General features: G+C 40.0%; 1 protein-coding gene across 6 annotated transcripts; it reads right to left on the bottom strand.

The window, feature by feature from the left end:
- Window positions 1-188688: 188688 nt before the first annotated feature.
- Window positions 188689-540393, bottom strand: LOC149222169 (uncharacterized). Of its 6 annotated transcripts, none has more exons than XM_089385286.1 (4): window positions 539500-540393; window positions 359599-359683; window positions 254742-254856; window positions 188689-188970 (listed from the first exon to the last, which is right to left on the bottom strand). In XM_089385286.1, the coding sequence occupies exons 1-4, from the start codon at window positions 540258-540260 to the stop codon at window positions 188960-188962; spliced, it is 972 nt and encodes a 323-aa protein (XP_089241412.1). In that variant the 5' UTR covers window positions 540261-540393; the 3' UTR covers window positions 188689-188959. The 6 variants fall into 6 exon arrangements, with proteins under 6 accessions (XP_089241412.1, XP_089241413.1, XP_089241410.1 ...); XM_089385287.1 differs by having other exon boundaries at window positions 254742-254853; window positions 539500-540392; XM_089385284.1 differs by lacking the exon at window positions 188689-188970 and adding an exon at window positions 253731-254265.
- Between the last annotated feature and the right edge of the window lie 36323 nt (window positions 540394-576716).

The following is a 576716-nucleotide window of genomic DNA, read 5'->3' as shown; positions in this document are numbered from 1 at the left end:
TCATCTTTAGACTGAATTTAGGAATTGTATATACATCTCGTGGTGATCCAAAAAGGCAAACTTCTAAGAAAGATCAACCTAAAATAAATTGAATGAACTTAACAACGCTTTGTAACTTAACGCACAACATAGAGGTCTAGGCTAGAGACATGTTCCGGCGTCGTAAAACCTGGTGACTGTCGATCTCACTGATGGTTGGGTGATTCCTCCTGAGAGACGATAAGCGCCAGTATGGATTGTGCTCCCACGTACTGTCGAGTATATATTGGGAGACCCCTATAGGCATAAAACCTTTATCCATAGGAAGCCGTGTCGCCCGCCCTACTGATCGCAATGCACTGAACACATCATTCGGGAAGATTGACCGCTCGTACCTTAAAAAGTATTCTGCGGTTTTGCGATTGGTTTGGCACACCCTCTACCTAGATCTCCAGAGCAGTTCCTTTTGGCCTTTTTCAGACTCTATAACGGAAAAAGTCCATCCGAGCATTTGTCACTTTGGGCTCGTTAAAACATCGAAGGCGACTAGAGTCATCTTTTGCTTTTTCTCGACTCTTTAAAATTGAAAAAGCAAGTTGTGTCCAAGCATCGTTAAAATTTATTTTAAATGGAATATTCATACCCTTTTTCCTGCATTGATCTTTAGGTTGAGAAAATGGAGCCTACCAACCAAGGAATTCCCCTTGGTGGAAATCCTAGTCCCTTCTCCTCTTGGGGAGATGTTGGTGCGCCCCATATGGCCACATTGTCGCTTCCAGGACTGACAATTGGCTTGCCGGTCTGCCTCTTCTCAACCAATGTCGTTCAGAACACCACTATTCCTGAACAGTCGAATCAGCAGTTAGACCAGTCCAGAGTTACCCACCAACCTTCCACTTCCTCTAATTCTTCCTCTCTCCCTTCCTCTTCGCTTGACGGAACTGGTAAAATTAAAAACCAAGTTCCTAAGGAGAAGAAGGAAAAGAAGAAGAAAGAGAAGAAGAAGAAGGAGCCAAAAGCGGCTGGGGGAAAACGAGTGTCGTCTAACGAAAATCCACACACAGCACTGACTAGGCCTAAATCGCCATGTGTCATATGCAAGGGAGACCACTTTCACAGAGATTGTCCCTGCATCCCTTGGATACTAAGGGACTGGTCTCCCCGTTTGCACAATCCGGTGGCGTCAACCTCTGATAGCCATGTTGAAAGCACACCGTCAACTAGCGAAAGTGAAGTACTTGGACGAAAAGGGAGAGCTAGATCTCCCTGTAAACTGTGTGAAGGAAATCACGCCATCCACCGTTGTCCCTTCTTAGACAAAGCGAAGAGAGTTTTGGATGATCGTCCGGTTTCACCGTTACGACTTCCTCCTGGATATAAAAAACTCTTGCCGAGTCCTTCATTAGTTGAAAATCCAGCCGGCCCGCTCAAGTTGTCAGCTGAAGCATCGGTCATCGAAGATGAACCAGCTGAATCCATACCCGACGAAAGTCAAAAGGTCGAGGCGGCAGTTGACCCGGTCTTGCCTTCAGAGGTTTTATCTTCGAATGATACAGTCACTGAAGAGGATAAAGATGACACCATCCAAATTCTCTTCATCAACACAGACTCCGACGAGCATGGGGGCAATTCCCCCATTCCTTTATCGCAGGAAGGAAGTTCGTCAGAGTGATACCCGGCCGTCTACTCGGTCCCACCACCAAGCAACCTAGTTGTCTCCTTCGACTGGAACCAACTAGGCAGACCCCGTTTGCCAGCAAGCATACCATTCAGAATTATCGTCCAAATATACAGAATGGTCATGGCTGGCACCATCATTGATGAGGGGGCATCTGTGAGTATCCTTTCCTTTATTGCTTGGAAAGTGCTTGGTTCGCCAGCGCTTTTGCCTGAAATGAGAAATCTGACAGGCTTTGATAAAGGAACCAGACGACGTTTAGGGATCCTCCCCAATGTGCCCATAACATTGAAATGGAAGACCGTTCAAATGAGCGTGATGGTCTTTCAAGGACCCTTGGATTATAACCTACTCCTTGGACGAGACTATATATATTGCACGGGAGCCATCGTCTCCTCACTCTTTAGAGTAATGTGTTTTCCGCACGAAGGAAGAGTGGTCAAGCTCGTGGACCAGCTTTCATTTCCCGGATCACACATCGCAAATAGTCATATACCATCCCTAAATGGTCTCTTCACGCAAGAAATGTCTCAACCCACGGTCCGTCCTCCCGATGAGCGCGAGTAATTCGGAGGGATATGACTGGAACCCAGGGGGCATGCATCTTGGTCTGCTTCGGCAGGAAAACTTTGGGTATAAGGTAGGTTTCCGCGGGAGAATATGACTAGTCTGTACCCCATCCGTGATTGAGATAGGGGTTATTCTAGAATAAGATTCTTTTGTCAAAGTTATGTGAGTTGGCGGGCTTCGTTGCTCACCTTTGTTTATCTCGATAGACATCGCCGAAGAAGTGTTTTGTTTGAAAGATTAATAGAACAATCTTTGGGTGACCTGAAAGAGGTAGGCCTCTCTCGGTAAAACAATTGTTTTGGCGGAAGTGAAGTAGAGGTAACCTTGAAATCGTACTTTATACCTGGGGGCATGCAAACCTTTTGGAGTGCAAGCAAAGAACGGTTATTTATCTATTTTTTGGGTTGGTCGTTTCCTAACTTGCATAAAGAAAGGATTCCGGAGCAAAGCTTTGTAAGGCGCAAGCTCCATAAAAAATGGAATCTTACATGAGACATTCTTATCATATGACTAGATTAATCGAGCAGTTTTAGCACATAGTTCATGCTCGTTAAAAAATAAACATAATATCGAGCAAGTGTTTCGACCCGCGTTTAAGCTCGTTAAAAAATGAACTATCCTCCGGTAAATAACCACCGTGAATGTAACATTATCAGTCATTAAAAGCCTTGGTCGTGTTTGCACCGTCACCTCCACTTTTCCATTGGCCGATCATTCACCTCCATTTGATTGTTTACCCATTTTGAGGAACAGCTGCGAAGAGTGATTTCACTAGCCATCCTTGTGACACTGTCGTGCTTGGAAAATTCCAACCCTTACCTCGAATCAGCTGCTACCCATTTTATCACTCGTTCCTCAAAAGACGAGTCTTCTTTAAGCTCTTTTCATCTGACTCGTAAAATATGAAAAGATTGCCGAGTTTTGGCCTTCCAGCTCGTTAAAGCGACCGGAAGAGCTATCCCTCCTCTAGATTTTAATCTTTTTGGACCTGAGGGATTATTGCACAAAAGGATCGAGCACTTGTTTTGTTCGGCTCGTTAAAACTATCGAAAATTCATCCCTTCTGTATTGTTTTATACTTTTTCGGACCTAAGGGATTAGATGACGAAAAAGGACTTTCGGAGTTAACTTTACGTACCTTTTCAGACTCTCTAAAAATGAAAAGGACCGAGTTATCTTTGTCGTTAGACTTGTTAAAAAGATTAATAGCGACAAACTTGTCTTTAGACAAGAACGAGTTTCACTATCGCTAGGCTCGTTAAAACATAGCGATGGGTTTGCCCGAAGGGAAAATTATAGAACAAGCATATGTTATCCTCCTCAAGCTTGACAAAATTAAAGAGGTACTGGTCAGCAATGACTGGAGAAAAATTGGGAAGAAACTCAAAGAACCTTTATTGGTAGCAAGTCGCTCTTGAACATGACACTTCCACTCCGTGCCTGAGTCGGGTTGGGTTGTTTCATTCACCGGTCACATCACCATGGTCTCGCCATACCATCCACCTTTGGGGTAAATGCTACCAATCCATCACATAAGTGTCGCCTATATGTTCAAGAGAAGTCATCCAGAGAAGTCAATCGTGTCCCATCCACTACCATACATTATGCTTCATTCTTTCATGACCGCCACCCTGAACCATATATCATCAGATCGTTTTCACCTCCATCAAAATCATTTGCTCCGTTCCGTGTCATTGATGTGGGATACATTAAGGCCCTCCTTTGACAAATCGCTTCTTGTCGACATTGGCTCATTATCCAAGAAGTTGATCTAGGAACACCCCATTCAGTACTTTGAAGCTTGCATGCCTCAATGGCAAGTTTCTCACTTCCGGCGACAGGTATACATCAATGACCTTCGGCCGAAAGGTTTTGCGTGGTGTTCGACGCCAAGTCCTCTATTCACACCACGTGAATTGTACTGCAGTACCTTGAGGGTCATTATCATTATCGGTGATTCCTCTCGCGCTTGTTAACAGTTTACATCATTGACTGGTAATCAAGCGATGTCTTTCCATGTTTGACTTCAAAACATTTCTCACATGGATCGACTTGTACTTAGAGTGAAGATCGGATGAGATTGAAGACCCCAGATCTAGTTTCATCCATCCGGGCTGCAATATATATTCAGGAAAAATAAAGACATTGACATGTACAGCACTGCAGAACAGATAATCATCCTACCAAAAGGATGATGATTTCATCAGAATCATCAGTCTACCATCAGACGATTGTCTATCCTATGTACATAAAAATGAATTTATAAAGCTGAGCATGGGAATGCCCGCCTCAGCTAGATCATGAAAACAGTATGAAAAATAATGTATTGTATTGTATCTTATTACAGGTCTCCTCCCAGCATTGAATGAACTTCGGATCCTCCTAATAAAGCATTTCACCCGATAAACGGCCTCATACTTTAGGGGGAAACTGTTATAGAAATTTTTGTGCCTTGCAGCTATAAGCATGAAATGTCCATAATCTAAGGGATCCAAAGTCCCTAAAGATGTTGTTACAGCTCCTAAAGTAACAAGGTCAACCAATGACAGCTTCTCCCAGAAGTTCTCCACCAAAAACCACTCAGAAACATTCAATTTAGGATCAATTCAAGTGCTCCACTAGCTGCCTGCGTTGCAAAGCACCCCAGTACACTGTCTAAGTGCGTTGCCACGCACTTGAATGCACTACCCAGGTGCGTTGAGCGGGAAAGGACAAGTGGCAGAGTCATCCAACGAGGTGGAAAGACCATGGAAGCTTCCAGAATCTTCTCCAATGACACTTGCCTCACTGAATTCGACCAAGTGATGAGTAAGAGGCTCTCAGTCTCCAAGTGGAAGCAAGAACTGACAGAGAGAAGCCACAAGTCAAAACATAAGCTGACTCATCCTCTCTGCTTACATCTATATATGGATCCCTCATCCCAGAGATCCAGAGGTTGGAATTTTGTACTTTGCATAGAATTGATGTTGGTTTGAGATTGAGATTAGTACATTGGGTGATTTATTTTTTGTTGGAGGAGAGGAAGGGATTCCTTTGCTGGGAGGTAGGCTCTGGATCGGAACTCACTTGGTTGTATCTCCTCTTGGACTTTCTTATTCTATCAATAAACTATTTGAGTTTCTCCTACATGCTATGTATCAATGATGTTTTGTTATATTTGCATGTTTAGCTTAATCTGATCTTGAGCTTTTTTATGAATGTATATCTATATCTTCGTTTAGTTTCTCTCTCTTGTGATCTTGCAGGAATTCGGTGAAGCTGGGCCGGTGAGGGAGCAGGGAGCTGGGAGCTATAGAAGAGAGGAGTGATTGGATCAACAAACTAGCGGAAGACACAGGTTAGTTAGATCCTTTCTCCTCATTTACATTTCATAAAGAAGAATACTCAATTAGTTTTCCTTGTTTGTTGCTAAGGCACTATCACACCTTAGAGTGGGATAGGGGCGTTCTGAATAGATACTTTTCCCAACAACAAGGTGGTTTTCACCCACATTGGGTTTCTACCTTATATCTGGTGTTCTTTGGTGTGACTATCTGTTTTTCTTGTTCATGCTCATTATTTTATGGTACTGACATGCAAAAATAATTCAAAGTATAAATAAGGAAGATTTATTAAAAGAACTTGATAATACTGATTCACCCCCCCCCCCCCCTCAGTATTATTTCCAACAATTGGTATCAGAGCAGGTCCTTCAGAGAAGCTTGATCGCTTGAAGGAAGATCATTCATCATGAGCAACTACGAGAGGGAAGCATCAATCAGGCCACCAATTTTTGATGGGACAAACTTCAATTATTGGAAGGTAAGAGTTACTGCCTATCTTCAATCTCTTGGTACAGAAGTTTGGGATATCATAGATACAGGCTACACTTTTCCTTCAGCTACTCCTACAGATACGGCCGAAAAGAAGAAATATGAAACAAATGCTAAAGCAGTCAATACTCTACTGGGATGCTTATCTCAAACAGAATTCGTGAAGGTTATGCAATATAAATCCGCAAAAGAAATATGGGACAAGATTGTCTTGAGCTACGAAGGAGATGAACAGGTAAAGCGTGCTAAACTTCAAACCCTCAGGATTCAGTATGAGAATCTCAGAATGTATAATGATGAAAGTGTGGCTAACTATTTCCTTCGGGTAGACGAGATTGTTAATTGCATGAAAAACTTAGGTGAAGAAATAAGAGAGGCTATTGTGGTTGAAAAAGTTCTAAGATCATTGTCCCCCAAGTTTGAATCTAAAGTGTCTGCAATAGAAGAAAAGGAAAATCTACAAACTCTTACTATGTCTCAGCTACACAGAATTCTAACTGCTTATGAAATGAGAAAGGGAGGTCCATCAGACAGGAGAGAAGCTGCCTTCAAGGCTTCAGGCAAAGGAGACTACTATGAAGCAAGTCACGTGCCAGAAGAATAAGAAGAATCAAATTTTGTCAGAAATCTTCAACGGGGTACTGGAAGGTTCAAAGGTAAGTTACCTTTTAAATGTTTTGCTTGTGGAAGAGTAGGTCATTATGCTGCGAAATGTCCTCATAAGGATAAAATTGACAAAGGAAAGGAACCTGCTAGATGGAACAAGAAACAGAATGCAAATAAGAAAAGCTACTACACTCATGAAGATAGTGATGGTCTATCAAATAGTGATGAAGATGAACGAGGTAATGACTATAAACTTTTAATGGCATTTGAATATGATGATTACATGGATGCTATAGATGTGGATAGCTTTTATGAAGAAATTTCTAGACTCAAGACATGTATAGAAGAAAATAATAGGATCATTGATACCCTACAACTTCAAATTGATGAAAAAGAAAAATATCTTGAAAAGTTAGAAGGTGAAATTGTTGGTCTTAGAAAAGAGATTGAGAGAAAAAAGGCTATTAATCTTAAGTTTGTCAAAGGATCTGAAACTCTGGATGAGATCATCAATGTACAACGTTCTCCTCTAAACAAGACAGGTCTGGGCTATAATGGAGAAACTTCTCAAGCATCCACCTCAAGAAGTTATCTTGATGCAGCAAGAAGGAATGAGCAAAAGCACAATGAAGATCACCATGTAAAGCAGGGACGAATTGCAAGCAAAGACTATCAAGGGCAATCCATCTTAAGGGTGAACAAAAGCTACAACCAGCCACAGGTAAAATCTTCTCAATTTGGTTCAAGAATGGATAACAATAGAAATTACAATCAATTGGCCGGTAGATTTGATAACCGCAGAAGTTTCTTCAATGGAAAATGTTTCTCTTGCCATAACTTTGGTCACAAAGCAGCTCAATGTGTTGCATATAAAACAATCATGACTAGAGAAGCTCAAAAACAAAGAAGTATGACCGGGATTACAAAAAGGACCTATAACAACTTTTCGGCTCTTGAAAATGAAGTTGAATGTTCTATTTGCAATAACTTTGGTCATGAAGATTCTGAATGCAGGAACAGGTTTCAGCAGACAAAGGAACAAGCCTCAAGCACCAAAACATGGAGAATAAAGGAACCACAAATAGAAAGATGTGGGATAGCATTTTATGCAGAGGGACAGGAAAATCTATGGTACATTGACAGTGGATGTTCGAAGCATATGACAGGTGATAAAGAAAAACTTGAATCATATTCAGCTTTAGAAAAGGGAAAGAAAGTTTCTTTTGGAAATGATACTCCTGCAGCTATGAAAGGAAAATGCACTGCTCAGTTAAAAGAAAAGGTCAAAGCTGGAAATGTTTTGTATGTTGATGGATTGAAGCATAATCTTCTGAGTGTCAGCCAGATGTGTGATCAAGGAACTGAGGTGATATTTAGATCAAATGGATGTCTTGTTCGTGATCTTGATACAGGTAAAACAGTTATCAAAGGTGAAAGAACTCCAAATAATCTATACATATTTGAAGAAGGACAACAACAATGCTATCTAAGCAAGGATGATGAACACTGGTTATGGCACCGGAGGTTGGGGCATCTAAGCTTTTCACAAATAAGGAAAGCATGCAAATATCAGGCAGTTCGCGGTCTTCCAGATATCAAAATTCCAGACAACACCATATGCAAATCATGTCAGTTTGGAAAGCAAACCAGAACTAACTTTCCAGAGAAGGAAGGATCAGCTAGCATGCCTCTTGAGCTAGTACATACAGATACATGTGGTCCATTCAGGAAAAGGACACCTCGAGGAGAAGAATACTTGATATTATTCATTGACGATTTCTCCAGGTTTGTCTGGTTAGGACTTATGAAGCATTCAAAAAATTCAAATCCTTTAAAGCCTTGGTTGAAAATGAATCAGGATACAAAATTAAGTGCCTCAAATCCGACAGAGGTGGGGAGTTTACCTCAAATGAATTTTTCGATTTCTGTGAAGAACATGGGATAAGAAGAGAATTCTCTACAGCTAGAACTCCTCAGCAAAATGGAGTGGTGGAAAGAATGAACAGAACAGTCCAACAAATGGCTCGTGCTATGCTTGATGAGTCTGGAACTCCCGCAACTTTCTGGGGTGAAGCAGCATATGCTGCGGTTATTATTCTCAACAAAACAAATGTCCGGGTGAACAGCACTCAAACCCCTCATGAGCTCTGGTATGGTGAGACTCCTTTGGTAAAGCACTTCAAAATCTTTGGGAGCAAATGCTATATTAAGAATACTGATGAGCAACTTGGCAAACTTGAACCTAGAGTAGATGAAGGCATTCTTCTTGGTTATTATCCACACAGCAAAGCATACAAGTGCTACAATAAAAGACTTGGAAGAATTGTTGACAGCATTGATGTAGTGGTTGATGAGAAGGGATACATTCCTACGCAAGTAAATCATGAAGATATCGAAGAAGATGAAGACTACCCTCAAAGACAGAATGATGAAGAAGAAGAACCTCAAGAAGAACCAGAGGAGCAGATAAGGATAGAAGAGAAGACTCCATCCAGATATGTTCAGAAGAATCATCTAGAATCTCAGATTTTGGGGCAGAAAGAAGCAGGTGTACAAACAAGAAGAACAATTGCAGAAGCTTCAAGCTATTTAGCATTACTCTCTTCCACTAAACCACAAAATGTGAAAGAGGCATTCAAAGATGAATGTTGGGTCAAAGCAATGGATGAAGAACTTGAGCAGATCGAAAAGAACAACACTTGGGAGTTAGTTCCTAGACCAAAGGATAAGAATGTTATAGGGACAAAATGGGTCTTCAAAAATAAATTGAATGAAAATGGAGAAGTAATTAGAAACAAGGCCAGACTTGTTTGTAAAGGGTATGCGCAGCAAGAAGGAATAGATTTTGAAGAAACTTTTGCTCCTGTTGCAAGACTTGAGGCCATCCGAATGTTCCTTGTTGTCTCAAGCTTTCAAAACTTCAAAGTATTTCAAATGGACGTGAAATCAGCCTTTCTGAATGGAGACTTGGAAGAAGAAGTATACATTGAGCAGCCAGATGGTTTCATTCTTGGAAATGATCCAAATCTTGTATGCAGATTGAAAAAGGCTCTCTATGGTCTCAAACAAGCTCCAAGGACTTGGTACTATCGTTTGGACAAATATCTTCATCAACAAGGTTTTTCAAAAGGATCAGCAGATAGCAATATTTATATAAAAGTTGAAAACGACAAATTTCTAATAATTGTTGTGTATGTAGATGACATTATTTTTTGCAGCAATGAAGAAGCTATGAGTCAAAGCTTTGCCTTGGTAATGCAGAAATAATTCGAAATGTCCTTGCTGGGAGAACTGACATATTTTCTTGGTTTGCAAATCCAACAAAAAGAAGGAGGGATATTTTTGTCTCAAACCAAGTATCTCAAGCAGATTTTGAAGAAATATGGCATGGAAGATGCAAAACCAGTATGTACACCCATGATCACAGGATGTAGCCTTAGTGCAAATGATGAATCAGCAGCAGTGCATCAACCAACCTACAGATCTATGATTGGAAGTCTACTTTATTTGACAGGTACCCGACCAGACATCATGCATGCAGTGGGAATAGTTGGAAGATTTCAAGAAAATCCAAAGGAAACTCATCTTCAGGCAGTGAAGAGAATCTTTAAATATCTTCAAGGGACTCAAAATTATGGCTTATGGTATCCTAGAGATACAGATCTCACACTTCATGCTTATACAGATGCAGATTGGGCAGGAAGCATGGATGACAGGAAGAGCACAAGTGGTGGTGCGTTCTTTATGGGTTCCAGATTAGTATCTTGGTTCAGCAAGAAACAGAGTTCGATTGCCTTGTCTACAGCTGGAGCAGAATATGTTGCTGCTGCATATTGCTGCACTCAACTCCTTTGGATGATGCAGACCTTGTAGGATTTTCAAATCACTTGTACACCACCTATCTCCATCTTATGTGATAACACAAGTGCAATCAGCATTTCAAAGAACCCAGTCATGCATTCAAAGACCAAGCACATACCGATCAAGTATCATTTTCTCCGGGAACAAGTACTTGAACAAAAGGTCAAGTTGGAGTATGTTCCTTCTAAGGAACAAGTTGTTGATATACTCACCAAACCATTGCCCAGGGAGACCTTTGAATACCTCAGGCAAAAGCTGGGGGTTGTTGATGCATCATCATGTTGTTGAATCTCTTCTGGTTGATGGTTGTACGCAAGGTTCATCTGGGGTATATGCGTACATTTGCTGGGTTGCGGATTGGTCGAAGATCGAATGGCACAGGTTCAGGGGGAGCATATAATGCATTGTTGGCATTATGGAGGAAGTACATCATGGATGCTGGTCTGAATATTGCTGCAATATGTCTCTATCTCTTTCATGGTCATTTATGGTGTTTGGTGGATTATGGTTCTTCTTTGCAGATCTGAGCATGTTCTTAGGGGGAGCATAACCCTTTGCCCTTGATGCCAAAGGGGGAGATTGTGAAGATCTTGAGGTTGCCATCAAGTCCAAAGGGGGAGATTTTTGGCATTATGATTCTGGTATGGCTCTATGTTACAGGTGTTGTACTTGATGGCAACTCTCTTAAAGTGGCAATGCTCTGTTCAGGCTCTCAAAATGTTGGAAAATAAGAGGTACGCAGGTACACCGTACAAAAGCTGCGGACCCGTAGGAATATCATAGATAAAGTGCATACATACCCGCAGGTTACCCATTCATGAGGTGCGGACCCCCAGTTCACTCACTTCAAGGCAGAGAAGCGTGCTCACATGGGGTTTCTTATATTTGGCCCGTGGTATTTAGCCCGCCGTTCTTAATTCTATGGTTTTGGCCCGTGGTATAGGATCTAGTTTAGCCCCGGTTTAGATCCCTGGTATTGGTTATTGATGGTTTTGTCCCATGGTGTGAATAAGGGCTTGACTATAAATAGGGAAGGAGATCACTTGGCTAATGTATCTTTTGCAAATTGAATATATTAAGATCTGAAATATTGGGTTATCGGTTTAAAAGCTTGATCTATATAAAAGTGAAGTTGAAAGTGAATCTATGAAGTGTGATCTCTCGGGCGCATGATCAGATCTGGGCATCTGACTATCCGTGGTACACTGGTGGACTGCCAATTTGGCCCTAATCAGAGGTTCGCAGGTAATTAACTGTGCAAGTGCGGGGGTACGCACAGCAGAGGAAGGCGCAGTGCGTGGGTATGCACAACAGAAGAAGGCGCAGTGCGTGGGTACGCAGCGCGATAGAAGGTTCAGGTGCGGAGGCACAGTAAAGATACGCGGCGCGACAGAAGCCGCAGGTGCAGAGCTAGAGTAGAGGTACGCGGCGCGATAGAAGCCGCAGGTGCGGAGTATGTAGACGGCGCGACAGAAGGTGCAGGTGCGTAGATACGCAGTGCAGCAGAAGGCTCTCTGCGGGTATACGCAGGGGAGCAGAAGGTGAAGTGCGGAGCCATGCAGGCCAGATAAAGAAAAACTGCGGATCTGTCTTAAAAACATTTGTTGATTATCTTTTATCTATTGCTGCAGAGTTCTGGGTTTATATTTCTGGTACTGTCTTTCTGTTTACAACATTCTGAGAAGTTGGGTGACTCTTGGTTGATTGTATAAGGATTTTGGGTAATTTGCATGTACTTGATGATTATTTGATATTCTTGGATCCAGTTTGAAAATTTATGAAAAGTGGTCCTTGAAAGAAAAGAAGTAGGGGGTTGTAGCTCCCTTCCAGGAGAGACTGGAAAACGAGAGAGAGTTGTAGCTCTCTGCAGGTTGCAGGCTGCGTACTGGTAAAGGACTGCACCAATACAAAACCATTGTAAAAGGAGTTTCTAATTTGAAAGAAGATAGAGACATATTGCAGCAGGTGGTTTTCACCCACATTGGGTTTCCACCTTATATCTGGTGTTCTTTGGTGTGACTATCTGTTTTTCTTGTTCATGCTCATTATTTTATGGCACTGACATGCAAAAATAATTCAAAGTATAAATAAGGAAGATTTATTAAAAGAACTTGATAATACTGATTCACCCCCCCCTCTCAGTATTATTTCCAACACTTGTTCCAAGTGATTGTAGATAGGTTGTGGTTCTTATTTTCCAATAAAAAAAATTGCTCCCATCAAAGATTGGCAGTCTGATGGATCCCACGCTTTCTTGATTACTCATGATGATGGATCTCCCTTCAAGCGATCAAGCTTCTACTAAAGGACCTGCTATGATACCAATTGTTGGAAATAATACTGAGAGGGGAGTGAATCAGTATTATCAAATCTATAATTTTATTTCCCAAACAGATTTATATACGCTACTTCAGTGAAGTGAACTAGCGTGTACACGCGATTGTACTTAAATCAACCAGCATGTATGCCGAGAACTTTTGATTTAGACAATTTATCATGTATTGAGCTTAAACCAGTATATCAGAGATTTATTAGATAGTGCAGTAAAAGCAGAATAAAGCATCACACATAAGCAACATACATGAACACCAAGATATAAGGTGGAAACCCAATGTTGGTAAAAACCACCTGTTGTTGTCATCTTTGTCTTCTGTTTAATAATAAGAAAATTTGTTTACAATCTTGTACTGTTGTAGACTCATACCAGTACACAGGTACCCACCTGCAGAAGGCTACAACCTTCTCTCATTCTCCAGCTACTACTGGAAGGGAGCCACAACCCCCTAGCTCTTGTACTAGCCAATATGTTTACTAGTACGTAGGTGCCAGCCTATAGAAAACTCCACTCTTCCACCAGGGACCACGTTTCATGAATTTTCAGACTGGATACTCCTGGAATACAACACCACAATCTGAAGGCCATGTTTCATCCAATTTTCATACTGGACTCATCAACAACATTGAAACTCAGAAAATCATAACTGCAATACTACAATCAAATACGTCTTCATCAACCAATCACTAAAACCCAATCATCAATTTCTAAATCAACCACAACTAAATCAATCAATCACTTGACAACCCATCATCATTAAAACAAATCACAATCAATCTGATCATTGTCATCAGAATACAGTCACCAGAACACAAAGCAGAACCCAGAACTCTACAACAGCAAATAGAAACAACTGAAACTTTAAACATCATACTTCATAAGGTATACACTACTTCCATGTGTCGAACCAGCATGTATATGCAGTTTTACCAAAGGGAACCAGCGTACATATCTGAAAATTCAAATTTATGATGTATACGCTACTTTGATATGTTGAACCAGTGTGTATACGCTCTTTTACTAAAGTGAACCTGCGTACAAATATGTAAATGATAAATTAAACATTACAACTATTCCAAACTTCAGTCATACCTAGATCATCATATTTACAGAATAAAACATGCATTGGTATTCAGATCTAGACTGTTCAAGATCAAACCACATAATGATAATACTCTTAAGCCTTTATGATCCTGGTCCATCAACCTCCATCAGCCTTATAGATTCATCCATAGATCAGATCAAGCAAACCATCAAAAGCTCATTAACCTGCATATATGATTCAACACTTCATAAGATATTCAGATCCTTACACACTTTGGCCTGATGATCTTCTCCTCTTTATATAGTTTTAGGTCTTTCTCAATACCATGGACCAAAACTACTTAGGACCAATACCTTGGACCAAATACCTCAGACCAATTACCTTGGGTCAAATACCTTGGACCAAGAAATACCTTGGACCAAAAACATTTTTTTCCCAAGATATACATGCTTTTCCTTCTGTGAAAGTGCATGTTTACATATACACTCCTTTTGTTCAGTAAGCCTACGTGTATACGCAGCTTGGACAAGGTGAACTTGCATATACGTCTCTTTATTCATTCTTTGTAGTATGATCTGTAATTCTTTGTTGTTGACCTGTTACACTGTGAGCTTTCATCTGAGTGAGTTTCCATCAAGGACAATACCTGTATCATAATGCCAACAATGCCTAGAACCAATGCTCCTCTGGCACATCCCTTTCAAATTTATCAAGAAACAAATTTACATATTTTAAGCCATCATAATATGGTAAATTGTGTACCTCAATGGATATACACCAGGGTGATTTAGTAAGTTTGTTGCATCTCAGGGTTGATACTTCATGCAATCTATTATGCTAATTCTTGAGCTCCTTATATGAATTCAAGTTGCAGGAGTTGTCCTTTCCCCAAGTAATTCTTCCATCTGTTGTAGGATTGATCCAATCCTCATTCCAAGCAGTAAGCTTATAGATTTGTTCAATATCATCTTCCTCATAGCAATCTTAGCTTGGTTTAGTATACCGTGCACCCTCGGATGGATCCAGTTGAAAAATGATTCTCAGTTCTTTCTTCTTAAATTTCATGTTGCTCTTCTTCTAGTTGATGATCGTATTCATATCAAACACCCAATCGATTCTACGTAGCTCCGGGTAGGGATTACTATCATCCACTATTTCAATTGCCTCAAATCAACTATAGCACGCACCCCTTCAATGTCTACAATTACTCCATGTATGTGTCCCATAGGAATAATCTTCTATTGGTTCACCATTCACAGCTGAATTGGGGACCACTGTAGTGTTGGCTTGCCCATTCTTTCTTAGATTTGTTTAGGAAAAAAATTCACATCAGAACCCAAATCTAAGATCACCTGGTCCATTTCAAAATCTCTGATTTGTGCAGTCAATCTCATCTCCTGAACAATCATTTTCTTACTTTTGTCTACTTGATGCCCTATGCGTTGTTCAGGCAATGAATTCCCCTTGTGTAGTGTCCCTTCTTGGTTATTTAGTTTTGGTGACACATGGAGGTGATTTTGATGGATTTTATAAATATTATATATGTCAGACTTATGTATATGCTTGTACACTATAGACCTGGTTTGGGTCACATGGTTTTTGCATGCTTATGATAATATATATGGTTGTGTATTTTGATTAAGTGCATATTATAGATGTTTATCTTTTGGAATCCTATTTTGAAATTGGTGCATCACATGAATGATGGTCTATGATTGGGACACATGAAAAAAAAAACTACTATATGGAGTAGTTAACTGAGCATAATCTTGTTTATGATCTATGAATTACATAATTATGTATGCTTATCCATGTATTTATCAAGAATTGGTAAGGAACTTAGTTACCTTTCAAGAAGGATGCTCATATAATAAATGACCATAGAGGTCATGTATACAGTTGGTTAAAATGTGATTGACTTAGTTCATTATGAATTTTAGTTATTGCGTTTAATAAAAAATGTTATGATGCATGCAGGTATGGGGAAACAAGACCTTGCCAACAGATCATTAGATGCATATGAGCTCATATGAGCTCACAACTAGTACATTGAGGAAAAGCATGGAGCTTCAAAAAAGCATAGATGAGAATATATGGAAAATATTAGGGCGTGGAGTCCTAACTTTCTGAAATATCAAGGCATGGAGTCTTGATTCTATTAGGATGTGGAGTCCTAGCAAGTCGAGAGAGGTGCACAATAGGGGTGTGGAATCCCTATTCTCTGACTGAAAATAAACACCACTTAAGGGAGTATATCAACCAGGTGAATTAATCTAAGTTAAACTTTCACTTGAATTAATTCCAATTTACCCACTTTAGAGGGTCATTTGAATAAAAAATATTAATTACTTATTTTTGAAAAATCAATAATAGAAGTTTTCTAGAAAGGACACATGGGGGATGAATATTAGATAATTAAAGTAATTAAATAATTAAGAAAAAAATGAGAGGTCACCACTTCATGGAGGGTGGTGAATAATATGAATTATAATAAATTAAAAATAAGTTAAGTTTTGCATGAAGGTGGTGAGGTGTCATTCCACTCAATGATTATAAATATTGAAATAATTTTCCCCATGGACGGGGGGATACGAGGAAGAGTAGGGAGATGTTGTCGAAATTGTTAGTGTCAATCTTCCCAGCCTTCCTCCAGTGATCAAATATGCTCTTACAAAGTGGTCTCAGAGTTTCCAAGTCAAATTTTGTCATTTCAAAGAGTTTTCAAGCAAAATTTGGTCACTAGGCATTAGGTCTAGGGTTTGCCCAAATGTCAGTCCATGTCACCATTCAGCTGAGTTTATCATCATTCATAGGGTTTTCATTATCATGTTAGTGTCTAATGAGTCATTTCACACCTTGTTCATGCTTCAGTTGCGCCTAGGCAAGCTCATTTCCCTCTCCTAGGGTTTTGAAGGCAATTTCTATTGGATGGTCAAATCATCGGCAAAACTTGTTTCCAGATGTTCATACACCTTCCCCTATCCTTAACGTACCTTATCAAACACTTCCCATCCCTTAGATCCACCAAATTCCTCATTTTTGCACAAACCCTAGTTTCTAGCTACAACCTGGCAATTTTCTAGGTTTGGCCTGTGTTTTGCCCTTTTGGACCCCTTCCCCTCACTCAATCTCTGAGATTCCACTTTCCCCTGCTTCCTAACATCCCTCCCCACTCCCAAAAATTTCCCCAAGAATTTAGAAGCCCCCTATCCCCTTCATTTAGCTCCATTTCGACAAAATCCCTTGTTTCACACATCGGGACAAGTTGCACTCAAACGATGTTTCAGAGAAATAAAAGATGAATTTTGGAAAACTGAGAGAGGTTTTTGTCCACAACATGCCAAAGAAGAAAAACCTCCTTCACTTTTTGCACAGGTGTCATGGTTTTAGAGCAATGCCAAAATTACAGTCGCCGAATCCAAGGAGTTTGACCGAAAGCACTAAAACGGAGAAGGAGGCCAAATCCACTTCGTATCTTGGCTGAGGCCTCTCTCACTCACCATGATACTCATTAGCATCCTCCTAGCAGCAAACCCAAGAAATTTTGAGAGTTTTGAAGCATTTTTGGCATTTTTGGGAATTTTACAGGTTTTGGCCATTTGACTGGTCTCACCCCACGCGCGACCATACATAGGGGCAACTCAGAACGGGGAAAACTTTGCATTTTTGGAATTTTCATGCAAAAATACACTTGCCTATGGATGGGTTTCAGATTTTATGGAGATTTGGGCTTCCAAAAGCTCAAAATACATGCAATTTTTGACTTTCTGCCCCTATTTTGAGTTGCAGAAAGCTGTCTTGGGAGAAATGACTTTTGAGGGGTCAAATCAACTCCCAATTCACAAATTACGGTGGGGTTGGAATGTAGACTCGCATACCTTTCCAACGAGCTATCTTGCACCTGATTTGGACACCGGGAAGGCCCTCAAACAGAGCTGTGAATGTGCGCGACCAGTCAGGAAGGGGGGCGCGACCAGTCAGGCAGTTTTTTGCCAGATTGCACTGTACAGCCCAGAAAACGCAGATTTGACTCAGTTTGACTTTTTGGGGTGGAAGATGATTATCTTTGATGTAATTATTGTAACTCTAAGACACTTTTACTCTTGTTTAACACTTCTAGAAGATTCTTTGATGTAAAGGGTAAATATTTAATGAATGGATTGGTTTCCTAGCTTATAGAGGCAAGTTGTTTTGACTGCCTAGATTTTAGTGCTCAGTTTAGAATTGGTTGAAACAGCTCCTAGAAGGATGAGTTAGACCCCTAGAGGCAAGGGAAGAGGTTGGATTGCCTATATTATTTATTTTCTCAATCATTTTCAAGGGTTGGAGGGTTGGACTTTTGAGGGAGAAGCTCCTATTGTATATTTTACTTGTATCTCTGCAATTTGAGAAAAAGGAAGACCAGGGTTTTGCAGACATCATTGGGATTCTTGTGGACTCTTGTGTTGATGGTGTGTTCTCTTATTGTAATTGTAAGTGTGTTTATGTGTTCCATCTCTTTCTTTACTGCAGCTTATTAAACAAATGAAGTGATAAAGTTTGAATTCATGCTTGCCATGCTCAGCTTTCAAATTTGTTTAATGTTTATGTTTTCCACTGTCTAGAGAGGATTCAAAGTCATTGTTTGCCCTCTTTAGCTTCTCTTTTTTCTTCCTTGATCATCCATCTCAGCTAAAGGCATCAGCACAAACTCCTACCTTGCCCCAAAGACCCACCTGCAGAAACTGTGTCAAATCCCCGCACCCTAAAATTGCAGATCCTCAATTTGCCACCAAAAAAACCCCAAAAACCCCCAAATCAACCTTTTAATCAGTTTACTAGCCTAATATCAGTGTCACTGTATTGGTCATCTCTGTCCATTGAATATTTTACTGAGATTGACCGGAGAGAGCCTTCTCATACCCCGTAGGGCGAGCTACGAGGTGAAATGGTTTGATGTTGCCTTGAAGGTTTACCTTCCTCAGCCTAGGGTGAAATCTCAAGCGCTAACATATTGGAGACCATACTGGGGAGAACAAATTTGTTTGTGGGTTGATGTGTTTGTTTCATAAGTCTTAGACGGAGCCTGAAGTTACGCCAGGTAGCCTTCGAAAACGCTCTTGTTTTACATCAGCGTTAGTAGATAAACGATGCTTCAGTCAATCTCCGTGAGCTTGTGAATACAACACTTCATTTGCATTTTACCCCAGTACATGTATCAAGTTCAGATCTGATTGTTGATAGTGGACAACGATCAGACACTTGCAAGGCTGAAATCATTCACTGGCGACTCCTTCACTGAAAATTCCAAAGATCAATGCTTCATGGTGACTTCACTGCAGAGAGATCAGTAGCTTTGAGATTTTCAAGATGGATCGGATTGCAAGAAGATACGCTCCCTTGAGCCGAGATCACATCCCAGGTTTTCCAAATAAAATTCCGAAGGTAGATTGGTCAAGGAATTTGCCTACATTTAATGATGATGGTAAGAAGGATGCTGCTTTACATCTAGTTAGATTTCACATGCATATTCGCAAGTTGAAGGTTGATTTTCCTGAAGATTGCTTGATGAAGATATTCTTGGCCACTCTGGAAGGTGAAACCCAATCATGGTATGAAGGTTTGCCGCCTGCTTGTATTTATTGTTTAAAAGATTTTCATGCTATGTTCATTGAAAGATATAAGGACTCTTATCCATCATTGAATTTAGTTCAAGACTGTTGCAAGCATGCCTATAGTTTTATTGAAAGCCTTGAGAAGTTTTATGAAGATGATAATTTCATGGATGAAGAGATCATGGAAGCCCTGTATGAAAATCCATTTCAGCATACTTGTCAAGATTATCAGGAAATTTTGCAGCAGAATCAAGATCAGCAGGCTGAAGATGGTCATATGGCTGAAAATGATGAAAGGGAGAATGACATTTCAGATCTGCCCATAGAAGACAGCAGCATGCAAGTAAGTCCAGTGCTGATTGTAGAGTGTGATAATGTCCAGTCAGCTACTTCAGAACTACATTCAGATTGTGAAGACCAAGAATACCTTGTGCTGAATCTTGAAAGGGAGAATTCTGTGGTTGAGACCATAGACAAAGTTTTTGATCCAAATGTTCTCATGCCATTAGAACAGAGCCTGCATGAGGAGGTAATTCAGTCAGTTCACGAAAAGCAAGATGAGATCTTTGTTCAAGTAAGTGAAAACTCTTCTTTCAATCATAATTTGGATAGTTTGATTGCCATGTCATATGAAGATGATCAACAATGTTTCCAAGTTTCAGAAGATCAGGACTGTCATTCAGATTTTTTATGTTTTGAAATGTTATTTCAAGAAGACAAGACTTGTTTGAGCAAAGGGAAACAGAAAGTCTTATCTCCTTTGTCTGAAGAGGAGATAGATCAGCTTTTGAAAGGTCATGCTACAACCCAAGCTAAAGAAAATCGGTAGTGTGCACATGGTCACGAAAGTGTTGGTGAAACTTCTTCCTCTTTTGAAAATGATGACAGTCTTGTAATTAGTTTTATAGATCAGCAAACGGATAATATTTTCTTTCATGAAGATGATGAGGCTGTCATGTTTGATGATCTTGAGGATTGTTTTCTGTTTAAGAATGACCTAGACCATGAGATTGAGGAATATAATCTTGAGAGAGACAATATGTCAAAATTTCTCACGGTCAAGGAATTTACAGCTAACACTCATATGGCAGAAGCTTATACTTCTCTGTGCCTTCCTATCAATCAACAACCCACTGTTCTTTCAGATCAAAATGAAGCGAGTACTTATATTTTTGCAGCTGGATCTCCAAACAAGGTAGTGCTTCAGGATTATCAAGATCCCTTTGGCATTCTTCTGCAAGCATTAGAAAAGACAAATGTTGCCTGGTTCATTATCATAAGCTTTGGTTTCAGTGGTTATTTTGAGTTGCCTACAGGTTCATCGTTTCGCTTGCTCGAGATAAGCGAGAGTAGAAATTTGGTATGTAGCCATCTGCTGGATTGGTTACATTGGAAAGCTCATTATACATGATTGTACATATTTCATTAGTATGCAGGTGGTTGTCATCATGATTTCACATCTTGATGGACTGCTGCCCTTCTCTTGTTTTAGTTAAGTCAGTCATGAGTCATTTGTGTTTGGTCTGTTGAGTGAATTTTTTTTAAGTTATTTCAGTTTGCCATCGAGTCGGTGTGAGTCAAGCTTCAGTTAAGTTTCAGTCAGTTTTCAGTCAAGTTTTCATTCAATAAATGTGTCAAAAGTTTTGTGTCAAAGGTGTAAATAATGACTCCATCGCCCAATGGTTACAAGCATTGTTCTGCTCTCCCAGAGGTCTGAGGTTCTTGGTACCTCCAAGGAGCTACCATCCCCATTGGAGCCAATGTTAGTGTCAGTCTTCCCAGCCTTCCTCCAGTGATCAAATATGCTCTTACAAAGTGGTCTCAGAGTTTCCAAGTCAAATTTTGTCATTTCAAAGAGTTTTCAAGCAAAATTTGGTCACTAGGCATTAGGTCTAGGGTTTGCCCAAATGTCAGTCCATGTCACCATTCAGCTGAGTTTATCATCATTCATAGGGTTTTCATTATCATGTCAGTGTCTAATGAGTCATTTCACACCTTGTTCATGCTTCAGTTGCGCCTAGGCAAGCTCATTTCCCTCTCCTAGGGTTTTGAAGGCAATTTCTATTGGATGGTCAAATCATCGGCAAAACTTATTTCCAGATGTTCATACACCTTCCCCTATCCTTAAAGTACCTTATCAAACACTTCCCATCCCTTAGATCCACCAAATTCCTCATTTTTGCACAAACCCTAGTTTCTAGCTACAACCTGGCAATTTTCTAGGTTTGGCCTGTGTTTTTCCATTTTGGACCCCTTCCCCTCACTTAATCTCTGAGATTCCACTTTCCCCTGCTTCCTAACATCCCTCCCCACTCCCAAAAATTTCCCCAAGAATTTAGAAGCCCCCTATCCCCTTCATTTCGCTCCATTTCGACAAAATCCCTTGTTTCACACATCGGGACAAGTTGCACTCAAATGATGTTTCAGAGCAATAAAAGATGAATTTTGGAAAACTGAGAGAGGTTTTTGTCCATAACATGCCAAATAAGAAAAACCTCCTTCACTTTTTGCACAGGTGTCATGGTTTTAGAGCAATGCCAAAATTACAGTCGCCGAATCCAAGGAGTTTGACCGAAAGCACTAAAACGGAGAAGGAGGCCAAATCCACTTCGTATCTTGGCTGAGGCCTCTCTCACTCACCATGATACTCATTAGCATCCTCCTAGAAGAAAAACCAAGAAATTTTGAGAGTTTTGAAGCATTTTTGGCATTTTTGGGAATTTTACAGGTTTTGGCCATTTGACTGGTCTCACCCCGCGCGCGACCATACATAGGGGCAACTCAGAACGGGGAAAACTTTGCATTTTTGGAATTTTCATGCAAAAATACACTTTCCTATGGATGGGTTTCAGATTTTATGGAGATTTGGGCTTCCAAAAGCTCAAAATACATGCAATTTTTGACTTTCTGCCCCTATTTTGAGTTGCAGAAAGCTGTCTTGGGCGAAATGACTTTTGAGGGGTCAAATCAACTCCAAATTCAAAAATTCCAGTGGGGTTGGAACGTAGACTCGCAGACCTTTCCAACGCGCTATCTTGCACCTGATTTGGACACCGGGAAGGCCCTCAAACAGAGCTGTGAATGTGCGCGACCAGTCAGGAAGGGGGGCGCGACTAGTCAGGCAGTTTTTTGCCAGATTGCACTGTACAGCCCAGAAAACGCAGATTTGACTCAGTTTGACTTTTTGGGGTGGAAGATGATTATCTTTGATGTAATTATTGTAACTCTAAGAAACTTTTACTCTCTTTAACACTTCTAGAAGATTCTTTGATGTAAAGGGTAAATATTTAATGAATGGATTGGTTTCCTAGCTTATAGAGGCAAGTTGTTTTGACTGCCTAGATTTTAGTGCTCAGTTTAGAATTGGTTGAAACAGCTCCTAGAAGGATGAGTTCGACCCCTAGAGGCAAGGGAAGAGGTTGGATTGCCTATATTATGTATTTTCTCAATCATTTTCAGGGGTTGGAGGGTTGGACTTTTGAGGGAGAAGCTCCTATTTTATATTTTACTTATATATCTGCAATTTGAGAAAAAGGAAGACCAGGGTTTTGCAGACATCATTGGGATTCTTGTGGACTCTTGTGTTGATGGTGTGTTCTCTTATTGTAATTGTAAGTGTGTTTATGTGTTCCATCTCTTTCTTTACTGCAGCTTATTAAACAAATGAAGTGATAAAGTTTGAATTCATGCTTGCCATGCTCAGCTTTCAAATTTGTTTAATGTTTATGTTTTCCACTGTCTAGAGAGGATTCAAAGTCATTGTTTGCCCTCTTTAGCTTCTCTTTTTTCTTCCTTGATCATCCATCTCAGCTAAAGGCATCAGCACAAACTCCTACCTTGCCCCAAAGACCCACCTGCAGAAACTGTGTCAAATCCCCGCACCCTAAAATTGCAGATCCTCAATTTGCCACCAAAAAAACCCCAAAAACCCCCAAATCAACCTTTTAATCAGTTTACTAGCCTAATATCAGTGTCACTGTATTGGTCATCTCTGTCCATTGAATATTTTACTGAGATTGACCGGAGAGAGCCTTCTCATACCCCGTAGGGCGAGCTACGAGGTGAAATGGTTTGATGTTGCCTTGAAGGTTTACCTTCCTCAGCCTAGGGTGAAATCTCAAGCGCTAACATATTGGCGACCATACTGGGGAGAAAAAATTTGTTTGTGGGTTGATGTGTTTGTTTCATAAGTCTTAGACGGAGCCTGAAGTTACGTCAGGTAGCCTTCGAAAACGCTCTTGTTTTACATCAGCGTTAGTAGATAAACGCTGCTTCAGTCAATCTACGTGAGCTTGTGAATACAGCACTTCATTTGCATTTTACCCCAGTACATGTATCAAGTTCAGATCTGATTGTTGATAGTGGACAACGATCAGACACTTGCAAGGCTGAAATCATTCACTGGCGACTCCTTCACTGAAAATTCCAAAGATCAATGCTTCATGGTGACTTCACTGCAGAGAGATCAGTAGCTTTGAGATTTTCAAGATGGATCGGATTGCAAGAAGATACGCTCCCTTGAGCCGAGATCACATCCCAGGTTTTCCAAATAAAATTCCGAAGGTAGATTGGTCAAGGAATTTGCCTACATTTAATGATGATGTAAGAAGGATGCTGCTTTACATCTAGTTAGATTTCACATGCATATTCGCAAGTTGAAGGTTGATTTTCCTGAAGATTGCTTGATGAAGATATTCTTGGCCACTCTGGAAGGTGAAACCCAATCATGGTATGAAGGTTTGCCGCCTACTTTATCGTTTAAAAGATTTTCATGCTATGTTCATTGAAAGATATAAGGACTCTTATCCATCATTGAATTTAGTTCAAGACTGTTGCAAGCATGCCTATAGTTTTATTGAAAGCCTTGAGAAGTTTTATGAAGATGATAATTTCATGGATGAAGAGATCATGGAAGCCCTGTATGAAAATCCATTTCAGCATACTTGTCAAGATGATCAGGAAATTTTGCAGCAGAATCAAGATCAGCAGGCTGAAGATGGTCATATGGCTGAAAATGATGAAAGGGAGAATGACATTTCAGATCTGCCCATAGAAGACAGCAGCATGCAAGTAAGTCCAGTGCTGATTGTAGAGTGTGATAATGTCCAGTCAGCTACTTCAGAACTACATTCAGATTGTGATGACCAAGAATACCTTGTGCTGAATCTTGAAAGGGAGAATTTTGTTGTTGAGACCATAGACAAAGTTTTTGATCCAAATGTTCTCATGCCATTAGAACAGAGCCTGCATGAGGAGGTAATTCAGTCAGTTCATGAAAAGCAAGATGAGATCTTTGTTCAAGTAAGTGAAAACTCTTCTTTCAATCATAATTTGGATAGTTTGATTGCCATGTCATATGAAGATGATCAACAATGTTTCCAAGTTTCAGAAGATCAGGACTGTCATTCAGATTTTTCATGTTTTGAAATGTTATTTCAAGAAGACAAGACTTGTTTGAGCAAAGGGAAACAGAAAGTCTTATCTCCTTTGTCTGAAGAGGAGATAGATCAGCTTTTGAAAGGTCATGCTACAACCCAAGCTAAAGAAAATCGGTAGTGTGCACATGGTCACGAAAGTGTTGGTGAAACTTCTTCCTCTTTTGAAAATGATGACAGTCTTGTAATTAGTTTTATAGATCAGCAAACGGATAATATTTTCTTTCATGAAGATGATGAGGCTGTCATGTTTGATGATCTTGAGGATTGTTTTCTGTTTAAGAATGACCTAGACCATGAGATTGAGGAATATAAGCTTGAGAGAGACAATATGTCAAAATTTCTCACGGTCAAGGAATTTACAGCCAACACTCATATGGCAGAAGCTTATACTTCTCTGTGCCTTCCTATCAATCAGCAACCCACTGTTCTTTCAGATCAGAATGAAGCGAGTACTTATATTTTTGCAGCTGGATCTCCAAACAAGGTAGTGCTTCAGGATTATCAAGATCCCTTTGGCATTCTTCTGCAAGCATTAGAAAAGACAAATGTTGCCTGGTTCATTATCATAAGCTTTGGTTTCAGTGGTTATTTTGAGTTGCCTACAGGTTCATCGTTTCGCCTGCTCGAGATAAGCGAGAGTAGAAATTTGGTATGTAGCCATCTGCTGGATTGGTTACATTGGAAAGCTCATTATACATGATTGTACATATTTCATTAGTATGCAGGTGGTTGTCATCATGATTTCACATCTTGATGGACTGCTGCCCTTCTCTTGTTTTAGTTAAGTCAGTCATGAGTCATTTGTGTTTGGTCTGTTGAGTGAATTTTTTTTAAGTTATTTCAGTTTGCCATCGAGTCGGTGTGAGTCAAGCTTCAGTTAAGTTTCAGTCAGTTTTCAATCAAGTTTTCATTCAATAAATGTGTCAAAAGTTTTGTGTCAAAGGTGTAAATAATGACTCCATCGCCCAATGGTTACAAGCACTGGTCTGCTCTCCCAGAGGTCTGAGGTTCTTGGTACCTCCAAGGAGCTACCATCCCCATTGGAGCCAATGTTAGTGTCAGTCTTCCCAGCCTTCCTCCAGTGATCAAATATGCTCTTACAAAGTGGTCTCAGAGTTTCCAAGTCAAATTTTGTCATTTCAAAGAGTTTTCAAGCAAAATTTGGTCACTAGGCATTAGGTCTAGGGTTTGCCCAAATGTCAGTCCATGTCACCATTCAGCTGAGTTTATCATCATTCATAGGGTTGTCATTATCATTTCAGTGTCTAATGAGTCATTTCACACCTTGTTCATGCTTCAGTTGCGCCTAGGCAAGCTCATTTCCCTCTCCTAGGGTTTTGAAGGCAATTTCTATTGGATGGTCAAATCATCGGCAAAACTTGTTTCCAGATGTTCATACACCTTCCCCTATCCTTAAAGTACCTTATCAAACACTTCCCATCCCTCAGATACGCCAAATTCCTCATTTTTGCACAAACCCTAGTTTCTAGCTACAACCTGGCAATTTTCTAGGTTTGGCCTGTGTTTTGCCCTTTTGGACCCCTTCCCCTCACTCAATCTCTGAGATTCCACTTTCTCCTGCTTCCTAACATCCCTCCCCACTCCCAAAAATTTCCCCAAGAATTTAGAAGCCCCCTATCCCCTTCATTTCGCTCCATTTTGACAAAATCCCTTGTTTCACACATCGGGACAAGTTGCACTCAAATGATGTTTCAGAGCAATAAAAGATGAATTTTGGAAAACTGAGAGAGGTTTGTGTCCATAACATGCCAAACAAGAAAAACCTCCTTCACTTTTTTCACAGGTGTCATGGTTTTAGAGCAATGCCAAAATTACAGTCGCCGAATCCAAGGAGTTTGACCGAAAGCACTAAAACGGAGAAGGAGGCCAAATCCACTTCGTATCTTGGCTGAGGCCTCTCTCACTCACCATGATACTCATTAGCATCCTCCTAGCAGCAAACCCAAGAAATTTTGAGAGTTTTGAAGCATTTTTGGCATTTTTGGGAATTTTACAGGTTTTGGCCATTTGACTGGTCTCACCCCGCGCGCGACCATACATAGGGGCAACTCAGAACGGGGAAAACTTTGCATTTTTGGAATTTTCATGCAAAAATACACTTTCCTATGGATGGGTTTCAGATTTTATGGAGATTTGGGCTTCCAAAAGCTCAAAATACATGCAATTTTTGACTTTCTGCCCCTATTTTGAGTTGCAGAAAGCTGTCTTGGGAGAAATGACTTTTGAGGGGTCAAATCAACTCCAAATTCAAAAATTCCGGTGGGGTTGGAACGTAGACTCGCAGTCCTTTCCAACGCGCTATCTTGCACCTAATTTGGACACCAGGAAGGCCCTCAAACAGAGCTGTGAATGTGCGCGACCAGTCAGGAAGGGGGGCGCGACCAGTCAGGCAGTTTTTTACCAGATTGCACTGTACAGCCCAGAAAACGCAGATTTGACTCAGTTTGACTTTTTGGGGTGGAAGATGATTATCTTTGATGTAATTATTGTAACTCTAAGACACTTTTACTCTTGTTTAACACTTCTAGAAGATTCTTTGATGTAAAGGGTAAATATTTAATGAATGGATTGGTTTCCTAGCTTATAAAGGCAAGTTGTTTTGACTGCCTAGATTTTAGTGCTCAGTTTAGAATTGGTTGAAACAGCTCCTAGAAGGATGAGTTCGACCCCTAGAGGCAAGGGAAGAGGTTGGATTGCCTATATTATGTATTTTCTCAATCATTTTTAGGGGTTGGAGGGTTGGACTTTTGAGGGAGAAGCTCCTATTGTATATTTTACTTGTATCTCTGCAATTTGAGAAAAAGGAAGACCAGGGTTTTGCAGACATCATTGGGATTCTTGTGGACTCTTGTGTTGATGGTGTGTTCTCTTATTGTAATTGTAAGTGTGTTTATGTGTTCCATCTCTTTCTTTGCTGCAGCTTATTAAACAAATGAAGTGATAAAGTTTGAATTCATGCTTGTCATGCTCAACTTTCAAATTTGTTTAATGTTTATGTTTTCCACTGTCTATAGAGGATTCAAAGTCATTGTTTGCCCTCTTTAGCTTCTCTTTTTTCTTCCTTGATCATCCATCTCAGCTAAAGGCATCAGCACAAACTCCTACCTTGCCCGAAAGACCCACCTGCAGAAACTGTGTCAAATCCCCGCACCCTAAAATTGTAGATCCTCAATTTGCCACCAAAAAAACCCCAAAAACCCCCAAATCAACCTTTTAATCAGTTTACTAGCCTAATATCAGTGTCACTGTATTGGTCATCTCTGTCCATTGAATATTTTACTGAGATTGACCGGAGAGAGCCTTCTCATACCCCGTAGGGCGAGCTACGAGGTGAAATGGTTTGATGTTGCCTTGAAGGTTTACCTTCCTCAGCCTAGGGTGAAATCTCAAGCGCTAACATATTGGCGACCATACTGGGGAGAACAAATTTGTTTGTGCGTAGATGTGTTTGTTTCATAAGTCTTAGACGGAGCCTGAAGTTACGCCAGGTAGCCTTCGAAAACGCTCTTGTTTTACATCAGCGTTAGTAGATAAACGCTGCTTCAGTCAATCTCCGTGAGCTTGTGAATACAGCACTTCATTTGCATTTTACCCCAGTACATGTATCAAGTTCAGATATGATTGTTGATAGTGGACAACGATCAGACACTTGCAAGGCTGAAATCATTCATTGGCGACTCCTTCACTGAAAATTCCAAAGATCAATGCTTCATGGTGACTTCACTGCAGAGAGATCAGTAGCTTTGAGATTTTCAAGATGGATCGGATTGCAAGAAGATACGCTCCCTTGAGCCGAGATCACATCCCAGGTTTTCCAAATAAAATTCCGAAGGTAGATTGGTCAAGGAATTTGCCTACATTTAATGATGATGGTAAGAAGGATGCTGCTTTACATCTAGTTAGATTTCACATGCATATTCGCAAGTTGAAGGTTGATTTTCCTGAAGATTGCTTGATGAAGATATTCTTGGCCACTCTGGAAGGTGAAACCCAATCATGGTATGAAGGTTTGCCGCCTACTTGTATTTATTGTTTAAAAGATTTTCATGCTATGTTCATTGAAAGATATAAGGACTCTTATCCATCATTGAATTTAGTTCAAGACTGTTGCAAGCATGCCTATAGTTTTATTGAAAGCCTTGAGAAGTTTTATGAAGATGATAATTTCATGGATGAAGAGATCATGGAAGCCCTGTATGAAAATCCATTTCAGCATACTTGTCAAGATGATCAGGAAATTTTGTAGCAGAATCAAGATCAGCAGGCTGAAGATGGTCATATGGCTGAAAATGATGAAAGGGAGAATGACATTTCAGATCTGCCCATAGAAGACAGCAACATGCAAGTAAGTCCAGTGCTGATTGTAGAGTGTGATAATGTCCAGTCAGCTACTTCAGAACTACATTCAGATTGTGAAGACCAAGAATACCTTGTGCTGAATCTTGAAAGGGAGAATTCTGTGGTTGAGACCATAGACAAAGTTTTTGATCCAAATGTTCTCATGCCATTAGAACAGAGCCTGCATGAGGAGGTAATTCAGTCAGTTCACGAAAAGCAAGATGAGATCTTTGTTCAAGTAAGTGAAAACTCTTCTTTCAATCATAATTTGGATAGTTTGATTGCCATGTCATATGAAGATGATCAACAATGTTTCCAAGTTTTAGAAGATCAGGACTGTCATTCAGATTTTTCATGTTTTGAAATGTTATTTCAAGAAGACAAGACTTGTTTGAGCAAAGGGAAACAGAAAGTCTTATCTCCTTTGTCTGAAGAGGAGATAGATCAGCTTTTGAAAGGTCATGCTACAACCCAAGCTAAAGCAAATCGGCAGTGTGCACATGGTCACGAAAGTGTTGGTGAAACTTCTTCCTCTTTTGAAAATGATGACAGTCTTGTAATTAGTTTTATAGATCAGCAAACGGATAATATTTTCTTTCATGAAGATGATGAGGTTGTCATGTTTGATGATCTTGAGGATTGTTTTCTGTTTAAGAATGACCTAGACCATGAGATTGAGGAATATAAGCTTGAGAGAGACAATATGTCAAAATTTCTCACGGTCAAGGAATTTACAGCTAACACTCATATGGCAGAAGCTTATACTTCTCTGTGCCTTCCTATCAATCAGCAACCTACTGTTCTTTCAGATCAGAATGAAGCGAGTACTTATATTTTTGCAGCTGGATCTCCAAACAAGGTAGTGCTTCAGGATTATCAAGATCCCTTTGGCATTCTTCTGCAATCATTAGAAAAGACAAATGTTGCCTGGTTCATTATCATAAGCTTTGGTTTCAGTGGTTATTTTGAGTTGCCTACAGGTTCATCGTTTCGCCTGCTCGAGATAAGCGAGAGTAGAAATTTGGTATGTAGCCATCTGCTGGATTGGTTACATTGGAAAGCTCATTATACATGATTGTACATATTTCATTAGTATGCAGGTGGTTGTCATCATGATTTCACATCTTGATGGACTGCTGCCCTTCTCTTGTTTTAGTTAAGTCAGTCATGAGTCATTTGTGTTTGGTCTGTTGAGTGAATTTTTTTTAAGTTATTTCAGTTTGCCATCGAGTCGGTGTGAGTCAAGCTTCAGTTAAGTTTCAGTCAATTTTCAGTCAAGTTTTCATTCAATAAATGTGTCAAAAGTTTTGTGTCAAAGGTGTAAATAATGACTCCATCGCCCAATGGTTACAAGCACTGGTCTGCTCTCCCAGAGGTCTGAGGTTCTTGGTACCTCCAAGGAGCTACCATCCCCATTGGAGCCAATGTTAGTGTCAGTCTTCCCAGCCTTCCTCTAGTGATCAAATATGCTCTTACAAAGTGGTCTCAGAGTTTCCAAGTCAAATTTTGTCATTTCAAAGAGTTTTCAAGCAAAATTTGGTCACTAGGCATTAGGTCTAGGGTTTGCCCAAATGTCAGTCCATGTCACCATTCAGCTGAGTTTATCATCATTCATAGGGTTTTCATTATCATGTCAGTGTCTAATGAGTCATTTCACACCTTGTTCATGCTTCAGTTGCGCCTAGGCAAGCTCATTTCCCTCTCCTAGGGTTTTGAAGGCAATTTCTATTGGATGGTCAAATCATCGGCAAAACTTGTTTCCAGATGTTCATACACCTTCCCCTATCCTTAAAGTACCTTATCAAACACTTCCCATCCCTTAGATCCGCCAAATTCCTCATTTTTGCACAAACCCTAGTTTCTAGCTACAACTTGGCAATTTTCTAGGTTTGGCCTGTGTTTTGCCCTTTTCGACCCCTTCCCCTCACTCAATCTCTGAGATTCCACTTTCCCCTGCTTCCTAACATCCCTCCCCACTCTCAAAAATTTCCCCAAGAATTTAGAAGCCCCCAATCCCCTTCATTTCGCTCCATTTCGACAAAATCCCTTGTTTCACACATCGGGACAAGTTGCACTCAAATGATGTTTCAGAGCAATAAAAGATGAATTTTGGAAAACTGAGAGAGGTTTTTGTCCATAACATGCCAAAGAAGAAAAACCTCCTTCACTTTTTGCACAGGTGTCATGGTTTTAGAGCAATGCCAAAATTACAGTCGCCGAATCCAAGGAGTTTGACCGAAAGCACTAAAACGGAGAAGGAGGCCAAATCCACTTCGTATCTTGGCTGAGGCCTCTCTCACTCACCATGATACTCATTAGCATCCTCCTAAAAGCAAACCCAAGAAATTTTGAGAGTTTTGAAGCATTTTGGCATTTTTGGGAATTTTACAGGTTTTGGCCATTTGACTGGTCTCACCCCGCGCGCGACCATACATAGGGGCAACTCAGAAGGGGGAAAACTTTGCATTTTTGGAATTTTCATGCAAAAATACACTTGCCTATGGATGGGTTTCAGATTTTATGGAGATTTGGGCTTCCAAAAGCTCAAAATACATGCAATTTTTGACTTTCTGCCCCCTATTTTGAGTTGCAGAAAGCTGTCTTGGGAGAAATGACTTTTGAGGGGTCAAATCAACTCCAAATTCAAAAATTCCAGTGGGGTTGGAATTTATACTTGCATAGCTTTCCAAAGAGCTATCTTGCACCTGATTTGGACACCGGGAAGGCCCTCAAACAGAGCTATGAATGTGCGCGACCAGTCAGGAAGGGGGGCGCGACCAGTCAGGCAGTTTTTTGCCAGATTGCACTGTACAGCCCAAAAAACGCAGATTTGACTCAGTTTGACTTTTTGGGGTGGAAGATGATTATCTTTGATGTAATTATTGTAACTCTAAGACACTTTTACTCTTGTTTAACACTTCTAGAAGATTCTTTGATGTAAAGGGTAAATATTTAATGAATGGATTGGTTTCCTAGCTTATAGAGGCAAGTTGTTTTGACTGCCTAGATTTTAGTGCTCAGTTTAGAATTGGTTGAAACAGCTCCTAGAAGGATGAGTTCGACCCCTAGAGGCAAGGGAAGAGGTTGGATTGCCTATATTATGTATTTTCTCAATCATTTTCAGGGGTTGGAGGGTTGGACTTTTGAGGGAGAAGCTCCTATTGTATATTTTACTTGTATCTCTGCAATTTGAGAAAAAGGAAGACCAGGGTTTTGCAGACATCATTGGGATTCTTGTGGACTCTTGTGTTGATGGTGTGTTCTCTTATTGTAATTGTAAGTGTGTTTATGTGTTCCATCTCTTTCTTTACTGCAGCTTATTAAACAAATGAAGTGATAAAGTTTGAATTCATGCTTGCCATGCTCAGCTTTCAAATTTGTTTAATGTTTATGTTTTCCACTATCTAGAGAGGATTTAAAGTCATTGTTTGCCCTCTTTAGCTTCTCTTTTTTCTTCCTTGATCATCCATCTCAGCTAAAGGCATCAGCACAAACTCCTACCTTTCCCCAAAGACCCACCTACAGAAACTGTGTCAAATCCCCGCACCCTAAAATTGCAGATCCTCAATTTGCCACCAAAAAAACCCCAAAAACCCCCAAATCAACCTTTTAATCAGTTTACTAGCCTAATATCAGTGTCACTGTATTGGTCATCTCTGTCCATTGAATATTTTACTGAGATTGACCGGAGAGAGCCTTCTCATACCCCGTAGGGCTAGCTACGAGGTGAAATGGTTTGATGTTGCCTTGAAGGTTTACCTTCCTCAACCTAGGGTGAAATCTCAAGCGCTAACAGAAATGACTACTAAAATAAAAATCCTAATAAAGTTTCCTATTTGATGGAAACCAAGTGATGTGAGAGGAAGATAAGGTAACTTCCTTAGTTTTCCCAATGTTTCTCACTATTGCTAAATTTGGTACTATTTGTGAGCTCATAAGGGTCAGGGGTTCTAGGGAAAAATGTTTCCCTTGGATATGTTTGGGTGGATAAACTGACTGGTCTGTTGGAGTTGGCAAGTGGAACTACTGAATAAAGACGACTGAGTATCAGGTAAACTTTCCATTTTGTTATATTTTTCTTTAATTAACCTTTCTTGGATGAAGATGTAGCTAGTTTACCTTTTAAATAGTTCTTATCATCCTAAAAGATTTTATCATTGTTTTTGTTTTAACTAATAGGTGAATAGCAGCTCCAATTAGTAATTCTTTCATTTAAATGGTTTGTGAGCCTACACCATGGTAGTGTTAATTGTAGTCCTTATTTTTTTTATCCATTACAAGTGTAGTGTTCTTATTTTGAGTTTGCAGCTCTATGCTTTATTGTACATTTTTCTTATGAAATTATATATTGAAGACAAATTATTATTTTGTTAATTTTTGTTGAGAAAGAAAGAAGAAGTATTACAATTTAAGCTTGTAATTTACCTTCCGAGTAAAAAAAATGGTAGAAGAAAAAAAAAAACCAACTCATGTAAATTATAATTGGAAGAGATGATGTTCATATTTGTATTCTGTGGAATCCTCGTTCGGTTATTTGATTTCCTTTTTCTTAAAGGTTATATGTTTATCTTTTATCTAATAATAGTGTTCTGGACAAGTCATGTTTCAGAGTTTAGAAGTCATTGTTTTGAAGACACCATGCACATTATTTCTATTTGTTTTCTTTGAAATATAACACTTATTCTTTTTGCAGGAAAGAAATTTCTCTTAAAATATAGCATTTATCCTTTTTGTAGAAAAGAAAGCATTCTTTGGAATTTAACACAAAAAACGTAAATTAGTGCAGTAATCTTTGTAACTTTTACTATAAAATGTTACGAGATAAATCATTGTAGTAATCCTTTGTAACTTTTAGTGCAATATATTGTTTCAAGTTTTCATTATTGCCAAAGTATTAGTTTTTGAAAGAGGTTAACCTTGGTAATACTTTATAATGTTAGTAATTTTTTATAATCTTGGTAATCTTTATATGCATTCTTTGCAAATGAGACTTTATGATTTATCCATTTGCATTATGTAGTTTATCCATTTGCATTATGTAGTTTGAAGTTTTTATTTTTTTCAAAAATATTAAATTGCAATAATTTTTAAAGAAGATAAGTTTTGTAATATTTTATAACTTTTACTATTAAATGTTTTATACACTAGGTTGTTTGGTTATTTTACCAATAGTTTATTTTAGAATGGGTTTTAAATCATTATTATTATTTTAATGTTGCACTCTACATGACACCAAATATTATTATGTGAACTTCCACAAATTAATTTTGTTTGGACAATATGAAAGAAAACTTTGTTTTTATTTTTTAGACTCTCGTTGAAAAGAATACTTATGAGTCTTTCTGAAGGCTGGCAAGATATACTTTGATTTTGTTTCATACAACATGGAATTGTAATAATAATAAGAATCTTTAGTTCAAATAGTACAAATTTTAGTAATTATGACTAAGCAATTATGGGTACCATACTCTGGTATCCTTCCTTGACAGGGATGTGGATGTTATTGGAATATTAAATTGGAGCTATTTTACTAAGCTTGAGATTCAATTACATCATCTTCTTTTTCATTCTTTTAAAAGTAATATAGATATTAGCATATTATTAAGTAATTGAAATTATATGTGATTTATTAAGTAAAGGAAATTGTATCTTACTTTTTAAAAATTGAAATAAGAATTATGTTGGATTTTTACTTTAGATATATATATATATATAGATATATACACACACACACACACACACACACACACACACACAAACACACACACATATATATATACCCTTGTAATATTTTCCATGTAAATCTATGGTATTGATGAAATATTCTTAGAGTACATAACGAGATTAATTTTAGTGTTTGGGGTAAATATGAAAGCTAATTGGCAAGTAAGATTAATGGATTTGAAATTAGAAAGATTATTCAAGTTATAATATACTGGATATTTAAGAAGAAAGTATTATAGTGGGGTCAACTATATATGAGCCAAAAGAATTTCCATCATGACTAAAAGTCTCTGACAATGATGTCAGTAAGTAAGTTATTGAGAAGAGGAAATGGAAATGAATCCCCATGCTGTGATCACTTAATTATTTCATAATGGTATCAAATATTTCTAAAATGGCAGAGTTTATATTTAAAATATAGGGTATTGTTGCAAAAAAAGATTCTTCAAATGAATGGATCAAATGTTAATATCTAAACTTTATTTTACATGGAATGAATGTTTTTGGATATGATGAGTTCTTCTTCATTTTTCAGAGACTTGTAATTTTAGTGAGGATTAATATTTTGTACAGAACACCAAATGACACCGCTCGCAAACAGATCACAGATCAATACACCAGTATTTTTGACGTGGTTAAAACCCTCAAAGAGGGAAACAGTCCACCGCTTGAGCCAACGCGGCCACTTCAGGAAATTTATTAATAAAAGAATGAAAATTTACATAAGCTTCTCTCATGGATGGTTACCCTACAAATGACCCTCCATGCTCTTTAAATAGAAATCATGGACCAATTGGGTGTTAAGCAACGGATCAAGTGTCGGTAATACCGAGGAGAGAATGAACCGTCGGATCACTACATATCGTGACTATCGAATTGTAAGTTACAAAATGTACATAGTAAAGAAACACACTTTACCTAACTCTATACTAGACCAAGTTATACTTAACTATTTCCTATGTGTCGGAATATCCTAACATCCCCCCTTAAGAAAAACTTGGGATAGGATTGAAGGATTTACAAATATGACACAATAGGAGAAGGAAGGAGGCACTAGAGCCTATTCCCACTTAGTGACAACTTCCTAAACTCCAACCATAAATCGAAGTTTAGTAAACTTCGCCTCTGTGAGAGCCTTTGTAAAGATGTCTGCAACTTGATCATCTGTTGAACAATATTGCACTTCAAGAACATGGTCATGAATGATCTTTCTGATGAAGTGCATGTGCAGTTCAATGTGTTTGCTGTGCTGATGTTGGACTGGATCTTTGCATAGTTGAATGGCACTTTAATTATCACACCAAAGTGTAGTCGAATGTTGCTACTGAAAGCCAAACTCTGACAGGATCTGACGAAGCCACAAGGATTCCTTACTAGCTTCTACGGCACCATGATACTCTGCTTCTGCTGAAGAAAGAGAAATGGCACCTTGTTTCTTGCAAGCCATGTAATAGGTCCTGAACCAAGAGTGAACACATAACCTGCAGTAGACTTCCGATCATCAAGGTCACCAGCCCAATCGGAATCAGTGAAACTAACCAATAGAGGAGATGCTTTAGCACTGTAATGAATCCCAAACTGAACTGTACCTTGAACATAACGAAGTATTATTTTAGCTGCTTTCCAATGACTTTCATGTGGGTTTTGCATAAATCGAGCAACAAGGCCAACGGCAAAGGAAAGGTCAGGACGAGTATGGGTTAGATACAAAAGTTTTCCTACAAGTTGACGGTATAAGGTAGCATCAACTTCAGGGGAAGTGCAAGTGACTGAAAGTTTGACTCTAGACTGAAAGGGAGAAGGGGTTGGCTTATAGTATTCCATGTGAAAATGGCGTAGAATATCACAGGCATACTTGGACTAGGAAAGGGAAATACCTTTCTTGGATTGCAAGACTTGAAGACCAAGAAAATAATGTAAGTGTCCTAAGCCTATCATTTCAAACTTCCTTTTAAGGCTAGAATTCACATGGTTTATGAGGTTGGGATCACTACCAGTCAGGATAAGATCATCAACATAAAGAAAAGGAATGATAAGAGACTTTCCCACTTTCTTGGTGTAGATAGTATTGTCAAAATGACACCTAGAAAATCTAGTTTCTAAAAGAAAGTTATCCATTTTTGCATACCAAGCTCGAGGAGCTTGCTTGAGACCATAAAGGGATTTCTTAAGCCGACATACAAGGTTGGAGTCTGTTTGTATAAAGCCAATAGGTTGTTCCATATAGATTTCTTCATGCAAGTCCCCATGCAAGAAGGCAGATTTAACATCCATCTGATGGACTTCCCATTTGAAAGAGGCACCAAGGGAAAGAACAAGGTGGATAGAGTTCATTTTTGCAATAGGGGAGAAGTTTTTAGTGTAGTCAATGCCTTCAACTTGTGAAAAAACCTTAGCAACAAGACGAGCTTTATGTTTATCAACTTTCCCATTTGGTCCATACTTGGTTCTGTAAACCCATTTTCATCTAACAAGTTTTTGTCCCTTTGGTAGAGGAACAAGATCCCATGTATCATTTGCCAATAATGAATGATATTCTTCATTCATAGCTGCTTCCCAATTTGGATGGCCTGAAGCTTCTGCAAAGGTGCCAGGATCATAATTCACTAAAGCGTGAGCCAGTAAAGAAGAGGCTCTATCAAACTAAGAACGTGTACGTCGCTAACCTGTAGGATCACCGGCAAGATCACCTACTACATCCCAAGTAGCATGGACCCATTTTGGAAGCTGAGGAGCTGAAGGAGGATCCTGAGAAGGTGGGGGAGGATTGTCATCCTCGCTTTCATCATCTAAAGAAGAAATATTTTCAAAAGTAGAAGAGATAGGGGGAGGTGGCACATCCACCGAACTAGGATCGTAGGCTGATATATTTTCAGCAAATTTTACATCTCTTCTAATGATAACATGTTTGGACTTAAGTGGAATAAGTCTATATCCTTTGACATCTTCAGAATATCCAACAAAAATACATTTTTCACTCTTAGGTTCTAAATCGTTATGCTTCTCATCTGGAATATGGACCCATGCTTCACTTCCAAAAACACAAAAGTGACTTATATCTGGTTTAATTGAGCTCTATGCTTCTTCTGGAGTGATATTCTTTAAAACCTTAGTAGGAGTGCGATTTATTATGTAATTTGCACAGTTAATTGCTTCTGCCCAAAAATTAAGACCAAGTCCTTTAGATTGAGGCATACAATTAGCCATTTCCTTTAAGGTGCGATTCTTCCTTTCAGCTACACCATTTTGTTGTGGAGTATATGAAACAATATGTTGCATTTGAATTCCATTCTCAGTGCAAAAGTTGATGAATTTGTTGTTAACATATTCTCCGCCATTATCAGATCTTAGCTTAAGAATTTGATGTCCAGATTGTTTTTCAACAAAGGCCTTAAAGGCCAAGAACATGTTAAATACTTCACTCTTGAGTTTTAAGAAGTATACCCAACTACGTCTGGAGAAATCATCAATGAAAGTTAAGAAATACTTGTATCCAGAGAATGAAACAACTGGAAGTGGACCACATAAATCACCATGCACATGCTGTAAAGGGGCTGAGGCGTGCCAAGAGGCACGTTTTTAAAAACTATCCCGATGATGTTTTCCAAATACACATCCGGAACAAACACTATCTCTGCAAGATACCATTGGAAGACCTGTCACCATATTTTCTTTACATAGATTCTGAAGGGAGAAATAGTTTAAGTGACCAAATCGCTCATGCCAAAGTTTACTCACTTCATCGTTATGAGAAACAAATACCGAGGGAAGATTTGATGACCCAAATTTGTGAAACTTTTACAACCTTGTAGAATCATCAACAATGCCAGTAGCTAAAATCTGTCTAGGATCTCTTAGGTCCTTAATTACAACATCGTGAGGTGAAAATTCAACGATTTTACCTTCACCTGAATGAGTTATCTAATATACAGATAGAAGGTTGCAGGATAAGGTTGGAACACATAATACATCATTAAATTGACCATTGTCTATATGAACAGTTCTAGTCCCTAAAACAATAAGAGATCTATCATCACCAACATATATATTTTTGGTGTTACAATCATTTAAAGAAGAAAACATGGATTTGTTTTTGGCCATGTGATAAGAAGCTCCAAAATCAATGAGTCACTCATGAGAATGAGAAGAAGAAGATACATTTAGTGCATAGCCAGACTGAGATGCTTGACAACCACATGCAGAAAGTGTTATTCCTGAAGATGAAGTTGAAGTTGAAGAGTGCTCCAAATGGATGTTATGCTTCTTCATTGCTGCTTCCAAGACTTCCATCTTCTTAAAGCATTTGGATTCTAAGTGGCCATCTCGATTACAAAAGTTGCAATGTCTATCAGTATTCTTCCCTTTTTTTTTATTTGTCTTATCATTTTGTTGAAATGATTTTTCATTTTGAGACTGAAATTGCTTAGGACCCTTGTTTGGTTTAGGACCATTCCTTTTAGGATACAAATTCTTAGGATTATTTGAATTTAGTTGTTGTTGGGCGGCTAACGCTTTCTTAGAAGAGTTTCCAAGATTAAGAAGACCAAGGTGTAAGAGTTTTTCTTGTTCTCTTATTAACGAATCACAAAAGGAATCAAAGGAAGGGGACTTATAGGCTTGTCCTTGAGAAATGAAGGCTTCTCTTGTAGAATGGAAGGTGGAAACAAACACAGAATAGGCTAGTCCCAACTTAGTAAGAATGGAATAGATAAGGTTACTATCTTCTTTCTTAACCTTAACACCTTCCAAGAGAAGTCTAAGGGTCTTGAACTTGGACAAAAAATCTTCAATGTAAGAAAAATTATTGGGGTCCAATGTAAGCAACTCATTTTCGAGTTGATGGGCTTTAAGTTCATTTTTAATTGCAAAAACTTTAGTGATCTATTTCATTGCTTCCTCATAAGTATCAAGTTCTGCAATATGGAATCTAAGATCGGGAGAAATAGACATCCCTATCAACCCACGTGCTTGATCTTACCTATTTTCCCATTTAGCTGCCTTATCTTCATCTTTCGGTTTGGTTTCTTGGCCTGAGGCTATTCTGTAGAGACCTTTACTTCTAAGTAAATCCACAATGTAGGACCACCATTGGAAGTAGTTGGTGCTGTCAAGAATAACTTGGCATGGACTTTCCATTTTAACAGAAACTGAAGCTATAGATGCTGAAACTCAGTGTTCCAATGGAAAGATCTTGAAAAATTAGGCTGGTTCAAAAAAAGGTCTCTGAAAACGGCTTCCAGATGAAGAAGTTATGGCTTTTTGAAGAAAAGTTGATGAAGATGCCGACGAAGTGCAGGAATGTGCAGAAATGAATGATAATGTTATATTTAAAAAAAAATCCGCCCCCTTTCCAAACTTACTCTAATTAGCTCAACAAAAAGAAGACTTGAACTCAAGACCTCTACTCTCATAAAGTAGTTTTGGACCAAGTGAGCTAAACTAAAAGTTTGGTAATTTTTGGAAAAGAGGAAGGGTTTTTTTTTTTTTAGTCGTTGAAGCTTTGGGCTGCGTGCTTACTTGAGAAAACTCTTTTTCCCTACAAAACAGAAAACAGAAAACCCAACACAGACATACAAAAAAAACAAACCTCACAGCTTGAAGTTAGCTTTACCCGAAAACTAAATATTTTCCTCAATGTTTCTGATTTTCCGAGATCACACTAAGGCGCGGTGGAAAAGAGCATACGCATGAGAAAAATCCTTCCTTTCTATTTCTGATTTACCCAGATCGCACAAAGTCATGGGGCAAAGAGCATACACAGAAATGAAAGGTATAGATCCGGTAATAAAAAAGGAGCTAAATAAACCGAAATAATAAACAGAGAAAAAATAACTAGAAACTGCAAAAAAACATTGTATACCTCCAGATCTTAAAAAATGAAGTAGCTAGGGCTACCAGAAACCTTTTCGCGTGAAACGAAAGGGGTCCCTCACTGGAACAGATGCTCCTAACACAACAGAGTAGTCCTCTCGGCCTGAAAGCAGTCAGAAACAATAGATCTAGGAAGCGGTAGTCGGATGCTGTTCTACCGGCTTCAAATTTGGATCACCAATGGACGCAGCCCTCAAATAGCTCTGATACCATGTAGGAATTTACAGGATAAGTTCCTCAGACAGAACACCAAAGGACACCGCTCACAAACAAATCACAGATCAATACATCAATATTTTTGACGTGGTTAAATCCCTCAAAGAGGGAAACAGTCCATGGCCTAAGCCAACGCGGCCACTTCAGGCAATTTATTAATAAAAGAATGAAAATTTACATAAGCTTCTCTCATGGACGGTTACCCTACAAATGACCCTCCATGCTCTTTAAATAGAGATCATGGACCAATCGAGTGTTAAGCCACAGATCAAGTGTCGGTAATACCGAGGAGAGAATGAACCGTCGGATCACTACATATTGTGACCATCGGATTGTAAGTTACAAAATGTACATAGTAAAGAAACACACTTTACCTAACTCTATACTAGACCAAGTTATACTTAACTATTTAAATGTGTCGGAATATCCTAACATATTTTAGTTTTCATGTATTATGAAAGGCCAAAGCATGATACAAAGTCTATATAGAGTATTGTTAACATACAGAAATAATATGCCCATGGGGCTTTGGATTGATGGTGAATGGGTGCTCTGTTAAGACACTCCTTGGGATATGTCAACAGTTCAAATCCCCGTGGGTACTTAGATTAGTCTTAACTAGAAAAAAAAAAACATACAGAAATAATATGGATCTATTTTCAATGTTTGAATGAAACATGGAAGGGTTTTATGTGTGAATTCATATTTTATGATCTAAAATTAACATTTAATATTATAGTTGGATTTGAGACAATTTAATTATATCTTTAGACATTTCTTAAGAATTTATATGATTTAATTTAAAACTTATATATACATATACATATATATATATATATATATATATATATATATATATATATAGAGTGTACTTATGAATATATATACAAATTAATTGTAATGGACTTAAAAAAATCACCTATTTTGGGTAACTTAAGTTATAAACCAAGTTGGCACTCAAGGGATTTTACACCTTGCCAGTGTAGTTGTCTATTAATTCTTGCAGTACCTCTATTGCTTTCTGGTTCCATAAGAGCTTCATGCAGGTTTGAAAGAAGGATTTAAATACTAAGGGATTTGTCTCTTGCACAACAATGGCCTCTTCAGGCTTCTCTGTTCGTACATTCTGATTCTTTGATGTGGAAGCCCCTAAATCCAAAAATTCTTTCTTCACCTCCATAAATGTTTCTTTTGACTTATGAAAATCAAATTCAATATCTTTTTCAGCAGCCCTGCGCACCCACATATTCTCTTCTGGTTGTTTCCATGCGGCTTTATCGTCCCCAATATCTATACCACTACGCATAACTATATTAATGTTTGGGTCATCCTTGCATGGTTTTGACCTCATCATCTAGATGTTCTGAGTGGGTTGTTAGTTCTTCTTTTCTTTCATATTTGTGATGAGTATAGGACAATCTTCTATCATATGGTAAAACTATCAACAATACTGACAAGAGGGGTGTTCCAGGTTCTAACAATCTCACGCATAGTGGCTTGGTTCCCCACAATTGTAAGAAATAACTTGAACATGACCTCTTCCAGATCCTCCCCCTCGTCCTCTTCCTCGTCTCTGGAATCCTCTGCGTGCTACAGGTGTACCTTGGTCTTTCTGTGGACGTGTCTTAGCCTGTACCCTATATGTCAGAGTTTTGTCCATCATTAACTCATAACTTCAGCAATTGCATTCATTTTGGCCTACAGACTTACAGAAATTGCAAAATAGTTGTTGGGGAATTTGTATGAACTTTTGCAAAAAATGGAAATTATCAGTTGAGTGTTTTCTTGTTATTTGGAAAATAGCACACCATGGCATTACATTGTTACTCGTTCTAGTGGAAATTTCTAGCTTCAAGGGGTTAGGACCTCCCCCAATCAGATAATTCTAATATACTAGGCAATGATCCTTGTCATGGCCATTTCCTTTGCACTTTAAGCACCATACTTCAGAATGAGTCTCAATTTTGACCTCTTTTCCCTTTTTGAGATCCTACAAATCCATATGTAGGCTATCCAACTATGTCTGAATCTACTTGTTGACAGTGCTGGACCTGCCATCATTCAGGGGATCTCCCTAGTATGAAGTCCCAACTAGACCTCACACCATTTGGTGCAAGAGTCCCATCTAGTATGATGGCCTCGTTTCCATTACCCTAAATATTTTCCTTAGCTCTTTCTTGTCAGCACATGAGAGTGGCTTACTTTGTCTTCAAACAACGAGGTTCGCATGCATGGTGAGTGCTTAGTGTTACTTGTGTCAAGCTTCTTTCACTTGAGAGGGAGAGGGTGAAAGTGAGTCTCAAGTCAAATGGCAATCATCCCAAATCTGTTAGAGACACAAAACACAATAGTACATGTGCAACTTCCAGTAGAGTAGTCCACACGAGCGCGACAGTCACAAATACACAGTGAACGAATAACACTTACAACACCCAGCGAAATAGTCCACACAAGTGTGATGGTCATTATAACAAGTTTACGAGAATGATTCTGTCAAGTGTCTAATAGAGTATTCCTCAACGACGAGACAAAGTTAACAAATGATACAACACATTTTCAAAAGCATATGTACTAGAACAACCAAAATAGTTCAATTGTCTTAATACAAGTTAAAGCAACATGCATTACAAGCGTATAAAGAATAGTCTTACAAATGAAAACAATACATGTGTGAAAATGTGATGTCCTATTATCAGGCTTTTGAATTAAGTGAAAGTTCTAAGACACATCAATACACCATACATCACTAACCCCAATAGCGAGGCATTGGAGCCACTGCTCGCTCCTTAAAGAAAAGACTACAGAATCTCAATGTTATGTGGGAGGAGCCAAGGTGAAAACGTCCTTTGCATGTACAAATGAGGGGTATATATAACCAAGGGTGAAACTGACCCTTGTGACTTTTCGACTTCTCACATGACCGTTTGACTTACATGACTCTTCAACTTTACATGTGGGTCTCTTGGACATCCACATTACATTACATTTATTACAATAGTGATGTGGCTGAGATGACTCATGACATGACTCAAAATAACAATGTTGGTATGTTCATGCTACTCGTGGTGTCTATGTCAAGTTGCAGTGTTGCTTAGTGATGAATGTGCTCTTGGTGTATCATAGCTTCACCTCTACATAGCAAGGTGTGCGGAGTCTTCTATTGTCTTGGTTTTCATTTGATGTTGCACGTGCATGTCTCTCCTTTTCTTATACTTGGCATGCTTCATGTGTTCATATGTTCGTGAACAAGTCTCCTAGCATGCACTCCTTTTTCATCCCATTTGTCATCATGCCATGTCTTATCCATGTACCTTTATCTGTGACTAGACGATATCAAATCAAGAAATCTCCTAGTCTACCATGATGTATCATCTCTCATTTTTAGATGTAGGTGACTGGAAGGAGGACAAGGCTCTAAAACTATGTAGAGCACATTTCAGGCTGTGAAGCAGGCTCCGGGGCCTTATCAAGGAAAATTGCGCAGAGGTCACTGAGAGGCTGAGATGGGCAGTCCAAATCAGCAGTGACCATCTGCGGGATCTGGATCGGCTGGAGGGAAAACCTGCACCGATTTTCTAGGGAGGCAATGCAGGCAACAGGGAAGACACTGGCAGTGAAAACTCCAAAGATTCTCTAGGACGACTGGCAGCGGGTTGTGCAAGATTACTATCCAAAACTACGCAAAACTTGGAGGTTATCCCATAGGATACCTATACACAGTTTCTGGGCTAAGCGGGTGTCGAGTAGCTAGAGGACAGGCCATGAAAACTGTGCAGTTTTCAGGAGGAGCAACAGGTTGGCTAACAGGGTGACTGGCTGATAAAGCTACACAAATTTCGAGGAAAGTGCAGTGACAGGAAGCGGGTGCCTATCCTTCATGTCTATGCAATTTCTTCAGTCAGAAAAGGTGGGCATGCCAACAGATTCTGTGCAATTTTTTGGAGGAGTGAAGCCCAGGGTCACTACCCGATAAAACTCTTTGGTTGACCGGCAGGATTGATAAATTTTCTTGCGGGCAACACAAATTGAGATGGCTTGCTAAGAAACTTCTGCATTATTCTAGGTGACAATTAGTTGGGTTGGTTTCAGGATCGCGTAGTGCCAACTGCCTTGGAGGCAACCTCAATCTCTGTGCAATTTTGGGTAACAGTGCATGATCACTTAGAGCTGAGACTGCACAGTGCAGCTCGGTAGAGGTCTGGCTATTGGAGTGTGATCTGGTCGACAAAGTTTTAGAAAAATGACTAAGTGTGTGAATGAGTGACTTCGTACATGCATGACCTTGCGAACACACACTCAACATGACTCGACAGCAATACTTCTCGAACCAACAAGAAAACATAGCTCTGTGTGACTAACCAATGGGTGTGAGTGACAAGTTCGACACTTGATACAAATCATTGAATTATTGCGACGAAACTTGAGCGACATCGCATACAACTTCGTGTGTGAGTGCGACAGATGCTTACATAGTGAACACAACTTGTACACATGAAGACAAACGTGAACATGGCTAGAACATGACTGCAAGCATGACATTGTGACTAACATACTAAAATATGTTCGGTGAACGGTCAAGTGAGGAGGTTATGAACACTCAACATGGGCTTGTAAACATCAAGGAAAAACCCAAGGAAGGCTCTAAAATTAGATGCAGGCCAAAATTTTGGAGGGTGGTGCAGCTGCTACAACAGTTGGTGACACACTGATTGAATACCAACTTCTCTGTCTTGGTCCATTGGTAGCACAGGGCCTTGGTCTATCATGGGGTATTGAATCATTGTGTTGGTTACTTCGACTTCCCCACTTACCCCATGTATAGACATGGTTCACCTTTTTCCAACTCAGTCAAATACAACAACAAATTTCATCTTGATTACAGTGTTTCAAGATCGAAAAGGGTAGTTTGGCTTGCAAGTTAAAAAATTTCAGAGTATAAGTTTTCATCTCTAGTGTTGCTCTGCTACCAATAGGCCTGGACAGTACCCCAACGAAGTCACCCAGGAACACATGCATTGCTCCACTACCAGCGAACCTAGTCAGTACCCCAATGGAGTTGCATGCTTTACCTCTCTACACAGGAAGACTTTCTCTTCTTGCCTTGGTATCTTTTTAAATAGTACTGTGTGTAGGCACTTATTTATTTTTGGGGTGGAAGATGGATCTCGACTTATTAAGAGAAGAAGAGGTTGTTCCTTCAGAGAAGACTATAATACCTCTGACATAGGTTTGCTCGTTTATATTTTCCCCTTATCCATTTCTACTAGTTGGATGAGCTTAAACACATAGAGAAAAAGGTTGAGTACATGCATGGGGCTTCCCAGTGTGGACACAGGTTCATGGTTGGACCCAAGCTTCCCTTTCATATGGCTCATATTTTCTGTCAATACTTCATCAGCTGAAGGTTATAACCAAGCACAGAGAAGGTAGATGTAGGACTGGCCAAGTGTTGCATTGTCACAAGACTCTTTGGATCTCATCCACATACTCATTCAAAATCCATAACTTAGTAGAGGGCAGCACTTATTGGCAAACCAAAAATAGCATGATACTAAGTAAAAAAAACAAAACGAAACAAAAATAGTAAGAAAAGTGAAAAAACAACAAGCAGTAAATAGACTATGTACATGATTTAGGGCACGGCCCCGGCTTACTGAAAATAGTGTTTGGGTTCTTGGTTGTTGACAGGAAGGTTGTCAATCCTCCCGTTAATTGATTGCAGACAGTATGTGTGTGGGCCAGGCTTCTTATAGACAGTATTTAGACCAATCCACAAGGACTGGAACTTTGTATGTTTGCCTTTTTCTTTGTGGGGTTTGTCCCACTTCAAGACTAAGTCACCCACATCGAAGTTAGCATTCCTTGCAGACTTCTCGTCAAACCATATCTTGATACGATTATGGTGGAGTGTGAATTTTTATTTTTCTTTGATCCTTTCTTCTTGCAACTTTTGAAGTGTATCCATTGTTACCGGGAAAAGTGTCTATTTAGAACTGCTCTATCCCACTAAGGTGTGACAGCTGCCTTAGAAACAAACAGAGAAAAACTACTTTTGTATTTCCTTTATGAATTATAGATAGAGAGGAATAGAAAGAACCAACCTGTGTCTTGCGCTAATCCTTTGATCCAATCCCTCTCTTCTTTGATAGTCTCTAGTTACCTGCTCCCTTGCTTGCCCAGCTTCACAAAGTACCTATAAGATCACAGAAGAAGAGCACTATACAAAGACATGGATCTATATTCATAAACAACTTAGGATCATATTTAAGTTAACCATACAAAATGTAACAAGCATCAATGATACAAAAGCATGGAGGAAAACTCAAATAGTTTTTATTGATATACAAGAAAAGATCCAGGAGGAGTTACAACCAGTGGTTCCGACCCAGCATCAACCTCCCAGCAAAGAATCCCCTCTTCACCTCAAACAAAGCATAAATCACCCAACAATCTGATGTTTGTCTCTAGAAACCAACAACAATTCCTTACAATATGCAAAATTCCAGCCTCTGGATCTCTGGGATGAGGGATCCATATATAGATATCTGTAAGGGGGATGAGTCAGCTTGTGATTTGATTAGTTTCTTCTCTCTGATAGTTCTTGCTTCCACATGGAGACTGAAGGCCTCTTACTCATCCTTGGTCGAATTCAGTGAGGCAAGTGTCACAGGAGAAGATTCTGGAAGCTTCCATTGTCTCTCCACCTCGCGGAATGACACTGCCATTTGTCATTTCTCGCCCATCGCACCCCACAAAAAGGACTTTTGAAATGCAACGCACCCTCACAGTGTATTTAGTTGCAATGCAACGCACCTAGCCAGTGGAGCAGCTGAAATGATCTTGTTTTGACCAATTCTGAGCAGTTTCTGGTGGAGAACTTCTGGGAGAAGCTGTAATCTGTTGACCTTGTTCCTTTAGGGGTTAGAAAAAAAATTTTAGGGACTTAGGAGCCCTTGAATTATGGACATTTCATGCTTGGGGTTGTAGGGCCCAAGAATGTCTATAACATCCATCCTACGCTGAACAAGAAAAGAAGGCTTCCCTTGGGATTCTTGGGAAAATTAGAGTGCAGGCAAGTAGATGTTTAGCAGAAGGATGGCTTCTTTCCCATAAACCTGGAAGTATGGCGAAGAGTTCAGAGAGGGTTTGGGTGCGATGTGGTCATCCCATAAGTCATTCGTCAAAGCGAAGTGCCAGTTATGCTATTTAGAGTAAATGGTCTTCTTGATAATGCAGATAAGATTTTTATTTGTGGATTCTGCAAGATCATTTCCCTGTGAATAGTAGTTAGATGAATGTTTAAGCATAATACCATACTACAATGCAAAATCATAAAGCTTAAAAGATGAAAATTAAGTTTGCAATGTCAACACATAAGTGATACCGAAACGCAAAAGCATGAGATGATGTTCTGTGGGAGGAGGTTGATGACTTCCTGGTCATTCACTTGCTTAAGAGGAACTACCTTTGTCCACCACGTGAAGTAATTTGTAGCTATCAATATGTAGCATTTCTATTTTGATGAATGTGAGAAAATTTCCCCAATGATTTCTAGGCCCCATTGTTGGAATGGTTCAATCACTGCAACAGGGTACACTAGGGATGCTAACCTTTGTGTTTTGTCAGCACATCGCTGGCAGACCGGGCACTTGCGGGCATAAGCATGTGAATCCTTGAATAATGTGGGCCAATAAAAACTAGCTCGTATAATCTTATGTGCAATGGCATTTCCTGCAAAGTGGCCCCCGACTGTGCGTCATGCAGATCATGCAAGACCTTCTCTGAATCATGTGCCTCCAAGCACCTGAGAAAGATTTTGTTACTGTGCTTTCGGTAAAGCACTCTGTGCAGTAACTGATAAGATAAAGCTTTGAGGCGCAGTGCCCTTTTCTGTCTCATAGAGAAGTAAGAGGGTATGGTTCCATGCTCAAGGTATTGGTGCACATCTTCGTACCAAGAGTTTCTGCATGCAATGGGTGGTTCTCGCTCTACATCATACATCTCGATTTCTTGCTCCCAACCAGTGAACTCATATTCTTCCTCCTGTAAATGGATAGCCTCAGTTGTGAGTTTGTAGAGACCGTGACCCTTGACAGTGTGAATTGGCTTGATGTTAGGATCATACTCTTGCAATCTTATCATATAGTTTTCACGTCATTCACCTAGCTCTTGTTGTACAAGCAGTGATCAGATTGCATGGTGAGGGACATAGACTATGCAATGGTTCTTCAACAAGTAGGGTCTGAAGTGTTTCACCACCTTGTATACTACATATGCTTGTTTATCAATGGCGAGGTAGTTGATTTTGGGTCCCTACATTCCTGTGCTCATGAAGGAGATGGGATGTTCGTCGTTCAACTCATCCTTCTGAGTGAGTACTGCAGCAAGCGCGTTGTCAGAGGTGAAGGTGTATAGCAAGAAGTATTTGTTAAAATCTGGGTTGTAATGTGCAACCACATCATTTATAGCCTGCACTTATTTATTTTTGGGGTGGAAGAGGGATCTCGACTTATTAAGAGCAGAAGAAGTTGTTCCTTCAGAGAAGAATGTAAGACCTATGACATAGGTTTGCTCATTTAGATTTTCCCCTTCTCCATTTCTACTAGTTGGATGAGCTTAAACACACAAAGAAAAAGGTTGATTATAGGTATGGGGCTTCCTAGTGTGGACACAGGTTCATGTTTAGACCCAAGCTTCCCTTGCAAACAGCTCGTATTTTCCGTCAATAATTCATCAACCGAAGGTTATAACCAAGAACAGAGAATACAAATGTAGGATTGGCCAAGTGCTACAGTGTCACAAAACTCTTTGCATCTTAGCCACATACTCATTCAAAAGCCATAACTCAGTAGAGGGAAGCAATTATTGACAAACCAAAAATAGCATGATACTAAGTAAATAAAACAAAACAAAAAAAAATAGTAAGCAAAGCGAAAAAACAACAAGCAGTAAACAGACTATGTACATGGCATGGGGCACAACCCCAGCTTACTGAAAATAGTGTTTGGGATCTTGGTCGTTGATAGGAAGTTTGTCAATCCTCCCATAAAGTGATTACAAATGGTATGTGTGTGGGAAAATCTTCTCATGGATAGTACATGGACCAATCCAAAAGGACTAGAACTTTGTATGTTTGCCTTTGTCTTTGTGGGGTTTGTCCCACTGCAAGACTAAGTCACCCACATTGAAGTTAGCATTCCCTGCAGACTTCTCGTCGGACCATCTCTTGATATGATTCTAGTGGAGTGTGAATTTTTCTTTTTCTTTCATCCTTTCTTCTTGCAACTTGCGAAGTGTATCCATCCTACGCTGAACGAGAAAACAAGGCTTGTCTTGGGATTCTTGGGACAATTAGAACGCAGGAAAGTAGATGTTTGGTAGAAGGATGGATTCTTTCCCATAAACTAGGAAGTATGGCAAAGTGTTCAGAGAGGTTTTGGGTGCTACGTGGTTATCCCATAAGTCATTCGTCAAAGCGGAGTCCCAATTATGCTATTCAGAGTAAATGGTATTCTTGATAATGCGGATAAGATATTTATTTGTGGATTATGTGAGACCATTTTCCTACGGGTAGTAGTTAGATGAGTGTTTAAGCACAATACCATACTGCAATGCAAAATCATAAAGCTTCAAAGAGGAAAAGTAAGTTGCATTGTCAACACACAAGTGATACCAGAACGCCAAAGCGTGAGATGATGTTTTGTTAGAGGAAGTTTATGACTTCCTAGTCATTCACTTGCTTAATCAGAACTACTTTTATCCACCATGTGAAGTAATCTATAGCTGTCAAGATGTAGCATTGTTGTTTTTATGAATGTGGACAAATTTCCCCAATGATGTCCAGGCTCCATTGTTGGAATGGTTCAGTCACTGCAACAGGGTGCAGCAGGGATGATGACCTTTGTGTTTTGTCAGCACATCGTTGACAAACTGAGAACTTGTGGGCATAAGAATTTGAATCCTTGAACAACGTGGGCCAATAAATATTGGCTCGTATAATTTTATGCGCAATGGTATTTCCTGCGAAGTGACCTTTGACTGGTGTGCCATGCAAATCATGCAAGACCTTCTCTTAATCATGTGCCTCCAGGCACCTGAGTAAGATTTCATTACTATGCTTTCAGTAAAGCACTCCATGCACCAGTTGATAAGATAAAGCTTTGAGGTGCAGTGCCCTCTTTTGTCTCATAGAAAAGTGAGAGGGTATGGTTCCATGCTCAAGGTACTTTTTCACATCTTCGTACCAAGAGTTTTTTCATGCAGTGGGTGTTTCTCACTCTACATCATACATCTCAATTTCTTGCTCCCAACCAGCAAGCTCATCTTCTTCCTCCTATGCATGGACTACCTCAACTGTGAGTCTGCAGAGACCATGACCCTTGATAGTGTGAATTGGATTTATTTTAGTATCATAATCTTGCAAGCCTATTGTACAGTTCGCACATCATTCACCTAGCTCTTGTTGTACAAGCAGTGATCGAATTGCTGGGTGAGGCACGTAGACTATGCAATGGTTCTTCAGCAAGTAGGGTGTGAAGTGTTTCACCGCCTTGTATACTATGTATGCTTGTTTATCAATGGAGGAGTAGATGATTTTGGGTCCTTGCATTCTTTCTCTCATGAAGGAGATGGGACGTTTGTTGTTCAACTCATCCTTCTGAGTGAATATTGCAACAAGCGCGTTGTCGGAGGTGAAGGTGTATAGCAAGAAATCTTTGTTACAATCTGGGTTGTAAAGTGCAAGCACATATGCTATAGCCTGCATAAAACAAGTGAATTCATTCTTTTCCCTCTTACCCAAACTGTAGACTACATCCTTGTTGATCATGTCTTGCATAGGTTTCACTATGTGCACATAATCCAAGATGAACTTTCGGAGGAAGTTTATCTTTCCCAAGAAGGACTGCATTTCTTTCTTGTTGGGTGAGTGAGGGATATGTGTAATGGTCCAAACTTGGTCTAGATCAACCTTAATCCCACTTCTGGCAAGGATATTCCCAAGGAGGTTCCCCTCTAACATCCCATAATACATCTAGTAGTCTTCAACACATTTGGCTCAACTATTTCCGGGTAAGTTTGCTTTTCATGTCATTTGTTGCTTTTCTATCATTTTTCGTATTTCACTGTCTATGAACGTTGTTTTCTTGGTTTTTTTGAACGCCTATTTTCGTTTTAATATATATTATCTTGTACAGGCATCGTTTTAGTTTTTGTTTGCACCTCACTGTTGTCACATGCATGACATTATTTTGCACTAACGGTTGTCGTTGCAATGACTCGTTTCACACACATGCATGCATTCTCATTTTTGAATCTTTCATTTATTGTTTGCATGCATGATCATTCACTCTTTCTTACATTCAGTCTCGACATGCATTTAAACCTCTTCATGTTTTCAATCGCTCGTCGATGGGTCTGGGTTGCCTTGGCCTGAACCCTGCCTCACCCAGAAAGAAATGCACATTTCTGGAAGTGAAGGCTCTACCTTCCCTCTAGAAATTGTGCAAGCCTAGACACCACGGACCTCCAGGCTTGAATTACGTAATTCTGGGAGGAAGTGCCCTGCTGACCTAGAAAATTGCACAATGCAGTCTCTGAGCATGCATGTCCTTGCTGACCGAAATTGCGCATTGCATAGTTTTAGCACTCATCAGGTAGACTGGACCACACATTGCGCAGATCCAATAGTCAGTCAACCTCTTGACAGCCTAGATTGTGCTTTGCGCATTTTTGATAGTCAGTCTCCCAGCCTCCCGTTGAAAATTGTGCAATCTATACTATCAGTCACCCAGGTTTGTTGCTTGTCAATCCTCAAATTTGTTTTGGTTTTTAACTGACATATTTCTTACCATGGGTGTCACTATGTCTCTAGGTATAGTAGGTTTTTGTTTGTCTCTCAGCAATACAGGTACAATGGCCTCCAAGAGAGAAAGGTCAAAGGACACCGTTGGAAGTGAAACTGGAGATGCAGTTGAACAAGTGTTTATGGGCCTGCCCGTTTACGAAGACACCAAGTTGGTCATAGATAGAGACATCAAGATGAAATGGTAGGACATCAATGATACATTCTCAGGCACATTTGAGGAAGATCTGGAAGACCATAGGGTCTATGTCAACATCCACAAATTTGGCTTGTACTAGATTGCATGCAGGTATCCCACATTTCCATGCGTGGACATGATACATTGGATTGTTTCGCACACTGATCCTGAGACGATGATGTTGATCAGTCTTACCGGGATAGAGCTTGCTACCTTCAGGGTATCAAGAGATGTATCACTTGCCACAACCGATGATCACAATGGAGAAACCCTTCAGCACACGTAGCAACGCAAACTCCATAGATATATTTAAGAGTTGGGTGAAAGATCCAGCCAAGTTCAGGAAAACACCTAGTCTGGTTTATAAGATGAAGATACTGCGGAAGGCATATCAGTACTTGTTCATCTTTGCATGTCGCTTATACGGCCAAGAGAGCATAGAGACCTTCCCACAGAGTTGGGTGATTGCGTTGGACCAACTGGCCAGTGAAGGAAGTCCATGCAATTGGTCTGACATGTTGGCTCTTAGGTTGAAGGAACAAGTGACAGGAGCCTAACATCCACCCAAAGGTCAGTAAGAAAAGATATACATGTCTGCTTATATTCTGGATGCAATATCTGCCTGCCAGCATTTCCCAATATTGGAGTGGGAATGGACACCTTCGGAAACTATTGTGCACACTTATTGCAAATGGTTCTTTGAATGTAGCTTCCGTGGATTCATCACATAGTTGTGAAATCACTTTGTCACCTCGGTGTACAAAATTATATTTGAGCAGGATCCACCTTGCATGTCACAGGCAGTGATGGAGGCATTGATCGACATAGCAGATTGGTATGCCTCAACCCTTGGCACCTTCATATGCATTTACAATGTAGAGAAGCCTCTGAATGTTTTACCGAAGTTTTCCATGGACAAGATTGTCATGCAAGAAGTGTCGTATCACATCTCGACAGGGTTGTCAACCAGACTACACAGGAAGAAGAAGGCACCTTGGCTTGCTCTTCCTTTTTGGATTGGGTTATACGAGATACAAAATCTCAAGCATGATGGTGCCGAGACGGAGGAGTTCAAAAGATTTACTTTCAACACTAGAAGTTTTAATCCGTATGACCCACATTGCTTTGTAAAGGACCACTGTGTGAGAGCGAAATTTTCGTGGATCCACGGGGTGTGTCATTGGCCTAACAGAGATCCATGGATATATTCTCATAACTTCTAGAGGCTCAATGAACTGGTCAGCATAGTTGTGGAATGGTTAGTCAAGCAGCGTGAAGCAACACCTCAAAGAGAACCATCATCAGTAGCAACAGAGTGTAACAAACTTGTGCACAACAAAGGCAAGAGAAAGGTTGATGACAGCGCAGAGGTAGAACAAAGCTGCAAGTTCAAAGAAGATCCACTCGTGATGAAAGCAACTTTGGAGATTGAGGCTAAGAGGCGACGGCGCAACAAGAGGAACGTGTAAAGGTAAAAAGATAAATGGAGTATGAAGAAAGCAAAGAAGGAGTTGCAAGAGTTGAAGCAACAACTTCGGGAAGAACAGGAGTTGCGCAAAAGGGAGAAATAAGTGCAGCAGGAACAGACACAGCAGGAGGTGCAACATGCACAGATTTCATAAACTTCACCCATATAGGTTATAGACTCACTCGAGTAGCTGGCATAGACTATACAGGGTGAGCAGTCGCAGGAGTGGGACTTAGCGCAAGAGATTGAACAGATGCTAGAGCAGATGCATACGAATGTGGTGCAGCCAAAGTTAGATCAGGATACAGACCTCATCCCTCATAACCAAGAGGTCACCCCACCGACTTCACCAGATCTAGAAGCATAGCAAGTCCCAAGTGATCAAGGAGACATAGAGATCCTTGAAGACAATCTAGAAGTAGAAATGCACAACATACCTTTCGATGAGTCATAACATAGAGTTGTCAAATCGTGTAAGGTACCTACTCCGGATGTCCACACATCTTTTGCACAGTTTGCAAAACGAGTGATTATACCTGATGTGCGCAAGCATCCAACAACATTGGCCGATGCTACCAGAGCATATGTCGAGGCCACCAGCTCGAGTGTTCGATTCTTGATAGCAGAGAACAAACGTACGGCCAAGGAGTTACAAGCGGCCAAGTAGGGAGGAGAGTAGGTTACGTCATCCGCTATAGAAGAGTTGAAGAGAGTGATACTAGATGAAGTATCGTCCCTCAAAAAAATCATGCGGATGTTATATTCCGGATTTGGCAGTGTGCATAAGGTAGTTTTCCATCTCAGTCGTTGGCAGCAGCGCTGTGCTAGGAGAGCATGCATCTTATCAAATCTACACACTGTTGTTGACTGCATGTAGACATGGACAATGAGATACAAAGGAGCCCCAATTCATTTTCCCAAGATGATGAAGCCGAAGGCGGTAGAGTTGAAGGCACGCATCCAGAGTCAGATCCAGAACTATGAGGAACTCCCGCAGCTCATCACCAGTTTGCAGGTTTCACATACATGGGTATTTAGAAGCATGGATGTCATTGTGCACACACACGATCCCATCTATTGGCACACTCACCGAGGTGAAGTAGAAGAACCAAGTTCGAAAAAATTTGGACATGTACTTTCTTGAGTTGATGCGCATACTTGGAAATCAGTTCACACGCTATGCATCAATATGTTATTGGTCTAGCTACACTCAAGACTATGATGCACATGTTAGAAGACGAGTTGGACAGAGGTTCCAGATCAATGTACCCGGATGCAATGGAGGTGAGAGTTCACTTTCAATAGGATGTCACCATTGATCATGCGGACACCATAACAGACTACCGAACTTGGCATCAGTTCACCATCATCGATCATCACGAGGATCTCAAAGAGTTGGTATTCCCATAGTTGTCTAAGTCCTAGTGATATCTTGCATGGATTGCTCAAGCCTATTTTGTCGCACATGGGTAAAATCTTGTAAAAGTGAAATACCAAGTGTCGATGGTTGAATGTAACAGTCATGTAGCAATTGAAGATTCATGAGGGTAGGTGAAGAGTCACAAAGGGAAATGTCAAGGGTCAACCCACCCTTTTCTTTTTATAGAACCTCATAACTCATTGTAGTGGATTTTGGGAGCCAAGCTTCCTATAGGTGTATCTTAGAGAAAGCTTAGAGTGTATTTTAACGAGCCTTGGCTTCTCCACAATGCAGAGCTAGTACATCTCTTTAGAGGAGCAAACAGCAGTGACTGTAACATTCTATTGTTGGAACTAGTGGTTGGTCATGGTTGTACTGTATGATTGGATCTTTCACTCTTAATATAACAGAGCCAACACGTTTCATGCATATGTTGTTGTTTTATTTTAGTTGTCTTGGTTACACTAACGATATATGTATCTATTTGCTTATGCATGTATGCATGGAATCTTTCTATATATGTATCTATGAATCTTGTTGAGATGTGTTGTTGGCTTAACCATCACTTTGGATTGTTGGTTCACCTTCCTTCCAACTTGTTATGTATCTTTTCTCATGTGTTCCCTTCCCAGCTGTGTGTTTCCATAGGTTTCCAAGGGGCACACTCATTCCACTTTCCGTGTGTTAGAACCCTTCATGCACCTTCCTTGGCTTGTTGCGTCCATCACGCCCTTGCTACCAACAAGGACATCCTGCTTGCCTCTATGTGAAACTGTGGTCAAAGCAATACCATATGACCCACTGTTGGGACTCCTACAACAAATGGCCTGAGGTCTAGTTGGGACTTCTTACCAGGGAGATCCCCTGACATGTTGGCAGTTCCAGCACTATCAACATTTCTAGCACTAGAACGAGGGCCAGACGACAAGATGAGTCCTCACTGAATCTTCGCATATATGTCATGGATATCATTAGACTCATCCCTCCATGATGTTTCTATTATGGCGAACATATCGACATCATGTGGGATTTTTTTGATCTCTTGCCAGAATTCACGTATGATGGTGAAGGCAAAGTGGCCTGGCCCGAGTACTTACAAGACTTCTATGAATTTATTGATAATGAAAATGACTTCTCTGATGAAGAGGCCAACTTTTTGCTTTCACACACACTTCATAAATACCCACAACGATGGTGCCACAACCTACCTCCCAGAAACGTGCACTCACTTGACCATTTATGTGATCTCATTGAAACTAATTTCCATCATTTTGATCCGGAACCTCTTGATAGAAAAATACTAAAACAACAAAAGACTCCGAAAGAATCGACTACGGATTTTTGGCAGCGCTTCCTTGTATTGTAGTTTCAAGCTTTGAAAATCCAGATGAAGTTTCAATATCCTTGGGATAGATTAGAATACTATCTCAACAAATTAGTCAATCCCAAGATGAAGTTGAATTTCAAACCTTGGTCAACATACTTCGATGATGGAGCTGCACAATCACAGACAGACACAGTCATTGTCGCAAGTGACTTTCTGCCGCCACCCCATCAAACAACTTCACCACCATAGAGTGATGTGGGACAACATGCACACACATATGTTTAGTTGTCAAATCCTCCCAACATCACTTCTCTCAATTTTCGCACAGATTTGGTTGCAAAGCCCATGGGTTTTCACATGCCTTTGTTACACAACCTTTGTCTTCATGTTCTGTTGATCCTCCGGATTGCACTGTGTTGTGTTCTTCCGTTCTGGAATCTACACCTATTGTGAACGAGGATCAATCCATCGACGGAGTTTGTGTTTCACAACCAACCTGTGTATGATTGGGAACCTAAACGTCAACCCACGGCGAAGTACAATCTCCTTCTGTCTACGCCTCCTCCGCTTTTCGCTGACATCTTTGGTGATTCTTCCATCAATGTTTTTTCTTGTGTAAATCCACCAATGGATGCACCCACTATTGATCATTCATAGAACACACCAGATGTCAACCTATCATTTGACAGCGGAGAGTACAAGTGTTTGATTGAAAATCCACTTGATTTTTATTTTTTTTTCCAAAAATGCAGAGGATGAACATTCTTGCTTCTCATCTACCCCTTTGTTTGATTTTTCTGATCATGAGGATGCCGACAAAATCATTGATTTTTGTTATCGTAGTTGTCGTGTTCTCTTTACTCATGTATTCGATCAAAATGTTGATTCTATCATTGTTGATTTTTCAAAGCCACCTGCTTATGACGATCTATCTGTCGACGAAGTCGAAACCCTGTATACTATCGAGGTACTTCAACCCAAGTTGATGGTTATGTTGGGTCATCTCATCCTGAGGTTGGTTTTACTTCTAGTCAGGAAATTTTTGAAACACCCAAGGCTCCTCGTCACTCATCTGTATGCATTGAAGATCAATCTCACACACAGATTTCACTTCCTCCACTCGAACTACATGATCCAATCACTCATGCATTGGAGGAATCTTACATACAAAGTACATGTGCGTGGCACAACTTGTCTTTGTTTCTCTCGTTCACTTGCATGTCACATTCAAGAGAATGTATATGCTTAACATCTACACGTAGTGTCGCATAGCAGCATGGTAATTCCACAGATTTGCATGTCATGCACATACACTCATCTATGTTTTATGGACGCATTTAAGCTCGATGTGTGTTTTTATTCATTTTTATATGTTTCATGTTTGTTAGTTTGCATGACTCCGATGTTCGCGAACCATGCCTTCACCAACATGGGTTGACCAATGCGCCGATGGTTTCATTGGAAATATCACTTCACGTTATCATGCCCATGCAACGTTAGCTTAAGAGTAGGAGCAATGTGTGTTTTACCTTGTTTGCTTGCATCCATGTTTTCTTTCTTACTTTGTGTGCTTGTTTGCTTGCCTTCTTGTTTTCTTACTCGTGTTGCTTTCACATTTTTCTTCTACTTTTCACTCTTTAGTTGTTTGTTTTCTTGTTTACATTTGTAGGTTAGTTTCACATGAACTTCATATGACTCTTGAAACAAGAAAGGGTAAAATACAAGAGGAATTGTGCAGTTATCAATTCTTGGTTATCTGTTGTCCTCTCTCTGTATGTAGAACTTGTTATCTTCAGTCCATGATACGCCAATGGAAAATATGTGATGTTCAAAGTGAACCTTGATGAAAGCACAATGCTTGCGCGCTAACTAGCATCACCTACTCTAATCGATTATTTTGGGTTAACCCTTGTCAGATCAGTCAAGTAGAGTAAGGTGAGGGGGAAAACCTTAACAAGTATGTCAGAGGTATATACAAAATATGTTTCTAAAGGAATAACCTTTTCTGCTCTCAATAAGTTAGGATCCCTCTTCCACCTCTAAAATGAATAAGTTCTATGCACAGATATGAAAAATGAAAATATGAAAATATGAAAAATTTTGAAAAATGAATAAGGAAAAAGAAGAGAAAGGCTTCTTGCGTAGAGAGGTGATGCAAGTAACTCCGCTAGGGTACTGAATAGGCTCACTAGCACCAGAGTGATGCTTATGTTCCTGCATGACTCCACTGGGGAATTGTCCAAGCCTATTGGCAACGGAGCAACACCAGAGATGAAACTTAAACTCTAACTATCATGTTGCTTGTGTACCAATATACCCCTCATCCCAATTGAAACAAATGTTTTGACTTGGATTGGAATGTGTGTTGATCGACCAAGAGCATGGCAGATGCTACATCTTTCAATCAAGCTAGTGTGAGAGACAAGATGATCAGAGAACTAAACAATACTTCTGGAGGTGTTAGACTTGCCTTTCACAAAACAAGTGTGAAAATTCTATCACTGCAACATCTTATTTACTTTGCCTATTTATTTCAATAAGTTATTTATGAAATTCCTTCAATAAAAAATAAAATAAATTATGTTGTAGATATCACACCATAATACAAAAACAAACACATGCACAAGAATCAAAACATCGACACAAATATTTTGGACAATAGTCCCCGAAAAGACCCAATGTGGGAAAACCGGCGCAGCAAGGGAGGATTTTATTATTCAACAATTCTTCAGTACAACAGGGTGCCAAACTAGCATACCCAACAGAGAGAAAAAATTCTCTAGCAATTCTCCTAATCCCAGTGTCAGCTTGGCTAACCTCTGTGTAGCTCCCATACACTCTGCGTCAGCTCCTGCTTGACTATGTCAGCCCTAGGCCTCTCTGCGTCACCCATGCATTCCCTCTAATGGCTACGCAGTCTCATGCTACCTTTACATCTGCCTCTCCTCCCTTTGTGCTAGTCTTCTGTTGTTGATCCCGACTCTCTGTTCCATACTTGTTTCCTCCTGCTGCTCTCCATACCACTACTTCGAATTTCTCAGCTAAGAAATCAAACTGACTAGTCTCCTTCAGTGTATCTTCCAACTAACCCTCAAGCCTCCTATTATACTTTTCTTTTTGGTCCTTCAACGACTGACATTAAATCTCTAATCAATGGCTAAGATTAGATTTGGCTTGATCCATGACTTTTGGAACCTTCTAACCCAGTTTTATATTTATACTCATTAATATTTTATTTTTCCTAAGTTTAGACTTAGGAACTCCATTAAAAATATTAATTATTTTAATATCTCCCAAACTGGTTAGAATCTACCGAAACCATTTATGGGTCTTGGAGATCTCAAGTGATTTAGTCTTTCTACCAATTTTCATAGCTAGAGCACATCCAATGCTACCCAAAATCAACAACAATTTTCGTGCAGAGAGCTGGAATTCTACTAGTGTGTCACCAAGTTTTGTAGCAACTACAACTACACTCCAAATTTTTCCTTAGCTTCATTTTGGAGCCTCCCTACCAACCATCTTTAGAACCATGTCTTACACTATCAAATACATAGGCTTCAGCTAAGTTTCAAAGGTATGCCAGCCTGTGCATGTCAAATTGCTTCTCTACCATCACAAGATGCCTTTCTAGAATTAGTTTATTTTCTGGCTGATATGTTCACTCAGAAAATTGCACAATTATGGAGGGGAACTAGCCTTCCCTCTAGAAATTGTGCAACTATGTTGGGCTGCCTACTGAGCTCTATAATTTCACAATCCAGCCAGGTAGCCCTCCCTCAGTTGTGCAATCTAGCATGTCATTGGCCTTCAGCCCAGAAATTGCACAATTCTGGGAGGCAGTGACCTGCTGACCCTAGAAATTGTGCAATGCCTGAGGGACAACCAACCCTGCTCAACCAAGAAACTGTGCAAATCCCTTTCCCAGGCTTGCAGACTGCTACATGTGCCTTAATGTTGACCGGTTCCCTCCGGGACTGAGCAATCCTGATTTGCATGCATGGGCTTCTTTTTCCAAAAATATCAAAAAACAACATGAAAAAATAATCCCTAAGTTTTAGGGATCTATTTCTAGTAGCTGGAGGTTACATGCAAAGATCGTTTTATAAACTTCCCTCCAAGTGTCACTTTTTCCTAGATTTGTGGCATGCATGTTATAAGCTTAAAACTTATTTATTTGACACTGCAAAGCTCATTCCTCACATCAATCTTACACCTCTGACATCTCACAACACATCTAGGATTCTTCGACACATTCGGCTCAATTATTTCTGGGTAAGTTTGCTTTTCATGTAATTTGCTGCTTTTCTGTCGCTTTTTGTATTTCTCTTTCTACGAATGTTGTTTTCTTGGTTTTGTTGAACGCTTGTTGACATTTTAATGTATATTATCTTGGAGAAGCTCTGTTTTAGTTTTTGTTTGCATTTCACTGTTGTCACATGCATGACATTGTTTTTCATTAACGGTCATCGTCGAAGTGACTCATTTCAGACACATGCATGCATTCCCGTTTTCTAAATCCTGCATTTATTCTTTGCATGCATGGTCATTAACTCTTGCTTACATTTAGTCTCAACATGCATTTAGACCTCTTCATGTTTTTTAGTCACCCATCGGCAAGTCTGGTCTGCCTTGGCCCGAACCCTGCCTCACCTGGATAGAAATGCGCTTTTTTGGAAGTGAAGGTTGTGCCTTCCCTCAATAAATTGCACAAGCTTGGCCAACACTAACCTCCAGGCTTGCATTGCACAATTCTGGGAGGTAGTGCCCTACTGACCCAGAAAATTACGTAATGCAGTCTCTCGACATGCATGTCCTTGCTAGATGAAATTGCACATTGCGCAGTTTCAGCCCTTAGTAGGTAAACTGGACTACGCATTGTGAAAATCCAGTATTCAGTCAGCGTCATGACAACCCGGACTATGCTTTATGCAATTTTGGTAGTCAATCTCCTAGCCTCCCATTGAAAATTGCGCAATCTTTATTGCCAGCCACCTAGTTGTGTTACATGTTAGTCCTCAATTTTTTTGGTTTTTAATGAAATATACCTTACCATGAGTGTTGTTATGTCTCCAGGTATAGCAGGTGTTCATCCGTCTCTCAGTATAGGTACAATGGCCTCTATGGGAGCAGGGTCAAAGGACACCATTTGATCAGAAAATGATCATTTATGACTTTTGTTGAAAATCTTCAAAAATGAAAGTAATTGGATGCTTCTGGAAATAGTCTCATTGCGTAGATTTATTCATTCTGAATCCAACGCAATTTGAATGGGCTAAAATGGACTCCGGACGAAGGAGATATTGTAAAATGAAAATTTCCCAATGTCCTTAGAAAAGGAGGCAATTTCATTAACCTTCAAACTATATTGAAAATGTTGATTTTTGGTATAGGCCCATGGGCCAATCCACAGCTACCACGTGGCAGGCCAGAATTGGGCCACGTGGCCTATTCGGATTAGTCAAAGAGGAAATATCACATCGGAGAAAGCCAAATGGTGAGTTATCAAAGCTAGCCTTTGAAATAGTGTGATTGCGATGGTGTGATCAAACGTTAGCCATTGGATCAGGTGTGCAGATCAATGGTCAAGATCTAATCGGAGATCGCCGATTGGGAAACGTTAAGGACCATGGAACCAGCGATATGCCGACAGCCGATATACCAACTTTCCGATGGGCTGATTACGATGAAAGATTTTTAGCCATTGGATCGGAAAAGGAATGGATGGCCGAGATGCGATCGGTGATTGATGATCAGTGGAGCTTAAGGTTTGTGGACCATGGAAGCAACGACCGTCGATACTCCGATACGTTGATATGCGATAGCGCCGATCGGAGCGATTGGGGATCGGAGATCGGGGGAAAGCAAAGCCAAAAGAGAGCATTGGGTCATTAGACCAAGCGATTGTGATATGCGATAAAGACGCAGACCTGAAAGGTTTATGGACGCGATTTAATTCCATTAGAGATCTGGCTTGGCATTCAAACAGTAGATTTCTTTGTATTTCCCATTTATTGGTTGATTCATGTTCTGTTCATGGTTTAGCCTTACGCAATGCGACATGCCACATGCGATAAGGAAACAAACCTGAAATATTATAGATGCGGGTTGATAATATTTGAGATCCGACTTAGTCTATTCAGTCGGGTTTTCAATGTATTTATGTGATTTTCTATGTATTGCCATACATTGTTGTGTATTGTTAAAATATGCTCTATTTCGGGATTTAGTTCCGGAGAAAGGCCGGACGGTCGGGATTGCTCGCGCCCGCCGTTCATTTCATTTGTAAACTGTTTCTATTGTGAGAATAGTTTGTTTACATGCAAAAAGGGAACTGTAACCAGATAGGTTATGAAAGCACAAATGACACAGAAGTAATGATGCTCAGGTTCTCAGAGGATTCTTAAATTCTTAGAGGCATCATGAGAGGGATTCTCAGTAAAGGCCATTGAGAGGGATTCTCAGCAGAGGCTCGAGAGGATAGCCACTAGAGGTTTGGAGGCAGAGCCAAAGTGCTTAACAGAGCAAAGCCACCAGAGGTTGGAGGTAGCACCTAAATGCTTCAGTGAAGTATCAGACAACAAAGAGATTGAAGGATCAAGTTGTTGTTGGTGTCTGTTGTGCAGAAGACAGAAGAAGGAATTCCAAAGACAGTGCAGAATTCTAAGGGAGTCAGAGAAGCCAGAAGCTCAAGAAGCTCAGAGCATTGAATGAAAGAATTAGTCCAGAGAAGCCTAGATCTGTCTGCAGCTAATGGACAGCCAGGGGTAATATGGCATTCTAAGCCCATTGGTTCAGTTGTAAACCATTGGAGTTAAGTGTGGAACTTGTAAAAGAATTCAAGCCATAATCCCAAAGAGCCTAATCGAGTTGATTAGAGCTCAAGGAGACATAGCCCAAGATATCAAGGTGAACTCCATATTATATTGTTGTCTTCTGTGATTTCTTATTGCTGCATTGCATTTACTGTTATATGTTTAAATATCAGTTTAAGAAAATGGACTCAAGCACTTGAACAGTTAAAGGAAAACAAAACATACACCTATTTCAAGTTCTTTTAATTTTGAAAATTATCAATCATAAGCATAGATATTGGGAATATATAAGCTTTGGAGTGGGAGAGGTTCTTGTAAGTTGACAAGAAGCCTTTTAGTGCCCCATTTCAGATCAGGTGGTATCAGAGCACCGGGCTGATTAACCCCACCTTCAAAGAAGGTGGTATCAGAGCTGGTTATATAAAAGTAAGTTATACCAAAGCAAGTTGTATCATGATGCAGGGGGTATCAGATCAGAATGCTTGATTGGCAAAGCAATCTATATTCTTGCTTGAATTGAAAGGTGTTCAAATAGTCAAATTCTTCTGTTTGAAAGTTTGTAAACTGATTGTTGTGTGAGTTTGCAGAGGTCAAAGCTATTGATAGCTAAGTCCAGAAGAGGACAAGAAGGAAAAAGAGCTGAAGGCATTTTCCTTATATCCCAAAGGAACTCAAGACAACCCTTTAAGCACAAGAGGTTTGTTGCAAAGGGTTTCTTGAATAAGAGCTTGACTATGAAGTCATTTAATTTAGAATCTATTGAATTGTATTGAAGTTGTATTATAAATTTTTTTGAATTTATTTTGTTCATTTTGATAATGACAACTTCTACGAGTCCTCAAAATCTTCCTCTTTCACAAGATTCTTTGATGAAGACTTGAAGAGAGATTTTTCCACCATGATGGATATGGTGAGAGAAATGAGCACTACACTTCGAGAGCAGTTGAATTCCATGAAGGAAGAGAAGTAGTTGCTTTCTAACAAATTGCAGGAAGTGGAGAGACAACTTCATATTGCAAATATGGATCTGGAAAGGATGCCTGGGTTGGAGACATAGCTCCTTGTTGCCAAAGAGACCTTAGTCAAGTATCAGCTTGAAGAAGAGGTAAACAATTCTAGTTTTTCCTCAAATTCCTCTAAGAATGTTTATGTTGGTTCTTTTAAAAAACATACTAGAGGCATAGGATCCAAGTTAATGTCCAAAATGGGCTATGAAGGAAAAGGACTGGGCAAACATGCATAGGCTATTGTTGAGCCAATAATGGTTGAGGAAAGGCCTAAGTATTTGGGTCTTGGCTGTGGAGAATCTTATGGAGAAAGTTCTAAAGCTGCCATGAAGGCAATTGAAACAGTTCCTAGAAGGAGTTTCATGTCAGGTCTTCAACCTCAAGAATGTAAAGATTGTATTCATGGGGAATTCAATAGCTTGAAACATCATTTGCAGGACGAAGGTGTTCATAAACATACACTTGAACCAGAGAGTTGTGGAAACTAAGAAACTATTGAAGAGATTGATGGTGATCCAAAGGGACCCACTTCTTCATTTGACGCACCTCCTCGTGAAGGTAATAAAGGTGAAAGAGAAAGGTATAAATCTGGTTCTAATCATATTCCTTTTGATTGTATAAAGCATGGTAAATTTCCATATAATCATGGGAAAAGAATTACATGTTCCTTTTGTGGGTTGGATAACCATAATGTTTCTAGATGTTGGAAGAGAATGGCCACATACAGGAAAATTTTGAAGGAAAAGAAGCAAGAATCCAAAGGTCCAGTGGACAAGGCAAATCATGATGTTGAGAAGATGCACATGCAATGCACTTGTTGCCATAAGAAAGGATATATTTCTTAAAATTGTTGGACTATGAATCCAACAATGCTTCCACGAAATTTGAAGGTGGAAAGAAAGAATGGAAAGAATGGAAAGGAAGTTTCCATAATTGATGTGTTTCAGGATGATTCACATGCTAATGTGCAGACAAAGGAAGAACCTTTGAAATGGATTGGTAAGAAATGGTTAGAATTCTTATCCAATTGAAAAGAAATGCATCATATCTATATTTCTTTGTTAATGAAATGAAAGTTGCAGGGTTTTACCAAAAAGGTGAATGGAAAAGTTTAGTATGTAAACTCACTTTATTGCAACTAAATCATTTTCATTTCAGCTTTGAAAGTACATTGTACTTAAGAGAAAATTGAAGGATGAAATGCCTGCATGAGAATGATATGCATGAACACGGGGATGTTGATGATTTCTTAGTATTTGAACATATATGTGTGATTAACTTGAAGGGTTGATTACTTTGTTTTTAAACATGCATGTAATGTTGACTTGGAAAAATTTGATTTGGTCTCCAAGATTGTAAAAGGGAGATAAGGATGAAGTGTTTCATCTTTGAAAAAAAAGAATCCTACAGTTCTTTTTCTACATGCTTGAATGGAAGGGTCAATTATTTTAAAGGCATGTTTTGTTGGCTTGTTATCTAGTCAATCATTTGTATGCAGATGTAAAGACATGGAGGTGTTCAAAAGATGTGAAATCTGTTTCTTTTGTTGAAGCAGGAGTTTAGACCATCTAGTTGTTATCTGTAATTATATTGTTCTTGACAATATGTCAATAGAACGTATTTGTAACAGGTACAAATGTAAATCTTTGTGAAAAATGCAATTTCACATTTGTTGAGCCACTTTGGATCAATGATCAAGGCAGAAAGGTTCAAGCTACCTACTGTAACCTTCTCAGCAGGAGTTCTGCCTGAAGTCAAGAAGGAAGATAGTTCTTAACCAGAGAACAAGCACATCCAGGAAGGAAAGTGTTGACTATCTTCGAGTTTTGGTTTAGAGGCACTGGCTATGCAAGGCAAGTGTATGGAGGCTGAAAGAAGAGGGTGTTGTTACTCTCATCTATTGTACTAGATCAGTATATCAGTATTTTGGGGTCCAAAAGATTCCCAATGGGGAGGAGTGATTAGAAAATGATCATCAATGAATTTTGTTTAAAATATTCAAAAATGAAAGTCATTGGATGCTTCTGGAAATAGTCTCATTGTGTAGATTTCTTCATTCTGAATCCAATGCAATTTGAACGAGCTAAAATGGACTCCAGACGAAGGAGATATTGTAAAATGAAAATTTCCCAATGTCCTTAGAAAAGGAGGCAATTTCATTAACCTTCAAAATATATTGAAAATGTTGATTTTTGGTATAGGCCCACAGGCCAATCCACAATTGCCACATGGCAAGCCGAAATTGGGCCACGTGGCCTATTCGGATTAGTGAAAGAGGAAATATCGCATCGGAGAAAGCAAAACGGTGAGTTATCGGAGCCAGCCTTTGAAATAGTGCGATTATGATGGTGCAATCAAACGTCAGTCATTAGATCGGGTGTGTAGATAACGGTCAGGATCTGATCGGTGATCGTCGGTCGAGAAAAGTTAAGGACCATGGAACCAGCAATATGCCAATTGCCGATATGCCGACTTGTCGATGGGCCAATTACGATGAAAGATTTTTAGTCGTTGGATCGGAAAAGGAATGGACGGCCAATATGCGATCGATGATCGTTGATCACTAATTGGGGGAGCTTAAGGGCTGTGTACCATGGAAGCAGTTACCGTTGATACTCTGATACGTCGATATGTGATAGCGCCGATCAGAGCAATTGGGGATTAGAGATCAGGGGAAAGCAAAGCCAAAAGAGAGCATTGGACTGTTAGACCAAGCGATTGCGATATGCGATAAAGGCGCAGACCCGAAAGGTTTATGGACGCGACTTAATTCCGTTAGAGATCCATTTTGGCTGATTCATGTTCTGTTCGGGGTTTAGCCTTACACAATGTTACATGCAACATGCGATAAGGAAACAAACCCGAAATATTATAGATGCGGGTTGATAATCTTTGAGATCCAGCTTAGTCTGTTCAGTCGGGTTTTCAATGTATTTCCATGTTTTTCTATGTATTTCTATACATTGCTGTGTATTGTTAAAATATGCTCTATTTCAGGATTTAGTTATGGAGAAAGGCCGGACAGTCGGGATTTCCCATGCCCATCCTTCCTTTCATTTGTAAACTGTTTCTATTGTGAGAACAGTCCATTTCCACGCAAAAAGGGAACTGTAACCAGACAGGTTATAAAAGCACAAATAACACAGAAGTAATGGTGCTCAGTTTCTCGAAGGATTCTCATATTCTTAGAGGCAGCATGAGAGGGATTCTCAGTAAGGCCATTGAGAGGGATTCTCAACAGAGGCTCAAGAGGATAGCCACCAGAGGTTGGGAGGCAGAGCCAGAGTTCTTAACAGAGCGAAGCCACAAGAGGTTGGAGGCAGCACCTAAATGCTTCAGTGAAGTACCAAACATCAAAGAGATCGAAGGATCAAGCTATTGCTGGTGTCTGTTGTGCAAAAGACAAAAGAAGGAATTCCAGAGACAGTGTAGAATTCTGAGGGAGTTAGAGAAGCGAGAAGCTCAAGAAGCTCAGAGCGTTGACTGAAAGAATTAGTCCAAAGAAGCCTAGATCTATCTGCATCTAAAGGATAGCCAAGGGTAATATGGCATTCTAAGCCCATTGGTTCAGTTGCAAACCATTGGAGTTGAGTTTGGAACTTGTAAAAGAATTCAAGTCATAATCCCAAAGAGCCTAATCGAGTTGATTAGAGCTCAAGGAGACGTAGCCCAATATATCAGGGTGAACTCCATATTATATTGTTCTCTTTTGTGATTGCTTATTTCTTTATTGCATTTACTGTTATATGTTTAAATATCAGTTTAAGCAAATGGACTCAAGCACTTGAATAGTTAAAGGCAAACAAAACATACACCTATTTCAAGTTCTTTTAATTCCGCAAATTGTCAATCATAAGAATAGATCTTGGGAATATATAAGCTTTAGAGTGGGAGAGGTTCTTATAAGTTGACAAGAAGCCTTTTAGTGCCCCATTTCAAATCATCGTTGGAAGTGAAACTGGAGTTGCATTTGAACAAGTGTCTATGGGACTGCCCATTTACGAAGACACCAAGTTGGTCATAAATAGATACATTAAGATTAAATGGTAGGACATAAACGATACATTCTTAGGCACATTTTAGGAAGATCTGGAAGACCGCAGTGTCTATGTCAATGTCCACAAATCCAGCTTATACCGGATTGCATGCAGGTATCCCGTGTTTCCATGTGTGGACATGATACATTGGATTGTCTCGCACACTGGCCCTGAGATGATGATGTTGAGCAGTGTTAACGAGATAGAGCTTGCTACCTTCAAGCCAAAGGACTCTCAAGAGATATATCACTTGCCACAGTCATTGATCACAATGGAGAAACCCTTCAGCACACGCAACAACATAAACTCCAAAGATTTCTTTGTTGGAAATAATGAGAGGGGGGGCGTGAATCAGTATTCCTTAGCAATTGGCACAAGAACTTTAGGTGGAAAACCCCCTCCGAGTAAAAAACCATTGAACGCTTTTCTAGTAAATTTCTTTAATCTTCATCCCCAACTGAAATGAAAGTTACAACTTCCTAGAATTCTAGAAAATCATCCTTCTCTAGCTCCCACTGGAAGGATGCCTGAATGCCCTGCCTTCTTTAGTAGTCAACTAAATGGATGCCCAAACATCATAGACTAATCTACCACCGTGAAGTGTTCATAGGCTCCAACTTGTAGGCGACTTCATGCACCTGCCTAGCACCTCCCTACCACCCTATAATGGCTGAAATGAGACAAGAGTGTGGATTCTCGTACCAAGGACAATGATCCATGATAAAATATGATTTACAATGATTTTGACCGAACACCTAATCACACTATGACCTGCAACCCAACCATGACATATTCCCAACAAAGACTCCTATACCTCCCAATAATGTCTTTTCGACTCTAGGCAGATTGACTCTTTTACAATAATGACTCTTCTAATGATGAAACTTTTACAAATGACTCTTTTACAAGTTTACAATGATGACTCTTAGCCTTGACACTTCTTCACAATATACAGATGGTTGTCATGTCTTCAAAGGATGTCCCGTTGCAATGCTTCACTTGATTTGATACTTCAGCTCTTGAATGCTCGCTTGATGTTGTTCTTGAATCTTCTTCCACCTGCATGTAAATTTGCCCATCGAAACCCATCCCAAATAGAAAATAAAAAAATATCCTTTAACTTACCTTTGCCTTTAGTACACATGTAGGTACATAAAAATAAATGTACAAATTAAATGATTATAATGCATACCTGAAATGTATTTTTGTTTTGAGTTCATCCCTTTTGTTGTTGACTTGTTGCAGCAGCTAACAAACTTTGAACACAAGCCTAGACTCTACTTAAACATACCCAACCTTGACACAAAAACATATTTTATACAATACTATACAAGAGATGAATATTGACCTAGACATACATAGGAAAAAACTTACCCTAGTTGGACACAACTCTAGTTACAGTTATGACAAGGCAGTTATTCAAGATTGAAAACTAGCCTAATACATGGTAAAATGCAGTCAATAATTATTAAAGTACATTATCAAAACACAGGAAGGGAATTTGAATTATACATACCTTTATGTTTTCTTGATTACAAGTATAACTTTCGTCCCTTTCACAACAAGCTAAGGGTTATTCAACATTGTTCAGGCATATGTTGTTTTTGAATGAGGAAAGAATACCAAGTCTTGTCATTGAACAGAAGGGCTGAGGTCCTTAAACGAGATTGCAGATCATCAAGATATTTCCTTTCTTGTATTTAGTAGATTTGAGTGGGGTTCTGAGACCTTGATCCTTCACTTGATCTTGAATGGAGACGGTAATCCTTGGACCGAGATCTCAGACTTGTAATTTCAGGTCCAAAACTTTTCTTTGGTCAAGGTTTTGTAGTCTGAGACAGTAATGATTGCTTGGAAACTCTTGACCAAGACCTGTAACTTCTAGATTGAGACTTGTAACTCCTTAACCAATATTTCTGATGCTTGGAACTTCTGTGATATAGGCCTGGACTAAGACTTCACTACCTTGCCCAAATCTTCGCTAATCTTTTGGTGATTAGACTTTTGATAGACTTGCAATAGAACAGAACCTCGCTACCTTACTAACCTTTGATATACCTACAACAAAATAGGACCTCACTTCCTTGCCAAATACTTCGCCAATATTTTATAGACCTTTCCAAAAACTCTACTAACATTTGATAGACCTGTAACACTCTGAGCCCTAACAAAATTTTTGATCTGGGTTTATATTCCTTCAGGGTAGTCTTGAAATTTGAGAGATTATACGTTTAGTTAATCATCTCATCTATGCCAAGGATTCACAACATTATAGAGTATAAGGTTCTCACTTAGACGTTGGATAGGGCTCCTTAATTATAGGAGACACCACATACTTTAGTAACAATATTTATCATTTGACCGTCAGGTGTTAAGGAGGGGCTTCTTAATGTATGTTGTAGGAGTAATGCATAATATATTTAGAATGCTAAATATTTTAATATATGTATCTTTAGTTCTAAGGTAATTGGATCACTTTAATATTCCTCCTAATATTTGCATTAATATTTACTGACTTAAGTTAATTTTTTTAGTGACATGCCCTTAATAATTCTTCTTAATTTTGATGTTAATTACAAGCAAACAAATGGCTGGCTTAAGGCATATGATCATGATTCCTATCCGATTGTGAAGTCAATAATTGGTTTACTATCTTTGGATTTTTCAATTTACTCAACATATACGAGGTGAGATTATGGTGAGGATCCCTGTCATATATTGACAACCGTTGGAGAATAAGGTGATGTCTCAACCCCCGGGGTTTTAACCCACTAATGGGGGGGTTCTGACTTCAAACGCAAATAACTCTCAAACCGTGAAGAACTGGGAGGTGTACCATATATCAACGGAAACATATCAACGAGTAGAATCCATCGAGAAGATATTTGATGCAAAATAATATGATTTATCAAGTCAAAATTCCCTTGCAAGATCAGGGTAGCCCTTGGTGGTGCTTGGGTTGACATTAATGACAAACATTAATCAACAATATTGAAGAGTTGGGTGAAAGAGCAAGCCAAGTTCAAGACAACAACCAGTCTAGTTTACAAGATGAAGATACTGCGGAAGGCATATCAATACTTTGTTATCTTTTCATGTCGCTTATATGGACAAGAGAGCAAAGAGACCTTCCCGCAGAGATGGGTGATTGTGTTGGACCAACTCACCAGTGAAGGAAGGCTATGCAATTGGTCCGACATTTTGGCTCTTAGGTTGAAGGAACAAGTGACAGGAGCCCGACATCTTCCAAAAGGTTGGCAAGAAGAGATATACATGTCCGCTTATATTATGGATGAAATTTGTGTGTGCCAGCAGTTCCCAGGTTTGAAGTGGGCATGGACACTTTAGGAAACCACTATGCACACTTATTGCAGATTGTTCTCCGAATGTAGCTTCCACAGAGTCATCACACAGTTTTTAGACCATTTTTTCACCCCATATTACAAAATAATATTTGAGTAGGATCCACCTTGCATGTCGCAAGCATCGATGGAGTCATTGATCAACATAGCAGATTGGTATGCCTCACCCCTTGGCACCTTCATATGTATGTACAGCACGGAGAAGCCTCCACGTGTATTACCATGGTTTTCCATGGACAAACTCGTCATGCAAGAAGTGTCATATCACATCTCGACATGGTTGTCAGCTAGACTACATAGGAACAAGAAGGGACCTTGGCCCGCTCTTCCTTTGTAGATCGGGTTATACGAGATATGAAATCTCAAGCATGTTGATGCTAATATGGAGGAGTTCAAAAGATTTAATTTCAGCACCAAAAGTTTCAATCCATACGACCCGCATTGCTTTGTAAAGGACCACTGTCCGAGAGTGAAATTTTTGTGTATCCACGGGGCGTGCCATTGGCCTGAGGAAGATCCATGGAGATATTGTCACAACTTCTCCAAGCTCAATGAACCGATCAACATAGCTATGGAACAGTTAGAGAAGCAACATGAAGCAGTATCTCAGAGAGCACCATCATCAACAACAATAGAGGGTAAAAGACCTACGCAAGACAAAGGCAAGAGAAAGGTTGATGATAGCATAAAGGCAGAACAAAGCCGCAAGTTCAAATCAAATCCACTCATGATAAAAGAATCTTTGGAGATTGAGGCTAAGAGGTGACAGCGTGACAAGAGTAATGCACAAAGGAAAAGAGATAAACGAAGTATGGAGGAAGAAAAGAAGGAGTTTCAAGAGTTGAAGCAACAACTCTGGGAAGAATAGGAGCTACGCAGAAGGGAGAAAGAAGCGCAATAGGGACAGACATAGCAGGAGGCGCAACATGCACAGATTGTAGAAACTGTGCCCATATAGGTTATAGACTCACCCGAGCAACTGGAACAGAGTATACAGGGTGAGAAATCATAGGAGCAGGACTTAGCTCAAGAGATTGAACATATGATAGAGCAGATGGATACGAATGTGGTGCAGCCAAGAGTTAAATCAAGATACATACGTCATGCCTCATAAACAAGAGGTCACGTCATCAGCTTCACTGGATCCGGAAGCAGAGCAAGTCCCAAGCGATCAAGGAGATGCAAAGATCCTTGAAGACAATCTGGATGCAGAAATGCACAACATATATTTTGACGAGTCGCAACACAGAGTTGTGCAATCACGCATAGTGCATACTCCAGATGTTCACACATCTCTTGCATAGTTTGTAGAACGAGTGATCATATCTGATGTGCACAAGCATCCAGCAGCATTGGCCAATGCTACCAGAGTATATGCCTAGGATACCAGCTCGAGTGTTCGATTCTTGATAGCAGAGAACAAGCACATGACCGAGGAGTTACAAGCTGCCAAGAAGGGAGGAGAGTAGGTTACATCATCCACTAGAGCAGAGTTGAAGAGAGTGATACTGGATGAAGTATCATCCCTCAAAACAATCATGTAGATGTTGTATTCCAGATTTGGAACTGTGCATAAGGTAGTTGTCCATCTCAACAGTTGGCAGTAGCGCGGTGCTAGGAGAGCACACATCTTGTCAAATCTGCACACTGTTGTTGACCACATGCAGACATGGACAATGAGATACAAAGGCGCCCCATTGCATTTTCCAAAGATGATAAAGCTGAAGGCAATAGATTTGAAGGCACACATCTGGAGTCAGATCCGGGACTATGAGGAACTCCCACAGCTAATTACCAGTTTGCAGGCTTTGCATGCACTGGTATTGAGAAGAATGGATGTCATTGTGAGCACACACGTGATCCCATGTATTGGCACACTCACTAAGGCGAATTCGAAGAACCAAATCCGAATGGAGGTGGACATGTACTTTGATGAGTTGATGCGTGTAGAAACTAGCACAGACTTGGAAATCAATGCACACACTATGCATCAGTATGTTGTTGGTCTGGCTGCACTCAAGAATATGATGTGCATGTTGGTAGATGAGTTGGACAGAGGTGCCAGATCAGTGTACCTGGATGCAACGAAGGTGAGAGTTCACTTTCAATAGGATGTCACCATTGATCATGCGGACACCATCATGGACTACCAAGCTTGGCATCAGTTCACCACTATCGATCATCACGAGGATGTAGAAGAGTTGGTCTTCCCACATCTGTCTGAGTCTTAGTGATATCTTGCATGGCTTGCTCAAGCCTATTTTGTCTCACATGGGTACATGCACAGATCTTGTATAAGTGAAAGACCAAGTGTCGACGATCAAATGTAATATTCATGTAGTAGTTGAAGAGTCATGAGGTTAGGTGAAGAGTCACAAAGGGGAATGTCAAGGGTCACCCCACTCTTTGCTATTTATAGAACCTCATAACTAATTGTAGTGGATTTTTGGAGCCAAGCTTCCTATAGGTGTATCTTAGAGAAAGCTTGGAGTGTATTGTAACGAGCCTTGGCTTCTCCACAGTGCAGAGCTAGTACATCTCTTTGGAGGAGCAGGCGGTAGTGACTATAACATTCCACTGTTGGAACTAGTGGTTGGTCATGGTTGTACTATATGATGGGATATTTCACTCTTAATATAACAAAGCCAACATTTTTCATGCATATGGTGTTGTTGTATTTCAGTTGTCTTAGTTACACTAACAATATATGTATATGTTTGCTTACACATGTATGTATGGACTCTTTCTATATATGCATGTATGAATCTTGTTGAGACGTGTTGTTGGTTTAACCATCACTCTGGATTGTTGGTTCACCTTCCTTCTAGCTTGTGATGTATCTTTGCTCGTGTGTTCCCTTCCAAGCTACGTGTTTCCATAGGTTTCCAAGGGCACACTCATTCCACTTTCTGTGTGTTAGAACCATTCAAGCACCTTCCTTGGCTTGTTGTGCCGGTTACACCCTTGCTACCAACAAGGACATCCTTCTTGACTCTGCGTGCAACTGTAGTCAAGGCAATACTGTACGACCCACTGCTGGGACTCCTACACCAAATGGTCTGAGGTCTAGTTAGGACTTCTTACCAGGGAGATCCCCTGACATGTTGGCGGGTCCAACATTGTCAACAGCAAGCCATAGATATTTTCTAGAGATACCACACCCTTAGGTATGAGGTTTCCTTTCTTGTCATCAGTTGCATCTTGCAAAGACTACTCATGCTCATCTTCATCAACCATCACATCCTTGAAGGCATCAATGTTGGCTATGAAGAGGAGTATTTATTGATCATTGTCAAAAACATGTAGATTAGTTATGTTATCAGGGATATAAGGCTTATACAAAATTTCAACAGTAAATCTATCCCTAAATGGTGACAACCTAGAAGTTGCATTGTCTAAGGCATTGGCAACTGCATTACGCATTCTTGGCAAAACAATGATATTGAATGGTTGGAATTTAGATATTAGTCACCATACCTCTTGCTGGTAACTTTTGAGATGAGGTGACAAACATTGTATGGTGTTGTGTACCCATCGTACCACAATTTTTGAATCACCTACCACTTTGAGCATAACAACATTGAGGCTAATGGCCTTGTGCAACCCCAATATGAGTGCTTCATATTCAGCAATTTTGTCCATGCACTTGAACTCCAAGCGGCTTGAGATCAAATGTTTCTTGTGCTTTGGTTCAATCAAGACATACCCAACTCCAGATCCACCCTATGTCTTTGATCCGTCAAAATACATGGTCTATAACTCATCCGTACACGGACTGCTTGACGCGCTTGTACTATTGTTACTGCTGCTACTATTGCTGCTACTGCTACTAGTGTTGCAATGTATTGTACAGGTTTCATTTCCATCAGTTGGGCAAGGAAGGAGACCCAACTACATTTCTGGTGGGGTTTGAGCTGGCTATGTGAGATAACACCCTAGCATTGTTTCCAAGAGGCGGTTGTCGAACATGAGCTTCATGAAAGCCAGCGGTCCATTCTCACCATTGATGGAAGTGAAATATTGTCTCATGTATCTCTCAGATAACACCCAGATCTGATTGTTTTTTCCCTGGTGCAGAAACCACAAGTGTGACCAGTCTATAGAAAAGTACCCATTCAACTTGTTGGACCAGTATCTGTTAAGAAGTAAGACATACGCTTCTGGTATGTCCACAATGACAATGTTGATGCACTGGTGAACTCGGCCATCATGAGATAAACGAATGATCACATCCCAAAGTTCACCAATGGTTGGTACGCATGTCCGATGAAGTTGGACGATCTGCGTAGATGTCTTGCTCCATTGCGCATTTATCTTCTTAGCAATGGAGAGCGGCATGTCGTTGGCTGATGCGCCAGAATCAACCAAACAGCTCTAAACATTGCAATTAAATATTTCAAATGGGAGCAATAATGGAGGGAAAACAAGTTTACTTCTTCCATCTAGAGTGCGTTGAGCATATTTGTGAGTAAACTAGGAGATATGCTTGCTCCCTTGCTAGTAGAGGTTGTGTTGTCTGCAAATTTTTTCCCCAGTGCGCGCAACAGAATATCACGCTTACCCTGAATCTTAGATAACTCAAACAAAGAAATGTTTTCACGAGTTTTCTTCATATCTTCCTCAATGTTATAATCAAGGGCGGGTAGACTCACCAAGATGTCCGGGGTTAGATTTGTGTTTGTAGTGTCTGGAAAAGTGTTCTGTAGCTTATTTCTCATGGACATACTCTTGTTCGTTGATGTCTTCCTGGGCTTGCCTTGTGTTTTTTGCTTTTGGATGGTTGGTGGATCAACCTTCCTCAACAGTTCCAAATTTTCTCGCATTTCCCCAATCGTAGGGGGAGTCCCTTGACTTCTGAGATTGTATCGACCATTTTTCTTTTGAGGCTGCTTCTCAGTGTTCATTTTCTACATTGCTTACAAGCACTTATACATGTTGATCACCTGCCTAGTGCTGAGTGCCTCATCAGGTGCAACATCTTCCTCATCATCTGCCTCTTTCAGCTAGAACTACACATTGTTTACTATGTTTAGTGCATAGTTGCACACTGAGTCTGCAACACGTTTCCATTCCAAACAAGTCCCTTTGGGTGAACGTCTTCATGGCCCGGTGAGAAGAGAGTAGCGAAGATATCTGCTTCGGTATGAATCTCCTGATTTATCCAATTCAACTGTGCTTGACCCAGCATCTTGAGAGTGTCTCCGAACCCAAACCGTTTCATTAATAGTAGGAGGGAAATGACACACCCAAGCTAGACCAATCAATCCAGGGCTAACGGAAACAATGGGGCCAGAGACCACACCTACGACTGCTTGGACACACCCCAACACAGGGGCTGGGGAATACATACCCTCGTACTACTCATGGTTCGGGGAATATAATAGCTAGTTCGCGTCTGAGTAAAAATCATTGTTCACGCACAGTTCCGTCTAGAACACTAAGTTGGAGCTCTGTGCAGTTTTAGCTAGGAAGTGGTGGTTACCTGATGAAATGCTTCCTTTCTGTTGTCTAGGAGGCCCACTGATGGCATATGTGTCAATCGTTCATTGTTTTTGCTCGAACACCTTTGTTCTCAAGTTCTTGACAAGACGAATAAGGGTTTCAATGTCCCTTACTTCCTTTTCTTTACCCTTGCTCATCGTAGCATGGGGCTTGCTGCTCACATCTCTGGAGTCTTTTGTTGGTTAATCATCCTTGATGACTCCAATCACGCACAGGTCTTTTTCCACAGTGATCGCATCTTCGCAATTCTCTAGTAACGTTGGTTTTGTAGCTTGCTTGACGAATTGTGCAATATTGGTTGGCAGTGCAGATGTGTAATAGTCGGTAGTGATGGAATCATGAGGTTTTGTGTCTACTACAAACTTGTTCAATATGCACAAAAAACTCTGATTGAAATCTTTTACCTTTTCTTTCGACTCCATCTTTAGGTTGCCCAAGTCTGTGAGCAACATGGCTAGGGTCTTACCATCAACAAATTGTTCCAAAAACATTCGTTTGAACATACCCTAGTTATGGATGGAATTGACAGGAAGGATGTGATACCATACCATTGCTTGGCCATCCAAGATATACAGAAACAATCTGCATGTAACATCGTTGTACCATACCTCGAGTGTCTACAGCAGTAGGTAGAAGTTGTCCAAGTGATATTCTGCTTTCACTGTTCTTTCAGGGTCATACTTTGTGAGAATTCTCTCTGAATGCTTTCGCATCCTGTGCAAAGCACCCAGGAGAGCCAATGGTCAATAAGTCATCCATTCCAAGTTTTGGTTACCCATGTTTTCTTCTTCTTCATCCTCCTCCTCTTCTTTAGAATCTGACGGTTCCAACTCTAAGTTTGTTGGTTCATCTCCACCTCTGCCTCTTTTACCGGAGTATGAGCCCAAGGTCACGAGGGTTTCCTGTTCTCCCTATTGGAATATTGGAGGTTCCTCTTCATTCTCAACAGTTTCTTCCAGACCTTTAAGCATGGCAAGAACCACTTCTTCCACCGATGATACAACAAGTCCTGTGGGAGTGGTATTTGGCTTCCTTGATGCATATGGAAGATATTGTATTTCTGGGATCAGTCTAACTACTTTGGAAAACTAACGGGTGATGAGATGGATAGAGTGGAGGTGCTGATACAAAATTTCGTGTTCACATTTGGGAGGTGAGGAGTAACCAACTTCAGAGCTACGTGTAGGTGAGAGGGAGTGTGAGTTACTGCCTTGACTAGATGATTGATGAGTGGGATTGAGAGGACACTCATCCATAAAGGATGATTGATGAGTGGGGGTGAGAGGACACTCATCCATAAACGACTGGCAGCCCTCCTTCTAGCACCAGAAATGTTAATGGTGATGGACCTGCCAACATTTAGGGGATCTCCCCAGTATGAAGTCCCAACTAGACCTCACACAGTTTGGTGTAAGAGTCCCATATGGGATGATGGCCTGGTTTCCATTATCTTAAAGATTTGCCTTAGCTCTTGCTTGGTAGTACATGAGAGTGGTGTCTTCGAACAACAAGGTTCGCATGATGGTGAGTGCTTAGTGTTACTTGTGTCAAGGTTCTTTCATTGCAAAGGTAGAGGGTGAAAGTGAGTCTCAAATAGAAAGGGAATAGTCCCAAATCCGTTAGAGACACACAACACAGTAGGACATGCACAACTTCCAGCAAAGTAGTCCACACGGATTCGACAATCACAAACACAGTGAATGGCTAACACGTACAACACCTAGCAGAATAGTCCACACGAGTGTGACAGTCATTATAACAAGTTTATGAGAATGATTATGTCAACTGCCTGGCGGAGTAGTCCACACGGGTGAGACAATGTTAACAACTGATACAACACATTTTCGAAATCATATGTACTAGAACAACCGAAATAGTTCAACTGACTTAATACAGATTAAAGCGACATGTATTACAAGCGTCCAAAGAATAGTCTTACAAACAAATACAATACATGTGTGAAAATGTGTTGGCTTGTTATCAGGCTTCTGAATTAAGCGAAAGTTCCAAGACACATCAATACACCATACATCACTAACCCTGATAGTGGGACATTGGAGCCACTGCTTGCTCCTCAAAGAAAATACTACAAACTCTCAAGGCTATGTGGGAGGAGACAAAGTGAAAAAGTTGTTTGCATGTATAAATGAGGGTTATATATAACCAAGGGTGAAACTGACCCTTGTGACTGTTCAACTTCCCTCATGATCGTTTGACCACATGACTCTTCAACTTTACATGTGGGTCTCTTGGAATTCCACGTTACATTACATTAATTACTTTAGTATGGCCCACAATAGTGATGTGGCCGAGATGAATCGTGACATGGCTCAACACGATAGTGCTGGTATGTTCATGTTGTTGCTAGTGTCTATGTCGAGTTGTAGTGTTGCTTAGTGATGAATGTGCTCTTGGTGTATCATAGCTTCACCTCCGAATGGAAAGGCATGTGGAGTCTTCGATGGTCGTGGTGTTCACTTAATGTTGCACATCCATGCCTCTCCTTCGCTTGTACTTGGCATGCTTCATGTGTTCATCTGTTCACGAACAAGTCTCCTAGTATGCGCTCCTTATTCATCTCGTTTAGCGTCGCGCCATGTCTCATCCATGCACATGTATCTGTAATCACTCATAATTAGACAAAATCAAATCCATAAATATTCTAGTCCACCATGATGCATCATATTTCGTTTTCGGATGCAGGTGACCAGGAGAGAGGATAAGGCTTTGAAACTATGCAGAGCACATTTCAGGCCAGGAGCGGGCTCTAGGGCATTGTCAAGGAAAATTAGGCAGAGGTCACTGAGAGGTTGAGATGGGTAGTCAGGATCAGGAGTGTCCATCTACAGGATATGGCTCGGTTGGAGGTCAAAACTATGCATATTTTCCAGGGAAACAGTGCAGGCAACAGGGAAGACACTGACAATGAAAACTGTGCAAATTCTCTAGGGAGGATGGCAACGAGCTGCGGGAGCTTGCTGGCAAAAATTATGCAGAACTAGGAGGTTGGCCTGCAAGACATATCTATGCAGTTTCTAGGCTAAACAGGGTGTCAGGAAGTTGGAGGACAATCCATGAAAATTGCGCAGTTTTCAGGAGGAGCAGTAGGCTGGCTGACAGGGTGATTAGCTGACAGAACTGCAAAAATTTCAATGATAGTGTAGTGACAAGCAGTGGGTGCCTATCCTTCATGTCTACACAAATTAGTCAGTCAACAGAGGCAGGCATCCTAGCAACTTCTGTGCAAGTTTTTGAGGAGTGAAGCCCGGGGTCACTGCCCAGTCAAACTCTCTGGTTGACCAGTGGAAATCTTGATAGATTTTCTTACGGGCAACTCAAATTGGTATGGCTTGCTGAGAAACTTCTGCATTTTTCTGGGTGATAGTCAGTCAAGTTGATTCTAGGATCGTATAGTGCAGACTACCTAGGAGGCAACCTCAAGCTCTGCGCAATTTTGGGCAGCAGTGCATGATCACTGAGAGCTGAGACTGCGCAGTGAATTTCAGCGAAGGTCTGATTGTTGGAGGGTGATACGGTCAACAGAGTTTCAACAAAATGACTAACTATGTGAATGAGTGACTTCGTGCATGCATGACCTTGCGAACACACACTCAACATGACTCAACAACAAGACTCATTGAACCAACAAGACAACATAGCTCAGTGTGACTGACCAACAGGTGTGAGCGACAAGTGCGACACTTGAGATAGATCGTTGAACGACCATGACGAAAATTACGTGACATCACATACAACTTCATGTGTTAGTACAATAGATTCTTACATAGTGAACACAACTTCTACACACGAAGACAGACATGAACATGGCTAGAACATGACTGCAAGCATGATATTGTGACCAACATACTAAAATGTATCCGATGAATGGTCAAGCAAGGAGGGTGCTGAGACTCAACACGAGCTCATGGGATGATCCTAAGTGCTTGCAAACATCAACAAAAAACCCAAGGAAGTCATCAAAATGGGATACAGGCCAAAATCTTGGAGGGTGTTGTAGTCGCTACAACACTGTTGCACTCCCAGATTTGTATCCTGAATAAGAGAAGCCTCCAACTTCATATCAATTTCCAATGCTTCAGCCTACGATACGAGCTTCTGTTGTGACAATGGAAATATCAAATAAGGCAACAATGTAGCAATATACCAGTCCTTATGTTTCTCGTCCGAGATTTGTAGATTAGCCTATTGTAGTAGACATTTCAGCCTCTAATCAATATCCCAGAAAGATTCATTCACCTTCTACTTAATTTCTTTGACCTTAGTCACATATTGGGCTTGAGACTTTGGCTTTTTGAATTCATTATTAAGTGCATCTTTTGTATCTTTCAATGATGTAGCCAGATGAGTCATACTGTATTTAATATACCAACTCAGCACCCTATCTTGCAATAATTGTTAAATAGTCACCCAAATTCAACACAAATTATCCTATGAAAATAGGCTTTCTCTCCAACCCCAATCTCTCCTGGAATTAGTTGATCCTCTCTCCTACACAAGCTTCAGCCAATGAGTTATGTGCAATACGTAAATGAGAGAAATTTGACCCAAAATATATCATCAATATTTGCCTTTCAAAATTCGACCAAATTCTAATTCTAACGAGGGAAAATCTCTCTTAAAAGACCCAGATCCTCTAATGCATTGTTGCTACTACAAATAATTCTCCATGAAAGCCTTTTGCACCCAAAAAATGCACATAGTTGGGAAAACTCCTAAAATGAAGCTCAAAGGAAGCCCTGAATTGGACTCCAAAATTACCTCATTAGGGAGACACTCAAAGTTCTTTAAAATTAGGGTGGAATTCTGCTTGGAATTCTTGGTGCTAAACAACTATTTTCTTCTCATGCTAAACAACCGAAAGAGAAGACGAAAGGTGAAATGTAATAGTCAAAATATGATTAAAAAATGAGTCCATCTTCCTTTTATAATTTCTCCCCATGCTTCTAGACTCCGTTTTTAGATTATTATTTTATTGGCGGGGTCGTTTTCCACTGAGTGATTTTTGCTTCCATTTTAATCAAATAATAATTTCCAGTCAATCTCCAATAAAATAATAATCGACACCTTTATCCAAAATAATGTTTTCCCCTTTTAATTAATATTACCGAAATTGGGCAAAATCCCCTTGCTCACAAAATTGGGGAAATTACAGTCCTCCTCGCGAAACGTTACTTGACCTCAAGTAATGCCCTAACAAGTGCTTCACATCTTTGTTGACCCAACTTATCACTACAAATAATACTAGGGTCCCAAATGTGCCACTAAGTCACCCTAAACTCATACATTATCATGTCATAAATGAATCTCTCAATAACAGGGTCTCGAGTCATCTTACTCAATGTGGAGCACTCCTTGCCCCATAAGACATAATCACCCAAAACACTCCACATATCACCAGTAAGTAGATCTCCCTAATCATGTGGAATCCTAAAAAACTCCTTGAAAGGTTTCCTTGTTTAAAAACCAATCTCATACACTAGAGTAGGAACTTGAAAATGAAATCCAACCCCCATGGAAATGAATCCTCACCTTCCCAAACTCTTTATGATCTTATCCTGTTGATCATTCTGTCATACTAGTGTAGTTCCTCGTGTTTTTTGTAGGTCACTAGGGAATGAATTACTCTCTATAAATCTAACACATCATGGAGGGTTTGCATCATCTCCTCCTACTTAAAATAGCTCACCTCTATGGGTAGTTGGATTGCCAAGCCCTTAAACATGAGGGTCCTATGCCAATTTCAAAGGAATTCCACCATGTTGATGTTGTGTCACTTTGATTATAAATGATGGCCAACCATGCACATATTGTATCCTCCTCTCCTAGAAATATAAAGACCAAACTCCCAGGCATATCCACGATATCAAATCCTACCCATCCAGATCTAACTCCAAACTTGCACAGCAATATGAAAAGATTCCCCATCATTCGATGAAGGCCTCTATGACATCCCATGTGTCAACCCAAGAGTGAACTAGATCACTCACTACCATGACCCTACTCATCATGAGATAGAGTGACCTACCAACCAACTGAATCCCTGGATCCCACTATCATATCTGTTGTTGCATAGATCTGTAAACTATTGGAATCCATCTAAGCCTCATCTCTAGTCCCTACATACAATCAATGTATAGGCTCCATATATCATGAACTAATCTTATGCATGCTAAACTTCCCTAGCATTTCCACTGCATACCACTGATGACCACTAGAAACCACTTATGCCAAATAACTACCCCATGAATGCAATCAATAGATGGGTCTCTAATACTTGCAATCAACTCAATATATGTGGATTTTTCATGGTCCTTTCAATGATCATCACTAAGTCTTCCATCCACACTCTCGATAATGTGCCAATACAGTTTCTGGAGCCTAGACACTCGCTAAAAAATTGCCTCAGTTGCACATGGTATCCTTCACTCATGAAGGATCCCAACATGCCATGTGGGAAGAGTGGCACATCCCTCCCATGTGAAAAACTCCTCAAGTGTAGGCTCAATGATGAATGGTATGCCACCCCTACATAAGATCACCTCATCCCCCAGCCAATGGTTTTCAAATCGCACACCAACCTTTCTCCTCCACTGGAGAATCTCTATCATGCCCCTGAGGAACTAACTCTCGTATCATCATCTCAACCAAATACCCCAAGTCTCATTATCCATAATGTGGGTCTGGATTGGACACAACAATGCTCCCCTCAAATGTACGTAGTGCCAAATAATACAAGATGTGTGGGTTCCAATGGGTATGATCAGTGACCCTTGTAAACACTTTCGAACAATCTCATGACTAATCCCCTCTCCTAACCTAGTGCTATAGTGGCTACAACCCCCCTCCAAAATTATTACTATGCTTCGATTTTGGAGCCTCCCTTCTAAACCACAACAACTCATATTTCACTGATCTAGTTACTTATTCTTTGACTGAGCTTTATTCTTTTCATCTTAGCTCATGGTTGTTTCTTAGTTCATTTTCTAACCCACAAGTCAATCTCTTGACTTGGTCCTTTGACAGTTTCGAGCTTGCCTTAGAGAACTATGCAACTCTTGAGAACAATTGGCCTTGCCCTTGAGAATTGCACAGTCCTAACTGCCAGTGAGCCTTGAGCTCAGGAAATGCGCAGTACTGGATGGAAACCAACCTTGAGCTGGGAAATTGCGTAGACAAGAGAGGCAACCCAGAGCCACTCAACCCATAAATTGTGTAGAACCCACTGTGCTCGGAAACTGCTCAGTGCATGAACCAAAGAGTTGCCTGATCCTTCCCAGAACTGCGCAATCTTTCCACGCAATGCATGGCAGTTTTTCACAAACAAAAAAAACAAAAAAAAAAACAAAACAAAACAAAAATACAAAAAACAAAAAAAAAAAACATCCCTAAAAAGTAGGGATCTATTTTTAGCAACCCGAAGGAGGCACTTGAGTTATTTTAGAAAGTGTCTCCAAGTATCGCTTTTTCCTTGATTTTAGGCACATGCGTCATAAACTGTAACTTGACCAAATCTATTTAATCGACATTGCTAGAGCTCACTTGCACACTCGATATTGGAGCTCTAGCATTCCCAAGGAGATCAAGGAACCTTTGGTATGATTGTCATCGCTTTTCTGGGTAAGTTTTGCTTTTCTAGTCATTTGCCACTTTTTCTGTCGCTTTTTGTTGTTTAGCTTGTGAGAGCATTGTTTCACTTGTTTCTTTGAATGACTTTTGGAGTTTTAACTTGTTTTAGCTTGTATAAGTGTTCTTTCAATTTTTAGATTGTCTTTCCCAAGTGTCGCATGAGTTACCGGTTTTGCACCAATGGTCGCCATTGCGGCGACTCCCTTCACATGCTTCATTTTCCTTCAATTTAATAGATTCATGCATTTGTTTCACATGCATGCATCAAAAATTAGTAATATATGCTCTCAACATCACATCATCTTTTAGATGTTGTTTTTCACACTCCCCATGGGCAGATCTGGGTCCCCTTGCCTAGATCTCGCACGTCATTGCATGCACTACACAATCTGGGAGCTCAAGGCCTCTGCCTTGGCTTTTGGAATTGTACAAAGCCTATCCAGGTCTAGCTCCAACTGTGCACTACGCAGTTCTAAGAGCTAGCCTCCCAGCTTGGCCATTGAGACTATGAAATGCGCAGTCTCTCCCGGTCTTGGCCCAGACTGAATTATGCATTGCGCATTTCCAGTCATCAAGCTTCCCGACTAATTGTGGGGACTAAGAAATGTGCAATTCTCACAGTCAACCAGTGACCTCTATCAAGAAAACTTAAGAAATCCTTTCCATCATGAGCTCGGCTTGTTGCTTGATCTTGTCTTGAAGTTGCTTTGGTTTTCAAGATGACAATTTATTTTCATGAGTGTCCTCTATGTCCCACAAGTACAACAGTTGTTGAGAATATCTATAGCAGTTACAGTTAACATGGCATCCAAGAGATTTGCATCAAAATAAACCATCGAGGGCAGTAATGGGGAATCAATTAAGAAGATATCAGTTGATCTACCAGTTTATGCAGATACTTAGTTATTCATTGAGAAGGGTACAACACTGACATGGCAGCAAATCAAAGATACCTTTGCATAGAACTTAGTATCCAGTGGACATCATCAATTGGATTGTATCACACACAAATGAACAGACTATGATATTGAGTGATTCCAGCGGGAGATATCTTGCTACCTTCAGGGAACGGAACTTTCAGTAGATGTATAATTTACCGGAATCAGTGAAGCCCATTGACTCACTTTTCTAAGCCACCCATAGATTTGTGAACACTAGAGATATTGTCGAGTGCTGGGTGAAAGAGTCGTAAAAGTTTAGATAGACACCCACTAATGTTTACAAGATGAAGTCCCGCAAGAAGGCTTTTCAATTCTTGATCATATTTTCCTGCAGAATATTTGGTCAAGAGAAAACAGAAACCTTTCCTGAAGGGTGGGTAGTATTACTGGACCAGTTGGTTAGTGATGGGAAGCCATTCAACTGGTCAGATTTGTTGGCTCATCAGTTGAAGATCCATGTGACTTGTTATCCATGATAACCACTAAAAAGAATTTTTAGTTTTATTAGTCAAGGCTTTCCATCACTGATCTTTGCATCTATCTGTTGTTTTTCTGAAAGAGGTTGTTGTTCTTCACATTTGGAGATTAAATAAGGAAGGAAAGGTTTAGTCTAATTTGTTTTGGAGAAATTCCCATACTCTCTTAAAAAACCCATTTCTCTCACTCATCCCATTTCATCCTTTGTCTTTCCAACTCTAGTCATAGACCCATTTCCTACTCTAGTCACATTCAGCCATTTCCAACTCTAGTCATGTTTCCTATTTTCAACTCTAGCCACACTTCCAACTCTAGCCTCATTTCCACATTCCCCCTTTGAAATACTTCAAAACATTAAAACATGTTGTAGTCCTTTTTTAAAATGTTGTACTCGCAAAACACATCATTGTTGGCCCTTTTCCCTTTTGCATACATATCCGCTCATCCCCTTTTACTTTTATGATTGAAATATCGCTTATCGCAAAATTTCGATTGTCAATTGTGATATCCCTCCTCCTCGTTGATTGCAATATCTGTTCTGCCCGCCGATTGCAATATCACAAACCCTCCACTGATATCGCATATTGCAAAACCCTCCATCGATATCGCATATCACAAAACCCTCCGCTGATTGTGATATCGTAAGTATTTCATCCACCTCGCCGATTGCGATATCACAAGTATTTCCTCTGCCTCGCCAATTGCGATACCTGTTCCGCTGCTGATTGCAATATCGCAAGTCTTTCCTTTGCCTCACCGACTACGATACCCGTTTCACTACCAATTGCAATAGCCCTTCTCCCGCTGATTGCAATATCACAATCGGGCATCTTACAGTCATAAGTTCCTCCTCCCCGAAGTCCTTTGCAACTTACGATTGCGATATGCGAGTCTTGGTTCCGGATGCGATATTTTATGTGTGTGATGCTTTATTGAAGCTTCGCATCCAGACAATCGTTGAGCACTATGAATCAATGTTAAGAGGACCCTCTCCTGTGTTGCGATTGTAATGTAAAAAAGGCCCAAATAAATGGTACGGATTGAATCAGCTCGAATCATTGGCCAAGATTGAATCAGCCCGGAACAACAGCCTAGATCAAAAAGCGTTAAAATATATATTTCGCTTCTGCTCCGTGAGACAGTGAGGGTGTTTTTCCGTGTTTTTCCGTAGCATGGTCATTAAATGGAAGCTAGAAAAGAGGGAAACAAGACATAGAGGGCAGCGAAATATAGACGACAGTGAGGCACTCTTAGCACGTTTTACCAGAAAAAAACATAGCAATATTTCGAAGAGCCAAATGTTCGAGTTTCCACAAATACCGTGCCACGCTACAACAGTTTGATTTTCAAAAATAATTGTAACTGTTAGATAGGTTATGTTCATATGACTCCCATTTGTAATCTAACTTTGTTGTAACAAAAATTCCTATGAAGGATCAAATTTTTATTAATTAGGTAGGATTAGATCTCATAGATATCGATGGAATCTATCCCAGGTGGTAGATGTTGTAAAATATATCTTTCTCTATAAATATGTAGATTCTTGACTCTACATAAGGGGGGGATTGATGTAGTGAGAAAACCACTGTTGTATTATTTTCAATTAATAGAAAATACAGTTGCAACATACTCTTTTTTAACCTGATATTCATTATGAACAATGTAAACTTTGAAACGGGAACTCTGGCCAAAAAGCCCCGAAAAAACATCAAAAACAGTGCTAAAAATGAAAAGTGTGTATACTAGAATGATGATTTTATTTTTTAGGGGTCAATTTTGAACATGTTTTAAAAATGGCAGTGACTACGAAATTTACTACAAAATTTTCATGCAAAATATATCTTAAAAACGAAAGTGATGATACTGAACAATGACTTTTTTTTTAGGGTCAATTATCAAAATTTTAAAAAATTCTAGTAAAACCAAATTTTTATGTGCCAAACAAAGTTGTTTATGAGGAAAAAAACACATTAATGTTTTTGGTAGGATAATTTTTCTTTCCTAAGTATAAATTCAACATGTTTTCAACCATAACATGCTAGATACAAAAGAAAAAGGATTCTAGGAATTGCCTAGCCACCAACCGGGTGGGCGGGCGGGCCGCTGGGTGGCACCAGCCCAGCCGCGCCACCCCGGCGGCCAGCCTACCCACCTGGTTGGTGGCTGGTCAATTCCGGGAATCGACCAACCACTAGCTGGGCGGGCGGGCAGGTCGCCGGGGTGATATGGCTCGTGACTGGGTGATTCCCGAAATCCGCCAGCCACCAGCCGGGCAAGCTGGCGGGCAGCCGGTGTTTCAGTCCTATCCTATCATGCTCCTTTGTTATTAATTTTCAGAGCTTATTTGATTACTTGGAATTCAATGTTGCATTGCTCGAACTTCCTTCAATTTGTTGTGATTACTATGAATTTCCATTTCCACATTAGTAAAACAAATATGCCTCAGCTTCCATAAAATAGTGTTGTTTGTTGTTGTTTTTCTTTAATTGACTCCATGCCCAATGGTGGTTGTCCTCATTCTCTTTCACATGAAAAATCACATAGAAAACCAAAGTTAGCTGTCTGTATTTAAAAAAAAAATATTGAGAGAGCCCTATCAGATTGGAAGAGCTAACTTCCAATAAAAAATTGGTTTGAAATAGTTGTGCTGGGTTGAAGGGTTGACACAACCCAACCGCCACCATCGCGGTTGATAACATTTTGGTGCATCTATCGAGAGCTGAAAATCTCCTTTTCCGAGATTCTTTTTGAGTCTCTTCATTCTAATTTATGAGGGTAACATGAAATTAGAATTTCCGAAGGTTGTGATACTACCCTGGAAACACCACTCTTAAAAGATATTGAAGATCAAAGTTTCATGGTGAATCCACTGCTTGCGTATCAGTAGCTTGAAGAATTTTCAAAATGAGTTCTACCAAAATTCTATTCCAATCATCAGTGAAGGTGAAGTTTCTTCCACTTCCAAGCTAAAGTGATGGATTCAGTTTTATTTCTGAGTTGCCAATATATGATCCACTACTGATTTTGTTCAAGAAAAATCAAGGAGCCTAGGTGTTGGATTAGCTATTTGTCTTGTTATACTAGAGATTTTATATTTCTTGAATTAAGAAGGTGGATTTTCAGATATTAGAGTGGGTACATAAATAAGCTTGTTGGGCAAGTATTTCCTTCAGCTTTAGATTACATTTTGTAGTTTGCTTTTTAGTTTGGTGAAGTGGGTTTGAATGTCGTCTTCAGATGGGATCAACCCAATGGTCAAGCAACTGGTCTATTGGTTCTTTATTGCACCACAGGGGTGCATCATCCCCATTGGAGCCAATGTTATTGATGATAACCACTAAAAATATTTTTTAGTTTTATTAGTCAAGGTTTTCCATCACTGATCTTTGCATCTATCTGTTGTTTTTCTAAAAGAGGTTGTTGTGCTTCGCATTTGGAGATTAAAGAAGGAAGGACAGGTCCAGTCTAATTTGTTTTGGAGAAATTCCCATATTCTCTTAAAAAACCCATTTTTACCACTCATCCCATTTCATCCTTTGTCTTTCCAACTCTAGCCGCATACCCATTTCCTACTTTAGTCACATTCACCCATTTCCAACTCCGTGTTTCATATTTTCAACTCTATCCACACTTCCAACTCTAGCTGCATTTCCACATTCTTCCTTTGAAATACTTCAAGACATTAAAATATGTTGCAGTCCTTTTTTAAAAGGATGGACCTGCAAAACATATCGTTTTCGGCCCTTTTCCCTTTTGCATACATATTTGCTCATCCCCTTTTACTTTTGCGATTGTGATATCACATATTACAAAAGTACGGCCGCCGATTGCGATATCCCTCCTCCTCGTCGATTGTGATATCTTTTCTGCCTGCCGATTGCGATATCGCAAACCCTCCACAAATATCACATATCGCAAAACCCTCCACTGATATCACATATCACAAAACCCTCTGCCGATATCACATATTGCAAGTCTTTCCTCTGCCTCATCGATTGTGATATATGTTTTGCTATTGATTGCGATATCGCAAGTCTTTCCTCTGCCTCAACAATTTCGATATATGTTCCACTGAATATTGCGATAACCCTTCTCCTGTAGATTGTGATATTGCATTTGGGTATCGCATAGTCATAATTTCCTCCTCCCCAAAGTCCTTTTTGAATTGCGATTGCGATATGCGAGTATTGGTTCCGGATGCAATATTTTATGTGTGTCACGCTTTATTGAAGCTTCGCATCCGGAAAATCAGTGAGAATTATGAATCAATGTTAAGAGGACCCTCTACTATGTTGTGATTATGATGTAAAAAAGGCTTGAATCAACGGCCCAGATTGAATCATCCTGAATCAACAGCCCAAATTGAATCAGCCTGGAACAATGCCCTGATCAACGAATGTTAAAATATCTATTCTGCTTCCGCTCTATGAGACAACGAGGGTGTTTATGGAATTTTTTCAGTAGAATGGTCATTAAATGGAATGTGAGAAAAGAGGGTAAAAATACATAGAGGGTAGTGAAATATAGAGGATAGTGAGGCACTCTCAGCATGTTTTACCATAACCAACACAACAAGATTTTGAAGAGCCGGATGTTCGAGTTTCCACAAATACAGTGCCACGCTACAACAGCTTGAGTTTCCTAAATAATTGTAATTGTTAGATAGGTTATGTTCATACGACTCCCATTTGTATTCAAACTCTATTGTAACAGAAATTCCTATGAACGATCAAAGTTTTATTAATCAGATAGGATTAGATCTCACACATATCGATGTAATCTAGCCCAAGTGGTAGATTTTGTAAAAGAGATATTTCTCTATAAATATGTAGATTCTCGACTCTACATAAGGGGGGGATCGATGTAGTGAGAAAACCATTGTTGTATTATTTTCAATTAATAGAAAATAAACTTGCAGCATACTTTGTTTTAACCTGAGATTCATTTTGGTTTCAGTCCTATCCTATCATGCTCCTTTATTATTAGTTTTCATATCTTATTTGATTACTTGGAATTCAATGTTGTATTGCTCCAACTTCCTTCAATTTGTTGTGATTACTATGAATGTCCATTTCCACATTAGTAAACCAAAGATGTCTCAACTTCCATAAAACAATGTTGTTTGTTGTTGTTTTTCTTTAATTGACTCCATTCCCAATGGTGGTTGTCCTCACACTCTTTCACCTGAAAAATCGCATAGAAAACCAGAGTTAGCCATCTATATTTAAAAAAAAAATGAGAGAGCCCTCTCAGATTGGAAAGGCTAAATTCCAATCAAAAGCTAGTTTGAAATAGTTCCATTGGATTGAAGGGTTGACACAGCCCAACCCCCACCAGCCCGGTTGATAACATGACTAACACTCAAAATTTGCCCAAGAATGAGCAAGAAAGGTTTTACATGTTCGATACTTACTAGATGAAATATGTGCCCAGCAGTCGTCCCCTGGCATGAGCTAGGCATGGACACCAAAAGAGACCGTTGTCAACATCTATTTCAAGTTTCTTTCCGACTGCAACTATCGAGGAGTGATGGCAAGGCTAACTGACCATTTTATCATCCCGTAGTACAAGCTTATCTTTGAGCAGGATCCATCTTGCATGTCCCAAGAAGTAATGGAGGCAATAGTAAAAATTGTAGATTGGTATGCCCCACCAGGTGGCACCTTCATTAGAGTGTTTGGTAGAGATAAGCCTCTACATGTTCTACCAATGCATGCCACTGAAAAGTTGATCATGCAAGAAGTTTCATATCACCTCTCCGCAGGGTTGTCAACAAGACTACAGAGGAAGAAGAAAGCATCATGGCCCGCTCTTCCTTTATGGATCAGATTATACGAGATTAAGAGCTTGAAAGATGCAGATGTTGAGGCTAAGGACATAGTAAAATTTGAGTTCGGTACCAAGGACTTTAATCCGTATGATCCCCACAGTATTTGCAAGGACCATTGTGCGAGAGTGTACCTTCCATGAATCCACGGGAAATTTCATTGGTCAGAGGAGGACCCTAGGAGGTACTGCTATAATGCCTCTAGACTCAATGAACCCATCATTATAGAAACAACTTGGATGGCTTCTCTACAGATAGCAATAGCTCCAGAAGCAACAACAACAACAGTAGAAAGAAGAAATCCAATGAAGGACAAGGGAAAGAAGAAGGTTTTTGACAATCTAGAGGTAGAGAAAATATAAAAGATGAAGGCAGATCTTATCATGGAGAAGGAAACTTTGGTAGCGGAAGAAAAGAGGGAGCAGTGGATAAAGAGATTAGAGTGAAGAAAGAGAGAAAAGCAAAGGCTGCAAGAAGCAAAACTGAAGCTGCAAGAGATGAAGAAAAAGTTGGAGGAACAAGAGTTGAGGAGAAGAGAAAGAGAAGAAAATAAGAAACATGAGGAAGAACAAAGGCAATGTGCGTTGACAGAGCAAACAGTGCCCATATAGGTTGATGAGTCAAAACAAGGACTAGCTGAGGAAGAGGGTGAACAGATGCAGGATCAGGAGCTTACTCAACAGATTGAGCAATTGATTGAAGTGATAGACATGGAGTTGGAACATAAGCGACAAAATAAAGAAACTGACCTTATGTTGAGAGCACCAAAGGTCATCTCTCAGTTTCCACCACCTCTAGTGTTAGAACCTGTCCCGAGCAAGCAAGGAGATATTGTTTTCATTTATGATGATCCAGTTATAGATGTGTACAATCTATCATTTGATGAGGTGCAGAAGAATATTGTACAACCATTGATGAAGCACTTTCCAGATGATCACACATCACCTGCATTCATCAAGAAAAGGGTGATAGTTTCAGACACAAGGAAGCATCCAACTTCCCTTGTCGAATCCAGCTTGGCCTATGGAGGAGCAACAAGCTCAAATGTTAAGTACCTAATGGTCAAGAATGAACAATTGGCAAAGAACTTATAGTTTGTTAGACAAGAGGCAGAACAACTTCAAGCATCAAAGAAGAATGTTGTTTCCGCATTGGGGGAGATGAGGAAAGTGATACTCATTGAAGTATCAACACTTGAGTGTACCATGCGGAAGCTCTATGATGGATTTGTCACCATGAATAAAGTAGTTGTCTATGTGCATGGCCTACGTAGTGGAGCAAAGAGTTTTTTCAAACTCTTAAGAACATACATGCTTCCATCACCCATGTACAAGAGTGGATGATGTGGTACAAAGGGGCCTCACTTGAATTAGTAAAGAATATGAAGCTACAGGTAGAGTTGGAGAAGGCAAAGGTCTGAATGTTGATCCAGAACTATGAGCAACTCACCCCATTCATCAACAACATACAAGCCTCATATGTGTGGTTGTATAATAGTTTGGATGTCATGATGAGAATAACAAAATCCCATCAATCGGTTCCCTCACTAATGTTAAACCCAAGAACCAAGTCTGGCTAGAGATTGGTGAGTACATGGAGCAAATAAGATGAGAAGCTACCAGGGAAGACTTGGAGTTGAATTCACACAACATGCAAAATCACAACGGTGGTCCTGTCAAGGTGAACCAATGTTGCAGGAAATGTCCCCACCCCCCCCAGATCTAACCCCCGAAACACAGTCCGTACAGATGTGTGGGGGAAGCGCCTCCCGAAACGCGCTTCAGAAAAACCGAAACACGTTTTGGCGCTTCCTGGAAATTTCAAGAAGCATCTTCCCAAAACGCGTTTTGGACAGCACTTCAGCCATACGAAGTGTCAAGCTTCTGAAAAATTTGCAAAAAAAATGCAAAAAAAATATAAAATATATATATAGCAAAAAAAATATAAATATAGTAGATTCTCCCTCATGGTAATGTTAAATTATTAAAGTAAAAGTGACATTCTCCTTTATTTTTCATTTTCATCCTTTTACTTAAATTTTTAACATTACCATGAAATGACTCAGGATGTTTGAGAGTGGTTCTAACCTCATTGGACTTCATATGGAGAAAATAGAATTTCATATCCTATTCAAAATTCATTAGACTTAACAGTTTTCAGGAATTCAGGATCAATGGGATTGTGGCATTTCATTAGATTATATCAAGTATAAAGGTATGCGATTAGCATTTAATCAAGAGCACCAAGCCCTACATGTACCCTAGTGTTGGTGGTGTTAATTATTGAACTCCTTTGTCACGCCCTTAGCAAAAAATTACCTTTCAATCAAGTCAATATCATTGATCAAGAATGTTAAGCTTTTTCTACCATATTTTAAGTCTTGGATTAGGTAGTTTGATCAAAATTGGGCAATGTTGACTAATATCCCTAGACAATCGAGGTAGAGGTAAAGGCTAGACAAGAGGATAAGAATCTAGATTCTAGATGGTTGATGCATCTAAATGGTTGATGCTCGAATAATTAATCATTAATGTACAATGGATGCTATATCTATCTTGATTTATGTAAAAATATGCATGTTTTCATGTCTTCAACAACTAATTTGGTATTTGGGATGTTTGTTTTGAGTATAAATGCAAATATATATATATATATATATATATATATATATATATATATATATATAGCATACGCTTCCGCAAACACTTCGCTTCCTAGATTTTTGGAAAATGACGCTTCCGCGTCCCCGCTTCCAAAAAACGTCCCCGTTTCTTCCCTGCTTCATGCAACATTGAGGTGAACACCATGTTGCACAAGCTTCAGAATGAGTTGGATATAGGTTCCAAGACCATATACTCGGATGCCATGGAGGCAAGAGTCTGCTTTCAAAGAGACACCATCAAACAATTTTCAGACACCATCATGCAGTACCAAGCTTGGCGTCAATATGTGACCGAGAAGCATCAAGTGGAGGTTGTCGGGTTGGTCTTTCCCCATACTTTGGAAGCATAGAGTTTTGTCTTGTTAGGTTGTCTCTAGCCCTTTTTGTTTTACATGGGAACATGTGGAAAGTGTAATATTATTTGTAACTATGTTGTAAGTGAAATTCCAAGTGTCATTAGTGGAATGTGAAAGGTCATCATGTTATGTAATGAGTTACTTATAAGGAATTTGAAGAGTCATGAGGGTATTTAAAGAGTCAAAAAAGGGAATTCCAAGGATCACCCCACCCTTTGTTATAAATAGAACCTCATAACTCATAGAATAAGCTTTTGGAAGCTAAGATTTTGGCTAGGCTTAGGCTTAGAAAAGGCTTGGGAGTATTGTGAAGAGCATTGGCTTCTCCGTAGCTAGAGTTAGTATACTTCTTTGGAGAAGCAGGTTTTCTTGAATATAATGTTCCACTATTAGGGCTAGTGGTCACCAATGGTGTATATATGGATGGAACTTTCACTTATAATAATAATATAAAATCCAACACGCTTTCATGCATATGTTTTTAATGTAGTTGGACTATTCTGGTTGCATTGGAAATGTATGTTGTTTAACTTACACATTTGCATATGAACTACTTTGTATGCAATTGTACGAATATTATTGAGTGTTTGTTGTTGGGTTAACTCATCACTTTAATTTGTGGATTATTATGCATTTTAGCTTGTTATGTCATTCTGCTTGTGTGTTACTTTCAAGCTGCATACTATTACAGGCTTCTAAGGAGTGCACTTCATTTTCCCCTCTGTGTGTTAGAATCTTCATGCATCGCACTTGACTCTCCACAAGGTCACACACTTTCTCTCACCCAAAGTCATCATATTTACCTTTGTGCGCTACCATGGTCAAGGAATTACACTACCACCCACTATTGAGACTCCTACTCCAAACGGTTTAAGGTCTAGTTGGGACTTCATATCGGGGAGATCCCCTTAATGTTGGTGGGTCTAGCACCGTCAACATTTTTGCTGCTAGAAGGAGGGCTAGATGGCAAGCTGAGCCCTTGAAGTCTGTTTTGAATTTTTGCACATATTTCATGACTTCTGTCCAAATCATAACCCTGGCATGTTTCTCTAACTTTGTTGATTTCGAAGTTCCCGTGAGCATCATAGATGACTTGTCCAGATATAAGTTCAATGGCGAGGATGGAAAAACTTGTCCAGATATAAGTTCAATGGCGAGGATGGAAAAACCCTGTTCAGACACACAGTTGCTTTTGTTGGCTTCTATGACAAGTATGATGTACCTGTTGATGATATTTCCAGTGGGTTGTTCGCGTTCACATTCGAAGGGCGCACAAAGAAATGGTGTCGCGCATTTCTCTTAGCCTCTATACACTATTTTGATAACTTGTTTAGAGAATTATGTCATGCTTTCATTCATTATGACTGTAAATCCCTTAATAAAAAAAAATAAAATTGTGAAAACCACATGACGAATCTCTTCGAGTTTTTAACGATAATTTTCTTCACTACTGTTATGAATTTCCTGAAGATGAAGTTGACTAGGAATTTTTGAATGAAATATTTCAATATCTTGTTCACGTTTATGAGAATCCACGTGAGTTAGAATCTTTCGAACCTCTCCTAACATACCTTGGTGTTAGAGCTTCTAAATATAAGACAAACAAGGTTTTTGTCCCAAGTTACCCTTCGTCTCCTTCCCATCGAATAACTATAGATTCGTAGGTCAAGGCGGGAGAAGTTGAGTATCTTCCTGTTTATTTATCACCATCTCCTCGTACCCCACCTACTCAGGATTTCTGCATAGATCTGGGTTGTAACTTCAATGGTTTTCATGTGGTCTTATCTCCTCATCCTTTTTCGTTTGGTCTCTTTGATCCTCGGATTATGGTGTGTTGTGTTCATCCGTCTCGAATCTCACATGTGATGTTCATGAGGATCAAGTTCTAGACGGAGTTGGTGTTGAATAGCCAACCTGTGCTATTATTTTTTATGAGTATGTGTGGGAATCTAAACAAGAATTTTCAGTAAAGGATGACCTCCTTCTATTTTCACCTCATCTTCTCTATCCTAACATCTTCCACGATTCTGTCATTTTTGTTCCCTCTTGTGAAAATTCATTTCCAGATGTTTCTATTTCTAATCATTCATAGAACACGTGGGATGTCAGTTTTCCATTTGATTTCAGAGAGGATGAATCTTTCTTCTCGAACCCACCCAATCTCTCATGTTACCTTTCCAGAAACACGGAGGGTGAAATTTCTTGTTTTTCATCATCCCCTCTTTATGATTTGTCAGATCATGAGGATGTCATTGTCCATCATCTTGAACTTTCTGATCATGGTTTTCGTGATCTTTTCATTCATTCATTCGATCACGACTCTGATGTGCCTACTGTTGATCTTTCTAAGCCACCGGTCTTTGATTATCCATCTTCTGATGAATTGCAGACTCCTCAAGCTATCGAGGCACTTCATCCTGAGCTACTTATTTTTTTAGATTGTTGTAGCCTTGAGTTTAGTTCCACTTCTAATTAAAAATCTGTCGATTCTTTCCAATCTCCTCATCACTCTATTGTTTACACTGAAAGTCAATTTATTTCATAGTTTTCGCATCCTCCACTAGAATTACATGATCTTATTACTCAAGCATTGGAGGAGTCGTACGTAGCAAGCAATGTTGTGAAATGAAAGTTTTCTTCTTTCTTCATGTTTACTTGTTTTTCAAGTTCGAAGGTGTGTACATGATTTTCTTCCACGCGCAATGTGATAGGACACCATGATACATCTGCAGAGAGCCTTTCGTGTGATTTCCGTCTCTTCTTTTTTATTGATGCATTCAAGCTTTGAACGTGCCTGTTTACATTGTTGTATATTTATTTTCTATTGGCTTGCTTGCATATCTTTCTTGTCGAACATGCTCTCGCCTTCATGGGCCAACCAATGCATCGATGGTTGCATTGGAAGTATCACTTTACGTGAGTTTGCCTATGCTCTACTTAGGTTAGGAGTAGGAGTAGTGTTTGCTTTTCTTGTTGGTTTCCTAATTTGCTTTACGTTTTTGTGCTTTCTCTCGCTTCTTTCCTTTGTTTGTTTTCTTTTGCACTTGTAGGTTAGTGTCTGCATGAAATCATGTTTGGCTTCTTAGACAAGCAAGGTGAAGTCCAAGAGTAACTTTTTCATGTATCAACACTTGGTTCTTTGTCTATTCCCATCTCTTTGTGTGAGTCTTGTGTTTCTTCTAGTGGATGATACCTTGATGAAAAATACATTCCTTTCAAAGAGAGTCATGGTGAAATCATGATGCTTGCACTCTTAATTAGTACCATCTATTCTAATCGGTTTTCTATTTTCAGTTAACCCTTGTCAACTCAGTCAAGTAGAGTAAGGAGAGGGGGGAAACCTTAACAAGTATGTTAGAGGTATATATAAACATCGTTCTATGAAGGTACAACCTCTTATTCTCTCAATAAGTCGGGATCCCTCTTTCGCCTCATAAATAATAAGTGCTTATACATAGTTCTTTGAAAAATGAAAAAAATGAAATAAAGGGCAAAAGAAGAGAAAGGCTTCCTACACAGAGAGGTGAAACAAGTAACTCTGTCGAGGTACTATCCAGGCTCGCTGGCAGCGTAGAAATGCTTGTGTTCCTGAAGTGATTTCGTCGAGGTACTGTCCAGGCCTATTAGCAGTGGAGCAACAACAGAGATGAAACTAAAACTCTGACAGTCTGTATTACTTGTACATCTATATAACCCTCATCCTCAATTGAAACAACTTAGTTTGACTTGGCTTGGTATGTGTGATGTCGGTAAAGAGAATGGTAGGGACTACATCTTAAACTCAATCTAAGTGAAGAAGCTATGATAATCAAATAATTGAATGATACTTCTAAAAGAGTTAGACTCATTTTGCACAAGACAAGGTCCATACAAAGAGATGGAGTTCTACCAGTGTGTCGCCAATGTTGTAGTGGTTATAACCACCCTCCAAACTTTTTCCTATGCTTTGATTTTGGAGCCTCGCTTCTAAACCACAGCAGCTCATCTTGCACTGATCCAGGTACTTGAGCTTCGACTGAGCTTTATTCTTTTCATATTGGCTTGTTTTCTCTTTCTTAGTTCATTTTCTAACACACAAGTCGATGTCTTGACTTGGTCCTTTGATAGTTCTAGGTTTGCATTAGAGAACTGCGCAATTATTGAGAGCAACTGGCCTTACTCATAGGAATTGTGTAGTCTTCACTGCTAGTGAGCCTTGAGCTTAAGAAATGCATAGTACTAGATGTCGTCCAGTCTTGAGCTGAGAAATTACGCAGATAGGAGAGACAACCTAGAGCCACTCAACCTAGAAATTGCGCAGAACCCACTATGCTCAGAAACTGCTCAATGCATGAACCAAAGAGCTACTCGGTCCTTCCCAGAACTATGCAATCTTTTCGTGAAATGCATGACATTTTTTCCCTAAAAAATAGGGATCTAATTTTAGCAACCTGAAGGAGGCACTTTAATTATTTTAAAAATTGTCGCCAAGTGTCACTTTCCCCTTGATTTTAGGCATGCATGTCATAAACCCTAACTTGACCAAATATATTTAATTGACACTACTAGATTTCATTTTCACACTCAATCTTTGAGCTCTAGCATTCCCACGGAGATCAAGAACCTTCAGTGCAATCGTCGTCTCTTTTTCAAGTAAGCTTTTATTTTCTAGTATTTTGCCACTTTTTCTATCGTTTTTTTTTGTTTAGCTTGTGAGAGTGTTGTTTCACTTGTTTCTTTGAACGAATGTTGACATTTTAACTTGTTTTAGCTTGTAGAAGTTTGTTTCAAGTTTTAGATTTCCTTTCCCAAGTGTCACATGAGTTACCCTATTTTTCATCAACAGTCGTTGTTGTGGCAACTCTCTTGACATGCTTCATTTTCCTTCAGTTTAATAGATTCATGCACTTATTTCACATGTATGCCTCAACACTTAGTCAAATCTGCACTCAACATCACATCATTTTTTAGATCTACTTGTTTTTCACACTCCCCATGGGCAAATCTGGGTCCCCTTTCCCGAATCTCACACTTCAGTGCATGCACTGTGCAATCTGGAAGCTCAAGGCCTTTTCCTTGGCTTATAGAATCGCGTAGAGCATGTCCAGTCCTAGATCCAACTCCACATTGGGCAGTTCTAGCAGCCAGTTTCCCAGCTTGGCCACTAAGATTGTTCAATGCGCAGTCTCTCCCGGCCTTGGCCCAGACTAAACTGCGCATTACGCGGTTCCAATCATCAAGCTTCCCTACTGACTGTTGGGATTGCACAATGCGCAATTCCCATAGTCAGCTAGTGATCTCTATCAGCTAGAATTGTGCAATCCTTCCCATCATGAGCCCACCTTGTTTCTTGATCTTGTCTTGAAGTTTCTTTGGCTTTTAACCTGACATTTGCTTTCCATGAGTTTCCTCTTTGTCTCACAGGTACAGTGGTTGTTGAGCATCTCTCTAGAAGTTACAGTTAACATGGCATCCAAGTGATCTGCATCAAAAGAAATCACCAAGAGCAGTACTAGGGAAGTAGTTGAGTAGATATCAGTTGATCCACTATTTTAAGCAGATACTCAATTGTTCAATGAGAAAGATACAACATTGTCATGGCAACAAATCAAAGATACTTTTACAAAGAACTTCAAGGAAGAATTAGAGGACCGACAGGTTTATCTTAGCATCCAGTAGTTATGCCTATACAAGGTTGCATGTAAGTACCCCACCTTCCCATGTGCGAACATCATCAGCTGGATTGTCTCACATACAGATGAACAGACTATGACATTGAGCAGTTCCAGTGGGAGAGATATTTCCACCTTCATGGCAGAGAACTTTCAACAGATGTATCATTTACCCGAGCCAGTGAAGCGCATGGACTCACTCTTCTATTCCACCCATAGCTTTGTGAACACTAGAGATATTTTCAAGCGCTAGGTGAAAGAGTCGTCGAAGTTTAGACAGACACCCACTCATGTTTACAAGAAAAAGTGCCTCAGGAAGACTTATCAGTTCTTGATCATCTTTTCCTGCAAAATATATGGTTAAGAGAAAACAAAAAGATTTCCTAAAGGGTGGGTTGTCTTACTGGACCAGTTGGTCAGTGATGGGAAGTCATTCAACTAGTCAAATTTGTTGGCTCATCAACTGAATATCCATGTGACTAACAATCAGAATCCACCCAAGAATGAGCAAGCAATGTTTTACATGTCTGCATACTTACTAGATGCAATTTGTGCCCAGTAGTAGTTCCCTGGCATGACCTATACATGGACACCAAAATAGATTGTTGTCAACATCTATTGCAAGTTTCTTTCTAACTGTAGTTATCAAGGAGTGATGGAAAGGCTAACTGGTCATTTTATCATATTGTTGTACAAACTTGTCTTTGAGCATTATCCACCTTTCATGTCTTGAGAAGTAATGGAGGAAACAATAAACATTGCATATTGGTATGCCTCACCAGGCTGCACCTTCATCAGAGTGTTTGGTGGAGAGAAGCCTCTTCATGTTCTACCAAGGTATGCCACTGACAAATTGATCATGCAATAAGTTTCATATCACCTCTCCACAGGGTTGTCAATAGTACTAAATAGGAAGAAGAAAGCACCATGGCTTGCTCTTCCTTTACGAATCAGATAATATGATATTAAGAGCTTGAAAGATGCAGATGTTGAGGCTAAGGACATAATGAAATTTGAGTTCGGTGCCAAGGACTTTAATCTGTATGATCCCCACAGTATTTTCAAGGACCACTATGTGAGAGTGTACTTTCCATCGATCCATGGGACATTTCATTGGTCATAAGAGGACCATTGGAGGTACTGCTACAATGCCTCCAGACACAATGAACCCGTCATTATAGAAACATATTGGAAGGCTTCTCTACAGACAACAGAAGCTCTAGAAGAAACAACAACAACAATAGAAGGCAGAAATCTAGTGAATGATAAGTGAAAGAGGAAGGTTTCTGAGAATCCAGAGGCAAAGAAAAGCTGCGAGATGAAAGAATATCCTATCGTGGAGAAGGAATCTTTGGTAGCGGAAGCAAAGAGGGAGCAACAGATAAAGAGATCAAAGCGAAGGAAGAGAGAAAAGCAAAGGTTGAAGGAAGTAGAACTGGAGCTACATGAGACAGAGAAGAAGTTGAAGGAGGAAACAGAGTTGAGGAGATGAGAAAGAGAAGAAAAGAATAAATAGGAGGAAGAACAAAGGCAATGTGCATTGGCAAAGAAAGCAACGCCCATACAAGTTGATGAGTCGAAACAACCAGTAGCTGAGGAAGAGGGTGAATAGATGCAGGATCGAGAGATTTCTCAACAGATTAAGCAATTGATCGAAGTGACAGACATGGAGTTAGAACAAGAGACATATAATGAAGACACTGACCTTATGCCGAGAGCACTAGAGGTCATCTCTTAGTCTCCACCACCTCCAATGTCATAACTAGTCTTAAGCGAACAAGGAGATATTGTTCTCCTTGATGATGATCCGGTCATGGATGTGTACAATCTATCATTTGATGAGGTGCGAAAGAAGATTGTACATGCACGAAGGTAGAACTTTCTGGATGATCAAGCATCACTTGCATTCATCAAGGAAATGGTGATAGTGTCAGACAAAAGGAAGCATCCAACTTCCCTTATCAAAACCAACTTAGCCTATGCAGGAGCAACAAGCTCAAATATTAAGTACCTGATGACCGATAATGAACAGCTCGCAAAGAACTTGCAGGCTATCAGGCAAGAGGCAGAACAACTTCGAGCATCAGAGCATAATGTAGTTTCCATATTGGGGGAGATAAGGAAAGTGATACTCGCTGAAGTATCAACACTTAAGGGTACCATGCGGAAGCTCTATGATGGATTTTTCATCGTGCATAAAGTAGTTGTCAGTGTGCATGGCCTACAACAGTAGAGAGAAGAGTTTGTTCAAACTCTCAAGAACATACATGCTGCCATCGCCCATTTAAAAGAGTGGATGATGCAATACAAAGGGGACTTTCTTGACTTAGTAAAGAAGATGAAGCCATAGGCAGATCTGGAGAAGGAAAAGGTTTGAATTTTGATCCAGAACTACGAGAATCTCACCCCATTCATCAGCAACATACATGCCTCACATGTGCAGTTGTACAATAATTTGGATTTCATGGTGAGAAAGCATAGGATCCCATCAATTGGTTCCCTCACTAATGCTAAACCCAAGAACCAAGTTCGGCTAGAGATTGATGAGTACATGAAGCAACTAAGATGAGAAGCCACCAAGGAAGGCATGGAGTTGAATGCACACAACATACAGAAGTACATCAGTGGTCCTGTCAAGCTCAACACCATGTTGCACATGCTTCAGAATAGGTTGGATATAGGTTCCAAGACCATATACGTGGATGCCATGGAGGCAAGAGTCTTCTTTCAAAGAGAGACCATCAAACAGTTTGGGGACACCATCATGCAGTACCAAGATTGGCATCAATATGTGACTAAGAAGCATCAAGTGGAGGTTACCGAGTTGGTCTTTCCCCAAACTTCAGAATCATAGTGGTTTGTCTTGTTAGGATGTCTCTAACCCATTTTTTCTTACATGGGTACATGTGGAAAAAGTGAAATTCCAAGTGTCATTAGTGGAATGTGAAAGGTCATCATGTTATGTAATGAGTTACTTGTAAGGAAGTTGAAGAGTCATGAGGATAATTAAAGAGTCACAAAGGGGAATTTCAAGGGTCACCCCGCCCTTTGTTATAAATAAAACCTCATAACTCATAAAACAAGATTTTGGAAGCCAAGATTTTGGCTAGGCTTAGGCTTAGAAAAGGCTTGGGAGTATTATGAAGAGCCTTGGCTTCTCTATAGCGTAGAGCAAGTATACTTTTTTTGAGGAGCAGGTGTTCTTGACTATAATGTTACACTATTGGGGCTAGTGATCGTCAATTGTGTATGTATGGATGGAACTTTCACTTATAATAATAATATCAGAGCTAGCATGCGTTCATGCATATGTTGTTAATGTAGATGGACTATTCTCATTGCGTTGGAAATGTATGTTGTTTAACTTACACATTTTCCTATGAACTACTTTGTATGAAATTGTACGAATCTTGTTGAATGTGTGTTGTTGGGTTTACTCGTCACTTTAATTTGTGGACTATTCTGAATTTTATCTTGCGATGTCATTCCACTCATGTGTTACTTTCAAGTTGCATACTATTACAACCTTCTAAGGGGGGAACTTCATTTTCCCCTCTGTGTGTTGGAACTTTCATGCACCGTGCTTGACTCTTCACAGGTTCACACACATTCTCTGACCCAAATTCATCATACTTACCTTTGTGCGCTACCGTGGTCAAGGCATTAAACTACCACCCACTTTTGGGACTCCTACTCCAAACAGTTTAAAGTATAGCTGGGACTTCATATCGGGGAGATCCCCTGAATGTTGGTGGGTCCAACACCATCAAAAACTGGGTATGTCCCCCTCAATGGCATACCTGACATCCTCATCAATAAATATCCCTGCTAGTATCACTACATATAACCATTGTATCATCATGCCCCCTAGCATACAACTGCACCAAGTTGCACATCTCCATGTACCATCGAGCCTTGTTACATGCTACTATATCATCCTAAATCAGTTGGTATCCCTCTTGTATCAATGTTTTTGTCACTCTATGAAGAAATGCATTACAATTTGAAGCACCCCTCCTACACCATGGTGCAACCCTGCACACCACCGCGCACCTCTATGTTCCTCTACATATTGTTGTGCACCACTACATACCGATATATACACCTAGATATTATGGTCTAAAACTGAGTCCAATAGGCATCAACTCGCTTCCTACCAAGGTCCCCATCTTTGCTACCACACCTCCATAACCTCGTATGAGTGAAAATCCCCTCCTAATCTTCTCGAAGAGATCTGACAAGAAAACCTCCTTAAATGCTAGTGGTGATGTCACTATGGTGTTACTACTCTATGACCTTTTCACCTCAGATATCCATGAAAAATACTCATCCCCATACAACGCTTTATCTTGTGCAACCTCCTCTGATTATCCCCTACCAGAGTGTGTTGATCCACCAATGATGCCACGTATGGCTAGCCTACCATGACAACTCATAGAGTTTTCCTGCTCCTATCAATCCATCTTATCACTAGTGTTGACTGGAACTATGAAGGGGATATGAAAATGTTTGTGGCTTCAACCATCAAGTCCATAACATAGCTACTACCATCACCTACTGTGTTAATTTTAGGTATGTTCTATGCTAGAGTAATTTATTTCAATTTCTTTTCCACATTAGCAATCACATCAGCATAAAGTAAACTACAGATAGAACATAAATATAAATCACAGAAGACAAGCCAAGACAAGAGGACACAAGATGTGGCACTAGCCAGGGACAAACCCCAATGTGGGGAAACCCTTGATCAATTCTTCTTTTATGTTCTTCAAAGTTCAGCAGAGAAAGTGAGAGAGATAGTACATTTACAATAGAAGTCAATCACTTTGACTTTTGATATCGGCATGAGATCAGTTGAAGACATATTGCTTCAACTGGTTCTCTAAGGTGACTAGTTCACCTAGCATAGTGTTGCATCTCGTCTATTTGTTGCACATTAATAGAGTTTAGGCTTCTGTGATCCATATCAAGTTAGAGAAAGATTTCGGCGAAAATCACATGGAATCTCATTTGTCGACGCGTTTCGAACCAACCAGTGTGGTTCATCGTCAGGACCTATGACACCTTACTGTACTATCACATGTGTTGAACCTTGATGACTGGGCTGCTCTCATCTTCATGCTGCTCATCATGTTGCATCTTCCATGGTCTTATTCATCATCAAGCTGCCCATGCTCATGATCTCATTCATCATTATGCTGCCCATGCTCATATCATCATCCATCATTATGCTACCCATGCTCATATCATCATGCTGCTTATTATGTTGCCCATGATCTCATACATCATGTTTCCTTCCTTCAGAGACAGATGCTCTGGCTGTTTTGGCAGTCCCCGGTAGTTCCATATTTTCCGGCAATTCCGGCAGTTCCGGCTTTTCCGACAGTTCTGGCTTTTCTGACATTTCCGGCTTTTCCTGCTTTTTTGGATTTTCCGGTATTTCGAGCTTTTCTGGCATTTTCGGCTTTTCTGGCAATTCCGGCAATTCCGACTTTTCCAGCTTTTCCGATATTTCCAACTTTTCCGGTGTTTCTAGATTTTCCGGCAGTTCCAGCTTTTCCGACAATTCTGGCTTTTCTAGCTTTTCCGGCAGTTCCAGCTTTTCCGGTAGTTCCAGATTTTCCGGCTTTTCTGGCTTTCCCAGATTTTCCGGCTATTCCGAATTTTCCGGTAGTTCCAGCTTTTCCGGCTTTTCCGTCTTTTCCAGCTTTTCCGGCAATTCCATCTTTTCTGACTTTTCCTTAGGATCTCTCCTCCTACTAAAACCCAAAGACAAGTAGAGAGAGGAAGAGATCCAAGTGTGTGTAGAAATGACTTGAAGTCCTCTTCTATTATACTAAAACGTAGAGGTTGAATAGACATGACTGTTGGGCTTCTGAGCCTACATACGTTGTTGGCCGACTTAACAATTTGTCCATAACATAAATAAATTCATAACTTCATAAATACTTATCGGAATTGGATGATCTTTAGATCAATCCTACACCTCTCAATGAGAGGGATCCAATAAAAATATCAGCTACCATAAATAATATGACCCACATGAAGTTTGGCCCTAGTTGCCAATTTTAACACTCCCTCTCAACTAGGGAGGACTCCATCCGCTGATCCATATGTCCAACTGTACTATCTCTGCTATCAGTGCCCTGCACTGCTCCGCTTAGCTCTGCACAACCCTGCTAAGCTCTACTTAGCTCTGCTAGCTCTACTCTGCTCTACTCAGCTTTGCTGGCTCTGCTCAGCTCTGCTAGAGTTGCTCTGCTCTGTTGGCTCTGTTAGCCCTGCTCTGCTCAGCTCAACTCTACTGGCTTTGCTCAGCTCTGCTAGCTCTACTCAGCTTTGTTGGCTCTACTCTGCTCTGCTCAGCTCTGCTGGCTCTAATTTTCTCAACTTATCTCTACTGAACAATGAAGAATAAGATTGATCGAGAATGTGTCATACCATTCTCCACTAACCCGAATTCAGTCTCAAAGTGTGTACCACTGGTCCCAGACCAATCCTCAACCGACCTGAAGTCAGTGTCATAATAGGTACAACTCCTACCACTGGTCCCAAACCAGTACTCTACTAACTCGAAGTTAGTCTCATAGTATGTACCACTAGTCCCAAACCAATCCTCAACCGACCCGAAGTCAGTGTCATAATGGGTACAACTCCTACCACTGGTCCCAGACTAGTATCATTGATCCCAGATCAATGAAGGTCATCCTACCATAGGGAGTACGGTAGATACAGCAATGCGTCCATCGGTACTACTATGGTCCCTATCCTCATTTCCCTGCTCATTGATCAGATGAGAGGTACTTCCCATGAGTCCTAGATTGCATGGGTAAGATGCCTCAACAAGAGAACTTAATCAATCCTGTCCTCACAGGAGAACAAATCATCCTGCTACACAATCACCATGGAGAACACACCATCCAAGCCTCATAGGATAACTAATCATCCTGCTACACAATCATCATGGAGAACACATCATCCATACCTCACAGGAGAACTAATCATCCTACTACACAATCGTCATGGAGAACACATCATCCAGACCTCACAAGAGAATTAATCATCCTGCTAAAAAATCGTCATGGAGAACACATCATCCAGACCTCACAGAAGAACTAATCATCTTGATACACAATCGTCATGGAGAACACATCATCTAGACCTCACAGGATAATTAATCATCCTGCTACATAATCGTCATGGAGAACACATCATCTAGACCTCACAGGAGAATTAATCATCCTACTACACAATCGTCATGGAGAACACATCATCCAGACCTCACAAGACAATTAATCATCCTGCTACACAGGAGAGTGAATCATCCTGTCCCACAAGAGAGCGAATCATCTTGTCCCACAAGAGAGTGAATCATCTTGTTCACAGGAGAGCGAATCATCCTGTCCATAGGACAACAAATCATCCTATCCCACAAGAGATCGAATCATCTTGCCCCACAAGAGAGCAAATCATCTTGTCCCACAAGAGAGCGAATCATCTTGTCCACAGGAGAGCAAATCATCCTATCCACAGGAGAGTGAATCATCCTGTCCCAGTGCGCACCACCAAGGGAGGGAGAGTCACCCTGTGGTCTTATGTTGCTCCAGTAAGAACCACAAGCCCCCAAAACTCCTAGAGCTCAATGTATATAACATTCATGACCCTTTTACAAGGGTCTCTTGATGACTCCAAGTCATTCGGGAAAATCACATATTTGATCTTTCCCCCGGGGCTTAGACAAAGTGTAGAGACCTGTACATCATCTCACAGCGATGGAGCTTCCTTACTCACAGACTTACCATATCCGAGATAAGGTAGTATCTGATGTCTATCTGCTGGAGAAATCGTTGAATACGGGATTCCTCAATAATCGAATCCCACCTTTGGTTGTCACGGAGAATCACAATGGTACAAACAGCTCACTTGAAGAGCTTCCCTAGCCAGGCAGCTTCATACGAGATCATACTCATAGATATGTATCTGGTCTCAATGGTGCTTATAACAATTTACTTCTTCTTCCTACTCATCCATGATATCGAAGTAGAATCCAAAGAGAAACAACACTAAGAAGTTCTCTAGTGATCCTCCACACTGCCTGCCCAATCAACATTCGAATAATCATGCAGTTTCATATTTCCGACAGTGTATCTCAATCCCTGAGAGATTGTGCCTCGAAGACATTTCAGAAGATTCTTGGCACCAATCCAGTGAGTTTAAACCAAACATGAGCTCACCATGCTAGCTGCAAAATATATGTCCGGATGGAAGTTCACCAAGAACATCAACGTGAATGATTTTATGAGATTTAGAGGCATTTCCCAAATCTAGTCTGACATCACTACCATATAACTTCTTAAAGTTAGGATCCTTGAGGTAGTCACAGGCTTGCAGTTCACCATTCCACATCTGGAATCCAACTCCCTCTTACTTATGAAAATGAGAGGATCTACACCTGCTAGAAGTAGGTCGTCCTCATAAGGTGCTGGTATGAGAGTTCTATCATCCACAACCTTTGGATGGTTTGGATCCATTTCACTCCTAGTGAATCTCAGCTTTATCAGACAGCTATCGATCCTCTCATACTATGCCCGAGGTGTTTTGCTTCAAGCTATAGAGGGCGTTCTTCCACCTGCATATGCGAGATTCCTGATTATCAATCTTAGACCCCTTGGGTTGTTCCAGACTTGTGGACCTGCTACATGAGGGGAATGGTCCCCTTGTAAGATTTTCCTTCGGTACATCTCAGACATGTACTTTCATGCTCCTTTTGAATTTAGGCATCCCTGTCACCATCTGACTCACAGACCTTCGGTGCTACGTGACAATGGACATGGTCCCCAGTGGACTTCCTACAATTTGATACAACCCTGAACTCAAAAACATCTTTGAAAATTCTATTTCCAAACACGTACCTTTCCATCGATGAGTGCCACCCTGAAACCTTTGACTTCCATTTCCTAGATGGACATCAGGTTCTTCTTGCGATCAGGTACATAAAAGTGATTCAGGGTTCCTTGCTTTCTTTGAAGAGTCGACCATTTCATTGATAACTTGCATTACCTTCGGACACTCCTTTGCATAATGGTCGAACTTATTGCAACCAAGGCATCTGCCTTTCCTTCCACCCTTAGATCCGAACTTCCTAATGAAGTGATCTTTAGATGGGCCATCAGAAACTTCCACTATGCCATTCTGATAATATGTTCTGCTTCGACTTCACCCTTTATGAACTTAGAAAATAGATGTGGAACCCATTGATCCTTTTGTCTTGTCTCTATTGTTTTTGGTGATTGCTCTTTCACTTTTTATTGGGCATTGTCTTCACCTCAGCTCTGATACCATGTTAATTTTAGGTATGTTCTATGCTAGAGAAATTTATTTCAAATTCTTTTCCACATTAGCAATCACATCAGCATAAAGTAAATTGCAGATAGAACATAAATATAAATCACAGAAGACAAGCCAAGACAAGAGGACACAAGATTTGGCGCTAGCCAGGGACAAACCCCAATGTGGGGAAACCCTTGATCAATTCTTCTTTTATGCTCTTCAAAGTTCAGCAGAGAAAGTGAGAGAGATAGTACATTTACAATAGAAGTCAATCACTTTGACTTTTGATATCGGCATGAGATCAGTTGAAGACATATTGCTTCAACTGATTCTCTAAGGCAACTCATTCACCTATCATAGTGTTGCATGTCGTTTATTTGCTGCACATTACCGTGTGACACCTTGTTGTATTGTCACGTGTTGAACCTTGATGACTGAGCTGCTCTCATCTTCATGTTGCTCATCATGTTGCATCTTCCATGGTCTTATTCATCATCAAGCTATCCATGCTCGTGATCTCATTCATCATTATGCTGCCCATGCTCATATCATCATGCATCATTATGTTGTCCATGCTCATATCATCATGCTTCTTATTATGTTGCCCATGATCTCATACATCATGTTTCCTTCCTTCAGAGACAAATGCTCCAACTATTTCGACAGTTCCCGCTAGTTTTGGCTTTTCCGGCAGTTCCGGCTTTTCCGACAATTCTAACAGTTCCAGCATTTCCAGATTTTCTGCCTTTTCTGGATTTTTTGGATTTTTGGCTTTTCTGGTATTTCTGGCTTTTCTAGCGTTTCCGACTTTTTCGATAGTTCTAGCTTTTCCGGCAGTTCCGGAAGTTCTAGCTTTTCCGGCTTTTACGGCTTTTCTAGCTTTTCTGGTATTTCTGGCCTTTCTGGCATTTCCGGCTTTTCTGGCAATTTCGGCTTTTCGGCAGTTCCGGCTTTTCCAGCAATTCCAGATTTTCCAGATTTTCTGGCAGTTCCGGCTTTTCCAGCTTTTCCAGCTTTTTCGGCTTTTCCGACTATTCTGGCTTTTCCAGCAGTTCCAGATTTTTTGGCTTTTCCATCTTTTCTGGCTTTTCCAGCAGTTCCAACTTTTCCTTAGGAGCTCTCCTCCTACTAAAACCCAAAGACAAGTAGAGAGAGGAAGAGATCCAAGTGTGTGTAGAAATGACTTGAAGTCCTCTTCTATTTATACTAAAACGTAGAGGTTGAATAGACATGATTGTTGGGCTTCTAAGCCTACACAAGTTGCTGGCCAACTTAACAATTTGTCCATAACATAAATAAATTCATAACTTCATAAATACTTATCGGAATCGGATGATCTTTAGATCAATCCTACACCTCTCAATGAGAGGGATCCAATAAAAATATCAGCTACCATAAAAAATATGACCCACATGGAGTTTGGCCCTAGTTGCCAATTTTAACATACTAACTCCATGATGTAAAGGGGAATCCCACCTAAATCCCAAGAATAGTTTGGCCCTTAAATCCCTCTAATAACCTGTTACCACCCAGGTTGTTCCCTATGACTCCCAAGGGAATACGGCCGGGGTAACCACTAACCAATCTTTGGATCACTGTTTCTAGCCAAACTGTGATCAGAGAGGGCTCTCTCTTTATGATTTGTATCTGTTATGATAGTGTTTTAGGCTAGGTATTATGCACAGGTTTTGTTTATGTTTTGGTTGAAGAGTTTCTTTCAGGTCTTGTGATGTAGTGTTCAAAGAGTCAAATATCATTGGGCAATGGAGTCTATGGCTGCAGGTGTCTAGAAACCTTGAGGTGAATTGGTGAAACTTACTGGGCCATTTGGATACTTCATACAACAAAAATTTTGATTTATAACATGAACAGGTGAAAAAACCAGTGAAAGCATTTAAGAATTTTCACTAAAGTACTTAAGTATTTCCACCAAACTAGGTATGAGAAACGGATAGATATCTCAGGAGCAAACTTGAATCCCTGGGAATGTCTATCACTGCAAAAGATATAGTGTTAAAGTGCAGCAATTAAGAATTACACTTCATTCACTGTATCTGAAGAAAACATGGATAATAGCTTAGATTGAGTTCAGGGTAATCAGTGATTAAATCCTGGAACTATTCTTCTACTTTGCTATTAAGTGTAAAACATTTAAACAATAAAAGAGAACAAAAGACTCGAAAAACATGTAATACAGAGATTTAAGAAAGACTTATTGTTTTATGAAACACTCTGGAATCCCGCAACATTCACCATCCATCACAATGCATCAAGGTACGCCAAGCTTTGGAAATTCCATTCACCCTTTGTATTATTTCTCTGAGAATTTTACAGCAAGTGAGATCCCCAAAATGAAAATAACAACAACCCCTTAAGCTTATGTGCGGGGCGAATATATACTTACGATTTTTTACAAAAATATCTGAGTTCTAAGTTATCTCAGACTTAATATTCTCACCAACTTTTGAGATATTATTATCAGAAATTTATTACAGCATTGAATACAAAATAAAGGCGTCTTGATGTTCTGTCAGAAGATATTTTGGCCTTTGGGAGCTGCTGAGTCGGTTGGGATATTTTGATCAAATGCTGGAGAACTCGACTTTATAGCTCGTGCGCTGTATTTTTGGGTCTGCCACCTGTGATTGTGATTGCTGCTGTGGTGACTAAATAGCCCTGCTGAGTTGGCTCAGCATCTGTCCTTTCCTTGTAGATTTATCCACCAAAATTCTGCCTGTGCATGACTGCTCATAAACTGGAGAAAATTAACGCTACAGGTTCTGGCTTGATAAGATTATCTGTGTCAAATTCCTCCAGACTTCCTGTGTGGGCAATTGGTGTTTCATGATTGCCTCCATAGTTTCATCTGCTTCTGTATACTTATAGAAATTTGGTGGTGCATCAAACAGGTGATCAATTTCATTCATAATAAAAAACAGGTTGTCCACCCTATCATACAAATTCTGCCCTGATGCTGGCCCTGTTTCTGCTGAGGTACTGGGTTGTTTCGCAATTTGTGCTGCAGCATGGGCATCAACCCTTTTGATGTAGTTTTCCAGGGTAAGCAGTCTTCCTACACTGCTTAATATGCTGGGGAGGCCTCTGTTCTGTAATGCCAGGAATCTGTCCAGGAATTTGTTGATTTCGGTCTGCATATCCTGTGTTCTCCTCTCCAGCGTTCCAACTAGGCTTCGTAGTGTCAGGACTCTTTTAACTACTGAGATTGTCTCAGTCCTGTTAGCAATTCCCATGGTAGCTAGTTGAGAGCTAGTTTTGTTATTTAAAATATTGATCATTCTGCTGGCAGCATCTGGCATGTGGCCAAGGCTTGCTCTAGCTCTGTGTATTTCCCTGTTTGCCTTTGTAATGAGTACTATTTGCTCATCCATAGTCTCAATATACTGCCACTGATTGGTGATGGACCGACCAATGTTACCCCAGAGGACTGCTTTTAACTCTGCTGTTACCTTTTCTAGTGAGAGCTCCTTTTCAAGTTCAGTTATCCTCTTCTTTAGAGCTTTTACTTCTCGTTCCTTTGCAGCCTCACTCTGCTTGCTCTTATCAAGTCTTTCATTTACTTTAGTCAAAGATTTTTTGACTTCATCAAGCTCTTTCATTTGAGACTCAAGAACTTGGATTTCGGCTTGCAGCTTCTGCATATCCAGACTAGGAGTCTGCTCTGTTGTTGGTGTAGCTGTTGCTGTAGTTGGTGTTGTAGGCCCTGTCTGTTGAGGAGGAGGAGTAGTTGTTGGAGGGGCTTCCTCAAGATTGATTATTTCAGGAGGAGGCTGGGAGGTTTGGCCCTCTTCTTTTTGCTTTAATGCTGTCTGTAGTGCTGCCTTTGCAGCTTCTGATTCTCCTAGTTTGTCTTGAGTCCGAACCAGCTCCTTGTACAGAGATATCATTAGATCTGTGGCATCCTTTTCCAGCCTTTGCTGGGCAACCTCATCTGTTTGCGGATGGATGGTAGCTGGGAGCTTGATTTTCTTTCTTAAGGCCGCCATGTCTGCATCCCTTAGCTTCAACAGTTCTTGGATACCTTTAACATCTTTAGGATCATGTCCCATTTCTATGATTACATCTTCCAAGGACTTGATTCTGTTGTCCTTGGCTTGTGATGATGCTCTCTCCAATTCCAGCTGAGAGGCTGTATTATCAAGGCTGCTTTTCAATTTGTAATTTTCCAATGTTTCATCTGCCAAGGAGGCATACACCATTTCACCAGTTTGTTTATGCAGTTCAATTTTATCCATAGGGTGTATGTCTTTGGCCAGAACCTCCATGTTGGTCCTCAGGTAATCCGAGGCAGATTGGGGATACAGAGTTGTGGGCATGAAGTGACTCATGATCATTTTGCCTTCACTTACATCAAAGGTAGACATGAGTCTTTGCTGATTGGTGGGAGCCAGGTTTAGCAAATGATTGTACAGTTGTATTTTAATAGGATCACTCCTCCTTTTAATGTCGATAAATTGCTTTTTGATGCTTACCTGTCCTTCTTTGTGCTGGCTGGAGGAGCTGACCTCTCCTCCTATAGCTCTATCATGTTCATGCTGGAATGAACTGGCTGAAACTTCTCCGCTGGGTGGGCCCATGCCCGTTGCTTGTCTTATTGCTATGTCATCCTCTGGAAAGTCATTTAATCTTTGTCTTTTCTCTCCCTGATTGATGGATGAAGTCAGGGGAGTCTCTCTATCTCTTTTCCTGGTTAAGTCCTCCTTTTGTGGGGTTTGGAGGACCGAGGTATCAAAAGTAGTTTCTGCCCTAGGAGGCACTATTTTCTGAGCCTGTTGCTCAGTGGAGCTTGGAGCATCAATCACTCTTTCTTGCTGCAAGGGCTGCTGTTTATTATATTGTACCTCTTCTTGTTGCTGCCCTTCTCCCTGCTGCTCCATCTCTTCCTGCTGCTGTAGCAATGTCTCCACTTGCTCTTCTGTCAATGGAGGTGGCTGCTCCACCTGCTTCCCTTTATCTTTGCTGGCTGTCTGCGGTGCTTTCCCGACAGTTTGCTGCTGTGTTGTTGATGATGTAGCAGCTGCTCCAAGCTGCTTTTTGTATGAGAGGGGAACCTGTCCACAAGTTTCTAAGTCAGCTTCCTTTTGAATATTTCTAGCCTCTCCCTCTAGTAGCTCTTCATCAGTAATTTCCTCTTCTAGGGTACCTTCTTCCCAACTTAATGCATTGGCATACTGTTCAATCTCAGGTTGTCTCTTGTGTGCATAGCTACCCAATTTGTATTTTATCCTCCTGAGGGAGACAAAATGATTGGGGTCATAGGGTATCCATTCAAAGCTAGTTTGCAGTCTGAGGCCCTCTAGGATATTGTTTGCCTCCTTCCACCCCTCCTCTTTTCTGTTGTATAGGAAAGGACCCAGCTGGCTCCTTACTTTTAACTGTGATTTCTTGTTCTTGCTCTGAAAATGGAGGTAGTCTGAGTTCCCAAACTGTCTGAAATATTCCAAGGCAAAAAGCCTCATGGGGACATACCTTGGCAACCTAAAAGGGTTCAACTCACAGCCATATATTCTGATGACTGTGTGGTTTTGGTAGAGGTACCAATTACCAATGCTGTAGGATTTATTCAAATGGAGAATTCTCCTCATGTCATCAGTTAGTCTTGGAGGAGGAATACCATGCAATACTGTCATGGCTGGATAAATGAATAAGTCAATGAACTCAAAGTATGTGTAAGGTGATACAGAGGTATGATGAAAAACAGAGGTCCAAAACACCACTGACCTTGGATTTCCCTGGGCATTGAGTTGCTTCAAAGGAAAAGAGAAGGTGGCTGGCTGATAAAACAAGAATAGGTGGTATATGTATGAGGTATACCTGAATAGTCTTTCCCTCTTCAAGTTCATAAACTGGTCATGGATTTTATCTGCAATGTATGTAGCATAATCATAATGTACAGCTGGGGGCTTACCAGGAGAGAATAGAGACAGCATTGCCATTATGCTTTCATCCACATCCTCCATTCCCCTGAATCCTAGGGCATAGCTGATCAAATCCACTAACATCCTGCCCAATTCATTCAAGTACTGATATCCAATAGGAGGAGTTCTGACGGATTCAGAGCCTGGTTTTACAAACAGCTGATTGATTTTAATGAGTTGGTCACTTGACAGCTTGCTCCCTTTCTTTATCAAATTCTGAATATGGAGGGGGGTCAATTGCTTGGCAGTATGGAAGTGCAGCATCTCATTTATACTCTCTGGGGTGATATGGAACAGGACTGAGCCTGGGGGGCTGATGACAGCTCTTTGGCTTGGGTCATAGCATTCCTGGCAGCTGTAGACCAACTCTGGCATAGGATTTACCTGGGGGGGTTGTAGATGGGCAAGTTTGAGTCCCAAATCCCCAAGATGTCTGCTCCACTCAGGTGCTGGGCTTTCAACTCATTCAGCATCTGAATATTATATTTGGAGCCCATAAGAAACCAGTCCAGCATTTGATAATCCATATCTCCCAGGGCTTTCCATTCTAATTCCTGGTGAGGAGCGTTGAGGGGCTTGATATTCAGAGCAATAGGAGTGTCCATGGTTTTCTTTAAGCTTAACAACTGTAAGTGAACGGCTTAAAAGGATCAGCACAGAACAGAAGTGATTTTTGTAAAAACAGTTTGAGTCTCAGGTACCAGAGGAGGAAATTATACAACAGCAATTGAAATACTGTTTATATCAGGAACAGGGCTACTGTCTGGTCTCACTATGTCCTCTTCAGCAGGTGAATTCAGTAGACAAAAGTCTTTCGGGAATGCGCAGAGAATATCCCTTTTTTAGTGAAAATACAGGCAACAAGGCTCAGCTGGCGTTTTTGGACTTCACAATTACAAATGGGGTATATGCAGAGGGAAATGGCCGGTGAAATTATGAGTTTTATCGTCTCTTTAGCCCTCTGAGTAATTTTATTTTCAACTGCAGGCGTATGGAGGATAGAAAACGAAAAATACCTGGTAATTCACGAGCAGAGGTCGTGCACGCGTGCAAGGTTGGTGCTGTGGAGGTCGCCTTGGTCAACTGAGCAGGTTGGCGGATTTCAGGACGTAAACGGTCATGCAGAGGAAACAGTAGAGAAATGCATAAAAAATGAAAAAAAAAGGCGTTTTTTGGCTTAATATGGGCTTTTTACGATTTTGGCGCTTTTTTAGTGATGACGTCAGCATGACGTCATTGGTGGGTCGAGGTCAAGTGACGTCAGCTGACGTCATCGGGTGACGTGGCGGTATGCTGTTGGACAATGGTTGGCGGTTAGGACCGTAGCGGTTACGGTTGAGGCTAGCCGCTACGGTCTCTCGGGGCGGTTTGGGTACGGTCCCGGAAGTGTCAGGCCTTGCTCCGAGAGCCTTCATCGTGCGACGCGTGGACTGGCCCTGACGTGACGCAACGTCACGTTCTCGGGCGCTAAAGGTCCGCTGCGGGGGCTACTCCGATATCACTGTGGATCGTCGGATCCTTAGGATCTGATCCGACGGTGGGCGGAGCAACAAAGTGCTCGGGTTATATGCGCGGGCGGAAAACTTCAGATTATGGGTTTTTGTAAGGTTTTTCAATGTATTTCAATTAAATTGAACCCGCGCGCTGATGTTTGGAATAAACGCCAAGGGGGGTTTTGGACCTTGGTAATTTTTTGCAAAGAGGGTTTAGGGGTGAAAGGGGTTTTTATGTGTGTTTTCAACAGAGAGACGGTGAGGGTTGAGGGAGAGGATTTCTGCTCATAACCAGAGGTCAGAGCACATCCGAGACAAGGTTGACCACAGTCCCAGGTGGACTGAAGTCCCCTTAGACCATTTACTTGGCTATAATGCCAAAAGGAGAATATGTAGATAATGCTGGGATTTATACACCATGGTGTTTAATACTAGTAGGGGAAAAGGTAATATAGGGGATTTACATAGTAGAATTAGAGTTAAAATGGATGAGAGGGTGAGTGAAGGGGGAAACCATTTAAGTTTATGTGAAACAAACTTGGTTTTGAGAGTAGATCAAAATGAAAAGATTTTTTAGACAAGAAATGTGGCTTTTAAAGATTAAGAACCACCATGAAAAACTTAGTCATTTTCATGAATCTAAGCTGATGGGGGAATGTTAGAAATGAAATTGGAGGGGAATGAGGGAAATTAGTCATGCTTCCTGCTGTATCTTTTGCTTTGATGGAATTAACCACTTTGTGCATTGATAGATTTTGCCTTGGCAAAACACCTTTTGACATATGTGCAATGGTGAAAATACCCTTTCTGCAACCACAACTGCTTACCCAGCTATTTTCCTAGCATTTTTTGTTTCTCCTTGGAGGGTGCACTTGGACTTGCAAACCCTTACTTGCCTTTTCTTTTCTTTGGCTTTTTCTTTATTCTTTTCTATCTACTTCTACCCTTATTTCTTCCAAGGTCCCAGATTGAGCTGTTGGGAATCTTTTCTTCTCTACCTGAACTACTTGTCTGCCAAGATTGAACAGTTTGGACAGACTCCTTTCTCTATTCTACAACAGAAAATTTAAACATGGCATGATTCAGATTAGACTTTTGGACCATCCATCAAAACTTTGAGGCCTTACCAAGTTATTGTCACAAATCAAACTTTGTAGGAAATATGTGATGTTTGAGTCATCAAAGCAGAGCATATTTAGACCTTCCATAGCCAATCATGAAATATGAAACCTATTGGTATAGGTATCCAACATAACCCATGACCCATGTTGAACTATAGCCATGGATATATCCAGACCCATGGCCTACTCCACCGGGTACCAACTCAATACATCTCACCACCCAACCCCAGGAGAGGGACCAGATGGAAGAACACGTGTACACCTAACAACTCCATCATGTGAATGTTGTGCCCTATGCAGCTCATGTTGTCTCATCTCACTATCCTAGTCAACGCATGATATCTAACTAGGAAACTTTGCCTCTCTCTCTCTCTCCAATTTTTAGAGTTAACCTAACAATGTTACAAGCCATATCTATGTATTCCTAAGTAGGGTTTTTCTGATGCTCCTATGTGTACTCCTCAATTTGTACCATTAGGGAGTCTGATTGTTCCCCAAAACGAGTCAGCTTGGCCACTGACTCAACACAAACTACTCTAATGCCCTCCGGCTCCTCATTTTGTTGCAGAATGGTCTCTTGGACTATCATGACCTTCTTTTTCAATACTAGAAGGTCGACTTGGAGTTATTGACACTGTTGTGGGCGGCTATAACATGTATACTCGGTCACAACTCTAGATACCTTTGTGTCACCTCATCAAAGGATGGCCCTATGGGTGTATTCTCTATTCTCTCCCCCAAGGTGTCAGTCAAATATATCAAAGGAATCTCCAACAAGGGTGACTCCTGAGTCACTCTATGTATATCTATGTGCCCCTCCTACATTCCATCAGCCTCATGCTCAACCTTCTCCTCGGGCTCTTGATATCTAAAGCCAAGTCTCCACCAGCAAAATTGCCTCCTAATGTCACCCTCTAACTACCCTTGTCCTATCCACTCCTTTTGAGGAGGTCTATTGCCCTTATTCTATTGATTTCCCCACATGGTGTAAATGGTTTCTCCCCCATGGCATGCACAACTCTATATGGTATTAGTCCATCATATTCTTCAACTGGGCCAACATCTCACTGTTCCTGCTGATACCATCCTGAATTTTCTGCATACTCCATTTTTGCGTCATTGGAGTGTCTACAAATTCACGAATCATCATGTATGCATGTCTAACACCTCCATGATCTTGCTAACTTCCCCACACTTGGCCAAGATCATGCTATGATACCACTATAATAATCATAACTCGAAAATAACAATGAAAATAAAGCTATGAACTAGGAACAATAAGAAAAATGTAAATTCAAGCACCTAAATTAGAACACCAATAAATATGAGCCATTTTATTAATATGGGGAAATGTGAGTACAAAATGATAAAACAATGGAACTTGAGCTTTCCAAGCAATATATGCAAACCCCACGTGAAATATCATTGACCTGATTGCTGAAATGGCTCGAAAATAATACGCATTGCCCAAAAAATCTCCTACATGTTGCCAAATGAATCTGGATGTTCTGTTCAAAATAATTCCTAGAATGCTTTGAAATTTAAGCTATGAGCTCCTCTCCCAAAACCCAGAAATAGTTTGGATTGAATCAATATGATGAAGAAACCCTCCAAAATGGTTCAAATGGCTCTCTAGTTTGTTATACACCTAACTAGCTTTCTGCACTATATATTCCTTAGAAAATTCTAAAAAAGTAACCCTGACATCTACAGACTAATTCCAACAAAACCTAGAAAGGGTTTGGCCCAATTTTGGCTGACCCAAATGACCCAAAAAAGTGTGAATGGCTTTGCTAGGTAGACTTTGCACACTATTGAATATGATCTACTCAAATCTGCTCCAAACAGTTGTTGAATAGCCACCCAAATTCCACTCAAATTCTCCTTGGAAAATAGGCATTCTTTCCAACCCCAATCTCCCCTGGAATTAGTTGTTTCTCTCTCTTGTGAAAGCTTTAGCTAGTGAGCTCTTTCAATTGCATAAATGAGAAATTTGGACCAAAATATCTCCTCAATCTCTACCCTGCAAAATGCCACCAAACTCCAGTTCCATTGAGGGAAAATATCTCTTCAAAGACCTAGATCCTCTAACCCACTATTGCTGCTTCAAATAATGCTCCATGAAATCCTTTTGCACCAAGGAAATGTGCATAGTTGGGAAAACTCTTGCAATTAAGCTTAAGGGAGCCCTGAATTGGATTCTCAAATTACCTCGCTAGGAAGATGCTCGAAGTTCTTTGAAATGAGTGTGAAATTCTGCGTGGATTTCCTGGTGCTAAAAAATAACTTTTTCTTGTGCTAAATAGCCCCAAAATAAGATGAAAGGTGAAATGTAATAAGCAAAACATGATTAGCAAATGAGTACATCCTCCTTTCATAGTTTCTCCATGTGCTTCTAGACTCTCGTTTTTAATTAGTATTTTATTAGTGGGGTTATTTTCCACTAAGTGACTTTTTCCTCCATTTCAATAAAATAATAATTTACCACCAATCTCCAATAAAATAATACTTGTCACCTTTCTCCAAAATAATATTTGCTCATTTTAATCGATTTTACCAAAATTTGATGAAATTATCTTGCTCACAAAATTGGGGATATTACACCAACCTTAATTTTAACCTTAACACAACCTTAACCTTAATCTTAAGCTTAACCTAACATTAACCTTAATCTTAACCTTAACCTTAACCTTGACCTAATCTTAACCTAACCTAAACTTAACATAACCTTAACCTTAGCTTTGACCTAACATAACCTAACCTAACATTAACCTCAACCTTAACCTAACTTAACCTTAAGGTTAAGGTAAAGGTTAGGTTAGGTTAAGGTTAAGGTTTGGTTAAGTTAAGGTTAGGGTAAGGTTAAGTTAAGATAAGTCTAGGCTAGGTTACGTTAGGTTACATTATGTTTAGGTTAATGTTAAGTTAGGTTAGGATTGATATTAAGGTCAAGGTTAGGTTAGGTTAAGGTTAAGGTCAAGGTTAAGGTTAGGTTGGGTTACGGTTATATTAAGGTCAAATTAAGGTTAAGGTTAGGTTAGGTCAGGTTAGGTTAGATTAAGGTTAAGGTTAAGGTTAAGGTTAAGGTTAGTGTTAAGTTTAAGTTAGGTTGAGGTTAGATTAGCTTAGGCTTAAGTTAAGGTTAAGGTTAAAGTTAGGTTGCTTAGGTTAGGCTAAGATTAGGTTAGGTTAGGTTAAGGTTAAGGTTAGGTTAGGTTTAAGGTTAAGGTTAATGTTAGGTTAAATTTAAGGTTAGGTTAAGGTTAAGGTTATGTTAATTTAAGTTATGTTATGTTAATTTAGGTTAAGTTTAATGCTATGTTAGGTTAAAGATAGGTTAGGTTAGGTTAGGTTAAGGTTAATGCTAAGTTAAGAATAAGTTAAAGTTAGGTTAAGGTCAAGTTTAATGTTAAGGTTTAGGTTAAGTTTAAGGTTGTGGTTAGGTAAGGTAAGGTTAAGGTTAGGTTAGTGTAGGTTAAGATTAAGTTTAACTTTAAGGTTAAGGTTAAGGTTAATATTATGTTAGGTTAATGTTAAGGTTAAGGTTTAGGTTGAAGTTATCGTTAATGTTACAGTTAAAGTTAAGCTTAGGTTAAGGCTAAGGTTATGTTAGGTCAAGCTTAAGGTTAAGGTTAGGTTAAGATTAAGATTAAGGTTAAGGTAAAGGTTAAGGTTAGGGTTAGGTTAAAGTTTAGGTTTGGGTTAAGGTTAAGGTTAGGTTTAACATTAAGGTTCAGTTAGGTTAACATTAAGCTTAAGCTTAAAGTTAGTTTAGGATAGGTCATGGTTAAGGTTAGGTTAAAGTTAGGTTGGGTTATGGTTAAGGTTAAGTTTATTAGGTTGGGCTGGTTTAAGATTAAGGTAAAGGTTAGGGAAAAGGTTAAGGTTAGTTCAACCTTAACCTTGTTGGAGAATGCACTATGGAAGTTATTAATTCAATTTGAACAAAGTTACCTATTAAACGAGAAATGTTACCACAAAATGAGAACTCTAGCCAAAAAACCATAAAAAAACATGAAAAATCAACCACAAAATGGAAAGTGTTGATTTTGCATCACCACTTTTTTTAGGGTAAATTTTCAATATTTTTTAAAAATGACAGTAAAAGCCAATTTTTTTGGTGAAAAACCCACCCTGAAAACAAAAAGTGTTGATGCTGGAATAACGTCTTTTTTTTCGACGGTAAATTTTCAACATTTTTTAGCAATGACGTTAAAGATAAAATATCAAGACTCCGAAAAACCTTAAAATTCCAACAATTTTCAAGCATGACATTAAAGATAAAATATCATGTCTCTGAAAAGCCTTAAAATTCCAACAATTTTCAGCCATGACATTAAAGATAAAATACTTATAATTGTTTTCAACCATAACATTAAAGATAAAATATCATGACTTAGAAAAACCTTAAAATTTTGACAATTTTTCAACCATGGAATTAAAATCAAATATCACGACTACAAAAAACCTTAAATTTTCGATATATTTGAACTATGACATTATGGAAAAATTATGACTAAAAGAACTTTAAAAATGAACACCTGAATGAAAGTCATTATACCAAGGGCAATTTCTTTTTTAAATGTTAAAAGTATAGCTATTTTAAAATCTTAGCCTAAGACAACTTGATACATTGCAACGAAAATTTAAAAATCAACCATCAAATCAACATGCAGTGTAGGCGATCTCGACCTATTACAATGAAATATTAAAAATAAATAATAAAATTGACACACTGTGGAGGCAAACGTGATCCATTATAACGAAAACTTTAAAATTGATTCTCAAATTGGCACATAATGGGGTCGGGTTGCTAGTCGAGGATCGACAGAAACCCTGCAAAAAAGAATAATAATAGTAACAAATAAATAGATAAATAAATAAAAATTAAAAACGCAAAACAAAATAAAAATTAAAAGATTGAAAAAAATAAAAGTAAAAAAATAACTAATAAAAAAATATATATATTAAAATATAAAAAAAAATAAAAAGATAAAATATGACAAAAAATCAAACATAAAAATATATATACAAAATATTTTCTGAAGAAACCACAAAGTAGTTTTCACGAGCGACGCATTTCGAACAACTTGTTATGGTTATCATCAAAACTGAGATAAAAAAACATAAATTTGTTTTAAAACAACAAAATTAACACAAAAAAAATTAATATATTAAAAAAATGTAAATACAAACTGGAAAAAAAAAAAACAAAAAAATATTAAAAAAAACAAACATAATTTAAGGAAAAAATTAATGAAAAATAACACTAAAAATAAACAATATAACTAAATTATATAAAAACAAAAAGTAACAAAAAACATCAAAAAGATTATGAAAAATAAATAAATAAATAAAACTTTACAAAAAAGGACAAAATAAAAAATATTTAAAAACAAAAAAAAAATTATTTAAAAAAGCACTTTAAAAGATTAATAAAAAGCATTAAAATTAAAAAAAATTAATAATAATTTTTAAAAATACATTTAAAAAAATTATAAAATATATTATAAAATATGAATGATTGGAGACTTCCATAGTTAATCATATTGTTAGATGTTTCCAGAATTTCATTGTGTAATATGGTCGATCCATCCAACATTTCGGATGGTGACTCCATCCATCATCAGGACCAAAGAGTCTTGAAAGTAAACGAGTGTTGGAGAGCCTTTTATAGGAACAATTATTGGATTATAAGTCATTTGATATAATGGTCAATTGAAAAATAATAATATATTTGACTAGAATGGGATGCAAGAATTTAAAAAAGTTTAAGAAATTTTAAGGAAATATGAATTCAATTTGCAAGGAGATAAATCTTAGGAGAGGAAATTGTTATTAGAGATTTAATAATAAAAAATTAAAATTATTTTATATAATATAATATAATATAAAATTGGTATTAAGGGAGGGTGTGGCTACCGTCGAGGGCGAGAAGGCAAATATGATGGTGACCGAGAGAGCTTTTGCAGGATTTTTTCACGTGATTTGCCAATCCAACACACAGAGAAACAACGGAGAACTCAACCCCGGTTCTTCAAGCCTTCACATAATTTCCGCAGTTACTAACTTGGACTCGGTTGGACTGCCCCATACGCATCCTTATCATGAATAAAAAAAAAAATCTTTTGCATGGTCTAAGTTTGGATCCAGGTTGATCCTCTCCCCCACGAAGCACAACATCATCCCCAGATCTGTCAAATATCCAATAGATCCGGTCATCCAAAAGACTGATCAAATAACCCTCCTGCCAGATCCAAAGGTTAGATCATGTCTACGCGCTGCTCTACTTTGGATTACAACCCCAAAATGCTGAGAAAGGTATCTAAGGGAATCACTAACAGGAGCCTGGAAAACAAATATTCATTTGTTGTCCCTAATAGTTTACAAATATCTTGGCTCCTTCGTGGAGCTTTGGTACTTGTAGTGGACAAAACCAGAGTATGCCCCAATGCAATGCTTCCATGGCCCAGATCCGGCAAATCAAGGAATATATAAGGCACCTCTATGCCTAGATCTATCAGATCCAGAACTATTGGCAGCAGATCAATCCCTTTCTCTGACAAATCCACTCACTACTGATCTAGATCTGATTCAAATCTTCATCAAAACGCTGCAAGGAAGGAATATCTACAAGAGAATCAGGAAGGGGAGGCAGATTCAAGACTTAAAGTTCGAAATCCAAACTCACCTAGGCATACCAGCATGCATGCAAAACTTGATTTACTCAGGACAAAGTTTACAGGATAATTGCACACTACAGGATTATGGTATTGTCTCAAATTCGACCATCATCCTCAATCTGAGATTGCGAGGTGGATGCTCTGGAACCAGCTCAAAGGGCACAGGCTCTTTTAAAGACGCAGTCAAAGGGAAGGATAAAGCCCAAACCAAACCAGCATCACCTCCAGAACTACTTGGGCCCTATATCGTGGAACAAAAATCTCAGATTCCAACCTTAATAGTCTCACTTCTTGAGGTAAATGAGTTATATTCATATTTTTAAACCGAAGCAGTCATATGTAGATTTAATTGATTTTGGCCTAAAATAGATGCTCTACACCAACGTATATTTTCTACATGGACACCAAATTGTCAAATTCATTTATGCTCCAAGGGGTTTTTTATTGTCATATTTAGCACAGTTAAAGATAAGGAATATGCCCTCAATGAGGGACCATGGTTCTAGGGCAATACAGGACTCTTCATGATCCCTTAGTTCCCAGGTTTCGATGCCACTACTATGGTGGTATCTAAAATACCTGTATGGGTCGGGTTACACAACCTCCCATTACACTTCTAGCATCATAAATTTTTAGAAGGAATAGGGAACTCCCTAGGTAAATTCCTCAAGATTAATTCAGATATACTTACAAGAGGCATATTTACTTTTGCCAGAATATGTGTTGAAGTAGGTCTTAGCAAAGTTCTACCAAATTGTACTATACTGATCCACAATCATATATAGTAGACTCAACCATAAGATTATGAAAATACGGTTTTTCAATTTCGTGGACGTCTACAAACATGTCCCCTTCACAGTGCTTGCCCACAAGCTAAAAAGGACCCCAAAAGGAATAAGAAACAATTAAAAAAGCCAAAAATTTGGCAATGCACAAAGCCCTTTGAATAAGAAGCAGATGCATAAGAGACAACAAAAAATAATGCAGAAAAGGATGTACAAAACATTCAGAACATCTCATAAAAGGATGAGGTAGATCACACCTTTGCCTGCATTCTGAGGCCCAACAACCCTTCGCAGCAACATGAGACACACACATCAGGAATGGAAGTAAGTGGCAACAAATGAACTCATGGATCAGAGGGATATGATTCTGACAAAGAATATCTAGCAAATTCAAAAGAGAATCAAATGCCCATTGTAACATCCACTCCCAACACTAGTGGTTGGAGAAAAGTGGAAAAGAAGAAAGGTAGAAAAATGTAGGTTAGCTGTATTTTTCAGTTTTTTATGGATTCTGTGAAAACAAGATCGTAAAATATGCATATGCTCTTCAGCATCTACAACATGTAATTTTTCTCATTATTAATAAAATTACGATTTCTCCAGGGAAAAAAAAAATAAAAAGGGTATTAAATTATTGAAAAGGAATTAGATTAGAAATCAACTTATTTTAAGAAATTAATAGGGATATATAATGATAATAACTTAATAAATTAACCATGGATTATATAATTCCTCATAAAGTTTGAAATTTTAAAAAAGACAAATGAAGGGGCTTGGACCCAAATATAAGATAAATTGGGATTAATAAGAAGAGGGGGGAATTTTATAAGTCAACAGGCATAATAAGATATAAGTCAGAGTAGGAAATTAAAGCACGAAAGGAAATATTTTAAGAAGGTTATTATATAAAAGGTTAATGCATAGTAATAAAACTAAGATGGAGGAATTTAAAATATTGTTAAAAGGTAAAGAAGGGACTTCTAAATGATAATCAAAAGGGGGGGAATTTTAAAAAAAGACAATATATGAGAAAAGAAGAGAGAAAAGAGGCATTGGTAGGAGGAGACGACAAACAGGGGGAACAAGGATCAATGGATGAGATGGTGGATAGCTGGCTTCTGGGATTGACTGAGCCTGTAACCATCCTCCCTATTAAATTTATTAGGGTTTTTCTCGATTTCGAGGACTTCTCGAATTATGCAAGAGTTCTAGAATGGCACAAAGGCTGTGATTTTAGATTGATCAAAGAAAATTAAGTGTTTAGAGTTGTAAGAGTGTTCAGCTAAGGCGAACTTAGACACTCGGTTATGGTTGGTGTCCGCTATGTCCTCCTTGAGGCAGGCTTTAAAAGGATGAAAAGTTTGACCAATATAAGCTTTCCCGCAAAAACAAGGAATTTTATAAACCCCTGATCCTTACATGGGATCTGATGAGTCTTTGGCAGACCGGAATAATTACTTGAGGGTTTTGTGGGGCTTAACTATAGTATTAATGCTCTTCTTGGCCAACATTTTGGCAATAAGATTAGTGGTCCCCTTAATATAAGGAAGGGTGACTTGGACACAAGAGGGAGGGGGTCCGAACTTTTGGGCTTAGGGTGAGCAACAGACTTGAGAGCTTTATAGATTTGAGAAAAGGAATAGCCATTAGCTTTGAGAGCCTTGACTAGATGGGATTTTTTTGTAGAAAGAAATTGGGGGGAAGATGTTTTCAAGGATCTGGAAAAGAGGGTTTTGAGGACACCTGTCTTTTGGGATGGGTGGTGGTGAGAAAGGGCATGGAGATAATGGTCAATATGAGTCCTTTTCCTATAGACTTGATGAGAGAGGGAACCATTGGGAAGGCGGGTAACAAGGACATCTAAGAAGGGAAGGGATCGGTTGGACTCGATTTCCAGTGAACTAGATATGCGGGGAAATGTTGTTAAGGTGTGAATGGAAGGCATCAACTGTAGGGCGTCCATGTTGCCAAATGACAAAGGTATCATTGAAAAACCAAAACCAACATTTGGGTTTGAGATGCCATGAATTGAGAGCTCTGGTTTCAAAGTGTTCCATAAATATGTTAGCCACTACAGGAGACAGGAGGGAGCCCATTTTTGTACCTTCAGTCTGTTCATAGATGGTTCCTTTAAAAGAGAAGAAGGTGGAGTTGAGGCATAACTAGATCAAGTTTAGGGTGTCGACGTCAACTAACTGGGAAATCAAGTGCAGAGCTTCGGGAACAGAGATCTTGGTGAAAAGGGAGACAACATCAAAGCTTACCAATAAGTCATTCTCATCATTGGGATGGGTTTAGAATTTTCAATGAGATCAGTAGAATCCTTGATGTAAGATGCATTGGAGCCCACAAATTTCTAAAGGTTGGTGGCTAGGTAATGACTTAGCGCATGGGTGGGAGCTCCAATGGCACTCATGATGGGACGAAGGGGAATATCTTGCTTATGGATTTTCAGTTGACCATAGATTTTAGGAGTTTTGGGGGCATGGGGAGTTAGCTTTTGCTGAATGGATTCAGGAATAGAGGAAGGCTTCATGACTTTGGTGACTAGGAAAGATTTATCTCCTTCAAAATTGAAGTCATATTTCCTTAAAATTTCTTAAACTTTTTTGAATTCTTGTATCCCATTCTCATCAATTATGGTGGTTAAATATAATTTAAAAGTATAGCTAGTCAAATATATTACTATTTTTCAATTGATCATACAAATTACAATTGACCATTATATCAAATGACCTATAATCTAATAATTGTTCCTATAAAAGGCTCTCTAGCACTAACTCACTTTCAACACTCTCTTTGGTCCTTGATGATGGATGGAGTCACCATTTGAAACGTTGGACGGATTGACCATATTACACAGTGAAATTCTGGAAACATCTAACAATATTATAAAAATATTTAAAATTAAAAAATGATAAAAAATTAAATAATTTTTAAAAAATATGAGCCCCTAGGCCCCTTGCTTGGCTGGGGTCGATTCAAAATCGACCCCAAGCAACCAGGGGGGCCGAGGGCAGATGGAGGGGTGGAGCCACTCAACCCCTCTGTCAGCCCCCCTGCCTGGCTGGACGACTTAAAAAAAAAAATAATAATAATAATAATGTTTTTTTTTTTTTTTTAATTAATTTTTTTTTTCAATTTTCATTTTTTTAATTATTCAGTTTCTTTTGTTTTTTTTTTTCTTTTTTTTTGTTAATTTTAATTTTTTTCATAAATTATGTGTTTTTCTGAAATATTTTCCCCCCATATATATATATATATATATTTTAAAAGCATTTTTTTGTCATGTTTTTTTTATTTTTATTTTTATGTTTTATTATCAACATGAAAATTACAAACACTTAAACAAAATTATCCACACTTAATACATTAGAAAATTTAACGTGTAAAATAAGCCCTCTAAACAAAAGGGTTAATGTTGCATCAACACCTCTCAAAATCAACTTTTAAAAAAAATGTTATATAAAAAAGTGCCAAAAATATTCTCCAAAAAAATAAGGTGTATTCTGAATAACCACTTTTCAAAATCAGGTAATTTTTTCTTCCTCAAAAAAATGGGTAATTGGTAATTTTCTCATTTGATTGGTCACTATGTTTTTCTCCTTAATCGTAATAATTGTTTGTAAACTTTATTTATATTCTTGTGTTTCTTTATTATATCTTATTCATCAAACAATTATCAAGTGCAAAAACAAGAAAGGCAATGGACATAGAAATTAGGATCCAAGCCAAGGAAAAACCCATCAAAGGGGAAGACCCAAAAAATATCTTCTCTTCTTATAAAATATGCTTCAAATGATAAAACCAAGACCCAAACCTCAATATCAAAGCCTCCTCCAGCACCAAGACAACTCTCCAAGAAGCCCTTCCAATTAGGTTAAAGTCTAGCCAAGTTAACAAGAGTCAAACCCGTCCAAAACTGCACCAAACTCAAAAATTCGGCCCCTAGCTTCAATATTTTGGATCTGCGACACTTTTGCAACTTTGGGCCCTGCAGCAGCTTAGAATCTTCACACATGTGAGAGAAAACAAGGGAAAACCTCGACCAAAACTTCGATTTTCCTTGCTTTTAGCTTCAACTCCTCTTCTCCTTGTCTTTCTTTTCTTCCTTCTTAGATTTTGCACCTTAGATTGAACTTCTTGATAACAGATCGAAATTGTTTCTAAATGAGGTAGAGCAACTTCTATTTATACTCATAAGTGGAGGTCAAATACCCCTCTCTGGGCCGACTTGTCTCTAACAAGGCCGATTTTTTCTAGGAGGCTTATTTTGATTGTCTTGACTCAAAATAAATTCTTTACATGACACTTCTTGCCTAGATGGGTCTTATGTACATGACATTGACTCTCTTAACTCATGACAATAAATCTTATGCTATGAAAAACCCTAGAAATGTGAAACCCATGCTCTAAAATTATATTTTGTCTTTCTTCTTTTGCTTATTACATAAGATATACATGTTGACATGAGTACAATAACAATTATGAGGACCAAAACTAGTTACATTTTCCAACACTCCCTCTTAACTAGGGAGGTATTCATAAGTGTACACCTTGGTACACGATTATTCTCAAACTAAAGAGTTCTCATAAGAAGAGTTAGATTTGTTAGGGTCCTATAATATAGGGAATCAAAGTTTGTTTGTTTGACTATTCATTTTGGGTGTTTGTTTGCAAGATTTAGTCTATGAATTCACCAAGTATCATAGTCTAAGAGGTCTTTGTACAAAAAGAGTTAAATTGATCAAGTCATTGTAAATATGTGTGTCAAAGGAGGTCTATTAGTCTTGATTTGAATTATAAGGTCGATGAGGGGTCATCATTTGAAATTAGTAATCATGGGGAAACAATGTCATTATGGAAAAAAAATGGGGTCATTGTCATAAGAGTCAGATTAGAGTCATGTCAGTTAGGTTTAAAGAACAATTAGTGGTGAGAGACATCAACAAATGTACAACAATCATCATCAAATTTGGCATAATCCTATTTTTGTTGCGCTCAACTTTTTGATCTTCCTAAAGTACCATTATTGCCAAAGGAGGAACATATTTCTCTATAAAGCTATCAAATTGCATGCAAGTTCATCCTTCAACCTTTAGAGTTTGCAGACATTTCATCTCCAGGGGCTTGAAAAGATCAGTTTTGTCGCTACATGCAAGCCGCAAGGGAATGTTGCACACAGCTCAAAGGATCAATTCTCCTCACCAAAAGCGGGTTTCAGGTGTGTGTGTTGATTTGGGGGTTTTATTCTGTCACAATTTGAAATGATCTACCAATTTCCAACTAAAACCCGAGTTTGAAACCCTGGATTTCTCATTTACACAGTGTTGTGCACACTGGTGTTGCACATGGGCATTATGCATGCCCACAATCGCCCCATTTTCATCATATTCGATTGACCAAACCATCTATGAACCCCGTCTTTTTTGTATGAGTATGATTGTTTAAAATTATAGGAATTTATGGTATCCTTTGGAATGTAGTTCATGTTGAAATTTATAAGTCTATCCGTTAGAAATTTAATCTGTATTCTTCTGGTTTATTTCTTCTACTTGTTAAATTCGAGAAAGTTATTTAAAACATATAAATAACAAAATAAACACAATATAGTCTCAACATCTACAGATCATCAGCTAAAAAAAAACAAACACACAAGTGACATCGTTATTTTTGGACAAATGTACCCAGAAAAACCTAATGCGAGAAAACCAGTGCAACTATTTTGAGGGTTTATTATTATGCAGTATTTCATTGAGTACAACTGGGTGCCAAACTGGCTCACTCGACAGAGAAAAATAACTAGCAACAACACCTCTCTATTCGGAAACAGGTATTCATAAAACTTGTCCCACAAAACTCTCTCCAGTGACTCTGAAGCTCTGCGTTGGCCCTTCTGGCCTCTGCATCAGCCCCAAACCCCTCTGCGTCAACCCTTTGAGGCACTGCGCAGCCTCTGAGACCCTCTAAAACACTCTAGTTGCTCTCTGCATGGATGATGCAGTCCCTCTGGTCTTTGTGTTGTCTCTGCTAGGCTCTGTGTGGCTTGCTCTGGCTCCTACTTCTCACTCTCTACTTCTGCACTGGTCTCTTGGCACTGTCTCTAACTCTATGTCTAGTACTCACTGCCCCTCATTGCTTATCATTGATTTGTCTTTTCTTAGCAACCCTGCTCTAACAAATCGAATGACTAATCACTCTGGTGTGTCTTCCAACTGAACCTAAAGCCTCCTCTTATACTTTTCTCGTTGGTCCTTCAACGGCCGAGATTAAATTTCTAATCAATGGATAAGATTAGATTTGGCTTGATCCATGAATTTTGGAACCTTCTAACCCAGTTTTATAATAATACCCTTTAATATTTTATTTTTCCTAAGTTTAGACTTAGGAATTCCATTAAAAATATTAATTATTTTAATATCTCCAAAACCGAGTACAATCTGCCCAACCCATTTCTAGGTCTTGGAGATATCATGTGCTTTAGCCTCTCCACCAATTTTCATGTATAGGGAACATCTGATGCTACCCCAAATCAACGCTCCCTCTTAGTGAGGACTGTGCTCTAGTAATACACCTCACTGAGCATTACTCTGACTAAATGGCACTGGTACCTGTGTTGATGCTAGGCCTCCCCACCCAACATCCTCTGCATTGTTGCATCCTATACTACTGCCCATGGCCCTGCCATTGCCACTACTACATTTGTACGACAGCTCCCTCTGCATCCGTGTGTTGTTAGTCCTTTCTCCCAACACTGCATCTGCACTGAAACCCCTCTCATCATGCTATTACATACTGCTACTGCACTGCAACTCAGTTACTGAGAAGTAAGTAACTGATCCACCCAACTTCAGACATCCTTGTTGGGCTAGAAACACTCCTGATGTTGGAGCTCCCTCTACTGCTAACAAGTTCTCCCTCTACTGACCTCTGCGTTGCTGCAACAACTCCTTGCATCTCGCACTGCTATAAACCTCTCTGTGTCATCATGCACTATTGCAACATTTCCCGTGCCTCTCGCACTGCTACAGCCTGCTAGCCTCACACTGCCCGGGGACTCCTGCACTATAGTACTCTCCCCGGCTTCATCCGCATCCGTCTCTACCGACATCCGCTGGTCCTACTACTGTCTCTTTGGGGCTCCGTAGCAAGGTATAATCCAAGAGGTTGGGTAGCTCAAGGATCCTTCCCCTCATCACATGTAGTCCTCCTGACTATAGCTCGATGTCTCCCAACCTCTTCTCTAGAGGTACATGAGCACTCATGGCACAATCGTCATCCTCCTTGACCTCCTTCTTCACCTTCACTGGCACTACCTTAGAGTCAAATTCCTCTCCCTTGTTCTTCTTCCTCGGACATCGGTTCGCATAATGACCAAGTTCCCCACAGTGGAAGCACTTGACCTTGGAGAGGTCCTTCTTCTTCCTCTTCTCCTACTTTCTCGCAGATGCCATAGCTGCATCCTCTTCCTCTTCCTTCTTAATCAGAACTCCTTTGTTGCTACTTCCCACCTCCCTCAACCACCTGATCTCCTCTTGACAAAGAGTCACCCACAATTATTCCCAACCTAGAAGATTTTCCCTACGCGGTATGCTCTGGAAAAATGTCTCCCACTCCTCAGAGACTGCATTAAGTGCAGTACTTACCATCATATCCTCATCAGGCATGGCCCCTATGGAAGTTAGTTGGTCCTAGATCTCCTTTAATTGACCGAGGAAGAGATCTATCTGCTCCCCCTTCTGCATCTGGTATGATAACAGTTGATTCTTAAGTAACATCTTCCTCTACACAAAAGTATGTTGGTACAACATCTTTAAGGTGTCCCACATTTCCTTTGTCATCTCCTTATCAGCAATATGTTGGACCACATGATCCTTGACCCCATCAAGGATGATGCATTTTGCCTTGGCCATTGCCTCCTCGTACTTCTTGTCGGGTCAACTGGGATAGCCATTTTTCTCAAGGCAAAGCCCTTGATGCGATGTTTATCTATAATGGACAAGATCCTAGCCTTCCAGACCACAAATTTGGACACCCCGTCCAACCTTTCTTGATCCCTCAATCCATTCATGGTCATCTCTCTGCTCTTTTGTCGACTCCTCCGAGTCTCTCTACTTCCCTCTAGAAGTTATCCTTTCAACTCCCTCTGATTCTTGATTTCCCTTTTGGAAATCCTCCTACCAATCATCAAGTTGCACCACTCCGATCTTTATGCACCTAAAACATTGATCTGGATTCCTTGGCTAGAAATCTGCCTCGGTAGAAACTCCCTCTACCTTGGTTATTCCCTGTTAGGTATTGTTCTATCCACAATACCCCACCAGCTTCGCTTTCACAAACTTCCCACAGCTTCCTATGCCCGAGCAACTAAAGGATTGATCCTCTAGGCTCTGTGCAATCCCGACACTGGGAAAATATCTCCCTCAGCCAACTACGCCAACCCTCCTGGTATTTGTGTGGCTCTTTGTGAGCCTCTTTCTGCCCTCTTCAACCTCTGCACTGGCCTCTCTCTGGCTCGGACTGATGATGCAATCCCTCTACGTCAACCCTTCTTTTGTCGCTTCTACAAGGATCAATGATCATCGTCTGCCGCTTAGGATAGCCAATTCTACTACAAATGCTCTGCTTAGCTGATTCCTTTAGCTTTCCTGTGATCTACAACCATGCTCTGATACCATGTTGAAATATCGAAGTCTATCTGTTAGAAATTTAATCTGTATTCTTCTGGATTATTTCTTCTACTTGTTAAATTCGAACAAGTTATTTAAAACATATAAATAACGAAATAAACACAATATAGTCTCAACATCTATAGATCATCAGCTGAAAGAAAACAAACACACAAGTGACACCATTATTTTTGGACAAATGTCCCCGGAAAAACCCAATGCAGGAAAATTGGTCCCGCTATTCTGAGGGTTTATTATTATGCAGCATTTCCTTGAGTACAACTAGGTGCCAAACGAGATCACTTGATAGAGAAAAATAATTGGCAACAACACCTCTTGGAAATAGGTATTTAGAAAACCTGTCCCACGAAACCCTCTCTAGCGACTCTGAAGCTCTACATTGGCCCTTCTGGCCTCTCGTCAGCTCCAAACTCCTCTCTGTCATCCCTTTAAGGCACTTCGCAGCCGTTGGGACCCTCTATGTCACTCCAATTGCTCTCTACGTGGATGATGCAGTCCCTATGGCCTTTGCATTGTCTCTGTTGGGCTCTGCGTGGCCTGCTCTGGTTGTTGCTTCTCGCTCTTTGCCTCTGTGTTGGTATCTTTGAATTATCTCTACCTCTTTGTCCAGTACTCATTACCCCTCGCTGCTAATCACTAATTTGACTTTGCTTAGCAACCCCACTCTAGAAAATCAAATGACTGATCACTCTGGTGTGTCTTCCAACTGAACCTCAAGCCTCCTCTTATACTTTTCTCGTTGGTCCTTCAATGGCTAAGATTAAATATCTAATCAATGGCTAATATTATATTTGGCTTGATCCATGACTTTTGGATCCTTCTAACCCATTAATATTTTATTTTTCCTAAGTTTAGACTTAGGAACTCCATTAAAAATATTAATTATTTTAATATCTCCCAAACCGGGTACAATCTACCCAAACTATTTTTGGGTCTTGGATATCTCATTTGCTTTAGCCTCTCCACAAATTTTTATGGCTATATCACATCCGATTCTACCCTAAATAAACAGTTCATCATTGTTTCCAAGTCTTTCTCCTTCCATTTCCTTAACGTTGCGCATAGCAGGTACTGCGCATAGAAACATTGATTTCTTCCACCTATCTACTTGCCTTGAAATCATGAAATTTTTAGTGTGTCAACCTTACATTAATTAAGTTGAAATTAGCATAGGTCTTGGAGAGTTTGGAAGCATATTGAGCCTGTCCTTTGGCTAATAGACGTGTCTTTCGCTCTATCACTACGTTTAGGGTGCTACGCACGGCCCAAAACAGAGCATTTTCATCTCTTTCATTACCAGTCAAAAATTGTGGTATCTTTGTATTGTCTTAGTCATTTAGGGTTTGAAAATCATTTTCAACTCTATCTTGAAGTCCCAACCTTGATAAACCATCAAACCCTATCCCAAGTTTTGTATCTTTAGAGTCTTGTTTTTAGAAATAGAAACTCCACAGAAGAAGAGGAAGACAAAGGGAGGAGATATTGTGAGTTTTGAACCATAATATCCCTCACTTATCAACTCAGACCCTACCATCAGGGCAACCTTTGAGCAAACAGGTTGTGTCAGATTCTGTGAAAAAATACAGGGATATAATGTGGAGGTGACCAAAGAATTTTCCCTAAATTTTGATGGAGATTAAGTAAAAGTTAGTGAATTGAAATTCATCATGTCAGAAGCCACTATAGCATCAACCACAGAAATACCTTTGGAGGGGCAGAAATGGTTCAAAGGAATACCTCTCAAGTTGGAGCATTATAAGGATTTCATGAAACCAGAGTATAAAAACCAGGAGTTTGGTGATGTAGTGCCTAGTGACTATTTATTGGAACATTACAGCAGGCTTCTCAAGTTAATTCAGAGGTACTTCACGTGTGAAGGAATATTCACTAGGGTCTATGAAAATCACTTCAGGCTCCTCATGCATTTATTAGGTAAAAAGACCATAAATCTACCCTTTTTGTTGTTCAGGAGTTTAGGCACAATGGCTGAGCGAGTAAGAATTAAGAAGGGTATGGTTTTCTCAGGATTATTTCATTTTTCACTAATAAAATTTTTGGTATTAGAACAACTGCAGAAAAGGAGACAAGTATGGAAGTATTTTCTAGCCTCATCTAAGTTTAAAGTGCAATTTGTTGGAAGTCCATCAAGCCACAAGGATACTGCTTCATCCACCACTAAGACTACTTCTTCACCCCTAAAGAGTTCTATCAAGAAAATATATCCATCAATAGTTGAGAAATCACCGAAGAAAAAGGGAAAAAAACTACAGTTCTCACCAGAGGTAGTGGAGATTCCAGTGCCAAGAAAGCCACTCACAAAGGCAGCTGCCAAAAGGTTACCATTGGAGAAGCCAGTTGAAGAACTTGTTGAGCCTAAGGAAATTCAAGCACAAACAAGTTCTACGAATGAGAAAGACAAGCAATTTAAGGAGTTAGAGAAACAGTTAAGAGAAGCTCACTTAGTTATAGCCCAGTTGTAGCAAGAAAATAGGAAACTAAAAAAGACCATCCTAGGGAAAAAAAACTCAGTCTAGTAAAGACTTGCCTATGGTTAAAGCCACATCAGCTGTTTTCAAATCCAAGGGAAAAGTAAATGTAATCAAGGAAGAGGTTAAGAAGGAATAAATACCAGTAGCCAAGGTTACAAGATCCTCATTTAAAAAGCTACAAATCCAAGAAGAGAAGACAATGCAAGAGGAGGAGGATGAAGGGAAGTTCACCTTCATGAGAACGAAGAAGAAATTAAAAGAAGTCAACGATGAAATTGTTGAGCTCAAGCAGAAAGATGAATAGGCCAAGCAAAAATGGAGTGATCTTATGGACATCTATCATGTAGCGATGGATGATGCCAAATACATGTTGAGCGGATCCCTTCCTCTACACAAGCAACTAAAGAACATCTACAAGAAACATTGGACATTGAAGAAGCAATTCAAAAAAATGAAGGAATATCTTCAGTGGGCACAACAAAGACTTCAAGATGAAGATAGAGGAAAGTTATATTTGACGGTTGAGGTAGCTGAAGAAGATAAAACAAGTGAAAAGACGAGTTGACAGTTGCTACCCACAGATGTTGCACACAAGGTGAGAAGTAATATTATGGTTTCTTGAGAGAGGAATTTTTGGCAGGTTTTTTTTGTTTATAGGGCGTGGACATACACCAGTAGATTTTGACATATGTGCAACCATCCATGCAGTCAGAGAAATAACACTCTTTTGTTGCACACAGGTGTTGCGCACAGAAACAGTCAGTTTTTGGAAACAATTTTTTTTACGCCAGTGTTGCGAAAGGAAGGATTTTATCATGTCATTATTTAGGTTTTATTATGTAAATATTTCACTCATGTTATTGTTTACATGTTCGATGTATTAGTTGTATAGGAAAGATTATAATTAATAGTCAAAGATACTTTCCTAGTTTCCAAAATAGTGGTTTTTTCTTTCCTATCTTTATGAAATTGGTTCCATATATTAGGGAATAGGTGGGTTTCGACCTCTTTTGATCTAGAAACAATGTTTTGCATATAGGAGATGATTTTTAATGTAAAGGTTTTGTTGGTTGGGTTTATAGAGAAGGCTTTTTGAGCAATGTAATTTTGACAACTTTTTGCCAATGAATGAATGGAATAACAGTTGTTTTGCAGGGATTCTTGTGTCGAAATTTTGGTGGCTTGTGCTCATTTTACTTGTGAGTTATCTTATGGTTTTTCATCCCTTTAATGTGCATCTTTCTTGCCTAGAAAAAACCATATGATTGACTCAGAATTCATCCTTAATGATGCTCTGATTAGTTTGCCAAGTTATTAATGTTTTCATCTTTAGAACAGTATTTTAGAATTCATTTATTGTTTGATAATATAATGTGTTTGTCCTTCACTTTTTATTCCTTCACATTCCACAACAATTTAATCTAAAACCACCACCAAAGTTGCATACTTCACCCCTACAGAGAAAACCCTTTTATTTTCCCATCATCTTACTGGAAAATAACCAGATTTTTCTCATGATTCCATGCCCGATGGTTTTCCTCCTTTTCTCATCAACAGATCTCTAAAATAAAAACTTGTTTGAGCTTATTACCTAGCCTAATATCCTATTTTTTGAGTAAACTAAGTGAGAGAGCCCTCTCCAGGCTAGAAGGGATAGAATCTGGCCTAAAGTGCTTTGTGGTTACCTCTTTAATTTTCCTCCTCGGCCTAGGAAAACTACGGAGTGCTAACATTCTGGCGACCATACTGGGGAATTCAAAAGCTAAATATTCCATGGTAAAAAATTGATTTGAAAATTTCAAACCTATTTCCTATGGGTGACAATGAACTAGGAACCATTAGGTTGAAATTTTCACCTAAATATTGTGTTTAAAATTAGTTGTCATTAGTTTTCTTGGAAATATGGATTCTAGAAATATCCATACAAGATCACATCCAGATCTTGACCCCCCTAAAGTTGTAAGTGATCTTGAGAAGCTGGTTAGAAAAAAGAAGTTCCAAGAGTGTCAAGCGAATAACAATCCTTTACCAAGATCTCACACCCTTCTGGAAAGCATTATAATAGGTGAGGATATTGAATTTGATTTACCATTTAAGTATAGCCTTTTTAGATCTAAATTTGAAACCTTTGTTTCTAAGACATTCATTGATGAAACTAAATTAATATCCCTTATTCCTACACAAAAAAATGGTATTCCAAAGTCTGACATAGATATTTTACAGCAGTTTCATAAACTTGAGGACTTAGTTCATCAGTTACATAAGGCTGCAGAAAAATCATCCTCATTTCAACAGACTGCTACTGCGTCTTTTGTTCCATCAGTTATTGTTCCTTTAATACCTTCTCATTGTTCTACTCCTATTACTTATTTTGTCTATACTCCCCCCTTTATAAAAACTCATCAGATCATAGTTTCCTCACCTCTGCCACCCTCATCATCAAGCACAACATTGAGTACATCCAATTCTCAGAACATAATCATGGCAGTTCGTTATGCCCCATTGGTTTTTCAAGCACCTTTGAATGCCATGCCATGAAATTATGGACAATGCATACCTCAATTTGATGGCACTGGTGCAATTACAACACATAGACAAAATGAATGATTTTACAGACCTTGAAGAAGTAGATGATGATGATGTGAAACTGAGGCTTTTTTCCCAAAGCCTAGCAGGGGAAGTTAGAAAATGGTACAGAGTTTTGGCAGCAAGCAGTATTACAAATATTCAACAGCTTCATCAACTTTTCCTTTCTCGTTAGGGGGTCAAAAAGAACCCTCTTCAAATTTTAGCAGAATATGAAAGCTTGAAGAGAGCTTCGGGAGAGTGAGTCAAAGATTATTCAAACAGATTTAATAATGATTATAACTCTATCCTTGTAGAAATAAATCCTCCACCGGGTTTGGCCTTGCTTTGTTAACCAGATGGATTTGATTCTAACATGTCCTACCAACTAAGATAAATAATTCCATCTACTTTGGAAGAAATGCAGAAGATTGCAGTAAATGTAGAAGCAAACTTACTAGCCAAGAAATCTAAGTTAAAGTCTGAGAAGAGGGTAACCATCAAGGAGGAAACTTCAACATCATCAGACATTAATTGGATAGTTTATTGAAAACAATGGAGAAGATGATGAAAAAAATGACTTTGTAAGAGAGGGAAACTGCAAGAGAGCCTCAAGGAGGTCCTCAAATCAGAAATCCAAACTTCAGAGGATAGCAGATCCAAATCAAGCAGAGGGACCAAAGAAATTCAGTAGACCAATAAATCTGAAGTGCAAGACTGTAATATAGGGACCAAAGACAAACCAACAATTGTAAAATTTTCTAAGTATTTACCTCCAGAAGAGAAGCATAAATACATTGATCTAATGAGGGAGTATTCTAATGTCTTTGCGTGGGGATATGAGGATTTGAAGGCCTATGACAAAAGTATCATTCAGCACACTATTCCTATCAAAGAAGATCAGAAACCTTTCAAGCAAAAGATAACAAGGACTAACCCTATTTTGTTTCCCTTAATTTAGAAGGAGGTAAGAAAGTTTTTTTATGCAAAGATTATTGTCCCTTTGATATTTTCTAAGTGGTTGTCAAATCTAGTACTAGTGAGGAAGAAAACCAGAGAGATAAGGTTATGTGTGGACTTTCGAAACCTCAATAAGGTTTCTCTCAAAGATAATTACCCCTTTCCAAAGATGGATCACATATTGTAGCGGGTAGTTGGTTCTAGCAGAATTTCATTGCTTGATGGCTTCTCTAGTTACAACCAGATTTTAGTGCATCCAGATGATCAGGACAAAACAACCTTCACAACACCATGGCGGACATTTATGTACATGAAAATGCATTTTGGACTTATGAATGCAGGGAGAACATTTCATAGGGACATGGACATTTCTTTTGCAGATGAGAAGTATAGGTTTATTGTTATTTACCTTGATGATATTACTGTGTTTTCTAAATTTGTTGAAGATCATTTGTAGCATTTGAGAATTGTCTTTGAGAAGTGTAGGAAGTATGGAATATAGTTGCACCCAAAAAAGTATATTTTTGGAATGGAGGAGGGTAAGTTACTCTATCACATAATTTTAAAAGATGGCATCAGAATTGACCCTAATAGGATTGAGGCAATTCAAAAGATTGGTACCCCAAGAAATAAGAAGGGGGTGCAGTCTTTTCTTGGGAAAATTAACTTTTTGAGGAAATTTATTCCAAATATGGCTGAAACTTTAAGAGTTATCACCAATATGTTGAGGAAATACAATGAGATCAAGTGGACTATTGAAGCAAAAAGGTCATTCAATGAGGTAAAGTCAGCCTTAACTCATGCTCCTGTTTTGGCTAGTCCTGACTACACAAAAGATTTCATTATTTTCTCTTTTGCCTCGAAGCACACTATTGCAGCAGTATTAATGCAGAAAAACCGAGAGGATCATCAGCAACCCATAACACATTTCAGTAGAGGTTTAAGAGATTCTTCTTTGAAATATAACATCATGGAAAAGAAGGATTGTTCATTGGTGAAGGATTTAAAAGATTTCAAATTGTACATTTTACATTCTCACATCATTGCTTTTATTCCTAGTGTTGTAGTAAAGGAAATCCTCACTCAGACTGACCCAAAAGGAAAGAGAGGTAAGTGGGTAGTTGTAGTTTTGGAGTATGATATTGAAATTAAGCCCAATAAACTTATAAAGGGATAGGGATTAGCCAAGTTGATGGTTGAATCAAATTTACATGCATTAGACATCAATTTCATTATTTCTCAAGACAATGAAGAAGTAGTCCAAGTATCAGAAAGGTTCATTTATCCCCCCTGGTATACAGATATTATTTATGTTTTGCAGCATTTACAAGCTCCACCTGGTTTGACTAAGACAAAGGCAAGGTTTCTTAAATTAAAGGTCGTTAAACTCTGCATTCTAGTTCAATATTTATATTGGAAAGATGCAGGAGGAATATTGTTGAATTGTTTGTTAGAAGATGAGGTAGATAAGATAATGGAAGACTTTCATAAAGGTGACTGTGGAGGGAATTTTTTTTGGAAGACCACAGTAAATAAAATCTTGAGAGTTGGTTTCCACTAACCTACATTGTTTGTTGATGTGCACAAAAGGGTTTCTAGTTGTCATCAATGTCAGATTTTTGAAGCGAAGAAGAAAATTTTACCTTTTCCTTTGAAACCTATTTCTGTAGAGGTACCTTTTCAGCAGTGTGGATTGGATTTTATCGGGGAGATTCATCCAAGTTCTTCAGCTAAACACAAGTGGATTTTAACAGCCACAGATTACTTCACTAAATGGATAGAAGTAGTTTTGACTAGGCATGCCACAAACTCAGTAATTATCCAATTCATGGAAGGTAATATTTTTTCTAGGTTTGGCTTCCCTCGTAAGATCATTACCGATAATGTTGTTGCATCTAAATCTAAAAAGATGATTGATTTCTGCAATAAATATCATATAGTGCTTGGACACTCTACTACCTATTATGCACAAGGAAATGGCTTAGCAGAGTCTTCTAACAAGAGTTTAGTCAATATCATAAAAAAGTTGTTACATGGGAACAAGAAGTCTTCGCATAAGAAGTTAATCAATGATTTATGGGCAGACAGTGTAAGTACCAAAACATCCATTGGAATTTCAGCTTTCCAATTGGTTTATAGAGTTGATGTTGTTTTTCCTACTTCCCTAGGAGTTCTAGTATTGAAATTATTGCAGGAAACAGAAGTATAATCAAATGATGTGCAGAGAAGGATAAATCAAATGATACAATTGCAGAAGACTAGAGAAGAAGTCTACAACAACACTCAGTTAATCCAAGACAAGATCAAAAAGATTCATGATAGGAGGGTGAAAGTTGGTGACTTTCAAATTGATGACCTTGTATTGAAATGGGATGCCAGGAATGAAGAAAAGAGAAAACATGGAAAATTTGACGGTTTATGGAAGGGACCTTACAAAATTGAAGATTTCCGTGGAACTAATGCATATTTGTTGAAAGATCTAACAGGGGAATTACTTGATGGATGGCCTATTAATGGAAGGCTACTCAAGCATTACTTCACCTAAGTCCAGTTGGTTTAAACAAACCCTTGTATATATCATCTTTAATTTTAGTACTACAGGTGTGGGTGTCTACCATCAGAGATTGAAGCCCGGAGTGAAGGCCATGAGTTCCTAATGTGTTTCTACCATATGAAATAAAATTTTAGTCAGTTAAGTTAAGATCAGTCAAGTCAGTTTTAGTTTTTGAAGAGTCAAATAAAGCGCCCAATGGTTAAGACTACTAGTCTATGATGTTCTTAGCACGTCATTGTGAGGTTGTCATACCCATTGGAGCTGATGTTAGGGTCCTATAATGTAGGGAATGAAAGTGCTTTTGTCTCACTATTAATTTTGGGTGTCTGTTTGCAAGATTTAGTCTATGAATTCACCAAGTATCATGGTCTAAGAGGTCCTTGTACAAAAGAGTCAAATTGGTCAATTCCTTATAAATATGTGTGTCAAAGGAGGTATATTAGTCTTGATTTGAATTGTAAGGTCCATGAGGGGTCATCATTTGAAATTAGTAATCGTGGGGAAACAATGTCATTATGAGAATAAATTGGGGTCATTGTCATAAGAGTCAGATTAGAGTCATGTCAATTAGGTTTAAAGAACAGTTAGTGGTAAGTGACATCAGTATATGTACAACAGTCATCATCAAATTTGGCATAATCCTAGTTTTGTTTTTCTCAACTTTTTGATCTTCGTAAAGTACCACTATTGCCAGAGGAACAGATTTCTCTATAAAGCTATAGAATTTCATGCAAGTTAATCCTTCAACCTTCAGAGTTTGCAGACATTTCATCTCCATGGGCTTGAAAAGATCAGTTTTGTCGCTACGCACAACCTGCAAGGGAACATTGTACACAGCTCAAAGGATCGGTTATCCTCATCAAACACGGGTTCCAGGTGTGTGTGTTGATTTGGGGATTTTATTCTATCAAAATTTTAAATAATCAACCAATTTCCAACTAAAAAACTGAGTTTGAAACCACGAATTTCTCACTTACATTGTTGTGCACACTAGTGTTGTGCATGCCCATTTTCATCCTATTCGATCAACCAAACCATATATGAACCATGTCTTTTCTATACGAGTATAATTGTTTAAAATTATAGGAATTTTTGGTATCCTTTGGATCGTAGTTCATCCATGTTTCTGGGTCTTTCTCCTTCCATTTCCTTAATGTTGCGAATAGCAGGTGTTGCACACAGAAACATTGATTTTTTCCACCTATCCACCTACCTTGAAATCATGAAATTTTCAGTGTGTCAGCCTTACATGAATTAAGTTGAAATTATCAGATGCCTTGGAGAGTTTGGAAGCATCTTGAGCCTATCCTTTGGCTAATAGAGGTGTCTTTCTCTCTTTTGCTACGTTTAGGGTGCTACATACAGGCAAAAATAGAGAATTTTCATCGCTTTCATTACTTGTCAAAAATTGTGGTCCCTCTGTATTGTTTTAGTCATTTAGGGTTTGAAAAGCATTTTCAACTCTATATTGAAGTCCCAACCTTGATAAATCATCAAACCCTAACCCAAGTTTTATATCTTTAGAGTCATTTTTATAGAAATGGAAACTCTAGAGAAGAAGAGGAAGACAAAGGGAGGAGAGATTGTGAGGTTTGAACCACAAGATCCCTCACTTATCAACTCAGACCCTACCATCAGGGAAGCCTTTAAGCAACAAGTTGTGTCAGAATCTGTGAAAAAATACAGGGGTATAATGTGGAGGTGACGAAGGAATTTTCCCTAAATTTTGATGGAAATGAAGTAAAAGTTAGTGAATTGAAATTCATCATGTCATAAGCCACTGTAGCATCAGCCACATAAGTACCTTTTGAGGGGGGGAAATGGTTCCATGGGATGCCTCTCGAGTTGGAGCATTATAAGGATTTCATGAAACCAGAGTATAGAAAATAGGAGTTTGGTGATGTAGTGCCTATTGACTATTTATTGGACCATTACAGTAGGCTTCTCAAGGTATTTCATAGGTACTTCATGTATGAAAGAAGATTCACCAAACTCTATCAATATCACTTCAGGCTCCTCATGCATTTCTCAAGTAAAAAGACCCTAAATCTACCCTTTTTCCTCTTCAAGAGTTTAGGCAAGATGGCTGAGAGAGTAAGAATGAAGAAGGGTGTGGTTGGCTCAGGATTATTTAATTTTTCACTAATAAAATTGTTGTGGTATTAGAAGAGTTGAAAAAAAGGAGACAAGTATGGTAGGATTTTCTAACCTCGTCTAAGGTTACAGTGCAATCTATTGGAATTCCATCAAGCCATAGGGATACTCCTTCGTCCACCACTAAGACTACTTCTTCACCCCTAAAGATCTCTATCAATAAAATATATCCATCAAGGGTTGACCAATCACCAAATAAAAAGGGGAAAAAACTACAGTGCTCACCACAGGTTGTGGAGATTCCAGTGCCAAGAAAGCCACTCACAAAGGCAGCTTCCAAAATATTACCACTGGAGAAGCCAGCTGAAGAACTTGTTGAGACTAAGGAAATTCAAGCACAAACAAGTTCTATGGATGAGAAATACAAAAAATTTAAGGAGTTAGAGAAGAAATTAAGAGAAGCTCGCTTAGTTATAGCCCAGCTACAGCAAGAAAATAGGCAACTAAAGAATACCATCCTTAGAAAAGAAACTCAATCTAGTGAAGACTTGCCTATGGTTAAAGCCACGTCATCTGTTATCAAATCCAAGGGCCAAGGAAAGGTAATGAAGGAAGAGGTTAATAAGGTAAAAATACCAACAGCCAGGGTTACAAGATCCTCTACAAATCTAAGAAGAGAAGACAATGCAAGAGGAGAAGGAGGATGAAGGAAAGTTCACCTTCATGAGAATGAAGAAGAAATTAAAAGAGGACCAAGACGAAATTGTTGAGCTCAAGCAGAAAGATAAAGAGGCCAGGAAGAAATTGAGTAATCTTATGGACATCTATCATCCAGCCATGGATGATGCCAAATACATGTTGAGCAGGTCCCTTCCTCTACAAGAAACTAAATAAAATCTACAGGAAGCATTAGAGATTGAAGAAGTAATTCAAGAAAATGAGGAATATCTTCATCAGGAACAACAGAGACTTCAAGATGAAGATAGAGGAAATTTACATTTGTTGGTTGAGGAAGTTGAAGAAGATAAGACAAGTGAAAAGACGAGTTGACATCTACTAACCATAGATGTTGCACACAGGGTAAGCAACAATATTATGGTTTCTTGAGAGAGGAATTTTGGAATGCTTTTTGATGTTTACAAGGCATGGACACCTTCATAGGAGCCAACATTTCATACACTAGTAGATTTTGAAAAATGTGCAGCCATCCATGCAGTCAGAGAAAGAACACTTTTTTGTTGCACACAAATACTGTCATATTTTTGGACAGAACTTTTTTTACCTAAGCATTAGCAAAGGAAAGATTTTATCATGTCATTATTTAGGTTTTATTATGTAAATATTTCACTCATGTTATTTTGTACAAGTTCGATGTATTAGGTGTGTAGGCAAGATTGTAAGTAATGGTCAAATATACTTTCCTAGTTTCCAAAATAATGGTTTTTTCTTTCCTATCTTTATGAAATCAGTTCCATCTATTGGGGAACAAGTGAGTTTCGACCTCCTTTGATATAGAAACAGTATTTTATATATATAAGAGGATTTTGAATATAAATGTTATGTTGGTTGAGTTTAGAGAGAAGACTTTTTGAGCACTGTAATTTTGAAGAATTTTTGCCAGTGAATGAATAGAATAGCAAGTGATTTGTCAGGATTCTTGTGTCAGAATTTTGGTGGCTTGTGCTCATTTGACTTGTGAGTTATCTTATGTTTTTCTCATCCCTTTAATGTGCATATTTCCTTCTTGGAAAAACCCAGATAATTGATTCATAATTCATCCTTAATGATGCTATGATTAGTTTTCTAGGTTATTAATGTTTTATTCTTTAGAACTTTCCAAACTTTCCATTACACAACTTTTTGGTTCTTACAATGAAGGCTTGAGATCTTTCATTGGATTCAATATCATCCTTTTCCTTTATCCTAGATTCTTCCAAGATACATTGAGCCCACATTTCATCAAAAGGTGTGGTGTCTTTCTTTGAGTAGATGCTAGTTGAAAAACTACTCCAATCATGTGGCAAATCATTTAGTACACATATATTCATTTCAGAATTTGTAACAATCTATCCAAGACCTTGCAACGATTCTCTTTTTTGTGATATTTTCATCAGATAGGTGGCCATGTATTCATCCTTTGATTTCTGTATTCTATATAGTTCATTCCTCAATGAGATATTTTGACCTTGTGTACTTATAGAGTACAACTTTACCAACTTATAATACATAGCCTTTGATGTCTTCAACTCAACAACAAAGGGAACAAGATGATCTTTTATTGATTCCAAAATGATTCTTTGTGCTCTTTGTTAGTGTCCTATGTTATAGTAGTCAAATCCAAGCTTAGTCTTTTTCATTATTTTTTGGTCCATTTATAAAATGTTGCTATAATCTCATAGAGATCAAGACATGGTGTCAATAGGATATACTAAAGTTTAATTGGTAAATAAAAATCAAGTTTTCAAAGTCTTAAAATGTCTAGTTTTATAAGTTTAGGAAATGTCTCATCCAAGTCATGACTGAAAGATAGTAGTGGGTCATTATTCTCTCATCATCCAAACAAATCAGTGGTGTCTTTCTGAGTCAGTTGTCAAGTCAAATCAAATATTTCATCATAATATTACCATTGTAAGTTGATGTTGCGCTTTCATTTTTGATGCGCTTCAGTATTCCAAATTTGAAAAAGAAATAATTACAATTAAAGGGCATCTTGGATCACATGGAATGTGAGAAATACATGCATTGGCTCCTAAAAACTCATCAAACAATCTTCTGGCTGTCCTCAGATACTCTGAACAACAAAGGATATTTTTTGCGCTTTGGCTACAAGAGATCCGCTGTGCTTCTACAAATTAGAGGTTTTCTTGTACCACGGTCACTCTCAGGTTCCAAATTTCTCTTCTCTAGCATAATTCATGTTGTGTGTTGTTAGCTTTATCTTTATCAATTAATAAGAGCACCCAGAAAAGCTTGCAACCCTCATAAACTTGAATTCGTTGTGCTTTCTCGCTGCGCCTGTGCATTGGCAAATTCCCTGCATATAGAAGCAAAAAGTTGTTGCATTTTGGTATTTGAGTTGGGTTTTTTTGTTTAAAGTTGTTAATATAGGGTATTTCCATCCAAATCTTTCCATAAATCCTCATCTAAACCCAAATTCCATAGTTGATGCACTCTTGATGCGCTAAGTTGTTGAGCATTGTTACTACATTTCAAAACCCTAGAATTCCCCTTTTATTGTGAGCCGTGACAACAATAGACATGAAGAATCACAGAGGGGGATATATACATAGGTTTGAGCCTCAAGACCTTGCTTTGCTAAATTTAGATCCAGTTATTAGGGTTGCATTTGAGCACACTGGTTGCATCATATTTTGTGAAAATATACAGGGTTACAGTGTTCAGTTGACCAAAGAATTTGCTTTGAACTTCACTGGAACAGAAGCCAAGATTGGATATTTGAGTTTCCCAGTGTCATAGGTTATCATTTCAGCGGCTATAGAGATCCCTCTGCATGGAGAACAATGGTTCAATGGCATGCCTTTAGATATAGCCAACTAAAAATATTTCCTAAAGCCAAAGTATAAAAGAAAAGAATATGGAGATATTGTGCCAAGAGAATAACTTCTTGAACCCTAGAGAAAATTACTTAAGGTAATCCAAAGATATTTTACTTGTGAAGGAAGATTTGGGAGGGTTTATTAGTATCACTTCAGGTTGTTGATGCATTTTACGAGTAAAATATCTTTAATTCTACCTTTTTACTGGTTTAGGAGAATTGGTATGATGGCAGATAAGTTTCAGGGTAAGCAAAGTAAAGTGGAGCCCTGTCTTTTTCATTTCTCCTTGATCAAATTGTTAGTGGTAGAAGACCTGAAGAAGAAAAATTAGTCATGGCAGGCATTTTTAGATTCATCCAAATTGATAGCTGAACATTCAAGCAGTCCCTGGAGAAAAATAGATATACCATCATTAGTGGAAAAGGATGTTCAACCAGTAGTAGAGAACTCAATCAAAATGTCACACACTTCAGTTGACCCATCTGACAGGAAAAAGGGAAAGAAACTTCATTTCTCTCCTGAATTGGTGGAGCTTTCCAAGAAACCACTCACAAGAGCTGCTGCAAGAAGGTTACCCACAAAACAAACCCCTAAAAAGCTCATTGAATTCCAAGACACCATATTAGAGAATATTTATTTAGATGACATGGATAAGGACATTATGGAACTACAGGAACAATCGAAAAAGGCTCATTTGGTCATTGCTCAGCTTCAACATGACAACAAGTATTTCAAGAAGAACATTTCGGAGAAGGCAGCTAAAGTTGATGAAGCAAAACTTGTGATGAAGACAACTCCACTTGCCACCAAGTCTAAAGGTAAAGGAAAGGCAGAAAAAGAGGACTTTCAAGAGCTAGAGACTTCACAGTCAAGGGTCCCTATGACCAAATATTCAGCTAGGAAATTGGATCTACATAAATAAATTTTGATCAAAAGAGATTCAATGCAAGAAAAGAAGAGCACTGAGTTGGATGAAGGGAAACACACTTTCCATAAGCTGAGGAAACAATTGAAGAAATCTCAAGATGAAATTACTAGGCTTAGAGAATAAGATGAAAGTGCCAAACAAAAGATACATGACCACTTTAATATCTGTGAGCCAACATTTTTTGAAGCTAAGTATATGTTGAAGAGAAATCTGTCCCTACACAGACAGCTCAAGAACATTTTAGGCAAAATATCACTTTGAAAAATGAACTGAGAGCTAAAAAACAATAGCTACAGGAGGCATTGCAGGAAAATCAGAAAGAAGAAAGAGGAAATCTAAACTTGTTAGCTAAGGTAGCTAAGGTTTGAGTTTGGACCGGAAACTAAGATAATTTTTTCTTTTTTCCTTTTTTTGAAATGAACTAGCTTGTATCAATCATATCTTCTTCATTTTTGGAAACTTTTTGTAAAGGAAGCAAGTTACACAATAACGCAACAAATTTGTTGCGCTACTGTCAAAGTATTACAATTTGATAGAGGATCGATATTTTTGCACTATTTATTATATATGGAGGCTCAAGAATGTTTTCAAGGTTATCAACATCATCAACTAACTATTTTCCTCATTCAGAGACCCCAACAATTAGTCAAATCCATGCAGGTGAACGTTTGTTGCGCTTATGTTGTAGGTGATGTTTTTCAAGGATGGGGGTTTACAGTATGAACATATGTTATCCAATAGGTATCTGATGATGTTCAAGTTTTCTTTCACATGTGTGACTCATTTAGTATACTAGGAGGTGATCAGAAGCTTGAAAATCATGAATTTGTTGTTATTTTTGGTGTGTTTTTGCTCAAGAAGGAAGTAGTGCGCTTCCACACAGTCAGCAGTCTGACCTTGAAATTTGAACCCAAACCTTGCAAACTTGATTCTCATGGTTATGAAAAATTTCCTGAAGTGTTTTGGGGGTTCGAGCCTCATTCTTATGCATGTATTCAATCTAATTTGTTATTGATTCTCTTAGTCAAAATAGTTCCCTAATTTCTAGAAAGTAGTTCTATATTCACTGCTTCAAGCTTGTTTGTAGTGGTAAGGAGTTTCTCTAAAGTTGTAAAATAAACCTTTAAAAACTAGAGGGAGACTCTTATGTTGGACTTAAGGGAGACTAAACTACCACAAAACGATAAATTTATCTATACGTAGAATAGATCGAAGACAAGAAGTAAAAGAGAATAAAACTTAAACCTATTGAGTAAAGAAGCCTCAGACTTATTGCTCCCAAAACCGTGGATCTATTTTTTTCAAACTTGTAGCTTCATCGGTGCAGTTATTTTGGAGGACCTATGGTAAATAATAATGAATTATATTTGAAGGACATGTTGTAAAGTGCAGAGGACATGTTGAACTAGTAAAAGAGTTCATTAACAATTTTTGAAAATCACATTTTGAAGCAACCTAAACAAAGGGTTTTAGTCCTCAAGGTAGGTGCCTTGGAACAATTTTTTTAGGTAGGAGTTTGAACTTTTAAAGGATTGAAGTCCTCGAGGTAGGGGCCTTGGAACAATTTTTTCAGTTAGGAGCCCGAAATTTTGATTAAAGAATTGGAGTCCTCAAAGTTGGAACTTTGAAACATAATTCTTACAAGTTGGATCTTTTAATTGTTGTAAAAGAGGATTGGTGTCCTCAACAACTTCTCAATAAAATTATTGTATTTTGTTCCTAATCTTCTGGTTCATTTTGTGAAAAAAAATATTAACTGGTTAAAATAAAAATTGTAAAAGAAATATTGCTTCATCGCCCCCTTCCCCACTATTTCCAACAATTGTTATCAAAGCCAGCTTCTTCATTATCAGCCTAACAGTTGGAAAATGGATTTTTGGTCACAATGGCCAATGAGGATGTAGGAAAGGTCCTTCAATTTGATGGAATGAATTTTTCTTTTTGGAAAGTCAGGATGAAATTTTACTTGAAGTCTCTTGGACCAAAAGTATGACAATTAGTTCTAAATGGTTATAAAGTTCCACCTTCCCCACCAATAGATCAAGATGGAAGAAAATTTTATATAGCAAATGGTAAGGCTTTAAATTCTATAACAAGTGGATTATCTGACTTAGAATTTACAAATGTTATGAACTGTGAATCTGCTAAAGAAATGCGAGACAAGCTTGTTGGTATTTATGATGGAGATACCAAGGTTAAGAAGGCAAAACTCTAAAATTTTGGAAGACAATTTGAAAGTTTAAAAATGAATGATGAGGAAGACATTGCTGCTTATTTTCTTTGAGTAGATGAAGTTTTCAACTCACTCAAAGGTCTAGGTGAAAACATTGAAGAAAAACAGTTGTCCAAAAGGTTTTGAGATCACTTCCAGAGTGTTCTGATTCCAAATTCAGTGTCATAGAAGAATTAAAAGACTTGTATACCTTGTCAATAGATGAACTTCATGGAATTGCCATTGCATATGAAATGAGAAAAGGAATCTCAAATCCTAAAGAAGTTGTGTTCAAGGCCTCAAAAGCGTCAAGGAAAATGAAAAGTTGTAACTATAGCAGTAATGATTCTGACACTGAATTAGAATTAGCACAATTTGTGAAGAAGCTAAGGAAACTATCCAAACTCAAAGGTAAATATCCTCTAATTTGTTTTAAGTGTTGTGGAATAGGACATTATGCTGCAAAATGTCTTTCAAGGATGGTAGTGATGATGAAAATGAACCCAATAGAAAAATATTCAAGAAGAAGGGTCCAAATAAAAAGAATTTCTTCTCAAAAGAAGATGATTTTGACGAAGATGAAGTCAAGATAAAGAATAAAATTTCAACTAAAAAGACATTTCTTCTCAAAATGGATAGTGATGATTCTAATGAAGAAGATGGCTATGTTGGAAGTAGTGAAGTATTATTATTCATGGCATTCACAAATGATGATCAATCTAAAGAAGAAGAAGTAGGAAACATGGATGAATTGTTGATTAGTGATTTTGAAGAAAATGAAAAACTAAAAAAGAAGATAAATTCCCTCAAAACTAAAAAATAATAAGCAAAAAGGATAGAAGAAATCTTGAACAACAAACTAAAAGAATAGGAAGAAATGTATGAGAAATTGGAAGTTTCAAATTGTCTCTCTAGACAAAGAATTAAATCAGGTTAATAAGAGTTTGCAAAGCTCTCAAACTCTTGATATTATCCTTAATACTCAAAGACCTCAACATGATAAAACGGGGCTTGGTTTCAAAGGTGAATCACCAAGTTCAAAGGAGAATACTAAAGAAAAACTTCAAAAAATCTATGTTGACGTCCTTTACAATTATCCAAAAGAAGAGAAGATGCTCAATCTGGGACAAAGTTCCACTTCCAACAATTCAAGGAATGAAAAAAATCCATCTCCAGAAAGAAATGTTACATCAAGCCAAAGCTACCCAAACAAGTATCAAACTATCTTTCTTGGTCATTGTTTCTACTGTAAAAATTTTGGTCACCAAGCTAAGCATTACAAGGCTTATATGGATAAAAGTTCAAAAAGATATAGGACCAATTATTAGAACAAGTTGGTTGGTTCAAGACCTATAATTCTTTTGATCCTTTGTCAAATTATAGTCTAAAATGCTCCAAATGAAATAGTTTAGGCCATGAAGCACAAAATTGTCCACTTATATTAAAGGATAAAGTTTGGAGAAGAAGGGAATCTACTACAAATAAATGTGGTCTAACGTTATGTGCACAAGGTGATGAAAATAAATGTTTGTGGATAGTGGATGTTCTAAACACATGACATGTGACCAAAAGAAGTTTATCTCACTAAATAAAAAGGATGGAAATGTGTCTTTTGGAAGTGGACCTACTAATATTGTTGGTAAAGGGACGGTGGCTCTTGTTAATCACAAAGGCAAAGCACAAAGCGCACTACTAGTTCAATGACTCAAGCAAAATATTCTACGCGTCAACCAAATTTGTGACCAAGGGCAACAAGTTATTTTTAGTGCAAAATATTGTGAAATAAGAAAGTCTTCTTCAGGAAAACTTTGTTGATCTAAATTGTCATTGATGTCAATATGGCAATATTCTAGGATACTAAATGATGATATGAAGCCAAGGAGAAGCAGAGCAGATCCGTGAAGAAAAAGAAGCAAGAAGCCAAGGAGGAAAGCCATCAGGGAAGCCATTGGAAAGACATTGGAAGCCATTGGAATTCAAGAACAGGAGCATTCAAAGAAGAGCTATCAAAAGATTTCATTGGAAGCAGTTTATCGAAAGACATCACAAAGCCAAAGCGTAAGAGGAAGAGGTCATTGGAAGCCACGAGAAGTAAAGAGGAACACATCGGCGGAGGTTCATAAACAGTGCTAACAGAGGAGTTAACAGTAATATCGAATAAATAAGTGGAGGGAGTATTAAACAATGGAGTCAAGAAATGAATGGCGGAGATCAAACCCAAGTTCTTGCGGAAGAAGAATGGCGGAGGAATAGATCTAGATCGTCAGATCGACAGATCGATTAGATCGATGGTGATTAGCAACTACGGGGTAGGAAAGTATGAATTTCCTTGATCGTGGCTGAAGTCCCGCACTCAATCCTACTCGTTGATCTCATATTCAACTCTTAGATCGCAGTCAACTGCGGGGGTTAAGGTCGTTTTAATCCGTGTGCCAGTCGAAGTCCTGGAAACCCCCAATTGTGATATGTAACATGGACCCAATAGCCCTGTTGGTTAGGTAAATCCCCTCTGCGGACAAAGGCGATCCCACTAGCCTATAACAGAACTAGCCACAATCAAACCACGCTACTACGCAAGTTCCTAGTTATGCATCAAAGGTGAACCAAGAAGACCAACCTGGAGTCCAACGCTATGATTGAAGCAGAGTTGATATCCCCGCTCCCTCGCTCCCGCAGATCATGAACGAACACCTGCACATGCAAAGGAAGAGACAAATACCAACATAACAGCTACCAAGGCACAACTATATTTCAGTCAGAAAGGAAATAAATCAACACATCACCATAATAAACAATGAGATTGGAACTATAATAGCAGTCGCTCATCAATTAATAATAAACAGGAAGAGTTACAACCATTGTTCTGACGCTGACCCTCTCCTGGCTGGGCGAGTAACTATATGTGTCTTGCAATGCATCTCCTCTCCAGCAGCATAACCTCTCTAGCACTCACTAGCATTCCTCCAAGAACTCAAGAACTCAACATCTAACACTCCATGACTAATCATTATCACTCTAATCACTCAATCACTCTCACTAGCACTAGCTTGTCCAATGCATAATGACAAGCTTATATAGATGAAGAAGGGAGGAGGATACGATGAACCGGGACACCTTTTGTGGATTAGCATTATCCTCAAAAGCCACTAAAGATGGATATAGGATAAAGCTCGACAAAAGACTGATTTTTTATCTTCAGAAAAGCTCCATGTAATGAAGGAAACAACAGTCGGACGTGCGTTAAGGCAAAAAGCATGACCAAATTTGGTTGGCGCGACTGCTGCTCTAAGACAGGGCGCCAATGGTCGCGCCCTCTTTTGAGGATCTCCATCATTGGCGCGGGTAGGATACTGTGGACTTGCGCCAATGGAAAAAGAGCACTTTTCAGGGATGATCTGTAGGAGGTGTCTTCTGGGAACATGAAGTACATACTCAGGGGAACATAATGCAAGTGTTTTTAGACTTTGTCACTTCTTATAACTCCCGGAATGAGTCCTCCAAGGTACGAAAAGAGGAGTAACAGGGATGGTGACAAATTACTGTGTAACAGATGCCCCCTAAAGCATGAAGTCCGAGAGGTGGAGAGGGGTGAAATGCTTTACAAGAACACACATAAGAACACATATAGTTACTGCCGCCGAGGATCTGTATTAAGAGACATGACTGATAGTTCAATTACATGATGTACGTGGTATGGTCGCAGCCATCCATAAGAGAGTACATAAATAATCTAGATCCATAGTATGGATGCAGCCATCTGGTTAGGATGAATGAATTGACTCAGGTATGGTCGCAGCCATCCAGTGAATGAGTCAAGTATCAAGAATCAAGCCTGGATTACAACAGACACAATCCAGGGTCTTGCGCTCCATCTCGACCTGAACAAGAGTACAAGTTCAAGCATGTGAATATATGAGCTGAAGTCGAACATGCATGAACATCGTCTGATTACCAGTCAATAGTGGAAATTGTTAACAGACGCGAGAGGTACCACCAATAATGACAATGGTCCTCAAGGTACTATAGGTACAATCTACGGCGCGTGAATTAATGATCTGAAGTCGAACACCTGTAAAATCATCCGATCGGAGGCCAATGATGAAAACCTCGCGTCGAACACGAAGAACCTGCCATTGAGGCATGCAGGCTCCAAGGCACCGGAAGGGAGTCTCTAGGTCAACTTCCTGGATAATGAGTTGAAGTCGACAGGGAGTGACCTTGATCGAAGGTGGGCCATAATGTTTCCCACATCATCGACACGAGACAAAGAGATAATGTTGCGAATCAAGATTGTGCGAACTATCAGAGGGAGGTTGTTTATTTGCAGAGGTCAACTTCTCTTGAACATATCGGCGGCACATTAACGGAATTGGCAGTATTCGACATCAAGGTATCAAAGGTCATGATGACGAGGCAATGAATGGATGAGAGGTCAAATAAGGTACCCAAGTCCATGGAAGCAAGTGAAAGATATGAGATGAGATATCCCCACCTCGGACACGAAAGCAAAAAGTGCCATGTTCAAGAGTGACATACTGCCGTTACGGTAATAATTATGGTTCAAAAAATTTTATTTTCCCCCCGCCATTTCTGGCGAGTACCCCAGTTATTTTTAACAAGCTTGATGGGGATAGCATATGCTTGCGTTGTGACAAAATCCGATGTCATTAAGTTTTAACGAGTCTGACAAAGGAAGAACTCGGCGTCTTTTCATGTTTAGAGAGTTTGAAAAGACAGCAGAAAAGGAAACTCCATGGATGTCCTTTTTCGTAAAGTTGTGTCTCTCGGGCCCGAAAAAGTATAAAATAATACCCGAAAGAACCGCCCGATCATTACGATCGAGGAGTACTTTTCATAATTAGTGATTTCGACCTTAAAAAGTAAAAAAGCGGTCAAAACCACGTCGTTTCGTAACCATTAACGAGTTTGAAACGACAAAAACCCGGTAATCTTTTTATGTTTTAACGGTCGACAAAAAGAACTTAAAACGACCGCCCCTTATTAATTTTTAACGAGTCAAGAGGAGCGACTCGGCAATCTTTTCCTCTTTAAATGGTCAGAAAAGAGCTGAAAGCAGACCTTGAAGTAACCTTTTCTCGTGTTTTACCGATCTCGAAAAACCGAAAAAAGGAGCTCGTTATATTGCTTGAGTGGCACTAATCCCTGTCAACATACAAAAACAGCGTAAAATCCTACTTTGACATAAAAATATTCACAAAAACATGATTTTAATGTGTATTTTTAAGCCAAAAGAAGTTATAAATAGTGAAATAGTAAAAAATAAAATTACTTTTCACTTTTTACCTTGTAAGTTTATCGTTGGAGGGTTTTGGGTGCAAACTTCAACTGCTGATTGCAACCAATCCAGGAGACCATTCGAGCTGCTGTTTGAAACAGGTAAGAGGCCTCATCCTTAGCTTCATTTTTATCCCATTCTTTCAGTTTTCCATCCACAGAATGATCTTCTGCAAGGGGTATTGCAAAAAATAGGGTTGCGCCCATTGGCGCGAGTTCCCCGCGCGGGTTCGCGCCAATGGGCTATTTTCCTACAAGGGGTCGCGCCAATTGCGCGAACCAATTTTCACATAATTTTGACCGCTAAACCTGCAATTTTCTTTAATTTTTGGTTTCACCATTGATCTTATGATATCATTTTGGTGTTTTGGTTGCAGGAATTGGTCAGAATGGCTATAGAATGGAGAGAAAGGGAACATGAGGCCATAGATGCTTTGGCATTGGAAGATGACGCATGCATGGATGCTTTGCGAGATTGTGGCTTGAAAAAATTCTTCCTTACCTCATATCTTCGTGCACAGCCCGAGTTACTAAGGTTTATTGTGGACGCCTGGGATATTGAGGACCAGGTATTCCGCCTGAAAGACCAGACATTGGAGTTGGATGTCTCTGATGTCTATTTTATTACTGGGCTATCTCGACGGGGTGCACGGCCCATCTTGACTGGTAGTAGACCTTCTGGGGAAAAGATGGGGGAGGTAATGGCCAGAGTTTGTCCTGGGGCCCATTTTGGATCCAATAGTGCCAAGGTGGACATTGTCACTATCCCAGATTTGGTGCTACGAGTGGTACTATTCACTATCACTCGGACGGCTGGGGTACAGGCACCCCACGAGGCCAGCAAGAATCACTTGCTTTTGGCAACTGAGTGCCTACACCCTACATTATTTGATTGGGCCACGGCAGTAACAACAAATATCAAGAGGCAGCTTACCAAATGTAAGCATGATGGCAATAAACAGTTCGGATATGGATCCATCATAGTATCGTTTTTCCTGGAGCGACTACCGATATTCCGGATCCCAGGAGGTATAGTGGCAGATCCAGTGCCACGGGAGCCGAGGTTGGCTCGATGGGCACCACTTATGCCCAAAGGAGGTGGGGGCCAGCAGATGGCCTGGAGGCCCGAGTTCTTCATTTGGCTCCAACACCAGTTGATCGTCGTGGAGGACTGGCCTTATGCGGGCACTGATTTTACTGGAGATCCAGACCTTCCGTTGCCTGAGGGAGAGGACTGGGACGAGGAGCTAAGTAAGGACCCTTTATGTTTTTAATATTTTAACATATTCAAGTTTTTATAATTCATGTATGTTTCTTACAGCACCTATATATATGTATGCAGACGTTGGTGCAGAACGACCAGCCGACTTGCCTCACAACGTACGGAGAGTACAACCTACAGCGGACCCTCAGGCAGAGGGTGACGATGATGACCTAGTACAGAACCTCGAGGCACTTACTCGAGGGATCCCAGATTATGGCAGACTGGCGGACGTGCCTAGAGCGTACCAGAGGCATACGGTGGGAGTATCTACTCGCGTCCATCGTCTATTGAGACGTTTGGTGCGGGCGGTGACATGCTATCATGAGCATCACCGCGATTAGACGCCTAGGTTTCATTTTTGCACGTTTTTGAGAGACATGTTGTCGACGGCTGTATAGGTTTTGGACATGTATTATATTTTGGATTATGCAATGCGCGGGGCGCAAACATTTTGACACACACGTATATATATACATATGTTCGTGGTTCATTATTGTGTTTTCATGTGCTTGCTTACATAATGTTTTAATTACAAATTATGCAGATGTCTATCTAATACATGATTGGCCAATGCATCAGATAATGTGTTTAATTGTCTCGGAACATGTTGATATGTAATAAAATCAAAATGCCTTTCTAACAACCTTACACGTAAATACAACCTTAGTATATGATGGTTTCTGACGGAATATTGCCCGTTGAGCTGGTGGACAACAAGTTGAGAGTCCAGGTTTACTATCAATGCGCGAATACCGAAATTAATTGCTCTAGCAAGTAGCTCGATTACAGCACAGTATTCGGTGACATTGTTAGTAGTACGGCCTAAACACACACCCTGGCAATCTATTAGCTCGCTATGAGGATCGTAGATTACCCATGCCACAGAAGATAAATCGCGGGTACTGCGGCAGGCACCATCAGCGAAACCAACATAAGGTGCATCCGGCATCTGCACAAGAAGCGAAAAACACAATAAGTGGGAGCTATGTCTCGAAAATCGACACACAATACAATAAAGTACATGTATGTACACAATAAAATGTACCAGCATCACGCATAGTACTTCTTCAAGTAAAGCCCATTTCGGGGCTTCCCAAGAGGGTTTCCTTCATAATCAATCAGCTCATAGGCCCCTTTCTGCAGGACTTTCTTGACAATATAAGGGCCTAGCCACATAGATTCGAGCTTTCCTGCGCCCAACTTATCTTTTGCTTGATCATAGAGTAGGACTAAGTCTCCCTCAACGAAAGAACGTGGATGGACGGTACGATCGAAGTGAGTCTTGACTCGCTTCTTTTGCGTTTCGATGGCCAAAGAGGCCAGGCGACGAGTCTCATCTAACCGTTCTAGGTAAAGAAGGCGTTCTTCTAACGGGGTAGTGTTGGGAAGCAGCTCGACGGCTAATTTCAATGAAGGGATCTCACATTCAATTGGAAGGGTAGCCTCTAGTCCATAAACTAGTTGAAATGGAGTGAAACCAGTGGCATCCTTCACGGAGGTTCGGTAAGCCCATAAGGCAGGGAATAACATCAAATGCCAGTTAGATTTATGCACACCAACGATACGTTGAAGCATTGTAACCAAGATTTTATTGACAGCTTCAACTTGACCATTGGACTGAGGGTAGTATGGAGTTGAACTATCGTGTTGCAAGCCTAGCTGGGTTGTTAATTCCGACATCATATGATTACGGAAATGCTTTCCGTGATCAGTGACAATGGCCTGAGGGACGCCAAATCGTGAAATAACATGATTGAATAAAAATTGCGCCGCAGTGTGACCATCTTCAGTTAATGTAGGCATCGCCTCGGCCCATTTAGTAAAGTAATCGACGGCAACGATGACAAACCCATGCCCCCCGGCCGAGCGAGGGTTACAGGTCATATAATCAATGCCCCATTTTGCAAAAGGGCCGACGGAAACCACAGGGTGCAATGGAGCAGAAGGCGCTCGCATTTTCCGCTGGTATATCTGGCACTCATGACAAGAGCGGACGGCAAGGATGCAATCCTTGAAAATAGAGGGCCAAAAATATCCAGCACGAAGGATTTTTTGGGTTGTAGCATATCCGGACATATGTCCGCCACAAGCACCAGAGTGGCAGTCATTTAGAACCCGTTCAGCTTCCTCTAGAGTAAGACAACGGCGGAGAACAAAGTCTGCACCAAGACGATATAATGTATCTCCAATGATACGGTATGGTTGAGATTGATGACGAATCCTCTGCCGAGCGTCTTTAGACACACCCGAGCGGAAGGAGGACGTTTGCAGATATGTGATTATATCTCCATACCATGGATCGAGGGTGCTAATGAGGAATAGTGTTTCATCTGGAATTTGATCTTCTACAGGCAAGGTCGAAGGAGAGGATGGCAAAGAGCAAATTAACTCAGCAAACACAAGGGATTTCTTAGACTTGGCAGTGGTAAATTCCAAGTCAAACTCTTGGAGGATAACAATCCATTTCGAGTATTTGCCCCCCAGTAACTTGCGTGACAATATATACGTCATGGGGTTGCAATCAGAAATCACAGTAGTAGTACGCAAAAGAATATAATGACGGAAGCGTTGTACAGCACAAACTGCGGCTAGTGCCAACTTTTCGATATAAGCATATCGAGTTTCCGTATCTAAAAGGTTGCGGCTGAGATAATAAATAATATGTTCAGTGTTATCATCATCAGTTTGAACAAGAACCATGCCGATAGTGGTATCGACGGCGGCTAAATACAATGTGTAGTCGCGATAATAATCCGGAGGACGAAGCAATGGAGCAGAAACAAGAAGACTCTTGAGACGCTCAAAAGATTCCTGAGCTGCGGCATCCCAGTGAAAAGGGATATCACGCTTCAGTAATCATGTAAAACCTTTAGCCACCTCGGCATAGTTGGGAACAAAACGACGTAAAAAATTGGCTTTCCCCTGCAAACTCTGCAACTGATGCAAAGAAGTTGGTGGAGGGAGATTGACGATTGCTTCGACTTTAAGGGGATCCAAACGGATGCCCTCTTTAGAAACGATAAACCCGAGAAGTCTGCCAGATTCAACACAGAAGACACATTTGTGAGGATTAAGCCTGATTCGGTAGTATCGGCAGCGAAGAAAGATTTCGCGAAGGTGTTTAGGGTGGTCCTGACGTTTAGCTGAATGAGCAGGAAGATCATCCAGATAAGGTTGCACAATATGCCGAATGTCATGAAATGCATAAGACATTGCACGCTGGAAGGTAGCACCAGCATTTTTAAGGCCGAAAGGGAGCTTCTTATAGGCAAAAGTCCCCCATGGGCAAATAAAAGCAGTTTTGTGTTGATCAGCGGGAGCAATATTAATCTGGTTATAACCAGAGAAACCGTCCATAAAAGAATACATTTCACTGCCAGCGCACTCGTCAATGATCTGATCAATGAATGGTGTGGGAAAGTTATCTTTAGGACAGGCTTTGTTTATATCGCGATAATTGACACAAACTCGGATGGTACCCTGTTTTTTAGTTACGGGGACAATGTTAGAAACCCAATCCGTAAGAGGAATAGGGTAAATAAAACCGGCGTTAAGAAGCTTGTCTACCTCGGCCTTAATCGCCGCAGCCTTCCGAGGGTGTACAGGGCGTAGACGTTGACGAACAGGCTTAGCATCTGGGTATGTGATTATTTCATGTATCACTATACTAGAATCAATGCCGGGCATTTCTTCATATGACCATGCGAAAACATCACGAAATTCGCGAAAAAGTTCGGAATAAAGTTGAATCTCCTCTGGAGTACAAGTGACTCCGATGTGGAGATGCTCGACTATCCTGGGCTTGACAGAGATGTCGAGGGGTTGATTTCGTGTAATGTTTGCCATATTTCCTTCAGAAAAAACCTGATCAATTCGAATAGGCGTTTGAAGGATTTGTGATGGGAGACAAGGAGAAAACCGCACGAGGCACGTCAGAAAATGCTGCGAGGCAGGGAGAAATGAGGAACGATGGTGAGAACTATACCAGGGAGGTTCATCCAGAGACATAGTCTCAATAATAGCTTCGTCGGAGAGGAATGTTTCTCCTAGGGAATCCGAAGAAGCCTCGTCTAGAAACCCTGAGGATGGAGTAAGCGCAGAAGAGGGAGCCGAGGCAGCAATGATTTCAACATAATTAAACTCGGCAGGACTCAACGGCATCGGGTCGCCCCATGAATCGACTTGGTCTGTGGGGGGTACGAGCCATGGATCAGAGCCAATAGCGATCATATTGATTGAGGCGATATTTAGAGAAGGGAGTGGAAAAACACCCATAAGATCAGGATCTTTAAAAAGTCCAGCTCCCAGACTCTTAGGTAATTTGGAGGTATGCTCCACAAACAGAATGGTGCCTTCGGAAGAAGAAGCAAAAAAGGAGAGCTGGTCAACGGTAATGATCTTCCCTTGATGATGGAAACGGATGATTCAGAAGAAAGATGAAGCAACAGATTGCATTGCGTATATCCAGCTACGTCCGAGAAGGAGGTTGTAGGTTAGAGTAGCATCAACGACTTCAACTTCCATCTCGACTGTCTTCCCTTCCAAAGAGATTGGTAAACGTTGGAGTATGCCGTAAGGACGGGACGCTCTTCCATCAAAAGCCTCCAAGGTAGTAGGAGATTGGCTCAACGTTGGAGATCCAATAGCTTTCCAACAGGCAACAGACATGATGCAAGTTGAGGCACCTTCATCAATAATTGTACGATGAATCGTCTTGGAATCAATAATTACTTGTATGAGGAAGGCGATTTGGGGAGGCAGTCTTTGAGTGTGGCGTTCTAAGTCAAAAGTTATTAAATCTGAATCGGCCGGATCGATGCCACCAATGGCAGATAGCATGGACTTCCTCTGAGAAGGGTAGCTCTGGAGAACCTCTAAAGCGGACATAGCCGACGGAGTCTGCGCTAAGTCCTCAATGATGTTGTAGTGCTGTGCAGCACGAGCATTCGGATTATACGAGGATTTCCGGAGTACTCCTTTTGGAGGGGGTCGAAGAGGCGTTTCAGTGGTAGGTCTCTCGATGTGGAGCGGACTTGAACTGAACGGGGGAGCACTTGGGGGAACCTCAGGCTCCTTCCCGGCAGATGACAGATAATCTTTCGTTCGAGTACTGATATTAATGGGTATTGTACCAGCCATAAACACTTGAGAACCAAAGGAAGAGGTAGGTTGAGTAGGGTCAGCCACCATTTGAGTTTTTTGAGTGTGTTGGGTGGGAAAGGGCTCTTTGAGCACCGCAGGAGTCCCAGAGGTGCCTTTTAACAAACGACTAACTTCGGACCGCCTCGGGCAATCCTTGGTAAAGTGATCTTCATCACAAATAAGACAAGGATATTTGGGTTTGCGTTTAGTGCCGTCCTCGGGTTTAGGTTTTGGGGTTTCCTGCTTAGGTTGTTCCGGCTTATTTTTCGCTTTCCCTTTTTTCTTCTCTTTCGAAGTCTTGTTTGCCGTATTAGATTGGACGGCATTAACCTCAGAAGTAACATTCGAACCAGGCGATGCCTGGGAAGGTTGTCCATTCGAAGCAGATGTTTTTTGCTTTGCAGGGTTCGTCGAATTTTTCTTTGAGGATGAATTAACCGAACCAATGATACCGTCAACAGTGGGTGTTGGCGAGGCTTTAGATGTTCCTTGTCTTGGGACGTCAGGCAGATAATCATATAATGTACCTGACTGAGAATAAACCAAGTCAAGGTACTGAGCTCGAGCAATAGCTTGCTCTTCAGTGACACACGCCCCCATGGCGATATCCCGAGCTATCGGAGGCACGAACGAAGTCGTAAACCAATCGGTAAGAAGCTGGTCGGGAATCCAAAATTTGATCATACGTCTACGCCGTCTCCATTCATGGATATGATCAGAGATATGCGTAGCTGTCGTTTGTCTTAAGGAAGTGAGGAGGTGCGTACCCGTTTCGTATCGAATGGGTAACTGGAAGTGAGTGAGAAATGCTATAGCCAAAGAATTGAAATCTTGAAAGGACCCGCGATGAAGTTCAATATACCACTTAGCGGCAGAACCAGTTAGAGTCCTTTGAAAAAGGCGAAGCCGAATTGAATCGTCAAGCCATGAATTAGATGAACACCACAAATGATAAGTCATAACATGTGCTTGCGGGTCTTCATTAGCTTTACCATCGAATTTTGGACAGTCACCAGGTATTTTAGTTGGAACTAGAGGCCAATAAGGGTTATGAAGAATAGGATCATTGGTTAATTTGGATACATCCGGTAATTCTAAAGTTGCTAAGAATGGTAATTGAGGATTGAAAGACATCTGGGGCTGCTGGTAGGGTGAAGCACCAGGGTTCCAACCAGGTGGGGGTTGCCCCCATGGATTCTGTCCGGACGGATTTGGTCCCATAGTGAATTGGCCATAGGGATTTGTATATTGCCCCCCAGCATAAGGGTTACCAAACGCTGCTGTAGATGCGCCATATGGCTATTGATAAGTTTGCGAAGGATTCGCTTGCTGTTGTTGGTAGTTCTAGTACGGGGTAAACGAAAATTGCCCTTGAGGTTGTTGGTAGCCATACGGTGGCGGGGCTCCAAATTGAGTTTGAGGGCCAGGTTGGGTTGGATAAAAAGTTTGTGATTGAGACCCAGCCTGCATTTGAAGACCAGACGGGTATTGGGGTCCCATTTGGGGCCACGGACCGGATTGAGCAGCGCCAGTAGGCTGTCCGATAGGTTGGGTTATCTGGGCAGAAGGAAAACCTTTTTGATAGTGAGGTTGGCCGATCTGTCCAGAAGGTTGTACCTGTTGATACTGAGGTTGGCCGACCTGCAGAGATTGGAAGTGTTGTTGCGCAGCTGAAGGTTGACCCAACGCACTAGATGGTTGAGGAGGCTGTCCGATAGGTTGACCAGCTTGCCCAAAGGGTTGTGAATACTGGACAGTAGGTTGACCAAGTGGTTGAGTAACTTGTCCAGACATTGGACTATACTGGATATTGGATTGGCTCGGATTAATAGTTTGTTGACCAATTTGTCCAGCAGGATAACCTTGCTGGGTACCAGGTTGGACTTGTTGAAAAGATGACTGACCTGAGTTGCCAGAAGGTTGCATATAAGAAGAGGAAAAAGGAGCACCAGTAGCGAAAGGGTTTCCACGGAGGGATTGTTCTGGTTGGTCTTGAGGGGGTTGTTTTGGAGATTGTGCAGATGAAACTTGACCACCATGGAAAGAGGTGGAGGTCCAATCAATTGACAATGGAACTGATACCTCAACAACCGGTTGAGATGACAAATATGGATCATACGGCCCCTGTATTGGGACATTTGTCGTGGAATCAAAGACTCCAAATAAGGAAGTCGAAGGACGACCAAAAATAGGAGTCGAAGAGGCAAGACAAACCGTTGGAGTGGTCGCGACAGAGGTAACAGATAGACTGTGACTTTGTGGAGTAAAAGGCTCCGTAGTAGGGAAAATGTGTGATGGCCAAATAGGACTTGTGAACGGAGTTTCAGAAGGCATAGCATCTCTTAAAGCTTTATATCCTGGTGGTAAATTTGTAGTAGTAGGTGTACTACTAACATGTATAGGGTCCGTGGAGGTGGTAATTTCACCGCTTGTCGCAACGGACTCATCAGTCGTTGCAGGGGACAAATCATCCATGTCAGATGGAACAGATGGGACCGACACACGAGGAGAAGTATGGTCCCAGAAAGGGACACCGTCCTCAAAAGGTTCCCACGCAGGGTTCCAATGAAACTGGTAAGTCTCGTCACCTGGGGCACGAGAACTAAGTGGTTGTATACTTAAAACCACAGGAAGACTCACAACCAGCGTTTCGGTAGAAGATGAAACTGGTAATTCCGCCAGGGTGAAACTTACGAAGTCTACCAAGACAACCCCTACTTCGAATTAACAAAGACAAAAGCTAATTGGGTATATGTTATCGTGGCCAATAAATTTTAAGACACTGAACTTAACCTTTTCATTTTTTAAGAGTCGAGAAAAGGATAAAAGATGACTCTAGTCTCCTTCGAATATTTAATGAGCACGAAGTGACAAGACGCTCACAGGCACCTTTTCGTTTAGGGAGTCCGAAAAGGATCAAAAGTGACTGCTCTGGAATTCTAGGGAGAGGGTGTGCCAAACATTTCGCAAAACCACAGAATACTTTTTAGGGTACGGGTGGTCGATCTTCGTGAATGCTGTGTTCACTGCATTGCGAATCGTAGGGCGGCTGACACGGCTTCCTATGGATAAAGGCTTTATTCCTATAGGGGTCTCCCAATATATACTCGGCGGTACATGGGAGCACAGTCCGTATTAGCACCTATCGTTTCACCGTGGAGGAATCACCCAACCACTCGACGATAAACTACCAGGTTTAAAGACGCTGGAACACGTCTCTAACCTAGACCTCTAGAGTGTTTGCGTTATGTTCCAATGCGTTGTTATGTTCATTGAGTTCATTTTAAAGTTTATCTTTGATTATGTTTCAGTTTTTGGTCCTACCGTATGTGATATCTCAAAAAACTTCTTACATGCAAACTATATGCCAAAATTAGATCATTCGATTCGATGAATTCTATCTACAGGAGGGTTGAGATCTTTTTCACAAACGAAATGATCACTCAACAAACAACAAAGATCCTAATGCAGCTAATAACAAGAAACGAAATTTTTTCTTTTTCTTTTTAATAGCAACAAATAACAATAAATGCTAACTACTATGATGCAAAAGATTTTTTGTTTTTCTTTCCTTTAAGATGGCATGATGCATGTAAACAAATTTTAGGAGATATACACAATCCAAGTTCAGTCAATGAAATAGAACCAATTCTGAAACATAAAAATGAACCATGCAAGCAAGGAAAAACACAAAGACAAGTGAAATCCAAAGAGGCTAGAAGTGAAGTATTCAGAGTATAGGAGATCAAGCTTTAACAAATCACTGGATCGGTGCAGAACACAACCAGCAAGCTGACTGGATAATCAAAAGACCGAAATTTCCCACAGAAGGCTAGACATGCAAAGTCACTAGATGTCCTAGGGCTGAGATGAAAAGCAAAGAAATAGGCAAACAGCTGAAGGATAAAGGCTAAGACCAGTCAAGCAGAGGTTCAACACAGTTCCAGAGGCTGTAAGAGATATAAAAAGAGACTGAAAGAGCTTTCCACCCACACACAGGCAAAATTTACAGGGCTGGCGCGACTGTCAGCCTGCAACTTGCGCTACCACAAGCTTGGCGCGAGTTGCTTTAGAGCAACATGCGCCAACTGGCGCAACTGTCAGAGTAATAACCACGCCAATCAAGCTTGCCAACCAGAAAAATAAATGATATGACCTCAGGTCGGGTTGACAATGCTCAGATGGGTCAAACAGTAAAGAATAAACTCAAAACTGACTCAGGAAGCTCATTCACTCAAGCAAGCAGAAGAAAATTAACATGCAAGACAAAAATCAACTAGCTTCTCCCCAGCAGAGTCGCCAAATTGTTGGTTAGGTAAATCCCCTCTGCGGACAGAGGCGATCCCACTAGCCTATAACAGAACTAGCCACAATCAAACCACGCTGCTACGCAAGTTCCTAGTTATGCATCAAAGGTGAACCAAGAAGACCAACCTGGAGTCCAACGCTATGATTGAAGCAGATTTGATATCCCCGCTCCCTCGCTCCCGCAGATCATAAACGAACACCTGCACATGCAAAGGAAGAGACAAATACCAACATAACAGCTACCAAGGCACAACTATATTTCAGTCAGAAAGGAAATAAATCAACACATCACTATAATATACAATGAGATTGGAACTATAATAGCAGTCGCTCATCAATTAATAATAAACAGGAAGAGTTACAACCATTGTTCTGACGCTGACCCTCTCCTGGCTGGGCGAGTAACTATATGTGTCTTGCAATGCATCTCCTCTCCGGCAGCATAACCTCTCTAGCACTCACTAGCATTCCTCCAAGAACTCAAGAACTCAACATCTAACACTCCATGACTAATCGTTATCACTCTAATCACTCAATCACTCTCACTAGCACTAGCTTGTCCAATGCATAATGACAAGCTTATATAGATGAAGAAGGGAGGAGGATACGATGAACCGGGACACCTTTTGTGGATTAGCATTATCCTCAAAAGCCACTAAAGATGGATATAGGATAAAGCTCGACAAAAGACTGATTTTTTATCTTCAGAAAAGCTCCATGTAATGAAGGAAACAACAGTCGGACGTGCGTTAAGGAAAAAAGCATGACCAAATTTGGTTGGCGCGACTACTGCTCTAAGACAGGGCGCCAATGGTCGCGCCCTCTTTTGAGGATCTCCATCATTGGCGCGGGTAGGATACTGTGGACTTGCGCCAATGGAAAAAGAGCACTTTTCAGGGATGATCTGTAGGAGGTGTCTTCTGGGAACATGAATTACATACTCAGGGGAACATAATGCAAGTGTTCTTAGACTTTGTCACTTCTTATAACTCCCGGAATGAGTCCTCCAAGGTACGACAAGAGGAGTAACAGGGATGGTGACAAATTACTGTGTAACAAGCCCCATTACAATACTTCTTAATATGACATCACATCTACCACATCGCAAGCCTCTTTAAAGTCTTGCCACATTGAAATCCACTAATTGTGATATGTACTACAGACCCGATCATTTTATGGTAACCTCTATTGAAATAAAGCATCCAGTGCATTGCAATCTTTAAAGCCTTATCACGTCAAAACCCTGATTGTGATAGTATGTAGACCCGTTGCACCATTATAATACGTCTTAAAGAAATATCACATCCGTCGTATTGGAACTTTCATATCGCAAGACTTAAAGGGATGTTACGTTAAGACGCCCAATTGTGATATATATTATGAACCTGACCGCACCATTACAACATGACTTAATATAATATCGCATCCGCCGCATCATAATTTTCATATCACACATCTTAAAGGGATGTCACGATAAAACCCTCGATTGTGATATATGTATTACGGACCCGACTACACCATTTAACATGACTAAGTGTAATATCGCATCCGCAGTATCGCAAGTTTCAAAGGGATGTTAAAACCTTTGATTGTGATAGAGTTGTGGACCCGATGGATTCATTAAAAACAGTTCATAGAATATCACATCCGCTCCATCGGAAGACAAAGCATGTGCACACTTGTAAAACCTCTGATTTTTATGAAGTTGCGATTGCGGGATTAAAGGAATGACTCCGATTCTCATGAAATTGTGATTGCAGGATTAAAGGTGATGACATGGCATGAGGGACCTTCATGTGGGTATAGCAACTCTTATATGGTTTCCGTGAATAATCAAGTCTATGGATAAAAGACTCTCCGATATATATTTTTAATATACAAGTCGGCCTCCCTCCAATAGACGCGTCCTTTGGTCATTGGTGAAACTCGTATAAAAACGAGTTAAAACGCTTTAGTTCTAAGAATTGATCTTGCGCATCTAACAAAGAGAAGAAGCAACAGTTCACAACTCGTGAACTTGAAGGGACAGAGGAAGCCGAATATCAAGAACTCGAAGGTCGAGAAGTCGAAGGTCAAGCGAATGAAAGAAGAAGTTGAAAGGTCGAGAAGCCAAAGGTCTAGTAGATGATTAAGGTACAAAATAAGCCAAAGATCGAGTGAGAAAAAGATATGTAAGTCATAGGTCTAGCAGGACATAAGGAAGTCGTAGGTCCAACAGGACAGAAGCAAGCTGAAGGTCTAGTAGGACAAAAGGAAGCTGAAGGTCCAGTAGGATAGGAGGAAGCCAAAGGATGAAGCAATTATGTTGATTGGGTTAATATTTGAAAGGCTCAGACATGTGATAAATTAATCTATGGAATAAGTACAAAACGAAATTTGAAGAACAGTTCTGTGAAAGGAAATAAAGTTTCATTTTTCATCGTTTGAAGGGAGCAGTGAGCAACACCAGCATTGAAGTGTTTGTGAGTTTGTTTCTTGGAAGTAAGATATCGCGACAGTAAGAGGTAACTTCGCAGACTTTGTGTGGGCAATATGAAGATTTGTGAAGACTTCTTCATATGAATACAAGTTATCATTAATGATGTAGCATGGAGACTGCAGTGAAGCTGTAGATTGGCATAACTCAGTGGAGAAGATTTTGGGAGTAGAGAATTACTACCAAACATATCTTGACAAGATAGGGTCGGAGCCCTTGGGGTTGGTGCCTCAGAATTGGAAGGATTGGTGTCCTTGGAGTTGGTGCTCCTAAACACAAGGTTGGTGCCTTGAGAAGATAGGGTTGGTGCCATAGAGGTTGAAGCCTCACAAAAGACCAAGTTGGTGCTTGGAAACAGGTTGGATCCTTATATATATTGTACCTGATTTATTGTAAAGATTACATTAATAAAAGCATTTATTCCTATTGTTAATTTTGTGTTATAAATATAAATTATTTAACTGGTAAAAATAACAATTGAAAAGGAATATTGATTCACCCCTCCTCTCAGTAGTTCCAACAATTGGTATCAGAGCCAGTACCTTCACTCAAAGCCTAATAGCTTGAAGGTTGATCATTAGAACACAAATAGCGAAGCCAAGGAAGAAAGTCTCCAGTTCTCCTAAAGATGTGTCTCCCTCTACCACTAAAATAGAAGTCAATCAATTTGTGAAGGCTCCATGGTTCAATGGAAACTTTGATATATGGGAAGCAAGAATGAGGAATTTCTTAAAAACTCAAGGCATTGAAATCTGGAAATTAGTGATTCTTGATAGCATGATGGATGGAGAATCCAAGGAGTACAATGCAAAAGCAATGAAGTCAATCTTGAATGGGCTACCAGATTCTATAAAGAACAATTTAGGAAAATGTTCGTCAGTGGAGGGCATATGGGACAAACTTCATGACCTTCACTCAAAAGGAGCACTGACCATGGCCACAAGTCAAGAAGATGATGGAAACCAAGAAGGAAATCCAGAACCCATCATAGAAGCTGAAAAAGAGAATGAAAAAGATTTTGAAGAAGATATCCTCACTAAACTTATGGCTACCATGGAAGAGATTATCAATTTGAAAAAGGAAAACGAGGAAATTAATAAGAAATCACTAGTTGGTGACCAAGACCAAACAAGGAAGAAAGTTGACCTTGTCAAGCTTCAAGTACAAGAAAGGGATGAATAGCTTGTCAAGCTTAAGAAGGAATTTCATCAAAGCAAAAGAAAGCATCATGAAGAAGTCATATCCATGACAAATCAATTAGATAAAGCAAAGAAACGGGAAGCTAACTTATCAAGCCACCTTGAACAAAGGCACTAGAGCTTGAACAAACTTGAAGTAGAGATTGGTCAATACAAGGTAGAGGTCTCCTCCCTTAGATCACAACTAAAGAAGTAGGGAAACAAGCACAAGGAGCTGAGAAGACAATGGAAGCATTGGCAATCATAGAAGGACAGGTTGATGAAGCAGAAAAGGAGAGAAACACCATGATATGTCAACTAAAAGCAAAGGATAAAGAAATATTCAAACTAAAATCTGACCTCAACCTTCTCAAGGCCAAAACATGTAAAGCTACAAGGATCATGAAAGAAATGGAGAGCAGTCTAGCTAACGAAAATGAAGAAATCTTTAGAATGAAATCAGAAATCATCTCCCTTAGAATAGAATCAAACGAAGCAATACATATCAAGGAAGAGTTTGAGAAACAACTTGATAAGAAGAATAATGATTGTGAAATATTGGAAGAAGAGATTGTCTCCCTCAGAAAAAGGTTGAAGGGATGGACAAATTCTTGAAAAGATCTCAAGCCTTGGATGACATGCTCAACCATCAAAGATCCTCATTTGATAAATTAGGTCTTGGCTATGAAGGAGAATCCTCAAGCAAGAATGATAATGCTTCAAACAAAAAGGATGTGAGGAAGTCAGAAAGAAATGTTGATGCTCCCAGTTCCATCAAAGGCAAGGATAAGAGTCAAGGCAACAATGAAGGAAATCCTATTCCAAGAAGAAATGCAGATGATGTCAAGGACGCAAGAAGCTATGGTTATAATCAAAGGATCTCAAGGCAGAAAGACTTCAGAAGTACATCAAGGAAACCTTTTTCACCCAGGTACCAAAGTATATTTCTTGGTTATTGTTATTCTTGTACAAACTTTGGACACATGGCAAAAGATTGTGGAGCATAGCACAAAGATAGATATTATGGTCCGCGAAAATCTCCCAGAAGCAATTCTGCAGGAAGAAATCATGAATTCTTATTCATGAACAACATAGAATGCTTCAAGTGTCATAAAATTGGTCATATGGAACATAATTGTAACTTGATTGGGCACCTTCTCAAACTAGAACTATGCCAGATAAGAAAGTTACACGAGTATGGAGAAGGAAGCAAATACAATCCGAAAGTCCCTTGAACTCTCCAGCCAAAAACACATGTTATTGACTTGATGAAGATATTCTTGATATTTCGAGTGTTTGATGATGGGATTCTACAAAAAAGAGACCATGGATACAGTTAGGGGGAGCTTGTTATTCTTGATCATTATTGCAGAAGCTATCTGTGGAAGGGTCCTTAAGAAATCCTTGATGAGCTATATTAACAATCATTCTTTGATAAAGATCATTTCTCAGAAGCACTACATTGAATAACATGATCTTGTAACCATTCTTTGGACTACTTTTGAAGATGTTTTCTACTTGATCACTAAGGATAAATTGGAGCAGCAAAGAAGGCCATCCAATGCTAGAGAAATAGGGAAAATAACTATGTTGTTGGTATTACAGAAGTTGAATGTCTCGACTCAGGCATATAATGTGAGAACAGGTAAATCAAGGATAGTAATAGAGGCAACCTACAAACAAACAGACACATCTGGGAATGGAGCTTGAAGCAAGAGCAGTTGGAAGAATCTATCATAATTGAAGCATTGCAAAAATTTGTCAACCAATAGAAATAATTTAAAAGACAGTCACGGATTAGAAATTAAAAAAAAAGGGGGGAGAATGTTGTGATGTCGAATATATCTCAACAACTTAAGGAGAAGCACAGAGATACAAAGGAACTCGGATCTAAAGAGAGATAGCAAGAAAGACAATTTCAGTGGCATTTTCTCTTGATTCAGACTATGAAGGCCTCTTAATTCTTACTATGGAGACAACAAAATACGGTGTAGAAGCATAAAAAAAATGGACCTGGACATTTAGTGTATGACTAATTGGAGTCCGTTTTGAAGCATTGAAGTGGAGCATCTTTAAGCACTGTTGAAGCCATGATGAAGAAGTTCTGAGACATGAAGATGGGATAATGTGCTAGTTGATGATGAGGCAGCAATCCTTCTATCTTGAGTAAAAAGAAGAGCACCACGACAGGGGGAGTAACATACCCATAAAAATATTATATTCATAAAGAATAGAAGCAATTTGACAGGGGGAGAAGTTCAACAGGGGGAGTCCTTGTGCACTTCTTTGCCATTGATGTTAAAGGGGGAGAGAAGAAGAATATTTCCACCAATGACAAAGGGGGAGATTGTTGATCTAGATTTTCATTGAAGTCAATATGGCAATATTCTAGGATACTAAATGACGATATGAAGCCAATGAGAGCAGAGCAGATCCATGAAGAAACATGAGAAAGAAGCCAAGGAGAAAAGCCATCAGGGAAGCCATTGAAAAGACATTGGAAGCCATTGGAAGTCAAGAATAGGAGCAGTCAAAGAAGAGCTATCGGAAGAGTTCATCAGAAGCAGTTTATCAGAAGCCATCATGAAACCAAAGCAAAAGAGGAAGGGGTCATTAGAAGCCACAAGAAGAAAAAAGGAACACATCGGTAGAGGTGTATAAATAGTGTTAACGAAGGAGTTAACAGTAATATCGAAGAAATAATCGAAGGGAGTATTAAAAAATGGAGTCAAGAAATGAACAGCGGAGATCAAACCCAAGTGCTTGCAGAAGAAGAATGGCGGAGGAATAGATTTGGATCGTCAGATCGACATATTTGTTAGATCAACGGTGATTAGCAACTGTGGGGGTAGGAAAGTACGGATTTCCTTGATCATGGCTAATGTCCCACACTCAATCCTAGCCGTCGATCTCCTATTCAACTCTTAGATCACAGTCAACTGCGAGGGTTAAGGCCGTTTTAATCCATGTGCTAGTCGAAGTCCCGCAAACCCCCGATTGTGATACATAACATGGACCCGATAGCCCCATTAAAATACGTCTTAATATGACATCACATTCTCCACATCGCAAGCCTCTTTAAAGTCTTTCCACATTGAAATCCGTCGATTGCGATATGTACTGCAGACCCAATTATTTTATGGTAACAACTCTATTGAAATATCGCATCCAGTGCATTGCAAGCTTTAAAGCCTTATCACGTCGAAACCCCGATTATGATAGTATGCGGACCCGCTGCACCATTATAACACATCTTAAAGAAATATCGCATCCGTCATATCGTAACTTTCATATCACAAGACTTAAAGAGATGTTATGTTAAAACCCCCAATTGTGATATATACTACGGACCCAACTGCACCATTACAACATGACTTAATATAATATCGCATCTGCCGCATCAGAATTTTCATATCAAATGTCTTAAAGGGATGCCACGATAAAACCCTCGATTGTGATATATGTATTACGGACCCGACTGCACCATTTAACATGACTAAATGTAATATTGCATCCGCAGTATCGCAAGTTTCAAAGGGATGTTAAAACCTCTGATTGCGATAGAGTTGTAGACCCGATGGATTCATTAAAAACAGTTCATGGAATATCGCATCTGCTCCATATAAAGACAGAGCATGTGCACACTTGTAAAACCTTCGATTTTTATGAAGTTACGATTGCGGGATTAAAGGAATGACTCTGATTCTCATGAAATTGCGATTGTGGGATTAAAGGTGATGACGTGGCATGTGGGACCTTCATGTGGGTATAGCAGCACTTATATGGTTTCCGTGAATAATCAAGTCTATGGATAAAATACTCTACGATATATATTTTTAAAATACAAGTCGGCCTCCCTCCAATAGACACGTCCTTTGGTCATTGGTGAAACTCGTATAAAAACGAGTTAAAATGCTTCAGTTCTAAGAATTGATCTCGGGCATCTAACAGAGAAAAGAAGTAACAGTTCACAACTCATGAACTTGAAGGGACAGAAGAAGCCAAATATCAAGAAGTCGAAGTCCGGGAAGCCAAAGGTCAAGCAAATGAAAGAAGAAGTCAAAAGGTCGAGAATCCAAAGGTCTAGCAGACGATGAAGGTACAAAAGAAGCCGAAGATCGAGTGAGAAAAAGATATGTAAGTCATAGGTTCAGCAAGATAGAAGGAAGTCGTAGGTCCAGCAGGACAGAAGGAAGCCGAAGGTCCAACAGGACAGAAGGAAGCCGAAGTCCAATAGGACAGAAGCAAGTCGAAGGTCCAGCAGGACAGAAGGAAGCCGAAGGTCTAGTAGGATAGGAAGAAGCCAAAGGACGAAGCAATTCTATTGATTGGGTTAATATTTGAAAGGATTAGACCTGTGATAAATTAATCTATGGAAGAAGTACAAAATGCAATTTGAAGAACAATTATGTGAAAGGAAATAAAGTTTCATCTGTCATCGTTTGAAGGGAGCAATAGACAGCACCAGCATTGAAGTGTTTGTGAGTTTGTTTCTTGGAAGTAAGATATCGCGACAGTAAGAGGTAACTTTGCAGACTTTGTGTGGGCAATATGAAGAGTTGTGAAGACTCCTTCATATGAAGACAGGTTGTCATTAATGATGTAGCATGGAGACTACAGTGAAGCTGTAGATTGACAGAACTCAGTGAAGAAGATTTTGGGAGTAGAGAATTACTACCAAACATATCTTGACAAGATAGGGTCGGAGCCCTTGGGGTTGGTGCCTCAGAATTGGAAGGATTGGTGTCCTTGGAGTTGGTGCTCCTAAACACAAGGTTGGTGCCTTGAGAAGATAGGGTTGGTTCCCTAGAGGTTGGAGCCTCATAAAAGACCAAGTTGGTGCTTGGCAACAAGTTGGAGCCTTATATATATTGTACCTGATTTATTGTAAAGATTATATTAATAAAATCATTTATTCCTATTGTTCATTTTGTGTTCTAAATATAAATGATTTAACTGGTAAAAATAACAATTGAAAAGGAATATTGATTCACCCCCCTTCTCAGTATTTCCAACAAACTTGTTGGAAAAGGGGTAAGAACACCAGAGAACATATATGTTTTGAGTATTATTCAAGAAGAAAAATGCTAAATGAGTCAAAAAGATGAAAGTTGGTTATGGCACAAGTGATTGGGATATCTAAATTTTGACAATTTGGCTAAAATCAACAAAACACATGTAGTAAGAGATATTCAAAAATTTTAAAAACCTAAAAAGTTGTTTGTGGCCAATGTCAATATGGTAAGAAAACAAGACCAACTTCAAGACCAAGGAATTCTCAACATCAAAGCCTTTGGAGATCATCCATGCAGATCTATGTGGACCAACTACAACTCTAGCCCTACAAGGAGAAAGGTACTTTGTATTTTTATAGATGATTATACTACAATGGTGTGGATATTTTTCATTAGATTTAAATCAGAAGCACTAGAATGCTTTAAGAATTTCAAGGCTCTTGTCTAAAATGAAAGGGAATAAAAAATCAAGTGCCTTAGAATAGATAGAGGTGGAGAATTTACTTCAAAATAATTCAATGAATTTTGTGAAGCACAAGGAATCGAAAGGGAACTATCTATTGCTAGAACTCCAAACCAAAATGGAGTAGTTAAAAGAAATAACAGATCCATACAAGAGATGGAAAGAACAATGCTTATTGTAGCTTATTTGCAGCCAAATTTTTGGAAAGAAACAGTTGGAGCAGCAATATATACTATGAATAGGGCACAACTCCTAATAAATAGTGACAAAACTCCATATGAATTATGGAAAGGAAGACCTACTTTAGTGAAATACTTCAAAATATTTGGAAGTAAATGCTTCATAAAGATTAATGATAATTCACGAGACAAATTTGACTCTCCTGTTGATGAAGGAATTTTCCTTTTGTATTCTACAAGAAGCAAAGCCTATAAATTCTACAATAATCGATTACAGAAGGTAGTAGAAAGCATTGATGTAAAAATTGATGAGGCACTTCCTGAAAGAGAAATCGAAGCCAATGAAGAAGATCCTATCCTTGAAGAAGTTGAAAAAGATACTACAAAGGAAGAAAAGGAGTTGGAAAGTCAAAAGGAACCATCTCAAACTTCGTCAAGAATCAAGCTCATACAAAAACATCATCCGAAAGATCATATCATTAGCAATATAGATAATGGAATTCAAACTCGAAGAAGGATGACAAATACACCTAAAAAGAATGATGTTGCTCTACTATCCATGATTGAACCAGAAAACTTCACTCAAGCTAGTAAGGATCCTCATTGGATAAAATTTATGGAAGAAGAAATCTATCAAATCGAAAAGAATGAAACATGGGAGCTAGTGCCTCATCCCAAGGATAAAAATATAATTGGAACTATTGAGAAATATATAGGGAAAAGATTAGAGTGATTTCTTTTTTCTTGATAACTGCTTGTGATGTCTTTTTATTTTATCTTACTTATTAGTTTATTTACTTATTATTACGTTTGTATATCATCAAACAACTACCAAAAACAAGAACAAGAACATAGAATATAGGTTGCAAGCCAGGGCCAAAACCTCTTCACCTGAAAGGAAAACCTGCAAATTTCTTCTCTTCCTTATATTCTTCGATTGATGAATTCCAGGACCTCTAGACCAAGACCAATACCCTTCAAGGCCAATTCTAACCCTTTTGGATTATATGTTTTCCTTGTTCAAGTCAAACCCAGTCAAATATCTTCTAGTAGCACAACTTCGACCCCCAGATGCAAAATTTCAGCCTTCACTACAGACCTGAAATTTTTCCCCTCCTGCAGTTGTTTTTGCCACACATTAGAGCTTCTTTTAGCCTCCCAAGGCTTCCTCAGACCTTCTCTTGTCTTTCTCTTCCTTCTGGAGCTTGAGGATAGATTCCTGTGACCTTCGTTTGACCTTATTTCCTTTCCTTCTTCAAGATCGAACATGTAGAAAAAAAAACCCTAGATCAGTTGCAGAAACCCTAGCCTTCCTTTGCACATGTGAGAGAGAAATTGCCCAAATACAAGTCTCCTTCATCGTCTTCCTTCTTTTCTTCTTTCCTATTCTTCCTCCTTCACTTGAATGAGTGACTGATGAATGTGATCGAAGGAGATCAAGTTTCATCCTTTATATAGGCTTCTCAAGGTTGATGTTGCTCCTCAAATTAGGTCAACTTGGTCTTGAATGGTATTTTGATACTTTTAACGACAAAGAAAATATTCTTTACAAGTTACAATTTGCTCGATGCGGTATTAAACTTATGACAATGAATCTTTTGACTTCTTGACCTAGGACCAACCCTAGAAGCACTCAATGGGTGCTTGACCTAAAATATAAAGACCTTGAGCATGAAACCCATGCTCCAAAAATAATAGTAGTAATTTTCTTTCATTTTACAATTTACAAGAATAAAAAATGCATTTCATATTTATGAAGACCGAACCTAGTTACATATTTTTCAACACTCCCTCTTAACTAGGGAGGTATTCATAAATGGTACATGGACATTCTCAAACTAAAGAGATCTCATAAGAAGAGTCGGATTGGTAACACATATTTTTAGCATTATATCAACCATCATTGTTATATAGCAAGGCCTTGACTAACATCTCTATCTCTCCACAAGATCAGAGCACAATTTTGGTGAGACCAATGATTTATAGACACCATCATCATTGTCTCTTAAGGTACATTCTTAAGGTACATACCCCACCCGGGTGTTTACAAAGTATGACCTTCTTTGGACTACTATTATCTTGGATAGTTAGTCCTCAAAGAATATCTACCCACAACTACTCTTATCTTGGATGCCCTACCACATCCTCAAAGAGTATCGAATGCCATAGGTTTACCCAATCCTCCATTTTGTCTTCCCAAGTGAAGATAAGAATGATGTGCCTATCTCTCGCCCTCAGTCAAGGGGGATACATCAACCAAGCCAATCATGTCTCTCAGATATACAAGCTTATTATTAGGAAGATATTTTATCAATATGTTAGTACCTACTCATCGGTGGAGATATATTATAGTTGCAACACACCATCTTGTACTAGCTTCCGAATATAGTGATACTTGTTGTTGATATGCTTTGTCTTTCCATGAAATATTGGGTCTTCAGTCAATCGTATACAACTAGTGTTATCACAATGTATCATTGTAGGGTCCATTGGCCCATCAAATAGGTCTGATAGCAACTTCCTTAACCAGACAACTTCTTTGCTTACTTCACACGCTGCAATGTACTTAGCCCTGGTACTACTCCAATCAACCGTATCTTTCTTTCTGCTCATCCATGAGATCATGGAGGATCCAAAACTAAAACATCCTCCTGTAGTGCTCCTTCCATCCTGCTCACTACATCCCCAGTCGAAATTTGTATATCCAATCAAGTGGACATCATTCCTCCTATCATATTTTAGGTAGTAGTGGATTGTTCCTTGAAGATATCTTAGTATATGTTTTTTTTTATCCAATAATCATGCTTCAACTTCACTTGGAATTGTCTGAGAATATTTACTACAAAACATATGTCTAGTCGAGTATTCACCAAGTACATCAGTGAGTCATTCGATTTCCTTACCTGGAAGGATCCGCTGGGCTACATTCAAAACTCCTTAGTCTCTTCAAGTTTGTGATCATCAAAGTAGTCATTGGTTTGCAATCCATCATGTCAAACCTCTCCAACATCTCGATCACATACTTCCCTTGACCTAGGTAGATCTCATCAGGTCCTTTCCAAACTTCCCAAATAACAGTGCATTAGCCCTAGATCCTTCATGTCAAATTTTGTTGCTAGTTGCTTCTTACATTCTTCAATTCAGACTTCCACACCTGTCAAGAGACGATCATCCACATACAGAAGAACTTGGTTCAGAAAAACTCTTTGAGAAGCCTAATATTTGTAGGTATGCATCCATCCTAGAATACCATGCCCTTAGTGCTTGCTTGAGGTCGTATACTACCTTCTTCAATCTGCAAACATATGTCTTTCTGTCTAACTTCAAATCCCAAGGTTTGATCTATATAGACTTCCTCATCAATTGTTTCGTTTAGGAATGAAATATTGACATCCATTTGGTGGATGTTCCATCCCAACGATGTTTCCAAAGAGATCAATGAACAAATAGTTGTATACCCTGATGTTGGAGAAAATGTCTCTTCATAATCGATGCCTTCTTGTTGAGAGAAGCCGCTAGCCACAAATCTTGCCTTATATTTATCAATATTTCCATTTGTTGCATGTTTGATCTTGTAGAGCCACTTGGAAGTTACCATACATTTGTCTTCAGGACTAGGTACGATCTCCCAAACTCCATTCTTCATTATAGATTGATATTCTTCATTCATGGCATCCTTCCATTCTTGGTGACTGAGAACTTATTCAAAAGTGGATGGCTATGCTTCAATTAGTTTTTTCATGTAGGATGCATACTCAGAATATCGTTTGGGATTCTTTCTTTCCATGAATGTACCTTGAGTTGCTTCATGACCTTCTACACTAGAAGTGTAGACTTCAACCAGTTAGGTCTTTTTCTAATTTCGAGAATTACCACAAAATGTATTAGTTCACAAGGACCTTCATCTTCATGGTTTGATTATTCTTCTTCCCTGGTAACTTCTTCTTCAAATACCAGAAGTTCTTCATCATCAGAGTCCAGAGGGAGATCCTTTGATTTATTGAATGCAATACTTTCATCAAATATCACATCTCGACTTACTTCATTTTGGTGCCATCCCTTTATGTAGATCTTTTTGGCCTTCGAGTTTGACCATTTTTCACCATGCATAATCCATATATATATCATCCCTTACCACCATATCATGGTCATATTTTCCATATTTTTGCCTCTTATTGCACATTAAGGTAAAATAATTGTCTCTTAAAATTTCAATTTTTAGTAAAAATTAGGTATTAAAATTTATTTTTGGCAGAAACATAATTTTTCGTAATGACTCCATTGAAGTCGTATGTGCAGGACACATGGGCACAAACAGAAGATAGATTTGAAAAGTACATGAACCAAGGATGAACAGACTCCTATTAGTACACTCCAAATGAGTCAAAACAGACCCGGTAAAAGTTGGTCAAATTTGACCAGTCACTCAGGAAATCCCTTGATTTATGAGCTATTTTGTGATTTTGTGGAAACTTCTCATATTTTGTACAACAAAGAGATGGATTCGATCCTATTAGGTGGAATAGGACTTTCATAGGTTGTTACAGCTATTATAGTTGATTTAGTTATACTTTTAGCCTATTTAAGCACAACAACTAAATAACTATGGACAAATATATTATTATTATCATTGTGATTACTCTTTTTTGGAATACATTTGAAGACTTGCTCTATATTTATTATGCTTCATTGTTGTGAGATTTAAACGATGAATTGTTGCAACTGATTGTTTCATAGGTGTACCAAGCAAAGGTAGAGGGCCCCCATTCTAAGCGAAGTACACTATTTTGTGAATTAATGTGCATAATTTTGAATAGTTAGCATTTTAGTTTTCTGTATAATCTCTTGTGAATATTTTCATGCCCATTTAGATTTTGGAATTTACCTATTTTCAGTGACTAGTTTGAGTAAGGAAGGACAACCCAGGTCTCCAAGTTGGAGCCTCTTCCTTGTGCACTAAGAATTGGACTGAAATCTCTTCTATGCATTCATCTTTTCTTGCTTTCTTAAATCATTTGCTTTCTCAAATCAAGTGTTATGCTTTGTGGTGGAATTGGTTTTGTTAGAATAGGAATGATGAGGAATGACGAGCAGGACCTCTAAGTTAGAGTCTCTTCCTTGTTGGTTATACTCCACATAAAATCATTGCACATTTGCTTTTAGATCAAAATTTCAATGCTTTCTTTACAATCAATAATTTACATTTGCAATATGAATTTCCATTATTTTCATTTAAATAACTACTTCCTACATTAGTTAAATCTAAGTTCCATATATCTTGGTGTGATTCTAAGATTACCAACCCGAATTGATATTAAAATAGATTCTCTAATTCAACTTCATAAATTAGAATGACATTTTTGGAGCCGTTGTTGAGGAAGTACACTTAGATAGAGATAGTTAGGAAGATTGTTTAGAAAACATATAATAATAAAAAACACTTTTAATTATGGTTATTCATGGTTAGACATAGAAATTAGAAAGTTATATCCTCAAAACAAAACCCCCAACCACTAACAAAAACTCATTAACTGGAAATACATTTGCAAAAGAAAGATCTACAAACATGATGTTAAAGAAGTCATTTAGAGAAGGAGGGTATGTGGCCACAAGGATCTTCTCAAATCCTTGTCCACAATTTAGAATGGTCACTAGGGATGAATCTTCATTTCAAAAGCTAGAATAGGAACAAAGTATCCATGAAGAGAATTCACAAGAAGAAAATATAGAAGTTTTTTCTAGATATCTTTGTAAGGAGATCAATGAGTTATGAATCACATGCGATGAAGTTCAAACAATAGAGATTGAAATTGAAGAATATCTACAATATATATCACAAGATCCCTTGTGCATTCATGACTTTAAATAAGTTCCACAAGAATAACTTTGCGTTATGACAGATGAGGAGAATTAAAGACTTAAATATCACCCTCAAATTTAGTTTCAACTAGTCATTAGACCAAAACGCCACTCCATTTTTCAACATTCATTAGCATCAAATCTTTATGATCAACTAATTTTTCATGTTTGTTAGTGTCTGTCAGTCACCAGTGAACAAATGTACTCTTTCAAAGTTGTTGATAAGGTTATTAGGTCAAATTTTTATATTTTGAAATAAAATTTGATCACTCGTTAATATGTCTAGGTATGTTACTACTCCCTCCATTTCATGGTCCAATGCCATTTTGGTCGTGTCATCACTCATTATGATGAGCCATCAGTAAATATCTTGATCATCGTCTCAGTCTCATCTCATGGTCAATTTCATACTCCATTAGATGTCATAAATAGGTAAAGGCATTAAACTGGTCAAAAGAGTCATAACATCATGTATGGTTAATCATTATGGGAGTTGTAATTAGGCGAAATAATGTGTTCGAGATTTTAGCTTGTTTCAACATCCTCATTCATACTCCATATACCCCCTCAAACTTTCCTCATAAATCCCTGCATTCCATCTAAAACCCCTTTTTCCTTAAGAAAATCCTTAAATCCTAAGTCAAAACCCATTTTTCCCTTGGAAACATTCATATTCCATATTCAAATTCTCAAAACTCTAAGCCTTAATCCATTTTCTCTTTATTCATAATTAATTCCCAAACTCTATCCTTATCCCAAAAATCCATTTGATACATAAACTCTAGTCGCATTTCCATTTTGTACTATACATTTAACTCTAATCGCATTCCCATATCATTGAACATGCTCACATTGCCTTTTGTGATACATTATGCTGTAATGTATTACAACATAATACATCATATAAACCCACTACCTCGAGACATAAACTAGGCTCGCAGCATCCTGCATCTTGCAATCGGCTCCCCATCCCGCAATCAGTCCAACTCGCCGATGAAATCCCTGTCGATTGCCCACTCCACCGATAAAGTCCTCCTACCGATATCGTAACATTCCCCCGACTATGAGTCTCGGCCCTTGGCTCCTGACTGCGATAAGTCTCGGCCCCCGACCTTTGATTGTGATAACAGTCCCACAAGCGATAAGTCCCACATTCCGCAATAATTCTTGCTCACCATAACTCTCGCATCTAATAAGTCTTGTCCCCCGATGATTGCACCAATCTAAAGTTCTTTCTCGCATGGTCCTTCCCCGTGGTTGCGATTGCGATATAATAACACAGCCCCCTTTCCAGACCTGTCGGGATTATATGTTATATCTAAAAGGTTTTCAGGTCCAGGTTTATGGTCCCACTCCCGTGCACTCCCTTCCCGGTTGCGATTGTGATATGGAAGGCCCTGCTGGATGCGATATTTTATAAAGTGTTCTTGATAAAGTCTCAGGTCCAGGGCGTCGGAAAACATTATGGAACATGGTTAAGAGTCCCTCTCCCTGTTGCGATTGCAATATATAACCGGCTCGGATAAATGGCCTAGATCTAATCAGTTTGGATCAGACAACTCATATCGATGGCTCATACTTCTCCCCGATGGTCAATATCAGTTTAGTTTTTCACGCCCTCGCTCGCGATTTTTCGTTATCTTTCATGTAATTTCTCAACTGAAAGACCTGACCTCCATTCATAGAGCACCAGATCCCTTATTTCACCACAGCTCAAACATAATGCAGAAAAAGTGGAATAGCAATGCAATTCATCAACCAGCAAGATTAACAAAAGTGTTTATTCAAGGCCTCTGTTACACTAGAATGCCCAGAACAACACCAAAACTCAACCAAATTATATTTTTAGTAGTTTTGATCTATTTTAATGAATTTTTGTAACAAATTTTAAAATTTGTTTTAAGGTATTTTTCTGTAAACCATTGTATAAATACTTCAAATTTCAAAGTATTAGGGGTTGGACATCAGAGAGTGAAAGACTTGGAGCTTGTATTCATCATCTTTTTACAGGAAATCAAAGGCCAATTGCATCTATTATTTAAGAATTATTGTGGTATGAGTTTGTGATAATGTTTTTCTTCTGTTAATATCTTATATGAATGATAATTTCATCTCCTCTCCATAAATATGTTTTTCAGTGATTTTCCTAAATGGTTTTAAACAAAATTCTTAAGCTTAAGCTCTATTTTGCTAGGAATTTCATGGTTATGTTATCTATCTTCTGATCAATGAATTCATGCTTGCCATGCTCATTTTGAATCTTTTTTTTGCCACCCTAAACTACATCGGAAAAACCCCAAAGTATCACAAAAGAATACCTACCCTGCTCCTCTTTATCTCTTGCAATTGAAACCTTTGGGACCTGACCTAGTTCCTTGATTTTGACTCCTGATCCAGCAAAACTCTAAATTTCAAAACCTGGAGCTGAACATACCTAGCCTAATATATTTTTCCTACTCCAGTCATATTTGGTTGTGAGCTTTATAGAGAGAGCCCTCTCTAGTTTAGCAGGGCTAGCTGTTGAACCCTAAGTGGTTTGAGGTTACCCCCGTCAACCTCATTTCTCAGCCTTGGGACATTGTGGAGGATAACAGTGTCCAAGCATTCATTAAGGTATATTTTTCAAACTTGGATGTGAGTCTACTTATGATCTTGTTACACAAATGGATGCATTGGAAATTATCGTATACTTGAGAGAATAACTTATTTTTATACAATAGAGTAGGATAGAATAGAAAAATAATAAATAAGTAGAATGAGTTCACAATAAAACTTGCATAATAATTTTGGTTCAAACTCTCATGAGTAATTCTTCAAATCATCGTTCAATATTCATTTGGAATGATTTTATGGAAAAATGCAGTAAGAAAATTCCTATTTTGGGTAACCATATAGGATCATTTTTTCAAAGCATGTTTTTAAAAAAATAATCTCTTGAAATCTAGTTTTTAAATCTATTTTGAGATTTTCAATTTGGATCACAAATAAAAAAGATATGATCAAAATAAACACTAGATCGCAAGAAAATTTTTGAGGACAGAGCTAGTAAAGTATTGATTCGAGGGGTTTAATGGAAACATTTTTACATGATATTTACATAGCCCTTAGAATCTAGTTTCCAAATCAATTTGAATCACATCAATCCGACATCATATGAAAAAGTTATGCTCAAAATACTCATTGCTTGTCAAAGCATCTGCATGGTGACAATTTTAAGTCTTGACTATTCATTGGCATATTTAACATATCAAAGCATCTTCTTTTCAAAACCTGTTTCTAAGGGAGATAGATATGCAACTCTATTTTATGACACAATTTGAATCATCTCATTTGGAGGTCAAAGGAAAAAGTTATTCCACATTTAGTGACCGCATGTCTTCAAATCAGCATAGTGAAACTATGTCTCCTAGGTCTGTTCATCAGCAATTTTGTGATATCAGACCTGGGTATTTGAAAAAACTTGTTTCTATTAAATAGAAAAAAATTAATCTACTTTAATATCCAAGTGTAATGACATCAATTCAATATTTAACGAAAATGTTACACTCCAAATAGTGATTGTTGGTCTAGTAAAAAAAACACAAGCAACTCTATCAAACATGGTACTCCTCATTATTTTTAGCATATCATTTTAAACCATTTTGAAAACTTGTTTATACTGGAAGTAATCATATTAATTCACTTCAACTTGGATTTGGAGTCACTCTAATTGGACATAAAACGAAGGTTTTGTGAACAAAATATCGCTAGGAGGTCTAGGTTGGCCACCATTCCTCAAGGGGTAAACAAATGCATTTTCTTTGTATATCATCTTTGAACTTGTTTTTAAGAATTGATTGTAATTATTTTACTTTTTTCTTGGAAGAAAATAGATTGTCCACCTCTCTTTCTCCATCATCTAATATTGTATTGCAGGAAAGTGTTATGTTTTTGTAGGTCCCAAGAAGATTTGAGGAGTCAACTCCATGGATGAAGGATTCTCAAAGTCAATCTTTAAAAATTCATATATGAGAATATGAAATGAAAATATTCAAGTCAAATCAAAGTGTAGTTCACAGGATGTTGAATCCATACAAAGCAATTCAAACTCGTGAAGCTTGCTTTAGTTGTTGACCAACAACACCAACAAACCTACAAGATAGATTGAGATTAAGGAAAAAGACATGAAGTTAATCATCAAAAGAAGAAGTCAAGTGTTGTACCATGACAAGTCACATCCATTTCCAAGGAAGTCTTTCATAAGCCATATTGTTAATGATTTCATTCATTTACCATATTGTATGCTAAATTTCACAATCATTCGGATCTACCATGTTGAAGTCCATATCTATTGTCTATATACACATTTACCCTGGATAATGATTTCAACCTATCTTACTTTGATAAGATTTCCATACTTCCCTACACCTTTATACCCCACCTCCATTCAAAAAATAAAAATAAAAATAATAATAAAGAGGTTTGGCTATGAAAATCCAGATTCCTCACACAATACAAACTTGAATTCATAATAGAAAACCAATTTATTTGGCTAATGCGAATTCTACTTTATGTTTTCAAAGTGATTTCATTAAATTTTTGTATAATATATTCTCCAAATTTCAGACTTGAGGACAAGTCTCAAAACAAGCAAGGGGGAAGACAGAATAAAACAAGTGAATTTGTTTTTAAAAGATGAGCAATTCAACAAACTGCTCCACTTGATATGGAAGCAACTCAGAATGTAAAAGACTTCTTAAAATTGTATATTTTACTTCAGTAGGGACCTGAAAATTCAACATCAAAATCTGTCAGAAGGGACCTGAACATGAGCAGTGTCACATGAGCAACATTACAGAAGGACCTGAACATTTATGAGTCAAATATTATTGCTTAAAGGGACCTGAGGATCAACATAAAAAATTATATCATAATGGACCTGTATACAAAAAACAACCAATCAAGTTCATCAATCAGTTTACTATTCAAGATTCATCATTAGAAGGGACTTGTACTCAATCAAGTTTACTATTCAAGATTCATCATCAGAAGGGACATGTATTCAATCAAGTTTACTATTTAAGATTCATCATCAGAAGGGATCTGTACTCAATCAAGATTCACTATTCAAGATCAACATCAACTGAGGGAGCTACTTAATCAAGGAAAGTACTGTAAGTTATAAATTTATTTTTAATACCTTTTGATTTTGAAAAGAATTCTTAACTTAGGAGACTAATTAAACCTTAATGTATAAGAGTGCAAACCCTTCATCCCATATACATACCAAAATTTCTTTGTTCATAAAACCCTATATCCCTCTTTTATAAAAACCTTCCACCTTACTACCTATTCAAGTCATGTCTCTTTCCCTACAAATCTTCTCTACAAAACAATCAAGCATGGGTTAGTTTCATAAAAGGAAGAACAAAGGAGAAAAACAAATTATGACAAAAAGGACTTTGTAAAGATCAAAGTAATCACTCAATAGAATGTGGTTTTAATGGATATGAATATGCAATGAAAGGTGCATGAATATGAATAAAACGGAATCCATTAAATGTATGCAATGGTGAAATGGTGGGCACATATAAATCAAACACCTATGAAAAACACCTTTGAAAATGGCATATGTATAAAGGGCGCATAAAATTGCAAACAAACCATAGCAAAGATCAACATAGAAAAATTGATTTTGAAATCGATGAGGATGCAAAGGATACAAAATGACAAAAAGGGAGAATGGACAAGTCTTTAAGCCACGGTGGAAAAAATTCAAAACACAGCACAAACACAAAACCCGGTCAAACGTTCATCACCCACGCAGAGCAGAGAAGCAAACGCAGAGAATAACGTTCAACAAACACAGAGAGAAACGTTCAGCACCTTCACGCAAGGAGAAGAAAGGAATTCAACACCACGCAGAAAAGCAACGTTTAGTGCCTTCATGCAGGGAGAATAAAGGAATTCAACAAAGAATTATGCCCGAGCTCAAGTAGGAAACCCAACCCAAAGAGAAAAAAACTAGAAATGGACTTTGAAATGGATACAAAGGAATGATTTGTTTAGGGTATGCATAGATCTTAATACCAAAAATATCCACAAAGAGCTAGAAGAAAACGATGTGTTTTCATTAATTATAACCCTGCAAACTAAACGTTGAAATCTCCATTCAAATCTCATGAATTCCATAGAGATTACAAGTTGAGTTTGACTAGAATTGAAATGCAAGTAGTTCGTTTTTTTTTTATGGTGATATCCAAAGTCTAAGATTGGCATTTAAATACTAACAATGTAGGTAAACACAAATTCCAATTGACATCGTGATTTAATTCCGAGCTATCAAACATTTTGGTGTCAATCTGCGTTTATAACTGCGTGGTGGCATCATAACTTCGACTTAAAGCTCCAGTTGTGTAATTGTCAACACCAAAACTCCAGTCACATTAATTAACCTCATAAACAAATCTGAAGTGCATAGTGACTATTGTAGAACACCCAGAAAATTGATTTCTTTCCTAGATTTGATTTCTGAAGAGGCAGTGTATGGTAATGTTAATTAAAAGTTGAAGGCAAAGATGAGGAGATGAGTGCATACATTTGAAAGTAGTTGTTCAAATTTGTAATTTTCAGGCCTGTAGGTGTCTAGAATTCGATTTATAAATAGCGTATTGACCAAAAGAGTGTGTTCGGAGGCATTTTGACACCGGGTGTTTTTAGAAAAGTGTTTTCAAAGCATTGAAACGGAGCCTTCTCTCCAGCAAAGACAGAGGTGAAATCTCAAAGTTTTTATTTTCTCATCACAAAAGGTGTCCTACAGTCAAAAACATCCAGATCAGGGCTTGAGAACAAAAAGAACAAAAACATCCAGACTTCAGTATGGGGAGTAGGATTGAAGCCACTGGATTTCAATTGGAATAAAGAAACAATATAAAAACTCTAATAGGCAGGCCTATTAAAGGTTTTTAAGAAATTTTAATGGGCATAATGGAAAAGTCACAAACGATTTTGTAGCTAATTTTGATAATGAAAAAAATCAAAATAGGAGACATTCTTGTTTCCATTACTCCAAAATATATTGCTCAAGCCACAAATTTGCCTATGATAGGAGAAAAATATCATAAAGGACAATACTTCAAAGAAAAGGGATGGGATTACTTTCTAGAAACGTCAAGAAAGGGTACATTTGACAATCTAAGGGGATCCCAAGGGAGTGGCTTAAAGAGCCATGTGCTAAGTTGGTAAAGGACAAGAGGGCATTGATATACTTTTGCAAGCAATTCAGCTGAAATCTTCTACATCAGGGGGCAGATCCACAGACAGAACAACAGGGTGCTCAGCATGTAGAGGCATAAGATCAAAGAGACAAAGACAAGCATGAGGACATGCTTGAGAATCAGCAAGGGGAAGATGTTGGCCCTCAATTTTGACCATTTTTCACCATGCATAATCCATCTATCTATCATCCCTTACCACCATATCATGGTCATATTTTCCATTTTTTTGTCTCTTATGCACATTAAGGTAAAATAAATGTTTTTTAAATTTTAGATTTTTTAGTATAAATTGGGTATTAAAAATTTTCTTTGGCAGAAACAAAATTTCCCATAATGGCTCCATTGGAGTCATATGTGCAGGAAACCTCGGCACAAACTAAAGATATATTTGAAAAGTACAAGAACCAAGGATGAACAGACTCCTATTGGTACACTCCAAATGAGTAAAAACAGGCCCAGCCAAAGCTGGTCAAACTTGACCAATCACTCAGTAAATCCCCTAATTTAGGGGCAATTTTGTGATTTTGTAGAAACTTCCCATATTTTGTGCAACAAAGGGATGGATTCGACCCTATTAGCTGGAATATGACTTTCATTGGTTGTTATAGCCATTATAGTTTATTTAGTTATACTTTTAGCCTATTTAAGCACAACAACTAAACAAATATGGACAGGTATATTATTATTATCATTGTGATTACTCTCTTATGGAATACATTTAAATACTTGGTCTATATTTCTTATGCTTCATTGTTGTGGGTTTGAATGATGAATTGCTGCAACTGATTGTTTTAGAGGTGTACCAAACAAAGGTGGAGGGCCCCATTCTAAGCTAAGTACATTGTTTTGTGAATTAATGTGCATAATTGTGAATATTATCATTTTAGTTTTTTGCATAGTCTCTTGTGAATATTTTCATGCCCATTTAGATTTTGGAATTGATCTCTTTTCAGTGACTAGTTTGAGTAAGGAAGGACAACCTAGGTCTCCAAGTTGGAGCCTCTTCCTTGTGAACTAAGACTTGGACTGAAATCTCTTTCTATGCATTCATCTTTTCTTGCTTTCTTAAATCAAGTGTTATGATTTATGGTGGAATTGGTTTTGTTGGAATAGGAATGATGAGGAAGGACAACCAGTACCTCTAAGTTAGAGTCCCTTCCTTGTTGGCTATACTCCACATAAAATCATTGCACATTTTCTTGTAGATCATAATTTCAATGTTTTCTTTACAAATAGTAATTTACATTTGTAATATGAATTTCCATTATTTTCCTCTAAAAAACTACTTTCTATATTAGTTAAACCTAAGTTCCATATACCTTGGTGTGCTTCTAATTTTACCAACCCGAATTGATATTAAAATAGATGCTCTAATTCAACTCCATAAATTAAACTGACATATCCTATAGGCCTTAGAAGAGTTATTGTAGTCCACAAATGTTCCCTTCATGCCAAATGGATCTAGCTTCTTTCTTGTGTCCTTAGGTATATGTATATAGACAAGAAAACCAAAAATTCGGAGATGATCTATGGTTTGTTTCTTCCCAATGAAAACCTCTTCGAGAGTCTTGTTATCTAGATACTTGTGGGGATTTTGATTTTGTATGTATACAGTCTTCCTTGTATCTTCACCCCACATAAATTTCAGCAAATCTTGATCATGTAACATTGCTTTTACACTTTCTTCAATGGATCGTGTTGGGTCCCTATAATACTAGTGATTACCCCATTACTATTGTAGTTATACCCTTATTTATATTGTTGTGCCCCTATTACCCCCATATTGTTATTTCTGTGCCCCATAGAATCCCTCTATTGTTATTTTTGTGGCTTTATATTATTATTGTTAGGTCGGCCGGATTATATTGTGACTCCTTAGACTCCTATATATAGAAAGGAGGTTTTGTCATTTGTATCATCCAAGAATTGTGCATTTATGTAATGTAAAGGAGGTTTCCCCCTCGAAGAGGCTGAATTCTAAGGCGTTGATCTTTCTTTTCTATCTTTTCTTGAGCTGGTTTCATAACATTTGGTATCAGAGCTTTGGATTCTAGGGTTTCGCTGCTCCAAATAGGTCATCGTGGCATTTTCGCTATAACTTTTTTTCTGTGACATTTCAGAAGTCGCAAAAAAAAACAATTTGAGAAGAATTGGCGCTGAACCTTGGGTTCGAATTTCAAAGCTTTTTGCGCGATATTTTCGGAGATATGATCTGAGGAAGTTGGCCTTTTTGCAGACTCCTAAATTACATTCAAAACAAGTGACCTGGGGAAAATCGTCATAACTCTCTCTCTGAGGATCGGATTGAAATTTTGTAAAAAGGTACAGAAAGAGGACGGACTGTAGTTTCTTGTATGTGTGTTTCAGATTCAAAGGTTGAAACAGTGACTCGTGGTACGTCGTACAAGTTCGCTCTACTGAACCAGTCTAAAAGCAAGTCACTGTGAGAGATTTCACATAACTCTTCCTTGGAGAATCCAATTTGGCTCAAACTTGTGGCATTGGAAAGAGGACACAGAAGGCTACTGCAGGTAGCAATTTTAGAACTGGATGATCCGAAATTACAGAGATACACCAGATTCAATATCAGGCTTCTATAAAGTGAAAAAGGTGTGTAGTTTTTTTTTTAAATTTTTGTGTAAGCTTGGTTTAACGGAATTCAAAGGGCATAGTAAAGCATTATTATCGGTAACTGATGCCCCGAGGAAAAAAAATGCAAACACCTAGTTAGGAACCTGAAAGCTCTAGCATGACTCCTTACAGAAATATATGATTTCCTTGGATGTATATTCTCCTCCATTATCGGATCTTAATATCTTGATTCTTCTTTATGTAAGGTTCTCTACTTCACCTTTGAATTCTTGAAATTTAGTAAATACTTCATCCTTGGATTTCACTAAGTAAACCCAAGTCTTCCTGAATGATCATCTATAAATGTGACATAATATAGATGACCTCCAAGTCATTTAGGAGTCATAGGACCACAGAAAACATAATGAATAAGATCCAATATTTCTTTTGACCGTTAAAAACTTCTTCCAAATGGTCTATTGGTGTTCTTACCCAATACACATCCCTTGCATACTCCTTCATGATCTTCTTTCAGTTTGGGGATTCCATCTACTATAGATATTAGAGTTGGAAGAATTTTTAAATGGAGATGATCAAATATTCTATGCAAAATTTCACATGGGTTGATTTCAATGTGAACTAAGACTTGAGCAAGAGGGGACAACAACCTGTAAAGTCTTCCTTCACGAATCCCAATTACTCTAGCATTTTCTATACTTGAGTTTTTACCCCATACTACAATTTTTTCATCAATGAAAGCCACTCTATCACCTTTATCTTCTAAACTTGAGATGGAGAGTAATTTATTATGCAAACCTGGAACAAATAGGATGTTATTGAGATGAATATTGTCTCCATTCTCCAGCACTATTGAGGTTGATCTAATTCATTTCATGGGATATCTCTTATTATCTCCAAGCTCTACGGAGTAATAAGAGTTTATTTTTTACAATGTTTTTAGTTGCTTGTGATGCCTGGTCATGTGCCTTGATGCTCCACTATCGATTACCCAAATGTTCTCATATTGAAATGTGCCAGAGAGTGCTAAGAAGAGTCCTTCATCCTTTGTCTTAGTTACTTTCTTCTTTGGAGTAAATAGGAGATTTCATGCTTCTTTGATACCCTTCTTCAGATGACTTGCAATCTTTGAACACTTCTTTAAAAAGGTCTTCAATGTAGTAGAGATCTTCATAATTCCCTCTGCCAACCTTAGCTTTGATAACATGTTGACAAATCTATAGGGAAATAATTAGAGTCATTTATATTTTCTTGATAATTGTTTGTGACATATTTTTACTTTTTCTTACTTATTAGCTTCTTTACTTATTATTACGTTTATATGTCATCAAACAGCGACCAAAAACAAGAAGAACAAAAACACAGAATATAGGCTGCAAGCCAGGGCCAAAACCTCTCCACTTGAGAGGAAAACCCGCAAATTTCCTCTTCCTTATAGATTATTCAATTGACGAATTCCAAGACCTATAGACCAAGATAGATACCCTCCAAGACCAAGTCCAACCCTTCTGGATGATGTGTTTTCCTTGTTCAAGTCAAACCCAGTCAAATATCTTCTAGTAGCACAACTTTGACCCCCAACTACAAAATTTACACCATCACTTGAGTTTATCTTCCTTCTGGAGCTTAATGATGGTTTATTGCGACCTTTGCTTGACCTTATTTCCTTTCCTTCTTCAAGATAGAACATGTAAAGAAAACCCTAGATCAACTTCAAAAACATCCTTCCTTTGCATGTGTTAGAGAGAAATAACCCAAAGACAATTCTCCTTCGTCCTCTTCCTTCTTTGTTGCATTCTTCTTCTTCCTCCCTCGCTTGAATGAGTGAGTGATGAATGTGATCCAAGGAGGTCGAGTTTCCTCCTTTATATAGGCTTCTCAAGGTGGACGTTGCTCATTAAAATTAGGTCGACTTGCTAGCTGCCAGGCTGACTTGGTCTTAAAGGGTATTTTGACACTTTTAAGGACAAAAATATTTTTCTTTACAAGTTACAATGTGCCCGATGGGGTCTTCAACTTATGACAATGACTCTTTTGACCTTTTGACCCATGACCAACCCTAGAAGCACTCAATGGGTTCTTGATGTTAAGATATGGTATATTCTATGCTTATAACAGTTTACTTCTTTTCCTTATTATATTCCATAGATTAGCAATCACATGTACATAAAGTAAAGTGCAGATAGAACATTAAATGATCGACAGAAAACAAGCCAAGATGAGAGACACAAGATGTGGCAGCTAGCTAGGGACAAACCCCACAATGAGTGGGGAAACCCTTTGATCAAATCTTCTTTTATCTTCAATAATTCAGCAGAGAGAAATAGTACAATAAATCTGATTTATATCAGCAATAGCAAACCCTAGATCAGCAACATCAACATTAGTGGCTTCATCATCAAACTAGGGCAGACGATATCTCACAAACCGACCGTCGGATCGGCTTGATTCTACCACCAAAAGTTACGGCTTCCAGAGGAGGTTCAGATGAACCTACAGCGCAGTTCAAATGAGGAGATATTCTAGTCCACGCAGGTCAAACTTCACTTCTGCAGTTGCAGCTTCCTTCAAACTAGGGCAGTCGATATCTTGCAAACCGTCCGTCGGATTGACTTGATTCCACCACCAAAAGTTGCGCTTTCAGAGGAGGTTCAGATGAACCTACAGCGCAGTTCAGATGAGGAGATCTTCTAGTCCACGCAGGTCAATCTTTACTTCTGCAGTTGCAGCTTCAGTTTTAGCAGCATCCTTCAAACTAGGGCAGTTGATATCTTGCAAACCGTTCGTCGGATTGACTTGATTCCACCACCAAAAGTTGTGGATTTCAGAGGAGGTTCAGATGAACCTACAATGCACTTCAAATGAGGAGATATTCTAGTCCACACAGGTCAATCTTTACTTCTATAGTTGCAGCTTCAATTTCAGCAGCTTCCGGCTTCACATGTGTGAGGAAGAGACCCTTTTCTGCGCAGTAGATAAGAGACTCTTTTCTGCGCAATAGAGAGAGAGATATGTGATGAGATGAGTGAGTCCAAATGAGGAAAAGTCCTCCTATATTTATACACAATGTGGTGTTTGAATAGATGCGACTGTTGGGCTTCTGAGCCTACATGAGTTGTAGGTCGGCTTGATAATAATTCCATAATCAAAATAAATTCATATCTCCATGAATACTTATCGGAATCGGATGATATTTATATCAATCCTACACCTCTCGACGAGAGGAATCTAATAAAAATATTATCAGCCATGAATAAGATGACCCACATGAAGTTTTTCCCTAGTTGAAAATTTTAACACTCCCTCTCAACTAGGGAGAACTCATCTGCAATCTGTCTATCGATCGTTACTATTCATCCATCAAATGCGCTGCCCTGTACAGCCTGACCCTTGCCCTGCTCTGCTCTATTCTGCCTATTCTTCTTTGTCTTATTCTGCCCTGTATTGATCTGTACGGTTCTACTCTGTTATGCGCTGCTCTGCTTTGTTATGTTCTGCTCTGCTTTTGTCCGAATTATGAAGAAGAAGAAATGATCGAGGATGTATCATACTGACTCAAAGTCAGTCTTAGAGTATGTACCACTGGTCCCAGACCAGTCTCAACCAACCTGAAGTTAGCGTCATAGTGAGTACAACTCCACTGGTCCCAGACCAGTATCATTCTCCACTGACTCAAAGTCAGTCTCAGAGTGTGTACCACTGGTCCCAAACCAGTCTCAACCGACCTGAAGTCAGCTTCATAGTAAGTACCACTCCTACCACTGGTCCCAGACCAGTATCGCAGTCTCAAAGAGTGTACCACTGGTCCTAGACGAGTCTCAACTAACCCAAAGTCAACGTCATAGTATGTACCACTCTCACTAGTCCCCGACTAGTACTGCACTAACACGAAGTCAGTGTCAGAGTATGTACCACTAGTCCCAGACCAGTCTCAACCAACTCGAAGTCAGTGTCATAGTATGGTACAACTCCTACCACTGGTCCTAGACCAGTACCATTGATCCCAAATCAATGGAGGTCATCCTAGCGTAGGGAGTACGGTAGATACAACGATGTGTCCATCAGTACTACTATGGTCCCTAACTTCATTTCCCTGCTCATTGATCAGATGAGAGGTACTTTCCATGAGTCCTAGACTACATGGGTAGGATGCCTCGACAAGAGAACTAATCAATCCTGTCCTCACAGGAGAACACATCAATCCTGCTACAATTGCCATGGAGAATACATCAATCCAGGCCTCATAGGAGAACACATCAATCCTGCTACAATCGCCATGGAGAACACATCAATCCAGGCCTCACAGGAGAACACATCAATCCTGCTACAATCACCATGGAGAACACATCAATCCAGGCCTCACAGGAGAACACATCAATCCTACTACAATCGCCAGGGAGAACACATCAATCCAGGCCTCACAGGAGAACTAATCATCCTGCTACACAAGAGAGCGAATCATCCTGTTCCACAAGAGAGCGAATCATATTGTCCCACAAGAGAGCGAATCATCTTGTTCCAGTGCACACCACCAGGGGAGGCTGAGTCACCCTGTGGTTGTATATTGCTCCAGCAACAACCGTAAGCCCTCAGAGCTCCCAGAGCTTAATATATGCAACATGCAAGACCCTTGTACAAGGGTTTCTTGACGACTCCAAGTCATTTGGGAAAATCACAGATTAGATCTTTCCACGGGGCTTTGACAAGGTGTATCGACCTGTACATCATCTTAATGCGATGGAGCCTCCTTTCTCATCGACTTGCCATATCACAGATGCTGTCTATCTACTGGAGCAATCGACGAATATGGGATTCCTCAATAATTGAATCCCACCTCTAGTTGTTACAGAGAATCACAGTGGTATGTGTTCAAACATCTCACTGAAGAGCTTCCCCAACTAGGTAGCTTCATATGAGATCATACTTGTAGATATGTATTTGGTCTCGAAGGTGTTTATGGAAACCGACTTCTGCTTCCTACTCATCCATTATATCGAAGCAGAATCCAAAGAGAAACAGCACTAAAAAGTGCTCCAGTGATCCTCCACACTACATGCCTAATCAGCATTCGAATAATCATGCAATTTCATATTTTTGGCAGTGTATCTCAATCCATGAGAGATTGTGTCCTGAAGACATCTCAGAAGATTCTTGGTACCAATCTAGTGAGGCTCAACCAAATATGAGCTCACAATGCTAACCGCAAAACATATGATCGGACAGAGGTTCACTAAGAACATCAACGTGAATGAGTTTTTGAAACTCAGAGGCATTTCCCAAATCTGGTTCGACATCACTACCACATAACTTCTGAAAGTTAAGATTCTCGAGGTAGTCACAGGCTTGTAGTTCACCATACCAAATCTTTCCAAAATCTTCACCACATATTTTCCTTGAGATAGGAAAATTTCCCTTGGCTTCTGCCACACTTCAAGTCCTTGGTTCTTCATTTCAAATTCAAAAGCCAACTCCCTCTTACATTTTTGACTGAGAGGGTATGCACCTGTTAGAAAGAGGTCATCCACATACAACACCAGTATGAGAGGCTTGTCATCTTCAACCTTAAAGTAAAGGTTAGGATCGGCTTCACTCCTAGTGAGTCCTAGCTTCATCAAGTAGCTATCGATCCTCTCATACCATGCTCGGGGTGCTTGCTTCAGCCCATAGAGAGCCTTCTTCAACCTACATACATGATATTTTCAATCATAAATCTCAAATCCTTCGGGTTGCTCCACATAGACCTCTTCTTTGATTGAACCATGCAAGAACGCGGTCTTGACATCCATCTGATGTAGGTTCCATCCTTGTGAAGCCACAAGGGCTATGATCAAGCGGATGGTCGTATATCTCGCAACAGATGCAAATATCACATCATAGTCTATACCTTCCTTCTGGGAGAAACCATGAGCAACAATACAAGCCTTATACTATTCCGTACTTCCATCTGATGCAACTTTATCTTGTAAAGATATTTTGATGTAACAATTGTCTTGTCCAAGGGTCTGGGAACTACTTCCCAGACATCATTCTCCATAATGGTCATAGCATCCTTCCATACTTGATGCTTGACGGCATCTAAGAATGATGAAGGCTCATTTTGTATGATGGTGCTCATACTGGTCAGGTATCCCTAATACCTGTTGGGTTTCCTACTTTCATGGAAGGTTCCTCAGGGTGCAGCATGTCTTTCCGCATCATCAAGTATCCCCCTAAGCCATGAAGGCCTCTTCCTAGAAGAGGGAGGCTCAGGTGGATAAATAAGATCCATGGGTTCCTCCACATCAGGCATTGTTACATCATCTACCCATAGAGACAGCTTCCACAATTGTACGGTTCTTCCTTTCCGCCACACCATTCTGCTTAGGAGTATGTGGTGTAGTAGTATCCCTCTTAATTCCAACCTCAGACATGCCTGAGTGACCCAACTGTAATATATCAGAGGTCTTGCTTAGGCTTGAGGGGAATGGTCCCCTTTTGAGCTTTCCTTCGGCACATTCTAGACATACACCTTCTTTCTCTACTTGGAATTCAGGCATCCCTATTACCATCTATCTTACATTGGGTAGAGCTTTATAATGAAGGTGGAAAACCTCCGATGCCAAAGTTCAGACTAAAGAGATGTGTCATAATATATGACACCTAGCGGACTTCCATCGACCTGATATAATCAACATGAAACCCAAGAGTAAAGGCATTTTTAACAATAATTTTCCATATGCGTACCTTGCCATTGCTGAAGGTTACCTTGTAGCCTTTGTCTTCCATTGTCGGGATGGACACTAGGTTCCTTTTGAGGTCAGGTGCATTTAATACATCCTATAATTTCTAGCCTTCTTGAATGGTTGTCCTTTTCCTTGATTTCCAGCATTCCTTTTACCATTGCTATTGAATTTTCCATCCCTTCAATTACCATGAGAGGGATTTTGATCATCGTCACGGTGAGAGTCCTTTCTATCAAGGCATTCCCTTGCATAGTGACCTGCTTTATCGCAAATGTAACATCGTCCTTTTCTTCCACCCTTAGGTCCAGCCTTTCCTTTTGATTTAGTCCTGGAATTATTTATTTTCTTAGCATGAGAACAAAAGGCAGCAGGAGGACCTTTAGGCAAGAGCATTTCTTGCTCTTCTACCCTTGTTTCTTCTTGAATGCATCTAGCCATTAATTCCTCGAAACCAGGAATTACATTATTGTTCAGAAAAGTAGTCCTGAACACGTACCATTCAGATGGTAATCCTCCAAGAGTTGTGAGTGTCATTTCTCTATCAGTAATAGTCTCCTCAATAGATAGGAGATCGTTCTTGATCTCGGTGATTCTTAAGAAGTATGCTTGCATACTCTCATCTTTACCCTTCTTGATTTCCCTCAACTTAATTCTAAGAAACAAAACTTGATTTGCATCATTAAAATTAAATAAACTCACTAGTCTATCGTAGATTTCCTTGGAGGTTTCTAGTTCAGAGATGTAGGCCACCAAGCGCTTGTCGATAGAGTCCCGGATGATCTTCTTCGCTTTAATTTCTTCGTTCTTCCATTTGTTCCTAGCAGCAGGAGGTGCATTTGATGAAGTCTCAACAACATTGCCTCTCACATGATCCAACACTCCTTGATCCTCAAGGGTTAGATCGATAGACATCTTCCATCCTTGATAGCCAGCTTTCTCATGCAGCTTGTCTTCAGCAGGAAAGAGTCTTAAGGACCCCATCGTTCTTTTAGGATAACGTTGCCAATCTTCTCCTCGGTGATTGCTCTTGCTCTTGCTCGGGCTTTGTCTTCACCTTAGCTCTGATTCCATGTTAAGATATGGTATGTTCTATGCTTATAACAGTTTACTTATTTTCCTTATTATATTCCACAGATTAGCAATCACATGTACATAAAGTAAAGTGCAGATAGAACATTAAACGATCGACAAAAAACAAGCTAGGACAAGAGACACAAGATGTGGCGGCTAGCTAGGGACAAACCCCACAATGTGTGGGAAAACCCTTTGATCAAATCTTCTTTATCTTCAATAATTTAGCAGAGAGAAATAGTACAATAAATCTGATTTATATCAGCAGTAGCAAACCCTAGATCAGCAGCATCAGTATTAGTGGCTTCATCATCAAACTAGGGAAAATAATATCTCACAAACGACCGTCGAATCGGCTTGATTCCACCACCAAAAGTTGCGGCTTCCAAAGGAGGTTCAAATGAACCTACAGCGTAGTTCAAATGAGGAGATCTTCTAGTCCACGCAGGTCAAACTTCACTTCTGCAATTGCAGCTTCATTTTCAGCAGCTTCCTTCAAACTAGGGTAATCGATATCTTGCAAACCGCCCGTCGGATTGACTTGATTCCACCACCAAAAGTTGTGGATTTCATAGGAGGTTTAGATGAACCTACAACACAGTTCAGATGAGGAGATCTTCTAGTCCACGCAAGTCAATATTTACTTCTGCAGTTGCAGCTTCAGTTTCAGCAACTTCCTTCAAACTAGGACAGTTGATATCTTGCAAACCGTCCGTCAGATTGACTTGATTCCACCACCAAAATTTGCGGCTTTCAGAGGAGGTTCAGATGAACCTATAGCGCAGTTTAGATGTGGAGATCTTCTAGTCCACACAGGTCAATATTTACTTCTACAGTTGCAGCTTCAGTTTTAGCAACTTCCGACTTCACATGTGTGAGGGAGAGACCCTTTTCTACGCAATAGAGATGAGACTCTTTTCTGCGCAGTAGAGAGAGAGAGATGTGATGAGATGAGTGAGTCCAAATGAGGAAAATTCCTCCTGTATTTATACACAACGTTGGTGTTTGAATAGATGCGAATTTGGGCTTCTGAGCCTACATGAGTTGTAGGTCGTCTTGATAATAATTCCATTATCAAAATAAATTCATATCTCCATGAATACTTATCGAAATCGGATGATCTTTATATCAATCCTACACCTCTTGACGAGAGGAATCTAATAAAAATATTATCAGCCATGAATAAGATGATCGACATGAATTTTTCCCTGGTTGCTAATTTGAACACTTGACCTATAACATAAAAGACCTTGAGCATGAAACCTGTGATCCAAAAATAATAATAATAATTTTCTTTCATTTTACAATTTACAAGAATCAAAAGTACATTTCATATTTATGAAGACTGAACCTAGTTACATATTTTTCAATAGGAACCAAGTGGGTGTTCAAAAATAAAATGAATGAAGATGAACAGATCATCAAAAATAAAGCAAGGTTGGTATGCAAAGGACACTCACAAGTTGAAGGAATTTACTTTGAAGAAACCTTCGCTCAGGTATCTTGATTAGAAGCAATAAGGATGTTATTGGAATTTTCTTGTTCAAAAGGTTTCAAATTTTATCAAATGGATGTAAAATCAACATTTCTAAATGGTGACCTAAGGGAAGAAGTTTACATGGAACATCCAGAAGGGTTTGATCTAGCAAAAGGAAAAGACTTTGTTTGTAAATTAAAGAAATCCTTTTATGGTTTAAAACAAGCTCCTAGAGCTTGGTATGCGAGATTAGATCATTATTTACAACAACAAGGTTTCAAAAAGGGGGTAGTTGGAAGCAATCTTTATATGAACATAGACAAAGACTTATTGCTAATTACACTTGCATATGTTGATGATCTAATTTTTGCTAGCAATAATGATAGGATGAGTCATAAATTTGCTCAAAACATGTCTAAGGAATTTGAGATGTCTATGATTGGTGAATTATCTTACTTCCTTGGAATTCAAGTAACTCAAACTAAAGCAAGCATGTTCATATCCCAAGAAAAATATCTTAAATACATGCTTAAGCGATATGGGATGGAGGAGTGTGTTATTGTGAGCATACCTATGACTAAAGATTGCAAATTAAGTATAAATATGATGAATCCTCTTCGGTAGATGCTACGCTTTACAGATCAATGATTGGATCCCTTCTTTATTTAACAACTTCATGACCAGATATTATGCAGGCAATAGGAATGGTGGCAAGATTTCAGTCAGCTTTGAAAGGTACTCTTGATTTTGGCCTATGATATCCTAAAAGCACAACTCTTACTTTGGCAGCATACACTAACGCAGATTGGGAAGGAAGCGTAGACGATCGAAAAAGTACTAGTGGAAATGCATTCTTCATGGGATATTGTCTTGTATCTTAGCTCAACAAAAAGAAACCATCTATATCTCTTTTTGCAACCAAAGACAAATACATAGTTGTTGTAGGTTATTGTACACAAATATTATGGATGAAGGAAGCTCTAAAAGATGTCAACATAGAAACTAATCAACCAATCACTATTTATTGTGACAACACTAGCGCCATCAGTCTTTCAAAGAATATAGTGATGCATTCAAAGACAAAACATATCCCAATCAAATATCATTTTCTCCAAGAACTAGTTGTAGAACAAAACGTCAGATTGGAATATGTCAATACAAAAGAACAAATTACAGATATTTTCACCAATCCCCTACCACGAGAAGCATTTGAATATCTTCACCAAAAGATGGGGTTCGCCTCTCTTTCATCCCATTAAAGTAGCACATTGACAAGGGGAGAAGCACCATGACAAAAGGAAGAGCACCATGACATGGGGAGCATAATATGAAGGAGTTGCCATTAATGTCAAAGGGGGAGAAAATGTCGAAAGAAGAAAAGTATTGCCATTAATTACAAAGGGGGAGATTGTTGGATAACATTTTCATTGATGTCAAGACTAACCCTATTCCTTGAACCCTAGCTCTATCAAACCCTAATCCTATTCTAAGAAATCCTAACAATAATCATTGTTCCCTATTGTTATGAAACCAGCTCACAAAAAGATAGAAAAGATAGATCAACACCTTAGAATTCAGCCTCTTCGAGGGGGAAACCTCCTTTACATTACATAAATGAATGATTCCTTGATGATTCAAATGACAAAACCTCCTTTCTATATATAGGAGTCTAAGGAGTCACAATATAACCCAGCCAACCTAACAATAATAATATAAAGGCACAAAAATAACAATAGAGGGATTCTATGGTGCGCAATAATAACAATATGGGGACAATAGGGGCACAACAATATTAATAAGGGATGCAACTACAATAGTAATGGGATAATCACTAGTATTATAGGGACCTAACATGCCCCTCTCCTTCAAAAAAGTGATGTCCTCAACGCTTGAGTAGTTCTAGATGCTTTTGTATAAAATTCTCATCCTCCCATGTGGAATCTTCAGCGGATAAGTTCTTCCACTTGATGAGATACTCTGAAATTGATCGATTTCGTAGCTGTCGAGTTCTTGTTTCTGTGACTGCTTCCAATTCTAATATAATTTTTCCTTCCTCGTCAAGTTATGGCAATATTGTTTGAACTGAGAGCTTGTTGCCTATAACCTTCTTTAAACATGAAACATGGAAAATTGGGTGCCCTCAAGAAGCTGCAGGAAGCTCCAATTTGTATGCCATAGTGCCAATCTTTTGCAACACCTTGTACGGACCATAATACTTTGGTGATAATTTATTATCCTTCTTAGCTTTCTTGAGGGACATTTGTTTATATGGTTGTAGCCGTAGGAATACCCAATCACCTACATCAAAACTTCTTTCGCTGCGATGTTGATCTGCCTGTTGTTTCATTCTATTCTACGCCAACACGAGGTTATCCTTTAAGAGTTGGAGGACTTGTTGTTGATGCTCAATGTGATGTTCCACTGCTTGAACCTTAGAAGTTTCTTTTAAATATGATGTGATGGATGGTGGCTGATATCCATAAAGTGCCATAAATGGGGTCATTTTTGTTTTTGTATGGAAGGACGTGTTATACCACCATTCAGCCAGAGGCAACCATTTGACCCATTGTGTTTGTTTATCAAATACAAAGCAACGAAGATTACTATCTCAGTTTGCCCATCAGATTGAGGATGATAAGATGAGCTACGACCTAACTGAGTACCGAGACAAGAAAATAATTTGTCCAAAAATTTCCAATGAATATGGGATCTCTATCACTTACAATAATCTTTGGGTTTCCATGTAGCTTTTGAATTGTTTCCATAAATGCAGTAGAAATTGTACTGACTTTAAATGGATGTGATAATGCACAAAAGTGTGCATACTTGGTAAGTCTATCAACTACCACCATGATGACACTCTTTCTCTCAGACTTGGGTAAACCTGTGATAAAATCCATTGAAACCTCCTCCCAACATTGGCTTGGAATGGATAAAGGTTGTAATAGGCCCGGGGTCTTAATTGTTTCAACTTTATTTTGTTAGCAAACAAAACATTCCGCCACAAACTTTTGAATATCTGATTTAAGGCCATCCCAAAAAAAATCCTTCTTAACTCTGTGGTAAGTTTTTAAAAATCCTGAGTGCCCTCCTAAGGGAGAAGTGTGCAATTCCATAAGAATCTTTTTCTTGAGTTGGGAATTCTTACAGAGGTATAAGCGATCTTTGTACCATAACGAATCATTTGTCCAGCTAAATGTATTAGACGTACTGGAATCTTGTTGTAACTTTCGAATAAGTGCCCACACTTCTTCATCATTCTTCCATTCCTCCCTTGATTCGTTTATCTAATCTGGTTGGACAATAGAAATGGCGCACAACAATGCTTCCACATCCTCATCCTTTCTTGAGAGTGCATCTGCCACCACATTTTGCTTCCCTTTTTTGTAGATGATTTCAAAGTCATAACCCAACATCTTTGTGACCCACTTTTGTTGCTCTTCAGAGGATTATCTTTGTTCTAAAAGGTATTTAAGGCTATCATAATCCATTTTTAACTTGAAGTGTCTTCCCATTAGGTAGGGTCGCCATTTCTTAAGTGCATATAGTATTGCCAACATTTCCTTCTCATAAATAGCTTTGTGTAAAAACTTTCCCTTGATTGGACGACTTTCAAAAGCAATGGGTCTTTCATCTTGCATTATGTTAGCCTCCTATTGCAATAGGTTTCATATTTCATGATTGACTATTTTACATGCCAAATATGTCATCTTGTCATGCTGCAAGGTTCCATATTTCCAAGAAGTTCCATTTTGAAGAATCATACCATCTTTGAAGAGTTTTACAGACAAGGGAATGCCAAACAGCTTAATCTTGGCTTCCCTAGGTTTAAATTGTTTGTTTTAGAAGATAGAGAATCAATATCTATCCAAACAACTTAAGCTTGGCAGATCAGTAGCTAGGTAGAGAAATGAAGGAGCCCAACTGCTTAATCTAGGCCCTTGGAAGATATAAGGGTACACTTAGATAGGAGGGCAGTCAAAAGAAAAGAAGATAATCAGGGTCTACAAGTCCAAGTGCACCCATGCAAAAGAAGAAAAAATGCTAGGTAAGTAGGCTGAGTAAGTAGTTTTGTGGTTGCAGAATCAAGCTATGTGATCCATTTCATGTTTCCAAGTGTTATATCTATTCAGATCACAAGTACAAGGCAATTTTCTTTTGGAGGAGCTCAAGCGAGGCATGTCTAATTCCCCCTTCTTCTTATTCCCCAAATCAATTACTAACATCCCCTTGAAGACCTTGGGATCTGCCCAACCAGTCCTGTTATCATTTCATTTTTGTAAAATACTAAGTCAAGCTTTGACTTTCTTCAGTGAAAAGAAGCCACATTTCTTGTGTAAAAATCATTTCTCCACAGTCCATTCACTTCCTATACCTAATTTTCAGATCACAAACTTAGCCCCCTACACTTCACCTCACAAATTCATATTAACTCCTAACTCTATTATCTAGCTCCCTAGATCATTTCCTTATCCCCTATTACACAAAAAACTATATAAAATTCCAAAAATAATACATATCCCACCTTATAACATTATAGCTATGTATATATGGTTTTGGGAAATGATAGTCCACCTGGGGCTACTATTAAACCATCTGCGTCTTAGCCAGGAATTAGCTTAACCTCTAATTAAACTAATAACCATTCCCTTCCCCTCTCTTACCCATAAACTTTGATGTTTTCCCTGCGCGCTCACATTTTCGGGTTTGGTTTAAATATTTTTACTATACCCCCAGCGCACAAACTATGTAAAACCCACATTACCCACAAACCCAAAGTTTTTTGAACCCCCGCCATATAAATATTAATTTAATATTCGCGCGGGCCCCCGCACATAAACCTGCCACCAGCTCCACACTCCGTCAGCCCTCCGATCCACCCGCCTAGATCCGACAGCTCTCGGTGATTTCGGAGCCGCCCCGTCACTCGACAGTTAGCGTCCGATGGCACGGCAGTTTTGCCGTCGTACAGAAGGAAGCGTGCCCACCTTTGATTGCATCGGAGCGGCTCTGACAAATACCGCCCTCGTACAGAAGGCGGTACGATAAAACCACAAACCGCCTTCTGTCTCTCCGCGCCTGACGTCATCGCCATGTCAGCACTACGTCACCTCCGCATCAAACCCACCACTGCATCCTGTGCCACGTCGTCACTCCGCCGTACTGCCACGTCACCGCCATACCGGGACCCACCGCTGACGTCATCACTGAAAAAGGGCACGAAGCGCGAAATTTGCAGCAAAGGATGCCCGGAATGAAAAACTGAGGCAGTTTTTGATGCGTGATTAGCGCTTAGCGCTAATCACGCATCGCTAAGAAAAATGGCTCGAAATGGAGGCCTTCTCATGGCTCAGCTACCTGCAAACCCAAAAATTCGCGAGATGCAACGGGATTTCTTCATATAGGTTCAGAAAAGGGGCGATTTGACAGTTTCAAAGAGTATCAGAGAAAGGATGAAGCCCAGATTAAATTGAAGAGTATCAGTGAAGCGGCAAAGAGTATCAGATCAGCAATACCAAAGCAGGTGAACATTAAAGTCCCCCAATCAAAAGTCAAAGAAAACGGTGAAGCCATTTAAGGCTCTCAGATCACAGTTAATGCACATCAAAGCTACTCAAGAGCAGGGGATCAAAGCCCAAGGCACAGTTATGGCTAAATGAACAGCACAGAGCCATAAGGACACCATATTAACTCATTTTGATACAGCTGCCTCCAGTGCAGCTCAAAGATATTTTCTTGCATTAATTTCAGGACAAGATTAGGTTAAAGGACTCATTTCCCTCAGACCTGTTTAAGGTCTGCTGTAATAGATATTTTTTAGATATTTTCCCTATATAACCACCCTAATTCATTGTTTAAGGGGTTGGTTGGTTGATATTCCTCATGCTGGACTTGCGCTGTATTTTGGAGAAGCTCTGTAATCAAAGACTGCTCGAATGCTTTGGATGAAGAACTGACTGTTGTGTTATTAATGGTTAAAGAGTGACTGTGGAATTCCTGTGCTACTACATGGGTCAATAAGTTTTTCTATCTTTGTTTACAGTTTTATTATGTTTATGCACAATTGTGTTACCATCTAAATAGCAAGAAAAAGAATAGCTTAGGTTTTGCTTGACTGCACCCTATGCTCAAATCTTGTTATTTCTACATGTTTTCTTCAGAAATGGTTATGAATATGCATACTTAAATGATAATGTTTACCCTGTTTCTTTCACATATGACTGTTATTTAGGAATTCTTGATTGCTCCTAGACAAACTTTCATCCACCTTCCCTCTCTGTTAGCTAATGAAAGATTCTTAGTTTCCTTTCATCTCTGACCTTCATTCCATCTTTATTCCAGCCTGATATTGTTCTATGTCTAGCTATCTTGCTCTATATTCCTCTTGTGACCAAGAAAACGCAACAGCAAGCCCTAATCCATGACTCCATGCCCAATGGTTTGAACTTCTCACACTATGCATCCCAACTCTGCTTGAAAACATCTCCTTCCCACCAAAATCAAAACAAAACCCTTGTACACCATAACTAGCCTAAAATCAACCCAAAACAAAGTTAAATCATAAATAGAGATCCCTCTCTGACTGCAGGTAGGCTAGGATCTGTAGCCCAAAGATTGGTTTGTGGTTACCTCGGTCGTATCCCTTAAGGAGCCAAGGGACAACCTGAGTGATAACATCATTGGCGACTCCACTGGGGACTTATTCATAAAATTCCAAAAAACAAGTCAGAAGCTGGCTCCCAAGAAGAAAACACATAATACTAGGTCAAATCCAGACCCAAATCCACTAGCTGTTTTTGAAAATCCCAATTTAATCTCTAGAAACCTTAGCAAACAAAAACAAGAAGTGTTTGCAGATTCTAGTCCTGAAACAGTTCAGCCAAGTGCATACTACCAATGCCACCACTGTTATTACAGCTCTTCCAGTTGTTCCAGTCGTTCCACTTATCCTTGTAAATATGGCAAATAGATATGCCCCTTTGCAGCTCCCTGCAAATCCAGGGGCTATGCCTCAGGACTATCAAACTAAAATCACATACTTTGATGCTACTGGTTCTGGCACAGCCCTACAACATACCAAGAAAATGCAGGACTATTTTGAGAGTTATGAAATAGATGATGATAGTGTAAGGATGAAGATTTTTGTCCAAAGTTTAACAGGAGATGTAAGGCCTTGGTTTAGAGCACTTGATGAAAATTCCATAGCCAATCCAGATGCTCTTTACCAAGCATTTTTCAACAGATGGGAAAAGAAGAAGGACCCTCTGCACATATTATCCGAGTATGACACTATCAAAAGAGGCCCTCAAGAAGCTGTCTTAGACTATTGTGCCAAGTTTAACAATGTTTATAACGCTATTCCACAAAACCTTAGACCTCCACCTTATCTTGCTTTATACAAATTCCTGATGGATTTGATTCAGACATGGCTTATCAATTAAGGGAAAGAGCCCCTCAAACCTTAGCAGACATGCAGAATGTAGCTGTTAGTGTGGAGGCAAATCTGATTGCCAAGCGAAATAGAGCAAGAGCTGAGAGAAGAACCACTTTCAAAGATGAACCTTCAGCCTTTGAGCAAAAATTGGACACAATCATCAAAGGTATCGACAGCTTTGAAAATAGAATGGGAACTATTGAAAGAAAAGCCTCATGGGAAGGACAGCAAAACAATCCTATCAGAAATCCAAACTTTAGAAAAAATCAGAACCCAAACGTTGGAAGGGCAAGTCCTGACCATGATATAAGACCTCATTTTCATGAAAATTATGCTGAAGCATCCACATCTAATGAGCAGATAGAGGACACTCACATAAACTTGATGGGTTTGAAAAGCGAACAACAAGTATTTTAAACCCAAGAAGACCAAGATCACCATGATATAAATCAATTTCAGACCAAGTCTGGAGAGTCATTTGACTTCAAACAAGGCTATGATTCAGCTATCTATGAAGTCCATAAACAATACAAATTAAGAGCAAGAACCATTGATGTGTCTGATCCCATCAAGCCAAAGGATGCCAAGCTAGCAAAGAAGGTAAAAGACAAAGCCGCTATCACAGAACCTACTGATAAAACAGACCCAAAATTAAAAGAAGTGACCATAGAGGATGTATCTGACATGCATCCCTCTAATAACCAGCCTTTTGCATCCTTTCCCTCAAAGGACAATGTAAATAGCACTCCTCAAAGCCTTCCCAAGACAGAACAATCTCAAGAAATCACTGATAACCAAGAGAAGATCACTGAAGATACAATTGAAAAGGGAAAATTTGCCAGTCACAATACTAAAACACAGTCAGAAAAACCTTTTGATTTAGAAGCAGAAATTGGTAAATTAAAGATATCTATTCCTATCTCTGAGCTTGCCAAACATGATGTGTACAGACAGCAAATCAAAAGATCACTGCAAATGCCAGAGAACAGGGATGATTTTAATGTCTTAGATAATCAACCTGAATTACTTTTTGGTCCTGAAGTCAATGGTAACTCAGGACATGGAGTTGTTCTACCCTTTTATGTCAGTTTTCACATTCATGATAAAGTGTTGCACAATGCTATGTTTGATTTAGGTGCTTCACACAATCTAATGCCCAAAGCTGTAATGGAGAAGCTAAACCTTGATGTCACTAGACCCTACAAAGACTTATTCTCATTTGATTCTAGTCAGTTCGGGTGTTTAGGCTTAATCAAAGACCTTTGTGTGTCTTTAGTCCAATTTCCCAACAAAACGATCCTAATGGACGTGGTGGTTGTTGGCATTCCACCAAAGTATGGCATGCTCTTATCAAGATCTTAGGGAGCAAAACTCCAAGGATCTCTCCAACTAGACCTCTCTTATGCCACTATTTCAGTCTTTGGGCAACCAAAGAGACTGTATAGAGAAACACTAATGAAGTATGTGGTAAGTAGTGAGGAAAAACCCCAAAACTTTCCCATTTACTCAATCCATTCTGATATGGATTCCTTTATATTGTTCAATGATGATAGCTGCCCTCTGACTAATGAAAAGCCTTTGACTTTAGAATAAGAAACATGCATCAATCAAGAGTTGGTTGCCCATACCTGTGAAACTGTTAAAACAATTAGTGCAACCAGCATACAAGAAGAACCACATGAAGCACAAAACCAAGGTCCACCCAATCCTAAAATGACCGAAACTCTTAATACTAACCACAAGCAAGAAATCACATGGTATTTAGAGTTTGATGGTTCTATTAATAAGCTAGGAGCAGGGGCAGGAATATGGATTCACAATACACATAACAGCCATGCAGATGGTCATGCTTACAGACTAAACTTTAAATGTACCAATAACATGGCAGAGTATGAGGCTCTCTTTTTAGGCCTTAAAATGCTCAAAGCTCTAGGAGCTGCAAAAGTGTCCATTCTAGGTGACTCCGATTTGATCATTCAACAGATGAAAGGTAACTTTGTTACTAATGACAATAGGATAAGAGCTTATAGGTCTGCTGTCACAGAAATACTCAATTCCTTCACCGAATCCAAGCTTGCTAAGATTTCTAGAAACCATAACATGCATGCTCATAGTCTAGCTACTTTTGCTAGCACTTGCAGGCTGCCCTTTCAGCCCAATTACCACTTTACTGCCGAGATAAAGCACAGGCCTGCTATCCCTAACAATATCAAATATTGGCAAGTGTTTGAGGATGATGCTCAAATCAACAATTTCCTTACCTTACAACAAGAATTCTCAAGCTTAAACATTGATGAAGATACCATGGATGACCCACAACAGCAAATGAGCCAAAATGAGCAAACTATAACAGCTGAAGCAGCAAATCAAATGCTACACCCAACCATTTTTGATGAGAAAAAAATGCAAGAGCTGAGGCAAATGCATTTAGATGAAATAGCTGAAGCAGAGGCTGAAGTCATTGATTTAAAAGACAACTTTCTACCTGCTGGCCTCACTCCACTAGAAGACATATTTGATTCAAATGATGTCCCCAAAAAGCCAAAAATACAGCCCTTAAACGCTGTTGTGGAAGACTGTAATATTGGGACAGCAGAGAAGCCCAAAATTATTAAACTGTCCAAATCTTTGCCTCCCGATCAAAAACCAAAATATGTTGATTTATTTAAAGAGTTTCAAGATGTATTTGCCTGGAGTTATGAGGACCTTAAGTCCTATGACACCTCTTTTATTCGACATACCATTCCCTTAAAACCAAATCAAAAGCCCTTCAAACAGAAACTAAGGAGAATCAATCATATGCTTCTCCCTTTAATTGAGAAAGAAGTGAAAAGAATGTTTGAGGCTGGTATCATAGCACCCATTAGATTTTCAGAATGGGTATCCAACCTTGTTCCCACGAGGAAGAAAACGGGGGAGATTAGACTATGTGTGGACTTGAGAAATTTGAACCAAGTCTCCCTTAAAGATCACTACCCACTGCCAAAAATGGACCACATTCTACAGAGAGTAGTGGGGTCTTCAAGAATTTCTTTGATAGATGGCTTTTCAGGTTTTAATCAAATACTTGTTCACCTGGATGACCAAGACAAGACAGCCTTTACAACACCGTGGGGAACATTTAAGTATGTGAAGATACCTTTCGGACCAAAAAATGCAGGTGCTACCTTTCAAAGGGCCATGGACATTGCATTTGCCAAGGAGATCCATGATTTCCTAGTGGTTTACCTTGATGACCTTACTCCTTTCTCAAAATCTGATCAAGAGCACCTAAAACATTTGAGAGAAGTATTCCTAACCTGTAGGAAATATGGCATTTCCTTAAATCCTAAGAAATCTCTCTTCGACCTAGAAGAAGGCAAATTGCTAGGCCATATCATTTCAAAAGATGGGATTAGAATTGATCCTGAAAGAATTCAAGCCATCCTTCAAATCCCTTATCCAAGAAACATCAAAGAATTGCAAGCATTCCTAGGAAAGATCAATTTCCTAAGGAGATTTATCCCGAACTTGGCCGAGCTGGTAAGAATGCTAAATAAAATGTTAAAGAAGGATTCCAAGGTAAAATGGACTTTAGAGGCCAAGCAAACCTTTGAGGGCATAAAATCTACCTTAACCCAAGCCCCAGTCCTCACAAGTCCTCAATTTGATAAAGATTTCATCATTTTTTCATTTGCATCTGAACACACCATTGCTGATGTCCTTTTGCAGAAAGATGATCAGGGAAATGAAAATCCAATTGCATTTTTTAGCTGAGCCCTTAGGGATGCACCCTTGAAGTACCAAATTATGGAGAAACAAGCATATGCACTTGTTAAAGCAATCAAAGATTTCAGAATTTACATTTTATATTCACATGTGATTGCTTATGTACCAAATGCTGTTGTAAAAGACATATTAACTCAAAAGGGCATAGAAGGCAAAAGAGGCAAATGGATTGCCAATATCCTTGAGTATGAAATTGAGATAAAACCCACCAAGCTGATAAAGGGACAAGGTTTAGCCAAACTAATGTCTGAAACCAATTTCCAAGCCATAGACATTAATCAACTGGACAATGAACAGGAGCTGGCAACTCCACAGATCAGTCAAGATTTTTCGCAATCCCCATGGTATGATGATATATGTTTTATATTGTTAAACCTGTGTGCTCCTCCAGGGTTGTCCAGAACCAAAAAAAGATTTTTAAAGATGAAAGCATCAAAGTTTTGTGTCTTAGAGAGTGCCCTGTTTTGGAAAAATCATGAAGGAATATTGTTGAATTGTCTAATTATGAATGAACCTGACAGTGTCATGAAAGAATTCCATGCAGGGGACTGTAGAGGGCACTTATATTGGAAGTCCACTGCTGATAAGATACTAAGGGTTGGTTTCTATTGGCCCTCTTTGTTTGTTGATGTGAGAAAGTTTGTTGTTTCATGCCACAAATGCCAAATCTTTGAAGGCAAAAGAAAGCTTTTGCCCTTGCCCCTTAAACCCATTTCAACCGAGAAGCCTTTTCAACAATGGGGTCTTGACTTCATTGGAGAAATCCATCCATCCTCTTCTGGCCAACATAAGTGGATTTTAACAGCCACAGATTACTTTACCAAGTGGATTGAAGCCATCCCATGTAGGCAAGCCAATGACTCCACTATCATTCAATTCCTTGAAACCAACATTTTGTCCAGATTTGGCTATCCTGAGAAGATCATTACAGATAACGATGCTGCCTTCAAATCCAAAAAAATGATCAGTTTTTGCCACAAATTCTGCATTACCTTAGGTCACTCCACAACCTATTATCCTCAAGGTAATGGCTTGGCCGAATCATCCAACAAGAGTCTGATTAACATCATTAAGAAAGTCTTGGAGGAGAACAAGAAGAACTGGCACAAAAAGCTTGTAAGTGCCCTATGGGCAGACAAATTGTCAACCAAGAGGTCCATAGGGATGAGCCCATATGAGTTAGTTTATGGCATGGAGGCCAAGTTCCCCTCTTCTTTGGGAATCCCTGTTATCAAATTGCTGCAAGAGATTCAGGCAGAGCCAAATGATATCCAAAGAAGAATAAATCAAACCATCCATTTGCAGCAAACAAGAGAGCAAGTGTACGATAGAGCTCAGATCTTACAGGAGAAACTCAAGAAAATGTTTGACAAAAGAACCAAGGCTGAAGATTTCTACGTAGGCAACAAAGTCTTAAGATGGGATTCAAGAAGAGAGGACAAAGGAAAGCATGGCAAGTTTGATTTCCTGTGGAAAGGCCCCCTTATTATTTATGTTGTTCAAGGTAACAACACATATTTTCTGAAGAGTTTGGATGGCAGCACAGCTGAAGAAGGCCCTGTCAATGGCCGAATGCTAAAGCACTATCATGATCCCATTTGTTGAAGGCAATACAACTCTGTATACTATCTGTACATTAATATTTGTATTTTTAGCACCTTTTTATAGCGGGCCAATAAGAGGGAACTATGCAGCAAATTTTGAAGGAAAGATCAGAGAAAACTCTATTTCAGGTCTCTGTTTTTGAAATAATTCCAAAGAAGTGCTCGAGCAGATTGCAATATGTTTACAAGCACCCAAAAGGCAAGAAGCAGAGCTGTCATTTTTCTGCAATTCAGCTCAAAAGGATACTGCATATCAGCTTATAAGAATACAGTCAAAGACATTAAGAAGAAGGAGAATTTCAGTTTACAGCAACAATTGAAGATCAAGGCATTCTAACCTGCTGTTCTTGGCTTTTCATCCTGAAAAACCATCCCCGAGTGGAACCACTATTAGCCTCCTATTGCAATAGGTTTCATATTTCATGATTGACTGTTTTACATGCCAAATATGTCATCTTGTCATGCTGCAAGGTTCCATATTTCCAAGAAGTTCCATTTTGAAGAATCATACCATCTTTGAAGAGTTTTACAGACAAGGGAATGCCAAACAGCTTAATCTTGGATTCCCTAGGTTTAAATTGCTTGTTTTAGAAGATAGAGAATGAATATCTGTCCAAACAGCTTAAGCTTGGCAGATCAATAGCTAGGTAGAGAAATGAAGGAGTCCAACTGCTTAATCTGGGCCCTTGGAAGATACAAAGGTACACTTAGATAGGAGGGCAGTCAAAAGAAAAGAAGATAATCAGGGTCTGCAAGTCCAAGTGCACCCATGAAAAAGAAGAAAAAATGCTAGGTAAGTAGGCTGGGTAAGTAGTTTTGTGGTTGTAGAATCAAGCTATGTGATCCATTTCATGTTTTCAAGTGTTATATCCATTCAGATCACAAGTACAAGGCAATTTTACTTTGGAGGAGCTCAAGCGAGGCATGTCTAATTCCCCCTTCTTCTTATTCCCCAAATCAATTACTAACATCCCCTTGAGGACCTTGGGATCTGCCCAACCAGTCCTGTTATCACTTCATTTTTGTAAAATACTAAGTCAAGCTTTGACTTTCTTCAGTGAAAAGAAGCCACTTTTTTTGTGTAAAAATCATTTCTCCACAGTCCATTCACTTCCTATACCTAAGTTTCAGTTCACAAACTTAGCCCCCTACACTTCACCTCACATTTTCATATTAACTCCTAACTCTATTATCTAGCTCCCTAGATCATTTCCTTATCCCCTATTACACAAAAAACTATATAAAATTCCAAAAATAATACATATCCCACCTTATAGCATTATAGCTATGTATATATGGTTTTGGGAAATGATAGTCCACCTAGGGCTACTATTAACCCATCCGCGTCTTAGCCAGGAATTATCTTAACCTCTGGTTAAACTAATAACCATTCCCTTCCCCTCTCTTACCCATAAACTTTGATGTTTTCCCTGCGCGCTCACATTTTCGGGTTTGGTTTAAATATTTTTACTATACCCCCGGCGCACACACTATGTAAAACCCACATTACCCACAAACCCAAATTTTTTTGAACCCCTGCCATATAAATATTAATTTAATATTCGCGCGGGCCCCCGCACAAAAACCTGCCGCCAGCTCCACACTCCGTCAGCCCTCCGATCCGCCAGCCCAGATCCTACATCTCTTGGCGATTTCAGAGCCGCCCCGTCACTCGACAGTTAGCGTCCGATGGCATGGCGGTTTTGTCGTTGTACAAAAGGACGCGTGCCCGCCTTTGATTGCATCGGAGCGGCTCTGACAAATATCGCCCTCGTACAGAAGGTGGTCTGATAAAACCACAAACCGCCTTCTATCTCTCTGCCCTTGACGTCATCGCCACGTCAGCACTACGTCACCTCCGCATCAAACCCGACACTGCGTCCTGTGCCACGTCGTCACCCCACCGTACTGCCACGTCACCCTGCTAACGTCACCCTACCACGTCACCGTCGTACCGGGACCCACCGCTAACGTCATGCTGACATCATCACTGAAAAAGGGCACGAAGCGTGAAATTTGCAGCAAAGGATGCCCGGAATGAAAAACTAAGGTAGGTTTTGATGCGCGATTAGCGCTTAGTGTTAATCGTGCATCGCTAAGAAAAATGGCTCGAAATGGAGGCCTTCTCATGGCTCAGCTACCTGCAAACCCAAAAATTCGCGAGATGCAACGGGATTTCTTCATATAGGTTTAGAAAAGGGGCAATTTGACAGTTTCAAAGAGTATCAGAGAAAGGATGAAGCCCAGGTTAAATTGAAGAGTATCATTGAAGAGGCAAAGAGTATCAGATCGGCAATACCAAAGTAGGTGAACATTAAAGGCCCCCAAGCAAAAGTCAAAGAAAACGATGAAGCCATTTAAGACTCTCAGATCACAGTTAATGCACATCAAAGCTACTCAAGAGCAGGGGATCAAAGCCCAAGGCACAGTTATGGCTAAATGAACAGCACAGAGCCATAAGGACACCATATTAACTCATTTTGATACAGCTGCCTCCAGCGCAGCTCAAAGATATTTTCTTGCATTAATTTCAGGACAAGATTAGGTTAAAGGACTCATTTCCCTCAGAACTGTTTAAGGTCTGCTGTAATAGATATTTTTTAGATATTTTCCCTATATAACCACCATAATTCATTGTTTAAGGGGTTGGTTGGTTGATATTTCACATGCTGGACTTGCGTTGTATTTTTGAGAAGCTCTGTAATCAAAGACTGCTGGAATGCTTTGGATGAAGAACTGACTGTTGTGTTATTAATGGTTAAAGAGTGACTGTGGAATTCCTGTGCTACTACATGGCTCAATAATTTTTCTATCTCTGTTTATAGTTTTATTATGTTTATGGACAATTACGTTACCATCTAAATAGCAAGAAAAAAGAATAGCTTAGGTTTTGCTTGACTACACCCTATGCTCAGTTCTTGTTATTTCTATATGTTTTTTTCAGAAATGGTTATGAATATGCATACTTAAATGATCATGTTTACCCTGTTTCTTTCACATATGACTGTTATTTAGGAATTCTTGACTACTCCTAGACAAACTTTCATCCACCTTCCCTCTCTATTAGCTAATGAAAGATTCTTAGTTGCCTTTCATCTCTGACCTTCATTCCATCTTTATTCCAGCCTGATATTGTTCTATGTGTAGCTATCCTACTCTATATTCCTCTTGTGACCAAGAAAACACAACAGCAAGCCTTAATCCATGACTCCATGCCCAATGGTTTGAACGTCTCACACTATGCATCCCAACTCTGCTTGAAAACATCTCCTTCCCACCAAAATCAAAACAAAACCCTTGTACACCATAACTAGCCTAAAATCAACCCAAAACAAAGTTAAATCATAAAGAGAGAGCCCTCTCTGACTGCAGGTAGGCTAGGACCTGCAGCCCAAAGATTGGTTTGTGGTTACCTCGGCTGTATCCCTTAAGGATCCAAGGGATAACCTGAGTGATAACACATTAAAACAGCACCAATTCCATTTCCTAAAGCATCACATTCCACAATAAAGGTTTTTGTGAAGTCCGGTGTAGCTAAGACCGGTGCTTGGCACATTGCCTCTTTAAGATGTTCGAAGGCCTTTGTTGCTTCTGGAGTCCATGAAAATGCATCTTTCTTCAATAATGTTGTTAGAGGTGTTGCTATTCTCCCATAATTCTTAACAAACTTGCGATAATACCCTGTCAACCCAAGAAATCCTCACAGATGCTTTATGGATGTGGGGATTTTCCATTCCTTAATGGCTTTAATTTTGCTAGGGCCTACCTTAACTCCTTCATGAGATACAATATGACCAAGATATTCCACCTCTTGTACTCCAAAGAAACATTTGGATCTTTTTACATATAATTTTTTCTCCTCCAATAGTTGTAGCACCCTGTCAACATGTTCAACATGATCCTTCCAAGACTTGTTGTAGATTAGTATATCATCAAAAAATACTAACACAAATTTTCCAAGGAAGGGTTTGAAAATGGAATTCATCAAACCTTGAAATGTAGAAGGTGCATTCGTAAGGCCAAAAGACATGACCAAAAATTCATAATGACCCTCATGAGTTCTAAATGTCGTTTTCGGAATGTCTTCAGTCTTCATTCTGATTTGATGATATCTTGAACGAAGATCCAACTTGGTGAAGTAAATTGATGCATGCAATTCATCTAGTAATTCATCAATGACAGAAACAAGAAACTTATCTTTAATAGTGAGCTTGTTGAGCTCCCTATAATCCGGACACATGCGCCATGATCCATCCTTCTCGTGTACCAATACTACTGGAGTAGAGAAAGAACTTTGACTAGGTTGAATTATACCAGCCTCTAGCATTTTTGCAACCATACGTTCAATTTCACTCTTTTGGGCATAGGGATATCTGTACAACCTGATGTTTGGAGGAACACTTCCTAGAATCAAATGAATAGCATGATCATGATCACGAATAGGTGGGAGACCTTTGGGAGTCTCAAATACCTTGGAGTGATTGTCCAAGACATTTTGGAGATCTAGAAAAATAGATGATTTCGATGTGGAAACATCTAGTGAACATAATTGTGTAATTACACCTCTTTGTTCCTTTTTTAGAAGCTTTGTCATACCGTTAGAGATGATTATCTTTCCCGAATTCTCTATAATACCCCAATTCAACTTCTTCTTTTTCCATAGAAAATTTTATGAAAAGTTCTTGAAAATTAAAAGCTATTGTACCCAAGGATTGTAGCCATTGGACTCCTAGTACAACATCAGCACCTCCCATTGGAATGGAAAGCATTGGGCTAGTCAATACATATTCTTCCATGGATAGCTTGATATTATGGCACTTTCTAGAGCAATTTATTGTTCCTCCATTTGAAACCATCACTTGACACTCTGGTGCTGGATATAGGAAGCAATCCAATTCTTTTGCTACCTTATAATGAATAAAATTGTGTGTACTTCCTGAATCAATCAACACTGTTACCTTTTTCTTCTTTATTTGTCCTTCTATCTTGATGGGTTGAGGAGTGGTAATTCCAGCCAATGTGTTACAAGATATGGTCGGATTCATTTCTTCTTTATCTAGGGTTTGTTCCTGGAGTATATCCTCTTCTTTTGACCTTTCTTGCTCCTTTTCTTCTTCCTCTTCACAATTTATGTAGAATAATTTGTTCTCAGCACACTTATGACCTAGTTGCTTACTAGGTGTTTGCATTTTCTTTCCTCGGGGAATCAGTTACCAATAATAATGCTCTACTATGCCCTTTGAATTCCTTCAAAATAATTTTTCAACCAAGCTTAAGCAAGAATTTAAAAAAATCTACACATCTTTTTTCACTTTGTAGGAGCTCGATATTGCCTCTGATGTATCTCTGTAATTTTGGATCATCCAGTTTTGAAATTGCGACCTATAGTAGCCCTCTGTGTCCTCTTTCCAATGCCACCAGTCTGATCCAAATTGGATTCTCCAAGGAAGAGTTATGCCAAATCTCCCACAGTGACCTGATTATAGCCTAGTTCAGTAGAGCGAACTTGTACGACGTGCTATATGTCCCTGTTTCGACCTTTGGCTCTGAAAAATATACACAAGAAACTACAGTCTGTCCTCTTCCTATACCTTTTTATGAAATTTCAATCTGATGCTCAAAGAGAAAGTTATGACGACTTTCCCCAGGTCACCTATTTGGAATGTAATTCAAGAGTCTGCAAAAAGACCAACTTCCTCAGATCATAATATAGCACGAAAAGCTCTGAAATTCAGAGCCGAGGTTCAGTGCGATTTTGTATCAAATGGGTTTTTTTTTTTCGCGTCTGAAACATTGCAGAAAAAAAAAAAAAAAAAAATAAATAAATAAATAAAAATAAAAAAAAAATGATAGCGAAAATACCACGATGACCTATTTGGAGTAGCGAAACCCTAGAATCCAAAAGCTCTGATACCAAATGTTATGAAACCAGCTCACAAAAAGATAGAAAAAATAGATCAACGCCTTAGAATTCAGCCTCTTCGAGGGGGCAACCTCCTTTACATTACACAAATGAATAATTCTTTGATGATTCAAATGACAAAACCTTCTTTCTATATATAGGAGTCTAAGGAGTCACAATATAACCCAGCCGACCTAACAATAATAATATAAAGGCACAAAAGTAACAATAGAGGGATTTTATGGGGCACAGTAATAACAATATGGGGACAATAGGGGCACAACAATATTAATAAAGGATACAACTACAATAGTAATGGGGTAATCACTAGTATTATAGGGACCTAACACATATAAAAATCCTATGAACAATTTTCCTATTCCTAGATTCCTAAACCCTAATTCCTAAATTCCATAATCCCTGTTTACTTGACACATAAAAAACCTAATTTATATCCCTATTTACTTGACACAATGATGAAACTCTTGACCGTAAACACCTCCCTATCTCCTATAAAACAAATCCTCTTCATATTCCCATATTCGTTTGCTAGAAAACATGATATCAAATAAAAAATACTCCTAAGCCATAGGTCAGCTTCAACACCTTCAAATTTGGCTCATTAAATCAACTGACATGTCTATTCGCATAAGATAATCACTATATATTAGCGGTAAGGTCACTCCAATTGAACATCTGAAAATCAACATTGAATTCGGTGAAGCATAGGATAAGTTCACATCTCGTGAACTAACGGGAAAGCAGGATACCTATAAAAGCTTCGGACCAAGTGTAGAGTTGTTCTATGTGATTTTGTGGAGAATCTTTTATAAATTCTTAAATCACTTGCAGATTTTCCGACCTGTGGTTTATTTTGAACAAAGGATTTATTTTGAAGCATCTTGAACAAAGGATTAGAGTCCTCAAGGTAGGAGCCTTGGAAAAAAAAATTCAAGTAGGAGCCTAAAATTTTTAAAGGATTGAAGTCATCAAGGTAGGAGCCCTGGAACAATTTTTTCAGGTAGGAGCCTCAACTTTTTATTAAAGGATTGGAGTTCTCAAAGTTGGAGCTTTGAAACATAATTCTTACAAGTTGGAGCTTGTAACTTTTGTAAAAGAGGATTGGTTTCCTCAACAATTTGTCAACAAAATTATTTTATTTTGCTTCTAATCTTCTGGTTCAGTGAAAAAAAATCTTAACTAGCTAAAATAACAATTGTAAAAGAAATATTGATTCACCTCCCTCTCAGTATTTCCAACACTCGCAGCTTCTTCAAATTTTTCTTCAAGGACTCACAATCCATTATGTCACAACCTCAACGGGGATTTCACCAGGCTCCTACCATACTTTCAATCAGCTCCCTCTTACACCAGATGAAGAGGACCTCAGTCCTTGTCCAAAATGCATCATCAACTCATAGCAGAAAACTCATGGGCTCTTCTTTAGTAGATTTGAATTAGCATTAATCTTCAAGACTTCAAGCCCTGTTAATCATGGAAGTCACATAGATCAATAACATGTTTCAATTAGGTTGATTTTGTTTGCTCTCTCTGAGTCCAAAGCTCATCCAATCACGAGTCGTCTTGTCACATTGTTCTTCCATCTATTCAACGGTTTCCATAGCCTTGACATACTTCATTATGTACCTGCAATCCTCACTAGAAGACCAAGGAAGAACAAATACAACCAAGCAAGATGTACAAAGACAAGAAACTCATAATGAAGCAATAATAGAAACAATCAAGAAAGTACTTATCTCTTGAGAGTGTGTCAGCTCCTTCTTGATCTTAGCTTTCTTAGATTCAGTCAACCTCATTCCACTAATTAAGAAGTTAATCTTGTCCACATCTTGATCATTATTAATGAATCTATATCATCAAGGAGTCCACATAATCATCATCAAAGAGTATATCATCATCTTGTCCACATCATCATCAAAGATTCCACATTGTCAAGGAGTCCACATAATCATCATCAAAGAGTATATCATCATCTTGTCCACATCATCATCAAAGATTCCACATTGTCAAGGAGTCCACGTCAGCAAGTCTATATGGTCATTAAGAAATCCACATCATCAAAGACATCAAAGAGTCCATATCACCATCAAGAACATCAAAGAGTCCATATCATCATCAAGAACATCAAAGAGTCCACATCATCAAGGAGTTCAAATCATCATTAAGAAGTCCATATTATCAAGATTAAGAAGTCCACATCATTAAGTAGTCCATCATCCATATCATCATTGAAAAGTTAACCTTGTTTATATCATCATCAAGGATTACACATCATTAGTGATGATAAAAGAAATACAAGAAATATAAGATACTTATCTTTTGAGAACATGACAGTTCCCTCTTAATATTTTAGCCTTCTTACATCCAACCTACAAATATACCTCATCATCAAGATGTCAAATCTTCTAGGAGCTAATGGTTTCTTCTTAAGCGGAAGAAATTAATCCCTAGACTTTCATCACCAACCCTAAATAGGGTTATCAAATGACTAGCTAGGGTTTTGACTCCAAACCCTACTAATCTTTAAGATTTACAAACCCATTCATCCTTGTATTCAATTTCATCATTCTTGACTATCATGAGTAATCAGTGCTAGGATTTGATTATAAATCTTCAGTCATTCTTCACTCAAACCCTTACTAGGGTTTTTCAAATCATTTCAATCTTCCAAACCCTAGGATTTGCAATCTCGGCAAATATCAAATCCATCAAAAACAATTTGACAATGAAGTATCGGATGATGATTTGTTATGACTATGATACATATATGTTTGAGAACATGATATAGTTTGATTTCATGATTAAACTGTTTTGTTGATGCATGATAGTATCAAGATAAACATATTGGTGCCTTGAATAATGATGGTTGAAGAGGTTTCCTATTCAGAGGGAGAAACTCTCCACGAGATCCCAACACCTATTATTGTTTGCAGTAAATGAATAGAAGACTCTTCACTATTGAAGCAAGGTTTCTGAACACGAATAAGATGATCATCTGATGTTGTTAGTTTTGGAAAGTTTTGGTCTAAGCAGAGAGAGTCTCTCCTAATCCAAGCCCCACTCATTGAGTGAAGGGCTTAAGGGTGCAGTTATAGACCTCCCAGCCGCACAAAAGAAGGCCTATTGGTGCTACTAAGCCTGCAAGATACAAAAATCTAAAACCTTATGCATGAAACAAGGAATGCATGATAGAAAGTTCTATGGACAAAAAAAGAACAGTAAGATCTACATAATGTTTTGACTTGTTCAAGGGATTAGAATGAAGGTTATTTGATAGAAGGAAAGCTCTAGAACATGAAAATTTCACCACTGAAATCTTATTGCAGCAACTGATATTATTTCTTCTAACTGTTAATTAAATTAACAGTTTATTGCTACGACGACAATGAAATAATTGTTGAAGGAAGTGTAACTAGGTTCGGTCTTCATAAATGTACTTTTGATATGTGTACTTATTCAAGAAAAGAAATATTATTTTTATAATATATGTCAATGAGTTTCTTTCTCATTGAAATAGGTCTAGCACATGTCAAAGTGTTATAGGTGAGTCAAATAGTCAAAAGAAAATGTTGAAGGCCTTAAGGGCATGTTACACCATGTATAAATATATATTTAAATCAAAGGGATAACCTCCAAGAAAATTCAAGTCTACTCCTATGCAATGGCATCATCAAAATCTCCTTCAAGCATGCTACACCACCAGGGAAATTATCTGAAGTCTGCTCAACAAATCAGCCTCCAAGCATCCCTCAATGTCGGCCTACAATTAAGATGACTAGTCGGCCTAAATGGAGGGACAGTCCTCTATTTATAGAGGTTGTCCACTCCAAATATAACGCACTCATTCAGCTCTGAAATCCACAAGGAGAAGAAGGAGAAGAGGAACGAAGGAAGCTAAGGAAAAGGGTCTATTAGGGCAGTGAAGTGAGGAAGAATATTGAAGTTTGAGGGACTGTTTTCTAGGGTAAACACAATCCCACGTGCAAGAAAAGGAGGGTTTTTTTTGTACATATCAACAACAATATAAAAATCATTGTTTGGGCTTACAACTTAGACCTATAAGGCCTCTCATTGAAGTGAAGAAGGGACTCTCACATACGAAGTAGAAAGGAACCAAATACACCACGAATCCTTCCACACATGTGAGAATTTATGGCTTCACAGCTGCCACTTTATGTCTACAATCCTTTATGAAGAATAAGCTCGATTGGTGAAAAGAAGAAAAGAATCATCCTATGTGAGTAGGTGCACTTATGATCAAGAAGAAACATCTCTTTTAGAGCTAGTACAAGAGAACCTATGACCAAGGAGTAAGAGAACAAAGTGTTGAAAGAAGGACAAAGAAGTGTCGGAGAACAAAGCGCCGGAAGAAGTGTCGAGGAATAAGGTGTAGAAAGAAGCAAAGACTTGAATTTTTTTTGGAGGATACTCTTGTCAGGGGTCTAGGGTTTGGCATTGATCAATAGAAGCTTCAATAAGAGAAATTCACTAAAGGGTTTTCCTCTCAAGAGAAGAGAGGTTTTGGCCCTAGCAGAGAGCCACTATCTTGTGTTCTTATTCTTATGTTTTGGAAGCAGTTTGATGAAGAACACACACATGCATTAATAAGAAGAAGAAGAAGAAGAAGATTAATCTAATAAGGAAAAGTAAAAATACTCCACAAATTTTTATCAAGTAACGAAGAATCAAGCAAATCTCATCATCAAGCAATTCCACTTGGAGAAAGCAACTTGAAGAACATCAAGATCTAGGGAAGACAAGCCATTAAACCTTCAAGAAGGAAGCAAATCCATTACATCTCAAAATATATTAAGTACATGTCCCCTTTTGAATATATATTTTTGCAAGGAAAGCAATAAATTGGTAGGTACCAATAACTTTCTTGCATGGAAGAAGAGGACTGATCTACTTCTCGAGGAGAATGAACTCCTAGAACATGTCAAAGGGAATATCAGTATCCCTGCTAAGGAACAAACTCAGGCCTTAGCCAAGTACAATAAGGATGAGACAAGAGCTCAAAGGATTCTAATAGAATCAATCAAAGACTCTCTCATTCCCTATGTCTCCAAATTTGAGACATCGAAAGAACTTTATGATAAGCTAGTAGAGCTATTCTCGATATCCACAACTGGAAAAGTAATATCTCTGAGGAATGAATTGTACAAGATAAAAATAACAAATGAATAAAAAGATCCCTACTTCAGGAAAAAATCTGAAATGAGAGATCAACTTCAAGAGCTTGGGGAAGTCATGTCTGACAAAGAGATGACAACTATAGTACTCAATGCTTTACCTGAGGAGTGGGGAAACTTCACCTCAAGCATATATGCCAAGAAGGAAGCAACCACTCTCAGTGAAATGTGGTCTCTATGCAGGACAGAGGAATCCATAATTAAGGCAAAATAAGATGTGGGATCAAAGGAGCAAGCATTTGCTACCATGGCCAAAAGAAAGGGTAAATTTGGCAAGTTTGGTCCATGAAGAACAAACAATAAAGACATGTCCAAAATCCAATGTTTTGGATGCCATTAAGATGGACACTACATAAGGAATTATCCTAATCTTAAGAAGGACAACAATGACAAAACAAAGAGGGAAGAAGCTCACATAAGCCAAGAGATAAAAGAAGAAGGAAAGAAGCAAAAGAAGGAAGATCCTCTGAATCTCTACTATGACTAGGTCAAACTCTTTACTTCTATAATTCTTTCAAAAGTTTTGAGTAGTATAGGAGATGTAGGAATAAAATAATATTGCATAGCTAGAAACATCCTCTAGAATCTAGAAGCATGATATACATAGAGTTCTAAATACTCATGAAGATGTAGCATTTATAATAAGAACAAAATGCATGGGTAGAAATATCTTCTAGAATATAGGAGCATGATAGTTATAGCTCAAAATATTCATCTAGAAGAAGCATACCCAGTATAGAACTTCATCCATGATGAAAGAAAATTTTTATTAAGATTAAGAATCTTAGAAGACCTCCATCATCAAAAAGAAAAGAAACATTTGCAAGGCAAGGATCTTTAAGATCGTATGATGGAATCTTCAAAAGAAGGTTCATGAACTAAAGCAGATGTCTCATTGGGAATCCCATTCATGGGATTCAAGAAAAGGGATGATATGTAAGCAAGCTAAGATGAAGCAAGAAGGGCCACACCAAAGGATGATGAAAGGAGAATTAAGATGAGGTATGTATGCATCAAAGTTTAGTCATGTTATCATTTGTATATTATTGAGTCGTGGGAATAGTTATATAACATGATCAAGTATGAAGAATATCTTTCACCAAGAACATGCTCGAAGGCATGTACTACAATGCTATAAAGGTCAAAAAAAGAATATGCTCACATAAGGAGTGTAAGATTGTTGACTAAGAAGTAAGAAGAAATGTTGATAAGTCCATAAAGCAAGCAATGAAGGGATGATCTCACAAGAAACATTAGATGGTTGACCTATCTATCTGAGAAGAAGCAATGAAGAAACGGATTAAGCATGTGGAAGAACACCATGATCACCAAGAATCACTATCTGACAAGATACTTTGAAGATATCTCCCGAAAGAAGGCAAGACAACTCTGATAAAGGAAGAAAGGACCCTTAACACCTATGAAGGCCTTGGAGATATAAAAGGTGAAGATAACTGATTCTACTCTACAATGATGTCGTAATGAAGAATCCATCCAACAAAAGAAAAAGAAATGTTGAAGCAATATTAGGATGCAGTCATGATGGGCTACTACGTCAAAGCATGTAAACATCCATGTATAATGAAGCATCCATGAGAAGAATATTCTGAAGCATGGACAAGATGACAAAAGAGTAGCCAAGATGACAAGAAAAAATGATGTATGACATGAAAGCCACTTTCCTCGAAGAAAGCAATGACATGGCAAACCAGGGAAGAAATTTATCAATGTATGGTGCGCTACCTAGAAGAAGTTCGAACAAAAGACTTCATGACATCAAGAAAGGAAGGAGATCAAGCAATTGAAGGACCCACGAAGAAGAAGTTGTTGATGAAGGAAAGAATCCCCAGTTAAGAGGGAGCTCCGGTAGGTCCCTGATCAAGAGAGAGTTTTGGATCACCCCTGGTTACAAAGAAGTGACAATTGTGTTTTCCATTTCATGGTTCATGCACTAGACCACAACTAACAATCCTAAGTCTAGATGAAGACCATGAATGGAAATGTAGACTCAAGATAGACACAACATGCTTGTCTTCACTTGGGAAAAAAGAATGGGAGGATTAGGCAATCATCTGGCACCTGATACTCTTTGAGGATGTGTAGGGCATCCAATACAAGAGTAGGCAAGAGGACCGATATTCTTTGAGGGTTGGGAACCCAAGATAAGAATAGCCCTAGAAGGTCATACTCAGAGAACACCCGGGTGGGTATGTACATTGAGAGACAATGATGAAGGTGTCTATAAATCATTGGTCTCGCCAGCATTGTAGCTCATGATCTTGTAGATAGATGGAGCTATTAGTCAAGGCCTTGCACTATGACAATGTTGATGGATATGATGCTATGATAGATGGATTGCTAATCCGGTTTCTCTTATGTGAATTCTTCAAGATTGATAATAGAAAAACACTTTGTAATGTTGTATGAATACCTCCCAAGTTAAGAGGGAGTGTTGAAGGAAGTGTAACTAGGTTTGGTCTTCATAAATGTACTTTTGATATTTGTACTTATTCAAGAAAAGAAATATTATTTTTATAATATATGCCAATGAGTTTCTTGCTCATTGAAATAGGTCTAGCACATGTCAAAGCGCAATAGGTGAGTCAAATAGTCAAAAGAAAATGTTGAAGGCCTTAAGGGCATCTTACACCATGTATAAATATATATTTAAGTCAAAGGAATAACCTCCAAGAAAAGTCAAGTCTACTCCTATGTAATGGCATCATCAAAATCTCCTTCAAGCATGCTACACCACCATGGAAACTATCCGAAGTCTGCTCAAAAAAATCAACCTCCAAGCATCTCTCAAAGTCAGCCTACAATGAAGATGACTAGTCGGCCTAAATGGAGAGGCGGTCCTCTATTTATAGAGGATGTCCACTCCAAATATAACACACTCATTCATCTCTGAAATCCGCAAGGAGAAGAGGAACGAAGCAAGCTGAGGAAAAGGGTCTACTAGGGCAGCGAAGTAAGGATGAAGAACAATGAAGTTTGAGGGACTGTTTTCTAGGGTAAACACAATCCCACGTGTGAGAAAAGGAGGGTTTTTTGTGTACATATCAGCAGCGATATAACAATATCATAGTTCTCATTGTTTGGGCTTACAACTTGGACATATAAGGCCTCTCATTGAAGCGAAGAATGGACTCTCAAATACGAAGGAGAAAGGAACCAAATACACCATGAATCCTTCCACACATGTGAGAATTTAGGGTTGCAAAGCTGCCACTTCAAGTCTGCAATCCTACATGAAGAAGAAGCTCGATTGGTGAAAAGAAGAAGAGCATCATCCTATGTGAGTAGGTGCACTTAGGATCAAGAAGAAACATCTCTTCTATAGCTAGTACAAGAGAAACTATCACCAAGGAGTAAGAGAACAAATTGTCAGAAGAAGGAGGGCGAAGTGTCAGAGAACAAAGTGTCGGAAGAAGTGTCGAGGAATAAGGTGCAGAAAGAAGGAAAGACTTGACTTGTGCTTATAGGATACTCTTGTCAGGGGTCTATGGTTTTGCATTGATCAATAGAAGCTTCAATAAGAGAAATTCACTAAAGGGTTTTCCTCTCAAGAGAAGAGAGGTTTTGGCCCTAGCAGAGAGCCAATATCTTGTGTTCTTGTTCTTCTGTTTTGGTAGAAATTCGATGAAGTACACACACATGCATTAATAAGAAGAAGAAGAAGATTAAGCTAACAAGAAAAAGTAAAAATACTCCACAAATTGATATCAAGTAACAAAGAATCACACTACACTGCTTTTCCCTAGATTCTTCAATAGTAATAGCATTGGAAACTGAGAAATATGCTAGCACAGATACATGAAAATTGACACAGTTATTTTTCGACAAATGTCCCCAGAAAAACGCAACTTGGGAAAATCGGTGCAACAATTGAGAGTTTTAATTATTAAGCAGCAATGAGAAATTATGAGTACAACTATATGCCCAAACAGGCAATCCTACTACAAGAAATTTGGCCACAAAAAATTAGTGAGACAAATTTTGTCTCACCCGGCACTGATATAGCTCCAAAACTGGCTCCAAATGGGCTCCACAAAACCCCTGCATCAATCTTTGCATCGAATCTGTGCAGACACTTGTACGCTTTACTTGGAACTACAACTGATCAAGCCATCTACTCAATCCAGCATCTGAGAATGACTCATTGGCCTCTTCCGGAAATTCTCTCGACCTATAGCAACTGAATCGACCCTCTGTCTTGCCAAATAGAACTCTCCCACTAAAGCTTTTGCGTCAGCACTGTGTAGCCTCACTGAGGAAACTCGGCCCTCCTGTAGCTGACTCTTTGAAATTGGAAGACTTCCACCAGACTCACTATCTTTGTCCCTCTTTGTCTCTACTTCCCTTCTCTGGCTCAAACTCTTCTAGCAACTGTTATTTCTCTCTAGAGAAATTGAACTGCCTAAGGAAATCAATCTCAAGTGTGTTCTACATCAACCCATCGACTTCTTATAATCTTATGTTGGGACTCCAATAGCCAGGACTAAAACTTAATCAAGGACTAAGATCATTTCTCAATCGATCCGTGTGAGTTTTTAGATGATTCACACATTTCTCTATTAATATTGATTAATTAGCCACTTTTCCTAAGTTTAGACTTAGGAAATATTTAAAAATATGCTAATAATCTAATTGAGACACTTTTAGGTGGAATTTCTAGAAACAATTTATGGATCATGGAGAACTCCTGCATTTTAGCCTCTCCACAAATTTTTGAGACTGAAACACCTCTGATGCTACAAAAACTAACACACTCTCTTAGCAAGGAAGGTGTTCTAATGTTGCACCACTGTTACAACACAGTGTCTCTATATCACCGTCTATCACGTTCCTGATGTCTGGCCACTGTGACTAACTGCCACTGCCCACCAACCATTGCGCAACTCTAATGTTGCATTTGTGTTCTTGTTGACACTGTTATGTTGTTTCCAAAGCTGCATCTACACTTCAACTCCCTCTCATATGTTGTTGTTGCTACTGCAACTACTGCAATTGAGAAGTATCCTAAATATTGAATCAAATTGTCTTTGTGTTGCATCTAACTGCTACTAGCCTCTACATTGTCCACTAACGAATTTTGCTACTGATGACTCTACTACTAAGGCTCCTGCTCTACTGACAACATTGCACTGCGCTCCTCAGCACTTGACTACCACTAATATGCAACTTCCATTCGGGTAATCTGACTACATCAATTGACATTGATCCATCCTGCTACTGAATATTGTGGGCCCCTATAAAAAGGTAATGATTCATGAGGAGGACACCTCAAGGATCCTTCCCAACCTCTTCGGAACTCTGGGACTATTTCTCCATATTGCCCCACCTCTCTCCTGGATGTATAGCTGCAAACATAGAAAAATATTCCTCCATCCTAAAGGACAACTTATCTATCTATGTGGATGTTTCCGCCTAGTCTTGCTTCTCCTACTTGTCCTTCTTCCTGAGAGGACACTGCGTAATGTAGTGGCCAAGCTCACCACACTTGAAGCACTTGACCTTAGATAGGTCCTTCTTCTTCTTCTTCTCCCCCTGTCCCTGGTTGGGACCCTTTGATGCTAGGGCCACATTCTCCTCTTCACCCTTCATACCCTTGTTGCTACTCCCACTGATGGTGCTCTTTAATAGAGATCACCTCAACTCCTCTTGTTGTAGGTATGACCACATCCTGTCCCATCTAGGCAATGTGTCTCTGTCCAATATACTTTGGAAAAACACCTACCACTCCTCTGAGACATTGTTCAGAGCCAAAAGTACAAGCTCTGTTGGTTGAGGTGACTCCCCAACGGCTGAAAGTTGATCTCAGACCTCCTGAATCTTGGAGAGGAAGGATTTTATGCCTTAACCCTTCATCATCTTGATGCTTCTCAACTTCTCCCACAGGAACATCTTTCGTTGCTTGGAAGTGTTCTAATACAGCTAGACGAGAGCATCCATCATTTCCTTGGTCGTTCCTTTGTCTGCCACATGTGAGACTATATGGTCCCAGACTCCATCCAAGATCAATCTCTTCGCCTTTGTCATCTCCTTCTTGTACTCCTTGAGTTAATCTACATCATGGGGTACTGCCACCACATTATCCACATAGGCTTTCAGACCATGTTCATCCAACAGGAAGGTCATCCTTTCCTTCTAGATGACAAAGTTGGAGGCTCCCTCCAACCTATCTTGATCTCTAAGCCCAGTTGTGGCCATCTCTAAATTTGGTCGAAAACCTCCCTCTTTCCCTCTACTGAGTTGATGGATTTGTTATTCGCACTCCTTTATGGAGTGAGGAAGTCTACTCACAAATTTTGGCAATCTGCAACTGGAAAAATGGATTTCTAGAACTCAAAATCCCATGAGAGAAATTTCCCTTGATGTGTGCTCTTTCTCTTCCACCCAGCACTGATTCTGCTACAACAAACTGCTGCAAAACCCTTCTGCACCCAAACAAGGAATCTGCGCAGCGAAAATAACTTAGAGGTTGTTCCTTCTGCCTGTTGGAATCACTCAACTGGGAAGCCAAATTTGTATACCAACTTGCACTGAAAAATCAAACTTCCCTGAGCAACTCGCACTGTCTGGCTTAGGCTCTACACAGCCTCTAGAAATTCGTCCTGCTGCTCCTTCTGAACAACGAATTTCTGTTTCCAAATCTAAGCTTCCCCGTCTGATCAAAATTGCTTTGATACCATGTGAAAATTTCACCACTAAAATCCTATTGCAGCAACTGGTATTATTCTTTTACCTGTTAATTAAATTAGTAGTTCATTTCTATGGCAACAACGAAATAAACACACTACAATCTTCACAAAAAGACTGCAGAAAATAATAGCACCAGAAACTGAGAAATATGCTAACACACACATGAAAATTGGCACGGTTTGTTTTGGACAAATGTCTCTAGAAAAACCCAATTTGGGAAAACTGGTACTACAGCTGAGGATTTTAATTATTAAGCAGTAGTGAGAAATTCTAAGTACAACTAGATGACCAAATTGGCAATCCTACTATAGGAAAACTGGCCACAAAAATTAGCGAGATAGATTTTGTCTCACCTGGCATTGATCCAGCTTCGAAACTGGCTCCAAATGGGCTCCACCAAACCCCTGCATCAAAGCAGTGCATGCACTTGTATGCTCTGCTTGGAACTGCAACTAACAAAGTCGTCTACCCAATCCAACTTCTGAGGATGACTCGTTGGCCTCTTTCGGAAATTATTTCGGCCTCAACCACTGAATTGACACTCCATCTGCCTAAATCAAACTTTGCCTCTAAAGCTTTTGCGCCAGCACTGCACAACCTCACTAAGGAAACTCAACCCTCCTGCAGTTATCTCTACGAAACTAGAAGACTTCCACTGGACTCACTATCTCTACTCCTCCCTATCTATGCTTCCCTTCTTTAGCTCGAACTCTTCCGACCACTACTACTGCTCTTTGGAGAAATCGAACTACCCATGGAAATCGATCTAAAGTGTGTGTTCTTCATCTACCCACTGACTTCGTCCTATAATCTTCTGTTGGGACTCCAACATCCAAGATTAAAACTTAATCGAGGGCTAAGATCATTTCCCAGTCGATCTGTGTGAGTTTCTAGATGATTCACACCTTTCTCAATTAATATTGATTAATTAGCTACTTTTCCTAAGTTTAGACTTAGGAAATATTTTAAAATAGACTAATAATCTAAATGAGACACTTCTAGGTGAAATTTCTAGAAACGATTTTTGGGTTTTGGATAACTCCTATGTTTTAGCCTCTCCACAAAGTTTCGAGACTAGAACACCTCTGGTGCTACAAAAACTAACATAGAAAATGGGAAGTGACCTACATTTTGGAATCTACTCTTGTATTGTGGGGCTGAAATCTAGAGAATCATCACTATTAGAATTTGGAAATTGACATGATTATTGCCTTAGGCAAATATATTTATGTTGTAGAGAATGTGAATGTCTTAAATCATCTTGTGTTTGCAGAGGTCTATAGTATGCATATTAGTATGATAGTTGTCTTGATTTGATCATTGGAACTAGTATGACAATAAAGAATTGCTCCTTAGTATGCAGTTATTTCTATTATGGTTATTACAAAGATTTCACGATGAATGGATGGAATAAACTTATATGACTTGTCCTTGATGTATGCATTCACATTTAATAACATAATTATCCATATTATTATCATGTGGATGGCTTCATGAAGGTTGGCTTGATATTGCTTGGTTAATGATAGTTGTTGTCATGACCGTTAGACAAGGTTGTTACCTCTCACTTGGGAACTTGGATTGGAAAGTTTAATAGTGATATTGGCAGAATCTTTCATGCCTTTGATATTTGTTTTGTTTGACACTTAAGGCGTGATAAGTAGACCTGGTTGATTTGATAGCACAGTATTGATTTTTTTGAGGCTTGGCATATTTGTTTGATCAGCTTTATGTTTTCAGGAAGTTTTGTATGGTTGGAAGCAAACTCCCCGAGACTAGTATGTTTGCATTGACAGTTACCTGGTGAAGCTTGGAAGTAGTGTTGATCAAAACCTCTACTTCAAGGTGGTCCAAGGTATGCCTTTGATTTTCGTTTTATATATTGACAATCTATTCTTGACAAGTAATGAGCCTCTGATGATCAAAGTAAGAGGGAGTTGGCCTTTGAGTTCGAGATGGAAGACCTTGGTATGATGCACTACTTTCTAAGATTAGAAGGTTGGTAAAGGAAAATATGTCATGAAGTTATTGAAGAGATTTGGAAAGTGGGAATGCAAAATAGAAATTAATTTCAAGAAATTATGTAGAAATGTTGTTGGAGTTGAGTACCGAGAGTTGATTGAGGCATTGACATTCCTTGTGAACACACATCTAAATATATGCTTTGCAGTGAACTAATTGACTTAATTCATGTCTGAGTTGCTTCGTTCAAATTGACTGTCGTTGAGCATATTTTGAAATATCTGCATGGGATGATCAATCTTGGTCTAAGATATATTACAGGAGATGTATGATTGCATGAACACACTAATGTTGACTAGGTTGGAAATGTTATTGATAAAAAGAGCACATCTAGGTGTTTCTTTAGCTTCAGATCTACTATGATATCTTGGATGAGTAGGAAAATATAAGTTTGTAGCTTTAAGCATGGTCGAGGTTGAGTACGTTGTTGCTAGCATGGCTATCTGTGAGGCAGGTTGATTAAGGAAGCTCTTTGGAGAGTTCTTTGAGCAAGTTCTAGATATGATAGTGATATATTGTGACAATGAGAGTGGGATCCAATTGGCAGATAATCTCGTATATAGTGAGGACTAAGATATCTTCACACATTAAGACAGTGTTGTTGTATGAGACAAGCTTAGGATTATGGTTGTCACCTCCGTAAGAAGGAGAAAATATGAATAAGGTATCATTTTATGACATGTATTTGTTATAACATGATATTTGATTTGATGTTCTGTATGAACAGGAAAACAGAGGACTACTACTCAAAATAACTATATAAAGTAGTATGATTGAACTCTTCAGTAAATTGTTTGATTCAATACCAAATATGAGCACGTTGATATATTACTACTCTATAGAGAGCAACATGGATTGATGGATGTGACCCTCTTAGGCAAGGGTCCAAGTTGATCAAGAACACTGAGCATAGGTCTTCTCCCTTGGTTGAGCTCCCCAAGGATGGAATGGAACATTAAGGGTTCCTGGGGTTGAGGGATCTCTGGACAATAGGGTATCACCCCTATTTGTCACCCATAGGGTGGAAGACACATGCTCCCCTATCTTGGTCTAGCACAGTATACCCCAGTTGGCATCATACCCACAAGTCAAGCTTGTTGGGATTGTCCCTCCCCGTCTGGCCAATGCTTTGAGGAGGCTTGGGGGTTTGTGATCCTTACCTTTGGTAAGTCGAGTATCTCACCCAAGCTCGATTATGACACTTGTTCTACCACATGACTCTTGAGGATCATTGTTGGGAAGATCAATAGGAAATAGGACAGAGGAAATATCTCGCCTATTGCTCGACATAGGGTGAAAGACGTATGCTCCCCTACGATATGACTTGGGGTGGGAGTGTCCCATAGGACCTTCCCCACTATCATAGACATGAGGTGAGAGTGTCCCAAAGGACCTTCCTTATTATCAGTGCATTCCAAATTGAGCTAGGCTACTCGATGTGGTTCCAAGTTGAGAAGGGCACCCTAATGTTGCTAAGCTCTCTGTTGGTATTGAGGGTGGTAGCTTGGGCTCCCCTCTAATGTCAAATTCTTCTTCATTTTAGATTCGAGAGTGTTCAACATATGAGTAGAGACAAGCAAAGATTAGCATAGATAAGCAAGGATGAGTAGAGGTGAGCATAAATGAGAAAAGATGACATTTAATGATGACGATATACTTGTGATGGGACATAAGTTACAGTTGGTAATTTCTCCCTAGCTAAGAGGGAGTGTTAATTTGGAAGCTCAAAGACAAATTCCCTCCATTTGACTATCTTCCTCATCAAGGAAGAACCCTCCTAGCCCTTGGAAGAATTTAATTGGGTTAGAGAAAAAATTATTTTGAATATGGAAACCCACATGTGTGTAAAAGGATAGGTCAACCTTAAAGGGAAATTGAACACCCTTGGCTGGCTATAAATACAAGTAAAGTGACCCTTTGGGGATCATGATCAATCATTCTCTTCTTCTCTCTTCTTTGGATTGGCTTGCACAAGTCTGAAGCTGGTTCACGAAGATTAGTTTGTACAACTCTAAGATTACAGGGTCCAAAGCTCGCACGTACGAATTAGGGTTTTGGTTCGCAACCACAGGGTTTCTTCAAGAAAATTTTGACTGCAACCTCTCGCATGCATGCCTCTTCATGTGGCCAAAACATTTCAGTCACATGCATATCTCTCTCTCTCTGCGGCTGGGACCTAGGGTTCCATTTGACAGTTGACCACAAATGTTGATAGTTGATCACAAATTTTGACAGTTGACCGCAGATGTTGATAGTTAATCGTAGGCTTCTAAATCGTGGTTTTGATTAGTATTATTGTTGGGTTCATCTCTAGGATATGATTTGGTCAATTTTGTTGGATAGTCTTGGGAATGAAGAAAAGGATTATTGTACTCTCTCTTTGTTGAACATTTTATGGATCTAACAAGAAGAAGAATTTGAAAGGGTTTTCCCCCTTATGGGGTTTTGCCCTGGTCTCCGACCAATTATGGTGTCTCTATGTGTGAATGCTTTTCTTCTATTGTTCCTTTATGTTCCGCTACATTAATGATGATATTGTTCTTTCTATATATTTGCATATGTTGTTAATGATATTATGATGTTGTGGGCTGAATTCAATATCTTAATGATGAAATGCAATTATCTAAAGAAAAGAACAATATAGCCCGACGAAAAATTAACACCTTTATGCGTGTAGACCTCACCACCAAAACCAATTGAAGAAAGGTATATCAGTCCATCGATCCCGATGTGACCTCACGCTTTACCCTTATGTTAGAAGGGCTCCCAGGAAATGTTTGATTGTAACTAGATGTACACTCTCTAACTCAAGATTCTAGTGCTTGTTTTGATGGCCTTGGAGAGTTTCCTCACCAACCTATTCCACAACCCTAAAACCCTAAGCTAATGATGGTGTGCCACCAGCGAAATGAAAAGATGTAAGATCAATTTTATTAAGTGTTAATTTTAGTGGTTGTTCCTTAGGTCGGGGATATATGGCATAAAACTCAAATAGTGTTGTGACTTGCTTCAACAAAAGAGATGCAGAATATGCACATGCAACTTTTTCTTTTAGTGAATACTATTTATCTTTTTTAATGAAAAATGAACATTTGACACAACTCTCTCCTTTATCACTATGACATGCACTAGCTTATCATAATCAAAAATCTCAACCAAATAATGAAAGATGCAAAGGAAATGAAAAGAAACACGCTCAATACTTAAGACCCTACTTGCAAGCATGCATCAAAGAAAGGATTCAAAGATTAGAACGCACTCACAAGCAAACAAAAAAGAAAGAATGTGACAAAGAAATACCTAGCACCAATGTAACTACAGGGAATCAAACCCAAGAGGAATCAAAACCATTACACAAATTAAAAACCCACCTATTTGAAGTGGATCTGAGAGTGTTTGACCAAGAATAAGACTAAGAAGACTAAGTCTGAAAATGGGCCAACATTCGGTGTAGAAAAACTAAAGAAAAATCAGAGAAAACCCTTACAAATCCCCCTTTTGAGTGCTTCAACGCTCTGTATGTGAGCAAACAGAGTTTCCACGCTCTGTCATAGCGCAAACTAGAGTGTTGATGAGGCCAACAATGCTTCGCTAAGGTTGCAGAGGAGAGTTGAAGTTGTTTAAGTCCTATTCTGAAGTTTTTTCAAGCACAGTTCTTTAGAGAAAAATTCTTCCTAAGACTCCTAATGACTACTCAAAAGTGAGAAAAGTAAACAAAATCAATCAAATGAGCAGACAAAGACTATGAAAAGATCTACTAGGACTTCCCCAATGGAATCACTAGTTCCACTAGAAGAAATATCCTCATCAATGAATGAGTACTCTTAACCCATAGGCCCACCCAAGACTACGATAGATGGTGTGTGAGGGTGTCGACTTAACCCAGAAAAATCACAATGCAAATGTGCAAAACAGGAGCAAACAAGAAGGAAAATCAAATGTACCTTATCATGGAAGGTGGCTATCGGGTAGTTGCAGTGATTTAATTCTTTTAGATCTTGGCTCCGTGAATCTCCTCACTTGTGACTTGCACACAAACAACAACAAATCTACAATTTTATGTTCTTGTGGATTAAAGTTAGCATTAGCATTATGAAAACCCAAATACAAACACAAATAACATCGATGAAGATTATGTTGTTGGCGGGGGGAGTAAATGCTTTTATTATACCATTGGTGTTTACAATAGTTGCTCCCTTTGTAGTCTCTGGTCCTTGTCCCTCTTCTCACCACAACTCACTCTCAAGGCACACAATGTTATGCAACTTATCTCAATGGGAAATTGGGTCCTCATTCCGACAACATTTCATTATATCAGCTTTTCTCTCTTTTGTTTGATGGAGAGCATTGCTTATATAGAGGGCTTTGAAGGAGTGATTAGATGTATCCAGACACTTTGTTGACCATGTTTGATATGGTCCTTTCATCCTTATCTTCTAAAGCTAATCAATTTTGACATGTTATGCCCTTATCCATTCGCTCTGCCAACCCTAGCTGCTCTAACTCTCTTTCATTGTGTAACTAGAGCATTGCAACTCTCCCTGGCAAGCCATCAAGAGCATTGCAACTCTCCCTGCTAGTGTTCTAGGGGCATTGAAGAGGCAAAACATTGGTTTTAGTAGGGTTTCTATGGACTTCTTTCTACATTCCAACCTCCATTGTTATGCCTTTCCCTGAGGGGTGTCACTTTAAGCTATGGAAGACCCAAATGTTGACATTTTGAGCTATAATAGATGCCAAGAAGGTTTGAATGGTTTGATCATCTATTCACAAAGACAAAAGATGTTGTATCTACCTCTTACAGACAAATCTTCTTCCTTTTCCATAAACAAACCTACTTTATACTCTGAAATTCAAAAGAATTTTATCAAATTCTCATAAACATATTTTGCTCAGTCCTTGATGCTAGAACATTGTTAAACTATATCCTACAAGTTCCTAATAAATAGCATGGTAAATCTGAAGCTTTGGTTGAAGGAAGCCACCACTGCCACACATTTGGCTTCACATTACTAGCCAACTTGTAATGTTTACCTCCAATAAGCAATACAATATGGTTGTTAGTTGTAATGTCCCTAATTTTGTAAGCACAGAAATATCATTCCCCCTTGCCTAACCATCTTCCTTAGACTTGCGAGTGAGAAAAATTGCTAAGGACTTTTGTCGATATTGTTATTATTATTATTATTATTATTAAGAGGCAAATTATTATTAATAATGTTCAGAATCCAAAAGCAAGTAGATAATGATGATCTCTCTTAAATTGATAATTACTTGTGAATGCTTGTTGGCTTCTTATTAATACTATGTTATCTTCATCAAGCAATTACCAAAAACATAAATGTCACAAAGAGACAAATAAGACCTAAAATTGGCCTCCAAGCTAGGGCAAAACCCCACAAGGGAGAAAACCCAAACAATCCTCTTCTTATAGAATCAGATCAAAGTGATATATCCAAGACCCAAGACCAAGACAAAGACTGCCACAAAGACCCAAGTCATCCCTCCTTCAAATCTCTTCAAACCAAGTGAAATGTAATGAAAGTCAATGCTAGTCAAGCCTTGTCAAATCCAGTCAAATCATAAAATTTCGGAGCTACAGTTTAGACCTGAAGTTTCGGACCTATAATTTCACAGAGTTGTCCTAGTACCTTCGCACATGTCAACAGAAACAAGCCAAAAAATCTGAATTTTCTCTCCTTTGACTTTGCTATCTTTCTTGTATTTTGCACAGAAATTGATGTGTGAGTTGAGTGAGTAAATGAGGTCGAAGTGTATTGTATTTATAGTTGTCCACAAGGTCGAATAGTCGTCTCTTCTAGGCCAACTTGTCCAGGCAGGGCCGACTTGGCCTTGTGGATGACAAATTGACTTTTTGACTCAAATAAAATAATTAACCTTTTCTTACAAGAAATCCAAATGGGGCTTTGACTCAAACACATTTCCTTGACTCAAAATACATTTTTCTTTTGACTCAATAAAACATATAAGCATGAAGAATGTGCTTTGACTAGAAATAAAATAGTAATAATGAATGTAATAAATGAACATAATAAGTACATCAATGACACATTTGTATTACATTATGAAGACTGACACTAGTTACGTTTTCAACAAATAAAAGTGGCAAAAATATTATTAAATAAAAAAGGAGTCAGTCACTTAGGAAATAAGTGACTTAATCAATTAAAAATATTAAAAAGGGAGACATCTAGAAGAATGGAGAAATCCAAGCAAGAACTTATAGAAGGAGGGAGGAAATCATTTCGAGGGGATCTATCTCATCATTTCTTATTACCATTGAAGAGAAACTCAAGTGATTTTCAGTCTAGAGGGTTTCAAGCAAAGTCCACTCACTAATTTTGATGGATCTCTTACCACCCTAGCTAGTATTTCTCCATCTTCGGTGAACATCATTGCCACCCTAGTGGACGTCATTTCCAGTGATCATTTCTGAAGAATTTCATTGAGTTTATTGCAGGAACCCTCAACATAATTGCAGGAGGATTGAACTCTTGTTTCTTATAAAGGCCAATTTCTTCTAGAGATTCTCATTCCTCAAGGGAGCTGAATTAGTTTCTTTCTCAAGGGCAAAGAGATTTTCCATAGGCTGGCTGAATTCTGAACTGAATATGTTTCTGTCTCAAGGGACGAGAGCTTTCACATAGGTTGTCCGAATTCTAAACTGAATATCTATCCATTAGGGCGAATTTATTCAGGTGCCAAGCAAGATTCAGAGGTCGAATTGGTTGTTCCAGGGGCTTTTTCATTCAGCCATAATATTTTTAGGAAGAGAGTGTCAAGGCTATCTATTCTAGGGGTCTATTTACACCAGAAAAGATACATGAGTTGAGTCGCATTCCCTTACAGTCATTCGCTCAGCAGGAAGACATAATTTTTTAGGAGCAATAGTCATCATGTGAATAAATCAAAGATGTTGAATTTCACCGAGGACAGGGAGAGAGTTGAATTGCCCTCAAGGAGCCACTCACATTTCTAGTCAAAGTTCAGATCTGAAATTGATTTTCCAGGCAGAAGCATTAAATTTATCCTTGGCACATATAATCTATGTCACAAGGTTCGTTGAACTTTAACCTTGAGGTTCTAATTTTGGTGAACCTTACAAAAAAATTAAGGTTCTCAGATTGGATGCTTCTATGATTCATCATATAAGCCAAGATCTTCCAAGAAATCACATCAAAAACTTAAGGTTGACGTGTTTCGAATCTTTATCTAGGTTCATCATCAAGATCGGGATGAGGAGCAAGATCAATAGACCACTAATTTATATCATAGATGCAACCGCAAATTTCCTATGGTCAAAAAAGAAAAATAAATGAAAAGATATGATAAGGGATAAAAAGCAATTTATTAATTAGTTATTTTTTAATTTAATTTTAATTTATTTAATATCTATTTTTATTATTCATAAATTATTAGCAATTTCTAATATTTTATTATATAATCTACTAAGATTCAATTACCCTATCAATTAAGATTATATTAAATATAAATAATGATTGATTAAAAATTATATTTATCTAATAAGAAAGGGAAAATTATATAATAATATTATTATTATTAATAATATTATATAATAATAATAATAATAAATTAAAAATAAATAAAAGAAAAGAGACCTAGAACAGAACACAAACCAACCAGGAAAGGGGGAAACAAAGGAGAAAAACCCAGGGTGTTAAGAACAAAGAGAAGGGACCCACGAGCTACTTAATTTCCATCCATCATCACTATTAAGAGTCAGTCTTATCTTTTCAATCTCGATGGCTTCTCTTAATTTTCGGAGATGGAAATGATCAACCCTAGTGAGGGCCTTAGAATTCTCTAAGAAAATATGGTGTTTTGATAATTCAACATGTTCTGCTAGAGCAAAGGAGCAAGTCCTACAGTGTCTAAGGTCCATTGTGTGCTCTTGAATCCTCTGAGAAATGGAACGACCAGTCTCTCCAATGTAGGGGGTTCCATGGGAACATGGAATTAAATAAACACCCTTCATGCTTTTTGGATCAACAGGGTCTTTGACGGATCTTAAAGAGCCACGAATGGCTTTTAAAGGCCTAAAGGTGGAGCTAATATTTTGTTTTCTCAGAATTCTAGCAATCTTGTCAGTCATCCCCTGGATAAAGGGAAGTTGGACCTTAGAGGCCACCTCAACTGGCTCCTTCCTAGTTCTAGGTCCCTGACTAACTTTTAAAAGGGCTCGGAAACCTTGGAAGTTATTATAACCATTCTTCTTGAAAACATTCAAGGGATGGTTTTTCTCATCGGCCAGATGGTCTTCATCATAAACCCTTAAAGCCCTAGAAGCTAGAGTGTTGAGAACCCCTAGTTTCTGGGCCGAATATTGATGAGATTTAGCATGAAGATATTGTTCAGTGTGGGTTTTCTTACAAAAACCCTGGTGGGAGAAAGAACTATCAACTTCCTTAGAGATAAGGACATCAAGGAAGGGTAAGCTTACATTAACCTCACATTCCAAGTAAATTTAAAGGAATTTGATTGATTTTTGAGATGCTCAAAAAAGGACACTAATTTCCCTGATCATGGGGCCATAAGTTGAAGGTATCATCAACAAATATTTTCCAATTTTTTGGCTTAAACTTAGTCGAAGCTAAAGCTCTTGATTCAAAATATTCCATAAAAAGGTTAGCAACTACAAGAGAGAGGGGAGAGCCCATTGCTACCCCGCTCGTTTTCTCATAGAATTCGCCTTCGAAACTAAAGAACGTCGAGATAAGGCAAATCTCTACAAGCTTGACAATATCAGGATCCGTTATGTGATTGATAACATCAATAGCCTCCTTAATAGGGATGTTAGTGTAAAGAGAAACAATATCAAAACTAACCATAAAATCTTCAGGCTCAAATTTCACATCTTTCAACTCATTCACAAAAGAGAAAGAATCCTTAACAAAAGAACTAGACTTACCTACTAAAGGTTTAAGCTTACAAGCTAGATACTTAGCAAGGACATATGTTGGCCCACCTATGGTATTGACAATAGGTCTAAGGGGGGGCCCTTCCTTATGAATCTTAGGAAGCCCATAGATCCTAGGAGTGAGAGGGTTACTTCTATAAGCTTGTGACTTAATGAGCTCACAGATCTATTAGACTTAATAGCTAAGGCAACAACTTTTGAAACCTTTTTGATGGGGTTCTTATTTAGCTTTCTATAGCTCCCACTGTTCCACAGGTGATCTAACATCTTCTTTTGGTAATCATCTCTATCTAAAATTGTTGATAAATCCAAGGGCTTGAAAATTTAATGATTTCTCTATCTTGATAACTGCTTGTGAAGTAAATTTGCCTTTAGATATATTCAAACAAGATCTTTTATATGTTAGAGATTGTTAACTTCATCAACCAGCTATCATGCATGATAAATAAAAGAACAGTAACACAAGATATAGGCAGCAACCAGGGCAAAAACCTCTCCAAATCTGGGAGGAAAAACCCACGGTAATTCTTCTTATGATATCTTCACTCGACAAAATTTCCAAGACCAATACAAGACCCTTCTTACCAATGTGACTCCAAGATCAATGCTAGATCATTTTGCTAATGCAATTCTTTGACCTACTGTCCCATGGATCAAATTTGTTCTCATGGATGGATGATCTTACTGCCTTCTTCCTTCCTCTTCTCCTTCTAACCCTTCTTTGTCCAAAACAATCCACTAGCCTAGTAGATCTCTTCAACACTTGCCTTCAACAAGACGATTTTCTCTCTTCAAGAAAACTGTTGAGAAACCCTAGCAGCAAATCTAAATATGACACTTTTCTTCCCACGTGTGGGTGATCCACTAGGTCTACAACCCTTCTCCTTGCTTCACTAGGCTAGTAGATTTCTTCTAGGCATACAACCGAATCCTTTAGGCTTCAAATCATTTCTAATCATGAAGATGTCATGGGACTGTAACACAACTCTAATGGTGATTAATACCTCTGCACATGTGTAGGGTTTAGGGCTCTTCTAGCCCTCCTAAACCCTTGCTTCAGCAATCATTCTCCTTCCCATGAATCTGCCTTTAAGATAGACCCAAGACTGAGATTTTTCCTTGATGATGAGGGCAAATTAAGTGATGCCCTACCCTCGCATGTGTGACAGACTTCTGTGGCTATGGACAGGCTTCTCTGTGGTTGAGGACAGACTTCTTCTATGGCTCCCTTACTTCGCACTCTTGGACAGAATTCTTTGCATGGAGTGAGACCCAATTGATCTTGTGATAATGATCCAAATAGATGACGAGAGGCATTATATTTATAGTGTATGAGGGTTGTTCATTAGGCCAACATAACATGCCTCTAACCCGATGTGAATGTGATATAAATCCAACTTGATCACTCAAATATAAATATATATTTAAGCTGAAAATACATTGCATCTTCCATATCTGTTTGGAGGGGTTAATTGGTAGCCTTTTGATCTTGACTTGGAAGGAGTCTTGCACCATGATTCTACCCTTAATCTTGGAGTCATACATTGTACATATTTAAGTGTAAACATTTACATCAATGACACAAACCTATCACCTAGCCTAGAGCTCATAATGAGAGCTACTAAAACAGATACATTTTTGAGCATGAAACCCATGACTCAAATTCACAAAATATTTTTGCTAAATACAATTTACATCATTTACATTGGAATGAGTCATTATGAAGACCGAACATAGTTACACTTTCTTCAACACTCCCTCTTAACTAGGGAGGTATTCATACATACATGGTCCTTGGACAATTTTTCAAGTTCACAAAAGATTTCTCATAAGAAGATCGGATTTGGAATCCATCTGTTATAGCATCATTCCAACCAACATTGTTTACTTATAGCAAGGCCTTGACTAATAGCTCTATCTCTCAATTAGATCATAGCACAATGTTAGCGAGACCAATGACTGATAGACACATATCATCATTGTCTCTCTTATGGTCATACCCACCCGGGTGTTCTCCGAGTATGCCCTACTAGGACTATTATCATCTTGGGTTCCCAACCCTCAAGAATATCAGTCCTCTTGCCCACTCTTGTCTTGGATGCCCTACCACATCCTCAAAGAGTGTCGGATGCCAGATGATTACACAATCCTCCATTCTTTCTTCCAACCTAAAGACAAGAATGTTGTGTCTAACTCTCCCTCGTAACCAAAGATGAGTTCCAAGTTTCTCTTTGCTCATAAACTTACTCATGCTCCTTTACTCATAGGAATCTTCCAGATCTCCCTCTTAACCAGGGACTCTATCATCAATGATTTATAGGGTCTTCTAGTTTATTGATGATCCAACACCTTGATGTCATCAATTTCTTCATATGTAGGGTTCAACCATCCATTATGTCATTCCTTCTCTCCTGGAAAGCATCCTCCTTGGATCTGCATCTGGGGCTTCCTTCATAGGGTCATCTAGTTCCACCTTTCTTTCAGCAGTGATTGCTTTATGTCTCAAGGTACATAGTTGTGACATCCTTCACAACTCTTCTTACCAAGGCCCTACATACATACCCAGAGTTATCTAAAAAGTCAGAAACCAAAAATAAATCGCATATTACCTATTTGGTGATGGCCTTTTTTCCAGTGACATCTCCTTGTAGATATCAACATCCTGCATACATGTTGACACATCTCTGTAGTCAAGGGTCTTCAACTTTTCATACTTCTATCCAAGTCTACATATCCTTCTAGGAGATTTCCTCATCAAATCTTCTTTGGATGTTGGTTGCTTCCATCATAGTTGCATATCTCACAATTTCTATCATCCTTACACATTTCATTCCCAGGGGCTTCCAATCAGAGTTCCTTAAATGTAGTCAACTATCTCATACTTCATATGAGGACATATTATGTTGATTTCATCTTTAAACCTTTTAGAGGAGGGGCTTAATGCATGCCCCTTGCAACCATGTGACATGATATTATAATATTAAACAAAATATACATACCTCATTTGTCTTGAATCATATCATGATTCTTGAAGCGGACTTCTTGAGTGATCTTTGACCTACAATGTAGTTGATAAGCACCATTGACTTGGATTCTTTACAGAGGATGTTTGCTTGTAGAAATTCTTCAAAGATTCAGAGAACCAAGATGTTCTCATCTTAGAATTTCCTACACATAACAATTTCATTTCTACCTAGAATCCTTACAGAAAGAAATACAATGTACATTAATCATAACCATTAACATTATTTCCAGAGGATTCAACATATCCTCATTCATCAATAGTTCATCCATGGATGTTACCAAATCATAATCAACTCATTCTCTAACACATAAGAATGTTCATGAATCACAACATGCTATGCTAACTAAGATCTATGAAAGAAAACAGGAGGTGATCTTTTAATCATAGTAAAGATCGTCAGGATCCTTCTTCGGCTTCTTTTCATTGTCTTATGTTTCCTGAGCGACATGAGTTGCTTCATATTTCCTCTTGCCATTCTTCTTCGCTTGGGACAATCTCTTCGGTAGTGTCCATATTTGTGACATTCAAAGCATTGGATCTTTGACATGTCTTTCTTGGGATGTTGTTGGTGACTAGATCTTTCAAACTTTTTGAACTTCCCTTTTCTTTTAAACCTGGTAGCAAATGCTTTCTCTTTGGATCCAACTACAATATCTTCCTTGGTCTTTAATCAAGCTTCTTCTACTTTGCATATCGCCCATAGATCATTGAGTGAGGATGTCTCCTTCTTGGCCAATATGCTTGCTGTAAAGTTTCCCCACTCCGCAAGTAATGCATTCAGCACTATTGTAGTCATCTCTTGATCAGACATGATTTCTCCTCGTTCCTGCAATTGATCTCTTATTTTAGACACCCTCATGAAATATGAAGGTGTACCTTCTTCTTTGTTGATCTTCATTTTGTATAACTCATTCCTCAGAGACATCCCTTCTCCTGTGGTGCTGACAGAGAATAAATCTATCAGTTTGTCATAGATCTCTTTGGTTTTTTCAAGCTTGGCTACATAAGGAATCAGAGAGTCCTTGATAGATTCTATGAGAATCTTTTGAGCTCTCACTTCGTTCTTCTTATGCTTAGCTAGTTATTGACTATCAGAAGGAGCAGCAATTTTCTTTTGTACATAATCAATAACTTCTTGTTCTTTCAAAGTGAGATCAGTCCTCTTCTTCCAAGCAAGGAAGTTGGCAACTCCAACTAACTTATTGCTTTCCTTGCAAGAAGACATCCTTTTCAAGATTAGATTTGCTCAAATCAATAAGATACTTACTTGATGTAATGATCCTTGAAGCTTGACTTTAGATCGCTGCCTTGAAGGAGCTTGAGGAAGCTTGACTACCCTTGAATGCTAGGGGACTAGAAATCTGCTTGCCTTATCCTTGAGGATCTGCTTTTTAACAAAAGTAAGAGGATTCTTGATATCTTCCTCTTATAGATTCCTTACTTTGATAGATCTTGGAGTTTCAGAATGTGGATCTGAATTTTGAATCTTGCTTTGCCTTCCACTTTAGTTGCCTAGCATGTTCTTTATCAACCCTTCCTTGATCTGCTAACTTCCCTTTGATACCATGTTGATAAATCCAAGGGCTTGAGAAGTTAATGATTTCTCTATCTTGATAACTACTTGTGAAGTAAATTTGCCCTTAGATATATTCAAACAATATCTTTTATATGTTAGAGATTATTAACTTCATCAACCAGCTATCATGCATGATAAATAAAAGAACAGTAACACAAGATATAGGCAGCAGTCAAGGCAGAAACCTCTCAAAATATGAGAGGAAAAACCCATGGTAATTCTTCTTATGATATCTTCAGTTGACAAAATTTCCAAGACCAATACAAGACTCTTCTTATCAATGTGACTCCAAGATCAAGGCTAGATCATTTTGCTACTGCAATTCTTTGACCTGTTGTCCCATGGATCAGATCTACCCTCATGGATGGATGATCTCACTGCCTTCTTCCTTCCTCTTCTCCTTCCAAGTCTCCTTTGTCCAAAACAATCCACTAGCCTAGTAGATCTCTTCAACGCTTTCCTTCAATAAGATGATTTTCTCTCTTCAAGAAGATTCTTTAGAAACCCTACCAGCAGATATGAAGATGACACTTTTCTTCCCACGTGTGGGTGATCCACTGGATCTAGAACCCTTCTCCTTACATCGCTGGGCTAGTAGATTTATTCTAGGCGTACAACCAAATCCTTTAGGCTTCATATCAGCTCTAATCATGAAGATGTCATGGGATTGTAACACAGCCCTAATGGTGACTAGTACCTTCGCACGTGTGGAGGGTTTAGGGCTCTTCTAGCCCTCATAAACCCTTGCTTCAGCAATTGTTCTTCTCCCCATGAATATGCCTTTAAGATAGACCCAAGACCGAGATTTTTCCTTGATGATGAGGGCAAATTAAGTGATGCCCTACCCTCGCACATGTGACAGACTTCTGCAGCTATGGACAAGGTTCTCTGTGGTTGAGGACAGACTTCTTCTGCGGCTCCCTTACTTCGCACTCTTGGATAGACTTCCTCGCATGGAATGAAATGCAATTGCTGTTGTGATAATGATCCAAATAGATGAGGAGAGGCCTTATATTTATAGCGTATGAGGGTTGTTCATTAGGCCGACATAACATGCCTTGAAGCCGACTTGAATGTGATATAAAGCGAACGTGATCACTCAAATATAAATAAATATTTATGCCAAAAATACATTACATCTTCCATATTCGTTTGGAGGGATTAATTGCTAGCCTTTTGATCTTGACTTGGAAGGAGTCTTGCACCATGATTCTTCCCTTGATCTTGGAGTCTATCATTGTACATCTTTAAGTGTAAACATTTACATCAATGACACAAACTTATCACCTAGCCTAGAGCTCATAGTGAGAGCTACTAAAACAAACACATTTTTGAGCATGAAACCCATGACTCAAATTCACAAATATTTTTGCTAGATACAATTTACATCATTTACATTGGAATGTGTCATTATGAAGGTCAAACCTAGTTACACTTTCTTCAACAAAAATCACCACCCCTCCTCCTTTATCTGCTTTAAGGACAACAACCTCAGGGTTATTGTTTAAAGATTTTAGGGCTTCAAATTCCAACTTGCTAATATTACTTTTAGGCAACTTAGCATTCCTAAGAATCACGAAACAATCTTGCCTAGTGACATCTTTAATGTGATCGGGCAACTCCCTGATGCCAAATTCAATGGAACATATGGTCTCCTCAACTGGACTCTTTCTAGGGGCAAGGGCAAAATTCAACCCTTTCTCAAGAAGACTATAAAGCGAAGGATCAAAAGAGAACTTAGAAAGGTTAATAACCTTATTATTAAAAGAGTGAGCTAAAGATGTAAAATTATTATTATTATTATTATTATTAAAAGAAGAATTAATATTATTTTTATTAAAGAATGAGGATAATGAAGAACATTCGAATTATTCATGCTAATAGAATCCGTAATGATGTTATTAAGACTAATGATATTGTATTTACTAGAAAAATAATTAGATGTATTAGAATTATCCCAGTTATTTTAATATTCTTAGTGTCTATATTAATATTATTAAAGGGTGAATAATAAAAATATTTATTAGTGTTTCCAATGAATATTATATGATCGATGAGAAAACCCATCTCTTAAATGTTTTCAAGAAGAATGGTTATAATAAGTTCCAAGCTTTTTCGGCCTTTTTAAAAGCTAGTCAAGGACCTAGAACTAGGAAAGAGTCAGTTGAGGTGGCCTCTAGGGTCTAGTTTTCATTTATCTAGAGGACGACTAACAAGATTGCTAGAATTCTGAGGAAACAAAATATTAGCTCCACCTTTAGGTCTTTAAAAACCATTCGTGTCCGTCAAAGACCCTAGTGACCCAAAAAGCATGAAGGGTGTTTATTTAATTCCATGTTCCTGTTGAACCCCCCACATTGGAGAGACTACTCGTTCCATTTCTCAGATGATTCAAGAGCACATAGTAGACCTTAGGCACTATAGGACTCAGTCCTTTGCTATAGGAGAACATGTTTAATTATCAAAACACCATATTTGCTTTAGAGGATTCTAAAATCCTTTCTAGGGTTGACCATTTCCATTTATGAAAATTAAGAGAAACTATCGAGATTGAAAAAAGTACGACTCTTAATAGGGAAGGTGGATGGAAATTAAGCAGCCCATGGGTACCTTCTCTTTGTTCTTAACCCCCAGGGTTTTTCTCCTTTGTTTCCCCCTTTCCTGGTTGGTTTGTGTTCTGTTGTAGGTCTCTTTTCTTTTATTTATTTTTAATTTATTTCGATATTAAATTTATAGGTTTGTATTATTAATAATAATAATATTATATAATTTCCCTTTCTTATTACATAACTATAATTCTTAATCAATCATTATTTATATTTAATATAATTTTAATTGATAGGGTAATTGAATATTAGTAAATTATATAGTAAAATATTAGAAATTGTTAATAATTTTTTAATAAAAAAATAGATATTAAATAAAATAAATAAATAAATAAAATAACTGATTAATAAATTGTTTTTTATCCCTTACTGTATCTTTTCATTTATTTTCCTTTTTTGACTATTGAAAATTTACCGTTGCATCTCTAATATAAATTAGTGGTCTGTTGATCTTGCTCCTCATCCCGGGCCTCATGATGAATCTAGATAAAGATTCAAAACGCGTCGACCCTAAGTTTTCAATGTGATTTCTCCGGAATATCTTCGCTCATAATTTAAGGTTCGTCGAACCTCATCAAACCTCAACCATTGACCAAGTCCATATATCAAAACTCATAACTTCATGTCACAAGTCAAGCTTGTAATTTATCCTTGCAGTTTCCATGTCCGTTATAGCATTTTTGATGTTTACTAATGTTGATTTCTTACTATTTTATCCTATAATTCATTTTAAATTATTATTATTATAGATGAACCTAACGGTGAACCTCATCAAAAAAATTGAACGCAAACCAAACCTAATCATTGCCAAACTTGGACTCGAACCTGAACCATGTGACATTGCATACAATGGTCTTGTCATTATTACAAAGGGGCAAATTATTCATTTGAAGCTGACTTTATTCCTCATTTAGCCCAGGCCAAATTTTTGTTTGCAGAAAGGCTGAGCACTGTAGCAGAATTCCTTTTGGTGTGGACAAAATTAATTGCACAAGAGACCGAGCTGATCTTGTGCACCAAAGTCTAATCTCCAGGCAAATGGCATCAAAGATTATTGGAATCTAATTCAACTGAAGCATGTTCCAGGTGTTGCTCTCCATTTTGCCTTGTAAGCAGTGATGATCATTCCAAATAAAAATCAGAATTTGCCTCACTTTCTTGGCTGTAACTATTTACTTGAGTTTGTTCTTGAAGTGTTTGACGGAAGTTCTGAACTAACTACTGAAGGTATTTTCCAGATTTTGCATGCCAATTGTTTGTAGAAAGGTATTAAAGGAAAAGTTCGAAAATTGTGAAAAAAAAAATGTTTGAATTTTTGCCCTGGTATATTACATTAGCATCTTGCATTTATAGTTCAGCTATGCCATTATTAGACATTTGACTTGCCCGGTAAATTCTTGAATATAGTAACATTTTTCTACCTCAAAATTTCATGGTACCATGGTTTGTGTTCATATTCACTTGGGTACACATTTGGGATATAGAATAATGAATAGTCAAAAGTTAAAACAGCGAGCAAAAAGCCCCTGTTAGTGCAACAGAATGGACAATATAGTTGAAGATTTCTATGTCAATCAGATCTAACGGAACAAAAAAAACAAAATCCCAACTGTTTCATTCTTGTTCAATGAATGAATTCAGTTCTTTATTCATGGGCAGGAAGACTAACGATGTACTGTTTACAAGTAAAATTCATGTCCAATACATGGGGATTCAATGGGAGCAACAAAAAATTCATAAGACTCAACTAGGTACACATAAAGGGCCCCTATGAAACGATCAATAATTTTGAGTTCTCCCACCCAAAACCTGTGATAGCATCTACAGAAATTCCAAGAATTGATTCCATTATAATGTACTTCTATAATTAATAACTATTTTGACTTTCTAATTACAAGCATTACAATGGAGATCATGTTACTACGCGGAGATTTTCAAGTATTATATCATGGTTTGGCATGCACATTTCAATGGTATATATGTATAGTCATGAAATCCAGACAAAATGTAAATGCAGTTCAACATCAAGCTTTATCTGGCATGCGAGTTAGGTCTCTCAACCATGTAGGTCTTTTGGCATTATAATAGAAGTGAGCAATCATCTGGACTAATTCATTGGCAGTCCGGACCTCTGCAAGTACAAGCACCAAATCAGCAGGTATAAAACATTAAAGTGTGAATGTGATGAGCAAACTAGAAAAAGTTACAATTCCACAAGAAAAAAGGGATAAAGTAGAAAATGTTACAAATTACAATTACCCAAACAGAGAGAGAGAGAGAGAGTTAAACAGCAAAGGTATAAACACAAAAAGGGAAAAAAACAGTTTACAAACTAGTTGCATTTTATGCTCCAAGTACCACAGGAGAATTACCACATGGCCAGTTGTTTAAGTCGAACATTTAAAGGTTAAAAATCTCATGGAAGCCCTTGACCCCCACATTAAAGTGGGTTATTGTACCATGTTAATGTTGTGTTGGGGTTCAAAGTTCCCCAGAAATCAATCAAAACAGATAACCTGTTAGAAAATCAATGCTTGAAGTAACATAACCATAGCATTGGCAGAAGAGACACGCAGTCTAACTAAACTAGTTTATGATTTATCATACCTGTTTCTCGGTACAAAAGTTTGCCCCCTCTAATAAATAAAATCTCTGGGGTATCTTTAACTCTAAGAGCAGAAGCCAAATCCTTCTCTATCTTGGCATCTATCTTTACAGTCTGCTACAAGACCAAAAAGGACATAGAGCCATTAGAATATGGAATATACATCATAATTAGTAATACAACTAACAGTATGAAATTAAGACATTTCATTCACAACATCCAAGCGCTGAAAACTTCTACCAATATCTTTAAGAATGCATAGGATAAACTGATGATGATGATGACTATGTTTACTGTGTTGTTAAAATATGCAACTACTGTCAAATTCCACTTTCGACAGCTCATTTGATGGAGATGATGATTGCATTGAATTCCTATTTTTGAGATGATCAAAATCGATCTAAAGATCACTCAAATCAGACAAGGGAAAGTGTGTTTGTGAAGAAAAGCCCACATATGCACATTTGGACAAGGTCAGCCCCTAAAGCAAATTGGACACCCTTGGAAGCCTATAAATACAAGTGACCTGAAGCTCATTTGGAGATCACCAAGCATCTTCTTCTTCTCTTCTTCATTGATTGGCTCGCACAGGTATGAGGTAGGGACGACAACAGAAGTTCGCAAAAGTCTGAAATCACATGATCCGCGGCTTGCATCTGTTTTAGGGTTTTTGGATTACAGTCACAAACATGTCACAAGGCAAATTCGACCACAGTCATTGGCTTGCAAGAATCAAGAGTGTGACTGAAAGCCTCTAGTCGCTCGCATAGCTCCTCATGCATGTGACTGGGAAGTTTAACTGAAATTAACCTTTGACCGAAGTTGCCGCAGATGGGAAAAGTTGTCTCTGATATATCCTAATGTTGGAAACTTATTTCTGAATGTTATTGGGTTGTTTTGCTGATGATGTTGTATTGCGCTCATTGTACTCTGCTAAACATTTTATGAACATTTTATGACAATCTAATAGAAGAAGAATTTCAAAGGCTTTTCCCACTTGTGGGGTTTTTCCTTGGTCTTTGACCAACCCTGGTGTCTCTTGTTGATGTGTTGATTGTCTCCTTTGTCATTGCATTTATTGTTCTATCTTCAATCACTGTTGATGAATGGAAAGACTAATTGTAATTGAAAATATTGCCAATTGAAATATTGATTTGGGCTAAAGTAATTGATACAGCATAGATCAATCTGAAAATTTAACATGCGTAACTACTCTCTTAGGACCTATGTTGCCAGGAAACGTGGGGACAGGGACATGGATGGGTACGACACTTTTTGAAACAGGGTATGTCGGTTCGTCGGGGATATATATATATCTATATATATATATATATATATATATATATATATATATATATATATATATATATATATATATATATATATATATATATATATATGAATTTGTATATTTTCCAACTTTAAACAAGAAAACTAAAATATTTATGATTTAAACTTTAAAGATTTAAACAAGCACATCATTGAACATTCAACATTCACATTGAAATTTCAAAATTTCTAGTTTGATATCAAGTGCAAATTGGAGTTTACACATACTTGTAAATCTGGTCCCAAGCCAATTTCGCCCAAAACTCTGGTAGGGAAAGAGAAGGCCAAAAGTCCTCGGCAAAAAATGTAAGAAAAACACAGTTAACAGAGTGATTAGAAAAGCAAGTGATGTCGGTTAGCCATGAGAGAATGTGGAGATTACAGTAAAAAAAACAAGAGTTTGGAATCGCAGTATATGGAAGTAAACTGTTTATTGTGGTTGCTTCAAGATTGTAATACTCATCATAAGGAAGCTTTCCTATCTTTGACATCATGGGTCGATTTACAATTTAGAATTAAATTTTAATTTACTAATTTTGTTATGCAAACAATGAAGTTTGAACACACAGAAATTAGAATTAATTCATGTCGCACAGTGAATCTTCAAGAGCTACCTGTGAATCTTCAAGCATGGATTGCATCTCTGTGGATTGTGTCTTTGTGGGAACCTCCAACCACCTACACACACCAGCGAATGCCCCAGCCACACCAGGGAATACCCGCCATCTCAAGAGTCAAACCGGATGTCTATTGTCTCAAACAAAATGTCTAAGAGTGAAGCGATTTTAGGTTTTACGGGTTATGCATTCACCTTTTGACTTTCCACGATTTCTTTTATTTAAATTTTTATTTCAAAAATCATTCAACAAAGAACTCGATTTTGGGGTTCCAAGTACCCATTATCAGGTTTGGCGTACCCTCAACGTCAAACACACCCAAATTTTTTTAACGAAGAACCCGGTTCTTATGGGTTTGTTTCAGAAGAACCCATACCCGAATCTGGTTCTTGGGGATGAGAACCCGGGACATGTCGAGAACCTCAGCACCGGGTTCGCAAACCCATGCAACATAGCTTAGGACCAACAAGGTTTATCAAACAAGAAAAGGAAACAAACTAAATATTCTTCAAAATGTCATTTCTACAGTTGAACTTGGTGGAAATGACGAGTACCAAGGTCATTATACTACTAATGAATTGTTGCATATAGAAAATTTCTAGATTTCGTATAGATGAATTGCTATAAGCATTCAAACTAATGTTATAAGAGCACGAATCGAACCATAACTGGAATTGTGAAAATCTTGAACCAAACTATATTGTACGGACAAAAGGAAAAAGAATCTGAACATATAAAAAGTACATAAACTAATCAATTTTTAATAATAATAAAATTATATATTCATGTGCATCAATCTAAATCCAAAACACCAAAATGCAAAGTTTATTTGTTTATGTAGCATTTAAGAGTGAATATATCAAAAAATGCATGAATTGCAATACATATTTGAACCAATATACATACACAATGATGCACTAAATGACCTCTAGGTTCCCAAACAATCATAGTACATATTATCAAAATCATCCCTCAAACAGGGATAGTCACCATCATAAAGAAAACAAACACAAGTGTTTATCATGCTACATGTCGAAATTCAAATAGATGATAGAATTTCTTATCATGGCATTCACTTGAGAATGATATACATATTTTTCTTAGCATTTACACTGATTAATTATGTCCTCGAGCAATTACACATTAACAAAATAGAGATCATAATGCACAAGAGACAAGAGACAAAAGACACAAGAGACTAGGCCAGAGGCCAAGGCAAAATCCGCAAGGGGAAAAACTGTCAATCCCTTCCTTATAGCTTCTTCATCAACAAGAAAAATCCAATTCAAACTAACCAATGCCAAGTCAGCACTCCAAACTCTGCCAAGTCAACCCTCTAAACTTTGCTTTCTTGTAGCTTGCATCATCAGAGATAGTAGCCGTTCTCAGGAAAACTCGCACTGTCACATGGATGATACCTCAGGAAAATCCGTAATGGTTACAGAGAAGATGCCTCATAAACTTGCACTATTTACAGAGAAAAGATGTCACATGTAGTATCGGATGTGCTCTAGCTCCAAAATTTTGTGGAGGAGCTAGAACACATGAGATCTCCAAGACCCAAAAATCGTTTGGAGAAATTCCACCCAGATGAGGAGTTATTAAAATAATTAATATTTTTAATGGGTTCCTAAGTCTAAACTTAGGAAAATAAAAATATTAATGGGTATTAATAAGAATATGGGTAATAAGAATATGGGTGAGAAACTTCTAAGTGACGAGGATCAAGTCTGTTTTAATCTTAGCCGTTGATTAGGGACTTAATCTCGGTCATTGATTCATCAACAGGAAAAGTATAAGAGGAGGCTTGAGGGTCAGTTGGAAATACACACTGGAGTGATCAGTCAGTTCGATTTTTCTAGGGCAAGGTTTGTTGAGAAAGTTGAACAGGTGATCTTAGTTGCAATGAGAGGGGCAGAAGCAGAGAGTTGGATTGGAAGGGAGTTCCAAGCCAACGAGTACCAGCAGAGAGACAGCAGTAGCATCATTAGAGGTAGCGCAAAGGCCTACGCAGCCCAGGAAGGGGCTCACGCAGTGCTGACGTAGGCTGAGAGGGTTTCTTGCAGTGGCAGTGCGGGATAATCGTCGAAAGTTCGAGATTTAGCTGAGAGTTTGACGTTCTAAGCCGGGAGGGTTGAAATCGAAGCTCCTGAGAGAAAATCGATCTAGTAGAAAGGGTGACGCAGCCTCCTAAAGACAAGATGTTGGCCCAACCAAAGATTGCCCTGGGATTTTTGCAGTGCTTTCCAGAGGAAGGCCACTCAGTGGATCATTTGTGACTTGGAGAACGAGGTAAACCCTCATATGTATTTCTTGCTCCCGAAATATCTCTGAAAGGTTAGCCGGTGTGAGAGGCAGCTTGTTGTACTCAAATTCTGCTTGCTTAATAATACAAACCCTCTATCTACTGCACCGGTTTTTCCACATTGGGTTTTTCCGAGGACGATTGTCAAAAAATAATGGTGTCCCTTGTGTATTTTTCTCATAGCTATTTCATTTTATGATATTTATGTATGTGTAGTCTGCAATAGTGTTTTCATCGTTGTTTAAATAATTGAATAATTTGTTGAATGTAAAAACAAGTAGGAGATGATGAACCAGTGATTGCAGTAGGATTTCTGATATGTAGATTTAGAAATTTTCACATGGTATCAGAGCATTGCAGATCATAGGAGACTGAAGACATCAACCAGGAGATCCAGCGAATTCGCTGCAGAGAAGCAGTTGTCCGAAGTGATAGTGTTGTTTCAGAGGCAGAGGAGCAGCTAAAGGAGTGACGCAGAGCCAAAGAAGTGACGCAAAGGCTCACGAAGTGCCTGCGTCAGCATTTCAAGCCTGCAGAGGGTGACGCGGAACTCGAGAGGAGCTCACACAATCGCTGCATCAACTCTCTAGGCCAGCGCAAAGCCTGAGAGACTCGAATCAGTCAGTTCTCAAGGATGGAGGAGCAGAGCAGATTCGATCTGAGGAGTTGGTGGGACGTTGTTGCTATTGGTGCAGAACAGTGTCTGTGGAGACAAAGTCGAGGTAGAGGGAGTCACTACCTTGATAGATTTCTTGCCAAGTAAATCTAGATTTGGGTTGCAACAACAAAGGAGGATTGGAGAGGAGTGATTTGACATTTGGCGGGAGGATTTCTGTGAAGGAAATCAGGACTCAGAGAGAGTCTAGAGGAGCTTGTTCCTTAGAGGGTTTCTTGCGCCAAAGAAATCCAGATCCGAGTCTTGTTGGATTAGCAACAGGAGAAGGAACCAATGCAATATTTTTGGAGCAAAGATGGCGGTCAATGGACTTAGGGATCAGGACAGATTGGATGGAGCATCCAATTTTGTCATTTGGAAGGCCAGGATCTTGGCAATCCTAGAAAAACATTGCATCAAGGTCTATGCCTTGAAAGTAGTTGTTGTTCCGATCGACGCTGATCCATTAAAGAAGTACGAGGAGGCCCAGGCGAAGGCTAAGTGCATGATTCTAGATGGGGTCAAAGGCTAAGTGCATGATTCTAGATGGGGTCAAAGATCATGTAGTCCCACACATTGCTGAGAAGGAAACAACAAGGGAGATGTGGGAGGCGCTGACCGCCTTGTCCCAGGGCACTTCTGTTCAACGGAAGATGTTATTAGAAAATCAGCAGAGACAGTACTAGATGCAGAAGGGAGAAGAGATCGATCCCTTTCTCCTCAAGTTGCAAGGGATTCGAGACCAGTTGACTTTCGTGGGGTCTACACCAAATCCTAAGTTCATGGTCAGGACTGCCCTGAATGCGATCACCGAAGACTGGGAGACATTTGTCTAGAGTATCTTGGGCAGAGCTTCTCTCCCCAGTTGGGAGGTGATGTGAGCAGCTCTTCGACAGGAAGAGATCAGGAGGTTGACCAAGGAAAGGAGTAGCGCAGAGCAGCCCGAGTCAAGAACGAGGAGGAGGATGCAACTCTCGCATCATCGGGATAACAAAGGTAGCAAAAGAGAAAGAAGGATATTTCCAAGGTCAAATGATTCAAGTGTGGGGAACTTGGACATTTTGCCACTCAGTGCCCCTGGAAGAAGGGCAAGGAGGAGGCTTCTGACTCGAAGGCTGCTCCAGCGAAAGCTGACAGGGAAGGCGAGGATGACGATTGTGCCATGAGTGCTCATGCGCCTCTAGAGAAGAGGTGGGGCGACATGGAGTTGTAGTCGAGAGGATTGCATGGGGGCAAGATCCTTGAGGTGCCCAAACTATTGGATCACATACGGCTACCGGAGCCCTTAACGACAATAACAAAATGACAAGTGTCGTTGGAGCAAGGTGTGATGGAGCAACAATGGCAGAGCTAGAGTGCCAAAGTCTGAAGAAGCACAGTGGATGTTGTAGCAATACGAGAGGCAGCGGTTTGCAGCAGCGCAGTAGAAATAGAGGGTTAGCACAGATTAGTAGCAGAGGTAGCTTCAACATCACTAAGCATCCATACTGAACAACATGTCAGTCTTGAGTGTTCAGTTGCTTACTTCTCAGCAAATGAGTTCCAGTGCAGCAGTTAGCAGTCGCAGTACGATGGGCAGCATGATGCAGCATATTGAGAGGGAGATGCAGTACAAATGTAGCAGTGGCAATGGCAGAGCCATGGGTAGCAGTATAGAAAGCAGCATTGCAGTGGATGAAGGGCAACAGGACAAGCATCAGCAGCACAAAGGACCGATGGAATGAATCAGTGTAGTACTTTTGTTGGGAAGTATTACTAGAGCACATTCCTCACTAGGAGGGAGTGTTAATTTTGGGTAGCATTGGATGTGCTCTAGCTCCGAAATTTTGTAGAGGGGCTAGAACACGTGAGATCTCCAAGACCCATAAATCGTTTGGAGAAATTCCACCCGGATGAGGAGTTATTGAAATAATTAATATTTTTAATGGGTTCCTAAGTCTAAACTTAAGAAAATAAAAATATTAATCGGTATTAATAATAATATGGGTGAGAAATTTCTAAATGACGAGGATCAAGTGTGTTTTAATCTTAGTCATTGCTTAGGGACTTAATCTCGGTCGTTGATTCATCAACAGGAAAAGTATAGGAGGAGGCCTGAGGGTCAGTTGGAGATACACACTGGAGTGATCAGTCAGTTCAATTTTTCTGGGGCAAGATTTGTTGAGAAAGTCGAACAGGTGCTCTGAGTTCTAGTGAGAGGGGCAGAAGCAGAGAGTTGGATCGGAAGGGAGTTCCGAGCCAATGAGTACCAGCAGAGAGGCACCAATAGCATCACTAGAGGCAACGCAGAGGCATACGCAGCCCAGGAAGGGGATGACAAAGTGCTGACACAGGCTGAGAGTGTTTCTTGAAGTGGAAGTGCGGGATGATCGTCAAAAGTTCGAGATTTAGCTGGGAGTTTGACGTTCTGAGCCAGGAGGGCTAAAGTCGAAGCTCCTGAGAATAAATCGATTCAATAGAAGGGGTGACGCAGCCTCTTAGAGGCAAGACGTTGGCCCAAGCAGAGATTGCCCTGGGATTTTCGTAGTGCTTGTTGGAGGACGGCCACTCAGTGGATTATTTGTGACTTGGAGAACGAGGTAAACCCTCTTATGTATTTTTTGCTTCCGAAATATCTCTAAAAGGTTAGCCGGTGTGAGAGGCAATTTGTTGTACTCAAATTCTACTTGCTTAATAATACAAACCCTCTATCTATTGCACCGGCTTTCCCACATTGGGTTTTTCCGAGACGATTGTCAAAAAATAACGGTGTCCCTTGTGTATTTGTCTCATAGCTATTTCAGTTTATGATCTATTTGTATGTGTAGTCTGCAATAGTGTTTTCATCGTTGTCTAAATAATTGAATAATTTGTTGAATGTAAAAACAAGTAGGAGATGATGAACCAGTGATTGCAGTAGGATTTCTGATGTGTAGATTCAGAAACTTTCATATGGTATCAGAGCATTGCAGATCATAGGAGACTGAAGACAACAACCAAGAGATCCAGCAAATTTGCTGCAGAGAAGCAGTTATCCGAAGTCATAATGTTGTTTCAAAGGCAGAGGAGCAGCTGAAGGAGTGACACAGAGCCAAAGAAGTGACGCAGAGGCTCACGAAGTGCCTGCATCAGCATTTCGAGCCTGCAGAGGGTGACGCAGAACTCGAGAGGAGCTCACGCAATCACTGCGTCAGCTCTCTGGGCCAGTGCAGAGCCTAAGAGGCTCGAATCAGTCAGTTGTCAGGGTTGGAGGAGTAATTCAGCCTCGATCTGAGGAGCTGGTGGTACATTGTTGTTGTTGGTGTAGAACAGTGTGTGGAGACAAAGCCGAGGTAAAGGGAGTCACTGCCTTGACAGATTTATCACCAAAGAAATCTAGATTTGGGTTGCAGCAGCAAAAAAGGATTCGAGAGGAGTGATTCGACATTTGGCAGGAGGATTTCTGTGAAGGAAATCAAGACTTAGAGGGAGTCTAGAGGAGCTTGTTCCTTAGAGGGTTTCTTGCACCAAAGAAATCCAGAATCGAGTCTTGTTGGATTAGTAGCAAGAGAAGGAGAAGAGAACCAGTCCAATATTTTTTTAGCAAAGATGGTGATCAATGGACTTAGGGATCAGGACAGATTGGATGGAGCATCCAATTTTGTCATCTAGAAGGCTAGGATCCTGGCAATCCTAGAAAAACATCGCATCAAGGACTATGCCTTGAAAACAGTGGTTGTTCCGGTCGATGTTGATCCGTTAAAGAAGTACGAGGAGGCCCAGGCAAAGGCTAAGTGCATGATTCTAGACGGGGTCAAAGATCATGTGGTCCCACACATTGCTAAGAAGGAAACAACAAGGGAGATGTGGGAGGCGCTGACCGCCTTGTCCCAGGGAATTTCTATTCAACAGAAGATGTTATTACAAAATCAACAGAGACAGTGCCAGATGTAGAAGGGAGAAGAGATCGATCACTTTCTCCTCAGGTTGCAAGGGATTCGAGACCACTTGATTCCGTGGGGTCTACACCAGATCCTCAGTTCATTGTCAGGACCGCCCTGAATGTGGTCACCGAGGACTGGGAGACATTTGCGCAGAGCTTCTCTCCCCAATTGGGAGGAGATGTGGGAAGCTCTTCGACAAGAAGAGAACGGGAGGTTGACCAACGTAGGGAGTAGCGGCAGAGAAGCCCGGGTCAAGGAGGAGGAGGAGGATATAGCTCTCACATCATCGGGACAGCAAGGGCAACAAAAGAGAAAGAAGAAGGATATTTCCAAGGTCAAACGGTTCAAGTGTGGGGAACTTGGACATTTCACCACTCAGTGCCCTCGGAAGAAGGGCAAGGAGGAGGCTTTTGACTCGAGGGCTGCTCTAGCGAAAGTTGACAGGGAAGGCAAGGATGACGATTGTGCCATGAGTGCTCATGTGCCTCTGGAGAAGAGGTGGGGCGACATGGAGTTGAAGTCGAGAGGACTGCATGGGGGCAGGGTCCTTGAGGTGCCCAAACTCGTGGATCACATACGGCTACAGGAGCCCTTAATGACAATAGCAAAATGATAACTGTCGGTTGGAGCAAGTTGTGATGGAGCAACAGTGGCAGAGCTAGAGTGCCAATGTCTAAAGCAATGCAATGGATGTTGTAGCACTACGAGAGGCACAGAGCAGTTTGCAACAGCACATTAGCAGCAGAGGTAGCTTCAACATCACGAGGCATCCATACTGACCAACATGTCAGTCTTTGGGCGAGTGTTCAATTGCTTACTTCTCAACAACTGAGTTGCAGTGCAGCAGTTAGCAATCGCAGTGCTATGGGCAGCATGATGCAGCATATTGAGAGGGAGCTACAATACAGATGTAGTAGTGGCAGTGGCAAATCCATGGCCGGTAGTACAGGAAGCAACAGTGCAATGGATGAAGGGCAGCAGGTTGAGCATCAGCAGCACAAAGGACCGATGCAGTGGATCAGTGTAGTACTTCTGTTGGGAAGTATTACTAGAGCACATTCCTCGCTAAGAGGGAGTGTTGATTTTAGGTCGCATTGGATGTGCTCTAGCTCTGAAATTTTGTGGAGGGGCTAGAACACATGAGATCTCCGAGACCCAGAAATCGTTTAGAGAAATTCCACCCGGACGTGGAGTTATTAAAATAATTAATATTTTCAATAGGTTCCAAAGTCTAAACTTAGGAAAATAAAAATATTAATGGGTATTAATAAGAATATGAGTGACAAACTTCTAAGTGACGAGGATCATGTTTGTTTTAATCTTAGCCGTTGATTAGGGACTTAATCTCGACCGTTGATTCATCAACAAGAAAAGTATAAGAGGAGGCTTGAGGGTCAGTTGGAGATCCACACTGGAGTGATCAGTCAGTTCGATTTTTCTGGGGCGAGGTTTGCTGAGAAATTCGAACAAGTGATCTGAGTTGCAGTGAGAGGGGCAGAAGAAGAGAGTTGGATTGGAAGGGAGTTCCGAGCCAACGAGTACTAGCAAAGAGGCAGCAGTAGCATCAGTATAGGCAGCGCAGAGGCCTACGCAGCCCAAGAAGGGGCTCACGCAATGCTAATGCAAGCCAAGAGGATTTCTTGCAGTGGCAATACAAGATAATGATCGAAAATTCGAGATTTAGGTGGGAGTTTGACGTTCTGAGCTAGAAGGGCTGAAGTCGAAGCTCCTAAGAGCAAATCGATCTAGCAGAAGGGGTGACGCAGCCTCCTAGAGGCAAGACGTTGGCCCAATCAGAGATTGCCCTGGGATTTTCACAGTGCTTGTCGAAAGAAGGCCACTCAGTGGATCAGTTGTGACTTGCAGAACAAGGTAAACCCTTGTATGTATTTCTTGCTGCCGAAATATCTCTGAAATTTTAACCGGTGTGAGAGGCAACCTGTTGTACTCAGATTCTACTTGCTTAATAATACAAACCCTCTGTGTTGCGCATGTTTTCCTGCATTGGATTTTTCCGGAGACAATTGTCCAAAAATAACGGTGCCCCTTGTGTATTTGTCTCATAGCTATTTCAATTTATGATCTATATGTATGTGTAGTCTGCAATAGTGTTTTCATCGCTATTTAAACAATTGAATAACTTGTTGAATGTAAAAACAAGTAGGAGATGATAAACTAGTGATTGTAGTAGGATTTATGATGTGTAGATTCAGAAATTTCCACATATGCCTCAAGATATGCCACAGGTAGCTCACATATATACCTCAGGATCTACCACAGAAGATCACTGAATTGGTTGCCAAACTTTGGAGGATAGGTGCCAATATATGGTTCTTTCCTCATGCAGAACCATCCTCTTTTGAAGAAGTTGTCAAACATCAAGAATGCATAGATGTTATGAAAGAAGAATATCAATTTGTAATGTTCCAAACTTAACTAAACAGTGATATACAAAAGCAAATACGATTCATACACAAAAAAATTATATGATCAACAAATACTCAATAAACATCAAAAATGAGAACCAGCTAAGCCATTTTATTAATGGAATGGAGCAAGTACAATAGTGTGGAAAATGCATCTGGGCTTGCCTCAAGGGCAAGCTTTACAGAACCCAGGTGTCAAATAGTAATCTCAATGCTGGAAAGTAACTGCTCCTCTAATGCTCTACACTTTCTACTAGTAACTACAACTGTTGGCTGGAAAGGAGCTGCAAGAAACCCCGTCTCTGGTGTTCAGAAAATGATGAAACTTCAACCACAAGCTCCTTGGCTAAAACCCACAAAAACCCAGAAAGCGTTTGTCCTAAATCGAACCTCCCAAATTCGACTTCCTCTATAGCTCACCCCCTCCAAACAACTCCAAAAATGCAGCCTACAATAGATGGCCACAAAGTCCTCCAAGCTCAGAAAGGGTAGCAAACACCACTCCAAATATCTCCTCCAACCTCCACGGCAAAGCTCAGCCTCAAGGACTGATGCTCTACCCACCAAGTGAGCTCCCAATACTGCCTTTGTGCTGGCCCAGGTAGTGCGAAACTCACACTGCTAAGCCATAAGCTCAATCAGCTCCCAAACTCTCACAAATGCTGACAATCCTCCCTAGCCTCCTCTCTGGAAAATCTCACATCAAAACTCCACTGCTAAGCACCACCAACAAACTCGGCCTCCTCTCCACTGCGTCCTCTAGTAATATGCACCACCTGGAAGGAAATGCTACTGCTGGAAATCACAATGTGATCCTCCTCCAAAAGAAATGAAGAAAACCTTCCTAGGGTGGCACTCAAAGTCCCCCAAAGAAAGGGTGAGCTCTTCGCTAGAAGAACCCGTGCTAAACAGCCAGTGACTCGGCTAAGCAGCTCAAGCAACCAAAGAGAAATCGATATACTCTGATGAATGAATGAGAAGAGGAGAGTTGCCCTCCTTATATAGTTTTCGTGGAGCACTTTTCCCTCCATTTCGTCCTCCATCGTGGGCCCTCACTTAACCATCATCATGCAAAAGTTAACCCCCTCCATGTAAATTGAACTAGGAAGTGCGTAATTCCCTAGCGAGGCTGGCCCCCATGTGTAACTTAACTACAAAACAAAACATCTTCTCCTAGTATAATCTCCTAATAAATCGAATGGGGTCCACTAACTCCAAAATTGGCCCCATAATACAAAAATTAATCTTGTTCCAAAATGATTTAGGAAGGGACATGACACAATCTATAATGCAAAATGGAGTTTGGGAAATTGTTCCTAGGCCTAATGACAAATCTCCTGTAACTTCCAAATGGCTCTACAAGATCAAACATGCAGCAAATATAACCATTGACAAGTACAAAGCAAGGTCTGTGGCTAGGGGTTTCTCTCAACAAGAAGGCATCGACTATGAAGAAACATTTGCTCCTACACCAAGATATACAACAATAAGATCATTAATCTCGTTGGCAGTAACTATGGGATGGAACATCCATCAAATGAATATCAAGACAGCTTTCCTAAATGGTACCATTGATGAAGTATATATTGAAAAACCCTTGGGATTTGAAGTACATAGTAAAGAAACTCATGTTTGTACACTGAAGAAGGAAATTTATGGCCTTAAACAAGCTCCAAGGGCTTAGTATGCTAAGATGGATTCATACCTACTAAGGGTTGGTTTTACAAGAAGTTCTGCATATTCAAATCCTTATAATCAAAGTAGTGAAGGATGAACGAGTGATCATTCTTCTATATGTGGATGACTTACTCATAACAAGTGTGGAAAGACGTATTCAAGAATGTAAGAAACACTGGCAGCAAAATTCGATATGAAGGATCTAGGGCTTATGCATTATTACATGAAGTTGGAATTTTGGCAGAACCTTGGCGAAATATATCTAGGTCAAGGGAAGTATGTAATTAAGATGCTACAAAGTTTGGCATGATGGATAGCAAACCAATGACAACTCCCATGATCACCAATTTGAAGAGGTTGAGAAGTTCATAATCAAGCCTCATAGATCCCACAAGTTATAGACAATTGGTTGGATCTCTGATGTATCTTGTAAACACACATCCAGATATTTGTTTTGCAGTGAATATTCTCAGTCAGTTTCAGATGGAGCCTAGACATGACCACTAGATAGCAGCCAAACATATATTGAGATATCTGCAAGGGACAATACATTACTGCCTGAAGTATGATGGAAAGAACAATATCCAATTTATGGGATATAGAGATTCAAATTGGGGAGGCAATGAAACTAATGGAAGAAGCACTCCTGGAGGATGCTTTAGCTTGGGATCCTCTATGATCTCATGGATGAGTAGAAAGAAAGAATTAGTTGCTTTAAGTAGTGCTGAAGTTGAATATATTGTAGCATGTTTAGTTGGTAGAGAAGTTGTTTGGTTAAGGAAGTTGTTATCTAATTTGTTTAAAGGACCAATAGACCCAACAATTATACATTGTGACAACACAAGTTGCATAAGGTTGTCTGAAGACCCCATAGTCCATGCAAGATCAAAGCATATAAACAATAAGTATCATTACATACGAAAATTGGAGCAATATGGGGTGGTAGTAGGTACATCGAGTGTTGAAACAGATCGGTATCGGCGAAATATCGGCGAGGATCCATGTAATGTTCCTATGTAGGAATATGAGTGATATTTAAACAAATAAACAATGCAGCAGTGTAAAATTAAAAACATGCATTATACATCCATGAAAACACTGTAAATCTGGAACTATTGAGACATCTATTATAAAATCTAAGAGCATAGGTACAATATAAAATGGAATGGTGCACCTGGGCTTATCTCAAGGACAAGCTTGACAAAACCCAGGTGATGGAATAGCCGAGTTGAAGGATGCCCAGTTGCTGCACTGCGTTGTCCCAGTAAATCTGTGGCCCTACTGAACTTTGACCTGCTAGAATGTGCCCGAAAACTACCCAGAAAATTATATCCTTTCAGCCTCGGACTCCTTGGACCAAACCCAGAAGGGAATTTCTCTAGTTTTGACTTTGGGATTTCGGCCTCCTTGGAGCCTCTCCCCAGCGGTCGCTGCCAAATTCAACTTGCAGGAAACAGCCTACAAATCCCTCTGAAAACACCCCTATAATGTTGGGTTCACTTGTGCTAACTGACTCCTTGCTCCCCGGATGATTCTTGGCCTAGATGACTGCTCTCCCAAGCACCATGAGTTTGCTGCCAGAGGCCTCTACGCAATCCATCTGCCCAGAAAATCATACTGCTGAAACACCTGTCGAGCTGGTTGTAAAACCCAGCGAAAATGTTCTCAATCAACAGCCTTTCCAGCTCCCAGAACTCCCAGCAAGCTATTGACCTCCTTGCTAGCTCAATCTCCTCCTGCGTGTTTCTGGCTACCCAGAAAGTACACAGTCTCCTCCTCCGCGTGGTTGGATGAAGTATATGACTATGTTGGAACCTCTGAAATCTCTATGGAACAGCCTCCCTAGAGCGGGCACGGATGGTCCCCCGAAGTAGAGGTTGAATCTCCCACTTGGAAGATTCGTGGCTAAACGGTTGGTAGACTTGCTAAGCAGCAGAGCATACAAAGATGAGTTTGTTTGTAAAATGATCAAGATGAAAACAAAATGAGAGATGATCTCTCTTTATAACTCCTTGCGCCCCCTTAGCCTCATGTGGGCCCCTCCATCCACCCATTCAATTTTCCCTCCAAGCATATTGAATGCCTAATTCGAACTCCTATGTGGGTGGCCCCCACATTCCACTAGCAACTAAATAAAGTCGATTTGGTACCTAAGTCCCTAAGTCGAAAGTGTGGGGCCCTCTTCCTTAGTAAAAAATGTGCAAAATTGTGTAGCAACACCCTGTTACTAATGAAGGGACATGATAGTCTTTCCCTCTCAAATGTTGCTTGCCCTCAAGCAACCTCAAAGCTGGGTGCTCCAAAATATGCTCACCCTCCCATGTGGCATCCTCATCTGGCAAGTTCTTCCAAAGCACCAAACATCACTTGTCCTCATGCAATGCCTAAAAAAACACCCTCTCTAACTGTGGACCCCCACTATCACTACAAACTTCACCAGCGTCCCAAATGTGCCATTAGATCGTCCCTGATCGTTGTACTATCGTATAGTGAAGGAGTCCCCCGATACCAGGATCCCAAGCCAACATGATCAACGTGAAGCCCCCCTTTCTCCACTCACTATCCTGCCAGATATGGGCATTAGAACCCTTGTGTCTATCACCAATAAGTAGATCAACCTAACGATGTAAAACTCTGCCGAAATCCTCATGAAGTTGCTCTACTGAATAGTCCACCCTATGCACTCTGATTGTGGGCCCTTGAAGATACAACTCAATCCCTATGTGAATGAAGCCTCTCCTGCATGAGCTCCTCCTAAAATCTTCTTGCTGCCCATCCTACCATGTTGATGAAGTCTCCCACGCCCTTAGCGAATCACTGAAACCCGATGGAGAATCTTGATAACCCTCCCCTATAGAAACTAGCTCACCCCTATGGGTATCTGAACTGGGAAGTACTATGATGCTAGGGTCCCATGCCCAACGCAGCAAGAAACTGTCCTACTGACCCCACGACACCCTGGTCATCACTAACTATCTAACATGCTCGTACCAGAGCCTCCTCTCGCATAGGTCTCGACCACAATCTATGCGATGATCGAGGTTAGGCCGAACCTGCCAAAGCGACCCAATAGTGTCAGTGCCTATCCCTCCATGGTTGGCCCCAATCTTGAGCAACAATCTACCTCGCCTTATGGTGAGGGCTTCGGTGATTCCCCATGTGTCTACCTATGAATGAATCAATTCACATGTTATCCTGCCCATGCTCACTGAGGAGTGGAGTATCCCACCAATCCACTGGATCCTTCGATCCCATAACCATACTAGAGGTCCACAACCCCCAATCCTCTCGGCCTATCATTGTGATATGCTGCTAATTGTTGGGACTCCTTCGTGCCCCGTATTTGACTCCTGTAGGTATCCAATAGGTAAGCACTGAGCATCAAGAACCCATGTTGCGAATAACCAACTACTCTGCGACTGCCAAATCACACAGCAAAATCTACTACCCCAACTCCTGATGATGTGCCCTGGTCCTGCTGGAAGCCTAGGCATCATCCTTCCAACAAGGGCTACCATCCCTCGCACCTCATGCTCACCTAATGTCTCAAGTTGTCAAGCTAGAAAAGCACCATACAACTACCTCTCGGTCACCTCCCCAAGTGTGAGCCTAGGGGTGAAACATATGCTACCTCGACAATCAACCATGCTATCCCTAAGCCTGTATCTATCAACTCATGCACCTACCAATTGTCTCAACTAGAGAGTCTTCTTCGAGCCCATGACATGCGGTGTCTCATCCAACTGCCTAGGTTGAGCCTCCCACGCCCTGTTGCCTGAATGGAGAGTATCAAGGGGCAACAACCAAACACTATGTGACTGTAAGCAACACCGAAGGAGGATGGGTGGGTATGATCAAGAGCCTACCAGAATGCTCAAGAGTATTCCTCGGACGTCCCTGTCTCTGCCTTGGATCTGCTAACAACCCCCTCAAGGCCCTATCTCCGCTAAGCATGGTGTCACCAAATGCTCAACCATGTCCTCATCGATCCTAGGTGAGATGCATCCAATGGTACACCTATTGCCCCTGTCTATAAGTCTCCTTGGAGGTAATGCTCCAAGAACCCACTACACTACATCATCTGTCACTGCATATCACCCAATATCATCGCACTCATCGACATGCCACTATATACCGCAGCCTGTCTTTGTACACCATGGAATACCCACGGCTACAGCCATACCATCATGTATCATCCTGTGTCCTGCTTGTGTCACTGCACCTATCACTCCCCGCACGTCCTCAATGCAAAGCGAGTCACTCCTCCTACCCCATAGTGTCAACTGGCATGTTGTGGTATACCACCATGTATCTCCATGCTCTTGTGCAAGCCACTGCTCCTCGCTGTACAACCCTGCACACCAATGGGTGCTATGGCCTAGAATTGGGTTTGTATGCATCAGACCACATCCCTCTATATAAAACTAGACGCTACGACCTGACTCTGTGCAGTCTTGTGTACCACTACCTAGTATCATACCACCCTGTAACATATGGTATCCCGCATGTGCCAAAGTGTCTGCCACTCTGATAGTAACCCCACCATGACACGCATCATGTCCCCTCGTCCATCCTGATAGACCTGAGCACCCTAACTCCACTCCTACTAAGGGGGATATCTCTACTGTGTCGATCCTCTGTGACCCCCGAGTCCTAAACTTCAATGGGAGAACATCGTCTCCATACAATATCCGATTTGGTGGCATACCCATGCCACCTCCTCCAACCAGCTCCTACCAGAGAATCTAATCATCCTGTGCCCCCATGCGCAACCAACATGCCAAAACAACCAATGGAGTTTGCTCACAAACCACTTGGCCACTAGCATCAACTGGAACTCCCTAAAGGAATGAATGTGCACAGGCATGGCATTGATTACCTCATTAATTCCATAGCCATCTTGCATGTTTTTTATCGGATAGGAAGCCCTGCTTGGATCCCAATGCCAACCTGAGCCTCCAACATCCTCAAAGTCTGAGAGCCCCCCACTGAGCTTTATTCTGAACTACGACCATCTCCATGAGTCTAGCCCACTCCACTGGGTACCAACTCAGAATCTCTCGCCATCCAACCCCAAGAGAGGGATCGAATGCACAAACTCTAGCACATAGAACAAGCCCTCCATCCTGCGAGTGTTGCACCCTGCGCAACTCATGTCACCTCAACTCACCATCCTGGTCAACACATAAAATTTGTCGGGGAGTCTCTGCATCTCTCTCTCCATGGTGCAAAGGTAGTCTAGCAATGTTGCAAGCCCCATTTATATAAGCCCGGAGAGAGCTATTATCTGGAAGTACTACAACTCTATTGACGGTCTGTGCATTTAACAGCTCAAAGTTAATGGTGGGCCCCAAAGAAGACTACTCGTCCTCCTCAACCATGGGCTCAACATGAGTCACGAACTTCCCCTCCATGACTAGCTCACGCCCCTCTATGTGCTCTCCATGTTGTTGTAGGTGGTTGTCATCCCGCAACTCTATCGTAGATTTGGGTGCCTTTGTACCTATCAGCTCCTCATCAAGGGTGGTGATGTCTCTCAGCACCTCATCATCATGTCGTGTGCTGCTACCACCTAAAAACTCGGTCACGACCCCAAATATCTCAACAACAGATGTCACCTTCTCAATGGTGGACATTTCTGTGTCTCCTGGCACCTCATCAATGGATGGTCCTATGGTGTATGCTCTACTTTCTCCCCCAAGGTGTCAACTGGTGCTATCAAAGAGGCCTCCAACAATGGTGACTCTTGTGCAACACTAGGTATACCAATGTGATCCTCACACTCCCACGTGTCCTCTACCTCATGTTCAATCTCCTCCTCAGGCCCCTAATATCTAAGACCAGGTCTCCACCAGCAAAATCGTCTCCTTGACTCATCCTCTAACTGTCTTTAGTCTGCTTGCTCCTTTTCAGGAGATATGGTGCCCTGATTCTGTTAGCTTTCCCCACATAGTGTAGATGGTTGTACTCCCACGGCTTGTGCACCTCTAGTGTCTATGTTGTAAGGACAAGGATGGATCTGGTCTGAAACCTTCCTCCACTAAGCCAACGTCTCATCGCTCCAGCAAATTCCACCACAGAATTCTTGCACACTGAATCTCCCTTAAGCCATGGGTAGTGTACGGTGTAACTTGTCACTATGCATACATGCCCAAATCTCCCATGATCTTACTGGTTACCCACAGCGGAGCCAAGATCATGCTCTGATACCACTGTAATGTTCCTATGTAGGAATATGAGTGATATTTATAAAGTTTAAAAAAATAACAGTGCAGCAGCATAAAATTAAAAACATGCATTATACATCCATGAAAACACTGTAAATCTGGAACTGCTAAGCCATATATTATAAAATCTGAGAGCATAGGTACAATATAAAATGGAATGGTGCACCTGGGCTTGTCTCAAGGACAAGCTTGACAAAACCCAGGTGATGGAATAAGTTAGCTGAACGCTGCCCAGTTGCTGCACCACTCTGTATTGCGCCGTCCCAGTAAATGAAGTTGTTGCCATGCTGAACTTCGACCTACTGGAATGTGCCCAAAAACTGCCCATAAAATTATATCCTTTCAGCCTTGGACTCCTTGGACAAAACCCAGAAAAACCCAAAAGGGAATTTCTTTGGTTTTGTCTTTGGAATTTCAGCCTCCTTGGAGCCTTTCCCTAGCTGCCGCTTGCCAAATTCGACTTGCAGGAAACAACCTAAAAATCCCTTTGAAAGCACCCCTAGAATGCTGGGTTCACTTGTGCTAACTGACTCCTTGCTCCCCAGATGATTCTTGGCCTGAATAACTGCTCTCCCGAGCACCACGAGTTTGCTGCCAGAGGCCTCTGCGCAATCCATCTGCCTAGAAAATCATACTGCTGAAACACCTGTCGAGCTGGCTGCAAAACCCAGCGAAAATGTCCTCAACCAACAGCCTTTCCTGCTCCCGGAACTCCCAACAAGCTATGGACCTCCTTGCTGGCTCAATCTCCCCCTGCATGTTTCTGGCTGCCCAGAAAGTACGCAGTCTCCTCCTCTGTGGTTGGATGAAGTGTATGACTATGTTGGAACCTCTGAAATCTCTATGGAACAACCTCCCTAGGGCGGGCACGGATGGTCCCCTAATGTAGAGAATGAATCTCCCGCTTGGAAGATTCGTGGCTAAACAGCTGGTAGACTCGCTAAGCAACAAAGCGTACAAAGATGAGTTTGTTTGTAAAATGATCAAGATGAAAACAAAATGAGAGATGATCTCTCTTTGTAAATCCTTGGGCCCCCTTAGCCTCATGTGGACCCTCCATCCACCCATTCGATTTTCCCTCCAAGCATATCAAATGGCTAATTCGAACTCCTAGGTGGGTGGCCCCCACATTCCACTAACAGCTAAATAAAGTCGGTTTGGCCCCTAAGTCCCCAAGTCGAAAGTGTGGGGCCCTCTTCCTTAGTAAAAAATGTGCAAAATTGTGTAGCAACACCCTGTTACTAATGTGTTTGAGAAGGGGCATGACAGTCCAGAAAACATCTTATTGGCAATATCGGCGAAAATATCGACAAATATCAGCAAACATAAAAAATGCATAATATATTCATTTTTTTCATATTTTTAAACATATAAAGCAATAACAACATGAAATAAATAGATTGGCACATAAATATGAAGAAAACAATGATATATGTGATGTAGTGGTTGTAAAATAAAAATGATACATCAAAGGCGATACCAAATCCTGTTGATCCCTAATAATTGTCCAATCAAGGACTCAAATGTGGAGAACCAATATAAAATAACATCACATATACAAAAGTATCTCATCATCATGAGTTATAAACTTATATGCAAAACAAATAAAACTAATAGCTACCCATCTGAGATCAGTGCCCTAGCAGCTATCTTTTTGTCTTTTTCATCAATTGCTTCAAGAGCTTCTTGTATAACCTCCACACTAGAAATCGTACAAGGCATTACATCATGTCCAGGGAGTCTAGCCAAATGGTATTTCAATCATGTAAACCCTCCTACCATCTTGGTCCCACACAATTTGCATGATAAATATGCTCGATTTGTCCCACCATCAGGCTCCCCATACTCCCAAAATGGGTCCAAGGCTTTTGGTATATTTGTAGTGAACTAATTCAAACCTAGGGCACCAAAAAAACAAAAAAATGGCATTAAACACCCCAACACAAAAAATAATAAGTAATAACCACCTCATTTTAAAAAATATTTTTTCACTAGATTATTTGCAATGTGAATGAAAAATGGCAATAAGAGGGTGCATAAGAAAGTTAAAAGAAAATGAAACTTGCTGTCCAAATATAGAGAAAACCCTTGCAATGGCTCATGGGCATGAAAATCATAGCAAATTGAAAAAAACAAAGAAGCAAAATGTTGGTAGGCAAAGAGGCAAGAAAGCATAACCCTAAATATATGAAAAAAACCATTAACATAGCGGTTTTTAAGAACATACCTGTTAATGGAAGAAATGAAGTTTGTCTCACTGTTCTTCAATCTTTGATCCACAAAAAATTCTTAGTTGTTGCTAATAATGGTTGTTTGATCCTCAATCCCTCCTTGACAACCACCACAAAGCTCTTCCCCTTCCTTCCCCAAGACTCAAAAATGAAAATGAGCAAATGAAATGACCAAATTCCCTTTTCTAGTCGCGGCCCAGCCTGCCCAACAATTTTTTCTATCATCGCGCGATATTTTGCCGAGATATCAGAGATATTTAGGAAATATCACGATATTTTCTCGGCGATATTTCAACTCGCCAAAAAATATCGCGATATTTCTGAAAATCGTCGACATCTCGGCGATATTATCAACACTAGGTATAGCTACAATATATCTCCACCGATTAGTAGGTAGCTGATATTTTGATAAAATCTCTTCCTAATAAGAAGCTTGTGTATTTAAGAAGCAAGCCTGGATTGGTTGATATTTCCTCCCTAGTTGAGAGGCAGAGATAGGCACATCATTCTTGTCTTCACATTATGAAGAAAGAATGGAGGATTGCGTAAGCATCTGAAAACCAATACTCCTTGAGGTTGAGGTAGGGCATCCAATAGGTAAGAGTAGTCGAAGAGGAGATTCCTTGAGGATGTATAATTCCAAGAAAGGAATGGTCCTAAAAGGACATACCTTGTGAACATTCGGATGGGGTATGTGCCTTAAGAGACAATGATGAGGGTGTCTATAAATCATTGTCTCCCCAGCATTGTGCTCTAATCTAGTGGAGAGATAGAGTTGTTAGTCAAGGCCTTGCTATATTACAATGTTAGTTAATATGATGATGTAATATTCCTAATTGGAAAATAACAGTGAATACCAAAAACATGAACTAGGAACAACAATTAAAATTAAAGTCCAAACACCCAAATCAGAACACCATAGAAAATAAGCAGAATAATTGAGCCATTTTATTAATCAATGGGAATCTGAGTACATAATGAGTAAGAACAATGGAACTTGGGCTTTCTATGCAAGCTACGCAAATCCCAAGTGAAATCTCATTGAGCCAACTATTGAAATGGCTCCAAACTGATAATGCACACTGCCCAAAAAAATCGTTATAGGCTACCAAATGGAACTGGAAGTTCTGCTCAACATAATGCCCGGAATGCTTTGAAATTGTAGCCACGAGCTCCTCTTCTCAAACCCGAAAATACCTAGAAAAAGTTTGTCCTGTCTCTAAACCAAAGTTGAACCCACAAAGTGATGCAAATTCCCCAGCTAACTAGAAATTCACCCTGCTATAAGAATGACGATTTCAGGCCCGAATACCTCACGGGTAAATTTTGTAGAATTAGTTGGAGACTCCTCTCAAAAAACTCATAAAAACCCAAAATGGATTTGGGTCAAATCCACCGACCCCCAATAAGTGCAAATTGCCCAATTTGGCCAGAAAACGCCCCACAGCCTTGATACTGCTAAATTAAGCCCAAATACACCACTAGAAATCTCTACCAACTCTGGCTAAATTCTCCCTTAAGGCATACCTCCAATCTTCGACCCTCATCTCTCTTCAACCTCTATTCTTCCAACCCATGCGCAAGCCTACCTGGAGACCCCTGCGCACTTCCAGAAATGTAGAATTTTGGCCCCAAGAATTCCCTCAAACTCAACCCTACTAATCACCACGAAATATCCAAATAAAATAACAAAAAACACCTACAACTCCTCTGATGTTCTACTCCTCCATAACTAATCTCCCCACAAGTAATTTGAACCACTTCTGGGCCCTGGAAGAAACACACACTAGTTGTAATAACCTACAAATATGCCCAATGGAAACTCTAAATTGAGCTCCCCAAATTTGCCTCACTAGGGAGACACTCGAAGTTCTCTGAAATGAAGGTGGAATTCCGCTTGGAACTCTTGTGCTAAACATCACTTCTCTTCTTGTGCTAAACAGCTCCAAGAGAATATGTAATGTGAAGTGTAATAGTCGAAAACATGATCAACAAATGAACCCCTCCTCTTTTTAAAATTTCTCCCCATGCTTCTAGACTCCCCTTTTAATTATTATTTTATTGGTGGGGGCCATTTTCGACTAAGTGATTTTTCCTTCATTTTAATAAAATAATAATTTGCCACCAATCTCCAATAATATAAGACTTGTCACCTTTCTCCAAATTAATATTTGCCCCTTTTAATTGATATTACCAAAATTGGGCAAAATGCCCAAGCTCACAAAATTGGGGATATCAGATGAGATGCTCTGATATAAACTGAAAGGATAGCTTATGAGATGGCTTACCAATCTGACTCTTCTTATGTGAATTCTTCAGTATGAGAATGTCCTTGTAACGTTGTTATTATGAATACCTCCCTAGTTAATAAGGACTGTTGAAATTTGTAACTAGGTTCGGTCTTCATAATATTTTATGTGCTCTTGATCTTATGTATTTTATGTAAAAAGAAAAAGAAAATTATTATTGTTATTTTTATAGCATGGGTTTCATGCTCAAGTTTATTTTGTTCTAGGTCAAAGCACCCACTGTATGCTTCTAGCCTCTAGGTTTTGTCATAGAGTCAAGAAGTCATAAGAGTCGTTGTCATATGCATTAGACCCTATTGTACATTTTATAACAAGTCAAAAGAACTTATTTTGAGTCAAAAGTATCAAAATAACCCTCCAAGACCAAGTCGGTCTAGTAGTGAAGAAGTTGGCCTAATTAGTGTTATTCATCCTCCTTGGAAGCCTATATATAACAGACCATTCAACCTCATTTGAAGAGTCACTCATCTATTCGATCAAGGAAGCAAGGACAAGAACCAAGAAGGCAAGAGAAGGTTTAGAAGGAAGAAGAAAAGACCAATTTCAATTTTTCTCTCTCTATCTCTCACATCTGCGAAGGAGGCTAGGTTTTTTGCAGCTACAAGGACGAAATTTCTGAACTACAAGAACAGGGACGAAATCTAAAGCAAAGAAGTGAAGTTGATAATCTACAAGCCTTTGATCAAGAAGTAGCTCAAGTGAAGGAGAAATTCTAAAGAGACCAAATCACCCACACGTGCGAAGTTGCAGTGAATTATTGGAAGGCCGAAGTTGCAGGACTGCAGTGAGGGACAAAGTTTGTTGGTGGGGGCCGAAATTTGTTGCTAAGAGTCAAAGTTGTGCATTTGGAAGAGCTTTGAATTGGTTTGACTTGGTGAAGAGAAGCACATTCTCAAGAAAGTTGACTTGGTCTTAGAAGGATCTTAGTCTTAGGTCTAAGGGTCTTGGAATTCGTCATTTGAAGATTCTATAAGAAGGGAAGAGATTTTCGTGGGTTTTCCTCTCTAGGAGAGGTTTTGGCCCTGGCTAACAGCCTAGATCTTGTGTCCATTTGTTTTACTGATCTTCGTGTTTTGGTAGTTGTTTGATGATAAGAACAATATAATAATAATAGAAGAAGAAGCTAATCATAAAGAAAAGTAAAAGAATATCACAAGCAGTTATCAAGTTAAAGAGAAATCACTTCAATTTAAGCCCTATTGATTTCTCAACAGGAAAAGCATACATTGAGCTGGCGTCTGGTAACAATGTTCATTGAGAATGTCTTTCAGATAAATCACATCTAATTTAATCTATTAATTATTATGATATAGTATTTAAATTTAATGGGAATATGATATAATAATAATTTTACTTTGTTTTTTAATTATTTCATTTTTATTCCCGATTTATTCCCTATTAATATAATATTATTCCTCTTTATTTTTCCAATTTTTTTTTGTATTCTTATTTCCCAAAAAAAAAAGATTTTTATTTTATTTATTTATTTATAATTTTTATTTATTCTTATTTTTATATTTTTTATATTATACTATTTATTTATTTATTTATTTATAACTAATTGTTTTTATTAGAGAATATTTTGACCATATATATCCTAACGTTCATTTTAAACATAACAAGTATATATTTTATTAATCTTATTTTCTAACGTTCATTTCCGAACATTATGCATCACTGTTATTTATACCTAATGATAGATCTGTTTTTTCATCTTCGCCTTGAGGATGAACCACATTAGATGGTTCAAAACATCGACCAACAACTAATGATGTGATTTATCATAAAGACATTCTCAATAACAATATGGATCACAGAAGTCTGAAATCAATGAACAATGTTCATCTCAACAATATTCTATATGTACCAGGTTGTATTTCTTGTTTAGAAGATAAAGGAGATAGAGTAGCTTTTGTGGATGGCAAAGTACTTCTATGGCCCAAAGGATTTAATGTAGATAATGCTAGAGTCGTTGGAATTTGTGAAGGAAGATTATGTGGGCTCATAAGTCAACCAGCTCAAGCCCTTGTGCATGATGAAATCAATCCAAGTGAACTATGGCATAGTAGATATGGTCACCTTCAATATAGAGTATTACCTAAATTGAATTGTGGAGTAGGAAGATTCTCTCTGTGGATAGAGACAATCCCTCTAGCACAGGGGAGAGGGTCTAGCCACAAATAAGACAATCTGACATAAGTTCTCTTAGATTGAGAATGCATAAGATCTTACCTCTTGTATCGCTAATCCTTGTCTGATGAAGTCCTTGTGTCTTTGCTCCAGCGATCAACTCCTTAATGTCAATCAAGCACCTGAAACAAATAGACAAGAAACCAAAGCACACATGATAGCATACAATATATTCAACCTACTTAAGAGGCTAAGGAGTCTTAAGCTACCAAATAGCATATAAAATTGATATAGGAAACAAAATATCAGTTGTATTATTATGACAAAAAAGAAAGTACAACCTTCGCCTTAGCATTGCAGTTTTCCTTCGACGTGTCCGGGTTCCAGCACCACTACTAGCATCTCATGATTCACCTCAAAACAATGGAAGTTCAAGAATTCTTCCTCTTTGCTCCATGTTGGAATTTTTAAGTCTAACTGTTAGAAATCCTTCGTATACTTTCTGATTTATTTCTTCCTACTTGTTCTGTTAATTAACGAGTTATTTACCATGTAATATTGAAAATAAATACAAGTACAATCTTAACACATACAAATCATCAACTGAAGGAAAGACAAGCACACAAGTGACACCGTTATTTTTGGATTAATGTCCCCAGAAAAAACCCAATGCGGGAAAACTGGTGCAGCTATCTGAGAGTTTTATTATTAAGCAGTTTCAGAATACAATCTGGGTGCCAAAAATGGCTCACCCAATAGAGAATTCCCTCGGCAGTAGTACCTCTCAGTCGGAGACAGATATCAGCCCCAACCTACCCCACGAAATCTCCCAAAGTCAACCTCTATGGTCTGCGTCAGCCTCTCTGGCCCAGCGTCAGCCTCTCTAGCCCAATGTCAGCCTCTCGGGGCTCTACGTCAGCCTTTGGAGACTCTACGTCTCCCACGTTGGCCCTCCTCAGGCTCTGCACAGCTCTTGGCTACCGCTGCATGGCCTCTAGCTGGCCCTACATCAACCCTCTCCCAGCTTTTGCATTGATGCTCCCGGTACTATCTCTGCCTCTCTGCTACTGCATTCACTACCCCTCAGCTGCAACTCTAATCACTCCTTCGATTTCCTCAGCAAGCCCTACCCCAGAAAATTGAATTATTGATCAACTCGATGTGTTCTCCAAGTGACCCTCATGCCTCCTCTTATACTTTTCTCGTTGACAATTCAACAGCCGAGATTAAGTCCCTAATCAGCGGCTAAGATTAGATTTGGCTTGATCCATGACTTTTGGACCATTCTAACTCAGTTTATATTAATTTACATTAATATTTTATTTTCCCTAAGTTTAGACTTAAGGACTCCATTAAAAATATTAATTACTTTAATACCTCCCAAACTGGTTAGATTCTACCCAAACCATTTTTGGGTATTGGAGATCTCATGTGCTTTAACCTCTCCACCAATTTACGTGGCTAGAGCACATCCGATGCTACTCCAAACCAAACAAACTACACACATAATCTCCCTTTACAAACACAAACTAGAAGACTAAAGCTCTCAAGAGTTGTTTTGGCTACCAAGATTTCGCAGGGTATTCCAGCCCTTTCATTAGCTAGCTGAGGTTGGGAAAGGAGAAGTTTATATAGCTTGAGAGAGGGGACATGGATCCTCTTATGATGGGAGAGGCCTTATCCCTTTTGGTTTGTTCCATTTTAATAAGGGAAAATAGCCCAAACTACCTCTCTCGACTCTATCTCAACTAACGATATACCAGACTTCCGTTCATGAAGCTTCGACTCCATTTTAAAAAACTTTCCAAAAGAGGGTTGGACGGGAGGTATTTGTGATCCATGACCAAGAGCTGGGGTTGGAGACTTCAGACATTTACTTCATTACTGGACTATCCCGTAGAGGGGAACCAATCCAACTATATGGAGGCAGGCCTATTGGGGCGAGTGTAAACATGTTGTTTGCCCAACATTGCCCTAGAGCTCTAAAATCTACAAGTGGCAAGATCGACATCATGCCATAAACGATTTTGTATTGAAGGTAATACTCTTAACCATCAACCAAGTGGTTGGGGCTCAAGCACTACACGAGTCCAACAAATCGCACTTCCAATATGCTGTGGACTGCATGGCACCTACTGTCTTCAACTGGGCGGAAGCCATTAAGGTAAACATGAAACGGCAACTCTCCAAGTGCAAAGAAGGAAACTTGAGGCAATATGGATATGGCTTCGTCTTAGTGACCTTCTTCTTGGAATGAATCCCATTGTTCCACTATCAGATGGCGAAGGTGAATCCTTCGGTACCACGAGATCCACGGATGGTCCGATGGAGCGAGCTGATGCCTAGATCTGGAGGGGGCCAGCAGATGTCCTACAAGCCCGCCTTCTTTGTGTGGCTCAGACGACAGTTGATCGTGGTGGAGGATTGGCCATATAGCGGGACTGACTTCCGCGGTGATCCTGACATACCACTCCCAGAGGGAGAAGACTTTGATGATGGAGGTGAGCAAAACAATTTTGTTTTTTGGTTTTTTATTGTTTTTGCATATATGTATTCGTGACACCTTGACTTTGTAATTACAGATGTTGGACCAGAGAGACCAGCAAGGATGTCCCCTATAGCTAGACGTGTGGCTTGATAGTTCGAGGTCGCTCCTTACCAGGAAGGAGTGGACAACGAAGAGGAGATTGCCCGAAATCTGGAGGGCCTGACGAGAGGGATCCCAGAGTATGCATGGATCGAGGACATTCCTCGCCATTATCAGTGGCACACAGTGGGAGTGTTGCATTGAATGCACAGTAGTCCATAGTTTAGCATTTACAGTTTTGAGGCCTGCGAGCCACGGATGTATTTGGAACACATATATTATTTTTTGGATTTTGATGTATTACACTCAAACATTATCGACATATATATGCTATATTTCCTGTTTACTATGATACAATGTTTTTCACATATTGCGTAAATGTTTGTCTAAAACATAATTAGCCAATGCATCTGTTAATGTATTCATATGCCTAGGAATGTGATGATATGTGATATAATCAAAATTTCTTTCCAAGAGACGAATACGCAAATACATTCTCAATAACTGAGGGTTTCTAACGAAATATTGCCCATTGAGCCGAAAAACAACAAGTTGCAAATCAAGGTTAACAACCATTTCTCGAATATCAAGAACGATGGCTTCTAACAAGAGTTCGAGAACTGCACTATATTCAACAATGTTATTAGTTGTTTGACCCAAACAAATACCTTGAAGATCAATCAACTCACCATGAGGGTCATAAATAGCCCATGCCGCGGATGATAAATTCCAGGTACTATGGCAAGCACCATCAGCGAAACTGACATAAGGAGTCACAGACATCTGCAAAGCAGGTGAAGACATAATAAGCAGGAAAGCTGCTTGAAAAACACACCAAACCAAACTGCACAAAAATGAATAACACACTTATGTACATAAGTAACCATGCGAGATGACTCACGCATAATACTTTTTGATGGAGTCCATTTCCGAACTCGGGTAATCAACCAACCAGAGTTTTACCGTTGACATGACGTGTAAGCATCAACTCGGCCAAATAATAGAGTAAACTCATAAAAGGTTGTGCCCCATGCCCCCCGAGCGAGTGACGGTTACGAGTCATAAGATGGAAACCCCATTGCAATAATGGGCAAACGGTAGAGACTCGGCGAAAAATTCGCATGAAAGGAGGGGATAAAAACCTAGACTTGTGATGAGGAGAAGCTACCCCCAGCATGACTCATCGAGGTACTTGTCCCCCAAGCTTTATTTCATTCAGGTAGGCGGATGGAATGAAGGTTCAATTTGAGATCTAGAAAAGACTCAACTGGGATTTTATGAGATCTTAATCAAAGACTCGATTTGGAAAAGGGAGTTGTGTCATTTTTTATCGAGGTTGACACAGTAAAAGAACTATCCTCAGACATCTGTTTCATTTTTAAGGAGGTCGATATAGGAACAAACTATTCTCGAAATATGTTTCATTTTTTAACGAGGTTGATACAGGAACAAACTATCCTCGGACTCCTTGATTCATTTTTTAACAAGCTGGACACATAACAAGGAACTATGCTCACCCCTCTTGTTTCATTTTTTAACGAGCTTGACACAAGACAAGGAACTATGCTCACACCCTGTTTATGGACCATACGAGAACATGGCTCCCAAGAGATCATCACTAGATGGGAGAACCACGCTCTGGGAGGAAACATGTAAACCGAGACCAATGACAAATCGGGTTCCAGTGCCCCCAGTACATAATGTACGATACCATCTGTGTGATCATCAGCGGATGTGGAGACGGAATGGGTAGCCACATAATTGACCTGTGGTGGGGAAGGTACTGCTTGCAAATAAGATTCAATATGGGATGATGGTTGCAAAGGAGGCACTTGGTGACCAATGAACAACAATTGATCAATGGTCACTATTCTCCCTTCATGTGGAAAACAAACCACACAGAAAAGCGAGGAAACAAGAGCTCGCATGACATACACATAGTCGCGTCCAAGGAAAAGATTGAAATCTAAGGGACCTTGGACTACCATCACGTCTATATAGACGGTCTTTCCTCCCAAAGTAATAGGGAACTTCGGAAGGATCCCTAAGGGCTGACTGGTTCCTCCATTGAAAGCCAACAGATTCTGGGTGACAGGCACAAGCTGTGGGGAACCCAAAGCTTGCCAAGTAGTAGAAGACATGATGCTAACAGACACGCCTTCATCTAGTATAGTGCCATGTACTACCATATTATAGGCTTGTACTGTGATCTGGAAAGGCACATAAGATGGAAGGCGGAAAGCAGTGAATTGACTCCAATCAAAAGAAACGACAGAACTACTTGGTGGGGGTATCATATGATGCCCCCCATGCCTGCAGGAATAGGACAAGAACTCTCCTAAACAACTGGGATGGGAGGGTCATTCAACTCATGAGTATCTGAGGTGACGAGAAGAACATGAGCAGTATGATCACTATTTTCTTCAGGAACAAAGTGACCAATTGAAGGCTGAGCCAAGTCGACACTCTTTTTGACCAATGGTTGGTCGAGAATAGACACAAGAGAGTCATGCTCAGGAAGAGCAGAACGGTAAGAGATGAATCCAACTCAAAGTCTCTATCAACTAAGAGAGGGTCAGAAGAAAGTCTTTGATAACCAACGGGGAGTTCGACTTGAGGAGCTGTAAGGTTTTCCAAGATTTTGGAAGCTTTATCCATAAGAGGACAAAGGTGAAGAAGATGCTCTCCTTCACATAACCTATAGGGGAATGTAATTTTCCCCTTCTTCTTACCATCGCTAGCCGAGGGTGTAGCATCGACATGATCTCTAGAGGTCGATGGGGATGGTTGATCCAGATTTTAAGACCATACCTCTAAGACTCTGGGAATACCAAGACAGTCTTGAAGGAGATGATCACCCTTACATAGCCTGCAAGGGAATTTTACCTTCCGCAAAGGATTGGAAGGTTTGTCGACGGGCAATGCATTTGGAGCAATAGCTGCATGGTTGGCTTCTCGCTTATCTAACTTCTTCTTCTTCGTCTTCGTCTTCTTCTTCTTCTTCTTACCCTCCTAGTTACTAGATTTCAAACTTTCAACAAGCAAAGTAGAAGAGGAAGATGAAGAAATAGGGGAAGAAGGTGTGAAGTCAACCTTAGAATCAACGTGATCTGGTTCAAATGAAGGAGATGGCTGGACAGGAGTTGGGACACTCAGGACCACCGAGGTCGAAAATACCAGATAGGTATACCCATGGTTAACCCAGGGAGGGACAACGTTGCCATATAAGGAGCACCAACATTTCCAAAGGAAGGAAAAGGACCAGGATTCCCATCCGAGGGGAATCCTTGACTAACAGAGTCTGGAAATCTTGCCATTGGAATCAACTCAAAAGAATCACCAAGGAAGATAACTTTACCTAGGAATATTTCATGGGCAATCAATTTTAATACACTGAAACAAACTTTGCCTTTTCATATTTTAAGAGTCGATAAAAGAACAAAAGGTGACTCTAGTCACTTTCGGTTTGAACGAGCTCGAAAGGACAAGTGCTCGATGATATTTTAAATTTAAAGAGTCAAAAAGACCAAAATGATTGCTCAGGGTAATCTAGGCAAAAAGGATTACCAAGTAACCGTGAACTGCAAAATAGTTCCCGGCGAACCAAGAAGTATAGGCAGGCAATCTCCCCGAATGTTGAATTTGGTGAATCACGTTTACAAGGCGGCAAACTCGGCTTCCTACGGATAAAGGATTGCAAACCTAGTGGGGTCTCCCTTTATATACGCGACAGTACGGGGAGCACAAGTTCGTACTAGCGTTGTCTAACGCCGAAGCGAACAACAGCTACTAGGTTTAAAGGCGTTGGTACACGTCTCTAGCCTAGACCTCTAAATGTGAGCGTTTAGCTTCAAATGCGCCTTAGGTTAATTAAATATATTTTTAAGGCTTATCTTGAAATTAAGTCTCAATTTTTAGGCACTATCGATGCCACCTGAAAAACTCTTATGTGCAGCTATATGAGACAAAACCCTTTCAATTCGATGAATGCTTACACTAATTGAGAGGAGGAAACAATCAAGCAACCGAAAGTAAGATGACTCTTCACTACTTCACTTTTCAAAACAAAATAATGAAAATTCTTTCCACTTCCTATTCTTCCTATCAGATGCAATTCAACTAGTCCTTTTAACAGTAGAAGAAGTTAATTTCATTTCACATGCTCATGATGATGCAATTCTAGCTTTCAATGATGCTACACAATGCAACATATCAATTAATCAAACTAGAATGATGTATCTTCTTCAATGGAATGCTAAAATGAATCTTTCACACAAACATTTCAATGAAAATTTCCAAACAACCAAACATCAATCAAACGCAAAGCACAATAAAAAGAACTCCTTTCAAACCAAATGCAAAGATTCAACCGAAACAAACCGAGCAATGTGATCTATGCTCAAAAAAGAGACGTTCAACAAGAGAAGAGTAAACGAAACTTTTTCACTTGTTCAATTGAAACCAAAGCAAGATAGATGCAAGGACTAAAAAAAAATGAAAAGCATGAAGCAGCAAATTGACTTGATAAGTAGGTAAACAAATGAATGGACAATGACCTAGATGCCCTAGGAATATGAACCATCAAAAAACTCAATTAAATCATGTAATGCAATCTCAAACCAATCAAGCAAACAAATCAAGCCAACAAAGCATTCTAGCCAGGGAGAATAAAGGCAAACAAGCCAAGAAACAAAATTTATGAGGACAAGGCACAATGGCAATGATTAAGAGAAACCCTGATTTTAACTTACAGGCATCGGTGCGATTGTCTAACTAGCAACAAGTGCCAGAAGGGGATGTGGCGCAACTGTTCAAGAGGAACACGCGCTGGTCGGCGCTACTATTAGAAAATTAACAGCGATGATCAAGGGATTCAAAGAAAAAACAAAAATTTCTATAAACCAAAACCAGACCTGTCACTCTAAATTCAAGAATCATAGTAGTAGATGACGGAAAGGACAGATTACAAAAGATAAAGAGTGAAACAAGAAAAGTTGTCACAAATCATGAAATGGAAAACAATCCAAAGAGAGGGATGGGTCCCCAGTGGAGTTGCCAATTTGTGGAGTAGGAAGATTCTCTCTGCAGACAGAGACAATCCCTCTAGCCCAAGGGAGAGGGTCTAGCCACAAACAAGACAATCTGACATAAGTTCCCTTAGATTGAGAATGGATAAGATCCTACCTCTTGTATCGCTAATCCTTGTTTGATGAAGTCCTTGTGTCTTTGCTCCAGCGATCAGCTCCTTAATGTCAATCAAACACCTGAAACAAATAGACAAGAAACCAAAGCACACATGATAGCATACAATATATTCAACCTACTTAAGAGGGTAAGGAGTCTTAAGCTACCAAATAGCATATGCAATTGATATAGGAAACAAAATATCATTTGTATTATTATGACCATAAGGAAAGTACAACCTTCGCCTTAGCGTTGCAGGTGTCTTTCAATGTGTCTGAGTTCCAGCACCATTGTTAGCATCTCATGATTCACCTCAAACAATGGAAGTTCAAGGCTTCTTCCTCTTTGCTCCAAACCAAACAAACTACACACTTATTCTCCCTTTACAAACACAAACTAGAAGGCTAAAGCTCCCAAGATTTGTTTTGGCTATCAAGATTTTGCAAATTATTCCAACCCTTTCATTAGCTAGCTAAGGTTGGAAAAAAAAATTATATAGCTTGAGAGAGGGGACATGGATCCTCTTATGATGGGAGAGGCCTTATCCCTTTTGGTTTGTTCCATCTTAATAGGGGAAAAGAGTCCAAACAGTCTCTCTCGGCTCTGTCTCGACTAACCATATACCAAACTTCCGTTCACGAAGTTTCTAGACCTGGAAGCTTCGACTCTATTTTAAAAAACTTTCCAAAAGAAGGTCGGCGCAGGTCACAAATGGATTACCAGCGTCGTTCGGCACTAGGCCCAGTGTTAGACTTTGCAATTCAGCGCAGGGAGGAAACTGAGTGATAGCGTCGGTCTTGAAAACTGAGTTTGAAGGAATATTATTGGGAAATGATGTAAGAGGGAAATGTTCCGGCAGATGAAGAGGGGTGTAAGGACATGTTCTTCATGACAGGGAAACACATGAGGGTCACTGTAGAGGTCCTCCAGGATCAAGGAAAGGGGAGTACAGGGACAGTGACAAAATGTTGTGTAACATGAATCAAATAGTTTCAAGTGTTCCTGAATTGCAAAAAGATCATGTGGGTGATTGTAAAGGTTGTGCACTTGGAAAGAACATCAAGAAACAATTTTCAAGTAGTGACAATAGATCTAAAGAAGTTTTAGGTTTGATTCAATCTCACATATTTGGTCTGATGCTTGTGAGATGCCTTGGAGGTTCACTATACTATGTAATGTTCATTGATGACTTCTCTCGTAAGACATGGATCTATCTCTTGAAGACTAAGGATGAAGTGTTCACTAGGTTTCAAGAATTCAAAGTTGAAGTGGAAAACTTGACAGGTAAGAAGATCAAGATTTTGAGATCTGACAATGGAGGAGAATACACCTCAAAAGAACTTGTTGCTTTCTATAAGGAAGTTGGGATTAAGAGGGAGTTGATTATTCCCTATAATCCACAACAAAATGGTGTAGCAGAACAAAAGAATAGGTCCATTGAAGAATTTGTCAAGGCTATGATGCATGATCAAGATTTTTCAATGTTCTTATGGGGAGAAGCATCATTGACAATTGTATACATTCAGAATAGAAGTCCTCATCGAATTCTGGAAGCTGTGACTCCTGAAGAAGAGTTCTCTAAACGAAAGCCAGAGGTGGGACATATGAGAATCTTTGGTTTTCCTGTATGTATTCATGTTCCTAGGGATAAAAGGAACAAGCTAGAACCTTCCACAAAGAAAGGAAAACTTATTGGTTACAGTGAATCATCAAAGGTCGTCGAGATGTCACTTTCGATGAGAAGGGTGCATGTTGGAGGTCTAAGGAAGTCTCCATGGACTCCTATGATGAAGTAAAGGAAGATTGCTCGAGTTCTACAGAATGTCCTGAAAAGCCAGAAGGGCCTTGTGAACCAGTGGAACCAATGGTTGTTCCGGAGATTACAAGGAGACCAGCATGGCTTAGATCTACATTGGAAGAAGCAGAAGGACATGCAGCTCCTAATGGCACATCCAAAGAAATTAAGAAACCTAAAAGGTTTTGTAGTTATGCAGCTCTTATGACTAACCTTATTGAAGCAAAGCCTTCCACTTGTGAAGAAGCAGCTAGCCAGCAAGTGTGGAAGGAGGCCATGAATAAAGAATACCAATTTATCATGAAAAATGATGTCTGGGAGATTGTGCCAAGGACAGAAGGGAAGTCAATAGTAGCTTCCAAGTCGATATACAACATCAAGCATGTTGCAGATGGAAGTATTGACAAATACGAGCGATTTGTGGCTAGAGGGTTCTCCCAAAAAGAGGGAGAAGATTACGATGAGACCTTTGCTCCAGTTGTTAGGTACACCTCCATTAGATCTGTTACTTCTCTTGTTGCTTTGTTAGGAAGGAATTTACATCATATGGATGTGAAGATTGTTTTCCTTAATGGTGTGAATGAAGAAGAGGTGTACATAAAACAGCCTCAAGGTTTTGAGGTGCATGGAAAGGAATCTCATGTTTGTAGGTTAAAGAAGGTCTTGTATGGACTCAAGCAAGGCCCAAGAGCTTGTTATGCTCGAATTGGTAGTTGTTTGTGTTGAAATATGTAACTAGGTTCGGTCTTCAAAATGACTTATGTAATCTTGATTTTATGCATTTAATGTAAAGAGAAAAAGAAAATTTATTATTGTTATTTTGTAGCAGGAGTTTCGTGCTCAAGGTCATTTGTTATAGGTCAAGCACCCATTGTGTGCTTCTAGGGCTTTGTCATTGAGTCAAAAGAAGTCAAGAAGTCATTGTAATATGTAAAAAGACCCTATTGGGCATCATGCATTAAGTCAAGAGAATTTATGTAAGTCAGTTTGTGTCATAAAGGCCCTCCAAGATCAAGTTGACCTAGCCATCAACAAGTCGGCCTACAAGAGAGGACAAGTCTGCCTTATGATGACAATTCGGCTCCAAGGAAAGGCTATATATACAAGGTATTATACCTCATTGAGAGATAATCCAAAGAAGCTCGTGGAAGCATAAGGATAAGAAGAACTAGCGAAGAAGAGGAGATCAAGAGGAAGAGAGATCGAAGTCTAAAAGTTTGAACTTTAGGGCTGCAATATCCCACATGTGTGAAGGAATTGGGGCTAATTTTTGTTGCAGGAAGGACCGAGTTGGAGTCACCTAAAGAAGTTAAGTTTTGGGTTAAAAGAGATCATGTTTGAAAGCCAAAATTCTAATAAGAAAGAAGTAACTTGAGTGAAGGAGAAAGGAGACTAAATTCACCATATTTCATCCACACATGTGATCTAGGATTTCTGCAGTAGAGGCTGAAAATTGCAAACTTGGAGAAGTGGTCAAAAATCTAAAGTAAGGGCCGAAAATATGAAGTGTTGAAGTAGTTTGACTGGCATTGACTTTGTGGATGTTGAGAAATCTAGGGCATCTTAGTTAGGGCATTTAAATTTGATTTCTCTTTAACTCTGATAGATGCTTGTGATCTTCTTATTAAGTTCTTCTCCTTCTTTTAGTTATTATTATCTCTTGGATCATCAAATAGCTATCAATACATGAAAAACACAGACACTAGAAGTAGGCACTCAACCAAGGGAAAACCCAATCAAACTCTTCCTTTAGTAGATTTAAATCAAAATAAGACAACCAAGACCTTTGACACAAACTATTACCCCTCCATCCATCAAGTGTGAATATTGTCCTTTCTGCAATTTTTCCTTTACTCTCCAATACCAATTTTGTCTTGTAATCACATGATGCCTCAAATACTTCAGTCTGTAATTTCGTCCTACAATATTTCAGTCTACAATCACTTCCAGATTTCGGTCTTGTAAATACTCAATATTCAGTCCTGTAGATGACCTGAGTTACCCACACTTCATTGTACTGCAATAGAGTCTTTTCATCCTGCATTAGAGTACTTTTTTATGTTTTTTGCACTTCATCCTTCTACTTCAGAAATCACAGATCCAATTGTTCTTCAATAGGTTGATTTTACCTTGTTATTTATAGTGGTTTCTGTCTATAATTGAGCCAACATGAATAGTTGACAAGCCAACTTGTAGATAGAGTCAATTTAAGTGCTTATGAGGCCGACTTGAGTTGTTGATCGATGGAGGGTTCATCATGACCAAAATAAATGATCCCAAGAAGGGTTTACATAATAAATTTGACTCAAAAATTCCTAGGGCACTCAATGGGTGCTTTGACCTATAGACCATTGACCCAAGCATGAAACCCATGCTTTAATAAGTCAAATTAATAATAACAATAAAAAAACTGACAAATATATTACATCATGACTCAAGTACAATTATGAACACTCACACTAGTTACATTCTTCAACACTCCCTCTTAACTAGGGAGGCATTCATAATTACATACATATGAAGGTACATGGAAGATCTCAAAATGAAATGAACTATGAAGAGTTCTTGCACACCCAGTGTTGTAAACAAGATACCTCATTAGGGTATTCTATCTAGGTGGGACTAAGAGGGACTCAAGCTTTTAGTCATTCGAGGCGGCATTAGGCTTACTTGCTAACCATCAACCTAGAGATCTAGGCATGTATCCAACGTCAAAGCTCCATGACCAATGCCACCCTCCCTCTTCGAGATCTAGACATCAACACATAGCCGGCCAGATGTCCTCCCAAGCATTTTTCCATTAGATGCTTCATCTCTCCCTAATAAACTAGATCAAATATATCTATGTCTAGAATGCTTCCAAAGTGTTTCACCTACTTATGGAGAGATTTACCTGTACAAACACAACCCCAATCAGTAATAAACTTTCAAATACAAGTAAACACAAACCTTTAAGGTCCTCAATCATTTTGATGCTCCTTTCATCATCAAGTTATCCATATATAATTTGTCGAAAGCTTTCTCCTTTCATTTCTTCAGCAGCACCAAGTACGTCCTCAAAACTTTTCAAGTCTTTTGTTTGCAAATTCATGAAACATGAACATCTATCTATAGTTCTTTCATTCCTTCTTTGGTTTCATTCTTTCTTCAAGGTATTCATTATGATTGTCATAATATGCCCTCCCTCTCAATTGGGGAGATATACCCTTTTCTTCTATTTGGGCTCCCCTCTCAACTTAGGGAGATCAACCACTTCCTTCTTCTATGACATCGGAGAACCTTTCATGGCATTAAGGTCATCTTGATATATAACTTCCTTTATCATGCTTATACGAACATCTTCATCATCTTGAAGATTTCATACTTGCAAAATTTTAATAGCAAATACAAACATATAGAAGCACGAAGTTAACTATACCAAAATTATGTCAATACAATGAAAGCATCAAAACATTCAAACTTTAGACGTCAAATACCTAAACCTAGTTAGGTTCATAATCAGCAAGAGACACATACTAGACTTCAACTTCTTGCTAGGGTTTTGTCATAAACCCTAGACTTCATCTTTGAGACACAAAGCCTTAGATATTAGTAATTCAATCAAATATGTATCTAAGGTTTCAACAATTTTTAGAATTTACATGTCAAACACTACTAGGGTTTGTTGCAAACCCTAGATATTATCATCAAAGCTCAATCATATTGAAAACAATATCATCATATCCTAGAATATCAATCTTTAGTAAGGTTTTGTTACAAACCCTACATTTCACAATCTAAAACATGAGCATCAACAATTAAGTTAGCATACTCACATATACACATCTAGGATGATTTTCACATCAATATCTACTAGGTAAACTCAAGACACAAGCATTAATACATCAAAGTTAGATATACAACTATTTTGACCAGACTAAGGTTTCGATCATACAGATGAATATATACCTAAGGTTTCATTCGTAGGATCTTACTATAGATATTAGAGAGGTTTTGTTCATAAACCCTAATTCAGCAAACCCTAAATGTCTAGGGATTCAATACATAAGTTAGACTTTAGCAGTAAACCCTAAAGAACTAGGGTTTTATCATAACAATACCAAAACCCTAAGCATCAAAAGAATAGGATTTCTAGACTTTATCAACCACCCTAAGAGGACTAGGGTTTCAACATTATAGACATACCCTTAGCATCAAGAGGCTAGGGTTTTATAGTGAACCCTAAAGGTTAGGGTTTCACAAGAATGATCAAAAGGATAGTATGACAAGGGTAGATTCAATCTAATGATTAATCACCCTAACAAGAATCTTTACATTTTAAAAGCCTAAACATAAGAAAGTTAGTAATAAATTTCAAAATGAATGTATCCTTTAATGAATAAGTTCTTATGGTCTTAGGCATACCTGGAGTTGCTTCTTTTACAAGCCTTCTAGGGTTTCCTCCAATGAAGTGCTTCCACTTAATTTAGCCATAAGCTTTACGCCTGCAATACTTATTGACAAAAGCAAACAAGCAAAATATATGATACCAAAAGCATGATGTCAAATTGTCAATCTAGGGTTTCTATGAGGGAACAAACCAGATTAGGATTAGGGATTTTTGTTAATTTAGGGTTTCTAATTCCTAGATACCAAACAATTTTCAAAAATTCACAAACCCTAGAACTTATGCAACAAAAACTTAATGTTTGTAGACCCTTTATTAATTAAATAATAATACATACCTTTTAGTACGTACCATTGTCTTCTATGATTACTTGGACGTTGTTGTAGGACCTTTTACAAGATCTTGATTTCAAGAGTTCTCAAGACAGCCTTCAAGATCCTCCTTGCCAAATTTGTTGCTACTAATATAATTCTTCCAATCCATCCTCTATCCTTCTTCTATATGCTATTGTTTTTAAAAACGAAAAACTCCAAGGATGTGAAAGCAAATGTTTGCCTTCGAAGATACAACTGCTCTTTTCATTGAAGTCATGATCTTCCTAAGAACAACTCCAAAACAAGATGCTCATCATAAGGTGACTATCTGTTGCTTATTGCTTCAGATCTTGGTTTCAACGCCAATATATATACTTCTCCAGCCTTGGTTCTTAGGGCACAGTCACTAATATTTCTTGAGACAAATGTCTTTTCATTCAGTGGACTTATATTCTTTTCATATTGACTGCTTCCTGGAGTAGATATCTCAAACTAGGGCCTTACATCTTATTGAATCATCTTTTAGAACAGGTCACAGAATTCGACCTAGTTTCCTCCACCAGATGATGACTATTTCTATCACAGAGATCTGAAAGATATTTCGTTGTCTTTGATTGTGCCATTAATCTGCAATTTGAGGTCTAGAATCTTCTTTAAGGTGACTTCCTTTTTCTAGAGTAGACTAACTATAGCTTTACTCACTAGTTTGGGCATCCAATATTTTGTTACAACTGTCCACAATTGCTTTAACGGCTCTCTGAAATGTTGTGGCCTTCCTCCCTTAATCTCTTATCCTATATGTTGTCTTGATTTGTACCTACAGCGCCCTGTTTAGGCTTGTTTTAGCCCTTCAATCAGCCACTTCAAATTTGCGACCTAAACTCCACAAGTCTATGATCCCTTTGGCTTGTTCCAGCAAGAAGAACTACTTCTGAATATGCCCAGATCACCTCCCTTTTCTTCAACCTCGACTTCTCTTTGACTCGACTTAATAATCTTGTAAGATTAACCATAAAACAAGCCCATCCTTCTTTAATTCCATCGCTCTATTTGCCCAGGTCTACAGCCCTTGTTGCAGAGGTGTAGACTTATGAATGTGCCCAAAAACATGTTCATTTTGTAGCTTGGATTTTCCTTGTAGGAGCTCAGCCTATCAAGGCTAGAATAAACAGTCCCTTTATCTTTCATAATGTGATCTCCCAGCTGCCTTGTTTCACTGTCTTTAGTTTTGATACCATGTTGAGAAATCTAGGGCAACTTAGTTAGGGCATTTAAATTCAATTTCTCTTTAACTGTGACAGATGCTTGTGATCTTCTTATTAAGTTCTTCTTGTTGAAAAATCTAGGGCATCAATAGTTAGGAGATTTCTCTTCTTGATAATTGCTTGTGATAGACTTTTACTTCTTGATTATGATCTTCTCTTCTTAAGGTTATTATTGTGTTCTTTTCATCAAGACAATTACCAAATCATAAACAACAAAAGACAAGACACACAATGTGTACGCTTGTGACTTGTCAGCCAAGGCCAAACCCTCTCACTCTTTGAGAGGAAAACCCAAACGAAATTCTTCTTATAGATCTTCAATTGACAAACACCAAGACCATGACAAAGAGTCTTGACACTAGAGTCCTCACAAGACCAAGTCACTAGCCTCCTTATTGCTCTTCCTCTTCCTTCTAGAATCTCAGACTCTTCCTTTCCACGTTGCTCCTTTTGGCTTCCTTGAGAATCTCGACTTCTTAGGTCAACCCTATTTCAGAAACCCTAGAACAATTCCGCTCCTTGATTAGTCTCTTCAAGAGAGAGAGAGACCTATAGCACTTCCACTCGGCTTCTTCTAGCGAGATCCTTTACCCAAACAAGATCACCTTAATGTAGCTACAATTTCTTCGACCTTCGCTAGATGTCTTCAGATTTGTTGCCTTCGCACGTGGGAGAGTATACTAGCCCAAATCAGACTTCCCAGAAATGTTCCTTCCTTCACTATCCTTCTTTGGTTCTTCGCTTCTTTTCTCTAGTCCTTCTTCGCACTTATGATTGTAGGTTTCTCTTCACCGAATTGCTTGCCTCCAAATGAGGTCGAGCACTGCTATATATACATGTTTCCTCATGCCCTTTAGGCTGACATGATTACTTGAAGGAGGGTCGACATCATCTTCTAGGTTTCTTCATTCGTTGTAGGCCAACTTGAAGAGGGCTAGTGACAAGGTCTTCAAGGATGTCTTTACATAGACAAGTGTGACTCTTTACAATGTGTAACATGTCTTCATTACATACCAATAACTCTTTATACTTTGACTAGATGACAAAACTACTAAAGGCTCTCAATGGGAGCCTTAACTAAAAATAAATCTCTTGCTCATGAAACCCACGATGCAAGCATTACAATAATTTATTTTTCTTCTTTACATCTCTTCCATAAAATCACAATTACATGTCATTATGAAGACCGAACCTAGTTAAATGTTTTTTCAAAACTTCCTCTTCTTTTAGTTATTATTATCTCTTTGATCATCGAAAAACTATCAATACATGAAAAACACAGACACCAGATTTGGGCACTCAGCCAGGGCAAAACCCCTAAGCAGGGGAAAACCCAGTCAAACTCTTCCTTCAGTAGATTCAAATCGAAGTAAGACAACCAATACCTTTGACACAGACTATTACCCCTCCATCCATCAAGTATGAAAATTGTCCTTTCTGCAATTTGTCCTTTACTCTGCAATAGCAATTTGTCTTGCAATCACATGATGCCTCAGATACTTCAGTCTGTAATTTCGTCATGCAATATTTCAGTCTGCAATCACTTCAAGATTTCAATCTTGTAAATGCTCAATATTCAGTCCTATAGATGATCTGAGTTACCCACACTTCGTTGTCCTGCAATAGAGTATTTTTTATGTTCTTCACACTTCATCCTTCTACTTCAGAAATCGCAGATCCAAGTGTGCTTCAATAAGTTGTGTTTACATTGTTATTTATAGTGGTTTTTGTCTATAATTGGGCCGACATGAATAGTTAACAGGCCAACTTGTAGATAGAGTCAATTTAAGAGGTTATGAGGTCGACTTGAGTTGTTGATGGATGGAGGGTTCATCATTATAAAAAACAAATGATCCCAAGAAGGGTTTACATAATAAATTTGACTCAAAAATTCCTAGGGCACTCAATGGGTGCTTTGACATATAGACCATTGACCCAAGCATGAAACCCATGCTTTAATAAGTCAAATTAATAATAATAATGCTTTATTTTGACAAATATATTACATCATGACTCAAGTACAATTATGAAGACCGACACTAGTTACATTCTTCAACAGTGGAAGAGAAGCTCATCAAAGGAGAAGTTGACTTGATCTTGGAGGGGTCTTTGTCAAGGGTCCTAGGACTTGGAATTCGTCATTTGAAGATTCTATAAGAAGAGAATAATTCTTGTGGGTTTTCCTCTCAAAAGGAGAGGTTTTGGCCCTGGCTAGTAGCCTATATGTTGTGTCCTCTTGTTCTTTTGATCTTCATAGTTTGATAGTTGTTTGATGATAAGAACACTATAATAATAGATTAAAGAAGAAGCTAACTACAAAGTACTTCAACTTAAGTAAAAGAACATCACAAGCAGTTATCAAAGTAAGAGAAATCACCCTGATCTAACTGCCCTTGATTTCTCAACATGGTATCAAAGCTAAGGTGACAAGAAGAAGAGGCAGCTTGAAGATCACTCCATTGAAGAAGGATAAATAAGGGCCAAACATAACCAAGAACATCAACGAGGACTATCCATCACATCACAAGGATCATATCATCTAGAAGGAACAACACTTGGAAGAAGAAAGAAGACCTCAAAGACCCTACCTCCATTCAAACAAGGACTCTACACTTGAAGCATTATTGGGAAGCTTACACATTCAACAATCATGAACCAAAGGAAGCAAGAAGAACACTCCAATATCAAAGGAATCAAGGCAATCTCCTTCTCTTGGAAGAAAAGATCACATCTCAAACATCCTTGAAGAAGATCATCAAGCAATCATTATCAAGGAGGCATCTTCAATTATCAAAAGAGTAGTAGAAGTCAACATCATCAAGAAGGAATTTAGTGGAAGACATCATCATCAAAGAAGCATCTTCACTTGACAAGTAAGTATTCTATATTTTATGTCTCAATCTACAATGACTTCTTTCTGCAAGGAGAACAACAAACTTGTTGGGTCATCGAATTACCTTGCATGGAAGAAGAGAATAGATTTGATCCTCATAGAAAATGAAGTTAGTGAATATGTCACGGGCTCAATCACCAAACCTTCTCAAGAGAAATCTCAAGCACTATCAAAGTATATGAAAGGAGAAGTAAGAGCTCAAAGAATCCTTATTGACTCAATCAAGGATTCTGTCATTCCTTATGTAGCAAAGTTAAAGACATTGAAAAAGATCTATGAAAAATTGGTGGAATTATTCTTTGTAAGTAATGCCAGAGAAATTATATCATTAAGAACCAAACTATACAAGATGAAGGTATCAAAGGAAGAAGGGGTAGCCTTGTTGAAGTATGTAACTAGGTTTGGTCTTCATAAATAATAAATGTACTCTTGATTCTTGTGTATTGTAAAAAGAAAGAAAAATTATTATAATTATTTTTGTAGCATGGATTTCATGCTCAAGGTCAATTTATTTGTAGGTCAAGCACCCATTGAGTACTTCTAGGGTTTGTCAAACAGTCAAGAATTCAATATTGAATAGAGTCATTGTCATATATGAAAGACCCCATTGGGCATCTTGTAACAAGTCAAAAGAATTTTTGTAAGTCAAAAAGTGTCAAAAGTGTCCCTCCAAGACAAGTCGGCCTACAAAGCAGTCAAGTCGACCTCATTTAGGTTGTTCGATCTCCACAAGGAAGCATATATATATATATATATATATATATATATATATATATATATAAGATACTTGACCTCATTTGTAACTCACTCCGTCAAGCTTGTTGAAGCACAAGAAAGACAAGGAGACCTAGCAAAGGAGAGAAGATCTAAAGAAAGAGAAAATCGAAATTTTAGGACTGTTTTGGGCCACACCTGCGAAACTAGGGCATCATTATTGTTACAACTCGAACTCATTGCAGATTTCCCAAGAGAAGCCGAAATTTGAGAGCAAGATCAAGGAAAGGAAGTCAAGTTGTCAAGGAAGAGGAAGCACATCAAGCAAAGGAGAAAGAGGGTCATTTCAACCACTAAACTACCCACACGTGCGAAGTTGCAGTAATTGCAAAAGGCCGAAAATTTGCAAGTTAAGGAGGCCAAAATTGCAGGTCCGAAATTTTGGTCGAAGAAGTTGTAGTTGCTATGAGGCAAGTTTGACTTGTTGACTTTGTGAGAAGCAAGTTCATCAAGGATAAGTTTGACTTGGTCTTCAAGGGGTCCTTAACAAGGATCTTAGGTCTTGGAATTCATCATTTGAAGATTCTATAAGAAGAGAAAAAATCATGGGGGTTTTCCTCTCAAGAGGAGAGGTTTTGGCCCTAGCTAGCAGTGTATATTTTGCGTCCTCTTGTCTCATTGATCTTCATAGTTTGGTAGTTGTTTGATGATAAGAACACAATAATAATCAAGAGAGAAGAAATTAATTACGCGCACATCAAGTTAAGTTAAATATCATCACAAGCAGTTATCAGAGTAAGAGAAAGCACCCTAATCTAGCTGCCCTTGATTTCTCAACATGGTATCAAAGCTAAGGTGTCAACAACAAGAAGAAGATTCAACTTAAAGAAGGATTCATAAGGACCTGGAGATCATCAACGTGAACTAAGAAGCATCAAGGAGGGCTATCAATCTCATTACAAGGATCATATCATCTCGAAGGAACAACAAGAAGACCTCAAGGACGCCACCTCCACTCAAAAGACTCTACAGACTTGAAGTGTTCTTGGAATTCTTCACATTCTACACTACATCCAAAGGAATCAAGAAGAACATTTCATCATCCTTGAAGAAGATCATCTAGCGATTGTCATCAAGGAAGCATCTTCAATTGTCAAAGAAATAGTGAAAGTCAACATCATCAAGAAGGCATCGAATTGAAGATATCATCATCAAAGGAGCATCTTCACTTGACAAGTATTCTATATTTTATGTCCCAATCCACAATGATTTCTTTCTGCAAGGGGAACAACAAACTTGTTGGGTCATTGAATTACCTTGCATGAAAGAAGAGAATAGATTTAATCCTCATAGAAAATGAAGTTAGTGAATATGTCACGGGCTCAATCACCAAACCTTCTCAAGAGCAATCTCAAGCTCTATCAAAATATATGAAAGGAGAAATAAGGGCTCAAAGGATCCTCAGTGAGTCAATTAAGGATTCCCTCATCCCGTATGTAGCAAAGTTGAAGACATCGAAAGAGATCAATGAAAATATAGAAGAATTGTTCTTTGTAAGCACTGCAGGAGAAATAATATCGTTAAGAACTGACCTATACAAAATGAAGGTATCAAAGGAAGAAGGGGTAGCTTCATACCTTATGAGGGTATCTCAAATAAGAGATCAACTACAAGAGATAGGAGAAGTAATGTATGATCGAGAGATGGCCACCATTGTGCTCAATGCACTACCTGATGAATGGGGCAACTTTGTATCTAGTATCTATGGAAAGAAGGAAACTACCCCATTCAATGATCTATGGTCATTATGCAAAATTGAAGAAACCAGATTGAAGGCAAAGAATGATGTTGGATCAAGTGAACAAACTCAAGCATATACAGCAATCGCAAGGAAGAAAGGGAAGTCTCATAAAAGATTTCAAATGAAAATTGACATGTCTAAAATTCAATGCTATGAATGTAATGAATATGAGAATTTCAAAAGGAATTGTTCTAAACTCAAGAAGGACAACAAGAAGCGAAGGAAAGAAATGAAACCCATGTCACCGAAGAAGTAGAAGAACCTGAAAAGAAGAAGTCAAAGAAGGAAGAAGTGATAGACATCCACTATTAGAAGGTCTCTCACACATTTTATTTATATTCAAGTTTGTAGGAGATAGCAATCATGATAGAAATCATCACAAACATGATAAGATGCATTATAGCAGAGATTGAGATTACATCATCATTAAGGCATGGAAGGATAATCGAAGTAGAAGTCTATATGGTTGAAGCAGTCATAGTACATGATAGAAAGGAAGTAGCTCATGGCATCTTCATTGGAAGCATAGAAGGACAACCGAAGTAAGCAGTTTATATGGTTGGAGAAAGTCATCTAGCAAAATAGGAAGATAACATTTTGTCACACCTCATCATCACTAGAAAGAAGCATTTGTAGAATGAGGATCATCAAGATCCTCAATTGGAATCTTTGTTAAAAGGGATCCTCAATTGGAATCTTTGTTAAAAGGTTCACCTCTACTTGGAAGAAACGTCTTGCAGATAGTCTACATTCCAACCTGTGTGGGATCCACAGTTTAGAAGGATGATGGTATGATGACAAAGATGTGCAGCATGTGAAGTTAGTTGAAGTATTTTTCATCTTCAAGCAAGGAAAGGAAGCTTCTAGAAGAAATTCTAGATGACCACATGAAGGAAGAGGCATGTATATATTTGGTAATAGATAGATGAAGTCATGTCATCACATGGTAGCAAATATAATAGTTAGAATGTTCTATCTCATGAGCATGATGAAAGAAACTCTTCCATGAGAATGATGCATGAATGCATGTAGACAATGTGCCTCGAACTCTTCTACATATTGACATGATATGACCTCATGAAGAATATGAGGTGGTTGGCAACTATGGTTCCTATAATGAAGGAACTATGTATAGAAAATCATGAGGAAGCGATATGTGAAAGAAGAGTTCGTGAAAGATGTATTTATAGTCACAAGTAATCAACATCTGATAACAAGAAGGATTAGCTATGACATCTCCATGGAGAAGGTATGAAGACCCTGATATGTATGTTGGAGAAGAACCTTGATAATGTCTTGGATATGGACTCATACAGGTGTAGGATGTTGATGTTGCAAGAAGATGATGTCATGAAAAAAGGCCATCATAAAGAGGTAACTTTGATTTAATGTTCATTTTGATTTTTGAGAAAGCATCTGGTTGGGTTGAAACAGGGCTATTTGAAGAGGATTGCAGAAAGCAGTGTTGATAATATCGATATCAGAAAAATATCGACGAGGGTCTAGAAAACATCTTATCGGCAATATTGGCAAAAATATTGGCAAAATATCGACAAATATCAGCAAACATAAAAAATGCATAATATATTCATTTTTTTTCAGATTTTAAACATATAAAACAATAACAACATGAAATAAACACATTGGCACATAAATATGAAGAAAGCACTGATATATGATGTAGTGGATGTAAAATATAAATGATACATCAAAGGCAATACCAAATCCTACTAATCCCTAATAGTTGTCCAATCAAGGACTCAAATGTGAAGAACCAATACAAAATAACATCACATATATTGAAGTATCTCATCATCATGAGTTATAAATTTATATGTAGCAAAACAAATAAAACTAGCAGTTATCTATCGAAGACGAGTGCCCTCTCCCTAGCAGTTATCTTTCTGTCTTTTTCATAAATTGCTTCAAGATCTTTTTGTATAACCTCCGCACTAGAAACCGTACAAGGTATTACATCATGTGCAGGGAGTCTAACCAGATGGTATTTCAATCGCATCACCCCTCATGACATCTTGGTCCCACACAATTTACAAGATAGATATGCCCGATTTGTCCCACCGTCAAGCTCTCCATACTCCCAAAATGGGTCCAAGGCTTTTGGCATATTTGTAGTGAACTAATTCAAACCTAGGGCACCAAAAAAATACAAAAATGGCATTAAACCCCCCAACACAAAAAATAAGTAATAACCACCTCATTTTAAAAAAAAATACATTATTTGCAATGTGAATGAAAAATGGCAATAAGAGGGTTCATAAGAAAGTTGAAATAAAAATGAAGCTTGTTGTCCAAATATGGAGAAAACCCTTGCATTGGCCCATGGGCATGAAAATCATAGCAAATGGAAAAAAAAAAACAAAGAAAAATGTTGGTAGGCAAAGAGGCAAGCATAACCCTAAATCTATGAAAAAAACATTAACATAGGGGTTTTTAAGAACATACCTGTTAATGGAAGAAATGAAGTTTGCCTTATTGTACTTCAATCTTTGATCCACAAAAAATTCTTAGTTGGTGGTGATAATGGTTGTTTGATCCTCAATCCCTCCTTGACAACCACCACAAAACTCTTCCCCTTCCTCTCCAACACTCAGAAACCGAAATGAGGAAAAAAAAGGCAAATATCCCTTTTCTAGCCACAGCCCAGCCGGCCCGACAATATTTTATATCATCGCGTGATATTTTGCCGAGATATCGACGATATCTCGGAAATATTGCGATATTTTCTAGAGCCAAAATATCATGATATTTTATTGGCAATATTTCAGCTCACCAAAAATATCGCGATATTTTCGATATTTGTCAATATATCGGTAATATTGTCATCACTGGTAGAAAGTCGCCTACAACTAGGTGCTCATGAGACTGGATGGAAGATCCTGAAAGAAAAATGACTTGGAAAAGGTAGTTGTATAAAGGATAGCCAGATGTGGACTAAAAGGTCACTCCCCGATGAAGAAAAGGATGACATGACTATCGATTCAACAATATGTTTCGTTGAAGAGAAGTGATGGAGAAGATGGTCGATGCCCTACGAACAGGTTTTGGAAGAAGGTTCCATGATGAAGAAGATGAAGTTCATCCATGACATGATAATGTTGAAAGGAGGATCCCTAAAAGCAGCTGATAGTACCATGATCTCCACCAAAGAGCATATAGCTATTGTTGTAAACAAGTCCCTAGTTAAGTGGGAGCTTGGGTATATTACTTTTATAGGAATGGGTAGATCTTCCCTAGTTGAGAGGGAGAGATAGACACATCATTCTTGTCTTCTTTATGAAGAAAGAATGGAGGATTGGGTAAGCATCCGAGAATGATACCGATACTCTTTGAGGATGAGGTAGGGCATCCAATCGGTAAGAGTAGTCGAAGAGCAAAATCCTTGAGGATGTGTTAATCCAAGACAGGAATGGTCCTAGAAGGGCATACCTTGTGAACATCTGGATGGGGTATGTCACATGTGCCTTAAGAGACAATGATAAAGGTGTTTGTAAATCACCTATCTCCCCATCGTTGTGCTCTAATCTTGTGGAAAGATGGAGTTGTTAGTCAAGGCCTTGCTATGTGACGATCTTGGTTGATATGATGATATGAAGCTGAGAAGATAGTTTATGAGATGGCTTACCAATCTGACTCTTCTTATGAGAATTGTTCAGTGTGAGAATGTCCAAGTACCTTGTATATATTAAGAATACCTCCCTAGTTAAGAGAGAGTTTTGAAGTATGTAACTAGGTACGGTCTTCATAAATACAAAATGTACTCTTGATACTTGTATATTGTACAATGTAAAAAGAAAGTCAATAGAGTCATTGTCATTTATGAAAGACCCCATTGGGCATCTTGTAACAAGTCAAAAGAATGTTTGCAAGTCAAAAAGTGTCAAAAGACTCCCTCCAAGACAAGTCAGCCTACAAAGCAGTGAAGTCGGCCTCATTAGGTTGTTCGATCTTCATAAGGAAGCCTATATATATGAGATACTCTACCTCATTTGTAACTCACTCACTCAAGCTCATTGAAGCACAAGAAAGAAAAGGAGACCTAGGGAAGAAGGAATGAAGATCTAAAGAAAGAGAAAATCAAAATTTTAGGATTGTTTTGGGCCACATATGTGAAACTAGGGCATCATTATTGTTGTAGCTCGACCTCATTGCAAATCTGTCAAGAGAAGCCGAAATTTGAGAGAAAGAAAATCAAGGAAAGGAAAGTCGAGTTATCAAGGAAGAGGAAGCACATCAAGCGAAGGAGAGAGGTCATTTCAACCACTAAACTAACCACAAGTGCGAAGTTGCAATAATTGCAGGAGACCCAAATATTGCAGGTTAGGGAGGCCGAAATTGCAATCAAAATTGCAGGTCTGAAATTTCGGTCAAAGCAAAAGTCGCAACTGCTATGAGGCAAGTTTGACTTGGGTTGACTTTGTGAGAAGCAAGTTCATCAAGGAGAAGTTTGACTTGGTCTTGGAGGGGTCTTTGACAAGGGCTTAGGTCTTGGAATTTGTCATTTGAAAATTCTATAAGAAGAGAAGAATTCTTGTGGGTTTTCCTCTCAATGGGAAGGGTTTTGGCCTTGGCTAGCAGCCTATATTTTGTGTCCTCTTGTCTCATTGATCTTCATAGTTTGGTAGTTGTTTGATGATAAGAACACAATAATAATCAAGTGAAAGAAGAAATCAATTACAAGCACATCAAGTTAAGTTAAAGAACATCACAAGCAATTATCAAAGTAAGAGAAATCACCCTAATCTAGCTACCCTTGATTTCTCGACATGCCTCATACCTTATGAGGGTATCTCAAATAAGAGATCAACTACAAGAGCTAGGAGAAGTAATGTCTGATCGAGAAATGACCAGGTACTCAATGGTCTACCAGATGAATGGGGCAACTGTGTATCAAGTATCTATGGAAAGAAGGAAACTACCCCATTCAATGATCTATGGTCATTATGCAAAATTGAAGAAACCAGAATAAAGGCAAAGAACAACGTTGGATCAAGTGAACGAACTCAAGCAAATACAGCTATGGCAAGGAAGAAAGGGAAGTTTCGAAAAAGATTTCAAAAGAAAATTGGCATGTCTAAGATTCAATGCTATGAATGTAATGAATATGGCCATCTCAAAAGGAATTGTCCTAAACTCAAGAAGGACAACAAGAAGAGAAAGGAAAGAAATGAAGCCCATGTCACCAAAGAAGTAGAACAACCTGAAAAGAAGAAGTCAAAGAAGGAAAAAGTGAAAGACCTTTACTATGACTGAGATAACATTATATACTTAGTCCTTTTCAGTTTGTAGAAAACAGCGGTCACGATGGAAAGCATCACATGTATGATAGGATGCATTGTAGAAGTGATTGAGATGGCATCGTAAGCAATCATCATGATAGAAAGGAAATAGCACATGACATCATCATGAACATAGAAGGATAAACGAAGTAACAATTTGAATGATTGAGGCAAGTCATCTAGCAAGATAGGAAGATAAAATTTTGTCACACCTCAACTTCAATAGAAGGAAGCAATTGCAGAATAAGGATTATCAAGATCCTCCATAAAATCATTGATGAAAAGATTCACTTCTACTTAGAAGAAGCAACTGTCACATAGGTGTGTTGAAATTTCTAAGTCTAACAGTTAGAAATCCTTCATGTACTTTCTGATTTATTTCTACCTACTTGTTCTGTTTAATTAACAAGTTATTTACCATGTAAATACTGAAAATAAATACAAGTACATGCTCAATACATTACAGATCATCAACTAAAGGAAAAACAAGAACATAAGTGACACCGTTATTTTTGGACTAATGTCCCCAGAAAAACCGAATGCAGGAAAACCGGTGCAGCTATCTAAGGGTTTTATTATTAAGCAGTTTCAAAATACAATCTGGGTGCCAAACCGGCTCACCCAACAGAGAATGATCTTGGCAGTAGTACTTCTCAGTCGGGGACTGATATTTCGGCTAAAACCAAGGATGAACAATCCCACAGCTCTTAGCTCCAATCTACCCCATGAAATCTCTAGCGTCTGCCTCTAGGGACTATGTCAGCCTCTCTAGCCCAACGTCACCCCAACTCGCCCTGCGTCAGCCTCTGGAGGCACTGCCTCAACCCCTAGAGCCTCTACGTCACCCATGCTAGCTCTCTCTGGCACTGCGCAGCTCCTGGTTGCCTCTGCTTGGACCCTGATTAGCTCTGTGTGGCCTCTAGCTGGCTCTGCGTCCCTCTCTCCCAGCTTCTGCGTTGATGCTCCCGGTACCCTCTCTGTTTTTGTATTCACTGCCCCTCAACTGCAACTCAAATCACTCCTTCGATTTCCTCAGCAAGCCCTGCCCCAGAAAATCGAATTCTTGATCAACTTGGTGTGTTCTCCAAGTGACCCTCAAGCCTCCTCTTATACTTTTCTCGTTGACATTTCAACGGTCGAGATTAAGTCCCTAATCAACGGCTAAGATTAGAAATGGCTTGATCTATGACTTTTGGACCCTTCTAACACAGTTTTATATTAATTCACATTAATATTTTATTTTCCCTAAGTTTAGACTTAGGGACTCCATTTGAAATATTAATTATTTTAATATCTCCCAAACTATTTAGAATCTGCCCAAATCATTTCTGGGTATTGGAGATCTCATGCGTTTTAGCCTCTCCACCAATTTTCATAGCTAGATCACATCCGATGCTACACCAAATCAACAAGGTGATCTACATTCCACCTTGTGTGAGATCCACAATTTAGAAGGATGATGGTATGATGACAAAGATGTGCAGCATGTCAAGTTGGTTGAAGTATTTTCATCTTCAAACAAGGAAAGGAAGTTGTTAGAAGAAATTCTACATGACCACATGAAGGAAGAGGTATGTATATATTTGGTAATAGATAGATAAAGTCATGTCATTATATGGTTGCAGGTAGAATAGTTAAAATGCTCTATCTCATAAGCATGATGAAAGAAGAAGGAACTCTTCCTTCTGTATGATACATGAAGGCATGAATACAATGTGCTTTGAACTCTTCTACATAATGACATGATATCACCTCACAAAGAAAATGAGGTGGTTTCTATGATGAAGGAACTATGAATAAAAGATCTTGAGGAACTAATATGTGAAGAAGATGAAAGAAGATTTCGTGAAAGATGTGTTGTCACTCTCTGCAAAATGTGTTTCTCGCTATCCAAAATGTAAATGAACAAAAAAGCTTGCAATCATCTTTCAAGCCGCAGGAGAACTCAAAGCCTACATTGGACCCTCTCCATTGGATAGTGCTCTGAACTAGCTTTCCAACGATATGTGGAAGTCCAAAAATGGACTCTAGGATCAAAAGATAAGGTTTGTTGAAGTTAAAGAACTAAGGCTTTAGGAGGGAATATCGGAGGTTCGGATGTATCGGAGGTCAGGATATCGGCGATCGCATATCGAAGGTCTTAGCATATCGATGATCGCATATCAGAGGTCCTGCATGTCAGAGATCAAATACATCAAAGCAGACAGTATCAGAGCTTGGAGGAGATCGACGAATCGCAATATCGCAACATCAGAACATCAGTGATCGAAGGACCGGAACTTTTGAAAGTGAAAACCTTTAAAGCGTTGCGATGTTGTTAAAAGTTCCAATAGTGTTAAAAAGCATCGGGAATGCCAATAAAGGATTAACAAAGGATTTCATCGCAAAACCAAAGGTGGACGGGCCCTTCTCTCTCTCCTCTAGCAGGACACGTGGCAGCATATGATTGGTTCTGATAAGCTACAGTGGCATCTGACGTCAACATGACACGGTGGTACGGAAGTACATGCGACAATCAGTTTCGGCATTTTGAGGGGTCGTAAGGGGAAAAATCTGGGTGACACGTGTCACCACTCATAAGGTGTCATGTGGAATGATGACATCATATTGGAGGTTGAGGATGTCGACACTTTACAACAGTTGATACTTGGAAAAGTTCCGATAAGGGGGCTCCGATATTTGGCTAGCGCATGGTCAAGAGGAAGTTAAAGAACCTCAGGCGTTAAGCACTTAACAAAGGGAGAATGGCCCCCAGCAGGAGTCTAAAAGCTCTAGCACCTCAAGGCTAAGCAGCAGGTCACGTCCCTCAGACCTATGGTGAGAAATGCGGGAAGGACTAAACAAAACGGGCTCGTCATATCAGAGGTCGACAATCGGCAGATCAGAACATAGCGCCATTGTGGAGTAATAATGTGGAATTTCTCTGATAGTGTAATACAGAGAGTTATGAGATGGTGTTGGCATTATGATGCATGTGTTGTACTTGATGGCAACCCTCTCATAGAAGAACATATCACTTACATATAACTAGATGAATCTACAGATGTGACTAAATGCATGGGATGCAGGACAGCTCAAAGGAATAAGAAGATCAAGTTCTAAGTGTGACAAGTTAGCTTTGCCATCAAGTCCAAAGGGGGAGATTGTTGGCATTATGAGACAAGTGTTGTCTTTGATGGCAAATCACACAGATGACAAATCATAGTGCAGCAGATCAGTAGCAAAGACTTGATGATCAGACTACAAAGAATGAAGAAAGAAGAGTATATACGCAGGTTCACTATATACCAAGTAGGGTATACACGCAGGTTCACTATATACCAAGTCCCGTATACGCAGGTTCGCTATATACCAAGTAGGGTATACACACAGGTATACGCAGGTTCACTATATACCAAGTCGCGTATACGTAAGTTCGCTATATACCAAGTAGGGTATACACGCAGTTTCATGCACGGAAAAGCGCGTACATGTCGGAAAGCTTATTTTTGGGTCCGTGGTATTTAGACCTATGGTTTTGACCCGTGGTATTGCACCCATAAATGTTGATCCCAAGTATTGGGTCGATGGTATTGTTTTATTATGGTTTTGGACCGTGGTATTGAGCAAGGCCTAAGACTATAAAAGGAGAAGAAGATCATTAGGCAACGGCATTCAGAAAGTCTTGAATATCTGATGAAGTATGAGATCCAGTATGCAGGTTATGGGTTGATAATGCATTGCTTGATCTGAGCTAAGGAGGGATCTCACCGGTTGATAGAGAACAAGATCTAATGAGAGATCGGGATCAAATGGTTTGAAATGAACTATCTTTATATGGTTGATTATGCTTATTCTAGATCTGCATACTAACGCATGTAATATGAATGTTATGAGTATGACTGATGTCTGGTACAGCTGCAAAGTTATAAGAAAATATTTTTAGATCTGTACGCGGGTTGGCCTTGGAAAAAGCGCGTATGTACGCGGGTTTGATTCATCGTAGTAGCGTATACATTGTAAAGTATGATATTTGAAGTTGCAGTTGGGTCTGATTGTTATTGTAGAGTTCTGTGTCTGCTCTGTGTTCTGGTAACTGTGTTGTTAACAGGGTTTCAGTGATTCAGAGATTGATGATGCTAGTAGTGATTGTTTTGAGCTTCAATCATAGTTATGGGTCCAGTATGAAAATTGGATGAAACGTGGCCTTCAGATTATAGTGTTGTGCTTCAAGAGTATCTAGTCTGAAAATGTATGAAACGTGGTACATGGAGGAGAGAAGATTGTAGGTCGGCGCCTACGTACTAGTATCTTAGCTAGTACAAGAGCAAAGAGGGTTGGAGCTCCCTTCCAGGAGAGTCTGGAGAACGAGAGAAGGTTGTAGCCTTCTGCAGGTTGTAGCCTGCGTACTGGTAAAGGACTGCACCAGTACATTGTAAAAGAAGTTTCTTAATAAAGGAAGATAGAAACGAATTGCAGCAGGTGGTTTTCACCCACATTGGGTTTCCACCTTATATCATGGTGTTCATGTGTGTTGCTTATGTGTGTTGATCTATCTGTTTTACTGTTACTGTTGACTGTTCATATGGTTAATGAAGTTCTGATGCACTAACTAAAGATCAACATTTAAAGGATTAACTGAATCATAAGTATTTTGGATATACGCTAGTTGCTTTAGACACAGTTGCGTATACACGCGGGTTCCCTTGAATGAAGTAGCGTATATGTATCTAAGTATGGAAATGAAAAGTTTTATTGTTGGAAATAATACTGATTCACCCCCCCCTCTCAGTATTATTTCCAACAATTGGTATCAGAGCAGGTCCTTTGGTAGAAGCTTGATCGCTTGAAGGAGATCCGTGGAACTATGGGAAAGAAGCTTAAGAAGAAAGCACCTAAGAAGAAGAAGACATCTCAGAAGAACTATGATAGTGGGAGAATCGATTGGGGATTAGGTATAAGAAGCTCTTCAGATTCAGAGTCCTTACAGAATGAAGATGAACTATCAAGTATGAATTTGCTATTCTCTGATGTTCCAGCTATCTATCCATTTGGAAAAGATGAAAGTGATAGCAAAACAACTAATTTGGCTCTTATGGGTGAACAAGAAAGATATCAAATAGAGGCAGAATTTAAAAGTCTGACAAACAAAATTAGAACTCAAGAAGAGCTTTTGAACATAAAGGATGGTGCCTTCAAAGAAGCTGCTACTAGACTAAAGACTCAACGAGAGCTATTCAAGGACAAATATCAAAAGTTGCGGGATGAAGTAACATCTCTAAGAAATGAAGTCATTGAAAATAACACAACAATCAAGGAGCTCAGAGATCGATCCAGTTATTATGAAAGTCTTGAAGCTACGACCCTCTCGCTAAAGGAAGAACTTGAAGAAATAAAGAAGCAGAATAAAGATCTACTCCAAGCTATTGAAAAACAAGAAAACGAAGTTATCAGCTTAAAATCTCAGCTGGAATGTGCCTTCAGAATTCGTCAAATGCAGCAGGATGTGAATGAAGAACAAGAAAAGGAGATTCTCAAACTGAGGCATCAGTTGGAAGAAAGAAGGAAAGCTGAAGAAGACATGAAGAAGAAATGTCTAGAAAAGGAAGAACAACTTCAAGTTGAGGTAAATATCTTGAAAGGTAAATTAGAAGAAAAGGATAAACTCTTACGATTTCAAGATAGTACTAAATCCTTGGATGATATTCTTAGTAGTCAAAGGTCTCCTGCTATCAAGACTGGGCTTGGTTTTCATGAATCTGTTGAAGGTGAATCTAGTTCACAAGGTGAGGCAAGGATCTCTAAAGAGAAATCCAAAATGATCAATAAGGAGATGGAAGGTCAATCTCATCATCAAGCAAGGAAAGAAGTCCTTCAAAGAAAATCTTTTACTCCTCCTATGAATAATGTTGAATGTTTTGAATGTCATAATCTTGGGCATGTTGCAGCTAGATGTAGAAGAAGAATGGTTCAAGATCATCACACAGAAAGATCATCACATTCCAGGTACTTTAATGGACATTTTTTTTCTTGCAATATGTTTGGTCACAAATTTGTTGATTGCTACAAGAGGAATATGAAACATGTAAGATGTTATGCATGTAACAAGCTTGGACATATAGCAAAGGAATGCAGGAACAAAGGACGGACATCACACCAAAAGGAGAAAACATCATCACACTTGAAGATATGGAAGAAGAAGGAAGTACAATCACTCAAATACAACATAGACTCAGAGGGAGCTGAAAGTATAAAACTTTAGTATCATGAATCGCATACGCAAGTTCCATAAAGGGAAGTCGCGTATATACGCGAGTTAGACACTGCAAAGTCGCGTATATGTCAGTCTGAGGAAAAGCAGTGGGGACAGGCTCAGAAAAAGGATCTGATATGATTGAGTCCATTATTTGCTCTATTGGTTAATAGTCACAGTCTGCTGAGGATGTGTGAAAAAGTTTTGATACTTGTAAGATGTTTAGAAGTGTTTTGATCCTAACTTGATGATGATGATGTCTTGATGCTTATTGCTGATATATGCATGATCAAATCTAACAGATGGCACAGGTTGAAGGGGAACATATGCCTTTAATAATTCATTGTTGGCATTATGGTCAATAGTCCTTGGTGATGATGCCTATATGGCTAAATGATATATCTTGCTATGATGTGGTTATGAGTTGTCCATGATATGATTCTTGTGGTTACATGGTTGATGTTCTGGTCATATTTATGGATTGATTCTTAGATGGTGCATATATGATGCTTACATGGTGATCTTCATAAGGAGAAGTACAAAGCTTGAATTCACATCTTCTTTACTTGATGTTGTTGTCGTCATATGCATAAAGATCATATATTACAGTTATGATGCAGGATTCCTATTGTTCTTGGCACATATATGGTTGAGGATTGTTGGCTATTCAAAATTGCATTATTGGAGACATGATGATGATGAGTTCCTACCTATATGACGATAGGTTGAACATATGTTGATTGATGCAGATATTCCCAATTGATGATACTTGGATCATGTAGATCTTGACGTTGATGTAATGGCTATGGTGGTTTCACATATAATGTGAATGATTTCATGATGATGTTTAAAAGGAGGAGTTGACATCTATGTTCAGACATACCTTGTTACAGGACATTTACAGGTTGCTGATATGGAAATGGTTGTACGCGAGTTTCATAAGGACTATCCGCGTATATACGCTTGTTTCTGTGGATACAGTCGCGTATCTGTTGGTTTGAATAAAATCAGTGGGCCAGACTCTGGGTGAGAAGAGTCTGATATGGGTCTGACAGAGACCATCTGGCACAGGTTCAGGGGGAGCAGATTAACTTCTAATAATGCATTGTTGGCTTTTGGTTCTAGTTCACAGCTGTTGTTGGTTTTAGGTGGAACAGAGGCAGATGGAGAACAAAAGGAGAACATGATTGCTGGTCTAGATGTCGTTGACAGATGCTTATGGAGCAGATCATACATTGTGTATGATAGTTGCTAATGACTATCATGGTCTTATTTAGATGGTTGGTCTCATGAAAAGGTCATAAAGTGTGTCTCTATCTATTGTAGTCATTTGATGAAATCTCTTCGAGTCACATGATGTAATTTGAAACCCCTCTTTGCATAAGAAGGATGATGAAATATTTCAGTCATGTATTTTATGGTGTCAAGGTCATGTAACGGCCTATTTTGGATTCCCCACTATGCTTGGGATGAAGATGTAATGTTCTTGTTTTATCATGTGTAAATTTTCGAAGTATCCCCACTTGGTTGGGTGATGGATGTATGTATTGAGTCTTCTTGGTGATAGGAAGGTCTTTTATGATGTATAGAGTCATGTTCTTCTTGAAGAACATCTTTTGCAGATCTTGCCTACAGTTAAGGAGAGCATGAACAGCACATTTCAGCAAGAGCAGAGCTTTCAGCATGTAGCATGGACAGATTGGTACACCTTGGCATATACAAAGGGGGAGCTCATTCAAAGAGTTCAGCAGATACTCAGGGGGAGTATGAGCAGCGGAATGCTTATCTTGAAAAGAGAATATCTTGGTTCGCCATTTGCCCTTGATGTCAAAGGGGGAGAGTGATTTGGTGTTGTTGCCATCAAGTCCAAAGGGGGAGATTGTTGGCATTATGATGCATGTGTTGTACTTGATGGCAACCCTCTCATAGAAGAACATCTCACTTACATATAACTAGATGAATCTACAGATGTGACTAAATGCATGGGATGCAGGACAGCTCAAAGGAATAAGAAGATCAAGTTCTAAGTGTGACAAGTTAGCTTTGCCATCAAGTCCAACGGGGGAGATTGTTGGCATTATGAGACAAGTGTTGTCCTTGATGGCAAATCACACAGATGACAAATCATAGTGCAGCAGGTCAGTGGCAAAGACTTGATGATCAGACTACAAAGAATGAAGAAAGAAGAGTATATACGCAGGTTCACTATATACCAAGTAGGGTATACACGCAGGTTCACTATATACCAAGTCACGTATACACAGGTTCGCTATATACCAAGTAGGGTATACACACAGGTATACGCAAGTTCACTATATACCAAGTCGCGTATACGCAGGTTCGCTATATACCAAGTAGGGTATACATGCAGTTTCATGCACGGAAAAGCGCGTACATGTCGGAAAGCTTATTTTTGGGTCCGTGGTATTTAGACCTATGGTTTTGGCCCGTGGTATTGCACCCATAAATGTTGATCCCAAGTATTGGGTCGATGGTATTGTTTTATTATGGTTTTGGACCGTGGTATTGAGCAAGGCCTAAGACTATAAGAGGAGAAGAAGATCATTAGGCGATGGCATTCAGAAAGTCTTGAATATCTGATGAAGTATGAGATCCAGTATGCAGGTTATGGGTTGATAATGCATTGCTTGATCTGAGCTAAAGAGGGATCTCACCGGTTGATAGAGAACAAGATCTAAGGAGAGATCGGGATCAAATGGTTTGAAATGAACTATCTTTATATGTTTGATTATGCTTATTCTAGATCTGCATACTAACGCATGTAATATGAATGTTATGAGTATGACTGATGTCTGGTACAGCTGCAAAAGTTATAAGAAAATATTTTTAGATCTGTACGCGGGTTGGCCTTGGAAAAAGCGCGTATGTACGCGGGTTTGATTCATCGTAGTAGCGTATACATTGTAAAGTATGATATTTGAAGTTGCAGTTGGGTTTGATTGTTATTGTAGAGTTCTGTGTCTGCTCTGTGTTCTGGTAACTGTGTTGTTAACAGGGTTTTAGTGATTCAGAGATTGATGATGCTAGTAGTGATTGTTTTGAGCTTCAATCATAGTTATGGGTCCAGTATGAAAATTGGATGAAACGTGGCCTTCAGATTATAGTGTTGTGCTTCAAGAGTATCCAGTCTGAAAATGTATGAAATGTGGTACATGGAGGAGAGAAGATTGTAGGTCGGCGCTTATGTACTAGTATCTTAGCTAGTACAAGAGCAAAGGGGGTTGGAGCTCCCTTCCAGGAGAGTCTGGAGAATGAGAGAAGGTTGTAGCCTTCTGCAGGTTGTAGCCTGTGTACTGGTAAAGGACTGCACTAGTACATTGTAAAAGAAGTTTCTTAATAAAGGAAGATAGAAACGAATTGCAGCAGGTGGTTTTCACCCACATTGGGTTTCTACCTTATATCATGGTGTTCATGTGTGTTGCTTATGTGTGTTGATCTATCTGTTTTACTGTTACTGTTGACTGTTCATATGGTTAATGAAGTTCTGACGCACTAACTAAAGATCAACATTTAAAGGATTAACTGAATCATAAGTATTTTGGACATACGCCAGTTGCTTTAGACACAGTTGCGTATACACACGGGTTCCCTTGAATGAAGTAGCGTATATGTATCTAACTATGGAAATGAAAAGTTTTATTGATCTGATAATACTGTTTCACCCCCCCCTCTCAGTATTATTTCCAACAGATGGATGAGTCGACAACTATGATTCCGCAACACCACTAAGGCCACCACAACTGACCGCTCCCAGCGCCAGAGAGTGGGGAATTCAAGTTGTTAAGGGGAAAGCGACAGGTGAACTGGCTGAGAAATGAGAGAGGTACATCATGGCAAAGACGTGGTCTAATCAGAGGTGATTACAGGAATGGCAAGGAGATATTTTCCTCTCCATATGGTTTTGTATGTTTGCTGCTATGTAGTAAAAAGTACCTGTGTTAACTAAAGATTTACTTGTGTTATTTAATTGCCTACAGTCCCTGTATGTGCACAAATATACTTATTGTGGTTTGGTGACAAATGTATTCATGAGGCATAGAGTTTGAGACTTTAATTCACGCTCTACTCTTTCTACATTTTCATCTCCTCACTCTTCCATATTTCTGTTGGATATTGTTGCTTAAGATTTTGTGTTTTGTCCATCCCTCTGCATCAATTCCCCTCCTTTCCTTCCTCTTGTTCATCTATACTACAACAACAATGTTAACTTGCCTATTGTTGTGTGTTAGCCACCAAAACTAAGACATTTCTCTTTGATATTAGCCATATTTACCCCCTGAGTATTTAGATCTATGTGTTTGCTTGTGTCATGTCCCTTCTCAAACACATTTGTAACAGGGTGTTTCCACACATTTTTGCACAATTTTGGCTAAGGGAAAGGACCCATCATTTTTTACTTAGGGACTTAGGAGGAAATTCGACTTAATTTGGTTGCTAGTAGAAGGTAGGGGCCACCCACAAGGGAATTCGAACTGAGCCATTCGAATGGTTTTGAGGGAATTTGAAGTGTTAGATGGAGGGACCCACATGAGGCAAGGAAGACCCACAAAGATAAAAGGAGTAGGGAGCTCTCATTTGGATTCATTCTTACACCTTGCAATCAAAATTACTTGACAGTTCGCTCTTCTGTTTAGCTGAGTCAACCGGCCATTTAGCCACAAATCTCTCAAGCGGTAGATTCAACCTCTACTTCAGGGGACCATCAGTGCCTGCCCTACAGAGGCAGTTCCATAAGTATTTCAGGAGTTCCGGGAGTGTGTTACAACACTACCATTTAGCCACAATAGGGAGTGCATATTTCTGGCTAGCTGGAGAATACGCTGGGGGAGTTTGGAGCTATCAATGATTAAGCATTTGCCGGGAGAGTTAGAGAATTGGGAGAGCAGCAAAGGGCCAACATTTCTTGTGAGTTTTAGAGCTAGCAAAGCCAACATCCCAGCAGTTTGAATTACTAGGCTTGGGGACAGCAAAGAGGAAAGCCCATCCGGGAAGTCAGGGAATTGATAGCAGAGGTCAGCCCAACACTTTGGGTCCATTTCCCAGAGGATTTACATGCAGATTCCAGCAGGATGAGTTTTGCAGTTGCAACTAAAGTTGGGCTCCAAGGGGGTTGAATTTCAAAAATCTAAACCATCCAAATTCCTTCGTGGGTTTTTCTGGGTTTTCTGAGAGGAGTCCGTGGTTAAAATTTCATAATTTTCCGGATGTTATTCGGACCTGAAATCCTAATTCTTATAATAGGGCGAATTGCTAGTTCATTGGAGAATTTGCACCATTTTGTGGGTTCGACTTTGGCTCAGAGATAGGCCAAACCCTTTCTGGGTTTTTGTGGGTTTTGGTCAAGGAGCTTGATTTTAAATTTTCCGCATTTTCTAAGCATCAGAGGTGGAGTTTCTTGTAGTCCCTTTCCAGCCAGCAGTATAGTTTTCTGGGCAGCGCAAAGCATTAGACGAGCAGTCATTTCCAACATTTGAGATCATTGTATTATCACCTGGGTTCTGTCACACTTGCCATTGAGGCAAGCCCAGGTTCATTCCTCCATACTATTGTACTTGCTTCATTGATTAATAAAATGGCTCAGTTGGTTCTTACATCTGGAGTTCTTATGAGCATTTGATGATTGTTTAAAATTTGTGTTGTAAATCATTTTTGCTTTGCATATCACTGTTTGTTTAAGTTTAGAACATTACAGCTTGAGTTTACCTTGATGAAGGACTATTGAACCAAGCCCCTGAATTATCTCTTTTCAAACTACGTGACATATGGAGTGCAGCAGAAAACCCTTAAACAATCTTCAAAAGCACTCCTCTCAAATGCCCTAAGCATTGGTCTCCTATCAACCTAGAGGTTGTCTCTAGGAGGCTTCTATATCTTCTGAAGCAATTGTGCGACAAGAGATAGAAAAAGCTACAACAAGATGTATCTATAGTCACGTTAGATAAGTAATCAACATCAGATAACATTTGAAAGGATTAACTATGACATCTCCATGGAGAAGGTATGAAGACCCTGATATGTATGTTGGAGAAGGAGAACCTTGATAATGTATGTTTTGGAGATGGATTGATACAGTATGTGAAAGGATGTTGATAACGCAAGAAGCAAATGTCATGATAAGGGGCCATCATAAAGAGGTAATGTTATTTTGATGTTCATTTTTTATTTTTGCATCTGGTTGGATTGGAACAAGGCTACCAAAAGAGGGTTGTAGAAGTTCATCTCCAACTAAGATTAGATGGAAGATCTTGAAAGAAACATGAATTGGAAAAGGTAGTAGTATAAAGAATAGCCAGATGATGACACGAAGATCACTTTCCGATGAAGAAAACGATGACATGACTATTGGTTCAACACATTGAAGGGAAGTGATCAAGAAGATGGTGGATGCCCTACGGAGAAGTTCTGGAAGAAGATAGCTCCATGATGACAAAGTTGAAGTTCATCCATGACATGACGATGAAGAAAGGAGAAGCTCTACAAGCAGTTGATAGTACCATGGTCTCCACAAAAGAGACGATAGTTGTTGTTGTAAACAAGTCCCTAGTTAAGAGGGAGCTTGGGTATATTCCTTTCATAGGAATAAGTAGATCCTCCTTAGTTGAGAGGGAGAGATAGACACATCATTCTTGTCTTCATGTCATGAAGAAAGAATGGAGGTTTGGGTAAGCATCTAGATTCCGATACTCTTTGAGGATGAGGTGGGGCATCCAATAAGTAAGAGTAGTTGAAGAAGAAATTCCTTAAGGATGTGTTAATGCAAGACAGGAATGGTCGTAGAAGGTGATACCTTGTGAACATCCGGATGTGGTATGTGCTTTGAGAGACAATGATGAAGGTGTCTATAAATCATTGTTTCCCCAGCATTGTGCTCTAAGCTTGTGGAGAGATAGAGTTATTAGTCAAGGCCTTGCTATGTGACAATGTTGGTTGATATGATGAGATGCACTGATATAAGCTAATAAGATAGTTTATCAGATGGCTTACCAATCTGACTCTTCTTATGAGAATTCTTCAATATGAGAATTTCCATGTACCATGTAAGTATTATGAATACCTCCCTAGTTAAGAGGGAGTGTTGAAAAATGTAACTAGGTTTGGTCTTCATAATCACTTATGTAATCTTGATTTTATGTCTTTGATGTAAAGAGAAAAGAAATTTTATTATTGTTATTTTGTAGCATGGGTTTCATGCTCAAGGTCGTTTGTTTTAGGTCAAGCAGCCATTGTGTGTTTCTAGGTTTTTGTCATTGAGTCAAAGAAGTCAAAGAGTCATTGTAATATGTAAAAAGACCCTATGGGGCATCTTGCACTAATTCAAGAGAATTTATGTCAATCAATTTGTGTCATAAAGACTCTCCAAGATCAAGTCAACCTAGTCATCAACAAGTCGGCCTACAAGAGAGGACAATTCACCCTCATGATGAAACTTTGGCTCGAAGGAAAGGCTATATATACAAGGTATTCGACCTCATTGAGAGATAATCCAATGAAGCTCGTGGAAGCATAAGAAGGATAAGAAGAACTAGTGAAGAAGAGGAGATCAAGACAAAGAGAGATCAAAGTCTAAAAGTCTGATTTTTAGGGCTGCAATATCCCACACGTGCGAAGGAATTGGGGCTAATTTTTGTTGCAGCAAGGACCGAATTGCAGTGACCTAAAGAAGTTGAGTTTTGGGTTAAAAGAGATCAAGTTTGCAAGCCAAAATTATAAGAAAGCAATTCCTTGAGTGAAGGAGAAACAAGACTAAATTCACCATATTTCATCCACATGTGTAGCCAGGGTTTTTGCAGCAGAGGCTGAAAACTACAGACTTGGAGAAGTGGCCAAATATCTGAAGTAAGGACGAAAATTTGAAGTGTTGAAGTAGTTTGACTGGCATTGACTTTGTGGAAGAGAAGCTCATCAAAGGAGAGGTTGACTTGGTCTTGGAGGGGTCTTTGTCAAGGGCCTTTGGTCTTGGAATTCGTCATTTGAAGATTCTATAAGAAGAGAATAATTCTTGTGGGTTTTCCTCTCAAGAGGAGAGGTTTTGGCCCTAGCTAGCAGCCTATATTTTGTGTCCTCTTGTTCTTTTGATCTTCATAGTTTGGTAGTTGTTTGATGATAAGAACACCATAATAACCAAGTAAAGAAGAAGCTAACTACAAAATGCTTCAAGTTAAGTAAAAGAACATCTCCAGCAATTATCAAAGTAACAGAAATCACCCTAATCTAGTTGCCCTTGATTTCTCAATTGTTTGATGAGGTTGGGATTTACCAAGAGCGATGTCAATCCAAACCTCTATTTTAAGGTTGTGAAGAATGCACCTATGATCCTATTGCTAGATGTTGATGATTTGTTTCTGACGGGTGTTGAGTCTCTCATCATTCAGTGTAAGAAGCAGTTGACTTCTAAGTTTGATATAAAGGATCTTGGTCTGATGTATTATTACTTGGGATTGGAAGTATGGCAAAAGCCTGGCAAAGTTTTCCTTAGTCAAGGAAAGTATGTTATTGAGTTCCTTCAAAGATTTGGCATGATGGACAGTAAATCAATGGCTACTCCCATGGTGACTAACTTGAAGAAGTTGAGAGGCTCTGAATCTAACTTGGTAGATCCATCTATGTATCAGCTTGGTAGATCCATCTATGTATCGGCGGTTGATTGGCTCATTGATGTATTTGGTTAGCACTGGGTTGGACAATTTCTTTGCAGTAAACACATAGAGCCAGTTCTGGGTGGAACTGAGACATAAGCATTGGATTGCAGTGAAGCACATTTTGAGATATTTACATGGTATTATGAACTATGGGTTGAGATATGTTGCAAACAAGGATGTATAGCTTCAGGGATATACAGATGTCGACTAGGCAGGAAGTGTTGATGATAAGAAGAGCACTTCGGGAGTATACTTCAGTTTGGGCTCCGCTATGATATCGTGGAGGAGCAGGAAGCAGAGATTTGTTGCACTCAGCACTATAGAAGCAAAGTACATCACAGCCAACAAGGCATGTACCAAAGCAGTATGGCTTCGGAAGTTGTTTGCAAGATTGTTCGACCAGTAGTTGGAACTAATAGTGATACATTGTGATAATCAAAGTTGTGTGAAGCTTTCAGGGAATCTTGTGTTCCATAACAGGTCGAAGCATTTTAAGATCAAGTACCACTACATTCATGACACGATACAAAGGAGAGCAATAAGGCTTGAGCACATTTCCATTGATGAGCAGACAATGAATCTCTTGATGAAGTCGTTGTCCAGAGAGAAGTTCGAGTACTTCAGAGACAAGCTATGGCTAATGGAGATTACCCCTCATTGAGAGGGAGTGTTGATATGACAGTTGCATAGATGGACATTTTCTCGATAGGGAGAATGGTCTGAGAGGCCCAAAGTGCTCACCAAGTAGGGTGGAGTGAGTGCCTCTCGGTGAGGGGACCCGATTACTCACCAAGAAGGGTTGAGTAAGGTCTAGACCCAATCACACAACAGGTAAAGGCGGAGTGAGGTCCTTGAATATCTAGACCCGATCACACACCAAGGATGGGTGGAGTGGCGTCTTTCACCATCTAGAACCAATCACACACCAAGGAAGGGTGCAGTGAGGTCTTCTAGCATTTAGACCCTACTACTAACTAAGGAGGGGTTGAGTGAGATCTTTTAGCATCTAGACTTGATCACTAACCAAGGAGGGGTTGAGTGAGGTCTTGGCCTAGAGTGCTCCCCAAGAAGGGTGAGTGAGGTCTTGGCCTAGAGTGCTCCCAAAGAAGGGCGAGTGAGAGCTTGCTAGTTGTGTATCTCAATATTTTGGCCTAAAGGGAGGCCTTAGGATTTGAGGACCAAGCAATCTAGAAGAGTGAGTCCTGGATTTGAGGATCGATCACTCTAGGAGAGTGAGTCCTAAGAATGATCACTCTGGAAGAGTGAGTCCTAATATGTTGATAATAAGCCATGGATTTGGTTTGGTACCACCCCGTATATGGCCACTAGCGGATGTTGATGCTAATCATGATGACGTTGATAATGATTTGATATAACCTTTTCTTAGAGAAATGTGTCAACATGAGAAAACCTATGACAGCCATTATGAATACCTCCCTAGTTAAGAGGGAGTGTTGAATTTGGCAACCATGGTAGGTCTCCATAATGTTTATTTGGCCCTTGATGTATTTTTATTGATTATTGAAAAGCATATTTTAAATGCTTTAGTCAAAAGAAAAATATATTTTGAGTTAAAGTCCCATTGCAACTTTTAAACGAAGAAAATTGGAATTTTGAAATTGGAATTTTTGGCTCCAAGTTTGTCAAGTTGGCCTCCCTCCAAGTCAAGTCGTCACAGGCTAAGGACACAACCATTCGATGCAGCCAAAACACTATATAAAGGCAATTCGACCTCCTCCACAAGGGAAACTGGCATCTCATCTCATAAAGCATATTCTAGGCAAGCAAGCAAAGGACAAGAATGACAATGAAGCTGAAAAAGAAGGACGAATTCATCTCTTCTCTCCCACTTCTAGCTTGCACATGTGGATAGTCTCTCTCTATTTGGAGTTCGCATATTTTTGAGGAGTTTTTGTGCAGAGGCCGAAATTCTGGGAGTTGCACGAGGCCAAAATTCTAGGAGACTGGCACTTGCTAGAGGGCCGAAATTCTAGGGCAGATCAACAAGGGCAAAGTGTTGGTTCAAATTGGAAGGCTTGACTTGGAGGGTTTGACCAGGTGTGACCTAGTTGATGACTAGAAGGTCTAGGTGTGTCTCTTGTTGAATTGAAGAATTTCTCTATTGAAAAGGTTTTCGGGTTTTTCCCCTTAGTCGGTTTTCCCAAGGTAAATCTTGTTTTCTCTTGGTGCATTGTGATCTCTATTGTTCTATTGTTCTTGTATGTTGAATTTCTAAAGTATAATTGTTGAATGATATATTGGAATAATTTGAAAGAATATCAACAGCAAAAGTAATTATCATTTTTTCAGAAATACTGTGTGTTGTCGCGCGGATTGACACGACAACGCTCAGATCGGGGGCTGTCACTCTGATCCCCGATCCCTCCGTTTAAGCCTGTCTCCCGCGGCTAAGGGGGGTAGACCCTGTGAGGTGATGGAGGCCAACTGCCAAACAGTTGGGCTGGGAGACGAGATGCACGATTGAGATAATCACTAAGATGATTTGATTTAGCGGACCAGTGCCTTTAAAGCGATTACTTGTTAGATGATATAGAATGTAAAACCATGAACAACAATCACTTACCATCAAATAGCCTGAAAAACGCTTAAATATTCAGTAAAACGACAGAGATTAAGGAAATCAATAACGATGTCAGGTAATTAGGAGAAAGATAACTCAGTTATAAACCATCAATTGTTAACCAGATACCACATCAAGATATTCATTCATGTAAAGCTTTCATTCCACATCAAAAAAAACTTAAAATCTCAGCATAAAAAATTCTTCAAATGACTGCATTTTGACAAAAAGACATTTCCACAATATTTTCAAGCAAAAAAAAAAATTTAAGGCCAAATTTTCCAGCTAAGAGCCAATCCTAAATTTTTTTTTTTTTTTTTTTAAATGAAATTTAATTAAAAAATAAAAAATTAAATCTAAAATCTAAAATCTCTAAAACCTAAGTCCTAAAAAGAAAATTTAAAAATCTAAAGCTAAATCAAAATAAAATGTTTTTTGATTTTTGTTTTTTATATTTTTTTTTTCTTTTTATGTTTTTTATGAAATTATATGCAACTAATAAAAATCTGAATGAAATAAAATCTAAAAAAATTACAATATAGAAACTAAATCAAAACTCAAAGTCTAACGCATTTGACATCTAATTGTAATAAACCAAAATCCAATAACGCAGCTACGCTCCTCCTGAACCTTATAACATGAAATAAATAACAAAACAAACAACAATCGAAACCTAAAGATGAAAATCGAGAATGGGGACGGATATCAGAGAAACGTTGGCCGTAAACAAATAGAAAACGATATGCTAGGTTTGCAGCAGACACCACCTGCGGGAGTCTTCAAGCGATGGCGGGGGTCGATGATGATACACTCCGGCAGACCAAGAAAGCACGCAAAGGGTTCCGCAGGCAAAGCCAGGTATTCGATGGAGCAAAACGGGCTCTCAGGCTCAGTGCACAAAAACGCAGTGACAATGTCAAATAGCGGGAGCAAACGGATATCAATGGCAGCCAGACCAGCACACAGAAACGATAACGCAGCAAGAGTTTCTCTGACAGGAGCAAGGTTTCGATTTTGCTGGTGTTTAGAGCAGAGGGATGGCGTGAGGCAAAACCCCAGCACGCTAAAGCAAGCAGCCGATCAACAAATGAATGCCCAGAAAAAAAAAAAAAAAAAAAAGGGAGAGACGCAATCGAGACCGTGGCTCAGCAAAACAACTTGGAGATTGAGAATGCGTTTAGCCAAATGAGGAAAGAAAACACGATTGTAACTATGCCTTGACAGAATGGCTCATAATAAACAAGACGACAGCATGCCAAAGCTGCTATGGTGTAAAACTCAGCTCCTGAAATGGTTTGCGGGATCAGCGTGAAGCTGGACGGATTTGATAGCAGACGGCGGCTGGAGGGATGAAGCTACAGGATAAGTGCTTTCTGCAGTTTTTGACAGCAGCGTTTTTATGGATCGGACCTCCTTTTATGCAGATAAACCCACAGAGAAAACGCATATGAAGACAGACTTGTAAACCCAACAGAGAGATGAATACGATTTACGTTGTTACCTGGTTTGATGGTTGCTAAATACAGAGGACGCGTGGGTGAATGATCTTCAGTTGCAGGAGCCTTTGAAACTTGCGATACCACTGTATGCTTTGATTGATGAACGCAACTTGACACTTTCAAAGCCCCCACGCAGGAAATGTTGCCTCGTTATCTGGCCTGCGTCTTCTGACTTTGAATGAAATCACAGTAAATGTAACCCTGTATATATATTTATCAAACAAAGCCAGAATTCTAAATGAAAACTGCGAATACGTTATAGCAGGATTGGAATGCCACGATTACTGTTCACGTGAAACCCTTCAAAATTAACCTAAAATCAAAATTTTAAAGCTCTAGAACAGCCAAATTCGACCATGATTGCAGTAACATTTTCAATTTATCAGAAATTTGAACTTTACTGCAATCATGGTCGAATCTGGCTGTTCTAGAGCTTTAAAATTTTGATTTTAGGTTAATTTTGAAGGGTTTCACGTGAACAGTAATCGTGGCATTCCAATCCTGCTATAACGTATTCGCAGTTTTCATTTAGAATTCTGGCTTTGTTTGATAAATATATATACAGGGTTACATTTACTGTGATTTCATTCAAAGTCAGAAGACGCAGGCCAGATAACGAGGCAGCGTTTCCTGCGTGGGGGCTTTGAAAGTGTCAAGCTGCGTTCATCAATCAAAGCATACAGTGGTATCGCAAGTTTCAAAGGCTCCTACAACTGAAGATCATTCACCCACGCGTCCTCTGTATTTAGCAACCATCAAACCAGGTAACAACGTAAATCGTATTCATCTCTCTGTTGGGTTTACAAGTCTGTCTTCATATGCGTTTTCTCTGTGGGTTTATCTGCATAAAAGGAGGTCCGATCCATAAAAACGCTGCTGTCAAAAACTGCAGAAAGCACTTATCCTGTAGCTTCATCCCTCCAGCCGCCGTCTGCTATCAAATCCATCCAGCTTCACGCTGATCCCGCAAACCATTTCAGGAGCTGAGTTTTACACCATAGCAGCTTTGGCATGCTGTCGTCTTGTTTATTATGAGCCATTCTGTCAAGGCATAGTCACAATCGCGTTTTCTTTCCTCATTTGGCTAAACGCATTCTCAATCTCCAAGTTGTTTTGCTGAGCCACGGTCTCGATTGCGTCTCTCCCTTTTTCTTTTCTTTTTTCTGGGCATTCATTTGTTGATCGGCTGCTTGCTTTAGCGTGCTGGGGTTTTGCCTCACGCCATCCCTCTGCTCTAAACACCAGCAAAATCGAAACCTTGCTCCTGTCAGAGAAACTCTTGCTGCGTTATCGTTTCTGTGTGCTGGTCTGGCTGCCATTGATATCCGTTTGCTCCCGCTATTTGACATTGTCACTATGTTTTTGTGGACTGAGCCTGAGAGCCCGTTTTGCTCCATCGAATACCTGGCTTTGCCTGCGGAACCCTTTGCGTGCTTTCTTGGTCTGCCGGAGTGTATCATCATCGACCCCCGCCATCGCTTGAAGACTCCCGCAGGTGGTGTCTGCTGCAAACCTAGCATATCGTTTTCTATTTGTTTACGGCCAGCGTTTCTCTGATATCCGTCCCCATTCTCGATTTTCATCTTTAGGTTTCGATTGTTGTTTGTTTTGTTATTTATTTCATGTTATAAGGTTCAGGAGGAGCGTAGCTGCGTTATTGGATTTTGGTTTATTACAATTAGATGTCAAATGCGTTAGACTTTGAGTTTTGATTTAGTTTCTATATTGTAATTTTTTCAGATTTTATTTCATTCAGATTTTTATTAGTTGCATATAATTTCATAAAAAACATAAAAAGAAAAAAAATATATATAAAAAACAAAAATCAAAAAACATTTTATTTTGATTTAGCTTTAGATTTTAAATTTTTTTTTAGGACTTAGGTTTTAGAGATTTTAGATTTTAGATTTTATTTTTTATTTTTTAATTAAATTTCATTTAAAAAAAAAAAAAAAAATTAGGATTGGCTCTTAGCTGGAAAATTTGGCCTTAAATTTTTTTTTTTTGCTTGAAAATATTGTGGAAATGTCTTTTTGTCAAAATGCAGTCATTTGAAGAATTTTTTATGCTGAGATTTTAAGTTTTTTTTGATGTGGAATGAAAGCTTTACATGAATGAATATCTTGATGTGGTATCTGGTTAACAATTGATGGTTTATAACTGAGTTATCTTTCTCCTAATTACCTGACATCGTTATTGATTTCCTTAATCTCTGTCGTTTTACTGAATATTTAAGCGTTTTTCAGGCTATTTGATGGTAAGTGATTGTTGTTCATGGTTTTACATTCTATATCATCTAACAAGTAATCGCTTTAAAGGCACTGGTCCGCTAAATCAAATCATCTTAGTGATTATCTCAATCGTGCATCTCGTCTCCCAGCCCAACTGTTTGGCAGTTGGCCTCCATCACCTCACAGGGTCTACCCCCCTTAGCCGCGGGAGACAGGCTTAAACGGAGGGATCGGGGATCAGAGTGACAGCCCCTGATCTGAGCGTTGTCGTGTCAATCCGCGCGACAACATTTTTTGGCGCCGTTGCCGGGGATAGAGTTTTTCTGTCCTTGGTCCTTGTTTTTCAAGCTTTTCTGTGCTTAGCTTCTTGTTCAAGTGGCGACTCCACTTCCTATATTATCTGCAAGAGTGTACACTAGAAGACATCCAAGCAGTCTGTGCAATCCTACTCCTGACCCTGAAAAGGTTTATAGGGTGCGATCACACAAACTCGCTTCTCGTACACTTCTTGGAAATCTTGGACAAGAAGCCCTCTCTGATATTCATTTGCTCTTTAAAGGTCAAGTTAGGCGCAACACCATGAGTCTGTTGGGCCCTTGTGATTTTTCTAACATTCCTGGAGCCCCCAATGATATTCCATCTGTTGGGATAGACAAATTGCCTAGCTTTCATGGAGATAATGCCATTACTGTTAATTCCCATTTGCGAGATTTCAACATATGGATGGCTAAGTATGCTAGATCTCCTGATTTTGATCATGAAGATGTCAGGATGACCCTTTTTATCTTGACTCTAGGAGGTGATGCTCATGACTGGTTTACGGAAAAACCTCCTAATTCTTTTGACTCTTTACAATCAATCATTAATTCATTTAGAGAAAAATATGGAGATAAGAGAGAGGAAAGACATCTTATAAGAGCTCTTACTCTAATGAAAAAGAGAGAAGACGAAACTGTTGAAGAATTTAATAGAAGGTTTAATGGTATTATTAGAGAATTACCTCAAGACTATAAACCTTCAGATAAAACTCTCCAAGATTTTTATATTGATGCCTTTGGTCCTGAACCATCTTATGAGTTAAGGCGTGCTAAACTTACTGATTATCGAGATTGCCAAGCCTTAGCTGTAGAACTTGAGAAGGACAAGGCAGCTTCTGGGAAGTCTAAAATCCCAGGTTATGATAGGGCTGCTACAAAACTAAAGGAACCTAAGGGAAAGGCAGCCCAAGAGCCTGAAAATGAACTTGTTCTCAAATTACTTCAAAAAATTGAAACTATGGAAATCAATCATAATAAGGAGATAAACACTTTGCAGAATAGGTTAATTCAAATGGAAAGAGCGCAACCGCAAAATTTTCAGCCTCGAAATAATAATAACAGAAATAGTAACTGGCAAAGAAAGGGTCAATCTAGTGAGTAGAGGCCCCCTAATCCGCTTACCAATCTGGTGGATAATGCTCCTCCTTACTATCGTGCTTGTGATGATTTTCACGAAGAGTCCTCTTGTCCCATCATCAGAAGACTCCTAGATAATGGAATGTTTGGTACAGGTGAGCAAATAAACGTAGTAGGGAGCAAGTTTCCTTTGCCTATGAATGATTGGATAGATGTTAAGGAAAGGAGCTATGATGTTGTGAATCCTCAATCTGCTTTTAGTATAAATAACCTTGAAGACGAAGATGACATTTTGGCTAGGTTATATGGTGAGAAACCTTCTCCTGAGAAAATTCTGGAAATTGCTAGAGATAAGGGTTTAACATACCAGAGAAGGGATAGAGATCAGAGCGGGAATCAAATTCCTCCTCGAACTTTAAACCCTGGTATAAACTTTGGGATAGATGTCGATTTGGGCAGTTGGTTTAATAATGCTAAAATCAGGGTTCCCGTATCTGAGATCGCTAAGATCCCTTCCCAAAGAGACAAGTTACTAAAAGCAATTCAGGGTCCTCAAGTCAATGCTTCTCAACAGAAGATTCATGAGGTTGACTATCAGGATGCTCTTATTTACCTGCAAAGCGTAGATGCTGATAACAAGGATCATCAACCCTTCTTTATCACCTTGTTAGTCAATGGTTATAAATTGAATAACTGCATGTTGGATTCAGGTGCATCTGCTTGTGTTATGACTAAAAGGGTTATGGAACAGCTTAACTTAAGAGTTTCCAGACCCTACTATAATATATGTGCCATGGATTCTAAGAAAATCGAAGTACATGGTTTAATCAAGGATTTGCAAGTTCATCTTTCGGTTTACCCAGACATCATGGTTGTTATGGATATTGTTGTCGTTGATGTACCTGATGCTTGGGGCATGCTGTTATCTAGAAAGTGGGCCTCTGATCTAGGGGGAAGCATTCAGATGAATTGGTCATATGCTATGATTCCTTCTCCTAGCGGTGACGGTTTCGTTAGACTAAATAGAGAGCCTGAGAGGAAATTTCATGTTGAAAATCCTAAAAAGCCTCATAACGAAATAATTAGAGAGCAATCTGACATCGGGAACTATGCTATCCTGTCTAACTTCATAACTCCTCCCGACGAAAAGGTCAAAAGTCTTAAAGATGAAGTCTGGTATATGTATTTCGATGGTGCTTTCTCTAGTCATGGTAAGGGTGCTGGAATTGTGCTTAAGTCTCCCCTTGGTCACGTATTCAAGTTTGCCTATCGTCTAGAATTTGAAGCAACCAACAATGTCGCTGAGTATGAAGCCATATTGTTGGGCCTTGAATTGGCCAAAGCTTTAAAGATTAAGTTGCTTAGCATAAAGGGGGATTCCGATCTGGTTATCATGCATCTTAAGAACAAATTCACGTGTAGAAATCAGAGGTTAAGAAACTATCGAAATCCTGTGTGGGATACTATGGAGCATTTCGATGCCCTTAACCTTGAAGCAATTCCTAGAGAGCTAAATAGTTCGGCAGATGAGCTTGCCGTAGCTGCTACCACTTTCCAGTTGTCTGACGAGTTAATTAACGATAAAATTAAAATGGAAGTAATATTCAGACCATCTGTTCCAGACAACTCAGAGCATTGGCAAGCTTTTAATGATGAAAAACAAGTCGTTCGTTTTCTCAATCATTTGGATGAGTTTGAGGATTTCCGGATAGTTTCTGGCGAGGATGGTTCTTTAGATCATGGACATATCATAAACCCTACTCCCAGAAATGTAGTTGCCTTAGAGCAACATTTTGATCGGCATGATGCCACGAAGCTGAGAGAAGAAGACAAGTTGGACCCAGGCGAGTACCTTGAAGTTAACATTGGTACTTCTGAAAATCCGAAAATGGTTAAAATCGGTAAAGGTACTAGTCTAGAGGAAAGGAAAAAGTTAATTGATTTACTTCGAGAATATCGAGATGTTTTGGCTTTTTCCTATGATGAGCTGAAGGGCTATAGGGAAGATATTATGGAGCATACTATTCCCTTAAAAGACGAAAATGCTAAACCCTTTCGGCAGAAACTTAGGCAGATTAATCCCAAGTTAGCCCCCCTGGTTCAAAAAGAGCTTGCGAAGATGCTTGCAGCAGGAATCATCGCTCAAACTAGGCATTCGACATGGTGTTCGAATTTAGTGATTGTCAGGAAAAAGAATGGTACAATAAGACTTTGTGTCGATTTTAGAAACCTCAATCTAGCGTGCAAAAAGGATAATTACCCTTTGCCAAAAATGGAAACTTTGTTGCAAAGAGTAACTGGGTCTGGAATGATGTCATTGCTAGACGGTTTTTCTGGGTATAATCAAGTTTGGGTTAAAAAAGAAGATCGACACAAGACTACATTCACAACACCATGGGGCACTTTTGAATACATCAGAATGCCATTTGGGTTGACAAATGCTGGAGCTACTTTCCAGAGGGCCATGGATTATGCCTTCAAAGGATTAATCGGGAAAATTATCGAAATTTACCAAGACGATCTTACTGTTTTCTCTAAAGATGGTATCAGTCATATAGATCATCTTAGGAAAGTTTTCGATAGATGCAGAGAATATGGAATTTCTTTGAATCCGGCTAAATCTGTCTTTGGGGTAACTGAAGGGAAATTACTGGGTCATATCATTTCTAAGGAAGGAGTCAAGGTCGATCCCGAACGAGTCGAAGCAATTCAAAAGATTCCTCTCCCGCATAACCTCAAGTCCCTTCAGTCTTTCCTGGGAAAGATAAATTTTATTAGAAGATTCATCCCAAATTATGCGGAAATAGCTAAGCCCATTCAAAGTCTCCTGAAGAAAGATGTGAAATTTGTCTGGCAAGAAGAGGGCAAAAGGGCTTTCCAGGAAATCAAGTCTGCTATCGCGAAAGCTCCTGTCCTTGTTAGTCCTGATTATTCCAAAGATTTCATGATTTTTTCTTTCGCTTCTGAAGATACCATTGCCGGTGTCTTGCTCCAAAAGAATAAAGATGGTCATGAGCAGCCTATCGCTTTCATGAGTAGAGCACTTCAAAACTCCGAATTGAAGTACAATACCATGGAAAAGCAGGCTTATGCCCTGGTCAAGGCTCTTAAGCATTTTAAAACTTATGTCGGTTATTCTAAGATCATTGCTTTCGTCCCACATTCTGCTGTTAAGGACATATTAACTCAAACTGATTGCTTAGGGACTCGTGCTAGGTGGGTTACTAAGACACAGGAGTATGATTTAGAAATTAGACCCACCAAGCTGATCAAAGGCCAAGGTTTAGCTCAAATGTTAACTGAAAGTAATGAAAAGACTCTTGGTTTGTTCTGCCTCGACGATCTTTCTTCACCAGAATTAAGAAGATTAGCTGAGCATGAATGGTATAAGGACGTAGTTTACTACTTAACAAATCTTGCATGTCCTAACCACTTAGTCACTCATAAGAGAAGGGCTCTTAGACTAAAAGCCACTAAGTACTGCCTTATGAAGGATGGCCTTGGATGGAGAAATCCTGAGGGCTTAGTGCTTAGGTGTGTTGACGATGTTGAGTCCAAAAGATTAATCTCCGAATTTCATTCAGGATTTTGTGGTGGTCATTATGCCGCTAGAACTACCGCCCACAAAATCCTGAGAGCTGGCTATTATTGGCCTTCGATTTTTTCTGATGTGCACAAGTTTGTTAGAACGTGTCAAGCCTGTCAACTGTTCACTGGGAAGCAGAAGCTTGCTGCCCTTCCTCTACAACCTGTTATTGTAGAGGCACCTTTTCAGCATTGGGGTCTGGACTTCATAGGGAAGTTCTATGAAAATTCTAGCAATGGATACTCTTGGATTTTGACTGCTACTGATTATTTCACTAAATGGGTTGAAGCCATTCCTGCTAAGAATGCCACTGAAAAGGTGATTATGGATTTCATTGAGAATAATATCATTACTAGATTTGGTGTCCCCGCTAAGATCACTACGGACAATGCCAAGGCTTTTAGTTCTTCAGAGTTTACATCTTTTTGTTTCAAGTATGGCATTGTCTTATCTCATTCATCGAATTACTATCCTCAGGGTAATGGTTTGGCTGAATCAAGTAATAAAAACCTCATAACCATTATCAAGAAAATAGTAGGAGATAACAAGAAGTCTTGGGACAGCAAAATCAAGTACGCTTTGTGGGCAGACAGAATTACTAAGAAGAAATCTACTGGTAAATCTCCCTTTGAATTGGTTTATGGCTTGAATGTTACCTTACCTGTGCACCTAAGATTGCCAGCTTATCAGCTTCTCCAAAATTTTTCCGATAATAAAGATGTTGTTCAGAATAGGATAGATCAGATTGTGGAATTGGATGAGGCTCGTCGGACAGCTTTTGAGACTATATGTAAAAGTCAATCTAATATTAAGAAAAGCTTTGATAAATGCTCTCGATCTAGATCTTTGCAGGTTGGAGATATGGTTTTACTTTGGGATCGCAAAAATGAAAAACCGGGAAAGCATAAGAAGTTTGACAGCTTGTGGCTGGGACCATACATCATTAGAGATATAGCTGGGCCAAACTCATTCTACTTGAGCAGATTGGATGGCGAACCACTTGATCTACCAGTGAACGGCCAAATGCTCAAGCTGTTCTTCAGAGATGATATCTGATGCCATGGGGCATCTTTTGTATTGTATTTCTATCCCTACTCCTTGTCTTTTCAGCATTTCATTTCTGTTTTTAGGATTAGATTTACTTTTCATGTTATTAGATAGTAAATAAATGAAGAGCTTTTACCTTTCCTGTACTTAATGTATATGATGATTTTGGAATGGACGCTACTGATTTTCATTTGTGTGTTGTATGGATGCAGATTCTGGATTCTCACATTCCTACCAGTGCAGCAACGTGTCCCCAAGTAGAGCCAGATGTTGACCACTACTGGTCAACTGCCCATGCAGTACACCTCCTTTCTGTTGGCAGAGAGGGGTAGCTCCTGAGCGACATGTCCGTGCCAGCCTACAGTCATCGACAGCTTGATCATTTTTGTTGTAAACCCAGTCTGCATGTATAAGTTGTAAATAATCTAAGCAGATCAGAGTCATGTATGTAAAGTTGCCTAGGTGGACCTAACTTTCTAAAGATGATCTGCGTCCCGGGAGGTTTTTCGTCTCACCGATCTACGATCAGCAGAGTTTTCCTTCAAACCTGACCCCAAAGCCGGGATGGATTTCGTCATCAGAACTTTAGGAGAATCTTATATGTTAATCTGCTAGATTATAGTTGTGTCGCAGAACTGGGTGTTCTATGAGGGTCTGTATTAAGTGGGTTCATCCCTTTGAGATGTAAATTGTAAAAAATCATGATGAAATGTGTCTTGAGGGTTGAAAATGTTGTAAATCCCCTCATGAGTCCTAGGTCCTAGGTCCTAGGTGATGATTCCAACGGCTTAGTTTGATGATCCATCTTAAAATGAATTAAAAATTTAAAAAATGAATAAAAATAATAAAATTAAAAAATAAATAAATAAAAAAATTAATTAAAAAAAAACATAAAGCAAAAACCCTAAGCAATAAAATAATAATATTTTTGTGAATGCATGCAAAATAGCTTTTTTAAATAAAATCGACGGATGAGATTAAGGGATGTCTTAACCCTCATCGACGGTCGAGATCGCTTCAACATGGATCACCCAAAACTAGCCGTTGGGATCATTTCCTTTATATAGGGTCTTAGGGGGTCATTTTACAGGTTTATCTGATCTGTGAGTCTGGACTGAAAAAGCTCTCTTGTAATCTGATTTTCTGGTTAATAAAGAAGACTTTGGGGTTCAAAACTGGCTGGTGTTACTCTCTGGAATTGCTGTGAGATGTTTGTTTTTTCTGCATATTTCAGTTTTCAGCAGTTAATAATAGCCTGTTTTCAGAGTATTGTGAGCACAGGTATCTTGCTCACGTGCTAGGGTTTGAATGTTGTAGGGTTTTCTGGAATAATGGCAGGTATCTCCGTTATTTCTTGAAATCTAGCAGCATTTCTTGCCCTCTTTACTGATGTTTGCTGAAGGTGTGCAGGAAATCTTTAGGTGAAGGGTATTTGTGGGCGTTTGGGGAAGTTCTGGGTTGAACCAGCCGACTCCCACAGGCTTTTCTGTGCAGAGCCCAGCTGTTTGTGCCCTGGGTTAATTATTTGAAATTTTTTCCTGTTTTACATGAGAGACTTTCTTTTCTGTTCACAGCAAAGTTCAAGTTTCATTCTGATATTCTGAAAATTTTCTGTTCTTATGGGTAAATCTGGCTGAAGAGGGCCCAAAAACTTGTAGATTAAGCAGTTGTTTTGGGGTTTTGCTCATATAGGTTTAATTAGGGTTTCCAGTGATATTTTCCTTCTCAGGTTGCCATGAACCAGTGAGAGCTTGCAGTTCAGCTACGTGGATTTGGTCAGCTAAGAGAGGTAGCATCTGTGTATCTTTATTCAGTACGAGAGCTTCAAGATCTCAGGTATTCGCAAACCATTTTCACGTGCTGAGTTTTACACCATAATATCTTTTGCCTGCTGTCGTTTTGCATATGAGTCATACTGTTTTGACACGTGATCTCCTTCATGGCTTTCCCTCGTTGAAGTAAATGCACTTTCGATTTCTCTTTTTCTTTTCTGAGGCAGGGCACAACTTCGTTTTTTTTTCTCTGGGCATTTTCTTTGTTTGTCGACTTCCCGCTTTCGTTTCTGGCTGCTTCTGATATCCGTTTACTCTTATTGTGACTGCGTTTTTGGTTTGGGCCTGAGGCCGTGTTTCATTTAGGTTCTCATTCCAAGTTCTGGGCGTGCCTGCATTCGTTGTTGTGGTTCATCGATTTCCTTGGGTTTGATTTATTTCTTAAAGCAACGAATCCTGTAGCATAGGTTTCATGCATACTCTGGTTCGATTGAGGCAAGGAGAAAAGCGTAAAACCCTTTGATAGCCTGGGCATCAGCTCCGCTGAACCAGAGTCGATTTACTGCTTTCATTGGCGCGTGCTCAAGCCCACCGGGTCAGGCTATCTCATTTCCTTCAAATCGATTTGCAGCAGCTCGGTTCTGATCTCGCCGGCGTAGGGTTGTGAAGCGGTTGAAATCGTTTTTAGGTGGAGCCTGCCTACCGCTGTCAAAGTGTGTCCTCTTAGCACGCTTTTTTTTATCTTGCAGCCGCATTTTCCATTGCTGATCACGTTTTCCAGGTCATGAAATTTTCGATTTGGTTTTGGATACGTTCCGCTGTCATAGTTTTGATTTATTTTGCTCAGTGCGTAGGGCTGTAGCATTTCCCCTTTGCCCAGTGTTTGCAGTGAGTCCCGATTGTCACCAGCGTGAGATTGTGGCGTCGTTTTCTCCTTCTGCCTGAGGTTTTGCGTGAGTTTTGCAGTGTTGATTAGGTTTGCCTGTGATATCCGCTGCCTGTTACGTTTTTATTTTTATTTTGATGCGTTTGGATTTTGAATTTACGTTTCATTTTAATTAGATTTTAATTAAATTCTGATTTGTTTTGTATGGCAGCCGTAGTGGTAGGGTAGCAGAAATGTTAGTTAGATTTTAATTTATTTTTCTTAGGATTACTTTAGGATTTCTTAAGCTTGATTTTTTTTTTTAAATTTCAATTTAGCTTTAGTTTTAATTTCACCTTTTTTATTTTTTATTTTTAAATAAAAATAAAAATAAAAATAAAAAGAAAAAGAAAATAAAAAATAGCTTAGTTTTAGAGTTTTTCTCTTAGATTTCCTTTTTTTTTTATTTTTTTTTAGATTTTGTTTAACATAAAAAATATAAAAAGAGAAAAAATATTTTTATTTTGATTAGCTTCTAAATTTAGATTTTAAATTTTCTTTAGACTTAGGCTTTAGAGATTTTAAAATTTTAGATTTGATTTTTATATTTTTATTTAAGTTTAAAAAAAAAAAAAAAAAATTGAAAAGGCATAAAAATTTCTTTTTGTGGAGAATTGCTCTTACCGCCTTCAGTTGTTTATCATCGTATATCTTTCGTGCTGAGGTCTGAATACGAAATAAGTATCTGGTTTCTCTGTTATTCAAAGCAATTTATTTCTCTTAGTTTGTCGGATATTGTTATTCGAGGAACTTCGTGGTTTTTACTGGATATTTAAAGCATTGTTCTGATCATTTGATGATAGGTGATTGCTGTTTATGATTTATGCTCTTATATCACCTAGAAAGTAATCATTTAGGCACCAATCTAACAAGGCACTGGTCTATCAAATCAATAAAACCATTTTAGTGCATCTCGTCTCCCGGCCCAACTGTTTGGCAGTTGGCCTTCATCTTTCCTCAGGGTCTACCCCCCTTAGCCGTGGGAGACAGGCTTAAACGGAGAGACCGGGGATCAGAGTGACAGCCCCCGGTCTGAGCGTTGTCGTGCCAATCCGCGCGACAACACTGTGCTAGTATCTATTGCACTTAAAAAATCAACAGGGGGGACACACCCTACTTCCTCCTAACATTGTCCAATTTGGGCTCTCCTACCCTTGGGCATCCTTCTACACATATTAATAAACCTTGTTTTGGGCCTTTCAAGGTCATAGAGGATGACATTCTCAATTCATTCTCTTCTACATTGAGCACTGGTAAAAATATGCAATAGCATCAATCACAACTTAGATTCCAGCTTTGATCTTCATCTTTCTTTGAAGGCATTTTGTACATGTGCTTGGGTCTTATAGTTTGGGTTTATTGCCTCTCGCTGTGTTTGTAGCGATTACTTCATTCTATTATTTTAGCATCTTAGCTTTTAGCTACTTCTTTAGTCCCTATGGTATTTTCTACCCCCGTTCTTTTTTCTTCAACTAGATGTATCGTCAGTTTGTTCATTCACGGACATGAAGATAGTTTCATTGTTTCTTTCTTGCTAGGCAGTCATATCCAATGTTGTGCGACTCGTACTCGTATAAGACTCGTTTGGCTATTGACTTGTCAACTCGTATAAGACTCGGAAACAACCCATATAAAACTCGTCAAAATACAAAAAAAAAAACTTAAAATATGATAAATTTTAAGCACAAAAAAGAAACTAATGACAATTCCAATCCTTATAAGTTATAAAAACCACAATATATGCAATAATTCATAACATCATCTCATATCTATAAAAGTACAGCATAACATATTCGATTGTTGTGAGCAAAACATTTAGATACTAAATAAGAAAAGGAATCATGATTCCATAATTAAAATAAAAAATGTCAGCGAGTTCAAAATTCAAATACATATGTCATAAATGATAAATGATTCTCATAGCAATCTTAAGTCTCATCACTCATGGACGACTATGCCTAACATAAGCCCTCGTGGAGCTAGTCCTAACATCAGAAGGCTAAAGGAACTATGAGGCAGGTGTATTTGGAGTCTCCATTTGAGATTGTAATTAAAAAGATCCTCAGTCTCTTTATCAAACCAACTCAAATCAGGGGACTCCTCCTCCACAACCCAATCAGACTCTAAATCAATAGTATCCAATAAAATTGGATATGCATCCTTTGGTTGCACTTGTTTTCTGAGCATTCGAAAGTTGTAGTAGATAAAAACCAACCTCTCATGCTCCAACCTGTTTCTGTTTTAGCTATGGATGTGCTCAAACACTGACGAATTACGCTCACAAGAAGAAGCACTACAAGGTTGACTCAGAACTCTGATGGCAAATTCTTGTAATTGTGGTGCCTCAGTGCCACAATCTATCCACCAATGAGCTATAAAAAAATAACAACAAAGATTATCAGTTTGCAATGCCAAACATATAAAAGAGAAACCAACAAAATTACAAGCTAATTTCTAACAATTTGCACTTACAAGGCATTTTCTTGTCCTTGAGACATTGGCTTGAGCTGAATCCAAACATGCCAGATGCTTCCTTGTACATATCTTGTGTTGATTTTGTCTTGAATATCTTGATTCGGGAACATCTTCTCAATGCATATCATGACACCTCTCATCACCTCAGGATCTCTTTGAATGTTAGACCCCACATGACAGAAAAAGCTCAAATTGAGATATGCTCATGCTGCATGCAATGGTGATTTTAGTTGCCTATCCCACCTGGAATCAATAATTTGACATATAGGGAGATATTTAGATTCATTTCCCGTATAGAAAGTCTTCATGGCCTCTTTGACCCTGTCCATGCTCTCGTAAATATATTCCATTGCAGGTTTCTCTCCATCCATCAATCTCAAGACTTTCACAAGGGGCTCAGTGAAGCGCTGACAATATCAATGAGTTTGTCCCACAAACTCTCACCAAACACAGATGCTTTCACAGACAATGCTTCTGGTTTTGTGTTATCTTTCCAAAATACCCATTGATGGCTACAAAACATTCTTCTCAAAGCTTGGTACTCATACAAAAGGATTTGGAGGGAAAGAAAGTTTGTAGCAAACTGTGTGACAATTGGGTGACAAAGCTCACCCTGTGTGAATTCCCTCATAAGGTTCAACACCCAAGCATGATAATAAATATACTTGGTAATTTGCTTGCATTCTTGCACAACATCTTGCACCCACTCCATCTTCCCAATGTCCTCTAGTATCAAGTCTATGCAATGGGCAGCGCATGGAGTCCAAAAAATGGTGGGATATTTGGCACAAAGAAACCTTCCAGTTGCCAAATAATTTGTTGCCTTGTCCATGATTACTTGGACAACATTTGCAACTCTAAGTTCCTCCACCACATCAGCCAACAATGTAAAAATCAAATGTGCATCATTTACATGTGCAGATGCATCAATGGATTTTAGGAACATGGTACCTTTAGTGCTAGCTACAACAAAATTTATTATTGTTCTACCCCTCTGATCTGTGCACCCATCAAACATAATTGTACAACCTGTAAATTTCCATGCTTTTAATTCTCTCCAATTGTTCCCTGACACACTCAAGCTCCTCATCTAGATCTTTCCCCCTAAGTGCATTATAAGATGGGGCTTTGTATCCAAGGCCAACACTTGCAATGGCATCCACCATGGGCTGATAAAAATAAGACTTTGCATAGTTGAATAAAATAATGTTATGGTACCAAAACCTCCTCACTGCCATATCTACCTCCTTCCTCTTCTTTTCATTAAAATTGTTGATAAGTGGTTGTCATTGATGTCAACCCAAGAAGCACCAAGGGCTACCCCAATCTTGCAAGGGAATTTTGACTTGACAACTTACTCTATTTTGAGTCAATGATCTTCTAGATGGATTCTACTCGTCGAGATGTTTCCGTTGATATATGGCACACCAAGTAATTCTTCACGGTTTGAGAGATATTCATGTTTGAAGTTAGTAACCCCAGTTAGTGGGCTAAAACCCTATGGGGTTGTGGCATGGCACTCATAATTGATTGTGGTCATTGAATAGTCAATAATTAATAAATATTTTTTGCCCCTAAAATCCCTTCAACGTTCACTTGTTGAGGACCCTCTCAACTCAAGACATTCATTAAATTAATGACCCTCATATCCTCCTCTAGTAGTGATTTTGTGGCTCAAATAGGTCATCATGGAATTTTCGCTATAACTTTTTTTTTGTGAAGCTTCAAAAGCTGAAATTAAAACCCATTTGAGTCAAAATCTTGATGAACCTCGTTACCGAATTTCATATCTTGGTTCGCTATATTTTCGGAGATATGATCTGAGGAAGTTAGGTTTTTGCAGGCTCTCAAATTCCATGTCAAACAGGTGACATTGGGAAAATCGTCATAACTTTCTCTCTAAGCATTGGATTCAAATTTCGTAAGTCACAGAAAGAGGACAGACTGTAGTTTGTTTAGTAACGTTTTTGAGACCTAAGGTCGCAACAGTGACATGTGGCACTTCATACAAGTACGCTCAACTGAACCAGTCTATAATCAGGTCATCGTGGGAGATTGGGCATAACTCTTTCTTGAAGAATCCAATATTGATCAACTCTGTGGGGTTGGAAAGAGGAATCCGAGGGCTACCACAAGACAAAATTTCAGACCCTGGAGATCCAAAATTACATAGATACAACAGATTCAATATCGAGCTCCTAGAAGGCAAGAAAAAACATGCATTCAAGGATCACTGCAGTGAGGACCACACATCAAAAGTCAAGGGTAAGTCTCCTACAAAAAGGTATGTATGATTAGTGTTTACATTTGAGTTTTGAGTATCATCTCTGACATATGTTTTTGCAGGACAACGTAAGTATATACAATGTCTCGGTTATATCTCTATGTCTCTATATGTCACAATTAGTTTTTAGGATGTCTTATTCTTGATACTACATATTCTTGATGCTACACCAAGTCTGCTAAATCTATATGATGTTGTAAGTTCATGTTACTTGTCTTGTCATAGTTGATAGAATGGTTCTGTTGTTGTACTTAGAACTTGGTCCATCACAAATCTAGGGTCTTTCATCAGTTTTTATTGTATACATATCTTTAGGCCAGTTTTGGATATAGTCTTGCATAGAGTCCAAACCTATATCAAGAGTGGGAGTCTTTGTCTACTGCTGCAACAAGTCAACAACAAAATTGACAAGCACACTTCAGGTATGCATTGTAATTTGTATTTGTATTTATTCATTATTATTCACTTACATGTGTTTTGCAGGCAGAGGTAAGTTGAGGGGTATTTTGTTTTGTTTTGGGATTGGTTTTGCCGGGCAAATTTTTCATGCAGGTAGAAGAAGATTCAAGTACAACTTCAAGCAAGAATTCAAGAGCAGTAGTATCAAATCAAAGGAAGCATTGCAGCGGGACATCCTTTGAAGACATGACAGCAATCCGTATATTGTGAAGAAGTGTCAAGGCCAAGACTCATCATTGTAAAGTTGTAAAAGAGTCATTTGTAAAAGGGTCATTTGTAAAAGTGTCATCATTGGAAGAGTCATTATTGTAAAAGAGTCAATCTCCCTATAGTCAAAAAGGCATTACTAGGAGGTATAGGAGTCTCTGTTGGGATGATGTCATGGTTGGGTTGCAGGTCATAGTGTGATTGGGTGTTCGGTCAAAATCATTGTAAATCATATTGTATTGTGGATCATTGTCCCTGGTACGGGAATCCACACTCTTGTCTCATTTCAGTCATTATAGGGTGGCAGGGAGGTGCTAGGTTGATGCATGAAGTCGCCTATAGGTTGGAGCCAATGAACACTTCAAGGTGGTAGGTTGGTCAAGGATGTTGGGGCATCCATTCAGTTGAACACTAAAGAAACCAGGGCGTTGGGGCATCCTTCCAGTGGGAGCTGGAGAAGAATGCTTTTCTAGAATTCTAGGAAGTTGTTGCTTTCAGTTCAGTTTGGACTGAAGATTAAAGAATTTATTAGAAAAGCGTTCGGTGTTTTTTGACCCAGAGAGGGTTTTCCACCTAAAATTCTTGTGTGTACTGTGTTCTTCTATTTATTGTTATTACTGCATAAACATTAATAATAATTGAAGATTAACTAATTGCTAAAGAAAACTGATTCACCCCCCCTCTCAGTATTTCCAACAATTGGTTTCAGAGCTTGGTTCCTTCAATAGCAATCTAACAACTGGAAGGAGATCATGGAGTATACTAAGAATAGAGTTCCTTTGTTCAATGGAAATAACTATGCACTTTGGAGTGGAAGAATGCAGGTTCATTTGCTGGCGCAAGGATACAAAGTATGGGAAATCGTTGACAAAGGCTTCACACCGACCCAGGATGAACAAGGTAAGAAAAATATGGTATATGATGCAAAGGCTAAAGATCTTATTATCAGTGGGCTTATCAAATCTGTTTATCTTAAGGTATTGAGTTTCAAAACTGCTAAAGAGGTATGGGGCAAGCTTGAAAATATATATGCAAGCGACTTAAAGGAGAAAGAAGCAAAGCTTCAAATTTTCAGGGCAAAATTTGAGCAACTCAAAATGAGGGAAGATGAAGATATTGCTGCATATTTTTAGCATGTTGATGAAACAACAAATACATTGGAAGGTTTGGGAGAACTTGTTGAAATGAAAATTGTTGTCCAAAAGATCCTCAAAAACCTTGCCAGCAAGATTTAACCCTAAGGTATCTGTCTTGGAAGATAGATCGAATCTGAGCAATCTCAGCAAAGATGAATTGCATGGAATTCTTATGGCATATGAAATGAGGATTGAAGAAGAGGATGGCACATCTCACTTAGAAACAGCATTTGCCACATCCAAGAAGAATAGTAAGGACAAGCAGACTTCGAAAGCAAAAAGTTGCAATTGTAAGGATGAGGAAAAGGAAGAAGATGAAGAAGAATTCTCAGATAAAGAGTTTGCCTATTTCACGTGGAAAATGAGAACAGGTATGGGAAAATTCAAAGGTAAACTTCCATTAATATGTTTTGATTGTGGTGAGGTTGGGCATTTTGCAGCGAAATGTCCTCACAAAAATGAGGTTGTTACGAAAGGAAAGAAAAGTCCTAGGAAGTTGAACAAGCAAGGCAAGAAGAAATGGTTTAAGAAAAGTTTCTTCTCCAAAGAAGACAGCTCCTCATCTGAAGAAGACAGTGATAACGAAGAAGAACTCAACAGAAGAGTATTGTTTATGGCCAAGCACAATAAGTAAGAGGCACCTGATGAAGAAGGAGACGAAGAAGAAGAAATGACAGAGGTTGAATTTCAAAACGAAGTGATAAAGGTTATCAAAGAGCTCAAGGCTGAGAAGAAGCACGTCAACACTCTTGAAGATGAATTAAAGACAGAAAGGGAACAGGTCCTAAATCTTAAAATCAAGGTTGAAGAATACAAACGAATTGAAGAATCGCTCAGGAAATAATTAAAGGAAAGCAACAAGGAAAGAGAAGCATTGGAAGCTGAAATCATTTCTTTACGAAAGGAAGTAAAAAATGGAAAAACTCTTCAAAACTACGCCAATAGCTCAAAGACTTTGGATGAACTCATCAGCCACCAGTGATCATGCAGCGACAAGATTGGCCTTGGTTACAAAGAAAAATTCGAAAAGGAGTCAAGTCCTTCTATGACAACTAAAGAAGATGGATATCCAAAATCTACCAAGCAGGTAGATCTTCCAGCTAGATCGAGAGATCAAGACTCACAGGAAGAACCTTGGAAGGCAATTCCTCGAAGAAGATTTCCTCCGAGGTATCAACCTATCTTTTATGGTCATTGTTATTCATGTGGAAGGTTTGGACATACAGCTGCAGAATGTCGCATGTATGTTTGGAATGAATATAATTCCAGGAGATCTCTCAGAAATGGATATTCCAGAACTCAGCAGAATATCAACAGATTTGATCATTTGAGAGATGATGCTGAATGTTACAAATGTAACAATTTTGGACACTTGGCCAAAGATTGCAGACTTGGAAGTTCTTCAAAGGAATTCTCGCTTATGCATGCCCGATAAAAATCAAGGTCTACCAAATGGATGTTAAGTCAACCTTTCTAAATGGTGAATTGGAAGAAGAAGTTTACATTGAACAACCCGAAGGTTTTCTGCTCATTGACAAAGAAAACTACGTTTGCAGATTAAAGAAGGCACTATATGGTCTCAAGAAAGCTCCTAGAGCTTGGTATGATCGTCTTGATAGGTATCTACCTCAACAAGGATTCATGAAAGGAAGCGCTGACAGCAATCTCTATTTGAAAGTGGATCAACATAACCTAAAGATTATCGAGGTATATGTGGATGATATAATCTTTGGAAGCAATGATGACAAATTAAGTAAAGACTTTGCCACAAAAATGCAAAGTGAGTTTGAAATGTCTATGCTTGGCGAGCTAACATACTTTTTGGGGCTTCAGATTTCTTAGCAGGATAAAGGAATATTCATATAGCAAACCAAGTACATCAAGGAAATGCTCAAAAAATTCTAGATGGAAGATTACAAGCCAATCCTTACCCCCATGATAACAAGTTGCAAGTTAAGCGTAGAAGATTCGTCAAAAGATGTTGACCAAAGCTTGTATAGATCCATGATTGGTAGTCTCCTATCTGTGACAACCTCCTGGCCTGATGTGATGCAAGCAGTTGGACAAGTAGCAAGATTCCAAGAAACACCAAAAGAATCTCATATTATTGTCGTCAAAAGAATTCTTCGATATCTTAAGGGCACAGCGAAATATGGTCTATGGTATCCCAAAGGAAATGACCTGGTTATCCAAGCTTATACAGATGCAGATTAGGCAGGAAGTGTTGATGATCGTAAGAGTACCAGTGGCACAGCATTCTATCTAGGTGGTTGTCTTGTTTCATGGTTAAGTAAAAAGCAGTCTTCAATCTCGTTATCCACAACAGAAGCAAAATATATTGCGGCAGCAGCTTGTTGTACACAAGTTCCCTAGATGAAGCAAACTTTGAAAGATCTTCAAGTCAAGTTTGATAAGCCTATTCCCATCTTTTGCGATAACACTAGTGCCATCAGTATCTCCAAGAATCCTATGATGCATTCCAAAACGAAGCACATTCCGATTAAATATCATTTCGTTAGAGAGCAGGTCGTCGAAAGGAATATCAAGCTTGAATATGTTGCCACAAAGGAACAAATTGCTGACATCTTTACCAAACCATTACCTCATGAAGCATTTGAGTATCTTCGCCAAAGGCTTGGGATTCTCCCAAGTTTTCATTAGTCTCTTTTTCTTATCTACTCGAGTACAAAGGGGGAGTGGAGGTGTGTACAGGTCCGCAGGACAGCTGTTTTTCGGGGGAAGTTACCCATTGCCATTGATGACAAAGGGGGAGTGGAGGTGTGTACAGGTCTACAGGATGGCTGTTTGTCAGGGGAAGTTACCCTTTGCCATTGATGACAAAGGGGGAGAGAAGGCAGTGGGAAGAGGTGTCATGATCGCAGGGGGAGTGGAGGTGTGTACAGGTCCGCAGGATGGTTGTTTGTCAGGGGAAGTTACCCATTGCCATTGATGACAAAGGGGGAGAGAAGGCAGTAGGAAGAGGTGTCATGATCACAGGGGGATTACTTGTGTTGCCATCAATGCCAAAGGGGGAGATTGTGGATCAGTGGTTTTCATTGATGTCAACCCAAGCAGCACCAGAGGCTACCCTAATCTTGCAAGGGAATTTTTACTTGACGACTTATTCTATTTTGAGTCAAGGGTTTTCTAGATGGATTCTACTCGTCGAAATGTTTCCATTGATATATGGCACGCAAAGTAATTCTTCACGGTTTGAGAGATATTCATGTTTGAAGTTAGTAACCCCAGTTAGTGGGCTAAAACCCTATGGGGTTGTGGCATGGCACTCATAATTGGTTGTGGTCATTGAATAGTCAATAATTAATAAATCTTTTTTGCCCCTAAAATCCCTCCAACGTTCACTTGTTGATGACCCTCTCAACTCAAGACATTCATATAAATAATGACCCCCATATCCTCCTCTAGTAGGGATTTTATGTCTTCAAACAGGTTATCGTGACATTTTCACTATAGCTTTTTTTCTGTGAAGCTTCAGAAGCTTAAATTAAAACCCATTTGAGCCGAAATCTTGATGAACCTCGTTACCGAATTTCATATCGTGGTTCGCTATATTTTCGGAAATATGATTTGAGGAAGTTAGGGTTTTTGCAGGCTCCCAAATTCCATGTCAAACAGGTGACATTGGGAAAATCATCATAACTTTCTCTCTAAGCATTGGATTCAAATTTCGTAAATAGTCACAAAAAGAGGATAGACTATCATTTGTTGAGTAGCGTTTTCAGGACCTAAGGTCGCAACAGTGACATGTGGCACTTCGTACAAGTTCGCTCTACTGAACCAGTCTATAATCAGGTCATCGTGGGAGATTGGGCATAACTCTTTCTTGAAGAATCCAATCTTGATTAGACCTATGGGTTGGAAAGAGGACTCCGAGGGCTACCACAGGACGAAATTTCAGACCTTGGAGATCTGAAATTACATAGATACAACAGATTCAATATCAAACTCCTAGAAGGTAAGAAAAAACATGCATTCAAGGATCATTGCAATAAGGACCACACACCAATAGTCAAGGGAAAATCTCCTACAGAAAGGTATGTATGATTAGTGTTTACATTTGAATTTTGAGTATCATCTCTAACATATGTTTTTGCAGGACAACATAAGTATATACAGTGTCTCGGTTATATCTTTATATCTCTATATGTCAGAATTAGTTTTTCGGATATCCTATTCTTGATGCTACACCAAGTCTGCTAAATCTATATGATGTTGTATGTTCATATTACTTGTCTTGTCGTAGTTGATAGAATGGTCTTTGTTGTTGTACTTAGAACTTGGTCCATCACAAATCTAGGGTCTGTCATCAGTTTTTATTGTATATATCTTTAGGTCAGTTTTGGATATAGTCTTGCATAGAGTCCAGACCTATATCAAGAGTGGGAGTCTTTGTCTACTGCTGCAACAATTCAACAACAAAAGTGACAAGCACACTTCAGGTACGCATTGTAATTTGTATTTGTATTTATTCATTATTATGCACTTACATGTGTTTTGCAAGCAAGGTAAGTTGAACGCATTTTGTTTTGTTTTGGGATTGGTTTCGCGGAGCAAATTTTGCATGCATGTAGAAGAAGATTCAAGTACAACTTCAAGCAAGCAAGAATTCAAGCACAGAAGTATCAAATCAAAGCAAGCATTGTAGCGGGGCATCCTTTAAAGACATGACAGCCATTCGTATATTGTGAAGAAGTGTCAAGGCCAAGAGTCATCATTATAAAGTTGTAAAAGAGTCATTTGTAAAAGTGTCATCATTGGAAGAGTCATTATTGTAAAAAGTCAATCTGCCTAGAGTCGAAAAGGCATTATTGGGAGGTATAGGAGTCTCCGTTGGGATGATGTCATGGTTGGGTTGCAGGTCATAGTGCGATTGGGTGTTCGGTCAAAATCATTGTATATCATATTGTATCGTGGATCGTTGTCCCTGGTACGGGAATCCACACTCTTGTCTCATTTCAGTGATTATAGGGTGGCAGGGAGGTGCTAGGCTGGTGCATGAAGTCGCCTACAGGTTGGAGCCTGTGAACACTTCAGGGTGGTAGGTTGGTCTAGGATGTTGGGGCATCCATTCAGTTGACTACTGAAGAAACCAGGGCATTGGGTGTCCTCCCAGTGGGCGCAATAAAAGTATGCTTTTCTAGAATTCTAGGAAGTTGTTGCTTTCATTTCAGTTGGGGCTAAAGATTAAAGAATTTATTAGAAAAGCGTTCAGCGTTCGATGGTTTTTGACCCACAGAGGGTTTTCCACCTAAAATTCTTGTGTCCACTGTGTTCTTTTATTTGCTGTTATTACTGCATAAACATTAATAATAATTGAAGATTAACTAATGCTCTGAAAAAATTTAAAAGTGCTAATTGCTAAGGAATACTGATTGACCCCCTTCTCAGTATTTCCAACAAAAACTATCCAAGGTGGGTTGAGACCCTGGAGTTGTACGAGGACTGAAGAAAGAAGAGGCTATATTCTTGTTTGCCACAACACTTGAAGAGGAGTTACCAATACCTGAACTTTGAATCTATGTTTCACTCTAAGATGAAGATCTACCTATCCCAACAATCTCATCCTTCCTTTCTGTCCTCTTAGAACGTTCTTCTTTAATGGCTTCCAAAGCATCTGCCATTTCAGTAGTGACTTCATCAGGGCAATTTTGACAACATCCCACACCATTCCCAGGAATTCTAGCTAGGTGGTATTTTAGCATGCATTGTGGCATTGCAATAATTGCACTTGACATGGTGGTCATTACCGACAATGATTCGTTGACCATGTGACTATGCCGGATCACGAGACTTTCTAGAAACCTTTGGTGGCATGGTGAAGGAATCTGGATGAAAAAAATTAAATTTTTAAAATTTAGTTCATATTTTTTTGTTTTTAAATTTTTTTTTTGGTTTTTAATTTTTTTTATTTACAATTTTTTTTTTGGCCATGTGGTTGAGTTTCTCAGCCACACATGGGCCCTTTGTGGTTGAGAAACTCAGCCACACAAGGCCCGTGTTGTGTGGTTGAGAAACTCAGCCACATGACCCAAAAATAATTGCAAATTCAAAAAAAAATGAATGCAAAAATATTAAAAAAAATTTACATGGAAAACATTCAAACAAGATTCATGAAGCCTACCTGTTTGTGATGAAGTTGTGTCTGATCTAATGAAGCCTCCTTTAGCCTCCTCCAAGAGCTCCTTCACTGTGTAATGGAGTCATTCAACACTCATAGAAATGAGTCATACACTCAAATGACAAGTGAATGACAAATGGAAGGGAGAGAGGTGCTTATAAAGCATTTTCTTACCTCCAATTTCCCTTTCCCTCCACCTCATTTCCAAAAAATAAAAATAAAAATTGCAATCTCGCGGTCGACGGGTCTTATAAGGGTCCGGTACAGGTCATATGCGGGTAGACGGATTTAATAAGGGTTTAGTTGAGTACGGGTCTTAAGCACGGGTTCTATGCGAGTGACCTGTCTCGCTATAGAACCCACCAAGACCCGTGCGTACTCGCATGTCTTATGTGGGTGGTGCTACACTGGTCATATCCATTTTCATTTATCCATAAATTTTTGGTCCAATAACAAACTTGTGATACTTTAACTTAGAACATTTCAGGTGATAAACTACCTTACTAATATGAATTATTGCAACTTTAAAACTATCACAGAACAAAAATGTCTCTGGTAATGGGCCCAACTAGTTAAATACCATGCTAAGTAGGTTATTTATGATATTTTTTTCTATTTAATGGATCATATTCTGGAGAGTAAATTTAAAACATCCCCATACATTACAATATATATGTTCATATTTGTGAGAAGGCATTGTGTTTGAGAAAATCAAGCTTTTAATCATATTAAATATAGCGTAAAATCTAATCGAACTAGTATCAAGCATTTATTTTGAACACAAGCGTTTTAGAGGATCATTGATTATTGATTAATGATAAAACAAATCCAAAAGAAATAGCACACATGAAAGATCATTCCATAACTGACAATGAGCATAGTAAGCCTTACACCAGAAGATGTATGCCAACATGAAATATGTTTATATCATAGTCACATCACTCTAACTCAGAAATGACTCGATGAATTTGAAGAGCGAGAATATGACAAAAAATATGGACAAAAGCCTTGGCCGAATATTCTACCAAAAAAATTCAAAATATACTCCAATTAAGCAAATGTTGGTCAGACTTAGTCAAACTTTGTCAAATTCAGTGAAAATCACCAAGTCACACAATCAATTTTGGTCAAACTCAATGAGTCTCCATGAGTTCGACCAGATTTACCTGAGTTTATCGCAAAAACAATGAGTTTGACCAGATTTACCTAAGTTTGTTCCAAAAAAGCAAACTCGACTTGTTTCAAAACCAAACCAAGTAGACTCACAAAGAAGACTAGACAAGTATTTGTTGAAGAATCTAGGGCACATGTAGTTAATGAGATTCTTCTTGACTTGATAACTATTTGTGAGGCATTTTTAATTTTCTTATTAGCATAATATTCTTTTTGACATTATCAGAGTGTGTGTTTCTTAATTCATCAAATAGCTACCAAAAACAAAGAGACAAGAACACAAGATGTAGGCATTCTGCGAAAGCCAAAACCTCTCCCTCTTGGAGATGAAAACCCACACAAAATTCTTCTTATAGAGGTACCAATTGACGAACACCAAGACCATGACCCTTGACTGACTGAACCACTCCAAGACCAAGACATCAATCCTCTTCTTCATATTGCTAAGATCATCATCATCACAACACCTTTTCCAAGATCGTCACTGTGTCTGCACCACCAAGATCTTCATTGTTTCACCATAGTTGCTCCTTCGATGAGATTATATCCTTGAGACAGAGTCATTGAGATCATAACTTTGCTTAGGGTTATGACTGCAGAGAGTAGTGTTGAAACCCTTATCTTAAGACTTATGCCGAGAATGTAACCATTACAATAGCACTCACCTAAAATCACAGTGATGCTATCCGAAGTCTAATCCTTATGCAAAAAGACACAATCATGTACCCATCCGAGTTTCAACACCTTGAAATTGACCAAGATTTCAGAGTGAAATGCGAAGGTATCATTGTACCTTATCACCGAGATCCTGCTCCTAACTATCCCATCTGAGAGTGTACTTCTTCAAGATATGTGAAGTTGCAGACCTTGTTCTTATTCGAGTTATTTCAGAGAAATGCGCGATTATGTTCCTCTAATTTGCAGTGACCCTAGGTGGGTATATATAGCGGTCATGCCTCCATAATGAGCTGACATAACCAAGTGATATTATGTGTCTCTTTTGCTAGCCGACATGACTTAAATTTAAATCATTTGTTCACCGACGTGACAGACTTTTTCATCGTTTTGCTTGCTTGTCTTCAAGAGCATTGTGCTTGTCTTGGAGGGTTGTTCTAGACACTAGGTAGCTTCATATACATTACAAATATGGGGCGCCTAAAGTCCATAAACCTAACATACCCCTCAGACCTATAGTGAATACCATAGGTTCCCCCACTTACCTTCTCGCCAAATACCTAGCAAAAAAACTTAGACCCCTGTCTGGTAATACCCCTTCTTATATTAAAGACTCCTATTCTTTTGTTCAATGGATTAATAACATAGAAATGAAAGACGAAGATCTTATGGTTAGCTTTGACATTGTATCCCTTTATACCATGATTCCTATTGACGAAGCTATTGAGATCATGAGAAACATCACTGATAAAGAAACTGTGGACCTATTGGAGTTGTGCTTGAAATCTTCTTACTTCAGTTTCAAAGGAAAAATTTATGAACAAACACATGGTGTGGCTATGGGCTCTCCTCTATCCCCCATAATTGCCAACATCTTTATGGAGCACTTCGAACAAAAGGCTCTTAGGTCATTTCCATACACCCCTGCTGAATGGAAAAGGTTTGTAGATGACATATTTGCCAAGTGGAGTCATGGAAAAGAAAAACTTGACCTATTCCTTGATCATCTAAATAGCCTATCTGACCATATAAAATTCACTATTGAAATTGAAAAGAACAACCAGCTTCCCTTTCTTGATATCCTTCTAACAAAAAGAAATGGGTCTCTTGGTTTCCAAGTTTATAGAAAGAAAACCCATACAGAAAGATATCTTCATGCAAATTCCCATCACCACCCTAAACAAAAGATTGGCATCATTAGGACCCTAACCACTAGGGCTGCCAGAATATCTGATCATGACCATTTAAATGATGAACTCAACCATCTACACAAAGTGTTTGAACTAAATGGCTACAATAGAAATACCATTAAGAAAGCCATGCACCTATCTCTAATCAAGAATAACAAGGACATGAAAAATCAAAATTTATCAACTCCTAAGATCTCCCTGCCTTACATAAAAGGCACCACTGATAAAATTACTAAGATTCTTAATAAACATAACATCAATGTAGCATTCACCCCTACTAACACCATTAGTCAATTAATCAGCTCAGTCAAGGATCCCATAAACCCTAATCTACAAAAAGGTGTTTATGTGATTCCTTGCTCATGCGGTAAGGAATATATAGGTGAAACTGGTAGGTCTCTTAATATTAGGATTAAAGAACATGCGGCCGACCTAAGAAGAGATAGGACCTCTAAATCAGCCTTAGCAGAACATGTTCACTCTTCCTCTCATTACATCTGCATGGAAGATGTCAAACTGGTTAGAAAAGAGGACCACTATCTTAGAAGGAAAATCAAAGAAGCCATAGAAATAGAAAAAAGGAAGAACAATTTGAACTGGGATGATGGACTAAAACTAAGTAACACATGGAAACCTTTACTTGAAAATCTTAAAAATCAATAATTAACCCTTATCGCTTAAATTAACATATTCCCTCTCTTAAAAATATCAATATAATAATCTCCAAAAAAAAACATCAATTCTCATATCATAAACATAAATTAGTAGTGATTAATTCACCCATAATCAATTGATAACATTAATCAATGAAAATTACATCTAGGATTGACAGATAATATTATAGCATTAACTCACCAAACCTATTAGGATTTATTAATTAAAAATTAAATAAATTTATCAAGTAAATAAAATCAATAAATAATCAAACACGAAATAAATACATAAAATTAGAGACATATTAACAAATAATAAATAATTAGAACTAATAAATTAATTCTAATTAATCAGACAAATTAGATTAGTAGTTAAAATCATTAATAAAAGTAATTAATCTAATTATTAATATAATATATATATATAATAAATTAATTAATTAATCAACTAATTTTACATTAAAGAAATAAACATAACAATTAATCAACAAACTAAAAATTAATTAATTAATCAAACTAACAAGTGAATAATACAATAAATTAATAAACATATTAATAAAGAATAATTAATTAATTAATCAACACTTTTAATTAATTAATCAACCCTTAATTAATTAATTAACTAATTAATTTAATTAATTAATCAATCAATCAAATTAATTAATTAATTAATCAATCAAATTAATAAATTAGTTAATAAATCAATTAAACCATATATTTAAAAAAATTAATAAACATAGTAAGTAAATAATAAAATCAATTAATTTATAAACCTATTAATTGGTTAATTAAAAAAAAAATCATAATAAATAAATTAAAGAATAATAATTAATTAATTAAATGAAAATCTAGCCGACCTATTTTCTTACATCCTTTCTTCAATTTCCTATATATATAACCTAAATCTAGCTCCTGGATACATCATTAAGATCTGAAGAATATCTATTGATGCATCCCCTGATGATGGACTCACTTGGTAGTCTGAAACGTTGGGTTCACTAAAACTCTACAACAGGTCATTCCTCCTATTTAAAAACTATCCTCACCTGTATGGATTCATTATTTAACAATTATAAAAATATGCTCAAGAAGAGCTCTTTAACATGATTTTGACTCTTTGACTTTCATAGACCTATGGAATGAGCAAGAAACTCATTCATATAATTTACAAATATAATATTTATTTTTTTTACAACTACAAAGATTAAAATTACATGTATAAACACTGAACCTAGTTACATTTTCTTCAACGCTCCCTCTTAACTAGGGAGGTATTTACAATGTTATTTCGTCATTCTCAATCTAAAGAATTTCTCATAAGAAGAATCGGATTGGTAATCCCATCTATATAGCATCATATCAACCAGCATTGTCACAGTACAAGGCCTTGACTAATAGCTCCATCTCTCCACGAGACCATAAGCTACAATGCTTGCAAGACCAATAATTTATAGACACCTTCATCATTGTCTCTCAAGGTACATACCCACACGGGTGTTCACTGAGTATGACCTTTTAGGACTATTCTTATCTTGGGTTCCCAACCCTCAAAGAATATCAGTCCTCTTGCCTACTATTATCGTGGATGCCCTACACATCCTCAAAGACTTTTGGATGCCAGATGATTACCCAACATTCCATTCTTTCTTCTCAGGTGAAGACATGAATGTTGTGTCTATCATGTGTCTTCATTTCCATTCATGGTCTTCATCTAGACTTATGGTTGTTAGTCTTGGTCTAGTGCATGACACATGAAATAGAAAAACACAACTGTCACTCCTTTGTAATCAGGGGTGATCTAATTCAAGCTCCCTCTTGATCAGGGACCTGTCAGAGCTTCCTCTTAGCTAGGGACTCTTCAATACATCAACAACTTCTTCTTCGTGGGTCCTTTAGTTGCTTGATCAACTTCTCTTCTTGATGTCATGAAAGTTAGTTGAGCTTCTTTCTTGTAGGGCAACAGTCATTGATCACTTTCCTCCTTAGTTCGTCATGTCATTCATTTCTTCATGGAAAGTGGCCTTCTTCATATCTGGAACCTTCGTCATATGACTACTTCTTTCTCATCATGCTTCTTCCATTCATCACATGAATGCTAGTTGTACTTGTAAGTAGCCCTGCATGAACTTATCCAGATATTATTCAAGAAATCAAGTATATCATTAAATCAAATCGTACCTTACTAGGTGGCTCTTCATCACGACATCTTTCTATAGGTATCAGCATCCTACACACATACTAACACATCTCCCAAAGATATCCATTGTCAAGGGTCTTCATCCTTTTCATACTTTCATCAGAGTCTTCATATCTTTCCAGGAGATTTGCTATTCCAATCTTCTTGGCGTTTTGGATGTTGACTGGCTTTATCATGGTCGCATATCTCACAGTCTATTCCTTCCTCACACATTCCATTCCCATCAGCTTTTAATCAAAGTTTCTTCATCATAGTCAATCACCTCATACTTCATATGACGACATATTATGTTGATTTCATCTAGTGTGACTTATGTCTTTCTGCATCTTTTCAGAGGAGGAGATCCTTTTCCTTCGATCATGTTTCTCAAGATAGAGGTACTAATCTACAACCATACGACATGACATTGTAAAACTTAAGTACAAGTATACATACCTCATTTTACCTTCAAGGTTGTCCAGGCTTCTTTCAGCAGCTTCCTTGATTGAAATATCTTCAACCCCTTGAACTGCTCTTACGTCATCATATCATTGTTCATGAACTTCACAAGTTGGACTTTTTATTGAAACACTTGCTTCATCCCTGGATCAGTGAATCTTCTAGTGAAGATTCCATCGGAGAATCTTGAGGATCTTACAGATCCCTATCGAACAGATGTTTCCATGTTGATGCATGATGAGCATTCTTCAAATGTTTGAGTTTCGCAAAGTTGTTGCCTACAACTTTCCTTCTTTCATAGAAACCCTAAGTTTTTGACAGAGGTATCTTACTTATCCTTGTGATTATAGTCACCCTCGTGATGATGTCACGAGATCTTGTTTCTAATACTTCCATAATGTCACATCATATCCGATAATATATTGTAGTCACATTCTTCGCAAGATTTAGGAGCCCAAAAGGAGACTTATAGAGAGAGACTAACTTAAAGAATTCTACTCCCTCTTACCATGGGCTGCATTCAGCTTCTTCCATCCTATCCAGTGACATGAATTTTCTTTTCCTTCTATCAATGTTCTTTTAAGAACCATACTGTTCGTAATTCCTTTTCTAGCTTCCCTAATGTCTACCTTATGAATTCAAAGGAGACCTCATTCAACGACTTCACTCATCTATGAGGACCATAACTATCGTCCTTATTTCATGCAAGGACCTTTTTTTATGAGGATTATGATTATCCTCTAGCATTTCCATTACCTTGCAAACCGAAGTCATTAAACCAAAAATTGATTAAACATGAGAAATACTTACTTGGCATGTGAAGAGGAGATCTTCACCTTGATGCTTCCTTTGCTTGAGTTGCCCATCATGAACTGCTAGTATCCTTTTACCAAGACTTCTTTGGAGACCTTCTAGCACCATGACATTTTTTATCTTGTCATCACCAAAACTGCTTTATGATCTTGAGATCATCTTGATTCCTAATTCATCTTCATGGTACTTTCGACTCCTTCTATATTTGAACACATTGTTGACATGCTCGTGATACTGCCATCCCACAAGTGGACCTTATTATACTTAGCATCAGCAAATTCATGCTCTGATCTGAGCATCATGCTATTGAGATCATGTTCATGGACAAGATTCGAAACTGTGACAAGTATATCATTGTGACACTGTACCGAGACAGTGAGTTCTATGAGCACTGTACATACGAATTGTGTAGAGAGGCACTTGTCACTGAATAACATAGACAGAGATAGTAATTGAACTGTGTATAGAGAGATTGTTTGCCTTCCTTTCCCGAGTTTCTAAAAGTATAATTTTTTGCCGAGACAGAGAAGAAATGTCTCCTTGTATCGAGGACTTATATGGAGTTACCCAAACGATGGCATTTTACCCGAGATCCTCAATAACTAAGCATCATGAGTAGTATTGAGATCACCATGCTTATGTAATACTTTGTCGAACTGTACCATTTCATCAAACTGTGGATATAGTTTTGTCAGACCGAAATTGTGTGTTTCCTGTAGGATCTTCGAGACCATTATTCTTATGCCAAGAAATTATCGAAACAGAGACCAAGATGAATATGTTAAGTCTGTAAGAGTATCACCATGATCATGCCGAGAATATGTTGAAGACTTCGATTATGAGGAGACCAAGACAGTGATCACATTGATGTCAAGACAATGTTCTCATTGAGATAGAAATCATAAGAGTGTCGAGACAGGGGATACTCCTTTTTCACCGAGACAGAGTATCCACCGAGTTCATATACTGAGGATTTATACTTTGTTGTGCTCATCAAGACTGATAGAGGAGTTCGAATATGTCATTGTTCTGTGTCATCGAGAGCCTGTACCAGTCTGTACCATCTGAATATTCATAGTGATCCGACTTCTGAGCACGAGTATTGAGACTTCACTTTAACTGAGATTGATCTTGAATTGTCTTGTTGTTGTATACTGCTTGTTGAAGACTAATCTTTCAATTCCTTCAACTTGTTCTAATGTCCTTGAAGTTGATCCTTAAGTGTCTCTTTTATGCCCTTCCTTAGATTGCAACCATAGCTCTGATACCATGTTGAAGAATCTAGGGCACATGTAGTTAATGAGATTCTTCTTGACTTGATAACTATTTGTGAGGCATTTTTAATTTTCTTATTAGCACAATCTTCTTTTTGACATTATCAGAGTGTGTGTTTCTTATTTCATCAAATAGCTACCAAAAACAAAGAGACAAGAACACAAGATGTAGGCATTCTACCAGGGCCAAAACCTCTCCCTCTTGGAGAGGAAAACCCGCACAAAATTCTTCTTATAGAGATACCAATTGATGAACACCAAGACCATGACCCTTGACTGATTGAGCCACTCCAAGACAAAGACATCAATCCTCTTCTTCATACTGTTGAGATCATCATCATCATTGCACCTTTTTCGAGATCATCAGTGTGCCTGCACCACCAAGATCTTCATTGTTTCACCATAGTTGCTCCTTCGATGAGATTATATCCTTGCGACAAAGTCACCATTGAGATCATAACTATGCTTAAGGTTATGACTGCAGAGAGTAGCATTGAGACCCTTATCTTTAGACTTATGCCGAGAATGTAACCATTACAATAGCACTCACCTGAAATGGGAGTGAGGCTATCCGAAATCTAATCCTTATGCAAAGAGACACAGTCTTGTACCCATCCGAGTTTCAACACCTTGAACTTGACCAAGATTTCAGAGTGGAATGTGAAGGTGTCATTGTACCTTATCACCGAGATCTTGCTCCTAACTATCCCATCCAAGAGTGTACTTCTTCAAGATATGCGAAGTTGCAGACCCTGTTCTTATCCGAGTTATTTCAGAGAAAAATGCGAGATTTTGTTCCTCTCATTTGCGGTGACCCTAGGTGGGTATATATAGTGGTCATGCCTCCATAATGAGCCGACATAACCAAGTGATCTGTTGTGTCTCTTTTGCTAGCCAACATGACTTCAATTTAAATTATTTTGCTGGTTGACGTGACAGTTTTTCATCGTTTTGCTTGCTTGTCTTCAAGAGGATTGTGCTGGTCTTGGAGGGTTGTTCTAGACACTAGGTAGCTTCATATACATTACAAATATGCTCAAGAAGAGCTCTTTAACATGATTTTGACTCTTTGACTTTCCTAGACCTATAGAATGAGCAAGAAACTCATTCATATAATTTACAAATATTAAATTTCTTTTTTTTTACAAGTACAAAGATCAAAATTACATGTATAAATAACAAACCTAGTTACATTTTCTTCAACAGTCTTGACACTATGGTTTCTATCAAGTACTTAGCACTACTAGCCTACAAGACATGGATACCTTGAAAAAGAATCACTATTGAAATCTCAGTGCTTACAATTGGTGTGGATATCCATACTCAACCATCTAGATATCCAAATTTGGTCATTTCCAAGCTTGAGGATCCTAGTTAGGTTCCAGTTAACTAGAAACATTAAAGGCACTAAAGGATGAACCATCCCTTTCATATCTAGCTACTAGTAATCTATATTATTGGTGAACAATAACACAATCTAACTGTAATGACATTCTGGAGACATAATACCAATTTGGTACATAACTTTAGAAAACCCTAAACAATGTCCAACATAAACATATAACATCTAATGAGAATAAGAGCATATATACCTCAGCGTCAAAGACAGGTAATTGAACAATAACACAATCCAACAGTAATGATATTATGGAGACATGATACCAATTTAGTCCATAACTTGAAAAAATCGTGAACAATATCCACCATAAACATATAACATCTAATGAGAAAAAGAGCAGATTTTCCTCAGTGTCAAAGACAAGCAATTACACACCCGAGGAGGCAGTTTGTTGTGGGACTCCCAATAGACCTGGAAAGCTTTCTCTAACTCTTTGAGTGTTTTCCAATTGTCACATATTCTGCATAGAACATTCACTCAGTGAGCTCTTTTATGTATACATTGTATAGAACGATATATGGTGCAAGTATTTGTGATAATATATCGTATAGTTATGCTAAAGTATTCAAACATTGTCAGACCTTCCAACTAGGTTTTCTCCCCAAAAGGTTTCCCAAAGCACATAGTGGTGTTCATTATGGTCTGCGAGTGATTGTATTTTATTTGTTCTCTATTTTCCACATTTTACATAGTGCATGCATAATAACAAAATCAGTGATAACAGATCTAGAATCTAAAGGAATTAACTCTTCATATTGTTGGGGTCCTAGAGTCACATTATGTTGTGCTATAATGCAGAGCCTGGGAACATCTAAATCTGATTTTTAATTTTCTGTGTTTAATGGTTTTGCTTCTACTGGAAAATTTGTGAATGATAATACCAAAGTTTACCTTTAATTTTGTTGTGTATGTTTTTGCATATTTTCAGGTCTAAGCATCCATGCACCTTGGGTTTGACATAGGGTTTTAATGAGAAAATAAAAAAATATGGAGAACATATTTCAGCAAGCTAAGGTGGGCAACTAAGAATCCATTCTTAGACTACTGATATCCAAGAAAACAACTGAGCAATTAAGAATTCAACTGTGAAAAACATGGTAATTTGAATTTATGCTTTTTATTTTCAGCCCATGTGAATATTCATTAAAATAAAAAAAGATACTCCATGTGACCTTGATAAAATTCACAGAAATTAAAGAAAACAATCAAACAAATTCTGGGTTTCCTTTAATTTTCACAATTACAGTCAGATTCCATACAAGCATCAAGTAAAACAACAAGATTTACCATGAATAAGTTTCCGCAATTGTATTAATATCTTTCACAATTCAAATTATAAGTGGGATTCCAAAATTACATGGAAGAAAAAGCAGTAACAGCCTAAAATGCACTTCAAAATTCCTCTCTTACAATAGCTTCAACATATCCCAGCAATTTCCAGAAAAATTTTGGCATAGTTTCAATATATCAAAATTTTCTTCTCTATTACATAAAAATGAGGCCTATATATAGGCTCTCAAAGCACAACACCCTAACCCTAAAACACTAGTGGTATTCAGTAACCACTAGGAATCTTTGCAAATGACTAGCAGTTTTGTAACAAACTTCTTCTAGAAAATTCCAGATGTAATGTATCAGAAGTCTCCAGTTGTAGGGCGGGTCCCATGTGCCATGGTTGTAGTGGCTCTCTCGTTTCTCTTTCATGTCCCCATTTTCATTCTTCTTCATAGTACAGCTGGGGGGGATTTCCCAGATAGGGGATTGCCAAGTCAGTGGAGCAGGTCTATGTCATCAGGGGTCCCGATGGAGTGTTGAGGAGTTTCTATGGGATTTGATGGCATTCGCTTGGCATATTCCATCATCAGCACAATTTGCCTTTTGTTTCATTGCATTCTGACAACTTTCAAAAATCAGCATTATTATTGGGCATAACTTAATTAATTATGCTCGAGGTGGCATTCCGGGGAGATTAATTGATGGAACACCTCAGTGTAATAACTCGTTGGAACCAGAACGAGAAGATCTACATGATGGGATTTTTGGATGTGAGTTTCAGTGACTTGAGGAGACATGGTGGCCAATTCACCCTTTTCCGGCATTAAAAATAATATTTTAATTAAAATAAAAGAGGGAAAGTGCTCCATGATTAAAATAATAATAAAATAGAAGGTTCCAGAGGGGTCCATCAGAACTATAAAAGAGGAGGAGGACATCTTGGTTTTGATCAATGTTACTTGGGAGCAAGAGCAAAAGCGGGGAGCAAGAGCAAAAACGGGAGCGGAAGCAACATTTTCAGAAGCTCCCTGTTTGGGAGCGAATCCCTGAGCGATTTTTTAAAAATATATATATATATATATATATATATATATATATATATATATTATTTTTTTAATTTTTGATACATATATGTCAACAAAAACATGTAGAATGATGAATTAGATATAAAAAACATAGACTGGTCATTGAACCATATCACATCAATCATCTAGAAGTTATAATCTTCATCAACCATGTCCACAAGTTAGTAACATACATATTACAATTGCAACATATTGAGTCTCGTGAATCATGATTCATCAAATTCAATCTTAAAGTTTCAACTTCAAGCTTTCAAATTTGAAAATTCAATATATAACATTTATCATCATTGATCACCAAAGTTGTACTTGTAAGCTAAGTTTAACCATTACAAGAAATAAATATCTTAGATATTTCTAAGTTCTAACTTCTAACTGTTAACATGAAATGAAATGTTATAAAATGAAAAATGAATAATGAAATGAAATGAAACAACTTTGGTCTTTCACGAAGCATCATATTCATAATTCACAATCATTACCAATGAGTTATAATTGCCAACTTGTCAACTTCAAACTTCAAACTTTCATTGTCACAGTGATATATTGTTTACAAAAAATATCATTATGATATTAAAGAGTCAAGAGTCAAGAGTCAAGGACTCAAGACTCAACAGTTATGAAAACTAATGGAAACTAGAAAAGACAAGTAAACTATAAATCTACATGTGGCCCTTGCCATGAGAGTCTCCTGTATAAGCAGGTCGTGGTGGTCTTCTAGGAGTCGCCCACACAGACCGACGACCAGAACTAGAAGGCACATGCCCTCCACGTGAGGGTGTAGATGCAGGTGGCGACAGCAAAGGAACAAGACTCAGAACTCGAGCACTGCTACTAGATGGTGGAGGTGGCATGGCTGCTACAACTGCTTCATCTTCATCCCTTATAAGTTCCTCTTCCAGTTCTTCAAGATGTATAGTGCCATCCTCCAAATTGTCATCCTCTGGGTGGTTGTCCCAAATTTTATATGTGGGATCCTCATAAGCCTGATCATAGTAATGACTCAACAACCTCAAGTTGTAGTGCACATAAACCAAGCTTTCTGCCCGGTTTTCATTGAGTCTGTTTCTTTTCACATTATGTATGAAGTTGTAGGTGCTCCAACACCTCTCTACAGAAGAAGTATTTACAACTTGTGATAGAACCTTTTTTGCCAATTTTGGCAAAAGTCCCTGGCCGCCATATGTTTCCCACCATGTGAGAGAATCAAATCTGTCTCTGTCTTCCATTGCATGGAAGGTACCAAACAAACCAGTGCCACTAAATTATCTACCTATTTCAAGGCGCACAGTGGCACATTACTCCCTGTCAAGTATCAACTTTTCTAATGCTTCCAAATATCCTCTAGTTACCTCTGCATCTAAATGGGGTTTGGTCTTAATCCCACCCCCTAGTGCAGGTTGGCCCAACCACGATGTAGAGTAGTATTTTGGCGTAAGGATATACACCAAGCAATGTAGTGGAAGATTAAGTTTATTCCACCATACACACACACAATCGTGAATCAGTTTGTACAAGTGGGGATCTCTGTTATGAACAGTATCTTTTATTTGCCCCAACATGGTATCCATCTGCTCATACACCTCGCCAATCACTGGTTTATCTGTATCTGCAAACCGAATCATGTGATAAATGGGCTAGGTGAAATCCAATACTTGCCTCACACTTGACCAAAACATACCATCAAGAGCGGCCTCCTCCACCAGTTCAAAACCTCGCCTGTCAGCTGCATTTGTACCCCTTTCCTTTAATACCTGCCAATGTGGACTTGATACCATGCTAGCCAATGATTCTCTTACCGTCAAAAGGCGCCTGAAGGTGAGGTAATAGCTATCAAATCTGGTCTTCACAATCTTGAACAACTCCAATCTTGAGTGACTGCGGAAAAGGCCATGGGTATTGCTATGATTTGTAATAAATTTTATCATTTGTTTGCCTTTCTTGTACAAATCACCAATCCATTTGTATTGTGCATTTTTGTTCTTGACAACATCATGCATCAGAAGGTTCAGTGTGTGAACCAAACACCCAGACCAAAATATGTTGGGGTATTTATCCTCAATAATTGCTCCCACTGCCTTACAATTAGGAGCATTATCAATGATGACTTGGATGACATTGTATGGCCCAATATGGTCAATTGTTTCAAGTAATGCTTCTGCAATGTTGATGGCAGTCTTGAACTTGTCTGAGTAATCATATGCATTTAGAAAGATGGCACCACTAACAGACACAGCAAGAACACTTATCAATGGCTTGCCTTTTACATTTGTCCATCCATCAGATACAATGGCCACCCCATGGTCAGTCGAAGAACTTGTCATTCTATTCAAAGAATGTGATATTTTGCTTTTTCATGATCAAGTCCAATGGTTCTTGCCTTGTCATACCCAGGGCTCTTGTATCCTTTAGGGGCATCATTTATGGCAGAAACCATTTTGTGCCAATAAGGTGAGCGAAGAACATTGAATGGTATCCCACATGCATAGAGGAACCTGTAAACTTTTGAATCCACATCATTCCTACACCCCTCATCAAGGAAATCTGATATGGTTCTACGCCTTAAAGCTGGTGACCCTGTGCCTCCATATCCACTGCCTTGGGAGGATGCTGAAGGAGTTCTCTGTGCTTGTGATTGTGAGGTTGGTACAAAGAAACCCCTTGATTTTTTAGATTTGTATTGGGCTTCCTCCTCTTCCCTTATGTATTTGGCTCTATCTGCTGCTGACACAGCTGCACAAGTTTTGATTCCTATTTGTTTATCTCCATCCCATGGCCTTTTCCCGCAGAGGTGTTTTCTGGCACAGGTGTATGAACCTGTGTAATTATTGTTGCAATGGGGGCAATGAAATTTAGTGGTTCCACCCCCTTTCCTTGCTTCAGGCCTCTTAACATATTTCCACAATGGGGTTTGGTCTTGTTTAGTTTTTTGAGAGTCATGTTCACCCTCCTCTAGCTCCTCCTCACTAGGGTTTTCATCAAATCCACTTTCTCCAGCTTCTTCACCGCCCTCTTCATTTTGGCCCCTCTGTTTCCTACTCTCCAGCACCAAAATAACCAGAAAAGGGACCAAGAAGAGGAAAATGCCAAGAAATATAGCCAGGTCCATGATGTTTGATATTTGTAGGCTTTTGAATCTGCAAAATTTAGTGGGAATGGGAATGGGAATAGGAATGAGAAAATTAATTTAATTTATTTAGATTAATTAATTTAATTTATTTACTAAATAAACTAAACTAAACTAAATTAAACTAACTAAACTAAACTAAATTACTAAGTAACTAAAGTTTAAACTACTAAATTACTAAGTTACTAACCTCCTTGCAGGCTTGCTCCTCGGCGCTCGCTCCTCGCTTCTCCTCACTCCTTTGCTCAATCTCCTTTGCTCTCCTCAACTCATTCAAATCACAATGAAATATTTTTTGCCCCCCAAACCCTTTTGAAATAGAATTTTTTTAAATTAATTTTTTTTTGGCGTCTGCGGAATTTTTTTCGCGCAATTTGCTCCCGACGTCGCGCGCGTCGCTCCTGGAGCGAAAATTAAAAGCTTGGGAGCGATTGCTCCCTGATCACTCCCGAGCTTTAATTTTCGCTCCGGGAGCGACGGGAGCGAAATCAATCCCGATTTTGGCAGGGAGCGGAAATTTTTTTATCGGGAGCATGCTCCTGCCCGGAGCGCAGATTGGGAGCGGTTTCGGGGGGGGCTCGCAACTCTGGTTTTGATATTGTTTCTTGTATGTGAGGTTGAGAACTTGGTTCTCTACTCCAGCAGTAGCCCCAGGACGGAAACCCTCGGGTGATTCAGTGAGAGTGGGCGAGCACCCATCTCTTCCCTCGGTGAATCCATTCAGAGTTCACAAGGTGCAGTTTATTGTGTATCAGTTTATTTTGGAGGCCCATTGCGCCATTATTGTAGATCTATTTGTGGCCAATTTGTCTCAGCTATCTCAGCTATTCTGTTGTTCCAGCATGTAAAACCCCAGTTTATATATTATAACAAAGTTGAGATTGTTTCTGCTTATCGTGTTATGGAATTGCATGAATTTCATCTGTTATATTTTACATGCCAATCTTTTGCTTATGAGTAGAAATTCCTTGTGAAGGGTTTGTTCCAAATTTTGCTCAATTGGGACATTACATTCTCTCTTCTGCTCATGCGCTGGCTAAGAGGGGTGCACATCACCTTGCCTGGGTCACTGGTGGGGCTGCCTTCTCTAGGTTGGTACCTGTGGTTGTATTTGTAGTTGTGCTTACTACTAATGGGGTGGCCTAGAGCTCAAACCTACATCCATCGAAGACATCTATGGCATTCCTCTTCTAATATGGGGTTGCATAGGTTCTCTTTGAGTGGTCAATCTGTATGATCCATCAATCATTTCCACTCTTTGCCAAACGGAAGATCACATGCTTGCACATCCAAAATGGACCCTTCCAAATTTGTAACGGCATCTTAGTCTATTGGGCCCTATTCCTTGAAGAGGTTCTTTAGAATGAAGAGAACTTCATAATGATCTGCATACAAGTTTACGATGTCCTTTCCTTGCAAAGCGCAGTCCTCTTCCCTAAAGGCTTTTTGATCATTTCTGATTTCGGTTAGGCTCTTCATGAGAGACTCCTTGGAATATAAGTCTCCATTTCCATCAAATAATGATGGGAATTTCCTCTTGTACAACAACTTTCATTTATCTTTGAAGTCTTGTACTTCCTTTTCCAGTGCCCCTGCCTTCTTCTCTACCATTGTTACCAGTTTTTTCTCTCTTTTCATTTGATTATCCCTTGCTACCAACCTGGATCTATCAATATTTGCCTTCATGACATCCTCCTTAGGCATATGATTAAGGAAATCTATTATTACTCCAGCCTTGGTGGGGGAGTCACCAATAGTGTTCTTAATCGCATTCATCTCTCTATTAGATCTCCTGACAGTGTCTATCTTCTCTTGAAGTAAATCCATATGATCCCAGTGCTTTTCCACTGTCTTCATTATTTTGTCCCATATGATTCCTCTTGCAGCCTTAAAAGAGGATTTGCTTGGGTGTTTCCTTCTCACGATTTCCAATTCAACTTCGATTTCCTAACCATCTTCTTGTGTCTCGTATACTTCTATCTTAGTGAATTCCAACTCATCCTTTTTTCTTCAATTCTTCCTCTCGATTAGAGAGTAGAACCTACAATTTCTTAGCATCCTCCAACATCGTCATTGATTCAACCTATCCAGCTAGAACATCAGGAGTTTGGTGGGACTGAGATGTCTCACCTGTCTTTTCTTTCATCCCTTGAACTTGTGCCTCCAGTAGCACAACTTGGTCTTTGTATTCTTTATTCTTAATTAGCATATCATGGAGCTTTTGCCTCAGCTCTTGGTTCTCTCTCTCTGCCTCTGCCAATTCATCAATTTGCACGGGATGTGCATTTGGAATCTTAAGTTTCTTTTTCATGGCAGTTATCTCCCTATCCTTGTCTTCCAAAATAGTCTTATACTGCTTGTAGTCAGAAAGATATGTAGCCAAATGGGTGATTTTATCCTCTAGATTCTTAATCTTGATTTTCCTGGATCTACATACCATTCTCTCGTACTTCAATTCACTGCTTGCCTTATTGTACATTTCCTGCAACTTTCTAGTAATGGCATTGGTCTAATGCATCTTCTACTTTTGCATCATATGATTCACTTGCATATCTAGTTCCATGATGTCTATGGATGGGATATGATCAACCAACAAGGACATCTGATGAACTTCATAGTCCTCCATGGACCTGACTGTATCTGCCTTGGATTGCAACACTGCCAACTTGAAAATTCCCCTTTCATGGTCCAATGCACTCTTGACCTGCATTCAGGGAAGTGGTTGATTTTTTGCTATCCTTATATCTCTTTTCCTTTCTTTGGTTGATTGTTTAGCCATTTCTTGAAATTGTTCTACCACTGACACTTGTCTAGGCTTGGAAACCTTCCCTGACTCTGTTGCTTCAGATGTTGACATAGCAGAGGGCATATGTTCAATAATAAAGGCTTGCTTTGACTGGGGTGCCAACTAGCTATTATATAGCACTAATGCTTGTGACTCTATTTCTTCATCATCCTCCTCATCTTCATCATCTCCTTCCACTTCTTCTCCCTTGGCCTTCTTGGAGCTAGGCTCCTCCCATTTGTTGGAAAATGTAACTAGGTTTGGTCTTCATTTAATGTATTTGAGTCATCTTGTAATGTACTTATCAAAAGAATAAAGAAAAGAATTTTTATTATTATTATTATGACTTATTAAAGCATGGGTTTCATGCTTGGGTCATCATCTTTTAGGTCAAAGTCCCCATTAAGGACTTCTAGGATTTATTCTGAGTTAATAGAGTCATTTTACATTTAAAGGGACCCTTCTTGGGCTTTTGAATCATGTAAAAAGGTTAAGTATTGAGTCAAATATGAATTATGTTGTCTCCACACCAAGTCAGCCTTAAGATGATCAAGTCGGCCTCAAAGAGGGCTATTCGACCTCACCAAAGGACTATAAATGAAGCAGTTCGAATTCCATTTGAAGCACTCTCTCACAAGCAAGTTCGATATCTCTTGAAGCTGGAAAAAGTGTGAAATAGAAGAAGGAGGAGAAGGAAGTGCGAGTTTGGTCTAGGAGAAGGAAAAAGGGAAAATCGAAATTTTGGTGCTTCTATCTCTCTCTCATGCCCTGGTTTGGAAGATCGAAGTTCTCTTGTTGATGTTGTAGCCAGTTGCAGCATGTTGTTGCAGCTAGATCAAAATTTAGGTCGAAGTTGTTGTTGCCTCTAGAAGTTGTATTGGGCCTAAATCGAAGTTTCTAAGAGAAGATCGAAGTATTCCAGTGAAGATCGAAGTCTCCAAGGCAAGATAGAAGTTGTTGGGTCGAAGAAAGTGTTGCCACTGTTGTTGTTGCTGCCAGGTCAAGTAGGATCATCTACAAGAAAAGAGGAAGGTTGACTTGGTGTGGAGGAAAGTTTGTGTTAAGGTCAAGAGTCTTGGAATATCTCCGAAAAACTAACGAAGGAAGAATTATTGATTAGGTTTTCCCCCAGAGAGGGGTTTTTCCTTGGTTGTGAGCCTACATCTGGTATCCGTTGTTTTATGTGCTATTGCTTTGGTAATTGCTTGATGAACTAAAAGAATGAAGATATAAAGAAACCTAATATGAAGTCAAGAACATCACAAGTAATTATCAAGCATAAGAAAATCTTTCTTCCTTTCTAATTTTCTAACATGGTTTCAGAGCTTTGGTGAAGAAAGAAGGAAAAGGCAGTCTACTATCTTCAAAGACAATGTAAAACACAATCAAGGGAGAGAACAAACTTGAAGGAGCCTCAAACTACAAGTCTTGGAAGAAAATGATTGATCTCATCCTTGAAAAGAATGAAGTACTAGACTTGGTCAAAGGAAAAGTAAAGAAGCCTACAGATGACTCCAGTGATGCAATATTCCTAATTAGCCATGGCTAATTGGAATATTCAATTTTGCTCAATTTTGCCTTCTATAGTTATTTATAAATAAAAAGGTGAGCAAAGGGGGGCATAACTCACTTTTTGAATAAAGTCACTCCCTAGTAGCACAACATTGTAACTTAAAAGGGGAGCCAAGGGAGCCAAAGGACCACTAGAGAAGGGGGCCCACGTAGACACTTGTAGGGACTGCGCAGATGGAGAAGGAGCACGTGGCAAGAGAGGCTACGTTGGAGGAGATGGGCCTTAGGGTTTTGAGAGAGGCCAACGCTATTAAGGAGAGAGGAGCCTCCTCATTTTGGACATGGGATAATGTTGCATTTGAGCTAGTCACTTCGACTTAGAGCACGCTGGCTGTTTAGCCTGTCTGCAGCACTGTTTAATGCATAGAGTGTCTCCATTCGGAGATCTCACCCTTAGCCCCGGGGGACTTCGAGTGCCTGCTCGGGCAAGGTAGTTTCATCAGTATTTTGCAGGAGGAGCGATCTCTGGAGTTGAGGAGGAACTAAGCATTTTGATGACTGCGTAGTCTCGAGAGGGGAGGACGCAGTCTCTTTTGGTAGGAGCTCCAAATTGGGTTTATGTGGAGGATTTGAGCTTGGAGACTGAGCAAGGGATCAGCCCTTGCATATTGGAGGATTTTGGCAGAGTCTCGAGTAGAGTTTTGGTGGATTCTCTTCAGGGGCAGCGCAAAGCCTTGAGGGATAGCGTAGATCCTCAAGGGGGTGATTTTCGGGGGTCAGCTATTTTAGAAAAGCTTTCTGGGCTTTTCTGGGTTTCTTGAGCAAAGGCCAATTCCAGAGTTTCAGCATTTTTTGAGGAGGGGAACAGCCCCAAATCATCACTTGATTCCAGCAGTAGCATCAACACAACAATTCTCCAGCAGCTTGGACGCAATTCAAATAGAGGCCATTTCCTTACCATTCTGAGTGTATTGCTTCACTTGCCTTGTGCAAGTCGAGGTGCTATCTTTCTGATCACCTCTTGTACTCTTTCCATTACTCAGTATAATAAAATGGCTTAGCATTTCTCTCTGCATTTCTTGAGTATCTGCTTATATTCCATGTATACATTATTGCATGTTGCACTACTGTTATTTTTATCATTTTGAGCTCCTCTGCTACCATACCACTTGTGTGTTTTTCTCCTATACTCTTAGACAGAGTCTGGAAAGGGCCAGGTAGCCTCTAGATCTCATCCTCTTTTCAGGGGCGACATATCTGGTAAACGCCCTCCCAGTCCATCTCTGGTTGGAGTTTGCTTGTGTTTGAGGGATACCCCTGATAAGGGATATTACAAGTGATGCTGACAAAGTAAAGTTCAAAGAATTAGAATTGGTGGCCATGACTCTAATGGTAGAAGGAATAAAGGACAACCTTGTCCCATTTATAGCCAACATCAATCATGCTCAAGAAATGTATGAAGCCTTGTCAAATTTATTCACTATTAAGAACATTGGTCAAGTGGCAAGCTTGAAGAATGAAGTAAGGACCACAAAGACGAGTAAAGAAGATACAGTGGCCTCCTTCTTTGTGAAGATAGCAAGAATCAAAGATGACTTTTTGGCCATTGATGAGATTGTTTTAGACAAAGAACTCGTGATTACTGCTCTATTAGCATTGCCACCTACTTGGGATGCATTTGCTGCAGGTCTTAACAGTTGGAAGGAAGCTCCCACTTTTGAAGAACTATGGACTGCCTGCAGTCAAGAAAAATTAAGGATCTCATTAGTTGTCAATCCTGAAGGAGTTTCAAATGCCTACACTGCTCAATACAAAGGAAAGAAATCGAAAGGACCAAAGAAGAAAGTAGACATATCCAAAGTAGAATGCTATCAATGTCATAAGAAGGGTCACTACAAGAGTGATTGTCCCAACAATCCAAGAAACAAGAAGAGAGAAAGAGATCAAGCCAATGTTGATGAAGAAGGCCTAAAGAAAGCCAAACCCGAAGAATCTGAGATAAGGGACTTACACAACTAAGTCCTTTGCTTGTAGTCTTAGATATCTTATTTTATATTTTTGATGTTTTAGAATTTATAGGTTTTTAACATGTTTTTGGAAGAGACATTTTTCTTTTGTTTTTATAAGTTTATAGCTATCCCTCAAGCTTTGGAGGGAGCCCCCAACATCTCCAAAGATAAATGTTTCATTTCCTTTCAGCTTTTGGTTTCATGTACATATTTAAGTTTTGATTATATTAAATACTAATCACCATTCTCCCTCTATTGTCTTGATTAGGAAAACATCTGCTATATCCTCAAGGGGTATGGAAAAGAGCCACAAAGGTATGCCTTAAACTACAAAACATTGATTTCTTTATAATAAATGTTTATTTATTTGATAATCTATTACTAAATTTGTTATGTCTAGCTATATTGAATCATAATGATTCTTATTTTGGGCGATTCATCACTTCATAAATCTTCCCCACTCGTATTCTTAACTAATTTTATAAACCCTAGACAGGTTCTTTGGAAAACCCTAACCTAAGGGTATGCTAATGTGAATGTCTGAAACCCTAAACTGCTTAGGGTTATTGAGAAATGTTATTTGAAGTTTTTATTGATGATGTCATGTTTGGGATTTTGGTATGATCTGGAAAACCTAACTTGTTAGGGTTGAATAATAAAGTCTAAAATCTCGAACCTTTGAAGTATTGGTAATTTTGGGTTTGCTATGTTCTTATATTGAAACCCTAACTCATTAGGGTTTGGTGGAATGTGTAAGTAAGACCCTTATAATGTCTTAGAAATGATTTCCTTGGAATGTCTATTTGTCCGATCAAACCCTAGTCTAATAAAGTTTGTTGTATGCCTAACTCTTATTGATATTTGTGAAGTTGGGTTTGACTAACACATGATATGAAATGCCTATGCATGATGATGAAGTTCTAGATGTATGAGTTGACATGTTTATCGGTGATCATGAATCCTAGGGTTTGGAACTAAGCCCTAGTCAAAGTTTGTTTCTCTGGGATGATAGTATTTGTGAAATTTTAGGGTTTTGGAGTTAAACCTTAGAAGAAGTGAAAATATTTGTTGTATGATAACAATGTGATAATTTGAGATTTGTGTAAGATTGTTGAAATCTATTTTTTTGTTGCAATTGATGTTTGATTGAAAAATCTAGGGTTCGCAACTAACCCTAGTGGAAGTTGGTCATGTTGATGACTAAGCTATGATTGGTTTTGATTAATTAATTGTCTTGTATGAAATCTAGGATTTATATGAAACCCTATTGGAAGTCTAACATATGAATTTTGAAAGTTGTTAGATGCCTTGTAGATCTATATTTGTTTGAATTGTTTCATACTTTTGGAAGAAACATTGAAACCCTAGATGTAATGAAAGATGTTAAGAAGTAGTCTAGAGTTTATGACATAGTCTCTAGCAAAATGTTGAAGAGTATGTGTCTCTTGTTTATGATTAAGTTTGGGTATCTGATATATATAAAGTTGAAATGCCTTTGTAATTCTGATATGGCTAACTTCATGCTTCTGTAAATTTGGTTGTACTTACGATCTATGTTGTGCAAGTATACAATCTTCAATATGGTGAAGATGTTCGTTGATGTGATAAGCATGATGTGGATGATGACAACTCTAATGAAATGGTTGGAAGTCACAAAAGATTCTCCGATATCAAAGTAAACAAGTTGATCTCCCTATATTAAGAGGGAGCTTGGATAAAGGGAGCTCCCTGGTTGAGAGGGAGGGCATGGCATAGTTCTGATTGGAGAATGTTTTTGAAGATATGTTGTTGTATATGAAGTAGGAAAGGAAAATTGAGGAATCTTATGCCAAAGATTCAGTTGATAGTCCTACTATGTTGAGAAGCAACATCAGTTGTCTAGAAAAACCTCGAAGGTTTGTATTTGATTATGTACATGTGAAAGTATATTATTGGTTGGAGTTGTGTTTGTACAAGTAAATCTCTCAAAGGTTTCGATAGCATGTTGATTACCAATTAATTTGATTGGGAGAGATTGGTTAGCCTTGATCTGCTGGATCAAGGAGTGTTGAGGCTTTGTGAGTGAAACATTGCCTGGGAAGACATCTGGTTGGGTGTTGATGTGTAGGACTCGAAGTTGGAAAGGTGGTGATGATTATAGAGCTTTGTTTTGAATACACACATGGATCCCTAGGTTGATGGTTAGCAAGTAAGCATGATGGTACCTAGAGAAGCTGAAAGCTTGAGTCCATCTTAGTCCCACTTGGATAGATTGCCCTGGTCAAGAATCTAGTCTATTGCATTGTGATGCCTAAATTGTTGAGAAACCAATGGATAGATTGCCCTGGTCAGGAATCTAGTCCATGGCATTGCGATGCCTAAAAGTTCTTCATGGTTCATATAGTTGAGATCTTTCGTGTACTTGTATATGATGAATACCTCCCTAGTTAAGAGGGAGTGTTGGAAAATGTAACTAGGTCCAGTCTTCATTTACTGTATTTGAGTCATCTTGTAATGTACTTATCAAAGAATAAAGAAAAAAATTATTATTATTATTATGACTTATTAAAGCATGGGTTTCATGCTTAGGTCGTCATGTTTTAGGTCAAAGTCCCCATTGAGGACTTCTAAGATTTATTCTGAGTTAATAGAGTCATTGTACTTTTAAAGAGGCCCTTCTTGGGCTTTTTAATCATGTAAAAAGGTTGAGTATTGAGTCAAATATGAATTATGTTGTCTCCATACCAGGTCAACCTTAAGATGATCAAGTCAGCCTCAAAGAGGGTTATTCGACCTCACCAAAAGACCATAAATGAAGCAATTCGAATTCCATTTGAAGCACTCTCTCACAAGTAAGTTCGATATCTCTTAAAGCTGGAAAAAGTGCGAAATAGAAGGAGGAGAAGGAAGTGCGAGTTTGGTCTAGGAGAAGGAAAAAGGGAAAATCAAAATTTTGGTGCTTCTATCTCTCTCTCTCGTGCCCTGGTTTGGAAGATCGAAGTTCTCTTGTTGATGTCGTAGCTAGTTGTTGTATGTTGTTGCTGCCAGATCAAAGTATAGGTCGAAGTTGTTGTTGCTAGATGTCGTTGCCTCTAGCAACTGTATTGGGCCTAGATCGAAGTTTCTAAGAGAAGATCGAAGTATTCCAATGAAGATCGAAATCTCCAAGGAAAGATAGAAGTTGTTGGGTCGAAGAAAGTGTTGCCACTGCTATTGTTGTTGCCAGGTCAACTAGGATCATCTGCAAGAAAAGAGGAAGACTAACTTGGTGTTGAGGAAAGTTTGTGTCAAGGCCAAGAGTCTTGGAATATCTTCGAAAAACTATTGAAGGAAGAATAAATGACTGGCTTTTCCCCTAGAGAGGGGTTTTGCCCTGACTGTGAGCCTACATCTAGTGTCCATTGTTTTATGTGCTATTGCTTTGGTAATTGCTTGATGAACTAAAAGAAAGAAGATATAAAGAAACCTAATAAGAAGTTAAGAACATCACAAGTAATTATCAAGTATAAGAAAAAAAAATTGCCTTTCTGATTTTCTAACACCCTTGATCAATGTCCATGGGTTCTGAAGTGGCACTTTTCTTCCCTGAGAAGCGGGATATACTTGACTCTACTGGATGTAAGATTGCTTTAACCTCCTCCCAAGTAGATTTATTTGCACAATCCTCTATTATGGGATTTGAGTCATGCTTATGATTTTCTCTCTCCTTATTCTTTCTTCTCTCATAAATGATGTTATGATGGTCATATTTCCATGCTCCTACTTGTGGGAAATCAAAACTTTGCAAGATCTTCTCAACTAGATTCAAAACATTCCTTGTATTGACCCCAAATGGCCCCACCTTATGAGGGAGGTTGAAAGTGACAGTTGCCTTCTTGGAAGTAAATGTAAATTATCACTCTGAATTCAAGCTTCTATGATTCATATTGTTTCTAGAAAAAATTTCCAATGAAATCACATTCAAAAATATATGCTTGACGTGTTTCAAACCACCGAATGTGGTTCATCATCAGGACTAAGATGGAGAGTTTGATCTAAGCAGGCAGTTAAATAATCTAGAGATGCAAAAAAACTACGACTAAATTTCTAATGGTAAAAAATAATTAATTATATTTCCATTAAATTTCTTACGATAAAAAATAATTAATAATGTTTCCATTTCATTATTCAAATCAAACATCTAGTTACTGAAGGATGGTATTAAAAAGATAAAAAATAATAATAAAATAATGAATTGAATTTAAATAAAATTCGTGAATAATAAGAGGACCAAAATAGGCAAATTATTAGTATATCCATGTATTAGGAATAACTATATATTTATGGTCTCGAATCAAATCTTCTTATTATTAATCATCAAATGTTCAACAAAGAGAGAGATAGGGTACAATGATAAGTCAATACTGACTTGCCAAATAGAAGATCTGACATCAAAGCTCTTCAACATGAAGATGACTCAATGAAGTTGCAATTCTGGCACCAAGGGCTAGAGATTTCTATACTGCAATTTTGAATACTAGTTAGGGCACAAACACAGTTAGCTTCAAGAGCTAATGTTTTTCCTTTGCAAACCTAGTCACTAGATAGGGTTGCCTGCTTCAGCCCTCTTTCTCCACTACCTTAATTACTACGATCTACAATTAGAAGACACCCAATCACAGATTTAGAGCTTGGTGGCTCCTCCTGAACGAACCCTACAACAACCCTGAAACAATCCCAAACTCATGAAGGAAATATGACCTGCCTGCGCTCAAGCTTGTGCATATGCAGCCTAGAGAGAAGGACTTATCCATGCCTTCATACCCTCCAGAGTCCAAACAATGACAATAACTAGTTGTTGTAGTGACTCTCTTCCTATGACTTGTAACAAATATACACCTCACCAAATAGCACAGAAAACCATCCAACAGGCATTCCTCTGACTGCAGCTCTATTCAACAGGAAATTTGCACCCAAAATAAAGAGATACGCTGCCCAGACAAACCTCCTATCCTCCATGCATGATGCCACAGACCTGTGGCTCTTTCTCCCAAGAAAACCGAACCCTAAACAGACATGGGCCTCATCATAAACTCGACCCTTGCCACCTGCGTCCTGCCTTAGATGTCGTCCTATTTCAGAGGAGAGGATGAGCAGTTGGATGTGTAAAATGAGGGAGAAAACACCTCTATATATACCAACGGTGGGGGTCAACAGACATGATTATTGGACTAGGTGAGTTGACATAAAGGAGAGGTCGACCTTGATAATTCACATGTGAGAAAACATAAATTCAAAAACCCACTTTTTCTTATCCAAATATGACGATATTTAGGTCGATTTTGGTCCTCTCAATGAAAGAAATCTGATGCCATAATTATCTTCTATAAATGAGTTGTCCAAAGTGGAATTTGGCCCTAGTTTCCAATTTTAACACTCCCTCTCAACTACGGGGAATTCCACCTATCAAATGAACAAACATGATCATCATGCCATCCTATCATCATGAACCATCTCTGTATCTCATCTTTGTTGAACATTGATATGAATAATAAAGAAGAATCGATCGAGAGTGAGTCACAAGAACTTGCCACTCTCCACTGACAAAGGTCAATCCACATAATCAAAGGGTGAACTCCAATCAAACTTGATCCCATGTGATCAAGTTAAAGAAACATCATTCATCCTCGACATAGGGAGTACGTGTAATATCCCTTCCTAAATTATTTTGGAACAGGATTAATTTCTACATTTTGGGGCCGATTTTGGAGGTGATGGGGCCCATTCGATTTTATTAGGAGGCTAGACTTCGTAGAAGTTATTTCGATGTGGTTAATTTGTGCATGGGGGCCACCCACACTAAAGAATATGCATTCCCTAGTTCGATTTGCATGGAGGGGAAATCGATGGTTAAGTGAGGGACCCACGTTGGAGGGAAAATGGAGGGAAAAGTGCTCCACGAAATTTATATAAGGAAGGCAACTCTCCTCATTTCGGCATCTTATCTTTTGACATGTTGAACTCAATCTTAGTTGCTCGAGCTACTTAGCTGGGTTACTATGTTGTTTAGCACACGAGGGTCTTTGAGCGGAGATCTCAACCCTTGCTTCGGTGGACTTCGAGTGCCAGCCCTAGGAGGGAGTTCTTCTTCATCTCAGTTCATAGCAGTAGCAGGGAGGCGAGTTACAGCAATTGTAAGTCGAGTACCAGCAAGGGGAGTTACAACAGCGCGGGGATTGCGCAATAATAGTGTGAGGCACTCTGGGAAGTTGGGGAGGCAAGAGCATCCTTTCATCATTTTCAGGAGTATAGAGGGAAGTTACAGACAAGAGGGCCATCCTACACACAGCTCTCATTTCATCACATGCAGGATTGCGTCATCTCCTACATGACTGTGCAGTGATTGGAGTGAGACTCTTTGCGGCAGCAACATCAGGGGGAGTTTGGAGTTGGGTTGCTGGGAGATCATTTGGAGGGCCATTTGAGGAGAATTGTTGGAGTTGGGAGAGTAGAGATTGACAAAATCAGTCACGACAACAGAATTCAAAATTGGAGGAGGGCCAAGTTGTGAAGGGTCAATTTTTGAAGGTTGGAACCAAGGGAAACCCTTTCTGGGTTTTTCTGGTTTTTGGGAAAGGATTACACTCCTAATTTTATAGAATTTGATGGGCAGGTCTGAGGGGTCAAACAGGGGTCCCAACTCAGCCAGAAGCTAGAGGAGCTAAGGAGAATTTGGGTCAAAATTCCAAAGTCAACATTTGGCCAATTCCTTCATGGGTTATTTTGGGTTTCTTGCGTAGAGGCTGGGATTAATTTCCCAGAATTTTCTGAGCAACAGGGAAGGCTCTAACAGCAGATCATTTCAGGTAACAACACCTTTCTAGGTAGTAACAATGCAGCTCTTGGGCCGAACTACCAGTAGATTTGAGGAGGGTGTTCCATTGTTCATTTTGGGCTTTTGCTAGCTTGCCTAAAGCAAGCCCAGGCACACACATTCCAACACCTTGTTGTACACCTCTTCCCATTTAATAAAATGAGTAGACAACGCAGTTTGATTGCCAATTTTGTGGTCTGATGGTCTGATTTAATTTTATGGTGTTATTTTTATTGTCCGCTTTGCATAGCACCATTTTCCCTAGTTTGGAACATTACAGTATGGTAGTACATGATGCGTCAATTGGTAGTGCTAAGGTCCCTATCCACTTTTTCCAATTCATTGGCTAGATGAGAGGTACTTCCCATGTGTCCTAGACAACATGGGTAGGATGATGCAGGAACATCAGCAGGGAAAGAATATCTCACATCCTGCTCATAACCACACATAGGGAAAGGAGAAACCACATCCTACAAACAAATATCACAACCACACGTAGGGAAAGGATGAACCACATCACACGCATGCAAACCACCGAGAGTAGGGAAAGGATGAACCACGTCCCACCGACATGTCAACCACCAATCTTAGGGAATGAGCATCCTACATGTGAGGAAAGGATGAATCACATCCCACCGACATGTCAAGCAACAATCGTAGGGAATGAGCATCCTACATGTGAGGAAAGGATGAACCACGTCCCACCAACATGTCAACAGATGCCTATATGCATCTCTTACTGGGGTATCCGCAGGAGAAGGTGAACCACTCATCCTACTCATATGCCATAGGAAAAGGTGAACCACTCATCCTATGTGTATGTCATCAACAGTAGGGGAAGGTGAACCACTCACCCTACATACATGTGTCCACAATCGTACGGGAAGGTGAACCACTAACCCTACACACATGTCAACCACCATGGGGTGTCACAGGGGAAGCTGAACCACTTACCCTGTACATAGTGCACCGATAGGGGAAGGTGAACCACTCACCCTATGGTCGTTCATAGCTCAATAATTACCCCAACCCCTAGGACCTCCCAAAGCTCAATGTTCAATCTTTAACCAAGGATCCCTTCATTAAGGGAATAGTGCTAAGTTGCTTTTTGAAAGTCAAGACTAGATCAATAGGAGCCTCATAGCACCATTCAGCAGAATATAGATGTATGTATAGCAAACATATCGATTCATAGCAAAGATCTTTGTAGCACTTATCAGTCCTCTGCTTCTTGCATTTCTTGATGAAGAAAGTATTTGACTGATCTTACTCCCTCCTGCTCAGGGATACCACGGTCTAAACTTGTCTTTCCAGGGTGCATTGTGTCCATCAGACAACCTGCTCATCATAAGATCTGTCTACCCAAACATGCCATAGAGCAGGAATGTCATTTGCTGTACCATATAGGGTGGTATGAGAAATACTGGATTCTCGGAATCTTCCTCTACAATATACAATGAAGGTGTGCATAAATGGCTCACAGAAGAGCTTCTTCAATAGAGTGGCCTCATAGTGAGCCATACTTGCTGATTTCAGCCTTCATAATGATCCAGATTTCAGACTTTGATTTATTCATAAAGTAATGTGAATTTTAGATGTGCACTTTCCATTTACCATACTGTCTGACCAGCAAAAAATTTCAGCAATCTATTTCAGTCAATAGAGCCATAGAGATATCTTAGTAAGCAGCAATTATTTATGGGGCATATCCATGGATCCACTCAAAATTCTTCATATAGAAATCTCATAAGATGACTATGTCCGCATAAGTAGCATCTCCATCTTACCAAACTTCTTAATCTTAGGGCCCTTCATCTTGATCCCTTAAGAAAAAAACTCCCTTTTACTTTGATAAATGAGAGGGTTATCATCTGTTGGACAGATGTTATCAATAGTTGTATCATAGCTCCCTCATACTCAAATTGTATTCACAGGTCTGTCTTCAACCTGTTATTAATCCAGAGATTTTATAGCTCTCAGTAGAGCCTTGCTTTGTTTAATTTCCTGAGCTTCCCATATGGGCTTTAGATCAAAGAGGAACTTTTTGAAGAATCAACAAGGTTCTTCTTTAATCAGGAGAAGACATCTTTCTTTGAGATGATTTCAACGAAGTCCATTCTTTTCCTAGCTGATCTTCAAGAATGAAAGCTTCAAATGTTGCATTTCATTTACTGGAATATCTCGGTAGCTTCTTCATAGTAGATGATGTTTCAAAGGATAGTCTCTCCAATGTTTGCATCTGTCTTGTTCACAACTTGATTGTGAACAATACTGTAACACAGGCATCAACATACAGGGCCTACAACATATCACCACCGCTACTAGACTTGTAGCGATATCATACAAAATGTTGGGCTGACAATAGAGCATAAATGATGCTGTGCTGCATATACTGGGATGTCATTCATAGGACAGTGCCACTGATACCATATCTTTACTGCACAGGATACTATCCTTGATATCTACAGATCTTCATACTTTCAGGACGACCCCAGCATTACTCAATATACCAATATGGTAGGTAGTCATCATGGTCCATACAAGCATTGTTTTGTTAACAAGGCTTCTTAGCATTATTCCGAAGATAATAGTAAATTAGTAATACATGCCCAGTAATAACGAATCTCAACATTGCCCTATTCATGTTCATCCTGTGAAGGAAGGTCTGTCCTTGATCTGAATGTTTCAGCCTCTGACAGGTTCACTGCAACATTCAGTCAATGATGTGTATCAGTGATACAACTTAACAACAAGAGCGGAACCTTTTCTGCTTATTATTGATGCAATGACAACTTCTACAAGCAGTCAATTTTCAACCCGAATCTTAGACATATCTTCAGAAAACTGTCCTAATTCAGTTGTCACTCATATGATTTTAAACTGACTTTCTATCAAGCTGATACCTCTGCCCTTCGACTTTGTTCATGGAGATGTTTCATTATAATCTTAGCTTTGAATGATTTCAATATTTCAAGGGAGAGAGAAGGTCAAGTAGATTTGACAACCAACAGCCATATTTCACAATATGATAAAGCTTTTGACTTTGAAGAAAATGATACTATAATTAGATATCAAGGTCGGAGATAGGATAAGGTTGTCAAGGTATCGAATATGAGATGTTATAGAACTCCTTACAGTTCTGTGTGCTTGACCTTAATCTTCAAATCTGAACCTCTTAGCACAGAATATGGGCTGCCTTACTTACCAACAACAAAACTTAATAGATCAGGCATTAAGCTAGCCCAGAATTCTTGTGAAGAAGTTAACTGTTAATTTCCAAGGTTCAAAGAGCCGAGATACCTTCTAGAAGAATGCCAATCAAACGTTGCTAGCATTACATCATCATTAGAGATCAAGATTCTTAAATCAAGCTCAGAGCAAGGTCACTCAGAACCTTAGAGTTGGTGTTAAGAAGAAAGGATGTATTGCCTTGAGGTATCAAGTGATCAATACATCTCCCATAGTGCCTTCGCAGACTTTTGCTCAACTGACGGATTCTGACTGATGGATGTGTCGATGGCATATATATACATATATCCGCAAGAGATTGCAGCAAAAGTTAGAGCAATTCAGTCATTGATTAGATCATATATAATATTGCTCCTTGATCTGAAAAAAATCTCAGAATGTATGCCACAGAGGATAATCACGGCTGATCCTTATATTCAGAATTTTCAACGGACTCTCAGCAAAGATCCAGTGCTCAAACTGAGTTGACTTCAATATACCCTATAACAACTCAGCTTCAAATGCTCAGAGATATGCAATGAGCCAAAAAGGGGATGAGATGGATGCGAAACCATACCTGTCATCTGAAACGTTCCAGGGATCTGAGAATCTCAGAGAGAAATTATTCTTTTAGGAATGATACAGTCCTCAAAGATGAAGGTTGCAATACTTCAATCAAGGATCTACAGAGGTTCAGCCCTATCTCCAAGGATCAAAGAAGATTTCGATCTTTAAGTATATCCTCCTATATGCTTATGATGATGATACAGTCTCAAGCTAGCACTGTTAAATAATCCTCCGAAAATATCTCGACATTACTCAAAACATACCTTACGAACATCTTATGAATACTGGAACATACCTTGATGACTTCCAACCTTTGCCCGTGATGTTCGAGTAGCTCTTGGATTGGTGCCCATGATCTTAAGAGAATGTCACAGATTTGTCATTCTTGAACTCAGATTTACCAGAGGGCTGAAGGTTTAATTCAAATCAATGAAATTTCTCAAAAGCTTCTTGGTGATTGCAATCTCTTATACTTGGGCTTGTCCTCACCTGAGCTCTGATACCATGTTAATTTTAAGTTAACATGTTCTTTGCTTAGGCTAGTTACTTCATTCATCTATTTGCCCATTAATCCATTAGCAATCATACAGTAACTAATGAAAGAACATAAGAGATAAATGTTGAAGACAAGCCAAGACAGAAGTGTTGAAAAGTGTAGCTAGGTTTGGTCTTCATAAGGACATGTAATTATGATTTTATGTAATGAGATGTAAAGAAGAAAAATAAAATTATTATATTGACTTGCTTCATGGGTTTCATGAGCAAGAGACTTTGTTTTTGAGTCAAGACTCCCATTGAGAGTCTTTAGGATATATTTTTCATCTAGTCATAAAATCATAGTCATTGTCATGTAATGAAGTCATGTTACACTTTGTAAAAGGTCAAATTTGTCTATGTAAAGTATCCTACAAGACCATGTCACTCATCCTCTTCAAGTCGGCCTACAACGATGGAAGAAACTGCTAGAAGAAGTCGGCCTAACTTCTAGTGAACATGTCGGCCTAAAGGACATAAGGAGAGGTGTATATATAGCCACACTCGGCCTCACTTAGAGGCAAAAAAACTCGACTTGCATTTGATCAAGTAGAAGTGCGAAGTAGAGGCGAAGAAGCGCAAAGAAGAGGCTAACAAAAGAAGTGCGAAAAGATTTACTTCTAGGACAGCGAGGAAAAAATCTTTTGGGCAGCAAAGGAGCATTCTTCTAGGGCAGCGAAGAAGTATTCTTCTGGGGCAGCGAAGGAGGTTTCTTCTAGGGTCAACAAAGGAGAGTTTCTTCTGGGCAAGCGAAGGAGAAGTTTCTTCTAGGATAGCAAAGAAGGGATTCTTCTGGAAGGGTTCTTCTGGATAATTGTTCTAGGTAACCGAGATAAAGATCTAGAGACCGAGATTCTCTAGAGGAAGCCAGTGAAATCATAGAGATTGAGTTTCTCTAGGAGAAGTCAAGAAGAAGCAGTGTGAAGGATAGAGATCAAGTTTCTCTAGAAGGAGTCGAGGAGAGCAGTTCCAGATCAAGAAGGAAAGTCGAAGGGAAGAGGCAGAGCATCAAGGATAGTGACAAGGTTCTTCGGAGGATAATAGAGTCAAGGGTCTATGTCATGGTCTTGGTACTCGTCAATTGAAGATATAGAAGAAGAATTTTGATTGGGTTTTCCTCTCAAGAGGTGAGAGGTTTTGGCACTGGCTGACAAGCCTACATATTGTGTCACTTGTCTTTTGTTGTGCATATTGGTAATTGTCTTGATGAAAAGAACACAATAATAACATAATGAAGAAAAGCCTATAAGCTAAGAAGTAAAAGTATATCACAAGCAATTATCAAGCAAAGAAATCTTTTAACTATCCATGCCCTACATTTCTCAACATCGTATTGAAGCTTAGGTGTTGAAGTCAAGAAGAGGCATTCAAAGCAAGTTGACACACGAGAATCGAGCTTCATAGAAGGATCAAATCAAGTCGAAGAACTCCAAGCCATCCAATCAAGAAGACGTCAAGCATCGAAGAAGGATCACAACAGATTCAAGGGCTACCAAGGTCAATGTCTTCAACACCCTAGATCAAAGAAATCTACACCAACAAGAGTCTTGAAACCATCTTCAAGAAATAAGGAAGTCTAAATCATTCAAGGAGGATCATGAATCAAGCTCTCTCTCTTCAATCTCTCAAGAAACAAATCCTATATCAACATCAAGATTAAGGAGGAAGCAAGCATCAATCTCTCAAGTAAGTCTATGACTATATCTGATAATAACAAAATGTCTTTTTGCAAGGAAAGCAATGAATTGGTTGGAACTACAAATTTCCTTGCATGGAAGAAAAGGACAGACCTAAACCTTATTGAGAATGAGGTCATGGATCCCATCAAGGGATCAATAACCTAGCCTCCAAAGGAATATACTCAAGCACATGCTAGATTCATGAAGGGGGAAGTGAGAGCCCAGAGGATTCTTATAGAATCTATAAAAGACTCTCTAATCCCATATGTATCTAAGTTGGAGACTGCAAAAGCTATATATGACAAATTGGTAGAGTTGTTTTCCGTAAGTACTGCGGGAGAAATAATCTCATTAAGGCAAGAACTCTACAAACTAAAGATATCCAAGGAAGATGGAATAGCCTCATACTTTATGAGGATATCAAAAATTCGAGATCAACTACAAGAGCTAGGAGAAGTCATGTCTGATAGAGAGATGACCACAGTGGTACTAAATGCACTACCGAAAGAATGGGGTAACTTCACTTCAAGCTTATATGGAAAGAAAGAGACTACTCCATTTCAAGATCCATGGTCACTCTGTAAGATCGGAGAAACTAGACTGAAGGAAAAGGTTGATGTTGAACCAAATGAGCAGAATCAAGCATATCCTGTTGTGACAAGAAGAAAAGGAAAATTTGGAAAGTTTGGTCCTCAAAAGAAAATGAAGAACATGGATAAGGTAAGGTGCTATGTGTAAAAATTTCTCATTTCCACCCCAGTTTTCAGTTTCTCCTTATTTCTCCCATGTAGTTAAATGCCCATTCCCATAACCATACATTTAACAGACTGAAAAAAATAAATATTGCTGAAAACACAAATTCTGGAAATTTTTCAGAATGCTGGAAATTGCAGAATTAAAAATCAGCGATCAAAAACAGCCATTAAAACACATTAAAAACTGATATTTTTGGTCAACTTGACCCTGAAAAAACCCCCTACAACTCTTGGGGAAAACTAGTTTGAGAGCTCTTCTTTATTTCTGAAAATTGCCTTTTTACAGTGAGAATTATTCAGCAAAAAATCAGCAAGCAAATTTACAACTTATCTCTTTTCCCGTGCCTCACAGCAATCTGGAAGTTACAGCAAACAGGACAGCAATAAATGCTGTACGGCCTCTGTTTTGTGTGCAGAAAAATCAGCAAACTGCTCCTCGATTTTTGTGCAAAAATCTGCCTTTCACTATGTGCTGAATCAGCTGTACAAATCTGCTCAACTGCTGCCTTGGAATGTGTGCCAAGCTGCTGTCTCCTTCTCCTCCCTGCTCAGAAATCTCTCTTGCTCTCTTGCTCTCCTTCTCCCAATCTGCTCATGAAAGAATGAATGACCTTTTCCTCCTTTAATATAACTCCAAGTGACTTTTGGGTGATCCAAGTGACTTTTAGGTGATCTCTAAATCCAATGGCTGAAATAGATTTAGATCAATGGCTGAGATTAAATGCTCATTTAAATCTCACTTTCTATTTTTTAATTCACCCCACTTTAATAAAGACCCACTTAGTCATTTATTTCCAAAGTCATTTTTCCTTTCTAATTTTTCATTTACTTTAAAATTAGACTTAATAACTTTATCACTTAAAGTCACTTTTAAATTAGATTTAACTTTATAAAATTATAAAGTCACTTTAGGAGAAAAATTAAATTCTTTTGGACACTTTTCCCTAGGCCAAAGATCAAAGCCTAAGGGAACCACCTGTCCTCCGGTACCAAATTTCAACACTCCCTCTTACCGAGGAAGGTGTTCCTCACCACACCCATCTTGTCTCTGAAGTAGACATGCTTGCCCCGTGGTAAGGCTTTGGTAAGGATATCTGCAACCTGCTCATCAGTGGAAATATACTCAAGCTTCACAACTCCCTTCTGAACATAGTCTCTGATGAAATGATATCTGATCCCGATATGCTTTGACCTGTCATGAAATACTGGATTCTCCGTGAGTTTAATGCAACTCTGATTATCACAGTAAATCACTGAAGGTCTCAATGGCTGACCAAATAAGCCAAACAACATCTTGCAAAGCCAGATAGCCTCACAACTAGCTAGACTGGCTTCCATATACTCTGCTTCCACTGAACTCAGTGCTACTGACTGCTGCTTCCGGCTGAACCATGACACTACTGCTGAACCCAACCCAAAACAGCACCCTGAAGTGCTCTTCCTATCAGAAGCACAACCTGCCCAATAAGAATCAGTGTACCCTGTCAATCTCACTCCATCTCCCTGCCTGTAGTCCAGACCATAATCCACTGTCCCCTGCAAGTACCGCAAAATGTGTTTTGCAGCCACCTATGAAACCGGATTCGTCCAAAACCCTGGACGAATCCCGAATCGGACGAATCGGACACGATTCTGTCCTGACACGTGTCACTCTGCACGGATTCGTCGTGTCATCTTGGGGCACGTCGTGTCCAGGGCGTGTTCGAAAAATGGAAAACGTGTCACGAAATTTGAGAACGAGCCCTGGTTTCCGGTTAGTTTTTCGGGCTGCTGCTAGGTTAAAAAGCACTGTTGTGTCTCCGTGTCAAATGCCATAAATCATATACAGTTTGAAACGACGAATTCGAGCACATCCCCATCATTTTTCGACGATGAACGTGTCGATACTCAGTTTATGTATGTAATTCATTGGCATTAAATGGTGGAGAATGGTTACAGTCATCACAATTTACGTGTTGAGCTTGTCATTGCAAGTGGGAATGTAAACTCAGCGACTAATTAGCGGAAGACTTCCCTATATTTTTTTTAATCAACGAGCAAGATTTCATGGCAGTCAAATATTATTCCTGTGATTAAGCATCAGAGGGTTGTGATTAGCTCTGGACTTTCATCTTACTGAATATTTTAATTAATTATCCGACTGGAACAACCATCGGTAGGCGGAAGTGGAATGGTATGGAGAAGACATCATCCATCTAAAATTTCACACAAATTTTTATTTTAATTGCAGACTGTGAGGATATTTAGAAATTTTATAAATACGAGTGATAAAAATGTTACTCACACTTTTATTTATCACATTTTAAAATCTGTATTAAATTTGTGATCAAGTTAAATTCATATTATAATACCTAGTATAGATATTAACACAAACATAAATCTAAAAATGACTATAGTGAGAGCTCCCACCATTACTTGAATCAGATCAAATTTTATGTATATGATTTATGTTATATTGAGATCATATAATAATCAGAGTACATGAGAAGCGGCATTGCCAAAAAGCATATACAAGGAGCATGGGATGAGAAGAGGATCCCGAAAAAAGAGAAGGCATGTAACAGATTACCTGAAGAAGCTTAGATTGTTGAGAAATCAATATAAATTAAAATTTGTATAAGAAATATGCTAATATCTAATTTTTAATGTATATATATATATATTATAAATTTATATATATATATATTTTTTTAATAAAATAATATATAACGTGTCCTGTTCTGGGGGTCAGCGTGTCCTGAATCCGACACCACGAATCCCGAATCCTACGTGTCCCGAATCCCCGTGTCAGGTGACTTAGGCAGCCACCCAGTGAACCTTCCTAGGCTCACACATAAACTGACTCATCGTGTTGACTGCAAAACAGATATCTGGTCTAGTGTTGACCAAATACATCAAGGAACCAATCAGCTACCTGTACAATGTGGGATCCACCAACTCGAAATCCGAAGCATGAAGCTTCTTCCAGTTGGTGATCATCGGTGTCGACATGGGTCTACAATCCTCCATGTGGAATCTGCTAAGGATGTCCACAATATACTTCCCCTGCCCCAGGAAGAAATGCCCCTCCTCCTGCCACACCTCCAAACCCAAAAAGTAATGCATCAAGCCGATGTCCTTCATCTCAAACTCCGCCGCAAGATCTCTCTTGCAGTGCTCTATGAGTCTCTCTGCACCTGTAATGATCAAGTCATCCACATACAGCACCAGAATGAGAGGCTCCTCACCAATCACAATAAAGTAAAGGTTCGGATCTGCCTCACTCTCTGTGAAACCCATCCCCTGCAAGTATGCATCTATCCTGGAGTACCAAGCTCTGGGAGCTTGCTTCAGGCCATAAAGGGTCTTCTTCAATCTGCACACATGGGACTCCTTCCCATGCACCTCAAAGCCCTGTGGCTGCTCAATGTACACCTCCTCCTGTATGAAGCCATTGAGAAATGCGGTCTTCACATCCATCTGGTGGATCTTCCAACCCATCTCTGCTGCTATCGATATAATGGAGCGGATCGAAGTATATCGAGCCACGGGAGCGAAGGTCTCGTCATAATCAACTCCCTCTACCTGGGAGAACCCTCTAGCCACAAACCTCGCTTTGAATTTCTCAATGCTGCCATCTGCAGCATGCTTTACCTTGTAAAGCCATCTGGAAGTAACCACGGATTTGCCCTCAGGCCTCGGCACCACCTCCCAAACATCATTCTTCATGATAGAAGAATACTCCTCCTGCATGGCCTCTCTCCAGACCTGCTGGCTAGCTGCCTCCTCATAATTAGAAGGCTCAGAGTCAAGGATGCTGGTAACCATCGCCATATAGCTACAAAACCTCTCAGGTGGTCTACTCTCTCTGACCGGCCTCTTCGGCTCAGCAACAGATGTGGCATCTCTCAAGGTGTCCTGAAGCCACTTGGAATTCCTCTTCCCTGAGCGCACTTCTCCCACTGGAGAATGAAACTCCTCCTCCTCATCATCATCAGTAGCCTGAACTCCTGACTGTCTGTCTGCTGTCCTCCTGCCTGCACCTGAACCTGTAGAAGCTGAGGTACCGTGTGAACTGTCCATCAGTGGACTCCCTAGTGAACTGCTCTGTGAACTGCTCTGCATGCTACCCGGAGCACCACTCCTCTGGCTCGGCGAGCCACTGCTCACTGATGGACCTGACATCCTCATAGATGTACCTCCGGATCCTCCTGATCCCTGCCCACTGGATCCCTGCAACTGACTCAACTGCTGCTGAGGGTCTGGCTGATCCAGATACTCTAACTCCCGTGACCTCCTAAAGGCCTTGTCCTCCTCGAACTTCACATCCCGTCTGACAACAACTCTCCTCTGTGCAGCAATGTAAATCCGAAAGGCCTTTGAGGTCTGACTGTAGCCCACAAAGATACCCTTCTCTGCGGTGGGCTCTAGTTTGGTCCTCTTCTCCTTGGGTATATAGGAGTATGTTATGCATCCAAAGATATGAAGATGACCAATATCAGGCTTCTTCCCAGAGAAAGCCTCCTCCGGAGTCATGTGCCCCAAGGCACGATGCGGACTCCTGTTCTGCAAGTAAACAGCTGTGTTGCAGGCCTCTGCCCACAAGAACAATGGCAACCCCTGATCATGTAACATGGCTTTGGCAACCCCTATGATGGATCTGTTCTTCCTCTCTGCAACCCCGTTCTGCTGGGGGTTGTAAGGAACAGTGAACTCCCTCCTAATGCCTGCCTCCGCACAATAGTCAACAAACTCTCCAAGGGTGTACTCTCCTCCATTGTCCGACCTCAAAGACTTGATCTTTCGACCTGTCTGAGTCTCCACAAGAGCTCTGAACTCCTGAAACCGCTTGAAGACCTCACTCTTGGTCTTCAAAAAATAAATCCAGGTCCTCCTGGAGTGATCATCAATGAATAACACATAGTACTCATATCCACTCAAGGAAACATGAGACATCCGACCGCTCACATCGGAATGAATCAAATCAAGTATCCCCGTCGCTCTGCTGTCACTGCTGGGAAAAGGGGATTTGGCAAACTTGCCCATCGCACAACCTCTGCAAGTATCAAAGTGATCAGTACTGAAATCTGGCACACCTGTAGTGATCTCCCGCAATGTCCTCAAGGCTCCATGATACATATGTCCCATCCTGCGGTGCCAAATCTCACACAGCTCAGAACTGCTAGCTCTGCTGTCAGTACTACTGCTCAATGCCAAAAGGGGTTGGAATGCAAACTTGTACACCTTTGCATGGCGTACACCTATCACTCTAGCTGAATCAACTGGAGTGCCCCTGGGATACATCAACACCTGTCCTCCCCTGAACAGTACCTCATATCCTCTGTCCTCCAAAGCTGAGACGGATATGAGGTTCTTCCTCATCCCTGGCACATAAAGAACCTCTGACACCTTCAAGGGAGGTTTGGACTCCCTCTGAAATGTCACTGTCCCCACCCCGACTGCTCTAACAACTCTGTCATCACCGAGTACTACCTCGATATCAGTGCCTCTCTGAAAGCTCTGAGAAGTACTCACGGACTCCTGTCATGTGACGTGAAGCCCCACTGTCCACATACCAGATACCTATAGATGCTCCGCTAATCGAGGGAAAAGCATGCTCCCTCTGAACCTGTGTGGCAGGTGATCCTGCACTAGAGGACTCACACGTAGTGAACGCAAACTCTCGGTCAAAACGACCAGCAAAGTCCTCAATCTCTGCTGAAGCTGCCACGTCCTGGTTCTTCCCCTTCTTCTTCTTCTCCGGACACACAACTGCATAGTGTCCCATCTTCTGACAATTCCAACACTTCACCTTGGAATACTCCTTCTGTGTGTTCCCCTGTTTACATTTACCTTTGCCTTTGCCCCCACCACCGCTTGTGGAAGCGTGCTTCTTCCCTTTGCCTTTCTTGCCTCCTGCCACCAGTGCTACGTCCTCATCCTGCTCAACTGGCTTGGCTGCCCCAAGCTGACCTTTCCTGATCTCTGTCTGAATGTAATCATCCCAAAACCTCTCCCATGTGGGAAGGGTCTCACGTGCACAAACCCCATCAGCAAAGTTCAACCATGAAGGGGGGAGGCCATTCACAGCAATCCGCACCAACTCAGTGGGTGGAATGGCCTCTCCAATCGCTGCCAACTCATCTCTCACATTAGTAATCTTTGTGAGATATCCAGCTGCACTATCATTACCCATCTTAATGTTCTTCAGCTTCTCCTTCAGGACCATCTTCCGGTTCTCATTGGTACTCTGGTAGAGATTGGACAATGTTGTCCACATCTCATGGGCATTGCTCTTTCCTCTCACATGAGGAATGCAATGGTCTTTGATTCCGTCTAGAATCAGCCTCTTACCCTTATTGTTCTTCTTTTTATACTCAGCCAACTGAGTAACATCAGTGGGCACAACAACAGGGTTTTGTGCGGTATGCACCATGATAACCCAGACTTCTGCCTCCTCAAAGATACTCTGCATTCTCTCCTTCCAAACGCTGTAATTTATATGCCCATCCAGCCTATCCTCCACCCTCAATCCCAATGACATCCTGCTGTCCTAAAACTGAAAAAATAGCACTGCTGTAGTAAAGATAAAACTGTTGTTTATGAAAAAATCAGCTTGCTGGAATTTTTTGAGTGAAAAATCAGCAACTGTAATTTTTCCTTTTGCTGTCCCAAACTGCCCTTCAGCACTCAAGCTCTGATACCATGTAAAAATTTCTCATTTCCACCCCGGTTTTCAGTTTCTCCTTATTTCTCCCATGTAGTTAAATGCCCATTCCCATAACCATACATTTAACAGACTAAAAAAAATAAATATTGCTGAAAACACAAATTCTGGAAATTTTTCAGAATGCTGGAAATTGCAGAATTAAAAATCAGCAATCAAAAACAGCCATTAAAACACATTAAAACACTGATATTTTTGGTCAACTTGACCCTGGAAAAACCCCCTACAACTCTTGGGGAAAACCAGTTTGAGAGCTCTTCTTTATTTCTGAAAATTGTCTTTTTACAGTGAGAATTATTCAGCAAAAAATCAGCAAGCAAATTTACAACTTATCTCCTTTCCCGTGCCTCACAGCAATCTGGAAATTACAGCAAACAGGACAGCAATAAATGTTGTACGGCCTCCGTTTTGTGTGCAGAAAAATCAGCAAACTGCTCCTCGATTTTTGTGCAAAAATCTGCCTTTCACTATGTGCTGAATCAGCTGTACAAATCTGCTCAACTGCTGCCTTGGAATGTGTGCCAAGCTGCTGTCTCCTTCTCCTCCCTGCTCAGAAATCTCTCTTGCTCTCTTGCTCTCCTTCTCCCAATCTGCTCATGAAAGAATGAATGACCTTTTCCTCATTTTCCTCCTTTAATATAATTCTAAGTGACTTTTGGGTGATCCAAGTGACTTTTGGGTGATCTCTAAATCCAATGGCTGAAATAGATTTAGATCAATGGCTGAGATTAAATGCTCATTTAAATCTCACTTTCTATTTTTTAATTCACCCCACTTTAATAAAGACCCACTTAGTCATTTATTTCCAAAGTCACTTTTCCTTTCTAATTTTTCATTTACTTTAAAATTAGACTTAGTAACTTTATCACTTAAAGTCACTTTTAAATTAGATTTAACTTTATAAAATTATAAAGTCACTTTAGGAGAAAAATTAAATTCTTTTGGACACTTTTCCCTAGGTCAAATATCAAAGCCTAAGGGAACCACCTGTCCTCCGGTACCAAATTTCAACACTATGGATGTCAAGAACTTGGGCACTATAAAAGAGATTGTCCTAAACGTAGTAAGGGAAAGAGGAATAGGGAAGACGCTCACATTATTGAAGAAGTGAAAGATCCTGAGTCAAAGAAGTGTAAGAATGAAGAAGTAAAAGATTTCTACTATGACTGAGATGATCTTCTTCACTAGTAGGTACTTTTCACTTGTAATTTATAGATAGGAAGCAATAAAGATAGGATGCATCAGATTAGAAAATAACATCATGATAGAAGCATTAGAAGTAAGAGCTCTTGACATGGGAATTCGAAAGAATGTCTGGAATAAATTCTATTACAAAGAATAAGGGCTCTTAGAAACCCATTGAAATCTCAAGTGATACTTATAGAGAGAAGTAGAGGTTATCATCGACTGAATCATCATACAATAGTCAATACGGAAACATCTACCAGGTAAGGATATGAAAGATCCTCAAGTTTCTATGATGGAATCCTTATCAAAGGATTCACCAATCTAGAAAGGAAGCAAGAGTTTCATAAAAAATTCCAACTCGTGGGATTCAAAGAATGATGGTATAATGACATATCAATGAAGCAAGATAAAACTCGTTCGAAGGAAGTTGTTACAGGAAGTCTAGATGACGGAAAGGAAAGATGACATATGTATGTTTACATAGGATATTATGAAAATTCATGCCATGTGGTTGCAGATAATATGGATCACTATTTCCATTTTGGGAAACATGATCAAAAGAAGAAGGGGTCTCCTCCTCCGAAAGATTGCAGGAAAGCATAAGTCACACTACATGAAATCAACATAATATGTTCTCATATGAATCATGAGGATGTTGACTACAATTGAGGAACTCTGATTCGAAGCTCCTGGGAATGAAGTATGAAAAGAAAGGAAGAGATCGTGTAATTATGCAACAAAAGTAGAAGGCATTCAACATCCGAGACCAAGAAGAGTTGACTATAATATCTCCCAGAAAGATATGAAGACCCTGATAGGAGTCGGAAAAAGATAGAGACCCTTGACAATGGATATCTTTGGAAAATCTGTCAATCTGCATGTAGGATGTTGATACCTTCAGGAAGATGTCATGATGAAAGACCATCACTAAGGAAATTATGATTCAAGTGTTCATTTATTACTTTTGAACTAATATTTGGGCGAGCTTATGTAGCACTGCCAAAGGGAAGATCTGTGGATGACTTCCAAGAGAAGCATATTGAAGGGTGTAAGATCCTTCCGAAAAATATGACATGAAAGCATAATGACATGAAGCAAAGTCAAATGGAAAACTGATGGATCACTATCAGATGAAATGAGGACATGACCAACTCATGGATGAAAGTGATGGATGGTTTATGCCCTATGAAGAAGTCCCCGAAAGATGAAGACTCCATGACAAAAGAAATTGATGACATCGAAGAAAAGAGGAGTTCTTTAGGTAGTTGGTTGTTCCACATGAGGAGTTGTTGTAGGTCCCTAGTTAAGAGGGAGCCGGAAAAAGAAGTTTCTTACTTGGAAGAAACTTGGAAATTCCTAAGCTAAGAGGGAGCTTAGGTACATTCCTTTTGTAGGAATGAGTACATTCCTTATTGGAATACGACCTCCCTATTTGAGAGGTAGAGATAGACATGACATTTTGGTCTTCACCTGGGAAGACAGAATGGAGGATTGGGTAATCATTTGGCATCCGATGCTCTTTGAGGATGAGATAGGGCATCCAACAGAAAGAGTAGCCGTGGAGGACCAATATTCTTTGAGGGCTGGGGAGTCCAAGATAAGAATAGTCCTCATGGAACCCACCCTGAGTACCCGGGCAGAGATGTTCGAAGAGAGACAATGATGAGGGTGTCTATAGATCATTGGTCTCGCCAACATTGAGCTCAGATCTTGTGGAGACAAGGAGTTGTTAGTCAAGGCCTTGCTATGTAACAACGCTGGTTGATATGATGCTATACAAATAAGTTACCAATCCGAATTCTTCTTATGAGAAATTCTTCAGATTGAGAAAGTCCAAGTACCATTATGAATACCTGCCTACTTAAGAGTGAGTGTTCAAAAGTGTAACTAGGTTCAGTCTTCATAATGACATGTAATTACGATTTTATGTAATGAGATGTAAAGAAGAAAAATAAAATTATTATATTGACTTGCTTCATTGGTTTCATGAGCAAGAGATTTTATTTTTTAGTCAAGACTCCCATTGAGAGTCTTTAGGATTTATTTGTCATCAAGTCATAAAATGAAGAGTCATTGTCATGTAATGAAGTCATGTTACACTTTGTAAAAGGTAAAATTTGCCTATGTAAAATATCCTCCAAGACCTTGTCACTCATCCTCTTCAATTCCACCTACAACAATGGAAGAAACTACTAGAAGAAGTCGGCCTAACCTCTAGTGAACATGTCGGCCTAAAGGACATAAGGAGAGGTGCATATATAGCCATACTCAACCTCACTTAGAGGCAAGAAAACTCGACTTGCATTCGATCAAGCAAAAGTGCAAAGTAGAGTTGAAGAAGTGCAAAGAAGAGGCCAACAACAAAAGTGCGAAAAGATTTTCTTCAGGGGCAGCGAGGAAAGAATCTTCTGGGGCAGCAATATTAGAATATATCTCTATATCTCTATTTAGTAATGCTCAGTCTTTTAGATGTTTCTATTCTTATTCTTTTAGCAGTTTCTTAGATGAAACTGTTTGTTCGATATTCTACATAGAAACCTGATGTTTCTATTCTTGTAAATATCTTTGTATTATCATTGAGCTGTTCGCTCCATGGGAATTAATTCATTCAACATTCTTTTATGGTATCAGAGCAAGGTTAAGAGATTTTTTCTTGAACAGTATTTCTCTTTGCATCGAAATCTCTTGAGTCCTTTCTAAGGTCGAGCCCTCTGTAAGCCAGGCAGCCTTCACTGAGTCTTAGCCTCGGCTTTGCTCGCTGTGATAAAAGCTTACAGTCGTCCATCTCGATACAGAAATGGATTCTTCTCTTGCATGATCATTTTATTAAAGAAATAACTTTGTGGCGGTGACTATCTTCGTGGGAGCGGGATTTTTTTTACTGGCCAGTTTTGCTGGGAATCGTGGATCCGGCTATCTTCTTCTTCACCTGGCAGCTACTCGACCACATCGAGGAATTTCTCAGCATTCATGATCCAGGTGTTTTCTCTCAAAACTCACTTGTGTTTTTTGAAAGACAGAATCGTGGTTTGAAAATTATATCTGCGGGCAAATTCGTGATTTTAGTTTCAAGACTGTCAAACCCGTGGATACGCATTTTTTTATAAAACTCGTGGATATTCTTTCTGAAGCCCGAGGATTTATATTTGAAGCCTGTGGATACTCATTTGAAATCTGTGAAGATATATATTGGAGTGGATATATATTTCTGAAACCCCGTGGTTATTTATATTTCCGAAACCCATGATTATAATTTTTGCAGTCAAAATCCGTGGTGATTATATAATTCCGCAACCCGTGATTATATTTCCGGCCCATTTTCGAAACCTGTGATTATATTTTTTTGCAGTCGTTCTGAAACCTGTGATTATATTTCCGGCCCGTATTTGATAACCCGTAGCAGCTGAATTTTGAAAAAATCGTGGTCCATATATATTCCGTTGAATCCAGTGATAACCCGTATGTGATAACCCGTATGTGGCAGTTGAAACCTGTGATAACCCGTATGTGATAACCCGTGGTCCATATATATTTTCCGGCCCGTATGTTGATAACCCGTGGCAGTTAAACCGTGGTCCATATATATATATTCCGGTGAATCCTGTGGCAACCTGCTGAGTCGTTTTTCAGTTGAGACGTAACGTGAAGGTGTGATAGCTCACGTGGGCCAACGTGGTTCGATACTATTTAATTTTTCAGCGTTACCAATCCGTGGTGTTTGCCGGATTGTTTTATCAGCAGTTCTGGTTGCCGGAATTTTTATCAGCGGATTTTTAAATTCTCAGAAATATATATTGTGTGCTAGCAGTATTATCATTGATTTAGACTGGAGAGATATCTTTGCTGGGTAAAAAATTTTAGCAGGACAAAGTCTGTCTTTGCTGGGTCAAATTGTTTTTAGCAGGACAAAGTCTGTTCTTTATTTTACACCAGGATAAACAGTCAGCTACATTGTTCTTGTGTGTCATACTTCTGTAGTTTCTTTGTGAAAATGGCCACACTTACCAATCTGATGTTAGAAGGAAATCAACGGTTTAATGGCAGCAACTATAACATTTGGAAACAAAGACTGCTGACCATTTTTGAGTACAGGCGTCTTGATCAACTCATTTTGGGCAAAGAGCTTCGTCCAGGTACAGCCGGGACCGATCAAGATAAATTTGATGATCGAAATCGAGAGGCTGTTATGCTTCTCAAGCTCTCTGTCGCTGATGATCAGTTACCACAGATCCCTTCTGGCAAGACAGCTGCTGAAATCTGGCAACAGTTGAAAGAATTGCATGAGACATCTGATAAAAGCAGAGCTTTTTTTCTCAAAAATCAGTTGTTCTCCATCATGATGGATGAACATATGTCTTTACAGGAACATCTCAACAAAATTAAAGACATTCGAGATCAGCTCGACGCCATTGGTCGGACCATGGAGGAAGAAGATATGGTAGCCATTACCCTGAAGAGTCTACCAAAATCTTATGAACACTTCATTGAAACACTCAACATTACAACCACAAATGTTGATCTGAAGTTTTCAGATTTATGTACCAAACTTCTGCAGCAAGATAGGTGGAAACAGCGGTTTGGTAGTGGTACTTCATCAGTGCCCTTGGAAAATGCATTTGCTGCAAAATATCAGTCCTCTCAGTCTTTTCAGCAGAGAGGATCATCTCAGTCTTTTGATCCTAACAGGAAGAAAAGTGTACAGTGTAATTACTGTCACAAGTTCGGTCACATGAAGAAAGACTGCAGGCAGAGGATTGCTTCTGAACAAAAGAAACAGGGAGGGTCACATCAGACAGCGAATGTTGCAGAACATTCCGAGCAGACAGATTCTGCCTTTTACGCCTTTATGGCTAAAAGGTCTTCAGAACATGTTCCTTCCTCTGCATGGTACATTGATTCTGGTGCATCACGCCACTTCTCTCACAGGCGTGACTGGTTTATTGACTTTTCACCTTTCAGTGATTCAGTTGTATTTGGTGGAGGTGAAAAGTACACTGTTGCTGGCAGGGGTACAGTTCAAATTCAGTCTGGTGGACGCACGCTCATATTTCTAAATGTATACTATGTTCCTGGTATGGAGATTAATCTGCTCTCTGTCAGTCAGATTATGAGGAATTCTCCTCAGCTTGATGTTGTGTTCAGTGCACACAAGTGTTCCATCATTGACAGGGAGACCAGTCTGACAGTTGCTACTGGCCTCGAGGACCATGGTCTATACAGGCTACTTGACACCGGTGACTTTCCAGAAGTGGCACTAGCAGCTCGTGTCTCTCCCATCAGTACTCTATGGCATCAGCGATATGGGCATCTCAATATGCAGTATCTCTCTCAGCTCTCTCGGGAGGGACTTGTGTCAGGATTACCTGATATTCAGACTCAGCAGTTGGGGGTATGCAGCGCCTGTCAAGCGGGAAAGCAACATCGGTCGTCATTCAAAAATGGAGAATCTTGGCGCGCATCCCAGGTACTTCAGTTACTTCATGCTGATATTTGTGGTCCTATGAATACAACTTCTATAACTGCTTGCAAATACTTTTTACTTATTGTAGATGACTTCAGTCGAAAGATGTGGGTGTATTTTTTAAAAAATAAATCTGATGCTCTTAGTACCTTTCAGAAGTTTAAAACTTTAGTTGAAAACGAATCTGGTTGTAATATCATGACCCTTAGGACCGACAATGGGGGGGAATTTTGTTCCTCAGCTTTTGCCAACTTCTGTGATATTCATGGCATCAAACGTCAATTCACCACACCTTACACTCCCCAGCAGAACAGTGTTGTCGAGCGTCACAATCGCACGGTTGTTGAAATGGCTCGTTCCATGTTACAACACCGGAGTGTTCCAAACAAATTCTGGGCTGAAGCAGTATTTACTGCTGTTTACCTTCTTAACCGATCCCCTACTCAGGCTGTTAAAGGGAAGACTCCTGAAGAAGTGTGGTCTGGTCGTAAGCCTAAGATCAGTCATCTCAAAGTTTTTGGCTCAGTTGCATATGTTTGGATTCCATCTGCTAAGCGATCTAAGTTGGATTCCAAAAGTCAGAAACTCATGATGACAGGTTACAGTGATCATCACAAGGCTTATAGGCTGATAGATATAGCCACTGGTCGACTTAGCTTCAGTCGAGATGTAGTATTTGATGAAGACAGAGGATTCTTTCAGTCTTCTTCTTCTGAGCAGCGCTCTGAGGATCCGCCTCACAGTGTTCTTCTTCCAGTCAGTCCATCTGATGGGAGGGATGATGTAGCATCAAGATTTGATACTACTCTATCTGAGCTTCCTCCAGAAGCTAATCCCCCTCTTGCTGTCCCTATTGCTCTTGAGCCTGCTTCTCTTCCTCCTGATATTGGTCCCTCTAATCCTGATATTGGTTCTTCTTCTCTTCGGCCAAAATGGTGGGCTAAAACCATAGGTGATCTCCGGGATGATGAGCTCCTTGAAGGTAGAACTTCTAGGCATAAGAACAGACAACAGTCTACAGTCAATTTTGCTCTTATGGCTAACCTTCACAGTACTTTTGAGCCTCAAACATATTCAGAAGCTAAGGGTATATCTGAGTGGGAACAGGCTATGGAAGCAGAATTTCAGAGTCTTCAGAAGAATCACACATGGACTCTTTCTGATCTTCCTGCAGACAAAAAACCCATAGGCTGCAAATGGGTGTATAAAGTCAAATACAAAGCTGATGGAACCTTAGACAAGTATAAAGCTCGGCTTGTGGCTCGAGGATTTTCACAGAAGGAAGGCATCGACTATGAGGAGACTTTTGCTCCTACAGCCAAGATGAGTACTATCAGGCTTGTGCTTGCCCTAGCAGCTCAGTTCAATTGGAAAGTTCATCAGATGGATGTAAAAAGTGCTTTCCTAAATGGTGATCTCCAAGAAGAAGTCTACATGACGCAGCGTCCAGGATTCAAGGTTGCTGGTCAAGAACAGAAAGTGTGTCGGTTAGTTAAAGCAATCTATGGATTGAAACAAGCTCCTCGGGCTTGGTACATAAAAATTGATCAGTATCTGACAGATCAGGGTTTTCAGCGAAGTCCATCTGATGCAAACCTGTATATCAAGCATACTGATGATGATATCTTGTTTGTAGTTGTCTATGTGGATGATCTTATCATTACTGGCAACTCTGCACATTTGATCCATGGGATCAAACAAGATCTATGCAGAACTTTTGAGATGACAGACTTGGTACTTCTTCATTACTGTCTGGGGGTTGAAGTGTGGCAGACTGAAAATAAGATCTTTCTTTCTCAGTCCAAGTATGCCAAAAATCTTGTGGAAAGGTTCAGAATGCAGGATTGCAAACCGGCCACGACTCCTATGGAACCAGGGCTCAAACTTTCAGCACAGTCATCCTCTCCTCTTGTGGATGAAACTTTATTCAGGCAATTAGTGGGCAGTCTCATCTATCTTACTGCTACCAGACCTGACATCAGTTTTGCAGTAAGCTACATTTCTCGCTTTATGTCAGCTCCTAAAGCTGATCATTGGATAGCAGCAAAGCGGGTGCTACGATATGTGCGTGGTACTTCTGATTATGGCCTCTTATATACTCACAGCTCCACTCCTATTCTCAGTGGCTACACTGACTCTGACTGGGCCGGTTCGGTTGATGACCGTAAATCTACAGCTGGGTATGTGTTTAGTCTAGGATCTGGAGCTGTTACTTGGACTAGTAAGAAGCAACAGGTAGTGGCTCTCTCCTCAACAGAAGCAGAGTATCGGGGAGCAGTTAAGGCCGCCTGTGAGGCAGTTTGGCTTCGTCGTATGCTTGCAGATATGCATGTTTTTCAGACAGGGCCTACTTCTTTGTTTTGTGATAATCAGGGAGTGCTCAAACTTGCCAAGAATCCTGTCTTTCATGAACGAACAAAGCATGTGGAAACTCACTGCCACTACATTCGACAGCTGGTTGAAGACGGCTCAGTTCAGTTGCACTATGTTCCCACCACAGAGCAGCCCGCCGATATTTTTACCAAGCCTCTTGGTCCTGATAAATTTGTAAAATTTCGCGGGTCTATTGGTGTTGTAAATAGATTGAGCATTAAGGGAGGGTATTAGAATATATCTCTATATCTCTATTTAGTAATGCTCAGTCTTTTAGATGTTTCTATTCTTATTCTTTTAGCAGTTTCTTAGATGAAACTGTTTGTTCGATATTCTACATAGAAACCTGATGTTTCTATTCTTGTAAATATCTTTGTATTATCATTGAGCTGTTCGCTCCATGGGAATTAATTCATTCAACATTCTTTTAAGCAAAGGAGCATTCCTCTGGGGCAGCGAAGAAGTATTCTTCTAGAGCAACAAAGAAGTATTCTTCTGGGGCAGCGAAGGAGGTTTCTTCTAGGGTCAACAAAGGAGAGTTTCTTTTGGGATAGCGAAGAAGGGATTCTTCTGGAAGGGTTCTTCTGGATACTTGTTCTAGGTAACCGAGATAAAGATCTAGAGACCGAGATTCTCTAAAGGAAGCCAGTGAAATCGTAGAGACCGGCTTTCTCTAGGAGAAGTCGAGAATAAGTAGTGTGAAGGATAGAGACTGAGTTTCTATAGAAGGAACCGAGGAGAGCAGTTCCAGATCAAGAAGGAAAGTCAAAGGGAAGAGGATCAAGGATAGTGACAAAGTTCTTGGAAGGATACTAGAGTCAAGGGCCTGTGTCATGGTCTTGGTACTCATCAATTGAAGATCTAGAAGAAGAATTTTGATCGGGTTTTCCCCTCGAGGTGAGAGGTTTTGGCATTGGCTAACAAGCCTACATATTGTGTCACTTGTCATTTTGTTAGGCCCCTATACTACTAGTGTAACCCTTTATTGTTATTAGTACAACCCACTTATTATATTGATGTACCCATGTAGTGCCCATATTGTTACTATTGTGCCCCATAGAATCCCACTATTGTTATTATTGTGCCCTTACATTATTATTGTTATGTCAGCTCTGATTATGTTATGACCCCTTAGACTCCTATATATAGAAAGGAGGTCTTTTCATTTGTATCATCCAAGAATTGTTCATTTATGTAATGTAAGGAGGTTGCCCCCTCAAAGAGGCTGAATTCTAAGGCGTTGATCTATCTTTTCTATCTTTTTCTTGAGATAGTTTCATAACATTTGGTATCAGAGCTTTGGATCATAGGGTTTCGCTGCTCCAAACAGGTCATCATGGCATTTTCGCTATAACTTTTTTTTTGCGATGTTTCAGAAGTTGAAAAAAAAACCCATTTGAGAAGCAATCGCGCTGAACCTCGGGTCCGAATTTCAGAGCTTTTCACACTATATTTTCGGAGATATGATCTGAGGAAGTTGGTCTTTTTGCAGACTCCTGAATTACATTCCAAACAGGTGACCTGGGGAAAATAGTCATAACTTTCTCTCTGAGAATCAGATTGAAATTTCATAAAAAAGTACAAAAAGAAGACGGACTGTAGTTTCTTGTATGCATTTTTCAGATCCAAAGGTCGAAACCGTGACTCGTGGCACGTCATACAAGTTCGCTCTACTAAACTAGTCTATAATCAAGTCACTGTGGGAGATTTCGCATAACTATTCCTTGGAGAATCCAAATTGGGTCAGACTTGTGGCATTGGAAAGAGGACACAGAGGGCTACTACAGGCCGCAATTTCAGAACTTAAAGATCTGAAAGTACAGAGTTACAGTCGTTTCAATATGGAGCTCCTAAAAGCAAGAAAAAGCGAGATGAAGAAGTTTGATGGCAAGGATCCGGTAAATTGGATACTACAGATGGAGAAATATTTCGATCTACATGAGGTGCAACTGTTACAAAAGGTATGTATTGCATCTTCATATTTAGAACCGGATCATTTTTTATGGTATGAAGGGCTTTGTTCTCGTAAAAAACTTGTTACGTGGTCAATTTTCACGGAGGAAATGATAGCACATTATGAGGATACAAAGAGCAACACCTTCTTTAAAGAAACACCACAACAATTGGAAAGAGTAAAAGGGCTTTGTGACATAGTGGAAAGCAAAATTATGGAAACCAGGAAGCATACCCCTCACAACTATAAAGATGGAAGTGTTGTTTCTCCTAGCCTTCCACAACCTACAAGGGTTACACCACAACAATTGGAAGAAAAAAGAGAAAAAGGGCTTTGTTACAATTGTGATAGCAAATGCATTAAAGGTCATAAGTGTGCTGAGAAGAAATTATTTTACATAGAATATGAAGAGGAGGAAGAAAAGGATCAAGAAAAATCAAAAGAAGAAGATATGCGCCAGGACCCCACCCTAGAGAAAGAAGAAATGAATCAGACGATATCTTGTAAAGCATTGGCAAGAATTACCACTTCTCAAACTCTCAAGATAGAAGGACATATCAAGAAGAAAAAGGTGCAAGAAGTGAAAGATCACATCGAGAAAGAAGAAATGAATCCAACCATATCTTGTAATTCATTGGTCGAAATTACCACTCCTCAAACTATCAAGATAGAAGGACATATCAAGAAGAAAAATGTTCAAGAAGTGAAAGATCACATCGAGCATCAAGAAATGAATCCGACCATATCTTGTAAAGGATTGGAAGAAATTACCACTCCTCAAACTCTAGAGATAGAAGGACATATCAAGAAGAAAAAGGTTCAAGCAGTGAAATATCACATCGAGCATCAACAACAAGCTCTCCAACTTTTAAAGGATAACGCCACTTCGGTGCAAAATCAAATGAAACAACAAGTAAATCAACATTGTAGTGAAAAATGTTTTGATGTAGGTGATTAGGTATTTTTACTGCTACATCTCAAGCAAGCTATTTATGAGAAGGAAATACTACATGCACTTAAAAAATGGCGACCTTACCGAATGGAAAGACTCTTCAAAGATGAGGATGTGGAAGCATTGTTTTGTGTTATTTCTCTTATCCAACCAGATTGGATAAACGAAGCAAGGGATGAATGGAAGAAGGATGAAGAAGTATGGCCACTTATTCAAAAGTTGCAAAAGATCCCAATTCAAACAATATTGTCAGAAATTGAAGAGGAAGGAAAAATCATATTGGAACCTGGAGCAGTCACAGAAACAAGAACTCGACAGCTACAAAATCGATCAATTTCAGAGTATCTCATCAAGTGGAAGAACTTACCCGCTGAATATTCCACATGGGAGGACAAGAATTTTATACAGAAGCATCAAGAACTACTCAAGCGTTGAGGACAACGCTTTTTGAAAGAGAGGGGCATGTTAGGCCCCTATACTACTAGTGTAACCCCTTATTGTTATTAGTACAACCCACTTATTATATTGATGTATCCATGTAGTGCCCATATTGTTACTATTGTGACCCATAGAAGCCCACTATTGTTATTATTGTGCCCTTACATTATTATTGTTATGTCAGCTCTTATTATGTTATGACCCCTTAGACTCCTATATATAGAAAGGAGGTGTTTTCATTTGTATCATCCAAGAATTGTTCATTTATGTAATGTAAAGGAGGTTTCCCCCTCGAAGAGGCTGAATTCTAAGGCGTTGATCTATCTTTTCTATCTTTTTCTTGAGCTAATTTCATAACACATTTATTGTGCATAATATTGGTAATTGTCTTGATGAAAAGAACACAATAATAACATAACGAAGAAAAGACTATAAGCTAATAAGTAAAAGTATATCAAAAGCAATTATAAAGCAGAGAAATCTTTTAACTATCCATGCCCTAGATTTCTCAACAAGAAGAACACAAGAATATGGCTCAAGCTAGGGAAAAACCCCAAGATGGGGAAAACCCTTGATCAATTCTTTTTATTATTAATGATCAAATGTTCAATAAAGAGAGAGATAGGCTACAATGGTTTAAAGTCAATACTAACTTGCCAAATAGAAGATCTGACATCAAAGCTCTTAAACATGAAGATGACTTAATGAAGTTGCAATTCTGACACCAAGCGCTAGATATTTCTATACTGCAATTCTAAATACTGTTTAGGGCACAAACACAGTTAGTTTCAAGAGTTGATGTCTTTTCTCTGCAAACCTGGTCACTAGATAGGGTTGTTTGCTTCAGCCCTCTTTCTCCACTCCCTCAATTACTGTGATTTACAATTAGAAGAGACCCAATCACGGATTTAGAACTTGGTGGCTCCTCCTCAACGAACCCTATAACAACCCTGAAACGGTCCCAAACTCATGAAGGAATTCTGACTTGCCTACGCTTAAGCCTGGGCATATGTGACCTAGAGAGGACTTATCCATGGCTTCATACCCTCCAAACAGCCATAACAACTAGTTGTTGTAGCGGCTCTTTTCCTACAGCCTGTAACAAAGATACACCTCACCAAATAGCACAAAAAACCATCCAACAAGTATTCCTCTGACTGCGGATCTTTCCAACAGGAAATTTGTACCCAAAATCAAGAGATGTACTACCCAGACAGACCTCCTATCCTCCATGCATGATGCCACAAACCTGCAGCTCTTTCCCCCAATAAAACCGAACCCTAAACAGAGATGGGCCTCATCATAAACTCGACCCTTGCCCCTTGCATCCTGCTTCAAATGTTGTCCTATTTCAGAGGAGAGGATGAGCACTTGGATGTGTAAAATGAGGGAGAAAGCACCTATGTATATACCAATCGGTGGGAGAGGCCGACCTTGATAATGAGAAAACATAAATTCAAAAACCCACTTTTCCTTATCCAAATATGACGATCTTTAGGTCAATTTTGGTCCTCTCGAAGAGAGGAATCTAATGCCATAATTATCTTTTTTAAATGAGCTTTCCCAAGTGGAATTTGGCACTAGTTGCCAATTTTAACATAAGTTTATCGTTTTGTGGTAGTATAGTCTTCCTGAAGTCCAACAGAGGAGTCTCCCTCTGGTTTTTAAAGATTTCTTTTACAGCTTTCAAACAGCGCCTTACCACTGCAAACAAACTTGATAGGTTCCAAATCGATCTCTTATCACTGCAAGCGAGTCAGGTTCCAAACATATCTCTTACTGTAAACGAGCCATGCTCCAAACATATCCTTTGTCACTACAAACGCACTTGTTTCTACACATCCAAGTCAAAAACTTCTTCTCCAGGTTCGAGTTCCAAGCTTCAGGAATTAGAAGTCCCGAGTTTCAATTAAATTTCAGATTGGATTGTATCTTGAGATGTGAACCTTACTTCTTTGTAAACTTTGCTCAGTGATTCAAAAAAATAAACCACAGGTCAAAAAATCCGCAAGTGTTTTAAGAAGTTCTAAAAGAATCTCCACAAAATCGCATAGAAAAACTTTGCACTTGGTCCAAAACTTTTAAAGGTATCTTGCTTTGTCGTCAGTTCAAGAGGTGTGAACTTATCTTATGCTTCACCGAATTCAGTGTTGATATTCAGATGGTCAATTGGAGTGACCTTACAGCCAATATATAGTGATTAGCTTATGCGAATAGACACGCCAGTTGGTTTAATGAGCCGACTTTGAAGGTGTTGAAGCCGGCCTATACTTAGGAGTATTTTTTATTATTTTTTATTTCATATCATGTTTTCCAACCAACAAATAGGGAATAGGAAAAGGATTTTTTTTTTATAGGAGATAGGGAGATGTTTAGGGTCAAAAGTTTCATGATTGTGTCAAGTAAATAGGGATAGAAATTAGGCTTTTTATGTGTCAAGTATATAGGGATTATGGAATTTAGGGAGAGATAGAGTTGTTAGTCAAGGACTTGCTCTATGACAATGTTGGCTAATATGATGAGATGTTGATATAAGCTGAAAAATAGCTTATGATATGGCTTACTAATCCGACTCTTCTTATGAGAATTCTTTAGTATGAGAATGTCCATGTACTATCTATTATGAATACCTCCCTAGTTAAGAGGGAGTGTTGAAATGTGTAACTAGGTTCGGTCTTCAAAATATTCTATGTACTATTGATTTCATGTATTTTAAGTAAAAGAGAAAGAAAAATTATTATTATTATTTTATAGCATGGGGTTTGTTACCGCTCAAACTAGCAAGGGACCTAAAGGGTGAATGCTAGACCAAGGGAAACAAATGGAGACTTAGCCCACTGTCACCTCAACTAAGGCTCCCTTCTATTTACGGACTTTCACCAATGGGAGGAGACCCGGTATATTATGAAGTCACCAATGAAGGATAAATCAATAAGTGGATATGGAGTGACCCAAATAATCCCTTCCTATAAGAGGTTGAAGAATAGAGTTTGTTTGCTTTCAACGCAAGGCACAATGTCTTCTAGGAGAAGGATGGGAGGATTTGAGGGTTAGGATTATGGGATATGACCTGTGAAAGAGTTTCCCAATCCCTAAAATCCTTGTGAAATTGGTACCCCATATGGTTCTTGAAGAATTGCCTTTTCAAAGGAACGAGACAACACGGGACCAACTGGACCCAGTCTAGGTCAGGAGGAACGAGTTTAGCAACCAATGGTGTCCTTAACCTAGACAAGGTAGGGAAAAGGATCAAAGAAAAAATATCCACTTAAAGGTGTTAATTTGATCCAATAAGGTACTAGCCTTGGGGATGCTAGGGCAAAGTTTGATCTTGGAGCTAGGGCTTGGCTTTTCTCACAACTCCACTGTCGGAAGGGCCTCAAATTTGGAGGAGGTCTTGGGGAAACACCAACGCAAGAGGGGCTAGGAGATCAAACTTTTAGGAGGGATAGTTCACCGAGGAAATGATGTCCTAGGTGACCCAACTTGGCTAGACCTAGGAAAAAGTGAAAGAAGTTGGTTTAAGGTGACCACCTTTTGATAGATCAGTGCCTTAGTCTAGGGAGAATGGAGTCTATGATGAATATGAGTAAGGACCTTTGGTTCTTGGTCAAGGAGGCCTCAAGACTACTTTGCTAGCCTTTTAGGTCAAAGAGAAGCAATCTTGCAGCTTTTATATCAATTCGTTGATAGAATTACCCCTAGGAGATTTCATTCACATTACATGGCCCATACATTGAGAGATGCTATAATAGAGATAAAATTCCACAATTTAAGCAGTAAATGCATGCAGCAATTAGCCCCAAAAAAATAGCGAAAATCTCAGTCCAATGTATATGACAAAGTAAAAAAGAATAACATTAAAAGCATGTACTTACATGTAATATAATATATCCAACCATCCACAATTTGACAAGAAAGAAGCTCCAAGATAAGAGAGACCAAATCCACACATCAAAATTCATCCATAAAGCTCCAATTCATTCTCTAAGAAGAAGTGTGAAATTCTCAAGGGAGAGAAGAGATCCAATCCAAAGTGATGATGAGCAAATGAACTCATCTCACTTGTATTTATACACTAATGAGGAGTTTGAATTAGTCTCCTTGGCCTACATAATCCCCAAAAATAAAATAATGTGCAAATAATCTAACTTCTGGGGACAAGCCCACCAAACTAGCTCACAAATGAAATAATAAGCCTCATAAGAGGTCAGATGATGAATAATACATATCGCAGGGCCCTCCAAAAGGCCTTATGAGATCCATAGGTGTTATAACGAAGAATCGGACCCTCAAAAGTGATGGCCCCTTGTTCTCCAAATAATAAACCTATGGTGCTCCCAGTGGGTGTGGGGGCACAATAATAACCTCATGGGTCTCCAAATGAGTCAAAGATGCTTGTAGATCATCTGCAAGGGCTCTGATGATGGTGTAGGGGATGCCACATCATCCAACAAGTCCTAGCTCAACTGCCAAGTACATGGTACATCTATGGGGTCGACTGGGCAAAGGTGAACTAGGTGCATCTTCCTCATCCAATAGGTGAATCTCGAGCATCTCTGAACATGCTCGGGGATCTAAGGAGTGTTGTTTACTGTTGTGGAGGTTGATGGCTCTCAACACACACACTACATGTGCCAATGTAGCCCTCTGAAGGAATAGGACCCCATATAGGGAGATCCAATGTGTTCCCTAGCCTTCCAATACAACAAGTCATTAGAGAAATTGAGTAAATGAGTTTCCCAATCATGGACCACAGGTGGGGACTTCATAATGGCATGCCCTTCCATAATGGGCTTCAGGATGTGTCAATGTCTCCTAAACTCCAAATGGGGTTAACCAAGAATCCTATTAGGTGATTTCTACTTCTAAAGCGAATAATATGTTCAAGGTACATCCTTCAAAAGGTGGTGGCATGTGATGGATAGGTGAATGAAGTAGGGGATGAGAAGGGGCAGCCCTGGGCCACATGCTGGGGTGCAAGGGTAGTTAATAAAGGGAAGCCCACACTTGGGTTTATATTATAAAATGTATAGGAGGGAGCAAATTGTGGTACATGAGGTGCCTCAGCCTTGATTTTTCCACCCTTCTTATATGCATTTGTCTTTTACGAGTTTTCTTGAATTAAATGCTCGAGGCTCAAGGGATAAGAGCATGATGTATGAGATATAGTAGTGAATACCCCCTTTTAGGGTAGGGCGATTCATTGCCCACCAAGGGTTACGACAATCATGGGTTCCTATATGATGAAGGAGACTCATAGAACCTATTGGAACCAAGGTGATGGCTATGATGATGGGGTAGAGCTCATGTATTGGCTTTTGCCCACATGCTAAATGTGTTTGTCTCGACCATATTTTGCATTTTTTGGTACATTTTTCTATTGAATGTGGCCAAATATGCTTTTGTCTTTCTTTTTAGCTGCATCAACCTCCGAGGCATCATTCCAAGCCTGACCCAAGGCGTGGGCAAGGGGATGGGGCGAGTTAACCTTATGTGGACCCAATATATGTGGATAAGGGAGCGGGACCACACAACCAAAATCAGGGTTTCCCATGAAATACCATCCCTAAAGAAAAATGATCAATAAAAGAGATCCCACGAGACTAGAATTCAATATTAATATCCAAAAGGGGTCTAGGGACAAGAGTACGGACCTAGCCCATTCTTTCCGCTAAATCCCCCCATTAATCCATGCCCAGAAGTGTCCATGATAAGAAAACTACAATATTCAATTACCAAATGACAAGGCATTCCTTTAGGTTTAGGAGGCCCACCTTCAAACATACGATCATGGCAGATGGACGAGAGACTACATGGTTGGCTCATGTGGTAGAGAAATGGCACAATGAGCTAACTGGTGGCTACAAGAGGCTGTTGGCTACTGGCTAAGGAACATCTTGGAAAAAAAAATCTCCCAGGGATATCACCCACAAAATGGTGGGTAAAAAGGTTCATGCTCAAGGTCATTTTATTTATAGGTCAAGCACCCATTGTGTGCTTCTAGGGTTTTGTCAAAGAGTCAAAGAGTCAAAAGAGTTATTGTCATATGTAATAGACCTCATTGGGCATCTTGTAACAAGTCAAAAGAATTTATTTGAGTCAAAATTATGTCAAAAGTCCCTCCAAGATCAAGTCGGCCTCATCAGGGGCTATTCGAGCTCCTTAGAAGCCTCCAAGATCAAGTCAAAAGAATTTATTTGAGTAAAAATTATGTCAAAAGTCCCTCCAAGATCAAGTCGACCTACAAGAGACCAATTCGTCTTACAAAGACGAAGTTGTCCTCATCAGGGGCTATTCAACCTCCTTAGAAGCCTATATATACAAGACACTCGACCTCATTTGAAGACATCATCCAACAAGTTTGATGTAATGTTCCTAAATAGGAATTTAAGTGATATTCCAAATAAATAAACAATGCAGCAGCATAAAATTAAAAACATGCATCAAACACCCATGAAACACTGTAAAACTGGAACTGTTGAGCCATATATTATGAAATATGAGAGCATAAGTACAATATATAAATGAAGTGGTGCACCTGGGCTTGTCTCAAGGACAAGCTGGACCAAACCCAGGTGATGGAATAGCTGAAATGATGGTTGTTCAGTTGTTGCACCACTCTACATTGCATTGCCCCAGTAAACTGTTGATCTGCCAACTTCAACCTATTGGAATGTGCCCAAAAACCGCCCAGAAAATTTTGTCCTTTCAACCTTAGACTCCTTAGACAAAACCCGAAAAAACCCAGAAGGGAATTTCTCTAATTTTGAATTTGGATTTTCGACCTCTTGGGAGCCCCTCTCCAGCTACAACTACCAAAATTCGATTTGCAAGAAGCAGCCTACAAATCCACCTGGAAACACCCCTCAAATATTGCTTTCACCTGTGCCAACTGATTCCTTGCTCCCCGGAAGGTCCTTAGCCAGGATGGCTGCTCTCCTAAGCCCCACGAATTTACTATCAAAGGCCACTGCGCAGTCCCTCTGCCCAGAAATGCGTACTATTGTGTTTACTAACTGGTTCGCTGCAAAACTCTGAGAAAATGTCCTCATCCCTCTACCTTCCCTACTCCCGGAATTCCCAGCAAGTTAGGGACCTCCTTGCTGGTTCAATCCTCCTTCGCGTATTTATGGCTGCCCAGAAAGTATGTAGTCTCCTCCTCTGCGTGGCTGGGTGAACTGTAAATCGATGCCGGAACTCCCGCAATCTCTGTGGAACAGCCTCCCTAGGGCGAGCACGGATAGTCCCCCAAAGTAGAGGTTGAATCTTTCCTATGGAAGACTCATGGCTAAACAGTCGGTAGACTCGCTGAACAACAAAGAGTACAAAGGTAAGTTTGTTTGTCTAATGATCATGATGCTCCAAAATGAGAGCTCCTTCCTCTTTTATCACTTTGGGCCCCCTTATCCTCATGTGGGCCCCTCCTTCCACTAGTTCGAATTCCCTCCAACACATTCCTTGGCCAAGTCGAATTATGCATGTGGGTGGCCCCCACATTCCACTAGCTGCCAGAAATAAAGTCGAATTGCCTATAGTTCCTAAGTTCTACGTGTGGGGTCCTCCTCCTAAGCCAAAAATGATGCCAAAATTGTGTAGCTGCACCCTGTGGCTAATTCATTTGAGAAGGGACATGACATTTGATCACAAGTAGAAAAGCAAGAAAGAGGAGCAAAGGGCAAGGCAAGGACTGGAAGACAACAAAAACTGAATTTTTTGGGTCAATCTCTCTCACACGTGTGAAAAGGAAGCTAGGGTTTCTGCAGCTACATAGGAGGAAATTTCAGATCTCCAAGGAAGGCCAAAAATATGTGACCAAAAGGCAAGACATATCATCCATTTGTTCAAGAAAGAAGAAGCAAGCCAAGTGAATGAGTAAGGAGGCATTAATTAGCCTCTCTATCCCAAACGTGCGAAATTGCAGTTGCTGCAGAAGGGTTGAAAATTGCAGACCTACATTGTGTTAGCGTTTGAAATTTCACCTCAGGCTGAGAAGGCAAATCTCAAAGCTACATCAAACCATTCAGCCTCGTAGCTAGCCCTACGGGGCAGGAGAAGGCTCTCTCCGGTCAATCTCGGCAAATTTTCAATGAAATGAGATGACCAATCAAAGGTAACACTGATATTAGGCTAGTAAACTGATTAAAAGGTTGATTTGGGGGTTTTTGGGGTTTTTGGTGGCAAATTGAGGATCTGCAATTTAGGGTGCAGGGATTTGACACAGTTTCTGCAGGGGGGTCTTTGGGGCAAGGTAGGAGCTTGTGTAGATGTCTTTAGCTGAAGTAGGTGATCAGGAAGAAAGATAAGAGGGCCAAAGAGAGCAAACAATGGTTTTGAATTCTCTTTAGACAGCAGAAAACATAGAAATTAAACAAATTTGAAAGCAGAGCATGGCAAGCATGAATTCTAACTTTATCACTTCATTTGTTTAATATGCAGCAGTATAGAAAGGAAATGAATCACATAACATAGCTTACAATAACATGAAGAGACACACCATCAACACAATGAGTCCACAAGAATCCCAAAGATGACTGCAAAACCCTGGTCTTCCTTAGCCACAAATTGCAGAGATACAAGTGAATAATACAATGATAGTTCCTCCCTCAAGAGTCCAACCATGAAAATGAGCAAAAGAGTGCATAATATAGATGATCTAACCTCTTTCCCCACCTCTAGGGGTCGAGCTCATCCTTCTAGGAGCTGTTTGAACCACTTCTAAACTAAGCACTACAAAATAGGCAGTCAAAACAACTTGCCTCTAAAAACTTGGAAACCAGTTCATACAGTCAAATTTACTCTTTTACATGAGAGAAACTTCTAGAAGAGTAAAACAAGAGTAAAAGTACCCAAAAAGTGCCACAAGTACAGTCAAAAAGATCATCATCGACCTCAGCAAGTCAAACTGGTGCTAATCTGCAAATTCTGGGCTGAACTGGTCAAATCTGGCCAAATCTGCTCAACGGGTCGCGCACTTTGGAGCCCTGTTTGGAGGCCTTCCCGGTGTCAGAATCAGGTGCAGGATAGCTCGTTGGAAAGGTCTCTGAGTCTACTTTCCAACCCAACCGGAATTTTTGGATTTGGAGGTCATTTGCCCAGTCAAAAGTCAATTCTCCCAAGACTACTTCTGCAGCTCAAAAAAGGGGCAGAAAGTCAAAATTTGACTGTATTTTGACCTTTTGGAGGCCCAAAACTCCATGAAAACTCAAGGTAATGGATGGGCATATGTAACTTTGCATGACAAATCCACCAATGCTGAGTTTCCGCAAAACGGAGCTACGATGACAAAGGGTCTCACCGGGGGTGAGACCCGTTGAGAAGCCAAAACCTGTAAATTGCCCAAAAATGCCAAAAATGAGCCAAAACTTCCAAAAAATTTTGTGCTTGGTGCTGTGAAGAGGCTAGTGAGTGTCATGATGAGTGAGAGAAGCCTCGGCCAAGATGCGGAGTGGGTTGGCCTTCTTCTTCCTCTTGAGAGCCTCGGTCAACCTTCTTTGGAACATTTTCATCTTTGCTTTACAAACATGCATCCTACCCCAATAATGGTTTTTCATGTTCCTTAGCAGCTTTTTGTCTTGGTTGGCCTTAGCCAACAGCCTCTCCAAGTGGGCATTCTCCTGAATAAGCAAAGACTCCCGGTCAACAGGCAATGGATCATCGGGCCTCCTACGGTTTAGGACTCGATCACTACGAATCCTCCAAATCTCATCAAGAGCCTTCTCCTCCTCCAGCTGAGTGTTCCGCTGCTCTAGATATGTGATGGTCCACTGAGCACCATCAAGTCTCCGCTGCAAAGTCTCATTCTCGGCCTTGAGCTGCTGAATGATCTCCTTTGCCTCCTGGCTAGGAGAACCGACCTCAAGATCGATCACTGGATCCTCATGAACCATGGGCTCTTTGCCCCTCTGCAATACATCTGCCGGTGAAGAAAGCGAGGCCCCTTCCACATGTTGTGGAGATAACACTCGCTGCTCTGACGATGAAGGCGAGACCCCTTCCACCTGCTGTGGAGATAGTACTCGCCCAGCTGCTGCAAATAAGGCCCTTGGGCCTTTCTGATAGGTGACCATAGGAGTAGAGCTGACATGTCGGGTGATGGGAGCATCGGGCTGCTGTGATGGTCCTCCCTCCTCATGAATAGCCTCCTGATGTGGCTGAGGTGGCACTGTGAAAAACTCACGGGAGATGAACTCCTCCCACGAGATGCCCTGCTGTGTCAACTGATGCAAAACAATGAGCTGAATCAAACCATAGTGACAAAGACTCCTGTACTGCTGGGCCGGGGTCTTCCTCTGCAACATGGGTACCATCCTCTGAATGTTCTGAAACAAGAAGACCGGGAGGTTCATCATCCTCACCCGGGTGAAATGCATCAACAGGCGAATGTGATATGAATACACCTGTGAAAATCTGCCCTCACATGTGAAATAATGCATGATGAGTCTCATGAGGGGGGCATACTCACTCCGAAGAAATCTGAATGGGAAAACACCCGTCAACAGTCTCACAAATGCTGGCCGGACATAGGGCTCAAAGTGAACAAAATCAAGAAGTCTACGCTTCGACCACACCTCACCCACATTCGGTATACCTGTAGCCTCTGAGATCACCTCAGGTGTCAATATGAAATTCACCCCTGCAAGAGTGACATGTCCATCATGGAGGTGTAAGACAAATAAGCGGGCCAACTCTCTATGATGCTGAATCTGAGAGAGCCTCTCACAAAACTGGTAGCATGACATATACTGGAAACAACTCAGTGCCAAAGGACAAGCCTGTAACTCTGCCAATGAAGTAGCCTCCTCCCTCTTATGGTGACCTCCCTTACCCCCTCTACGAGGACTCCTCTGTTCCTCAATCTCTGTAGATGATGAATGGTCATCACCTTGCTCATAAGTCTCGGTATCTGACATGGTTTTGGAGCAAGGTGGGCAAACTGAAGGACAAATTGAACTGCTGCCTCTGCCTGCAAAAGTACTGAACTCTATGCTGTTCAAGGGGAAAAACATGAGGGGAATGTTAGGGGAGCGAATTTCTGAACAAGGAATGGAAATATATGATAATAACAGGGAATTTTCAAGGGAAACTTTTCACATTGTCATGCATATAGAAACAGTTTTAACATCAGGAAATCATTTGCAAAGAACATCTCATATGGGACAAAACATGTATAATAATGAACATGTAAGGGGATACAGATATCAATAGGGGCATAGGGACACCATACACCAAATTTGCTTGCAGGAGTTCATGTGTGGTATAAGGCAAATTCTGCTCTTTTTGTTCTTTTAAGGGTTACATGCACATTAAGGAGTACATACTCATCATTTTCACATCAAGGGAAAGTGTTTCATGTACAAGGGGATGTCAAAGATATATAGGGGTTTGTACATGCTTTTAAATATACAGCACATTAAATTTACATGACTCTCTTCTGTCTTTACAATGTATCTTTTCTTTTTTGTTTTAGTTTTTGCATGTGTATGGTAGAGGGAATTAGGGTTTGAGTGCTTGTGAGAGGGGTAGGGTTTATAACTTAGGGATGGGGGTAGGGCAACATTTTATGTGCAAATGAAATGGGACAGAGATGCAAGCATGATTATTAATGAAAGAGGGGAAAAAGGAAGGGATCAATGGGACAATAAACACTTGAAACAGTCACAAAACCCTAGCATTTTACAAACATTAGCAACAGCCATATTAATCCATTCACTTGCAAATTTAAATGATAAAACCATGACACACATCATTATTTTCACCATCCATATCAACATTCATGAATTGAGTGCCTACCTCAATCGATTTAGCAAGTTTGAAGAGGAATGAGGGAATTTGTTTGCAGTTTTGGAAGCTGGCAGACGAACGGGTCGCACACACCCCTGGACGGGTCGCGCACAGCTCGACGGGTCGCGCCCGTTGTGTTTTCGCACTGCCGGAAGCTGCTGGACGGGTCGCACACCGCCCAACAGGTCGCGCACGAGCCTGGACAGGTCGCGCACCTGGAAACTGCCCGAAACACTTGTATCTTCGCCTTCTTCGACTTGCACTCTCTCACAATCACTCTTAGAAGCTCGAAATGCACAATGAAAGTTAAAGGAGGGAGAATTACCTTTTATAATCTCACTTTTGAAAAAATTTCATCCAAAACCCACTTTATAAAGTCTATTTTGTCACTTTTTAAAAACACTGATTTTCTTGGTTTCCTTTATCCTGAAGTTGACTTTTTAAGTGCTTTCCCCTGATTCTTTTTGCAGGGAGATCATCTGAAGGACTGTGGTTGTTGCTGCCTTTCTGAAGATTTCTTGGACGCTTATTCTTTTTACAAAAATTATCATGACCTTGGCTTTAAAAACAGGGTTTTTAAATCCAAGGTTAAAAATGAGCTATACATGATGAAAATTTCAAAGGAACATGTTTACCATCCTCCCTCTGGCTTGTTGGTCAGTCAAGGACTCTCATAAACATGACCTTGCTAACCTTGCTAAGACAACTGACCAAAACCCTAGACCTAGAATTTTGACATTAAGACCAAACAAGAGCATTTTGACAAACTCAATGACCTGATATGACCTGATCCAACAAAGCCAAAAGGGGTATGAATAGACCAGCTCCTCCATCAGGGTTATGGCATGCCTAACGGGATGCAAATTTTGACACTGATGGGACACCTACTAATGCAAATGCAAAGAGCTTTGATCACTGATGGAGGGCTTTCAAGACCGACACTAACACATTGAAGGCCGAAATTGTTGCTGGGGGTCGAAGTTGCAGAAAGTTGCTAGAGTTGAAGTTGTTGAAGTTGTTGGAAGGACAAAAAATTGTTGTTCATCTAGAAGAAAGGTTGACTTCGTCTTGGAGGGGTCTGTCTTGGGTCTTACTGTCCACAATTTTGTCAATAGTCCAAGAAAGCAATATGCAAGGAAGTTAAGAAAAATTTTCAAAGATCAAAAGTCATCAACCAGTAAAAAATTCATCATTGTAAACCTAAGTTGCATGAAACGGGGAAATGGAAACGAGTTTCCAAAACGGGAAGCGAAACGAAACGCGACCTCCCCAAATTTTGGAAACGGGGAAACGCGAATATATATAATAATATATATATATATATATATATTTATTAAAAATATTTAAAAATTATTATTATATATATGTGCAATCATAAAGCATGAATGATACATTTACATTATATGATTATAATTTATTACATTTAAACATTAAGATTAAATTTACATCACATTTACTCATGAGTCATGAATGATCACATAATGAAAATAAAAATATAGGAAAATCCAAAATCAGCCTTTATTTATATTAGTATATGAGGCTGCAAGTACAATAAAGACTATAACGCTGCAAGAACTATAGAGACAAGTCACAAAAGACTAATCCTCATCATAACAATCCTCATCAAAAATAGAAGCAGCACAATGCTCAACAGTGGATGGTAGTGCTGAAGAAGATGATGCACCAATTCCACTATCAGATTCACCCTCAATATTCAGGGTAGCAAGAGAGAGATCCAAATCAGGATTTTCTGCATCTACATCCCATTCTTTAGAAGGACCACTGTTGTATTCTGGACCCCTACGAGATGCAAGGCGAAGGTTGGAGTGCACATAAACAAGATCCTCTGCTTTCTGTGAGCCCAACCTATTGCGCTTCACAGAATGAATAAAACCATAAGTGCTCCAATTCCTTTCTGCTGATGAAGAGCTTGCCACTTGTGAAAGAATACGAATGGCAAGGTTTTGCAAATGTACACCATTTGCTCCATGACAAATCCACCACCTAACTGGATTCATGGTGCTTCTCTCCTCCAAAGCTGATATATCTACATAATCATCTATTCCTGCAGCAAAACTGGCAAATTCCTCCTTTACCTCCCTATGTAGATGAGAAGGAAACATTCTCATAAGTGCTTTTTTCACCCCAGTAGCCACCTCTCTATCCTTATGGGGTGCCTTCCTCTTCCCATTGCTTTTAGCAATAAGCTCCTCATCATAAAATTTGGGGTTCAAAGCATGTGCAATGGTGTATTGAAATTGTTCCACCTGTCAACAATGATTTTCTTGATCAAACCAGCAAAATGATCATCAACAAACAAAAGTTGTGGAGACTCCTGCGAAATGATTTCCATAGTTTTCTCAACCATGGAATCCATGCCATCATATACCTCTCCCAAGAAAGGTTGGTCAGTGTCAGCACTCCGGAGAAGCTCAAATGCAGGGGTTGTGAACTTTAGCAAGAAATCTACCTTGCTCCACCAATCCTCATCAAGGCACAATCTACGCACCATAGATCCCCGCTCTGAATCTGCTTGTCTCCACTCAATCCAAAGTTGACTCACCACCATAGAAACTAATGCATGCTTAACCTCAACAAGGCGGCGCAACATCACGAAGTTTGAGGCATATCTTGTCTCAGCAACTTTTAACAACTCCAATTTGGAGTACTCTCGAAATATGGCCTGAGACTGGTGGTGGTTGGTGATGAATTTGATAATCTCCCTTGCTTCCCCTGTGAGTTCCTTTATCCAGGAAACTTTGTTGTCGATCTCCTCTAAGATCAGATTCAGATTATGGACAATGCATGGTGTCCAAAAGATGTGGTCATACCTCCCCTCAATAATTAAACCTGCAGCTTTGCAAACCGGTGCATTATCCGTGATAACTTGCACCACCTTATTAGGCCCTATTTGTTCAATAGCTTTTATAATAACATCAGCAATGTACTATGCATCTTTCACCTCTCCTGAGCAGTCTTCTGCCTTGATAAACATTGCTCCTTTGGGGGAAGTGGCAATGATATTTATCAATGGTCTGCGCCTCATATCTGTCCAACCATCTGAGACTATGGTAACCCCAGAACTACTCCAGGAAGAACGAATTGGAGCTAAAATGTCCTCCACAAGGTCCTTCTCATTTTTGAGAAGCTGGATTCTGACTTTCTCATAGTTGGGCCCCTTGTACCCTTGAGGAGCTTTGTTAACTACCCTTATCATATCTTGCCAGTAAGGACAGCGAACAACATTGAATGGGATACCACATGCATAAATGCACCTAGCCACTCTGGAATCAGTTTCTTCTCTTGCTTGCACATTCACCAATCTAGCAATTCTGCTATCCTGAACTGAAGGGGATGCCCCTGGGCCTCTGGTATTTTTGGGTGCCGGTTGTTCATGTTGTTGAGTGTGACCAGCTCTGCTCTTTCTTGCTTCAGCTACAATCCTTGGCTCAATGTTAGATGGAGCTTGAGTAAGGTCATCATGCCTTCTCTTAGTACCATCCGCCTCATCTTGCTCTCTTTGATATGCCCTCCTTGCCAACGGATCTGATGTTTTTGTGCAACCTGAAATCCCCTGTCCTCCTCCATGCAATAGATGCGCCTTCACTCTTGGGTAGGAGCCCTTGTACGTATTATTGCAAAGATTGCATCGCCATTCCCATGAGCCACCACCTCCACATCTTTGAAGCTTCGTCACATGCCTCCAAAGAAGATAATATTCAGCCCTTGGGTTGGCCCCAGGGCTTGAAGTTGCAGCTGCACTTTGGCTGGAAGCCATTGCTGCAAAAATAAATTAAAAAAACAAATTTGTAAATAATAAAAACGTTTTTCATATTTTTGGCTGTATAAACCCTAGAAAAATTAAAGAAATAGTAAGAAAAAAACTAAGAAATGAATGTGGCTTACCCAAATTAATTTTGTGTGGCTGAATCTACCCTAGAATGCCAGAAAAGAGGAGAAATATGGCTGTAGCTGAGCCAAATCTGCTGCAAAATTAAATTTAAAAAACAAATCTATCAATAAAAAACGTTTTTCATATTTTTGGCTGCCTAAACCCTAGAAAAATTGAAGAAATAGTAAGAAAAAACTAAAAAAATGAATGTGGCTTACCCAAATTAATTATCTGTCGCTGAGACTACCCCGAAATGCCAGAAAAGAGAAGAGAAATATGGTTGTAGCTGAGCCAAATCTGCTGCTACTGAAATCTCCTGCTGAAATCTCTTTCTCTTGCTGCTGAAATCTACTTTGCTCACTGCTCAAAACACCCTAGCTGAAACAACTGCCAGTCTCCAAGAGAAACGACTTGCTGAATAGTGTGATGAGAGAATGAGACAAACTACTCTTTTATAACTTTGGAATAGGTTTCTAGAACATCCTGGAAACCTAAAAAAAAATTAAAAACAAATTTAAAAAAAAAAAAAAAAAAAAAAAAAAAAAAAAATAAAAAACACAACATAAATTTGGGGAAACGTGGCTCGTACAGCCTGGAAACGCATTTCCGGCCGTACGGCCACGTTTCCGTTTCGGGAAACGTGGCCGTACGGCCGGAAACGCGTTTCCAGGCCGTACGGTACGCCGGAACGCGTTTCGTTTCGTTTCCCTGGATGAAACGACCCCTAGGGCCACGTTTCCTGCAACTTAGTTGTAAACCCAATTTCTGCAAGTTTTATTGTAAATGATGCTAGTATGACCATTTAATTATGTAACAACACCTAGGTGAGCCTCTAATTTTGGCAAAGGATTTCATCCTAGGAAGTTTTTTAAGATTCTCGAATTATGTGTGCTTGTAAACACGGATAATCGACAGAGTTCTTCTTCCAGCTTAAACCCCAACGCTAGGGTGGAATTCGTTGACCGGGTCTTGGATGAGTCCTAGTGTTATATCAAATCTATTGTAAAAGTGTGTTTGGGAATAATTCTAGTGCATGGTCCCTCGAGTCAGACACCATGGCTAGAATATTTTATTACAAGCACAATTGGTTTCATAATAGATCATATTGTGTCGCAAAATTGAGTAAATTGTTGAGGGTCAGACACCATGGCTAATATTTGAGGATGGAAAAAATTATTAATCCCCTCTAGAATCAATTAATTAATTAAAAATTAAAATATAAATCCTAAGTCAAAAAATTAATTAATTTTGAGTCAAAAATTAATTATAGAGAAATTTATTTCTCTCCAAGTGGAAAATAATCAAAAAATTCGTGGGTCAAAAAGAAGTCAATTTTTGGAGGTCCCCCACTAATGGAAAAATGGATATTTTATGAAAATTTGAGATATTAGACTTGGTGGTTAAGTCAAAGTCAAATTCTTGAGGAAATTAATCTAAAATATTAATTTTTGGATTAATAAAAAATGGTTTTTAAGAGAAATTCGATTTTTTTCTCAAAATTAAAATATTGACATTGGAGATTAAAAAATGATCAAGTTGTTTTCAATGGACAAGATTATTTTGACAAGAATCAAGCCAACTAGCATTTATTTTCCACTTGTAGGGGTTTCTCTATATAAAGAAACCATTTAGTTTCTATTGTGATGAGGATCTTAGGATGATGATCTCTGGATGAGAAAAAAATGTAACGCTGGTATTGAGTTGTTGCTCTACTAAAAACATTTTTATCATAATAGAAAGACTTTGGGATTCAGATCATGGTCTTCTTCTTCTGGTGATTTGTTGTATGTGTTAGCTATGTGTTATCCTCTATTGCGCTAAATAAGTTTTTTACAAATTATATTTCATTTGTCGATGATAAGAACATTCTATTGGTACAAGCTATCATAGGTGATCTAATTCACTATATGATCTAACAATTTTATCTTGGGAAAATTACAAAGATTTGCAGGTCCCTTAACCCTTGGGCTCCAAGTTCACAAACTGTGGGGAAGAGCTAACCTTATTTGGGCTCTAAGCTTTCGTTGTGGTAATTAATTTTGCACAAGGGATTTTGGTCAATCTATCTTTCAAAATTATTCATCCATTGTCATTTATTTAAAAATATTTTCAAAAGTATTATTTGACCTTGGGATAAAAAGAATTATTATCCTAATGCGAGCTTGTAATTTTTATTTTGTAAATATTTTTATTTTTCTAACCCCTTTTATTTTGCAGCATTTGGGTATTTGGGGGTTTTATTTCTTTTGTATATATATTTGGGGTTTGGAATTATTTTATTCATTTGTGCAGGTGATAGCTCAAGGGTTTGAAGCAGCAAAATATTTATGGGCTATTCATCCAAGCAAGGAAGGTTGATCTGGGCCCTTGAGGGTAAGATCTAGCCTCCCCAGTTCCTAGCAACTCAACGTCAAGTCGAAGAAGGGAAGTCATCTAGTATTTTGAAGTGATTTTTTGAGCAAATTTTTGGAGAAATTTACTGATTTCAGGTTGTCGAAATTTGTTTGAGGCATCCAAGACCTAGCTGCCCTCCCCTTCAACCTTGTCCTCCCATTTTCCCTTTTTAGCCTAGCCATTGTTATCGCTCAAACTAGCAAGGGGTCCTAAAGGGGCACTTGCTAGGTCAAGAGCAACAATGAAGCTAAAGCCCATTGTCACCACAGCTAAAGCTTCCCACTCTTTACGGACTTTCAACGATGGGAGGAGACTCGATATAGAGAATCACTTATAAAGGATAAATCAACTAAGATGGGTGTGAAGTGATCTCGGGGATCCTTTCCTAGGGAGGCTCAAGAATGCGACTTGCTTACTTCTTAAGAAAGGTACAAAGCCTTCTAGGAGAAGGGGATGAGGATTTAGGGGCTAGGTTTAAGGAGTGTGAATTGTAAAGGGGCTTCCAAAACCGTAAAATTCTTGTTGAACTTGGTTTCCCAAATGATTTTTGAAGAGTTGACTTTTCAAAGGTATAGGACCATACGAGACCAAGTAGAACCAGGTTAAGTCAAGAGGAAGGATTTTAGCAACCAATGATAGACTTGACCTAAACAAGGAGGAAAAAGGGATCAAGGAATGAATTTTCAATGAAAGGCAATGCAGGGATCCCAGTGAGGTTTCTAGCCATGGCTTGTGATATCTCAAGATCCCACCATTGGAATCTCATGAAATTTGGAGGGCTTCTTAAGGACACACCAGTGAAGTTGTGGACCAAAAATCGAAGTATTTGGATGGCTAGATTTTGAAATAATTGATGCCCTAGGTAACCTATGTGGGCTAGGCCTAGAAAAAGAGAGGAAGGTGAAAGAAATAAGCTTTAAAGTGATCACCAGAGGAGGACCAGTGCCCTGTCCTTCGGGAGAGATGGAGTCATGAAAGATTTAGAGTTTGGATTGACTTCCACTTGTCAAGGAGGCCTAAAAGACAGCGTCGTTGGGCATTAGGGCTTAATGGAAGTAGCTTCAAGGTCATTTATACTTCGTTCAACAATATTTGGTGGCTTGTCAAGACAAGGATGTCTATAGGAACATTCATTCATTCAAACATGGCCCAATCATTATACAACACTATTTAGAGATTAAATTTCCACAATTTCGTTCCAAGAAAAGCAGCGATTTAACCCTAGAATAGCAAAAATCCCAATATCATGAATGCAGCAAAATAAAGAATCAAAATAACATTAACATAGTACTTACATGTAAGAAGAATATATCCTATCATTAAGATATGCCAATCATAGAAGCTCCAAGACAAAGAAGAATAACCAAACATCGAAATTCATCCATTCATTCAAAAAGTCTCATCCTCAAAAGATAGCGAATATCTCACAAGAAGATATGATCCAATCCAAGTGATGATACAAATGAATTCATGTCTCTCTTTTATACACTCATTAAGAGTTCGAATTCCCTGATTTGATCCTACATTAGCCCATCAACTAAAATAATGTGCAAATAACTATCTATTGGTGACAAGCCCTGCTCAATTTCACTAATTTTTCACTAATTTCATCTTATAGCTAATTGGATTTCATTATGTTTTCTTTTGGATTGGCTCCTGTTGCTTCTTATGCTTGGTAAACTCTTTGATCTGCTGGTGGATCTGGATTAGATGCTACTGGTAGATCTGTATTCGGGTAAAGGGAAGCTTGAATTGGGTCTTTCAAAGCATAAACTAGATCTCTATAACTACTATATGGATTTTTAACTGGATCTAATGCTTGCTTTGATGCTTATGACTTTGCTACTGCCTCTAGCTTCGATGCTATCTATGCTCTAGCTTCTGGATCTTGGTCTGGATCTGGATCTCGATCAACTGCCTCCTATGCCTACTATGTTGGAAATGATGTGGCACTCAGTTTCCAAGTTGATTCACTAAGTTGACAACATGCATTCAATTAGCTTAAATGTTAAGCGATTGGGAAGTGTGTGCACCCAGCTGCACTTGTGCATACGTTGATGTCATGAATGCATACTTTTCCTATATGAATATAGACTATGTGAATGGAGAATGGACAGCAGTATTTAGAGGGATTGTTCTTATAGACATTGGTCTACTTTGATCCTTCGTTGATCTCTGCTTGTGTATGTTATTTTGTAATGTTTGCATTCTTTGTGTATGTGTTTGCTTTTCTATTGTTTCTGCAGGTTTCTTTTCATTGTATAAGAGCTTATTCTCTTCTAAGCTTGTTGCTTGTAATTAGAGAATGTCTTGCTCCCAAGAAATCGAATGATCAATAATCATGTCGTTGGGCCCTCTAAGAGGCCTGATGAGGTCCATAAGTGCCAAAATGATGAGTTGGACTTCCAAAAGTAATGGACAAAGGGTTGGCCCCTTGTTCTCCACATAATAAACATGTGGTGCTCCCAATGGCTGTGAGGGCACACACGTGACCTCATGGGTCTCCAAGTAAGTCAAAGATGCCTATAAACCATCTGTAAGGGCTCAGATGATGGGGTAAGTGATGCCACATCATCCTACAAGTCCTGGGTCAGCTGCCAAGTGCATGGTACATCCGTGGGGCTGACTGGGCAAAGGTGAACCAGGTGCATCTTCCTCATCCAATAGGTGAATCTCAAGCAACCTTTGAAGATCTTTGGGGATCCATGGAGTGTCTTCTACTACTTTGGAGGCCCATGGCTCTCAACGCACACCTTACATGTGCCAATGTAGCCCTCTGGAGAGTTAGGACTCCGTATAGGGAGACCAAACCCAAGATGGAGACCACCTGCAATCCTGCATAAGATCCAATGCATCCCCTAGCCTTCCAGTACAACAAGTCCTCAAGGAAATTGAGTAAAAGAGCTTACAAACCATGGACCACGGGGGGGGACTTCATGATGGCCTGCCCTTCCATAATGGGCTTTGGCTTGTGCTAATGTCTCCAAACTCCAAATGGGGTTAACCAAGTATCCCATTAGGTGGTTTCTACTTTTAAAAGGGATAATATGTCCAAAGTACATCCTTTAAAAAGTGGTGGCATGTGATAAAGAGGTGAATGGAATAGGTAATGTGAAGGGGCAGCGCTGGGCCACATGTTGGGTACAAGGGTAGCTAGTAGAAGGGAAGCCCACACTTGGGCATATAATGTATAGGAGGGAGCAATTGTGGTATATGAAGTGCCCCGACCTTGAATTTTCCACTCTTCTTTATATTCCTTTTTGTTTTTTATGATTTTTACCCAATTAGCTGCTCAGGGCTCAAGGGGTAAGAGCATGATGTGTGAGATATAGCAGTGGATACCCCTTTTTAAGGTAGGGCGATTCATTGTCCATCAAGGGTTGGGACAATCATGGGTTCCTATATGATGGAAGCTTATAGAACCTGTAGGAACCAAGGTGATGGCCATGATGATGGGATAGAGCTCATGTATTGGCTTTTGCTCACGTGCTAAATTTGTTTGTCCCGACCATCTTTTGCATTTTGTGGTACATTTTCCTATTGAATGTGGCCAATCGTGCTTTTACTTTTCTTTTTAGCTACATCAACCTCCAGGGCATCATTTCGAGCCTAACCCAAGGTATGGGCAGGGGAAGGGGAGAGCTAGCCCTATGTGGACCCAGGTGGGAGAAATGATGAATGGGGTTATAATGAGTGGAAACGGGGCAATATATGTGGATGAGGGAGCAGGACCACACAACCAAAATCAGGGATTCCAAGAAATACCATCCCTAAATCCAAATGGTCAGCAAAAGAGATCCCACAGGACTAGAATCCAAGGTTAATATCCAAAAGGGGTCTAGGGGACGAAAGCGCAGACCTAGCCCATTCTTTCTGTCGAATCCCCCCATTAATCCATGCCCAAAAGTGTCCATGATAAGCAAACTACAATACTCAATTACCAAATGACAAGTCATACATTTAAGTTCGAGAGGCCCACCTTCAAACATACAATCATAACAGAAGGGTGAGGGCCCACATCAATGGCTCAGGTGGCAGAGAAATGGCACAACTAGCTAGTTGGTGGCTACAAGGGGCTACTGGTTGTCGGCTGAGGAACATCTTGGAGAAAAATTTTCTCCTAGGGATATCACCCACAAAATGATGGGTAACAGTCGCTAGCCTTTTAGGGCTAGCTGTGAACCCTAGCGACTCCTTTGGGTGAGTCACAACCCTTTTTAGGGCCCTAACCCTAGGTCGCAACCCTTTTAGGGTTGGAAGTGCCCTCAGAGGGCCTCCTTGAGCCCTTGGTCCCCCTGTTTCTCCTTGTCGCAACCCTCTAAGGGCTTTTTCCCTTAGCAGCAGCCCTTTTGGGGCTTGGTTGCATGCCCTAACGACATTCCCCATCTAGCTACAACCCCTTTAGGGCTTGTGGCGGGCCTTAAAGGCCTTTCTCCCTTAGCTACAAGCCTGATTAGACTAGCGGCAGCCCTTCTAGGGTTTTTTCTCTCTCAGCACAAGCCTTAGGGGCCATTTTTCCCTAGTCACAGGTCTTGTTGGGCCTTTCCCTTCCATCGTTGAGCATTTTGGCTTGATTATGGGGTTTTGGCATCAAAAATTGACATTTACTCGTGATTGCAAGTCTGGTAAAATTTTACATTGAGTTTCATCTCCAACATCTTGTGTTTGCAACGATTTTCTTGCTAACATTGTGGTTGCAGGAAGTGGAAGTCAACTCCAAGCCTTCTAGCCCTCAACTAGGCCCTTAGGCCTCTTGGTTTGCTTCTCTATCCCTCATCTACTTCTCTGTTTTGCTACAGCCATCTATTCAGTCATATAAACCTAATAAAAAACATTCAAAATCAACCAAAAGATCAATTAACAATCGCTTAACTTCATTGACTATTCATTGGAGTTCATTTGGCATTAAGTGTTTGGTACCTTGTTGGATTTTTGGAGAACTGAATCTCTGATTTTCTGAGTTGATATAGGTCTGATATATGCTCTTTAAAGGTCTGATCTGAATATTAAATGTCTGATCTATAGCCTATAAAACTAATTGGCAGTCATTGGAAGGTCTCTTGTTTCAATTTTCTAGCTCATTCTTGACATCTTGCATTGTTTTCTAAGTGCTGATATAATAATTGCAAGGTCTGATATAAATTTGCAGACCTTTGAAAACAAGGTTGCAGCAGTAATAAATTGCACTAAAGGCTCTAAAAATAACTAAGGAACTCATCTAATTCATAAGGTTAATTGTTGAAGTGATTTTGGGCTTAAAGTTTGATCAAGGGTTCATTAATGTCTTGTCATTTTTTACATTAGCATTTTGCTTTTAAGTGCTCTTTATTGTTTCAAGAGCATAATTGGCAAATCTAATTGATCTAAGGGTTAAACTGGATTTGTAATAAGATTGGATAACTGCTCTAAGAAATCTCATTGTGGATCAGTACTCTTTTCTCCCATTGTGACATTGTTTCTAAAAAATATCTTTGCTTGTCTCATCGTTAGAATTGGATAAGTGGCTATATTGCTATTAGTTTTTCTAGTGGATCTAATGTGATAGTAAGCATACTAATATTGCGTACTTGCAAGTGAGCTTCATATCTAAAGTTGTTAAAATTGGCAACTAGGGCCAAACTCCATGTGGGTCATCTTATTTATGGTAGCTGATATTTTTCTTGGACTCCTCTCATCGAGAGGTGTAGGATTGATCTAAAGATCATCCGATTCCGATAAGTATTCATGGAGTTATGAATTTATTTGTTATAAGACAATTCATCAAGGTCGGCCAGCAACCAAATAACCCACACATGTGCACAAAGTTTTAGTATAAAAGGAGATGACTTGAGAATCATTTCACACACACTTCACTCTTGATTTCTCTCCACTTGTTTTGGGCTTTAGTGTGAGAGAAATCTAGGAGGAAGTAGCCCTAAGATGCAGGAGGAAAGGAGGGTTACAATCTGCCCTAGCCGCAGCACAGCCCTAGCTTCTACGCATAACCTAGCCACAGTCAAGAAGAAGATATACGCTGTCCTAACCTAGAGGACGCAGTCATGAAGAGATGCCCTAATCCTCCACGTTGTCTCAAGGGTAACCTAGCCGCAGTCAAGAAGAGGATATACGCTGTCCTAAATATAAGTATGATGCCCTAACCGCAGTCTAGACTAGGAGGTGAAACTGCTGTCTAAGCCATGCACTTATCCGCAATCAAAGAAGGGATAACACTGCCCTAAACGAAGTCTTACAAGAAGGGTTATAACAGCAGCTTTTGGAGGAACCATAGCTGGAGTAAAACATGCCCTAGCCGCAGAGAATAGAAGGTTTAATGCAGCCCTTAGACACAGCTAACAGCAAGGCAGTTTAAGGACCATTTTAGGGCTCATTGAAGGATATCTGAACTATGGTTAGAAGGCCAAAGTGTTAAGGGCTAAATGCTGTTGTGTTGAGCATAACCAAAAGCCAATTGTTGTTGTGCTAGGCCTCGGGCCATAGCACCACAACTGGGCTAGCGTTGGGCTGTTAAGAGCTGTCATATACGCTATGGCAGCAACCTAGCAAGGAAGGAGTTCACCTTTAGCAAGCCACAGTCTTTCAAGGTTTGTTTGGGGCAGATTGGATTACTGCAATATGCACTAACAAACAGGGTTGGAGCAACATGCCAAAGTGTGAAGACTGTTGATGATAAAGGCTGCCCAGAATATTTGGAATAATATGACAGCAGTATGGCAAACATGTGATAGCAATGACAGTAGGACAGCAGCAATGGCATAGTGCAATGGTGGCACAACAGGACAGCAGCAACAGCAAAGTGACCCATGAAGTTTGAATGCATACTAATGTGTGGGAAGCATAATAGCAGCAATGACATGTGGCAGCAAAAGCACATTGGGACAGCAGTAACGATGCTAAACAGTGGGACAGCAGCATGGTAAGTACAGCAGGACATGATGCTTGTTGGAGCTTGGTACTTGGGACAGCAAGCTATGACATGGCACAGCAATGCTAAACGATGGGACAGCAAGGACATGGTGCTTGCATAGGACAGCAAGCAATCATGGTGCAGTAGCATTAAAGTGCAGCATGGTAATGAGGTCCAGCATATTGATGATGGGTGCAGCACGATGCAGCACAGTGAGGTGCATCACTATGATGGGTGATGGAGTCCCCTGGGAGAATCAGTTGAAGCAACATGTCTTCCACTGAGTTCAGCTACCTCATGTATCATTTACTTACAGATGATCTATGCTCTTATTTAAGATAAGTCAAAGTGTTGACTTCCGTTGTAAATGTACTATCTCTCTCTCTCTTTCTGTTGAACTATTGAAGAACATATAAGAAGAATTGATCAAGGGTTTCCCCACATCGGGGTTTGTCCCTGGCTAGCACCTCATCTTGTGTCCTCTTGTCTTGGCTTGTCTTCTGCGATCTATGTTTATGTTCTATCTGCAATTTACTTTAACGTTGATGTGATTGCTAATCTGGAAAAGATATTGAGCTAACTGTGAAAATTGAAATAAATTGCTCTAAGCATAAAACATACCTAAAATTAACAAAAGTTAACACTTTTGCTAATCTAGTCTATTGATAATCATAATCATGATAAGAGGAATCACTAAGTATGTTTATTCTCTCTCTTTATTGTATCTAATTAACACATTGGCACTCTACTTTTATTGGTCATTATCTAATTGGCATTGTTGAAAGAAGCATTATGTTTATGATTGTTTCATGAGCAATTATATTGATCTTAACACAATTTAGCGCTTTTTATCTTGTTTCATTGAGCATCCCCTCTTTTAGTGAAGACTGTCATTATATATTGTTTTAAGTACTTCATTGTTCTAATATCATTGTAATTTGTCTCTAAGTGCTTAATACATTTAACAATCTCACTAAAAGTAATCTCTCATCTTGCATTTGCATCTTAGGATTAGATTTGCATTTAATTAATTTACCTCCAAGTATAAGCTTGGTTTAAAGACTCTTAGGACCACCTTTCTCATCTAACTTGTGAAAGTCTAGAACCTCTTTAGTGGTTTACACGGTGATCTTGCAGTCATCAAAGCCACAATATCTGCAGCGTTGGAGGCATCAGGTGGTTAGAACCCCAGGGGAGGTATCGTTAATATAGCCTCAGTTATCTTCCCCTCTGTTTCTCTCTCACAATCTACTCTAGAGACTAACTTCAAAATAGTTAAGGGAAAGGATTCATATAGTTAGGCATCTAATTTAAAATCAATCAAGATTTTGCATTTCACTTAGATTTTAGGTGTTGCATCTCTTTTAGGATAGTGAAGCATCCTAAGGCAGCAATTGTTCATCCAATGGCTTGGTATATAATTAACGTAAAACAAGTATTTGAATTTTGAATCCACTAAGGCACTAATCTTTCAAGATAATCTAATCTATTCATTAAACTTGCAAAATTAACCAAGTTGCTAGGTTGCTAGGTCATTCAATTGTGTCTCTTGGACTTGTCAGTTGCCAACAAGTCACATTTCATAGGGACTACCCCCCGTAGTCTATTGTGTTCATTTTTGATAGATTGGGAGGTACTCCAACCCTAGGGTTTGGGGTTTGGAGGTTGGAGTGCCACAATAGGGCATTGTGGGCTTCGAACCCAAGGTGTGGACATTCCACCCAAGCATGTGGATGTAAATCCAATAGGCCCACTAGACATGTGATGGACGGAGATGATAAAGGATGTCGAGACGAAACTAACGCATTGAGAATCATCGAATTCCAAGTTGTCTATGTGGAGATATGAATTTTTGAGGTTAAGGAATGGTTTTTGTGGCACCTAGAGCAAGTCAGCCTAACGTATTTGTGTGCCATAAGACATGTTGGAGACACCACATGAGTTGTATATATAGGAGTGACGTTGGAGGTCATTCCTCAACCAAAAGTGCCTCTCATGTGTAATATACCTCTAGGACAACCACAGGTCAAGAGCATACCTCATGAAGGAGAAAGGGTTATGGTTTGGTGTTCCTTTTGTGATTGTGAGTAGGCCGCAGAGATTAGACTGCATTATAGGAGGGTTGTTTGAAGTCCATTGTGTGGGTATTACAGGTCTAGAGGGCAACGGCATTGCTAGACAGAATTCTAGGCTTGTTTTTAGGTGATTTGGGAGTGGACAGACCTCCAAAAGAGGGGTCGCAGAGTTGTATAGGAGACTAAAGTGTTGAGAAATCTAGGGCATTAGCATTAGGTGATTTCTCTTCTATTAATGTTTTCCTTCTTTAGATTAGGATCTTCTTCTTGTTAGAATATTAGTGTTTTTCTTCATCAAACAATAACCAATGCATGAACATAAATAGACAAGAGACACAGCATGTAGGCTATGAGCCAGGGCCAAAACCTCTCACTCTTTGAGAGCAAAACCCGCACAAATCCTTCTTATAGAGATTCCAATTGACAAATACCAAAACCAAGACCCTTGACCTATTAGCCACTCCAAGACCAAGACACTAGATCTCTTGATTGTCTTTTCTTCTTTACTCTTCTTCCTCTTCAACCTTCTTAGCTTCGAGATATTGGTCTGAGTTCTTCTCACCGTCTTCATACTGAGATTCCCTTTCTGTGAGACCTCCTTGTTGTCATGGCATCGATCTCTTTCCCTAGAGATAGTATTGATATCCTTTCTTAGCACCGAGACCTCAAACTGAGGTTTCACTATAATATATTGCATCTCCTCCATAATCTTGACATCGAACAGTACTTCGCATCACTGTAGTCTTCTGGTCACTGTGCTTTGGTTACCCAAATTCAGAGGGATTTGAATTCCCTTAATTGTAATGACATTTGAACTTTCTTGTTGTATCTATCCACCCAAAACAGAGAACCAAATTTTGCTTGTTGTAACTATCCACCCAAAACAGAGATATGAATTTACTTGTTGACTGTAATAGAGGTCTGAACTTATCACTGATACATCCATCCGAAAATCTCAGAGGTGTCACCGAACTGTTGACTGTACTTCATCACTGAAACTTCAGAGGAATCCGAACTTTGTGTCTCTCTAATGCGGAGACCCTGCTCACCTATTTATAGTGGTTTATCCCATATAATAAGCCGGCCTATACATCCGAATAGGTGTGTCTCCAAATAGATGAGCTGACAGAAGTTCCTTTGTTTGTTTTAAGGCCGACTTGAAGAGGAGTCTTAGTGCTTGTCATTGGAGAACTATTTGACAATGCTATGGACTCAAATACATTTGACACATGCCCAAGAAGGGTTCGTCATACATGACATTGACTCTTTGACCTTAATGACAAATCCTAAGGCTCTCAATGGGAACCAATAACAAATAAAATTTCTTGCTCATGAAACCCATGAAGCAAGGGATTACAAAAATAATTTTATTCTATTTTTTCATTATTTACAATGATCATAATTACATGTCATTATGAAAACCAAACCTAGTTACATTTTACAACACTCCCTTTCAACTAAGGAGGTATTCATAATGGTACTTGGTCATTCTCAATCTGAAGAATTTCTCATAAGAAGAATCGGATTGGTAACCCATCTGTCTAGCATCATTTCAACCAGCGTCGTCACATAGCAAGGCCTTGACTAATAGCTATATTCACATGATTAGAGCACAATGCTGGCGAGACCAATTATTCATAAACACCATAATCATTGTCTCTCAAGGTACATACTCCACCCGGGTGTTCACAGAGTATGACCTACTTTGGACTATTCTTATCTTGGATAGCCAATCCTCAAAGAATATCAGTCCATGACTACTCTTATCTTGGATGCCCTATCTCATCCTCAAAGAGTATCGTGTAATGTTCCAAACTAGGAAAAACAGTGTTATGCAAAGCAGACAATAAAAACAATACCATGAAATTGAAACATTCAGTGCACACCCATAGAAAGTCCAGAAATAACCATCAGTTGAGCCATTTTATTATACTTAGGGAGCAAAGTACAATAATGTGAAAGAGGTGCACCTGGGCTTGCCCCAATGGCAAGCGTGATCAAGCCCAGGTAATAATATGACAAGCCCATATGGCAGAAATAGTTGTTGCAATGATGCCCTGCGCTGCCCTTGTGAAACTATATTATCTGTTGCAAAGATGTTTTTGAAAGTCCCACCTTTGGTGCTCAGAAAATTCTGCAAAATTAACCCCGTGATGCTCTCAAAAAACCCACCAAAACCCAGAAAGGGTTTAGCCTAGTTATAACCTCAAATCGATCCCAAATACCACGTCTTCCTCAAACTAGCTGGAAAATGCAGCCTGTCTAGAAATGCGCTGAAGCAACCCTCCAAGTCCCCCAAAATTGTTGAACTCCACTCCCCGAATGATCTCCTCAAACTCCTAGCACAACCCAGCTCCCAAAATCCTTTCCTCAACCTTCCACATATGCCCAGAATTTAACTTCTACGCTGGCCCAAAAATTGTGCCACTGCGGATATCTGAAAGTGGTTCGAGTCCCTTGCTGGAATGCCCGGATTGGCCTGAAATTGTTGTTGTAGCCTCCTCTTAATTTTCCCCACAGAACCCAGAAAGGTATTGGTCCCAATCCTCCAAACCAAAAAACCCACAAAATGGAGCAAATTACCAACATCTGTTAGCTGAGAAGAAACACATGTTTGATCCCTCTAGTGTGCTCAGACAATTCACCCAAATTAACCATGGCCTCTCCTCAACAAACCCAAAAAGGGTTGGGCCTAATTCCAACCTTCCAAAATTTACCCCAAATAATGTGAGCACCCTCTATAGCTGGGTAATTCGTTTTGCCTGAAGAATCGTTGCCAAAGCCTCCAAAATAGTTGATAATACCTCCAAGAATTATCCTTATGCCCCTGGTAAATCTGTAACCCCAACTCTGATTCAAGCCTCCACAATCCACGTACTCCTCTAATGACTGCGCAGGCATAGCCAAACCCCTTCTACGCTAGCCCAGGAAGAGGAATTTTGACCTGTATGTAATCCACTTAGCCAACCCATCAAGCCATTGCAAAATCGTTGCTAAGTAGCAAGAGAATATGCCTCTATAGCACCCACGTTGTCATGAAGCTCACTTACCACATGAGTGCATGGTCCCTTATTACGCCCAGTCTGCTCCTCAATAGCTCAAATCTCTCTGTGAAATCCCTCTAGAACAGCACCACGAATGTAATAAAGCTCCCCTAGAGTGGCACTTGAATTCCACTGAAGGAGGAGTTGAGATTTCCCCTCGGAAATCTCGTGTGCTAAATAACACTCTGTTGACCCAGCTAAATAGCTTGAGCAAACTATGGTTCAAATATCAAATTAGCAAAAGATGCCCAAAATGAGGCCCTCCACCTCTATTTATCTTGTTGCCCTTCTATTCCTTCATGTGGCCCCCACAATTCGAGTTCCCTCTCCTCTTTCTCCCCACAAGTTCGAACTCTCCTAAGGGGTACGAATTCCCTTTGGAGTGGCCCCCACATTCCACTTGCACTTTGATTTATTACCTTTTCTAATGTTTGGAAGCCTTCTTTTCCTAAAAGCCAAGTGGGGTCCTCCTAATCCACCTTTCCTAAGTTCTAATGCCAAAATATCTCCCGATGGTCAAAATTGTAAAAATGGAATTTCTTCTTAACCATATTAATTAATTGGGGACATTACAGTCCTCCCCACCAAAAATTGCTTGTCCTCAAGCAATGGTTGAACAAGCACCCCCTCTATCAGCCGACCCAGAAAGTCACTGCAAACAATACCGGGGTCCCAAATGTGCCACCTAGTCATCTCTGATCTCTGCCCTGCCCTGCCAGGATCCCAAGCCACCCTGATCAGCGTGAAGCATCCCTTGCTCCACTCGTTGTCCAGCTCATCATAGGCTCCCGACGTCCTCTGCATGCCGCCACTAAGTAGAGCATCATGGTAGTATAAGATCTTGGTCATCTCCTCATGAAACTGCTCTATCGAATAGTCTCTCTCGTGCACCTCAGGAGTGGACTCCTGAAGATGCAACCCAATCCTGGTGGGATTGAACCCTCGTCTGCCCAAGCCTCCCTTGAATTCCTCTTGCCGATCACCCTACCACATTGCTGAAGTTCCCCACACCATCAATGAATCATTAAAACCAAATGGAAGATCTGGATGACCCTCCCCTGCAAAAACCAGCTCACCTCTATAGGTAGTTGGACTGCTCAGCCTTGCTATGCCAGAATCCCCTATACGTCGCAGAAGGAACCTATCTTGTTGTCGTGGTGACGCCCCGGTCATGTCCGACCACTCAACATGCTCGTACCAAACCCTTGTCTCCGATAACGGTCCGCCACTATCTCCGTCACGATCAACGCTATGACCAACCTGCCAGGCAAACTCTGCAATGCTCGATTCCACCACTCCCCAGCTAGCCTTGATCCTAAACAACAACAGGGAATACCTGCCTCGCCATGTAGAGAAAACCTCATTGATGTGTCGTGTGTTGACTCAAGAATGAGCTAGATCTCTCTCTGTCAGGGTCATGCCCATCTCGAAGTGGAGTGATCAACTCGTCAACTGAAACCTTGGCTCCCAAGTTTGCGACGACATAATTTTGACAACTATTGTGATCCATCCGCGCCTCACCTCTGATCCGTGCGGGTGTAAGCTCCATATACCAAGGGATAATCTGGTGTATACCCCACGGCCCTGCTCCTTCCTAGCCACACAACGAACTCTACCATCCCGATGTACTCAAAAACTATCAGAAGCCTACCTGTCGTCCTATAGAACAAGTCTATCATTCCCTACGCTGCATGCCCCTGCAATGCTTCGGAATGCCCTGCCAAAGGTGTGTCATACAGATCCCCCATAATCATACCCTCAAGGGGGGACTTGGGGGCAAAGCATATGCTACCTCTGCAACATACCATGTCATCCCTACGCCCCCATGTGCCAACACGCGCATAGTTTGTCTGCCCCAATAGGGAAACTCTTCTCCTGTCCATGATACTCTGGGTCACATCCATCCACCTCAAGTGAGTCTCTTGCGCCCTACTGCTTGTGATGAGGGCATCAAGGGACAACAACCAGCTCCTCTGTGATTGTATGCAAATCCCTATGGATATACTCAAGAGGCGATCATCATTGCATATCTCTATACACCACAGAATGCCACGGCCAAAGGCTGAGTCAGTGTGCATCCTATCAGGGTCGCCATCTCTACTACCACACCTCCATGACCTCGAATGGGTGGACCTCCCCTCCTGATCCTCTCAGAGAGATCTAACAGGCAAACCTCCCTATGTGCCAACGGTGGTGTCACTAAGGTGTTGTTGCCTAGTGTCCTCTGCACCCCACACATTCATAAGAAAGCCTCATCCCCGTACAATGCTCTGTCTGGTGACATGTCGATGCCACCTCCCCTGATTAGCGCCTACAAGTGTATGTGGATCATCCTGCAACTCCATGCCTGATCTGCATGCCAGGACAACTCATGGAGTCCACCTACTCCCCTGTCAATCCAGCTAGCCACTAGAGTTGCTCGGAACTCTGATAGAAATTGTGGGTGTGTGTACTCTCAATCCCTGGATCCAGTGCACAACTACTACCATCACCAACTAACACCCTGATGTGATGGGGACTCCCACTTCAATCCCAAAAATAGTTTGGCCCTCGAGCCCCTCTGGTAACCCATGACACTTGCCGAACTATGGCAATGGATACATCCCGACACCTAACCCACTCCATCGGGTAACAACTCAATACCTCTCGCCATCCAAACCCATGAGAGGGATCAAATGCAAGAGCACCAATATACGTAACAACTCCCCCCTGCGAGTGTTGCGCCCTGTGCAACCCATGTTACCTCATCTCACTGTCCTGGTCAACATATTCGAGTTGTCTAGGTAATTCAACCATTATCCCTCCAAAGTGCGGAGGTAACCTAACTGCAGGCCCCCTCTATGTAAGCTTGAAGAGAGATACTGAGTGGAAGTAATGCAACTCTGCTAGCTACCTGCGTATCTATCTGCTCACGGGCGATGGCAGACCCAAAAATGACTGCCCATCCTCCTCCATCATGGGCTCAACAGGAGTGTTGAGCTGCCCCACCACAGGTAGCTCCTCAAGCATAACATCCTCATCTAACTCACGCTCAAGGTGCTCTCCCTGCTGCTGTAGGTAGCAGTCATCTGGGAACTTTGTCACAGCTCTGGGTACCTCTGTGCCTACTGGCACCTCATTAATGGAAGGTCCTATGGGTGTGTACTCAATTGTCTCCACTATGTCAATCGGGGATACCAGAGGAAACTCCCGCAACGTTGGCTCTTGTGTCACACTTGGTGTAACTACGTGCTCCTCATGACCATGCGTACCCTTGGCATCCTCCTCAGGCTCCTGATGTCTAAAACCAGGGCTCCACTGGCAAAATCGTCTCCTAGACAAACCCTCTAACTGTCCATGTCTTGCTTGTTCCTTTTCCAGAGATCTGGTGCCCTGATTCTGTCGACTTTCCCCACATGATGTAGATGGTTGCACCCCCACTACCTGCTCACCTCTAGCATCTTTGTTGTAAGGCTGAGGATGGGACTAGTCTGTCACCCACCTCAACTAAGCCAACTTCTCATCGTCCCAACGGATTCCACCCAATTATTTCCGCGTACTGGATTTCCCTTGAGCCGCGGGTTTGTCTCCAGTTTCACCCTTCACTGTGCACTCATACCCAAATCTCCCATGCTCTTGTTGGCTACCCACAGTTAGGTCAAGATCAAGGCTCTGATACCACTGTAATGTTCCAAACTAGGAAAAACAATGTTATGCAAAGCAGACAATAAAAACAACACCATAAAATTGAAACATTCAGTGCACACCCATAGAAAGTCCAAAAATAACTATCAATTGAGCCATTTTATTATAATCTGGGAGCAAAGTACAATAATGTGAAAGAGGTGCACCTGGACTTGCCTTAATGTCAAGCATGATCAAACCCAGGTGATAATATGACAAGCCCAAATGGCAGAAATAGTTGTTGTAATGATGCCCTACGCTGCTCATGTGAAAGTTGAAACTATGTTATCTGCTGCAAAGATGTTTTTGAAAGTCACACCTATGGTGCTCAGATTCTGCAAAATTAGCTTCGAGATCCTCACAAAAAATCCACCAAAACCCAGAAAGGGTTTGGCCTAGTTCTAACCTCCGAAAATTGACCCCAAATACCACGTCCTCCTCAAACTGGCTGGAAAATACGGCCTGTCTAGAAATGTGCTGAAGCAGCCTTCCAATTCCCCCAAAAATGTTGAACTCCACTCCCCGGATGATCTCCTCAAACTCCTAGCACAACCCAGCTCCCAAACTCCTTTCCTCAACCTTCCACATGTGCCCAGAAATTAGCTTCTGCGCTGGCCCAGAAATTGTGCCACTGCTGCTATCTGAAAGTGGTTCGAGTCCCTTGTTGGAATGCCCGAATTGGCCTGAAATTGTTGTTGTAGCCTCCTCTTAATTTTCCCCACAGGACCCAGAAAGGAATTGGTCCCAATCCTCCAAACCAGAAAACCCACAAAATGGAGCAAATTACCAGCGTCTGTTGGTTGGGAAGAAACACGTTTGATCCCTCTAGTGTGCTCAGAAAATTCAGCCAAATTAACCATGGCCTCTCCTCAACAAACCCAGAAAGGGTTGGAGACCTAATTCCAACCTTCCAAATATGACCCCAAATAATGTGAGCATCGTCTACAGCTGGGTAATTCGTTTTGCCTGAAGAATCATTGCCAAAGCCTCCAAAATAGCTGAGAATACCTCCAAGAATTATCCTTATGCCCCTGATAAATCTGCAGCCCCAACTCTGGTTCAAGCCTCCACAATCCACGTACTCCTCCAATGACTGCGCAGGCCCAGCCAAACCCCTTCTTGTGAAAATTCCTGAAACCGGAATCCCTACAGCAGCAACTAATGATATTTCTCCTACTTGTTAGATTTACATGAACAAGTTATTTGCAGTTTCCTACAGCAAACATTGAAATACATACACTGCAACCTACACCATGTAAAATAATATGTCGAAACAAGAAACTGAACAATAGAGAGATACAACACAAGTGACAGTTGTTTTTGGACAAATGTCCCGGGAAAAACCCAATGCAGGAAAACCGGTGCAGCAGATCTGAGGGTTTTATTATTAAGAAGAAGTTATTTCTGAACACAACTTCTAGATGCCTTGCTAGCTATCCGGTACAGAGAATATCACTCGGCAGAAGAAATTAGTGAGATTACCTCACTCTACACTGCAAGTCTCGGCTGATCCAGCAGCTAAACCAACGAGTCCTCGGCCACTTCTACGTTGCACCTACGTCAGCCCCTAAGGCATTGTGTCACCTCTGCTGGGAATTGATTTGCTCTCTGGAGCTAATTCCAGCCCTCCTAGGTCATAACGTCCAGCTCTCCAGCAAATTCAGACTACTGCATGAGAGGCTTATGTGCTGCTCTACGTGGGCCCTGCATGAGCCCTTCTTATGTCACCCTCTCTGCCAACTGCGCTGCCTCCTCTATCTGTCTCTCTGCCTCTCTGCTGAGTATTCTTGGCTCCGAAGAATATCCTCCAGCCAAAACTCTCTCTGCCCCTCTCTGCATGATCACTACGAAATCTCTGCGCTGCCTCAAGCTTCAGTAATATGATCTCACTGATCAACTCTCTTTGTGTCTTCCAAATGACCGTCGAGCCTCCTTAAATAATCTTCTCGTTGACATTCAATGGCCCATATTAGAAGCTAATCAATGGCTAAGATCATTTTTGCTTGATCTTGGTCTTCTTCTAGAAGTTACACCCACAGTTAGATTAATACTCATTCATTATTTTAATTTCCTAAGTTTAGACTTAGGGTCCCATTAAAAATAATTAATTATTTTAATAAAACTATCTCTGGGTGGAATTTCCCAAAATGCTTTATGGGTTCTTTAGAATACATGTGCCCAAGCCTGCCTGCAAAATTTGAGACTTAGAGCACATCTGATGCTACCAGAAAGCAACACTTCTACACTGGCCCAAGAAGAGGAATTTTGACCTGTATGTAATCCACTTAGCTAACCCTTCAAGCCACTGCAAAATCATTGCTAAGTGCCTAGATGATATTTCTCTAAATTCCCAGTGCTCACGCTGTCATGAAGCTCACTCCCCACACGAGTGTGTGGTCCCCTACTGCGCCCAGCCTGCTCCTCAATAGCTCAAATCTCTTTGGAAATCCCTCCGGAACAGCTCCATGAATGCAGTAAAGCTCCCTTGGGGTGGCACTTGAAGTCCACCGAAGGAAGGGTTGGGATTTCCCCTCGGAAATCTCATGTGCTAAACAACACTCTGTTGACCTAGCTAAACAACTTGAGCAAGCTAGGGTTCAAATATCAAATTAGCAAAAGATGCCCAAAATGAGGCCCTCCGCCGCTATTTATCTTGTTGCCACTTCCATTCCTTCATGTGGTCCCCGCAATTCGAGTTCCCTCTCCTCCTCCCCACAAGTTCGAACTCTCCTAAGGGGTACGAACTTCCTTTGGAGTGGCCCCCACATTCCTCTTGCACCTTGGTTTATTATCTTTTCCAGTGTTTGGAAGCCTTCTTCTCCTAAAAGCCAATAGGGGACCTCCTAATCCAGCTTTCCTAAGTTCTAATGCCAAAATATCACCCAATGGTCAAAATTTTAAAAATGGAATTTCTTACTAACCATATTAATTAATTGGGGACATTACATATTGGATGCCAAATGATTACCCAATCTTCCATTCTGTCTTCTCAAGTGAAGACCAGAATGATGTGTCTATCTCTCCCTCTCAATTAGGGAGGACATATCAATTCCAATAACGGAATGTACTCATTCCTACAGAAGGAATGTACCTAAGCTCCCTCTTGTCTTAGGAATTTCCAAGTTTCTTCCAAGTAAGAAACTTGCTTTCAGACTCCTCTTAAGTAGGGACCTATAGCAGCTCCGCAACCAGCGGCTTGAAGAGCTCCTTCCTTTGATGTCATGAATTTCTTTGTCAAGGAGTCTTCATCTTTTCGGGCTTCTTCATAGGGCACAGACCATGCATCACTTTCATCCATGAGTCAGTCATGTCATTATTCCTTTCATTAGAAAGTGATCCATTAGCCTTCATTTGGCCTTGCTTCATGTCATATTGCCTTCTTCATGCCATATTTTCGGAATGATCTTACATCCTTCTATATGGTCCTGTTGGAAGACATCCACAGCTCTTCCCTTGGCAAACCTACATAAACCCATCCAGATATTTGTTCAAAAAGAAATGAACACTTAAATCAAAAATTACCTTTGTGATGGTCTTTCATCATGACATCTTCCAATTTGCATCAGCATCTTGCATACATGTTGACATATCACCCAAAGATATCCATTGTCAAGGATCTCCATCTTTTCAAACTTCCAACAGAGTCTTCATATCTTTCCGGGAGATTTCCTAGTCAAATCTTCTTGGTCTTTCAGATGTTGATTGCCTTTACCATGGTTGCATATCTCACAATCTCTTCCTTCCTTTTCTTCACACATTTTATTCCCAGGAGCTTCCATTCAGAGTTCCTCAATTGTAGTCAACCACCTCATACTCCATATGAGGACATATTATGTTGATTTCATCTAGTGTGACCCATGCCTTCCGGCATTCTTTCATAGGAGGAGATTCCTTTCCTTTGATCATGCTTCTCAAAATAGAGCAATGATCCAAGTTACCTGCAACCATACAACATGACTTTATAAAATCAAATACAAGCATACATACCTCATTTACTTGTAGGTCATCTAGGCTTCTTTCAATAGCTTCGTTGATTGAAAAGATCTTCAACCCCTTGATATGCTTCATCTCTTATGTCATCATACCATCATCCCGTGAATTCCAAAAGTTGGAGTTCCTAATGAAACACTTGCTTCCTCTCTGGATCGGTGAATCTTCCAATGAAGATTCCATCAAAGAATCTTGAGGATCTTGCATATCCCTATCCAGCAGATGTTTCCTTTTTGTCTTGATGTATGATGAGCGTTGTCCTAGATAACTTCTTCCTTTCCTTAAGTTTCCAATGAGGTTCCCAAGAGCTATATCCTTCATAGTTGATTATGAGACATCCTTCATGTTTTCTACGATGATGTCACGAGCTCTTACTTCTAATGCTTTTCCTCTTCCTTGGAGTTCCTTCTTTCAGCTTCCTCCACTTCTTCAGTGAAATGGACTTCTCTATTCTCCTTGTTATTTCCCTGGAACTTAGGACAATCTTTCCTGTAGTGCTCATAGCATTGTATCTTAGCTATGTTCTTCTTTCATTTCGACAAATGTCTGAATGCTTTTGCCCTCAACCTGTCTTCTTCTATCTTGCATAGAAATAACAAGTTGTTGAATGCGATAGCCTTCGTATCATCATAAACATTGTTACCTTGTTCATCAGTTAGTGCATTTAGAACAATGAGGATTATCTCTCCCAGATCTTTCGATTGAGATCTTATGAAGATAACCCTTTATCCTTTGATTCCTTCAATTTGAGTAGATTAGATCTAAGTGATGTGACCTTCTTTATCGCATCTTCAGAGAATAGCTCTACCAGCCTATCATATATATCTCTTTGATGTCTCCAATACTACTATATGAGGGGACCTTTCATAAGAATCCCTTTCCATGTATTCAAAGGAGACCTTTCCATTGATATGTTCAATGACTTCACTTTCTTCAAGGACTATGCCTATCCTCCTTTTCCATGCAAGGAATTTCGATGACCCAACCAGCTTATAGATCTCCTTGTAAAACGAAGTCATTTTACCAAATTTGATTATAGAATGAAAGATACTTACTTGACAAGTGAAGATGAAATCTTCAACTTGATCACTTTGATGGTGGATGAAGAAGATGTATCAGTGCTCCTTTTGGATGATCCTCTTCCAAATGAAAAGCCCTTCTTCAATAAAGGAGATTGCTCCTCCAACGCCTTTAGATCTAGCTTCCTTTGTTGATGGTGATTGATGAGAATGTTTTGATGCTTCCTCGGATGGTCTTCTTCAAGGCTAATGCGGGGATCCTTGTTGCAATGATAGGGAGCTTGCCTTATAGCTTTTGAAAATGATGATAATGCCTTCTTTCCTTCACGATTATTTAACTTTTCGGTGGTGAATGAGGGCAGATCAGAAATGCTTCTAGGATCTCCAATATGATGTGATCTTAGTCCTCGAAATGCTTTTCTTGGATGTCTATACTTGGATTGCCTTGCTTTGTAGATCTCTTCATCTTGATGACGGTCTTTGTGGTCTTTTGCTAAGGACTATAAGATCCAATACTCTTGCTGGTGTAGACTTTTAGTTGCCTTGATCTGTAGATCTATTCGCCTTGATGATCCCAAGACTTCTTAAGTAGACTTCCTTCTTTGATCTAGGGTTTAATTCTTCAATGTAGATCCTTCACTTTGCTTTGATGCCTTTCTTGAAAGTCAATCCTTGAGTGTCTCTTTGATTAGATGCCCTTCCTTGAATGTCACCTTAGCTCTAATACCATGTTGAGAAATCTAGGGCATTAGCATTAGGTGATTTCTCTTTTATTAGTGACTGCTTGTGAATGCTTTTCCTTCTTTAGATTAGGATCTTCTTGTTAGATTATTAGTGTTTTTCTTCATCAAACAGTAACCAATGCATGAACATAAATAGACAAGAGACACAACATGTAGGCTATGAGCCAAGGCCAAAACCTCTCACTCTTTGAGAGGAAAACCCACACAAATTCTTCTTATAGAGATTCCAATTGACCAAGACCAAGACCAAGACGCTAGATTTCTTGACTGTCTTTTCTTCTTCTTTAATCTTCTTCCTCTTCGACCTTCTTAGCTTCGAGATATTTGTTTGATTTCTTCTCACTGTCTTCATATTAAGATTCCCTTTCTGTGAGACCTCCTTGCTGTCATGGCATGGATCTCCTTCCCTTGAGATAGTACTGATATCCTTTCTTAGCACCAAGACCTCAAGCTGAGCTTTCACTGTAATATATTGCAGCTCCTCAATAAACATGACATCCAACTGTACTTCGCACCACTGTAGTCTTCTAGTCACTATGCTTTGGTTACCCAAATTCAGAGGGATCTGAATTCCCTTGACTGTAATGACATCTGAACTTTCTTGTTGTATCTATCCACCCAAAACAGAGATCCAAATTTTCTTGTTGTATCTATCCACCCAAAACAGAGATCTGAATTTACTTGTTGACTGTAATAGAGGTCCAAACTTATCACTGTTACATCCATCCGAAAATCTCAGAGGTGTCACCGAACTGTTGACTGTACTTCATCACTGAAACTTCAGAGGAATCGGAACTTCTGTGTCTTGCTAATGCAGAGACCCTGCCCGCCTATTTATAGTGGTTTGTCCCATATAATAAGCCGACCTATATATCTGAATAGGTGTGTCTCCAAATAGATGAGCCGACATGAGTTCCTTTCTCTGTTTTAAGGCCGACTTGAAGAGGAGTCTTAGTGCTTGTCGTTGGAGGGCTATTTGACAATGCTATTGACTCAAATACATTTGACACATGCCCAAGAAGGGTTCTTCATACATGACATTGACTCTTTGACCTTAATGACAAATCCTAATGCTCTCAATGGGAGCCACTAACAAATAAAATCTCTTGCTCATGAAACCCATGACGCAAGGCATTACAAAAATAATTTTATTCCCTTCTTTCATCATTTACAAAGATCATAATTACATGTCATTATGAAGACCAAACCTAGTTACATTTTACAACATGAAGGAGGGTCGAGTCCCTTAAATCAGGAAGAGGAGGGACCGTTTAAGGAATGGAAACTTGTAATGTTCCTAACTAGGAAACTCAATGATAAACAAAGCAAACAAACAAACCAATATCCAGAAATGAGATGCAATCGATAAACACCCATGGAAACATTGGAAATAGAGAACCTCTGAGCCATTTTAGTAAATCTTCATGGAGCAAATACAACAGTGATGGAATGGTGCACTTGGGCTTGTCTCCAAGGACAAGCGTGACAAACCCCAGGTGAGCAAATGATGATCTGAGGGCTCCCCAACCACTGTTCCAAAAGTGATCTACGTTGCCCAGAAACTTCGTTGCCTACTAGAAAAGATGTGCTAAAACCCCTGCTTCCCTTGCTCAGAAAATTCTCCAACTTCAGCTCTTAGATCCTCAACCAAAACCCACGAAGGGTTTGGCCTAGTTCAGACCCCTGAAAATCAACCTCCAAGGAGCACGTCCTCCTCCTCAAGTTGGCAAACTCAGCCTGTCTGAAATGGGTTGGGAAAGCTCTCCAAATCTACCCCCAAACACTGAGATGTTGTCCCCTATGGATTTCCACCCTTCTCCCAACTGATCCTAGCTCTGTAGCTCTCTCCCCCAACTCCCACGTGAGCCCAGTCTGGCCCTCTGCACAGTCCACCAAGGTTGTAAATCAAACTGCTCAAATGCAACAACCTCCTACTCCAAAACTCCTCCCAAAGGCTGGTCCTCTGATGTACTCCAACTCTCCAAGCTTTCCCGGCATGTGCTGCCGGATGAACCCCCTAATCACCTCTGCGAGTTTCCCTCTCTGCGTGTTCCAAAAATACGCTCTGCTAGTCTGTGGGCTAAGTGGTATGGCCACAAACCTCTCTCGGTGCTCCTCAAGGTAATCTGCAATGCCTTCCTAGGGTGGCACTCATAGTCCCCCAAAGGTAAGGTTGAATCTCCCGCCTGAGAGACTCGATGCTAAACAACCAGTTGACTCGACTAAGCAACTCGAGCAAACACAAGTAAGTTCAATGTGCAAGAATGAATGCCTCAATTGAGGAGCTCTTCCTCCTTATATCTTCGTGGGCCTTCCTTCCCTCATGTGGGCCCCTCTCCAAGTCATTCGATTCCCCTCCAAGGCAATTCGAATTGCCCAAGTGTGTTTTTCCACGTGGGTGGCCCCCACCTTCCACTAGCAATCTAATTCAACCTTCCTTTCTCCTAAGTTCCTAAGTCAAAATTGTTGGGTTCTTTTACTTATCAAAATTTATGCAAAATTGTGGAGAGACCAAAACCTGTTACAAATTTATTTGGGAAGGGACATGACAGTGCTCCCCTCCCAAATGTTGCTTGCCTTCAAGCAACTTCAGCATTGGGTTCTCCAGAATGTGCTCACCCTCCCATGTGGCATCCTCATCTGGCATTTTCTTCAAATGCACCAAAAACTCCCTAATGGTCCTACTCATCAGCTTCCTCTCCCGGGTCTCCAAAATGGCCTTAGACTCCAAAACCAAATGGCCCTCATCATCCAGTGGGGGTAACTCTATTGTTGCTGTCACCTATTGTCCCAACACCTTTTTAAGGCATGAGACATGGAAGATGTTGTGATTCTGCTCCCCTGAGACAGCTCCATCTCGTAGGCCACCTCTCCAACTCGTCTGACCACCCTGTATGGCCCATAAAAATGTGGTTGTAGCTTCTCAACCCTTTTTGCTTCAAGGTGGATTGTTTGTATGGTTGTAACCGGAGATACACCAAATCCCACTCCTCAAAGTGTCTCTCAGATCGGTGCCTGTCAACGTACATCTTCTGTTGATTTTGTGTTGTCACTAAGTTGTCCTTGAGAACCTTGAGGATGTCTTAGCTCTCTAAGATCCAGTCTTTGGCCTTTGGGGCCCGACTATCTCCAAAAGCAATGTCAACAAAAGATAATGCATCATAACCATACAAAGCACGGGAAGGAGTCCTATCGATGGAGATGTGATGGGTGGTGTTATAGCAATACTCGCCCAAGTGCAGCCACCGAATCCAAGCCCTTTGCTGCCCAGTCACGTAGTTCCTAAGGTACCCCTCCAGCCATTGATTAACTCGCTCGGTCTGGCCATCTGTCTGGGGGTGGTAGCTCGTGCTAGGGGTGAGCTCAGTACCAACCAATTTGAAGAGCTCCTGCTAGAACCCTCCCATGAACCTATTGTCCCGATCACTCACGATTTTCTTAGGAAGCCCATGCAACTGGAAAACCTCTCTGAAGAACAACTTTGCAACTTGTGAAGCCGAATACTGGGTCAGGATGGTGAAAAAGTGGGTATACTTAGTCAACCAATCTACTACTACATAGATGCAATCCTTGCCCTATACTGTGGGGAGCCTAGTGATGAAGTCCATGGAGATACTCTCCCATTTCCCCTCAGGGATGGGTAACAGTTGTAATAACCAGGCGGGGTGAATCAGTTCCCCTTTGTTCCTCTGACATGCCTCACACTCTTGTACATGCCTCAACACATCCCCCTTGAGGCCCTTCCATGTGAAACACTCCCTGACTGTCATGTATGTTTTTTTGAACCCCTGATGCCCTGACAATGGCAAGTCATGTGCTGCTCGGAGCACTCTCTCCCTCAAATGTGAGTTGGGAACTAGAAAGATGTGCCCATTGTAATAGATGACCTCGTCCATTACTCGGTAGCGCTCATTTGCATGGGTCCCCTCCAGAATCTCGCAGACCCTCGTGCCCTTGCAATATTCTACCAACAACTGGGCCTTCCAATCATGGAAAATGCTTATGAGTGAGAGGCTTGCGGGTCTCCTGGATAGGGCATCGGCCACTACGTTGTGTTTCCCCCGCACATACTCTATGTCAAAATCATAGGCCTACACCTTGATGACCTATCTTTGTTGTTTGTCATTGAGGCCCTACTGCCCCATGAAGTGACGAAGACCGTTCTGATCAGTCTTCACTCGGAATCTGTTACCCACCAATACTGTCGCAATTTGGCCAAGGCATGCATGATGGCCAGCGTCTCCTTGTCATATATAAAATATGACCTCTCATGGGCTAAGAGCTTCCGACTCTCGAAAGCAATGGGGTGCCCATCCTGAGATAATACTGCCCTAACTCCCTCCCCAGATGCATCACACTCCACAGTGAAGGGCTGGGAGAAGTCTGGAAGTGCCAATACTGGACAACTGCTCATCACCTCCTTGAGGCGGTCAAAAGCTGATTGTGCCCCATCTGTCCATGCGAAAGCCCCTCTCTTGGTCATATCCATTAGGGAAGCTGGTAACTGCGCAAACCCCTTGACGAACTTCCGGTAATACGTGCAAATGCCCAACAAGCCCCTCAGCGTTGTCACATCTCTGGGTACCGACCAATCACAGATAGCTCGTATTTTCTCCTCATGTACCTTCACCCCATTTGTGCCAATGATATGCCCCAAGTAAAGCATCTCGGTCAGGCCAAACTCACACTTGGACAACTTGGCATAGAACGGTTGTTCCTCCAAGATACACAACACCTCCTCCAAGTGATGGAGATGTTCCTCCCAAGTTCTGTTGTATATCAATATGTCATCAAAAAACACCAATACAAACCTCCTCAACTGCCTCCAAAACACATGGTTCATACATGACTGAAAGGTAGCCGAGGCATTGGTCAACCCAAAGGGCATGACCGGAACTTGAAGTGCCCATAATGGCATCGAAAGGTTGTCTTGGGCACTGTTGATAATATCGGCGATATATCGGCGATATTCGGAAATATCGCGATATTTTCGGCAAAACGATATATCGCCGAGAAAATATCGCGATATTTTCTGTTTTGAAAATATCGGCAAATATCGGCAAATATCAGAAAATATCGGCAAAATATCGCGATATTTTGAAAATATCGGCAAAATATCGGCTATATTTAAAAATTTGAAAAAATTATTTTTTATGCTTGCCGATATTTGCCGATATTTTGCCGATATTTTTGCCGATATTGCCGATAAGATATTTTCTGGACCCTCGCCGATATTTTCCCGATACCGATATTATCAACACTGGTCTTGGGGATATCTTGATCAGTCACTCTGATCTGATGGTACCCCAAATGTAGATCTATCTTAGAGAAGTACTTGGCTCCTCTATGCTCATCCATCAATTCATCGATGCGAAGAATGGGGTATCGATTCTTCAATGTCTTCCTGTTGAGAGCCCTATAGTCAATGCACATGCGCAAGGTTCCATCCTTCTTCACCAGCACCACTGAAGAAGCAAAGGGACTGGAACTTAGTCGGATGTGGCCCAATGCCAACAATTCTTTGATGGCCCGCTCAATCTCGTCTTTATAGGCCTTAGGATGCCTACAACGGGTGGTAATCACTGCCTGCACACTAGGCTCTAGCTCGATCGTGTGCTCAAATCCCTTGTCTGGTGACCGCCCTGGTGGAATATCTCCAAATACCACTGAGTACCTGTCTAGCAAGGCCTGTATGTCTTGAAATGGTGGCTGGGCTTGTCCTCCAACCTCTGAAACCGTTAGCTCTAATGGCCACTCTATGTCTCCATGTCGCATATCTGCCTCCATCCTATGCGCTGACACTATCTGCGGTGGGTACGAATGCATGCCTCTAAGAACCACCATCTTGCCATCCGGGCCAGTGAACTCCATCTCCAACTTCTTCCAATCAGTGGTAACTCATCCAAGGGAGTACAGCCACTGGACACCCATCACCACGTTGGTGATCGACACATCAACCACAAAGAAATGATCTGTCATGGAGTAGTTCCCCATGGTCATCGTCAAGGCGAACACATACTGGGTGCAGTTCATGGTCCAGTCACCTGACACTATGACTGAAACGCCCTCAAACTCAGTCGTGGTGAGGCCCCTCCTCTAAACCAACTAGGCATCTATGAAGTTGAGGGTAGCCCCACTGTCAACTAAGACTAACACACGCTACCCCTGTATCGTGCCTCTGATCCTCAATGTCAGAAATTTGGGGATCCCGCATAAAGAAGGAAGGACTCCCCCGGATGGGGCAAAGGATGCCCCCCCAATGGAGGTGGTGGTGGCGGTCCCCTCTCTACCAGAGTCTCATCGTCTCCCACACCACACTCTTGCTCCACCTCGTCCTCCTGGTCACTATCTGAGAAGGCCTCAATGTAATGGGCTTTGCCCACTTGTGCACCGATGGCTAGGTGCCCAGGGCTCCCAACAAGTAAAGCACAGCATTCTCCTCCTGAGGTCCTGTGTCTCGTCATCCAGCTGCCCCCATCCCTGGATTGTTCTCTATGGTGGGGGTCTGGTATCACTCCCCTTCTAGGGGTAGGGTTATGTGCAGGAAAGGGTGCTCGTGTCTTGGGGATGGCCCCCTGTAAAACTCTGGCACATGTAACTACTTCCTGCAGCGTGGAGGGTCTGCGTGACTTCACCAATCCACGCAGGGGCTTGAGTAAGCCCTCTATGAAGGTGTACACCCTCCGAGTATCTGATAGGTCTGACACCATCACTAAGACTCTCAAGAACTCCGATATGTACTGTTCTGGGTTGCCTGTTTGTCGGAGTTGGGTTAGCTCCCTAATGTGAGCCTTTGGATCCCTCTAGTCAAAACGCTCCACCACCCTCCTAGTGAAATCCTCATATGAAGTCATATTGGCATGCCCCAAGGTAGCTAAGCCATGAAACCACCAGTCGCGGGCTTCCCCCTCCAAGTGCAACGTGGCCATCTTGATGGCCTCCAACTCCATCATCCGGTTGAGCTGGAAATAAGAGTCCATCTTCTCAACCCAGGTTCGAGCAGTGCACTTGGCAGTCCCATCGTATGTGGGGAACTACATTCTCCCTATCGTCCTCTGCAACTCATAGCTCTGTGTGCCATGTCCTACATAGCCCTTGCTCTTCTCATTCTGCCTGAGCTTGCAGAAACATCGTAAAGAGAGTGCTTCCCTGAAGTTTGCTCCCGTGGATTTTCGTTCTCTGAAGTGCTCTCCCATATGTGAAGGATCTTCGGCCCTTGCTTGTTCAATTTGTCCCAAAGGCACGAAAGAGGGTAGTGTAGCTCGAGTTGGCCCACTCGCTGATGGAGGTTGTGCTACGAGTGAAGGATGATCAAATTGTTGAGAGGCCCCCAAAGTTTCCCCAAATAGAAATCCCCTAGGAGTGCTTCTCTCCCGGTTCTGTGTTTTGATCTCCTCTAGCATTTCCTTTTGGCGATTTGCTAAATCATTAAGAGCCTTCAAGAGGCTATCAAAGGCCATCTCCTCCCTGCTCTTGGGCTCTCCCATGTCTTCCTCTACTATTTTTGCCTTTCCCTTATCCTCCATGTCTGGAGTGATCTCTGGCTCTCATTCTCTGCTTTGGTACCTCTGCCTCCTGTATGTAATATTTTGTTGGTCCCCTTCTCTCATAGGAGAAACTCCCCACGGCTGAGCCAAGATCTGGGCTCTGATACCACTGTAATGTTCCTAACTAGGAAATTCAATGATAAACAAAGCAAACAGACAAACCAATATCCAAAAATGAGATGCAATCAATAAACACCCATGGAAACATTGGAAATAGAGAACTTCTGAGCCATTTTATTAAATCTTCATGGAGCAAATACAACAGTGATGGAATGGTGCACCTGGGCTTGTTTCCAAGGACAAGCGTGACAAAGCCCAGCTGAGCAAATGCTGAGGTTGCACAACTGCTGCTCCAGAAGTGATCTACGCTGCCCAGAAACCGTGTTCCTTGCTAGAAAGGATGTGCTGAAACCCCTGCTTCCCTTGCTCAGAAAAATATGCAACTTCAACTCCCAGACCCTCAACCAAAACCCAGGAAGGGTTTGGCCTAGTTCGGACCTCTGAAAATCGACCTCCAAGGAGCACAGCCTCCTCCTCAAGCTGGCAAACTCGGCCTGTCTAAAATGGGCTAGGAAAGCTCTCCAAATCTCCCCCCAAGCACTGAGATGTTGTCCCATATGGATTTCCACCCTTTTCCCAACTGATCCCAACTTTGTAGCTCTCTCTCCTAACTCCCACGTGAGCCCAGTCTGGCCCTCTACACAATCCACCAAGGCTATAAATCAAACTGCTCAAATGCAACAACCTCCTGCTCCAAAACTCCTCCCAAAAGTTGGTCCTCTGATGTACTCCAACTCTCCAAGCTTTCCCGGCAAGTGCTGCCTGGATGAACCCCCAATCACCTCTGCGTGTTTCCCTCTCTGCGTGTTCCAGAAATACGCTCTGTTGGTCTGTGGGCTGAGTGGTATGGCCACAAATCTCCCTCGGTGCTCCTCAAGGTAATCTGAAATGCCTTCCTAGGGTGGCACTCGTAGTCCCCCGAAGGTAAGGTTGAATCTCCCACCTTTGAGACTCAATGTTAAAAAGTCAGTTGACTCGGCTAAGCAGCTCGAGCAAACACAAGTAAGTTCGATGTGCAAGAATGAATTCCTCAATTGAGGAGCTCTGCCTCCTTATATCTTCGTGGGCCTTCCTTCCCTCGTGTGGGCCCCTCTCCAAGTCATTCGATTCCCCTCCAAGGCAATTTGAATTGCCCAAGTGCATTTTTCCACGTGGGTGGCCCCCACCTTCCACTAGCAATCTAATTCAGCCTTCCTTTCTCTAAGTTCCTAAGTCAATACAGTTGGGTTCTTTTACTTATCAAAATTTATGTAAATTTGTGGAGAGACCAAAACCTGTTACAAATTTATTTGGTAAGGTACATGACAAAACTAGCCCAACCTTCATCGTATGACGACAAACCCTATGTGGAGACTAGTCACAGCTGAGAGAAGGTTGTTTGGACAGTGTTGAGAGGGTTAACAGTTGCCCTAACCAGGTAACAGCTACAGCATTATATTAGTCCAGAAAAGGAGAAGCATGTATGTGTTTGTATGGTATATTTGCCTTGAGTAGATGCTTGTTGGATGGTATGTTTTGGTAGCCTGTAGAAGCCAAGTGGTTGGGCAAACTTGGATGGTTAGTAGCCCTAACTTAGGAGCATATTCTACAGTGAGTTTTGAAGATTGAATTGGGCATCTTTGGACAGTTGGAGGGCAGCGTGTAGGTGTCCAAAATAGCCCTTGATCAACAGTCATAAAGGGAGTTTGACAGCTAAAAATGGGTGAAGTATTGAGCCTATGAGTAGCTCTTTGAAGGACGAAGGAAGCTACTAGAAGAGGTAGTTTGGTGCTCGAGGATTGGCCAGCCTAGAGGAAGAGATTGGATCAGCCAAAGTTCATTGTAGCAAAAGAGACTTGCAGCAGTAATAGCACGCAACCCTCCTAGAGTCTCTATGTGTTGTTCCTTGATGGACTAAGGAGCAACTAGTGAGTAGTTTGGGAGCAGAAGGACCAGCAGGTTACAGGGTATGACAAAGCAGTTGTGAGGTGCACTACATCAACTAGGCCATCAGATTATCTTGTATTTGTATTCTTGTACTTGTGGATATTTGAGGGTAATTATCCCTGGTATGGGAGCCCTAGACTATTGTACTATTCAGCTGAATTAATATAACAAAGATGAGGTTGTTGTACATGTTATCAAATACTGAAAAATGGTTCAAATGGTGCCAAATGAGGTCAAAAGAATGCAAAAGAGCAGAGGAGCTTGCAGTCATCTTCCAAGCTTCAAAAGGACTCAAAGCCCAAATCAGACCCTCCCCAATGGAAAGTACTCTGAAGAAGCTTTCCAACGATATGTGGAAGTCAAAAAATGGACTCCTGGATCAAAAGATATGGTCTTCTGAAGTTTCAAGGATTCAAGTCTTAGGAAAGAGGGAATATCTGAGGTCTGATATCGGAGATCAGCAATCGGAGCTCCCAACAGTCAGGCAAATCGGCAATCGCACATCAGAACTGCAAGCACATTGGTGTATCGCATATCAGAAGTCTGATATATCAGCAGTCGCAATATCGGAGGTCCAGATAACAGAGGTCAAGCAGATTCGCGAGGTCTGATATCGACGATCACAAATGGAGCAGGCAGTATCGGAGATCGGCGGTTGGCACATCGCAACAATCGGCAATCACAAATCGGGACTTTTGGTAGGTGGCAACCTTTTCAAACGGTGCGACAAAGGAAATGGGCTGATAGTGTAAAATTGCAGGGGAGCCCAATAATAAATTTAGAAAGGATTTCCCTGCAAAACCAAGGGTGGACGTGCCCTTTTCACTCTCCTCTAGCAAGATGCGTGGCAGTGTCTGGTTAGTCCCGATAAGGTACATGTGGCAACACAGGATTGGCTCCAATAAGGACACATGGCAAGTGACATAGCGATACAGAAGGACACGTGGCAGGCAATTTTGGCATTTTGAGGGGGCCTAAGGGCACATAGCTGAGTGACACGTGTCACCACTCAGGGAGTGCCACGTGCAATGATGACGTCATAATTGGAGATCAACGATCGAAGAATGAGCATGTAACAACTCCATATTTATGTCCCTGACTGGAAACCGTCGATGAGAGGGGATCTAATATATTGGGCTAGTGCATGGTCTATAAGACGTTAAAGAACGTTTAGCATTAAGCGGTTTACAAAGGAAAAATAGCCAAAGGGCAGGAACAAAAGGCCCTAGCACCTTAAGGCTAAGCACCTGGTCATAGCCCCGGTCATATGACGAGAAATGTAGAAAGGGGCTAAAACAAAAGGGACCAAAGGATATCAGGACTTGCCGTTTTGTAATGCTTTTAAGTGTAAAGGACCCGATTATTAAAATCTCTAATAAGTGTAATACAGGGAATTAAAAGAAGGATGAGTCAACAGCTATGTTGCAAAGCGCCACTGAGGCCATGACCATTGATCGCTCCCAGCTCTAGAAAAGGGGAAATTCATTCAGTTCAAGCGGAAAGCGATAGGGGAACTGGCCGAGTAACAGAAGTGGCACATTGTGGAAAATACATGGCTTGATCAAAGGCCATCACAGGAGTGGCATGGAGATATTTAGCTAGAGTCATCATTCAGCTTTTTCCCATGATTCGTTATTTTGTTGTTTTGTTATTATGTTATGCTGTAATTTAAAGAATGGAATCATTATGTTGAAATGATTTGGGCGACAGAGCTTTAACACGTCGAGACAGCTAGTCGATCAGACAGTTGGAGCTCGGGCTAAGATATTATTGTAACTGTTTTTGTTAGAGGTATGTTCTATGATGAGAGCAAATTTACTTCAATTTTTCATATTAGCTCAATATCAATTCCAAATTAGCAATCACATTTAGCAAGATAGTAAAATGCAGATAAAACATAAAAATAAATCGCAGAAAACAAGTCAAGACAAGAGGACACAAGATGTGGCGCCAACCAGGGACAAACCCCAATGTGGGGAAACCCTTGATCAATTCTTCTTATATGTTCTTCAATAGCTCAGCAGAGAGAGACATAGTACATATAAATCAAAAGTCAACATTTTGACTTATCTAAATAAGAGCAGAGATCTTCTCTAAGAAGATGGAACATGAGGTAGCTGATCTGAACTCAAGTGAAGGCATACTGCTTCCACTGATCCTCAAAGGTGACTCCATCACCATGCAGCACCCATCATTGTGTTGCACCTCATCATTATGCTACACCCGTCACTGTGTTGCACCCAATCACTGAGCTGCTCTTCATCACTATGTTGCTCTCATCACTGAGTTGCACCCAATCATCATGTTGTGCCCATCAGGTTGTACTTCATCAACATTATGATGCATCCTTCATGTTGCACTATGTTGTACCCTTTATGCACTCAATACATACTGCAGTATATCACAATTCTGTTGTTGCACCTCGTGCTACACCTCATTGCAGCATTCATCATCACTTTGTTGCATTTTGTTTGTGTTGCACTCATCATGCTATGATATACTTCATCACTATGCCCATCATCATGTTGCAGCATTCATCATCATGTTGCTCCTTATTACAATGTTGTCACATCATATCGTATCATGCCACTGTTTGTTGCATCGCTGGACTCAAACAGCAATTCGAGCAGCCTTCACAATGTGGTCATGGACTGGTTAGGGCATTAATGAAGTCCTACCAGCCTTCACACATCAGCTGCAATATCCCTCACAAGGCTACGGTCACCTTTCTTCAGCACTCCTAAACGAGCCATGTTGTCACCTGCAGCAAAGTGGCATAAGGACATATCCTCCAGAATGTGATAGGAACTTTCCTTACAGCGTCTCCTTCAACATTTGGCTGATAGGGTCCTCTCCAACTGCAACCATGATGACCTCCTTGAGGGCTGAGACTAGCCCTCCTTTGACTGCGGTTAGAAACACAAATGGACAGCTACTATAGTCCTCTATTTTGGTGACTGTAACCTTCTCTTTTTACTGAGGCTAGGGCAGACTTGAGACTACAGATTAGGAACCATTCAGGCAGCGTATTGTAGCTCTAGAGATCCCCTAGGACTGCGGCCAAATCTTGTCATTTATTGTGGCTAGGGTAAGGCTGTGGTCCTCCCATTAGGACTGCGGCTTGCTGGGTATAGAAAATTTCTACTTGACTATGGCTAGGTCTTTCTGTTAGGGTAGCGTTAAGGCTTCTTTATTAGGGCAACGCTGGGGCTTCATTAGGGCAGCGTTAGAATAGCATTAGAAGCCCATCTTCCTGACTGCGTTAAGCCTTTATTTCCATGCTAGTGTTAGGGGCTAGGGCAGCGTAGATCCTTTTTTCACATGGCAGCATCTAGGGCAGCGTAGATCCTTTTTTCACATGGCAGCATCTAGGGCAGCTCCTCTTAGGGCAACGTATATTCTTAGGATCTCTCCTCCCACCGAAACCCAAAGACAAGTGGAGAGGAAGAGATCACAAGAAGAGTGTGTCCAAATGACTAGCAAGCCACCTCTTTTTATACTAAAACGTTGAGCACAAGTGGGGGCAATTTGGTTGTTGGCCGACCTTGACGAATTGTCCCATAACACAAATAAATTCATATCTCCATGAATACATGTCGGAATTGGATGATCTTTATAAATCAATCCTACACCTCTGGATGAGAGGAATCCAAGAAAAATATCAGTTGCCATAAATAAGATGACCCATATGGGGTTTGGCCCTAATTGCCAATTTTAACACTCCCTCTCAACTAGGGAGAACTCCATCTGCTAATCTAACTGCTAGACTGTACTATCTCTTCCATCAGTGCCCTGCACTGCTCCGGTGAACTAAGAAGAAAAAGAAGTGATCAAGAATGTATCATACCATCCTCTACTGACCCGAAGTCAGTCCCATATAAAATAGAGTGTCTCATACCACTCTTACTGATCCGAGATCAGTTCCAAAAAGAGAGTGAGTTATATCACTCTTACTGACCCGAAGTTCGTTCCAATTGATCCCAAATCAATATCATCCTAGCATAGCGAGTACAGTACTAACACGATGCGTCCATCTGTACTACTATGGTCCCCATCCTCATTTCCCTACTGATTGGACAAATGAGAGGTACTTCCCATGAGTCGCAGACTGCATGGGTAGGATGTCTCTGCAGGAGAAGAATGAACCACTCATCCTGCCTACATGTCGCCACGGGTATCCCAGGGGAAGGCTGAACCACCCACCCTGTACACAACAAATCACTAGGGAAGGCTGAACCACCCACCCTATGACTGTGTCGCAACAGGGGAAGGATGAACCACTCATCCTGCCTACATAGCAGGCCACTAGGGGAAGGTTGAACCACTCACCCTAAGGTTGCTCATCGCTCCAAGATGTAACCCCAAGCCCGCCCCCCCATAGCTCCCAGAGCTCAATGTCCATATCATACAGGACCCTTAGGAGAGAGTCTCTCCATGACACCTAGTCGTTCTTGGAAAGTCACAAATTTGACCTTTCCCAGGGGCTTCGACAAAATGTCGGCGACCTACACATCAGTCCCAATGCGATGGAGCCTTCTTGCTCCTCGATGTACCATATCCCAAATAAAGCGGTACCTGATGTCTATATGCTTGGAGCGATCATAGAATATAGGATTCCTCAGCAATTGAATCCCCCTCTGGTTGTCACAGAAGATCACGATGGTATCCAACATGTGTCCAAACAGCTCACTGAAGAGCTTCCACAACCAGACAGCTTCACACGAGGCTATACTCACAGCTATGTATTCGACCTCAGCGGTGCTCAAAACAACTGTCTTCTGCTTCCTTCTCATCCAAGATATCGAAGCAGAACCCAAAGAGAACCAGCACCCAAAAGTGCTCTTGCGATCCTCCACACTGCCTGCCCAGTCAGCATCAGAATAATCATCCAGCTTCACTTTTTCGGCAGTGTATCTCAATCCATGAGAGATTGTGCCCTGACGATATCTTAAAAGATTCTTGGCACCAATCCAGTGAGGCTCATCCATTTATGAGCTCAACATGCTAACTGCAAAACATATATCCAGACGGGAGTTCACCAAGAACATCAATGCTAGTATGAGTTTATGGAACTCAGAGGCATTTCCCAAATCAGGTCCGGCATCACTACGCATAACTTCTTGAAGTTACGCTTCATCGAGGTAGTCATGGGCTTGCAGTTCACCATTCCAAATCCGGAATCCAATTCCCTCTTACTTTTGCAAATGAGAGGGTCTACACTTGTTAGAAAGAGGTCGTCCTCATAAGGTGCCAGTATAAGAGGTCTATCATCCACAACCTTCAAGCAATGGTTTGGATCGACTTCACTCCTAGAGAATCTCAGCTTCATCAGATAGTTGTTTATCCTTTCATACCAAGCCCAGGGTACTTGCTTCAAGGCATGGAGGGCTTTCTTCCACCTACATACATGAGATTCATGATCATGAATCTCAAACCCCTCGAGTTGTTCCAAATCTGTGGACTTGCTACATGAGGGGAATGGTCCCCTTGTAAGTTTTCCTTCGGTACATCTTGGACATGTACCTCCATGCTCTTCTTGAATTCAAGCATCCCTTTCACCATCTAACTCACATCAGGTAGGGCCCCATAATGAGCAGACCTCTAGTGCTATAGAGGAGATGTATCAACTGACATGGTCCCCAATGGACTTCCTGCAACTTGATACAAATTGCCAACCCTGAACTCAAAAGCATCTTTTAAAAATTCCTTATCCACACACGTACCTTTCCATTGATGAATGTCACCTTGAAACCTTTGACTTTCATTGCTAAAATGGACCCCAAGTTCTTCTGGAGATCAAGTACATAAAGAACTTCTTGTAAATGAATCGTGTTACCCTCATTCAAATAAGGGGTAACATTCCTTACACCCTTTCCGGGATGGGTGGCATAGTCTCCAAGAACAATCTCCACGATTGTCTCCTTCTCTATCAAATTAGAGAGAGCTTCCTTCTATTCGATGAAGTCCCTTGAAGCACTACTATCAATGAGCCAGATTCCCAAAGAGTCTGGAGGAGAAGTAGTGGAGAGGGCCAATATAAGATAATACATCTTTAGCTTATCAGAAACAACATTTGATTCTTCATACCTGGAGTTCCTTGCTTTCATCGAAGAGTCGGCCATTTCCTTGATGACCTGCATTACCTATCATTCCTCTGGTCATTGAAGATAACCCTGGAATGATTGTTATCATCATCAAGTGATGTGTCCCTACCATTCAGACACTTTTTCGCATAATGGCCGAACTTATTGCAAGCAAGGCATCTGCCTTTCCTTCCACCCTTAGATCCGGACTTCCCATTGAAGTGATCTTTAGGTAGGCCATCATATACTTCAGCTGTGCCACTCGGATAATATTCTCTGCTTCGACTTCACCCTTGGTGAATTTGAAGTGGGATGAGAAACCCATTGAGCCTTTTGTCCTATCCAACTGTCTTCGATGATTGCTCTTTCACTCTTGCTTGGGCTTTGTCTTCGCCTCTGCTCTGATACCATGTTAATTTGAGGTATGTTCTATGTTGAGAGCAAATTTACTTCAACTTTTCATATTAGCTCAATATCAATTCCAGATTAGCAATCACATTTAGCATGATAGTAAAATGCAGATAGAACATAAACATAAATCGCAGAAAACAAGCCAAGACAAGAAGACACAAGATGTGGCGCCAGCCAAGGACAAACCCCAATGTGGGGAAACCCTTGATTAATTATTCTTATATGTTCAGCAGAGAGAGATAGTACATATACATCAAAAGTCAACATTTTGACTTATCTAAATAAGAGCAAAAATCTTCTCTAAGAAGATGGCACATGAGGTAGTTGATCTGAACTCAAGTGATGCATACTGCGTCAATTGATCCTCAAAGGTGACTCCACCATGTAGCACCCATCACTGTGCTGCACCTCATCATCATGCTACACCTGTCACTGTGCTAAACCCAATCACTGAGCTACTCTTCATCACTATGCTGCTCTCATCACTAAGTTGCACCCAATCATCATGCTATGCCCATCATGTTGTACTTCATCAACATTCTGCTGCATCCTTCATGTTGCACTATGTTGTACCCTTTATGCACTCAATGCACACTGCAGTATATCACAATTTTGTTGTTGCAATACATCATATTGTTGCACCTCAGTGCAGCATTCATCATCATTGTGTTGCACTTTGTTTGTGTTGCCCTCATGATGCTATGATATACTTCATCACTATGCCCATCATCATGCTACAGCATTCATCATCATGTTGCTCCTTCTTACGATGTTGTCACATCATATCATATCATGTTGTTTGTTGCATCACTGGACTCAAACAACAATTCAGACAACCTTCACAATGTGGTCATGGACTGGTTAGGGCATTAATGAAGTCCTACCAGCCTTCACACATCAGCTGCAATATCCCTCCCAAGGCTACGATCACCCTTCTTCAGCACTCCTAAATGAGCCACGCTGTCACCTACAGCAAAGTGGCATAAGGACATATCCTCCAAAATGTGATATGATAGCTGACTTTCCTTACAGCGTCTCCTTCATCATTTGGCTGATAGGGTCCTCTCCAACTGCAGCCATGATGACCTCCTTGAGGGCTGAGACTAGCCCTCCTTTGACTGCGGTTAGAAGCACAAATGGACAACTGCTATAGTCCTCTATTTTGGTGATTGTAACCTTCTCTTTTTACTGCGGCTAGGGCAGACTTGAGACTGCAGATTAGGAACCATTCAGGCAACGTATTGTAGCTCTAGAGATCCCCTAGGACTGCGGCCAAATCTTGTCATTTACTGCAGCTAGGGTAAGACTGTAGTCCTCCCATTAGGACTGCAGCTTGCTGGGTATAGAAACCTTCTACTTGACTGCGGCTAGGTCTTTCTGTTAGGGCAGCATTAAGGCTTCTTTATTAGGGCAACACTAGGGCTTCATTAGGGCAGCGTTAGAACAGCATTAGAAGCCCATCTTCCTGACTGCGTTAAGCCTTTATCTCCATGCCAGCGTTAGGGGCTAGGGCATCTTCTTTAGGGCAGCGTAGATCCTTCTTTCCCATGGCAGCATCTAGGGCAGCTCCTCTTAGGGCAGCGTATATTCTTAGGATCTCTCCTCCCACCAAAACCCAAAGACAAGTGGAGAGGAAGAGATCACAAGAAGAGTGTGTGTCCAAATGACTAGCAAACCACCTCTTTTTATACTAAAACGTTGAGCACAAGTGGGGGCAATTTGGTTGTTGGCCGACCTTGACAAATTGTCCCATAACACAAATAAATCCATATCTCCATGAATACATGTCAGAATTGGATGATCTTTAGACCAATCCTACACCTCTCAACGAGAGGAATCCAAGAAAAATATCAGCTGCCATAAATAAGATGACCCATATGGAGTTTGGCCCTAGTTGCCAATTTTAACAGTTTTCAAAGCTTCCCCTCTCCTTATTTAAGAGGGAAGAAACACTTAACAAAGGTTCAGAATTTTTGGAAAAACTTCTCTGAAGGGACCTTTTCCTGCTTTCATGAAGGCATGTATGAATCTTGATGTACACTCTTTTCTCAAAAGATTAATACAAGATTTTTGGTGATTCCAACTTATTGGATTGCAGTATGTTCATCTCCCTTTGTATTTTCATATATGTTAAATATTCCTCTCAGATTGCATGTCACGTAGCAACTAGATGTATTTCCCATTAAATGCAGATTCATTTAGATCAAGCTATTGATGGATAATGTCTGCATTAATGTGTAAATTCAATCTTTAAAAAACGCTCCATGCATCTCAACATTCCATAAGCATTTCCTTACTTTCGCTTCTCTCCAAATCTAGATATACATAATTCTTAACATTTAAGCTCTGTATGATAGATTTCTCCTTTACTGTCTTCTACCATTACATCTATCTCAACAATTAATTTGCTGCAAATTCTTAATCTGCTTTGGCCACCACTAGTTGAGGATTATTTCCTATGTATTCTTGTGTATAAGTTGCTTCATATATTGTATCTTTATGAATGGTTCTGAATCAATCCAATTTGAATTTCTTGTGACAAACTATGGTGTTGTAAGTCTTCAAGATAAATCTGACAACATTAATTAAGATGTCCTAGGCACTGGTCTTCTTTCAACCCGGAGGCTGTCTCTAGGAGGCTTCTATATCTTCTGAAGCACTTGTGCAACAGGTGATAGAAAAAGCAACAACAGTACATACTTGTCTAAGGAGTTGTATATATTTTGTGCACTAGTAGATTTATTGTTGTATATTGTTTCGTTGTGCAAAGTAGCTTTGTTGTGATTCTTGGTTTGGTAGTGTCAGAGATTTAAGATTCTATACTAGACACCGAGGTCATGGAAAAACAACACGGTATCAGAGGGTGTCTAAACTACTTTGAAGGACAGTGAATCAGAGTGTGCATAGTGAAGTACAGCATAAGAGGGAGTTGGTCACATTGTAGGTGAAGGGCTCACTACAATGTCGAATTTGCAAGTTGGTCTCTGGCATGAGGATAGGTTGGAAGGGTTGCCCAACCACAATCCATGGAAGGAAAGGATCAAGTTGGTCTTGCAGGTTAACTAGATCTGGGAGTTCGCTGAGAAAGCCATCAAGAAGCCAACTGACCCTAAGGAGCTGGAAGTGTACGAAGAATTAGATATGAAGGCGAGATTGATCATCCTAGATGGTGTGAAGGACTCCCTAATACCACATTTGTCCAGGAAGAACACCGCACATGAGATGTGGATGGCTCTTCAGAATTTGTTCCAGAATAAGAACGAGAACCAGGTACTAGTATTGGAGGACAAGTTGAAGTCCACCAAGATGTTGCAGGGTGAAGGAGTGACTTTGTATCTGACGAGGTTGTCTCAGATCAAAGATGAGCTTGCTGTCGTTAGTGTGAATATTTTAGATTCTGATATGTTGAGGATTGCTTTAAAAGGGTTCACCGAGAAATGGAAGCCCTTCATCAAGGGGATCGTTGCCAAAGAGAAGTTACCAGACTGGAATAGGTTGTGGGACAATTTCACTTAGGAAGAGTTACGAGACGAGGATCTTCATACGAAGAAGAAGGCTTCAGATGATGATGTGGCACTCGCAGCGAGAATGAAGGGCAAGCAGAAGGACTTGAGTAAGATCAAGTGTTTCCACTGTGGCGAGATGGGTCATTTTTCGATGATATGTCCAATCAAGAAGACAGGAGATGATGAAAAGAAAAAAGGAAAGAAAGTCGTCGAGATTGCCAATTCTGCTAAGATAGATGCTCTCACTAGGAGATTGGAGGAGGAGGACTTTGCCTTGATCTCTCATTTCTCACAGGGTACCATCGATGAGGTTGCATGGTACATGGACAGTGGTGCGTCGAAACATATGACAGGGTCATAGGAGTTATTCGAGACTCTAGCTGAGTGGGACTCGAAGTTGCACATGGTGTTGGGCGACAAGAGTCAGAAAGAGATCTGAGGATCGAGAGTTTTGTCATTCAGGATGGAGTCAGGAAAGGTGATGCGAGTCCAAGATGTACTGTTTGTACCAAGACTCAAATGAAATTTTGTTTCAACGATTGAGCAGAAGGGGTTTAAGGTCATGTTCTAGGATGGGAAGGAAGGACTCAGGCCCAAAGGCTCTAGCTCCGCAGGTGTGGTGATTGGAGTTAGAGAACATGGTTTATACAGGCTAACGACAATCCTATGGATCATGGAAGGAAGAAGGAGGACCAAGTGCAGGTTCCAGAGAAGCAAGTGCAAGTGCAGGCTTCAGAGGGGCATGTACAGATTCCAGAGAAGAATGTATTCAAATTGAGTGGCAGTTGCATTATTTCCATGCCTGGGGTTTCCTTGATCTATTTTGAGGACGATGGCCTTCTTCACGATCATCAGGAGCATCTCTTCTTCTTCTATCAACTCTTCATCTATCATTTCCTCTTCTTTTATCATTAAACCTATTGTTGTTGAAGCCACGATTGTTGTTGTAGTTGGATCTTAGAGCATCTCTCTTTTTCGGATAGTCTCGGGCATAGTGGCCACGTGTGTGGCAATTGAAGCATTCAATTCTCCTTCCTCTTTTATGGGAATCCTTTGATTCAAGGGCAAGCTTTCTTAAACGAGATGGTCTCCCTCTTCCTTTTCTCTTCTTGTCTTATGCAGCGAATGCAAAGGGCTCTCCTTCTTCACGCTTTTGAATTATCCCTCTTGTTATAATCCTGGTTTCTTCTTGAGTGCACTTGCCAACGAGCTCATCAAATGTCAGGAACTTGTCATTTTTGCTAATAGTAGTGATGAAGGTTTCCCAGATAGGAGGAAGACCTTGAAGAGTCACAAGCATCAGCTCTCTATCAGATATAGGCTCTCCAGTAGTCTACAATTGATCCCTTAGTTGGAATATCCTCATACCATAGGATTGTGCGGATTCGCCCTTGTTCATCTTAATGTCCTTGAGTTGATTCTTCAAGGAAAGAACGTGATTTAAATTATTGACCTCATACATCCCAACCATCTTATCATAGATATACTTAGACTTCTTCAATTTTCCAACACAAGTATGCAAATGATCTTTCAAAGAATCAATAAAAAAATTCTTGGCTTTGAGCTCACCTTTTTCATATTTGGACTTGGCAACAGCAGGAGCATTTTCCAGTGGCTCAGGTACTTTTCCTTCCACATATTCCAAGACATCATTGTCATCTAATATCACTTCCAACCTAATCTTCCAAGCAGCAAAATTTGATGAGTCACCCAACTTCTTTGTATCCTTGACGTAAGAGGTAGACATCTTGATCAAGTAGCTTCTTCCAAATTAATTCCATCAAAGGTGATTATTTTAGTCTCTTGTATCCTTGGGCTTGTCTTCACCTCAGCTCTAATACCACATTAATTTTCCACTATTCTATGCTAGCATAATCACTTAGCCCAATTATTTCTTCAATTAGCAATCACTTTTGAACAAATTTGATCTTCCAATAACAATGAGCAATTGTAGATAAAAGAGTAAATCCAATATGCAATAGAAGGTAGCCAAAAGCAATGACAAGAGACACAAGATTTGGTTAAAGACCAAGGGAAAAAACCCCACAAGAGGGAAAGCCTTTCAAATTCTTCTTCTACTAGATTGTCATCAAATGTTTAGTAGAGAGATACAAAGTTCCAAATCAACAATAAAGATTCAAAGTCAAATCTTTGACTTACCCAATAGTTTATAAACCAATATTCAAGAGATGAGCCCAAAAGTCAAATTTAGTCAACAAGTCAAATCTGCAATTCTGGTCAAAGTCAACTATAGTTGTAGCAGCCCTATCAAGTCAACAGTCAATGGTCAAAACTCCTTAAATTCAGCTTGATCAACAGTCAGAAAGTGCGGCCTTGAATGTTGGTCAAAGATTAGTCAAAATAGTCCCTTCAAATCTGGTCAAAGTCAAACTTTGACTATTGAAACCCTAGTTACAGTGATGTGGTCAACACTAGTCAAATAGCCCAAAAAGTTTGGTCAAACAACCTTTGACTTCGACCTTCCAAAACAGATCCAAATCTAGTCAAAATGATCAAAGTCAACATTGGTCAAAGGTTGATCAAAGTCCCAAAACAAAAGTAGAATTCGGCCCAATCAAAAAACCCTCCCTCTCCTTCGCACGTGTCAAGAATAGCCTGCAATTTTCAAAAGTAGTCGAACCTCCAAGAGAAGAAGATAAGGGATGATGTGATGCTCCAAAATGATGTGATAAATGGTGTATTTATATGCTTTTGAGGAGGACAAATTTGCTTGCCCGGACCGACTGGTACTTTTGAGTACTTGTGGGTTTTTCATTAAAAATTAAATTTTTCCTTGACCAAATTAAATTCTTCCAAGGGCTAGGAGGGGTCTTTCTTGATGAGGAAGGTTGTCCAAAGGGGGGAATTTGTCCTTGAGCTGCCAAATTAATAGCCCCTAAGGCCACACCAAGTGCAATTAGAGATTTTCTCCACGATAATCCCAAGTTTGGATTAAGGAAGCAACAACATCAATTTCAAGGGAATTCAAGAGGGTTTCTTCCATGTTAGACTTCCATTGTTCTGTTGACCAACGAAAATAACCAGAGAAATCTTATTTCTTGCTAACCAGGACAAAACCAAATTTGCTCCAAAAAATGTGTTGTAACAGGACAGAGAAAAGAGAAACTAGCTTGGGTGGGTTCACCTCCACTAAAACTAATTGAGAAAAGAAAGGGGTTTTAAAACCTTCAGAGACTCTGCTCAAAGAAAATAAAGATAATTCAATCCAATTGCATGATTAAAAAATGATTCCATCTCTCCTTTATTTATAAATTCTTCATGGGGGGCCTTCTCTTCCTTAATTAATGTGAGGGGTTACAAGTGTAGCCTCAAATTTCGGCCTATTTCCCCAGCTACCCCAAATTTACCCAATGTTGCACAAAACATTGAATAATGGGTTCCCCCTTTATCAAATACTATAGCCTACGGGGTTGATTAGGTTATTTCGTTCTCCCTTGGACAATTAATCCATAGGGGACATTACAATAACATTTGGTCTTTCATGGACACAAGGCTATAGAAGAGCACCACCTTTCATACACAGATAAACTAGCAAGTAGAAGTGGTGAACAAGATAGTGGTTAATATAATAAAAATATATATCCACCAACATCCAAAGACATCGGATGAGTAGTTTCCAAATATGTAGTACAATTTAAACAAATCTATTCACAATTCCACAAGCAAAATACCTTTTGAGCAGTGTTTAGGATTTTGAAATATGTGACTAGTTTCGGTCTTCATAATGACAAATGTAATCATGATTTTATGTATTTGATGTAAAGAGAAAAATAAATTTATTATTGTCATTCTTGAGGCATGGGTTTCATGCTCAAGGGAAATTTATTTTATAGGTCAAGCACCCATTGAGTGCTTCTAGGGCTTGTCTTTGAGTCAACAAGTCATAAGAGTCATTGTCATGTATGGAAGACCCTTTTGGGCATGTTACATATTGTAAAGAAAAAATTATTTGAGTCAAATTAGAGTCAAAAGACCCTCCAAGACCTTGTCATGGTGCCTCAAGCAAGTCGACCTACATGAAAGATCAAGTCGGCAAACAATTCGTACCCTTGGAAAGCCTATATATAAGAAGGAAATCGACCTCATTTGGAAACACAAGCAAGTTCGATCTCCTCAAGAAAGAAGCTGGAAAAGGACAAAAATAAAGGATAAGAAGAAGAAAAGCACGATCAAGGTTTTTCGATTTCTCTCTCTCTCTCTCTTGTGTTAGGGTTTCTAAAGTTGTTGGGCAAATCGAAGTTCTGGAAAGTTGTTGGGCAAGTCAAAGTTGCTGGAAAGTTGCTGGAAAATTGTTGGGCAAATTGAGTTGCTGGAAAGTTGCTGGGCAAATCAATTTGTTGGAAAGTTGTTGGGCAAGTCGAAATTGTTGGGGTCGAAGTTGCAGAAGAAACTGTTGGGGTCGAAGTTGCAAAAGAAACTGTTGGGGTCAAAGTTGCAAAAGAAACTGCTAGGGTCGAAGTTGCAAAAGAAACTGTTGGGGTCGAAGTTGCAAAAGAAACTACTAGGGTCGAAGTTGCTGAAGAAGTTGTTGGGGTCAAAATTGCTGGAAAGAAAGTTCATCAAGGAGAAAGAATGACTTGGTCTTGGAGAGGTCTTTGTCAAGAGTCTTAGGTCTCAGAATTAGTCATTTGAAGATTCTATAAGAAGAGAAGAATTCTTGAGGGTTTTCCTCTCAAGAGGAGAGGTTTTAGCCCTAGATAGCAATGTTCATTATGTGTCCTCTTGTCTCTTTGATCTTCATTGTTTAGTAGTTGTTTGATGATAGAAAACACAATAATAATCAAGTTAAAGAAGAAGCTAATCAAGTTAAGTAAAAAAGAGATCACAAGCAGTTATGAAAGTAAGACAAATCTTTTAAACTAGTTGCCCTAGATTTCTCAACATGGTTTCAAAGCTAAGGTGACCACGACAAGAAGAAAAGGCAACTTGAAGATTGTTATTGGAGAAGAATACATAAGGGCCGAGCACAAGGAAATCATCAAGAAGGACTAACCCACTCATCATCTTGAAGGAAGGAACTAAGGAGTATCTAAGAAGACCTCAAAACCCTAGCTCATCCAAAGAAGGGTTCTACACTTGAAGCATTCTTGGGAAGCTCACAAATTTTACAATTATCATCACAAGGAAAAGAAGACCTCAAGGACCCTAAATCCAAGGAAAGCAAGAAGAGGCATTGCCATCATCATCATCAAGGAAATAAAAGCCATCTTCCTCTCAATGAAAAAAAGGATCACTTTTCAAAGCATACTTGAAGGAAGACATCTTCATCAAGAAGACATATTCTATTATCAACATCTTCAAGAAGGAATCAAGTTGAAGATATCATCAGCAAAGGAGCATCTTCACTTGACAAGTAAGCATCTTTATATCTATATCTGAATCTACTATCAAAATGACTTCATTCTGCAAGGAAAGCAATAAATAGGTTGGGTCATCAAATTTCCTTGCATGGAAGAAGAGGATAGATATGATCCTCGTAGAGAATGAAGTTATTGGGCATGTTAAGGGTTCAATCTCCGAACCATCACAAGAGGAAGCTCAAGCATTGTCGAAGTATATGAAAGGAGAAATAAGGGCTCAAAGAATCCTTATAGAATCAATCAAGTATTCCCTCATCCCTTATATGGTAAAGTTGGAGAAATCAAAAGAAATTTATGATAAGCTAGTAGCACTACTGGAGAAGTCATATCTTTGAGAACTAAGTTGTACAAGATGAAGGTATCAGAGGAAGAAGGAATAGCCTCATACCTTATGAGGGTGTCACAAATAAGAGACCAACTACAAGAGTTGGGGGAATTAATGTCTGACAAAGAAATGACCACCATGGTGCTCAATGCATTACCTAATGAATGCGGCAACTTTGTATCAAACACCTAAGGAAAGAAAAGAAGATACCCCATTCAGTGAACTCTGGTCATTATGTAAGATCGAAGAAACCAAGTTGAAGGCAAAAAACAATGTCGGATCAAACGAACAATTCCAAGCATTTGCTGCCATAGCTAAGAGAAAAGGAAAGTTTGGTCCTCAGAAAAAGAAGAAGAACAATATGTCAAAGATCCAATGCTATGGTTGTCAAGAATATGGCCATTTCAAGAGAGATTGTCCTAAACTTAAAAAGGACAACAAGAAAAGGAAAGAAAGGAATGAAGCCCATGTTACCGTAGAAATGGAAGAATCTGAAAAGAGGAAACCAAAGAAGGAGAAAGTAAAATATCTCTACTATGACTGAGATAATCTCCTTCACTTAGTTCTTTTCAATTTTTGTAAAAGATAACTATCATGATAGGATGCATTAGAATTGAAATAGAGATGACTTCATCATGAAGGGAGTGGAAGCATAGCTGAAGTAAAAAGTCTACATGGTTGTAGTAGTCATCATGATAGAGGGAAAGTCATTCATGGAATCTCCATTAGAAGCATTCAAGAATAACCATAGCAGCAGTATGCATGGTTGAAAGAAAGTCATCTACCATGATAAAAGATAGAAAGAAAACATCATACATCATCGTCATTAGGAAGGAGCATTTGTAGGATGAGGATAATGAAGATCCTCCATTGGAATCTTCATTAGAAGGTTCACCTCTACTTGGAAGTGTTGAAGAAAGGGTAACTAGGTTCGATCTTCATAAAGACATTGTAATTATGATTTTTGTAAACAAGAAAATGAATTTATTATTATGTTTGCTTCATGGGTTTCAAGAGCAAGAATTTTTATGTATAGATGGCTCCCATTGAGAGCCTTAGGATTTATCTTTAAAAGTCAAAGAGTCAGTGTCATGAAGAACCCTTCTTGGGCATGTATCAAATGTATTTGAGTCATAAACAATGTCAAGAAGCCCTTTAATTGACAAGCACAATCCTCTTCGTCATGTCAGCCTGCAAAATCGAATTAAAAGCAGTCATAAGGAGACACATCAGTTCACTCTATCATGTCGGCTCAAATGTAGAGGCATACCACTATATATATGCGGCTAGGGTCACCACAGAAAGGACAGAACTCGGATCCTCTGAAATCTCAGATAGATACAGTGAATCAGAAATTTCAGATGAGTACATGAGTTCAGGTTTTCGAATGGAGAAGGCTCTCTGTGTTTTTCGGATGACAGAGGTGATGTCTCGGCCTCCTCACAGTCTTAATGATTACAGTCTTCATCTCCTCAGTGTTCACAGGCTCAGCCAATCTATACAGTGATCTTTGAAGCAGGCTTACAGTCTCGACATTCTTGTGAAGAAGAAGATCTTAAAGTATCACTCTTTGTCTCGACATACATTTAAGATGCAGCTATATTTTGGGCATAGAAGTAATCATAAAGACACAGTCATGGGTATGATGAAGATCCCGGTATATATATATATATATGCATATCTTAGTATCAAGATCTCGGTGTTATGGTGAAAGTCTCAATGAAGGAGCAGCAATAGAAGAGCAGTAATGATCTCAATGAAGGTGTTGCAATGATGCAACTGCAATGACCTTTGTGGTGCAATATTGATGACCTTGGCAAAGCAGCAGTGATGATGATGATCTCAACAATGACAAAGAAGACGATTGGTGTCTTGGTCTTGGAGTGGCCTAATAGGTCAAGGGTCATGGTCTTGGCATTCGTCACTCGGAATCTCTATAAGAAGAATTTTGTGTGGGTTTTCCTCTCAAAGAGTGAGAGGTTTTGGCCCTGGCAGAAAGCCAACGTTTTGTGTTCTTGTGTCTTTTGTTTTGGTAGCTATTTGATGAACTAAGAAGACACACTCTAATCATATCAAGAGAAAATTGTGCTAATAAGAAAAAGTTAAAAATTCTTCACAAACAGTTATCATGCAAGAAGAATCCTATTAACCTTGATTGCCCTAGATTCTTCAACATGGTATCGGAGTTGAAGTCAAAGGAAGGGCAGCAAAAAGAGACATTCAAGGATCAGCTTCAAGGAGGGCATCAAAGCAAGTTGAAGGGCTTTGTCAAAATTGAAGGATTAGCCTACAACAGCAAAGGCTTTTGTCTATATAATCAAGGAGACAGTCTACAACAGCAAGAGCTTTTATCTCCATAGTCATCATCAAAGGCCACCAAGACCCTCATCAAGTTGTCTACAAAGTAAAATAGCTAAAAGGACCTAAAAAATGAAGATTACATCATCTTGGAGAAGGTCAAAACCCTAGAAGTAGTCATGATTGACACTACAAAAGAAGGCAAAGCATATTAAAGGCAAGAAGGTATTGTCATTATCTTCAAGGCTATAAATCAAGCAAGGATCATCTCCTTGCCCTAGAAGAAGATCATCCAAGGAAGCAGCAAATCATCCTCATAAAGAGTAGCAACCTTTTCTATTGAGGAAAGACTTTCTCGTTTGAAAGAAGATCATTCAAGAGGAAGCTCTAATGCATCTGCTTCAACCACTTCCAACATGATCAAGGTGAAGATTTTATCTTCACATCTCAATTAAGTATTTTCATTAATCAATTTGGTAAAATGACTTCATGATTGCAAGGAGATCTATAGGTTGGATGGGCCATCAAAGGTCCTTGCATGGAATAAGGAGGATAGTCATAATCCTTGTAGATAAGAGAAGTCGGTGAACATATCAAGGAAAAAGGTCTCTTTTGAATTCATAAGAGGGAACTCCTCTATAGCAATAAAAGAGACATAAAAGGGATATATGAAATGCTAGAAGATATACTCTCTGAAATGCAGTGAAGAAGGTCATATCACTTAGACCTAATTGAAGGTGTCAAAAAATGAAGGAATGTCTTCATAAGATCTCAATAGGGAGATCTAAGAGAGATGATAAGAAAATAATCATCATTGTTTTGAAATACATTAACTCATAAGCAAGGTAACAAATGACAAGAAAGTTACCTCATTCAACAAACTTGTGGTCTCTATGTTAGATAGAAAAAGACAAGTCAAGGGCAAAAGTGTTGAAAGTTAAAGGACTCAAACATGTGTAGAAAGGAAAGGAAAGTTTGGTCATCAACCAAGACAAAACAGTGCTATGGGAAGATTATGCAAAGAAATCTCATATCGCCAAAAAGATGGAGGAAGTTGAAGAAAAGGGCCCAGGAAAGAGGGAGTAACAGATCTACTATGATTGAGATGGTATCCCTCACAAAAGGGTCTTATCATAAGCTCCTAAATCTTGTGTTATAGATGTGACCACGATAATAAGATGCATCGTGGCATCATGGAAGCATTAGAAACAAGAGCTCATGACATCACCAAGGGAATCATGAAGGACAAAATCCATGGCAGACAACATTAAGGATATAGCTCTTGGAAACCTCAGTGGACATTGAAGGAAAGGAAGGAGTCATCCATGACAAGGCTCATCATACATCAACTCAAAAAGGAAACATCTGCCAGATGGGGATATGCAAGATTCTCTGATGGAATCCTCATGGGGGGGTTCAGTAATCTAGAGAGGAAGCAAGTGTTTCATCAAAAACTCCAACTTATGGAATTTATGAGATGATGTTATGATGAAGCAGATCAAGGGATTGAAGATCTTTTCAATCAAGGAAACATTTCACCTTCGAAATGTCCTTCTTTGAATTCTGCTTCTGTTGTCCCTTCGATGCTAGATCTACGTTCTCCTCCTCCTCCTTCCTCTTTCTGCCACTCCCACAGTTGCCATTGAGGTTGACCTTCACTAGGTCCCCCCTTAACTCCTCCTGTAGAAGAGTCGCCCACATCTCCTCCCATGAAGGTAGTTTTTCCCTGCCCAATATTCTTTGGACGAAAACTTGCCATTCATCTGAGCTCCATTCAGGACTATCCTCACCATCACAAGTTGGTTGAGGAGTGGACCCCACTGCAGCAAGCTAGTCTCTAGTGTCCTGAAGACATTGAATATAGAGGTTCACCCTTTCTCCTTTCTGCATCAAAGTCCACTGCAACTCCTACTCTAAATACATATTCTGTTGTTCGGAAGAGCCCTCATATAGAGACGACAAGGCTTCCCACATCTCTCGGGTTGTATCCTTGCCCTACAAGTGTGAGACCACATGATATCGAACTCCAACAAGAATGAGCCTCTCCTGCTCGGCCTTGTACTTCTTCGTTTGATTGTTGTCAGCAGGAACAGCTACAACACTTTTGACGTAGGCATCGAGATCATATTCTTCCAGAACAGCGAAGATTTTGGTCTTCCATATGACATAGTTGGAGGCTCCATCCAGCCTATCTTGATCTCTGAGCCCATGCGATGCCATCTCACCCAACTATTGAACTGACTCCTCTAGTCACTACTTAGCACTTGCTCAGCTACTAAGCAATTGATAAATTCGAACTTTCTAGTGGAAAGTTCTCTGAGGAGAAAATTCCCCTTCTACGTGTCCTTGTTCTTTTCCAACGGATTTCTGCCCCGACAGAAGTTGCGCCCTTCTAACACTGCGTTAAGGCTCTGCGTCACTCCCTCTGCCTCTGCAAGCTCACGATTCGGAAATCGAACCTCTCGGTCCTCTCTCTCAGAGAGAAATTTCCTCGAATCTGCTCCCCGACAAGGACTGCGCAATCCCTTCAAGAGGATTCGAATTGCTGCCAAATGCATCTTTCGGCCTCACTGCGCAGTGTTGGATCTGCTCTTCCATGTTTCAAAATCAATCCTTTGATACCATGTGAAAATTCCTAATCGAAGGAACTACTATTACAGCAAATCTGAATCTACTTCACCTACTTGATTTTTAACATACATTATCAAGTTATTCTTATGAATATTGAAGCAAATTACTTCTACAACCTACAATAATTAAATGTTTGATCTCATGAAACAGAAAACAGAGCAAAGAACAAGATACATAGGACACACTTATTTTGGACACAATAGTCCCCGGAAAAACCCAATGAGGGAAAACCAATGCAACAGCTCTGAAGGTTTATTATTATGCAAGAGAAATATTTGAATACAAATCTAGGATGCTCAACTAGCAATCCTTTACAGAAAAAACACTGGACAAAAACACTAGTGAAATGCTCTCACCCTGTCACTGAAGGATAGTGACTGATCCACAGTTCTGGGACGCTCTGCGTCACCCTCTGATGGCCACTGCATCACCCTGGGCAGATTCTGCGTCACCCCTGCTGGGTATTACACTGCCTCTCTGCTCTGGATCTTTTGTTGGCTGAGAATTTGACTTTCTTGCCTCCAGTCTCACACCCTGGCTCTCGGCAACTGCAAATCGAATGCCCTTTGCAAAATTTTGAATTCCCCTCACTGACTGCGCTACCTTTGCATCAACACTGCATAGGCCAACATCAGCTCTCCTCTGGACGTTTTTTTTGTCCTCTCTCTGCCTTGTATTCTCTGGAAAGTCCTTTTCCTAAATTTTCATTGCCCCTCTGCTGCAGAATGATCACCTAGTTCGAATTTCTCAGCTTCCTAGCCCCAGAAATCGAACTCTAGATCAATTCGTTCTCTCCATGTGTGCTTTCAAATGAACCCCAAGCCTCCATCTTATACTTTTCCTATTGAGACTTCAGCGGTCAAGATTAAGTCTCTAATCAATGACTAAGATTAAAACACGACTTGATCCGCCTTCTAGATCATTCTCACCCATATTTTGATTAATACCCATTAGTATTTTAAAACATGACAATAACTCGTATTACATGATACAATGTGAGAGCCCATGGCTCTATTATATAGAGTTGGGAGCAAATCCCAATGAAAAATGACAGTGACAAATGGCATTGGAGCCAATTCCAATGTAAAAGTGATCAAACAAGTGGCATGAGATGACAATCCCAAAGAGAAATTCAAATTTGTTGGATGGAGCTCCAATGCCAAGTATAAAAATCGAATTATGGCAAGTGGACATCATTTTCTTCTTTCCTTATGTGCCAAATTCGAATTTTATGATAAAATGACAAGTATATATGGGTGGTAACCCATGTGGGGACAATTTCCCACAAAAATCTCCACCAAATATTCTCCCAAATCCTCCCAAATGTGCATCAACTTCACAAATTCGAATTCCCAGGTAAGCAGCATTCTCTTTTAATGCCAGAAATTTGATTTTATTTGAGCACATGTTCTTTCCTTGATTTTAGGAGTCCACATCACCTTGGGACTTCACTTTAACTCCCCCATAATTTTTCATCTCATTTCCACAACATTTAGCATGTGTGGATATTTATTTTTCTCCATTTATTTAATTTATGGCTTAATTAATTGCCAGATTTCCCACTAAACTTAGGAAAAGTGGGTTTTGAGTGTTCAAAACACATTTTTAACCCATCAAAGTGTGTCATAGTAGAAAGTTGAGGGTGAGAGGTGTAAATTTCATTACTCGTACCCCATACAACTTCTTTAGACATCACTTATTACATTACAAGTACAATTTTATTTGCAATTTTTGACCTGAAGGAAATCTAAAAAATTAAAAAATGATTACCTAGACCAAACCAAATTCTACGAATTTTTTTGTGTGATCTTGTATGGTAATATGCATAGACTCTAGACACTAAGATGTGTTAGAGGCTCAACCTTCAAACCATCAACCCGGCTTTGAGGTAAAAAGTGAGTGAAAAAACCCAGAAAATTATCCGCCTCTAAAAAAGAAGGGATAATTAGCCAGATAAAAAAAACACTCCAAGGTGTACTCATGCGCTGATCGAGTACCAACATCCTAGGCCTGTTACAGACTCAAAACTCATTATTACTAGTATCACTTATTACAATTTCTCGCAAGGGTGTGGAATCTGGGTACAAGAAAGATGATGAGAAAATAGATGTAGAGTTAAAAAACTTTGTTGACTAATGATATCTGATGGTACAAGTGTCCTTTGAATCATCCTTCGGCATGGAGTCTTCATATAATCATCAGGTGCCACTCCAATGGTCAACATTTGGCTCCATATGAAGATGCATGCTAGATACAACGTGATAGTGTGCAAGAACCTGGAATCTGCATCCATCGACAAAAGACATATATCAACAGTATCCATTCAAAATCTCATCAAATGAAATCAATTACAGAAATGAGGAGATGAAAATTTATTCTAAGAGCATAAATGACAATTTATTCTTGAAATAAAACAAATTAAACAAAAATGACAAGGGATAAGGTTAGAAATATGATACAGAAAAATATCCCATGGCATCAGATGTCCTCAATGAAGTTCGTGCTGAGAACCTGCTTACTTTCGGGCAAATCCATGGGTGGTTTCACTGATGTGCCCTGTCCAATTCTGAATATCTTAGGACTTTGATCTGTCCCAACACTGTGTTGTCTATGGTCATCAGATTTAACAAATCCTTTATGCTTTTTTCTTTTCTTCTTAACAGATTGTGATGTTGATGTTGATGTGATCAAAGTAGACCTTTCTGCCCGATCTTGAAGACGCTCAGATGGAAAATTCGAAGTATCCAAGACTTCTTTGACCTACTTTTGTCCATTCTGCTTCTGCTCTGACATGGGTGATGGATCAATCTCATAAGTATAAACCTAATTCCCCTCAGTTTCCTTGTTATCCAAGTCTCCATCAATTAGCCATTTTTCAATGGAGTAAATGACCTCCTCATAATGAGATGAAGATTGCTTCAGTGGACCGGGAGGCTTATGATTTGTTTCTTTGTTCTCTTCCCATTCGTCATTTAACCTAAGTTGGAATTTTTGTACCCGTAATCTTTCCATTTCATCCAACCTATTCTGAAAAGTGACTTGATTAGCCTTATTAACACTTATTTCCTTGGCATGATTCGTTTCCATGGTGTTGATTACTTGCACTTGTTTTTCTTCCATGGTGAGCAACCTATTTTGAAAATTGGCCATTTGATTAGAATGATTGACTTCCATGGCTTTTATTGCTTGTGCATGATTTTCCTCCATGGTCTTAATGAGTTGAACTTGGTTGAGTTGCATATCCTTAATCATTTGAGTCAACCCCTTGATGAGATCCTTATCATTCTCATTAGCTTTCACTTTGATCTTCCTTTCATCTCCATATTTTTCTTCAAAAGTGCCAATGATTGATTCTAGAGAATCGAAATTGTTAGCAGGTAAGTCTATGAACCAATCCATAGCATCGCCATCTAATGAAAAAATGAAAAGTCTCATTTTAACATCCTCATGGTTAGTATCATGGCACCATTTGCTCACACAAAGGTGGAAATTCCTAAGGTGAGTTTCAGTATTGATGGCATTGTCACCTAGAAAACTAGGCAACTCTTCAATAGCCTCAATGGCTTCATCCGAAATGAAATTCGGATAGCCTGAAATGTTAGTAAAATCACAAGGGGCGAACAAATCATTCATGATGTCATGCTCACTTGACCCTAAAAAGAGCAAATGGATACCAGAGAGAGGCTCCTGTCCAAGATTAGCAAGAAATCTACAAGAAACAAGCTTCAAGTAGAAACCCTTGCAGAAAATGAAATAGGTGGAATCGCCACTTGAACAAGAATCTAACTCTAAAATCCAACATGCAAAAGCCAAAAGTTAGTCGTATTTCCCAAGTACAAGAAGACTTGTCCCCGGCAACGGTGCCAAAAATGTCGACCCAGCCGCCTACACCTACCTACAAGTCAGTGAAAAAAGCCTTCAACTCCATAAGGTGTGGTTGGTGCCAGGGAACTCAAAGAAGGACTTGTCACACTAATCCCGACTCTCTCTGTTTGAGCTATCTCCTAGGTTAGCTAAGGGGGTGGCCCCTAATGAAAAGTTAATTTAAAAAGGATGTGAGTTTCTAGGAAAATTGTTAGAGTTAAATAGATTACCTCTTTAAGATTTATAAGCAAAAAATTGATATGAGCAATAACCATCATAAGATAAGCATGAAATACATAAACAACCAGTGCCTTTGAAGTATTTGCTCTTTAAGAAATGAAATTGTATTTTGCTTCAAATGAAGTGAAATGCTTTCAAATGGAAAGCCAAAATAAACCTGAAAAGTGAAACAGCCAATTGTTAGCAAAAGATATTATAAATGCTTTCAAGTTGAATAAGTCTACAAATCAAATCATCGAAACTATCTTGCTCAAAAGGATACAAAAATAACTCAAATGTTAGACCTAGATGACAACAAAGTATGTTACAAAAGTAATCTACAAGAGGCTAGGTCAAAGGGTATGAGAAAGCTCTCCTCCTTGACTAGCCATGACTTAGCTCTTTGAAATAGTCAGATATTGATAAATGAAGTACAATACGTAAAAAATAATTTTTTCCAAGTTTGATATTTTGATGCAATAAATAAAAGCTTTAAGAAACTTGAAAGAATCCCGGCAAGACACAAATAAGATATAGATGAGACTTTGGAATTCAAAACATGTGGGTTCTCCTTGAATATTTTTTAAGAATAGGTTGATTCCTCCGAGAATTTACCTTCACGCTTGAAAAACTTAACCAAATAATGATTCATCTATAAAACTTCACCACACATCATTAAATCGACATGAAATTAAATAAGTGCAGTGAAAAGAATTCCTAGAGATACATCTATTATCCACTAGAATATTTCTTTTCCTAAAACAAATAATTAATTTTTATGCTAATATGAGATAGCTGCATACTAACATAACTTGAAACAAGCATGAAAGAAATAATGACATGAGGAAATAAATAGGAGCATAACAACAAGTCAAAAATTTACCACATGCAAGGAGAAGAACACCATCACGTTGTACCCCAAAGACTGTTGTATTATATTGCAAGTAGTGAATACAATTCCGCAGAGTCTCCTCAAGCACAATAGTTCGTATTACATGATACAATGTGAGAGCCCATGGCTCTATTATATAGAGAGTTGGAAGCAAATCCCAATGAAGAATGACAATGACAAATGGTATTGGAGTCAATCCCAATGTAGAAGTGATTAAACAAGTGGCATGAGGTGACAATCCCAAAAAGAAATTCGAATTTGTTGGATGGAGTTCCAATGCCAAGTGTAAAAATCGAATTTTTGCAAGAGCACATCATTTTCTTTTTCCCTTATGTGCCAAATTCGAATTTTATAGTGGAATGACAAGTGTATATGGGTGGTAACCCATGTGGAGACAATTTCCCACAAAAATCTCCACCAAATATTCTCCCAAATCCTCCCAAATGTGCATTAACTTCACAAATTCGAATTTCCAAGTAAGCAGCGTTCTCCTTTAATGCCAGAAATTCGATTTTATTTGAGCACATGTCCTTTCCTTGATTTTAGGAGTCCACATCACCTTGGGACTTCATTTTAACTCCCACATAATTTTCCACTTCATTTCCACAACATTTAGCATGTGTGGATATTTATTTTTCTCCATTTATTTAATTTTTGAGTTAATTAATTGCCAGATTTCCCACTAAACTTAGGAAAAGTGGGTTTTAAGGGTTCAAAACACATTTTTAACCCATCAAAGTGTGTCATAGTAGAAAGTTGAAGGTGCGAGGTGTAAATTTCATTACTCATACTCCATACAACTTCTCTAGACATCACTTATTACATTACAAGTACAATTTTATTTTCAATTTCTGATCTGCGGGAAATCTAAAAAATTAAAAAATGACTACCTAGACCTAACCAAATTCCACAAAAAAATTTGTGTGATATAGTATGGTAATATATATCGACTCTAGACACTAAGATGTGTTAGGGGCTCAACCTTCAAACCATCACCCCGGCTTTGGGGTAAAAAGTGAGTGAAAAAACCCAGAAAATTATCCGCCTCTGAAAAAAAGGATAATTAACCAAATAAAAAAAACACTCCAAGGTTTACTAGTTTGTTGATCAAGTCCCAGCATCCTAGACCTGTTACAGACTCAAAACACATCATTACTAGTATCACTTATTACAATTCCCCACAGGGGTGTGGAATCTGGGTATAAGAATGATGTTGAGAAAATAGAAGTAGAGTTAAAAAACTTTATTGACTAATAATATCTGATGGTACAAGTGTCCTCTGGATCATACTTGGGCATGGAGTCTTCATATAATCATTAGGTGCCACTCCAGTGGTCAACAGGGAAGAAAGTGCTCTAGCAACAATGCCCAACTGCATGTTGCTTTGCTTTTGAAGCACCTCCTTTCTGCATTGTTGCTACCACCAACACTATGTTGCTGCTACTACTGTACTGCTACCCATGAAACTACCACTGCCACTATTGCATTTGTACTACAACTCCTCAAACGGTGCATCTGCTATGTTGCTAGCACTGCCACTGTTAACACTGCAACTTAGTTGCTGAGAGAAGCAACTGAAAAACATCCAAAATTCACTAAACTTAACTGTGTTCCGTATAATACCATGAATGTTGGAATCTGACTCCTCTAATCTCTGACCCTCTAAATCTTCTGCGATGTTGTTGACTCCTACATTATGCCAACTGCACTGCTGCCAACCTTGCTCTGCGTTGATCAGTCTCTGGTCTCAAGCTACTGCATTTGTCTCTCCAAACAATCCACTGCATCATCTGACACTAAGTCCATCTCGCTACTGCTGAATCTTGGGCTCCCGTAGCAAGGAATTGATCCAAGAGGTGGACTCCTCAAAGATCCTGCCCACATGTAGTCCTCTCGACTACAGCTCAATATTCCCCATCTCCCTCCTGGAGATGCGTGGGCACTCATGGCATACTCTTCCTCGTCAATCTTCCCGGCTGCAACCTAAGGATCATGCTTCTCATCCTTATCCTTTTACTTCAAAGGACACTAAGATGCAAAGTGACCCATCTCGCCACATTTAAAACATTTCACCTTCAAATGTCCTTCTTCTGCTTTTGCTTCTATTGTCTCTTCGATGCTAGAGTTGCGTTCTCCTCCTCCTCCTTCGTCTTTGTGCCATTCCCACTACTGCCATTGAGGTTGACCTTCACTAGGTCCCTCCTTAACTCCTCATGTTGAAGAGCCACCCGCATCTCCTCCCATGAAGGTAGTTTTTCCCTGCCCAATATGCTTTGGATGAAAATTTGCCATTCATCTGAGACTCCATTCAGGGCTATCCTCACCATTGTGGTTGGCTGAGGAGTGGACCCCACTGTAGCAAGTCAATCTCTAGTGTCCTAAAGACGTTGAAGATAGAGGTTCACCCCTTCTCCTTTCTATATCAAAGTCCACTGCAACTGCTGCTCTAAATACATTTTCCGCTATTCGGAAGAGCCTTCATACAAAGACGACAAGGCTTCCCACATCTCCTGGGTTGTATCCTTGCCCTGCAAGTGTGAGACCACATGATCTCGAACTCCATCGAGAATGATCCTCTTTGCCTTCCCCTGCTCGGCCTTGTACTTCTTCTTTTGATTGTTGTCAGCAGGAACATCGACAACACTTTTGTCGTAGGCCTCGAGATCATATTCCTCCAGAACAGCAAAGATTTTGGCCTTCCATATGACATAGTTGGAGCCTTCATCCAACCTGTCCTAATCTCTGAGCCCATGCGATGCCATTTCACCCAACTGTCGAACTGACTCCTCTAGTCACTGCTTAGCACTTGCTCAATTGCTCCGTCAGAAATTGCTCCCTTCTAGCATTACACTGAAGCTCTGCATCACTCCCTCTGCCTCTACAAGCTCACGATTCAGAAATCGCACCTCTCTGTCGTCTCTCTCAGAGAGATTTCCTCGAATCTGCTTCCCGGCAAGGACTATGCAATCCCTTCAAGGGGATTCGAATTGCTACCAAATGTTGCTTTTGGCCTCACTGCTCAGCGTTGGATCTGCTCTTCCCTGTTTCAAAATCAATCCTCTGATACCATGTAAAAATCCCTAATCCGAAGGAAATGCACCAAACCTGAATCTACTTCACCTATTTGATTTTTAACATACATTATCAAGTTATTCTTCTAAATATTGAAGCAAATTACTTCTGCAACCTACACTAATTAAATGTTTGATCTCATGAAACAGAAAACAGAGCAAAGAACAAGATACATAATACACACTTATATTTGGACACAATAGTCCTTGGAAAAACCCAATGCAGGAAAACCGATGCAACAGCTCTGAGGGCTTATTATTATGCAGGAGAAATATCTGAATACAAATCTAGGATGCTCAACTAGAAATCCTTTAGAGAAAATATTGGGCAAAAGGACTGGTGAAATGCTCTCACCCTGTCACTGAAGGAATAGTGACTGATCCATAGCTCTAGGAGGCTCTACCTCACCCTTTGATGGCCTCTAAGTCACCCTGGGCAGATTCTGGATCACCCCTGTTGGGTATTACGCTACCCCTCTGCTTTGGATCTTCTGCTGGATGAGAATTCAACTTTCTTGCCTCTAGTCTCACACCTGGCTCCTAGCAACTGTAAATCGAATTCCCTGTGTAGAATTTTGAATTCCCCTCACTGACTGCGCTACCTCTGCGTCAGCATTGCATAGGCTAGCATCAGCTTTCCTATGGACGTTTTTTTGTCCTCTCTCTGCCTTGTATTCTCCAGAAAGTCCTTTTCGTGGATTTTCACTGCCCCCTCTGCTGCAGAATGATCACCTAGTTCGAATTTCTCAACTTCCTAGCCCCAGAAATCGAACTCTAGCTCAATTCGTTCTCTCCATGTGTGTTTCCAAATGAACCCCAAGCCTCCATCTTATACTTTTCCTGTAGAGACTTCAATGGTCGAGATTAAGTCTCTAATCAACAACTAAGATTAAAACATGACTTGATCCGCCTTCTAGATCATTCTCACCCATATTTTGATTAATACCCATTAATATTTTACTTTTCCTAAGTTTAGACTTAGGAAACCCATTAAAAATATTAACTATTTTAATAAAATACAATTCGGGTGGAATTTCACCAAACAGTTTGAGTTCTTTAGAACTCATGTGCCTTTGCCTCTCCACCAAATTTCAAGGCTAGAGCACTTATGATGCTACCAAAAACTAACACTCCCTCTTAGTGAGGAAAGTGCTCTAGCAACAATGCCCAATTGCATGTTGCTCTGCTTCTGAAGCACCTTCTTTTTGCACTGTTGCTGCCACCAACATTGTGTTGTTGTTGTTGTTGTACTGCTACCCATGACACTGCCACTACCACTACTACATCTGTACTACAGGCTACAGCTCCCTCTCAAACGATGCATCTACTATGTTGTTAGCACTGCCACTGCTAACACTGCAACTCAGTTGCTGAGAGAAGCAACTGAAAAACATCTAAAATTCACTAAACTTAACTGTGTTCAATATAATACCATGAATGTTGGAATCTGCCTGCTCTAGTCTCTAACCCTCTAAATCTTCTGCGTTGTTGTTGACTCCTACACTGTGCCAACTGCACTGCTGCCAACCTTGCTCTGCGTTGATCAGTCTCTGGTCTCAAACTACTGCATTTGTCTCTCCAAACAATATATTGCATCATCTGACACTAAGTCCATCTCGCTACTGCTGAATCTTGGGCTCCCGTAGCAAGGAATTGATCCAAGGGATGGAATCCTCAAGGATCCAGCCCACATGTAGTCCTCCCGACTACAGCTCAATATCGCCCCATCTCCCTCCTGGAGATGCGTGGGCACTCATGGCATACTCTTCCTCGTCAATCTTCACGGTTGCAACCTTAGGATCATGCTTCTCATCCTTGTCCTTTTTGCTTCAAAAGACACTAAAATGAAAAGTGACCCATCTCCACATCTAAAACATTTCACCTTCGAAATGTCCTTCTTCCACTTTTGCTTTTGCTTTCCCTTCAATGCTAGAGCTGCGTTCACCTTCTCATCCTTCGTCTTTGTGCCACTCCCACTACTGCCATTGAGGTTGACCTTCACTAGGTCCCTCCTTAACTCCTCCTGTTGAAGAGCCACCCGCATCTCCTTCCATGAAGGTAGTTTATCCCTGCCCAATATGCTTTGGACGAAAACTTGCCATTCATCTAAGACTCCATTCAGGGCTATCCTCTCCATTGTGGTTGGCTGAGGAGTGTACCCCATTACAGCAAGCCGATCTCTAGTGTCCTAAAGACGTTGAAAATAGAGGTTCACCCCTTCTCCTTTCGACATCAAAGTTCACTGCAATTTCTGCTCTAAATACATCTTCCGCTATTCGGAAGGGCCTTCATACAGAGACAACAAAGCTTCCCACATCTCCCGGGTTGTAGCCTTGCCCTGCAAGTGTGGGACCACATGATCTTGAACTCCATCGAGAATGAGCCTCTTTGCCTTCCCCTGCTCGGCCTTGTACTTCTTCTTTTGATTGTTGTCAGCAGGAACAGCTACAACACTTTTGACGTAGGCCTCGAGATCATATTCTTCCAGAACAGCTAAGATTCTGGTCTTCCATATGACATAGTTGGAGGCTCCGTCCAACCTGTCCTGATCTCTGAGCCCATGCGATGTCATCTCACCCAACTGTCGAACTGACTCCTCTAGTCACTGCTTAGCACTTGCTCAGCAAGTGAGAAATTCGAACTTTCTAGCGGAAAGTTCTTTGAGGAGAAAATTCCCCTTCTACGTGTCTTCGTTCTTTTCCAACAGATTTCTGCCCCAATAGAAACTACGCCCTTCTAGCACTGTGTTAAGGCTCTGCATCACTCCCTCTGCCTCTGCAAGCTCACGATTTGGAAATCGTACCTCTTGGTCGTCTCTCTCAAAGAGAGATTTCCTCGAATCTGCTTTCCAGCAAGGACTGCCCAATCCCTTCAAGAGGATTCGAATTGTTGCCAAATGTAGCTTTCGGCCTCACTGCTCAGCGTTGGATCTGCTCTTCACTATTTCAAAATCAATCCTCTGATACCATGTGAAAATTCCTATTCAGAAGGAACCCCTACTGCAGCAAATCTGAATCTACTTCACCTACTTGGGTTTTAACATACATTATCAAGTTATTCGTCTAAATATTGAAGCAAATTACTTCTACAGCCTACACTAATTAGATGTTTGATCTCATGAAACAAAAAACAGAGCAAGGAACAAGATACATAGGACACACTTATTTTTGGACATAATAGTCCCCGGAAAAACCCAATGCGGGAAAACCGGTGCAGCAGTTCTGAGGGTTTATTATTATGCAGGAGAAATATCTGAATACAAATCTCGGATGCTCAACTAGCAATCCTTTACAGAGAAAATACTGGACAAAAAGACTGGTGAAATGCTCTCACCCTGCCACTGAAGGAATAGTGACTGATCCACAGCTCTAGGAGGCTCTGCGTCACCCTCTGATGGCCTCTGTGTCAAACTGCGTCACCTTGGGCAGATTTTGCATCACCCCTGTTGGTTATTACACGGTCTCTCTGCTTTGGATCTTCTGCTAGCTGAGAATTCGACTTTCTTGCCTCTAGTCTCACACCCTGGCTCCCGGCAACTGCAAATTGAATTCCCTCTACAAAGTTTCGAATTCCCCTCACTGACTGCGCTACCTCTGCATCAGCACTGCATAGGCCAGCATCAGCCCTCCTCTGGACATCTTTTTGTCCTCTCTTTGTGCTAAATTTGGCAACTACGGTGAAACTCCACATGGGTCATCTTATTTATGACAACATATTTTTCTTGGATTCCTCTCTCCGAGAGGTGTAGGATTGGTCTAAAGATCATCTGATTCTCACATGTACAAATGAAGATATGAATTTATTTATTTTATGGACAAATTGTCAAGGTCGACCAGCAAACTCATGTAGGTTCAGAAGCCCAACAGTCACATCTATTCATCCTCAATGTTTGCCTATAAATACATGATGCCTCCTCATTTGGACACACTCATCTTTACACGTCTCTCTCTCTCTTCCTCTGATTGGGTACAAATTTCTGGGCAACTTCTCTCTCCACACGTGCGGAGGAAAGGACAGTCATTTTTTGTTTCAACATTGACCAAGTTTGACCGAAAATTTCAGAGGCTGTTTTTGGGCTGCGTTGCCCTGTTTTGGTGCGATTTTAGGTGGAGGAATTATGTCCTAGCAGGCTGCAGATCTAGGCACAAGAACCGGGGTAATCTAACCGCCTGTTTGACCAACATTGACTATACTAGGGGTGACCGCAGGGTTGACTTGTATTGACCAACTTTGACTTGGTTTGACCGAGCTGAATTGAGGAAAAAATTTGCCCTGTTGACCAGCATTGACTTTTCTGGATAGGGCTCTTTTGCTACTGTTATAAATTATCAGAATTTGTAAATTGTACTATCTCTCTCTGCTGAACTATTGAAGACTAAAAGAAGATATGATCAAGGGTTTCCCCACATTGGGGTTTGTCCCTAGTTGGTGCCACATCTTGTGTCCTCTTGTCTTGGCTTGTCTTCTACTGTTTATGTTTATGTTCTATCAGCATTTTACTTACATGTTTATGTGATTGCCAAACTGAAATTGATATTGGGCTCATAAAGAAATTGAAGTAAAATTGTTCTAAAACATAGAACATACCATTGTTTCCTAAAACTAACATGGTATCAAAGAAAAGGTGAAGACAAAGCCCAAGCAAGAGTGAAAGAGCAATCACCAAAGACAATTGGACATGACAAAAGACTCAATGGGTTCCTCATCCTACTTCCCGGCTGAAGAGAACCTCCATGATAAATCTGACTATCATGGATGGAAGATGTCTCTTGATTTGACCTTGGAAGAGAAGGAAATGATGGATTATGTGCAGGGTAAAATCCTTGGGCCTCCTTCAAATGCACCGGCAGCTGCGAAGACCAAGTACAATAAGGCTGAAGTCAAAGCATAGAAGATTATCAGGGATTCCATTGACAAGCATTTGGTGGCCTACATCTCCGAATTGAAAACCTCAAGAAGATATACGACAAGTTGGTCAGCATGTTCAAGGTTATTGTTAAATTAAGGCTTATGTGATCCATAACAGGTTTATGAGAAGAGTCTTCAGTGAAAACCACATCCAAATTCATATTGCCTATGAATTTGGATGTGATTTTCGCTGAAGACTCTTCTCATAAACATGTTCAAGGTTAGTAATGCTAATCAAATTCTCTTTCTCAAAAATAAGTTGAAGGATATTAAGAAAAGCAAGGACAAGGACATTCAATCCTATTTCTTGAGGATTACTGAGATCAAGAATGATCTACTCTCAATTGGAGAAGTCATTCCTAACAAGGAACTTACTCTCACCACCCTTGGAGGACTCCCACCTGAGTGGTATGTATTTAGAACCACTATACTCAACAATGATCGAATTCCAGGGTTTGAAGAATTGATGTCGAAATGCATTCAAGAAGAAACAAGAATGGTGGAGCAAGAAATGCCTTCTAATAGAAGCAACCCCACTGCATTACCCGCTCAAGACAAGAGGAAGAACAATGCAGGTTCAAAGAAGCAAAATCAAGGAAGACCAGGATTCAAAAATGGAAGAAAGGGAAGATGCTTTGTTCGCAATAAGTTTGGCCACTATGCAAGGGAGTGTCCTAATAAAAGGGATACACCTCGAGTTGATGACTTCATAACAACTCCAGGGACAACTTCAACAACGATCAAAGGAATGGCAGGTCCAATGGCAAAGGAAAAAGGAATTCGATACATCAAGGACATGGTCGACCCTCCAAGAAATCAAGGAACTCCAAGTATGATGAATCTAATGTTGTTAACAATAAGCAAAAAGAGTATTGTCTTATATCGGCCCTCTCCACTGCCTCTCCACCGAACACTTTGGGAAATTGGTTGATTGATAGTGGTGTCTCAAGGCACTTCAGTGGATATAAGGAAGCCCTCTATAATCTATTAGAAAAAGAGACAAACTTGGAGATCATCCTTGGAGACGATGCCACCTATCCCGTGAAGGGAGTAGGGAATGTTACCCTACAATTGAATCAAGGTAACACCATTCATTTGCAAGAAGTACTATATGTACCCGATCTCAAGAAGAACCTGGTGTCCATTTCAGCAATGGAAGATAAAGGATTCAAGGTGGCTTTTATTGATGGAAAGGTATGTGTTTGGAAAAAAAAAATTCAAGGATGCTTTTAACCTTGGGTTCAGGGTTGACACTTCGTATCACGTTGGAGGAAGTCCATTGGGAGCCATGTCTTGCGACACATGTCTTCAATTTGACCTGTGGCACTGGAAGTTCGCCCATCTTCATTATAAGACCCCACCCGATGTGAAACAGATGGTGATAGGTATGCCTGAGTTCAAAGTAGAGCATGAAGGTGTATGTTCGGGATGTGCCAAAGGAAAACTTACAAGGGGACCATTCCCCTCGAGCAATAGCAAGACCACAAACATATTGCAATTGATCCACTCCGACATATCTGGTATGATGCCCATAAACTCTTTGGGAGGATAATTATACTATCTCACCTTTGTGGATGATTATTCTGGCAAGACCTGGATCTACTTCTTAAAGAAGAAGGATGAAGTATTCACCTAGTCCCGACATTTCAAAGCCTTGATCAAAAACCAATTCGAAAAGAAAATTAAGATATTGAGGATTGATAATAGGATCGAGTATGAATCCAATGAATTCCAAGATTATTGCAGAGAAGCTAGCATTAAGAGGGAGACTACAATGCCATACACTCCTGAGCATAATGGTGTAGCTGAAAGGAAGAATTGCTCTATTGTAGAAGTTGTTTGTGCCATGCTTCATGATCAAGGCCTTCCAAAGTTTCTTTGGGCTAAAGCTGCAAATACCGCCGTGTTTGTTCAAAACCGATACCCTCATCAAGCATTGGACTCCAAGACTCTCGAAGAAATGTTCACTGGTAAGAAACCCGATGTCTCTCATTTTAGAATTTTTGGAAGCCCCGTATATTTCCATGTGCCGAAAGAGAAAAGAAGCAAATTGGGTGCATCTGGGAAGAAAGGAAGCTTTGTTGGCTATAGTGAAAATTCTAAAGGATATAGAATTTATGTGGATGGTCAAAAGGAAGTTGAGATAAGTCATGATGTCACCTTCGACAAAGATATGGCCCTCGGGAAGATCAACAATCTTCCTATTCTAAGGAAGGACAAAAAAGCTGACGCAGGAAATCAGGGTGAAAAAGAGGACAAAAAATCCCTGATGTTGATAAACCTATGGATCCTATTGATCCACTCCCTCATGAGCCTTCCTCCTCCAAGAGGAGACCCTCATCGCTTAGGGAGACTCTCGAAGATGCTGAGAGGCACATTGCACCAAGGGGAACTTTAGGTGAAAGCAAGAAGCCGAATAGGTACCAAGGATGGAACCTACCTCAGATCGATGTCAAGAACGCCTTCTTGCATGGTTCAATCAAAGAGGAAGTCTATGTGGAACAATCTGAGGGGTTTAAAGTTCATGATCAGGAATCTCATGTATGTAGGTTGAAGAAAGCTCTCTGTGGATTGAAGCAAGCACCCCGGGCTTGGTATGAGAGGATCGATAGCTACTTGATGAAGCTGGGATTCACTAGAAGTCAAGTCGATCCGAACCTTTACTTTAAGGTTGAAAATGATAAACCTCACATTCTAGTACTTTATGTGGACGCCCTCTTTCTGACAGGTGCAGACCCTCTCATTCACAACTGTAAGAGGGATTTGGCTTCTGAATTTGAGATGAAGGACCTAGGACCGATGCACTATTTCCTAGGGTTGGAGATCTGGCAAAAGCCAGGTGAAATTTTCCTCCCTCAAGGAAAATATGTTGTGAAGATATTGGAAAGATTTGGGATGGTGGACTGCAAGCCTATAACTACTACAATGGAGCATACCTTTAAGAAGTTATGTGGTAGTGTTGCTGGACATGAATGGAGAAATGCTTCTAAGTATCGTTAACTCATAGGAGCACTGATGTTCTTGGTGAACTCTCGTCCGGACATATGTTTCGCAGTTAACACATTGAGCCAGTGCATGGTTGAGCTTCATCATATACATTGGATTGCGCCAAGAATCTTCTGAGATATCTCCGGGGCACAATCACTCATGGACTGAGATACACTACCGGAAATGTGAGGCTGCATGGTTATTCTGATGCTGATTGGGCTAGCAAAGTGGTGGAACGCAAGAGCACTGTTGAATGTTGTTTTTCTTTGGGTCTAGGTTCGATATCTTGGATGAGCAAGAAGCTAAAATCAGTTGCCTTGAGCACTGTCGAGGCTGAATACATAGCTGCTAGTATGGCCTCCTGTGAAGCTGTCTAGTTGAGGAAGCACTTTAGTGAGCTGTTTGGACATGTGTTGGATACCACCGTGATCCTCTGCGAAAACTAGAGTGGGATCTGATTATCAGAGATTCTCGTGTTTCATGATCGCTCCAAGCATATAGATATCAGGTACCACTTTATCTTGGATGTGGTACAACGAGGAGCAATAAGGCTCCATCACACTACTAAGGAGCAGGTTGCAGATATTCTTACGAAGCCCCTGGGAAGGTCAAATTCTTAACATTCCATGAATGACTTGAGTCGTGGAGATACCCTTTTATGAGGGTCCTGTATGAGATGGATGTTGAGCTCTGGGAGCTCCGGGGGGCTTGGGTACTTCTTGGAGTGATGATGTTAAAATTGGAAACTAGGGCCAAACTCCATGTGGGTCATCTTATTTATGGCAGCTGATATTTTTCTTGGATCCCTCTCATCAAGAGGTGTAGGATTGATCTAAAAATCATCCAATTCCGATAAGTATTCATGGAGTTATGAATTTATTTGTGTTATAAGACGATTAGTCAAGGTTGACCAGCGACCAAATAAACCCCACATGTGCTCAACGTTTTAGTATAAAAGGAAATGACTTGAGAGTCATTTCTCACACACACTTCTATCTTGATTTCTCTCCACTCGTCTTGGGTTTTTAGTGGAAGAGAAATCTATAAGTGGGAAGCCCTAGACGTTGGAGGAAAAGAAAGCAGCCCTAACGCTACAAGGAGGTCAGCTCTAGTATCTATGCAGTCAAGTGAGAAGCCCTAGGATGCAGTCAAGTGAGAAGCCCTAACGCAGTCAAGTTTATGGGCCGCAATGAGGGTTTGTTGTAGGTGACAGTGTGGTAAGTAAGGGTTGTTCCAAGTGTGTATTGCTAGGCAGATTAGGCCGAGGAATAGCTGTGTGGACAGCGTGGTCTTAGCCGCAGTATAAAGGGTCAAAGGAATAGCGTGGAGGTTGCCCTAGACAGCATGGCCTTAACCACAGTATGAAGGACCAGAACGACACCGTGGAGGCTGCCCTAGACAACGTGAAGGGGTGGCCTTAGCCACTGTTAAACAAAGCCAAAAGGAATAGCGTAGGTGTGGAGGGTTATTCCCTTGCAGAACCGTTGTCTTTAGAAGGTTGCCTTGTTGATTTGCATGGAGGATAAGGGTTGTAGGGTGATGCCCAAACCAATGATGCAGTACAGTAGTGTAGCATGGTAAAACAACACATAGCAGCAAGCATGGACAACAGCTTGTTGGGACAGCAATAGAATGCTAAGGCAAGACAGCAGTTGTGACATGGCAGCAAAGGTACATGGTGCTGCAAACTCATTGGATAGCAGCAAGCATGGACAGCAACACGTTAGGACAGCAATAGAATGTTAAGGCAAGACAGCGGTTGTGACATGGCAGCAAAGGTACATGGTGTTGCAAACTCATTGGATAGCAGCAAGCATGGACAGCAACATGTTGGAACAGCAACTATGATGGGAGAGCCCAATGACATGCTAATTAGGACAGCAATGACATTATGCAGCAGTGGCACAATAGGACAGCAGCAACAGCAAGTACATGGTGGCAAGCATGGTGCTGCAAACACATTGGGACAGCTAGGCTATGATGCTTGTTGGAACATAACAGTGGGATAGCAGTATGGTACATGGGACAGTTGTGGCAGCATGGTGCAACAATGGCACATGGGACAACAGTGCAGCATAAGATGCAGCAGTATGATGTGTACAGCATGAGGTCCAACACTGTAATGATGGTTGCAGCATGGTGCAACACGGTGAGGTGCAGCGTGATGATGAAATGCAGCACAATGATAGGTGAAGGAGTCACCTTGGAGAATCAGTTGAAGCAGCATGTCTTCAACTGATCTCATGTATCATCTTCTTAGAGATGATCTATGCTCTTATCTAGATAAGTCAAAGTGTTGACTTCTGTTGTAAATGTACTATCTCTCTCTCTCTCTGTTGAACTATTGAAGAATATATAAGAAGAATTGATCAAGGGTTTCCCCACATTAGGGTTTGTCCCTGGCTAGCAGCACATCTTGTGTCCTCTTGTCTTGGCTTGTCTTCTGCGATTTATGTTTATGATCTATCTGTAGTTTACTTTAATGTTGATGTGATTGCTAATCTAGAAAAGATATTGAGCTAACTATGAAAATTGAAATAAATTGCTCTAAGCATAGAACATACCTAAAATTAACATGGTATCAGAGTTGAGATGAAGACAATGCCCAAGCAAGAGTGAAAGAGCAATCACCAAAGACAGTTGGGAAAGGACAAAAGAATCAATGGATTCCTCATCCCTCTTCAAATTCACCAAGGGTGAAGTCGAAGCAGCGAATATTATCAGAATGGCGCAGCGGAAGTTTCTGATGGCCTACCTAAAGATCACTTCAATGGGAAGTCCGGATTTAAGGGTGGAAATAAAGGCAGCTGCCTTGGTTGTAATAAGTTCGGCCATTATGCGAAAGAGTGTCCGAGGTAAGGACACATCACGTGATGATGATTACAATAATTCCAAGAACATCTTCAATGATCGGAGGAAGGACAGGTAATGCAAGGAAACGGCTTACTCTTCAAAGAAAGCAAGGAACCCCAGGTATGAAGAATCAAATGTTGTTTCTGATAAGATAAAGAAGCGTTATCTTGTGTTGGCCCTCTCCTTTTAGATTCTTTGGGAATCTGGCTTATTGATTGTAGTGCTTCAAGGCACTTCATCGGATAGAAGGGTGCTCTCTCTAATTTGGTAGAGATGGAAACAATCGTGGGATTATACTTGGAATCAATGCCACCTATCCCAGAAAGGGAGTAGGGAATGTTACCCCTCAATAGAATAAGGGTAACTCGATTCATTTACAAGAATCTCTTTTATGTACCTGATCGCAAGAAGAACCTAGTGTCCATTTCGGCGATGAAAGTCAAAGGTTTCAGGGTGGCATTCATCGATGGAAAGGTACGTGTTTGAAAATAGAATTTTCAAAGATGCTTTTACTCATGGGTTCAGGATTGGCAATTTGTATCAATTTGCAAGATGGTCCATTGAGGACCATGTTAGAGGTCTACTTATGGGGCCCTACCGATGTGAATCAAATGGGGACTCGGATGCCTGAATTCAAGAAGAGCACGAAGGTACATGTCTAAGATGTACCGAAGAAAAATCTTACAACGAGACCATCCCCCTCATGTAGCAGGTCCACAAGTTTGGAACAACCAGAGGGATTTGAGATTCATGATCAGGAATCTCATGTGTGCAGGTGGAAGAAAGCCCTCTATGGCTTGAAGCAAAACACCCCGGGCTTCGTATGAGAGGATTGATAGCTGTCTGATGAAGGTGAGATTCAGTAGGAGTGAAGTCGATCCAAGCCATTGCTCGTGTTGGACACAAATTGTCACTGTGGCAATATTTGAGGAGCAAACAGAGCTATCGGAGGAGCCAAGAGCAGACAGAGCCACATATGTATATGTCATATATATATGCCAAAGAAGAGGAGCACAGAGCAGACGAAGGAAACAGAGAAACAGAGCCATCGGAGAGCTTATATGCATGCGTTTAACAGCAAACAGAGCCATCGGAGCCACAGAGGAAGCAAACGGAGTTATCGGGAGCCATCGGGAGCAGAACTCATATCTATATATATATATATATATATATATATATATATATATATCATTTACGTTATCAGGCTTGTAAAACCCATGTATGCATGCTTTAACACTATTGGTGGAGAGAAAGCCCATATATATAGGCTTAACACTATTGCCAGACAAACTATGCATCTATGGCACATTACACTATCGGGAGCGGCGATATGCCTCAAACTCATGTATTTACCCATCGGCAGCAAAAACCATGCATATATGTGTTTAACACTATCAGAGGCGCAAACGGAGGCCAAGGCATGTACATAGGCAAATACACTATCGGAGGCGGAAAGCAGACCTGAAATTTTATGAACGGGAGTTTTAAGTTGTATCGGGTCCGGTACATAATATTATATCGCATCGGCACTACGGGAGCGACGTTACAGTGTGTCAAGTGGACCATTGCGATCGCCGATAGCAATTATCGCATCGGCATTCGGAGCGGAGGTAATACAGTGTTAAGCGGCCCTTTCTTTGCGATCGCCGACAGCGATATATATCTATATATATCTATATCTATATATATATATATATATATATATATATATATATATATATATATATACGCGAACCCGATGGAATATCACAACTGACTCAATGTAATATCGCATCCAGTGGTGGATCGGCCGTTAGCCATCGGCAGAGTCATGGGTCCGATATATAAAGGACCCCCGGGAGTCACGAATCGCCGATTGCGATTTAAGCGCAGACCCGATGTAGAAATAGATGCAGGTGTAATACACCCTGAAGTCCGCCCTTTAGTCTTTTTCGACTGTTTCGCCCGCGGTTCTTGTGTAATCGATTTTTTTGGCTTGTGCGGGGTTTTTAGGCCGAAAGGCCTATGATAACTGGTCTGATGATTCAGGAGGTTGAACGTCTGTTAAATGGGGTGTATCAGGGTGATGGAGATTGCGATTGGGGCATAATGCCTCCGTTAAACTAAAAAACTCTGTGCATGCCTGCAATCATTGTCAAAGGAGCATTGTTACAGTTGTAACCGGGAAGATGTGTTCTCCGTGGATTTTTGGACCTCTCTAATGAATCTACGTGTCCTCAGAGAGTCGGTGAACTTGCACAGCGCAGAGGAAGCCACAGCGACCGAGGAGGAAGACAAAGAGGCGGTGGTAAGCGGAAATGAAGAGACAGAGGCATGGGGAATGAATAAAACAGAAAAACAGAGAACAGGGAGTTGTTGTTGTGAATAACCAGAGTGAGAGGCAGCAGAGGCAGTAGAAGCAGCAGAGGCAGTAGAGGCAGGAGAAGCAGGAGAATAGGAGTGAAGGAGAACCTCAGCAGAACAGAGATCAGCAGCATAACAGTTTATACCAGGGTTGGGTTGGAGCCCAAGAGGTTGGAGCCTCAGAACTGAACAGGATTGAAATCCTTGGGAGTTGGTGCTCCTAAGTGCAGAACCATTGCAAAACAGAGTTGGTGCTCTGGAGGTTGGAGCCTCACTGAAGTCCAAGTTGGAGCTTGGCAACTAATCACAACCAGATATATACTTATATTGTATTTATCTCATTGCTCTGTTTTGTGTTAATAAAAGCATTTATTCCAGCTATCTATTTCTGTGTTACATATATATATGCCTTTGGTAACAACAAGAACAACAACAAAAAAGAAATGCTGATTCACCCCCCCCCAGTTTTTCCAACAATTGGTATCAGAGTAGGCTTCTTCATACTAGCCTAACAGCTTGAAGAAGGATCTGCAACCATGATGAGAAATCACGAAGCATCAGGAAGACCTCCTCTGTTCGATGGCACTAACTTTGGTTTCTGGAAAAATAGAATGACCTACTACTTGATGTCCCTTGGACCTGAAGTCGCATTTTGTTCAAAATGAGTATCATATGCCTGCCACTCTTCCAACGGATCAAGACGAGAGGAAAGCCTACATTGCACATGCAAAGGCCTTAAACTCCATCACTAGTGGAATCATTGATTCTGAGTTCACAAAAGTCATGAATTGTGACTCTGCAAAAGAAATGTGAGACAAGCTAGTTGGCTTATACGATGGAGACTCAAAAGTCAAGAAGGCAAAGCTTCAAACTCACAGAAGACAATTTGAAAGCCCGAGGATGGAAGATGAAGAAGATATTGCAACATACCTCCTTCGAGTAGCTGAAGTGGTCAACTCCCTTAAAGGATTGGACGAAAAAATTGAAGAAAGTAACATTGTTCAAAAAGTATTAAGATCTCTTCCAGACAGATTTGACTCCAAAATAAGCGCCATAAAAGAAGCAAAGGATCTAGATACCCTCAAGATGGATGAACTCCATGGAATCTTCACTGCCTGTGAGATGAGGAAAGGTGGCCCAAGCTCCAAAGATGCAGCATTCAAGGCTTCAAAGTTAAAGAAGGGGAAAGAAAGGAATGACTGTAGTGATGAGTCCGATGTGGAATCCGAATTGGCTCAATTTGTACGAAAGCTAAAGAAAGGATCTAAGCTTAAAGGCAAGTACCCTTTTATCTATTTTAAGTGTGGAAAAATAGGTCATTATGCAGCGAAATGTCCTCATAAACATGATAGTGATGATGAAGGAAATTCTAAAAGAATGGCACACAAAAGAAAGCGTTCAATAAGCAGAACTTCTTCTCTAAGCAAGATGAGTCTGATGAGGATGAGTTTATGGTCATCAAAAAGAAATCAGATGAGGAAAGTGACCATGATGAAAGCCAAGAAACATTATTCATGGCATTCACAAATGATGATGACTCAGGGCTGGAAGGAAATGTAGATGAACTGTTAATTAGTGCCATTGAAGAAAATGAAAAACTACGGAATAAAATCATCTCTCTCAAAGTGGAAAACGAGGAAACAAGAAGGAGAGAAGATCTCTTGGAAGCAAAGCTAAAAGAAAAAGAAGAGACTTGTGAAGAACGTGAGGCCGAAATAGTGTCTCTGAGAAAGGAGTTGGAGCAAATTAAAAAGGGCTGTAAAAGCTCTCAAATACTTGAGACTATTCTAAAAAGTCAAAAACCCCAACATGACAAGTCTGGAATAGGTTTCAAAGGAGAATCCTCAAGCACTAAGAATAGTGCGAAAAGCTATGCCGATGCACTTTCCTGCAATCCAAAAGAAGAAAAAGTATGTTATCAAAAGCCCATCCCAGATCCGAAGAATGAAGAGAGAATTACTCCAAAGAAGAATGTGGAGTCGAATCATGGATACTACAGCAAATACAAACCTGTACTCCACCAAGGGCCCATCTCAAATCCAAAGAATGAGGCAGGAGTAATTCCCAGGAAGGAAATCGACTCAAACCGTGGCTACTTCAACAGGTACAAAACCATCTTTCTTGGACACTGTTTTCACTATAAAAACTTCGGTCATCAAGCCAGACATTGCATGGCCCACAGAAGTGAAACACCTAAGCTAAAGGACCAAATAATCAATTCATATGCCCCCAAAAGGCAGGGACAAATCAAAACCTTCAATTCATTTGATCCCTTAACCAAATTCGATCTGATTTGCTCATTCTGCTGCAATAATGGACACTATGAACAAAAGTGCCCACTCAAAGGAAAAAAGACGAGTAGTAAGAATTCCAACATGGATAAATGCGACCTGGCTCTATATGCTCATAATAATGGAAATCATTGGTCTGTGGATAGCGGGTGTTCCAAACACATGACAAGAGATAAAAGGAAGTTTGTCTCATTGAGCAAAAAGGAAGGAAATGTGTCTTTTGGAAGTGGATCTGCCAGAATTGTGGGAAAAGGAACTGTTACTCTGATCAACGGAAAAGGAAAAGCTCAAGATGCTCTACTAGTAGATGGGCTCAAACACAATCTCTTGAGTGTCAGCCAAATTTGTGATCAAGGACATAAAGTTGTCTTCAGCACCAAAGACTATGAAATAAGGAACTCTTCCTCAAGGGAACTTGTGGCGAAAGGGGTTAGAACACCAGACAACATTTACATTCTGAACAAGATTCAGGAAAATAAATGCTACCTGAGTCAGACAGATGAAATTTGGTTGTGGCACAAGCGACTTGGACATACAAGCTTCGAAAATCTGGTCAATATCAGCAAGATTAGAGCTGTACGAGACATCCCAAGGCTGTTCAAACCAAATCAAGGAGTATGTGGTCCATGTCAACATGGAAAGCAAACCAGAACCAGCCACAAGACAAAGGAGCTCTCTACATCAAAGCCCTTGGAGATCATCCATGCTGATCTATGTGGACCAACTAGAAATCAGGCACTCCAAGGAGAAAGGTACTTTGTGTTATTTGTTGATGACTATACTAGTATGATGTGGATATATTTTATAAAGTATAAATCTGAAACTTTCGAATGTTTTAAGAATCTAAAAGCCATTGTAGAAAATGAAAAAGATTCGAAAATTAAGTGCCTCAAAACAAACAAAGGGGGAGAATTCACATCAAAAAAGTTTAGTAAGTTCTGTAATATTCATGGAATTAAAAGGGAATTCTCTGCTGCCATAACACCTAAGCGAAATGGGGTAGTTGAAAGAAGAAACCAAACAGTCCAGGAAATGGCAAGAACAATGTTACTAGCAGCGGAATTGCAGCCGAAATTCTGGAAAGAAGCAGTAGGGACAATTGTCTATACATTAAATAGAACTCAATTGAGACCAAACTGTGAAAAAACACCTTATGAGTTATGGAAAGGAAGACCAGCTTCAGTAAAGTACTTCAAGATCTTTGGAAGCAAGTGCTTCATAAAAATCAATGATGGCTCACCAGGAAAGTTTGATTCTCGGGTTGATGAAGGGATATTTCTTGGATACTCTACACGGAGCAAGGCTTACAAGTGCTACAATTTTCGACTGAAGAAAATAGTGGAAAGCATTGATGTAAAGGTTGATGAAGGACTTCCAGAAAAAGAAATTGAAGAATATGAAGATGATCTTTTCATTGAAGAAGAAGGACCTAAAGAAGAAGAACCTGAAGAAGAAGAAATAGATGAGGAAGAAGAAGAGGAGAAAGAACCACCTCATACCCCTTCAAAGATGAAGTTTATCCAGAAATATCATCCAGAAGAGCATATTATTGGCAATAGAGATGAAGGGATGCAAACCCGAAGAAGGGTGACCATTACACCAAAGAGAAATGTTATTGCTCTTCTATCTATGACAGAACCAGAAACATTTGCAGAAGCAAGTAAGGATCCTCATTGGGTAAAAGCCATGGAAGAAGAAATGTCCCAAATTGAGAAGAACAAGACATGGGAGCTGGTACCTCGTCCAAAGGACAAAAACATAATAGGAACCAAATGGGTGTTCAAAAATAAAATGAATGAGGAAGAACAGGTTATCAGAAACAAGGCAAGGCTTGTCTACAAAGGCTATTCACAAATTGAAGGAATTGACTTTAAAGAGACATTTGCATCAGTAGCCCGTATGGAAGCTATCAGGATGTTCTTAGCTTTTGCTTGCTCAAAAGGATTCAAAATCTGTCAAATGGACGTGAAATCAGCTTTTCTAAATGGGGAACTCAAAGAAGAAGTCTACATGGAGCAGCGAGAAGGGTTTGATCTAACAGAAGGAAAGGACTTAGTCTGTAAGTTGAAAAAGGCTTTATATGGGTTGAAACAAACTCCTAGAGCTTGGCATGCAAGATTGGATCACTATCTACAACAACAAGGCTTCAAAAAGGGAGTGGTTGGAAGTGATCTATACATAAAGACAGATGAAGGTAAGTTACTAGTTACTCTTGTTTATGTCGATGATCTGATTTTTTCTAATAATAATGATGAAATGAGCCATGAATTTTCACAAAACATGTCAAAAGAGTTTGAGATGTCAATGATAGGAGAGTTGTCTCACTTCCTTGGACTTCAAGTATCTCAAACCAAAGCAGGATTGTGTATATCTCAAACCAAATATCTAAAAGACATGCTCAAAAAATATGGAATGGAGGACTGTGCACCCATGAGCACACCTATGACCACAAACTGCAAATTGAGCAAAGATTATGACTCCCCTCTAGTAGATGCAACTCATTACAGGTCAATGATAGGAGCCCTTCTATACTTAACGGCTACAAGACCAGACATAATGCAGGCAGTACGAATGGTGGCAAGATTTCAATCTGCTCCCAAACAATCCCATTTATTAGCTGTAAAAAGAATTCTCAGATATTTGAAAGGAACTTCTAATTTCGGTCTTTGATACCCAAAGAGCTCAACACTGACTGTAACTGCATATACCGATGCTAATTGGGCTGGAAGTATAGATGATCGGAAAAGTACTAGTGGAAATGTGTTCTTCCTAGGAGACTGTTTAGTATCCTGGCTCAGCAAAAAACAGTCATCCATATCATTATCCACAGCCGAAGTCGAGTATATCGTTGCAGCAGACTATTGTACTCAAATACTATGGATGAAGGAAGCTCTAAAAGATGTGAACATATGTACAGATCAACCGATTACCATCTATTGTGACAACACAAGTGCTATCAGTCTTAGCAAAAATCCAGTAATGCACTCAAGGACCAAACACATACCAATCAAGTATCATTTCCTCCGTGAGCAAGTCGCTGAACAAAACATCGTCCTGGAGTATATCAGCACTAAGCAGCAGATAGTTGATATTTTCACAAAACCTCTTCCTCGAGAAGCATTCGAACATCTGCGTCAAAAGATGAGGGTTATCTCTTTATCATCACTCAAATTCATTCATAAAGATGTAGCAGGACAAGGGGAGTCCGTATGCATTCCTTTGCCATTGATGTCAGAGGGGGAGAGCAGAAGAATATTGCCATCAATAACAAAGGGGAAGATTGTTGGACACAGATTGTCATTATGGCAATATTCGAGGAGCAAATAGAGCTATCGGAGGAGCCAAGAGGAGCAGACAGAGCCACATATGTATATGTCATATATATATGCCAAAGAAGAGGAGCACACAAAGTAGACGAAGGAAACAGAGAAACAGAGCCATCGGAGAGCTTATATGCATGCGTTTAACAGCAAACAGAGCCATCAGAGCCACAGAGGAAGCAGACAGAGTTATCGGGAGCCATCGGGAGCAGAACTCATATATATATATATATATATATATATATATATATCCATTTACGTTATCGGGCCTGTAAAACCCATGTATGCATGCTTTAACACTATCAGCGGAGAGAAAGCCCATATATATAGGCTTAACACTATCGGCGGGCAAACTATGCATCTATGGCACATTACACTATCAGGAGCGGCGATATGCCTCAAACTCATGTATTTACCCATCGGCAGCAAAAACCATGCATATATGTGTTTAACACTATCGGAGGCGCAAACGGAGGCCAAGGCATGTACATAGGCAAATACACTATCGGAGGCAGAAAGCGGACCTGAATTTTTATGAACAGGAGCGTTGAGTTGTATCGGGTCTAGTACATAATATTATATCGCATCGGCACTATGGGAGTGGCATTACAGTGTGTCAAGTGGACCATTGCGATCGCCGATAGCGATTATCGCATCAGCATTCGGAGCGGAGGTAATACAATGTTAAGCGGCCCTTTCTTTACAATGGCCGATAGCGATACATATATATATACGCAGACCCGATGGAATATCACAACTGACTCAATGTAATATCGCGTCCAGTGGTGGATCGGTCATCAGCCATCGGCGGAGTCATGGGTCCGATATATAAAGGACCCCCGAGAGTCACGAATCGCCGATTACGATTTAAGCGCGGACCCGATGCAGAAATAGATGCGGGTGTAATACACCCTGAAGTCCACCCTTTAGTCTTTTTCGACTGTTTCGCCCGCGCGGGGTTTTTAGGACGAAAGGCCTATGATAACTGGTCCGATGATTTAGGAGGTTGAACGTTTGTTAAATGGGGTGTATCAAGGCGATGGAGATTGCGATTGTGGCATAACGCCTCCGTTAAACTAAAAAACTCTATGCATGCCTGCAATCATTGTCAAAGGAGCGTTGTTACAGTTGTAATCGGGAAGATGTGTTCTCCGTGGATTTTTGGACCTCTCTAATGAATCCACGTGTCCTTAGAGAGTCGGTGAACTTGCACAGCGCAGAGGAAGCCACAGCAACCAAGGAGGAAGACAAAGAGGCAATGGTAAGCAGAAACGAAGAGACAGAGGCATGGGGAATGAATAAAATAGAAAAACAAAGAACAGGGAGTTGTTTTTGTGAATAACCAGAGTAAGAGGCAGCAGAGGCAGTAGAAGCAGCAGAGGCAGTAGAGGCAGGAGAAGCAGGGGAATAGGAGTGAAGGAGAACCTCAGCAGAACAGAGATCAGCAGCATAATAGTTTATACCAGGGTTGGGTTGGAGCCTCAGAAATGAACAGGATTGAAATCCTTGGGAGTTGGTGCTCCTAAGTGCAGAACCATTGCAAAACAAAGTTGATGCTCTGGAGGTTGGAGCCTCACTGAAGTCCAAGTTGGAGCTTGTCAACTAATCACAACCAGATATATACTTGTATTTATTTCATTGCACTGTTTTGTGCTAATAAAAGCATTTATTCCAGCTATTTATTTCTGTGTTTCATATATATATATGTGTGTGTGTGTGTGCCTTTGGTAACAACAAGAACAACAACAACAAAAAAGAAATATTGATTCACCCCCCCCCAGTATTTCAAACAGCTCGAAGGTTGTGGATGATAGACCTCTCATACCGGCACCTTTTGAGGACGACCTATTTCTGACAGGTGCAGACCCTCTCATTTGCAGAAGTAAGAGGGAGTTGGATTCTGAATGTGGAATGGTAAACTGCAAGCCCATGACTACCTCAAGGATCTTAACTTTCAGAAGTTATATGGTAGTATGCCGGACAAGATTTGGGAAGTACCTCTGAGTTTCATAAACTCATTTGTGTTGATGTTCTTGGTGAACTTACGTCCGGACATATTATTTGCAGTTAGTATGATGAGCTCATACATGGTTGAGCCTCACTAGATTGGTCCCAAGGCTCTTCTGAGATATCTTTGGGGCACAATCTCTCATAGATTAAGATACACTACCGGAAATATGAAGCTGCATGATTATTCGAATACTGACTGGGCAGGCAGTGTGGAGGATCGCAAAGAGCACTTTCGAGTGTTGGTTCTCTTTGGGTTCTGTTCGATATCATGGATGAGCAGGAAGCAGAAGTCAATTGCTATAAGCACCACTGAGACCGAATACATAGCTACGAGTATGATCTCGTGTGAAGCTGCCTAGGTGTGGAAGCCCTTGAGTGAACTGTTTGTACACATGATGGATACCACCGTGTCAACCAGGGAGGGATCCGATTGTTGAGGAATCCCGTATTCTATGATTGCTCTAGTATATAGACATCAAATACTACCTTATCTGGGATATGGGACGTCGATGAGCGAGGAGTCTCTATCGCATTGAGACTGATGTACAGGTCACAGACATTCTGTCAAAGCCCCGAGGAAAGGTCAAACTTGTGACTTTCCCGAACAACTTGGAATCATTGAGAGACCTTCTTATGAGGGTCTTGCATGATGCATGCATTAAGCTCTGGGAGCTCCAGGGGGCTTGGGGTACTTACTGGAGCAACACGCGGCCATAGGGTGACTCACCCTCCCATAATGGTGTGCTGTGTACAGGGTGAATGGCTCATCCCTCCCCTGTGATACCCCGTGGCGACTTAGGGACGGGATGAGTGGTTCTCTTGTCGAGGCATCCTACCCATGCAGTCTGGGACTAATGGGAAGTACCTCTCATCTAGCCAATGAGCAGGGAAATGGGGTTAGGGAACATAATAGTAATATCGATGGAAGCATCGTTGTATCTATCGTACTCCCTATGCTAGGATGACCTCCATTGATCTGGGATCAATGAAACTGATATGGGATCAGTATGAGTGGTTTGAGACACTCTCTTTTGATCTAAGTTGCAGGAAACGTGGGCAGGGGAGGAGTTTCCGTACGGAAATGGAAACGAAACTCAGAAACGCGTACGGTACGGCCCAAAAATGTGTTTCCGGCAATACTGGCACATTTCTCAAGGCTGAAATGTGGCCAGTACGGCCGAAAATGCGTTTTTGGGCCGTACGACGCCGTTTCCACATGCAATTTGACTTTTTTTATTTTTTATTTTATTATTTTGTCTTCTAATTTTTAATTAGGTTATTAAAATGAACTTCATGGTAATGTTAAATTTTTAAAGTAAAAGTGATATTCTCCTTTATTTTTCATTTTCATCCTTTTACTTAAATTTTTAACATAACCATGAAATGACTCAGGATGTTTGAGAGTGGTTTCACCCTCATTGGATTTCATATGGAGAAAGTAGAATTTTAGATCTCACTCAAAATCCAGCAGACTTATCTGTTTTTCAGGATTTCAGGATTGGGGGGATTGCAATGTTTCCATTGGATTTTATCATGTACTAGGGTATGGAACTTGTATTTAATCAAGAGAACCAAGCCCTCTATGCAGGGGAGACTCCCAATAATCAAGAGCAGGGTACTAGGGTATGAAACTTGTATTTAATCAAGAGCACCAAGGTCATTCGACTATGTAGGAGGAGACTCCCAATCAAGCACGAGACAAGAAATTAGAAATTTCTCGTGGCTGATTTTTGATATTTCTATTTTCATTATGTGATCATTCATGAGTAAATGTGATGTAAATTTAGAGACTTATAGTGTATGCATTGAGAATTGACAATTTTAATATAATGTAATTAATTAGAGTGTATCATATATGCTTTATGATTGCACATATTTCTTAAATGTCCTAATATATATATATATATTCGCGTTTCCCTGTTTCCAAAATTTGGGGGGGTCACGTTTCATACCTGTGCCCGTTTCGGAAACTCGTACCCATTTCCCTGTTTCGTGCAACTTAGCTTTTGATATTGATCTGAGATCAATTGGAACTGACTTCAGGTCAGTAAGAGTGATATGACTCACTCTCTTGGAACTGATCTTGGATTAGTAAGAGTGGTATGACACACTCTCTTCATATGGAACTGACTTTGGGCCAATTAAGAATGGTAGGAGACATTCTCGATCAATTATTCTTCTTCATGGTTCAACAGAACAGAGCAAAGCAGTACATGGCACTAATGGCAGAGATAGTACAGTCAGACAGATGGATTAGCAGATGGAGTTCTCCCTAGTTCAGAGGGGGTGTTCAAATTGGCATCTAGGGCCAAACTCCATGTGGGTCATCTTATTTATGGCAGCTGATATTTTTCTTGGATCCCTCTCATCGAGAGGTGTAGGATTGATCTAAAGATCATCCAATTCCGATAAGTAATCATGGAGATGAATTTATTTGTGTTATAAGACAATTCGTCAAGGTCGTCCAGCAACCAAATAAACTCCACATGTGCTCAATGTTTTAGTATAAAAGGAGATGACTTGAGAGTCATTTCTCACAAACACTTCTATCTTGATTTCTCTCCACTTGTCTTGGGTTTTTAGTGGAAGAGAAATCTAGAAGTGGGAAGCCCTAGACGTTGGAGGAAAAGAAGGCAACCCTAACGCTACAAGGAGGACAACTCTAGTATCTACGCAGTCAAGTGAGAAGCCCTAGGATGCAATCAAGTGAGAAGCCCTAACGCAGTCAAGTTTATGGGCAGCAGTGAGGGTTTGTTGTAGGTGACAGCTTGGTAAGTAAGGGTTGTTCCAAGTGCGTATTGTTGGGCAGATTAGGCCGAGGAACAGCTCTGTGGATAGCGTGGTCTTAGTCGCAGTATAAAGGGTCAAAGGAACAGCGTGGAGGCTGCCCTAGACAACGTGGCCTTAGCCACAGTATGAAGGACCAGAAGGACAGCGTGGAGGATGCCCTAGACAACGTGAAGGGGCTGTAGGGACAATGTGGCCTTAGCCACAGTTAAACAAAGCCAAAAGGAATAGCGTAGGTGTGGAGGGTTATTCCCTTGGAGAACCGCAGTCTTTAGAAGGTTGCCTTGTTGATTTGTATGGAGGATAAGGGTTGTAGGATGATGCCCAAACCAGTGAAGCAGTGCAGTAATGCAGCGTGGTAAAACAACACATAGCAGCAAGCATGGACAGCAGCCTGTTGGGACAGCGATAGAATGCTAAGGCAAGACAGCAGTTGTGACATGGCAGCAAAGGTACATGGTGTTGCAAACTCATTGGATAGTAGCAAGCATGGATAGCAACATGTTGGGACAGCAATAGAATGCTAAGGCAAGACAGCGGTTGGGACATGGCAGCAAACGTACATGGTGTTGCAAACTCATTGGATAGCAGCAAGCATGGAGTCTGGACAACAATATGTTGGGACAGCCCAATGACATGCTAATTAGGACAGCAATGACATTGTGCAGCAGTGACAATAGGACAGCGGCAATAGCAAGTACATGGTGGCAAGCATGGTAATGCAAACACATTGGGACAGCTAGGCTATGATGCTTGTTGGAGCATAACAGTGGGACAGCAGTATGGTACATGGGACAACTATGGCAGCATGGTGCAACAATGGCACATGGGACAACAGTGCAGCATAATGTGCAGCAGTGTGATGTGTACAACATGAGGTCCAGCAATGTAATGATGAGTGCAACATGGCGCAACACGGTGAGGTGCAGCATGATGACGAGATGCAGCACAATGATAGGTGAAGGAGTCACCTTGGAGAATCAGTTGAAGCAGCGTGTCTTCAACTGATCTCATGTATCATCTTCTTAGAGACGATCTATGCTCTTATCTAGATACGTCAAAGTGTTGAATTTTATTGTAAATGTATTATCTCTCTCTCTCTCTCTCTCTCTCTCTGTTGAACTATTGAAGAACATATAAGAAGAATTGATCAAGGGTTTCCCCACATTGGGGTTTGTCCCTGACTAGCGCCACATCTTGTGTCCTCTTGTCTTGGCTTGTCTTCTGCGATTTATGTTTATGTTCTATCTATAGTTTACTTTAATGCTAATGTGATTGCTAATCTGGAAAACATATTGAGCTAACTATGAAAATTGAAATAAATTGCTCTAAGCATAGAACATACCTAAAATTAACAGATGAGCAACCATAGGGCGAGTGGTTCACCTTCCCCTAATGGTGCGTGATGTACAAGGTGAGTGGTTCATCCTTCCCTTGTGATACCCCTTGGCGACATGTGAGCAGGACGAGTGGTTCATCCTTCTCTTGCCAAGACATCCTAACCATGCAGTCTGGGACTCATGGGAAGTACCTCTCATCTGGCCAAAGAGTAGGGAAATGAGGATAGGGACCATAGTACTACTGATAGACGCATTGTGTACTACTGTACTCCCTATGCTAGGATGTCCGATATTGATCTCGAATCAATGAGCACTGACTTCAGGTCAGTAAGAGTAGTATGAGGGACTCTCTTTTGATTGTGTTAAATTTTGTTATGTTCTATGCTTAAGAGCAATTTACTTCAAAATTCTTTATTAGCCCAATATCAATTTCCAGATTAGCAATCACATCATCATGATAGTAAAATGCAGATAGAACATAAACATAAACAGTAGAAGACAAACCACAACAAGAGGACACAAGATGTGGCACCAGCCAGGGACAAACTCCAATGTGGGGAACCCTTGATCAATTCTTCTTATATTCTTCAATAGTTCAGCAGAGAGAGAGATAGTACAAATATACAAAACTGATATTCATGACAGCAGTAGAAAAGACTTGACCAGAGAAGACAATGTTGATCACACACGACAAAATCTTCCTCCAAAGATCATACATCTGGTATCAACAGCATGGTCAGCAAACTGAGCCAATCATGGTCAAACCTTGACCCAAAACATCTCCCAGAACTCTGATGTCTTCAGTTGCACTAACTGTCACTACTTCAGCAGTTAGGGCACCAAACATTCTTGCAACAGTCATCAAAACAGCGTTTAATCTCAGCAGTATTAACTCACAAGACAGCTCTTAGATTATGCTAACGATCTGGGCATATATAAGCCCTCAAACACCCATACGCAATACTTGACTGTGGTGTTATGGCCTGCGACCTAACACACAATCTTCCTGTAGCTTCCAGGCAGCATGATCTTTATTCCTTGTCCCTCCAACGATACCCCAACAAATCTGATCTTTATCTCCTCTAACTCGGCCCTCCTACAAGAGGAACACAGCCTCGCGCAGTCACAAAATGATGCCTAAACTGTCCCTTAACCCATGTCTAGGGATAACCTTCTTTCACTCTGTTTACAAAATTATTCTTGTTGTGTTTAGGGCACCTTTTGCTGCGACCTAGGGTCAGTCAATGGCTGCGTATTATGGCTCCTCAAATCTGCTATTAAGACTTCTTTTGCTGCGGATTGAGGGCTCTCTTGACAGCAGATTAGGGCTCCTTTATGACTGTGTATTAGGGCTTCTAGGATAGCGGATTTAGGGCCTCCCTTTAAGTGTAGATTAGAGCCTCCTCTGTTGCGTATAAGAGCTTCTCTGTACAGCGGATTGGAGCTCCTCTTGTTAGCGTATTAGAGCCTTCTTCAACTGCGAATATAGGCTTCCTCTAGACAGCGTATAGGAGCCTTCCTCAACTGCGCATATAGGCTTCCTCTAGACAGCGTATAGGAGTCTTCCTTTACACTATGGCTAGGGCTGCATCAGACCTTCCTTGACTGCGGCTAGGGCACAATTGAACAGCACCTAGGACTCTCTTTGATGACTCTTTCCACAACGTCTTCCTTGAGAGAAGATAAACCCAAAACATGTAGAGAGAGAGATCAAGTGAGATGTGTGTAACAAATGACTTGAGGCATCCTCTATTTATAATGCCATGTTGAGGTTGAGTTAGGGTAATTTGCATGCTGGCCAACCTTGAAAAATTGTCAAATAATACAAATAAATTCATATCTCCATAAATACAGGTCGAAATCGAATGAACTTTAGATCAATCATACACCTCTCGAAGAGAGGTATCCAAGAAGAATATCAGCTGCCATAAATAAGATGACCCGCATGGAGTTTGGCCCTAGTTGCCAATTTTAACACTCCCTCTCAACTAGGCAGAACTCCATCTGCTAATTCACCTGTGTTAAAATTGGCAACTAGGGCCAAACTCCATGTGGGTCACCTCATTTATGGCAGCTAATATTTTTCCTAGATTCCTCTTATCGAAAGGTGTAGGATTGATCTAAAGATCATCAGATTCCAACAAGTATTTATGGAGATATGAATTTATTTGTAATTACTTGACAAATTGTCAAGGTCGGACAGCAACTAAATGTGTGGCACAAATCATATAAATACAAGTGAGATTGATTCATTTCAAATCATCTCATCATCTCTCATTCTTATCTCTCTCCTTGTATGATTGGGTATGCACAAGGAATAGGATCTCTCACACGTGGGAAGCAAGAAGACGCAAGTTGAAAGAGGATGCAGGAAAGAGGATGTAGAAATTGTTGATTGCGTTGACCAAGTTTGACTGAGGCAGCAGAAGGCATATTTGACCTACATTGACCAAGCGTTGACTCATCAAGGGTGCGGTTTTGGTGTGGCTGCCTCTCCTAGGCAGGCCGCAGATTTTGGCGCAGAAACCGAGGCAATCTGACCTCTGGTTTGACCAGCGTTGACTGCCCTAGTTTTGGGCAGCAGGTTGACTTCAGTCAACAGCTGTTTGACTGTGTTTTTGGGGCTATTCAAGGGTTGTTTCTTTAGGCTGTTCGAGGGCTAGTTGACCGGAAATTAACCAAGAATATTGGAGGTCAATTTCAACTCGTTTGACCAAGTTTCACTTTGTTGATCTAGGGTTTGGTGCTGCTGATATAAATTACATAATTCTAATTTTGTACTATTTCTCTCTACTGAACTATTGAAGATAAAAGAAGATTTGATCAAAGGGTTTCCCTGCATTGGGGTTTGTCCTTGGCTAGCCGCCACATCTAGTGTCTCTTGTCTTGGCTTGTTTTCTGTTGATTGTTTAATGTTCTATCTGCACTTTAATTAATGTATATGTGATTGCTAATATGTGGCTGATAGGAAGAAAAGAAGTAAATTGCTTTAAGCATAGAACATACCATAATTTAACATGGTATCAGAAGTGAGGTGAAGACAAAGCCCAAGCAAGAGCAAGAGCAAGAGCAATCACCGAAGAGAAGGTTGGCAAGGCTATCCTAAAAACTTCATGGGGTCCTCAACACTCTTCCTTGCCGAAGACAAGCTCCGTGAGAAGTCTGATTATCATAGATGGAAGATGTCTCTCGATCTGACTTTAGAAGATCAAGAAGTGTTGGACCATGTGAAAGGCAATATTGTTGTGCCTCCATCAAATGCATCCGTTGCTGCCAAAAGCAAGTGGCCCAAGGGAGAAGTCAAAGCAAGGAAGATCATCCCGGACTCTATCGACAAGGGCCTGGTGGCTTATGTTTCCGAGCTAACAACCTCCAAGGAAATCTACGATAGACTGGTGAGTTTATTACTTTATTTAAAGTTAATGATGCAAATCAAGTTTTGTTCCTTAAAAATAAGCTGAAGGAAATTAAGAAGGGCAAAGATGAGAGTATGCAAGCATATTTCTTAAGGATCACCGACATCAAGAATGATCTCCTATCTATTGGGGAAGTAGATGCTGACAGGGAAATGACTATCACAACTCTTGGAGGACATCCACCTGAATGGTATATATTCAGGACTACTCTTCTCAACAATAATGTCATCTCAGAATTTGAGGAATTGATGGCTAGATGTATTCAAGAAGAGACAAGGATGGAAGAGCAAGAAATGCCTGCACTTAAAGGCCATCCCTCTACCTTTTCTTCTCATGCTAAAAGAAGAAACAATTCTGGGGCTAAATCCAAAGGAAATGATGGACCAAAGGGTGGAAGAAAAAGTCGATGTTACAATTGCAACAAAATGGGCCACTATGCGAGGGAGTGCCCTGATAAAAGGGACTCACACCATGACGATGACCAAAATCACTCTCAAGGCAATCAAAGGAATGGCAGGTCCAATGGCAGAAGTAAAAGAAATGTCGGAAATCAAGGAAGAGGACAACCCTTCAAAAAGGCAAGAAACTCCAGGTATGAATCTAATGTTGTTAACAATAAGCAAGATGAATATTGTCTACCAAGGGCCCTCTCTACTACTACTCCCCTGGACTCGCTAGGAAATTGGTTTATTGATAGTGGTGCCTCAAGGCACTTCACTGGTTACAAAGGAGCTCTCTCCAATCTGATAGAAAAGGAGACCAACCTGGAAATTGTCCTTGGGGACAACGCCAAATATCTCATGAAAGGCGTAGGGAATGTCACTCTTCAATTGAATCAGGTTAATACAATTCATTTGCAAGAAGTCCTATATGTACCTGATCTCAAAAAGAACCTAGTGTCTGTTTCGGCAATGGAGGACAAAGGCTACAAGGTAACCTTCATCGATGGCAAGGTAAGTGTATGGAAAAAAAAAATTAAGGAAGCTTTCGCTCTTGGGTTCCGAGTCCATTCATTATATCAGGTCGAAAGAAGTCCGTTGTGTGTCATGTCTTGTGACACATCACTTCAATCCAAACTATGGCATCGGAAGTTTGCTCACCTTCATTATAAAGCTCTACCCAATGCAAAACAAATGGTGGCAGGGATGCCCGAGTTCCAAGTAGAGCAAGAAGGTGTATGTCTTGGATGTGCCGAAGGAAAGCGCAAAAGGGGACCATTCCCCTCAAACCAAAGCAAGACCTCCGATATATTGCAATTGGTTCACTCAGACATATCTAGTATGATGCTTGTGAACTCTTTGGGAGGATATTTATATTACCTCACTTTTACAAATGATTATTCTCACAAGACTTGGATATACTTCTTGAAAAAGAAGGATGAAGTGTTCACTTGGTTTCGTCACTTCAAAGCCTTGATCGAGAATCAAACCGAAAAGAAGATCAAGATCTTAAGGACTGATAATGGGACTGAGTATGAATCCAATGAGTTCCATGACTTTTGCAAAGAGGCTGGCATTAAGAGGGAGACTACAACACCATATACTCCTAAGCAGAATGGTGTGGCGGAAAGGAAGAATCGTACGATTGTGGAAGTTGTCTGTGCTATGCTTCACGATCAAAGACTTCCGAAGTTTCTATGGGCCGAAGCTGCGAATACCGCCGTATATGTGCAAAATCGATGCCCTCATCAAGCATTGGGTTCCAAGACTCCCGAAGAGATGTTCACTGGTAAGAAGCCTGACGTATCTTATTTTAGAATTTTTGGAAGCCCGATATATTTCCATGTGCAGAAGGAGAAGAGGAATAAATTGGGTGCATCTGGAAAGAAAGGAATCTTCGGGGGCAATAGCGAAAACACTAAGGGCTATAGAATCTATGTGGATGATCAAAGGGAAATCGAGATTAGCCATGATGTCACCTTTGACGAAGATATGGCTGTTAGCAAAGTTGACAATCTTCCTACTCAAAGGGGGATCTAAAGAAGCTAACACCAGGGAATCAATGGGAAAGGAAGATGAGACAATACCGATGTGGAAGAACCTATGGATCCTATTGATCCCCCTCCGCAAGAGCCTTCCTTTTCTAGGAAGAGGCCTTCATGGCTTAGGGGGACACTTGACGATGTTGAAGGGCACGTTACACCCAGGGGAACCTTCCGGGAAAGTAAGAAGCCAACCAGGTATCAGGGATACCTGACCATCATGAGCACGATCATCCAAAATGAGCCTTCATCATTCGCAGAAGCTGTCAAGCATCAAGTATGGAAGAATGCTATGACTGAGGAATATGAGTCCATCATGCAAAACGATGTCTGGGATGTGGTCCCCAGACCCCAGGACAAAGCAGTTGTCACTTCGAAATGGCTTTACAAGATAAAGCATGCAGTTGATGGAAGTACGGAAAAGTATAAGGCTCGTTTTATCATTCGTGGCTTCTCACAGAAGGAAGGTATAGACTATAACGAAATATTTGCACCTGTTGCCCGATATACCACCATCCGCTTGATCATAGCCCTTGCTGCTTCACAAGGATGGAAGCTACACCAGATGGATGTCAAGACCGCGTTCTTGCATGGTTCGATCAAAGAGGAGGTCTATGTGGAGCAACCCGAAGGATTTGAGATTCATGATTGAGAATCTCATGTGTGCAGGTTGAAGAAGGCCCTCTATGGGCTGAAGCAAGCACCCTGAGCGTGGTATGAGAGGATCGATAGCTACTTGATGAAGCTGGGATTCACTAGGAGTGAAGCCAACCCTAACCTTTACTTTATGGTTGAAGATGACAATCTTCTCATACTGGTGTTGTACGTCGACGACCTCTTTCTAATAGGTGCAGACTCCCTCATTCACAAATGTAAGAGGGAGTTGGATTCTGAATTTGAGATGAAGGACCTCGGACTGATGCACTATTTCCAAGGACTAGAAGTCTGGCAGAATCCAAGGGAGATTTTCCTATCTCAGGGAAAATATGTGGCGAAGATATTGGAGAGATTCGGTATGGTGGACTGCAAGCCCGTGACTACCCCAATGGAGCTTGACTTCAAGAAGTTAAGTGGTAGTGCTGCCGGACCCGTTTTACGAAATGCTATCGATTATCGTCAACTCATCGGAGCATTGATGTTCTTGGTGAACTCTCGTCCGGATATATGTTTTGCAGTCAACACGTTGAGTCAATATATGGTTGAGCCTCACGACTCACATTGGATTGGTGCCAAGAATCTATTGAGATATCTTCGTGGCACAATCACTCATGGGTTGAGATACACTGCCGGAAATGTGAGACTACATGGATATACCAACGCTGATTAGGCAGGCAGTATGGTGGACCGAAAGAGCACTTTCAGGTGTCGTTTCTCTTTGGGATCTGCCTCGATATCCTGGATGAGCAGGAAGTAGAAGTCGGTGGCTTTGAGCACCGCTGAGGCAGAGTATATTGCTGCTAGTATGGCCACTTGTGAGGCGGTCTAGTTGCGAAAGCTCTTCAGTGAGCTGTTTGGATTTACATTGGATACCACCATAATCCTGTGTGACAACCAGAGCGGGATTCGTTTATCAGAGAATCCCGTATTTCATGATCGCTCCAAGCATATCGATATCAGGTACTACTATATTTAGGATATGGTGCAGCGGGGAGCAATAAGGCTCCAACATATCGGTACAGATGAACAGGTCGCTAACATTTTGATGAAGCCCCTGGGAAAGGTCAAATTCTCGACTTTCCGAGAACGACTTGGTGTCATTCAGAGACCCTCTTATGAGGGTTGAGTATGATGTATTGAGCCTTGGGAGCTGTAGGGGGGCGCGAGGTACTTCTTGGAGCGACATGCAACCACAGGGCGACTCACCATCCCCTGGTGGTGCACTATGTACAGGATGAAAGGTTCAACCTTCCCCTGTGACACCCCGTGGCAACTGTAGGACAGGATGATTAGTTCTCCTGTGGACCAAGATGATTAGTTCCCCTGTGACGACTGTTGGACAGGATGATTCGTTCTCTTGTGGACAGGATGATTAGTTCTCCTGTCGAGGCATCCTACCCATGCAGTCTAGGACTCATGGGAAGTACCTCTCATCTGGTCAATGAATAGGGAAATGGGGTTAGGGACCATTAGTAGTACTACCAATGGACACATCGTTGTATCTACCATACTCCCTATGCTAGGATGACCTCCATTGATCTGGGATCAATGATACTAATCTGGGATCAATGAGAGTGGTATGACACACTCTGAGACTGACTTCGGGTCAGTGGACGATGGTATGATACATCCTCGATCATTTCTTCTTCTTCATAGTTCAAGCATAGCAGAGCAGGGCCAAGCAGTGCAAGGCAATGCATTTGATGGCGGGGATAGTAGCGATGGTCAGATGGATTGCAGATGGAGTTCTCCCTAGTTGAAAGGGAGTGTTAAAATTGGCAACTAGGGCCAAACTCCATGTGGGTCACCTCACTTATGGCAGTTGATACTTTTCCTAGATTCCTCTTGTCGAGAGGTGTAGGATTGATCTAAAGATCATTCGATTTAGATTCCTCTTGCCGAGAGGTGTAGGATTGATCTAAAGATCGTCCGATTCCAACAAGTATTTATGGAGATATGAATTTATTTTTAATTACTTGACAATTGTCAAGGTCGGCTAGCAACTAAATGTGTGGCACAAATCATATAAATACAAGTGAGATTGATTCGTTTCAAATCATCTCATCATCTCTCATTCTTCTCTCTCTCCTTGTATGATTGGGTATACACAAGGAAGAGGATCTCTCACACGTGGGAAGCAAGAAGACGCAGGCTGAAAGAGGACGCAGGAAAGAGGACGCAGAAATTGTTGACTGCGTTGACCGAGTTTGACTGAGGCAGCAGAAGGCATCTTTGACCTGCGTTGACCCATCAAGGGTGCGGTTTTTGGTGTGGTTGCCTCTCCTAGGCAGGCCAGAGATTTTGGCGCAGAAACCGAGGCAATCTGACCTCTGGTTTGACCAACATTGATTGCCCTAGTTTTGGGTAGCAGGTTGACTTCAGTCAACAACAGTGTGACTGTGTTTTTGGGTCTGTTCAAGCACTGTTTCTTCAAGTTGTTCAAGGGCTAGTTGACCGGAAATTGACCAAGCATATTGGAGGTCAATTTCAACTCATTTGACCAAGTTTGACTTTGTTGATCTAGGGTTTGCTGCTGTTGATATAAAATTACAGAATTCTAATTTTGTACTATTTCTCTCTACTGAACTATTGAAGATAAAAGAAGCTTTGATCAAAAGGTTTCCCCGCATTGGGATTTGTCCCTGGCTAGCCGCCACATCTTGTGTCTCTTGTCTTGGCTTGTATTCTGTTGATCGTTTAATGTTCTATTTGCACTTTACTTAATGTATATGTGATTGTTAATCTGTGGCTAATAAGAAGAAAAGAAGTAAACTACTCTAAGCATAGACCATACCATAATTTAACAATCTGTCAATCTGTACTATCTCTGCCATCAATGCAGTGCCTTGCACTGCTCTGTTCTGCTTTGCTGAACTATGAAAAAGAAGTGATCGGGAATGTATCATACCATTCTCTACTGACCCGAAGTTAGTCCCATATAAAGAGAGTGTCTCATACCACTCTTACTGATCCAAAATCAGTTCCAAATAAAGAGTGTCTCATACCACTCTTACTGACCCGAAGTCAGTTCCAATTGATCCCAGATCAATATCATCCTAACATAGGGAGTAAGTTAGTACACGATGCGTCCATCGGTAGTACTATGGTCCTTATCCTCATTTCCCTACTCATTGGCCAGATGAGAGGTACTTACCATGAGTCCCAGACTTGCATGGGTAGGATGTCCCAGCAGAAAAAGGATGAACCACTCATCCTACCTACATGTCACCATGGGGTATCCCAAGGGAACGCTGAACCACTCACCCTGTACACAAAAAATCACTAGGGGAAGGCTGAACCACTCACCCTATGATTGTGTCTTGGCAGGAGAAGGATGAACCACTCATCCTGCGTACATAGAAAACCACTAGGGGAAGGTTGAACCACTCACCCTATGGTTGCTCCTCGCTCCAAGAAGTACCCAAAGCACCCGGGAGCTCCCAGAGCTCAATATCCATATCATACAAGACCCTCAGGAGAGGGTCTCTCCACGACTCCTCGTCGTTCTCAGAAAGTCAAGAATTTGACCTTTCCCAGGGGCTTCATCAGAATATCGGCGACCTGCACATCAATCCCAATGTGATGGAACCTTATTGCTCCTTGTTGTACCATATCCCGGATAAAGTGGTACCTGATGTCTATGTGCTTGGAGCGATCATGAAATACGGAATTCTCCGACAATTGAATCCCACTCTGGTTGTCATGGAGAATCACGGTGGTATCTAGCACGTGTCCAAACAGCTCACTGAAGGGCTTCTCCAACCAGGCAGCTTCACATGAGGCCATACTCGTAGCTATGTATCTGGCCCCAATGGTGCCCAAAGCAACCGACTTCTTCTTCCTGCTCATCCAAGATATCGAAGTAGAACCCAAAGAGAAACAACACTCAGAAGTGGTTTTGCGATCCACCATACTGACTACCCAATCAGTATAAATAACCATGCAGCCTCATAAATCCAGCAGTGTATCTCAGTCCATGAGTGATTGTGCCCCGAAGATATCTCAAAAGATTCTTGGCACCTATCCAATGTGAGTGATGAGGCTCAGCCATATGTTGGCTCAACATGCTAACTACAAAACATATATCCGGATGGGAGTTCACCAAGAACATCAATGCTACTATGAGTTAACGAAACTCAGAGGAATTTCCCAAATCAGGGCTGGCAGCACTACCGCATAACTTCTTAAAGTTAAGCTCCATCTGGGTAGTCACAGGCTTGCAGTTCACCATTCCAGATTCAGAATCCAACTCCCTCTTACATTTGTAAATGAGAGGGTCTGCACCTATCAGAAAGAGGTCATCCATATAAAGCATCAGTATGAGAGATCTATCATCTTCATCCTTAAAGTAAAGATTCGGATCGGCTTCACTCCTAGTGAATCCCAGCTTCATCAGATAGCTATCAATCCTCTCATACCAAGTCCGGGGTGCTTGCTTCAAACTATAGAGAGCTTTCTTCATCCTGCATATATGAGATTCCTAATCATGAACCTCAAGCCCCTCAGGTTGTTCCACATCTATGGTCTTGCTATTACTTGTAATTTTTCCCTTGGTACATCCTGGACATATACCTTCATGCTCTTCTTTGAACTCAGGCATCCCTGTCACCATCTGTCTTTCATCAGGTAGGGCCTCACAATGAAGATGGGCAAACTTCTGGTGCCATAGTTCAGATTGAAGAGATGTGTCGCAAGACATGGCCCCCAATGGACTTCCTGCAACTTGATACAAAGTGCCAACCCTAAACCCAAGAGTAAAAGCATCTTTAAAACTCCTTTTCCAAACACGTACCTTTCCATCGATGAATGCCACCTTGTAACCTTTGTCTTCCATTGCCGAAATGGACACCAGGTTCTTCTTGAGATCAAGTACATAAAGAACTTCTTGTAAATGAATCGAGTTACCCTGATCCAGTTGAAGAGTAACATTCCCTATACCCTTTACGGGATAGGTGGCATCGTCTCCAAGAATAATCTCCAAGTTTGTTTCCTTCTCTATTAGATTAGAGAGAGCTTCCTTGTATCCGGTGAAGTGTCTTGAGACACCACTATCAATAAGCCAATTTCCCAAGGAGTCTGGAGGAGAGGTAGTGGAGAGGGTCGATATAAGATAATACTCCTTTTGCTTATCAATAACAACATTTGATTCTGCATACCTGTAGTTCCCGACTTTCTTGGAGGGTTGACCATTTCCTTGATGTCCTACATTCCTTTTTCCTTTGCCATTGTACCTGTCATTCCTTCGATCATTGTTGTTGAAGTTGCCCCTGGAATGATTGTGATCATCATCATGTGATGTGTCCCTTCTATTTGGACACTCCCTCGCATAGTGGCCAAATTTATTGCCTGCAAAGGATCTGCCCTTCCTTCCACCCTTAGATCTGGACTTTCCATTGAAGTGACCTTTAAACCTTGCATTATTTCTCCTTTTGGCATGAGCAGAGAAAGCAATGGGGTTTCCTCTATTAGAAGGCATCTCTTGCTCTACCATCCTGGTTTCTTCTTGAATGCATCTCGACATCAATTCTTCAAATCCCGGAATTCGATCATTATTGAGAATAGTGGTTCTAAATATATACCATTCGGGTGGGAGTCCTCCAAGGGTAGTGATAGTAAGTTCCTTGTCAGATATGATTTCTCCAATCGCAAGAAGACCATTCTTGATCTCGGTGATTCTTAAGAAGTAGGATTGAATATCCTTATCTTTACCCTTCTTAATATCCTTCAACTTATTTTTTAGGAACAAAATTTGATTTGCATCACTAACCTTGAACATGCTTACCAATCTGTCATAGATCTCCTTGGAGGTGTTCAAATCGGAGATGTAAGCCAGCAAAAGCTTGTCAATGGAATCTCTGATAATATTCTTCGCTTTGACTTCACCCTTGGTGTACTTGTTCTTTGTAGCAGTTAGTGCATTTAATGAAGGCTCAGGGATTTTACCCTTCACATTATCTAGCACTTCTTGTTCTTCCAATGTCAGATCAAGAGACATCTTCCATTCGTGATAGTCAGACTTTTCACGGAGCTTGTCTTCAGCCGGGAAATGGGATGATGAACCCATTGAGCCTCTTTTCCTTTCCAACTGTCTTCAGTGATTGCTCTTTCACTCTTGCTTGGGCTTTGTCTTCACCTCAGCTCTGAAACCACGTTAAATTTTGGTATGTTCTATGCTTAAGAGCAATTTACTTCAAAATTCTTTATTATTCCTATTGATCCTGCCGCCTACACCTACCTACAAGTCAGTAAGAAAAGCCTTCAACCCCACAAGGTGTGGTTGGTGGCAGGGAACTCAGAGAAGGGGTTGTCACACTAATCCCGACTCTCTCTGTTTGAACTATCTCCTAGGTTAGCTAAGGGGGGTGGTCCCTAATGAAAAGTTAAGTTAAAAAATGTGAATTTCTAGGAGAGTGTTATAGTGAAAATGGATTACTTTTAAGGATTTATGGGAAAATATGAAGTGAACAACTTGAAATAACAATGTCAATTATTAATATGATTAAAAACCATAAAACCAGTGTCTTATAAGGAATTTTCTCAACAATTTAAAGATATATTTGCTCAAAGTAAAATTTAATGCTCTCAAAAGAGAAAACAAAGTAACCTTAAAATGTAAATAAAAATTGTTAGTGCAAGATATGTAAGATACAAAATGCTTTTGAGATAATCAACTTTATAAATCAAAACATGTGAAACATATCTTGCCAAAACCCAAAAATTAGTAATTAACTTGGAAATGTAAAAGAAAGGAAGTGCTAAACTAAGACATCAATATGCAATTAGACTTGAAACATAAAAAGAAAACACTTGTTTGAAATAATTACAATACTTGCTTTTGGAATAGACTTTGCATATGAAAACTCAAACCATCAAGAGACAAGTAAAATAATGTAATGGAAAGTGCTCTTGGTTAATTTTATTAATTAGCTCTACAACAAGATTACAATTTAACTCTTCAATCCTCAGACCTTACTCTCGCCCAATGATATGGATCTCACAGTGAGGAGTCAATAGAGGAGTAGAGGATCCCTAAGATGTTTCAACCAACTTATGTTGAAGGTAAAATTTTAATGAGGCTTGGGGCCTTCCTACACTAAAATGCCTAGATGAAATGCAAATTGTATTAATTCCCCAAATTAAAATAATGATACATGCAAATGCTTCAAAGAGATTGATTTGCAATGCTTGAAAATGAAATAGTGTTCAACATAAGTTGCAATTATAACTTCAATTGAAGGAATAAGATTAGCTTACAAGTGTTGCATGTGTTTCATCAATGAATTAAAATGATACAAGTAATCTGCTTGAAAGTAAAATTTGTTTCAAATAGACAATGACAATAAATTGCTCCAATATTCAAGATAACAATGTAGCGTAAAATTGAAGCATGTATTCAAGTGCTCATGAAACAATTTACCAAGGTAAATGGAAACGAATCAAAGTTTGTTAAGAATATAAAATGCTTGCATGTAAAGGATGAATTGTCCAAAGTAAACTGTAAGCTTGTAGCTCCAAGCAACAATGAGAAAGAAAATGCAAAAGCTCAAATGAAATTGTAACAAACTTTAACTTAATGAAATGTGATAGTGAGGTTGTGTTAATTCCAATTAAATCATGCATGTAAGTGAATGAAGTATGAAAGCTTAAACCATGCAAATGTCAATCCACCCAAGAGAAGCCTCCCTCTAAATGGGGAGATAGGATACCATGGGAGAAATCCCAAGCTCCCACAAGCAAGTTAGATCTTTTATTAATATTACAATGAGAAGAGGGCCCTTCAAAGTTCTCAACTATACTTCAAGGAGAGTCCTGACAATAATTGCTTGAAACTTGGACACTAGACCTCCTTCCTTGAGAAAGTAGTGACAAGATCTCACAAAACTTATGCAAGGGAAACAAGGTGTGAGTTTCCTCCAAATGCCCACGGCTTAAACAGGAAAATCGGCAGCCCTCTAGTGAACTCGACTTGTCCAAAATAAGCCTCAAAAGGGCTCACGACATCCTTGGAAATCGAACCCCCAACACTTGCCAAAGGTCCTACAAACACTCGTTAGATGTTGCGGGAAGTTGCAGTTCAAAATATGCCACACAAGAGTTAGCAAACAATCCAAACAATGGTTGTAAAACAAGTTAAGTATTAATGGAAAAATCAGCAAGATAAAATGTAGATGTACAATTATAATTTACAAAAGGCTAAGCTAAAGAGTGAGATTAAAATCTCGTCTTTGCTTAGCCATCTTCAAGCTCTTAGATAGCAAATAAAAGAAATGAAGTACAATGTTTTTTAAAAGAGATTTAAATTTAGAAGTTCTCGACTTGTGTACAAGCTATGTGTCGAAATCCCTGCAAAACCACTTTGTAAGATAAGACTATGAAGGTTCAAAGAACAAATGGGAGCTCCTTTAGGAATGTATCAAGAGTGGGTTGGTCTCTCCAAAGACTTCCCTTCACGCTTGATTCTGTAATCCCAACAAGATGTTCCCTCTACAAAACTTCAATCAAGAATTAGTTCCATATAAATTTAGCAATAAACAGTGATAAGAAACTCTAGAGATTTATTTAAAACCAGCTAGAGCATTCTATACCTAGAGCATACTTCTAAATCAAATGTCAATGCAAGATAGCTCTGCACTAACAAGTCTACAAGAGCATATGAAAGCAAATTAGATCAAAGCATGAGTAAAAGGAATTATACCAATGCCCAACAATTCATCACACTCGAAAAGGAGGAACACCTCATGAATGAAACCCCAAAGTCTTTATTGATATTTCTGAAAGTGCCAAATTCGAATTTTATGGTAGAATGACAAGTGTATATGTGGAGACAATTTCACACAAAAATCTCCAACCAAATATTCTCCCAAATCCTCCCAAATGTGCATTAACTTCACAAATTCGAATTTCCAAGCAACTTTTTCATTTAATGCTAGAAATTCAATTTTATTTGAGCACATGTCATTTCCTTGATTTTAGGAGTCCACATCACCTTGGGACTTCATTTTAACTCCCCCATAATTTTCCACCTCATTTTCACAAAATTTAGCATGTGTGGATATTTATTTTTCTCCATTTATTTAATTTATGGCTTAATTAATTGCCAGATTTCCCACTAAACTTAGGAAAAATGGGTTTTGAGGGTCCAAAACACATTATTAACCCCTCAAAGTGTGTTATAGTAGAAAGTTGAAGGTGAGAGGTGTAATTTTAATTACTCATACCCCATACAACTTCTCTAGACTACACTTATTACAATTTAAATACAATTTTATTTGCAATTTTTGACCTGCGGGAAATCTAAAAAATTAAAAAATGACTACCTAGACCTAACCAAATTCCACGAAATTTTTTGTGTGATCTAGTATGGTAATATACATCAACTCTAGACACTAAGATGTGTTAGGGGCTCAACCTTCAAACCGTCAACCCGGCTTTGGGGTAAAACGTGAGTGAAAAAACCCAGAAAATTATCCGCCTCTGAAAAAGAAGAGATAATTAACCAGATAAAAAAAACACTCCAAGGTGTACTCGTTTGTTGATCGAGTCCCAACATCCTAGGCCTGTTACAAACTCAAATATCATCATTACTAGTATCACTTATTACAATTCCTTGTAGGGTGTGGAATCTGGGTACGAGAAAGATGATGAGAAGATAGAAGTCGAGTTAAAAAACTCTGTTGATTGACGATATTTGATGGTACAAATGTCCTCTAGATCATCCTTGGGCATGGAGTCTTCATGTAATCATCAGGTGTCACTCCAGTGGTCAACAATCCCAATATCAATTTCGAGATTAGCAATCACATCATCATGATAGTAAAATGCAGATAGAACATAAACATAAATAGTAGAAGACAAGCCAAGACAAGAGGACACAAGATGTGGCACAAGCCAGGGACAAACCCCAAGGTGGGGAAACCTTTGATCAATTCTTCTTATATTCTTCAATAGTTCAGCAGAGAGAGAGATGGTACAAATATACAAAATTGATCTTCATGATAGCAGTAGAAAAGATTTGACCAGAGAAGACAATGTTGGTCACACAGGACAGAATCTTCCTCTGAAGATCATACATCTGGTATCAACAAGATGTTCAGCAAACTGAGCCAATCATGGTCAAACCTTGACCCAAAACATCTCCCAGAACTCTGATGTCTTCTGTTGCACTAGCTGTCACTGCTTCAGCAGTTAGGGCACCAAACATTATTGCAACAGTCCTCCAACAGTCATCAAAACAACATTTAATCTCAACAGTATTAACTCACAAGATAGCTCCTAGATTATGTTGATGATCTGGGCATATATAAGCCCTCAAACACCCATACGCAATACTTGACTGTGGTGTTATGGCCTGCGGCCTAACACACAATCTTCCTGTAGCTTCCAGGCAACATGATCTTTATTCCTTGTCCCTCCAATGATACCCCAACAGATCTGGTCTTTATCTCCTCTAACTCGGCCCTCCTACAAGAGGAACACAGCCTCACGCAGTCACAAAATGATGCCTAAAATGTCCCTTAACCCATGTCTAGGAACAACCTTCTTTCACGTTGTTAACAAAATTATTCTTGCTGCGTTTAGGGCACTTTTTGCTGTGGCCTAGGGTCAGTGAATGGATGCGTATTATGGCTCCTCAAATCTGCTGTTAAGACTTCCTTTGTTGCGGATTGAGGGCTCTCTTGACACCAGATTAAAGCTCCTTTATGACTGCATATTAGGGCTTCTAAGACAACAGATTTAGGGCCTCCCTTTAAGTGTAGATTACAGCCTCATCTGCTGCGTATAAGAGCTTCTCTGTACAACAGATTGGAGCTCCTCTTGTTAGCGTATTAGAGCCTTCTTCAACTGCGGATATAGGCTTCCTCTAGACAGTGTATAGGAGCCTTCCTCAACTGCGGATATAGGCTTCCTCTAGACAACGTATAGGACAATGTTACCAGACTCGGAATCGGCAATAAATCGACGAGGAAAAAGAGCGAAGAGTTTTAATCGGATCGGGAAAAAATCAGCAAAAAATCGTTGAATTCATTAAATAAAAATATACACATATATTGAATTAAAAAACCATTTTTCATTAATATTGGGTAAAGGCATGTCCAAACAATGCATAATATCAATAGATGTCCAAAATATCATGAATAAATAAGTATCTCATATATGTTATGAGTCCAAACATGATCCAAAGCACTAAGTCTTGAGTCCTTAGAAGCATATGCTTCCAAAAGTTTACAAAAAACTGCATACTAATCAGAAAAAAAATCAGCAACTAAGAGTCTAAGACTCTTAAGAGTGAGAACTAGAAGCGATTCCTTCCACTCCTTCGCTTGCTTGACTCTCAAAGTTCTCCAAGTCATGAAGGCTTAAAAGAGGAGGTTCATCTAATTGAACCCAGTGTGTCGCATTTGTAGCTTGCAAATCTATCTCTTCAAGGTCGATTGGTGAATGATCCATACCTGTCATTATCATGAGGCATTGAAATGTGAATTAAAGTTTCACTTTGAAGTTTGAAGTTTGAACTTTAAAGTACGAACTAGATTATGAAACCTTCAAATTCAAGCTCTCGAGTCTCACCTAGTATTTGTTTGTTGCGAAGTCGTAGATTGTAATGGACAAATACAAGGTCATTCAAGCGTTTTTGTGTCAATCGGTTGCGCTTCTTAGAATGTATTTTCTCAAACATGCTCCAGTTGTGTTCACAACCTGAAGCACTACATGCTTGGTTTAAGATTCGAATGGCAAATCTCTTCAAATCTGGCGTATCACTACCAAAGTTTTGCCACCAAAGACCTAGCAAGTGGTAAGGGTTTGTGAGTAGAAGTACTAAATAGTAAAAACTTAAAAAGAAAAGAAAATTTAATAAAACATTTAACATACAAAATAAAGTTTAAACAAATTTAATGAATTGATGAAGCCTTCAAGCTGGGTACCTGGCAACATCTTAGACCTTTGTCTTATAGCACTGGTATAGGCAAACAATTTAGATGGTGCCCTATAATCTTGTAGTTGGGAAAAGACACGACTTTGATGTTCTGGATCAGGGAAGCACCTTTCCACGCATGTCATAAGTCCTCTGCCAACCTCCCCATCCTCATTAAATTTGCTCTTATCATAAAAATATTGTGGGTTTAAGAAGTACCCAGCAGCATGTAAGGGGGAATGCAATTGCCTATCCCAACGTGCATATATAATGTCCCAAAGAGGCATATACTTTGTCTCATCATCCCCATATCTTCTTTTGATGGCCTCCTTTGCGAGATCCATCGCCTCATAAATGTAACCCATAGCGGGTTTGTCACCATCAACCATCCTGAAAGTTCAAGCATTCAAATTTAAAGAAATATGAAACATTGTAAATAAAAAGAAGCTTGAAATGAAATTTAAAAAATGAAAAAGTTAAAAGACTTGAAGTACCTGAGAACTCTAACAAGGGACTCCGTCACAGCGATAATCTCTTCAGCATCTTTCCAGAAACCATCATTAAACACAAGTGCAGCAATTTCGATGCCTTCAAGGGTCTTGGAATGTTTAGATCCCATCCACTCAGGTCCCAAGAACATCCTCTTCAGATTTATCTTTTGCTCAACCACAGATTGCAAAGATATGAAATTTGTTGCAAATCTAGTCACTGCAGGTCGAACAATTTCTTTACCTTCAGTGTATTTTCTCATAGCATTTAGGACAATAGTGTGGTTGTATAGGTATTTGGTTATGGATTTTGCCTTCTCCACAACCTCATGTATCCATGAAGCTTACCAATGTCCTCAAGCATTAAATCTATGCAATGGGCAGCACAAGAGGTCCAAAAAATAGTGGGGTGCCTAATCTCAAAAAGTCTACCAGCAGCCATATAATTAGCTACATTATCGGTGGCAATTTGTCCAACATGTTCTTCTCCCACTTCTTGAACGACTTCCTCCATCATTTCACAAATAAGTTGGGCAGTCTTAACCTTGTCTGAAGCATCCACTGATTTGAGAAACATTGTGCCTGCGGGACAAGATACAAGGAAATTTATTAAAGTTCTATTCCTCTGATCTGTCCATCCATCACTCATGATGGTGCACCCTGTTTCTACCCATGATGAACGAAACTCAGCTAGCACAAGCATGACATCTTCAACACTCTCTAACAACATATATGTCCTAAGGCTCTCTGATGTAGGGGCTTTGAACCCTGGACCTGCAATAGCAATTGCATCAATCATAGCTTGCCAATAAATACTTCTGGCACAGTGGAAAGGTATGTCAGAATAGTACCAAAAGTTAGCAATGGCCTTCCTTGCCTGACTATGGATATTTTTTTTCCAGCCAGTGGCATCCAAGGTAGGTTGGGAACGGGGTTTTCTGCGGGGAGCAAAAAAGGTGTTTATGTTTCCACCTCCAATGTTGAAGGAAGGATTCGAAGGACTCGTATGGCTTTGAGTTTGACTTGGCCTTGGAGGCATGTGTGGAAAACTTGGGAACAATATTAAGGATTCAACAGAGTGAGGTGACATGGGGCTAGTGGTAGAAAAACTATCAACTCCAAGAGTTCCTATTTCAGTATTTTGCTTTGCTTTCTTGGCATTATGCTGATCTAACATCTCAAGGGCCAAGGTTGCTCGGTATTTGACATTATCGTCAACCTTGCTGCAAAGACCTATATCATGGCCTCGTATTTGTGCAAGGTGGAACTTGAATCTATAAATGCCTCCACTACATTCCTTTTTGCAAAATTTACAAAGGAGCTTGGGGTCTCCGGGAATCTTGTCACAATAAGCCCAAGCAAAGTCCTTCTCTCTCGGCATTGTTGTTGCTTTGAACTTGTGTTTAATTTGTGGCTTTTGTTAAGATTTGGAGTCGTGGCTTCTATTTAATTTGTGGCTCCTGTGAAAGACAACAAAAAATCAAATTTAAAAAGGATCCAAAAATTTAAAATATGCTAGAAATTTAAAAAACTAAATGAAGACAGATGTCAGTAAACATATAGACATGTTGCCTTTCAATAAAACCAGAAAACATGCAGAACCCTGATTTTATTCAATGGAGCACAACATAGCTCTAAAAATTGGCACAAAAGCACACCAAGAAAGTGCCATGTCATGTTAAAATGCCAAAGTGCAGTACTGCCTTTTAAGTTTTGCTGGTTGAGAACAATCATAACAGCGGCACAGATGACATGCGAAGCAGACCAAAAAATGGCACATTAACTGCTTGAAAATTCCTTAAGAAGTGCGTCTCCTTGAGTCCTTACCAAGCAAACATACTCAACAGTCAACACCCTATCTTATGCGAAAGAGATCCAAAAACTGTGCTCTCCATCACACCAACAGCAGTAACAGTAGCACCCTCCTCTAAGGTTGACTTATCTCTCATTAAATCTCGAAAAAGGTGCTTGGAATAAGTAATTTTCAAGCTTGTTTATTGATCATGCAAAAATTAAAATAACAGAAAGTCTTCACAGGTGAATTTGACTTAGCCTGAGGTGTGAGCAACCTCCATAATACATATGTTGGTCCTCCATGTGCATATCCCAAGAACGTAGCTTAGGGAGTAAGCTACCTCATTAGACGTGGATTTGAAATAGATCTAATATGCTTCATATCAGAGTTGGAAAACAGTGCAATTTGTTTCTCAAACTAAATAAAATAAGGATAAATAAATATCAGAGTTGGATAAATAAATATCAGAGTTGGAAAACAGCTTGATCCCTGTAGGATGTTGCGCCTTAGTACTATTGTCAGATACATATATGGCAGGCATGGCATCTTTGCGATATGGTTATGTCATCTCTGCGATATGGCATGGCATCTCTGCGATATGGTTATGTCTGTCATCTCTCTGCGTTATAGTTGGTCATAGTTGTATGGATTAACTCTGCGTTATATATCAACTCTGTATGCCATCCTCTGTATCACATGATCTGCATCTTAGTGTTTCATGGCTTGTCATGACTCTATAGAATATGGTGGTCTACGCATCTCAAATGTATGGAATCACAGATACATATATGGCAGGCATTATTGTTGTATGCCATCGCAGTTATATGTATGGATGGACTAGGCACTCGAGTATGACATCACAGTTATATATATGGCATTAGCATCTCTGTTCTTCTCTGCTGTATCGCATCACAGTATCACATCTATATCTCAGACATCATTATATATAGAGAGAGGGGTTACCTCAAGGCTCACGCAGGTATATCTCAACAATCTGGCTCTACGGCGTCGAATGCAGCTCTGCGGCTCTGCAGTGTAACCGTGTCAGTCAACAATCACGCTCTGCGGTGTATGGAATGCCTCTGCGGCTCTGCGGCGGTGTCAACTCTGCGGTGTCTGGAGTCTGGACTTGAGACTATGAAACAGCGCTACCACGTAACCGATAAAGTTATAAACGTGACAATCCGAAACCCAAAACCCGATAAACCTAAACCCAAAACTGGCAGGACTCGGGAAAAAAAAACCGCAGAATCAGAATAATCGCCATACTCACGAGTCAAACTCGCGTTGACCACGAGTCAAACTCGGTCAACGCGATTTGACTCGCAAAGATTCGGTTTGGATCGTTTCATGGCCGAGAAGAGTTGGAATCGCGATTAATCGGCAAAATCGTCGATTCCTGTTTCACTGGTATAGGAGCCTTCGTTTAGACTGCGACTAGGGTTGCATTAAACCTTCCTTGACTGCGGCTAGAGCACAACGGAACAACAGTTAGAACTCTCTTTGATGGCTCTTTCCACAACGTCTTGTAAAGTTTTGTAGATGTTCTATGCTAAGAGCAATTTCACTTTTCTCACAGCAATCATACAAGTAGATAAGCAAAATGCAGATAGAACATATAAGCAGATCTTACAGAAGACAAATCAGAAACAAGAAAAATGTATGTGTTTGTTTCGGCGGTCAACAGGATGCTTCAACCAGCAAAGTCTCCTTTGGTCAGCCAGCCCAGCATGTGTCACAACAACCCTCCAACCAGTAGATGAGTCAACCCAAGTCAGTTCTACAAAAGTCAACGCTGTCCTGAAAAGTCAACGCAGGAGCAGCAAGCTAAAAGTCAACGCAGCAGCAAAACGGTCAACCCTTTGACCTCGATTTTTTGTGCCAGGTAGTATGGCCTTCAAAAATCGAACCTCCCACAAGTTTTCAGCTTGTTTGGACCAAGCGTTGACCAAAGTCAACGCTGGTCAAACTTCTGCGAAACCCTAGCAGCAGAAAAATCCTCTTCGTCCTTCCCACGTGTGGCTGAAATTCGTCCTCCAGGTAGCTCGTACTTTTTAGGATGAGAGAGGAAGATGTGAGTTGTTTTTGTGATCAAATTCTCTCCAACTTTTCCTGTATATATATATCCATCAATGAGGGTGTGTGACACATCTGTTGGGCATGTGAGCCTACATTACAAAACTGGCTGACCTTTGCACATATAATTTATTAAGAATAATAAATTCAAAATATAAGTTCTGCTCATCGGATTAAGACTATTTTTATATGGATTTTACACCTCTCAGAAAGAGGAATCCAACAAAAATATTAGCCTCTTAATCTGAGCATCAAAACATGGAGTTTGGACCTAGTTGTCCAAATTTAACACTCCCTCTCAACTAGGGAGAACTCCATCTATTAGTGCAATTAACATCGTGAGTCATCCCGCCGAAACTTGCTTTGCTGGCTTCTTTATTTCAGAACAGAAGTGGGTCAGTCACAAAGACATCATTCCCCGACTGACATAATCAATCTAGAGGTCCCAGACCTCACAAATCTTGATCTCAGATCAAGTGGTTGGACCATGCCATCCTAGATAGAGAGTACGGCAATCTCTGATGCGTCCATCAGTCTTTGCTAATAGTCTCTAGCTTTTCCACACCTCATTGGCCAAATGAGAGGTACTTCCCATGAGCCCTGAACTCAATGGGTAGGATGCATACGGGGCACAGATTAAATGAGTGGCGAACCAGCTCAATAATCACAAGGGTGGGGCAGAAGCATTATGAGTGCTTATAGCTCCGAGAAGCTATCCCCAAAGCCCCCCAGAGCTCCCAGAGCTCATTGTCCAACAGGACCCACATCATAGGGTCTTTCCACGACACCAAGACTCTCACGGAAGGTTAGGAACTTGACCTTCCCCAGGGGCTTAGTGAGAATATCCGCGACCTGCTCATCAGTTCCTATATGATCGAGCCTTACGGCGCCTCGCTGTACCATATCCCGGATAAAGTGGTACCTGATATCAATATGCTTGGATCGGTCGTGGAACACAGGATTCTCAGTCATACGAATCCCACTCTGATTATCACAGAGTATTACAGTGGTATCTAGCACATGTTGGAACAGCTCACTAAAGAGCTTCCTCAACCAAACTGCTTCACAACAGGCCATACTAGCAGCAATGTATTCGGCCTCCGCGGTGCTCAAAGCCACCGACTTCTGCTTCCTGCTCATCCATGAGATCGAAGCAGAACCAAGATTGAAACAGCATCCAGATGTGCTCTTACGATCCACCACACTGCCAGCCCAATCGGCATCAGTATATCCCCGGAGTATCACACTCCCGGCAGTGTATCTCAGCCCATGGTTTATCGTGCCCCGAAGATATCTCAAAAGATTCTTGGCACCAACCCAGTGAAAATGATGAGGCTCAACCATCTGTTGACTCAAAGTATTCACTGCAAAACATATGTCCGGACGGGTGTTCACTAAGAACATCAAAGCTCCTATGAGTTGACGATACTCAGTAGGATTGGCCAAGATAGGCCCTGCAGCGCTGCCACTCAACTTCTTAAAGTTGAGTTCCATTGGTGTCGACACGGACTTACAGTCCACCATCCCAAATCTTTCCAGAAGCTTCACAATATACTTTCCTTGAGAAAGGAAAATCTCTCCAGGTCTCTGCCAGACCTCCAGGCCTAGGAAATAGTGCATCAGTCCTAGGTCTTTCATCTCGAACTCAGCAGCAAGCTCCCTCTTACATTGATGAATGAGAGGGTCATCACCTGTCAGGAAGAGGTCGTCCACATACAGCACTAGAATGAGAGGCTTTCCTTCCTCAACCTTAAAGTAAAGGTTTGGATCAGCATTGCTTCGAGTGAAGCCCAGCTTCATCAAGTAACTATCCATCCTCTCATACCAAGCTCTGGGTGCTTGCTTTAACCCATAGAGGGCTTTCTTCAACCTGCAGACATAAGTGTCTCGATCTTGAACTTCAAATCCCAGAGGTTGTTCTACATACACCTCTTCCTTTATTGCACCATGCAGAAAAGCAGTCTTGACATCCATCTGATGAAGACTCCATCCTTGCGTAGCAGCAAGGGCTATGATGGATCGGATGGTGGTATATCGAGCCACAGGTGCAAATATATCGTCATAGTCAATTCCTTCCTTTTGAGAGAAGCCACGGGCAACAAATCTTGCCTTAAACTTTTCAGCACTCCCATCAGATCCATGTTTAATCTTGTAGAGCCATTTAGCGGTGACAACAGATTTGTCCTTCGGTCTCGGGACCACATCCCAGACATCATTCTTCATAATAGCCTCATATTCTTCATGCATAGCATCCTTCCAGACTTGATGCTTGATGGCTTCTTCAAAAGATCCAGGTTCAGATTGTATAATAGTACTCATGGCAGCTAGATACCCTTGGTATCTACACGGCTTCTTGCTTTCTCGGAATGTTCCCCTTGGGGCAACATGACCCTCAGCATCTTCGAGGGTGTCCCTGAGCCATGATGGCCTCTTTCCTAGAGAAGGGGAAGGATCAATAGGGTCCATTGGCTCTTCAACATCAGGCATAGTCTCATCCTGGGGTTCTTCCAGATTTCCAGGTCTTTCTTCATGGTTTTCTTCAGATCTAGGAAGATCTACTACTTTCTTCAGGGAAGCATCTTCGTCAAAAGTGACATCATGGCTTATCTCTACTTCCCTTTGACCAGGTACATAGACTCTATATGCCTTAGAAGTCTCACTGTAGCCCACAAACATTCCTTTCTTCCCAGTGGCGTCCAGCTTCTCTTTTCTTTCGGCACATGAAAATAGACAGGACATCCAAAAATTCTAAAATGTGAGACATCAGGTTTCTTACCAGAGAAAACCTCTTCGGGAGTTTTGGAGTCCAAAGCGGAATGAGGGCATCGGTTTTGAATGTACACAGCAGTATTTGCAGCTTCTCCCCACAGAAACTTTGGAAGACCCTGGTCACATAGCATGGCACGGGCAGCTTCCACAATAGTCCTATTCTTGCGTTCAGCAACACCATTCTGCTCAGGAGTATATGCAGTGGTAGTCTCCCTCTTAATGCCAGCTTCTCTGCAAAAGTCTTTGAACTCATTTGACTCATATTCAGTGCCATTGTCAGTCCTCAAAATCTTGATCTTCTTTCCGGTCATATTTTCCACCAAGGCTTTGAAGGTACGGAACCACATGAAAGCCTCATCCTTCTTCTTCAAGAAGTATATCCAGGTTTTGCGAGAGAAGTCATCAGTAAATGTCATATAGTAAGAACATCCCCCCAGGGATGTTACAGGCAACATATCGGAAAGATCAGAATGGACCAGTTGCAATATCTCAGATGTCTTTGTGACACTTGAGGGGAAAGGTCCCCTTGTATGTTTTCCTTCAGCACAGCCCTTACATACACCTTTATGATTATTTCCAAAATCAAGCATCCCTGTCACCACCTTCCTTGCTTCGGGAAGAGCCTTGTAATGAAGGTGTCCAAATCTTCGGTGCCATAGTTCGATTTGACGGATAGTATCACAAGTCATAGCTCCCAACGGACTCCCTCCAACCTGGTAGAGTGTACCAACTCTAAAACCAATTGAGATAGCTTCCTTGAAGCTCTTCTTCCACATGAGTACCTTTCCATCAGAGAAAGTTACATTGAATCCTTTGTCTTCCATGGCAGATACAGACACAAGGTTCTTCTTCAATTTGGGTACATAGAGTACATCTTGTAGATGGAGGACTTGTCCTTGAGACAAGTGGAGGGTCACAGTCCCGGTCCCTTTCACAGGATAAGTGGCATTATCCCCAAGGGTAATTTCTAGATTAGTATCCCTTTCAACCATGTCAGAAAGTGCTTCCTTGAATCCGGTGATGTGTCTTGAGGCACCACTATCGATTAGCCAGACATCCATAGTGTCGGGCGGAGATGCAGCTGAGAGAGCAGATATTAGAATATACTAATTTCTTTTATCAACAACATTAGACTCCTCATAACTGGTATTTCTGGTCCTTTTAGAAGGTGGATGGTTTCCTTCAAAGTGAGCCTTCCTCTTTCCTTTGGATTTGTCATTTCTTTGATTCCCATTCCTTCGGTTGTTGTTGTTGTCGTCACTGTCGGGAGAATTCTTCTGGAAGGGGCATTCTCTAGCATAGTGTCCAGTCCTATGGCAGGTGAAACATTTACCCTTCTTCTTTTGAGTCTTAGTCCTTCCTTTGTCCTTGGAACCACCAGAGTTCTTCTTTCGGGAATGAGCAACATAGGCAGCATTTCTTTCATTATCAAATTCCTTCATCCTTGTTTCTTCTTGCATACATCTAGACAAAAGCTCATCAAAGTTAGGGATGGTATTATTGTTGAGAATGGTAGTTGTGAATACTTGCCATTCATATGGAAGTCCTCCAAGTGTAGTGAGAACCATCTCACGATCAGCTATTGTCTCCCCAATAGCTAGCAGATTGTTCCTGGTTTCGGTCAACTTCATAAAGAAAGTTTGAATAGACTCGTCTCGGCCCTTCTTCATATTCTTCAACTTGTTCTTGAGGAATAGCACTTGGTTCACATTGTTTACTCGGAACATAAGTATCAGTTTGTCATACATCTCCTTGGATGTGCCTAGTTCAGATATGTAGGCAACCAGACTCTTATTTATGGATTCCCTGATCAGCAGTTTTGCTCTGATTTCTCCCTTCTTATACTTGTGTTTAACAGCAGCAGAGGCATTTGATGGAGGTTCTTGAATCTTCCCTGTCACATGATCTAGGAGATCATGATCTTCTAATTTGAGATCTAATAACATCTTCCAGGCATGGAAGTCATCACTTCCAGTCAGCTTGTCATTCTCCCTGAATTCAAGCTTAGAGGAATCCATTTCCTTTGATGATGATTGCTATAGATAGAGTTTGTCTTCACCTCAGCTCTGATACCATGTAAAGTTTTGTAGATGTTCTATGCTAAGAGCAATTTCACTTTTCTCACAGCAATCATACAAGTAGATAAGCAAAATGCAGATAGAACATATAAGCAGATCTTACAGAAGACAAATCAGAAACAAGAAAAATGTATGTGTTTGTTTCGGCGGTCAACAGGATGCTTCAACCAGCAAAGTCTCCTTTGGTCAGCCAGCCCAGCATGTGTCACAACAACCCTCCAACCAGTAGATGAGTCAACCCAAGTCAGTTCTACAAAAGTCAACGCTGTCCTAAAAAGTCAACGCAGGAGCAACAAGCTAAAAGTCAACGCAGCAGCAAAACGGTCAACCCTTTGACCTCGATTTTTTGTGCCAGGTAGTATGGCCTTCAAAAATCGAACCTCCCACAAGTTTTCAGCTTGTTTGGACCAAGCGTTGACCAAAGTCAACGCTGGTCAAACTTCTGCGAAACCCTAGCAGCAGAAAAATCCTCTTCGTCCTTCCCACGTGTGGCTGAAATTCGTCCTCCAGGTAGCTCGTACTTTTTAGGATGAGAGAGGAAGATGTGAGTTGTTTTTGTGATCAAATTCTCTCCAACTTTTCCTGTATATATATATCCATCAATGAGGGTGTGTGACACATCTGTTGGGCATGTGAGCCTACATTACAAAACTGGCTGACCTTTGCACATATAATTTATTAAGAATAATAAATTCAAAATATAAGTTCTGCTCATCGAATTAAGACTATTTTTATATGGATTTTACACCTCTCAGAAAGAGGAATCCAACAAAAATATTAGCCTCTTAATCTGAGCATCAAAACATGGAGTTTGGACCTAGTTGTCCAAATTTAACACGTCTTCCTTGAGAGAAGACAAACCCAAAACATGTGGAGAGAGAGAGATCAAGTGAGATGTGTGTAACAAATGACTTGAGGCATCCTCTATTTATAATGCAACGTTGAGGTTGAGCTGGGGTAATTTGCATGCTGGCCGACCTTGACAAATTGTCAAATAATACAAATAAATTCATATCTCTATAAATACATGTCGGAATCGGATGATGTTTAGATCAATCCTACACCTCTCAAAGAGAGGAATCCAAGAAAAATATCGGTTGCCATAAATAAGATGATCCACATGGAGTTTGGCCCTAGTTTCCAATTTTAACAGATTGGAACTGACTTCGAGTCAGTAAGAGTCGTATGAGACACTCTCTTTTGATTGGGACTGACTTCGGGTTAGTAGAGAATGGTATGATACATTCTAGATCACTTCTTCTTCTTCATTGTTCAACAGAGCATAGCAGTGCATTGATGGCAGAGATAGTACAGATTGGTAGATGGATTAGCAGGTGGAGTTCTCCCTAGTTGAGAGGGAGTGTTAAATTGGCAACTAGGGCCAAACTCCACATGGGTCATCTTATTTATGACAGCTAATATTTTTCTTGGATTCCTCTCTACGAGAGGTGTAGGATTGATCTAAAGATCATCCGATTCTGACATGTACAAAGGAAGATATGAATTTATTTATATTATGGACAAATTGTCAAGTTCGGCCAGCAAACTCATGTAGGCCCAGAAGCCAAACAGTCACGTCTATTCATCCTCAACATTTGCCTATAAATACATGATGCCTCCTTCTCATTTGGACACACTCATCTTCACACATCTCTCTCTCTCTCTCTCTCTCTCTCTCTCTCTCTTCATCTGATTGGGTACGGATTTCTAACCAACTTCTCTCTCCACACGTGCAAAGGATGTGTGTAACAAATGACTTGAGGCATCCTCTATTTATAATGCCACGTTGAGGTTGAGCTGGGGTAATTTGCATGCTGGCCGACCTTGACAAATTGTCAAATAATACAAATAAATTCATATCTCCATAAATACATGTCAGAATCGGATGATCTTTAGATCAATCTTACACCTCTCAAAGAGAGGAATCCAAGAAAAATATCAGCTGCCATAAATAAGATGATCCACATGGAATTTGGCCCTAGTTTCCAATTTTAACAGATTGGAACTGACTTCGGGTCAGTAAGAGTGGTATGAGACACTCTCTTTTGATTGGGACTGACTTCAGGTCAGTAAGAGTGGTATGAGACACTCTCTTTTGATTGGGTATGATACATTCTGGATCACTTCTTCTTCATAGTTCAACAGAGCAGAGCAGTGCAGAGCAGTGCATTAATGGCAGAGATAGTACAAATTGGCAGATGGATTAACAGGTGGAGTTCTCCCTAGTTGAGAGGGAGTGTTAAAATTGGCAACTAGGGCCAAACTCCACATGGGTCATCTTATTTATGACAGCTAATATTTTTCTTGGATTCCTCTCTCCGAGAGGTGTAGGATTGATCTAAATATCATCCGATTCTGACATGTACAAATGAAGATATGAATTTATTTATATTATGGACAAATTGTCAAGTTCGGCCAGCAAACTCATGTAGGCCCAGAAGCCCAACAGTCACATCTATTCATCCTCAACATTTGCCTATAAATACATGATGCCTCCTCCTCATTTGGACACACAACTCTCTCTCTCTTCATCTGATTGGGTACGGATTTCTAGACAAATTCTCTCTCCACACGTGCAAAGGAAAGGACAGTCATTTTCTATTTTAGCATTGACCAAGGTTGACCGAAAATTTCAGAGGTTGTTTTTGGGCTGCGTTGACCAAGCATTGACCTGTTTTTGTGCGATTTTGGGTGGAGGAATTCTATCCTAGCAGGCCACAGATCTAGGCACAAGAACCCAGGCAATCTGACCTTCTGTTTGACCAACGTTTACTGTACTAGGGCTGACCGCAGGGTTGACTTTTGTTGACCAGTTTTGACTGGACTTTTTCGGACTGTTTTGGGCTAATTAGACTTGCTGTTGGAGGTCGAAGTTGACTGGTTTGACTGCGCTGAATTAAGGAAGAAATTTTCCCTGTTGACTTTTCTAGTTAGGGCTCTTTTGTTGCTATTATAAATTATAAGAATTTGTATATTGTTCTATCTCTCTTCGTTGAACTATTGAAGATTAAAAGAAGATTTGATAAAAGGTTTCCCCACATTGGGGTTTGTCCCTGGCTAGTGCCACATCTTGTGTCCTCTTGTCTTGGCTTGTCTTCTACTGTTTGTGTTTATGTTCTATCAGCATTTTACTTACATGTTTATGTAATTGCTAAACTGAAATTGATATTGGGCTCATAAAGAAATTGAAGTAAAATTGCTCTAAAGCATAGAACATACCATTGTTGCCTAAAATTAACACTCTGCCTTGTATTCTCCGAAAAGTGCTTCTCCCAATTCTCACTGCCCCTCTGCTGCAGAATGATCACCTAGTTCGAATTTCTCAGCTTCCTATCCCTAGAAATCGAACTCTAGATCAATTTGTTCTCTCTGTGTGTGTTTCCAAATGAACCTCAAGCCTCCATCTTATACTTTTCATGTTGAGACTTCAACAGCCAAGATTAAGTCTCTAATCAACGGTTAAGATTAAAACATGACTTGATCCGCCTTCTAGACCATTCTCACCCATATTTTGATTAATACCCATTAATACTTTAATTTTCCTAAATTTAGACTTAGGAACCTCATTAAAAATATTAATTATTTTAATAAAATACAATCCTGGTGGAATTTCACCAAACAGTTTGTGGGTTCTTTCGAACTCATGTGCCTTAGCCTCTCCACCAAATTTCAAGGCTAGAGCACTTCCGATGCTACCAAAAAATAACAAACCACCCATTGAGTGCTTGTAGGGCTTGTCTTTGAGTCAACAAGTCATAAGAGTCAATGTCATGTATGGAAGAACCTTTTGGGCCTCTTACATATTGTAAAGAAAAATTTATTTGAGCCAAATTAGAGTCAAAGACCCTCCAAGACCTTGTCATGGTGCCTCAAGCAAGTCGGCCTACATGAAAGATCAAGTTGACCTCAAGGAAGTAATTCATACCCTTGGAAAAACTATATATAGAAGGAACTCGACCTCATTTGGAAACACAGCAAGCAAGTTCGATTTCCTTAAGAAAGAAGTTGGAAAATGACGAAAATCAAGGATAAGAAGAAGAAAAGCAAGATCAAGGTTTTTGGATTTCTCTCTCTCTCTCTCTCTCTGTGTTAGGGTTTCTAAAGTTACTGGGCAAGTCGAAGTGCTGGAAAGTTGTTGGGCAAGTCGAAGTTGCTGGTGGAAAATCAAGTTGTTGGAAATTTGTTGGGCAAATCGAGTTGTTGGAAAGTTGCTGGAAAGATGTTTGGCAATTCGAAATTGTTGGGGTCAAAGTTGCAAAAGAAACTGCTAGAGTTGAAGTTGCAGAAGGAATTGTTGGGGTCGAAGTTGCTGAAGAAGTTGTTGGGGTCAAAATTGTTGGAAAGAAAGCTCATCAAGGAGAAAGGTTGACTTGGCCTTGGAGAGATCTTTGTTAAGGGTCTTAGGTCTTGGAATTCGTCATTCGAAGATTTTATAAGAAGAAAACAATTCTTGTGGGTTTTCCTCTCAAGAGAAGAGGTTTTGGCCCTGGCTAGCAGCATACATTTTGTGTCCTATTGTCTCTTTGATCTTCATTGTTTAGTAGTTGTTTGATGATAGAAAACACAATAATAATCAAGTTAAAGAAGAAGCTAATCAAGTTAAGTAAAAGGACATCACAAGCAGTTATCAAAGTAAGAGAAATCTTTTCATCTAGCTGCCCTAGAATTTTCAACATAGGGTTCCAACCTCAAACAATGATAATGTTTGTCCAACGCCATCTACAAAAGAGTTGGCATTAAACACCTACTCCGAATGGAGTTTCCATGTCTTAATAACAAATCACAAAGAACCATCACCCTCAAACTGGAGAGGCTTAAAAGTTAATCAATTCCAAATAGATACTGATAAATCAAGAGGTTGACCAATAGACCTGAGTGACTAACTAAGAATTGATGAATTGTCAGAAGCTAATTGACCCATTGATTGTTTGACAACCCATTTATTGTTTGACGATTCTAGGATCCACGACCATTTGAACTAACTCACTAGTATCTTGGACCAACCAATCAAAACGGTGCTTTCTCTTGAAGTTACAATTGTTAATAAACTAGATCATTACCTTCTGTAAAAAGGCAATTGCAATTTAAGATAGGAGCTTAGAAGCAAAGATTGGCAAAGGACATGAGCATCTAGAAACTAAACAGGAGGAATAAATCTTGCTGTTACTTTGAGAAGCTATAAACTGTAATTGGGGGTAATAGACATTGTGAAATGAATACTAATTTGGGTAATGAAATCCTTTGCAATTTTTATTGGTTTTTCTACATATTTTCTTTCTTAGCGCTGCATGGTTGCGTGTGCTGCATTTGTATTAAGGAGCACACATTCACACTAGATAATATAAGCTTAGTCTAAAAAACCTACCAATTAGCCCGGAAAATAATGGAAATTCTGGCAAGATTATGATAAAATCCGGCAAAAATTTTTAAAAATCTGAGTTATAGCTGTCAAACTTCAGGATTTTGGGTGCCTCAGATTTTGATGGTGCTGAGTCCATTTCCACCATCAAAAAAACGATTCAAACACTCCAGCGTTCTGAATTTTTTTTTTAAATTACCAGATTCCGATAAAAAAACTGCCAACCAGGCAAATTTGTGGAATCTGTAGACAACGCCAATAATATATATTAGCTAGTTTTGAGAGAGCAAGAGGTCCCTTTCAACACCAAAAGTACACGACATCATTTTTTAAACTGCAGTGCACTACATTCTATGTATAGACATGAACAAATCAATCTCTCTCTCCTTCTATCTTGAATTCTAAATAAACTAAAAATGTCGGGTGCGGTTGCATGATAAGCTTTCTGGGCTTGCCATATGAGATCTGAGGACGATAAGATGAGTTTGGCCGATTCTACATGACACAAGCCCCTTAGGACCTGCAAAGAGTCTTATGGTTTTATAAGATCGAGTGTTGCATTGTAATAGTTTACTTCACGCGGGCTGATATTTGGTTATTGATATTGGGCTGTGCGTGTATATGTTGCTAGTACTTGATGGTAACAAAGGTAAACGACAGCATCGAGTAATTGCAATAAAACGATGCTACTTATCGAAGATAACAGAGGTAAACGAAAGCATACCTGGTATATCTCTCGAACACAAGAACAACCAAAGGAGTTGGATGAAAGGCCATATCGTCCCACTCCATGTTGCAAATTTCCTGAATGATACAATTATCAGCCTCTCCTTCCCAGTCTATTAAGGTACCATCTTCGCCAACCACATTTGTAATCAAAGGCTCCTTAAAGAAATCGGAGGCCCTGACCTTCCACCTATCCTCCACATCTTCATCGTCCTCTTCCTCCACAACTGCAAGCTGCGGCTCCTTATCGTCACTGCCATCAAAATGAATATCATTATAGCTTTCCGAAGCTACAGGCTCGAAATTTGCAGGAGTTGGACCTTTTTCTGTTTGACTAACTTGGTTTAACATGGAATCACCGGCCTCCGTCTCTGATATCAAATTGTGCAGAGAAGTGTCGAGAAATGCCTCAACTGAGGCGATCCCCTTCTTTTTCCTGCCACGCTTTTCTGCAGAGGAGCTTTTCGTTACATTATCCCCAAGGTTTACTTCGCTTGCGTTTAAATCAGTTTTCTCGTTAGACTCTGTTTTTTTCTTCCTTGGCCGGCCTCGCTTCGGTTTGGTAATGACGGCCGCGGGTTCGGAAGGTAGGCAACTGATAGCACCCTCAAATTTCGAGCTCGCGACATATTGGTGGCGAGGGGTTTTAAGGCCGAGGACAGATTTGAAGGTTGTGTGTGTGGTGGAATTGAGCCAATCCCTTGAAAATCCTCCAAACTTGGAGATCCCGAGTACTCGGCAGGAGTTTAGAACTTCCATTTTACACTGAAACGGCAGTTATGGTTACAGGATCATTGTAAGCCTCTGGCGTTTTAGCTCGGTCTGTTTTTCCGTCTAACTTACAGCCATGTGCAACAGTGAAATACAATATCACAATATCTTTGTCATGTTTGGGTTCTTTCTCGTTTATATTTTCTATTCATTTTGAATTGTTTTTTTAAGTTAAGTTAATTTCTAAAATGTTCCATGATAGGTAAATTCATTTTGCATTGTTTTTTTAGGTTAAGTTAATTTCTAAAATGTTCCATCACACGTAAATTCATTTTGCATTGTTTTTTTAGGTTAGGTTAATTTAATTTGAAAGTTAGTGAATAATTCTTTTTTACTAATTGTTTTTTCATCATTTTGTTAATTGTTTTTTTCTTGTTTTCATTTTTTTAAATGGAAGCAAACTATATGTTGAGTGAAATAGGAGCAACTCTCATCTAAGCAATTGTTATGGTGCATCTCATAAGGTACCTATAAATAATTGAGCAAATGGGAGACGGTTAGGTAGACGGCCTAAAGTTATCTTCAATGAAGAAATGAGTGAAAGAAAGAAATCATAGATGAGACAAAACAACAAATAGATGCAAAAATGGAATCTTTGCCTCAATGCATGTCTCTCAAATAACAAGGATTTAAAGAGTTTTGTTATGGAGAAGTTTCGTAAACGTATATGGGGAAAAGAGTTGGTTAGAAAGAAGAAGTAATATGTTCAAGAATTCAACCCCACTTGTGATCTCCAACAAAAAGAGTACATTGGAGCTAGCAATCCATGGAAAGAAAAGATTTTAATTGTTCAATCAAGAACTAATTCGCATCAACTATGGTGCGAAACTAGTCGGTGGAAAAGACCTAAAGAAGCTTGGGAAGAACGGGTGTGTATTTTTTGCACTTCTGGGGCAGTGGAATTGGAAAAACATATCATTTTGGAATGTGATGCTTTCAGAGACACCAGAGATAGTTACAGCAGTATGTTAACATCGGTCCCTTGGCATTATCTTTTCAGTGAGGGGATTGTTAGAAGCTTGGGTCAGCTCATCATTAATTTGAATAATAAGAGGATTGAATTGCAAAACACAAAAAGCAAGGAAGCTAGTGGTCCCATAGACTATATCTAGTCTCGTGTACGTTAAAATTTCATTTCATTTCATTTAATTAGGGGTGAATTGTAATGGCTAATCTTAATTTATTAAAACACTTGAATGCATATATTATATCAATCTAGGGTTTTAGCTTCGTTTGGTTTTTTCGTCCACCTTACAGTGATGTGCAATAGTGAAATACAATATTTTAGCCATGTGCAAAAGTGAAATACAATATATTTGCCATGTGTAAACGTTTGGGTTCTTTCTTGTTTATATTTTCTATTCATTAAAAAAAAAAAAAAAAAAAAAAACTTTTAACTAATGGAATTTCTAAAATATACTCCATTAAAGGTAAATTTGAAGGTGAGTGGTCCATTTATGTGAATTGTCTTTTTTTCTTGTTTTCGTCATTTTTGTTGGTGCTTTTGCTTGGTTGTGCCGAGAGGTGCTTTATACTCCAGTATGGGAGCGATGTTGTAGTGGTATAAATGTTTATTTGTAAATATTTACATGTCGCCTCAATTAAAAAATAATAAAAACTTAAAAGTAATATAGAGCTTATTGGAAATATGATTACACAGTGAGAAGGGAGAGGGGGTGAATTAATGTAATGGTCAATCTTAACCAATTAAAACACTTCAATGCATATATTATATCAATCACATCAACAACATAAAAATACACCAAATATATGAATTTATTTATTATCTCACGAGCTTGTAGGCACCAACCTACTATTCAATTGATTCACAGGCACCAACTTAAAATGCTTAACTGAATCTTCTGTTTATATCTTTAGCTCTATTTTGTATTGCTCTTTTGTTCTTCACATTGTTCCCTATTCTATATCTTCAACTCTGCTTCACATATATCCTCTCACTTTATCCTCTGACCACTTCGCAATCACACATCCTCCATAAACTTCATACCTTAGGCTAAATTTACACTTCTCACCATAGAAAAACCACAAATGATCTCACTTAGACATACATGTTTGTTACAATGAATCCGCACCTCACTTCTAAACTTCTCTCGCTTATTTACACTGAACCAAATTGACAAAATGTGGTAAGGTTGACTTCCCATGGAGGATAAAAGCTTGGTGAATTACTTTAATGTTTAAATTTTGCTAAAAGTCTTGTATGGATGACCTAGACAAGACTTAGATCAATGGCTCCTTGGCTATTGGGATCTTAACACACGATAGACCTCTTTTCAAATGTTCTGGCAAATCTGGATATGGGTCCCCTTGAGTGTAATGGATCACTAATCATCTAAATACATGTTTTGCTCGAATTCCTTTTTAACTCTAGTTCCAAAGACTTTGACTTTATCCAATGCGAATGAGTGTAGGACCACAGCCTTAAACTGCAAGCTTTGGATATCCAGGAATCCAGGTCTTTTCCTATGGCCAGCACTTGCTTAAGGCCCAGATGAACAAGAGGCCAGATATATTTCCTATGACTTCTACATGGAACCATGTTTGGACTGGAACTTTGACTAGATTCTTCATCTTCGCTCAAATTTGGATCCTAGCTTAACTTTTTGTAATGTTCCATACTTAAATAAATAATGATATGCAAAGCAAAAATGTTTTGCAGCACATAAATTTTAAGCAATCAACAAATGCTCATAAAAACTCCAAAAGTAAGAACCAACTAAGCCATTTTATTAATCAATGGAACAATTACAATAGTATGGAGGAATGAACCTGGGCTTGCCTCAATGGCAAGTGCGACAAAACCCAGGTGATAATACAATGATCTCAAATGTTGGAAATGACTTCTCCTCTAATGCTCTGCGTTGCCCATAAATCTACACTGCTAGCAGGAAAGGGCTGCAAGAAACTCCACCTCTGATGCTGAGAAAATGTTGCAAATTTGACTTCAAGCTCCTTAACCAAAACCCACAAAAACCCAAAAAGGGTTTGGCCTATCCCCGAGCCAAAGTCGAACCCACAAAATGGTGTGAATTCCCTAGGTAACTAACAATTCGCCCTATTATAAGAATTAGGATTTCAAGCCCGAACATCATCCGGAAAATTCTAAAATTTTAACCACGGACTCCTCTCAGAAAACCTAGAAAAACCCACGAAGGAATTTGGCTAGTTTAAACTTTTGAAATTCGACCCCCTTGGAGCCCAACTTCAGCTACGACTATAAAACTCGGCGTGTTGGAATCTGCATGTAAATCCTCCTAGAAGTGTTGGGTTGACCTCTACTATCAATCCCCTGACTTCTCGAATGTGCTTCCGACCTATGGCACCTACTCCTTAGCTCCACGAAATTGTTGCACTGGCCCTATGCACTGTCCCCAAGCCTAGTAATTCGAATTGTTAGGATGTTGGCTCTATTGACTCCAAAACTCACAATAAAGGTTGGCCCTTTGCTTCACTTCCAATACTCTAATTCTCCCGCCAAATGCTTGATCACTGATAGCTCCAAACTCCCCCTGCGTATTCTCCAACTAGCCAAAAATACGCACTCCATGTTGTGGTTGAATGGTAGTGTTGTAACACACTCCCGAAACTCCTGAAATGCTTATGGAACTGCCTCTTTAGGGAGGGCACGGATGGTCCCCCTAAGTAGAGGTTGAATATCCCGCTTGAGATATTTGTGGCTTAACAGTCGGTTGACTCAGCTAAACAGCAGAACGAACAGTCAAGTAATTTTGATTGCAAAGTGTAAGAATGAATCCAAATGAGAGCTCCCTCCTCCTTTTATCTTTGTTGGTCTTCCTTGCCTCATGTGGTTCCCTCCATCCAGCACTTCGAATTACCTCCAAGCCATTCAAATGGCCTAGTTCGAATTCCCATGTGGGTGGCCCCCACCTTCCACTAGCAACCAAATGAAGTCAAATTTCCTCCTAAGCCCCTAAGTCGAAAATTCTAGGTTGTTTCCTTTAGACAAAAGTGTGCAAAAATGTGTGGAAACACCCTACTACAAATGTGTTTGAGAAGAGACATGACAGTCCTCCCATCCCAAATGTTGCTTGTCCTCAAGCAACCTCAAAGTTGGGTGCTCCAAAATGTGCTCACCCTCCCAGGTGGCATCCTCATCCAGCAAGCTCCTCCAACACACCAAAAATCGCTTGTCCTCAAGCAATGCCTAAGCAATCATCCTCTCTAACTGTTGCTCCCCACTGTCACTACAAAATGTGCCAGGGTCCCAGATGTGCCACTGGATCGTGCCTGACCTCTGCACTGTCTTGATATGAAAGAATCCTTCAATACCAGGATCCCAGGCAATCTTGTCCAACATGAAGCTCCCCTCACTCCACTCACTATCCTGCCTGGTGAAAGTACCAAAAGTCCCCTGCTCCATTAGTGACTCGCTAAAGCCCAATGGAAGATCTGTATGATCTCCCCCTACAGTAGCTAGCGCATCCCTAAAGGTTATTGAGCTGTGAAGAGCTATGATGCCCCAGTTCCCTCCTAGTCCCAAAGTGGTGCCACCATGCTGACGTTGTGCTACTCTGACTATGTCATATTTCCCATCGTGCACAGTCAATATCCTCCTCTCCTGGAACTCGATGGTGGAATATTGAAAGAGGCGAGACACATCCTATCTGGGCATCTCCATGGCACCCAAGGCCTTCCCATCCAAATATAACTTTGAACCTGTGCAGCAACAGAGAATGTTTGCCTCCCCATATGATGAAACCCTCTATTAACCCCCATGTCTCATCCCAAGAGTGAACTATATCACTCTCTGCCACAACTCCACTCGTCACGAATGATCTATCGATCAACTGAATCCCTGCATCCCATAGCCAAACCTACTACAGCATAGCCCTGTCAACCGATGGAATCCCTCTGGCCCTCGTCTCTAGTCCCTACATGTGATCACTATATAGGCTTCATATATCGTGGGCTAATCTAATGCATGGTAATCTGCTCTGTGCCTGCCACTATGTAGTACCGATAATCATTGGAAACCACGTGTGCCAAAGAGCTACCCCCTGAATGCAACCAAAATATGGGTATTTGATACTCATAATCGACTCAGGGTATTTGGATCCCTCCTGTCCTTACTAACCATCTCCCCTGGGTCTGCTATCCGCCCTCTCGCTAATGTGCCAATATTGGGTCTGGAGCCCGGACACATACTGGGAAACTACCTCAATTGTAACCACTATCATCTGCTCATGCTCAGTCCCTACATGCCCTAGGAAAAGAGTGACACATGTCTCCCTTGGGACTAGCTCCCTAGACGTAGGCTCGGTGATGAATGATATGCCACCCCTGCAGATGATCTCCTTATTCCCCAACCTGTGGATGTCCACTAACGCACCAATCCAATGCCACTGCTGAAAGTATCCCCCCTAGTGCACTGAGTGTCACCCAAATACCTCAGGTGAGCTCCTCATCCCCTGCTGCTCATGCCCAAAGAACAGGAAGTCGACTGCACCCGAGAGGGATGTAGAAGATGGTCAAGCATGCGAGTCCCCGCGAATACCATCAAGTAACGCTCATATGTGTCCCCATCGATCCTAGGTGAACTATGCCCAAAGGTATGCGTAGTGTTTCCATCCAACAGTATCCCTAGAGGCAACACTTCAAGACCTCGTTGTGTCCTCGATCATCCTAGTACTCCTGGGCATGATACTGTACACCGCGGCCTACCCTTGTACACCGCTAGATACCGTCGGCTACAGCTATGCCATCTTGTACCATCTTGTGTCCCACCTCTGTCACTATACCTGTCACTGCCCGAATGTACTCAATGTTATATGAGGCACTCCCACTCCATAGAGCAGTCTAACATACTACGACACAACCCGATGCGTCTCCATGCCCATCTGCAAATCAATGCTCTATGCTAGATGCTCCTACCCATCCATGAATGATATGGCCTAAAGTTGTGTCCATATGCGTCGGCTCGCATCCAACCTGGATCATAACCTCCATTATTGCATCACCATGCTCTTCGATGAGGGGACCTCCCCTCTAAATCCTCCCTAAGGGATCCAAGAAGTGAACCTCCCTAGGTGTCAGTAGCGATGACACCGCTACTCTGATCCTTTGTGTCTTACACCAATGCGAAGAATCCCCAACTCCATACAAGGCACTGTCTGGTGGCCTGCTAATACCACCTCCTCCGACAAACTCCTGCCAGAGTATGTTGATCATCTTGAAACCCCGTGTACAATTATCATACCAAGGCACCCCAAGGAGTCTGCCCAAAAACTGGTTGGCCACTAGTGTTGACCGAAACTCTCCTAGACGAGGTGTATGCTCAATTGTTAGGTCAACTATACCCTCTAGGTTTCATGTCCCTTCTCAAACACATTAGTAACAGGGTGTTTCTACACAATTTTGCACATTTTTTACTAAGGAAGAGGGCCCCGCAGTTTCGACTTAGGGACCTAGGGGCCAAATCGACTTTATTTAGCTACTAGTGGAATGTCGGGGCCACCCACATAGGAGTTCGAATTAGCCATTCGATATGCTTGGAGGGGAAATCGAATGGGTGGATGGAGGGGCCCACATGAGGCTAAGTGGGCCTAAGGAGTTATAAAGAAAGATCATCTCTCATTTTATTATCATCTTGAACATTTGCAAACAAACACTCTTTTGTACGCTCTATTGCTTAGCGAGTCTACCGGCTGTTTAGCCACAAATCTCTCATGTGTTAGATTCAACCTCTTCTTCGGGGGACCATTCGTGCCCGCCCTAGGGAGTCCGTTCCACAGGAGTTTCAAGGAGATCACCACAATCACACACTTCAGCCAACAACACAGAGAGGGAATTGTGTATTTCCTAGGCAGCCAGAAACACGCAGGAGGAGTTGGAAGCTAGCAAGGAGGTTCATTGCTTGCTGGGAGTCCCGAGAGCTGAGGAGGTTGCTTATTGAAGACATTTTTGCAGGGGTTTTCTTTCGGCTAGATCAATGTTATACGAATTTATGGGCAAAAGGATTTCACAGAGGCTTGTAGCAGCAATTTCGTGGGGCCTGGCAGAGCAGTGAATCTTGGCTAAGAGACATCCGGGGAACAAGGAGTTGGATAGCAGATGTAAAACCAACATTTCAGAGGTGTTTTCAGAGGGATTCGTAGGGTGTTTCCTGCAAGTCGAATTTGGCAGCAGAAGCTCGGGAGAGGCTCCAAGGAGGTCGAAAATCTAAAGTCAAAACCAACAAAATTACCTTCTGGGTTTTTCTGGGTTTTGTCCAAGAAGTCTGGTGGTAAAAAGATATAATTTTTGGGTAGTTATTGGGCACATTCCAGTAGGTCGAAGTTCAGTAGGGCATAAGTTTACTGGGGCATCGCAGTGCATAGTGGTCCAGCAACTCGACAGCCTTCAACTCAGCTATTTTTCCACCTTGGGTTGGTCTTGCTTGTTCATTTGGACAAGCCCATGTGCACAATTCCATTTCAGCCTCAGTTGTAGTGATAGTGGGGGTCCATAGTCAGAGAGGGGGTTTTTTCAGGAATTGCTTGAGTCCAAGTGATATTTGGTGCATTAGAAGAACTTGCCAGATGAGGATGCCACCTCGGAGGGTGAGCATATTTTGGAGCACACAACTTTGAGGTTGCTTGAGGGCAAGCAACATTTGGGAGGGGAGGACTGTCATGTCCCTTCTCAAACACATTAGTAACAGGGTGCTGCTACACTATTTTGCACATTTTTTATTAAGGAAGAGGGCCCCACACTTTCGACTTAGGGACTTAGGGACCAAATTGAATTTATTTAGTTGCTAGTGGAATGTAGGGGCCACCCACATAAGAGTTCGAATTAACCATTCGATATGCTTGGAGGGAAAATTGAATGGGTGGATGGAGGGTCCCACATGAGGCTAAGGGGGCCCAACGAGTTATAAAGAGAGATCAACTCTCATTTTATTATCATCTTGGACATTTGCAAACAAACACTCTTTTGTACGCTCTATTGCTGAGCGAGTCTATTGGTTGTTTAGCCATGAATCTCTCACGCGAGAGATTCAACCTCTTCTTCGGGGGACCATCTGTGCCTGCCCTAGGGAGGTCGTTCCACAGGAGTTTCAGGGAGATCAACACAATCGCACACTTCAGCCAACAACGTAGAGAGGGAACTACGTATTTCCTGGGTAGCCAGAAACACGTAGGAGGAATTGGAAGCCAACAAGCGGGTTCATTACTTGTTGGGAGTTCTAGGAGCTAAGGAGGTTGCTTGTTGAAGACATTTTTGCTGGGGTTTGTAGCTAGCTAGACCAATGTTATACGAATTTCTGGGCAGAGGGATTGCGCAGAGGCCTGTAGTTGCAATTTCGTGGGGCTTGGGAGAGCAGTGAATCTTGGCCAAGAGCCATCCGGGGAGCAAGGAGTTGGATAACACATGTAAAACCAACATTTTAGAGGTGTTTTCAGAGGGATTTGCAGGTTGTTTCTTGCAAGTCAAATTTGGCAGCAGAAGCTGGGGAGAGGCTCCAAGGAGGCCGAAAATCCAAAGTCAAACCAAACAAAATTACCTTATGGGTTTTTCTAGGTTTTGTCCAAGGAGTCCGAGGCTAAAAGGATATAATTTTCTGGACGGTTTTTTTAGTACATTCCAGCCAGTCGAATTTCAATAGGGCATTAGTTTACTGGGGCAGCGTAGTGCATAGTAGTGCAGCAACTCGGCAACCTTCAACTCAGCTATTTTCCCACCTTGGGTTGGTCTTGCTTGTTCATTTGGACAAGCCCATGTGCACAATTCCATTTCACCTTGTATCTAGCCCTCTGATTTTTAATAATATGGCTCAATAGTTCCTGATTGGCAGCATTTTCATGGATGTCTAATGTGTGTTTTTATTTATATATGTTGTTGCACTATTTATTTGCTTAATATCACTAACATTCCTACTTAGGAACATTACAGTGGTATCAAAGCATGATCTTGGCCCAGCTGTGGGTAACCAGTAAGATCATGGGAGATTTGGGCAAGTATGCACAGTGATGAGTTACACCGTACACTACCCATGGCTCAAGGGAGATTCAGTATGCAGGAATTATGGGGTGGAATCCACTGGAGTGATGAGGGGTTGGCTCAGTTGAGGAAGGTGTCAGACCAGATCCATCCTTGTCCTTACAACTTAGACACTAGAGGTGCACAAGTCGTGGGAGTACGACCATCTACGCTATGTGGGGAAAGCCGACAGAATCAGGGCACCAGATCTCTTGAAAAGGAGTAGGCAAGCTAGAGGATGAGTCAAGGAGATGATTTTATTGGTGGAGACCTGGTCTTAGACATCAGGGGCCTGAGGAGGAGATTGAACATGAGGCATAAGACACGCAGGATTCTGAGGATCACATTGGTATACCCAGGATGACAAGAGTCACCATTGTTGGAGGCCTCTTTGATAGCACCAGTTAACACCTTGGGGGAGAAAGTAGAGCATACACCCATAGGACCATCCATTGATGAGATGCCAGGAGACACAAACATGTCCACCGTTGAGAAGGTGACATTCGGGGTCGTGACCGAGTTTTTAGGTGATAATAGCGCACGACGGGATGATGAGGTGCCGAGAGACATCACCACCCTTGATGAGGAGCAGATAGGTACAAAGGCACCCAAATCTACGATAGAGTTACGAGATGACAACCACCTACAACAACATGGAGAGCACATAGAGGGGCATGAGCTAGTCATGGAGGGGCAATTCATGACTCATGTTGATCCCATGGTGGAGGAGGACAAGAAGTCTTCTTTGGGGCCTACCACTGACTTAGAGATGTTAGATGCACAGACCATCAACAAAGTTGCAGTACTTCCAGATAATAATTCTCTCTAGGCTTATATAGATGGGGCTTGCAAAATTGCTAGACTACCTTTGCACCATGGAGAGAGAGATGCATAGACTCCCCAACAAATTTTATGTGTTGACCAGGATGGTGAGTTGAGGCGTCGTGAGTTGCGTAGGGTGAAACACTCACATGATGGAGGGCTTGTTCTATGTGCTAAAGTTTGTGCATTCGATCCCTCTCTTGGTGTTGGATGGCGAGAGATTCTGAGTTGGTACCCAGTGGAGTGGGTTAGACTCATGGAGATGGTCGTAGTTCGGAGCAAAGCTCAGTAGGAGCTCTCAGACATTGAGGGTGCTGGAGGCTCAGATTGGCATTGGGATCCAAGCGGGGCTTCCTATCCAATATCAAACATGTGGGATGACTATGGCATTGATGAGGTAGTCAACCCCATGCCTGAGCACATGCATTCCTTAGGGGAGTTCCAGTTGATGCTAGTGGCCAGGTGGTTTGTGACCATACTCCATTAGTTGTTTTGGCATGTTGGTTGCGCATGGGGGCGTAGGATGATTAACATTCTCTGGCTGGAGCTGGTTGGAGGAGGTGGCATGGGTATGCCACCAATACCGGATATTGTATGGAGATGATGTTCTCCCATTGAGGTTTAGGACTCAGGGGTCATAGAGGATCGGCACAACAGAGATACCCCTAGCAGGAGTGGAGTTAGGATGATCAGATCTACCAAGATGGACGAGGGGACATGGCGCGTGTCAAGGCAGGGTCACTATCAAAGTGGCAGACACTTTGGCACATGCATGATACCATATGTTACGGCGTGGTATGATAGTAGGCAGTGGTACATAAGAATGCACAAAGTCAAGTCGTAGCATCTAGTTTTATATAGAGGGATATGGCCTCATGCATATAGACCCACTTCTAGGCCATAGCACCCAGTGGTGTGCAGTGTTATCCAACGAGGATCAGTGGCCTACAGAGGAGCATGGAGATACATGGTGGTATATCGCAGCATGCCGGTTGACACTGTGGGGTAGGAGGAGTGACCAGCATCGCATTGAGCATGTGCGAGGAGTGACAGGTGCAGTGACATAGGCAGGACATGGGACGATACAGGATGGTATGGCTGTAGCTGGGGGTATTCCATGGTGTACAGAGATAGGTTGTGGTATAAATTGGCATGTCGATGAGTGCGGTGATACTGGGTGGTATGGAGTGGCAGATGATGCAGTGTAGTGGGCACTTGTAACGTTATCTCCAAGGAGACTTGTGGACAGGGGCAATAGGTGTAGCGTTGGATGCATCTCACCTAGGATCGATGAGGACATGGTTGAGCATCTGGTGACACCATGTTTAGTGGAGATAGGGCCTCAAGGGGGTTGTCAGCAGATTCAAGGCAGAGACAAGGACATCCATAGGATTACTCTTGAGCATTTTGGCAGACTCTTGATCATACCCTTTGGGACATACCCACCCATCCTCCTTCAGTGTTGCTATGTTTGGTTGTTGCCCCTTGACACTCTCCATTCAAGCAGCAGGGCATGGGAGGCTCACCCTATGCAGTTGGATGAGACACCGCGTGTCATGGGCTGGGAGGAGACTCCCCAAATGAGACACTAGTAGGTGCACGAGTTGACAGATACGGGCTTAGGGATAGCATGGTTGATTGTCGAGGTAGATAGCATGGTTGATTGTCGAGGTAGCATATGTTCTACCCCTAGGCTCACACTTGGGGAGGTGACCGAGAGGGAGTTGTATGGTGCTTTTCCAGCTTGACAACTTGAGACATTAGGTGAGCATGAGGTGCGAGAGATGATAGTCCTTGTTGGCAGGATGATGCCTAGGCTTCCAACAAGACTAGGGCACATCATTAGGAGTTGGGATAATAGATCTTGCTGTGTGATTTTGCAAGCGTGGAGCAGTTGGTTATTCGCAACATGGGCTCTTGATGATCGGTGCCTACCTATTGGATACCTACAGGAGTCAAAGACAAGGCATGAAGGATTCCGAACAGCTAGCAGCATATCATAGCGACAAGCAGAGAGGATTGGGGGTTGTGGACCTCTAGTATGGTTATGGGATCCAGGGATTCAGGGATCCAGTGGATTGGTGAGATACTCCACTCCTGAGTGAGCATGGGCAGGATAACATGTGAATTGATTCATTCATAGGCAGACACGTGGGGAATCACCAAAGCCCTCACCATAGGGCGAGGTAGATTGTTGCTCAAGATTGGGGCCAACCATGGAGGGATAGGCACTGACACTATCGGGTCGCTTTGGCAGGTTGGGCCTAACCTCAATCATCGCATAGATTGTGGCCAAGACCTATGCGAGAGGAAACTCTAGTAAGAGCATGTTATATAGTTAGTGATGACCAGGGTGTCGCGAGGTCAGCAGGATAGTTTCTTGTTGCATTGGGCATGGGACCCTAGCGTCATAGTACTTAGCAGTTCAGATACCCATAGGGGTGAGTTGGTTTCTATAGGGGAGGGTCATCAAGATTCTCCATCGGGTTTCAATGATTCGCTAAGGGCGTGGGAGACTTCATCAACATGGAAGGATGACCAGCAAGAGGATTTCAGGAGGAGCTCATGTAGGAGTGGCTTCATTCACATAGGGGTTGAGTTGTATCTTCAAGGGCCCACAATCAGAGTGCATGGGATGGACTATTCGGTAGAGCAACTTCGTGAGGATTTGGGCAGAGTTTTACATCGTTAGGATGCTCTACTTATTGGTGATAGACACAGGGGTTCTAATGCCCATATCTGGAAGGATAGTGAGTGAAGCAAGGGGGGCTTCACGTTGATGAGGTTGGTTTTGGATCCTAGTATCGAGGGACTCCTTCACTATAGGATAGTACAATGATCAGGGATGATCTAAGGGCACATTTGGGACCCTGGTGAAGTTTGTAGTGATAGTGGGGGTCCATAGTCAGAGAGGGGGTTTTTTCAGGCATTGCTTGAGGATAAGTGATATTTGGTGCATTGGAAGAACTTGCCAGATGAGGATGCCACCTCGGAGGGTGAGCATATTTTGGAGCACACAACTTTGAGGTTGCTTGAGGGCAAGCAACATTTGGGATGGGAGGACTGTCATGTCCCTTTTCAAACACATTAGTAACAGGGTGTTGCTACACTATTTTGCACATTTTTTATTAAGGAAGAGGGCCCCACACTTTCGACTTAGGGACTTAGGGGCCAAATTGACTTTATTTAGCTGCTAGTGGAATGTAGGGGCCACCCACATAGGAGTTCGAATTAACCATTCGATATGCTTGGAGGGAAAATTGAATGGGTGGATGGAGGGTCCCACATGAGGCTAAGGGGGCCCAATGAGTTATAAAGAGAGATCAACTCTCATTTTATTATCATCTTGGACATTTGCAAACAAACACTCTTTTGTACGCTCTATTTCTTAGCGAGTCTATCGGTTGTTTAGCCATGAATCTCTCACGCGAGAGATTCAAACTCTTCTTTGGGGGACCATCTGTGCTCGCCCTAGGGAGGTCGTTCCACAGGAGTTTCAGGGAGATCAACACAATCGCACACTTCAGCCAACAACGCAGAGAGGGAACTACGTATGTCCTGGGTAGCCAAAAACACGTAGGAGGAGTTGGAAGCCAACAAGCAGGTTCATTACTTGTTGGGAGTTCTAGGAGCTAAGGAGGTTGCTTGTTGAAGACATTTTCGCTGGGGTTTGCAGCTAGCTAGACCAATGTTATACGAATTTCTGGGCAGAGGGATTGCGCAGAGGCCTGTAGTTGCAATTTCGTGGGGCTTGGGAGAGCAGTGAATCTTGGCCAAGAGCCATCCGGGGAGTAAGGAGTTAGATAACACATGTAAAACCAACATTTTAGAAGTGTTTTCAGAGGGATTTGCAGGTTGTTTCTTGCAAGTCAAATTTGGCAGCAGAAGCTGGGGAGAGGCTCCAAGGAGGCCGAAAATCCAAAGTCAAAACAAACAAAATTCCCTTCTAGGTTTTTCTAGGTTTTGTCCAAGGAGTCCGATGCTAAAAGGATATAATTTTCTGGACAGTTTTTTTAGTACATTCCAGCAAGTCGAAGTTCAGTAGGGCATTAGTTTAATGGGGTAGCGTAGTGCATAGTGGTGCAGCAGCTCGACAGCCTTCAACTCAGCTATTTTCCCACCTAGGGTTGGTCTTGCGTGTTCATTAGGACAAGCCCAGATGCACAATTCCATTTCATATTGTATCTAGCCCTATGATTTTTAATAATATGACTCAATAGTTCCTGATTAACAATGTTTTCATGGATGTCTAATGTGTGCTTTTATTTTTATATGCTGCTGCACTATTTATTTACTTAATATCACTCACATTCCTTCTTAGGAACATTACAGTGGTATCATAGCATGATATTGGCCCAGCTTTGGGTAACCAGTAAGATCATGGGAGATTTGGGCATGTATGCACAGTGACGAGTTACAACGTACACTACCCATGGTTCAAGGGAGATTCAATATGCAGGAATTATGGGGTGGAATCCGTTGAAGCAATGAGAGGTCGATTCAGTTGAGGAAGGTGTCAGACCAGATCCATTCTTGTCCTTACAACATAGACACTAGAGGTGCACAAGCCATGGGAGTACAACCATCTACACTATGTGGGGAAAGTCGACAGAATTAGGGCACCAGATCTCCTAAAAAGGGGCAGGCAGGCCAGAGACAGTTAGAGGATGAGTCAAGGAGACAATTTTACTAGTGGATACCTAGTTTTAGACATCAGGGGCCTGAGGAGGAGATTGAACATGAGGCAGAGGACACGCGGGAGTGTGAGGATCACATCGGTATACCTAGTGTGGCACAAGAGTCACCATTGTGGAGGCCTCTTTGATGGCACCAGTTGACACCTTGGGGGAGAAAGTAGAGCATACACCCATAGGACCATCCATTGACAAGGTGCTAGGAGACACAGACATGTTCACCATTGAGAAGGTGACATCCGTTTTTGAGATATCTGAGGTCATGACCAAGTTTTAAGGTGATAGTAGTGCACGATAGGATGATGAGGTTATGAGGGACATCACCACCCTTGATGAGGAGCGGATAGGTACAGAGGCACCTAGATCTACGATAGAGTTGCAGGATGACAACCACCTACAACAACATGGAGAGCACATAGAGGGGCAGTTCATGACTCACGTTGAGCCCATGGTGGAGGAGGGCGAGCAGTCTTCTTTGGGGCCCACCACTGACTTAGAGTTGTTAGATGCACAAACCGTCAATAGAGTTGCAGTATTTCCAGATAATAGCTCTCTCTGGGCTTATATAAATGGGGCTTCCAACATTGCTAGACTACTTTTGCACCATGGTGAGAGAGATGCATATACTCCCCGACAAATTTTATGTGTTGACCAGGATGGTGAGTTGAGGCATCATGAGTTGTGCAGGGTGCAACACTTACAGGATGGAGGGCGAGTTCTATGTGCTACAATGTGTGCATTCGATCCCTCTCTTGGGGTTGGATGGCGAGAGATTCTGAGTTGGTACCCAGTGGAGTGGGCTAGACTCATTGAGATGGTCGTAGTTCAGAGTAAAGCTCAGTGTGAGCTCTCAGACATTGAGGGTGCTGGAGGCTCAGGTTGGCATTGGGATCCAGGTGAGACTTCCTATCCAATATCAAACACGCGGGATGGCTATGGCATTGATGAGGTAGTCAACCCCGTTCCTGAGCACATGCATTTCGTAGGGGAGTTCCAGTTGATGCTACTGGCCAGGTGGTTTGTGAGCATACTCCATTGGTTGTTTTGGCATGTTGGTTGCACATGGGGGCGCTAGTTTAGACTTTTGAAATTCGACCCCCTTAGAGCCCAACTTCAACTGCAACTGCAAAACTCGACCTGCTGGAATCTTCATGTAAATCCTCCCAGAAATGAACCCAAAGTGTTGGGATTACCTCTGCTATCAATCCCCTGACTTCCCAAATGAGCTTCCGGCTATGGCACCTGCTCCTTAGCTCCACGAAATTGCTGGACTAGCCCTCTGCATTGTCCCTAAGCCCAATAATTTGAATTGCTAGGATCTTGGCTCTACTAGCTCCAAAACTCACAATAAATGTTGGCCCTTTCCTACTTTCCCAATCCTCTAACTCTCTTAGCAAATGCTTGACCACTGATAGCTCCAAACTCCCACAACGTATTCTCTAGCTAGCCATAAATACGCACTGCATGTTGTGGTTGAATGGTAGTGTCGTAACACACTCTCAGAACTCCTAAAATACTTATGGAACTATGTCTCTAGGGCCGGCACGGATGGTCCCTTGAAGTAGAGGTTGAATCTCCCGCTTGAGAGATTCATGGATAAACATTCGGTTGACTCAGCTAAACAACAGAGCAAATAGTCAAGTAATTTTGATTGCAAGGTGTAAGAATGAATCAAATGAGAGCTCCCTCCTCCTTTTATCTTTGTGGGTCTTCCTCGCCTCGTCTGGACCCCTCCATCTAGCACTTCGAATTCCCTTGAAGCCATTCGAATAGCCTAGTTTGAATACCTATGTGGGTGGCCCCCACCTTCCACTAGCAATCAAATTAAGTCGAATTTCCTCCTAAGCCCCTAAGTCGAAAATTTTGGGTTCTTTACCTTAGCCAAAATGGTGCAAAAATGTGTGGAAACACCGTGTTACAAATGTGTTTGAGAAGGGACATGACAATCCTCCTGTCCCTAATGTTGCTTGCCCTCAAGAAACCTCAAAGCTAAGTGCTCCAAAATGTGCTCACCCTCCCAGGTGGCATCCTCATCCGGCAAGCTCCTCCAATGCACCAAAAATCACTTGTCCTCGAGCAATGCCTAAGAAAGCATCCTCTCTAACTGTTGCTCCCCACTGTCACTACAAAATGTGCCAGGGTCCCAGATGTGCCACTGGATCATGCCTGACCTCTACATTGTCCTGATATGAAATAATTCTTCAATAATATGATCCTAGGCAATGCTCTCCAACATGAAGCTCCCCTCACTTCACTCACTATCTTGCTCGGTGAAAGTACTAGAAGTCCCCTGCTCCATCAGTGACTCGCTAAAGCCCAATGGAAGATCTGTATGATCTCCCCCTAGAGTAGCTGGCACATCCCTAAAGGTTTTTGAGTTATGAAGAGCTTTGATGCTCCAGTTCCCTGCTAGTCCCAGAGTGGTGCCACCATGCTAATGATGTGCTACGCTGACTATGTCATACTCCCCATCGTGCATAGTCAGTATCCTCCTCTCCTGGAACTCGATGGTGGAATATTGAAAGAGGCGAGACACATCTTGCCTGGGCATATCCATGGCACCAAGGCCTACCCATCCAATTCTAACTTCGAACCTATGCAACAACAAAGAATGTTTGCCTCCCGATATGATGAAACCCTTTGTGAACCCCCATTTCATACAAGACCGAACTATATCACTCTCTGCCATGACTCTGCTCGTCACGAGTGATCTATCAATCAACTGAATCCCTGCATCCTATAGCTAGACCTGTTGCGTCATATCCCTGTCAATCGATGGAATACCTCTGGCCCTCATCTCTAGTCCCTGCATGTGATCACTATATAGGCTCCATATATCGTGGGCTAATCTGATGCATGCTAATGTACCATGTGCCTGCCACTGTGTAGTACCGATGATCGCTCGAAACCACGTGTGCCAAAGAGATACCCCCTGAATGCAACCAAAAGATGGGTATCTGATACTCGTAATCGACTCGGGGTATGTGGATCCCTGTTATCCCTGCCAACCATCTCCCTTGGGTCTGCCATCTGCCCTCTCGATAATGTGCCCATATAAGGTCTGGAGCTCAGACACATATTGGGAAACTACCTCAATCATAACTGTTATCCTCTGCTCATGCTCAGTCCCGACATGCCCTGGGATAAGAGTGACACGTGTATCCCTCAGTACTAGCTCCATAAACGTAGGCTCGGTGATGAATGATATGCCACCCCTGCAGATGATCACCTCATTCCCCAACATGTCGTTGTCAATTGATGAACCAATCCAATACCACTGCTGAAAAGTCTCCCCCCTAGTGCGCTAAGTGTCACCCAAATATCTCAGGTGAGCTATTTGTCCCTTGTTGCTCATGCCCAGGGTGCAGGAAGTCAACAAAAAAATCAACTGCGGCCAAGAGGGATGTAGAAGATGGTCAAGCGTTTGAGTCCCTGCAAATACCATCAAGTGTCGTTCATCTATGTCCCCATGATCATAGGTGAACTATGCCCAAAGGTATGCCCAGTGTTTCCATCCAAGGGTCTCCCTGGAGGCAACAATCTGACCTCGTTGTGTAGTACTATACACCCCTACATACCCTTGATCATCCCAGTACTCCTGGACATGCCACTGTACACTGCACCCTACCCTTGTACATCGCTTGATACCCTCAGCTATGGCTATGCCATATTATACTATCCTATGTCCCACCTGTGTCACTCCTCACATGTACTCAATGCGATGTGAGGCACTCTCACTCAACAACGCAGTCCAACATACTACGACACACCCCCATGCATCTCCATGCCCATCTGCGGACCACTGATCTACGCTATATGCTCCTACCCATCCATGAATGAGATGACCTAAAGCTATGTCCATATGTGTCGGCCTGCATCTAACCCGAATCATCACCTCCATTGTTGCATCACCATGCTCTTCGATGAGGGGACCTCCCCTCCAAGTCCTCCCTAAGGGATCCAGGAAGTGAACCTCCCTAGGTGTCAGTAGAAATGCCACCACTGCTCTGCTCCTCTGTGTATCACACAAATGCAAAGAATCCACAACTCCATACAAGGTAGTGTCTGGTGGCCTGTCAATACCACCTCCTCCGACAAACTCCTTCCAGAGTATGTTGATCATCGTAAGATCCTGTGTACAATTGTCATACGAAGGCACCCCAAGGAGTCTGCCAAAAAACTAGTTGGCCACTGGTGCTGACTGAAACTCTCCTAACAGAGGTGCATGCTTGATTTCTAGGTCAACTATACCCTCTAGGTCATAGTCAACTAGTATACTTGGGAAATGATAGGTGGTCCCTCCCGGATCCCAATTCCAATCGGGGCTTCATGCATCCCCAGTGTCTGGAAACTCCTACTGAGCTCCACATGGGTCCATTACCATCTCCATAGTCCACTCCACCGGGTACCAACTCAGAATCTCTCGCCACCCAACCCCAAGAGAGGGTTCGAATGCACAAACTTCGGTACACAGAACAACCCCAACATGCGAGTGTTGCACCCTGTCAATTTGGGCATGGACTCGGCACAAACCGCTCTCATGCCTTCCAGCTCCTCGTTCTACTACAGAATAGCCTCACACACTAATGCAAGCTTTCTTTTTGATGCTAGAAGGTCAGCCTGAAACTGTTGGGGTTGTTGTGGGTATCTATCGCCTATAAACTCGATCATAGCTCCAGATACCTCAACAACTGTTGGCATCTCGTCCATGGGTGGCTCCTCCTCAACAGATGGCTCTATGTGTGTAGGTTCTATCTTCTCCACCAAGGTGTCAACTGGGGCTATCAAAGAGGTCTTTAATAAAGGTGACTCATGTGCCACATCAGGTATATCGTGTTGAAAATGGCAACAAAAAATCTTAAAAATAGAGGTGCTAAAAACAACATTGTTATAAATAGCAGTTTGGGTACCAGTGTTGGATTGAGAAACAGGGAATGAAAAATGGAAGTGCTAAAAATAACATTGCTATTTTTAGCAATTCGGGATGGATTCCAATTTTAGTCAGCCCCTGGACTAAAATAAGAAGTAAAATTCGAATTTGAACTTAATAATTGTTTGAAAATAAATTAATTAGAACACCATGAGTTAATTAGTTGTGAAAAATCAAACATGAAGTCTATGTGAGGACATGCCATAGTTTCTCCATTAATTGAGGAATTTTTCCATTAGTTAAAGAGATAAGGATGAGTTCTAATTTGAGTAGTAATTAGTTGGCACAGTTAACTTAGTCGAGTCCAGTTAGATTGATTTAAACAGTTTGTTTAAATTAATGTGAGTTCAGTTAGTTAATGCATGCTTGCATATAACTGTTGCACTTCAGATAACTGAATATTATCTCATGAATAACTCATGCATGTCAGTTCAGACAGAGACCCAGTTGAGATCAAAGAAGGGACAGTGTACTATCAGTTGGATGAATTTTTTCCTATAAAGGAAGCTCATCCATGGATGAGGATTTATCTCCTTCAGGACTACGTAGTTGGATCAGAGGTTAGTGAGTGTGTGAAGAGACCAATTCACATAAGTGGTTGCACTGGACCCCAATCAGAATTGCGCAAAGAAATAGGAGGCTTGGAGGGCAGACCAAAGGTTAGATAGAGGCCTTTGACTGTCTATGAGCAGCAGAGGTATTGCAGAGAGAGCAAGATAGTTTTTGAGCTGATTCTTTTTGTAATACTGGCTATATTTCCACTTGTATGATAATACAGAGATGGTGTTTTAGGCTGGTGCTTTCCCCTGGTTATATCTTTTGTGTTATGTGTGATTGATTCCTTCTTATCAGTTATATGTGTTCTTATTGATGTTTCTCATGTTCGATTAAGCTTCCGCTAAATTGGTTGTAGAAGTAGATCAAGTATTTTGCTTTAGTCTATTGCATTATCAGGTGATTGACAGTGGGAATTTCTACATGGTATCATAGCGAGGTTTTGTAGAAAAAATTCTACATGGTATCAGAGCACAGGTGATCAAAGGAGAGAACAATATACTGAGAGGAGATTTCAAAGTTTTGAGTTTTGGGCCGAGAGTTTGCAGAGCAGATCTAAAAATTTATGTACAAAATTTTTAGAAACAAATAGCAGATTTTGATTTCTTACAGAAAAAATACCCAAATTCAAAAAAAAAAATTGGCTGAATCGGAGTTTGGATGAGGGAGATATCGCTGATTTAAAATCAGCTTTTTTTCTAGAAAATTTCGTGACGGCGGGAAAGATGAAACAGATTGGTGTGCTAGCCAAGAACTTGTATGCACTTGAGGCACAAGATGCATGCAAAGCCTAGAGGAGCAAGGAAAAGGTTAGATACTTGGTAGTTGAGAGGGAGAGTAAATTACCTCTCAACATGCAGTGCCAGAAGAAGTCTCAAACAATTGTGGAGGAGCCACAATTGGTGAAGTAACTTCAGGAGGTTGTGGAGTAGCTACAACTGGATAAGCCGAGAGGAGATCGAGTGGAGGCATCCACTCATGCAGAGACCTCTAGTAGGGGGAAATTTCGAGCTAGGTGGGCAGAGGGATCACATGCATCCATACCTCCATGTAGGAGGTGGCGCGATGTGGAGTGATCGTCCCACGGAGGCTAGGGGCAAGATCCTTCAGGTACCCAACCTCTTTGATTCGACTTTGCTACAGGAGCCCCGATGAGGAGTAGCAGAACTGACTGATTGGGTAGAGACAGATGCAGATGGAGCAACAGAGAGAGCTACAGTGCAAGAGTTCCAGGACTGTGTAGAGCTAGCAGGCTGCAGCAATGCGAGAGTCACAGGAGTGTTGCACCAGTGCAGAAAGGAATAGAGAGGTGTGTAACAATGCGAGATGCATGGAGTGTTGTAGTGGCTCAGAGGTCAGAGAGGGAGCACTTGTTAGCAACAGGTAGAGCTTCAGCATCAGAGTATGTTTCTAGCCCAACGGAGAGGTTAGTTGGGAGTATTTTTTGTTGTTCCGAGAGTTGCTGGAGCAACCACACTTGGTAGAAGTGTTGCATGCAGAACATTCGAGAGGTACATGATTGGGTTTGAGTTGAATGCCTTTCTTGTTGAGAGGGACTATTGAAAATGGCAACAAGAAATGCTAAAAATAGAAGTGCTAAAAATAGCATTGCTATAAATAACAGTTTGGGTACCAGTACTGGATTGAGCAACACAGAATGAAAAATGGAAGTGCTAAAAATAACATTGCTATTTTTAGCAGTTCGGGATGGATTCCAATTTTAGTCAGTCCCTGGACTAAAATAGGAAGTAAAATTCAAATTTGAACTTAACAACTGTTTGAAAATAAATTAGTTAATTCACCATGAGTTAATTAGTTGTGAAAAATCAAACATGAAGTCTATGTGAGGACATGCAACAGTTTCTCCATTAATTGAGGAATTTATCCATCAGTTAAAGAGATAAGGATGAGTTCTAATTTGAGTAGTAATTAGTTGGCTCGGTTAACTAAGTCAAGTCTAGTTAGATTGATTCAAATAGTTTGTTTAAATTAATGTGAGTTCAGTTAGTTAATGCATGCTTGCATATAACTGCTACACTTCATATAACTGAAGATTCTCTCATGAATAACTCATGCATGTCAGTTCAGACAGAGACCCAGTTGAGATCAAAGAAGGGACAATGTATTATCAGTTGGATGAATTTTTTCCTATAAAGGAAGCTCATCAATGGATGAGGATTTATCTCCTTCAGGACTGCGTAGTTGGATCAGAGGTTAGTGAGTGTGTGAAGAGGCCAATTCACACAAGTGGCTGCACTAGACCCCAATCAGAATTGCGCAAAGAAATAGGAGTCTTGGAGGGCAGACCAGAGGTTAGATATGTATAATTTTCTCTACAAATCAGTTAGCTCACTGATATCATGTAGAAATTTCACCTGCAAATCAAACTGATATATGCAATGTACTAAAGCATAATACTAGATCTACATCTACCATAAACTTTGCGAAAGCTTAATTAAACATGAGCAACATCAAGCATGAACACATATAACTGATAAGAAGGAATCAATCACACATAATACAGAATATATCACTGGGGAAAGCACTAGCATAAAACCCCAACATTGTATTATCAATCAAGTGGAAATCCTCAACAACATACAAAAAGAATCAGCTCAAAAGCTATCCTGCTCTCTCTGTACTCTGATGATAAAGCTCATGGACTACCTAGCCCTGTATATAAAGGTTGCACCTCAGGTCCAAGCTCCTATTTCCTTGCGCAATTTTGATTAGGATCCAATTACAAAACACATGTAAATTGGCCTGATCATACCTACTGTCAACCTCCGGTCCAACTACGCAATACTTGAGGACTCAAGTTCCTCTTGCGTGCAAGGAATACTTACTAGAAATATCCTAGCAGCTGACAGAACACTGTCCCACCATCTGATCTCAACTAGGTCTCTGTCTGAACTGCCATGCGTCAGTTATCCATGAGAGAATACTTAGTTATCTGAAAATAATAGTTGTCACATGCATGCAAGCATCAAAAAATCATGAGAAATTAGTCAGTTACGACTACCTCTCATGGAAATGGTCATACGTGAATGACTTACTTAACGCAGTTGAATCCCAAAATGATATCTAAAACTATATCTCATTAATTTAACAACTTGTTCAATTAATCTAACTGGACTTGACTAAGTTAAACTAGGTCAACTGATCCTCCCATTATAGAACTCATCCTTAATTCCTCAATCAGTGGAGTAAATCAAAGACACATTCCCCAATTAGTGGAGAAATAATTGCATGTTCTCACAAAGACTTCAAGTTTGCGTTTCCTTAACTAATTAACTCATGAAGAATTAATTAATTAATATTCCAAATTGTTGGTAAGACCAAATTCGAATTTAATTCCTATAGATAGACCAGGGACTGCTATAAATAGGAAGGGACCCAAAAATGCTATTTTTAGAAGATGTCATTTTTAGCAGTTTCACCTCTCACCCAAGGTGGCCAAAATGATCATTGGCCAAATTGCTATTTTTAGAAGTGATATTTTTAGCAGTTCTATTTTTAACACTTCCTAAATTTAGCATTTCTTGTTGCACACTTTTCAACATTCCCTCTCAACAAGAAAGGCTTCCTCTCGAACTTGATCCTGTAACTCTGGAATGTTCTGCATGCAACACATCTACCAAGTGTGGTTGCTCCAGCAATACTCAGAACAAAAAAACTCCCAACTGACCTCTCTGTTGGGCTAGAAACATACTCTGATGCTGAAGCTCTACCTGCTACTGACAAGTGCTCCCTCTCTGACCTCTGCGCTACTGCAACGTCTCCATGTATCTCGCACCATTGCACCCTTCTTTGTGCTACTTTGCATTGTGCAACACGCTTGTGCCTCTCGCGTTGTTGCAGCCTGCATGCTCTGCACTGTCCTGGGATTCCCTGCACTGTAGCTCTCTCTACCTCTCCATCCGCATCTGTCTCTACCCAATCAGTCAGTTCCTGCTACTCCACATCGGGGCTCCCATAGCAAGGTCTCATCCAAGAGGTTGGGCACCTCAAGGATCTTGCCCCTCCTACTTGAGACGATCACTTTATATCACCCCACTTCCTACCTGGAGGTATGGCTGCATGTGATCCCTCTGCCCACCTAGCTCGAAGTTTCACCCTACTGGAGGTCTCTGCATGAGTAGATGTCTCTACTCGATCTCCTCTCAACTTCTCTAGTTGTGGCTGCTCCACAACCTCCTGAAGCTGCTGCACCAACCGTGGCTCCTCCATAATCGTCTGAGACTTCTTCTAGCTTTGCATGTTGAGAGGTAATATACCCTCCCTCTCAACCACCAAGTCTCCATCAGTTGCCTTGCTGCTCAAGGCTTTGCATGCATCTTGAACCTCAAGAGCATACAGGTTCTAGACCCGTGAACCAATCTCCTTGACCTGTCTAGTGATGACGTGTCTAAGAAAACCTTTCCCTTACTGAAGACTATATCATAGCCTCTGTCTTCCAGCATCGCGATTGACACCAAGTTTCTCATTAGTCCTGGTACATACTTGACATCGGTCAAGGTAAAGCGAGCTCCATGCTCCCTCTGAAAAATGACTATGCCTACACCTAAGACACTATACTTTCATCATTACCCATCGTTATGAGTATCTGGAGATCTTTCTCCTATAAAGTACTAAACAAACTCTTGTTGCTGGTCATGTGGAAAGAAGCTTCACTGTCAAGAAACCAACCACTTCCCACCATGGATGAAACCATGCATGCGAAGAGTGTGAAATCCAACTCAAACTGTGAAGCAAGTGCCTCACCTTCAGATCCTTCCTTAGATCCCTTCTTGGATTTCCTCTGTGGACAATTTGTAGCATAATGGCCCACCTCATGGCAACGAAAGCATCGCACTTTCGTTTTGTCAACCTTCTTCCCACCATTGAAAGAACTGGATTTGGAAAGACAAACCTTCTCCTTCCCCTTCTTTGCCTTACTCGCTAAGGCACAGTTCTCCTCGTCCTCCATGGATGAAGAACCGTCTCTGGTGGTTTGTCTGATCTCCTTCTGCATCAAATCTGACCATAGTCTTTCCCAGTCTGGTAGTTTCTCCCTTCCATTAATTGAGTCTTGGTAGCTATACCAACTCTTAGGAAGGCCAAGGGGTGCTAGACTCACCATATCATCATCAGCTGTCATGACTGCTACACTTGCAAGCTCATCCCTGCATGTGATGAGCTTGGTCAGATACATAGAGATCGTCTCATCCTTTTCACACTTGATCTTTCGAAGTTTGTCCTTCAATGCCAACTTCCTCTAATCACTGTTATTCTGTTATAAATCTTTCAATGTTTTCCACATTGCAAACGGAGTCTCCTTCCCATGGAGGTTCGAGACAACGTGATCTCGCACTCCCTCCAAGAGAATTCTCCTAGCTCTAGCCACAGACTTCCTCAATTTCGCCAGTTGAGTAGCATCAATAGACTTAGGGAATTCTTGATCAATGAAGTCCTTAAGGCTGTTATCTTCCAATACTGCCTCCATGTGATCCTTCCAAGCTATATAGTTTGAGCTGCCATCAAGGGCATATTCAAGCCTCAAACCATAGAACACCATCGGTGAAATAGATGTGATAAGAACTTGAGATCTATATCCCGAATAATAAACTTCGAATTCCTTCTTGTATACTATTCTTCCTTGATCACCTGTGCTCCGATACCATGTAGACTTTTCTCTACAAATCAGCTAGCTCACTGATATCATGTAGAAATTTCACCTGCAGATCAAACTGATATATGCAATGTACTAAAGCATAATACTAGATCTACATCTACCATAAACTTTGCAAAAGCTTAATTGAACATGAGCAACATCAAGCATGAACACATATAACTGATAAGAAGGAATCAATCACAGATAATATAGAATATATCATTGGGGAAAGCACCAACATAAAACCCCAACATTGTATTATCAATCAAGTGGAAATCCTCAACAACATACAAAAAGAATCAGCTCAAAATCTATCCTGCTCTCTCTGTACTCTAATGATAAAGCTCATGGACTACCTAGCCCTGTATATAAAGGTTGCAACTCAGGTCCAAGCTCCTATTTCCTTGCGTAGTTTTGATTGGGGTCCAATTACGAAACACATGTAAATTGGCCTGATCATACCTGTTGTCAACCTCAGGTCCAGCTACGCAATACTTGAGGACTCAAGTTCCTCCTGCATGCAAGGAATACTTACTAGAAATATCCTAACAGTTGATAGAACACTGTCCCACCATCTGATCTCAACTGGGTCTCTGTCTGAACTGCCATGCGTCAGTTATCCATGAAAGAATACTCAGTTATCTGAAAATAATAGTTGTCACATGCATGCAAGCATCAACAAACTATATCTCATTAATTTAACAACTTGTTAAATTAATCTAATTGGACTTGACTAAGTTAAACTAAGTCAACTGATCCTCCCATTATAGAACTCATCCTTAATTCCTCAATCAGTGGAGCAAATCAAAGACACATTCCCCAATTAGTGGAGAAATAATTACATGTTCTCACAAAGACTTCAAGTTTGTGTTTCCTTAACTAATTAACTCATGGAGAATTAATTAATTAATATTCCAAACTGCTGGTAAGACCAAATTCGAATTTACTTCTTATAGATAGACCAGGGACTGCTATAAATAGGAAGGGACCCAAATATGCTATTTTTAGAAGATGCTATTTTTAGCAGTTTCACCTCTCACCCAAGGTGGCCAAAATGCTTATTGGCCAAACTGCTATTTTTAGCAGTTCTATTTTTAGCACTTCCTAAATTGAGCATTTCTTGTTGCACACTTTTCAACAAGATAGAGGCCTTTGACTGTCTATGAGTAGCAGAGATATTGCAGAGAGAGCAGGATAGTTTTTGAGCTAATTCTTTTTGTAATACTCGCTATATTTCCACTTGTATGATAATACAAAGATGGGGTTTTAGTCTGGTGCTTTCCCCTGGTTATATATTTTGTGTTATGTGTGATTGATTCCTTCTTATCATTTATATGTGCTCTTATTGATGTTTCTCATGTTTGATTAAGCTTCCGCTAAATTGGTCGTAGAAGTAGATAAAGTATTTTGCTTTAGTCTATTGCATTATCAGGTGATCTACAGTGGGACTTTCTACATATCGATGTGTTCCTCACCATCCGTGGGCTGTCAGCATCATGCTCAACCTCCTCCTCTGGCTCTTGATATTTGAAGCTAGGTTTCCACCAGAAAAAAGTGCCCTCTGATCTCACCCTCTAACTGTCTTTACCTTGCCTTCTCCCTTTCAGGAGATATGGTGCCCTGATCTAGTCGACTTTCCCCACATGATGTAGATGGTTGCACCCCCACGGCTTGCATACCCCTCATGTCTTTGTTGTAAGGGTGAGGATGGTTTTGGTTTATCACCCTCCTCAACTCGGCCAACCTCTCATCGTCCCAATGAATTATACCCCAGAATTTCTGCATACTGGGTTTCCCTTGAGCCACAGGTTTGTCTCCAGTTTCCCCCGTCACTGTGCACTCATACCCAAAGCTTCCATGATCTTCTGGCTAGTTGCCCACAGCTGGGCCAAGATCATGATCTGATACCACTGTAATGTTCCAAACTTAAATAAACAGTGATATGCAAAGCAAAAACAATTTACAACACATAAATTTTAAACAATCAACAAATGCTCATAAAAACTCCAGAAGTAAGAACCAGTTGAACCATTTTATTAATCAATGGAGCAAGTACAATAGTATGGAGGAATGAACATGGGTTTTCCTCAATGGCAAGTGTGACAGAACCTAGGTGATAATACAATGATCTCAAATGTTGGAAATGGTTGCTCCTCTAATGCTCTGCGCTACCCAGAAAACTACACTACTGGCTGGAAAGGGACTACAAGAAACTCCACTTATGATGCTCAGAAAATGATGTAGATTTAACCTCAATCTCCTTGGCCGAAACCCACAAAAACCCAGAAAGAGTTAGGCTTATCTCCAAGCCAAATTTGAACCCACAAAATGGTGTGAATTCCTAGCTAACTAGTAATTCACCCTACTATAAGAATTAGAATTTCATGCCCGATAGGATCTGGAAAATTCTAAAATTTTAACCACAAACTCCTCTCAGAGAACCCAGAAAACCCACAAAGGAATTTTTCTGGTTTAGACTTATGAAATTTGACCCCCTTGGAGCCTAGCTTCAGTTGCAACTACAAAACTTGGCATGCTGGAATTGGCCTGTAAATCCTCCAGGAAATGGACCCAAAGTGCTGGGTTGACCTCTGATATCAATCCCTTGACTTCTCGAATGGGTTTCTGGCCTACGGTACCTACTCCTTAGCTCCACGAAATTGTTGGACTGGGCCTTTGCCCTGTCCCCAAGTCTAGTGATTCGAACTACTAGGATGTTGGCTCTGCTAGCTCCAAAACTCACAGTAAAGGCTAGCCCTTTGCTGCTCTCCCAATAATCTAACTCTCCCAACAACTGTTTAATACTGATAGCTCCAAACTCCCCTGTGTATTCTCTAGCTAGCCAAAAATACGCACTCCCTGTTGTGGTTGAATGGTAGTGTTGTAACACACTCTCAGAACTCTTGAAATACTTATGGAACTTCCTCTCTATGGCGAGCACAGATGGTCCCCTGAAGTAGAGGTTGAATGTCCCACTTGAGAGATTCGTGGCTAAATAGTCGGTTGACTCAGCTAAACAGCAGAGCAAACAGTCAAGTAATTTTTATTGCAAGGTGTAAGAATGAATCCAAACGAGAGTTCCCTCCTCTTTTTATCTTTGTGGGTCTTCCTTGCATCATGTGGGCCCCTCCATCCAACACTTTGAATTCCCTCTGCAACCAAATTAAGTTGAATTTCCTCCTAAGCCCTAAGTCGAAAATGTTGGGTTCTTTCCCTTAGCCAAAATTGTGCAAAAATGTGTGGAAACACCCTTTTACAAATGTGTTTGAGAAGGGACATGACACTTTCACTAGCAAGCATTTCTTTCCTTTGTATACCTAGATGGTCGGATAACCTTTCTCCACATGGAATCTTAACAATGAAATGCTAACCAATTTACCTTCATAGTTGATTTTGAATCCAATTTTCAAGCTTATGCACATGTTGCCTACACCTTCGGACCACTGGATGTCTGGAAAACTTTCATTTGACTTTGGCACCTCACACTTCGTGACCTAAGGTTGGGACTGAGTGCTTGATCCCTAAGGGCAGTTAGGTGCTCAAGTTAAGCAACTACCAACGTATTAGAGCACACCAAGTGATCCCATTTTACAACCAATTCCAATGTTAGAGAAGTGACTGTAGGTCCCCCCTAATTGTCCAAACCTTAACAAAAGCAGGGGGGGGAAATTTGTGCACATGCATGTTAAACAACTACGATCTTGATAATTCGCTCCAAATGTTCTTGTGAGACGATCAAATTTGACATCAGACAATTCACTGTCCACCCATGACTATCGAAACTTTAATGAGGTGGGGTTCACAATTAGTAACTTAACATATGCAGTATTTGACATTCAACTTTTCCGTTTTTCGCTCACAGTCCATCGACTAATTTTTCTAACACTTTCGAGCACTGCAAAACCACTCCCTAGCATGAATTCCATGGCTCTGCCACTCCACCTATCATGTCACTACCACCTCACATGCCACATCAACTCTTTGTCACATGTCGTGCCATTTCTCCGCCATGTGTCATTCTAAAAAGACCACTTGGTCACCTAAAAATTCCAATCTTACTACCACGTGTCCTCATCTCAGGGTGCCATGTTATCACCTGATACACATCATGTTTGACGTGTGTTGCTACATCCTGTCTGCCTATTGCTCACCACTCACCTCTTGAATCTCATGTGCACATTGTTAGACCCAACATTCCAATAAGAACTTGGTTGCTTAGGGCAAGCACCTCGTGACTAGGGTTCTAACTGAGAGCCTTGTCAACCATTCAGAACTGCCCAAATATTTGTGTGAGAAGGTCCTTTGAGCAAGGCCGTTCATAAGCACTAAGGCACTTACTATTAGCTCCTTGGCAACTAAGCATGGTAACCAGTAACTTGCTGGGTCACCGCCCATCGACCATTGGTGACTTCCTCCTATGCTTTCGCCTTCGCTGCTTGCAAGTTGTCGTTAATCTGATGAGATGGCTCCCTCATGGAACCTGTTGTCACTTAAAATGTACACTTTTATGCGACAACGCTCAGGGCATGGGTTGTCACTCTGATCCCCGCCCTCTCCGTTTAAGTTATCTCATAAATGTAGGCTAAGGGGGGTAGTCCTTATGGATGAGATGACGAGAAACTTGTCAGGAATTAACAAGTCTAAGAGATATAACTGGATGGCCTAGCAACTTGGGTTAAAATTAAGTGGCAAGTGTGATTATTAAGCACAATTAGATTAGATTCTTTTAAGATATAAGTGGGAGACCAGTGCCTTCAAGATTAATTACATGCACAATAAAGATTAATCACCAAGTTACTGAATGAACAGTTGTTGCAAGATGTAGAATCTATGCTAAATGAAGTTGTAACAGGCCTGGTTAAAAATCGATGTAATAAATTTAATAAAGGCAAAATAAGACCAAGGTCATGGGACATGTATTTCAAGCTAACTGTTGGGAAAAACATCCTAGCAGGTGTTCATTTGGTTTATTATGGCCAAGAGGAAATTGTCAAAGGCAATGGCAAAGGCTTTGAAAAGGCAAAGAGGCATTAATTAGCATTTATTTATAAAAAATAATGGAAAGTAGGAGAAAAAGAAGGTGAAAGGTCACAGATTTGCATGAGAAGGAAATTGAAGGAAAAATAGAGAAATTTGAAGAAAATAGAGGCCACAATGATAAAAAGGCTTATGAGGATTAGTTCATGGCTTTTGTCAGTTGGGCCTTTTGATAGTTTTTGGGTGGAGCTCTCTCTTTGTTCTCTCTCACACTTCTTGGAGCACTCTAACATTGGAGAAAGGAAAGAAAATATCAGGCAAGGAAGAGTTGGATCAAGTTGATATAGTAGGGTTACTTGTAGGCATCGAGTTGCATGTATGATTTCCTTACTAGCCTTGGCATGCATGGTAGATGCATGTGTGCATTTGGTTTTCTTGTTGCCATTAGCATGAGTTTTTCCAAGTGAGACATTGGTTTTCTGCCTTGCCTTGCCATTTTTGGATAACCATGGTGTGATGGGGCTCTTTTACTTGGTTGGGTTGGATTGTCGAATGGCTTCAAAACTGAGTGGGGTGGTCTGAAGAAAATTCCCAAGAGCCTAGGAATCCCTTGACCAGTAAATGGCAGGATACACAGTAAAGCCTGAGGGTGGAGATGGAAAATTCCTTGTGGTTCAGGTGGAGAGATCCAGAGGCATCCATGCTTGTTTAGGGCCTAGTTATCCCTTGACCAGTAGATGGAAGGAGTACGATAAAGCCTGGTAATGTATGTTTATTATTTGGGCCTAGGAATCCCTTAACTGATATATAACGAGATAAACGGTAAAGTTAGGTTGTATAGATGAGGGTTTTGGGCATAGGAATCCCTTGACTGATAATGACGGGATACATGGTAAATACTGAGAAGCCTTGGTCGGTTTTGTTGCGAGTCCCACATTCATGTTTGGAATATGGCATGGGGGTGGTTCACTGAAAGAAAGATTTGGTTCTGCCCATTCTATGGTCGAATGGTATGTGGAAGTCCCTTACTTGGTTAGCTTTTGTATATCTTAATAAGAGTTCTCTTTCCTTGTATTTCATAAGTAAATGTACTTGTTATTATTTGGCTTTGATGGTTGTTCTATTATTGTTATTATTTTGGTTATATGTTAGCTATAAACATGGTTTTATGACAGACTTGAGTTATGGGTCTAATAATGTTTTAATTAGTAGATGAAATGTTAATGAATGTGTGACCTAATAAATGATGATGCAACTACAGTGAGAAGGCATCAGACCTTCTTGATGAATCTCATACAAGTATGAGGCCCCTATGTTCAAATGTGTATTTATGACCTGTACATTACATGTTCATGATGTGTTTGACGAAATTCCTGTCATGGTTAGGATGAGACAAGTCAGGTCCTTATTCAAGTTTTGCATTAGAGGCCTTGTCTTCTTGTTAATTATCACTTTTGAGTGTTTCATCAAGTTTTGAGCAGAGTCCTGGGTCCTAGCCCTGAAAAGTAGCTTAAATCCCACGGTCGCTGGCATAGAATTGTTGAAAAATTTTGCAGTCACATGGAGGCCTCGATGTAAGAGCGACTGGAGGGTTTTAGTCGCATGGAGGGTTTGTCATGGGAGCAATTAGGGGATTAGTTCAATTAAAAAGAAATTTAACTCAAGGGTTGGGCACCTGGAGTTGTTGGTTAACCTTTGGGGGTCTTGTAGCTCCTTAAGAAGGTCAATTTGGTTTTGTTTTGTTGATTCCACTTCCTTAATTGTACTTGGAGAGTTGAATCACATTGTAGTAAGTCTTCATCGCACATTTACCCTAGTGGATTGGTAAGCTTGTGTAAGTGTGGGAGGAGGGTGTTACAGAGTGGTATCAGAGCGAGTTTCTTTCTCTTTGGGTGATGTTTGAGTTCCATTCTATTTGGGTGATATCTGATACCACAGAGGGGTATAAGAGCATGGTTCAACTATTGGACTGGATGGGTAGAATGTGGTTGTTATGCATGCATGTAGGTTGTATATGTGCTTTTTATGTATGCATGGTGATGGTTATTGTTACAGTTGTGTTGAAGTTGATGATGTTGTTGTGGGATGTGCTTGTCATGAATGCATGTTGGTTGTATATGCATTTGTTATGCATGTAAGCATCTATATGTTGTTGTGCATGCATTGTTATGGTTATGGTTATGCATGCATAGTAGGTTAGATATGCATTGTGAGGTCATTGTATGTAGTTATGTCATCATGATGTTTTTTTATAAGATATGATGCAAATATGTTGGCTGAGATAGAGCAGGAGAAGCAAATCATCAAAGCGAGGTTGCAGCACTGGACCTTAGCGTAAGGGCATATCGACATAAAGGTTTGTATGTTATCATGTAGGTATGATGAGTAATGGTTGTTATATGCATGACTATCATTCTATTTTTCTTGTGGTTACATGTGTGATAGATGTTAGTTAATCAGTGGGTCATATGCACATGTGTCAAATAGTCATGAATGGTAGTTAACTTGTTGTTATATGCATTATGGTCATACAAATGACGATTAAGGTCATTTAAGCTAAGATCTTGATGTTATATATATCGTGCTAATCTGGATTGGCATATGCATATGGTCATGGTTATGACATTCAGGTATGAGTTGATATACTTGTGATATTGTGTCACGCTAATCTACACTGACTTGTGCAATTGTGATAGTCTCCCCTGAGATACATTGAGGTATAAGTTTGATTACGTCATCTACTTGTTTATCTAACATGGTATGTTTATAGGATGTTTGAATGTTTGATTAATTCCATGATATGAGTATGTGCCTATAAGATTTCATGAAGGAATGATTTTGTTTTAAGACAATTGTACTAACACGATATGTGCTGAGAAAATTGATATGTACTTAAGTGAAAGTGAGTGTTAGTTGTAGTAGTATGACTAATGACTGTGAGTTGATTATGACATGACTATTAGACTTGGTAAAGGTTGATTTCAAATTAATACACGTAATGTCTTGATCTGTAGAACATGTGGATGACACGTGTGAACAGTTACAGGGCAACATGCTTGGTATTAGCATGATAAGGTAACAATTGATTTGCTTATATAGCTAACAGCTGGGTGATGTGACAGTGTATAATAAGGCTCAATTGCAGCAAGGAAAAATGTAAAGAAAAAGAATTGGGTGAGAATTCATTTGTCTATGTTTGGAAACCGCAATTCCAAATGCATGAGTGCTTTGCATACACGAAGTCTTCTAACCTTGATTTTGTCTGACATTATGAGGATATGTGATAGATTCATGAACATGTATTTGATAGGTATAACAGTTGGTTTATAGTTATGATCCATCAAGGGAATTGGAGTCCATTGAGAGTTGACATAGATGTGTTCAGTTACAAGGGAACGTGCTTGACACAACAAGCTAAGATAGCTACTATATTGTTATATTTACTTATGCATTGACATTGTGTGTTTATGGCAGTATGATGCAAGGGATTGCATGGAAAAAGAGTCTGCCATGAAATCTTGAAGAAGGCTTGGGTCGACCTTTCCCTTGGAGGCATTGGAAACCCATGGGGATTGAGTCATGATGTCTATTGTCAGTTTTGTGCTTTCGGTGCTTTGTGAATTTTTGTGCTTGATTTGTGGCTTTGTTTATGTCTAGTGTATGGCCATACCATTTTGTTTGTGGTGTCATATTGCTATTGGTTGTTCATGGTTTTCTTCTTGGTTGCTTTTGGTTCTTTCCTTTTATGTTTTGAGAGTCTTGGGAATTGGTTGGGAAGAAGGAAAGTTAATGGAGCTCGGTGTGAGATCTTTTGGTACTCAATAGGTAATGTAAGACTCAGATGAAACCTGGTGCATGAGTAAAGAGTAGCTGAAGGTAAGAGTATGACAACCAGTTAGATTGGTTGGGTCCATTGGTGTAAATGGACGGTGGCAGGATAGTCATGAGAAAGGTAACATGAAAGGTAAAGTGAATGGATTTGAGGTGCCATATGCCTTGGTTGTGTTGGGAACTATTGTCTCAGTGTTGTGCATGAATAAAGGAAGTTCTCTTAACCTTGACCTTATGATATCTAGTAATTATGTTGATGTTTATTGTTTGGTCAATTTAATGTTCTTAAATTGCAAGCATAAATTATCGACCGGAGTTGGTAAACTTATCAAGTGCAAGTGCACTATATATGTTAGAAGTCTTATTTATTTATTTATTTGTAAGATGATGGTTATATTTGTTTTGGGGATTTTTGTTGTTATCTAGGTTCCTATTGTAAGCATTAGATTAGAGTTAGATTTCTACTAATTAATGAGTGAAAGTGGAGCTATTGTTAGACCAATCTACTAGGTCATATCTATATTAAGTATCGTTCCTATGACTAGTTTTCAATAAATTATGTTGGAACAAAAGAGATCTATGAATCAGTCTTTTCTAAAACATCTTATGTTAACCATTCTAAAATTATGAACCTAACCTAAACACCTTGCTGCAATAAAACAAAGTATTGAGATTCAAATGATTCTAAGAGCAAGAAAACGATCCTTTAAAAGTTGTCTGCAAAGTATATACAAGTTATGATTGTAAAAAGCATGAAGACAATATTTTAATGTTGACTACAAAGTATATACAAGCTCTGATTCTTTATTTAGCTGACTGTAATTAAGCAAAAAACATTAAAGAAACTAAACCATTAAACGATTGCAAAGAAATCCAAATGCAAACGAATAACGAGATTTAACTAAGTTATAATGAAATGATAAAATAGTGAATTAACGAAACTAAGCTAGAACAAAATGACAATGTGATAACAGAAAGCGATAAAATGAAATAAACTTGACCTCAACTAACTGCAAGGGCCCTCCGCATACAGTAGGTGTAAATCACGCTCAAATATGAATCAAATAACAGAAATGTAACTTAAATTAAATATGAGAACAAAAGGTTTGTTTCACACAGTTTCTTCAGAGATTAACTATTACTTCCTGTCATCCTTTATAGAGGATACATATTTATATATAAAATGCGTGCTCAACAGTTTGAGACTTCTACTCCTATAGGTCTTTTAATCAATCCTTATTCAAATTAGAAACTTAAATAGTAAAAGCGTTATCTTGACAATTTGCTATTTGGAAAACATATCGGAGAAATGTGATGCATTCAGACTTCTGCTGCTACATGTTTGACCCATGCCTTTGACCGTGCCACAGTGTGATTCCTTCAGTGAATTGGCTTGAGTGAATAGGAGGAGATCCATGAGGGTATCGATCCTCAACCGGCCATGTGCTTCCTTGCTTCGTTGGCGCACCAAAACCCTGCAAACCATGGAGATAACGACAGATTTGTAAAATAGTTGCAGAATCATTTTAATTCTGTAGCTAATGCAATATTTAACATAATAATAAGGCACATTAATGAATATGAAAAATAAGACATATTACAGTTTTTACCTTATCAAAATATATGGTTTTACTGCTTTTATTGAGTTGATAGTGAAAATGAAAGAGGAAAATGGAGGAAAAAGGGTCAAAACAAAACAATTATGGAACTCTACATTCCCCCACATTGAAGACTTTGTATGTCCTCATACAAAACACAAAATTGATATCTTTGTTTAACTACTGCATTTGCTTGGACACTTTTTCCAGTACATCTAACTTCATCATTTTCACATTCTTACCCGTCACTTCCATCTTTGGCTTTCTCATATGGATCTTGTATTTCAAGTTTATAACCTGTCTCTATAAAGCCCTATTTTTCCTCTTCAGTTTAGTGTTCTTCTTAAACCATAGACTTAGATGTAAAAGGAGGTTGTCACT

This window comes from Pinus tabuliformis, chromosome Q (assembly GCF_031772625.1).
Source record: "Pinus tabuliformis cultivar Carrire ecotype Pingquan chromosome Q, CPIR1, whole genome shotgun sequence".
Classification (NCBI taxonomy): Eukaryota; Viridiplantae; Streptophyta; class Pinopsida; order Pinales; family Pinaceae; genus Pinus; species Pinus tabuliformis.
This window is presented reverse-complemented; position numbering and strand designations above follow the sequence as displayed.

Coding starts and splice junctions, on each gene's coding strand:
- LOC149222169 (XM_089385284.1), bottom strand. CDS start 540,260: ATGGAAGTTCTAAACTCCTGCCGAGTACTCGGGATCTCCAAGTTTGGA. Junction 359,684..539,499: donor GTGTTCGAGAGATATACCAG/GTATGCTTTCGT, acceptor TGTTCTATGCAG/AATATGTGACAATTGGAAAA. Junction 254,857..359,598: donor ACAACAAACTGCCTCCTCGG/GTGTGTAATTGC, acceptor TTGGTCTTGTAG/CAGACTGTAAAGATAGATGC.